Source organism: Falco peregrinus, chromosome 13 (genome assembly GCF_023634155.1).
Source record: "Falco peregrinus isolate bFalPer1 chromosome 13, bFalPer1.pri, whole genome shotgun sequence".
Taxonomy (NCBI): Eukaryota; Metazoa; Chordata; class Aves; order Falconiformes; family Falconidae; genus Falco; species Falco peregrinus.
Genome location: NC_073733.1, coordinates 7,970,256 through 8,453,890, shown reverse-complemented (window position 1 = coordinate 8,453,890; position 483,635 = coordinate 7,970,256). Strand labels below are relative to the sequence as shown.

General features: G+C 44.5%; 21 protein-coding genes, 2 long non-coding RNA genes and 1 other non-coding gene across 53 annotated transcripts; 10 read left to right on the top strand and 14 right to left on the bottom strand.

Moving 5' to 3' along the window:
- Nucleotides 1-15,456: 15,456 nt before the first annotated feature.
- Nucleotides 15,457-61,309, bottom strand: KIAA1210 (KIAA1210 ortholog). 7 transcript variants are annotated; one of them, XM_055818083.1, is made up of 13 exons: nucleotides 61,106-61,309; nucleotides 60,113-60,200; nucleotides 44,836-44,912; nucleotides 39,873-40,041; nucleotides 34,830-34,959; nucleotides 32,148-32,306; nucleotides 31,032-31,097; nucleotides 26,990-27,202; nucleotides 25,780-25,882; nucleotides 23,090-24,682; nucleotides 22,181-22,332; nucleotides 21,394-21,499; nucleotides 15,457-17,676 (listed from the first exon to the last, which is right to left on the bottom strand). In XM_055818083.1, exons 2-13 carry the CDS (start codon nucleotides 60,163-60,165, stop codon nucleotides 17,504-17,506), a joined length of 2,994 nt encoding a protein of 997 aa, XP_055674058.1. In that variant the 5' UTR covers nucleotides 60,166-60,200; nucleotides 61,106-61,309; the 3' UTR covers nucleotides 15,457-17,503. The 7 variants fall into 7 exon arrangements, with proteins under 7 accessions (XP_055674058.1, XP_055674059.1, XP_055674063.1 ...); XM_055818084.1 differs by lacking the exon at nucleotides 60,113-60,200 and adding an exon at nucleotides 52,354-52,516; XM_055818088.1 differs by lacking the exon at nucleotides 60,113-60,200 and adding an exon at nucleotides 52,432-52,516.
- A 15,978-nt stretch (nucleotides 61,310-77,287) lies between these two features.
- On the bottom strand, nucleotides 77,288-81,669 carry LOC114013127 (uncharacterized). Its single transcript, XR_003555985.2, has 2 exons — nucleotides 81,401-81,669; nucleotides 77,288-78,355 (listed from the first exon to the last, which is right to left on the bottom strand). It is a non-coding gene; the product is annotated as an uncharacterized LOC114013127 (long non-coding RNA).
- A 289-nt stretch (nucleotides 81,670-81,958) lies between these two features.
- On the top strand, nucleotides 81,959-88,410 carry PGRMC1 (progesterone receptor membrane component 1). The gene is made up of 3 exons (XM_055817977.1): nucleotides 81,959-82,385; nucleotides 84,212-84,367; nucleotides 86,491-88,410. The coding sequence occupies exons 1-3, from the start codon at nucleotides 82,067-82,069 to the stop codon at nucleotides 86,589-86,591; spliced, it is 576 nt and encodes a 191-aa protein (XP_055673952.1). The 5' UTR covers nucleotides 81,959-82,066; the 3' UTR covers nucleotides 86,592-88,410.
- A 1,932-nt stretch (nucleotides 88,411-90,342) lies between these two features.
- LOC101923778 (A-kinase anchor protein 17B) lies at nucleotides 90,343-102,831 on the bottom strand. Of its 9 annotated transcripts, XM_055817973.1 has the most exons (7): nucleotides 102,684-102,807; nucleotides 101,472-101,564; nucleotides 100,484-100,567; nucleotides 97,672-97,793; nucleotides 95,640-95,876; nucleotides 92,861-94,376; nucleotides 90,343-92,287 (listed from the first exon to the last, which is right to left on the bottom strand). In XM_055817973.1, the coding sequence occupies exons 5-7, from the start codon at nucleotides 95,727-95,729 to the stop codon at nucleotides 92,151-92,153; spliced, it is 1,743 nt and encodes a 580-aa protein (XP_055673948.1). In that variant the 5' UTR covers nucleotides 95,730-95,876; nucleotides 97,672-97,793; nucleotides 100,484-100,567; nucleotides 101,472-101,564; nucleotides 102,684-102,807; the 3' UTR covers nucleotides 90,343-92,150. The 9 variants fall into 9 exon arrangements, 7 of the variants coding, with proteins under 7 accessions (XP_055673948.1, XP_055673950.1, XP_055673951.1 ...); XM_055817975.1 differs by lacking the exons at nucleotides 100,484-100,567; nucleotides 101,472-101,564 and having other exon boundaries at nucleotides 92,861-93,025; nucleotides 93,482-94,376; nucleotides 102,684-102,831; XM_055817976.1 differs by lacking the exons at nucleotides 100,484-100,567; nucleotides 101,472-101,564 and having other exon boundaries at nucleotides 92,861-93,025; nucleotides 93,698-94,376; nucleotides 102,684-102,831.
- A 6,067-nt stretch (nucleotides 102,832-108,898) lies between these two features.
- SLC25A43 (solute carrier family 25 member 43) lies at nucleotides 108,899-130,681 on the top strand. 2 transcript variants are annotated; one of them, XR_008749701.1, is made up of 6 exons: nucleotides 108,899-109,267; nucleotides 112,199-112,440; nucleotides 113,425-113,597; nucleotides 127,129-127,263; nucleotides 128,342-128,620; nucleotides 129,019-130,681. XR_008749701.1 is itself a non-coding variant. In XM_055818185.1 (5 exons), the coding sequence occupies exons 1-5, from the start codon at nucleotides 108,996-108,998 to the stop codon at nucleotides 128,543-128,545; spliced, it is 1,026 nt and encodes a 341-aa protein (XP_055674160.1). In that variant the 5' UTR covers nucleotides 108,899-108,995; the 3' UTR covers nucleotides 128,546-128,695. The 2 variants fall into 2 exon arrangements, 1 of the variants encoding a protein (XP_055674160.1); XM_055818185.1 differs by lacking the exon at nucleotides 129,019-130,681 and having other exon boundaries at nucleotides 128,342-128,695.
- Nucleotides 130,682-131,656: 975 nt separating this feature from the next.
- SLC25A5 (solute carrier family 25 member 5) lies at nucleotides 131,657-133,762 on the top strand. Its single transcript, XM_055818186.1, has 4 exons — nucleotides 131,657-131,863; nucleotides 132,015-132,501; nucleotides 132,618-132,758; nucleotides 133,368-133,762. The coding sequence occupies exons 1-4, from the start codon at nucleotides 131,753-131,755 to the stop codon at nucleotides 133,523-133,525; spliced, it is 897 nt and encodes a 298-aa protein (XP_055674161.1). The 5' UTR covers nucleotides 131,657-131,752; the 3' UTR covers nucleotides 133,526-133,762.
- A 6,459-nt stretch (nucleotides 133,763-140,221) lies between these two features.
- STEEP1 (STING1 ER exit protein 1) lies at nucleotides 140,222-144,384 on the bottom strand. Its single transcript, XM_055817899.1, has 7 exons — nucleotides 144,072-144,384; nucleotides 143,402-143,519; nucleotides 143,201-143,242; nucleotides 142,956-143,094; nucleotides 142,338-142,427; nucleotides 142,097-142,189; nucleotides 140,222-141,348 (listed from the first exon to the last, which is right to left on the bottom strand). The coding sequence occupies exons 1-7, from the start codon at nucleotides 144,193-144,195 to the stop codon at nucleotides 141,286-141,288; spliced, it is 669 nt and encodes a 222-aa protein (XP_055673874.1). The 5' UTR covers nucleotides 144,196-144,384; the 3' UTR covers nucleotides 140,222-141,285.
- Nucleotides 144,385-145,607: 1,223 nt separating this feature from the next.
- UBE2A (ubiquitin conjugating enzyme E2 A) lies at nucleotides 145,608-154,909 on the top strand. Its single transcript, XM_055817900.1, has 6 exons — nucleotides 145,608-145,878; nucleotides 146,170-146,250; nucleotides 146,377-146,402; nucleotides 151,799-151,888; nucleotides 152,911-152,999; nucleotides 153,449-154,909. The coding sequence occupies exons 1-6, from the start codon at nucleotides 145,835-145,837 to the stop codon at nucleotides 153,575-153,577; spliced, it is 459 nt and encodes a 152-aa protein (XP_055673875.1). The 5' UTR covers nucleotides 145,608-145,834; the 3' UTR covers nucleotides 153,578-154,909.
- Nucleotides 154,910-157,811: 2,902 nt separating this feature from the next.
- Nucleotides 157,812-166,297, bottom strand: NKRF (NFKB repressing factor). Its single transcript, XM_055817898.1, is given in 5 exon segments — nucleotides 157,812-159,365; nucleotides 159,368-159,404; nucleotides 159,406-160,157; nucleotides 162,338-162,459; nucleotides 165,976-166,297. Coding segments are annotated over 5 exon segments (2,295 nt in total). The 5' UTR covers nucleotides 166,164-166,297; the 3' UTR covers nucleotides 157,812-158,169.
- A 1,000-nt stretch (nucleotides 166,298-167,297) lies between these two features.
- Nucleotides 167,298-199,035, bottom strand: SEPTIN6 (septin 6). Of its 4 annotated transcripts, XM_055817928.1 has the most exons (11): nucleotides 198,920-199,035; nucleotides 192,061-192,175; nucleotides 184,348-184,543; nucleotides 182,991-183,177; nucleotides 182,591-182,752; nucleotides 177,016-177,112; nucleotides 176,580-176,748; nucleotides 175,948-176,080; nucleotides 175,057-175,247; nucleotides 173,048-173,091; nucleotides 169,415-170,521 (listed from the first exon to the last, which is right to left on the bottom strand). In XM_055817928.1, the coding sequence occupies exons 1-10, from the start codon at nucleotides 198,944-198,946 to the stop codon at nucleotides 173,088-173,090; spliced, it is 1,281 nt and encodes a 426-aa protein (XP_055673903.1). In that variant the 5' UTR covers nucleotides 198,947-199,035; the 3' UTR covers nucleotides 169,415-170,521; nucleotides 173,048-173,087. The 4 variants fall into 4 exon arrangements, with proteins under 4 accessions (XP_055673902.1, XP_055673900.1, XP_055673903.1 ...); XM_055817927.1 differs by lacking the exons at nucleotides 169,415-170,521; nucleotides 173,048-173,091 and adding an exon at nucleotides 167,298-167,814; XM_055817925.1 differs by lacking the exons at nucleotides 169,415-170,521; nucleotides 173,048-173,091 and adding an exon at nucleotides 169,240-169,359.
- A 2,417-nt stretch (nucleotides 199,036-201,452) lies between these two features.
- On the top strand, nucleotides 201,453-206,450 carry SOWAHD (sosondowah ankyrin repeat domain family member D). 4 transcript variants are annotated; one of them, XR_008749746.1, is made up of 3 exons: nucleotides 201,453-202,432; nucleotides 203,874-204,208; nucleotides 206,187-206,450. XR_008749746.1 is itself a non-coding variant. In XM_027791916.2 (2 exons), exons 1-2 carry the CDS (start codon nucleotides 201,559-201,561, stop codon nucleotides 206,201-206,203), a joined length of 891 nt encoding a protein of 296 aa, XP_027647717.1. In that variant the 5' UTR covers nucleotides 201,453-201,558; the 3' UTR covers nucleotides 206,204-206,450. The 4 variants fall into 4 exon arrangements, 3 of the variants coding, with proteins under 3 accessions (XP_027647717.1, XP_055674351.1, XP_055674352.1); XM_027791916.2 differs by lacking the exon at nucleotides 203,874-204,208; XM_055818376.1 differs by lacking the exons at nucleotides 203,874-204,208; nucleotides 206,187-206,450 and adding an exon at nucleotides 203,321-203,840.
- Nucleotides 206,451-206,491: 41 nt separating this feature from the next.
- Nucleotides 206,492-208,585, top strand: LOC129785610 (uncharacterized). The gene is made up of 2 exons (XR_008749747.1): nucleotides 206,492-206,751; nucleotides 206,862-208,585. It is a non-coding gene; the product is annotated as an uncharacterized LOC129785610 (long non-coding RNA).
- Nucleotides 208,313-210,925, bottom strand: RPL39 (ribosomal protein L39). Its single transcript, XM_055818381.1, has 3 exons — nucleotides 210,775-210,925; nucleotides 210,335-210,438; nucleotides 208,313-208,652 (listed from the first exon to the last, which is right to left on the bottom strand). The coding sequence occupies exons 1-3, from the start codon at nucleotides 210,775-210,777 to the stop codon at nucleotides 208,604-208,606; spliced, it is 156 nt and encodes a 51-aa protein (XP_055674356.1). The 5' UTR covers nucleotides 210,778-210,925; the 3' UTR covers nucleotides 208,313-208,603.
- Nucleotides 209,114-209,246, bottom strand: LOC129785615 (small nucleolar RNA SNORA69). Its single transcript, XR_008749757.1, has one exon. It is a non-coding gene; the product is annotated as a small nucleolar RNA SNORA69 (small nucleolar RNA).
- A 44-nt stretch (nucleotides 210,926-210,969) lies between the features above and the next one.
- Nucleotides 210,970-218,890, bottom strand: UPF3B (UPF3B regulator of nonsense mediated mRNA decay). The gene is made up of 10 exons (XM_055818370.1): nucleotides 218,588-218,890; nucleotides 218,353-218,459; nucleotides 218,125-218,231; nucleotides 216,579-216,677; nucleotides 216,112-216,222; nucleotides 215,436-215,479; nucleotides 214,566-214,754; nucleotides 213,924-214,075; nucleotides 212,900-213,212; nucleotides 210,970-212,041 (listed from the first exon to the last, which is right to left on the bottom strand). The coding sequence occupies exons 1-10, from the start codon at nucleotides 218,771-218,773 to the stop codon at nucleotides 211,895-211,897; spliced, it is 1,455 nt and encodes a 484-aa protein (XP_055674345.1). The 5' UTR covers nucleotides 218,774-218,890; the 3' UTR covers nucleotides 210,970-211,894.
- Nucleotides 218,891-218,978: 88 nt separating this feature from the next.
- On the top strand, nucleotides 218,979-219,828 carry NDUFA1 (NADH:ubiquinone oxidoreductase subunit A1). Its single transcript, XM_055818382.1, has 3 exons — nucleotides 218,979-219,165; nucleotides 219,374-219,463; nucleotides 219,731-219,828. Exons 1-3 carry the CDS (start codon nucleotides 219,064-219,066, stop codon nucleotides 219,749-219,751), a joined length of 213 nt encoding a protein of 70 aa, XP_055674357.1. The 5' UTR covers nucleotides 218,979-219,063; the 3' UTR covers nucleotides 219,752-219,828.
- Nucleotides 219,829-220,940: 1,112 nt separating this feature from the next.
- On the bottom strand, nucleotides 220,941-226,611 carry NKAP (NFKB activating protein). The gene is made up of 9 exons (XM_055818375.1): nucleotides 226,358-226,611; nucleotides 225,770-225,850; nucleotides 225,324-225,397; nucleotides 224,988-225,107; nucleotides 224,482-224,527; nucleotides 223,954-224,069; nucleotides 223,736-223,811; nucleotides 223,098-223,247; nucleotides 220,941-222,468 (listed from the first exon to the last, which is right to left on the bottom strand). Exons 1-9 carry the CDS (start codon nucleotides 226,609-226,611, stop codon nucleotides 222,294-222,296), a joined length of 1,092 nt encoding a protein of 363 aa, XP_055674350.1. The 3' UTR covers nucleotides 220,941-222,293.
- A 17-nt stretch (nucleotides 226,612-226,628) lies between these two features.
- ZBTB33 (zinc finger and BTB domain containing 33) lies at nucleotides 226,629-237,667 on the top strand. Of its 4 annotated transcripts, none has more exons than XM_055818367.1 (2): nucleotides 226,629-226,890; nucleotides 232,641-237,667. In XM_055818367.1, exons 1-2 carry the CDS (start codon nucleotides 226,629-226,631, stop codon nucleotides 234,680-234,682), a joined length of 2,304 nt encoding a protein of 767 aa, XP_055674342.1. In that variant the 3' UTR covers nucleotides 234,683-237,667. The 4 variants fall into 4 exon arrangements, with proteins under 4 accessions (XP_055674342.1, XP_027647721.1, XP_055674343.1 ...); XM_027791920.2 differs by lacking the exon at nucleotides 226,629-226,890 and adding an exon at nucleotides 230,353-230,765; XM_055818368.1 differs by lacking the exon at nucleotides 226,629-226,890 and adding an exon at nucleotides 231,039-231,413.
- A 1,367-nt stretch (nucleotides 237,668-239,034) lies between these two features.
- On the bottom strand, nucleotides 239,035-267,213 carry TMEM255A (transmembrane protein 255A). 2 transcript variants are annotated; one of them, XM_055818378.1, is made up of 9 exons: nucleotides 267,085-267,213; nucleotides 262,790-262,932; nucleotides 258,225-258,287; nucleotides 252,594-252,683; nucleotides 250,624-250,686; nucleotides 249,480-249,568; nucleotides 246,593-246,755; nucleotides 245,118-245,261; nucleotides 239,035-241,729 (listed from the first exon to the last, which is right to left on the bottom strand). In XM_055818378.1, the coding sequence occupies exons 1-9, from the start codon at nucleotides 267,140-267,142 to the stop codon at nucleotides 241,571-241,573; spliced, it is 972 nt and encodes a 323-aa protein (XP_055674353.1). In that variant the 5' UTR covers nucleotides 267,143-267,213; the 3' UTR covers nucleotides 239,035-241,570. The 2 variants fall into 2 exon arrangements, with proteins under 2 accessions (XP_055674353.1, XP_055674354.1); XM_055818379.1 differs by having other exon boundaries at nucleotides 246,593-246,752.
- ATP1B4 (ATPase Na+/K+ transporting family member beta 4) lies at nucleotides 267,141-280,752 on the top strand. The gene is made up of 9 exons (XM_027791905.2): nucleotides 267,141-267,579; nucleotides 269,758-269,822; nucleotides 272,534-272,696; nucleotides 275,358-275,486; nucleotides 276,354-276,458; nucleotides 276,725-276,921; nucleotides 277,523-277,579; nucleotides 278,297-278,392; nucleotides 279,308-280,752. The coding sequence occupies exons 1-9, from the start codon at nucleotides 267,141-267,143 to the stop codon at nucleotides 279,467-279,469; spliced, it is 1,413 nt and encodes a 470-aa protein (XP_027647706.2). The 3' UTR covers nucleotides 279,470-280,752.
- A 114-nt stretch (nucleotides 280,753-280,866) lies between these two features.
- On the bottom strand, nucleotides 280,867-297,170 carry LAMP2 (lysosomal associated membrane protein 2). The gene is given in 10 exon segments (XM_055818371.1): nucleotides 280,867-283,991; nucleotides 291,487-291,654; nucleotides 292,513-292,591; nucleotides 292,857-292,976; nucleotides 293,511-293,728; nucleotides 294,502-294,663; nucleotides 295,292-295,505; nucleotides 296,048-296,166; nucleotides 297,013-297,107; nucleotides 297,109-297,170. Coding segments are annotated over 10 exon segments (1,365 nt in total). The 5' UTR covers nucleotides 297,156-297,170; the 3' UTR covers nucleotides 280,867-283,848.
- A 9,105-nt stretch (nucleotides 297,171-306,275) lies between these two features.
- LOC101910426 (cullin-4B) lies at nucleotides 306,276-335,660 on the bottom strand. 2 transcript variants are annotated; one of them, XM_055818366.1, is made up of 21 exons: nucleotides 332,673-335,655; nucleotides 331,354-331,872; nucleotides 328,521-328,636; nucleotides 323,745-323,848; nucleotides 322,747-322,816; nucleotides 322,185-322,258; nucleotides 320,997-321,159; nucleotides 320,807-320,896; nucleotides 320,435-320,517; nucleotides 319,260-319,327; nucleotides 317,982-318,100; nucleotides 316,945-317,137; nucleotides 315,741-315,845; nucleotides 315,337-315,447; nucleotides 314,496-314,581; nucleotides 313,552-313,659; nucleotides 313,198-313,311; nucleotides 312,116-312,221; nucleotides 311,864-312,036; nucleotides 311,169-311,321; nucleotides 306,276-310,009 (listed from the first exon to the last, which is right to left on the bottom strand). In XM_055818366.1, the coding sequence occupies exons 1-21, from the start codon at nucleotides 333,106-333,108 to the stop codon at nucleotides 309,914-309,916; spliced, it is 3,087 nt and encodes a 1,028-aa protein (XP_055674341.1). In that variant the 5' UTR covers nucleotides 333,109-335,655; the 3' UTR covers nucleotides 306,276-309,913. The 2 variants fall into 2 exon arrangements, 1 of the variants encoding a protein (XP_055674341.1); XR_008749744.1 differs by lacking the exons at nucleotides 306,276-310,009; nucleotides 311,169-311,321 and having other exon boundaries at nucleotides 311,900-312,036; nucleotides 312,116-312,211; nucleotides 313,187-313,311; nucleotides 332,673-335,660.
- A 365-nt stretch (nucleotides 335,661-336,025) lies between these two features.
- On the top strand, nucleotides 336,026-342,520 carry MCTS1 (MCTS1 re-initiation and release factor). 2 transcript variants are annotated; one of them, XM_055818380.1, is made up of 6 exons: nucleotides 336,026-336,183; nucleotides 336,929-337,081; nucleotides 337,803-337,900; nucleotides 338,973-339,106; nucleotides 340,141-340,208; nucleotides 342,296-342,520. In XM_055818380.1, the coding sequence occupies exons 1-6, from the start codon at nucleotides 336,173-336,175 to the stop codon at nucleotides 342,375-342,377; spliced, it is 546 nt and encodes a 181-aa protein (XP_055674355.1). In that variant the 5' UTR covers nucleotides 336,026-336,172; the 3' UTR covers nucleotides 342,378-342,520. The 2 variants fall into 2 exon arrangements, with proteins under 2 accessions (XP_055674355.1, XP_027647728.1); XM_027791927.2 differs by lacking the exon at nucleotides 336,026-336,183 and having other exon boundaries at nucleotides 336,843-337,081.
- Nucleotides 342,521-345,360: 2,840 nt separating this feature from the next.
- C1GALT1C1 (C1GALT1 specific chaperone 1) lies at nucleotides 345,361-347,690 on the bottom strand. Of its 3 annotated transcripts, none has more exons than XM_055818373.1 (2): nucleotides 347,495-347,690; nucleotides 345,361-346,751 (listed from the first exon to the last, which is right to left on the bottom strand). In XM_055818373.1, the coding sequence occupies exon 2, from the start codon at nucleotides 346,728-346,730 to the stop codon at nucleotides 345,774-345,776; it is 957 nt and encodes a 318-aa protein (XP_055674348.1). In that variant the 5' UTR covers nucleotides 346,731-346,751; nucleotides 347,495-347,690; the 3' UTR covers nucleotides 345,361-345,773. The 3 variants fall into 3 exon arrangements, with proteins under 3 accessions (XP_055674348.1, XP_055674349.1, XP_055674347.1); XM_055818374.1 differs by lacking the exon at nucleotides 347,495-347,690 and adding an exon at nucleotides 347,171-347,279 and having other exon boundaries at nucleotides 345,361-346,735; XM_055818372.1 differs by lacking the exon at nucleotides 347,495-347,690 and adding an exon at nucleotides 347,171-347,277.
- Between the last annotated feature and the right edge of the window lie 135,945 nt (nucleotides 347,691-483,635).

Genomic DNA, 483,635 nt, shown 5'->3' with positions numbered 1-483,635 from the left:
TTTTATTCTGTGAATGAGATGCCACAAAATCCTGCAACATCTCTTAATCTGCCGTGGTTCTTTGTATGACTGAGTGAAAAGTACGGCGACATTTTTACCTTCAAAAGATGGAGCTGACTTCTTTATTTATTTAGCCTCTGCTATACCAGTCATGGATTGACTGGTCTTTGCTCCATACTAGCCACAATAACAATGCAAGGTATGCTATCTGTCATTCTCTTGGCCACATGTACAGACGAAGGAAGAATAGAAACTGCATTACTAAACTACTGCAGGGCGGGTGCTGGGTTTTTTAAAATGTATTTCTGATTTGCAAACAGATTTTTATCAGCAGACACACTAACAGCAAGTTATCCAAAAACTACACAATAGAAGAATAGATGAAGTTGTGCTTAATAATAAACCGTAATGTCATCAGGCCGCCTTTACCAGAAATGTTATGTTTTTAATTAACCAGATAAACTGTATATTGATACCAAACATTAACATCCAGAGGCTACCTGGAAAACCAGAGCACAGACATAAAGAGCAAGATCTCCTAGGAAGACTAGCCTTCAGCTGCCACACTGAACAGTTTACATCTTATGCTAGGGCGGCTTTTGAGTTGTTAAAGCAGAAAAATTACTGGCTGAAAGAATCTATATAACGAAAGCCTGCACATGCTGTCAATACCGGGTTTATGCCAGTATAACATCTTTTGTTTCAGTAGATCTGGTCTTGATTTATAATGCCATAAATGAAAGGAGAATTAAGCTATTTATGTAAGTGGCTTTATTTATATAACTGATTTATGCTGTATTATGTGATGGAAAAGAAGACCAAGCACACGTCTTTTTTGCGTTTCCTATGAACTACAGAAAGATTTTGCAAAATTAATGCTAGTAATAAATAGTTCTAAGTAACATATTAGAAATTCAGTCTCATCGACATGGAGGTTTTATGATGAGTGGAATACATGGTAATAGATGACACAATAATGTGGAAGGATTTTAGCAAGTCTGCAGACAGTCTAGAAAATGTGAATGCTGAACATCACAATTTAGACTAAGTTCAACAAAGCAATTGTTATTCAGGCTCTTCCTTGGATGAGTCAATGATTTGTACTGTGACTATTAGTACTGAATGTACCATCTAAAATTCATTTTGAAAGATTACTGAAGCATTAATGATGTAAAAGTGGTTTCTACAAGTATTTTTTATCAATGAGAAGCCCAGGCACTATCAAGGTTAAAGAGCATGCACGAGGATTTTCAACATAGTAGAACCGGGTTTTTTTCACATGCTTTTTTTACATTGCTTTTTATTCCTTAGTGAATGATGACTATATAATATTTAGGAAATCAGGGTCAGTAGAGTAAATGTTTCTGTAGCAATTTGGCAGGCACACCTTTCATAACTCATAAAGTCACTACTGGAAAGGCACAACTGGGTCACAGAAGTGCATGGTGGGATGCTGCTTTCCAGTTATGCAACCAGGGTAACTAAAGGTTAGAGTAAGCACTTGAATAACGAGCTTTTTTTTTTTTTTTTTTTTGGCCAGAAAGAGTAGAACAGAAAAACACAGTGTTTTTAAATGCTGGCTTCTGAGCAGCAGCCGCCTAACGTGTCTAGTTAGGAGTCATCAAACCGAAATAGAACCGGATGCGTCAGAACTTTGAAGAATGGCAGTTCAACATCCCAAAAGAAAAATGCATCTGCTTGTATTCCAAAAGCAGATCCTACCGGTTCTTTCATTCCAATAGATGCTACTCGAGCTGTTTGCAGCATACTGCTTCAGCTTTTTCTCCCAGCCCGCTGTAACTGGCTTCATCACTCGTCTCTTGCTTTTTTTACTTTCTTCATCATCCAGCAACATCTTCAGCTTTAAGGAGTTCTACAGTTTGCCTCTGTTTGCTTTCCTGCTTCTATGTACATGTATGTTACTGGGTGACAATTAGTGCAGAATTCTTACTAACTTATGACAGAGGAAAAAAGAGAGAAAGGAACTTGTCTTCTCATACTGTGAGGATCTTGCAGGGTTTGGAGGGCTAGGAACATCGCCCAAGGGCACAAATGATGACATTAACTAACAAAGAACTCCCCTCAAGTTTGGGGATGTTAGTTACAAAACCTGAGCACTACCACAAAGAGACTAACTAAAATGGTGATTTTTTAATCACAATTACATCTCCTGTTACAGCTGCACACCAGATAAATACATTAATCAAAATGACCTCATTTTAGGCATGCGTAGCTGTGTGTTATATAACCATGTTAAGTATGCTATTTTATTTGCCTCCTGCCAAGGAGAAATAGTGTTTTTCTTACAAGAGTTCCAGATAAGTCTGGTTATAAAGTGATGGGGAAAAGAACAGGGAGGGAGAGATGAAAGTGAGAGAATTAATAAGCAAAATGACTCATACCCTGAGTGCAGAGGTGATGTTACACTCCACTTAAATCTCAGTTGCTCTATAGGAAGCTAATGTTGTCACCAGCAGTCTCGGTATTCCTAACATGCCCAACATTTCTCAGAATGGGAAAAACAGATGTGTAACAAGGATGGAAACTACGTCTTTTCAGACCTCATCGGTTCACAGCACTCCTGTTTTGTTTTCAAAGCTGTTTGTGAAGGCTGCCTCCATAAACAAGGAGTCTGCAGAATCCCCTGCCGCTCTTTTTGTTGCTCACTTCTTCAGAGAAAAGTGGCATTCAATTAATTCTTTTCTCGTGCTACTAATGATGCTTTAAACAAGCTCAAAAGCACCCTTAAAAGTCGAATACATCCCCCCACACACAACAAGGCTGAGACTCAGCTAGATTTATACTGCACTACAGAAAAAAGACCAAGAGGCGTACATTTTTGCAATATAAGATCACTCAGCCAGAGAACTCTGGTAAGTGCTGAAAATGTGAAAAACAAATGGCAGGGTATGCATTTCCCATTTGCTCAATACACACACATAAAAGAAACACTGTGTAGGCTTCACTGCAGCATACCAGTGCGTCCAAAACTCAAAGGTTAGTTACATAAATGATAAGGCGTGGGCTTAAATGCTTCATTCAGCTTGTTAATTACTTGCTTTGTGGCCTGAGCCAATGTTCTGAAACAGGTTCATCCAATATTGTGTTGCTTCCTCTGAATTTTCATTTAGTGTATTAAGCTGAAGCACTGGTAACAATTTGTTGCAATACCTAGGAAGAGTCTGTTTTCTTTTCAGGCAATTTACAGAACAAACTTACTCAGGCAAATCCACAGATGCTCTTTAAATGTCCTCGCTATTTCAGAAAATTATGAAATTTAATTCTTAGACCATTCTGTTTAAATAAGGGAACTGCTGATTGCATAAACATGTACGCATCGCTGGTGTATGTTTTGAGGGTTCCTTCTTTGTGTTCTTTTTAATCTACACGTACAATGTGGGGAAATGAACGGTGGTGTGTTAGAAAACTCTCAAAATAAAATACTTGTTATGTCTCTGGCAGAAAACTACTAGAAGCTATATTTTAATAGTAGATTGAAATATTTCCACCTTCAATTCAGTTAACTGGGACACCTAGTTGATGAGGCTCTTTAATGCCATGGGTATGAACAAGCCTTCATTAGCGAGCAGCCTATCCCAAGACAGACAGACCACCTATCTATTTCATGAGATGTGTGGGCAGAAACTGGAGGTTTCGAATTCCTTACCTCTGTGGAAAAAAAAACGTACTGTATTTGGAGCTAACTGAAGTTTTGCCATGAGATACCTCATCAAGACTGTACCTGGGAACCCCATCTAAGATTTACTTCAAATAACAAAATTTGTTTTAAAGTTCCAATTGCATAACTTGCCTTGTTTTCATCAGTGTACACTTGCAGACATCTTGATTTCTAACTCAGACACGGGCTAAGAAGCCTATTAAGACTTTGAATGTAACAGCTACAATGCAGTGGAAGCAAACTGAATGCAAACATTTCAGAAATTTCTGACTACCGGCATTTTAAAAGACTAATGAATATCCTTCAAACTGAGCTCACCTTTCTATTTCTACATGAAGGCTCCATCTTCTTCCTCTATGATAAGGATGCCACTTAGAGACTTCTGAGTCACAAATGCAGATTAGTATTGGGATTTGAATTAGAAGTCAAAAAACGGAGGTTGACTGAAACAGAACTAATCCAGTCCATTATATGGATCAACTGCAAAATATAGATTGCAGCTGCAAATCCAGGCTGAAGCTAGCTGGCAGGATGCACTGCTGTGTGAAAGGTGATGAGATTACCACATTGCCACTCTACATATAACCTTCCTTCTGAATCATTCTCGGGATTTTTCAGGAATATTACTTCTGAGGATGCTCATTCCCTTTGGTTCTGCATTTCATATTCCTTTTCCTACTCGTACTGGCTTGCTTTACTTTCCACATTTTGTTATTTCCTGCCCATGGGCCATATCATATCACATCATTTCATCAATATTTCATCAGAATGACTCTCTACTGGAATCAGTATGGATTTCTGCTTAAAAATTGATACAGCAGTATGGCCCCACATTTCTATACTTATGCACCTGTTCCTCTTGAGTTACAATCCCTCTGTGTTTTAATACTTCCATTCTTCACATTGCTTAGAACATCAGAGTATTCTTAACTGTATTTAAACTATCAGATGAATACCATTCTGACTTAGAACATGCATAAAAATGCCTTTTCTGTTAGCAAGTGAGACTCGACCACACTGTTTAGCTGATTTCCCTACGCAGATCACTTTTGTCTTGAGGCTAAACATTGTTTCTTCAAATTGAAGATGAAAACTGCAATTAAATATAGGCCACAGATGTTCAGGATGCAGAGGACAAAAATATAGGTTTCATAACTCGACAGTTATGCAACCAGTTGCTTTTCAATATTAAAATGAACATTTAATTTTATGCTTTTATTTACCCTTAATCTAAACACAAATAAACCAATAAGGGGTCCTTAAAATGGTGAGACTTAAAGAAAGATGTTTCTGATTTGTTTTAATCACTTTTAATATACTTTCCTCGAGATCTTCATTGGTTTCTAATTTAACTTCAGATCCCCAAATACTCAGACATCCAGTTCTCCATTGCATTAATGAGACACCTAAATAACTTTGAGGGTATCAGTCTTAATCTCGTCACAGATCTGGTAAAGGCAAGACTGTTTTAAAATAAGGTCATTATACATAAATGTTATTTACCTACTGAATATCATTTAAAGTGTCTACCCTGATAGTCAAAGTCCTCTCTGGGACTGGCTGCATGACACCCTGCAGCAATGAAACTCTCATCTAATACGGCACAGTAATACGTGCAAGAGACAAATTTTTTATAGCAGCTGAATCTAGACTATGGATATTAATCCCTTAGCAGATAAAAATGATCAGGGGACTAAGCACTTTCTGTACTTACATAAAAATCCTTTTCTTCAACTTAGCTTCCCTCTAGTAAATCACACATATTAATTCTCTCATGCAAAAATAAGGAAGCAAACAAAACAAGTTGTTCTGTTTGCTAAATGTAAATGGAAACAGAATGCAAAAGTGAGAGAATGTTCTTACAACTATTTATACTTTTAGCCTCGTTTTCTGTGGAAGCTTCACTTACAGTATAATACTGCCTGTCCATCATCTCTGATAAGTTTTGAACTAGGTGACTGATGTTTAACTATTTTTTTTTGAGATTTCTGCCACCTCCTTTCAAATTTGAAACTGCCAGCCAGTCACCCAACATGCGCACACACACACACACACACACACAAGGTGGTGGGCTTCCAGGTGGCTCTGGACTAGCTGCAAAGTGGAGCGACAGCACAGGGGATGGGGGGACAGTTGCGGTGGGAAATAAGGAAAAGAAGGTAAACAGCTCTGTATGAGAGCAAATTTCTCAGCTTCAGCATTCACAAAATTAACTTCTTAAATATTCAGGAGGCACCTGAATTCCTTGGCAGTAGGAGCACAGTTCACAGAATGAGAAATAAAAACTGAAAGGCTTGCTAGGTATTTAGCAATTTTTTTGTAAACAAAGGCCACAAAGCACTATCTTAATAACAAAACCAGTAACAACCAAAAGCGGAATAGGAAGACAACAGGTTTGCCTGGAGTCCATAAAGGCAGTCATTCTCAAAACAAGTAATTTTTTGTGATGAATGAGACAGGCCATGTAGGTATCTCAGTTTGAATTTTACATCACAGTGTGACTGACTATGCAGAACTGGTATACTTTTATTTTTAATCTAAAGAAGGTTAATTCAGACACCACACAGAGCTTCACAATACCATTTTGCAGCCATTTCAGAAGCAGAATTGCACTTGGAAGAATGCAGATAAGAAGAGCTAAGAGCCTAAGATTTCTTAGAACAAAATCCATGTGACTCTAGAAGAGCTCTTGACCCTTTTGCAATGTCTGAAGAACCGGAAAACTACACAAACAAGACACTTAATAAACTTGAATTACAGCTGCTGGTATAAAAACCTGATGTGTACGTCTCATTCTGGGTCCCCGCAGCCTTGCAGAGGCAGAATCAGCTGCTCCAAACCCCTGAAGAAAATCTACATTAATCTCTTCTAAGGACCTGACACTAGTCAGTTGGGTATGTCAGGTTCAGCCAAGCTGCATGAGTCGGGTCACACGAGTCAAGAATAGAGTTTTACTGGTAACTCAGAAAAGAGAGAGACAGAGAGATGGTTGTTTTAAACCCCATATAATAGCCAGTCTGAATCTGGCAGGCCAGTTGCTCTCCACAGCACAAAGCAAGCTTCTCACAGTTTCTAAATGAAGCACAGAGTCCTTAATGCAGTTACTAAATGAGAAGTGGCATCTCAGTGGGCTGCCTCAGTGGATTAATTTTAAATGCATAATTCAATATAGACCCACATAAACCTTTATGAATAGAAATAGAGGTTATATAAGCATGTTCTTACAGCATATACTGCAAAGTTAAAGGCCAGTTTGAGTATAAATCAACTCTATCTTTTATTAATATTTTCACCTTCCTGTTGGTTCATTTCTCTAGCAAATGTGCTAATCAGATTACTTTCCTCAGTCATACATTGAGATGCCTAAAATAAAAACAGCATTTCATTGCCAGAGACCAACTTTTTTTCCTCAGTCCTTTAAGAAAAGTTTATGTCGGGCTTGTTCTATGGAGACAGTGGTGGTTCAGCAAAGGCACTGAACGTGAAACCGTCGTTCCACACTGATCAAAGTTAAACATCCACAAAGTCCTGCAGGGACCTGCATGTCTCATAGTCTTGTCTCACAAGAGCAGAAAAGATGCTGGACAAGCTCCTACAGAAAGGCAGTGCTAGGAGGCAAATTTGCAGCCCTTTTATGTCCCAGGAAACATCCTTGGGCAAATTTAACAAGGTATCAGGTGAAAGTGGGACATCTCCTGAAAACAAGGCAAAAGCTGTAAGCCTGCCGCCTTTGGAGCCAAAACACACAGTCTCCTCAGGGAACCCAGAATGGAAACCAGCTTCCTATTTTCAGCCCTTCCTAGCTAGACAAAACTGGCCCGCCAGCTTCAGACACACAGGCACTTCTCTGCTCTGCCACAAGAAATGGTCACAGGTTCATCAGTTTAGCTATGATTTCTGTGCTTTAAGCACACATCTGTTAACTGATCAAAGCCTTCAGAAAGCCAAAATAAATCAAGACCTACCTCAAAACTATTTTTTGTGTGTTAGACGAATCATTTCCCAGAAATCAATTTCTTGGTATACTTCACTGCACTACAGAAAAAAAAAGGGGGGGGTGTGGTGTGGTGTGGTGTGGTGTGGAGATTACTTTGATGATTCCAGAAATAAAAAGATAGTCATCTTTTTAGCCAGGGATTAATATTGCCTTCTAAGCAAGGTAAATCCCTAGCCCACTGAATGCCAGTTTTGCAAAACTGATTAGCAGCCTCACCAGTTAAAAAATATGTCCAAAGCGTTACTACAATTTAATATTAAACATAATCAGATTAATTAAAGTCAGAATGTCAGGCTTGTGCTATTAGTAGAAATATTTATGATTACATGTTGGTAGTAGCAGCTATTCTGCTATTAGGCCGTGTATTAACAGACTGCATCCAAAACGAACACAATTTATAAGAGCTAGAAAACTGCTTGGGTTCCAAAACAAAAACAACCCTCCAAATACCCTCAAGCTTTGAGGGAGCTCAGATTCAGATCAGGACCAGAGCAGTGCATCTGAATTACACCTCCACAACACACAGAACCAAAACCTTAATTCATGTACTTGCTGAACTCTGGAAAACTTTATATCTAGCTCAAAATGTGGCTTTCTACCTTGGGTCCACCATCAATGTAAGCACAAATGAAGAACATGCTGTGAATGACTGTGGAAATGCCTACGCTGTGTTTTGCAGGGAGATGCGAGCTGCTTTGCTGTCTTTCAGAGTCAGGCAGGCATCAGTCAGTTCTAACTTAAAAGCCATTACGCCACAGGCGCCACGTTACATCAGTAATGCCGTACAACAGGTGACACGTGGTGGCACCCAGTCTGGTGCCAGCTCACATCCCCACAGCTCTGAACATGAGCCCAGTCAGCTGTGGTCAGCCTGTGAAATCTCCCACCTTGTGGAAGTTCAGTGGAAGAAATGTCTGCAGTGACATCAAGGAATTCCAAGAAGCCAAGAAAATAGTATTGTTACTAAGAAACAGCTGTTGATTACAAGTCAAGTTTTAAAAGGGCTACCTGGGAAACAGATATTTATTCAACCATTTTTTCACTGTAGACTATCAGACTGTGAATTTGGGGCAATTTCCCCCAACTTCAGCATAGTTCTGGCATAGCTAGGAGGAGGCTTGACCCCAAGTTATTTACTGAGATTTATTTTTGAGCAATGCAGAAACAAAAAAGACCCAATTATAATCTTATTTAGACTAAACTAATTCCACTGGCTTTGGTAGATTTGTTCCTGTCTGACAGAGCTGTTCCTGAGATCTGAAAGAAAGCCCGAACTGCCACTCAGCACTGAAATCCTTCTTGTTATTTCACATGTCTTTGGAAAATTGCATAAAGTCTGTTGTTGTTGAAGTCACTCCCTGAAAGAAAAAAATCTTTGCTGCAGTACTGTGGTTACAGAGACATACTGTTAATAAAAACACATGCAAAAGTATCCGTTCTGGCTGGAAAATTGTTGGTTTTATCTGCTCAGTCAATACAAATGCGTGTGTGCATGCTTCTAGAATTCCCATTATTAAACAGAGTGAGAAGACTGACAAGCTGCCTGTCCAAGGCAAAGAAATCAGATGTACCAGCGGCTCTGGCTCCAGCCACCGCCAGCATTGCTGGCTCAACTTCTTTCACATGGTAAAAGCTACGAAAAATTCATTTTGAAGACCAAGTTATTATGCAATGGCGTTGGTTACATCAGCACAGCGAGGGAAACATTAGAGGAGAGTAAATAAATGTCAAGGCTCTGCACCTATGAGATGGCAGCTGTCCGCAGGAACCAAGCCATGGATCTGGGCTGGGAAAGAACATGAGCAGCACCCAGTCAGCACCAGCACTGCCACCCTCCCACAGCGGCAGGGCTCAAGACTGGCTCAGACTGTGAGACTGGTACCCACAGTAGCCCCCAGCACAGGGTTGGGGCTGGATGTCTCAAGCCCCTGGTTCACTGCACTGCATCCAAGCCAGGGTTCAGCACTGCTGGCCAGGGTGGAGAAGGTGAAGCAGGGAGGGGAACAGGCTCTGGCACACCTGAAGTCTCCGCAGAGGGGTCCAGGCATCCCACTGCTCCATCCCAGCTCTCTCTACTATGCCATTAGCCTTCCAGGGATACAAACTGTCTTTCTAAAGGAGTGGCATGCTCTAAAAATGAATCGGTCGTGGCAGTATGTCTGTGTCATGTCACTTTTGGGCCACTGCCTTCAAAGGAGAAATCCACAAGAAAAAAGATGGAATAAGACATAAACCAGCATTAACAAATTACATTCCCATACAATTCCAGTGACTTTGGAGAAGTTGCAAATGAGACTGTTGCTACATGTGAACTGAACGGATTGGGCCAGATCAGTGGCCGGCAGTCATATGGCCACCTGTGCTGTAGGAAACCCACGGAACTAAATTAATTACACATACTATGAAAGACACCAGAGATCACGTCTGGACAGTGAGTGGCAGCAGCTTACTCAGGAGAGTCCCTAATTAAAGCTGCACAAACATTTGTTTTGCTGTATCGCAGTAGGGAGCTTCTGTCTGAAAGTAAAGCAAAACGTACAGCAGAGCAAGGTGCCTGTTAGCACGGATGCAAGCGCGCTGCATGGAGCAGCTACTCTTCCTTTGGATTTAAAAGACTCCCAGAAGTGACTTATCAAATCTGGCTTTAAGGAAGATGCATTTGCTTGGAACTTCTGAACTGATGTCACCAGATCCTTCAGATAACACCATCTGGCAGTGCATTACCGAGGAGTAAGTGAAGGTCTTCATGCCCAGCAAATCTAAGCCAAAGATGTCTCCTAGAGGTGTCAGACTGATCACAGCCCCAAAACCACACCAACCTGGTTACCAGACTTGGATTCCCAGGAGTGAGTGGTAACACCCAACCTCCCCCCCTGCCCCATCCAAGAATGCCTGGACTCGAGATTGCAACATTACACTTTGTCACAACAGCCCATGCCATTTTAACCCCCAAGTTATATTGCTTGAATTTGCATGACATGATTGACTATCAAAATGACAACACACTTTTGGGAAAGATTTTGTTCCATTTTGCTTAAACATCTCTTAAAAGGGACCAAATCCAGTTTCCTCTGTGGCCAGTCAAGAAGAGGACTAGATCTGCAGCGTACCTTTCAACAGGCCACACATGGTCAGACCAAGCCCTGGCACACATTGGTCCGTACCACTTTGTAGAATTAGGGCTTTAGTCACAAGTCATGCTCTGAAATTATTAAATAAATAGCAAGTAAAAAGTTATGTTGATTTTTCTAGCATTTTACATGCAATGTACAGATTCCCAGCTACTATTCTACCACGATATGTAGTACTTCTCACAGCCAGAGCTCTTATTTTATAAACAATGTGAAGTAAGGAGAGAGTTATTTTTATAAGGCCATAACACTAAGAATGCTTATGTAATAAACTGTCCTGTCAAAATGGGGAAAAAAACCCCAAACCACAAAATGAGGCTCTGTTCCAATTTCCTTTCATGCAGGTACAGATCAGCTTATTCATCTTTGTGTGATGGCAAACTCCCTTTGCCAATCTAATCTATCTACTAAAACAGATCCGTATTTCTCCTCTTTGAAATATGTATGATTCAGGATCCAAACTGAGTAAACACTTTGTGTCTAAAACACAGCCCTAGTTTAATGTAGCTACATCCTAATTTGTACATCTAGCTGTAACAGACAAGTCACTTTATTTACTCCTATATGAATAAAACATATATCCACAGCTCATGAAGTCCAGCGAGGTTATTACATCCCACATGCACAACTGGTAAAATGCTGCACCTTTGGGAGCATGTCACCCCTCCGCCGCTTCTCAGTGATGCCACTTTACTCCATTTGCCCACGTCACCAGTGACGTAGGTATTTAGCACAGCAGGAACGATGCACTTGCTAGGAGCCAGCCAGCAACATCCTCTGCTTTGTTAGTTCTCAACCGGTGCAGATGACATCGTTAGGGAAGGCTGCTGCCTGTAATTTAAACTCTATGGAAACAAAACACAGCCCCAGGACTTCAAGCCTTTCCCACACATTGCCGCAGTTGCTACAATGAATTTACTGTGTAACTTGGAAAAAGTTACCTCAATGCCACAGAAACATAGTCCTGAGCAACGTGGAAAGCTTCTAATTTTAAAACAGTCAACCTCACCCTTCTGTGTTGGAAAAATACCTGTAAATCAGAACTGATTTGGAGCCAGAATGGTATCGTAGGGAAAATGTAATGAAGTATTAGCTTAACAAAGCAGGGTAGTGTTGCCAGTATAGATAGGTTTGTTATCTTGGATTTGTCAGCTTTTCATCAGATTTCTGTAAAATATGGCTGACTACAAAACATGTTAAGTAAAAAATTGGTTTGATCTCATAAATGAAAAGTAAGAATGCTTAGGGAGAGAAGTAATGTGTTTTTTTAACAGGACTACTCTGAGGAAGATAGAAGAAAGGCTGGAACGAGAGCTTCAGGTACTAACCAACCTCTTCTATTTAGGTTTATTTATGTAAATGAATCCCTTCTTACTACCTTTTTATTTCTACAGCATACAAAATTGTACCAATTACATGCTCCACACCTCAGCCATTTTCATACCTGTTTCTTGTTTAGTGACTAACTTGGTTTACAGATCAGTCTAAGAACTGACAGTTACTAACCCTGTTTAGATAATCTGCCTCTAGCTTTTTCTTCTTTCAACTGCCTCTGAAAAATAAATAGCTATTAAAATAACTTATTTGTAAATCTCTCCTAACACAAAAAGAATCATAATAGCATCTCACATTTTCCATAGTCAATAATCTGTCCCTCAAATCAGGGAAAGCTGCTAAACTTTGGCTTAGCTCCCTTCTGAGAAGCTGCAATTTTAACACACAGATCACACAGCAGTTCCATTTAAAGTGCTGCACTGCTGTGGACTTGACCAGCAGGTCACAGCATGCTTTGATTTGCAGTGCAGTCAAGGTGCTCACCTGCTTAATGTGGTTCAGAATAAGGCATGAGGTCTGGTAACAAAGCATTGCCTTTCCTGGACCACATTAAGTGGAAATGTATGGACTGCATCAAATGAAAGGGAAAAAAAAGGAAAAGAATTAAAAAAAAAAAGAAAGAAAGAAAGAAAGAAAAAAAACCCCACTGGGATAGCTGTGGGTATCTCTGATGTATTTCCATTCATTTATAAGAACATAAATGAAGAGGTTCACTACTTAAAGGCCCTTTTTAATACCTTTCCTTGGGCTCAGACATCCCACTACAGAAGAGTAATTTGAATTGTAGCTTCCCACTCCAAGCCTTTTGTGTTTCAACTTGAACTGTCATTTTTCCCTAGTCATTCACCTTGATCCAGCCATGATCCTTCATCCATCCAGCTGGAAATACCTGAGCAACCTTTTTGTTCTGGGCAGATGCATGGGTTTGTGTTCCAAATTCAGAATTTACTGTTTATTTCACCTGCCTACTTCCATAAAAGACATTAAAAAATATTTTCAATGAAAAACAGAGGTTTCAGTCAACCTCTGCAACAATAACTAACCTACACCGTAACAACAATAGCCTGTAACAAATATTGGCACTTTGGGTACAATCCTTCCTGACAGCATGTAAGAGAGAGAATGCAACAACTACAGCCAGGAAGAAATCAAGATCAAAATCCTAAACAGATGCTCAGATTCCCCCAATACAAAAGGTTCCGCATCATAATTACTAACATTTGGGTGACAGTTGAGAAGACAAGATTGTCAAATCTCATAACCAGGATAAATCTCTAACAAAAAGGTTGGCAGGCTAACACACACTAGAGGGAAAGACAGAGAGAGAGATGTTTGCCTTATTTATTAGGCTGCTAATCACATCTCTCATTACCAGTATCCTTCAGATGTATCACCTTCCAGTAGCAGTTCTTATGGACAAAGTATCTTCACAGGCTAGTATCTTTCCTGTATTGATCTCAAAAGCACTTAACAGAGCAGGTGGCACAAGCTCAGGAATTACAGCTTTTATAAGCTGAGAACTTCTACTGTAATACTTCCAAAAAACCTGCATTTAACATTTTAGGCTACAACACTTAAAAAGACATGATGTAATACTAGTTAGAGGGGCCCCTCTCTATCCAAACCTTCTAACACAGAAAGGGCTAATGTTTAGTGTTTGAGTATGGTTCGTTTCCCTCACTGTTCTAACACTTTCCTTCTAAGTACAGTAATTGAAATAAGTATTGGTTCCTCAGTTTTATATCTGAATTTTAGAATATATTCTTTGAGGTATTTAAGGAGATGTGTACACAAGATCCTCGTAATAAAAGTGTTGTCAGAGTTGTGCTAGAGCAGAAGTGTGTAGCTGTGGAAATTTTGAGGGTTTTTTCCCCTCTTTGAAACTGACTCATTCCCTCTTGTCCACAAACCCTCTTAATTACAAGTACATTCTCAGCTGGATAATAACCTAACAGATTGTCTTTTAGCCCAAGTCTTTACAGCTCACTGTTACAGCAAAAGGAACCTTCGTAGCTACAGCTAGGTGCACGTCAAATTGCTGTTTGTCTCTAATCTCTTCTGTAAAATCATCAGATTCTACAGCTGGCTGGGATGAAGATCAACCTCTAGCCGGGCAGCAGTTGTTCTAAGCAGTAGAGTTGAAATGCCAAACTGCAGTGCTCTTTTTAGACAGGTTCATACATCTCCCCACATGGCCCCACTGCAGGACTGCACTCATCATGTAATCTACCTTTCCCCATCATTGTCATCTCCAGTTCTCAGGGGCTTCTTGTAACAATAAGGTAAAAGTTTTTTTTCCCATACTTTATAGCTCCATCAAATCACAAACAGAAATACTCCTTTCTTTCAGACCTCTCTGCATTAATGGAATAATGCTCAATTCTCTGCATTAATGAAAACCTCCATCCTCCTTACTGTAACAGCGCACATGTAAATAAATGCACACTGAAATCTGCTTTCTGGAACACTGAGAACGCAGGGGTTCTGCGCCCCGAGGACGGCACTGGCACCCTCTGCTGTCACACAGCAGCACCAAAGTCAGCTGAAACCCGTCGCTGTACTGTGCACAAGGAATTTCAGGGACAGCTTTCTACATCCTCCGCTAAAGATCCTGAGCCATAAAATCTCACAGTGACATTCTGCGATGAACTCTGCACTTCAAGACAGCTTATTTTCAAAGACAGCGGCTGTGTCTAGAAATAATCACCCAAAATGAGCTTATTATATTAGTTATTTACACTGACCAAACACCTAAAAACTCCACTAGGAGAACAGGAAATTAATGCCACGCTAACAAAGCTACCAACTTCTATAAATACATCAATAATTCACTAATATTTCAATGTTTATGTTAAAACCCATCTTCTAAACTCTTGTGATCATATGAGACGGTTTTGATTTTTTTCTCTACATGCTTTTTGTTCTTAGTTGCAGAGAAAAACTTGAAAACATTAATTTCTGAAATCCAGAAGGCAAATAAGTTCCAACTGTAACATCACATGATTCTCATGTGGTTTTCTTCTTTTTTAAAGCAACCCCAAAATGTCTTACAGCAGCTGGTTAGCAATACCAAAACACATTCAAACAAGGCTTCCTGCGACCAGAAGTGCTAACCTTCAAGTCAACCTTGTACTGAAGGAGCAGTAACTCCAGAACACAAGGAGAGCCATCAGCACTCTGGTGATGCTTTATACTTTTAAATAGCTAGTTTTAGAAAAGTTCATTAGTCTGACCAGCTGTGTTGATCAGTCCTAGGCCACACAAAATCCTCTCAAAACAAGATCTATGCAGTATATCCGTATATAGAGTCTACATTGACCAAAGACCTCTCTTTATTTTTTCCTTCATGAATGAGGGCCGTCTATCACTCTTCCCAGGAATTATAACATCATCACTAACAACAGCATTTAATCATAAAACAAATAAGGGAATGGAATACAAAACAGGTTCCTTCAAGACAAGGATTACAAAAACATATATACATACCAAACATAAAAGACAGAAACAATATTAAGATCAAAAGCCAACACAAGGAAAGAGAGATTATAGTATCATTTGCAGTACTTTGGGTGAAGGATCACAATCCACACTAATAAAAAGAGGAGAGTTTGCTGAATATAGAAATCGCAGGTATTTTACACCAGGTCAGTAAGCTTGTGATGGGACAGCAGCTGTACAAAACTTCAGGAATCAAAGCTGAGTATGTTCATTTACATTACACTTAAAAGTTTCAGAGAAATACAAATGTTTTGGTTCTTTGTAAGAGAAGATATGCTTCCTAAGATAGAGAAAAGCAAGTAGTAAAACAGGCGTGAATTACCAAGCCAATGTGAAACTCTTACTCTTTCTGGTGTTAGTATAAAATACACAGCATCTCTAGCTTCAGTCAGCCTACTTGGGTGAGTAAGTCTTCACCTATATTTAAAAAAAATCACAGTCTAGGTCCTAATAAATACTGTTTTCAAATTGCAAGAGCTACATGTTAAATACAGGCCAAGACTGGAAGATTAAAGTTTTGCTTCAGCTGACCTGAAACCAAATTTTTTATTTTGTAGTTAATTCTACCAACAGGTAATATTTTCCTTAAAAATACCTACCAACTTTTCAGCTAAAAACTGTCCAACAGCCAAGTCAGCCTTCAAATTTTGCACTGACTGTAAACAAAAACTACATAAATGTACAATGCTGCCGAAACTGAAAAGGACCGGTAAGCACCGCTGCCACTTAACCCACTAACATAATTTTACAAAGCTTCTTTTTCAAATGACTGCTTCCTTCAAAATCAACAGCACAACTTCCATCAACTTAAGTGACTGCAATGCCAGGCCCTGAGAGAAAAATCCCTTCCCAGCTGCACATTCTTAGACCAATATTGAGTTACTGGTTAAAGACTGATGCAGCAAGGAGGAAAGCAGATGCCCCTTTTATCACTAGTATTAACACAACTGACTAAACCCATATCCACATGAACACGGAGAGTAGAGTGGCACTTGCTGAAAACAAGATGCCATCTTTTAGGTAGCCAACAGTTCCCATCCCCAACATCTCTTTAAGAGAGACAATTGGCTGAGGAATCTCACAAATAAAAAATCACCATTTGCCATAATTAAATAAGGGTTGGGGTTTTAGGGTTTTTTTGGTAGAACGGCCAAATTATCCCAGATTTCAAAAGGTGTAACCAAAAGCATAGAATATGCTAGAGTGTGGTGATTTTCCAGTGCATGGGAGAGAACAGGTGTGGTTCTGGGCCATTCCAGCTGGCATCAATGAGCAAAGCACAAGACCCACAGTGCTGTGACTTCAAAACATCCAGGAACCAGAATTCCTCCAACTCCTACTGCTGTTCAGATCTTATAGCTATCAAAAACCAGATCCATTAACAATCAGAAGCAAAGTCAGACTGCCCATCCCAGAGCATTAAAGAAGCATGATGATACCAATGCCCACAAGTCATGACGTGTCAGTGCCCAGCATTGTATCTATTCTATAGCAAACATTAATTTCTTAGCCAAAATCACATTGCACAAAATACTGTATAGTCTGTGGAAACTTTAAAAACATATTCTGCAAGGGAAACGTTTCAAAAGCCTGAAGCATGTCTTCTTAGAACATCACTGTCAGATGTGTAAAGATATAACAAATTCATCAAGTTTTCCTAGCATTTGGTAGTAGGAAATGCTCAGCTTCCTAATACTTCCAATTAAGCCTGTGATGGCATTTCTTCATTATGTATTTACATACAACAGTCCGATCAAAAGTTTTAAGGCTCTTATTTCTCAAAAAAATGGTCACAGTAAATAAGAGATTAAATGGCGTTAACACAGCTATTGGCAACACAAAGAAGGATGCTCATGTCATTTGCTATTGTACAATCTGGGGCATTTCACTCCATGCTTTGGCTTTCTTCTTGGCCAGGGATAGCCATGGTGGTTCAGCAGGGCTGCATGGTGTCATTGGCAGGTTAGAGGAGTGTCTGGCTTCCTTTTCAACAGCAGGAATCACAGATGCTTCCTGAGCAATAGGTCCAACTTTACCTGCCAAGAACAAGATATCCATCACTCATCAGAAGCCTAGAGAGTTAAGAACTCAACGTCTGCCAATAGTATTTCCTTCTCTCTAAAGCAATTGTTATACAGCCTGGAATATTTGTGACTCAAAAATAAGTCAGAGGAGTTGTTAAACTGGGTATTGCTAGCACTATCTGGTCCAGCTACAGTAACAGCAAGGACGAGCTATTGCGATGGAAGAACTGATACTGAACTGTTAGTGAATAATCTGCCCATAGAAGAATCTTCTTGGTCCCAACAGCAAGTGTCTAAGCCCTGATAAACGAAGTTCTTCAAAATTCTTCAAGCATGTGGAGACTATAGCCCCAGGTATTTTTATCATTCATATTCTTGGCTAACACATTTCTTAATCTTTTCAAACTCTTAATTTCCATGACAGTGCACAGCAAGGAGTTCCACAGGCTTATTCTGCTCTGTGAGTGCAAGAAAGTCTAGAAATAAGACTCCTGAGTATGCAGGAAAATGGAAACAAAATATCTGCAGGGAAAATATCACCCCAGGCTTGCTTCAGGGTTGAAAGTGACTGGTATATGTTTTTCAACACTGAGAAGTCTTAAGGATTCTTTTTTTTTTTTTTAGTCTTCACTGTTGGCACAAATATTGCTCCAGCAATATCATTAAAAACTAGGTAGGGATCAAACCAGTACTTTATGCTCTTGGGCTTGTAAGCCAAGAAGGTGGGATTCTGACGCGGCTAGGTGTTCCTCTTCACGTAGCCTAACACAAGCCTGTCATTCTCACAAAGGATGGAGGAATACAGGTAACACTCCTTGTATGGCTTTGAGTTACTATTTAGAAAAGGCCTCCTCCATCCACCTTGTTTGAAAATTTTCAAGATTAATGGCTTCAAACAGACAGCCTGGAACAGGGCTTCAGACAATGCAGCTCTGAACAGACGCAGCTCTCATTTCTGAAGACATGGTTCACAAGTCTTTCAATGTCATGCTCTCTTCATCCATTTCAACCCAGGCAGTACTTCATCTCTGCGTCTAAGTCAAACGGAGAAAATTCACGCTTTTTCTCATACTTGATTACTCTGTGTGTGGCATGTGGCAGGCATGATGCGGCTACTGTGCTCCAGCACAAGAACAGAGGCCACATGGGGACTTAAGCAATGTTAAGTACAAGAAGCTTGATCTTGCTTGCACTGAATTCAATAGAAAATGTCCATTAGTTCCATCAGTGAAACTCCTGAGCAAAGTCAAAGAAGTTTCTTATCTCCACTCAGGAGGTCTCTGGTCTTTAAAAACCCTGGCTCATTGGTAGTTCTTGCAGGAGGCAAGCTATACTTAGGAATACTGTAGAAAGTATCAAATTCATTAAAAACAGGGTGCAGCTCTACGTACACAGGTCATTTTTCAGAAGTACCTAAGAATTTAAGTGTTGCTGAAATTTTTGTTTTCAAAATTAATTTTAATGTTTTGGGAGACTTCCTTCTTTATAATAAACAAAAGCAACAATAAAGACCTTTGCATGCTCTCAACAGCACAAGGTAAAAACGAAACCTGAAAATGGTGGCTCATGCCTATTTGAGGGAAGATAGGTTCTGGAACAAACCCACCATTCTTAGGATGAAGTGGGAGAGAGAAAAGGCAAGCCAAGTAATCTTTCCTTGGTTATGACATGGTCTGCCACACAGCAGTAACAAAACAGTCACAGTCAGTGAAGTAAGAATCTGATTGCTTGGAATTCTCTTCTAAACTTAGCTGACCTTGAGCTGTCCTGGCTCTTGCAGTTGTGTGCAGGATGTATGTATTGCACAGAAACCTCAACCGTCCGTCAAGAAAACCACTAACAGTTAACGTAAGCCAAAAAGCACGATCCAAATTAATAACTCTTTTGGATACTAAACCTACATCCTTTCCACCACCAGCATCTTCAGCTAGACAAATGGCTGGTTGTACTAATGGGAACCAAACCAGAGAAGAGGAGAGTTTACATTTGGGGTTCCCAATTTTCTACTTCTGTGCTTACAGTGCTGAACATTTCCTAAACAATAGGGCATGGCTTTCTGAGCAGTAGAGAAGCAGTGTTTTCCTTAACCATCAGCACTGGTCAGAGCTCTTTGTGATATTCAAGGAGTGGAAGACTACAATATGACTAAAAATGCTATCCCTGGAGGGGAGGAAACAGTCATTGGATGTCAGGAAACCAGGCCAATTCTTGGGAAGAGGTGATGTAGGAAAAACTGTAATTCTGCTGCAAGGACTGCAAGTGGTGTAAGTTCTAGTAAACAAGTAGCAAAGTACTTTGCAGAGTTCTGAATTTTAACTGAAGGCTGCTGGGATTCCAAGGTTTAGATGATTTCAACACACAGAAATCCAGTCTGCTTGTGCCAGCATTTCAAAGGAAGACCTTCTAATCTGAGCAAAAAATCTCAGACTCTTTACATTTCATCTCTCACTTTGTACCTAAAACCGTAAGACAAAGCTGGCCTGTAACAGAATCCTTTTAAAAAACTATTGTATCTTAATCACACACACAGTTAGCTGGCAACTGACATCAGAGCCTCTGTGTTGGTGCACATCTTCAGCTGGTCAGCTACCTGTAGTAAGGGAGAAATCCTATTTTGTAGGACCCGTAGATTCAAAACTGGATAACATCTCTCTAAACAGCTACCATAGGGAGCAGGCACAGAGGTAACCCTAATATCTCTAATATAACATTTCTGGATGCTGGTGCATTATAAGGGCAAAGTGGCCAGGTGCATGCACTCTCTCTAGACAGTATCTCTTACTGACAGTGTCAGCAACCTGAAACAGAAAAGCCACTGCTCTGACACAATGGGGCATTTCTTATCTTCTTAGGCAGTATCTGAAATCAATAGCTTTCAGCTAGCACAATATGCTTTTAGAGCTAAAGAACCAGCTTATCTATATCTAGCTGGAGCGTGTCTCTGAGGTTTGGCACCACACTGAGTAAGCAGGGAGGGATATGCTGCAGCCCAGCAGTAGCCTTGGAAGAGGTATGTGAGTCACGATGTCTGAGTCACACTCTCCCGCGGCATCTGTCTTACAGAGAATCACAGCTGAGAAACACAGCTAACAGGCAGGAGAGGGGCCATCCAGCCTCTGTGCTCACCTGAGGGGGGAACTGTCTCTGCCTACATTATTCTTGATACATGTTTATCTATTAAACACATCCCACAATGGCAACTGAACACGCTCTGCAGGCAACCTATGCTATTCTGCGCTTCACCACTTTTATTGTTGGAAAGTATTTCCTAATGTTGAAGCTAAACCTCCCTGGGTGCATTTTAAGCTCACACAGGCCATAAAGACTAGTCTTGTCCCGTGCAGCAAATGAAGCTGTCTTCTCTAAACTCCACTCCCATCAGTAATTCCTGGCTGACTAGAGGTCTAGAAGACCTGACCTTTTTTGCTGCTCTCTTCTGGACTCTTTCCAACTTCAACCACTATTCTTTAGTACTGACCTTTGCCAGTAATAAATAACCATACAATTTATATGTCATTCCACGAACTGGCAGTGGAGATAAAAGTTCCTCACTTGCTTTCTCTGTTAAGTAAGCAAGCCAAAGCATTGACTTATATGCAAACTATAGTCTGAACAAGCTTTACATACAGTATGCTGATTATCAAAAAAGTAGTTATCTCCCCCTCCATTACCTGTCACCCACACCACTTAGTGGTGTAAACTATGTAAAGATACAAAGAAAGAGAGTACCTGCTGCAGCAGACACAGTGGTCTTTGTCTGCGTTTTTCTGTCCTGAGAGTTCAAGCTGGAAGGCATATTCTTCTTCAATACGTTCTCACTAGCACAGATCCCTTGCTACAAAAGGAGGAGAGAAAATAATGCAACTAAGAAACCCGCTGGCCACTGGCACTCATAAAGCTCCCCCTGGCAACATCTCTAAGCCTGACTGTGGAAATGCAGCAAGAGCCAGACCAGGGTGGCTGGGGACATCCTGTGGGAGAGACGGAGAAGGCAAGAAGGATGACAGCTGCTACAAATACAGGGTTACTTCACGTGCAGGCACGATATCTTTCTCTCTTACAGACAGAGAATTGAGGAACTTGCCCAAGCTGCACAAAAAACTTGTGCAAGCGTGAGTGGAAAAGTCAAACTTTCAGTACACAGTCTCCAAAGCATAGCAGAGAATGCAGCCTATAGGTCACTAATATTGAGGAAGCTAATGCAATTCAAAGTAGCTCTTGGGCTACAAAAGTACATTCTGGGCAATAGGCAACCTCTGAAAAGGTTCAGGTTTGAGTAGTGCAAAGGAACATATAGGAAGATCCAGCTCTGAAACTAATCACTGTGACAGCGTACATGTGTTTGCTCACTTGCATCATTTCTGTCTCAATACATCTGAGAGGCCAGTCTTTAAAACCTCTCTCCAAATAGTGCTCACAATATACCTCCCATGAAGATGATACTGAGTGGTTTGCAAAAGTACCCAGGCAATCTGGTGCACGATTCACAGCCATGCAAAATTACTTGGTACTCTACCTCCTCTTGATCCACTTTGGTCATAGCTTTGTCTTCAGCTTTATGTTCTTTGGCAAGAGGGTGATCCTGGAAACCCTTTTGTTTTAGTTTTGCCATGGAGACCCAAGCTGGTTCAGAGGAAGCTGTTTCCAAATGTGGAGAGGAGACTTTTTCTACAAAAGAAGCATTTTTGAAGGAAAGAAGGGATTTTTAGGTCAAGTCCGTCTAAAGCTAGTGTTTTTTGTTTTAAATCCTTCAGCATCTGTAATACCCTTTGAACACTGCGGAGATAAAATTACCTTCCCTGATGATTTTGTCCTTGGCAATAACTGTTTTCTGTTTATTCTGGAGTTTTTGACCTGACTCTGCTTCCGTTTAAGTCAATGGCAAAACTCCCACAGAGACCACTGTGAACCGGATTTTGCCTTTGAAACAACATCCTTACATTGCAGATTAAATGAGCATGATAACCATTATTTTTTCATGTAGGCCGTTAAATACAGGCTGCCTTTTCACTTTTTAAATATTTTAAATGAAGTGACTGTAGAAAAAAATCACACCTAATGCAACTCCTAGTTAAGGTTTTAGCTGCTGCAGTCTGGAAAATTAACTACAAAACAGCAGCAAGTTTTAAAAAGCTGTGTTAAAACTCCAACTATATGTGCAAGTAGGTCACACCAGAAATCTTTCAGAGGCCCTTAAGCTATTACTCTGTTGTTATTCTTGCTGGAACACACCCTTCATTAAGATAAGTCAAGAATTCTCTTGACTGGCCAAGTCATCAAGCCAATTAAATTATAGTGCTGACAAACTCAAGGCTGAATTTGGTCCTTGTCAAGAGGACTTTTATCTTTTGTTTTCCATTCTGCCAAGGTTCTTACATGACCACTGTTATTTACAATGTCTGGGTAAAAATACAGCATAAAATACCTGAAGGTTTATGACCATTTTGCTTCTTTGCCACTTCTTCTGATCTTGTCTTGGGAGAATTTTTGTCTTCTAGGAGATCTGTTTTTTTAACAAACGATTTTGGGCTGATAGGAAAGCACAGAGGTGGCTTCCCAGTGCCCACCAATTTCTGATCCTCTTTAACTGAAGCAGAAGCAGCAACAGGAACAGCTGAGGGGATCAACTTTGGAGATTCCGCACGGCTTTCACTCTGGTATTTGAGTAAAGAAGATGTTCTCCTTAGTCTGACCCCAAATGGGTTTTCAACGTTTTGTGCTTCATGGTCAGCCCACTCCACAGAAGTCAAATGAAAATCACTGTCCTTACAATCTCGATCAAATCTACCCGAGCTGTTTTTTGCCGATTCCTGGATGACTACATCAAAACGTGTGTGTTCTTTCATCATACCTTCAAACAACTCTGGTCTTATAGGGGACGTTGGGGAACTTCTGGTATAGGAATCTTCCTTTGAATTTGAACCCCCTGAAAGAGATCTTTGCCATGCTGGTGCAATGGTAAATCTGACTGGTTTAGCAGAAGCAGTCTTCCGTGGAGTTTTAACATTTTCATCTGAAGATGGACTGTCTTCCACTGTTTTTCTGTGAGAAGCTGTACTGCTTATCTGGTACTCCTTACTGTCATCAGCGGAAGAGATATTACTCTTCAAGCCAGCCAAACTGGAAGAGGCAAGACATCCAATGGAAAGTCTTTCAGAAATATTTGAGGTGTTGGCCTGTTGACTGCCTTGGTTACCCTTCGAAACAGGAACAGTTTCTGCTTTAAAACATACTTCCAATTTACTGGGAGGTAGCATGCAACCTGCTTCCAAGATAAATGCAGCAGTGTCTATTAATCTTTCTGCATTGCCTTTGGATGACTGAAATTCCATTCTTTCACAAGTTTCTTTGTCATTTCTTCTTACTGAGCTGTTTTCAGGCTTCAAAACAGCTACCGTCTTGATGTCAGAAGACTCTGAATCAATTACCACAATCTGTGAAGGGCCTGGCGCAGTACCTGAGACAATGTGGTTGGACTGATTCTCAATAGTACCCAAGCAGGCTTCTACTTTGCCAATAAACAGTAGATCCCCCTTTTCCTGGTCTTTAATGTTTGGGTCCACAGAATTTACTGAGGACCTTTGTGTAACCTCTGCCAATATATCCTTGCCCTCTGTTTCCACACCATTGCTAAACAAGTCAGCTGCTACTATGTCTGGAAACACAACAGCTTCTACTCCAATTTGTTGTGATTCTGGAAATGTAGATACTTCAGTATTGTTGTTTTGCTGATGTAATGTCAATTCATCAGCAGACTCATCTGAACAGTGTGACATTTTTGCACTGTGATGCTCCTCCATGCTCACTGGAGAAGACTCAGGTTTCAGAAGGGGTGCAGCTGCTTTATAGTGATGGTCCATGCTGGGGAGGCATGTATCCTCTTGCAGCAAAGCACACGAGTCTTCTGCCACAAGTGTGGAATCATGAGAGTCATGGGCAGCATCAGTGGGACTTCTTACACCTTTTGTCTCCATAGGATCACCTCCCTTTGCACAATACCCCACCTGGGCTGATAATCCTATATTAAACAGAGGAAAAGAGTGTGCACTTAAAGGTTACCATACAAGCACCATCTGCATCAGTAATTCATTCCAGTTAGTGCAGTCATTTAGCACACGTTCCTCAGGTGTCGGCACCATTGCCTGATAAATAAGGCTGTCGAAAGTGTATTTAGAAATGGGCTGTCCAAGTGAGGAGACTATAAAGGTTTTAGTTCAAACATATCTAATCCCAGGAATGACTGAAAGTTGTTGTCTGCTTAAGTGTACCAAATCAGTTGCTCTTCAGTTCTTTTCTGTGCATACCACTACCTCTAAGACTACCAGCCAGATTTCCCTAGACATTTCTTCATGTGTGCGCCTAGAGCAGCTGTCTAGAATGATCTGGAGGATTTTCTGTATTTCAGCAGAACATCTTAGCATCAGGTAGCTCTTCCTCCTGCAGCTCCAGCAGGGCTGCTGAACATCTGGATAGCTTAGATGTGTCTGCACACACAGTAACTCTGATGTGTGACAGCATCAGGTCCTGAGTCCGCCCTGACAACAAAGTGTCAACATTCCCACTACACTATAGCCTTATCATCAGCCAGTGCATTTGTAATGCAGTGTTAAAGAGAAAAGTCTTCAGTGCTGTTCTGGAGAAATTTCATTCGTTTTTAGAATTTAAAGATACAACTGTGTTACCACTGGCAATTAACTACTATTCACATGATAAGAGGGGAGGTGGCAAAGGAAGATATAGTAAACACAAGCCAATTAAAGTCACCTTACACACATAACAGATATAATGCTGAGGTTAACATTTTTCTGAGTATCACAGAACTCAGATCCCCAGTCAACGAGCTCTAGCCAACTGTGTAGCACACAGGTACTTCTGAACATGCAGCTTTCACCTCATGTATTTTTCAATGCTGCTCTCAAAACTCACCATTCAGCACCACTGCGTTGAGTGGAGTACATGACTTTTCCATCATAACACTTCAACAGCCAGGACTGGTTTTATGATATAAAACCAAAAGATGCCTAGTTTGAAAGGACTTACAATGCAAATAGGTCCTGTCAGCTTTATAGGGAAGAGTTCACGGACCCAAAGTAGCAATACATAAGTCTTCATTACCTTCCCAATCACTTTTATGCTGGTCATTTGCAAGTAATTCTGTCGAATTTCCCTTCTTTTCTGGAGTTGCAGGAAGACATGCTTCACTTTCCAGCTCTTCCACCTAATGATGTGCAGTAATATCTTTTAATTAAAGAATAATGCACAAAAAATGTATTTTATACACACACATGTTTATGAATACTCAGAACATAGACGCAAAACCCCCATCCTGTAATTTACCAACACTGTGGGTAATGTACTATTTCAGTTAAGAACCTAGAAATCATTCGTGTTTAAAATGTCAAATGCAGCCCACTGATGTCTCTTGAATCTGAAACATTCTGGGATTGACATATTCTGAGTGAACAAGTACATTTTTAAGACATCACCAAAGCTAACTGGTGGCATAGAACAGACCAAGCCATTGAGAAGAGACATTACCACTGCTTCTGGTACCTCTGATTGACTCTCCACAATTAGCTTTTCTTCAGCAGTTGCACCAGCTGCAGCACAAAGAATATCCAGCAAAGATGTCATAAGGCCCAAATTTCAAGGAAACCTCATTCTATATTACTCTCATCCTGAATTCCCCTGTCACGCTCCTCTCGACCTTTCTCAGGGCAGTGCACTTCTAAGTCCAGGACAGATTTTTGGGCATGATTCTCTGATGGAGAGGTGAACATGCAGTAGAGAAGCATAACTCCTTATTTCTGTTATGCTCCAGATCAATAACCTTTTCAATCTGGTGAACTTCACCTTCACAATGTGTTTCCTAGAAGCCAGGATGAGAAGCATCTCATCCTAATTTCCCACATGCAGAGCCACATTCCTTCCCAAAGTCCTTCAGTCTTTCCTTTGACAAACAAAGAATAAAGTTAAAGCTAATCTGAAATAGTTTGTAGAAATAGATTTAAGCTTATTTAAAACTGAAAACTAGGTTTTCAAACAACAGAAATGCTTTTACAAGTGAAGTGTAACCCACAAACTTTTTGGCTAAATAATGAAAAACCAAAGCTGCACTTTTCTTTAGCTCCCATGATAATGAAGTTTTCTGAGTCTTTCTTTGGTTGGTTGGTTGGTGGATAATAGGTGGTTTCCCATTTTCCAATGGAAGATTAAAAAAAAAAAGTAATGTGGACAGGAAAGAAGAAGAAATAAATATTAAAGTAACAGTTAAAAATTCATATCCACTTCCTTCTGCGCAGTGATTCTTCCCCAGAAAACTTACCTGGGGAGTTTGCTGATTCTTGTTGGTAAAGCCCTTCTGTTTCCGTGGGTTTATGGCAATCCTGTGCCTGGCGGCTGAGGTGTCCAGGCAGCCAAGGGGACTGGCAGGGATGGTGAAGTCAACAGGAAGGCAGCTGCTGCCCCGAGAGCTGGGGGCCCCCAGAGTGGCGGAGGATGAAGGACTGATGGGCCTGGAGGAAGCTCCAGAAGGTATCTGTAAAACACAAACACATCACTATACGTTTTGTTTGGCTTCCCCACATCTCTGAAACAATTCCTTGCCTAGCTCATTCCACTTCAGAAGCCTGAAATGGCTGTATTTCTGGACATAAATCCTCACTTTAAAATGCATGTCTAATGTCGTCTCTGCATAGAAATTACTCAGTTCTGTGTGTTCAGCTGTATGTTACACAAAAGTGAGAAATTCCTGTCTCTGCCTCTCCCACAGTAAGAGCCTCAGCTTGTCCCCCTCCCAGTTCTTAACCGGAAAACCATTTGCAATATATGTATACACCAGCAGGAGACACTGGTGCAGTTTTTATAGCTGCTTTTTCATCCCAACAATGTGACACATTGCAGGAGTACATTATTAAAAAGCCACAAAAGTAGCAGGGATGCTTGCTCCTCATTATCTGTATTTCTAAGAAAGTTACTAAAGCCACTTTGCTCTTTTAATATCCACTCTCCCAGGAAAATCAAATGCTCCTCTCCAACAAGTATCCCAGAACCATCTTCCAGACAGTGATGCGGATCTCACCCTTGCAGCAATGCTGCTCTGGGGATCTAAACAGCAGTAACCTTAAGTTATGCTATGAAAAATAAAGGGTTAACATAATTGTTTGTAGAGGGACCCCTAAACGTGCAGTTTGGTTCGTTGTGTTACTGCTTTCGAAACATAGACCAGACGTTGGAACATTGGCAAAATTTCACAGGCATGCCAAACAAGCTTCATTCAGTGTAACGTACCTCCTATTTTGGCTTTGGCCATAAAGCTAGGTGAAACACAGCCATTTAACTGCACTTGGCATTCAGATTTTAGTTTTATTTAGGCTTAGGATATAACACAGCATTTAAAACATGTATGGTGATGAAGTTTTAAATATAATGAAAATATCTTCCTATCCGAGCTACAAAAATTGTCTAGGTACATTGCTTTGTGTTTAAGATAACTAAAAACAATTCCTTTATACTCCATTGAATTTTTTTAGTTCCTAGATCTGAAATAAACCACAACAGAATGTATTATGACAGATACAGACTCTTCTCATGAAAAATTTACATGCTATGAAAGACAGAAAGAAGAACACAGCTAGCAAATGAGCTAATTACTGTTATAATTCTACAAGATTAATGATAAACCTGGAAGGATCATAAGAACTTACAAAAACAGTAACACTGTTACTCATTTCTACATACAAGTTCTTCTGCCTTTCAATTATAAAATGACGGTTGTGCTTATTTAATATAAAAACACCTGCAGCTGAGCTACTGCTGTACACAAACAGCAAATTCCCTACTCCACTGAGGATTCAGGTATTTTTGTCTCTGCACACTGACAGTTGGTAACTTCTCTCAAGGACAGCGCAGCAGACACAAGATTTCCACATCAGTGTTTAAGTGTAAGATAGATTTGGTGTTTGTTGGTTATTGGGCAGATGCAGGAGCCTGCACAAGGAGAATGCTGCAGCTAGGAGACCCATTTCCTGAAAAGTGTTTGTGCCAGCCCCACGAGCTGAGACCCTGTTTTGGTTTTAATCAGTCCTGGTTGAAGATGCCAACAAGGAAGTTAGATTTCCATAAAGGTTATCTGGAAAAGGCAGGGTAATGCTGGCTAATGTCTCTGCGAAGTCACTTGCTGCTTGTTTTGAGTGATAGCCTCACATTTAGCTTTAGATTAGCCAGAAAGTAGGTCTTCATAGATGTGGAAAGCGCTGAGAAGTCACATGCATAACACAGCAGTGTTTCACGCAGAGGTGACAGCAGCATGAAGCTCTTGGAAATCCCAGTGAAGCAGCACAGGGAAAAGAAATGAATTAACCATCATCTCAGCAAGATCCATGCAATGGTAAAATGTAAACTACTACACTGTGTGTAACTTCAGATTGCTTAGGCTCAAATCCTCTTTTTCCTTTACTATATTCCTGTACAACACTGTTAAATGGAATAACTGGTGTAGATTTCTTGGCGCTTTTCACAATTGTCCTCATCTTTGGGATGAGATTTTTCAGTTTATAATTTGTGTTCTGCTAGCTCAAATGCTGGTATTACATAGTTTCAAACGCTACTGCAAAAAATGATGATTATTTAGGAAAAGGGTTTTTATTTCATTTAAACATCTTGGCAAGATTTCTGCTAAGCCAGGCTCCTGACTAAGAAAAGTATTTGGGTAAAGGAACATACATGATACTATAAAGAAGCTAGCCAGATTCCTAGTGAGTTTGGAAGAAAAAGGAAGACACTTTAAGTGGGGAATCCTGTGCAATACAGAAGAGAGAAAAAAATTTTCTCCTGTCCCTGCCTTTCTTTCTTGTAAGAGATGAGGTTGTAACACTGAAAGGGCTCAAAAGCTTCAGAACTGGATAGAAAAGGGCTTTTTGCACTGTAAGGAAAAACAGAATGTAGGCTTACAAAAATGGAGCATTTTATTCAAAATATAAGACAGGAGATAAGTTAATAAAATGTACATTGAAGTAAAGATAAAATATATAAAAGAAATTACTAAAAATAATTACGTTCCAAGTTACCTAGATCACTTGGGCCTCTAAAGTGGTGTGACTAGTAATCTGCTATGAGGGGGAGACATTGCTTTATCTTTCTATCCCTAAAGGAAAAGATCTAGGAATAACTGAGCGGGAGAGTGTCTGATCTCAACCACAGATAGGAAAGTTGAGCTAGCCTTGCCCAAAGGTTGCTCTCTTCCTTCTCAAAGGCTGGCCAAAGAGAGAGGGAAAGGGAAAGCTTCCTTAGCAGTGGGGCTGGCACTAACTGACCCTCAAGGTCCTTCCCTGGCTGCTTAAGACCTTCTTAATCAGGGAGGAATCTTCTACATACCCTGCTACCTCCCCTTTACGTGTGGGCTAGTCTCAGTTTCACAAAGGGTTAGATTTTGTTCTCTCTGGTGAGCTTTTCAAACAGGGATTTTGTATGGAAGACTGCAAAGCTTGGGCTAAAAAGACCTGTAGCTGTTCTGGACCCATAATTATTCCCCTTCTCAGCTCTGTGGCAGATTACCTTGCTAGACAAGGACTATTCCATGAACCAATCAGCTCTACCAGAGCGGCAGCTGCCATTGTCACTGGCATTTGAAGACCTCATTGGCATAACTGTGGTCTGACTCGTCTTTTAGACATTATATTAACACTGGAGAAAGGCAATACAAGCAAATCTTGCAGGCTTGTCTTGAAAGCGTGAGATGGGCAGGAACTAATTAAGCTTCAAGCAGCAGGGACAGACTGTAAATTTTTCCAAGCTGGTCAAGGTTTAGATTGTGTTGGTCTGACAGGAGAACCTGATACTTCTGATGGTCACTTATCATCCAAAGAAAACTGCAAATTAACACAGACCTTTTCCTGTATAATACATGGTGTCAGAAAGCGCTGATACTGCAATTATTTCCCATGATAAGAGATGCAGCGCATTGCCTACAAGCCACTGCTGATGGGCAGGTGTTTAAATTAGACTACTGCTGTTGTTGGGTATTGGGGCTCTGGGACATGGAAATGGAACTGAAGTGCTTTGCCTTCTTCAATTTTCTGTTGTATAAGTTTACAGATTCATACTGTGTCACAAAGCTGACTATGCTGTTCACACAAACCACCTACCAGTAGATTTCTGCCTCTACCTGGTTCTTATTCAAAACTCTGAGAGAGGTATATTTTCAGTATCATTTGCATCACTCTGGAGTGTTTATGAATTGTTTGCTAGGATACACTGTACCCAGAACAGATTTAAAAAAAAAAAAAAAAAAAAATTGTACTGGGTCCATACAGACACCACACATGCTGTCTCAGGAAAGTTTATTAGCAGGAAAAGTAGCTATTTACCTGTTCATCTTCACTGTCTGTCCCGCCTAAACTCAAAGAGCTATGACGCTGAACAGGGTTGGAGGACTGTGGGATAAAATAAGGAAGAGGGTAAGTCAAGGAAAGTATCACATTGAATTATCTGGGACTGGATATCCAGTGCTAATTATGAGAAAACACAAAAGGAAAGATAAAGGAAGGGTCACCGAGTCCCTGCCTCATAGAGTAAGTTTCATTTGTTCACTGGGGATCAAACAGAAAGCAGGGGAGCTTTATCTTGCTTATGAGATATGCCATGAAGGTTGACCGCGTGAGGCGATATGTTTTATAAAGTTATTTTGGCTTATTGTTTTAAGATATTCAAATTTACAAATGCTCACATGTTCACTCAAGTCCAAAATCATGCATCTGCTGTGAGAAGGCAATTCTTAAGATAACCCAAACTCCCTCTGAGTCCCACCAAGACCTGTTGTCCTCACTTACAGCATTGTCACTTTCCTGTCAATACAACTAATATTGCCCTAGTTTTGAGCTATTCCATTCTAAAACCAGTAATTGTTTAAGATTCTCTTGCAGTCCCCATTATTTTTGTTTTCCTCACTAGCTTTAAAACACCTAAAAGTTCTTTCCATTTCACAGGTGCAGGAAACTGCCAATCTCTCCAGCTCTTTGAAGCTGGAAAACGGAAAGTTTGTTCGTGCAGCGTAAGTACCTCAGCTTGTTCTCAGACTGGAAGCAGAACAGTCACAGTAACACAACACTCACCCGTAAATAATTGACTTTTTATGCTTTCTGTCATACAGACCTGCCAGGAAAGACTGCCTTGCCCAAAGGCACTGACAGTTGTCATATCAACTGACTTTCTCTCCTCTTCCCCTAATGATTTAGATCAGAACTGCCCCAGCATTGGTCTACATAAAAGCATAAAAAATTGTACTCTGAAAGGGTATTTGTAATGACACTTCCTAAGTAACCCTCATAGTGACAAGTCCACGATCCACGTAGGCAATTTGTTCTAGTTCTGGCTGATCTGTACCATCAGATTTTATCACAAGCAAGCAAAAAGGTCCTCCTGTTCTCCAAACAGATTTTATCTTTTCTGTACAGGTGGTCACTGAAGTGACATAACAATAGTACCTTGCTTGGTGAATCTGTCAGAACTTCATGAAGGGTTGAAATTTCAGGAGGGCTTCTAGGTAAACCATCATCTTCAGAAACAGCACCTGCATCTTCCAGTTTCTTTCCAATTATAACAAGAGGAGGTGATCCAAGTCTGATGTTCGGCTGCAACTGAAGCTGTGGTTGAAAAGAAATTTAGAATATAGACTTTTAATGGCATTATTTATAAAGGACATTTTGGACACTTTTAACCCAGGTGCTTCCATTAGGCATGCAGAATCTATTTGTTAACAAAAATACTTGAAGAAACAGACTGCTTACAGAAAATAGCCATTAATAAAATCTTATGTAGTTATATTCATGAAAGACCCATCATTGGAACTAGCTTTGGTACAAAATTAAAATCACTATCAGTTTTATTCAGTAAGTTACCAAAGACAGAAATTTCACCATTCCAGAAAACTTACAGCAGTTTAACTCAGTTTAAATTTAAAACATTAAAAATTCTAGATTTAAATATTCTTTAAATAATTACATGTATTTGAATGTTCCAAATAGTCACACAAAGTTTTGTCAGTCAGCAGTTCTCAGCCCCAGGTTTATATGGTCAGCTTTCCTTTACAAAGCCCTTCCAGATATTGAGAGCTTGTCACCACCCTCTACCACACAAGTAGCTGAGTCCCACTTTTTATACAAACACAATTTAATTCAGTTTCTAGTCCATCCTAATGAACTGCTTGTTAATTTTCCCCAGCATCACATCCTGGTCCTGCCTACAGCAAGAATGATAATGGCAGCCAGGAACAACTTTGTTTGTACAGGAGTGTGGGGATTCTTTTCCAAGATTGCACAAAAGAATGCTCTGGCAGGCTCTGACCTTAGAAAAATAAAACAAAGTCTGCAACCTCACAAGCAGCCAGATGTTCTCTCAAACTAAAAAAGTTCAGATCTCAGGAAACACCACTCTTAAAATTCTTGGCTTAAGTCTGTCAGCTATGTCAAAGCTGGAACAGAAACAAGGTCTGAAGCAAAACTTTGTCCTTCAACTAAAAATGTCTCGACTGAATATTCCCAAGATAAATATGCAGACCTGTTTTTTTTCTGTTTCTTTGCTTATTAAACCAGACTGGGAAATTCTAGGTCCAATTCTGTGCTTTTCTGCAAGCTATGAATTCATTTATATCTCTGTAAAACAGATCTAAATAGCTGACATTCTTATTCAGCAAGATTCACTTGCAATGTTAATTCCTATGGATCTAACAACCACGCAGGGTAGCACAATGTTACCCTTTAATCCACCAGTCTCCCATTTCAAACAGCTTTCTCACTCTCTTACCCACAACAGAGAAGTATCACTGATACCAGCTGCAAAAGAGCTGCAAAAGCAGGACAAACTGATGACAAACTGCACAAAGACTGCAATATATGGGCAAAACAAGACATAAGACATACCTGTGCACTTCACGGGAAAGAAAATAGAAAGTCAGTTTTGCTTTTCTCTCTTTTCACAACTTCCCATCTTTGATTTATTAAATTTATTACATGCAGACAGCAAAGTGTTGTGGGGAAAACTCTGAATCTACAGTCTGTCTTCTACTGGTAGAAGTTAATTTACATTGCTAAGAAAGTAACAGCTTTTATTAGTGCTTGGCTTTTATTCTGGCAAGAGTCAAGCTCACAGAAAAAGGCTGTCTTTTATGGCTATAAAAATAGTGCTGGTGGTATTGTATTAACACACAGGATGATGGACAGATGAAGAGAGGGCACAGTAGACTAGAGATAGCATGAAAAGAGCTTTTTTTCCCTGACAAAGTTCTGTCATATATAAACATGATTTCTCCTGCTACTCCTATTGTTATGCAAAAAATACCCTGAATTGAAGCTTAGCCTATTTTGCAGTCTTATGGAGGAACAAGTCCCTCTGTGCATCTTCTGTTACTTAACATGTGATGCAACTGGGTTTTGCAACATGAAGCTCACACTGAGCAAAGGAAGAATTTCAATGGCTTTTGGCTGCTTTATCAACAGTTTGTTTTCAGACTCTGGAAAAACCTTAAACTTTTATCTCAATGCTCTGAGCTGGGCTGTTACTTAAATGTAATTAATATAACCAACAGTTGATAAGGGAGCTGTCAGCGAGGGTTCAGTATGTGCTTTGGAAGACGGAAATGACCCAGCAGAATACAGTATCCTTTGCTGGCAGAGATCGGAAGAATAATGATATAAATAAAGCTGTCACTAAGATTGCCCTGACATATTCATCATCCCACACATTTACATAGCTGCTGGTGCTAGCTAGTGAAAACAACATAGCCAGAAACTGCCAAAAAGAATAATATATAAAGAATAACAGTGCAAGGGACATGCTATAGAATAAATAAATGGCCTTAACCCAAAAGCAGTAGCTATGAAGTTCAGAATGGAAATCCCATTGGAAGAGGAAATGCTCATTAATGAAAGTTTCCAAGAGTCCATGAGCTGGATTCATGTCACACACTGAGACGTGGGCAAGGCTGAAAGCACTGGGACTGCTCAAAGATGCAGCTTCCAAGAGGCAGAATAGATCCAAAAGTAGTGAATCTGGCTTTGGACACTTTAGTCAACAAAATCTTAAGGCACACAGCAGAGGAATCAAGCAACAGTTTCCTAGGAGAGAGCTAATACAGAGCAGCACCATTAATGAGGGGGCAGTGACCTCACCTGCAAAGCTTTCACTCTTCCAGGTATGTTTTCCTGAGACAACATGTCACCCGCCACATTTCCTGGTGCAGACTCAAAAATGAAGACGCTGTCATGGGACAAGGCTTTGTTTCCCATGCTTCCTTTGGGCCTGGGAAGGAAGGAAGAGTGGTCAGTGCACTGGGTACAGCCCTCCAACACTCCCCTGCACTACTTCACCAGGGCAGAAGGATCATAAAGATGCCAGGGTGGGATGCATCTCACTTAACTTCAGATCTGTGCATGTTAACTGCCTAAGGTAGTCACTGCTAGCTCCTTTTATACTCAGGAGGGAGGAAAACCCACTTTTTAGGATGCTGATCTAATGCAGGTGTTGAGCATCTGCATTGAACACACAGGTCAGTTTATGTGGACTAGGGAGGGAATCCAGGGTGATTAGGTCAGATACTGGGATCTAGTTGGATGTATGCCACCTTGAAAGATGTCTACAGCACAGAGGAGGGCAACATGAGTCCCCTGCCCTCCTTTGGTAGCAACGTGCCTAGCATGAGACATTCAGGATACAACCTTTGCAGCCTGGTGTGTGTCATACCTGCCAAAGATCGTGGATTATCTTTCCCCTTCCTGCAAATGCAGGCAGAAAATGTAATTCCGCTAATTAACAAACAAGTCAAATCCTCTCAGGTCCAGCAATTAAAACAGTTCCATTCACCTGCATCATGAACGTCACCAGATCCTAAGCATATTAAAAAATGTAGAGGGGACAAGCGTCCATGGCCATAGTTACATACCTGTACGTGGTCAAGTTAAAGTACCCAGGTTAAGATATTCCTGCTCACTGGGTTAAGATATATGCTCACTGGGTGTTCAGCCAAGTGAAGCACTGATGAGTTCCCACAACAGCTGTTAACTGAGTTGTAATCAATTAAGATTGATTGGGGCTGGGCTATTAAGTTTTGCAGGGCAAATTATGCACTTGGGTGGCACAACAAGGCAGGCTCCAAATCTTTTATTCACCAAGTTCCACCAGCATAGGCAGACACTGTCTGTACATTACTTTGTCCAAAAGACACAAGGATGGCCTCTACCAGGATCTTATTCTAGAATTTAACTGGAAAACAACAGAGAATACTCTCACGTTGTTGACCACCAGCCTCGTAACTCACAAGCTACAAGGATTCTTTCGCTCAACTGCCATGCAGGCAATGTTCATTGTCTCTGAAAGTTTTAATGTGGGTAACGGGATGATTAGGAACAGAACTTTCACAAGAAAAATCCAGTAAGGCTAACATCCTTCTGCAAGGAAAGCAACTAGAAGAGGTTTCTGCTGTTTGCCTAACCCCAGATTCTCTCTTTATTTAGAAGAAAGCCCTGAAAGACTGTGAACTTTCGTAAGGTAAATACACCATGTAAAAAACCCCCAAAAAATTCCTTTCTTTTTTTTTTTTTTTTTTCCTCCTGCATTTCCCTTCTTTACATCTCCAGAGACAACACCTCCTTTGTCTGCTTGACTAATCCTCCTGTTGCCCCAAAGGTACAGTCAATCTGTATACAGTTATACCAAGTCTCACAGTAGGGCAAAACAGTTTTTCTCTGTGTTTATGTTGTGTTGAAGACAATCTGAACTCTTGCCCTCACAGCACAGGTCAGTTCATGCTTTCTCCTGGTGTATGTAATAGTTAATGCCTGTGTTAGTTTATAGGACAGCAGTTCTACACACAACTAAGGCACCTGCCTTATTTCACCACTAAAGTGAATGAAGTCATCCCATCTTTTTGTGTGTTTGATTTTTGAGTCTTTTTCAGGATGAAAGACACTCTATATGGGCAAGACATAATTTTACTGCATTCAGAAAGACAGTGTCATGCAACTTTTTTTTACTGTAATGTATATTCATTATTAGTTGGCATATTTTGTTTACTATACATGTGCATTAGGATGTATTAACCTTCTTAACTGGGGATTTCCTCACTTCCTTTACTTGGAATTCTTTAGCAAGAAGAGCTGAGGCTTCCTTATTTTTGAGGCTGCCAGTACAAGATCTGCTTCTTTTTCTCTCTCTTTGCTCATGTTTCATATGTGTTTGCAGGCAAATTACTGTATTTTCTTTTGGCAGTCACAAAAAGAGCACTGGATTAAATATAGAATTAACTGCGGCTTTAGTATAGATGAATCTCTTATGTGCAAATATACATTCACATGTAATTCCAGGCAGTGTATTCATATTTGCACTGAAGTTAAAGATGCACTGTTAGTTAAACCCTCAGATGTTTTAGCCATTGTATCTCCACAGTGGTTTCCCTATACAAATGCTCATGTGTATCAGACACTCGAGCTAGCAAGACTGAGGAAATGATGGGACTCAACAGCCAGCAATAAAGCCACTCCTAAACTCCTCATGGCCTGTGCTATCTTCCACTTCTTCCTGCTGCAACCCCACGCCTTTTACTAGTGTTTGAGGTGAGGGGAAGAAAGGTGACACAATTCCTTCAGGCAGCCACCCTCTCAAAAACGCCTGCAGCCTGCCAAAGCAGTGAGTGTTCATTACAAAGACCAGGACAATTTTACATGTTGTCCCAGCAGTTTTTCCTGCTCAAAGCTTTTTAACTGGATTAAGACTATTTGGGACCCAATTTTCCGCTATGTAAGGTCTTTTATCCCTTTGATAATACAGAAAAGCAGTCACGCTTTAACTTTGCCATCCAGGTTTTCCTATTTCCATTCAAAACTCATGCCTCTTGAAAGATAAAGAGGCAGTGGCACATAATGCTTCCTTCCCCTTCACAGATGCGTAATCCTATCGATTCCTTACAGCACCCTGACATCTAGACACATCCCTTTGGTTGTTACAAGAAGCCTTTGGCACATCTGGGGGTTTGGTCTCTGGTTAGTATTCTGAGAAGTTAAATTTTAAAAAGATTACATGGTGTATTGGGTTTGCATGGCCAAGCTTTGGTAGTGGGGGGCTGGAGGGGTGGTTTCTGTGAGAAGCTGCCAGAAGCTTCCCCCATGATTTGCCCCTGATGGTCATTCGTGAGTGATCTCCCTGCCCTTATCTCAACTCATGAGACTCATTCTATTTTCTCTCCCCTGTTCAGCTGAGGAGGGGAGTGATAGAGCAGCTTTGGTGGGCACCTGGTGTCCAGCCAGGGTCAAACCACCACACACAGTTTAAAAAGAAAAAAAAAAAAAAAAAAGATAAAAAAAAAGGAAGGAAAAAGCAAAGCAGTGCTTCTGCCTCAAGAACAAACAAACAGCAGCACTGTTCTAGGATTGGTTTTGAAATTCTGCATGCCAGAAATTGCAGAGCTCGGGGTCCTGCTATAAAACTTTCACAAGTTGTATTTCCACTCACTTTCAGGATCAGGTTTTCCAAAGGATTGTGTAGTTCAGTCTCTCTAGGTACTTACAAAGCATGCTTATGCCTGCAGGGTCTGGACATGATAGGGTTTTCAAGTAGCACAAACACCTGCTCTTAATTTTTTTGGATAGTCCATCTGATCCTATCTCTAAGGGAAAAAACAGAAGGGTTTTACTCAATTCCTGATTTCTGATCTTGCAAAACAGTTCATTATCACTGGAGGGTAGTGCTGAGGTAAACAGCAAATGGACTTTAAGTACTTGGTTAAGGGCAAGAGAAAGAGTTCGCACTCATGCTGCCTCTGGAGCAGACAGTTGATTTTTAAGCCAGATACCTCCTATGGCCTGGCGGAGTAAGCTCAGCTGTTCCTAAACTTTCGACTGGGTTAGCTGAGTCAGTCTAATTCCCTTACTCCAGGGGACTGGTTGTGTGGTCACTTACTCTGTCGCTGTTATGCTAACAAACAAAATAGAGAGACTGTTGTTTCATTCCCAGATAATTTCCATGATGCGTTACATAAACGCAACAGAAGAGAGTGGGGAAAGGTGGGGAGAGGAGGAACAGGCACACATAAGAAAGTAACATCTATAAGCTGTTCCACCAAAAGAAATGCAGTGTCCAGCTCTACCAAATGCCTTCTTTGGTGATACCAAGCATTTGGCAGCAATGCTGATTTCAGTGTGTCCCACCCCAGTCACCTATTCATGCCCTTTGCCAGTGTCACCCATCCAACGTCTTCTCCAAAAGAACACAGCAAACCATAGGATGTGGCTGGTGTTTTGTCACACCTTGTTAGTCTGCAGCTCCACAGCCCAAGGCCTAGGGTAATCCAAAGACAGGCCTAGCTGAGTAGCTAGCAGGGGAGTACGAGGAGGGTGGGGAGATGGAAAACAGCCAAATTATAGGTTGCCAGATACTGGTCCATGACACCCCGGTGAGAACCATAACCATGTTCAGAGGGTTGTCCCACCCCAGATTCAGTTTGAGACATGCAAGGGAAGTGTTGTATAGGTTGATGGTCTAGGGTTATCAGTGAAGCAGTGTTAGCAGTCCAAGTGTTTGTTTTACACTAACTGAAAAAAGGGTAAGTTTTGGAACTAACATCATTCAGGGTTGTGAAAATTGCTCTGGGCACTCCTTAAGGACTTGCAAACCTCACCTTATGTGCACAGCCCTCCAAGGGTAGCTGACACAAAACTAGAGGCCTTCAGTTGTTATCTATACCTAAACTGCTATGTAAGAAAGTTAAAGCAGCAATCTCATACTGATAATACACCAAAAATATTTCTTTCCTTTTACCTCAGCCATGACAGAGGGCACTGATGCTAAAGAACAGCAACTCAACTTCACACGTATTCTCTGTACTAGCACTACCCAATCATCATCCTCTTGTAAAGTTGCTGATCGGACCTTCCAGGACAGATTTCAGACACTAAAACCAATCAAAACAATCTGGGCTATCTGCAGTTCTAGACTAAGAGATTGGATCACCCTGCCCCTGGCTGCCCTCCCCCTCCTTTCCTGGCTGGCTTTTGAAGCACTAGCAAAGAAAGAGGAAATTCCTGGAATTCCTTCATCAGCATTAGGGCTTGTTTTGTACAAACTTGGACAGAGGTTGCTCCTAAGGGGCCAACTCATGCTTTCATCCTACTGCTGTGAGAGGTCCGCTTTTATTTATTTATTTTCCTTCCCCGCCAGCTTACCCAGCCTCCTTTGGTGAATGAAGTGCAGTAGTGTCGAGCACAGAGATGCTGACATCGCTGCTGGACTGGCAAGGTTTTAAATTACTCTCCCCCCTGGGAGGTGGAGGGTCTCTCCTTTTCTTCTTGGCAAAGAAGTTCTTGAAAGTCTGAAATTTGGATTTTTTCTTTCCTGCAACATGAGAAAAATGAAAATTTATGGAAGTTGGAGGTGTTGCTTAGATTGGAGAATGTTATCTCTTAAATTCTAGAGGAAGCCTCAAAGCTAGAGCAGCCCATTCAGTTTTAGTCGGCTCCTTTGTAAATAATTCAGTGGTGGAGTCCAGTGAAAGGTGAAGCTGCAGTTCTTACATTTGCTGCCTATAAAGCAACACTGGCATTACACTGACAATAGTGGTGCCTACTTAGGTTCCAGTTTATGAAAAATACCCCTTATACAGAGAATGCATCTACCTACAACTGAACAGTGATCATGCCAATCACAGTTGGTATATTTTCACTTAAAAAATTGATGCCGATGTCTTTAACTCTTATTGTTAAATGTCTTTACTCATAGTGCTCTTTACTTAGCTCAGTTTAGTTCTGCTTTCTCTTTACTCAATCCTGTAAGGAGACAACACCTCAAGGATATTTAACATTTGGTAAAAAGATTGAAATTGGCAAAAGAATTCATAAACTCTAAACCCAAAATATCTGTTTCCACATTAAACCACTGCCCCAAAATAAAATCAGCAACTCCTTCAAGGGCAATGGAGCAAACTTAGATTAAGACACTGCCCAGCAGGACATTAAACCCCTAAACATAGCACTCCTAAGAAAGAAATTAGAGAACTGTTAATCTGATTTCAGATTTTCCATTGTCCAAATGAAAATACAAAAAGAACAAAATAAACCATAGAAAACATCACTGACATTTCATTTTGAATAACCTAAGATACTTTAACATTCTTACTTGTATTTTCTTTCAGTACACAAGTGCTGCATTTTGTCACTGACCCTTACATTGAGGGGTAAGTTTGGAGCAGTTTGGGCCAAACTATTGTACTAAGACCTTGTGGTTTACTTAAATACATATGCAGAGCAATAACATCACTGCATATCTGAGCCAAATTCATTGTTCAATTAATACTTTACAGCAGTGGGCATAATAAATGCCCACAGCTGGAGGATTCCTTCATAAGCAAGGCATTATTTCAACACAATTATTGTCTTCTCCCAGCAATGATTTAGTCGGCGATGCTCTGTCTCAACGTGTGCCCTGTACGTGTAGGGATCTCTGCCAATGGGCCTTATCTGGGCTGAAACTGTGCCACCACACAGCTGTATCAGACAGTAGCCACTTTGAGAAATAAACAATGAAACTGAGATCTACTTGCCCTGCCTCCTCCCTGCTTTCAAAACCAATGCCAGCACCATGTGTCAGGACACACAAGGACACTGCTACACTGTCCGGCACAGACTGATGAAATGGCTACCTCTGCAGAGCAGTAGCTCCCACTCATCTGAGTAACAACAGGATGTGGTGCTCCTATGGAGAGTTTATCGGTGGAAGACCTTTTTGTCTTCCACTGCTGCTTATCAGGCAGTAAGTGGATAAGATAGTCACAAAAAACATACAGGTTATATTGCCTGCCCCAGATTACAGAGCTGGCCCCAAGGCTTTTGGATTTGTTAAGACTCTGACAGGGCCCGATGAGTTTCATGCTGCGCCCATAGCAATAACTGGTAAGAGAAGACAGGTCACACAGCAACCAGAAAACCACAGTGCCTCTCAAATAAAACAAGCATGTCGAGTATCATTTATAAAATCTTTAGAAATACCTCCCTACCAATACTGCCATTCATATCAGCAATTAGATAATGTGTATGGTATTCTCCCAGTCAAAGTTGAGTTGGTTCATTTCAGATGAGCAAAACAAAAGATTACAAAGTTTCATGAAAACAGTGTCCCAAAATTACCAATTCAGCAATGTGTGCTACCACAGTCCAACAACTCAAGGAACAAAACGGAAGACTTTGTTATATGTAGAGTGGCCTGCAACTTAAAGGCAGTCTAAATGAAAAACAAGGACACTCTCATGTACGCTGGTCAGCTGACAGTGGTACAGACAGAAAGCAAGTTCGATCCTAGCGCAAGTATTACTGATGAGCTTAATTAGATGCTGCTATTTCCAGAGAACCAAGGGAATGTTTAAAAAAAAGCCCACAACACAAATAACACAACAACAAAAAAAAAACAAACAAAAAAAAGTGATGACATTTAAAGAGACACAGGATAACACTGCCAAGGTACTACTCCAAATATTTTTTTTAGATCAGAAGTGGTGCTAACTTTAGAATGGAGCCCATGGAAGGGATTTGCAGACACTGCCAATGAGTAAACCTCAGCTGTCACGGGACAACACTTGGGTATCGTTGTGCACAGAGATCCTCTGATGCAGACACATCAGTTACTTTTAGTGCCTTCTCTAGCCTCTAATTTATTACTGATGTGCAGGGTACACCCCCTCCAGCAATAATTCCTCTTCAGCCATGCTCTTACTCAGCTGCATGCCTTCAGCTGTTTCAGATGAATGAGAAAACAGAAAGCCTCCCTGCAGTTCCAGAAAATGGGCACTTGCCATATTATTATGCTGAAACAGATAAAAATCACTCCTAGACACTTAGTGCTGCATGTGGATGAAAACTGTGGGACTGCTCTGTGTGAGAGCATTTGGCAAAAAAGACATGGTTCAGAAAGACGGTGTTCATATTTGTTTCCTGCTGTGAACACTTGTGTGCTGGTTTTACACACCATTAAAAGCATGCCACATTAAATTTAAAGGTGCCTACATTTCAGTGCACTGTGAAGCAGCCCAACATATCACTAAATTGGTAGAGTGCTCTATGATACTTGAACTAATAATAATATACAAGAGGATCTCACTACTTACAATGGAAAAAAATCATTGCGTAACAAAAATCCAGTCACAGCAGAAAAAGACAATCCAAGCTCAAATGTGTCTATCTCCCCTTCACCCACTGATGAATAATGACTCATGATTTTTTAATTCTTACATTTACCAATCTTCAATTTTATGTCATTAAAAATAAAAGATTAAATTTAAAGACTACTGCCCTCAAAAGCAAAAGCCTTCCCAAAAACTAGTTGCTTATGTTAACTATGATTTAGCCCATTATAACAGAAAAAGGGGTAGGAGTAAGCATTTTGCTTTCTCTGTAAAGTTTGTTTATTCTGTATTTTTTATAGTTTGTGTACTGCCTATTTCATTGTTTCTCCGGTGCACAGAAAATTAATGCATCTTTCTGCTCTTTTCATGCTTCTTCCCTATAACAAGATAGAAGAGAAAAAGATGCTTTTTCCAGTGCAAAACTGAGACTAAAAAGCAGAGGGAACATCTAGTTTGGGAGCTCAATGATCATATTTAAATTAAACAGTTAATTTCGGGATCTTCCACGCTCTCCGACTTCCTAAGGTATGTTTAGGACACATTTTCCATTTCTTTTCTGAAATCCAAGGACTAGATATTTTCATCAATAAAAACAAGATGATAAAAAAAAATCCAGACAAGATTGTGAAAAAATACCGTGAGTCTAGCTTCATAAAAAATAGCTGATAATGCCAGACAGGCAATAAAATCATGGGATTCAGTAAGGCTAACATTGGGTGCTGACAGTTTTTGGACTGACCTGATTACTGCCATCAAGAAGGAGCAGCACACACTGGAAGCCCTCTACTACTAGTCAGACAAGAAGGTAAAGCTCAAGAAATCAATCTAATTGACTACACTGTGAAGGCTGGGGATTTTAGCCTCCTAGAGCCTTTACATCACCAGCCAATTAAAGCTATGAAGAGGAAGAGGTGAAGCAATCCTACATTAACTGGAAAGTAAACAAAAGATCCAGGTGCAGTCAAGTGTCTCTTGAATACTTCAGCAATAGCATAGCAGCCTTTAACTTTTTTAAATTTCGGTTCAGTTTGAGACAAATATTCCTGGCCGGTTTAGAGCCAACACTTAAGACAGCAAGCCATCTCCTGCCTTCCCTATCACCCAGGTCAGAAATTGATCCATTTTCTGAATCTTCTAGTGAACCCAAATACAAAATCAGCATGCGTGGGTCTCACACAAGTTTGCCAGTGTGCCATGGGTAACCCTGGACTATGTGATAAACTAGGTTAATTTTAAGAAACCAGCCACTGCTGAGCACCCATCATTACACTTTCTTCAACCCCATCCATCTGCCCTGCAGAGTTCAACTGACAGTCACTTTGCCATTTGCTTTTTGATGGTGGCAAAGGTATTTCTAAAGGATAAAGCAAAATGACCTTTGAAACACAAACATTTGATTGCAAGACATTAGCCAAAGAAAAGAAGAAAAAGTATCAAGTGATATGACAGCCACTTATGAAACGCCTCAGCCATGATACTGTTCTTCATATTCACCTATCTCCTCAGGAATAGTCTGAACACTGGCAAAGGGGATTTCCTTTAATTAAGACAACTCTTTGGCATAAGTAGAGAAATTACTTTTTACTTTTTTACTTAATTACATTTAAAGAATAAGTAACAAACGGTTGTCTCTGGCCAGAAGCAGAGAACAAGGCTGCAGCAGGGATACCGGTACAGCTCCCACAGACGGGGGCTGGCTAAACCGCTCAGCCCCCACCTCTGTAGGCTACATCAAAGCGGGCACAACAATGAGCCCTTTAAGTTCTAACATCTTGGTTTTGAAAATCCAAGCCAGAATTGAAAAGAATATCCTCCATCAGGTTATGACCCTCCAGTACTGTACATTAAAAGATCCTTCCCATAATATAGCCAGCTGACAAAGCCACAGAGTTGGGGTTTTTTACAATACAAAAACCAAAACAACACTGCGAAACAAGTCACTACAGCCCCCCCAACCTGAAGAAAATAAATCCCAACTTCCAAATCAGCTATACATTCAGAGAACAACTGCTTACCCGTGCACTCTTCAGCTGTCTCTCCTGTTTCAGGTGACTGTGTGACCTCTGTTGGCCCCGTAGCCATGTTATAGTCACTGAAATAGAGATGAAAGCTTCAGTTAAATTTTAGTCCACTTTCCTAGCAGAATATGGTCCCACCCAACATGAAGAAAGAACATGGCTGGATCCTTTCTGAAACTACATACTCAAATGCTTATCAGAAATATGGCTTGCACACTTTTTTGCACTTCAGCCACGAAGCTTTTCCTCATTTTTCAGTAACACCTATTTCTCCAGCCAAAACTAACAAACCCTCTAATTTCTTGCCAGTACCTCTCTCTTTTTAGTAAACCAGGATCAAAGTTTGCATTAATGAAAGATGTCATTAAACTTGCTCAGCAAAGACTCTAAAGCTTCCCAGCTTCAGAATAATGAACATTTATGATTTCTCTTTTCTAGAGAGTGACAGCTCCATGCTACTGTAAAAAAACATCTTAAGTGCTCTGCTGCTGAGGGTTCATGTATTACAGTGTCTTCACAGCAGGCACCAGGCTAGTCTGTCAGCGTTATTAAAATTAGTTAAGCTTCAGCACTGAAGCATCATCCTGGGCTATGCTACATTTGTGGAAACCAATAGATCAAATTTATTTTGGATTCAGTGCAATCAGCTTTTAGCCACAAGCTGTGAAACCCTATCGCAAGCAGGGCTATTGATCAACCAAATTAGCTGATGGCATCATCTTCCTCCCTGATGAAAACAAAAGTTCAGCCTAGTTTTAAGATCATTCAATGTTAACTGGCTCCGCTATGTATTTTCCAAGACTCCTAAACGGGTGTCTGTTATACACAAAGGAACTAAGCAGCAGACCACAAGAGTTACAGTACAAATGTCAAGCAACAATAGAAACGTGACAGTTTAGCAGGTCAGCTCATAAATATTGTCCTTTGTTATGGAAGATATCTAGGTGATACATTTACATAGTTAGCAGTTCCAATGTACTGTGTCAGGAGTTAAAGAGTAAGAAATCTTTACAAATAAATGAAAATACCCAGAAACAAATCCTGCTCCCTTTTCTGCATAGACCTCATCTAACAATTTTCCACATCAAAATGGTATAATTTGGCAGTATAACTGCCAAATTAAGTATCTCAACAGCAAGCAAGATTATGATTCTATACCAATTTGACAAATCAGTAAACTATTCTATTTCTTCTGTATCACCCACACATTCTATAATCTGTCATGCCCAAAAGCACTGGAACTTTCCTACAAGCCCACATCCTCAGTTAACCTGAAAAGATAAGGTGCACAAAATCAGAGGCAGAGGCGATAGGACTGTAAAAAAAAAAAGGGGGGGGGGGGGGGGGGGTAGGTGGGAGGTGGGACACGGATGACACACAGACCACAGAGGTAAAAGAAGCAGGGCTCCTGCAAAAAAAAAGAAACAGACCTCAAAGTAAGCTTTCCCTGTGCTAGACACAGATACACAAACTGCCATGCTGCTGTACTGTAGCAGAAATGGAGGAGACAGACTATAGACTGCAGTTTTCTTCTGGTTTGGAACGGATCATCTGTGAGCAGTGAACACAGGAGAGCATTAACACACTGTAGTTCCAAGCAATCTCATCCCAACCTGCTAAAATCAATGAAAAAGTCATTGCAGCAACCAGGACCAATTACACCTTTTCCAAGTAAGAAGCACTGAGGATGTCTTTGAAACATCCTCATGTTGAAACATGTTAGACAGTATTGAGAAGGAACAAAAAAAATAAGACTTTTAAGATTCTCCCTTTTGGATGATCATAACCGTTCAACTCTTCTTCCTTTTTTCCCCCGTGTCTCATCAACTATCCATGCAAATGTCTGCATTTTCTGCATATTTTGATTAAAGTGGTCATCAGCAGACTGTCTCATAGATTCTCTGTATTAAAAAGAATTTTTTTCCCATTTTCCTCCTCAACTTTATAGACCATGCATATTGATTATGTTAGATTTTTCTTGAGGGAAAGGGAAATGCATTTGAAATAAAACATCAAGAAAGCACTCAAAAAATTTCCAAGGACAAACTGGCAAATCCCCAGAGATGAGCTTATTTTCACAGAATGTGAGTGGGCCTGACATCTGGTTCATTTAGACCTCTAACTTCTGCTTTACCCATCTTCAATAAAATCAAAGCAAGAGAAAATGCTGCTTTCAGATCCAGCTTTTCTTTCACCAGCTCTACATTTATTTAAATTACTCAGTCATCTCAGCCGTTCACTCCAAATCCTTCCAGCCTTTGGAGATATTTTGACTGCTGTGTTTATTATAACTGGAAGCATTTATTTCCAATTGGTATATCTTTTATACAAGTAGAACTATAATTGCAAAGCAGTTCAGCTCCGAGGCAGTCTCTTCACAGTTAAATCAGCTCCAGCATTAACTCAATTTTATAGCTGAGTTCTCTGGGGCATATGGAGGTCAAGTGTCAATTGCAAGGGTGCATTGGTTGTTTGCAAATGTGCCCCATTTAGGACCTAATGGTTTGGTGCCTTTGTATACCTCATCACAGGATCATCTTTTTCCAGTGAACTGAAGAGTGACTTGAGGTGAGGGGAAACCATCACAGATTTTTACAAGCTTTAAGTTAGCAAGTATTTAAGCGACAAGAAAAAAAAATACATATATATATGTACAGCAAAGTGTAAGTTCCATCATTAAAAGCTCGATGACACACCCAAAGGAAAGTTAGCAATTAGTCGACACTTAGACTTCTATTTCTGGTGACAGTGAGTTGTACTTTACAGAGAACAGATAGGAAATGTTCTGAGCAACAAACCCTAGCCTGAGGATCAATATAATGGAGAAAAAGAGGACAAAACTCCATCAACACAAATACATGTGAGTGCACAGGCATTAACTGATCGAATCTTCAGACATTCACCACTTCCAGGCCTTAACGACAGCTGGCAGACGCAGCATCAGGATCTATCAATACCATGTATGTTCAGTTCAATCAACTGTATGAATCCTGTGCACCCTGCAAGCTTTCCCAGAGCATTATGCCATTAGAGACAAAGTTTTAAACAAATACCATATGCATATTGATTTCTAGTGATAAAAATATCAGGTTAAATAAATGGCCTTTTAGAGCAGTATTTCTGATACTCTTCAGGCTAGGAGATGCTAGAGGACAGCTGGGAGAAGGAGCTCACAGGGGGGGAAGGAGACTCCCCTCATGGGGGAACAGTCAAGGCAGAGCAGTGACAGACTGATATCTACGGCTGGCCAAGGGAGTAGAGTTGTCAAGTACCAGCTACCGTTTGATTACCACTAGAAGTGGAACAGTGGGCACATTTCTCCAGTCTACAACTTTTTTAATCATGTTCTTATCCTCTCTCCAACAGTACTCACAATCCCTGCATGTGCACAGGCCACAAGATGCTGAGTCTCTCCTAGACACCCTAAAAGCCAGGCCTGGCCATGCCCAGTAAGGCCACTGCAGCAATTCCTGCATAAGGCCATGGAAATGACCGAAAGCTTACTGAGGGCAGCAAGGACTGACTACATGGTGTTCATCTCTCCTTGCACAGGGTGATGGGCTGGGGCATTACATCTACAACCCAATAAATTAACTTGCAAACTGTGAAGTGGCTTCCTATACAGATGCAATCACAACAAAAAATCTGGTATTACTAGACTTTATTTGCATTGCGAGGGTGTATTTTAAAGCAAAAAAAAAAAAAACCTCCTGCAAAATTGCAGGGCTTGCTTTACTTTCAAAGCAGGCAGCAGGACCTACTTAGCAATCACCACTACCTTCACATGGTTTGATGGTTTAGATCTAGGCTCCCTGCTATCCCATACAAAACTTCTATTAATAACCCTGCTGTGTTGCATTCACTTGAGGCTCTTCAACTCATTAAAGGAACTAATGAGTCTTAAGAGAAAAAAAAGAATCTCCAGGAACTGGAGAAAAATTCCTGTCTCCCTGCTACAAATGGGGCAACTGGCCAGATATCTGGAGTGCTCTATGGGAGGGCAGTGACAGGGAAAAAGAAATAAAGTCCCAGGGTGGTGTTCTGACCATTCCCTCTTCCCAGATGAGTACATTACTGACTACCTACATTGGGGCGGGGCGGGGGAAGCTAAAAGAAGAAAAGACAATTCCCTTTCACTGCTTGGTTTGTGTATTTAAGGACTCCTGGGAAGTTAACATTGTACAGTCCTCAAGTCTCCTGCATTTAACAAAGGCCCAAGACAGACGCTTTCTGCTCAGTCTCTGAAACAGGACACAGCCTCCTTGCTGTCTCTCCAGTGGAGCAGAACACTTGGAGACTGCACAGCAAGGAAGCTCCTACCCCACCTTTAGTGTTTCTTCAGCTTTAGTCCCATGCTTCTGTATAAGCATTCCGGAAGGCCTTATGATAGAGAGATCAAAGGAGATGTTGAATCCTGAACAGCCTCTTTCCTACCCAATAAATGCTTGAGGAAATAAAGACTCAAGAATATAAAGTACTGGATTCAGTTAGCATCTTTATAGCCTACAGAAGATAGACAATGGCAAGCAGCCAAGAGAAAGAGGTGAAATTTTTGCCTGGAGCTTTTAAAGACCAATTTCCTTCACGCTACAAAAATTATTTGAAATCAAGCTTATGCTCCACATTTCAGAACACACACTTTGCACAGCAAGATGGATCATCACTGGGAAATACACTTCCTTCATCTGGTTCTCTAGGCCACCATCCTGCAGCCAGCCTCCCCCAAGAATACATTTCAAGCTACAGCAGGACCTCAGAGAAAGCCCCTCTCTGTTTCTTCTCAGCACCGAGTTTCAAAGAGACAGAGAATGCAGGATGGTCTAGTATTCAGATTACGTTCCGCAGCAAAAAGGTGACTGACAGGTTAAATTTTCACCGCAGCAAAAAGGTGACTGACAGGTTAAATTTTCACTCAGTCTTACTAAAGCACATTAGAGGACTTTGTTCTGACAAAATGTGGCTGATGGCTTTGTTCTCAAGGAACCCTACAAAGCTAACTATCAATGAACTCATTAATCCAATGACACTTAAGTGAAGTAAAGTTTACCCTCTGCTACTCCATGGAACAGGATTTCAGTCAGTCATAAAGCAGCAGCAGAGCCAGCAAGATTCCTATCTCATTTTCACATCCCTTGAGCATATCAGAAGCTCAATAGAAGCCCTTTGCCCTCCATGCAATGAGCAGAGCGAACTGCACTTCCAGGTCCAGGTTCAGGGAACATGCTGAATAGTGTGGGATCCCCACACACCTTTGCTGAAACAGCGTACGACCCAACATGACAGCAGGAACTGGGATCTGACCTTGCACAGCTGATCCCATTGTACTCTTGTATACTGTAGTGTTTCTAGGATGAAAATCCCAGCTTTTTTTACCAGCTCCTAGCTGGTATGTCCCTAGCCAGACCGTGGCCGTTTTAGGTAAGCACAAGAGAACAGCACAAACAGCAGTTTACATTAGGACTCTTGCTACTGCCTCCATTGATAACAGCGAGGGGAAGAGTTTACATTGTTACTGAATATTGCTCTTGTCATTTTCACAGGAGGGAGAGTTTAAGAAAGTGTAAGGTCCTTTTCCAAGGATTACCAATGATACAGTAATAGTAGCGATCAGGAAGTCTGGATAAGCACCTAGATAATATTTAATATCAATAGAATACTCTCCCAGGATAAGTTATGACCAGGGGGTCATAATTACCCACAGCAACAGGCAGCATTCACCTCCTACCCTTGAGGAGATTTCCAGAGCAAACAACCATTCACATAAAGAGATCCATTCACAGCTTTCACACACTTTGCCTTCAGCCAACACCCCCTCACTGCCCTCTGTCCCCACACCTTGGCTTCTCTGAGAAGGCTTGTCAGAAGACAGGCCCCAATGTGCTGAACTCTTTTAACCTACAATCTGCTTTGAGAAGCCTCTGTCTGACAGCAGTTCTGAAGGATTTCTGCTATTCAGCAGTGCCTGAAGCATTATGTGCTGCTCTCCTAGTGAGTGTGTGTGTAACACTAATGGAAAGCAGCTGGTGGGCTGAAGCTGACTGAAAAAAAAAAGTAACAGGAGGAAATGCCTTTCATACAGTCGCACAGGCTCAGTCTGTAATTGTGTGAGAAGCCAAAAGGATAAGCAGGGGGAAGGGCAAATGAGACAAAAACGTTCATAAGCTACTACAGAAAAAAAGTGGAAATGCACTCTGTTACCAGTCCAGGAACTGGGAGAGTAAATGCCTCCGTCCCCTGCACGCTGCCTGGTCTCCACTCCCTCTCAGCAGTCATGCCATTTGCTACATCACTGCAGAACGGTCACCCTGCACGTGGGAACACAACTGCAGCGTGCACACGCAGGCCTGTGTCACCTTAAACCTGCAGCAGGTACCAGCAGCAGAGCAGCTGTTAGTTTGTACTGAGCTCAAGATACCAAACTGAAGTTGAAACTACTATAGCTTTGCAACGCTTGGCACCCAGGCCAGATAGATCAACCTGTTTTGGACATGCCACTTCAAGCTGCCCTTGTACACCTAATCACTCTGCAGTGCTTATTAGCATGACCTTGTGTAGTTACTGTCAGTGCAAGGATCTCCACTGCAAGTTTCTATCTGCCCAGACAACAGAGCAAATATCTACCTGTTTGCCAAAATCTAAACAAAATGTTTCTGAATAGCCCGTCCCTGATAATAATTTATCACATAGTTTTTCCAGTGTATTTTCTAATCTGCACCAATCAGGAGAAATGTGACAGACCTTTGCTCAGACCAAGACTGGCACTAACATGGTCATCATCTAAGCACACGCAAGAGCTCAGCCAGTATTTTGGGCTCAGACTGCCTCTGTTTTTAAGGAATGTACATTAAATGACCCAGCTGAATTGCACTATTTGGCATTAGCATAGGAATAAGTCAGTGCTTTTCCCATGTAGTAATTCTTTTTCTTCACACTACCACACTGGGGAAATTCAGGAAACAGCTGGAATGGGGATCTTCTTCCACTCTTCCTAAAAAGATGGAAAAGCAGCAGTAGTCATCCAGCAACTGTGCTAAAGAGCTAGTACCATGCCAACAGTAAGAGACACTCTTAAGATCTACTTGACACGGATGCATTTCGAGTAGTTGGGAGGGAGGGGGAACATACATTTAAAAATCAAGGATATAACCAAAGGCTGCCTTTGCCAGTTTGGGAGCTACACCCAGTAAGTGTTACTGCCTTTGGAAACAGTTTCAAAGAGCAAAGCAACAGGAAACATCAAGCCACTATCACTAAACAGCAGGCATGCCTCATGCTGGCAGAGTCAAGATGTCAGAGAGTTAAGAATGGAAATAAAAGTAAAGCTTACTGTCTCTGCCTCTCCATGTGGCTAATTCAACAAACGCACATAATTTTCCATCCCAGACCTGGGTGGTGGGCATATTTGGCCACTGTTTTCTAGCTTGTGCATGTGCTTTTTACCCCCTCTCCAAATTCCTAATTAATTTTGCTCCACCTGTGGCCTCCCAACGTAAAGTTAGATGACTGATATCTGACCTGTGGTGTGCAGAGCCCTGGGAGTCCACGGGCTGCTTCACGGGGATCAGCAAAAGGTAGCTAAGGAAAGGAGTTTACCATCAGCCGGCTTCAACATGCTCTACAGGGGCTTGAAAAACTGCATGTCTGAAAAAACTCCATGGAAATTGCCAATATCTGCAAACTGTGAAGGTGACAATTATTAGTTTAAACAGTAAAATCTCTAAGACAGAGCTCATCTTTTAAACATATCCTAGCAGATGGAGACTACTGGGCTGGGACTTGGGAGAATTGGCTGATTTTCCTGGCTCTACCGCTGGATAAAAGGGCAAATTACTGGACTGACAGCAGTAGTCAAGTTATTTATCACTCAGCTTTGAGTTTCTTTACCGGTGGAATCGAGATGGTCACACTGAATGCCTGGAAAGCTTACAAGCCCTATGGGGAAGTTAAGCACTACCTCCACTATGGGAGACCAGCATGCTGGAATCATACCCACTGACACTGCCAACAAAAAGATGAATAACAAAAACCATAAAATTTCGCAAGAGTAGCATGCATATCTGCCATACTCCTGTATTTGAGTCTCACACTGATTTCCAAGACCTAATTCTCACAGTATATGAAGAATCATTTCATCCTGGGCCTGAAAGAAAGAGTCTGGAGGCATTTTTACCAAATTAAGCTGTTTGAATATTGCAGGGGAAATGAGGCTGAAACAATAGTGAACTGAATGCCAGAACCGAAACATGGGACTTAAGACTATGTTTAAATCTTTCTGTTTTTTAAGGTTTTTCCAAAACAGTCACTTATCCCTCAATTTGTGGGTTAAAAAGCAGCTTAAGGATGGCGAAAAAAAACCCCAAACTTTCAGACAGATCAAAATTCCCAGGACACATTTCTACCAAGAGGAGATAGTATAGGTATTTAATGCCCAAGAATTCAAAGTACACTGAAAAAAAGGAGAGGCTAACAGAAATTTCCAGGGTGAACTGTGTTACAAATTTTCACTCTGAAGATCAAACTGTCATAAAAACAGTGAGCCATCTTTTGGCTACAAGAAAGCAAATAAAACACAGGCTTTGTGGTCTCAGAGGCTGCCTTTGGCAGGAAGCTCAGGAAATCTCTCTTCATGTGAAGTCCCAAAACCTAGTTGGGGCAACATCTACTGCCTGCACACACACAAAAATAAAAACAAAGCCAGCTCCTTCCTATGTTGAAACATACTGTGTCTGGCTGGCTAAACCCCCTGAGTTCCCACTGCCTGCGGGTATTTCTGGAATTCAGACCCCATTTTGGCTCCTGATCAAGGAAGGTCTGGGGCAGCTTCTAGCCTTGTAGAAGGAACTCTTCTGCAGCTATGTGTGAACTTTGGGGGTCTCCCTTTTTTTGCTCTAAAGGAAACCTCCTGCTGTCCCTGCTCTTCACTCGTGGCTGCTCTCTCTGAAGCCTCAAGTTAGGCAGCTTCTGAAGTACACTTGGTCTTGAAGCACACGGAGAACTGTTAGAACCAAGGGAGGTAATACATGTGCTTAAAGCAGCTTCTGAGCCATTCCTGTCCCAAGGGCATCTACTGACTTTCCTCTTTAGTATGAGCAACCACAAAAAAGGGATCCTGCTTCTCCAGGATTCCAGACACAAATACCTCTCTAAAATAGGATCATATTAAATAAGATTATCTGAGCTAATGCTGTTTTGCACCAATGAAGTATCAAGCTGTATTCAACTGTGTTTTGAAGAAGGTGATACGGTAGCATCAGGCAGCAGAGAGGTTGCATGACAGTAGAAAAACCCAGGCGGGTGACAAAAAAGCAAGAACTGCAAGATGGGGTACTGACAAGTAGGCAGTGGCGGGGGGAATCAGATGTGAACAGACATTCTGTAAGGTCTTCACAGGCCAAGGCTACAAGAAAGGAAGCAATAAGACAATCTGCTTTTTTTGAAGGAAAGCAATGAAGTTTCCACTTCTGGAACATTCCTTTCACTAAACGGAGATGATGGAAAGCAGTTTGACTGCTAGAGTGAACTAGCAAACAACTCCTCTGCACCTCTGTCAGATCTGTATTTTCCCATGTGCACAGACAGCTTGATGATTAACATGATGTCTGCATCATAACTCTGAGCTAGAGCATTCAAATACATGCCATTTGTATCCGAACTACTGTGTGGATCAGAACCACGCTGTTAGATGAGCAATACTTACAAGCCCTGGCAAAAGCACACAGTTAACATATTTTTGAGAATGAATAAGCATAAATGAATTCATCATGAATAAAAGTCAAACGTAGTTCACTAATTAGCACCAGATTCTTGAAACTCAGAGGCCAAAAGAAACAAGCACCACAAAAATCTGAAGCTGGAAAGCTGCCTTAGCTCTGGCTAGATGGTTAAAAATCATAATCAGGCAGCTTTGTCTGCACAGTCAAGTTACCCTGCTCCAGTGGAGAGGGCTACAATCCCCTCTAACAGTGTACTGATTTGGGCTGGGACAGGGTTCATTTTCTTCACGGTAACTAGTATGGATCTACATTTTGGATTTGTGCTGGAACAGCGCTGCTGACACAGGGGTGTCTTCGCTATTGCTGAGCAGGGCTGGCACAGAGCCAGCCAGTGGGCTGGGGGGCACAAGGAGCTGGGAGGGGGCACAGCCGGGGCAGGTGACCCCAGCTGACCCAGGAGATGTCCCACACCGTATGGCGTCATGCTCAGCGTATAAAGCTGGGGGAGGAGGAGGAATGTGGGGACGTTTGCAGCGATGGCGTTTGCCTTCCCCAGGCACCGTCACGCGTGCTGGAGCCCGGCCGTCCTGGGGATGGCTGAGCACCGCCTGCCCATGGCAGGTGCTGGATGAACGCCTTGGGCTGCTTTGCTTGTGTGCGTGGTCTGGCTTTACCTGTTAAACCGTCTTTATCTCAATCCATGAGTTTTCCCACTTTTACTCTTCTGATTCTTTCCCCCATCCCAACAAGTGGAGGGAGCAAGCAGCTGCGTGGGACTTAGCTGCTGGCTGCGGTTAAACCACAACAGTCACAAAGGTACCAATAAGCTATAGCATGGTGGCAGGATACGATAGACCACAGAATACCTTGTACCTATATGAATGCAGCAGCAACACACCGGTATAATGACACAGTTAAAAAATGAATAATGATGTATGTGGCCCAGGTCTCAGCTTTCTCATGCACGTTGTGTTGGAAATGTTGAGCTGTTAGGACAACCCTGACTGTTAACGCAGTGATGATCAGTGACAGCTCAGCATCTGCAAGCAAACTCAGACGGGACATGAACTGGTTGACTTTTTTTGTTTGTTTGTTTAAACAGTGACTCCCACAATGGAGTCTTGGAGGGCCACCTGCCATCTTGATAAAAATTATTATGAATAATATAACAAGATTTTAAAAAAAATCAAAAAGTTTGCAGTTATTATTTGCTGTATTCAAAATACTGTTTAAAACACCTTAATCCATCATATTTTCACCAGCCTCGAAACTACAACAGATTTAATGCAGAACTGTACGTTTGGATCATGTTAGAGCACAGCACCTCCTGCTCAACTGTTTTCTTATAGCAGCAACCTTTAGGAGAAATTACGGGGGGGAATCAACCTTGGAATTACCTTGGGATTTTCTTGATTTCCCCACAGACAGACTTATCTCAGATTTTCCTAAGTTTGGCTAGTAATCAGCTCTAGCTGCCCTACACCAGCTCAGGTAATTATCTACTGGAAGTACAGATTGGACCTACTACATCTTTGTCTCACTTATCTGTAGACAGATTTCAGCTTCTAAAGCCAATTCTAGGCCTTCGCAACACGGCTATTAAACTTTCTAGACCTCTGTACAAGGAGGAAATGACAAATTCATCTCTCCAGTTGGCTGTAAAGGTACAAGCTAGACACTTTGAGCAGCAGAAGTTTTTGTATAAGAAGAGAACACAAGGCAAAGTTATGACAAGATGTTTTCATTGCTCAGTCTGGCAAAATAATGTAGACAAAAAACCTGCCAAATGGTGCAGAAAAGTGAGAATCACACTCGGCAGATTGTCCCAAACCAAGAATTTTCTGCTCCACTGCAAGAGAAGTCAGACAGGCAGCATTAGAGGTACATATCTGCCAAATACTCAGCACCTCAGTGATAGGGAAAGGGATGTTCTGCTGAAAGCAAACTGGCATGCCTGGTTGGAATTCTTCTGCCTACAGACAGCAAACGCGCCGCATCATGGTGGCTGCTAAAACAAACACTGTCCAGGGAGAAGCATGAACAGAACAAGGACTCGGAGGCGCGGAGTGACTCACTGGTGTATTAAGCCAGAACTGAGCTTCTTGCACAGAGGTGAATCAAATGGAATGAATCAACAAAGAGAAATAGTTGATCTTTTTGTTAATAATACAGCACTATTGTACTAATTGTGCTCAAATGCTTGCAGTGCCATGGCTCTGCTACCTCCTGACTGCTTTTGTTCACCCTCTCTACTATTCTTAAGTAAGAAAACAGCACTTAAGCCTCCACACATTTAATACCAGGCATTGTAATGAACAATTCCTGTGGGCTGAAGACAAAATACTCACAAATGTCCAAATGCTCTGTATAATTGCCATGTACAGGAACATGTTCATAGGTTGCATATTCAAAGATTCCACTGAAAGACTCCCAATGTCCAAGGATTCCTTCCACCTCAGCTCACCCTCTCTGACTTGGCCCCAGCTGGGAGAGCTCTCCGCTTTCTACAAAAGCACAGCACTTCTGTCCAATGCTGTGCCTCTTGCACCTATTTCTTGATACCCAGTATTGTCACCCCTGTGTAGATCCAGGGAGTCTCTGCACTGATGAACTAGCTTTGCCGGGCAGGAAGCACCTTTCATCCTCAGATGTTTTCATCTCAATAAAAAAAAACATGGAAAAACTGAAAATGAGTAATTCTTGCCCTCCCTGGGAAATATTGTGTTGAAGTGGTGTAAAGACAGGTACACAAACACATTTCAGAATTCCAAAGTGTTCATGTGAAGAATTTCACCTCACCAGAATTCACTGGCCACACAGGCAGACCCCCTAGATCACCATGGGACCACAGCACTAGCTCTGCCACAGCTTCCAGGCAGCATGCACCAACATGGAAGCCACACGGCCTCCTGACAGCTGCCAGCCCCACTGAGCCTATGGACCGCTGCTGAGCCAAGCCAAGCCCAGGTATGTGGAGGATGCCACAGGCAGGGATAGCCAGGGAACTCAGCATCTCACTTTAAACAACCTGTGAGTCCTGGAGAGATGCTCCATATCTAAAACTGTGCCAAAGAGCAGTGTCATGTACTGTGGACAGTCAATAAACATAGCTACTTAGACCCCATGGTGATGACATGCCTCCAAAAAGTGAGAGAGGCCACAGGAGGCGAACGAGCTGCTGACAGAGAAGAGCCAAGCGTTTTAAACTGCCCCATTACTCACAGTGCCAAGTTGCTACTTTGATAGCAGTTTGTGGAGCTTTAAAACACTTCCAATCCACTTGCTAGTGTCCAAGCTAAAACAGCAGCTGCTTGCTGTGGAGGGGGAACCAAAGGCTCTAAGGACTCCACACACATATAACAGCTGTAAAAAGCGTATTACGCACCAAGGACCAAGGGACTTCTGGCACTCCTTCCACTGTCCTCTACAAGCCTCTCCAACAAGAGGGCTTGGGGTGAAGGTGTGGGAAGCAGTGAACAGACATCTGAGCCTACTTGGTTATCCATCATGTGGACAGCACCATACCATCTTTGCAATAATCCCAGTAAACACCAAAACCACTTCCTGATGCTCATCTGAACAGGCAACAATGCAAGCTACAGCAACACAGAAACAGCACCTAACCCAGAAAACACATTTTACTCAATTTCATGGTCATAACATCATTCCACATGTGCAATGACTTCCATCTCAAACAATCCAAAAATGTATTGAAAATTACACTGATGCATCCCTTGTTCAACTCAGTTTACTCAGATGCTGAACCTCTTTGCAGGACAAGAGTGCACATCAAAATTTTCTGATCATTTCAGACTATAAGAAAAGAACACAGTATCCCACTGGAAGTGCAGAGCTTGGCATAGCAAAGACATTCAAACTGAAATATGTCCATAATTCTGGGATTGCTCATGAAAGGCACCATGAAGCCCTGAGTGACCACATTAAGTACAGAACAGTTAAATACATTTCCTTACAGTCTGCTACAGAAACCAGTTCTGAGCTGGCATGCAAAGCCTTCAGCCAAATATTTTATATAGCTTCTAGCATACTATATTTGTCTTTGGAAATTGGCAGTTTGTGTTGACCATCAGTGAACCTTACTATTCAAGCAACCACATTTTCAGCTCATAACTATATATTTGGCTAGTACCAAAAATTGAGCAATGTATAAAAAGATCCCTCCACAGACTTTAGAAAACTTCATCATATCTGTCCAGGTCTAATATTTATTTCTGGCACCATACTAGGATGAAGCACAACAAAACTTTGCAACAAGGATGATGAGCTATAAACATAGTAGAATAACAATTTAAGATTATTCAGAATCCAGATGCTGGTCAAAGAGAAATATGAAAGCAATCTACAACTTTCATTTCAGTGGAATAGCAGCCAAGATTGGGGCTGTGATGAAGAATTACCTGGTGGATACCTTTGGGCATTATTTTTTTTTTGTGACATCTCATAAAAGAACATTAACAAAGCACAGAGACAGGAGACTCTGCACAAAGATCAGATTCAGCCATACATTATCCATGTATCAAGACAGAGCCTTTGCTTCCCCTTGAAAAATGTGGGGGAGTGAAAGTAAATGTGACAGCAACACAGCAGAGCACTACCCAAAGCAACTTTTAAAACAGCCCAGGTGCGTTAGCTAGCATCCAGCAGCATAAAGCCCTGGATGGACCCCCTCTTTCTCAGCATCAGTGGCAGGTTTTATGGCCTTCACTGAGCTCTACATTGCTTTGTCTAAATCACTACTGGCACCCAAGCCAATTGTTTAAAACATAAAAGTAATTTCATTCCAAAACAGCTTTCATTCAGAAAGCAAAGTAACTCCTACAGGTCAAATGACCATGTGAGGATTTAGGAAAGCCGTTCCAGTGACTCATTTGTCCAGAAGGACAAACACTTCATGTCAAACTCCAACTAAATTTAATCCAAAATTAATTTCAGGCTAAAAACATCACTGTTACTGCAATTGGTGTCTTAGATTCATTTTAACTGCCAACAATCACAGCCAAAGCAGCATATAAAATTTGTAAAGACTGCAGAGTATTAATAGTTGCACTAATCCACTTGGGAACACATCACAGGGCTGAAAGAACAGATCAAGGAATACAATCTACACACATATCAAGTGTAAAGACATAACTGAAGAGTAACAAGAAAGAAGAATTTGTTGATGAAAAAAAACCCTATTCCCCACAGATCAGGTGGAGATCCACCAGTAAAGAAGAGATTGTATGCCACATGAAAAAAGCTTCACCCACCCGGCCTTTATAGCCTCTCTCAGACCTCCAAGTTTGTTTTAACTTCATTAGATGCTGGAGGGTTTGGGGGAAAAACAACTTAGCATAAAACAAACAATGTAAATTGATTTTTCTTTCAAGTGTCAATCCTCCTACCTTCATCAGGACTCACTCTTAGCCCTTTTGCTAGTTCTGATTGCATTCTTCCCCTTTATCTAAGGCAGACTTACTCTCCAAATATTAATTCCTTCTCATAGACACTGTTAGAAATTTCAAAGGAAGACAAAAGTCAATATGGGATGGAAATGCTACCTGAAATCCAACAAGATTGATGTGCCTTTGAAAACGCCTCTTTCCACTAGCATAATGTGAGACAAACTGTTGGTATGAGGGATACAACCTTTAGGAGAGAGACAAGGAGAAAGAGTGAATCTTTGAACTACCTATTTTTCCCTCTGCTAAAAAGGACTTACCCATACATTTAGCTATCAGCATTCACATCTTAAGCCTTGAGATACAACTTTGCTTGCCTTTCACTGTGCATTTTCACTTTCTGTAATCTCATACTGTGTGCAAGAATAGAGCCCTCTACAGTCTGCTAAAGCAAAACATGATGAAAAACCACTGTTCAGTTTTTGCAACAGAAAATTTTGTTCCATTCCTTAGCAGGGACAATGTCAAAAGAAAACTAGAATGTATCTTCATGGTGGTTTAAAGCACAAATACTAACATGCATTGTTGCATCCTCTTCTACCTTTACAGTCTGCTCCAACAGAATTATGTCAGTGAAGCAATAAAAAAAAATATTTCCTTTAAATACAACCAAATCTCTCAACGGGGAGCAACTACAGAATCAAACCTCAGGTTCCTTATATAAAAACTGAGCACATCAAGTTCTCAAAGAGCATTTACTGCCAGATTCTAAATGAACATTTTTTAAAAGCCAGTGTGCATTTCTGTATTTCTCATTTTTATGTGTTAATAAATAAACAATATAGCTAATCAATAAGGAAGACAACATTTTCCTTCTTGTTATAATTAGAGAGGAAAAGATTCTTAACTCCTTTTTCAGCATTTCATGTTTATACCTCTGAAGAAAAAAAACATGACCAATTTTGATCGATTTGGTATTTCAGGCAGGAATGATTTTTCACACTTTTGTACTCAGAATGGTACTTCAGTCTCAAGGTATAAGCATTTTTTTCAGTGCTGCTGCTAAAATACAACAAAGACAGAATTTCAAAGTACCCACTAGCCTCAGCTCAGTTTGGAAAGGTGGAGGGGAGGGCTTAGCATGGCACTTACTTTTTACTTTTCAGGCAACCGTAGAATCCAGCCATGGTCCTTCCCGGGAGGCATGTGTGCATTTAATTCATCCTTGTGTGTGGATGCCAGCACAAAGATTCTGCTTCGTATCCTGCTCACCAAATGCCCACACACGCACACAAGAAAGCCAGCATGCCGATGCAATTACTAGCCAGATAAAGTTCCTGATCTGAGGCCCTCAGACTCTGCTGAACTGGGTCCAAGGAGGGCTGTGCCTGTTCCATACATGGTTATGAATTGTTAACTCCCCCTTTTCCTGTCTCCTTCCAGCTCTTGGTAAGCACAGCATCCTAAGTGTAAAATACCATATGGCATTTGATTCTGTCTCCCTGTGGGACTAATGAGAGGCTTGGTTGTAATTAGGATGTGAAGAAGCCCTGAGGAGATTAATTTTTATTGTTATTTTTTAGGCAGAGAAAGGCTACAGAAGATACTTGCAACATCTTTGAAATAACCACTAAAAACCGTAATCATTTCCAGCACATAAGGGGTGCATGGGACCTTCCAGAACAGGCATTATCCCATCTCACTGTAAATCACAATCTATTCTAACAAGCTATTCTGCACATTAACAGAAGAAAAATAAATAAATAAATATATCCATGCAATATTGCAAGGTCAGGCAAAAAGCTCTGGGCTTTAAAGTAGCCAGCACACCCATACGAGAAAAATACTGCCTGGTGATGCCCTCTGACAGTACACTAACATTGTTACTACCGCAACTAAAGGAGACCCTCACTGGGTCTGGAAGGAGGAAAATGGCTATGGTTTAATGCTGGGGAACATAAACCTCAAGCAGCTTCATTCACAGGGGTGACCCAAGCCCTGGGGACAACATAGCCACACACATTTCTGACATTACATTGTATTAAATTCATATGGAAATGAATCCACACCATGGCTGTTAATGACCCCTGTTGAGGTAAAAGCAGAGAGATGAGGCAAGACATTGTTTGTGCTGCCTGCACACAGCTAGGGAGTACCAGCAGCCAGTAACAAAGTGTTAGCCTGTTGCTGGAGTCATATGTCTTGGTGAGAATCTCAGCTCTTGAAAAAAACCCACATGCTTGCATATTTAAATAAATTCATAATTGTCAGAATTGCAAAGGAAAGATTTACACTCATTCCTAAAAGATCAGAAGAAAACCAATTTATTTTTGGTTTTCAGCCTAGTACATAGTATTTGAATCCTTGGGTCTGGCAAGCCAGTAAGAGGGAGTATTTATACAAGTGTTTCTATATGAGTTAAAGGCATTGAGTAACAAGACCAGATCTAGGGTGGAGCAGTTCTTCTGGAATACCTGGGAAAAATATTTTATTTTAACACCTTTCCCATACAAGAGACATGGAGGTTGAGAAATGCACCTCAGCTGAGAAGTCCCATAACTGACTCAGCTACATCAAATTCGTAACAGTGCAGAACTTTCCAATCTATGAACAGACAACTCCATTTGTCATTTTTCTATAAAGCCTCCCACACAAAGGAAAGCCATGACACAAATAATAAAATGCAAGAGCCATCACAAACAGGAACCAAATTATATTCTAGTCTAGTTTCCCACTTAGCAGGAAGAGAAAGCCTCTACAAGCAGTCAACTTCAATGCCATCCACAGAACTGCAAATCAAACCTGACCTCAAGCAGATACACTTTCTCCCTCTTGGGAAAAGACAAAGAATCAAAAATACAATGACACTACTTCAAGTTTTACCCAAATGAGTTTCACTGTTGTCCTGAATTACTGCACTACTGCACTAGTCAAGATAACTTCATGGTGAACTCCGAATCCTAACAGGAAAAGGGTAGCTAAAAAGCATTAGTCTCCACCCATCAGAAAGCCCACAAAAAAAACCCAAAAAACAACAAACAAACAAAAAGAGGTCAAAATTAAGGATCCGACTACTGGGTAACGACCACCAAGAAGGAATTCCTGGAGATTACTGAAGAAACCTTCTGATGGGCTTAATATACAAACCCTTGGATGTAGGATTGCACCTGAAACCTGCCTGGCATTTAGTTCAGAAAATGCTGCCAATGGAAACATTTATAGTAAGAAATAAAAGAGACCTCATGAGAAAGTCACAATTGTATTTAAAAGCAAGAAAGATCAAATGGCCTTCCAGTGGGAAGACCCAATCCCTAAAGCCAGTGGAAGGGTGTAATCCTGACGGCTTTGGAAGAATTTCATCACTTCAACTGGTGTAGAATATGGCCCACAAGCTTCAGAAGATCAAACTTTTTGCTAACATGAAGCAGATTCCCTGTCTCCTAACCTCCTCAGATGGTGTGCCTTCAGAATATGCTTCCTTTCATTATTATTTTTTCTTTCATTTATTTTTGTCTTGAAGTTACTTACTTGAACATGCAAATCTTCATCTGTTGGGTTCCATTTAGGTCAAACATAGCCCTGTTCCCAGGAACTGACAGTTTAGCAAAACACATTTCACCATCTAGAAACCTCCTTACTTTCTAAGAGGCACAGACTAGTAAACATTCATTAAAAATAATTACACCACCTCAGGATTTAATCCTTTTTGATTCTCTATCTTCATATCAGTCTCCAAGCCACTTCATGGTCTTTTCCAACCTAAATGATTCTATGATTCTACAATCCTATGGCAGCATTTATTATTCACTGCTCTGCCTTCCTATCACTAGCACAGCTCCCAGAGGCTACACATTGAGCTTTTTGGGTACAGATCTGAAATCTGAGATGTTGATAAACATCATGGCTCTACATCCACAGGCAAATCAGTGGGAGTAAGCAGTTACGTACTGTACCCCAGGTCTGACAGCCAAAGAGCCAAAGACGTTAGCTCTTCATTTCTGAAGTGCTAAAGTAAATGGGCCGCTCTGCTGCTGGTTAGTTAATTAAAACTGTTTCCAGCTTGGAAAGTAGACGAACGCCAAATAGACACAGAATATGGACTTTGGCAATGTAAAGATGTTTCTTAAAGATAGGGAAGGCAGCAAGCTTAAACACCTGGAAGTTGAATCAGATCTGGATTTCCTCTAAAGTTTGTGACTTGGCTTGACTGAAATAGACCAGTCTAGGCTCACTTTAATTTGAAAATTATGGCCTTCCCCACTGACTTCTTCAAACTCTGTGTCGCCACTTTCCCTCAACAACCCAACATTGCACCACCCTCCTGTGATCACTGCACATCCAAATCGGCCTTGCTTCACCTTCTGAGTCTGCAAGGAAAACAAGCAGTCCAGGTGGCAAGCTGCCCTCCCGCAGCAGCACCGGCAGGGATGAAGAGATAGCAGCAGAGCTCCCAGCGCCTGATAAACTTCCCAACAAGTTTCTCAATTTCTGCAAAGGGAATGAGGGAGGCAAGTTTGAGCAAGGCCCAGCAACCCGATCACTGAGAAATGCTTGCACCGAAACACAGCTCCCAAAATCAGAGTTACTTGTTTCTCTGGCACTTTCACCTGCGTCATTGCAAAAAAAAAGGCCTCTTCAACATAAGTAACCAACAGCAACTAGTAATCCAACAGGGGAAGCTCAAAGTGAGCTAAAAAACACTGGCATGTTTCCACCGTCACTTCCTACACATATACATGTACACAGGGTACATGCCAGCAGCCTGACAGCAGAGGTGTGAGGAGCTACACACATAACCAGCAATTCAAAATACATTTTGTGTCCGACATCTACTGCTTTTCTTCAAGCCTCTTACAACTGGATCTCTAAGGGCTAACTACATCCTTGCCTCTCTGGCTCTCAGCTAGTGAACACTTCACACTTTGCAAAAAAGTCCACTCAGAGCTGGCTTGCACGCGATCAGGACACGTACACAGTGCAAAGCAGCAGGGATGGACCAGATGTCACACAGTTAGGAAATCCCGTGATTCACCAACTGTGTTTAAACATGGATGTTTGGTTTGTATTTTTTTGTAATTATTTTCAAACAAACATAGGCGTAGGAGTAGAAATCCTACAGCAAGCTGAGAGACCGTAGCATTTCAGATTTTCTCTATATTCTGGCGTCTCTGAACTGACTTCTGGTTAACAAGGCAGACTTCTGTCTCTCTTTTTTAGCCTTTAGCCTCTACCAAAAGCCAGTCTAGTTCCCTCTCTCCTAGTCACTGTAACAAAGTTGCATTTTGACTGCATTCCTCTGGTAATTTCTGCTGTTGAAAAAAACACATCTATCAGGTCAGAATTCACTGAAGGTTTGCAGCTCCCCCTACCACCATTGTGACTGATCTATATGCACTTGGATTTTATATAATGAAGATTCTGTGTATTTCTTAACATTCATGTTGCATCTGTACCCTTAGCAACATTTTGCACTTCTCAGTTATTTTGCCTCCGCACCTTTCCCAGCCACTGCCAGCCTGAAAGCACCATGTGCCCTCCTGCATCCTGTAACACAGTTGAAGACCTGCAGCGGCATAGACCCTCCCCTCCTTTTAGGGCAGGGCTGCACACCCTCCAACAACTGACATTTTCTATTCATTTGTTTAACTCTGAAAAAGTAACCCTGTCAGTGTCTGGACATCAAATGAGGTATTTGGGGCAAATCCAGCAGAATTCCAGTTCTCGTCTCTTTACCATTGACCAATGAAGCCTAGGTTAATTGAGAACTTTCAGATTAGATTTTATGCTGCACTTGATCTTGCCCAAGTATTTACAAAAATGTGCTGCTCCAGCTGAATTGCATGTAAAGCACTCCTTCCACTACAACCAGGAATCAACCCTGCACAGAAGTCGAACCATAACATTGCAAGTCACTCTTCCCATACCCCAATTCTCTCTGCTTTTGGTGTGGATTGCTTACCTGTGTGCTAACATAAATGTGACTCAGGAAATACTTTCCTGAAGCAGAAATGGATTCAGCTTTCTTACAAGTGAGGTTCGCAGGCTGGCAAATGGGCCTGGCTTGGAAATTTTCACCAAAAACCTTTCAATACTAAAGGAACAACTAAACATGCATCACTGTTAAATGCTGCATTATCAGAGCTTTAAACAAACCGGGTTGGAATCAAACACAGTACTCTGCAGAAAACAAAGAAGTGGAGATAAGAGGATTTCTGCCTTGCAGAGTTTATACATCCATCTGTGATTAATATTAGGAGGAAAATGAGGGTCAAATCCTATCTCTAAAATTGAGACAGTGTAGTCAGGGGCCTCTAACTATGCACTATATCAGCTTTTTATTCATGCATATAAGCCTGAAGAATCTGACATAATACTTGCTCTGGAGTCTAATTACTGTATGTTGCTCTAATTATGTCTGGTTTTACACCATGTACAATGTGTGGGATTTGGGGGATTTTTATTGTTGTTATTCCCTGTTAGAGGAAATCCTGCAAGCTCCTTCAATAAAAAGAATATTTCAAAGACAGCAGCAATACATACAGTCTTTTTGAGTCCAGTGTTCGGTAATTCTGAGTCTGAATCATTTCTTGCAGTTTACCACAAACACACTGTATTCACCTCTTAGGAAAGAGTGAAGATAAACTTTGGTATGGGGTATCCACTGCATTACTGAACTCTAAAATATGGCCAAAGAGATACTGGGATACTAAATCTGTCCTTTGTGTCCCCACAGTCAAACATGAACTCCTCCTGGATTATCTGCAGATGAAGGTCAAGCTATGTGTCATTCAAAAGGTAATTTCCCCTAGATTTGCAACAGGATCACAGATGTAACCTCAGACTTCAGTGTCAGAAAATATCAATCGCCAAACAAATAAGATAGATAAAGACACATAAGCGTTTGTTCAACATTTTACAAATCTACAAGGATTGATTTGCCTATAAATATGTAATTTATTTACAGAGAAATAACAGCATCCCTATATAAATAGACAATATAGCCAGGATGTGCTGCCTCTCATATATCTGCTTTTCTCATCCAAGACCATAAATCTAAAATCTAAGATTTTAATGAGTCAGAATGAAAAGCAGATTATTTTTGACACAGTGGAAGAGCTTGGTATTTCCTGTGAAAATACTAGCATGGTCAATATTTTATATACTGGAAACTGTGGTTCTTTTGTCTAAGGGGTGGGGGGAGTGCAGAAGCTGAACAAAGGAGCTCTATTTCTACACATCCTGACATAAGAAAACACCATGTTAAAAAATACTAAGTTCCAACAACACAACTTTTCCTTCTTGCTGTCCAGGCAGGCACCAATATAGACGAGCATCTGGAAAGAAATGTGAGAACACAGTATGTAGCTACAGGCACATGGACCAGTGCCTAGCCTAGATGTAGAACATCAGAGGTAACAGTTACTTAGTCTTAACAAATAATCCTGAGACAAAGTGAATAATGAATTGAGTTTTCTACACCCCATTCTTTCCAAATTCCCCTCTAGGGATAGATCCAATCAATGTCCCTGCAACACTCCTGCCAAACTCCCTTGGAGACAGAACAGACTGACATTGCCACTGTTTGTGCTGTGAATAGCAATCAAGTTTAATGACTTCCCATGTATATTAGTTTTGCACTAATGTAGACCCACCTCTTCAACAGAATTACTCCCGATTTGTTTGTACAGGTATAAGCAAGAGGAGAACCAGGGACTCGCACATCTGGAATAATATTCCTAAAGCCATCAACATCCCGAATTTCAACTGCAACTGAAATAAAAATTCAAAAGCGAAGGTCATCTCTGATACCATCTCACTGGCTGTCGACTGAAGTAATAATATGGGAAATCACAGAAGTGCAACTGGGGAAAAGGCTGTCTGACTCCAGTGCCTGCAAACACAAGGCTAAAGATAAAGTGACCATTAACCTTCAGAGAAGGGCAGTGAGGTCCCAGAATGTCCTGCCTGCAGGCTTTATTGCTCCAAGGGGAAACGAACAGAAAAATAAAAGTAAAAACTACATACCCTTGACATTTAACTCAAATTAGTAGGCAATGGTAACATCATGCTTTCTTTGTTAGCTTTCCTCTGTAAAAAGGCACAAATACAGTACCTGGTTCATTCCACAAACTGCAAAATCAGTAGAAAGTATCAAGTAATAATAAATTTACTCCTACTACTTGATAGCTGCAAGATTAATCACAAGTACCAGACCTGTATCCCTCTGTACAGAATATATTATTACTCCACACTGCCGATACAGCTGGAAGAACTGAGGCAGAGTAATTCAGTGACTATTCCAGAATCCATAAACTGCAACTGAACCCAAAGTTCCTAGTGCCTGCAACTGTGTTTTAAGAGACTTTCCCCATCCTTCCTTGCTCAAAAAGGACAGCCAGAAAGCCCCTACAAGAATAAGCACCCTATAAATATCCAGGATAACTTTAAGTTCACTAGCCAGCCTTCAGCCGTGGGAACTCTTACAGGATCACTGGCATCAGAATGCTGAGTTAAATTAGAAATCAATGACTGCACTGCATGATTTGGCCCAGCCTGTCCAGAGTTTTAAAATCACCACATAATAAAAAATACCTCATACTGAGCCAATTTCACCAGAACAGACCCACAGCACAGCGGAGTCCTTACACAGCAGCCCAACGCATTACTCAGATTCAAGTTCTGGGAATCTTTAAATATCTCAGTGTGTTCCCAATTGTCTCTTAAATATGCTGGAGCTGTTCCCATCATAATGGGAAAGGAAAATATCTAATAAATATCCAGAAGCAGGAAATAAGCTAATTGAAGAAGAATTTTACCTAAAACTGTTGAATAAACTACAGCTCTGTGTCACTAAGTCACATAATCACATGCTTAAACTGGATCTCTGCTTGGTCCTTCCCATTTCAAACAGTGCAACCACAGAGCTGCGCATACACTTCAGTAATGCACTGCGGTGATGGGTCTATCTATCATTCCAGGATCATCAATATCTGAAAAAGCTGCAGCTGAGAGCCACGACAAACATAAGTCCATTGTTTTAGTATCTTTTTGCTTTACCACAGAGATTAGGAGATACCTACAGCTTTCCTAGGATAAATGCCACTCTCAGCCTCACCACTCCAGCCCCTATTGCTAGTCTTTAAACAGAACATACTTGAGATCCACTGGTGTTGGCCTCAGGTACTGAACCGTTGCTACTAAGCAGTTCCATCCATCTAAGTAGTTTCCACACCATGAAATACCAGCCGACACTGCAGGTCTGAGCAGGAAGAGGAGCAGTTGTCACCATGTGCCATGTAGCTCAAAAGTCACCTACCCCTTCTACAGGTTTTATCAGCGCCTATGCACCAACACAAACTTAGATCCTCTCATGGAAACAGCTCCTTTGGAACATAACATAGAGGCTAATATAACTGATACTGTTTGGCATGGTAATAAACAAGTCCTCAAGGGACTCCATATATTGCCTGGAGATAAGCTAATGTGAAGTGTAAAGATTAGCTATGCTTGTTCTACACCCGGAGAGCTCCCTTTGGTCATCAAAATATTAAGCAAGCCCTCCATCTACTGAGAACTATTGATATGTAATGTGTATAAGACTAGATAGTATTTAAAAGCAACTAAAGGTTCATGAGCTAAGATACAAGATGGTTTTCACTGCTGTCTTGATTATGCAATACCTATATTGTAGTATTTTCTCACTGCGGATGAGATTTAATATTTCATGAAGGCAACAAATGCTAAATACTAGTAAGACTTCTTGATTGTTTCCCTAGTTTGTGCAAAGTTTTCTCACCATGAATTCATATGTCATTGCTAAATATAATGGGATGTTAGTAAAAAAACATCCAAAGGAAATGACATTGAATGTTGCAGGATAACCACTGGTCATCAGTAAAAATGGTATTAGTGATGATATGATCAACCTTTTATTTTGATCAGAATCAGTTACAAGAAGAGCAACTATGTTATCTCTGAAAAGTCCCATACACACTACAAATGTAACACCCCTTCCACCAAAATGAAAACCTGTTCAAGATCTGAAATATTTTTCCTTTGGAGGAATGAGGGCACATGATCATGCTGATGCTGTGTAATGTACAGTAGAATAAAATCAAAGTCACACCCTATGACTATTTGTATCCCTCTTGTAACTGCAGAATGAAGAGCAAGTGGCAATGGCCATCATTGGAGGGCCAGCAGAGCAGAAGAAATGTGATACCAGAATCAGAGCATGTGAATTGCTTGTATTCCTTTTCTTCCTCTAATCCAATCCACAAAAGTTGTGGTGGTATTGTTCATAACATAGTTTCTTCAGACTCATCACAACAATAATGACTGGTTTACTCCTTTTTTTTCCTCTTTCTTCTAGTTAATGTCATTTTACACTGCTTCGCATTAAAAAGATAATATAAATCCTTTTGCATAGCCTAAAAGCTTGACAAATCAACTAATGCAAGAACTTCTGAGATAAACGAGTCTTTCCTTGACTCAGATTTCTTGCTTTTAAGCTGATTTATTGTAAGAACCTTAACATTTTAATGTATTTTCTTGTACAATATGATATCATTTTTAGTTATTGCAGAACCTACAGCTTTAGGAGTTTAACTATCATTAAGTCCAGTCCTCAGTCAGCACAGTAGCAACAAAGTGATAACGTAAGAAAGATAGATCCAAAAAAAGAAAATAACCATTAAAAAAATAAATGCTTAAAGAAGTACATGCTGGTAGTTAACAACAGGTATACAAATGGTCTAATGTTCTTCTCCTCACTGTATTGCTCTTGAACTCTAAGCACACAAACACATTGCATTGTGATTTTGAAATTTACTCCGATGTGGAACAGCTGCATGCTACGTTTCAAAGGACCGGAATCTTTAAAAATGAAAGATTTGTGCATCTGTAAATAAGGTCTTTCTTAATATATCTGCAATGAAAGAACAAAGGATTTTGGAAAGAACTTTCATTAGTATTGTACACAAGGCAATTCTGAAATGCCCTCTCCAGCTGAGTTTACTCTCTCAATCTACAGACGGTTTTCTAAGCCCCATTCTCTCTAACATTGTGTTGACATCTCCTTTTTTTTACTAAGATTTAAAGAATCAATTACATAAATCCACAAGCGCCCTATGAGGTGTTAAATCATATGCTGGCAGACTTGAATATAACATATAAATTGTAAAAGCAACAAAATTAAGCAATCACCGTTCACAAACAATCCCCATTTGTAGCACGTTCCTGGGTAATTATACCACAGGTCTATAGTTTAAATTTATAGAGAAACTCTTGGACCATTTCTCAAATGTCAAGTAAACCACGCAGCTTACCTCCTCTGCTTTCTTTCCCTCCCCCTTTTACTTCCTCCTGCTGAGATAATGAAATGTATAATATAAAAAACAGAGGGTAAATTCAGGAGAATTCAGAAATCCTGACACTGCTTTCAAAGAAAATAGGATGAGAGAACGCATCTTCTCTAAACCTTCTCCCTCCTGCCATTACCAGTGCTTAGGAATATACAAATAGTTTCTTGAATCATAGGGATAAAATTTATCCTGACATTGCAAGAAAGAGCCTTACACCCCTGTTATCTGGCTGCAGTCATTGCAGCAAGTCAGCAAGTTCCAGGCCTGGGAAAAGATGTTGGCTTGCCAGAACCATGATCCAAGGTGATCGCATGGCAATGGCTGCAGCTCCAACTGTCCTAAGGTAGCAATCTAAAAAAAAAATAATAAAAATTAAAAAATCTGGGCACTCAAAAGAGCAAAGACTGGAAGACTAACAAAGAACCAGCCAAACTAAAGCAGCATTAACCCTTTCTGTGCTGCAAGGTATCCTTCCCACATAACCTAGTGGAATACATAAATGGTCTTATGAAGTGTAAACTGGAAGAAGGGAAAGGATGCACTTGACTGCAAGCTACTGTAACATTTTCTGGCAAAGTATAGCAATAATACTAAATAGACTTCTATGAATGATGGCAGACTCTTCTTACTAGCAAATACCAGTTAAATTTAAGAAATGCATGTTCAGCAGAAAGAAGAAAGGGCTGGAACAGCAGGTGAAAAGCCTAAGAATGGCAGTGAAAACAGGATAAGCTGTAAATCCTTGACATTCCATTTTGCTGAGGTTAGCTCTAGAGAGGGTGTCAAAGTTGTAAGCAAGATAAGTATGTGCACTAACCACCATTTTCCCCCTCAGGCTTTTAAGCAGCAATTTAAAAAGAAGTTGTGAAGTAAGATCCTTATTACTTCCTACAGTTTTAAGAGTTTGAAGTAGTGCGGCCACCCCAAAATCAGCATTCCTGAGTCAGCAAAACTATGTGATGGCTTAAACAAGCGGATATATTGGAAATATTGGGTGCTTTCTTCATTTTCAGGCTCTGATTCATTAAAGATCCTGCTTTCAAGCTTTTCAGCCAAGTATGTATTTTGGCAGTTTTGCCTGGGTTTGGTTGGTCAGAAGAATGTTCGGAGTCTTGCATGATCACTTGGCTTTGCAAGCTATGACCTGATGAGGTCTCATAAGATTTATGGGGGGAATGACAAGTCAGGAGGAGGGAGGGAGGAACACCAGTTAAAACTAACTTTGTTAATAACATCAGCTGGAAATCCCAGTGTTTGCTGCTTGCCAAAGAGGTGGTTTCAAGTTCTAACCTGTAACACTCCTTCCACTGCACATACAAGCTGTCAACCAAAGATACGGAGATAAACCTCTTCAGATGGAGAGGAATCTATTTAGCTTTATGCTTAAACTACACAATAGATTGCCCTTAAACAGAAGAATTGGCATAGAAACTCATCGGAGGGAATGATGGGGGGATGCAGCCCTGTCTGACTACATTTCCACTAAAACCAATGTCAAGTAACAAAATCTCACAGAACGTGTTTGAATTCATTTAGAAGAAACTGATGAAATTCAAATGGCATCTATGCTTGTGGCATTGGCATTCCTTTTGGAAGCTATTTTAAACTTTAAGAGGATGTATATGTATCTGTGTATGCATGACTCAACATGATGTTGGTGGCATTCCAATATAGTCAAGCCACCGATTCTTGAGTTTGGCCCATATCCAGAGCTCATTAAAATCAATTACAATCTTTCCACAGAATTCAGCTCTTCCTATCATAACCTAAGCTTGCAGTCTGATGTACAACAGGGACTACAGTCACACTGCTTTGTCCCCTGTTTGACTTACTACACAGCTTGATGTTTACGTTACATAACTAAAGATATTGAGACCAACCACACCACGTACACCGTCCACAGTACAAACATAAGGATTACTGAAAATCCTCAGGGAAAAAAAAAATAAAATCAACTCCCCAGTTTGCTAAACCAATGTGTGCTTTCTTTTCATTTATATAGTGAGAGTTCATATAAATAAATAAATGTGAATGAATAACACACTTCTAACAGTATCAGACACAGTAAGCATTCTGGTCAAAGTTGTAGTGGATTTTAGCAGAGATTAAGCAGTCAAAGATGTGTTTGTTGGTATTAAACATATTAGTCTCTCCCACGTACACCCAGGATTGTTCACTGAGTGTCCATTTTCACAGCTGTTCAAAGCTGAGTAACATCTTAGCCTTCTCTTAATGCTTATGCATCGTCCCAGTATTTGCACTTGCACTTGCAGCTAGTGCTTTCTTGTGAAATATTCTCAGTAAACATTGATCTCTAAATAAATTTATTTAGAATCTAAAGAAATGGCCCTGTACTAAGCAGTTCTTTGGACCAAGTACAGTTTCTCATTTCTTCTTTGACTGTCATCTATCTTCTTCTGGTAACAGAAAACATAGCTGTACATTTGTCTGCAGCAAATTCTCTGGCCAGTACATAAAGACACATTTCAAGTGGAGGCAAATATTAACTTTGAAACTAAAGCCAATGCCAGTAACACTTCTGGAGTTGTAAAACTTAACTTTTGCTAGTTAAGTCTGCACTTAACTGGCTCCTGGGAAGACTAAAAAAAAAAGTCTAAATGGAGATCTACTTCCCAAATGTCTGAATACAGCCAAAAACCTGTGCTGTGGGTTCTAAAGGACAAAGAGTTTTGAGTCATCAAATCTGCACCCGGCATATCTCCACCTTTGTGGTCACAGGAATCTGTGACATTTCATTTTCAGAAAATTTCCATCAAATCTTTGACAGAAACACAAGCAAACAGCTTAAGTGGAGAAGTATTTAAACTCACAATGATCTAAAAAACCCCATGAAGTATACTTTTGGTTCACGTAAAAAAGCCCATGAAGTATACTTTTGGTTCATGTAACATCCAAGTAACTTGGTTTTGCATAGCAGAAAAAGCATTTGTATACATATATAATCACATAAATATCTATATATACTAAACTTTAGTCAGTCATAAAGTCTAAGGTGGGAAGTGCTTTGCACTTATACTATAGTGAGTAAGAACTGAGCCACTTTGAATTTTGCAGATATGGACCCAGATTCTCTGTTGGGCTGGATAGTTCTGGAATCTTTGCAAACCTCACATCCCACCTGTGCCACAGGGCTGCATTTTTTTTTGACTATGTAGGAGCTCAGTCTGGAGAAGTGTAACTGTATTGATCTTGCATTAAGTCATCTACTGACACACTTTAGAAACAGATGAGCAATTTCACTAAGTCAACGCAACTTTTCAGGTGCAATATTCTTCAGGAATTGGTCTACAGCACTAGCAACGTACTGCTCCATACACTGTATAACCAGAAGTCCAAATTATAAACAACCAATCAACCAACCAGTGCAGAAAGTTATTTCATGTCTATTAAATCACTGAATTAATTTTTCATTATATTTGTTTTATAACAGCAAGACAAATATATATTTGCATTTTTCATCTTATAACGTATCTGCAAAGGTACTGGAGTCCAAATTATCATTTATTATGTTGTGTGAGAGAAAACAAAATAGAAAATTCACATTAATGAAGCTGTTTACAAAAGGTAATGCCATCAAACTTGCCTTTCTGTTTTAAAGGTTGCTAACACTATACTTGAAGTTACCTGTAACCTTCAGTTTCCACCAAGTATCAGGGCAACAGAAAGTGTAAAAGATCCACAGTGACAGTAATCCCAAGCAGCTCAGACTATGTGTACTAGGCTACCTCTTTCTAGTCCTCCAACCTGCTACATCAAGTCTGAAATGAACAAAACCCCATCCAAATCGGCATCAGACAAACTGATTGCATGGGTCTAGGCAGAGGACACCACACTGACAGATCTCTGTAGGATGTGGTGCAAGGGCACAGCACAATGGCTGGAAGGGGAAAGGGACATTTCCAATGACATTTCCAAGACAGCAGTTGGACTAGACTATGGAAAAGACTGGAGGTGGTTTGCTGAGGTTCTGCAATACTCCGTGCTCATACCCTGCATGCAGCTCGTTACCTTGATGAAAGCACTTGCCCTTACATGAGCCATTCTACTTGCACAAGGATAGTTATCACAGGAAATCCATCAAAGTCATTACATGATTAAGGCTTTACTCCTGCATACAGTTGTTTATAAGACTGAACTCTCAAATTATGGAGTGTATCAGCAAAATAATCGTGAAAGAAATGGCACAGTGGGTGACTTTCATTCTAATACAGGTTATGGATCCGATCTGCTCCCTTTACAAGACCCTACTACTCCTCTCACACCACCACTGCACGCTCGCTCCAAGATCACATGGATTGCCCCAGTCCGCAACACCAGTGTTAATACTTGGCATGTGGGAGACAGCCAACAATTCTGCTAGCAATGCAAGAGGGAAAGTCAAGTCCAGCTCATATTAGTAACCGTGCCTACTTCTGCTAAAACTGGTTAAAAAATGTTTTAGGGCATAAGATGCGGAGATCTGACACTGAAAGACCGCAAGGTCTTAAGTTAAGGGTAAGGATGCCAGTTCAGCCCGACAGACCCAACATTGGCAGGAAGAGTAAGGAGCCGTTAGCAGCAGTTGGCGAATAAAGCGTTTGAACAAAGAGCGCATCGGGGAAAGCTCTCGCCGCTCGCCTACGCCACAAAACGCCCGCCAGCGCTGCCCCACACCGGCACGGCCCCGCTGCCGAGCGGCGGGCAGGGCGGCACCACTGCCCGGGAGTCCCCCGCTGCCGGGCTGCGGCCGCCTCCCCTGCCGGTTACCGCCGGCCCCCCCGCGACCCCGCCGCCGCCGCCACTCACCGCCGCCACCCGAGCGCTCCGCGCCGCTCCGCCGCCCCGGAGCGGCCCCGCCCGCCGCCGCCCAGCGGCACCCAGCGCGCCGGCCGGGCACCGGCCCCGAGCGGCAGGTAGCAGGGTAGCAGGCCCCACCTCCCTCGCACCGGGGGAGCGGCGGGGGGGCCGGGGGAGCAGCGCAGACCCCCGAAACGAACGCCGTGCCACGCCGCTGCGCTCGGCCGGGGGAACCGCGGTAAATAAAATGGAGGCTTCCGACATCGCCGGAGTTGGGGCTTTCTCTTGCCCGGGCGGGGTGGGAAGGCCGTGTTACCTTCTTGGGCCTCCGCACTGGTGTCCCGGGAATTCCCACGGGCTCGGACCCAGGAGACCTGCCATCATTCAGCTGGGTGCAGCAAACCCACAGCGTGGAGGTCGTGGCGGTGCTGTGGCCTTGCTCTCGAGACACAGCGCTCGGGAAGATGCGAAGCCACGTAAGGGGTCTGCATCCGGCGCGTTGCCCAGCGGGTCTGGGGCACGGCGCGAGCCATCTTCTCAGTGTACATAATCCACGTAACATCTCTGAGGCTGTGGGGTGACTTTGAGGGTCTGAAAGATTTTCCCACTGAGGACATTGCACTAGAACAGCTGGAAATCCATCAGGCTGGGAAACTAACGGAGCGCTACCTTAACCTGTTGAAAACTGGATTCCACTGGACCGCTGCTTAGCCAGCCAACTTTGTGTGAAACCAAGCATGACTGAACTGTCTTCAAGTATTTAATAAAATCAGAAAACCAAAGATAAAAGGAACCATTTGTGGAACAGACAGAAATTTGGCTTGCGCCTGGAAGTGTGTTTAATCTAACCAGACACCTAGATGATTTGGAAAAAAAAACCCAACCAAGCGATATTTCTTCCACATGTCTGTCTTCCTACCATGGCTTTCTTCTTTTTACTCAGTCACCCCCATCTTGTCTCTACTGCTTTGTATGTGAGCACTTAACTAAAACAGAGCAAAGACAGACAGCAAAAGCTTTCTTGGTAATCAACAGAAGCAGATTTCAGCTAAATAAAACTGAGATAAGAATCCATGCCTGTCTCATTACACTTCTACAACTAAAATGTTGTAAGGTTACACCTAGAAAACTCTACCATCCTAGCTCACTGGTACCTCCCTTTTTCTAATCTTTAAATCTATTAATGTTGAAGTTGGTTGTCAATTCACATCGAAACAGACTGGCCTGCTCCGTAGCAGAACTAGCACACTTTCATAGCAGCAGAGAAATAACAGGCCCTACTTCAGGGATATAGTGACACCAGTGAAGACAGCTCACGCATTCCAAAATGCAAAGTGAATGTTTCCAGCGTAAGCAAAAATTGGTCCTTGTGAAGAACACATGTACATGCAATGGATACCATTTCCCCATCCAACACTACCAGAGCAGAGAGAACATTTCCTACTCCCTCTAACAGTGCTACTGATTTGATTCAATCTGTGAATGCACCAAGTCTCCTTTATGTCATCCAGTTATTTTTGATACACAAAACGCTCCTGGCTTATCAGACCTGTAAGCAAATCCAAGTCGTCATTTTCAGGAAGTCAGGGACTTTACCCTTTCAGTGTCAATCATTGTGCTTTCTAGGGATACTGAGACTGTTACATTGCAAGAATCACATGCAGACTTGTGTGTCGTTCTTTCCTTGCCTCTTTCAGAAGTATCTACAGCTTGCCCAGATTGCTTTCAACATCTGCTGCCTTTCAAAAAAGGAGCCCATACTGAGAATTCACACCCAGATTTTAATCCATAGTTACAAGACAAGGCATCTCCAAAATTTTTCTAGCACAGTTGCTGCACAAACTGACCAAGCCAGCTTTCTTGTCATAGTGACTGTCAGTCCTGTTCGGCATGACTGAATTGAAAACCATAGTCCAGGCAGCCTAAAAGATAAGCAAGCAAGGGGGAAGATGAAGCTGGGGAGGAGATTTTATTTGCAAGCTCCCATCAGTTTATTTCTGAGGAAAGCAATTCTCAGACATGAGCAGACTCCGCCTTTCCAACCTCCCTCTCTGACACCTTTTGTAAAACTTGGTAAAAATTCCCATCTGGAGCTGGTTTACACTGCAGATGTTTACACATATATCTCCAGGAATGACAGGATCTTGATAGCCTTCTGCATAGTGTCATCTTCACATTGCAAAGTTCTTTCTTCTCGCACTTCATTGGATGAAGAGCACAGCTACAAAGTCAGAAGATGCAACTGAAAAATAAACAGAAGTGTGACAGAAACGCAAATAAAAACAAAACAAAAAAAAAAAAAAAAGAAGACCAGCAGAAAGATGATATATGCTTTTGACCTGAGGACTAGATGTAATTCAGAACATTCCTGGGTCAGGTCCCTGCTCTGCACCTGGAACAGACCCACACTAACAACAGCTTAATAGAACGCCTGCTGCCAGCATTAGGAGCACACTTGACCTACAGGACCTCTTCAATTTAGGGAGGGGTTCTGTTTTCTTGGCACAGGTAGGCACTACTCAGTAAAATAAGAGATTACAGCATCTCATCATTCCTTTCTTTTTCCTCATTAGTAAGTTAAATTATTGTAGGGGGAGGGGGGAATGAGGAAGAAGTAAGACCCATATTAGACCAGCTGTGAGAAACAGGCAGGTGTGATAGAGCTTGCCTACGTCAATGTATTGGATGGCCTCATATAATATGTTGTCTCTCTCTAGAAGGCTCAAATTCCTCATGTCCTTGTAAGGCACATTTAATCTTGCTTTTTAATTTCTTTACTTAATCTACAAATTCCAAGGAGCCACTTGGACCACAAGGCAAAAACTTCTATGGTTGCTACTTGATGTTACAAGCTGTTTGTAATGCAGTACTATGGTACGTTACTGAAATATCTCAAATTCCCAGGTGTGAAGTTACAAATCAGACTTTAGGCTGGACAGTAAAGATCTAACTTGCCAGTGGTTTTATTCATCACTAGTTCTCGGTAAGCTCAAAGACTAAGATACCTCATCTGTCCTTCAGAAAGCCTGGGTCCTTGCAGGTCGAATGAAAGCCAGCAATAGTTCCAGGTGATCAGCAGCTCTGGCAGTCTGCTCCCAACTAGTACAAATTAGGCATCAGTATCTTTGCAAACTTCTGAAAACTTTTTTGCAGCCATAGTTTGAATTAGATTCATCAATCAGGTAAGTTAGAGAAAAGAATTCTTGTGGAGGGCTTCCAAAGGAACAATGAAAGAATGTGAGGACCAAAACCAGCTTGGCAAGAATGGTCCCCATGTACTCAGCCATGGTAAAGCATATCACAGAGAAACCAGGCAAAGCATACTTTGTTCAGAAGCATTAACTATGCTCTCAAAGATTCACTAAATATACCGGAAAAATTCCAAAGTGGAAATAGAGCAGCAAGAAGAATGCTGAGGTGTAGCAGAGCTAATTTTGCTTCATCTCTAACAGATTCATGCTGGCTATATAAAAGGAAAAAAAAACCCAAGTAGGAATATTTTAAAGCCATTTGAACTACTCTGATTTGCAAGAATATGAAAGTTACCCGAGTCCCAATGTTTTCTTCAACTAACAAGAAGAGAGCATTATATTAGAACTGCTTTATCAACCCATCTAATAGATGTTGTTAACAGAATGGTTTCAGGAAGGAAACTGTTGTCTATGGAATAGAGAGGAAAACCTGTGTGGGAGCAGAGCTAATGCATGTGGTATTTAGCTGGGGCCAACTCTGTTCTGACTAGAACCTCAGTTCCGTTTAAAGGCATTGCCAAATAAGCTTGCTAGCAAGAAATGTATAGCAAAGGATTTATTAATTTAGATATTGTTGACTGATGTATCATAATTTTGCTTATGCCCATTTATTTCTAAATATCTCTTACTTTTTTGTTAAGTAAGATACATTCTGAGGCATACAAATATTTTTTTATATGCTGCAAGGTGAAAAGAGAGCTTGAAGTTGAGCAACCATAACTTGCAGTACCAGTGCCACATAACAAGATTATATCAATCTCAGCAATGTTTCCTGGCCTTTCTTTATCTAGGAATGAACTGTTCTTAGATGGTTTCTCTAGGATACTAGGAATAAACAGAGCTTCTTTTTCCCTCCCTTCAGTGTCTGGTTCATGGTCAAATTCAGGGTTGGAGTTGTTTTGGAGTCCGAGTTTTTTCCTTGCTCTTGAACAGTATGTATTGTAAAAATGAAAGAAAAATCTCCTTCCAAATGTCAAGTTTTTCTACATCTATTCCTCTAACATGTAGTATCAATACAATGAAGTGTAGTAGTGTCACGTCTACACTGAGCAGAATTAACTGTCATCTAGGTAATACAGTTGAATAATTCTGAAGTTTCAGAGGTTTCTTTAGTATCCTAAATGGGTCAAAACGCAGACCTACTTTACTACCAAATACGATTCTCAGTCATCAGATCGATCAAACAATGGGTTTTCCAAGTTACACAGCAGGTGGAAGCAAAAGTCAGTGTATACCATGAAAGGACAGATCAAGGTCCAAGTACTGATCAATAAAACAAGGAGCTTCCCAAACCAGACAGGGTGTGGAACCAAACACCCTACCTTGCAAGGGCCAACATGATTAAACACCTTAGAACTGAGAGGTCTTGAGCATATCCCAAAAGACCTTTTTATCACTAAACCCACAGAGTTAAAATTTTCCTAACACGGAGAATTAGAAAATAAATTAAAAGCACTGCTTTTGATTTTATTTATCTAAATGTCCCAATGATAGGTTCAAAGCGGCCTTTGTCACCCAAAGCAGTGGTACGGACCATCTGCCATCGAGGTATGGACCACCTGCCAAGCGACTAGGCGAGATCAAGGCTGGCACACCACGCTTTCCCGCAGGTGCCCTGAACCGATGGCACTCACTCGTGAGGAGGGAACGATGATATTCTGACTGGGCGTTGGTTTGGGCTCTTTCTGAAGGATGGTGAGGACACAGTTTGCAGAGACAACTACTCAGACGCAAAACATCACCCTGCTTTCTCAGGCCTGATACCGAGGAGCAGAGGACACCAGCAGTGCTTAGCTGTGTTCCGGGCTCCAGCTGCTCCATGTGAACACCACAGCAAGTCCACACATCAGGCTAGTACCTCCTTTATCGGAAGTTTTACTTCACCAGAACTTCCACTGAAAGAAGCCTGGATAAAAACGTCCATGTCCAGACACTTTTCTGTGTTATAATAGTACCTTGTGGCTACTGCTTCTGTCTTTTTTATTTATTTTTTTTTGGGGGGGGGGGGGGGGGGGGGAAGGGCCAGGGGGTATTACCTGAAGAAAACCCCAGAAGTCTGATAATTTCTTCCCTTTTCTCCCGAGTTTGGCACGCTCGCTAGTAAGCGCCCGAAGAGATACCGCCTTGTCAGGAAGGCTGAGGCGCGGCCCCGCACGGCAGGATGGCGCAGGGAGGGCGCCGGCAGCTCTGATGCGGGTCTAACGCCACCCCGAAGCTGGTTTTGCCACAGTTTCTGTGCAACCGCCTCCCCCAGAGCCGCCGCTGCGGTGGCCCGGCCTGCCCTGCTGCCGCCTGGGCGGGGAATGGCGGCCGGCGACGCCCTCCGCGGAGCCGCCCTCGCCTCAGCCGCGTTCCAGCCGGCGCCCGCCATCGCCGAGCTCACACCACCACCTAGCGCCGGCGGCGGCCCAGCCCCGCTCCGCTCCGGCTGCGGGCAGCAGCCGCGCCCCGGCCTCCTCCCCGCCCTCACCCCTGCCCGCGCCTCAGCCCGCCCGCCGGCCGCGTCCCGTTCCCCAGCGCGCGGAGGCGGCCCGGCCCCGCCTTCCCGCCGCCGCCCCGCCCCTCAGCCCGCCCGCCGGCCGCGGCCCCTCCCTCCTGCCCGCCGGCCCTGTCCCGCCCCGCAGCCCGCCGAGGCGGCCCGGCTCCTGTGCCCGCCGCCGCACCGCGCCTCAGCCCGCCGCGCCGGAGCGCAGCCGAGCCCCATGGCCCGCGAGGAGGCGGCGGTGGCCGGCGAGGAGGTGGCGGCCGAGGGGGGCGGCCTGCTGCTGGAGATCGTGGGCTCCCCGCTCAACCTGAGCCTGCTGGGCCTCTGCCTCTTCCTGCTTTACCAGATCCTGCGGGGCGAGCGGCCGGCGGCGCCGGCGGGGGAGGCGGACCCGCCGCCGCTGCCCAAGATGAAGCGCCGCGACTTCACGCTGGCGCAGCTGCGGCCCTACGACGGCGTGCGCGACCGCCGCATCCTCATGGCCATCAACGGCAAAGTCTTCGACGTGAGCCGCGCCAGGAAGTTCTACGGGCCCGGTGAGGGCGGGGGCCGGCGGGGCGGGCCCGGGAACGCAGCGTCCCTTTGTGCCCGGGGTGGGGGCGGAGGGACCGCGGGGGCTGCCGCCGGGAGGGCCGGGGTCAGGCCCGGGGCCGGGGTTCACGCCCTGCGGCGCGGCGATCAGCGCTCCCCGAGCCGCCGGGTGAGCGCCCGGCTAAGCCGCCCGTGCCCTCTCGGCCCTGCCCGCGATCGGGAGATCGGGAAAGGATCCGGCTCTCCCGGAGCCGGGCGGGGCGCGCTCAGCTCGGGCCGGGGGGCGGCTGCTCGGCCTCCGCCGCGGGAGAACTCCGGCGCTACTCCACGTTGCTGCGTTACTCTCTTTGTTTCCCCGGGGCAGGTTACACGCACCCTCGGTGGCTGTGCCGCTGCCGGGCCGCTTCGTCGTCCGCGGGTGCCTTTGCCCGACGCCGGGCGTCAGGAGCGGAGTGTGCTTGCAGCGCTGACATCCCATCCCCAGCATCACTGGATTGCATAATATTTATACTAAATACCTCGCAATTTACATTAAACCAGCTTCCTATCATGAGTGTAGCCGGTTGGAACGTGCAAAGATTGAATAAGCTACACAGGCTTATAGAGCAGCTAGTGATGAGGTGGGTGGGAGTATGTGCACCCAGGTATAAGATTTAATCACCTCCACGAGGACACGGGATTTTACTTTTAGCAGAGGCCTCCTGTTAAAGAGCCTCACAGAGGCTTGCTAATTTGTGCCAGGATCTGTCCGGCATAACCATTCTTGAGCTCTCCAGACTGTGGGTAGCTGCAGTAGCAAGCTGCCAGTGCTACTCTGAGGCAAGGAGAGCAGTGCAGGAGATGCCACGTATTTGGAAGCACAATGAGGTTACTGCTTTTGGTCCAAACATAGACTGGAGGCTGTCATTGAATGATGTGGGACTGTAACTTTGAGTTCTGCAGCAGTCAAGATGATAATGTGTAGCTGAGTTAGGCATGTAGTTTTGTATTTGTGCAAACTAAACCCACTTGACTTATGGACCACACTTTGGATTCTATGCATGACAGTCAAAGCTCCCTATTGTATCTAATTTGGTTAAATGCTGAATGGTTCATCACGGTGTCTGGCTGGTTTGGGTTTCATTTTAATGGAAAAGTAAGATGCTTTTGAGGAATTCAGAAAGAAACCCTGGGAGGTGTGGAAGATGGCATGCTGTACAGTAAAAAGAGTTCATATTAACTTCTTTTAGCTCCCATAAGACTTTTCAATGTCTAACTGCAAGATGTGATACCTCCGTTTTCAGCTTGTCATGCAAGCAAGTGAATCATTAATGAAGTTTAGCAAGAGTCTGTCTTGATAAGATATCTCTGATCTGCTGTGAGTTGCATGTTTTGATCATTTGAGCTTATCTTGCACTTTGGGAGTTGTAATAGATGTTTCTTCCAAGTTGGTAATTTCTGGTATCTCCACCACATACATTTTCTGTCAAGTCATCCTTTCAGCTCTTTAAGTCAGGAGCATCTCTTAGAAAACTTCAATTTCACCTCAGACACACACCATTTGTATGCTTATTCTTACCCTGTTTGTATGTGCCATGCACCGTTGTGTGGTTCATTGTCCTGATGTTTCAGCAAACTCATCTCTTCCCATGGTTTTGTTTCTTGTAATCTTCCTCTGTTTTCTGTTATTACCAAGCAGAATAAAACTTCAAAACATTTCAGAAGTTGGAGGCACCTCTGACCCATGGGACAAAGTAGGAACTCATTGTTTCAGTTTGGTGACTCTGATCCATGAAGAACATACAGCATCTGTTACCCCTGTAATAATGCTGCTTACGTTTTTATTTTAAAGGGGGCCCGTATGGGATTTTTGCTGGAAGAGATGCATCCCGAGGTCTTGCCACCTTCTGCCTGGATAAGGAGGCTCTGAGGGATGACTATGATGACCTCTCTGATCTCAACGCTACACAGCAAGAGACCTTGAGGGACTGGGAGTCACAATTCACTTGTAAGCCATTTTTAACCTATTCACAAAGTAGCTAACTAGTGTGTAATAAGGGAAGCAATGGTTAAAATGCAGTTACCAGCTGGAAGCATCAGTCTGCAAACTTACTTTGAGTTAATACCTGTTTACTAAGTATTACTAGAATTACTGTTAGTCAAAAGAATTAAGAGAAATGTCAGGTTTTCCCTCTGCTTTCTCCCTCCCGCTGTGCCTTACAGAACAGTAGGAGAGATAGAAGCACTCTCTCGTAGGGTAAAATCTGTAAGGCCACCCAAAAAGTTGACAGGAATTGGAAATTAAGAGCATGTTTTTGATGCAGTTATGACCCCATCTATAGAGACTATTAGATTTTAATGCTCTGAAAAAATTAAGCTTATGTCCCATTCAGCCTCTCAGAAATGAGAGTAGCATTTCAGTTACTACTTCCTTGGGGGGTTTGAGTTATGAAGACTGTTTAAACCAGGCCTTTTCCGCTTGGAGCTCTTGATACAACTTTTTTTACTCTTAAGTTATTCTGCATGGCCTTGCTGGTGGCTTTATTAGATTCACAGACAACTGTATCCAGCTGACTTTCTTCCCCAGCAGGTGATGAGGAATGAGCAAATGCCACCTCTGTGGTTGCAAGCAGCCTGGTTGTTACTGTACCAGTGATGGCCAGAGTGGCAGAGGAAAAATGGCAACTTGCACACTTGAGATGTTTGTTCTAAAAGTAACAGAAGGAAGTAATTTTCATAGTTGCCTTGTTTTTCTATGCTCAGTATTGGAAGTTGAAAAGACGCAATTCAAACTGTTTTCTGTCATGTGCCTCAACTTGCTGCTCAAAAAGAACTTCAGCCACAGTTTTATGGAAATTGCTGCATTGACCTTGTACCAGGGCATGCCAACTGGCATGATTTTTTTTTTCTCCCAATGTGTGTCTTGTTGATGAAAATTAATTCCTCTGTATCTCATGATGCCTTTTAGGCAAGTGAACACCAAAGGGATTGTTTCTATTTGGGTAAGACAAAAAATAAATGTATCAGTTGTTTGTCTTGATGAATTTTTATACGCACACACATAAATATATATATACAATGGAAACTGCATATACAAAATAGTAGTACAGTGGAAGTAAAATGTTTTTTGTTTTTAAATCTAGTGTTGGGTTTTAAAGATGTACTATGACAAGCTAGAATGGAGCTTTACTCCACTTAATGTCATCCAGAGTGTCTCAGTCCTGACCTGATGTGCCCCTCCTACTTTGGCGCTCTTCCTGTCTTAATCAAGACTGTTGATCATGCCATGCAGAATGGCTGTTTTATTATGCTAACACAAATATGTCACAGGAACCAGAACTATGCTACCAAAATACCTGCCCTAAACTAGTGTTTAAATCTACTTTTTAAAGAGTCAGGCATCAGGACCAACAGTGAACTGCACTCTTTATTACTACATTTCTAGTAAATTTGGCAATTAGTTGCTTTAAATTCTTATTAATTATAACAATGCTAGTCCGAAATGCCTATAGTCAGAGGCATCTTTTGCTTTGTTGAAGTTGACAGATGGGCAATATAGCATAGCTCTCAGTTCTTATGTGTATATGATCTCAGTGTTTTAACATGTTCAAAAAGAGATATAAGGCAGAGGCTTAGCTGCATAATCGGATAACAGATCCGTCTTTATCTTTGGGGAGAAAGGATCCCTCTTCTGTCCTATTAGATACTTTCAACATACGTTACAGACGATAAAACTCCTTGAAAGCTGCATACACATATGCAAATATGTATATGCGTGCGAGTGTAATACCTAACATAAATATTCTAACAATGCCATTAAGAGAAATAATCTAATCCTGGATTCTGTTTCTTAGTTGGATGAGTCCCCCAGTTTACATGTGTCTTTACATTTATTCATCTTTTGGCTTAGGCAGCAGAAGGAGAATTACAGCTACATTCACTTTACACATTTCTTACTACAACATTAGTAGTAGTTCAGGTAGTTGAGTTTGGCTTTTCTCCTTCCCTGCCCAGTGGTTGGAACAAGTTGCTGAGAGCTGTTTTATTATTATATAGGCATTTTGTTGAGTTAAAAAAGGCACATCTTTCAGGGAAGAATAATTACTTGATTTCTTTTTTTTTTCCCCCCAGTTAAGTATCACCATGTTGGTAAGCTGCTGAAGGAAGGGGAGGAACCCACTGTGTACTCTGATGAAGAAGAAAAAGATGCCCAAGACACAAAGAAAGACTAGAGAGTACAGTGAGGAACAATCTGGTTTTTGAATCGTAAAGGATCGTTTGTAACATTCCACTTCTGTTTTACAAGTTGCAACAGCAGCAATGCTTACAAAAGGTCCAGAGTTACAGCGAATTGTTGCTTTTCAAAGGTTTCCTTTTAAAATTCAGTGGTAAACTACTAAAAATCTAAGATCTGTCTTACTTTAAACCTGCATAATCTGACGTATGCATGAGAAATGCCTGTGCACAAGTAAACTGCAATTTTGGCAATAAAGGACTATTAATGTTTTTCTTCTATCACCATTTAGCACAGAGTAGGTTGAAATCCAGTTTTTCATTAACAACCTAGTAACTGTGGACACAAGCACAAGAGTAAAACTTCACACATGCAACACAAATTCCACTAAATCTTGTTTTGTGTTAGCTTTTGCAGGATCTGGGCCCCAGGCTGTATTTCCTTTAGAAAAGGGACTATATTTTATTTGTCCATGAAGCATCATACTCATTTGTGGTGCAGAGTAATTCAATATTATGTAAGGTAATTTGGCTTTTAAGGAGTTACATAGTGGTTTACAGATGAAACACTAACTGCTTTAAAAAATAAGAATTTTTTAGAGGTTAAATCACTTTTAGATACTTAAAAAATTAATAAGGACTAATGAATACTTGATGTATTCAGTCATGCATAATTATGCATGGATTAATATTCTTTATTCACGTTTAAAGCCCATCTGAAGTGCTACAAAGGATTAGATATTGAGTGCATTACCTGAAAACCAGGTACACCATGAAGCGTAACTCAGCTGGACTACTACTCATTCACTTTTCCTCCTAACAAAACTTTTCTGTGATTGTTAATGAAATTATATTAAAAGGGGAAGATCAGCTGCTGTCAATTCCTAGGCCTAAAAAAGATGACTTGCTGGTATGGCATAGTTTACAAGTACTCTTGTACACGCAGCTTTAACTAGCAGAGTAATGTTACTGGTCAGTGTAACTTACACAGTTTTCCTGCACAAAATAACATTGTGTAAGCTGTTTCTGTGTTGAGGCCTTTGTTGCTTTGGAACATTGCCATTAAAGAAACGGCACAATCCCATGCATAATCAGCAATACTATACCTGGGGGAACCTGTCCTTTGAATTGCTTTTTACTTACTTGCTCTCTTAACTTACATCTATGCTTAATTACTAGTCTCCTGCCAGAGGGGGCTGGGTAAACAGATTTGACCAAGAAGAAAATGTCGATGTGCTCCATCACTATCTAAAATACTTCTGCAAAACTTTCTTAGAAATTCCAAGAAGGTAACTAATGATTTGCTGATCACTTGTAAATGTGTTTCTTGTCCAGGTGATTATGCTTGGGTGCCTGTCTGGGGTAGTTCCCCCCTATGTAGTTTCGCTGTCCAGTTGAGTTGTTTCAATTTGGCAACATAACCAAAATGATGAGTCCTGAGTGGGAAGGTGTAAACTGGGCCAAATTGTTTGGAAGCAGAGTGCATTGCACAACAGCAGCTTTCGTGAACAAGCTGACACAACGCGTTAAAAGTGCCTGAGACCATCTGTGGTGAGAATGAATGACTTTCCCTCAGTCCTAACACTGTCATGGCATTTTCTTCTGGTTACACTGGGCCTTCAAATGAAGATAGCTTGTGTAAAGTGGTACTGTGTGAACTACCTAACGAAGGTCTGGAGACGAATTTAAATCTTGTCACAACCTTTGTGTTGCTGTTTTTTTAGAGACATTTGTAATACTCTTTGCAAAGTACTACTAATGGTTTACCTCAAATCAGAAATACGCTTTTAAGCCAGAAAATAAAATACTCTTGTGTAATGGTGGTGTTTGGTTTTATTCACTGCAAGTAAACGTGATACTTAATCCTCCCCAATGTTTCAAGTTTTGTATTCTCTTTCTCCAATGTCCAACATTATCCAACTGAGTATATATTCTAACTGAATGCCTGTAAATGTGGTTCTGTAGTATAACTTGAACAGAATATTAAACACAGAACATGTGCATGTTGTATAACATGCATTGCTGTTGGAAAAACAGAGTTAGGTGTGAAAAGGCGCAAGTAATCATTAACACTGAGCAAAAGCTGGAGCTTCGGAAGGCTGACACGTAGCAGAATTAGGCTAGGCTATAACCTACCCTTCGGTGGACCCAACCATCTGACTGTTAAGGTAGCCCATAACATATCCTGAGGAACTCAACACTGTAACACTTTTAAATATTAATCTGTACCTTGCAACATGATGCATCAAAGAACAGTAAGAATACATAAAAACTACACAGAAAACCGGTCATAACACAAGACAAAGCTCAATGTTAAGCATCTGTGCTTCTTGGGAAGGAAATACCATGCTTTGGCAAGACCACTGCTTTTTCAGAGAAAACAAAACTAATTTATTGTGGAAGGGGAAGAAGCAAGTAACAAAAGTACAATTTCATGAAGCACCAGGCACGGATTTTATTTTCTCCTAAAGTACTGGAGAAAATGTATGGGTTTTAACTTCATTTTTACTCTGTTCATTGCAACTTGGCCCCTTCCTTCAACAGTGACTGGCTGCACTGATTAAGCAAAAACAACTGTGCCAGGTAGCTTATCAGACTGTACATTAACCAAGTAGGACACGATGAGCAACTATGAGCAGAGACTGTCAGCCATCTCCCCCACGTGAAGCATCCAAACACCCGTTACTGGTGTGTGTAGTAAAGGCATACTTGAGGAGCTCTAGGACAAATCAAAACTTGACAAATTTGACACATCAAATTGAGCAGCATCTCCTTTCCAACCACTTCTGTCACTGTCAACTGCTTTGTAAAATTCAGGTATTATTTTGTCTGGACTCTCCCTGCTCTTAATCATCCTTATTAGCTCTTATTTCATGCTGTTCCACTTTTATAAAAGTTCAGTAATGAATGCTTATGTCTGGAGTTATGCAAGGGGTTTACAAAAGGTGAGGTGTTTCTATGCATTGCCTGGAATCTCTGGATTAAGAGAGGGCTTTATATCATAATTGCTGTGTTCTTGTATTTCAGGCAGACTGACTGATGTAACAACGGGCATTGTGTATTTCTGCTTTAAAACAGCCCGTAGGGTTTTGACCAGCATTCAGCACGAGGTACAACAGGCTGTGTATTTCCAGTAACAAAGCTTAGTTCAGACAGCTCCCCGGAGAAGACTTATGGGCTCACTAGCTCTATTAGGAGTCATTTTCACTAGTTCTGTAGGAAAAGTCAGATTTGATTGCAAGATCTGATCTGCAGTCTCAGCACCCTACTTCATACTTGTCACAGTAAACAGTGTTTCCAAAAAAAAAAATTAAATCCCACAGCTTGAAATGCCGGCTGAACAACAGCACATGCCAGGCTCAAACTGAAAGGTGTGAAATTATGCCAGCAAAGTTATACACCTCTGTTGCTGAACTATATAAATGCTGCTTTTAATGCATCTTTTCACCTGTGAAGTGTTACAATTGTCAAAACATTCTGTAACTTTCATACCCGAGATGTGACATTTATTCCTGTAACTATTGACATTTAATCTACAAAGCTATGCGTCTTAGAAGTCTTAAAGCAAAATTTATACGCATCTTTAAAGATAAGCCTTCAGGATAACAAGCAAAATTATACTGAATAGTCCAGCGTATGATAGCATGGGGCTATCATGGGGAATTAATATTAAAACACCTGAGAACAGGTTCTACATAATGCCACCTGTAAACATAAATGTTGCTTCAGTATGAAGCTTACAATGGTGTCTCACATTTTAAAGTGCACACATTTTATTTACTAGCAAAGTTTTACACAGAATGAGGACTTGGAGAGAGAGGATTTGCTTCATCAATTTCAATCAATATAGGTGAACGCAAGAAGCAATTACAGAACTGGTATATTTATTTGTTATTGAATATTGTGACAACATGTTGATAAAACACTGGAAATTTACACCGAAGGAAATCTTTAGTTCCTGCTCCCCCAGATTAGCAAAAAGAAATGCTTCCGCACCTGTAATCAAAAGCCCTGTCTCATGGGAAATGGGTACTCACGGACACAGAACCGTATGGATCGACAGAGGGGGAAGTCTTGTCATCTTTAATCCGCAAATATTGCGTAGAGAGAAAACACCCTTGGTATGTCACATCAGTGCAACTGAAACATTTCACACAGTCAACAAATACAATAGTTGATCTTCATTATAACCGTATAAAATACTAAAAAGGAGACTTCAGAGGGGCATAAATGTTCTCCAAAATAGTCAGAAAATATTTCTGTCAAGAAAATAAGATCTTTTTAGATAATAGATTAACAGTACTTTGAGTAGCAACCATTTGTCATTCACGACCTGAAAAGGCACTCAACATCTGAACGTGTGAATAGAGAATACTGATAAAACCTGGCTTAGAAGCCTGTAGGAGTCACCAGTATTGAACACTGGGGAAAAACCTATCTACCATGAACAATTACAATATTTTTTTTAATTACTATTTATTAGAGCAGAAGTTACAAACATGGGTAAGATTCTATGTAATGAAGGCAACATTATTACATTATCTTCATATATTAACATGTAATGAATAAAGCATATTAAAATGATAGCTGAAATAATCATTATTGAACTTACTGTCCTCTATATCTTGCTAAGGGACTTTGTCCAAAAGCAATTGTGGCTGTTTTCTAAATATAGCCAGCTGAATAAATATTAATATAACTCAAGCTCCTAGACTGTGTTTTTACGTTTTTACCTACATGCAGCACAAGTCTGACAAAATTTCACAATTTCTCTGGAAATTATTTGTAAGCAAACACACTAGCTATCTCACTACACGTGCCTTCAAAATATTGAGAGCAAATTTTCAACCTGCATACAGATACGGGGACTGTCAGCATGCTGACAAGTGTGGCCCTTTCCCTACCTAACATTCAGAGCTTTGCTTAGACAATCATTCAGATTCCTGGAAGCACCACATCTAGCAAAAGTTCAGTGAAACCCTTCCTTCCAAAGACCAGCAAGGCTTCAGAAACACTTCTAGAACTGTGAATAGAAAACAAGCATTTTCCCAGTGTGAGATTTACAGAAGATTGATTTTTTTTCTTCATATCTGGAAATCTATTACTTCCCACAATTGAGTATAAATGTCCCCTACACCTTCCAGTCCCACCATTTTAACAACCTGACTGAGGAGGCACTTGATACGCTTGCTCTAGGACTTACATAGCTATGTTTTTTCCCAATGATTCATTACTGCTAAAGACTAACTTTGATATTTACATGGGCCCCTACATTTAATCAGGGTATATAACACTCCAAGATCTTAATCTGTATCCTTTCAAGTTCTTAGCAACTGGTCCATGAAAGCCTGTCTGGTCCTCAGGAAAGTTTTGGTCCTCTGTTATCCAAAAGGCAAACACAGATTCTGGTGTTGCGTCTCACTACACCAGTTAGATATTCAAACCAAAGGAATTACCTAAGCAAAAAGACCCCAGTATTTCATATACCTTATAATGGTCAAAGGACTTCCTTCTCCCACTTCTGTATCAAAACTTAAGAGCTATTATATAGCAACTGTTCAACATCCTCTTCTGGGCTCTGCTCCACAGAAAGTATCTGAGCAGGGATTTGTCTGAATTATTTCAAGAGGAAATAGAGAGCATCCTCTGACATCTGCATCCACATCTCTTCTGAACATTAACTTCTTATCATCTCCTGTAGGTAAATATACGAAAAAGTTACTTTAAATGAGTTTATCATGGGGCAGGGAAAGAAAGGGTATGGGGAGGCAGCTGTAAGGTATCACCAATGAACTGAAAGCATAGTAAATTGTGAAAGGGCTGTGAGTAACAATAGCCAGAAACGCAGCAATCCTGTATGGAGATCAGATCACTACCTGTATATAAATTTACTAACTTCCCACCCAGATGTACCACATACTGAGTTACCTAGCAATGTTTTAGTTGTCTAAAGCATGTTGAGTTGTTAGCATGCATGTTATTAACAGTATAACCACCTATCTGCTAATGCCCATGACAGATACTTTGCTATCCAATTAAGCAGACAAATCCTGCTCTTGAACCACCACTGCGCATAGCGTTTCTGAGCTAAACTGAACAAACCTTTAACTGCAGAGAACTCCGCACTCCTTTTTTTACACCATGTTTATATTCTTTAAAACTTTTTAAAAACAGTTACCATTCATCACTGTAAGAACTGGCAACTAACCTTACCTGCCAGAGACCTGTCAAATTCAGTCAACTTAGTTCTGGTGTCCCTCTTTCTCACCTGTGCTCTGGATGGTCCCCTGAAGTTGTGAGCCATCACGAGGGGTAACACCTGGTGCTGCCATGGTGCGGTGAAGGGTCTTGAATTTCACTTTTTTGTGGAACATTTTCTTGTATTTTCTTTGTATCTTTCTGAGCGACTCCAGCTGCATGCAACTGTCCATCTCTGAAAAGCCACATTCATCAGATAAAAGATTAGAAGAAAACTTTTTTGGCTTTTTCTTCATTTTGTGAGCACTTCTCTCCTCTTCCCCAGATTGTCTCTCACTTTTCTGTCCTTCATGTCTTAATTTACTACTAGACCTCTTGCACGACTTTTTAAACTTATGTTCACACTCCCTTGCCAAGTCCTCATGGACAGCATTACAACAGAAGCTACATTTGCTGTTTTCCTTCTCTTGACCTTCCAGAGTTACATTTTTAAGGTAAACCAGTAATTTTCTCTCCCCTGCTCTTGCAGGCAAGCACCCTTTGCCACAATTGCTGTAAATTTCTTCACACCTTCTTTCTGTTCTCTTCATCGAACTGCTACGTGCCCCTCTAAAGTACTCTGAATCACTCATCTCTTCCAACAAATCCTTTAGCCTGCAAGCAGATCTGCATGTTTCGTATGGTACAGTACCTTCATCACTACCTTCTTGTTTGAATTCCTTATCATGAGTAACAGCAGTGCAATCCAAAGAATGATTCAGTCCAGCACGTGGTAAGTTATCAGCAGTGAGAGAGTCATTCCTCTGCACTTCCAAACTTCTTGCAAGCCTACCCCCATAGGCTTTGTTTTCTAACACCGTGTCTGTGGACCCCAGTTCCCCAATAGTGATGACCAGTCTATAATTACCATCGCTACTACAGTTTCTCCTGTTGAGGTTTTGCACAGGGCTCGCTCCTCTGAAGCGTTCACCATGTTTGTTACTTAAGCAGATGTCAAAGCCACTATCATCATCAGACACCACTCTCTTCCACCAGGACTTGTTCACCGTGCTTTTTGGCTCTAAGCAAACACGTGCGTAGCGTGGTGTCTGATAGTAGTTTAGTAAATAATGGATGAATTCATCAGTCTCATAAACCTTTGGCTTTTTGCAACCATCTTCATCAGACACTGTCTGCGTGTGAACTACATTCAGTGCTGGGAAGTCCCTTCCATCGAGGGATTCGATGACCCTGCAGTCTTGCGTAACCGTAATCAGTAAAGATCCACAGCCAAAGGAGTTGTGTGCATCTCTGCCAGGCAGTCCGTCAGAACTCGGGGCTGTAGAGGAATCACTTAAAATCGTCCTGACTATATGACAAGTAGATGCATGGTAGTTACTCGCATCTCCTTCCTCACTACATAAGCTGCTACTTTTTCTGGTTAATGGGCACTTAAACTCTTTCTTACGTTTCAGTTCTTTGTGTGTAAGATAATGGGGGTTAATCAGTTCCTGATGTGTGCCTTTTAATCCTGTTTCAGGAAAGGAATTGTCCTTCCTTACGCCCAATGAAGGATCCACTTTTTGACTTGCCAACTGCACAAAATCCTTCAAATAAAAAAAATCAGGAAAATTATTATGTAAATTTTTCAAGCACTATAAAGAGTGCTAAACTGCAAACTCATGAGCAAGCAGTCTCACAGTCAGAAGAATTACACAGGTGATGGGTAAGTTTGGCTGAGTTCGGAGCTCAATAGTACAATCTCACAATTCCTAAGTTAGAACTACAGATATTTCATCATCTCAGAAAGCCACATTCTCAATTAAAGGAACCTTTCAACCAATTCACCTTTCTCACTGCAACTGTGTAAGAAAACATTCTTTGTTTGATCACAGCATCACAACAACTAGTATTGCCAGCAACAGTTACATTACCACACTTTTGTAGATCAAATAGTTTATTTAGAATAAATTGCTTTGTTATACATTGTTGTAAATGGCTCCAAATACAACCAATCTAAAGCTTTCCAAGTGGTGAAACCAAGAAAGTTGAAGTTTATTTAACACATCACCTTCATGATTAAAAGGGTAATGTCAGATTTTATAGGGCCCTAAAATCACGCAGAATGCCTCTGATTTCAACTCTAAGTAAATTATAGTCCTTTAGAAATCTTTTAACATTAAGGACTGGGGAAAACATACACTTGTAAGAGCTGTAAGCAAATGTTACTTAGCAAATAGTAAAGACAAAGTCATGTTAGTACCCCTGAGAAATTAAAACCCCTGTTTTCATTTAAAACATTATCTTTTTAGCCCAAAGCACTAAAACAACCTCCAAACATTAGCCTGTGTGCAAAACACTCAAATTTTTATCAATCCTCTGCTGACTTTCTCAAGACATTAGCCAAATCAAACTGAAATAAAACTGATAGCTTCATGCTGGCCACAAAAGAGAGGCTATTAGAAATGCAGCTGCCATAAATCATGTCAATTTAATTCTGCCACTTGTAGACCTGAAACCAAAACAAGCAGAGATAGCATCATTTACGTCCCCGCCCTGAAACTCCTTGTTTGCAATGCTGGATCAAGTCTAATAGAGCTGATACAGCCCTTCCAGCCCTATTTTTATTCAGTAACGACAAGGCCTCAAACAAGCATCAAAGGCAAAGTTTCCAGGTGGAAATGTGCTACCTTTGCTCTCAGGGTAAGACAGAGCAGATTGTCACAAGACTTAGACCTGAGGCCTTCTCAGTGTTTGGTCAGTACCAAGGCATTCCTCTGAACAGCATCAAGACATCAAATGTCTAGTGAATTATTCAAGGTCTAATAAAAATCCTTCAAAATTTAAAATACGTTTTAAAATAGTCTTACTTTCACATGGTTTAACAGCACTGTAAGCAGTCTGACAGACTCCACTCTTCTCTGAGCTAGCAGGGATTTCCTTTCTTCCCATTCAGGCATATTCTCTGGACACTGCTGTTCTTCAGCTGGTACCTTCTGCTGCTTTGGGGGATGTTTCTCATCTCCATCTATCTGCCTCTCTTCTCTCCTCTCGAGCTTAGCTTTCTTTTTTCTCTCTTGAACTTCATTTCATCACCACGTCTTTTTCTAGGTAATTATCAATATGGGACAATTTAGATGACACTTGCTTTACATTTTGAGTCCAGGGGAATTGGATACAAGTCTTTGAAGTGCTAATAAGCAGCAACCAGTTGCCAAGAATCCGCATGTGGCTAACAAAGAATCTCGTTTGTTCGAGTAATATGTTTAAAAAAACACGGCACATAGATGACATGCATCCAACTGATGACATGTTTAGAAAGTTCTTTGTGTCTTCAAATGGTTTGTATTCTAGGGTGTCTTTACAAGCACTGCCAAGACGACAGAGCCGCATCATCTTTTGTCTCCAAGGACACAACTAGAGACTAATGATTTGGATCTAATTCTTAAGTTAATACATCTCCCGTACAGATTAGAATGAGGGTCCCATTTAAGAGGTATTACAAAACTAATGCAGGGATGTTTTTGCTATTGCTGAGCAGGGCTGGCACAGAGCCAAGGCCTTTTCTGCTCCTCACCCCACCCTGCCAGCGAGTGGGCTGGGGGTGCACAAGGAGCTGGGAGGGGGCACAGCTAGGACAGCTGACCTCAGCCAGCCCAAGGGATATCCCATACCATATGATGTCACGCTCAGCATATAAAAGCTGGGGGAGAAGGAAGGGGGGGGATATTCAGAGTAATGGTGTTTGCCTTCTCAAGTAGACGTCACATGTGATGAAGCCCTGCCTTCCTGGGGATGACTGAACACCTGATTGCTGATGGGAAGTGGTAAATTAATTCCTTGTTTTGCTTTACTTGTGTGCGTGGCTTTTGCTTTACCTATTAAACTGTCTTTCTCTCAATCCATTGGTTTTCTCTACTTTTACTCTTCTGATTCTCTTCCCCATTCTGACATGGGGGGAGCGAGTGAGCAGTTATGTGGGGCTTAGTTGCCAGCTGGAGTTAAGCCACAACAAGCCATCACTACTTTCTGGAAACCCTGTTCTGCAGAAAGGAGATCCACTAAACAATCAACATGACGTGTCACAGAAAACTCCAGAAAATTCAAGGAACAAAGTGTTCACCCAAATAAGTATTTAAAAAAATATTTTTAAAGTGTTTGAATTGGAAGGTATTAACAATAGAAGCATAGCAATATTTTCAGAGACCTAGCATTACAGTCACTATGCTCCACATTCCAAGCATTTGGGTTTTTTAAGACAGGAAGGTGTGACAATTTAGGATGCCATCCAAACACATTTTCTACAGAATTAAAACTTCAATATACTACTTTACTCAAATACAAAGATTTAAAAACACTGACCGAAAGATAACAACAATGAAAAAATAACATGTAAAAAGGGGCAGAGAGAAAGACAGAAGTGTTCACCTCTAGCTTTGGACCTTCCAGTCAAGTGGGAGGCACCCAGAAACATATGTCACATTAATTTTACTCCAGGGCATAGAGACATTAATTTGTGATGTTGCAGCACAGAGCAATACAAAAAGCCCACATGCAGAACCTTAAGCAATCAAGCCTCAGAGCAATTTGAGACCAATGGCTCTCCGATCTCACACCAGATCATAGAGCACTCCAATCTGAAAGAGACCTCAGGATGTCTCTAGTTCAACAATTCTCATAACCCAGACCCCTCCATCTGATGTTTTACACACAGAATTATCATGATGCTTTTCTTTCCAACAGTAACACATAAAAACTACATAGTATTGCTTCAAGTTCCCTGACTCCTGTTTCCTCAAAGCCTGGATTTTTAGAGTAGCCACTCTCTCTGGATTTTACTTGATATGAGGAAGTGTAACAAATCTCAAGAAAATGGGACATTCTCTAAAAATACACTCTCACCTTTCAACCCCCTCTCCTTTCCCCCTTTTCCGAACGTGCTCCTGTTCTTGCAGCTTTAGTCTTTCCAGGCTTCTCTTTCTTATGGCTCCTTCACTAAAGTGTCTGGTTGTATCAAAAGTCACCTGTCACAGAAGAAGCAGAGTCAGACTTAGCAGTCCAGTTTGCCGTGTATTTATACAAACACAGACAACCTGCTGAGCAAATGAGAGACCCTAGGTGACTAACAAAATATTACTATACCCACGAAGACTCACTCTACCCTGGCATACTAGAACATCTCTTCTGGAGTTCATGCTGGGGTGTCAATCAAGCTCAAATGTCCCACTCCCAAGTGTCTCTTCCTGCTGTGGCATCAGGGGCCCCCAATCTGACATCATACCTTTGGCCAAATCTGTTCCTGGCATAACCTTCTGGGGACTCAAAGTTCAGCGTGTTCAGCAGAGCATTCCTACTGCAGGATTTGTGCAATTCTGCCAAAACTAGAGTTCACTGACTCTTAGAGCAACATCTTTTGGATCAAATACTTGCCTGCTTAAAAATTGGTGAATTCTGTTGATGTGTGCTGCATTTCATCAGCTTCAAATGACTAGATGTGAGCACAGTCAAAGAAAACACTCAAGGAAATTGCATCAACGTCTATCTACACTGAAAAAATAAGTAATGTGAAGTGTTATTTCCAGCATAGAGGTATATTTTAGGGTCACAGTTTAGAAATTACCTGCTGGAAAAAAACACCGAAACAGGGTACGCTATACTAAGTACCTACAGAGGTAAGCTGTTAGGCTGTGGAAATCAAGCTTACAGACTTCAAGTTTTCTTTTGTAATGTCACACTAAGCATAGCACTTAAACGGATTCATCTCTCAGCATACTTAGAGCAAAAAGGTGCACAGAAGAGAAAGGGTACCCCTTACTCACCAAGAACCACCTAAATAGGGCAGCTGCCACACCTACTTCATGCTTAACAATAAGAAACCAAGTATCTTTCAAAGACTCTTGCCAGCTCCTGAGATCATCTCCCAGTTTTAGTGCCAACCACACTGAAAATATTTACAACTTTTAGCTTACCCAACCAATTTTTCAGGAAATCAAAGCAGTAAAATGTCATTTTTCAATTAAAGGACTTAAGTTCAGATACATGAGCTTCATGTATCAGTATCTCTGTACCCAGCATAAATAGGATAAGCATAAGGGTTTTTTCCCTGTCACATGCTTAACTCTCCAAAAAGTTTGCAGAGAGGCTTCCACTGATTAGCAATGAAACTAAAGGATTAGGTTCAAGGAAAAAAAGAGCCTAAGTTGGCAAACCACCATCTATGCCAGCTTCTTCCACAAAATCTCAGCAGCTAGTTACAAATAAAGGTTAGCATATTTAAATGCTGTCCATAAGCTATATTTTTCTCTCTTTTTAGCCACCATTTTAACATACATACAGACTATAGGAAAAAAATAACATATATATACACGGAGAACTGCAGGAGTGCCACATAAAAGCTTCCACTGAAGCAACATGAAAAAAAGTCCATAGGATGGTTGTCACAGGTTAAAAACTATACTGCCATCACTTGAAAAATACCTGTTTGCCTTCAATACAGGAATCTACAGGGGAAGATAAGTGCAGTACAAGAAGCTGTTTGGTAAAAGAGGGTAAATACACTTCACTCAGAACAATGAAGAAAAAACCCACATATGTACTGAAGAAAAACTAATGTAATTTAAAAAACAAACAACAACAAAACCTGGAATCTCTGGAAGCATCAGCTACAGCAGACTGCAGCACTGAATTGCTTGTGTTAAGGAACTGCTGCCAAATGCACTCAGAATTAACCACAACTTCATCAGGCAAAGCCGAGTATCTCAGGATTAATCTTTGAATACGGTCACTTACATATATATTTAGACACACCTTCAGCATGTCATACAAGCAAAGCAGATACACTACAAAACTCAAAAAGCGAGTAGTCTCTAGAATCCTTTCTGCCCACTGTGCATTAAGATAAAGAGCTTCCTCAAGCTATCTGTAATGTTAATATCAACTACACTTTTTCCATCACACTAAGATTTGAGCTGCAGCAGATTAAAACATCGAGGACACTGCTGCTGAAAGCTGTGGAGACACGAAAGTCAAGCCTGAAGAACGGCTGATGTACGCACAAGCTTGTTCTGTTTTGCAAGTGCATCTTCTTTTAAACCAACTGATATTACCCTGCCCTCGCAAATCTTTCTTCACTCGTATCCTTACACCATCATGGCTGCAACCATATTCCTGCAATAAATCACCTAGAAGTAAGCCCAAAATTCTTTTCACAGGGCTGAGTAAGCTATGGCAATTTGCCAGTGCAGACCATTATTACCCTTGCTCCTCCCTGTATTCTTCATAGCCAGCTCTTCAAGCATCAGAAATGTATTTCTCATCATGCAACTGTGTATGAAGCACAGAATTATTTACTGTCTGATCCACCAGCTTACTACTCAGCAGCATGGGCTTTTGGAATCAACCCTGACATATTAACAAGCTGTTAACTTTAGGTTTTAAGCGTTCCAACTGACAAATCACAAGGAATCTGACACTCAACCCCTTTACCAAGTTATTATTTCCTTTGAGCCATTCTGACATGGTTATAACATCAGAAACACATTTGCCCTTGCACTAGGGTTTACTATGAACTGCAGGCTGAACTGTCCTGTGCTACCCGCATGCCTGTCTTCTGTGATCGTGTGTTCTGATAACACTGATATATACTCAAAATAATAAAAATAATAATAAAAAAAAGATATTACTTAAATGTATAAAAAGGAATCAAGATACTGACCTGGAACTCTACAGATCTGTGACAAATTCTCAGCTCTACTGAGGAATTCCTGTAAGCGCCAGTAACTTCCTATGTCTCAAGGGCCTAAAATAATACAGTATTTTAGAACAGATTCAAGCTGATCAGGACAACAGGCCATCAGATCACTTACTCCAGCCTGTGCTAACCGCATCTCTTCCAGGAAGGCACCTGGCCCTGGTTTGAGAACACAACGATATGAAAACCTGCCACTTCGCACAGGCAGTCTGCCCCGTTCCTTACTCATTCACTGTTTGAAATGGAAGCCACTTCTAGATACCGATTTTTCATAAGCCCTCCTCTACTAGATTCACATCCTTTTAGCATCTATGTGGTTTTTTGGCGGGTTGAGTTGTTTTTTTCCCCCTCCTCTTCCAAGTGATAATCCAGGTGCCTCTCCGTCAGCTTTCTTATATAAAATACACAGACTGAGCTCTGAGAGCTTTCTCAGTCCCTCATTATGAGACACTTTCTCCAGCCTGCAGGTATTTTTTGTTGCACTGTTCTAACAAGCTCCAATGTAGAACATGAATCCCAAACCCACACACAGTATTAATTTGGTCAGTGCCATGCACAGCTAATTGACTCCTTTAAGCATGCTTTCTATCGCCACTTATACTCCCCACAACACTGCAATGGAAACCCAAGCCGTTACTAACGTACTACAATAACCCTTTCAGAGCTTTAAAAAAGACAAACATGAGGATAAATCAGTAAAACTCTGAAATTACTTGCCTGAATATCTGCACAATCCTTTTTACAGTGACTATCTTAGAACACCCTGAAATATGTCACCCAGGCTCATACTTAAAACAAAATGAAGACTTTAGGAGAACATTAATAACCTGGCAATATCTAACCTGAAACACCCATATAGCCCATATGAGCAGAATGCAATTAGTGAGAATAATTCAATGCCAAGGCGCCCCTCACATTTGCTTACAGTACTGCTAGCTCAGGCAGCTCTTACCAGCCCCAGTGTCCCAGCTGGTCACTCATGTCAAGCCCTGGGCCACCACAACTGTTTCTGAGACCATACCATCAACCAGGTCAGGAAACAGATCTAGCTTGGAGGCAAAAAAAAAATTAAAAAAAAAAAATCTTATTTCGCCAGGTGACTTTTCAGAGTCTGTTGCCCTGCCCTCAAGCAGTTCTGCCCGCAGAGCTCGACACCATCACTCCGCAGAGGTGGGCACACAAGAGCACCTATGGCAAGGTGCCCAGTGTTCGACGTTATTGATCCATACCGTTACATACTATGGGTCCACAGTAGCAGACAAGAGTGTATCACACAGGGGAAAGCATGTACCAGAAAGAGCCACTCGGAGAAGTTAAAAACACGGGTTTAAACAGATTTTCAACAGATGGGACTTGCGTGTTCTGCTTGCTCTGCGCAAAATTAAGCAAAAAGGAGAGGTGATCGGCAGGGCTGCCGCTCAAAGCATCGAAATGGAAGGGGCGTTGTGAAGGCTCCGCGCCTGGCGTCCCTCCTTCATGGAGCGCCTTCCCGGGGGGGATGAAGCCGCAAGCCGGCCCCATGGCAGCGGCCCCTGCGCCCCAAGGAGCCCCGTGGCCAGGGCCCAGCGCCGCCGGGCGGCCGCGCACCCCTCGGCCAGCGCCCGGGAGGCGGCCTGGGCGGGAACCGGGGGACGGAGGCAGCAGCAGGGCCAGACCCGCTCGCCCCGGTGAGGGTGCGGGGCGGCCGGTGAGCCCCTGAGCGCGGCCGGGGCCGGACCACCCCCGGGCCCAGCGCCCGGGCCGGGGGCGAGGCGAGGGGCTGCCGCTCCCCCGGCCGAGCCTGCCGCCGCCCCGGCAACCGGAGGGGAGGGCCGGCCGGCCCGGAGCCCAGCCCGGCACCCGCCAGCTCGGCCCGGCAGGGCCGCGGGCTCCGGGCAGCCCCACCTGAGCTGCCGGGTACCGCTCCGCGCCCCGGTGCCCCGGAGGACGCGGGCCAGGCCCGGCACGGCCGGCACGGCGCAGAGCGGCAGCCCGCCGGCCGCGGCCCCTTCCCCTCACGGGCCCCGCCGGAGCCCCCAGCGCCCTCCAGCAGCCGCGTCCCCCGAAGGAGCGGGGCACCGAGCCCAGCCGCCCGCCCCGCCCCGGCAGCGCCTCCCGCAGCGGCGGACGCCCTCCGCCGGCAGCGCCCCGCTCCCACAGGCCGCAGCGGGCCGGCTCCCCTTACCCCTCCGGCTGCCGCCCGCCGCCGGGCGCCCTTCCCGCCGCCACCCCGGGGCGGAGCGCGGCGCACGCCGGGCAGCGGCGGGGGGGACCCGCCTCGGGGGCGCGGCCCGGTACCGGCCGCTCCTCCCGCCTGCCGGAGCGGGGCTGGGGGCGGCGGGCGGGGCCGGCTGCTCGGCGCGGCCCCGGGGCGGGGGGGCGCTGCAGGCGCGGGGGCCATTTTGCGGCGGCCAGGGCCCGGGGTGAGGGCGGCGCGGCTGTGAGGTGTTCGGGCGTTTCACGCGTTTGTGAGGCACGATTCGCACAACGGGGCTCCATGCTTCCCCTGGCTGCTGCTCCCTGCCTGCCGCCGGGCACCTTCAGCCTGTGGTCGTCGTGTGTGTGGGCGTTGCGCTAAAAAACACCCCAAAGAGCCCCCTCCTCAGCCATTGCCTCACTCAGGCAGCATGAAGGCCTAGTTACAGGGGTGTGCTGCAATACCGTGGTTTTCTTTGTCCTGTCACACAGGTAACTCACCTACCACTGCTTCATCTGGGCAATAGGTGTGTGAGGGTTATTATCTGCTCTTCCCTGCTGCAGGACTGGCCTGTACGTGTTTAATCAGTGCAAACGTGGTGCCTGTGTCTCTTCCTACTATATGGCGGTCAGTGCGGCTCCGGGCGTGCCGGCACCTCGCCAGCACACTGCCAAAGGTACCCTCCGTGCTTCCCAGCACCTGGTTGTTCTTATTTTAATGTCCCCAAGGGAGCTGAGTTCAAGGCAGTCATTCACTCAAATGCTCCCTCAGTTTTCAGTGCGTTTTTGTCTCTTGTGATCTTCCAAACGCAACTGTAAAACATGGTACATTTTATATTCCTTGCGCCCGTTCTTGAAAACAGACACCTGATTTCTTCCCTTGTGCTAGGTACAGTTGTAACCACAATGGGCAATGGTCATAGGATGCACAGGAGGCTGCAGACAGAGGTGTGTACCAAGCACTTCTCAGGTGGTCTAATTGCTATTTATGCAATTACAAGCTGCAAAGAATTGTTACGTGTGTATTTATTTAGTGTGGGAGGGCATTTATTTCTGTTACAACCTTGTGCCAAAAAGCATTCTCACTGTACAAGTTGAAACGGTAAAGATACTGCCTTTACCTACAAACATTTTTTGGGTCTAGTTGCCTTCTCCGCAGTTGTTGATTCCCCTTGCATCAGGAAGGTTTTCTAGGAGTCTTATTAGAAGCTGACATTTGTTTATGTTTAACTTAAAAGATAAAACTGTTAATGGTACAAAAAGTTAGATTTCAAAGATACTGTCTCTTAAGTTGTGGTTTTTTCCTTTCCATGTGTATTTTTCCAAATCCAAACTGGCAAACTGGAATTTGTGATCAGTTTGCAGCTGCAGGGTCATTATATTCACCTACTCTGTACCTGATGCTTTTCCAAAGATGCAATAAGCTGAAAAACTTCCATGTTTTAACTTGTAGATAAGAAGTTTAATGTAGTCATACAAAGTTATTTCAAGATCTGAGTATGGGATACAGAAATAGGAGATAAGAAGATATACACCTACTGATTCAGGGGACAATGGCTGTTACTGTTTTGCTTTTCCTGTTATGAGAGAGGTTATACAAAAAGTACATTTCCATTTTGTAATTTTATTGGCAATTATTTTGTAATAATGAAATTCCAAACAATGAATATAGTTTATATTTTCTTTTATATTGAGCTCTGTTAAACTCCGCCACAATAGTCTATAATTTTCTTGCTGCCAGCACAGTGGGTTTGAGGCTTTTGGTTTCATTTCCTTGGGCTTGTGACTGGCATAAGAATGCTGTCTTCCTTCTTAAGCACAATGCATTCCAACCCAACATTGTCACATCTTAGCATCTCTGCTACCAGAGGTACTACCTAACACAAGTAAGTAAAAAACTTACACTGTGGCTCCTGGTTGGAGAAAAAAACAACCCGTTTGTTACCTATAATTGAGGAAATTTAAATGTAAATAAAATCGAATTTGTATTCTGTGTTTCAGGGAGCAAACAACTGGAAACTGATCGTTTGCAACTGCAGAATATCCTGTCTACTAGGATCAAACGCATTGCTGGAGGAGCATGGTGAGTTACTCTGTGAATGAACAGTAAGTTGTATTTCCTCTGGCAAAGGAGACAGGGAAAGCTAATGTTAAGGAAATCACTCTGGCAATGTTCTCATGTTGAGAAGTGCCATGTCATATTAATTAAAAGTGCCACATCCAAAACGGATAAAATAATTCACTTTTACACAGTGAACGAACTGATTCACTTTTACGCAGCAAATAATAAAACTATGGAAATCATTGCTATAAAAAATATGGGAGACCAAATACATTGCTTCAGAAGTGGGTTTGATGTTTACAGAGGCAACAAGAAAATATGGAGTTGTTTTGCAGATGCAGTTTTGACCCAGTATTAGCTATCTTGTTTTATGCAAAAGATACGTCTGAGACATTAGAAAGAGATCTCGAGTGGCATAATTATCCCACATTTCCCTCTTGCAGAATAACTTCACTTTTCTCTGCAACCTGCAGTCTTCTAGGCTTTATTCCATCTGTTACCTACCTAGATTGTACAGACCCGAGATTTGCTCTGCTCTTACAGAAACCTTCTTCTTTGAACTGGACAACCAGGAAAGTTGAAACCCAGTCTGCACAAGTCATGTGATGTCTTTGAAAATCAGTTTAGATAGAACTGGTGCAAAGGACTGTGTAAATCCAGCTCATTTGCTTATTCTGGGGTTATTCACATTTAGTGGAAGTGGATTTGAAGTGAATTAACTTTAGGGCACAGGGGCACTCACACAGACATTGCAACATCATAAGATTATTTAATTTCTTTCTACATTTCATTCTACTACATTTCAACTGGGTTTGATTTAAAGCCTGACAACCTGTGCACATAGACAAGCTTTCTCTGGGAGCTTCAGGCATAGGCTGGGGAGGAAGATGGCTGGAAGAAGTCTTGGACATAAAGCATGTTCAAGTATGTGCAAGTAAGAATCTTGGCTATGGTTCTGCTTGTGGCTTGGTAACATCATTCTGTGAATTATGCCTGGATGTTACATGCTGCTCGAGTAATTTAAAAGCTAGAATAACTTTTCATATTGAGACTATATATCTCCCTACCTTTAAGTAAGTAGGAAAAACCAAACCTCCATTTTGTATTTATTTTTGAAACAGAGCACCAAGACCTGTTCCAAGGGAAAGTAGGAAACTTGCATAGGTTTATTTCATAAATAACAATGATACAACTGTTGCTTGTTGCAAATGGCTGTCATTACAGGTTTGACTCATGAAACTAATTTGTGGACTGCTGAAATATCCTTTCCCTAGATACTGATGTGATCAGTTACCGAGTGAGAAGCAGCTCACCTACACGACCACTTTCTAGTCAGAAGCAACCGAAGGATGTGTTGAATACTGCCATCCACTGGCTGGCTGCACAGAAAACTTGAACTTAAATTTCTTTAAGGTAATTAGAAAGTACCTGGTGGCATTTTGTTTTGTTTTTCTAACATGTTTAACTTCCCAGTCAGGACTTTCTAAACAGCCTGTGTGATGATGGGTTTAATCTACAATAAGGTTACCTCAGAAATACTTCATATATAAGTGGATGGTTTTGCTTAGAAGCCATTAAAAAAAAAAAGTTATTAGTCCAACAGATATGTTTTGGCTGTAAGGAGAATTAGTTTTCCAAAACATAAGTTGTCCAGCTAGAGGAAATACAACAATTTCTACAGAAGGTCCAGAATATACAATCCTTCTTAATATAATTCTGGTTTATAACATTTCTGAGCTATGCTTAGAATGTGTATCAATGGCATTAATTCTAGCGTGAGCTTTTTGTTAGACCCAGAGATTGAAGAAGTTTCTGGGTTGCTTCCTTCTTTTAAAGTCTGCTTTACACCTGACAAAGCCAGCTGGCACTGTAAATCGTTCTTAGTACAGAAAGGCAGGCTTGTGATTAAGTCACAGGAGTAGGAGTACAGGATTCTATTTCTGGCTTGGTCACAGACATCGTGGGTTATCATAGGCAAATCTGCTAATTTTCACTATCAGTCATATGGACAACACAACTGCTTGCTGGAGTGGCTTCTTCTTTCACCACCAATGAAGGAACGAACCAAGAACACGTTGTGCTCTACAAGTCTTCTCTCACCACCAATGAAGGAATGAACCAAGAACACGTTGTGCTCTACGAGTCTCCAGCAAATGTCCTGGAAAGCAGTGGCAAATGAACACCTCAGGGCAGTGCTAAATTTAGAGCTTTTCTAACTCATATTTGGCATGGGCAGAGAAATGGTTCTTTGACAGCTTTGTTTACTCTCCCTCCCTGATCTCAGAAGTTTTCTGTGAGACGTTAAACACAGTTAGGTACTGACATGCCCGAGGAAGGCAGTGTCAAAGTAGAATGGAATTTAACATAAGAAATGACAGCACGCTCCAACACCACCTTTACTAATAAAACCAGTGTGTGACAGATTTCAGTGTTGTGCCTAATTCTGATGCTAGCCACAACTGTATTATCCTGAAGCAATGCACTGATAGTGACCAAACTATTTGCAGTGTTCAAGAAAAAAACAAGCCAAAACAGAAACAAAAACCACCAAAACCAATCCAGAACAGTACGAGAAACTAAGGAGGACATAAACAATATAAACTCAATTAGGCTGGCAGAAATGGTGAAAAGAAGGTGCAATGTAGAGCATTCATTTTTAGTAATCTCATATCCTGCAAGTGACATCCATTTTTTTTAATGACTGGTTTTATTTTGGCAGGTTCCTTTACACAGGAGAAAAAATTGACAACAGACAAACTCACACCAGCCACCGTCTTCTCCACAGATTAGACTGTGCTGTGGAAAGCTGAGGTCATCTGCTGATTCATTTTATCAGCCAGAACAAGGTATGTAAAAACTTGACCAAAAATGAGTAGTTGAAATGGGAAGACTGGGTGGAAAAAAACTGTGCTCAAGAAGAATCTTAAGCTGAGGTTTGTCTTTCTTGGGCAGATGAGCAAGAAAGGCAAACGCCTAGAAGAAATGTCACATTTTTATGGTTAGAAGTCTTCTGTTTCCAAGCAGTACTAAAGTATAGCAAGTTGATAACCCATTTATTGTTGTTTCAAATTCTTCCTTAAATAGTTGAGTTCCTGGCAACTAGAGAGATGTCTTTTAGCTGTTTTATTGATTTGGGAATACTCTATTGGATTGGTGGCAGAGCGTTCTTGCCAAAGTTGAGCTAAGGAGCATCTTTATACTGTTTTGTTGGATCCACAAGTAAAAAGGTACTGAATGTAGGCTAATTGAGGTTTCAGTTTGCACCTTTTGTTTGTTTATTTTATTATTACAAGAAACAGAGCAGACATCCCATTTTGGAGTATATTGCTGCCACTGCCTTCTTACGAGCTGTTACCTCCTCGATCCATAGATCCTGGTCACTCCTGTACCTCCTTTCTACTTTATTCTCTCTCCTCCCCATGCCTTTTCCCCGTTTTCTCTGGCAGCACATCAGCAAAGCCTGAACTAATTGACCTCGTAAATCTTATTAATGATGCTCACTCAGTTCCTCACTTTCAGCACGAATGCACAGGGCTTCAGCAGCAGGACTCACTAGTTAGGAAGCAGTATTTTTGGCTAGTAGTGCGGGACGTAGAGCGGTAACCTATGGATGCAATCGATCACTGCAAAAATGTGTTTCAAGTTAAAGATGAAGGGAAGTGGCCTGGCTGCACCTAGGTCACTGCTGTCAGGGCTTGTTGTTTTAATGCTACATAAATGCAAATAATGTCCTGCTATTGGGATTTAGATAGGAGCAGGAGCAGCGGGTGCTGTTGGCTGCCTTCGCGTGGGCCCACGCAGGCCCGGGGCACCCTGCGGAAGGTACCGGCCCTGCTGGCGGGGTGGTACTGGCCCTGCTGGGGTGGCACCGGCCCTGCGGGGGGCACTGGCCTTGCTGGGGGGCACCGGCTCTGCTGGGGGGACACCGGCCCTGCAGGGGGCACCGGCTCTGCTGGGGGCACCGGCGGCCGCGCACGCCGTGCCAACCGAGGGAGCGCACCGGGCCGCGGCGCTGCCTCTGTCGGGAGCGCGGCCGCGATGCCGGGCGGCCCCGGCCCCCCTTCCCGGGGGGGGCAGCGCGGCGGGGGCGGGAGCAGCGCCCCGCGTCACGGCGCCCCAGCCTGGCGGCGCCGCCCCCCGCGCTGGCCGCGCCCCGCCGGGCCGTACCGGGCCGTGCCGTGTCGCTGCCGGCGCCCGCAGTGCCGCCGCGCCGCCGGCCGGTCCGCCGGGCCTCGGGCCATGGCCACCTGGCGGCGGGACGGGCGGGTGACCGGGCTGCAGCGGCTGGGCTGCGCCGGGCTGGCGGGCGCGCTGAGCCTCAGCCTGACGGCGCCGCTGGAGCTGCTGACGGTGCTGGCGCAGGTGGGCACCTGGCACTGCCGGCGGGGGCTGCGCGGCGCCGGGCGCAGCCTGTGCCGCACCGAGGGCCTGCGGGCCCTCTGGAAGGGCAACCTCACCGCCTGCCTCCGCCTCTTCCCCTACAGCGCGCTGCAGCTCGCCGCCTCCCGCCGGTAAGCGAGCGGCCCCGGCCCCGGCTGCGGGGGGCTCCGCGGGGAGGGAGGGGAGCGAGCTGCCTCCGGCCTGGCGCGTCTGTTGGAGGGCAAGGGGGGCACTTCAGTGCCGTCTCTCATCTGGGTGGCTCGCTGGTGGTGTGTCCCCTCTTCCCACAGACATGTACCCTGGCTAATAACTCCATTGAGGTGATTTATTCAGCACGTAGCAGCTCTGAGGGCCTTGTGACATGCCAGCAGCTGCCTGTAAAGTCATAGGTGTTCTCCAAACTGTGAAGGGTTGATGCACTGTTAAATCTCTTCTGCTCAGCCAGACTCCTTTAGCAATGAAGTTGCAGCACTACCTACAAAAGTGACTGCAACATCTGTGCTTTGCAACCGATTTATTCTATTCATTTATATGCTCTCAAGTATTTATGTTGTCTGTATCAAGATAAAAAAGCAACAAAATCGTAATTCAAATATTTTACCCTGTTATGCAGTAGTTGTTATGCAAATCTGATGAGTCCTGAAGTCAATATGTGACATCATTTGTTTTATGATCTTGTTTTCGATAATACACAGACAATAAATTAAGGTAAACACTGGAAGGGTGCAGCAGGGTCAACATGGGGCAGAGCTGACTGAGGTCTGCTGACCCGTGCTGTTCCCTAGGATTCCCTTGTGCTGCCAGTACCTTTTAGCCTTTAAAAGGCGTGCCTGGCTCTTCGTTCAGCGTGTCTTGCCACTTCGAGGGTTGTGTTTCTCTCCTTTTTTTTTTTTTATTGAGGTCAGCTGTGTGCATGGTATGCACTTGACATTTCTGCCCAGCTGGGTGATGGATTATTCCAGTTTGTGGGCCATGCTGGGTGGGGAGAAGCATGGGCTCAGCCCGTGCTGGCCAATCCTGCCTGCTGAGGCTCTCGCCCGGGCTGACGCTGCGGAGCCTGCTTGGGCTTGTCATTCATCTGGCTGAGCAAGAGTCACCCTCCCAGCTCTGCCTGTGCCTTTCAGGAAATGACAGATGAAGCTACCCTGGAACCAGGCAGCTTTGTAGTGTCCTTCTGCTTCTACTGCATGCGGTGGTCAAACGAGGGGAGGGATAATGGCGTTGGGAGGCAGTAACAGTGATTTACATGTAATTTAAAGTTCCCAGAAGAGTCAGTGTATTGCGCCACTATAAACCAGTTGATTTGGAGCAAAATAACTAACTTCATTGTTTGTTCAGTTGAAACAGTGTATTTATTTCCTTTGCAAGGCTGTAGTTTGTCTCTAGTTTGCACAGGGTGTTCTTTTGAATTACAAGTGGAAGGAGGCTACCAGGAAGTTAGATAAAAACTGCCTACCCGTATCTCTTGATACATTGTTTGGGGATTTTTTTAGTGTATTTCCTAGTGGGAGAATGGTGCATATAAGGGCAAGAAACACAAAAAGAGAAATGTTCCCTGGTGACTTACATAAATAGTAATGCCAGTTGCAGAACGAGCAGGGGGAAGCAGGGGCAGGGGGGGTTAGCTGGCTCTGCACTCTGTAGTTACTGTGCATAGACTCTGTCTTCCCGTGCAGTTTTAAATGTCTTCTGGGTGGTGCCTAGAGACACCCCAGCACGCTCTCCACGCATTTGTGCTTGCACAGGAAAATAAGGCTGTGTTGCTTTAGGGACCGTACAAGATACATAGGAAAAAAAGTTTGTGTCCTTTCGCTTTTGCTTGGCTCGTCTTTCTGCTCTGGGCTCTCTCCAGGGCACGAGACAAGTAGATGCAGGGATCTATCATGCAGTGTGAAATGAATGCTTATGTGAAAAAACATCAACTAAGCAAGCAGTGACTTGTAAATCTTTGCAAATTATTTTGTTCTGGACATGGTAACGTTGTGTAGTTTAAATGTAAATCTGCTGTTTAGGTGGTTTAGTTAATGCTTCCAAAATAGAATAATAACATTTCTTTACCTCCAGCTAAGATTGTCTTCTCTCAAGTCTTTTTACTTGCTTCTTGCTGTCTCCATGACACTTCTCCCTGGTGTAGGAGTGTCCTGGGTATGTAGTAAAGTCCTTCCATGCATCACAAATGCTTGAGTTGCAGGTTAGCCTTTAAAATTCTGTGCTTCAGTTTCAAAATTCCGAATTTAGACTTAACCTCCCATGCATAATAGTGCCTGGAAATAAGTCTTCTCTGCAGAAGTATCCCTGTAGATATTTCTGTCTCAACATAAGCAACCGAGGAAGGTTCAGTTGTTCTCAGAAGGTCTGTGATGAAGTTATCTGTGTATTTCTTCCTACGTGACATCTTTGACTGGGGGGTTGGACCAATGTCTCTAACTGATGACTGATGATCAGGGAATTTCTTGCAGACATGTTTTAAGTCATGGTAATTTTTTTGCTGTAGATGGAAATATATATGAGGATTCTGTGGTCTTTTGACTACTTTTGAAGTTTCTTGCAAAACAAACAAGTAAATCAAGTCTTTGAAGGTTTTGTCATTGTTGAATTGGTGCTTTGGACCATGATATCGCAGCTCAAGTTATATGAGTTCATATAGATAGAGCTATGCAAGCTGCCTCTAAAAAAGCTCTTTCAGGTACTGGAAGTATTTTTGCTGAGTAACATTAAAATCAAAGCAAATTGCAGAGTTACATATTCCAGTTCCTGACTTAGTTGTTAACTGTAACTTCTGTGCAGCATGGATTAACCCAAAATGTCTTTGGGCTCTTCGGTGCGTGTTTTGGACTCTGATCATGTTTGCTCATTCACATGTTCTGTTTCACAGAGGTTCTGATGCTTGTGTGGTGTTATATATAGCAAGGTCTTGGATGGAATACATGTTAAATTGTCAACTCCTGCTGCTGAAGGGGCTTGTGGGCAGAAGTACATTTACATCAAGAATAATCTGCCATAATTTTTCATGTGTTGTTTGTACTGTCATTAATAGTGCCTCTTTTATGTGTTTATTCTAGACTTGTTATACTTTTCACGGATGAGCTGGGTCATATTTCCCACTGGAGAGCCATCATGGCAGGAAGTCTGGCTGGCATGGTTGCAACCATCGTGACTTACCCCACTGATGTAATTAAAACACGTCTCATTGTGCAGAACCGACTGGAACCATCTTATGAAGGAATTCTTCATGCTTTTTACAAAATTTATCGTCAAGAAGGACTCCTTGCACTCTACCGTGGTGTTTCACCAGCTATATTAGGTAAAATAATATTAGGGAAAAATCACCTCATTGCACATTGTTTATTGCAGCTATGTAGTGCGTTCTTTTGCTCACTTGATTTCAAAAGCAAATAGTAATATTCTTCTGTAGAAGATCCGTAGATTTACAAGGCACAACAATACTGATCACCTCTGCTGCAGCTTTATTGCTTCAAATTACTACCGAGTGCATAGGATTTCTAGGTATGGTTATGTGTTCAACAAAATTTCCTTCTTTTATAGATGATCTAGGTGTGCTTGGATGCAAGATATCCACCATTTAGTTCTTAAAAAAAACCCCGAAACATATATATCCACACACAGAGTTTTCCTTATTCTTATGTAGGTGTGAGAATGTCTCCCTAGCTGTTCAGTGAAACCAGTACAAGCAGTAATGTATAACTGATGTGAGAAGTGAAGATTAGTGATATTCTCTAAGTGACTTTTTAATTATTTATTTACTCTTTATAGCTTTTAAAAATGCCATTAAACTTTGAGTCCACTTTTTCACAACATGACATTATAAAAAATGCATCATCATCATAATAATGTATAATCCCACTATAAAATTGATGAGAGCGGGAAACAAGCAAAAGAGGACAGAAGTATTTCTCATCAGCTTGACTGAAGAAACTGTTTACCTGTGCAACTGCTAGGGTTGGTATGGGCTGGAGAAAGAGCTTGTCACAAAAGAGGTAACCTGGAGAAAGAGCTGACCTGTCACAAGAGTAAAGCAGTTAATGGTTCTAACAACGTGCACATTTTAATATGTAAATATATGCCCCTATCAGCACATCTAGTTGCTACAATATGGATGTTTGGTGGTAAGCCAGTGACTAAAAAGTGAAGTTCTTCAAAATATTGAGTTTGAGCAATGCAAGGTATAAACTGTCAGCTCATTCCGTCTTTCTAGGTTATGTGATGAGCAGCGCTGTTTTCTTTGTGTACAGTGCGTTGATACACAACTGTCTGGTTTGCTTTCTAGGTGCTGTCCCATTTTCTGCAGGCTCATTCTTTGTTTACATAAATCTGGACAAAATCTGGAGAGAACCCATAGTTCATTTCACTCCTCTTCAGAACTTCATAAATGGCTGTGTAGCAGCTGGTGTGGCACAGACACTTTCTTTCCCCTTTGAGACTGTCAAGAGGAAGATGCAGGTACAGAGCATTTGTGTTACTAGTGCTTTGCTATAGGTTCTTGTTGCAGGAGCTTGGGACAAGACTAGCCAGATGATGATGAGTCTCACTTTATTTCTCTTACCAGTAGGCTACAGAGACTTTGTTTTAGGTTGATTGGGTTTTGTTTCAGGTTTTTTTCTTTTTTTTTTTTAAGTCTGAAAATTATTGTCAGAAGTGTGCTGTTACACTTTTAAGGTGGGTTCGAGTACTAGCATGGGATATGTGTATACTCTCAGACTGTCTCTTTAGCTTTATTTTTTTTCTTTTTCATAGTAAGTCCATCAAATTCTCACAGTTCAGAATCGGCAAACCTTCAGCCAAATGTAGACATTCAGTACCCTTGGTGGTAGGCAGGATGAAGGAGATCCATGTCATTTTCAGAGCCTGTGTGTCTGCCATTTATGCCTGATCTACGTACTGGCAACCACAAGAAACTTGCACAGCCGGTATTAAGTCTGAAGGGTCAGAACTATCCTTGTTCTTTCTGACTCCTGTGGTTAACAGGTGACTTCCCAGTTGCTGGTGCTGCTGATTTCCTGGGGCGTCAGCAGCATGAAAGTTACTATAAGCAGTTACAGTATAATTTTATATCCACAAATCTGTTTTTTATATCCACAAACCAGTTACAGTATAATTTTATATCCATAAAACATGATGATTTGATGATGTTGGCTTTTCATTAGAACTTTATCAGTAGAATAACAGTGAATAGCTGTCATCATCTGGTGGCCTTCTGGCTGTGGCATATGTGTGTGTTCTTTTAGCCTATTTCATGGGACTGCAGGTTTTTAAGAAGCTTTTGTGATCTCATAAAAAAAGCAGTCATTTAGTATGGCAGCATTATATAGGTTCCCATCCCCTCCATCAAGTTGGTTGGTAAGTCACAAGCTAGCAAAACGTCAGTGGAACTGAATTCCCCTCTCCTGCTCCCCAGGTTCCCTTTTTCAGACAGGGCTCAGATCCAGTGGCACAGAAGCCTTTGTTGCCCTCTCTCCATCTCGTAACAGAGGACCTCAGCAGGAGAGTAATGTCTTTTTATAGACCAGTTCATGTAGCTGATGTGTTCAGAAGTCAAGCTTTAAGCTGAGCCCTTTCATCAGGTATCTCGTAAAATGGCTCAGGTGAGAAGGATTCTGAGCATGAAAACTTGATCATTTTTTCCAGCTTTATCAGTGGATCTAACAAAAGCAATTACTCCTTACAAGTCCTCTTTTTCTTGATATCCTTAGGCTCACAGCAATGCTGTTGCCCTAAAGAGTAAAGAAAAGTGAGGCATTTACTGTGCTGTTTCCCTTTTAATATTTTCTGTCAGTACATTAGTTACTTGAACATTCAGGTTTTTGTAATCATTTCAAAAGTAACTTTCAGTTGTAGCTGGTGTGGTGTTAAGTTCTATGTCAAGCTTTGTCTTGACAGGCAAGTAGGGAAGTGGAACAGGTTCATCTTTCATTTTCCTGCCACTAGGCTGTACTCTTTTACCAAAGGGATGCTTAAAACATCTGATTGGCACCTCTAGAAACAGGGGAACTGGATTTATTGCCTAAATATGTAGGAAGTGGGTATGCTAAAAATACTTTGGATGGAAAAAAGGCTCAACAATGGAGAGGGGTTTTTTCCTCATAGATGCATTGCAACAACTGAATAGTGATTTTTCCAAGCTTAGAGAAACACCTCCTGTTCAGTGATTTATTCTGAAGGCATGGGAGAAAGCAAAGATGTTTCAGAAGAACTAGCTGCTTAGGTGTGATAGCCCATAATTTGTTTGGTCCTAGAAATGACGTAAGTCATGGAGGCTAGTCCAGAAAAGATGCCTGTTGAAAATTGTACCCAAACTGATGCTAAGAGCTCACCGGAACTCACGTGAGGTCATCCAAGAAGTTTGTTTTTCATGGTTAGCATGCCAGGGTATGGCCCAGCTTTGCAGGGATCAGCTCTGCTTTGTGCTTACTTGTTGGCCTATGCAGTTTGCAGAGTGGTGGTGGTCAGAAGGGAGAAATGTCTAGGACTGCACCAGAAAAGGTACCATGCAAAGGGACCTAGAAAGAGGGAGAATGAAGGAGGGGGGGGAAAGAGCTTCAAGACATTTAAGTGTTCTGTAGAAAAGAAGGGAGCAGATACTTCTGATCATGGTTTTTCTCAGATAACATATTCTGGTCAGCCTCCGTGCAGTGATTCACCTTCCTAGCTGATAATAAGAGGGGTGTAGCAAAGCCTTTAGCTACCCATGGGCCTGGTGCAAGCGCTCTGCAGTGAGTGTAGGAAAAAGCTGGCTTTGTTTTGAAGCAATGTACAAAGAGGAACCCAGCACATTGCGGAGGTCAGTATCAGATTCCTCTTCCTTCTCTTCTGTCCCACTGATCTGACACATAGAGGCAGTATATTGCCAAAGAAGACTTTTCCAGGGAACCTGGCGACCAGGAACCGGGGGGTTGTAAGGCAATCTCAGGAGCTTCAAAAACTGAGAAATCAGGGCACGAGGCTGTCTTCACTGATTCTGGGATGGAGTACAAGCCTGAGACCAGGATATCCGGTACAGATCTTCACATGACATGCTAGGCAGTCTTGGAAGAGTTAGCTCCATTCATCTCATCTAGACAATGTTGGAATTGTTTGCACAGACTAGAAAAGGAATTCTGCTGTGGGAGGAAGGATAAGGTGTTATTTTTAATCTCAGTTGTAATAATTTTGTTTCATCCTTTCTCATTTTACATATCTGAATCCTACGCTTCTGACGTTGGCAGCTTTTGTCACTGACATCTTGTGGGAGTAGGAGCTGACCGTCAGTAAACAATTCTTCCTCTGTGTTTTGGTGGTGATTTATGATGTCAGATTTGCTCTGTAACCATGGTTTCTTCCCCCTCTGCTATTAGAATTATCTTTATCATGTTTACTTTTTTTTCCCACAAAGATGCTGTGTATGCTAAGTATACTTGAATGTTTTTCTTAAAAGAAATGTTAATTAATATGAGTGAGTCTTACTGAATATGCGAGTTCTCTGTGTTGTGCTTATCCTAATTTTATTCCTTTGTCTTCCTTTTTTCACTTTGCTTCTGATTGGCATGTTAGAGAATTAAGAGGTACTGTATGCATGTTTCAGCATGGAAATATGGCTTTTGTTGTACATCTCGTACATCTGTAGATGGGGATTAGCGAAGGAGAGGGTTATTCAAAGGGTTGTTCTATATCAAATGCTTTCCTGACACACTCTTACGCTGTATCAGTTTCTGAAAAAAAGCTTACTGATCTGTATGTCCTTCTGACATATGTTATTCTTGGCTTTCCTTCCTTACCTCACAATGTCATGGTCTTTGTTAAATCTGGTATCTAAACAATACTTAAGTACAGCACTTTAACTTGCATACAAGAACACTTTTTTCCTTCAATTTTTTTTTTACCTTCAGCAGGGAAATACCTGCCTATGAATGAGTCTGAATTTAAGGGAAGTACTGGTAGTATGTTTCCACTTCCCCACATCATCTTTTTGCCTATAATGACCTTTATAAGTGCATATTGGACTGAGCTGTGGCATTTCAGTAAGGGAAGATGAATTTAGAGCTGTTATATGCTGTACAGAAGATTATTATTAGAATGACACTGATCCTAGACTATGTGTAGAACTGAAAAATCTACAAACATGCAAATGGTCAGCGCAAACCTAATACCCAAGTCTGGCACTTCCCTCTGTGCACATGACCCTCAGAAGTAGGCTCAGATACTCCTGGCTGGCCTTTCTCAACCTTCATTCCAAATTGACCCGTGACTTTGGTAGTTTTGTTAAGCAAGATGCACAAAGATGACCCTAAAGTTTCACAGATACTCCACCAGCTGTGCAGTTACTCCTCACCTGCTATATACTTTTAGTATACTGCAGGATTCGGCACATTTTTGGTGTTGACTGCATAGCATCCTCAAGTTGTGAGGACATTTCTCTGGGGAAAGCATTGCTCAGTAGTGATCTTTCTGTTTTAAAATCCAGGCTTTGAATTCCCTCTGCTGCCATAAACAAACAGGCTCACTGTTCTTGGTTAGTGTAGGCTGTTGCCATGCATCACCCAAGAAGTGGCCTCTTTTCAGTGACAAAAGTGAATCAGTTAGGCCTTGGCTGCCTATAAATCTGCAATGTGTTGTGCAAAGGTTTTTTGTTTGGCTTTTTATTTTTTGGTTCTTTGGAACACAAGTTGCTCTGCAAATGTGAAATCTGTTGTAAATGATGTAAATGCTATGAGTTCTCAGTAACCTGGAGAAAACTAAGCAGTCATTCCCTTTGTGAGGTAGCCTGTTTAAAGTAAATGCAATCTTATGCCCTGTTGGCCCATTTCTAGTCTGAAGTCAGTTAAAGGAGATAGTGAAGACTCTCTTTAAAAGTAGCATTGTTATTTAAGTATTTATTTAAAAATAGTCACCTTACTATGTTCCCTGCCTGGTGAAAGTCAGTTTAGCAAGAATGCTGGGTTGTAAACTAAGCTTTGGAAAAGAAAATTATAAATGTTTGTTAGAAAAGCACCTTCTCTCTGCTGAAATGAAGAGAGAGTGCTCCTGTGTTGCTTAAACATGAGTAACTTGCAAAGAGTGCTCTGTCATTGGAGATGGTCACTGGTGCTGGCCTGGCAGCCGCTGAAAGCTCTCAGGCTGTGGTGTCACTGCTGTTTGTGAGATCTCTGTCCTTGTCAGCTGGGAATATGAAAGTTATTGGAGACATGACCCAGTTTAAAAATAAGAAATCTTTTTTGGGTCATGTGGTTCACACGACATCTCAAAAGCATACGTGCTCTGAGACTTCATGCAAGGAGACTCTTCAATAGTGAACGGCATGGGATCCTGAGACTTGAAAATTTTCAGAGATGGAGCCATTTGGCCATACAGAGTGGCAAATTCCATAGTGTGGAAGCAAATAAGGAGCAATATTACAACTTCTAATCAGATTTCCTGTGGAAGTAAGGCTTAGATGGTTGCTAGCTGTCTGTTCTTGCCCCCAGTAACTTTTGATCCTGCTGTCCAACTTCACCCAAACTTGACGGAAGAGTGGAGGTTTCAGAGAAACTTCCTTCAAGTTTTGTGAAAACAAGTGCAGATAGAGACAAGACTCCAAAAATATTTCACCTGAGAGAGATGCAGTGAGAGTTCTTAGTTTTCTGACTTTTCTCTGTGGTGTTATGCTCCCCTTCTTGCTGCTGGGGTTCAGGCATCAGCCAGCACCCCACGCCCTGGGTGATACTTGAACTTGGGACCAGCATGGCTCCTCTGATTGTTAGCAAATAGCTAATAGATGTCAGATTCTGGTTTTGGTAAAATCCTTTCCTTCCTTCTCTTTTTCCCTATGTCTCAATGCTTTGAGCAATAGTGTTTTTTATTGTTTTGCTGATGTTGCTAAGATATTTTATACCACTTTCTCTGAGGCTGTTGTGGAATAGTGCTCTACTGCTTTGGGAAGTACTTAGTCCAGTAAATGGTTGAGACACTGCCTGAAAAAGGCTGCCAAGCATAACATGGGCTTTACCTTCTGTAACAGCCTAGAGCAACTTTTGTGCATCTGAACAAACCTCAAAAGCATTTCTCATGGATCCCCAGATTTCCACAGGAGAGAATCGTGAAGACTGCCTGTGAAGCTGAAACACTGAACAGTGCCAGTGGAAAAACTGATTAAAAGGGAAAAATTGTAAATCAAGAATTGGAAGCAGGACTGGGTGACAGCTTGTGCTATGTCTAGTGTCTTTAACCCTGTTCATCCAAGGAGCTGTGGTGTGATAAGTACATAATACTCACTCTGAGGTGGATTACAGCAGTAGCTTAGCACTGCAGCACAGTGGTGTGCAGAAGAAAAGCAGGAAAACACACTGTACCCATCTGAAATGCAGGAGGTCTGAGGGAGGGCAGAATGCAGTTCTCTCCGAATGATTTTCCCAGATACCGAAGCAGCCACCACGCTCCCAGTCCTGGATTTGGTAGTGCCACCTGAGTATGGCCACCATCCTCTTACAGCCTCCGCAGCTCTGTGATCAGTGTGGTGTGAGTGAGAGCTCTTTAATCTGCTTTGGAGCAAATCAGATGGGTTAACTTAGCCCACCTTTTTAAACTTGGTAAGCTCACCCAACTGACATGGCCTGGCATGGGTCAGGGTACGCCGCTGTGCACACACAGCTGTTACAGCTGTGATTTTCAGCAGGGAGACAGTAATGTCTCCAGAGTGATAGCTGTCAGTGTTACCCCTAGCATGAGTACTTTTGCATCAGTTGCACAGGAGAGCCTTGTATCCATTTGTCTGTGCTTAAAATGATGTGCCTGTGACTAATTATGCAAAATACGCTAGGAAAAGGAGCTAAAACTTTATGGACACTCTTTTATATCTGATTTATTTTGATTTGGTGTAATTCCTTGCCTCATACACAGAAGGCCAATGGAAATACATTCTCTGTAAAGCCCTGATCCTGTAAAACGTTAATTTTCTCCTCAGCTCCTATGCAGACAGCTGGAGATGTGAGAACTAGTGTTGCTATTCATTGTGTGAAGTGTGGCACCAAGCTAGTTTGGCTAAGGGCTTGCACCATTAAATAAAGTAGTGCTAATGTACATGATGAAAATGGTACACCCATTTGTAAGGATTGAGCTGAACCACCACGAGGCATTCAGAAACCACCCAGAGATGTCCATGCAAGGGGGTTGCACTGCCTTGAGGGGGAAAAAAACCCCAACGACTTATATTCTATATCAGAGATTTCTTCATACCGCAGGTGTTAAAAGCAAGGAAAGCTTTGGTTCGGTAGCAAAGGAGGGGTTCTGCAGCAACCTGTGAAGCCTCAGTGTACACAGGCCTGTCGATAATGTATTTAAAGCTAAGAGTCAAACTTTCGAGCAAGCATTAAAGTGTTTTGCTCATTCGGTGCCGTTGATCTCAGAAAGGTGAGATGTCTTGGCCCCTGTTCAGGTTACAGAAGAAAAGGACACCATGTTCCTGGAGTGCAGGAAGCTGGAGGTCAGCTGCTCTGCTGTGCTGCTCTCCAGCCGATTGCCTCCTGATAACTTGTCATCGTTTGCCTTCCTACATGCCTGAATACCTTTGGGTGCACTGTAGCCAGGGGTAAGTCAGCATTATACCAAACCACTGACACAGAAAAGACAATGGCTACCAGGTAGGGCTGTCCTTCAGGAGAAAGGATTAATCAGCCCAAGAGAATGCATGCTTTTCCCCCCTAATATTAGTATTTATTTAAATTTTAATTATTTTTTATTTGAGTGCAGTGAAATATTCTTTCAAGGATTCAGCCTTCACTTGAGTGAAATTTCTATTAACTGCAGTGGCATTAGCTTGAATGAAAACAGCAAACTGTCCTTCAGTTTCCTTTGAGCTACAGTTACGCTTGCCTGTTGGATGTGTCCTTATTAACCCAGACTGCAAAGACTTCTTATTTTAGCTTCCAGATTAGAGCGAGAATTCTTCTTGAGCTGTGTTGTAAAGTGCCTTCCTATACTTTTTTTTTTTTTTAATTGATTGGAAGTGTAGGACACCCAAACCTGTTGAAAATATACAAATAAGAAGAAATGTTACTATATCTACCATCAGGGTCACATATCACTTATGGCAGCTATTCGCTGTTAGTTGATCTTTCATACTCCATGCCAAACAGTACTGCATACTCAAAAAATCAATAAATAGCAAATCTTTGTACCAACAAACTTTATGAACAGGGAGGAAAGGGGAGAAGTACGTGAATTGAGAGGGAAGTATTTCCAGATAGTCTCTGTTAGATGTAAATTCAAATAGTTGTGCAAACCAAAATGTTCTGAAGTGCAAGTGGGCTTTTTATTTGCACAGCTCTGGGCTCAGTCTCAAGTGGCCTAACCACCGTGTCTGCCATTCCCTGACCTGGTGGTCTCTCTGCTTGGTCACTGTGCGGCTGTATGAATCTTGACAAGATTCAAGTGATTGATCTTTTGATGAGCATGGTTCCCACTGCAGCTGTGGTGAACTACATCCATCCTTCAATCCTAAGAGGAAGAGAGGAGGAGGAAGAGAGGGGCTGGGAGAGGTCATTGAAGGGAAAGTCTTTATAAGAATCTGTGAGATTAGTTCCCAAAATGAGACAACTATGTTGTTCTGGCAGTCACCTCATGATGCAGACAGTGGGGAGGGATGGTGTCTGAAGACCCTTCAGGTCACAATTAACTTTAACAATTAACTTGAGTTTTGTCATTACACTGCACCTTTATTTAAATATTTTGTTTATAGTTGTGTGGGGGTTTTATACATGTCTCTCAGGTTTAGATTGTTAAAATAGAACATAGATATAAATTTGGGGCTGTATCACAGTGCTCTGTCAGGACCCCTTAAAATAGAACCGCTTTAAATTGGCACCTTGACTTCTGTTGTTGCCAAATTCAAATCTCAAATCATGTCAGACTCACAGAATTATGCGATTGACTGAAAAGACACTAGTTTAAAAAACTAAAGGCTTTCTTTGGGGTTTTTGTGTGCTGTTTGGTTTTGAACCTTCATGGTACACTTCACTCATGTTTTCAGACTCTTCGCCGTGATTGTAAAGACTTAACTGTTTTAGTAAGGCTTCTGCGAGGAGCAGGGGGTTGGACTCAAGGAGCCTTATGGGTCCCTTCCAACTTGAGATATTCTATGACTTAATAGACTTGGTGGCCTCTGGATACTAAAAGACTGCTTGTAAGAGACCAAATGGAGCCAATTCTGCATGTGATGTTCTTTAATCATTTAGAGAACCCTTTGTCCATTAGAAGTAAAAAGATTAGCAACTTAGCCCCACTGTAACTACTGTGACTAACAACTTGGCACTCTGTAATCAGCGCAGTGGGCTGTACTGTTCCTCCAGGCTTCTGCAGTATGAGACAGCCGTAACTAGAGGGGAAGGAAGTCTTCAAAAATTTCATAACATGCAGGTTTCCATGCAGCAGCAGCCCACAGTGTCAAGGGGTGTTAAAAGAACTCAAGATGATTTGAGGTGCATGGCATGAAACGCTTCTGTCATGAACTTGATCTTTTTGGTATGAGATGAGCTGTTTGATTTGTATGTCATAGTAAGTTTCTGCAAAAAAAGGTAGAAAGACAAGTTTGATCTGGTTCGTTACTTCCATTTTCTGGATCTGGTGCCATAGGGCGCTTGTGAGAATTGCAGTGTTGTAGACATGCTTAGATGATGCAGAACCATCCAAAACCCACAGCTATTTTTGTCATTAAAAACTGCCAAATGAAATGCCTTCTTAGTTTTTTCTTTTATTAATACATTTTAAATTTGTTCAGGTGTTCCAAAATACTGAAGTTTTAACTCCACACTGATACAGTTTTTAGTTTTCCTTTTGCAGCAGGTGAGTCTGAGAGTCTGTGGACAATTGTTACTTGGTACTTTGTGTAGGGTCCTAGAAACATACTGCCTCTGTAAAACAGAAAGACCATCAAAACATACCTCACCCCACAGACTGGAATCTTGAAAATGGCTGTAACCATGGGGAATGTTACTATAAATAATCTTTCAGTAAGTCTCTTAAGAGGTCAGTGTCTCTGGGCATATTAGGAATCTGGGGGGGTTGACTTACCTGTTCCTTTTTAACTGCCTGCTGGATGTATTTACTGCGTGCAGAATCTTACTGGAACCTGAGTGTGCTTGTCGCCTGTCGTGGTGTTGTAGGCAGGAGTACTGTACCAAACCCTTCGATGTCTGCCTTTGCAATGTATACAGTAATGAAAGGGATTAAGTCAAACTCATGCAGCTAATTCTGGCTCATCATGCCCTGCCTACGGCAAAGGGACTTAAAAAGGAAGGGAATCGCATGTTAACAGCATTCCTGCTTTCCCAAAGTGTTTTATAAACCTGTCCCTCTTCGCTGCTTGGCTGCCTGTAACTTCCTTTACCAAAAAAGCTTGTGGAACTGGCTGACAGTCCAGAAAGCAGAACAGGGTTTGAATCCAGCTTTCCTATGACTGCTGACCTCAGTGCCAGGGAAGGTTATGGAACAGATCACCTTGAGTACCATCATGCAGCGTGCACAGGACAACCCAGCACAGGTTTATGAAGGCAGGACCTGCTTGACAAACCTGATCTGCTGTGACAAGGTGACCTGCCTAGTGGCTGAGGGAAAGGCTGTGGCTGGTGTCTGCCTGGGCCTTAGCGAAGCCTTTGGCACCATCTCCCACAGCATCTCCCGGAGACACCGGCTGCCCGTGGCCGGGGCGGGTGTGCTCTGCGCTGGGCTAAGAGCTGGCTGGGCGGCCGGGCAGAGCGTGGAGGGGGATGGGGTGACATCCCGCTGGCGGGGGCACACGGGGTGTCCCCAGGGCTCAGCGCTGGGGCCGGCCCTGTTTGATATCTTTATCAATGACCTGGATGAGGCCACTGAGCGCACCCCCAGCCGGTCTGCGGAGGACACCAGGCTGGGGCAGTGCTGCCCTGCTGGGGGGCAGGAGGCCCTGCCGGGGGTCTGGGCAGGCCGGGCGAGGGGCCCAGGCCGGTTGTGTGAGGTTCAACCCGGCTCCGTGCCGGGCCCTGCCCGTGGGGCACAGCAGCCCCAGGCAGCGCTGCAGGCTGGGGCAGGGGGCTGGGAAGGTGCCCGGCGGGAAAGGGGCTGGGGGGGCTGGCTGGGCCGGCTGGGCAGGAGCCAGCCCTGTGCCCAGGTGGCCACGGGGGCCAGCAGCAGCCTGGCTGGTGTTAGGAACAGTGTGGCCAGCAGGGCCAGGGCAGTGCCCGTCCACCTGTGCTGGGCCCTGGTGCGGCCGCCCCTCGAATCCTGTGTTCAGCTTTGGGCCCCTCACTGCCAGGGGGACGTGGAGGGGCTGGAGCGTGTCCAGAGCCGGGCAGGGGCTGGGGCACAAGGCTCACGGGGGGGCTGGGGGGCTCAGCCTGGAGAAAAGGAGGCTCAGGGGGCACCTGATGGCTCCCCACAGCTCCCTGAGAGGGGGGTGTAGTGAGGTGAGGGTCGGTCTCTTCTCCCAAAAAAAGAAGTGATAGGACAAGAGGAAACGGCCTCAAGTGGCACCAGGGAAGGTTTAGATTGGATATTAGGAAAAATGTCTTCACTGAAAGGGTGGTCAAGTGTTGGAACAGGCTGCCCAGGGACGTGGATGGGTCACCATCCCAGGAGGTATTTAAAAGATGTGTAGATGCGGTGCTTAGGGACATGGTTTAGTAGTGGGCTTGGCAGTCCTGGGTTAATGGCTGAACTCAATGTTAAAGGTCTTTTCCAACCTAAGCAATTCTATGATTCTGTGCTGTTGCATTTTCAAGGATACTTACATTATCTGAGTGCTCTTCTAAGCTAATATTACCATCCTTAGTGGAACTGTTCCCTGAAGTCTCAGTTGCAGCACTCAGCATCTTCCACGGTACAGTCATGAGAGTCTGTGCAGGAGTTTCTCAAGTATTGTGGATTAAGTCTTGAAAGCTTATTTATGTCCTTCTCACTGCTGGATTTTGCTATTACTTTTAAAGCCTTACACCCCTTAAGTAGCAGAACCAAGCAGACAGCTGAGCTTCCCTGTAGCAAATGAGCATAAGTGAATATGTGTATGACCCTCGGCTGCCAGACTGGGTCCGTTACCTTGAACTACCTGCAAAGGCAGTGCTGGTCATACTGTAAAATCAACAACAGTGAAATCCCATAATGTCTGCGTCTCTGAGTCCTAAAACAGAAAGCTGTGGGAGCTTGCACCACAGTTAGGAATTATGAAAAAAGCTGTAGCCACATGGAGTTAGCAAGACCAATGTAGACACAAAGGGGATGAGCAATTAGAACAGGTGAAATACTTTCTGCCCCACAAATGTAATCCCTGTCTTGCAAATCAGGTACACTGTTGAGAAAGTTCAGAGAGAAGCAAGTGCTTCTCTTCTCTCCTTAAAATGTAAAATACAATGGATTAAATCCTCAGCCCTACTCTTGTCTGGGGTAAAAGAGTGAGGACATGATAAAGGGGATCCAGAAGATAACAAATCAGGACATTGTGGAAGCCTATTGCCTTCTTTCTCAGTGCAGACAGCTGCTTTCCCAAAATCACCTCCCAAAGGCCTGTCAAAAGGAAACTGAATGGTTTCACCTGTTACCTGCCATCACATGCGTATTCAATCATGCACAAAAAAAAGGGAGAAAAAAAATCATGATATGTGAAGATACATGATACATAAAGAAGACTACGCAGTTAGTGTGTGGGATGATTAGGGTTGTTTTATTAGCTTCACAATTGTAGCAGTAGACTTACCAGTAATGCAAGGGAACACAACAGCATTAAACTGTTTGATTAGCAACTTCTCTTATACATCTGAAGCGTGAGGTTTATCTGTTTCCATTTCCATCATCTACGTTGCCAAGTATTTGAAATGCTATAGCTGAGGCATCTAGAAAATGTCATCACCACTTGTTGATTTATGAGAGGCTTGTTATAGGCTTAGCAGCTCTAGGTTAGTCTGGCCAAGGAGGGAAAAAATGCTACACCATATGGTGTTTCAGATCAATGAGGGGATAATGCCATCCATATTCACCAGTCAGTTAACTGTACAAGTCCCATTCATTTTTATCAAACTTCTGCCCTGTGGTGATCCACTTGCATGCACAAGTCATCAACCTGTGTCCTGGGGTCCCCACACACTCCTGACTGGGAAGTGTCACTTGCCATGTATTTGAGTGAAACTGATTTGAAAGTAAGCCCATGGCTGCATGTGCACAGATGGATGAGGATGGGATTATTCAAGGTCAGGTTACCCTGTCTGTGCTAACGCAGTAGGAGATTAATGAAGGAAGGATTTTGCTGTTAAAAATGACCCACTACACTTCTTCCATGTGAACTGACACTGTCTATACTGCAGTTGGAAACGTAGCTGCAGTCCAGCAGGATGCTCCCAAGCTAACTTTAACCAGTCTGGATCCACCAACCATGTAGCAGAGATACGGGAGTACAGGCACTAACTGCTCACCCACAGCCCTTGGTGGGCTTGGACAGCTCAGGCTGAAATCTCTGTCCTTTCCTTTCCGCTGCGCTGTTGCTACTCAACCCATAGTAAAGTTCGCCCTTCTCATTGCAGTGCGGACACAGCCTCGGCAGCCAGAGTCAAGCCAGCAGGCTCTTCTGTTTTGATCAGAATTACAGGAAGGCAGCGTGGCATCTGGGGCCAGCCCCAAGGTTCCCTCTCACAGCTGCTCCACTGCCAGCGATGTGCAGTACCTCTCCTCAGACCTGGCGTGGGGCTGATGCCTTTATGTGGCTCTGGTTTGGATGATTTGTCTTCGCAAGGGTGGGACTTATTTCTAGTAGTGACATGGCACAAAAGGCAGTGCTGTGTGAAATTACTGCTCTTTCTCCATTGTGCCTATCAGAGAGTGAATTCCCTCCCTTTTTTGTTTGTATTTCAAGGCAAAATAGCTGGGTTAATGGAAGAATCCAGATCAGTTTGTTGAAACCTGGTATTAAGTGTTCCTTATGTACCAGAATGGAGAAAACAATTATCTTTAACTACTCTGGTTTTCCTTTGCTTGTTCTAAACCCCTCTGGGTGTCTCTTGAACAGGCCCAGAGTCCTTGGCTTCCCCACTATGGAGCGGTTGATGTCCATTTTACTGGCATGGCTGACTGTTTTCGGCAGACTGTGAAGAACAAAGGTGTGCTTGGACTTTGGAGTGGACTCACACCCAGTCTGCTCAAGGTGAGGTTTTGCTTTCATCCCTGTCAAAGACTATCCTGAAGTAATTGAGACACACTTTTGGACCGTTGGGATTCTAAAGTTTATGACATGCCTCTGAACTTATTAGCAGCTTATAGATGACAGTCTGTGACAGAACAGGTATAACCTCAGGCAGGTTATAAACCAGCTCTGGAACTGAGTTTGGGCATACTTCCCCAAATGTAACTTGGCTGCTAGATGTCACTACTTCCGTTTAAATGTCCTTAGAGAAGGGAGTGCTGCTAACACACAAGGTAGGGTATGGATGGGCGATTGCGAGGGATCCTCTTACAACAGCTAAACAAGTTCTGCTTCTCAGCTGAGCTTCAGTAATTTGGCATGTAGTACCAAGCTGTAGAGAAAATTGTGTGTGTACAAGCCACTTCCTCGGAAGTCAAAAGCAGTACATCTGACCAGCTACTTAATGCATCCATATCGGTTACTGCAGCCCTTGCTGAGTTAAAAGCATGAAATAAAAGAAGGTAGTTTAGTTTACATAAATGCATTTTATAGCGCTGCAGTAAGGATTACCTACATGGAGTACTACAGCACAGCTAGGGAGTGGTAGTTGAGTGACAATATGATTGATTGTGACGGCCTGCCTGTGCCTGGCTCTGCCTTGGCTGGTATAAAGCCACATGGCACCAGAGCTGCCAATTTTGCATGGCGCAAAAGAAGAAAGTTGTTCAGTCAGTCTGCTGTATGTAGAGTAAATCCCACATTTCCTACCAGGATTTGCTGAGGTTGCTTAGGATTTACATAAGTATTTGGCAAGTTGTGATAATCTATAGGCTAGCACAGACCTTGTTCCGCATAATATTGTTAAATTAGTTATCTACCAATAATGAACTCCTACTTTTAGCATGCTGCAGGTGCCACCCTAGTTTGAGGTGGGACTCTGATTTTATATAAACGAGCATAGCTCTATTATCAGATCAGATCAGATGTGAAGTCCCCGAAGTTTCCTTTTATAATAAAACATCTAAGCTAAGAATGCTACTAGTGAGTGTAATACTGCTTTTTTTATCTTATGTTGCTTTTTTTATTATTATTTTATCAGATTGTCCCATACTTCGGTGTTATGTTTAGCACCTTTGAATTCTGCAAGCGGGTCTGTCTGTACAGGAACGGTTATATTGAATCCCCTTTAAATTACAAGCTAACTCCTGGGGTGGACCAGAGTTTACAGCCACAAGAACTGAGAGAATTAAAGCTCCTTCGAAGGGAAAATTTTGAACCAAGGAAATCAGCTTTTGAAAACTGACATCAGAGTGTCCATTGCAGATATACATACTACCTTTCTTAAGGAACTTTGCAAGAAAGACATGCTGAGCTACAGGTACCAGCGTTTCAGTGGATTGCATGGTTTTAGTACTGAGACACCAGTGCTGGGGTGAATAAATCTTGTATCTCATTTGTTGAGTGGATATAAATAATATGAATAGCGAGCATATACTGAAGAGGAGAGATGCAACTAGTTTGAAAATGCTATTTGAACTTGAAATTACATTATTCTAGGTGCTTTTCAATATTGAATAGCCATCTTGAGATAAAACCACTTGCAGAAAGGCAAGATAACTGAGATGAGAGTATAAACTGCATTATAAATATTAAGAAAATTCAAATGGATTTTTTTTAAGTAATCTGAGATAGTGAGTCAGCCAAATGTGATAAACAGACCAGAATACATACAACATCCAAGAATTTCTACTGAAACATCTTTTTTTTTTTTTTCAGTGATACCGTATGGACGTGGCATTCTGCAAATGCAGAATTAGTCTCAGTTCAGTCACACTCCAGAATCCACTCTTTATTCTTGAGACTTATTTAAGAATAATGATTTTATATGAATCTTTGGTGTAGAGATGAAAATATGCTGCTGCAACTTTGATTTTGCTAAGAGAGAATTGCAGTGTGCGAAATGAACTGTAATACACTGGAATGACAATCTTGCAAACTTAAGTGCATACTGGAAAATCTTCCCCCTTTTCTCCTGTGTTGTTCCTGTGTGTATGTGAATTATTTCAGGCTTTGACAACTGGTTTTCCTGAAGTTCTCTAACTGAAATATTTCCTGAAAAACGCAGTTCTTAAATGTGTTAGATATTTCAGAGCCATAAGCCTTGTCATGTTTTGCTATTCTTAAAGCTCTATTTTTATATTAAACTACTTTTTAGTTCCTATGCGTAGACCCAGCCCTACTGTGCTGCTCAGAATTTACCAGCAGAATAGCACTGTGCACACAACCCGTGATTTTCCCACTTCCAACTGTTGTGATCTGGGAGCCACAGATTAGTTCCTGTAGGTAGGAACCTCTGTGAGACCACTAGGTTATTGCCAGTGGCAATGCCATTGGTAGTCCTCTGACCAGTGCAGGGAGCTTTTGGACAATAAAAGATCATTGGTATTATACCCGAGGACCTGGGGTATTGCTCCGGTTCCTTTGTGGAAGTACAGCCGTGGAAGAGCCCCATCCAAGTGCCTTAAAGCCCATGTCTGCGTGGGAAGGTGCCTCTGCCCTCGGCGTGCCCCACCAGCCTCGGGCTGTGGCAGCCTGTGAGTGAATCACAGCAGCCAGCGAGGCATGTCCACGCCAGCTGAGCTCCTGCCCTAGCTGCAGCACCCTGGCTCAGCACAGGATTTGCCTGCTGGTTTACACGGCTCTATGTGCGTGTTTTTGTACCATTTATGACCCTGCTGGGTGGAAATAAGTAAATCTCAGAAACTGCTTGGTTAAGCCAGGTCACAGCGGGATGAGGCAGTGGCAGATCGATGCAAGAAGTCTGTGACTACGGAGAGAGATTTGCAGAAAGGTTTGTGATAAGTAAGGCCTGCCTTGCACCTAGAACTCAACATTGATGTACCCTACAGCTAGTCCCTTAAATGTGCTTGCTCAGTTCTGCTGCAGTGGTGCTTCGTATTGGTTTTCTTCTTAGAGAAGAAATACAAGCATGGATAGCGAGAATTAAGGTTGTAGAGAGCAGATCTGGTGGCTCTTGCATCACACTGAGGCTGTAAATGCCTTTGGCGCTCTAGTCAACCTGCCTAGTGAACATGCTTCTCCGTGCCTCAGTTTCCCCATCAGCACAGTGCAGGTAATAATACTGAGGCTTATTTCAGGTGTGTGAATAAGGAGATGTGACTTGTGGGCATGTTGGGGACAAATGGATTTTCAGAGTGGCCTTACCTCGTCCAAGCATACCTGTATGTTTTTCACTAATGTTGTATTTCTAAATAGATTTTAAAGATTGACTGATGGGTGCATATGAATGTCTGATCAGCTCTTCAAAACTGGTAAGAGTCAAGCGAGTCAAGAAATTACCCCTACCTTGTTTCTGATATGCTGATAGCACCTTTGTATTGTAATGCACTCCTGCAACTATAAATCACTTACTAACCTGTTATCAGCTAAGCCTCTGCTTTTCGTCACATCACATCCATGTGTGAGAAATCCCCCAGAAGGTAACCCTAAAATACTGAAGACAAAGTGCTTCAGCAGCGGATCGCTGACATGTAAATGGTGTGTGATTGTGAAGACCCAGTTAATAGCAGAGCTGAATCGCAGAGACAGCTCTGGGGAGATGAACGGTAACTCAGGTGAGTTGGGTGCAGCCCTGCGGTGGGGCTGGTGGGGGGTACCTGGTGGGCTGTGTGCCCACCCGGGCATCTCACCGCAGCCGAGCTCAGCGGTGGGGCTGGCGTAGGGAATCCCTATGATATTTGGAGAGCCCTGTGATGCCCGCAGTGTTGCGTACGCAGGGGGCTAGTGATGGGAGAGGGCTCTGAGTGGGGGGTACGCAGGGGGCTAGTGATGGGAGAGGGCTCTGGGTGGGGGTCCCGGCTGATGTGCTGTGGGTGTGAGCGGTCAGGCTGGATCCCGTGCGTGTCTGAGGCTCCGAGCCTGCCCCGTCCCCGCCCGGAGCACAGCCGTGCTCTGCCCCCGGCCGTCTGCATCACCCTCACCATGGCAGCCGGCTGGCGCGGAGGGGCTGGGGGAACGTGGGCACGGAAGGCCCCGTCACCGCCACGGGGGCTGCCCGCCGGAGGACGGGGGTGGCCGCGCCTGTGCCAGTGCAGCGGGGGGCCGGCGGGGTACCCCCCTCCCGGGGATGCGGCGGTGTGCGCCGTACGGGGGCCGCTTGGCTCGGTGCGCCCTGCCCGGGGCCGCCGCTGTGTGGTGCCCGTGCCCCCCCCCTCCTTCCCGGGGCCGCCGATTCCCCCCGCCCGGGGCCGCGGGCCATGTGCCCCCCGCCGGCTGCCGCGGCGGCCCCGTCCCCCTGCAGTGGCCACGCCCCCCTCCCTCAGCCAATGGGCGAGCGGGACGCGGCGGCGCGGGGCGCCCCCGCCCACGTGCCCGCCCCGCCCCTATATAAGGCGGCCATCTCAGCCGCCAGCAGCGCCGCCTCCCGCCTCCCGCCTCGCCTCGCCGGCCCGGCCTCGCCTCGCCTCGCCTCGCCCGCCGCCTCCCGACCATGACCGATGCGGCCGTGTCCTTCGCCAAGGATTTCCTCGCCGGCGGGGTGGCGGCCGCCATCTCCAAGACCGCCGTCGCCCCCATCGAGCGGGTCAAGCTGCTGCTGCAGGTGAGCGCCGGGGGCTGGGGCCGCCCCAAGGTCGCTGCAAGGAGGGAGGGAGGGAGGGAGGGAGGGAGGGGAGAGGAGGGGGGGGCGCGCCGGGGGGTCGCGGGGATGCGGCGCTGACCGTGGCATCCCGGTGACATCCCGGCCCCCACAGGTGCAGCACGCCAGCAAGCAGATCGCCGCCGACAAGCAGTACAAGGGCATCATCGACTGCGTGGTGCGCATCCCCCGGGAGCAGGGCGTCCTCTCCTTCTGGCGCGGCAACCTGGCCAATGTGATCCGGTACTTCCCCACCCAGGCCCTCAACTTCGCCTTCAAGGATAAGTACAAACAGATCTTCCTGGGCGGCGTGGACAAGCGCACCCAGTTCTGGCGGTACTTCGCCGGGAACCTGGCGTCCGGGGGTGCCGCCGGCGCTACCTCCCTGTGCTTCGTCTACCCCCTTGACTTTGCCCGAACCCGCCTGGCAGCAGATGTGGGCAAAGCCGGGGCTGACCGGGAGTTCAGCGGGCTCGGTGACTGCCTGGTCAAAATCTTCCGGTCGGATGGCCTCCGGGGCCTGTACCAGGGCTTCAGCGTCTCTGTCCAGGGCATCATCATCTACAGAGCCGCCTACTTCGGCATCTACGACACCGCCAAGGGTAGGTTGACCATAAAGGCACGAAAAGGGAGATGCTGGCCTGTGGCAGGCCTGTGGTGCATTTCAGCAGATGCTGGCGGCTCACCTGCCATTCTCCTCAAAACCTCTCTCCTGCAGGCATGCTCCCGGACCCAAAGAACACCCACATCGTGGTCAGCTGGATGATCGCTCAGACCGTCACCGCTGTTGCCGGTTTGACCTCCTACCCTTTCGATACAGTTCGTCGTCGCATGATGATGCAGTCTGGCCGTAAGGGAAGTAAGTGCCTGCCTCCTTGTGTGGGAAGTATTGAATCAACCAACTGAATCAACAGTTGGTGGGGGAGCTAGGGTGAAGGCAGAGTGGCTGGGCTTTCACCAAGACGTGTAGATATCCTCGCCTCTTGCAAGCGGCTGGGTGCGAGAGGGGCTGCAGAAGTGGATGTCAGGTGGGGGGACACGGACTGGTCAGTCTCCACAGCACACCTGTAAGGTGGCGTGCACGAGTCAGATACTTGTCAGTAGGTAGGAACAGCAGCACTTGCCCAAGGATGTTGCAAACTTGTGTCTCTGGGCCAAGAGGAGACATCCCTGGTAGCAGGCACGGCCTGGCTGACTGCGCAATAGCTTTTGGGTCTGGAAGTGTTGGTGTCAAAGCAAACAGTAGCTGCCTTCTGCTCTAACCAGTCCTTCCAGTGTCTCCTGGGGGTGGTGCAGCAGCAGCATATCTCATGGGCAGTCTTGTGCTCTGATGCACTAGTACTAGGGAAAGTCACTCAAGAAATGGGATGCACTTAAAGTCACGAGGCTGGCAGGTACATTAGGCCATTTCTAACCTGGGTGGTAGGTGTCACGGGCATCTGATTCCTAACGCTGGCGTCTCCTGCAGGTGACATAATGTACACTGGCACTATTGATTGCTGGCGGAAGATTGCCCGCGACGAGGGCTCCAAGGCGTTTTTCAAAGGTGCATGGTCAAATGTACTCAGAGGAATGGGTGGTGCTTTTGTCTTAGTCCTGTACGATGAGATCAAGAAGTACACATAAGCTGTTTCCTGTTGTGAACTGGCATGTTGTTATGTGTAGTCTATGACCGTTCATGGACTTGTTTGAAAACCATCTAGTTACTAAACAGCGATGGCTGATGTTTATACAGGTTGGCATGGGGCAGAGGTGACTGCCTGCCCTGCCTTTATCAAGTTATTCCCCCTGATGGGACTCTCTGGTTTCTATTTCAGTCACTCCTGCTTAAAGAGTACAAAGAAATAAAAATCTGAAACCAGCTTTCTTCATCTCATGTTTGTTCTTGCAGCAGCTGCAGCATGAGAGGGTTGGGGGTCTCTGCCCTGAATGTAGAGAAGGAGGAAGATGAGCCACCTCCATCCTGCAAGCCTTGCTACCTTGGCCTCCGGCAGGTAAACACAGAGCAGGCTGCTGAGGAGGCTGTGCAGTGTTTCCTTGCCAGTGGTTGTGAGCTGGAATGGCGGCTGGCAGCCCTGAAGGACTCACCGGGCTGATCTCCCCTGAGACCCTGGTAACCAGAGATGATGCGCTGGCTGTGTGCCACCAGTCCTGCCTCTGGCCTGTCTGCTCCCCGGAGCTGATGAAACCTGGTTTTCAAAGTGCCAATTGCCTAAACCTTCTGGAAAGCACAGCCTTGCCCATGGCACTGAATGCCTGGGAGGCTGGAGAAATGTCTACGGGATATTTGCTGCTGTCTGGAGGAGCAGAGCTGGCGTCGCGTACTCTGGCTTAGAAACTGAGCTACCTACTGAGGCGTGTTAAAACCCAGCCAGAGAACGTAAGTGCAGGTAATTGCTGCTCTTCTGGAGGAACCCTGGCTATCCTTGCCCTCGTGTGAGGTGGTGCGCTGTGGGGATGTAGTAGCTGAGCAGAGACAAACGGCTGCTGTGCCAGGGCTGTGCTTGCCAGGCAGGGAGTCGCATCCCCAGGCTCATCCCCTACCCCTGACAGTGAAGTTTGTCCCAGCCCCAAACTCTGGGGGAAGGGAGAAATTCCTTCTGGGATTCTTGCTGGGGCAGTTTGGGGAAAACACTGCAAGACTGGGCAATGCGTGTGGCTTGGCCTTCACCCAAACATCCCTGTGAGTCTGCGAGCCGCCCCAGTGGAGCTGCCTGGTTTCTCCCTGGGGAGCTGGGGTGGTGAGTGGATGCTCTCCTTTGCCCTTCCATCAAGGAGTCCTTCCTCGCCACCCCCACGCCTTTGGTCCTTTCTGGCTGCCCGGGCCTGCTCAAAGCAGTTGATCTCAATCACTGAAACTAATCTCAGTGCCGTCCAAGGCAGCCAAACAAGCCCTGGTGTTGCAAAGGGCAATAGCTGGTTTTATTGCTGAAATCTAAGCAGGGCAGCCGGGCACGAGCGTGCAGCACCGTCCCACTGCAGACGGCAGTGGCGTGCTGGGCCCCCTGTGAACGGGTGCGTGGGTTTGTGACGGGAGGGGGTCTCGTGCCGTGCTGTTGAGCCTAGAGCCTGTGCTGGTGCTTTCCAGCTGCCCCTGCGGTGGGAGATACCCCCGCTGCCTGCTGTGGAAACAGTGGGGTCAGTATTTCCCTGGGAGATGCAGAGCAATGCCACCAGTGGTGGGGAGCAGGCAGGGGGGCTGTGTGAGGGGGCAGCGTTACAGGGCAGCCCCTCTCCTGCTGCACAAATGCAAGCTAATTAATTAAGGGCTCTCAGCTCTTATTGCCTCCTGCTGCTAAGCTCTCGGGGATTTCAAGGGCTGTCCTGAAATGCTGCTTGTTCCTGAACGCGGGGCATCCTTTCCTCTCCTTTCCTCCTCGGGGGATGCTTGGCCAGGCTGTAGCACAGGGAGGTAGGTGCATCATTTCGTGCTCTACACAGCGGGGGGTGACCGCAGCGCTGGGCCAGGCTGTTGTGCCGGGCGGTGAAGGAGCAGAGCTGGGGGACCTCGGAGTCCTTCACCCTACAGCATTTTGCATTGGGCTTGGAGAGCAGGGCTGGCACCGAGAGAGACGGGTTGTAGCTACTACCTGCAGTAGTTAATGCCTTTGGGACTCGGGAAACCCAGCCTGTGTTTCACAGCTTTTTTTAGCTCTGGCACATGGAGATGCAGGGCAGAGCCCGCGATGGGTTTTCCCTGCGGGGAGCACAGACCGGCAGCCCTCTCCAGCCTGGGGTCCCATGGGATTTAACCTCCCCCCCCCTCTGGGAGCGGCTTTATCTGGGGAAGCAGGCTGGGGGGGTCAGCTCCTGCTTTTGCCTGCCACAGGAGCACGTTACAGAGGGATTAAGGGTTTTGTTCTTGTGGGGAAACTGAGGCACGGGAAAGGGACTGGGGCCAGCCAGCGGCAAGGCAGCAAGCTGAGGGCAGTCCCCCAGCACCAGTGGTGTGGGTCCAAGGACAGCTGGGGCAGGGGAGGATTTTCCTCTTAAAAACAACTCCCGTGCCTGGAGTACCAAAGATCTTGTACGTCATGACTTCCTTCAGAGGAGCTGTGCCCAGCCTGGCGTATCGGCCTCATCGCCACGGGGAGGGGTGTAATGCCGCTTTCGTCTCGGCCCCTTGCCCAGCGGCCGTAAATCCCAGGCTTAGGAGCTGTTGACGCAGCATCGCTGCAGACGGGATCATACGGAACACTTGTCACTGGCTGGGGCAGGTGGCGAGTGGCGCTGGGTGTTTGGAATGGCTGGGTGCTGTGCTGGCTGTGAGAGGGGGCTGCCCTTGTCCCCCACCAGCTCTGCGGGGCTGGGACCTTGCTGGCTGGGCTGGAGGCTGGGGGGACCACCCTTTGCCTGGAGGTTTGGGTGCCAGGCAAGGCAGGGGCAGCTGCCCTCTTCCGGGGGGGGGGTTGGGTGGTGCTGATGGCAGCAGGGATGGGAGCGGGGCTCGGGGGCTCACCCCAGGCGGCGGGAGGGAGGTGTGATGGCTGAGCTTCCCTGCGCTCTCCTCTGCTGGAGATGGGCGCAGGGCCAGGCAGCGATGGGGACAGCAGTGTCCCCCAGCCCTCATCTCGCCCCACATCCAGGCTGAGCTGTGGAGACCACCAGGGAGCACCGTGGCTGGGAACAGAGGCAGGAGGGATCTCCAGCCACCTGGTGCAGGCAGGGAGCGGAGGCTCAGGGTATGCTCAGCAGGCAGGGGGGCAGCCCCAGGCTCACTCTGAGGCCGCTTTTCTCCCTCATGTTTACACCTTCCCATCTCTGCCTTCCATGTGCCACCAAAGCCTGACCTGCTCCAAGCCGTGTCAGCGCCACGCGCAGCTGTGCGGGATCTGAGTGGGGCAAAGCTGCGCCCCAGGGCCGAGACGCCTCGGCTGGAGGAGGAGCAGCAGGAACCAGTTGTGTTGTGTGGAGTTAACCTGCTCCTGGGGAAACGGGCTGGTCTGAAGGCTTTCTCCAGCACATACACCACCCCTCTCGCTGCAGGGGCTGGTGCCTGGATCTCACCAGGCTTTGTGATGGAGACCGTCCCACCTCAAGGACCTCGCTCACAAAAGGTCAGTGTGATGCCGGCTCATCCCTGGTGGTTGGGCCACCCCAGGCTGTGTCTCTGGGCTCTGGATGGAGCCAGGAGTCCCCCTGCCCCTGTGTCCTTGTCACTATGGGCCAGGCATGGCCCCAGCATCCCCCACGTGCTGCCTGCACCGCTCTGGCAGCAGCTGGGGTGGGAGAGCAGGGGAAGAGGCGACACTTTGGGTCACACGGGGTAGAATCGGTTGTTCCCAGCGGGATGGGTGCAGTGAAACCACCTGCGGGACTGATGCTGCTGCTGCCCAGCCATGGGAGGTGTCCCCATCAGCTACCCAAAGCACATGGGGCAGGCTGTGGGGCACGAGCTAGAGCTGTCCCCGCAGGGACACAGCCCTGTTTGTGCACACCCTGATGCCACACTGAGCTGCTGGGGGAGGACAGGAGGAGCAGTTTGGGGCACACCGAGCCCTCAAGAGCTGCCAAGACCCACACCAAACCCCACAGCATCAGGGAGGTTCTGGGAAGTGGTGTCTCGCTAGGGTTTGATGGTTGTCGCTGGCCACTTGTGCCTTGAAAGGCACCCAAAACCCCAGCATGCTGTGGCCGGCTCGGTTCATAAGATCTCCCCAGTGGAGTGCTACATGGCTTCCTCTCCCATCCCTTGGAGTCCAGCCCTGCAGCTTTTTAAACGAGCCCATTATTTTATATTTTTGAATGCCTGGATGTGGCAGTGCCCTGGGGACCTGTGGGGCTCTTTAGGATAGCACCAGCAAAAGCTGAGGCTAGTTTGATGTAGGTTGACCAGTCAGAGCTGTTCCCAAGCTGATCACACTGTCATACACCAAAAAAAGTTAGTGTGTGTTTATTGGGATTCATTGCAAGCGTCTAGGGAGTCAGAGCGAGCTGTCTGTGTGCCAGTCTGGTGGGTGACATAGCAGAAACAGCGCACAGCCCAAGGAGAGCTGTAACAGCTGACCAGAAGCATTTGCCTTCAGGCTTCGAGAACCATGAAGCACATGGTCCAGCCACCCAGTCACTATGGTGCCATCACCCCGTGGGGATGCAGGTGGAACTGGGGAGCTTGGGAGCATCCCAGCTGGGGCTCGCTGCTGCCGTGTCCCGCAGGCGTCTGGCAGTGTCGGTGGGGGCGGTGGGCGCAGTGCCCCGCACGGCTCCCTGCGGCACATCCCAGCACACGAGGCACCAGCCGTGGGTGCAAAGCAAGGCAACCGCTGCCGCCTGCGCCCTGGAAGGCAGCTTTCCGTGCTGGGTGGGAACGTCTGCCTTGTGCCGTGTGCCAGAACAGCAAACGCCCTGCAACCCTGCCCTGGGAGACAGACAGCCCCTTACTGGGCTCCCTCTGAGCTGTTAAACCTCAGCAGAGCCCAGGCAGGCGCCCGTAAAGCTGTACAGCAGCTTCCGAGCAAGCCCCAGGGACGCCCAGCACCCCAGAGCTGCGTGTGGGGAGGCAGGCGAGGAGGACCTCGTGTTGCTCCCCAGGTACAGCTGTGATTAACACCAATGAAGTTGGATTCGCAATTACTGCTTCTCTTCAGTGTTTACAAACTGCACGGGGCGGGTGTTTTTACAGGTTATGAGGAGCAAGGCAGCATTGCTACACACGGAGCTATTCTGACGCAGTAATTCAAACCAGGTTCTTGCAAAGCTGCTTGGAAAACGGACCAGACTAAGCTGTGAAACACACCAAGGTAAGTCTGGCCATGTGCGGCATTATTCTTGAACAGATCCCCTCCTCCACTTTGATTTTTACACGCTACTTTTTGCTTTGCAATACCTCTGCATCCAGACAAGTTCTTATGTACAATACAGTGCTCAGTTAAACAAGCAAATCTATCACCCACCTATATTTAGAGATTTCTAAACACTAATGTTGGCTTTTATGCTAACGCAAAATCTGACTCAAAAGAAATTTGGTCTGAAGGCTGCTGCAGATTACCCAGTTGCTACCAGGGTGTGGGAAACTCCGTGGAATGGCTAGTTTTATCCGTTATAATTGGACATATGACCAAGCATTTGAACTAGGTGCCCCTCCCTGTTGCTACAGTCAGCTAGTATCTTTTAATTCACCCAACTTGATTCAAATCGTTGTGAACTTGATGTAGTTGGGGTAAGAAGTACATACTTAGTAACGTATTGGATCAGATTATCTCTGTTGAAGTTGTTTCAGCCATTGACTGTGTAACTAGGGTGTATGAAAAGGATCTAGGGGACGGCCAGCGTGACAGACTACGTGGTCCCTTCTGACTGGGTCTGTAAGCAAGTCCTGAGCTGAACTAGGCAGATCTTTAATGACAAGAATGAAAACCACTGACTGAACATGGGCTGGTTTTCTAAAAGCCAGAAAAGAGGAGTCCTGTGCCGTGAGCACTGCTGGGGAAGTTAGTTGATGTCAGTTGATAACTGCTACTTTGGACAACTTGTGCGCTCAACCAAATTTTCTTTGTGCCTCACCAAACCACAAAGATGGTCCTAGCACCGCCTGGCAGCCCTACATCAGCTGAAGCCCTGCGTTTCGTCACTCCCAACCGTAACCCTAACCGTAAAACACACACACTATCCCCGAGTCAGCTTCTGTTCTGGGTGTCCCTTGAAGCAGGACCATCCCTTGTCCTTTATGGCACCTGGAGACTAAGAAGTTTGCATCCCAGCAGGCCTCACACGGCTCCAAACCTATTTTCAGATTTTAAAGTCTTTGACTCCCGCTTGGAAAAAAAAAAACCTAATTTTTATGGAGACCAACCTTCCCGGCTTGGGCCGCTCCCAGAGGAACCCCGAGGCCCTCGCCTGGCCGGGCTGTGCTACCACACTTGGAAAAGGGCTTTGCGTAACCGAGTTGTACCCACTCATTCCTCCTGCCCTTACCGAGTATTACACACCACCTTAGAACTGCTTAACTGAAGAGCCTCTGGACACGGGCTTCTGGAAATAGGCTTCAGATTAGCAGATGATCAGCAGTGTCCAAGATCAGCGCTGCTTGAGTTAACCCGAACACACGCTCACCCAGCCTGGCATTAAATTGTCACACTGACAGATGCACCCCAGCTTGCCAGCTCTGGGGTAGAGTTCACTCCCTTCCTTACGCCTTACTTTTCTAAAGAAAGGAAGGACACATCCTTAGGCTAAGCAGACCTGAGGTTTCCCAGTCAGGGTTATAAAGCCAGATGGAAAATCTTTATTGATTATAGGTAGTCTTCCATAACGATTCTGGGAGATAAAGCATCTCATTCATCACTTGTATTATTTTATGATACTTAGTATAGTAAGAACACCTTAGGAAAATTATTTTAATGCAAATCTGTAGCCCGGTACTTAATCCCAAATAGAGCAACAAAGACACAGGCTATAGAGTGCTATTACATCATGTAAGAGACAAAATATTATTGCCCAAACAAGGTACTTGACAACATTAAGGATGGGTGTGTATTCATCCAAGTCCTCAGTGGCCAGTGCATTCAAAAAAATCTTCCCTTCTCCTTCACATTTAACCACTCCAAATACTGACACCGTTTTGCAGAACAGGTTAGTTCAGACATGCAGTTGTATTCTACTTCAAATGATCACCAATCATAGCAGCAGCTTCCAACTACATATTTGTACTCATCAGCGGTATAACGTGCAGGCAGTTTTTGTTTTCAGTAGTTTCCAAACAGAGTTGGGTTTCGTGTTCTTGTATCGGGCAGTATCAGCTGGGACAATGTAATTCTGTCCAACTGCAGCTTTCCAATGTTCAACAGGAGCTCTTAGAGCTCCAGCCAAGCCTGTGCTGGCTACCTCTGACAGCCTGTCTGCTGGCCAGGGTGAGCAGCAGCACGGTCCCCAAGCCCTGCATCTCAGTCGCTCCAGCCTGTGTTGGAATGGCATCTCTCTCAGGCTGCTGCACACTTTGGACACATTTAAAATAATAAAATGAGCAACAGGTACAAAGCTTACTTTTTTCATGACTTCTTTGCTGTGCAGTTTACCTATTGCTCGAATACATTTATGGAAATCTTAAACATTTGAAAACTACCAAAATAAAAAAGACAGGTATCTAAAGGTGTACTGAACTCAGAAAGGCACCCAGCAAAGGCTTTCCCAAAAGTAAATATTCTTGCTGAACAGCTTGCTCCTAACACTGGGTCTGCAGAGAACTGCAGTTTCAGCAAAATCTCCAGTGCTGCTGGAGTTAGAATTGGTACCAGAGTACCACTGATGACAGAGAGGTACTCATCCTCCAAGCTAGTTGCAGCACGTTGCCCTTGAATGTTGTCTGTTACTTCTGCTTTGTTGACAGATAAGCAATAGCTCCTGGTAGCTTTCTCCTGTCTCCGAACACCCAGCAGATGTGCAGTGTTTCATTTGAACTGGTTATCAATCAGGGTTCCTTTCATCTTGGCTTTCTTAGCTTCCAATTCAGCCTGATTAAGAAAATTAAGACAGAATGAAATAATGTCTGGATATATTTCCCTTCAGTGCTCCAGTGAGGTCTGGTCTTCTTGTCTGACCACTGCAAGCTTTTCACACCAGGAGCAAAAGCAGCTCAAGTCCTTTGCTGACTCCCTCCTCCCCTGACATACAAAGCGAGGACGACCTTTAAAATCATAAAAAGCCCAAGACTAACTGCACAGGAGACAATTTCATATGTTCTGTCCTCAAGCGGAAGCTGCACATTACCCCCTGTGTTCATCTACTGCTCTCCTGTTGCAGCAGGTAAGATCAGCTGTATGTTCTTGCCATTAATTCTTCCAAGTGACCCTTTAAGTAGCAGCTGAGCTGTCAGGTCCTCCACAAGGACCTTAGCTTGCCCCAACGCTGCCAAGCTGGCGTGAGAGCAAAGCATTACGGGGGTGTTCTGGTTGGCAAAGCTACAGCCTGATTCCCCCTTCCCTTGTTCCTTGTCGTGTTGGTCATGGAAAGCCTCCCCGCAAAAGCCCTGCTGGCTGCTCTTCAGTTAGCCCTACAGGTAATTGCATATGATTTTAAGTTCAGGAGGACTAAAAGAACACCTCTATAAAACCTGTAAAGGAAAATTCATCCTCACAAAGCTACAAGTTACCTATCACTGTACCAGGATCTCTCTATACTTGTAGTCCAATATGCCATATAGCTTTTGTGTATGAAGCCAACAGATCTCAGGGATTCGTGTTCAACACTGAAGACACTCACCAACTCCTGCAGCCTTCTTTTGCTCATGCCTTTGCGCTCCAACTGTTTCTCAATCACTTTTGCGTTCTGTGCGTAAGAGTCTGCAATCTCCCTCTGAAATACATACAATGTCACTTTGCAACAGCAAACCCCAAAGTAACACCACCTCACCCAAATGGTGAGACAATCACTGGCTCTGAGCAGTGTCTGAGACAGCCGCCCGGTTTGGATGTCACTGCCCCTAAGGGCAGACAAAACTCACCGCTTCAATCTCCTCCTCCTCTTCATCAATTGTGGAGACTGTGACAGAACTGAACTTGCCCATGTCTTTGGTCCGTTTGGTCATCATCACCTGGGTGAGAAACAGAGTATTTTGTCAAACCTTGGCAACAGTTGTGCCACTAGGGATCACTTCCCCCTCCAGAGCTTTTAAGGCTTCTCATGCAAGCCATTGAGATTACCTGAACTCCATGGCTTGCAAAGAAGAACTATCCCCAGTGACTTCTAGGCTTAGGAGTTGTCATTAGCAGAAGCAAACTCAGTGACTTTTAACAGGTGAGACAGATTTTGTGAATTACTGTGCAGACTGCCAATCTGACCTACTTACAAGCAGAAACATTCTGGTAACTGAGCCTAACTATCAGGCACAGTCTAGATTTCCAAGTTTATTTTGCTTTCCTTTAGTGCTAGAACTTCAAGGTGCAGTGACCTCTGTAAAGGAAAACTTAAGGCAGACAGTGAGAAGACACCAAAATGAGTTATTGTTTAGAGGCCCTTTCCTTTCTTTTTTCTCCTCTTTGCCCCCTGCACTAAGTGATTTTACTCCCCACACCTTTCTGAAAAGCAGAGGTAGTCTTTTCACTTCTCTAAAGACAATTACCTTTTTGGGAGGTTCTTGTTTCTGAGTGTATATGTTTGTTTTCCCAAAGCCCTGGCCAAATTTGACCACAGCACCATCAACAATGAACGTCACGGGCGCGTTTTTCTGTTGGTGTTGATAAAAGAGCAGCAGTCCACACCTGGAAACAGAAACACACGTAGCTGTAAGAAAACCCTGATTCTGCATTCCTACGGTTGCCTCACAAACGTTCTAAAAGTCAGTAAAGAGCTGCTGGGGTCACTCACTTGCCACACTTCTTCCTGAACTGCCGCTCTATGCCTTCTGGTCTGGGGGAAAGAGGAAGAGTCTGAGAGGAGTGCACAAGCAGCGGGCACTGGTGGCTGGCTGACAGACCCCAGCCTGGTGCGGGGGCAAGGCCCGAGCAGGGCAGCCCCCTCCCCGGGCCGTGGAGGGGCTCTCAGGGCTGGGCAGAGGTCCGCTCCCACCTGCGCAGGAAGACGCTCTCCTCCTCCTCGGCGTTGCAGAACTTGTGGGCATGCTTGGCGGCGTCCATCACCCGGGCGCGGTCCCGTGGCCGCATCGGCAGCTTCTCCAGCTGGCAGTCTGCGGGGCGGCAGCAGGGCCGGGCTGGCGGCGGGGACCACACCGGCACCGCGGCCCCCCGGCCTGACCCTTCCCCGGGCCCCGCATCCCCTGGGCCCGCGGCCTGTAGCCCCCCCGGCCCGGGCCCGCGGCCTGTAGCACTCCCGCCCCGGGCCCTCGGGCCCCGCTGCCTGTCTCCCCACCTCGGGCCCTCGGGCCCCGCGGCCTGTCTCCCCACCTCCTCGGGCCCTCGGGCCCCGCGGCCTGTCTCCCCACCTCCTCGGGCCCCGCGGCCTGTCCCCCTCCGGGCCCCGCGGCCTGTCTCCCCACCTCCTCGGGCCCCGCGGCCTGTCCCCCTCCGGGCCCCGCGGCCTGTCTCCCCACCTCCTCGGGCCCCGCGGCCTGTCCCCCTCCGGGCCCCGCGGCCTGTCTCCCCACCTCCTCGGGCCCCGCGGCCTGTCTCCCCACCTCGGGCCCTCGGGCCCCGCGGCCTGTCTCCCCACCTCCTCGGGCCCCGCGGCCTGTCGTTCCTCCCCGGCAGCCCCGGCCTGTGTCCCCCGGCCCGCGGCTCACCCAGGACCAGCACCATCTGCCCGCACAGGCAGTAGTAGACGTGAAGCGGCTTCTCCCCATCATCGTACTCCTCGCGGTCACGGGTGTCGGAACAGACGACGGAGCGGGACACAACCTTCGGCATGGCGGCGCCGACACCCGCTCCCCCTCTCCCCCCCCCCGCTAGCCCGGCCCCGCTCCGGCTGGGTGCCCTGGGAAGAGCTTTGGGGCCGGTGTGTGCCGCAGGGCTGAAGGCGCCCCGCTTCCGAGCCCGGGCTAGCGCAGCGCGATGGCGTGTTAAATGCAAATGACAATGGCGCGATGGCGGCGTGACGTCATTTCTTACAACAAACGGGCGGCTGAAGCCGGCCTGGAGGCCGCGGGGGACGGGAGGCAGCCCCGCCCCCCCCGGGGTGGGCACCGAGCGGGGTCTCTCCCTAGCAGGCACCCGGAGCTCGTCCAGATCCTGCTGCGGGGGCTGGGTGAGAGCAGGAAGGGTCAAGAACAGGAGACTTTCAGTGCAGCCATGAAAGCAATATTTTTATTATTTCCTTTCAGCTTCTTGCGCAAGGCGGTGGGCCTTCCTGCCGTGGCTTTTTCTGAGGCCACCCCCCCGTGGGGCTGTGTTACATGAAGTTACACGTGAGGATAAATAGAAAAACAGGGCCTATCCAGTCTGTTCTAGTCAACAGCAGGGAGAAATTGCTTACTCCCAAAGGCTATTAAAAAAAGGTAGAGATTATTTTCCCTTGGAAAAAGCTCTCTGTGGAAGCAGAAAGTGCAACATAACAGGTTGTGCTGGTTTTGGCTGGGACAGGGTTAGTTCCCTTCACCGTGGCTGGTACTGGGCTGTGGTTGGATCCTGCTGGAGCAGCGCTGCTGACACAGGGGTGTCTTCGCTATTGCTGAGCAGGGCTGGCACAGAGCCAGCCAGTGGGCTGGGGGGCACAAGGAGCTGGGAGGGGGCACAGCCGGGGCAGGTGACCCCAGCTGACCCAAGGGGTATCCCATCCCGTATTACAGCATGCTCAGTACGTCATATTCAGCTCAGGGTAGAAGATGGAATGGGGAGACGTTCAGAGTGATGGCGTCTGTCTTCCCCAGGCACCGTCACGCGTGCTGGAGCCCGGCCGTCCTGGGGATGGCTGAGCACCGCCTGCCCATGGCAGGTGCTGGATGAACGCCTTGGGCTGCTCTGCCGGCCTGCGGCTCTGGCTTTACCTGTTAAACCGTCTTTTTCTCAACCCACGGGATTTCTCACTTCCCGGCCCCGACGCGGGGAGGCAGCGGGCGGCTGCGCGGGGCCCAACTGCCGGCCGGGTTCAGCCGCGGCGCCGGCCAAGGGGCAGGAAGAGCCCTGCCGGTACCGAACGCCGCGCAGCTCTCACGACCAGCCGCCGCCATTTCCGCGCCGCCACCACCCTCCCCGGGACGTCACAGGCCACGTCCCACCCCCGCCGCCGCAGCCCTTGGTACAGCCCCTGCCTGAGGCGCCGCCCCTCGCCCCCGCGCCGCGGTGGTAGAGGCTGGGACGGGGACTCAGCGACATCCGGCTCCGCCCCCTCTCCCCGCGCCGTTGGTACGTCCCAGGATCGCCCGGCAGCCGGCGCAGGAGTCGGTGCAGCCCAGGGTCCCCCCCGCGCTCGCCTCAGTGGTAGGGGCCGCGATCGCTCCTGTCCGTCGGCGCTGCCGCCGCCTCAGCCGGAGCTCGCAGCCGCCGCCGTCCCTGGGCGCTCCGTCCTCCCGCTGACGGTGTATGAGTGATCTATAACCCCGAGCCCGCCATGTCCACTCCGGCCCGTAGGCGCCTCATGCGGGACTTCAAGAGGTACCGAGGCCGCCGGCTGAGGGGAACGGGGAGGGCGAGCGGGAGGAGGACGAAGGGCCCGGCTCTGCCGGGGGAGGAGGGGGGCAGCACAACATGGCGGCGGGGTAGGGCGCGCTCCGCCGATTGCGTAGCGCCGGCCGACGCTGCCCGCCCGCGGGTTACGCCGTTTGCGCAGGGGCGTGTAGCTACCTGCCTGGGTTACGCGAAGTGCGCAGGGGCGGCCCTGGCGGCGCGGGGGGGGCGCCGGAGGGGCGGCGGGGCCGGCGCCTCAGCCCTCCCCGTGTCCCGCAGGCTGCAGGAGGATCCCCCGGCCGGGGTGAGCGGGGCTCCCTCCGAGAACAACATCATGGTGTGGAACGCTGTCATCTTCGGGTGAGTCGGGCGGCGGCGGGGGGCTGGGGGTGGCAGGCCGCGGGGGCCGCCGCCGCGCTGCCTCAGGGTGGTGGGGGCAGGGCTGCCCGCGGGGTAACGCTGTGCTCTGCTTCTTCCTTCCTCCAGGCCCGAGGGGACTCCGTTCGAGGACGGTAAGTGCGACGTGGGCCCGCGGGTGGGCTGTGGCGGGGGGCCCTGCTGTGATCTGTCAGCGCTGTGGGGTGCCGCGGCCTGGGGCTCGCAACAGGTGTGGGCCTGAGGGGGGAGGGGCGGGGGTGCCTGTGCACCTCACCGCATGTCTGTGTGCTGGACTTGGGTGAATCTCCCTTATTTTTATTTATCCCACTCCAAGAACGTGGTGTAGGCCTAGATTGCTATGTTGATTTACAGAAACATACGAATCGCCTTGTAGGGGCTTGCTTGTAATCGCTAATTCTGACTACCCCAAGTCTTAATTTAACGTACTATTTTAAGGATTTCCAAGTTTTCCTGTTGAGCCCTGGATTGTGTATTTAGGGACACTCACATTGGGAGAACCGTCAAAAACCTGGTACAGAACCACTGTCACTTGTTCTGAATTGTTTTTTCTTATGCTGGAAGTGTTTTGCAAGTAAGTCCCAATGTGAGTCAGCTGAAGTAGGAAATGGGCTAAATGTTTGAGGAAGTTCAAAATGGATTTTTAGAAAAAAAAATTTCTTGGCATATACTTCATTCTGCTTTAATTGGTATCGTTCAGGGTTAAAATTGAAAGGACTTTCTAACTTTAAAAGCTGACTAAATGGGTCGTTGTGACATACCTGTCTCTTCTTAGTTTCCATCTGGCCTTAATGTGTTTTATAGCTTTACTGATGCTGTATGAATACTTCATCATCTTTTGTGAAAACTTGTTAGACACGAAATGCTGTCTAACTGAAATCGGTGATGTGTTTTTTAAGATACTTTCGGTGCAGGCTGTAATTAATCCTAGATCTCAATGACTCATGACAAAAGCATAGAAAAAATTTGTGCTTAACTCTTAATGTTGTTCTTGGCCAACTCCTTTGTCTCTGTTTATCCTCGGAGGTAGTACCTGTGGGCATGCCTGTAAATGGCAGATTTCTTTCTTTTTTTTTTTTTTTTTTTTTTTCTCCTGTGAAGATCTTAAAGATTTTAAATATTTCAGGCCTAAGAAAACCCCAAAGACTCCAGTTATTTTTTAAAAAGTATTTCATTAGTTAAGAAACCTGCTGTGGTAGCTGCTTCAGAAGTTTTAATGTTCAGAACTTCAGTATTCCTTGATGTCACATAATAGAGCAGATAGACTAATACATTCTGTTATTTCATCTTGTAAACCTTAAAGAAGGGCTTCCTTAAACTTCTGCGAGGGTTGCTAGAGCTGCTTAGGTTCTTGGTGCACTGCTTCTAATAGAGTGATTCTATGTTTGGAGCAGAAAGCCATCTCTGCACTGTGCTAAAATACAGGTTGTTTCCATGTTCAGGCTCTTCCAGCTCGGTGTGGAGTTAACAGATGCTATAAGGGCTTTTTTCCATATATTTCGATTTAGTTGCAGAAGGCTGGAGACTACTTTTGAGAGCCCTGACATAATGATTTCCTCTGTGCTTTCCACTGTGGCTTTCCACTGTGGCAGCATTAAGTCTTTATCTCAAACACTTAGGACATGTTGCATTCACAGCAGTTTGAAGTCGAAACACATGCTTCAGTCTGCTACTGCTGTCCTACTGCTTTGGTTGATCTAATACAATCTTGGTGTGTGATGGATTGCTCTTTTCATAGCAAAGTGTGTATTTTCACAGTATGCGCTCAGGAAAACAGATATGTCTTTTGTTGCAGGATATGCTTATCTCCTTTTCTCTGGGACATATCTTACATTGTGCTAGATAACAAAATACTAAGTGGTGCCTAGAGATAGGGGTGTATTGGTGCCTCAGCTGTGCTCTTCCATTAAGTGAGTAGAGTAGCACAGTTCAGATGCAGTTTAGCTTAATGTAAGTAAAATAAAGGGAATTCTTATTTAACTGTATTGAGCTGCTAGTTTGGGTTTGTTTTTTAACTGTGCAGACTTCTGAGTCAAAGGTATGCTGGAGTTCTGTAATCCTGGTGAAGCCTTTGCAGGGCAGTGTTTCTCAGAAGTTACTTTGTATTTTCATTTTTAGGCTCTTGTCACTTTTTGGTGATACTGTAAGACTTTAGATACCTTAGTTATTGTGAGAGTAGCCTGTGATTATTTTTTGTTGTTGTTGAACTAGAGGTGTAATAGTCTCAACATCATAAGAATTACTGTTCTTTATCCTCATTCTAGTAAGGCCCTTCTCCAGTCTTAGCTTCTGAGGCTTCTTATCTTTGTCCGAACTGAAAAAACTTAAGTTCAGGCATGTTTACTTGCTGTGCAGCATAATGCAGCTAACAACCCTCCTTCCCCTCCACCCCCAGACTTCAGAGGGTGTTTTCACAACTCGGTGCACAGGCTGACTTGGCCTAGGAGCAGCTAGTAATTTAGATCAGCAGCATAACTTCCATCTTCTCGTTGAAGAGGATTCGATTGCAGGTGTCTGCAGTAGGACCCTGGGGATATTTATCCTGCCCTTCGTATTTCTGAGAATCTATATGTGTGGGGTATCTAAAGTGGTAGTGCTGTCACAGTGATGGAAACCCAGGCTCTCCCGGTCCTTCAGACCTGTTTCTTTGAAACTGGATGATGATAGTGTGGTTAGCGCAGGATTCCTGGCTTGGAGAGAGTTAAGTAGCACAGCTATTGTAGTAGCCCGCCTTGCTGTGACCGTGCGGGAGGCTTGAACAGAGAAAGCAAGGCACTTGCCGCCTTTGTGGTTTGTTCCTTGCGTATGGAATATGGATTCTGTATCCTCATGCAGGAGGGGAAGAGATTGCGCCTGCTTTATGGATGGTGGAGTGAATAGCGGGGGCTGCTCTTGTTCCTTGCAGCAGGAAGGGTCTGGCAGCAATGTGGGTGCTGGTCGGGCAGGGGTTACTCGGGACAGCATACAGGTCGTGCAGAAACCTCACTCTTAGCCTCCTGAGTCTCACCTCCAGAGATAGGAGGAACAGATCAACAAGGTAAATACAGGAGAGAAGAGAATGTTCTCCTAAGATCAGTGATGATCCAAATATCATATTCACTGTCATTATTGATAACTTGATGTTTTAAAATTGGCTGTCTAGGGTAAGTGGCAAGGAATACCAGTTGAAAGCTTTAAAATTAGTGACAGAACAGCCTGGATACTGAAGGCCTCGTACCCAGCAGTGTGTGTTGTGATACCTGTTTTGCTTGTGTGGGCTTCCAGTGTAAGTGACCTTTGGACTTTGGTTCATCAAATTCCTGGATTTGTCCTTTAATAAAGCTCAACAACAAGGTGTTGAGTACTGTGGAGCACTTTCAAGAGCCATTGTCACTCTGGGTCTTTTTTGACTTGGAAACCTGAGTCAATAGATACTCCAGCTGGCAGCTGTTTGACCGCTCACTCAGATCTGTGTTAAAAGTAATGCTGCCCTGCCCCTGGTGGGACAGACAGCTTCCCTTTCCTGCAGTAGCTTTAAATGGATTCTAAGACCAAACCGCCTCTTGTTACTGCTTTTTGGCCATCTTATCTGTCCCCTCTGCTCCCACTTCAGCGTTCTGGAATAGCATTCATTTTCTCAAGTATGCTTGTTGAACTGTACAATCTGATGGTTTGTGCTCAGTTTTCAGCCTACTCTTTGCTTAGTCACTCTTCCACAGAAGAAAGTGCTTGCTTTCCTACCTCATAAGGAGGCTACTGAGAAACAGAACTAGGGCAGGGAGAGCTGGGAATCTCTAAAAATTTAAAATGAAATCTCCAAAGCATTCAATTCTAAAGGCCCAGTGTTGCTTGGGACTGTCACTGTAGGGAAGGACAGGTAGTTCTGAGCTGATGTTCACAGCTGCTAGAAGTTGTTGCTAACTTCCCAGTGCCAGCTTTCTAACTGATCTCAGATCTGGCTCTGTGCCTCTCTTTTATTAGCTGGAGTAGGGCTTGAAAGCCCCACTGCAGACTTCCGCTAATTTGAACAATCTTAACTATACTACTGTGGTTCCTTTTATTGTACAGTAAAATAGCATGCTGTTGGCTCTCGTGTTATTTTTTTATTAGCAGCCTAACAACATAACAAACATGCAAAAATTTATTTTTAGGATGTTGAGACTTCCCACTGCTGTACAGAAAGCTCTGGAGCATCCGTACTGTCTTCATATGCAAACCGGAACGTCAAAGCAATGACCTTAATTTCCTGCAACTCAATGTTATAGTTTATGTCCTTATAAAGGAAGGAGTCCCTGGGAAATACTGCAGATCTTTGCTGATCTGGGGGGGAGGCATTTTAAAATTTGTTCTCTGGCTACCAGTTGTCGGCACATGTTTGCCAGCCAGCCAAAGCAATACGTTTGTTATATTGGTGCTAGAAAACTCCCTAACTAAGAAGCAAGGTTGAGCTTTATGTCTGAGCCTCTGAGTTTTAATTTGGGCACCGAGTGCTAGGCAGGGAGAAAAGCCCTGTCACTGATATGTAAGAATGCCTTTTTAAAAAAAGGTACTATGTCTGCCCTGGCAGCTTGTTACAGCTATTACTTACTGTAAGGTGCGTTCCTTTTACAGGAGAGCTATATATTTATATGAAGGTGCTTCAGCTATTTCTCTCTGGGCATTCCCAGGACATAAAGTGCCTCTTGGATTGGTTGGTCTAGGGGTGATAGCATGGTAAAGAGACGCATGTTTTGAAGTGGCGTACGTAGAGTTCCTTAGTTACTGATCTGAATCACTAGCAGTACTTAGCCCCTTGGACCCATTTTTATGTAGCTTAGTTGACAGACTTCTTATTCTCAGATTGTCATAGCCTGAGGAGAAGGGCTAAAATAACTCCTCTTGGTGCAGGCTGTTAAAACGATTGGATTGGGACTTAGCTACATTGTTTCCACTCAATTAGTCTTTCTCAAAGGAAGATTAGTTAGGGTGAAGTGAATGATCTCATTTCTATTTTAAAGAGTCTTGCTTTGGATTGCTGCTTTCGATACTACTTTCCTACAATACAACCTGATTACCTTACAGTTGTTGATTAAAAAATGTGTTTTCTTGAAGTTTAACCAAGAAATAAGTAAGAAGGCCCTTGTCAGGATAGCATATTCCAATTTCTAGGACTTAATAAATCATGGCCTGTTACGCAGATGGTTATACACCCACTTGTGGTGTTTTTACAGTACACTGGGATTAGGCTTTGTGGAAGAAAACCTCAAGGGCAGATTTATTTCTTTACACAAACCTTTTGACTGGGGTGGTGGTTTTGGCAATAAAAGTCACAGGAGATACTCTTGTGTCAGTGGTGTCTAGGACTTCGGAGTTAATCATTAACTGTGAAGAGAGCAGGTGAATTGTTGTAGGACTGAGCAATCTGTATTCCATATCCAACATGCATGCATGAGCACAATAGTATTGGGTTGTGCTTGTGGAGGGGATGCTCTTTATTCATCCCTTGTGTAAATTCATTTTGAATAAAGGTTCCTTCTCTCTCTTTCAACTCCAGGAACTTTCAAACTTACAATAGAATTCACAGAAGAATATCCGAATAAGCCACCTACTGTTAGATTTGTCTCTAAAATGTTTCATCCAAATGGTAAGTAATTAAGGAATTATACAACGCTGCTTTTCTTTTGGGGGTTTTTTTTGGTTTGTTTTTTTTTTTTAATTACAGCTTGCTATAGCACTGTAGAAAAAGATGCATTTATTTTAAAAGTTCCCACTATCTAATAAGGTGGCAAAATTCCAGTGTGGTTCTGTGTAGTTTTGGTAAGGATGAGTATGGGAGCGGTGCTCAGGCTTGAAATGAAAGGGGCAATAAAAAGAGCCTCTTGCCAATACTGTTCTGTAACGCCTAAATGGCGAGACATTCTTCTCTCTCAACTGCCTGTTGTTAAACCTTACAGAAGAATATTTTGTTCTTAAATAGCAGTGCCTTGGACTCCTGTCTGTACTGATTGCCTGCCTAGCGTAATGATGCTGCTGAATGCAGCTGTCTTTTATCACTTTCCCAAAATGCCTGTAAGAGTGACGTACCTTGAAACGCAGTGCTTGCTTCCAACTATAGCCAGTGATAGTAAGATTGTTTAATTAATCTCTTTCCTTACTAATTAACGGTTGGCAATGTATTCCTTGCATCCAAACAAATACTAACTTTGTGAAGAAATACTGGAAATTTTCACAGGTAGCAAGTAAGCATGTGTGGATAAAGTGCACTGAGGGGGGGCTCTGCTAAAGCTGCTGTGAGAAAGGGGACTAGACACTGATGTTGTAGGTATTTTCTGCGGAAACCTTATGTGTAAAGAGCTTTTCGCTTGTGTTCTTCATTTGGGTACCTTAAATGTTTTTGCCCTAAAGTTTGTTATTGGATTTCCTTGTGGTAGTTGCACTGTCACAGAGAAGCTTATGTTGAAGAATAAGCAGGGGTCAAGTTTAAGTACCTCAGGCAGCTGCCCATGACAAGCTTCACCTCTTCCTACCTACAGGCTTGTTTGCTGGATTTAAGGCTGTCAGACACTGTTGACTTTTGTAGTGTTTGTCAGGATTGGGCAATACTAGGAAAAAACTGAGTAGCTGTACAACTTCTGTTTTAAGCCATTCTTCTTGAACCTTTTCTAGTCTATGCAGATGGTAGTATATGTCTGGATATTCTTCAGAATCGTTGGAGTCCGACTTACGATGTCTCCTCCATCTTAACATCCATACAGGTAAAAAGAACTGCATGAAAAGGCAGAATGAAATTAGGCCACTTTGACAAAAACAGCTTGGGAAACACCTTTTTTTTTTTTTTTTTTTTTTTCTTCCTTCTTGCTGATACCCAGTATAGATAGCAGCTCTGTTGATATTTGCTAAAGTGTGAATACTTTCCAGATGTAAATTGACAAGACAATGGCAGCAGGTGGTCACTAAGGGAGCCCATCCAGTGATTGCACTGCATGGGTCTTGCTGCTTGGCTGTCAATGAAACGGTCACTTGCACTGCCAACAGTAAGACCGATAGTGAAAGCTTCCAGTAACTTACAGCTGGAATAATGCAACGTACTCTACCTGTATCTAGCTTAACTTCTGCACTCTTTATTAGTACCGATAGTTTGCAGAGCGTGTTGGAAAACTATGCATCCTGTAAAGCGCCTAAGAATCTTTTTCTCTTTGCACAGTCTCTATTGGATGAGCCAAATCCTAACAGTCCAGCAAACAGCCAGGCAGCTCAGCTATACCAAGAGAATAAGCGGGAATATGAAAAACGGGTTTCTGCAATAGTAGAACAGAGCTGGCGTGACTGTTGACCCAGGATGATGCAAATGAACACTCTGTTGACGAGGAAAATAAACAAAGTGTCTGAGTCACCTTTTTCCTCCTAGCATTTACTTTGAAAGCAGAATAGCTGTTGTGCTGTTGCCACCCTCCCTTGCTGAAGCTTCTTCTCCCTGGACATCAGAAAGCACCCACTTTGAAGTCCAATGTTCTGTACTTGGGTTACTTGCAAAAGAGTTACTGATGCCGAATTCATTTTCTGTGGTCCCTCTCCAGTCTTAGGGCAGTATTGTGCATTTCTGTAGTGTACACTAAGCTTTTAATTGTAATTGTGTTATACACAGTGATGCTTATGTGTAGCTTGATAAAAGGGATGTTTATATACATACACATTTTTTAACTGATATTAACTAAAGTGCTGATGTGTCCAGGCTGGTCATTTACCTCTACTATTGGTTTAGACCCCACTGCATTTGTAAGTACTGAGAGAAGAAATAATCTCGTTTCCCTTTTGTATTGGTTTATCAACTCCTTACTTGTGGGAAAAAATGCAACTCAAACTGATTCCAATTCAAAAACTTATTAAGACTGTGGAATGCTAGATACTTCTGCACTTCACATGCAAGATTTATGTACAGATATACATAAATCACTACGGTTGTGGTACTCTGATCTCTGCTTAGGGTGAGAAACAACCCCCAATTTTTTTTCATTTTATTTTAAAGGACACGCCTACAGAGACTGCTTCAATATGTTTCTATAGTCCTGTCACTGAGGCATTACTGGACAAAACCAGGTAGACCTGTGTACTCTTGAGCGAAAGGTCTTCCACATTAAGGAAGAGGTAAAACCTGAAGTGTTCCAGTGGTGGAATTACTCTCCTTTGGTGTCCTTCTCCTGCCCCTTCTCTTTTAGCTGAGAAAGCTAAGGTCTTTGGGATCCAACTTTGCCTTGTGGAAAGTTCGAATAAAGAATGGGGCAGGCACTTGAGTCTCTGCAGTTTCTGCTCTCTGTAGATTACTGTGTGGTTTGTGTGAGCTACTGCTGCATGCTTGAGTTAGTTTCCCTTCAGTTTTATGAAAGTATTTTTTCAACTCTGAAAAAAAACCAAACAAAACATTTGTAAGTCCAGACTCACTTTTTTTGTAAGGCTAAGTTTGTACATTTGGATACAGTACCTTAAAGCAGCAGTGTGGGATGAAACCTACAATTGTGTTGTCCACTGTTCCAGTGTCTTTTGTGTGCACATTTGGTCTGTTAGTTGAGAAGTATAACTTTGCACAAGTAACCCATGTAAGAAACTGTACATTTTTCAAAACTTGTAAATAAAGTGTAACCTTAGTGCTTATTGTATAAATAGGCAAGAGGTGTATACCTGTGCTTATTTTCTCTGGGAAGGCAGGAGGCTGTTGTGGGATCCTATCAGGGAAGGATGGTGGCATCCTGGCCTGTAGTTGCTGTGCTCGGGCGAAAGCTGTGCCAGTTGTAGCGCAGGGGTAACAAGCTCGGCCCTGCCAGCCAGGAGGCGTGAGGGGCAGAGGAGGAAAAGAGTGGCTGGGATCAGCTAACCAGCAGAGAAACGGAGGAGTAGGCACGAGCCTGAGCAAAAAGCACTTGCAGGAAGCTCGGCACCCTGTCGTGCCTGCGAGGGGTGAGCTGTCGGCAAAGAAGGAGCCTATGAAACGAGTTAGTTGCAGCAACTTGGGCTCAGTAATGAATTGATACAGGAATCGTATTTATTTTCCTCCTGTCTTATGAGGGGGAGAAAGGATTTAGACTCATGCCTAACAAAAGCCGGTACTGCTGCTTAGCTCTACAGTTAAGGTAGAAGCTGCCAGGCTCTATCGGTCGGGATTTATACCCGCTGTGACAACAGCTCCTTCCCCCGGACAGGCCTTTCCGTCTTACCTGGAGCAGCCTTTTACCCCTGCAGCCCTGCCTACCGTTACCCCTGCCCCTCAGGGGCAGTGTCTTAACTGGTCCCCCTACCGCAGAGGGCCGGAGCCATGCCGCCTCAAGTCACACACTTGTTCCTGCAGCATTCCCTGCGCAAGGTTTTCCCCCACTCCTCGCACCCACTAAGTTACAGACCAGCGCAAAAAAAGCCCCCAAGCGCCACCCCCTGCGCTGCGCTCCTCAGGGGGACCAGAGCCAGCCAGCAGCACCACAACCATTGCCCCTACACCAGCTGCAACCGTTCCTGCAAGTAGAACCTTTCCTGGACAGGCCAAGTCATCTGACAGCCACAGAAGCCCTTGGATCAGTCCCTCCATTTTTGTACGTGTCTTGCTAGCTACTAAAAAGAGAAAGGATAGACCGAACACATAAGGCAGCCAGAAACAAGAGCAGTACCGAGCTGAAAATAAATACAAAACCCCACCTTCACACCCTTCTTAGGTAAGGCCTTCGTCACAAAAGTCCCACAGTGGCTCTCCAGAAAGCTTACAGCTACACCCCCCCCGGAAAGGGAGAGGCTGGCAAGCCCTTCGCTCAAACCGCTGACCCCGTCACCCAGCCAGGCCCCCAGCTAACCAGGGAGGCAGCAGGCGGGTCCGGCACAGAGGTACTGCGCCCAGCAAAGCCAGGTGGCCCAGAGTCACGGCCACTAGCCAGGAAAAGCAACACCCTGTGCAGCCTCATGCTGGGCAGCTAATCCTGGTGAAGCACCATCACAATTAGCCACCCCCCCTCCCCAAAATAGGGCTTTTTTACCCCAAATACTGCAGTGCTGCACTTGCTGCCTTACTTGGCATCACCAAGCTCTGAAGACCTGCTGCATAGCCAAGTTAGGGAGGGGGAGCTGCACCCCGGCTTGCAGGAATATCGCCTAAAAAGTACCAGGCTCCTTCTACTCCTACATCGCCATCTGCCTTCTCGGGAACAGGATTCGGAAGCAGAGAGCAGGAGCAGTGCACGCAAAAACTCGTAAACAACAAAAGCCAACATACTTTCAGGATGAACTGCCAGATTACTTTTTGACAACAAAGACAGCAGCAGCGTGGTTTTAAATCAGAACTCCAAGAGCTGGCAGCAGCTGTGCTGCAGCCATCCAGGCAGAGGCACAAACGCTTGCTCTTTTCTTCCTTGAGCAAGTCTTACCTGCCAGGGCAGCCTCTTCCTTTCCATGCTGTAGGGATGAAAATGCCTCTAACTGCACATCACCAGGATGTTCTGCTTCATCAGTAGAGGTCAGTCACTCTCTCCTCAGCACTGAGAGTATTTAAAAAGAAAACAGAACAGGAGGTGAGGAAAAAAACTAGAGGATGACATCAGACGGGAGAGACAAACACAGGCAGCATAAAAACAAAAGCAATAGCTGAGACACGACGCAACAGAGGAGACAAAATACTTCATTAGGACTGGCTTCGTGCTGAAGAATCACCAGCGGGCCTTACTGTGACAGAAACACTGCAGCATCTCTAGGCACATCTCACTTTCAGCTCTTCCAAGGTCAATTCCTAAGCTGGATGTTTTCCAGGCACGCAGCGAGCGCTCCTCCAAGGCTCACAAAGCACCGTGTCCTGTGGTGCTGCTGGTGGAAGGGCACAGGCAGAGGTCAGTCTGCTTCCCTGGCGAGGAGAGGAGCCCTCCGGCCTCCCGGCAGCGTGCGCCAGTCCTGGAGAGACGCCAGACTCACACCACGCATCGGAGCAACACCAGAAAAAGTTTACTTGTGAAGCGTCCTTGACAAGCACAGGTACGGTAAGGGAGTAGAGAAATAATTAGGCACAGACTTGATTTTGCTCAGGATTAAAGAGCTTATATTCAAAGTAAAAAAATAAGTTATATAACAGTCCCCACAAGCTACACCAGCATCTTCGAGCGTGGGTTCTGCATTTACCTCCAGTTTTTATATTTCACACTTCACCGTGGTATTTGCACATGTCAAGCAGCGCTCCAAGGTGAAAATGCACTGGAATCCTCTTAGTCTGATACACTGACGATTACGGCACATTCAGTAATTTGCAGGACGGAAGGCTCAAGGTACAAATGTATGAATAACCCTGTGCTGTTGCACTGGTTAAGGAATCTCTCTACATACATACACAGTGGAGACAAGACCTCGCTACATATACTTCTCAAGAATAAATGCAGCTTCCATACTTTCTTTTTTTTTTTTTCTTTTTCTTTACACAGTGTGACAAATCCTGCTTTTTTCCAGAAATAAAACTTTATTTTTTTTGTCATTAATACCAGCTTTACATACAGGTTTATTTCCCCAGACTGCATTTCCTTTGCTTTTTAATTTTTATTTTTTTAAAAAAAAAAAAAAAAGGCTTTTTTTCCTCCTTCCTCTGTCAGAAGAATAAGGGAACTGTAATTTTAAATGATGTCAAATTCCTTCTCATTGGATGTGTGTTTTTGCTATTACAAAACTATTAAAATGTGAAGGAACAAGTAATATCAAAGACACATACAGTGACAGCACTACTGCTTTGGGGTTGTGCTAACATACTCGAACAGAACTTGGTCAGTTCTAAACGTCTAACAACATTTTAGAAATTATATTAACGAAGTAAAAGAATCAAACGTTAATATAATCCAACAACAAAAAAATGCAGCATCTCTTTCTTTAATTAAGTATCTAGGAAGCTCAGTCTCTGGTCAAATGGGACACTTGACCTCAGTCTGCTTGAGGCATAATGAGCTCGTAATGTCCAACCTGGCCTTCTTGCTTCAGCTGGTCTAACAGATCCTCCTTGCGCCGCTTCCTGCTTACCACCAAGTATCTGTTGTGCCCCTGCCCATGAGATTTACTTTTAAGACCATATTTTTGGGCGATCTGATGTATCTGCTTCCGCTCATCCATGGTCAGTTCTCTAGAGAAAGTCAAGTCAATGTGACTCTCTGAGCGTGCATAGTTTCGAATGATCTCTTCAATATCTCTCTTAGCGATTTTGTTCACCCTTTCAACATCAAGCCCAAGTCCTTCCCTTTTGAACTGCTCCTTCACTGAAATAGGCTCCCTAATGCCTTCACCGTCTTTCCCTAGGCCACCCCCTGTCCAACCCATTTTTCTTAAAATTTGATTCCCAATGTTGTCTTCTTTGATCTTCTGCTTGAAAGCCTCCTCTGCTGATCGACCCCGAATCTCATTTCTGGAGATGACATCTTCAACGGTGCCTTTCTTTAGGTTATTAACAACAGTTGGCTGAGTCTTTTTGAGGATTTTCACAGCTTCCTCTGCTGCCTCATGCTTGACAGATTTTTTCACTCCAACTGCTTCTGCGATGAATTCATCTTCAAGCAGCACCTTGCATTTCCATCGCATGCCAGTCATCCTTTCAAAAACGTACTCCACCGTCATCTTGTTGAACTGGGCAGTGTCATTCAGCGTACACACCGGGTTACTGGAGTTCTCATAAATCACAAGGTCCTTCAGGTCCTTCTTCCTCCCAGAGCCCCGTGATGAGCAGCCCACTTTCTGAACCTGGGTCACTTTGATGGCTGCTATATTTGACTGCATCTTCTGCAGAATTTTCAGTGCCTCCTCAGCTGCTGCGTGCTTGCTGGTCTTTTTAGTGCCAAAGCCCTCAGCGAGGCAGTGATCTTGTAGATACACTTGACACCGCCACGAGCGATTGGGCATTAATTCGTATTTATATTCAATAGACATTTTGTTATATGAGGCAGAATTGTTAAGTATTCCTATTGCATCGCTGGCATTCTCCGTGAGGACAAAACTAGTCCAGTGTTTGTTGGTATTAGTGGAACCTTTCACGGATTCAGTCCCAGGCTGCATCGGGACACAGTCCCTGTTGGCAACTACAAACTCCTCGTGAGGTTTGAGAGCAGGAGGGAAATCTGGGCGGCTCACGCCTGCCTCACACACCACCAAGTCTTCGTGATAGGTGTGCTTGAACTTCCGCTGAATGACTCTAACTTCCACAGACTTCTTCAGCAGCCTGACTGCCAGCTCTGCGGCTCGATCCCTGGATCCATTTTTGCTGCCAGCGTAACCGGTGGTCAGGTAGACATTCTGACACCGCACTTCACAAGCAAAGCCATCTGTTAGGAGCTTCTTGCTCTTGGGGAGGTCAGCAGGGGCGATTTCTTTCAGAGGAACATAAATATATTCAGGATTTGTCTTGCATGCCTGAATCGAACGTGTCAAAAGATACGTATAGTTAATTTTATCAGTCCCGGTGTTTGCATCTGGGTTAGCAAGATTTTTCCAGATAGCTGCTGACAGTTTCTCGATAAAACTCTGCTTCAGCATTATAGCTGACGGAGGGAAAGTCTCTGATGCAGACTGGACAGTTGAAGGAGAAACAGAAGCCTGCAACACGCTGCTTGTGGTAGAGTCCACACTATTCACAACCTTCTGGGCTGCTGCTGCCTGGCCTGCAAAGCCAAACCCAGCTGAGTTGGAGAGCTGGGGATCCGCCTCCCGTGCACTCGCAAACGAATTTGTACAGTTTTCAACTGGCTGTGCTATGCTGTTTGTATTTGCCTCCTGGTTCACCTCCTGCATTTGGTTGTCCAGAGAATCTTCCTTCCTGTCGTCCTTCTCAGCACTGGTGACAAAGTGTATGGGCTCAAAACGCGGTCGCACCCGGAACCTGGGGGCCATCTTTTTGGGTGGCTCAGGAATCTCTTCCGGCTCTGGACCTATGGGGTGGAAGAAAATGACAAGATCACAATACGCGCTATGACAGGGAGACAATGTTTTTGGAGAGTGATCTCCAGGAGGAGCCTGCAGACTCTGAACATAGGATTCCCACTTCTTAGCCACAAACCAAAAGGTTTCTCTCTGAAGACATGCACAATTGGTCAAATAAGACCATTCATCCTTGTGCAGGTCGCTACAGTGGGATTTCCAGCTCCACAACTACCATACAAGAATCTCTGCATATTTAGTTGCAAGAATTTTAGGTCCGAATCACCTGGTCTGCCCTGCAACATTGCCCACTGAACCCATCCAGTCGTTTCTGCTGTTAATCCATTCAAAGCTATTAAAACAAGTAAAAACTATGGCCAATAAAGACAGAACAGAGCAGGACTGCAGCCTCAGCTCTGACTCTGCCACAGGGTTGCAGGATGATCTCAGATAAACTACATGATCTTCAGGTCTTCTCATTTGATGGAGGAACACAGTGACACTGAACCCTCATTTCCAAAACACTCAGGGCTGTTAATGACAGTGTTAATAGAAGCATATTTTCTGTAAATATAACTACCCTTGGCTGAAGGACACCAAACATGGAGAAATCTGCCCGAGCCTCAGGCGACAGCTGCAGCGGCCGGGGGGCCCCATTACACATTACTGGTAGACCTCTTGTTTCTTAACCAGAAGAAATGCCAATGAGGCAGAATATCCTGAGATGCACAGCTACTGCAGAAAATGAGAATCAAATAGCTGATAAGCAAATATGTAACATCTAAAAGATGGTTATACAAGACTTCTCATGGGAAAGATTTAGCCCCCACACACTGAAGCGGTACATGTGTGTAATTTCATCAGAGGAGCAAAAGGCCACCTCGGCACCCTGGAATGAGCTGCCTAATCCACTGCCAATGTGTGCAACCATAATATAGGTCAGGCAACACATCTGTCTAGACACCACACTACCATAGCGTATTTATCACAGCCCGGTGCACTGCAGATGCAAAACCCACTTTGCATGCGGCATAAACAGGCCTTCACATTTAAATCAGGTGAGAAAGCTCTTACACATGTGTTAAATCCTTCAGTCATCAGTTTTGATAAATTATGGCAAGGTTTAAATTTCTTGCTCAGTTTGGTATTTTGATGATTGCACTGCAGCAGAATCTAAAGGCTCTCACCAGCAGAGCAGCTTTTAACGCTGTCTGTGTAACATGCAATAGGGAACCCTTCCCCTCAGCCTCAGAGCTGCTGCCTGAGAGACAGACAAAACACGGGAGAAAAGCAGTGGTTTTCTCAGTTTTGCAGCTGGCCCATGGAAGCACAGAAAGACTGCTGGGTGTCAAAATCAGGGAGGAAACTTTGGCAGAGCTAGGGATTATATCCAAGCCTAGAGGAGTCCTGTGCTTTCTGACCATTTGTCCTTTAAACAGCCAAACTACTGGTACTGCCTCACAAAGCAAGGGCCTGTCCGCTCACACCCACAACCTGCACACATCAACAATTCCCCCACCCCTCCCGCCCAAGAGAGGGGCGGAAAGCTCCAAAGGTGCAGGAGAGGAGGCAGCGGATGGAGCCACTGAACCACCAGCCCCTCTGCCTGCTGCATTTCCTCCACTGGAAAAGCTACAGCTGGAACACTGACCCCTGAGAGCAGGGGACTGGGCTGACATATGCAGGTCTCTTCGAGGCCCAGCAGGGAGAAAAAAAAAAACCCAACAAAGAAATAAATTAATGTCCCTGCAATGCTCCAGGCAGGTCATAAGTCAAAAAGCTAAACCCCATGTCTCCATGCACATGTACAGTCCCTTCTCAGGTCAGAACATTGCTCCTCACCACAGTGAAGAAGGGCATAGATTCAATTCCCTTGAACTGAAATTACATAGATTCATTTCCCTAACACTATCACTAGGAAAAATCAACCACCTGGTAATTTCAATGAAAAACTACATTTTCTTAAGTAAAAACGGAACTCTGCATGACTTATGTACACCCCACAAATGGCAGAGGAGGGGAAGCAACTGCAGTCTAGCAGAGTACATCATGGTTACTGCTTTTCAGTTTGCCATGCTGGCTCTCTCGGAGGTGGCCCCATGGCACACCACTCTCCCCATGCTCCCACAAATGCTCACCAAACAGTGACAGGGAAGAGTATCTCCTTTGACACACAGGCAGATATACTCACTGTCAGACGGAGAGCGGTGTCTTTTCAGCTTCCTGCTAGGGACCAACTCGTACGTCCTCATTTCCCCAATATCAATGCCTTCGGCCATCTTGAGAACCTTCTCCATGACCTGCAAGCCATATCTGTGTGGATTCAACAGCAAACCACTTTAGAACTGGTCCCACAGCAACACACACACAAGCTTTTATTATGCAAAACAAGAACTAAAGCTGCCTGAGACATAGTACTTGATGCAAGGGAGACACTCCCCCTATTTTGCCGGAATATTATCACGGAACCGACCACGGGCCCCAGGCTAGCTCAGCACTGGCAGAGAGCCGGCACACCAACTAACAAGCTACCTGGCTCCAAGTGAACACATTTGCGAATAACAAACCATAAAGCCACCAAACTGACAGTGTTTTAAACTTAAATACATTATCTGTCAAAACACAACATTTGGCAGAGTTACTAGAAACACTAAGGAATGCAGGGGGGTGTGGAGGAGTCGTCGTCTCCGTGGGCATCAGAGCATCAGTAAACACCGGAGCGACTGACTGGCACGGAAGTCTTGTCTGGGTCAGCAGCCACAGACTGCACGTCACCAATACTGACGCTGCAGATGTCAGATGACAAAGGCACTGCTCAGCCTTTATCGACCACTCTTTAAAAAGTCGTACTAATTTCTAGCTTGGTAGCTGTAACTGAAACGTTCCAAATCTCGGAGCCACGACAGACGTGAGGTGGCTGTAGCGAGCTCTGTGCAAACCCTGACCTTGCTGCAGCATGCCTGCAGTTCCACACAGGCAGGACATGCACTGTACGACCCCATCCCTCTTGGCCTCACAACCCTGACCATCTCAGTTTTCCACCACTCTGGGAATCTGTCACATCAAGCCGTGTGCACGCTGAAGCTGAACAAGAAAAAAACCCAAACTTTTCTAAGCAAGGAGAACTTACAAACATGGCCTGAAACTAGCCTCTGACAGCTTCACACTGTGGTTCACAAAGAAGAAAAAGCAATCTTGCACCTGCTGTGTGGTCTGCTCACCTTCAAAAGGCAAAAAACATCAGGTCACTGCCCATGGACAGGAGTCCACAACTGTCCCAGCAGCTAAAGTTGCAGTAACTTACATGAGCTTTTAAATACTGCTGTTCCAAGGGCTCTGGAAACGTACTCACGCTCCACTCAAGAAATGCCCTTCCTGTTCCCGATTTAGAGGGCCAGGCAGAAATAAGATCCATTTAAATACTAGCAGAGAACTCCGAATACACACTACTGTGGTCCCTGCTTCATCTGAAGGTACACAGCACAGCTCAGCCCCCAGCAGCGAGGCAGTGGAACCCTACATGGGAAGAAAATGCCAAGAGGGATCAAAGGGTGCCCGATGGTGGCAATACCCTCATTCTCCCACAGCCAGAAGGGAGCGGGGCAGGAATCTCTATTCCTCTCCCTGGCTTACAGAGAGAAGAATACATTACCTGTGATGGGAACATGAAGGACAATACCCTTTTCCAGCAGGGTGCAAGAACAGCATTAGATTTGACGTGAGCGTGCCACTCTTCTTACCAAAAGATGGAGATACCTGGGGCTCAGATTTCTGCATGGGGGAACATCGACCAGTCCCAACGTGTTTGTCTAACCTGGCCTTAGACATCTCAGGTTGTGGTGACTGCACATGGAGGCGGAGGAACCCTATTCTTCCAATGCCTAAAAGTCTCCTGGGCGTAACTTAAATGTTACCTCTTATCCTCATCCCTCTAGCTCCGGAGCACAATGCTCCCTGCTTCCCCCCTCTCCATTTCGCAGCCACTTTTAACACACCTGATGACACAAGGCATCTTCTCTCATCCATCCCTAAGCTAAATGGATCCTGTTACTGAACGCCTTCCTCACAGACCATGTTTTCTAAGCTTTCTGGACATTTTCCATGTCATCCCCCAGCAGAACACACCTTCACGTTTCATCAGCAAAGACTGTAATGAACAGACTGCCTTCAACTAGCACATGCACAACATTTTAAAAAAACCCCACAAACCAAACCAAGCCAAACAAACCAAAAGCCAACCCAATGAACTCAAACCAACAAAAACTCCCAAAACTTTGAAGTTATTCACTTGATACAGCAACAACAGCTCTCCCCAAGCAGCAAAAAGCAGTTCCAGCGCAAGCTGTGGGTCTCCTCCCTTCCCCAGACAAATCTTAAGTAAAGCTGCCAAGTGCTCTGTAACAGCGCAGCTGTTCACGTGCCAGTGTAGTGCATTCACATTCATGCACAACACAAGGTTTGAGGACACATCCTCGCTGATAATGGCTCTGCACCGCATCGTGCCTAAATCTATTGCTCACGTTTCCCCTGAGAGCTGCAGATAGAGATGTTCATCAGGGAAAGTACATGTGCTTACAGGCTTAAGTTGCATCATTTTTTAGGATTTGAGATCTTGGCACACAGTTCTTCACTTCTGTCATCAGCCCCCCCGTAACTATATTATTGCATAGATTCCCAAAAGCACTGTCGCAAAGACAGTGTGCCATTAAGACAGCACATAAACACATTAAGATGAGCTGATGGACCAAAGAGACTATAAAGCTTAAGAAGATACGCTCAATTTTAACATACTACTCAGGCTTTTGAACGTGAAGCTGTTCTAAAACTATGTTCAATTTTGGTGCTTGCAGAGCAGAACTGTCTAGTACTTGGATTTGAAAGAAAGAAGAAAACATGCAGGTCTACATTTAAAGTCATTGGCGTGGCTGTGTACAAATAACACAAAATCCTGCCCAACAAGGCTTCAGGACAGTAACGTTAATACAAGTCAAACTACATGCCCTTTAGTGTTTACAAGCTCCTCCGTCCCTGCACAGTTTGCTGAAGTTAGTCGTTAGGCAGTTGCCTCTGTCTTTAAAGCCTTATGTCCAGTTAAAAATAATCACAACATCAGTAGTGGCAGTTGGGAAGGAGTGACGTTCCTACAGATCTCTGCAACCTTGCTAGTGGTGACAGCACGGTGGTTTCTGCGCATTAGCAGTAACCCTGGTGAAGGAAAACCTCTTCTCTCAGAAAAACTGAGCTTTAAGGGGACTGAATAGGCTGCCGGAGGTTTGGAGGGCCACGTTCACTGAAATTACAAAGCACAATACCACACGCTTAACGAGTCTTCAGGGGTGGGACATCAGGAACTACTTTCAAAACACATCTATAGACTTTCTCAGCAGCTTGCTCCCCTCCACATACGCATGTTGGAGCCAAGAAAACTACCCGGGCACCGAAGCTCTGCTCCAGCCCCTTCCGCCGTCACTGCAGAAGCCGGCTGGGGCCCAGGCTGAGCCGAGCAGCCCCGGGCCACGACGGGAGCCGGAGCCACTTCTCCTCGCCCGGCCCCGGCTTCAAACTCCTACCGCACCTCCGGGCAGCGGGACAGGCCGCCCCAGGCCTGGGGGGTCCCGCGGAGCCGGGCTGGCACCCCGGGGCCCACACGCCTGGCAGGCAGCGGGGCCCGCCACAGCCACCCCGGGCGGCCGCCTCAGGGCCCGGGCCCACCTCAGGGCCTCCCCCGCGGCCCCGGGCCCACCTCAGGGCCTGCCCCCGGCCCCACCGTGGCTGCCAAGCCGCCCCCCGGCGGCAGCCCGGTGCCGGTGCCGTCCCGCCGGGCCTCACCTGCAGCCCATGAAGATGTGGTTGGTCCAGAGGACGGAGAGCGAGAGCAGCTGGTCGATGGCGGCGCCGGGGTAGCCGTGGAGGTGGCGGAGGATGAAGCGGCGGCGCAGCCCCCATTGCCGCTCGGTCTCGTTGTACTGCCGCCACTGCTCCAGCACCGACTCGGGCACCTGCTCCGGCGGCGGCATGGCGGGCGGCGGCTCGGCGGACGGTCCCGCCCCCGCCGGTGGGTGCCGAGCCGCCGGGCACAGGCGCTCACGGCGGCGGAAGCGGCCCGGGCGTGCCGGAGGGAACCAGGCCCCACGTGCGGACCAGGCCGCGGCTCGCCGGGGAGCGCCGCCCGCCCTCAGCCCCCCCCCACCCCCCCCCCCGCCACTCGGCCCAGCCCCCCCGCGCCCCCCGCCCGCCGCCGCGGCCCGGTACCCCCCGTCACCCGCGCGGAGCGGCCCGGCCGGCGCCGCGTCACGTGGCCGCGCGTCACGAGCGCCCGAGACGCCGCGAGAACACGCCGCGCCACACGCCGCCGCTGCCCCGCGCCCCCTGGCGGCTGCCGCCGGGCCGCTCAGGGCGCCGAGCGGCGGCGGGGACCGAGCCGCGGCCCCCACAGGCCGCCGGGGGAAGCGGCGGGGCGGGGAGAACGGCCCCGCCCGCCCGGCTCCGGGTGCCGCCCCAGAGGCTCCTGCTCGCCGGGCCCCGCGGTGCCGGAGCGAGAGGCCGGGTTCCCCTCGCTCTCCGCGGGGCTCGCCCCGGGCAGGCAGCGTAGCGCCGGGTGCCAGCCGCCGGCCCCGGGGCGCTGCAGGCAGCCTGGCGGGCCCGAGGTGGGGTGCCTCCCCCCGGAGAACCGCCCTTGCCACCCCCGGTGCCCACGAAGCCAGGCTGAGCCCCCCGGCCCTGCGGGCACCCTCAGCCCCACACCGACCGCGCCAGCAGCAAACACGACCACACGCATGCTGCCTTTCATATTTTTTATTTAAATTTACATGAAATTTATAAAGGTATGGGGATGAACAGCGCTGGTTCCTCAGGGTTGGCGGCGTAAACCGGGCTCTGGGCCTTTGTACCGAGGCCACAGCCCCGGCATGGGGAGAGGAGATGGTGGCGGCCGGGCAGGGCCACGGGCCAGCAGGCTGAGGCGTGAGGGCTGGGGCCTGTGCGCCCACGCCGGTCACTGTGCCTACGGTACCGGCTGCCAGCATCGCCTCTCCCTCCTGATGCCACTAACTTTTTTCTAACTTCAAAGAACAAGAGGTTTCATTAGGGAAAAACCCCAACACAGTACCGCAGCCTGTTCTGTAAGGTGGTGAGACACAGGAGGACACCAATGAAAACACACAATTCTTCTTACTTTATTTCTTTGTTAAAATGATTTCGTGGCTGCCAGCAGAGCAAATTGCACCCTGTTTATATTTCCTTTGACTCTGAATGCACAGTTTCCAAACCCAATCGAACGACCGCATATTGAAAATATTCCTTAGGCTTCACACCTCATGGAAGCCCATGACATTTACATTATTAAAGACAAAATTAGAAAAAAAAATATGCCCGTAACAATGTTTGAAAATGTATTCGCTACATTGTTAGTCCAAACATCATTTCTGTTGCTCTTCAAAATCCCAGTTAAACAACCAGTTCCCCCCGTATTACCCTGTCTTGTCACACAAATTACAAGACACTTCAATTTTAGCTATCATGCAAGTCAGTAAAAGAGCTTCTTCCCAATACACTAACACTGAAGATTTTTTTCCCCCCCTCCCCAGACATAACACCCTTAAACTCTTCTAGAAGTGGCAGTCTTCTCCCTCAGACCCAGTGCAGCTGGCGAAGACAGATTAAAAAAAGCTACAGAGAGAGAAAAGGGGAAAAAAGAGAAAAAAACAGAAGATTAGCAAAAAAGAGAAAGACATTCAAAAAGCAAGAAAAAGAGATGCAACATGAAAACAGCTGACAGAGGAGAGATGGAACCTCCTTATGGTAGCTCAAGTACTTCAAGGAAATCACACAAGTAAAAACTTTTTCCCTTTAAAGTCTTTAAAAAGACTTTATGTAACTTTAAGTAACGTTCTAGTAAGGCAAACGTTCAGGAAGAACAGCTAGTGACCTGCAGTTTCATAAAAAAAAAAAAAAAAAGCCACATTAAATGGTTCTTTTAGCAGATAATCTAGAAATCACTGACAGACTGACACCGACTGGTTTTGGCAGCAAGCCAACATTTGACAGCAAGTCAAAACTTGTAGCAAATACTTGTAGTAAATACTCGAAGTATTATTGAATAGTAAATACATTATTTTCATTTGCTTAAAAATACCCCACAAAAACAAACCCACAAAACAGTCAAAGATTTTTAGGGGAAATAAAATTGTATTTACGGCAAAACAGAATACCTGAGAATATACATGGCGATCAAGAGTTTTAACTGCCTTGGCTGCCAGAAACAGAGGCCAGGCTGTTGCGTGATCAGGGCTACTGCGTAAAGTTTGCTGCCGCCGCAAGCAGCGAGCCAGACTAACGCATCGTATGCAGAAACCACTCATGAGGCTTCAGCATCATCCAGACTACCTTTCAAGTAAAACTCCCAGCAGTGCCTTGCGCTAAAATCAGCATTACCTATCACGGCTAGGTCTGAGGTATGCTCATCTTCCAAAAACCCAGGGTTTGCAGGGTTTTTGTTGAAACTATTTGGCAGCATGCATCCTGATCTTTCAGCAGGGTCAGGACGTGTGGATGCACCCACATACAGAGAACTTAGCCTGCACACAGTGTGACTGAAGGATCAGGGTCACAACAAGCAAGTCTGAAATGGAAATGAGGATTAAATGCTAGTCTTCAGGTAGCATGAATTAGCAAAATAAAAAATAAAAGCAAATAAAAAAAGACAGATGCTGTATTGAAAATTACATCAAGTATAAAGAGAAAAGAGGGGTTTTTTTATCTCTCAACTATGTGATAATTAAACTAAGGTGGTGTCATCATTCTAACGTCACCAATAAATACATTTAAGCTGTGTTGTTATTTTGCCAGCAAAAATAACTCACAGAACTTATTTCCACATCCCTTATTTATCTGGGTGAAGAGGGACCAGGAGAAAGGGAAATCCATTAATTGTAGGGGGAAGTTAAAAAAAAAAAGGGGGTAGGATTTAATGTTGCTGCATCCAAAACCTTGTTAGGACTAATTTTACATTGTTTAATAAAAGCAATAACCACCAGTACATAGTAAAGACAGAATCACAATGAGGATATAGAAGAGAGCAAGGGTAACACCATGGAAAGGTCACAGCTGAAATGCTGTCACGCTTTATTAGACCCTCCGATTTAACAAGTAAATGAAGGTCCATTCCAGCCCATTGTATTCAGGGGTAACTACTCAGTACAGAGCCATGGGTTACTGTAAAAGAAGGGCAAAGAAAACAAAAAACAAAAGAAGTAAATGTTAACCAGAATTCACTGTCTGATGAAGTCTTTATTTAAAAACAAAACTCATCCAGAAATACACAGAGAAGACACCTACAGGCAAACCACAGTTGCACTTGGCCAGAGTGAACTCCTGGCCCCCGTGAGCAAAACACCCTCCTTCTCAGTGCAAATCTTGCATTAAAACAAGGCTTTTGCTGAACAGAAAATACCAGAAGCAACCTGCCAGCACCTGCAAACTTCTAAACAGATGCCAAATAAAAAAAAAATTAAGGTAATACTTTTTGCATTAAAACCAGAAATTGTTGGAATCACTGAGAAGAAAGTAAACGAAACATCATCATCATCTTTCTTCACAAACACTGATATGTACAGCAAGGTGACCAGCTTTCCCTGAGATTGGATCCAGGATGTGCATCCAGGCCAGCACACTGAGAGGGAGACAAGGCAAGAGATCCTTCGTGACCCCTGCAGCATTCAGAGAACACTTAGTTGCAAACCGTGGATCCAAGTTTGAGAATCCCCCAGGCCTGGGGACTAGAGGTCTGGACTCAGGCCCATGCCTGCGAGGATGTCAAGTTTTTTGCAAAAAGTCCTTTAAAATTGAGTCACACATGGCGGCACAGGATGGTAATGAGGAGTTAGATACAGCAAATTAATAAGGGGAGAGAGGGCAGCTGGCCTCTTGAGACAGCACGTCCCACCCCACGGCAGCATCGGGTGGCATTCAGAGCGGTCCCACGACAGGGGCTAAATGCACACCAACAAGCAGCCGCACTCTCTTACCATGCAGCCCTCGCACAAAACGGAGGGAGAGACAAAAAGCCGAGCAATTTTGAAGAGGGGATGCTAGCCCTACGAGCGCTCGGCAGCCTGCTACTGCCCAAAGGGGAAGAGATATCAGCCATGAGCACCTCTTGCCAGTTCCACGTAGGCTGTTGCCGAGCTCTTCGCCAGAACAACCATAACCCAGAACAGCCAAGGGTGCGGACTCTCGCTTAAAACAAAACGGTGAGCGCAGGAAGGGAGCAATGAGTAAAGGTGAGCAAACAGGCACAATGGCATAGCTGCGTGTTAACCGAATGTGGGGGCATTCGCTTCTGGTGTGAAGGGAAAGGTTCTACAGGAAACCTGAACTGAAAATGAAAGAAAAAGGCAGATTAATGGTTTTATGGATTAATGACAAAAACCAAAATAAGAATAAAAATGTTTCCTAACACACACACAAAAAGGAAATGTTGCTCAGTGTTAATAAGGTTTAATTTGATTACAAAACATGCTTTATGCAGTCACAGGCATACACACACACACTCAGCAGTGGGATGAAGCAAATTTATTTTCTAAAACAATCCTTTCACAGTGCTGTAAGCTACAGGACTCATCAACTGTGACTTGTTTGTATCCTTGCAAAACAGTGGAGCCCTGCAATACTTTATGGATCAATATGGAGAGTATTTTTCTGAATTCTGGAAAAGTACCATATATACATATTTAATTCAGCAATGACAAATGCCCATTGAAAAAGGCACTGTCTGCATTTGTATAGTGGGAACAAAGAACTTCATTGGATTCAAAGCCTGGCGTACAACAGCGTGTAGTTACGAGGGCTGCCAAAAGCAATCCAAACCCAACACAAATCAGTAATGTTCACTCTAACTGCACTTTAGCTGTGCCTTTGTACTCAGCACCAGAATGAACACTGTTATTCTTTGAGCTTATTTTTTCACTATCAGAGCCTGATAAGCAGAGAATTGTTCTTTTCGTTGTTTTACAGTTACCATTAGCAGCAGAGACATTCATTCAACTAGACCGCTCAAGATGACAGCAAGCTCCAGTTCGAGTCAGTGCAAGACCCTTCTGAAGCTCTTCTGTTAAGTGGAACGTCCCATTGGAATCAAATTCAAATGCCTCTTACTGACAGCGTAATGTTTCCTCGCTTTTCCATTTCCCTTGGTGGAGCTAAGAGGGAAGGAATCCTGGAAACCAGCTTTTCCCTATTTAAGGGCAGACCTTAAGTTAGTTTGGACTGTACCCTGGAGAGAAAGTAAATCCTAGCTTTGTCTGCAGGGAAGGGTGGACTCAATGCTGAGGTTTTAGAGCGTTCTACAGTTAAGTGCTGCTGTTTCAACAGGTCCCTCCTCTGAGACACCTGTGCACCTCACCTGGGGTGCTGTCACCCTTGCCTTGCGTAATTAGTATTGCTGCTCTGTCAAGAAGCAAGACGTTCCTGTGGGAGCTTTCTTTTTCCTCTCACCAGAGAATCAACAGCAAATTAAAAAGGCTCAATTAAACACACTCAACCTTGCAGTAAGTAGACCACTGTCATTAGCAGCTTAACTAATAAGCCTTACCAGGATGCTGCTCTCCTGCCAGGCAGGTGCATTTCTTACGCATCTTTGTTTAAATGAGCCTTTGTTTTACAACAGATGCTGGCACTTTGCACTGCAGACACTTGCTTATGGCCAGATTTGTTCACTCTTTCAGGCAACCTTATCCATTCTACAAGCCTGCCCATGACTGTGTGGCCACCTCACATCCCTGCTCACGTGCAGCCAGAGACAGAGTTGCAGCAACTGGAACAGAACAGACTCACAGCGTAACACCACAATCTCTGCTGCAGTGGAAACTCTCTACACCTTGGCAAAAGTCCTCAGAAACTCGGATGCTGGCCTTGTTCAGGGGCAAAGTGCTCTGGTAGGCTTCCTGGACACATCTTGAATACAACTTTCTTCTACCACTAGCCTTACCCAACTGTGGGCACATTTGGCATGACTGCCAGGAACATGGGTCTGAGTCCATCTGCTGCAACTGAACATCCAATCCATGGGCGACCCATGTGACTGTTAAAAATGTCATAAAGTCTCTCAGTCTACCTTCAGAGCCTTCATTATGTGCTAAATGCTCAGTCCATCATCTCTTGTGGTTTTGGATGATCAGCTGTAATTGGTCAGCAGGTGAATAGTGGTTTGGTTAGGTCTGGTTACTTGGCTGTAGCTTCTTTAACACCCCCTCACACATACACACACACACACGTGTACACACACAGTTTGGTGATTCTCTGGTGCTTTGGGACAAAGGAAAAGCTCTAGGTGTGGCAAATTTTACCACCCTTCAGTATGTGAAGGGCAGGGATAGAAAACTAGTCTTGCATCTGCTTTCACCTGCACTGTAACCACAAGTTAACGCTACAACTTGGAGGGGTGGGAGGGAAGGAGGAGAAAGGAAAAAGACATTTGCATGGCTAGCTGGGTGCTATCGTCAGCACCACATCTCCATAGCAATTGTTGCCACAGTATCAACATGGCCTGTGTGATTAAAGAATATAATTTATTTCTAAGGGAGATGGAATAAGGAAAACAGAGCCAATAAAGTGCTGGAAAGGTTTAAAAGGGAGAGGACCTAATCCTTATTTTTCTACATTTCATGTCCTAATACTGAGTCCCTCTGCATTTTACTTTGCAGAATCTTTGAAGACAAACTTCACTGAACCCTTCTTTGACAAGGACCTATGTAGAAAGAGACTGGTAGAGCATGTGTAGTAAGGGTGAAAGCAGAGGAAGATAGAGAGAATACTTATAGGCTTCTGGACTTGCACAGGGTCTGCTTTTTTAGGAACTGTAACTGATCCCACTGTGAGGTCTATATTAGTTAATGACGCTTACCAGGACAATGTGCCTCATGCACCATGCAGCCAAACAGCAGCTAACTGTAAAACAGCATACATGTAAGAGCTAATAATGATGAGAATAATGTAACAACAACAACAAAAAAACGCCAAACAAAAAAAAAAAACCAAGTCATGATTAGTGCAAATTACAGAGCTTGGGTTTAACAGAGTCACCTGTGAAAGACAAAAGGCTAATGTACTGTCAGCCACTAGTAAACAAGATACAATTAAGCTACAGATTGTGAAATTAATGGATTGTTAGAGATATTTATGATCTAAATACTGAAATTAGTTATTAAGGACAACTGGAGATGTTACAGAGTAAATAAAGCAGCACCACTTCTAACACAGCTATTTTCCTGGAGGAGAAAGAGGCCTCCTAGTATGTTCCCAAGCCTTACTCAAGCACTAACCTATCCCTTTCATGGAGTTTTCTGTGCCCTTAACCGATAAGGATGGTACTAACGATATTCCATATGAATGTGCTTGGTGTCAAGGAGCTCTTCTGAGATCAGAACTGCTTCTAGGAACAAGAGTGTGACTTGGGCCACTGCAACTAGTGGCTCATACTAAAGGGCATGTCCTCTCCCTTTTCTGCATTCCTGACCCTGGCTGATCTCAGGGCTGAAGTCTGCAATCCTCAGCATGTGGATGTCTGAGGGCTCTCAGCATGAAAGAACTCAGTTGTGTGCTCCTCACACAGTCCAGGCTGGGGAGAGAGGCCTTTCCCCAGTCAGTCTCAGGCTCCTCAGTATGAAAAGATACTAAACCCCCCTGAAGGTAATTCAAAAGCGCAAATCAAAATACACAGTGGAAAAAGGAACGAACAAGCGAGAAAAGGGCAGCACGAATTGCTCATCGCAAAAGAATGTTGACACTAAAGCAGCTCCACCTCAAAACGAAAAAGACTAAACTAGGATTTCTGGTTACTGGGTTTTCCCTCTCCTGTCTCATTCGATTCCAAGCTTAACAGTCAAGGGCTATTTTCCCTGACAAACAGTCCTGTGAGCTCTCTGGGCACATGCCGTATTGTTCATATTAACAGCACTTCTCCACGTACTTAAGACTGTGTAGCGCAGGCAGGATTTACCCTGGATTTGCCCCAGGGATGTGCAGAGAGGGGATTATGGCAGTGGTAAAGAAACCAGAACCTGGTTTATCTGTGCACCACTCTTTGTACACATGCTAAGGTGGCACAGCACCGTGTTCTGGGAAACATACCACAAAGCGAGAAGAAAAGGACCTGCTGATTGCTACGTGAACGGGGAGGACTGTTTCAGCTGTACAGCTGGCTGCTCTCGACCAGCTGCAGAGCATTGGCAGCCTGGCATTGGCACTGCAGACAGCCCAGATCACAAGACCCTAACGAGGGGCCAGATCCTGTCACACTAGTCCCTGGCATGGGGAACCCCTGCTAAAGTCACGCAGGATCTTCTCACTGTTTCTGTGGAGAGCAAAAAGCTGATTTAGGGCTGGAGAAGAACACCAGCCCTAACAAGGAACTATGACCTATCCCCTAATTTTGCAGCCTTATATTTTGCCCATTCCAGAATTCAAGACTATTAGTCTTGCTGAGTAATTTCCACAGTATAAGCTTTTTCCCAACCTAAACAAATAAGACTCCGAGACAGGACATGCTCCTCTCTGGGGGTAGCGGGACGTCCCTGCTATCTGCACCCTAGCCTTGGCAGCCAATACTGTTCCACTTCATTACAAGCACTGACAGACCAAGGGAGGAGCAGGGAATCTCAGGGAATAAAACCAAGTTCATCCTCTCCCATTCTGTCAGCAAACAATGAGGGAAGTGAGCACTACTCCCTGCTCTTCAGGATGACAGCTAAAAGTAAAATGCTTCCAGCTACTAAACCTTACTACGGATTAAATCTGGCTGCAAACCTTCCCCTGGTAATGACTGGCTAGGCTGGAAGAGAGATATGAACACCCAGAAAAACAGTAAAGGAGAACCATTACCAAAAAGCAAATACCACTGGCTTAGCAACTTACTTTTTTCTTTCCTTATCTCTTTTCAGAGTTTGCGATCCTCCAGCCTGCTGAGCTTGAGATTGGAGCAATTCAGCTGCTGTCTTCCTTTGTTTAAATGCATTTACTTCATCATCCAGAGACTTCTTCTTATCCTCTAGCTTCTTTTTTTCATCCTGATGTAACTTCTTCAGGCGATCAAACTTCTCGTGTAGCTAGAGGGAAAGGAGAGAGGTGAGCAGGGCCCAGGACTACCAGACATTCTGTTCACAGGAGAAGGGAAGATGGAAGGATCCCATGAGATCTGAGCCTGCAAGACTCCCTTGGTCCCTACATTGTTTCTAGCCCCCTGAGTTGTCACTGTGTAGACAAAAGGCAGGGAACAGTCCCCTTCCACAACAGCTTACAAACCAGGCAGTGTTCTAGTGATGCACCATCGCACAGCCTGACAACAGAGGATTGGGAGAGTATAATCATAAAAATAATAATAATAAAAAAAAAAGTAAACCATTTCCAGGGGTCTCTGCCTTATTCCTCTTTAAAGGTCAGTAAATTAATGGATTTTTTACAACACTAAGGAAGTTGTATAGGTATATTTTTTATATAACAAGCTTATATGGGGGGCTGTTTCTCTCCTTGAGTTTTGCCACATTGCAACTCTCCATCAGAATCAAGACTATGGCACTTTCATGGTGCACTAGGTTGTACACTGCAAACACTGTGATCTAGTCTTGTCCCACAGGAAGAACGTGTCCCCATGTCCCCTTAATGTCACCACGACCCCAGTCAAACTTCAGATTTCTTGATAAGGAAGTCCTAAACTGTGGTCTGCAGAGAGTGCTTTGGCAGCAGCTACCTACTTTGGAGTGGATCTATCACTCACAACCATGAAGAGACAAGTACTGCAGTCTTCACCTCTTTTTCAGCCTCCTTCAGCTCCGCTTCTTTCTCTTTGACCCTCTGGACAAACATCTGCCTCATTGCCTCTTCCTTTTTCTGCAGTTCCCCCAGAAACTCATTTCTTTTGGCTTCGTAAGTTTCTTGTAAGCTAAAAAGAAAGGGAAGTCCAGTGATATGACTTGGGACAAACTCTGCTTCCCCTGAGCCTCTGAAATCAGGCCCTCACCATGAATATTGCTTGCCCGCAGCACTTTTCCTACTCACCCACACGTGCCCAAGGTCTTTTTTATCCAACTGTTTCTGGGGTCTGTAAGCTACTGCACTTTTCTGCATGTTGAATGCTGGGCAATTCAAAGAGACCAGCTGGCAACTAACACTAGTTCAGAGGGACATTGCTGTATCTCTCCAGCACAGACACTTCTACTGCTACACTTGCAGCTTCACAGTTAATCCTGCACATGCTCTCTGTGTTTTCACCTTCCCTCACTCAGCCAGCACCTTTGCTGAAGTCTGAATTAATCTGACCTGGCAGGTTTTCTTGCCGCATTGGTCTTTTACGTGTTCTCTCAAGGACACACACACGCACACACACGCAGCGCACGAACAATGCCAGTCGGGAGCTCTCCTGTCTCCTCCAGGGATCCCACCTGAAGGGTTTGCTGTCTGGATCGGTGTCCTTGAAACCCATCTCTTCCAGCTTACATCGCCGGTACAGCTCATAATGGCGTGTGTGGGTCTGTTCACGAAGGTCTTCCATGTTCACGCGAATCAACATCTCCCGCAGCTTCACAAAGTCACAGTGAGCTTCGTTCTCCACTGTAAGAAAACATGACAAAGGAGTAAGATGGGGGCAGAAACAAAGGTCTCTTCCAACACTCTCCACCTGTCTACTCCTCCAACAAGTTTAACAGCCCTTCCAAGCAGAGAAAACTGTTACTCCAGGCCTAACACAAGGGTTCAACAAAGGATAATTCCCAGTGAGATACTTAAGTCCAGCAGCCCCTTGCTTCTCTTAGGAGAGCCCACTGCCTCCCAGCAGGAGTGTCACCATTCATGCTATGAAAATCCCAGGGCTCAACTCACCCTGCACTGTGCCCCAGGGGTACTGACGAGCCTTCATCATTTTGTTTCCTATTTTCAGCTCCTCCGTGCTCCCGACCACTGCAAATGGCAAGTGAGCCTGCAACACAGTTAATGATACCTGCGTTAGTCCCTCTCCACTCTGGCTGACTCGCCAGCACACAGAGATTAGCACAGCCACTGAGCAAGACAGTCATTATGCACACACAAATCTCAGGGAGTCTAGTCACTGGCCACTAGCCCAAGACAAGGGGGGAGAAGGGAGGCTCCTTTTTGGAAACCTTGTTAGTGCTACCGCTCTATATCCTCTACCTGGCTGATCCTCCCAGCCACAGGGTCTCAGGTGAGATGAGCCAGTGCAAGACTAGCATCAGATTGACAGCTCGAACAACGTGCTACGCGGCTCTGACTGCGGTGCTGTCCCAGGGGCTTGCCGTGGCTGAGGAGAACATCTGCACAAGCACAGAAGCAATAAAAGAGGTCTTGGAGCCTTCTTGATTCCATTCCCCCACCACTCCCTCAGCTCACACTGCAGCACAAGACAACTTGCTCTGTCGGATGGTGAGATCACAGTCCCTCCTTGACCCCCAGAGTAACAGCTCTTTCCTCCCCACGTGCCTCAGCCCTGCTGAGGAAGGGCTGACCAAGTCCCTGCACCGGCTCAGCCTGCACGTCCATATGCGTGCCCAGGCCCGCGCCAGGCTGAGCTGGGAAGGACTGGGCATCCCCGGGGGCTGTGCTGAGCCTGCCCCTGCTAACACTCCGTAGTGCCTTGTGCTTCCTGCGGCTGTGTTGGGCTCGCCCTCGGCATCCCCTCTCCCAAATCCTGCAGCACTCCTTTATCAAAACTGGTTCCGAGAAACCCAACGGAGTGCCAATGGCTTTATAAAGTCCTCATGATGCTGATGCTACATGCAGCCACAGCTAGATGGCTGCACGGCTAGGGGACAAAGGAGACCAGATCCAGGGAGATCACACCCATGAGAAGGGATCCTGGGGAAGGCAGAGCAGAGCTGTACCACGAGCTCAGCGGTGCCTTGTTATGCTCTTCAAGCCAAGACACACACTCCACAGAATACAGTTGCTACAAGCACCTGAAGGCTGACTAAGAACAAGAGGGATTTGTTTTTGAAAAACTTGGAAATAAAAAATAAGTCGCTTTTTAGTAAAGAAAATACCTTCTGCAGAGAGACTAAGAGACTTGCCCAGTACAAGCTCAGCAGAGTTGGAACAGGAAGAGTCCTGACACCTCTCTCTAGGCTCAGAAGACCTTACCTTACACCCCCCTCCTTCCCCAAACTCAGGCAGCCAAGCAACCCCCTCCCAACCACTGCCATCATACTTTGCTGCATTTATCCGTCATGCAATAAGTGAGATCTCTCCCCACCTCCGCTGGCTCCTGGGAATTACATTGCATTCTGCTAAGCTGCAAAGAAGTGCAAAGTTTCAGCACTTAAAAATAGTCATCTCCCTTCTGCTGAGTTTTGTGCAGTGACATTTGTTAGCTAGAGCTATTAAAGTGCACTGAGTTCTGGGCAGTTAAAAGGGCCCCAAAAATATGGAAAATCAGTGACCCTGGACCGCTCTCAAGAGCGGGTGGTGAAGTCTTAATCCCACAGGTTATCTGAAAACTTGGACAAGTCAAGTTCATGACAGTTGGTACAATCAAAAGGTTTCAGAGATGCTGCTTTCTGCTTTCAGAGCGTGGCTCATACAGTCAAATCGCAAGCAGAGCAAAACTGCCTGCAAGCACTCGCAAAGATGGGCTCCTCAGCTTTCACTGCTTGGCCTCCCAGCTCTTGCACAGGACACAGGCAGAGTAAGTGGGGCTGGTCAGTCTGATGGGGCCATCCTGGGCCATGCAGAGGCTCTGCGCACTGGGGCCTCCTGGGCCAGTCTCCACGCCGAATTGCCTTTGCAATCAAGTCGACATGCCAGCGCCAGGAGGGACACAGGCCAGCACGGCTGTGCCTGCTCTGTGCAGGGTAAGTTCCCTGCGGGACAGACCAAGTAGCAGAAAAAGAAAAGTGGTCTCCTAGGCTGAAGGAATCTGATTTTCAGCGGAAGGCTGTCTGGTCGACCTCAGGGTTGAGCAAGGGCCACATGCCACCTTCAGCTGCTCTGGGAGGAACCGGAGACATCACACCGTGGGGCCACAGTGGCTACTGCCAGGCACTGGGTGGGCTCTGCACCGACTGCAGATCAGGCTCCTTGCTACAGGATGCACTGGAACTGGTCTGTACCTGCGTTCAACTGCTGGGAACTCTGAAACACCCCAGGTACCAAACCCCACAAAGGCTTCAGCCTCCTCTGCAGGTCTACACAGTGCTATTTCCAGAGGAAAAGCCATCACAGTTCTGCAGCGCCTGAGGTACCAGGCCAGCCGCTCCCCCTCCGGGACACAGGACCAAGTGAATTCTTGCTAGTGATAACAGGCTCCCCACTGGTGACCACCACAGTCCAGTGGAGCTGCCCATTTCTCTCCTCTTCTCATCTTGCCGCTTCTGGGTGAGAGCTTCTAGATCTCCCTGCTGGTTTCTTCAGACTGCCCATGAGGAGCATCCCATGGCTGGCTTCTCCCACAGCTGTTAATGCTTTTTGTTCACTTCGTATCCAGGTCTTCGGGACAGTGAAGTAATGGGATTTCCAAGGGACAAAGCGAGCAAGGGGAGCAAGAGGAGCAACCTGAGACAGTGGCAACAAACACATTCTAAGGCCACACAGGCACAGCCTGAACCTTGGCCGTCCGTGGGCCTGGTTACCCTCAACAGCAGCGTCAGTACTGCCACTGGTACCAACCGTTCAGCTGCTGTCTTCGCCAGGGAGAAAGCGCCGGTGATTTCCTTCTTCCAACAGCAAGGAAGCTCCAGCTCCCACCATGTGGGACAGCTCACTGTAGCTGCACATGGTTTCGTTTAACTAGCAGGTGCAGGCAGAATATTTTCTCCCATAATTAGACTAATTCATTCAAGTCAATAGAGAGTTGGAAGAATAGGAGAGCTTGTTTTTCTTATTTAAGAATAAAATCCAGATGGGAAGAGACCTAAAGAATTTTGGACAGTGTTTTCTCTGAACCTCTAAACATATGTTTGGTGGGATTCTCAAAAAGATCAAACCAGTTTCAAGGAAAATCAGGCATCTTGTTTTGAAGATTTGTTTAATCTGATTATTTTCTAAATACTTCACTTGATGCCTTTGTTCATGGTTAAATATTTTTGTTTCTGATCCATGATGGCACAGATTTTAAAACCTGCAGTTAACCAATTCCTGCCAGATCAAGCAATCATTTTGGTGTTTAGTAAGCCAATCTGGAATACAAAATACTCTAGAAAAAAATTCCTAATGCACCCAGCACAAGTGGACATAATAAAGTAAAATGCATGTGAAATGGTGAGTTTGCATATTTTAAAGCCTAATTCTACTTTTCATGCAAAAGACAACTAATGCAGGTTATAAGCAAACCATTAAGTACTCAAAAGACCAGTCTCAATTTTCTCTGTAATTAAAAAAGAAAATAAATAAAATAACTGATCTAGAGAAGCCGCTGGACAGCAAGAAGCACTACTTCAGCATGAAGACTGCATTTATAACCTTTGTTGATCTGTACAGGCAAAGACAATGAAGTTTTCTGTAGAGAAGTACAAACACAAAGGTTAAGGCAACTGATTTAAATCAAAGTTTCCCATTCCTCGATTTTAAACATTACCAAAATCGGCAATTTAAATCACAAACCCAAATCAACCCATCCTGACTCTTTTCCTGGTCTCAATCCCTCCACAAGCTCATTTTCTGACCTGAATCGTAGGCAGATTTGTCTTATGTTGTTAATAAAATCAGTATTTGGATACAAGTTTTCCAGGTCTACAAAATTGCCTTGATTAGATTCAGATTCTGGCCTGTTTAGTCCCCATAAACCTCGTAATTATGATTTATATCAGTTTAATGGAGGATTTAAAGAGCCGATCTCTCTGCGCAGTGTCTGACACTACCCAGAACGTCTATGACCCGAGACAGCAATTCCCTCCCAGGAGACATGTAAATGGCTGAAAGGGAAGACGAGCAGAGGTTCACCACCTCCCCCAGAAGGGCCAAGGGGAGAGGACTTAACCCTTGGTCATCACACCTCTGGTTCCTTGAGGACGGAGTGATGTTGCATCTTTGTTTCCAGGAGTAACTGTATTCCTACAAAGTTGAGAGCACTAAGCACTGAGCAAGATGCCATCACAAAAGTACTCTGACCAGGAAACCGCCCCTGACAGCTCTAATAATGTTAGGACAAACTTCATGTTTCTTTCAGGCCTCTCCACAACACAACACAACTATTAATATTAGATCAAATGGCAACACAAAAGCACATCAGCTAGACCTGTACTTCATTGACAGCGGTTAAGCAAGCAACTTCCCCTACTTGCTTTCCTGTAAAAAGCCTTCTGGAAAATGGGAGCATGCTCAGGATGCATGAGAGGGGCCAAGGGACAGCATGCTGTGTTTTCAGGGAGCCGCAGACAGGCACCCATGATGCTCGGAATGCTAGAGCCAGAACGAGCGCCTGCAGGCACCTCGAGACATCTTTGGCCCAAGCTGTGTACTGTTTTTCACACATAGCTGGTTTAGCTGTGTAACTCCTCGCTACGGGATCCTGGAAGTTCACTGGTGGCAGGTCATCACGTGATACATGGGACAGAAATCTAAAGAAACCCTTGAACTGAATGCGTTTAGATACTGGCGAAGTATCTGGGGGAAGTGAAGCATCGTACACATTTTCTCTCTTCTTACATACTCCAAAAGTGACCAAAAGCAGACATTTAGGGAAGAGAAGGGACACTGCACTGGATGGGCCTTTGGTGCCACCCTTGTGTTTTATTTCTCACATCAGCACTTGGATGTAGCTCAAGTGAAGCCCCTGCTCTAACCAGCCTCATTGTATCCCCCCGTCCATCCGTTCTGGCCAACGGTACCAGAGCCAAAATGCCAAATCAGACCCAGGACCTAGCTAAGTAACCTGATCAATAATTAAACAGCAACTCAGCGCGGACAGGAGTCCCAGAGCTGGCCAGGTGAAGGGGCTCTGCTGCAAGGACAGCCACAGGCAAGAGGAGACAGCTGGAGGCAGGGCTTTGCAGGAAACGCCAGCCCAGGAGAGCAGAACTGTTTGGTGCGAAAAACACAGGGTGAGGAACAGAGAGGTGCTTGTCTGCAGGCAGCCTGCCCCTCACACCAGACAGGGCACAGCCACCTGATTCATTCATAACCCAGGACTGTCCTTGCCCTGCACAGCCACGTCTCACCACCTCTCCAGTTTCCTACACGTCCCTCAACAGATATCCATTAGGACAAGGAAGGGGTTAAAAAACAGTCCGTTTTCTGACTAGAAAAGCCCACCAGAGAGGCAGTAGCCTACCACAAGGCTCTGCTAGCCTAGGATGATGACACTACAAGGACGGGATCCCTGTGAAAGCCTCTGGTTTTAAGACACAAAATAAAAGGGAAAGTGGATTTAAGAAGCGTCCCAATATGGGCCACCAAACCCTACAGTGACAGTGCTGTTCTGGGACAGGAGGAAGCACCAAGCACTTACATTCATTGTTCCATTTATCTCCGCCACGGATTCATCGTCTGTTGGGAACTGGTAGATCTGAACTCCGTTACTGACCAGTTCACTTGTGATTTTAATTTTAAATTTGGTCAGCTCACTCTTGGAAATGGCATCAGATTTGGCAATGATGGGAATGATGTTCACCTAGAAAAGAACAGAATGGTAAGAAGTCCTCAGCTTTGCTCCAAGGAGTTTTTCCAAGTCTGCAATACAACTTAAAAAAACCTCAGAAGCGCTCAATAAACCTACAGGATTTATCTTGCAACCCAGTCATCTCCACTAGCCTAAGAGCTATTCAAAGTGGGGAGATGTGCTCTGCGAAACAGCAGCCTTTCTGCCACGCACACGGCCAACCTGCCTGGTCTGAGTTAAACGTGCCCACCTTGCTGTCAAGCTTCTTCATTGTTACCAAGTCCAGAGATTTCAGCGAGTGGCCTGTCGGAGCAATGAAATACAAGCAAGCATGGATCCGGGTGTCATGGTAGTTGTGCAAGACCCTTTTTATCTTCAGTTCTTCTTGCAAGTAGGCTTCAAACTGAGCATCAATGAACTCAACAATGGGCTTATAGCTTTGGTGAAAGTAAAAGAAAAAAGAAGAAAAAAAGAAAAAAAAAAAAGTTACACAACTTATAGTCACAGAGGTAAACAGACAGCGCTCCTTCGCTTGCTTTTAAGAAACAAGCTGCTTATTAGATTTCACTTCCTAGGACCAGTTCTCACAATCTGCCTTCCTCCCTGCTCATAAAGTTCCACTACCGCCAAAGAGATGTGGTCCTACATCAGACCCTAGCAGCCTGTTTGACAAAACACCGTACTGGAGATTCAGCAGAAAACAGGAGACGCACCATCCTGTCCAGGGAAAGTGGACTGCCATACTTTGAAAATGTGAGGGTGAGAGACTTTCAAAAGGAAGGATAATGTAAACTTGTTCACAGCAGTGTGCAACCCTTGCTTGCACTCCAGGAGCAAATGGCTTGCTGCTCTCACAGCCCTGAGTCCTGTAGGTGGAAGACACATCTCCCTTCCATACTACTTTTGCCCAGTGCTCTGGGGAAGGAAATCCCTGCAACAGCATTGCAAGGGCATCTGAAATACTGAGCCTGTTCAGACTCAGAACGTGAAGGACATCAGTGCATCTTAAACAAAACTAAAAATAAAATCTAACAGACCCACAACACAGTAAATCCCACCTCTGCAATGCCTCTGTGAAGATGCACCTTGGAGATGATCTGGTGGAATCGCACACCCCTTAACTGCCACGCTCCAACCATGCTGGGACGTGAGCTGCCAGAGATACACCCCCAAGGTATCTCACTCCACATTTATCCTGCTTCCTTTGGCAACATGGAGGAGGCCTGCCAGAAGTGGCTGGTAAGCCAAGCGGTCACTAGACTAGTGGTTTCATCAGCAGCTTGTGGTCAGCACAGCATGAGCGAACAAGCGCAGCTGCCCTGGAGCTCTCTGCTCTCCCCACCAGATGAACTTGGGCAGAAGGCTGTCAGCAGGGCAGATACTGCTCTGACAGCATGAGAAAAGCTGCTTTGGAAGCTGGAGCAGTGCTGACACACCACTGTCTCTGTTGTCTCTTGTACCTGTCCCATCCTAAAGGGATGACAAGGACAACCCATAAGAAGGAAGGAGGAAAACTTTACAGCACAGTCTGGCCCAACTAGGGCACAGCGAGTGACCCTGCAGGAGAAAACTGGGTCATAATACAGCCTCTCTCCCCCTTCACTCACCTGTCCTCTTTGTTGATCTGATCCCCAAAGCCCACTGTGCTCACAATAGTCAGTTTGAGGTTGACGTTGCTCTCCTGAAGGTCATAGGTGCTGGATTTCAGCTGTACCCCGGGCTGTGAGTGAGATGCTGGGTCACCTTCAAACTTGGTGTTGAAAAGTGTGTCCATGAGAGTGGACTTACCAAGGCCAGTTTCCCCTATTGGAGAAAAACAGTTAAAATATTGTGTTGAGTATTAATATGGCTTGGCCTTTCAGCTTCCAAATGTTAACGGGGGTGAAATTGTAGCAGATGAAAGCAGATCTCATGCTCCAAAGGGATCGTCTGGCAAACAGAAAGCCATGTACAATGGGAGGTCTGTATTCTGGGCAAATTACATTTCACAGTCTAATGGCCACTAATATCATTAAAAAATAGAGATGAAAATAAAGAGGTGAAAAGGCAGAGGGGAAAGCGTTGTTCAGATCCTACATAAATCCGTAACTACACTACAGAAGATACAGTTTTCATTGAAAAGTGGGAGGGGGAATGTGAGTCATTCGAATTTCCAAAAAAAGATGCTCCAGATCAATGTCTCTAACAAGGAGCCGCTGAAATAGGCTCCTTCCATGCAGAAACACTTAGAGCTGGTTCTAGTCCTACAGCAAGTTGTGCGGTTGGTTTCTTGTACTCAAAACAGATTGAGTTGGGGGATCAGCCATCTAGACTGCGAGGGGACATTTTCTGTAATATCTGGTTTCCGTACCACATAAGCTATACAATACTCCAAAAATTTGCTTCCAAAAGTTCTGCAGCACTGAACTGTTATTTGGATTCCATCTATCAACGGGGAACTATTTCCTTGTCTGGAAGGAAAAGGCAAATCCCAGAGACCAGTCTTAAATTTCTTTTAGATACATCCCAGGAAGAACAAAACAAATCCCTCCATGTACTAATTCCGCAGGGCAGCCTCACTTACCACGCTCTGACAAAGGAGCTAGCTTTCCAAGCTCAAAGGATCTGACTTTGTGCTAAACCCATAAGGAGTCCGGCTGCTGCCTTATGAGGGCTGTTGTGTTTTGGGGAAACAGCAGTTGCTGAGCTGCCCAGCTAGCTTTTGCTAAAACTTCAGGAACTGGCTGATCCCCACCTGCTGCAAAGGCTGCTCCACTAGCCCACTGCAGGACCACAGGGAGACTGTGTCTGGCTGAAGCAGCCTTCCCCTCCCTCCCCCAAGTCCTCAGCTCCCAGCCAAGACAACTTCATCATTTTCCTACTTCGCTCAGAAGAAAAGAGCTTCTTATTTTTGTAGGTTTAAAGCCCTGCAACAGATCCAACTTCCATGAAATGCCCAATTCAACAAGAGGAAACTCCTCCCCATCCTCCCCCGTCCAAATCTCCAAGCCTCACCCCTGCAAGCAGGCAAATTCCTTTCTCTTGGCCCCAGAAGGGACTTTCTCACTCAAGGCTGCAGTACATGACAGGCAGGGCTGGGCAAACATCCACTGCTCTAGGAACTGAGCACTCTCTGATTGCCAGGATCATATATCAAGTATCTTTCCAGAGGCACCAAGTTCCATTAACATTTGAAAATCAATGCACTCCTTTGGCTGCACAGCTGCCTGGGAGCCAGCTAAGACCTTGTGCTCCACCACCAACTGATGCCAGCTACAGCCAAACAGGCACAAGTCCAGCTGCTCTTCACAGCAATCTTGTTTGCAACCCAAAGGGGAGAAGAGGGAGTCAGTAACACAAGCCGGCACTGCTGCGAACCCTTGTGCTACATCCATGCATCAACTACATCTATAAAACCACCAACTGGAGTGCACCGGCACAAGGAAGGGACGGGGACCCAGCAAAGCACAAGGTCACTGGAAGAATGAGCTGGACCATCCAGAAGTCTCATGGCTGATCCCAGCAAGCCCTTCATTGACTTGGGATCTCATAGTCCGGGCTTTGGGGGTACTGTTTGCCCCAAATAGGGAGCAAATGCACAAAGCACAGCAGACCAGAGCACCACCATGGTTTGCACAGGGATTGAGAGAGTTAACAGCAGGCAGCCTGCAGGACCCGCCAGGCCTTTCTCAGGGATTCCAGGAAAACAGGAGCGTAAAAAAAAAAGTAAAAAACCTAAACAGCCTGAGAAGGCTGCAGGATTTCCAGAGCCCCTGCCAAGGGATGGGTGGGCCAGAGCAGGGAGTTGGCTGCTTGCCTGCAAACACCAGGAACCCTGACGGGGTGTCTCAGGACAGGGGAGCTCGTCAGCGCTGGGGTTTGGGAGCATTGCCCACACACCAGCCTGCAAAGCCTCCTCCTGCGCTGCTGCTCCACATTCTCCATCCCATAGCTTGGCAGGCCCCGGAGCAGGGTTGGATCCAGCAGTCTGTGCACCGAGCCTCCAGGGCTGCAGGACAGGGCGAGTGGGGAGCAGCAGTGGCGAGCAGGGCAGGGAGCTACTCTGCAGCAAATACACAAGACCATGTGTAAATCACACCGGCTTCCAGGCAGACAAAACACCCTGCAAGCCACCTCCTGTTTCTGCCTCCCTCCTGCTTGAGGCCAAGACTACTCTTTAAACGTATCCTGAACCTGCTAATCATTGCCTACTTTAAAACAGTCTAAGTTCTTGTTTCCAGCAGGGGTGACTTAAACTGTCAGAGGGGCCAGGAGAAGTGCCTAAGAGATGCAGTCAAATTTTTAAGACAGAACATGCTTTTATACTCCATCTCATGCCAGCTACACAGGGCCAGCGAAGGCAACTCTGAATTCACACAGCGAGGTTTTCCTTTTGGAAGGGCAAGATCTGAACTGGTGAGGCATTTTTCCATAGGTGAGAGGTGCCCATCCAAACACCTACAACTTCATGTTTAAAACACATAACACCCAGCCATCAACAGAGCATCTCAAACATGAAGCCTGCCCACCAGAAATGACATTGAGCCAGCAGATACCCCCGCAGCGTGTAACCCCACTGACCTGGCACGGCATTAAAGTCTGCCAGGGAAGAGGAAGATGGAGAGAGAGGAATGACTGTCTCAGTTCAAAGAAACATGATGTTAACACTGATGGTGTGACATGCGATGGTAAAAGACTGAAGATGTTAATAATAAAGTGCTTTGCAGTGTTAAATATGACCAGAGCCAGGGAGCAGTGCTGCTTTGAAGGGCAAAATGACAGACGGGAGGATTTCTGCATCTCCTGAGTTTCTGCCTCACACAGAGGCAACTTTCTGCTGGCTGGAAGATGTAAATGGTGCCAACTGCTTCTTGTAAGGACAGGAGTCCAGATGGAACAGATGGTCTGATGAAAAGGACAAGTAGTCTGTGCTTGTTCCAGCTGACAGCGCTGGAATCTTCTCCAAAAAGCAGAAACAATGAATGGGATTAAGGGAGGCAGAATTACCATGGAAAAGGCAGCGGTGTATGCAAACCAAGTGAGAGGCATCCTTGTCGGGGAGATTATTTCCTGATGTCAGGCTTACAGGCACACATGTGATTTGATCTCCAAAACTGTGCTTAAGGATTACACAACTCTGCATCGGTCTGCTCTCCCAAACCAGGGCTGACAAAGTGCTGTGGGGAGGACAGGGCAGGGACAGTGACCTTTACTGATAAGAGTTCTGCACCAAGCAGCTCTGACAGCTACTGAAAAGCTGTAGCGTTGTGCCTTTCATCATGGGATGGATTTCTGCTGTTAACTCTGACGATTTTCAGAGACATAAGAAAAAATGGCAAGAGACACACCACCACGCAGGCTCTGGACATGCAGCAACTCTACACCAGTGCCCAGAAGACACCAACGCGTCGACTCTTAACACCCAGCAGTTTGCCAGGCCAGAGACTCTGCGCTGGGCTCCCCTCTGGTCTCCTGAGGGATGCTCCCTTGCTCCAACTGCACATGCACATTGTGTCTTCAGTGCTCAACACTGATGGAGCAGTGGCACCACTTGCAAAAACACAGCTGAGACAAGTGCCACTCTCTTCCCTTCAGCTACACCACAGAGATCCTCTGCTCTGGGACCAGACTGCCCTCCCAGTGTTGCCTGGGCAGGACATCGCTCACACTCTCTGGGGTGCTCCAGCTGGTGACCTGGCAGAGCTCGTGCCAAAAGACAGCAAAGACCAGTGCTGCAAGGAGCAAGTGATCCAGCCATCAGTAGTGATGCCACACATCACACTGTGCAGGCAAACGACACGAGGGCTACCAGCTATTTGGGGTGAGATGTAGATGAGGTGAGGTGCTACTGTACCTGCCTTTGACACTGGCCAGCAGCTAACATGGAGGAACAGAAGCAGCTGCGGCCACAGCAAATACTCTTTCCTTTAGGAAGCTCCCAGCTTCCCAAACTAAAACTGGTATCTTTGTGCTGAATGCACCTTCATAGCTTTTTCCTTCCACAGAAATTTTGGCATCCCAAGCACCCCGCAGCAGTAAGATGAATTATACACCACAAAAGCTGTACCTCCTTTTTTATGTCTGGTGATTTCATCTGCTTTTCCCCAGTACATGTTAAGTGAAAAACCAAACAATGGCTCACTGGCCCCCTTCTCCACATCACTCAGGATTTAAGAGGTCCCAGTCATATCATCCTCAATCGACTCTGTGGGAGGACAGAGGAGTCCTTGGACTATTTCCCTATTCAGAGGCACGGAGCAGCTTTCACAAGGGAGCAACGCCTGTCCTTCACAAGATTAACAACCATGGCTCCAGATATCAAATAATTCAATCTTAAAGAAAATGTATACACATGCACAGCCCTTTCATGTAGAGAAATGGGAGCTAATCCAATGTAGCAGGTTCGTTGAGACAAGCCCTGAGGCAGCTCAGCCTGATAAGGCCACCTCTCACAGAGAGAGGAAAAAAATAGTTCTTTTCATCTGACAGGTGTACAGAGACACTGCACAATTCACCCGTCGCAAGGCAAAGGCTGGGCTGTGAGGGCAGGAGCAGCAACACGGGCTCACAGAAGATGCTGAAGCGCCTCAGAGGACTACCCAGCTCCCAGCCGCTGCTGCCCGCCCCAGGGGACCAGCGGTGAGGGGGCAGGAGAGGGCTGAGGAGACCGATGGCTTTACAGTTGGAGAAATCCCGTTCTCTCCTCAGCTGCTTGCACCAGTGACCACAAAACCAACCTCTGGGCAACCTCCAGGCAGCACAGCTCATCACTCCACAGAAAGCTGCCTGCTGGAGAGCAGACAGTAGCTCTGCACGAGGAAACCTGTGCACATCCCTCTGCTCCTGAGCTGGTGAGAGCTCCTGCACACCAAGGGGCTCACTAGTTTGGAGTGAGAGACATCAAGCAGTAGGTGGTACAGCACCTGGGAAAAAAGAAGGTATTTCTGCCACAAAACAGCCATTTCTCATTGCACAGAATAGGCCGGTTAGAAAAAATTGCCAGCAAATCCTGGGAGACAGGAAGGGGGAAACTCCCGCTTATAATGGGATACTACTCCAACGCAACTTTAATCTACCCTGGCCAAAACTGAGAAAGTTTACACTAAAAACGTCAGCCTATTCTTCCTCTTTCTTTCCCCCATCTCACTGAGAAATACAGTCAGCACAGAAAGTCTCAGCCATTAAATACTTCTCCAGCCTTTGCACTGAACTAAGAGGCAACTAACATTTTATCATGGAAGCTTTAGGAAGGAAATGGTTGTGCTGAGGAATAACATATCAGAGAAACCATCCCCAACCCCTAACTTCTTATGAGAGGTTTGCTCATTTATTCTATATTTGGCTCTAATCTCAAAGGGGAGACAGCTTTCAGCATGAGAAGAGCTAAAAATTGCTCCACTCTGGACGTGCTGCTGAGAGTTGTTTCTGAAGCTTTCCTTGGCTCCTCCACCAGGAGCTGGAGGAATCGGTGGCTCAGATCCAGTACAGCGCAGAGCAAAATTGTCATTGGATTTTTCCTCCAACAAATGCCACACACAGCTGAAAAACGGGGGGCAATGAAGTGCCTTTCTATCATGCTTAGTGGCCTCACTATGGGATCAGTTAATCCACTTCTTTTGTTGGCTCCAGTCCTCATTTCCTCCCTGTCCTTCCAGTTTTTCACCCCAAACTCCTGCTGTACGAGTGAGACACAACAGAATAACGGACAGACAGACTCTGGGTTTTTTTGTTTCCTTTCTCCAGTATGTTTAGTAAGATTTTAACTTTGCTACCACAAGTTAACAGAGGCACCAGAAAACTCTTAAAAGACATTTTAAAGTCTGACCTCCTCAACTCGATATCTGCAGATCTTTTGCTAATGAAGCTCATTCATTTTTTTCTATAGTTTCTTTATTTCAAGATTGACCATGTCTGTGTTATTACTATTGATAAAAGACTGACATTAATAACTAATGCACATTGATCTCGGCAAGTCCTCGTTATCCAGATCAACGACTGATGCATTCCATTTCTGTCCTGTAAAGAGGAAAGCAGAGGCATTCAACTCCTCTCCATGCATTAAAGTGAACATATAAACACAGGGGGCATCCACTGCTACACCTACAACTTGTAGAAAACCCCCACAGCAGCTCAGTAAGTGCAAAAGGAAATACTTTAAGACTTCAGCCTTTGGGACAAGAGTTTCACTAGGTCTTATCACATTCATGTACTGTGGAAATCACCTAGCGACTCAGCCTGACAGTGACCTCCACTTGTCAGCAAAGTTTATCATCTCACAGGAATGCCACTGCCAGGGAAGGTTTTCTTCTCAGATCCATTTAACAGGGCTCGGCTCCCCTCTCCCTGCTCTGCTCCTCTCTTCTCAGAATTAACCCTGTCCTGGGCAAACACCAGGTCCATACCATGAGCTGGATCTCTCATGGAGGGGACAGACAACCTTTTCTGCCTACCACCTAAGATGAGTCCCCAGGAGGTATCCACAGCTGCAGCTCTCCCCTCTATCACACCAGGCGCGACTGGGAGCAACTGCAGACAGGGCTTACACCGAGCAGCCGTGGCCACACATTAACCTCCTGCTCCCAGAGGCAGGGCACCAGCATCAGTAAAACAAACTAATTGTCCCATCAGACAATTAATAATTCCCTGTTATTAATTTCCTTATCCCCCTTACCAAACTACTGTACTGAAGCCATACAAGATTTTACTACTGTTACCCAGGAGTGCCTCCGAGGAGGGACCATTTGGGATCCTAATCCTGTGGAAGACCTGTGAGACTGGCAGACGCTGCAGGAACAGACACAAACTCCTACTACAGCGCCAGGCCCCAGCTGAGATCCACACCACATGGCAGCGTGGATAATCGTCTGACCAGCTAAGGCTTGGCCAGACGCTATTTTAATTCAAGAATGCACAGAAGGGAGGAGAAAAAAAAATAGCTTTTAGTGATTTAAGAGGAGCATGACTTGTATTTTGTTAAAATAATCATAATAATAATAATTCAATACCTAACCAAACAAGATCTCAGAACGAAGTTCTCTGGCACAAATACCTATTTTCTTTTTAAACATGAAATTCAAACATGCTAGGAAAATAAAGATCGTAACAAAACCCTGGGATTTTAGGTATTTTATTTCTATGGTTCACTGCTTGGTAGAAAGCCATACTGCATAACTCCAGCAGGGATTTCCCAGGGCACCAGTAAATCTTGTTACTGAAAATAGACAGAACAGTTGGGGAAATCTAAATCAAAGCTACCTTGTTAACGCCATTACCTACAAGCTACATCCAGCTGCAGAGAAGCCCTTTTCAGAAAGAGAACTTCCCCAAATGGAAATACTCACCCACGCACAGGATGTTGAAACAAAACCCATGATTAACTGACTTATTAACCAGCTGGTCAGGCAAACTGTCAAATCCTACATGTCCGGAAAGCGGGACAGTACGACAGCCTTCACCCTGAAATACAATGAAATAGTTGTGTTATTTTCAAGCAAAATACACTTATCTGTACAGATCCTTAAGACCTCCCAAGTAGAATCAACGGCACAGTCGAAGCAGAGATTTGCACGTACACCGTAAATCATGTCAGCATGCTTCCCTCTTCTCCAAAACAAATCCAGACAGCACAAACAGAACGTTTCATTTGCCACACATTAGAAGGTAGCCCTGTCACTAAAATATTGAACTGTGCAAAACACATACCCAAACACAGCTGCTGAAATAAAGAGGTGGCAAAACATTTCTTTCTTGAGAAATTATGTAGACACTCCAGTCTCACCTTATACTGAAAATAAAAAGAATCCCCTGTGCAAAGGAATGTTTTAATGATGCCTCCCCATATAAGCCTATTACAATTCACTTAATGCCAATTGTAACTCACACATAATTCACATTCACAGCTGCAGTTACAGAAACTAGCTAGGAATTACAGAAACAGTGTGGGAACCTGTATCTACATCTAATAATCGAACAACCCAAACACACTGCCTCTGCAAAGCTCAAGTGCTGTAGCACAGAAACAGCAGAGAATGCAGTCCTCAAGCTACTAAACACAGAAATATCTTCCACGTTGTTGCAAAGCTGGAAATCTCAGACTGCAAACAGGAGCCTGTCTAAATCTATAAAATGGCCATTAACACCAGAAAATCAGGGATCACTGAAGGAAGCTGCAAGGAAGATGCTCACATGGGCAGGTGGCCAGACCATGCAAGGCAGCAGGTCTTCTCCAGCTCTGAGTGTTGCTAGCTGAGCTTTGCAGCATTTTTCAAAGCTAGGAAATAAATGGGGGGAAAAAAAACAGAAAAAGTGTCCAGAACTGAGCTGTTCCTAACCACACAGGCCCATCAGAAGGGAGCCTGCGCAGGGGTTTGGGAGTGGAGGCACCCAAATCTCCCTGCTGGGGGGGCACGGGACGCTCTTGCCCAGCCACCCAAACGACTTTATGAGAAACTGCTCCCACAACCTGCTCCCTCCCATGCCCGACATCACTAACCCAGTCTCCCCAGCCAGATGTCCCCTTTCTGTCCCAGGAAGCAGAAGGGCTGAGCTCCAGCTCCAGCTCCTGCTGTGCTCCACACCCATCACGGCCGCTTGCTTCTGGAGCGGGGTCAGAAATTTTCAACCGGCCATTCCACAAAGGCCTATGTACGCCAAGACACTCCGGGTGCCAAACCCACACAGCAGACGGTAATGAACTACATGCAGAGGCTCACCCTCAGAAATGCCATCATGCAAATCTGAGAGTCAGTGCTAACCCCGTGTGGTTTTGTGTCCCGGGAAGTTCCCCTCCTGCAGCCCCCCAGAAAGGTATTTCCCCTCTCTGGAGGCAAAGGCTTTTCTTAATGACCTATTTTAGTGTCAAATACAGAAAACTCCCCCCGGCCTTTCAGGGACATCATCAGTTTGCAAGAAATACTATAGCCAAAAGGCAATAGTTTATAGGGTGTAATTTTTAACTTACTCTTTCAGAATAATGTTTTCACATTTCACTGTTTATAGGGACAGGCATACTGGTTTTCCCTCTTCTGTTAACGGCACTGGTATTTTAGGCTAGGAAAACATCCCCAAGGACTGCATTTACTACAGCAGCGTGTCAGAGTATCATTACTTGCCTTGTTACTCTTTTGCTGGTCTGGTTTTTTTTTTTCCAAATACAAGGCTCCAAATACACTTCAGCCATTAACCATATTTACCACCCTGTCATGTGTAAATATGTTTCCCCTTAACCATATTTTGTGTATTAGTCTGACTCTTCCTGCCAAGATGTTCACCAAATATGGCGCTTTATTAATTCCTGAGCACCTTGCCTCCAAACGACATGTTCATCAGGAAGGCACTCGAGCTCCCCAGCAGATTCTGTTTTCGCCTTCTAAGGATGCAGCTCTGAGGCCCAACAATTCCCAAACAAACCGCTAAAGCAGAAGCAAGGGAAACCATCAGGCACACAGATTTTGTGATGACAAACCTAAACTCCCCTGAACTGCCTTCATGAAAACAGAAACCCAGCACTGGGATAATATCTTGTGGCAGGGTCTGATCTGCAGCAGGAGCACCATGGCCCCAGTAAAGAACAGATGGGTGGACAGAGTCCACAAAGGCACACAAGAGAACCACAGGCAGATTCCTCTTGGGGAAGGAGAAATATCAAGCGTATTTTTAATACTCAGCCTTAAAACTGCACCGTTGGAAGACTGTTTGAACACTACTCTCCCCAGGAAGCGTGGGCAGGAGTGTGGGCTTTCATTAAGAACAAATCTTCTCCTCACCCCTAAATATAAGTGTGATCCAGATGGAACAAAATAAACGGTAGAAGTTAAGCTACTCTCAGCTGAGAGGAGGCATTTACCATCGCACAGAATTCAGCCTGCAAGTCATTTCCTGTAGCCTCTTTTTCTAGTCACCTGTGGTTTTATAAGGCAGTTAAACCACAATTCACATCTGCTACAGGCCAGGAAACAAGTACTGCAAAACCTGATTTCCAGCCACAGCAGCTGAGCCTTCATGTTAAGTACGCAGCCACGAGGTATATTGTGCTACTCTGGTTAAAAATCCAAAGCCTGCTTGGCCAAGACATTGAGAGATCCGATGCGGTGGAAAAAAACAAAACAAAAACATTTTAAGGTCAGACTAGTTCTGAAACACATCAGAAAGTTGTCAGCAATTACCAGACCTGCAGAGAGAAAAGAAACGTTTTCTAGCTGATCCACCATGAAACACTGCAAGTCACTAGTCTTCACACATCAAGCAGTGTCTCTCTATCCAGAATGCTGCTATATATAAACAGCATCATCATAAACAACATATGAACACAGTGATTAGTCATCCTGCCTGTACATTAAAGGTGGATTTAGATTACCTTGGTCAAAACTGAAGGAGAATATGTAAAGCTTACAAGCTTTTTGCTGAAAAAAAAATGTTCAAGAACTATCTTCCATTACTTATCATCAAAAATAATCTTTTAGGTCAAATGTAAAACATATAAAGAGGTACCAACAAGGTTAGCAAGGTTTGACTACTGTATATGCAAAGGCTTTTTCCACAAGCATCAGTGAGCACTGGATGGCTGAGAGTCCTTCCATACTCTCTGTTTTAAAGTTATCATCTTGGAACAATGATGAAGATGGGATCTCTGGGCAGCCAGTGTGAATGCTGGCACCACACCAAGATACCAGATGCCTTTTCTTTCCCCGTATACACAGAGTGACCTCCTCTAGGACAGAATGGGCTGTTGTTGCTCGGGAGGAAGCAAGGCGTGTTTGCCACAAACAAGATTAAAAGAACAAAAAGAGCAACGTGCTCTCTTGCTGCATTACCAGGCAGGGCTATTGTAGAGTGAAAGTACGGAGCAGCCACTTGGAGAGGTTACTTTATTTTTTCTCTATCTTTGGAGGATTTACACCCCTTTTGTTAGGGCTTCTCCATGCCACAGAAACCACCACTGCCTACTCTTAATTCTTACAGAGAACTATCAGAAATACATGGAAAATACAAAGATGTTATAATAAATGACCCCAAGCCTGAAAGCACTGCACATTAAATGTTTACAGAGAATGGGCAAGATTTAGACACTAGGTGTTTGTATCACTCCAGTGTCCTCAGGATGAAAAAACAATTAGAGGAAAACCTTGCTGAATGTGCATCTCTGCCTTGATCTGCTTTTCATGACAAGCAGGTACAGCATGGTCCCCTCCTAACATCCTCGGAGCCCCAAGAGGCTGTTACCACTTTGTGGAGATAAAGCAGAGCATCCTCCCCGAGACATGCAATGGTGCTGCTCTTTGCAGATGTCAGCACTCCATATTCAGGACAATTTCTGGTAGCCTGGACTAAAGAAACAATGAAAAAGGACACCATAGAAAAGGAAAAGCCTCCACTCGGCAATATTCAGGTGCAGCACAGCAATAAAGAATGCTACAGCTCTGAACACAAGGGACCCCGTGCCCAAACAAGGCCTGAATGATGAGAAAATGCTCCCAAAGACTGTGCTACAATACTCCTTCTGCATCTAATAGAAAAGACTGTTTCTGCTTAGGACACTGACAGCTGACATTTAGTACTTCTGACACAATCCCCCACCTCTCCCCAGATGAGATTCACTTTGAATGCCAAAGCCCTGAAGACTCCCTTCGGAGGATTTCCAAGCAGCCGCAACAAACACAACAGGACCATCCCTCAATGAAAACCAATGAAGCAAAGCTCAGAGCTCCACCACTGCGGCCAACGCTCACAGCAGCCACTCCCCTGCCCCTCTGCCACTCCATGGGCAGAGCTGAGACCATATATAACCTCTATACCCGAGGCAACTCTTCCACAAGAAGTCAAATGTCAAATTGCAAAGCAAGGGAGAACCTGAATTCAGGTTTCCACACTAGTTTTTCACATCATCTTTAAGCCAGAACAACATCAGATCCCTTCTCATGACCTCGATGTTATGGCATCCACTTCCCCAGACTGCATTTGGCTCTGATTAAACAGCAAATTAAAGCAACACTTGTACCAATTACTTCTCACTTGTACCAGTGTGTAATTCTCTTATGCAATGACAGAATTATCCAGCAGACAGTATAAACATCCTCCAAGAGATAAATGCAAAGCAGGAATGTAAAGTGTAGATAAAGATTTTCTATTTCTTTTCCTTGCTCAGCTGATAACAGATCATGAGGACATATATAAAACAAAAACAACAGAAAAGTGGGAGATAAATAGTTCTGAATCAGCGACCACAGAAAGCAAGCAATGCCTCACCCAAAGCTCCTGACCACTGACCACCCTCCTCAGGCACATTGCATCATTCAGTCATCCAACCTTCACAAATGGTCAAGTGCTTCCGAAATCTCCAATTCTGACAGCTCTTAAGATTATATTTCTTTATGCCTCTGCCAAAGGGCTGCAGAAATGCCATGCTGTTTGGATACGTTCCCAGCAGAAGTCTCCTTCAGCAATTAAAAAATATGTATCTGTATCAGCAATCTTAACAATTTTTCTGACCTGTACTACAGAGACTGAGTGAGAGCCCAGCGAGCCGGTCCTCTGCACCTGTCTTTCACCCATGGGAAGCAGGGCGCACACATCCCCCGTGGGTCGCAGTGCTTAAATCCTGCACCCTCCAGGGCAGCAGAGGACAGGAGAGGGGCCTCGGCTCAGCGGTGACAGGGCCGCCTCGCCACCCAGGAAGAAGGGGGTTTCACCAACCATTTCCACAATAAAAGTGGGTTTAGATAAAAGGTGGTGACCACAGCTCCCCCTCGCACCCAGCCTCAGCTCTCACATGTGTTTAACCCTGCGGCACACACAGAGCAGCCCTCTGCATCACCAGGACATTACAGCTGACTGCTCCACAAACCATGGCCACAACCAGATGTCCAAGACCTGGGCTGACAAGTCGTCTGTCTGGACAAAGACATTTTCAATTTGCAACATTCTAATTACATGTCCGACTCGCAGCTAGCTTTCTCTTTTGCCTCTGAAGAGAGGCTGTGCTGCAATTGTAATTCATTCCAAGCCACAAGGAGATGTCTGAAACTCCTGTACATTATCTTAGGAAAGTCTAATGCTCAATTTCTTTACAAGACAGGGGAGCAAGTGAGTCACTTTACATACCTTGGCAGTCACATACAAGGCAACGGGTACGTCCAGGAGGAAATAACATCACAAACTGGCAAGGAATGGCTACATCTACCCGTTCAACAGGACTGGGTCCATGCTAAAACCTACTGCTTTGAAGACAAAACAGCGAGCATTCATCTCAAGTACTATTTCTGGACTAATGCACAGACATGAAAGTTGGAAGCCCATCAAATCACAGACGAAACGCTTCTGCATGCAAACGGGTTACAGCTGCCTCCATAGCATTTCTCTAACGAACACCGAGGTGGCTCAAGTCCCTCTGCTCCTCTTCTGGATAATTCTCTGCAGGCACAGAGAGCTCTGCGCTGCGCTAGGAAGGCAGGCGAGCATCGGCGGTGCCAGGTGTGCCCATGGGCAGCCAGGGAGACACCGCAGGGGGACCCTTGGGGACAAAGCCCAGCGGTGCTGCGGTGCCTGTGTTTGGCGTGAGCTCCCACAGCCCGCCCCCCCCGCACACGGTGCCGGACCGACACCTTCCTCACATCACGCCCTAACAAGTACGGGATGGCAGTTTCTTTGGGAGGAGAAGCGCATCCCTGGCCAGATGGGGATGCCAAGGGGCGCTTCACCCACCACCGCACCCTGGCCTGGCAACGGGCCCCCAGCCCAGCGTGAGGGTGCAGGGCCAGGGGCCAGGTGTCCCCAGCACGGTAGCCAGGGGCTGCGCTGCGGGTCCCTCTGCGGCCCCGGCGGGGCCCGGGCACGGGGGGCCCGGCAGGGCAGGACTCCCGGGGCCACCCCGGGGCGGGCAGCCCAAGGTCGCCGGGCCGGGCTGCTGCCCCGCAGCAGGGAAACCCCACACCTCCCGCCCGCAGGTAAACCCGGCCCCGCTGCGAGCCGCCGCCAAATCCCGACCCTCCCGGGGGGCCGCCGCCACCCCGGGCTGCGCCCCGGGGCCCGCCGAGGCCCCAGGCCGGTGCCCCCGCAGCCCGCGCCCCGCCCGGCGCATCCCACCCCGCCCCGGTCCTGCCCGCCCCGGCCCACCGCCCTGGCACCACCAGGCGCCCCCGCCCGCCGCCCCGGCCATGCCCGGCCCGCAGGAAGCCGCCGGGGGCGGCCGGCGCCCGCTCCCACCTGCCGCGCCACCTCGGCCGCCGCCATCGCTGCGCGCCCGCCACGGCGCCCGCCCCGGCCGGCCGGGAGACTCCGGGCGCGCCCACCACGGCGCCGCGCGGGGGGGATAGACGGACCCGCCGCGCCCCCGGTCCCGCCCAGCCCCGCGCCCCTCGCGCCACCGCCCCCTCGCCCCGCCCCGCCCTGCCGTCCCCCACCTCGCCGAGCTCGATCCCGCCGGTCCCGCCGCCGTCTCCCCGCTCCGGGAGGCGCGAAGCTGCCCGTCTCCCCCCCCCGCGGCCGCTGGCGATGGTGCAGCCCGGGCCGCGGGCGGGGCCGCGGCCGCAGTGTGGCGGGGCACGGCGGGCTGAGGCGCCCGGGGCAGCGGTGGCGAGCGGGGCCGGGCGAGCAGCTCGCCGCCCCCAGAGCCCCTGCCAGGCCCGCAGGCTGCCCGGCGGGCCGCTGCCCGCCCCCCGCACCGTGATGGGTTCTCCCGCACCGACTCCATGGGCAGGCCCGGGGGGCCTCGCCCGCCGCCCTGTGGCCCCGCAGGCTGGGCCGGGGTTCAGGGTTTGGGTCTGGGGTCTCCCTGCCTCAGTGAATTACTCGATATTTAAAATAAAAGGGCTCTGTGCTTTGCGCACTCTCCCTGCGCGTGGTCGGTCGGTCGCGCTCGGGCTGGCCGGGAGCGTGGCTGATGGCAGCTGTGCCTGCTGCTCACCCACAGCCCCTTCCCCAGCCCCTGCGCCCTGTGGTGCAGAGGGGAAACTCGGTCCTTACCCAAAGCAAAAAAATTTCACACTGCTGGAACCCCCGAGTAAAGCCCCCAGGTTGGCACCCCAGCTTTAGTCTAGCCAGAGCTCACCAGTGTGACCAGTCCCTAAGGCAGGCACGGCTGGGATGGCCCTAAACGGGTGCTCTGCTTTGCACTGTCTGTGCCCTCATTCCCCCAAAGCAGCACCTTGTTTCCCTCCATGTTTTCCCCGGTTGCCACCCAAGAAGTGTTTTAAACTGTTCCCCAGGATCCCACAGCCATGTGGGTAAAGTTCTTTGCCTCCCTGCACCCGCAGAAGCCACCAACAGCTAGTGACAAAACCAGGCAGTGCCAGGAAGGGAGCAAGGGGACAATTATCTTTTCACCACCAGTTGTTTGGGCTTTATGGGATAATGCTGGCTCCTCACACATCCCAGAAAAACTGGTCCAAGTGGTTGGGGAAAGGCAAAGCTGCCCCAAGGGCTGATGACCAGCCCAGGAGCAGGTTGGAGCAGGGCTAACGCTGCGGGAAAGGCAAAGAAAAAGGGCTGAAGGGGCTGGCGTGGCTCTTAGCTGCCTAACCAGCTGCAAAGCCACCTGGTTCAGCCATGCTGTGGGTGTCTGAATCGTCACGGATAAGAAAGGCCTTGGGAGAAACCGCACTGGGGACTTCCAGGGCAGAGGAATTTGTCCTGATACCTAATAACTAATAGGATACAGACTGCTGGTGGCGGCAGCTGCCAACAACGCAGGCACGGGGCTTTGCTGCAAAGTGAAACACAGCGAGAGAGGAAGGACACAATGCTGCTGGGCTGACACCTTGGGGGGTAAGGGACCCAAAGCACCGCCCCGGGCTGGGTCTGCCTTACAGCATGGAGACCCCCTGGCCACCAGGAAAGTGGCCCCTTGGGGCAGTAACCTCGACCTTCCTGAGCACAGCACCAAGGAGAAACATTGCAATGGTGGGCGGCAACGGTGGGGGGTGGGGGGCTGTAAGGCAGCAAAGTACCTGGGGCTTTGGGGTGCTGCCGGGGCCAGGGGAAGTGTCCCGGGATCAGTGTTATGGATTTATGTGTGCCAGCCACCGCAGCAGGGTCCGACTGGAGGATCCTGCTGAGAATGCCAAGCCCAAGTGAAGGTTATCAATTAGTCTTTTATTAATTCCTGGGTTACAGCTTGAGCTGGGTGCCTCCGGCGAGGGACCCCTACCCCAGTCACCTCTCAGTTACACCCACGCCACCACCACCCAGCCCCCAGGTCCAATAACATAAGTGTTGTCAGTGGTCTCCTGATTCCTTACTGGGTTTGGCTGTCGCTGGGCTGGCCGCCTTCTGGTTCCTGCATTCTCTTGGAAATGTCTCCTTGGTCCTGAACTTCTTCGCTCTGCTCGGATCTGCTGGATTCAGGGAGTTCTTTGCTGGCAGCATTACTTGTATCAAAAGTTTACGCTTGGGCGGCTCTTGCAGTCTAAGGCTTCAGCTGCTTTAGCTGCTGATGCTAACGAGGCTGTTCAGGGAGAAGAACACAGTTAGCTCATCAAATGTCTTCTGTAACACCAGCATCAGGCTGCCCAGGACCCTCCACCTCTGCCCGCCGCAGCGGCCCCGCGCACCCACCCGCTCTCCCTCCGTGACGCTGCAGCGGGGCCGGGGGGCGGGTGGCCCGTGGCTGCAGTCGTGCTCAGCACCGGCAGCGGACGCAGCGTGCAAAGGTCGCCTGCGCCACCCCGGCAGTGCAGCAGTGCAGCAGATCCGCCGCCCTGCCTGGTGTGCCCTCCCGCCGCGCACAGTCGGTTCCTCCTTTGCCTGCCGCTGGGGCAGCGTGGGGCGAGAGCTGGGCAGCGTGGGGCGAGAGCTGTGCCCTGCCGGGGAGCGAGCTGCCGGCCAGCCCCACGGGCAGCACTGCCATGGCCCGGCGGGAGCGGGAGCAGGGCTCGGCAACGCAGAAGGTAGCTGGCATCATCCGGACATTCACCTTCCTGGAAGCCACCCAGCCCCAAGCAGGGAGCCTAGCCCGCAGCTCCCATCTCTGGCCGGCCGCCACAGGGAGTAGAGAGCGTTTCCATCCGCTGCAGAAGATGGACACCAACAGGAGCATCAGCCGGGGAAGCCAGGGCCTGGGGAGCTGGGGTAGGACAGCAGGTAGGCTCTCTCTCGGCCCTGGCAGTGCCCGGAGGAAGGAGCTGAAGGAAATCCTCCTGCAGAGCAATAGCCCCAGCAGCACCATGCGGTTTGCCACCGCTCAGAAGACATCCAACAGCAGCAGTCTCCTTGCAGGGCCGCACCAAGAGCCAAAACCCGAGCAGAGCCCTGAGGTGCTGTCCCTTGCTCTGGATCCCCTGGAGCACGAGTGGCTGCTGACGGTGGCCCAGGGCGATGCAGACAATATCATCAGGCTGCTGGACCTGGATCCCAGCCTGCTGACCAGGAAAGACTTTGTGACGGGCTTCACCGCTATCCACTGGCTTGCCAAGCATGGCCACCATGAGAGCTTCATCCAGGTCATCTCCCACGCGCAAAAGAGGGGCTATCCCGTCGACGTGAACATCCCCACAGCCAGTGGTGGGCTCACCCCCTTGCACCTGGCTGCCCTGCAGGGACACGAGCTGCTCATCAAAGTGCTGGTGGGAGCTTACGGAGCAGACACCAGCCGCAGGGACCACAATGGGCGCAAGGCTTGGCAGTACCTGAGGGCAGACACCTCCAGGGAGCTGAAGGAGCTGGCGGGGGCCTTGGAGGAGGACTTGGTCCAGCTGCACTCTTACAACACCAACAACAACTGTAAGTCATCCAGAGAGGCCAGGGCAGGGCAGGACTGTGTGGACTCCGGGGCTGAGGGGAAAGCCCAGCGTTCCTGGAGCCTGTCAACCCTCCGGGACTTTGTCAGGCAGGCATTTACTTTCTTCCAGGAGCGCTGAAGCTCCCCTGGCCCCATTCGCCTGCAAACCCACGCTGAGCAGCAACCAGAAAAGCTTGCAGGGAGCTGGGAATTTGGCAAGGGCTGGCACTTGAAATCCCGGCCACGTGGGGATTAACCCCCTGCACGGGGGCACCGCGGCCACCCTGGGTCTCGCATGGTCTTTTGGGGCTGTGCTGGTGTGAGTGTGTGTGGGGCCACCACAGCCATGGGGAGCACTGCCTGGGGACAGCCCTTCCAAAAAACCGCCCATCCCTGGAGGGGGTTTCACCCCCTGCCCCTGCTGATGGGGACTCCTTGCTGCAGCCCAGCAAGGACCCACAGTAGGGGCTCACGTGCCGGCCCTGCTGCTTCCCGACACCCCGCGTGCCCATGGGGGGATGCTGACCCCCCACGGGAGCTGATGCACCACGCTGGGAGCTGGGGGTAGGTGTTTGGGCTGCCCATCCCAGGCTGCCAGCAGGCTTTGCGTGTGACTGTAGGTGTGTCACACAGCGACTCGGTGACTTGGTTCTCCCACCTGTAAAATGAGGCTGTTGGCACTGCCGTGGCTCCCAGAAGTGCTGCGAGGTTGGACTGGTCATGGCACCTCGGGTGCCTGGATAGAGACACTGACAGAATATCAAATATTTCACAAACATACTCTGAGATGCCAGAGACCTGGCACTGGACTGGCGATGTAGAAGCAACTATGGCTTCAGAAACAACCCCCCCACCCCAACACTTTTTTATGTACGCTTCTCTGCCGGCAGGGAGAGCGGGTACAGACAAACAGACCATGCCACCGAGCTGCAAACGCTTTCCGGCTCCCTGTGAGATCCCTGGATCTCTGCCACATGCACTTCCTCTGGGCTGCTGGTTGTTTATGACAGCTAAAGCTGTTTCTCAGTGAAGTAAGAGCTGGAGTGCCCATCTTGCCAGAGGAGGCCAGGCCCAGAGAAGCCTTTCAAAGTGCAAGACAGGTCCCCCTGGCAGCCCTTCCATGGGGACCCTCATCCAGAGGAGCCCAAGATGCTCAGCCTCGCTAGGATGGGGGCCAGAGCGGAGGAGGCAGGAGGGATGCCCGTGGTGGCTCCCACAGGGACTGAAGTCCAGGAGCAGCTCTGGAAAGATGATTCATTGCTTAAAACCATGGAAAAGGTACAAAGGCTGTGAGATTATCTTTGTTGCTACTGAGGTCATGCTCGAAAATGAAACTTGAGAAACATTCCCACAGCAGCATAACCCCCCATGTATGTACGGATAACTGCATTAAAAGGGGAAAGCCTCTGCTCTCCTGTTTGTGTTTTTTTTCACCAAATGCAGCTCTGCCCAGCTGATTTCAACTCGCTTTTCACATTCTGGAAGGCCAGGGCTGCTTCAAAGTATCCTCAGAAAAACAACTGCTCTTCCCCTTTTTCATCAGCATGAGGCCATTTCTACTCCTTAAATAGCAGTCCCATTTGAGAAGAGACTCAGACAGCAACCGGGGAGTTTCTGTTCCCCACTGCAGAGCAGCAGCCCCTGCGGAGACACCTCGCTTCAGAGGGAAGTCACAGTTTCTTTCCAGTTGCCTTTCTGGGGGTCTGCAGGGGTGACCGAGTGACTCAGGATCACCTCTGGCCACTCAAGATCTCGCACCTTGATGCAGAAAGATACAGGTAACTTCCTTGGGGGAACTTCAGCCTGTGGGTTTCACAGACCCTGAGCAAACCCCATTTATATTCAGACTGTGCACTGAAATGCTGCTGTGACACTGGAATAATCCAGTCTCAGTGGATGACACATGGAAGAACAGCCTCCAGATGAGTGGACGGTGATCCAGTGACTGATAGTGTCCGTCCAGGTGGCTGGGTGGACACGTAGATGTGTCTGGACATGTTTTTAATCACTGAGGTCAGCAGCAGAAACATGCAAAACACACTGGGAATGGATGTAATGCCTGATCTATAGTGGTTTTGTAATGCTTTAACTTCTTAAGAGATGGAAGACTATGGCAACATAGCTCCTTCCAGAACTTCTCTGGCCACATCCATGCCATGGGGCAGCAGGCTGGCTTCTAACGAGTCTGGTCACACCAGCCCAAGTTTTGGTAACCCAAGTGCTGCTGATAAAGGCTGGTGTATGTCTGACAGAATATTTTTTGACCTCTTAGTCCTCTGTCACCCTTTCACAGCGGCAGGCTGTCGGGGAGGGAGCACGGGACTGCTCTTACATCCTCCTCTGAGTAAGGCACAGAGCAAACAGTGGAACTAGTGAGCATTTCCTTGGAGGAGCGGTTTTCTTGGCATTTGTACCCGCAGCTTAATCACATTGCACCAGGAAACGTGGACTACAATGTTCCATTCAAAAGTAAAATTTAACTGGCAAGCGCTACGGTTAAATAAGACTAAACGTTTTTTAGTACTTGCCTCCCCTTGACAGCTAACCAAACCCCCCTGAAAGCAGCCTGTCCCCCCCATGTTTTGCTTGTGAGTTTGAAGCTGTATTCTGCTCCAGGGCAAATCAAGCAGGCACTTCAGGAGGAAGACCAAAGCCCTGCTTCTCTGAGTGGTGTTACAACATACTCATCACCACCACCACCCCAGCCTTGCCTGCCCTGCAAGGGTTCCTCTCCACAGAGGAAAAAAAAGGATCTTCTTCAAATCGCAGTACTCTTTCTGCTGCTGTATGTTGTGTTTGCCCCAAACACCATGCCACTTCCAGTGACCCACACCTCTGCCTCGCGTGGTTTATTTTCATACCTACAGAGGGGCAGTCGGTTTGGAAATACAGGCATGTGTAAAAAGCAGTCTTCAAGTATACAATCGGCTCTCCCTTGCTTCTCACTCAGAAAACAGACTTATATCCACCAAAATTAATGGGCTAGAATATCCAAATGATTTAATTTTTTCCTTAAAGCTTCTGTTGACATCTTGGTTATTGTGTGTTAGCCCAGTTCTGCAGAGGTCCTTGATCCCCCCCTGTGACTCTCACATGGAAAGAGAGGGCAGAGAGCTGCCACAGGAACAACAGCAATCATTCAGACCCAGAGGTACCTGTGTCGGTTAAGGTTCTGCAGATTGAGTTTAACCCAATTTTATTTTGTACTAAATTTACTTTGTGCGATGCCTTAATGTCCAATGTGAAAAGTCAATCAAATTTGAAACTGGGAAAAATAATATGAGGGGTTATTTTCCAAAGAAGCTTCTTGATAGAAGCTGCTTCCATCTAATAAAAATAGCCCAGTAATGATAGTAATAGGGAGACTACTAATAAACAGTAATAAATAGTTCAATCTATTGCTCAGGAAAGCTTTCCCACAGATGCCATGGAGAAAACTGTCTTCTTCCATTCTCAAGTCCATAAAATGACTTTTTTCCTCCTCAGCCAGATCCCCAGAGATATGATTAAAAGAGAAACTCTTTTTAAAAAAAAGCAGCTTTGCCTGCCAGCCGCGGTGATGGGGAGAGGCAGGGGGTGGTCTGCAGGGCTCCAAGGCTGATCTTTGATCCTCAGCAGCGCTGTTATTTCCTAAACACCTGCTTCAAAGAGAAGGGCGTAAGAGAGATTAAAAACCATTGGGGTAAAGGTGTTTGTATCACGTGAGCGTCTGTTGAAACATCTCTGGCAATGCCGTCTGCTGCTTTCCTGTTGCAGTTACTACTTCCCCCTGATAACGAAGTAGAAACAAGACTCTTGGGAGACAGGAAGAGAAGCCAGAAGATACTGCTCAAGTGTCCTGAAGCTGGTAAAAATCCCAGCCTTGCTCTCCTACGCTCACAGAAACCTCCAGCACACCCCAGGAGGCAGAGGCTGCCATAAGCTCTGAGCGAGGTATTGTTGGGCATTTACATGTGCTTGGCATATGCTGCTGCCCAGCACTGTTTGCAATGAATTGTAACACGAAGGAGATAAAAATCCATTTACCTTCCACATGAAAAGCCACAACACAGAAAGTGTGGCAGGCTGAAGCTTCCTCCGGAAGCTGCCACCCAGGAGCTGAGCCACCACAGCAGGCTGAACCCGGAAAGCAGCACCTTCACAGCCCTCGGCATCAGGATGGGCTTTGCCACAGCTACATCCGTGAACGGGCTTGCACCTCCCTCCCGTTCTTTCCTGCTGACCGGGGCGTCCATCCCAGGCCTGCAGTGCAGAAGGGAAAGGAGCAGCAGCCACGCAGGACTCGGTGCTGAGCCACAGACTCCTCCTCCACTTCCCTGCGGTAAATAGATGTTTCACAGGCCCCAGTGGAGAAGGCCAGTGCTGAGGAGCGGGAGTGCTGACTGTTCTGAGTGGTTTAATCGCTTCTTTCCTCTCACCCTTTTTACATAGCTGCCAACTCTTCCTTTGAGCAACATCTTGAGGTACTACCCTTCTGCTGAGAACATCTTACATTAAGCTGCACCTGTGGCTGGCATCAAGACCAACTCCATCAAGCCAACACAAACCTCCGCACAAAACTTGAAAGGTTATTACATATCCTAGGGAACACGCAGACATTATGTACTAGTCTGTAAAAGTATTGCATTTTGTAGGAGATAAAGCTATCCGCTGCCCTTGCCGTATTCTTCCCTTTCCTCCTCCTTTCCCACCTCCCAAGTGAAACTTTCAACTAGATTATTCCACTGCACCCACTGCCCATCCAGGATCTTAACCCCAGGCTCCAAGGGCTGCCCTGCCCCACGTCCTGAGAGCAGCTCCGGGTGCTGTTCCGATCTCCGGGACCAGACCCACATGTGGTAAGAAGCCGCCACCCTCGGCTGAGCACAGGAGCCACCTACAGCTGACACAGGCGAGTGGTTGGGGCAGCCTTGCCGTGACACTGCTCAGGTGCAGGACCAGGACGGGCAATGGAGCACCACTGACTACTCTCTGCTCCATGTTCTCACCACCTGGGCAAGTATTTGTACCGTACTTCTGGGCATGTAACGTGTCAGCATTTGCCCAGCGCTATCGTGCCACCTTTTGTGCTGTTCAACACCAGCAGTTCAGACATGCTCTCCCATTAATGAAACCGTTATCTGACTGACCAACAGGCCCAGCTACACGATGTGGCCCACACTGGATTTTCAAAAGGGCCACGTGGGACATAGCGGTGGAGTCAAGAATCTGCAGCTGTGACAGAAGCCAGCCACAGGGAACATCAGACTTTTAAGCATAACAGAAGAGAGGGTGGTAGCTGGGGATTGACTTGGTTTAGCAAAAGGTTGTTAGTCTGGATCCCCCTCACCTACCACAACACGCTGCCAGCAGGAAGCCACCTTACCCCAGATGAGCATATTCAGTGTGCTTCACTTTTCAGCCCCATAAAATGCACCCAGTGGCTATACAGACACATCTTTAGCAAATTCTGACAATGCTACTCACTTTTCTGAATAGCATTTCATAAATCTACAAGAAATGTAATCCAGTCTTCCCCAGGGTTAAGTAGCAAGAGGCTGACACTCCTGCTACTGTAGCCACCGTGGTCTACGGATCATAAAGTGAAGTCTTTTTCAAACATGTCTCTCAAGACTTTTTTTTTAACCTATTTCAGTTTGCCTAGGAAGAGATTTTCTTCCAGTTAACTCCTCTAAAATCAGTTCTGATTCTTATCCCTTTTTCTTTAAAAAATTGGTACACTTGGCTCTAAAAAGGTTTACAAAAGTGAAAAGGAAGCCACAGTCTACCTGAAAAGAGCTGACAAAGCATCTCACACCAAGTGAGGCTACATTCACGATACTGTTAGTTTTTGTTCTCTGTCACTATCCATATATAGATATAAAATAATTCCAAGCAAGACATTCATGTCCATATTTATTAGTAAGCCTGTACACTGTCAATACTCATGATGAAGCCCGAAAAAAAGAACACTAATAGAACACAGTCTCCATGTTTCAGATGCAAATTACTTCAAGATTTTCCCCAGTTAACATCAATATCCCAGACCAGCTCATAAAAAACCAAAACTACTGGTAATTGCCGTCCAACACTACAGCAGGAATCACTCAGGGGTCACCGAACAGCGTACAGGGTTTATCAATCTGACGCAGAAAGACAAGTGTTTAATTAGAGTTCCCAGGAGACAGTCTCTCTTACAAGCCCAGCTTGGTCCTTCTCCAGTGTCTCCTTTTGGAGTTGTACCTAAGACAAAAGCAGTGTAAATTAGCAAAGTGCACACACACATTCGAGGATCAAGGCGGACTGAAACCACCTTTAATTAGCTCAACAGTAAAGGACTGAAATCCTTCTTTAGACAGCAAGCTGCCAACAATAATTAGCTGTGTACTTTTTTAAAAAATTTCCCCCTCTTTACTTTCTTCATTCACTAACCAACTAGCACATAAATTGTTACTGTGACAGAATCCAAACCTCAGAGATAACAATGCCTGCACAGATGCATCAGCACTGGCGTGTGAATATCCTGCCTCCTCATTCAGACACAAGACCTGGGATCTTGTACATATTGTCTAACGATAATGAAAACTACCTCCTGAACGCAGTTCATGGTCTAACACAAGTATCACTTTTTTTCAAAATACAGAAGCAGAGCAGCGTATGGAAAAGGCCCTCTTCCAGGAAAGTATATTAATTTATGAGTATGTACTTGTACATGTTAAGAACATACAGTTTCACCACTGTATAGGTGAAACCGAAGACAGCGTTAACACGAGTTACTCTCAGCAGGAAAATGGCAGTACTCCCACAGAATGAAGCACTGTAATTGCAGCCTGCTTTAGCCACAGTTCGGATAAAACTGATGACTGCAGTACTGAAGTGCTACAGGACAAAAAAAATCATGGTTTTGCCCCATGATAAAGTATTCCAAAGTACTGCGATTTAGCTAAAACAGAACCCTGTTACAAGCTGGTGTCTGGAAGACAGGGATACAGTTTGGGGCACACGACACCAATTTTGCCTGGAAAGAAACCAGTCAGGGGAAGTAACAGGAACAGAATCTGGCACTTCTGTGCAGTATCGCTGCCTGAGCCAGCCACTGCTACTGTCACTCTCCTCAGTACTTAGGACTAAAAATGATCTGGAAGAATCCTGTTCTCTCGGAAAGTCTAGACAAGGGAATATACGAGATAAAAAGCCAGCTGCACAGTGTAAGTGACCAAACTGTATTGGTTGAAGCTTTTAAACCAGAGGGCTCCGATATGCACCACCTTCTGCACGCCTCACATGTACCCAGTATTCTACAGTACTTGCTGCACTGTCCTAAATACAGTGCTTTAAAACAAACACTGTAAGCAAACAAAACCGCACTGTTGTATGTTAATTCTGCAGTCATGTGTCAAGGATCTTAAAACTATCCATTTTATCTCCCATCCACCCAACAAGCCCTTTGCTCCTTTACACACAACCTTCCGTATCTCAGAACACCCATGCCCAGCAAGATACTGTTCCTTGGAAATACAGGAACCCAGAGGGACAGCTATGAGAGAGGGGAAAGGTGTTGCAAAGTGGAATGTCAGAAGCAGAGAGGCTACCAGGGTACAAGTTCTGGAATTAATTATCCACACGTACAGTTCACGCTTTACACGTGCCATCACGTGGACGCTTGCAGAGCCCTGGCAGGAACTAACCTGCCGCAGAAGGGACTGGCATGAAAGCCCCACCATGCCTCAGGAAAACAGCGAGCCAGCAGCATCCAGAGGAGCGGCCTATCGCCACCAACATGCCTGTGCAGTAGCCACAGCCTGCACTCTCCCTTGCAGAAACACTCTGGACAACGGGCTTGTGAGCTGAGCGCGCAGGCAGGGCGGGCCTGAGCCTGTGCGGCCGCGGCCCTGGGAAAGCACCAGCCCGCATTCACAAGTTACCTGATCTTATTGCCCGTTTTCATGCGAATCCACTGCGGGATGGGCCGGTTCTGCTTCTGCTTCTTAGCAAGGAAGCGTTTGATCTTGAACGTCTTGTGGGACGACTGGAAGAGAAAGCAGGCAGCCGTTAGCGCCGCACGGCCCCGCGGGCAGCTCTGCCGGGCCCGGGACAGGGGCTCAGCCACGCCAGAGCACGCAGCCCCGCCGAGCAGGGCCCGGGCCGGGGGCTCAGCCGGAGCGGGCGCCCGGGCCGGGGGCTCAGCCGGAGCGGGCAGCTGGCCCCGCCGAGCAGGGCCCGGGCCGGGGGCTCAGCCGGTGAAGGGTGCACCTGGGGCCCTCCCGCTCCGCCCCCCGCCTCCCGGGATCCCCAAGGCAGCCAGCGGCCACCGGAGCGCTCGGGGTGGCGCGGCAGGGCGGCGGATGGCGGCCGATGGTCTCACCATGGCGCGGAGCTGCCCAGCCTCCCGGCGATGGCGGCGGCGGAAGAGGCGGAAGGGGCGGGGGGACGCGGCGAGCGAGGCGGCGGCGCGGGCGGGAGCGGCGGGCACAGCGCCCCCAGCGGCGCGGCGGGCAGCGCTCCCCCTGGCGGCGCGGCGGGCGCGGCGCAGCGGCGAGCAGCGAGGCAGGGCGGCGGCAGGGTTTCTGCGAGTTTATTGGGTTCGGTACAAAAGAGCTACGGCTAACAGGCGCTAGCTGGGGAGGAGCTGCTACTGGCGAAGTCTCTCTCTGGGCTGTAAAACAATAATACTTCAGGTTACGAGGGAAGAGGAAGCGGTGCCAAGAAGGCAGGAGTTCGGAAACATTTCAGCCTCCAAGAAGGGAGAACGCTGGAAAAGAACAGGATGCCCAAACCAGCTACATTTGATTAAAAATAAGCATTTCAACGTAGGCAGACTTTACATGAGAATTTGTCAATTAAGCCAGCTTATTCATACACTCCAACTTGGTTACTTTATCCAGAGAACCACCGAAGAGGAGGGCCTCTCCCTCCCTACTGCTGCCACTGCAATGCCAGATGTTCTCCTCTCTACCTGCCCGAGGGCTCCTGGTCGCTGGATCCTCAACAACCCCCGCCTGGTACCTGCCTCAGCCAGACTAACACAACCTAGTCCTCACTGCCTCAGGCGGGAGCACCACACAACACAGCAACACCTGTGTTAACTCCAGGCAACTTCGAGCTCGCGCCGCTTAAGTGCGTCAAACACTGGCTCCGATGGCTTTACAGTAAAGCTCTGGCTTTAGATCCAGCTGTCATCTCCTCCTGACCACGCGACTCATTTATTATCATACTTAAGGCCATAAAGTCTTTCTACTTTGCAAAGATTCTCTTCTCCGTTGTAGTTAGATGCTGGGAAAATAAATTCAAATAACTGAAAATACAATGAGAACACATTTCAAATTCCGAATCTACAACTGAGGTTCTTTAACCAGAAACATCCAACAGCACAATGCCCCCTTTTCTTCCTGTGTTCCTTCTTCGCTTCGAAGGCACTTCTGGATTGCGTAGTACATGCTCTTTGGCTGCACAGACAGTCAGAACACATAAGGCTTGCACACTAGTCACTCCTCTTCCTTCGTATTACTGGTCTCACTCTCTTGTTTCTTATCCGCTCCCTGATCTGTGGGCTTCGCAGCACTGTCTTCATACTGACACAATCTGCTTCGGCTTCGGGCTCCTGGCTGGTACAGCTGCATTGCTGGACGATCCTGAAATAGATCAAAACTATTTAGACTCTTTCACAGCCCCATGCTATCATGGTTATTACAGCATCAGTGATATCAGAAACAGCTCAAATTCAAAATTTTCAAGGCGTTTTAAGTTAAATTATTCCACCATGGTGGCAATGTAACTGCAACTGTCTCAAAGCAAGGTAGTCTCTGTTGTAAGGCAACATCCCTGTTCAAGCCACAAAGAACACTTCACATAGTTGAAGTTATTTGTAAAGAGTTTCTTCTTGGATGAGTTCAGCTCACCCTCTCTCAGAATAGAGGCCAACCTCAAAGCTTCTTCAAAACCTTGAGTTTCATTTATACCTGATAACGCCTTAAGTGACATGGAAAACATGCAAAAGAGATTTGCAAAGTATGTAAAAAAACTAAACTCAAGACATTATTTCTTGAGTCTTCAGATTTTCCTTTCACATTCTGCACGTAGCAGTCTTGCCCTCGTTTTGGAGGAACCTGTTCAATCACACTCCCACTTTGAGATGTATTTTCAGGCATGTATAGCACCAGCAGAGATACAGGCAGATTACTGATGCTCTACTGAGACCTTAAAGGTACAGCCTACGGCATAAGTCAGCAAATGAAAAGGGATCAGTGCCTTCACAGTTTAGCCCAAAGTATCTGGGCTTAATTCCTGCAGTGGCAAGAAATACCACAAACAATTTAGCAGGCTTTAGCAGACAAATGGGTAAACTTTCTTGCAATGGCAGAGTTTGTTACCAGAACAGGGAGAAGTTTCAACAGAGAAACCACATGGTTCTTTCCTCTAAGTGTTTTCATCCTAAACAACCACAAACTGGTCCCTGTGAATTAACACATGAATTTAAAGAAATCCAGCACCTTGTTTCTGATACGATCCCTCTTAATTGTATCCTCTTTTTTATCGTCTTTGGTTACTTTCTCAGATTTGTCCATGCTGCTGGTAAAGTCTGTAAGATCACTTTTCTTTCCCTTTTCTCTGAGTAAGTCTCTCTCCTTTTTCACCTCTTCCTCTTTTCTTCTAAAAACCTTCTCTTTCTCAAAGCGCTCTTTCTGCCTCCGACGCTCCTCTTCTTGGCGTCTCAGTTTCTCCCTCTGTGCTCTCTCATATTCTCTGTCTCTTTCAAAATCTCTATCTCGGTCCCTGTAGTCCTTTACACACTCATCTTCCGATCTGTATGAAAACAAAACTGAAAATTAAGCTCAAAAGATTCATCCAACAGACCTGGGAGATCAATGCAATAGGGGTGTAAATGTGCAACATGAAGACGACACACTGGTAGGTTCTAGGGAGCTTTTGGGAAGCTGTAATAACCCAAGTCATGCATGATAACCAGAGATGACACTGACTTGCTGGCATTTCCTAGCCTTCTCCTCACACAGCTGGCTGAGTCTCCTCTGGCTTTGGAAAACACCCAAGTTTCTCTGTCTCATCTCTATTTCTCACATGGCAGAACTGAATCTGGAATGGATCACAGAGTTTTTGAGAATTACACTTCTCACTTTGACCTTCCACAAGACTTAAAGGGACTAATAACTGGAGTACGCTTCTCCTCTTGCCACAGTTATAATTCTCTCATTGCAAGGACAGTGCTCACAGCCTGCTGCAGGTCACCTGCACCTGGGCTTCTTTTTTGGAGCTCCTACAGTGAGTTGTGAAACTACTAAAATTTGTCCACTAGTGAAGAATTGTCAGGTAGTTCACACAGCTTTCTGTAATCACAGGGATGTGCACTGCCACAGAGAATACATCCCATGCCTTATATCAAAAAGAGAATTTGAAAGGAATTTGAAGACATGGTCATGGCAGAGCAGCCTAAGCCTTAGCATGATCAGGAAACAAGTTATATATACATATATATATTTATAGCAAGTACTAGAATACTTTTTTGCCTTCTCTTCTTTTGTCTCCCCATCAGATCGTTTGGCAGATGCACTACTCGCATTTTTTTCCTCCCTCAGAGTCTCTTTTTCCAGTTTCTTGGATTTTTCTTTTTTCTCCAAGTCTTTTTCATCTTTTTCAGGCTTCTTAAGTAGCTACAAAGAAAACAGAAGTCTCAACTAAAAAGCTCACTCTAACACATATTGTCTGGCACAACACTGAAATTGCATCAAAAGGAACCATAGTCCAGTAAGAAATAAACATTAATATTACTACAAATCTGTAGTATTTCTAAAAGCTGGAGTGTATGAGTAAGCATAATCCACACAGCAGACTAAGATTTTTCTCTTAAAACAGGCCATTTTAGAAAGCTTTAAAATAGTCTCCGATTCCACAGTGAATTCACAATTGTTTACCACAGCATGTACAACAGTCACATGACAAAAGCTTTAAATATTTCTATGAAGCATTACAGCATGTAAACCTTTACAATGCCCAATATTGAATATTACAAAAAAGTCGTAATTTACTAACACCAAACTCATGTTATTCTTCACACAATACTCAAAGCACATTTTGAGAGACTGATATACAAATAATAGGGAAAGGGAGTGTAACAGTTTATAATAAAGAACTGTTCTAGACCTTAATCTTTGGTTCTTCTTTTGATCTGTCTCTTTCTTTTTCTGGGCATCTGTCTACCTTCTTCAGTTTTTCTGCTTCTTTTCTCTTCCTTCTCTCCTCCTCTTTCCATTTTCTTCTTTCTTCTTCTCTTTGCCTTTTTCTTTCCAATTCTCTCCTCCTCCTCTCCTCTCTTTTTTCTTCTCTCAGTCTCTGTGTGTGTAAAAGCAAAGAGAAATAGTGTATTTCCACACTAGAAAACATCCCTTTAAGCTTAACAAGACACCCTGCTGCAAAGCAATAAAGTACTTCCTTGCCAAATAACTCACTTCAAAAATGCCCCTATTGTAAAAGGACAAAAAAAAAAAAAGGTCCCGTCGTCTCTGCTGTTGTGCTGTGAATCCTGACCATGTCACAGCAGCATCTCATTTTTTCCCCCCCTTGCTCATAAGCCTTGGTTTGCACAGTCTTAAACACACACAACACTAGCCTCAGCCTTTAGCATTCTAATTTTTAATTTCATCTGCTCCGTTTGTGAACTTTTCTGATACTAAAAGTTAAAATGATATCACGTGCTAGGAGATAGATCATCTACAAGGACCTCAGCCATAACTGCACTAAAAATGAAACCAGTAAAATGGAATCTGGTTTGGCAGTGCCACAAGAATGTTTAGCTGTGACCAGAATGCACGCAAAGCACCACCGTTCCTGCAAAGGCCAGCATTCTAGTAGTTTGCAACATGTGAACCAGATGTTAACAAGTAAGCTGGGTCAAAAGCTGCTTCTTCAAAAAGAAGGGCAGAAACATAATATATACACTGCAATATACACACCCATGCTTTAAATGAGCAAATTGTACTTTCAAGCAACAAGAAGATTCTGGAAATGTCTTACCTGTTTATTTTTCAAGAAGTTCAATAAAGGAGTAGTCTTTTTAGCTAGAGAATATATAAAACAAATTTAAACAATTACTGAAATACCTACAACAAAACCCTATATGAAATGAAGCCGCCACATGGATTATCCAGCCTATCTCTTCCCCTCACATACAGCAGTGAAACAAATATTCCAATCCTATCCCTGAACAGTAGCAACCATTAGGATTCTATAAACTTCTTTAGGACACTAATACAATATCCAGTACACCTATCTGTAAAGTGTTATTCAGCCTGCATTAGGCTTCTCCTAGATTTTCTCACTTTGAAACAGATGCAACATGCTTAAAAAGAGCATTCTGGTCATTTCTGTGGTAGTTTACCCAACCACACCACCTCCTAACTTGTGCCTGCAGGGAACATCACTGCATCTCACTGAAATACAGCCCCTCCACAGCCTCATCTGGCTAACAAATATCTGACTAGCAGCTTAAAACAGGAAGGAAGATTATAAAACTTAAACCTAGGGAAGAATTCGGAGCACAGGAGCAACATAAAATACACTGAAACAATATTAGCCTAAAGGTTTAACAAATACCAAGCAAGCACACAAAAGAATTCGGAGCTCCCAATTACACCACATACATTTCTTTGTGCTCTACGAAAATGTAACTATAATACACATATTTCCATACCTATTAACTCTTTGTTTCTTGCCTCTATTTCCTCCAACAAAGTTTCAGGAGTGGAGGTTAGTTTTTCATCATCTGCACTGTAACTTTCCAAAAACTTCTTGTACTCTGGATCTACAGGGGAGAGGAAAAGGGAAGGAGGAAAAAAAGGGGGGAGGGGCAGGGAAGATACACTGTAGCATGAAAAGAATTTGCATTGCACACTGCTGGAAGTCTGGGTTAGATTTGCATAAGTTGTATTTATAGGTCACCTTCTCATAAGCTGGCAGCTCTCAAACGAGCTGCTGCATTGTTTCCCTAGGATGATGGCATTTAATAGATTCACAGCTGACAAAGCAGTGCTAGTAAGCTTCACATACAGTTAAGCAAACATTCTATTGATCAACTACAGTGTCACAATAAAACCATTATACTCAAATTACTGTTAGGCCTTTGAAGTCTACACATGAGAAACAAACTAGCTGCTGTACCATCTTCGATAGTTCCAGTTTTAGCATCCTTTTTCTTACTCTTCTTTTTTGCAGCTTTTTGGAAGGGTGCAAACTCAACTATGGCAGCATATTCCTGACCTGTTATGAAGAAAAGGAAAAATACATTAAAATAGAGATGAAACACCTATAAAACAATGAGTATATTGTCCATGTCTAAAGCAGGAAGGTAAGCCTCACAAGAAATATGCAATACTATAACAGAAGACTTGGACAGCATTAAAAAACTCTAGTATTTTGAAAGCCATTTAATTAAAAAAAACCTGAAACAACATTTTAGAGACAGCAGAATTAATGAACTACACACTTTCACAATGTTAACAAACCAGCAAATTCACAGACTCACAAGAAGGAAACAGTAGATTTAAGACTGTCCGTAACTGCCAGTTCAGCCACCTCGGCTACACTGCACCACATAATACCCTCATCCTACAGACCACGTGCTCACTGTGCAAGCAGAAGAGAGTATTTACAGTTAACACAACTGAGGCAACTCTCACTTTTTGGCACACTACAGGCAGGCTTCCACACTTTATCTGCTGACAAAAGTGTTACATTTATGGCTGCATAAATCCAATATTGCTGTTGGGTATGGCAAATAGTGTGCTGTTACACTGTCAACCAGCTTTTTTAAAAGACCTAGGTCTTATTAGAACCTTGTCACGCAACCCTCCTAAGTAAGGAGGAATCTTGCGGACAGAGCTGTGTGTCGCATAAAACACCTGGCTGGACAAAATGTGAAACTCAACAGACTGGAAACAAAGTTCAAGACAAAATCCTTAGCCAACAGGAAGACTCTTGTTAAAGCTTTTGCAAAATATCTAAATTTAAAGGTCTATCAATAAGAGACTAACACTTTTCAGTGCTACTCAATGTAAGCAATTCTAAAATGCAAAATCTAAGAACATGAGATGCACTGAATACCTAACGTATTTAGAAAAAAAGCTAAGTGGCAACTAAATACTTAGATGCTTAACCAATGAATTAAACAAAACGTTTGTTTCCTACAGATTAACATCTCTAGAGAGCAGTCACTTTCACCACTTAGACTGCAAGGAACAAGCTGTTCATTTTACAGAATCAAGATAACTCACTCGGTTGCAAACTGGAACAAGTAATAATCTGAATTCAAAACTGACTAAAAAATAATTCAGTTACACATGTACAGAACAGGTGAGAGGAGCAGCAGAGGATGTCTGGCATCATTAACCTCAGCTTCACTTAGTTTGGACAGTGACACCACCTACTCACTCTCACCTTTCAGGCTTTATACTGGGGTATGACAACACAAGTCTTAACGTCAGTAATGTGGCAACTGGTCCTGTACGGATACCACTACCACTTTCACATGTGCTTAACTGCACTTTACGCATGATCTAGAACATCAATCCAGAAGCGTACAAAACCGATTTTGAGTAGTTTCCACAAGGAGTAAGAAGTCTTTGAAATACCGCATGACATTCACTTAAGGCAGTAAACCCAAAGAAACCAGAAGCGGCTCACCAGGCAGCCCACCCCCCTCACTTGCCTTTCTGATCCACAAAAACATAGCCGTCAAAACGGTCCCTGAAGAGGACTATATCTTCCTGGTTTTTGAAGTTGATGTAGGCTCTCGAGAACATGTGAGGGTACAAGCTGCAGAACGACAAAAGGGAGAGCACCAGGCTGAGGCAGCGGCATTCGCCGGGACCCGGCCGGCGGCAGTGGCGGCTCCCGGGAGCCGCGGGGAGCTGAGGGGGGAGGGCGGCGGCCGTACCTGGAGTCGTTGGCGAAGAACTCGAAGTAGTCGTGCTCGGGCAGGGGCTGCAGGTGCTCCTCCAGCTGCTCCTTCGTCAGGCTGGGCGGCAGCCGGCGGATCACCACCTGCGCACGGCGGCGGCGGTCAGAGCGGCCGGCCCCCTCCCCCCGCCGCTGCGCCCCCCCTCCCCACGGCCGCCCCGCCAGGCCCGGTACCGCGGCGGGGGCCCCGCCGAGCCGCCCGCAGGCCGCACCTTGCTCAGCGTCTCCTTCTTGTCCTTGGGCCGCTCGAGACGGTCGAGCTCGGCACCGCCGGCCCTGCCGTCCGTGCCGGGGGCGGTGCCACCCGCCGTGCCCGTGCCCGTGCCCAGCGGGGCCCCCGGCCCGGCGGCGGGCCCGCGCCGCTCCTTGGGCCTGGCGTTTTCCTTGTCCTCCTTCATCCCGGGCCGCGGGGCAGCGCCGCGCGCCCCCACGCGCCCATCGGCCGCCGCGCCTCTCGCGCGACTGCGCCTTAAAGGGCCACGAGCCGCACCCTGGGCCCCGGCCCGCCCCGCCGGACCACGGCTCCCGGCGTGCCCCGCGCCCCGCCTGCCCCACCGCTCCCGGCGTGCCCCGCGGCTCCTGGGTAGCGGCGGCGCGGGGTAGGCCGGGAAGGCGCGCGGGGCAGGCCGGGAGTGCCCGCAGCGAGCTCGGGGCGGCGGGGCGGCAGCGGCGGGGCGGCAGCGGCGGGATGTGGTACGAGATCCTGCCCGGCATGGCCATCATGGGCATCTGCCTCAGCATCCCCGGCCTCTCCACCCTCTACATGCACCGCTGGTGCAACGGCGGCAAGGTCAGTGCGGGGGCGGGCCGCCCGCGGCCTCCCACCGGCGGCCCTGCCCGCCGTCCCGGGGCTCCGCTTTCCTCCTTGGGATTCCCCCCTGTCCCCTAGGATCTTCCCTTCCCCCTGGGGTCCGCTCCCGCTCGGCCCCACCCTCCCCCCCCCGCCGCGACCCCCCCTTCCCCTGGGCCGTAACGGGCCGCTGTGTGGGCCTCGGCAGGAGAAGAGGATCGCCCGGTTCCCCTACCAGTGGACCCTGATGGAGAGGGACAGGCGGATCTCGGGCACCAACAAGTACTACGTGTCCAAGGCAGGTGCTGGGGCATCGGGCCGAGACTGTGGGGGGAGGAGCAAGGACCACCTGTCCCCGAGCTCTGGGCTGGGGGCTCCCACAGCTTCCCAGGTGGGCAATGGCTGCTCCTGGGGCTGTGGGAGCTCCGTGCCGACATTTTAATTTTTATTTATGATGGGATTTGGGTACTTTGGCATAGCTTGAAGACCTGTGTGTTCAGCAGTGCCCTTTGGCAGTTAGCCATGGGAACGGTGCAGACACAAGCTGTTATGTTTTCTTTTTCAGGGCCTGGAGAACATAGACTAAAGTAGCGGCACTTTGAAGAATCCACCTATCTATATAAAAATGATTTAACTCTATAGTAAAGATATACATCTATTCAACCCTTGTGTCTGTATTGCTGTGGTTTTATTGCTGACATACCATACGTTATATGGTATGTAAGGCCCCTTTGGTCAGTTGGGGCCAGCTGTCCCACCTGTGTCCCCTCCTAATGTCATGTGCCCCCCAGCCCGCTCGCTGGTGGGCTGGGTTGAGGAGCAGGAAAGGACTTGGCTGTTATTGCTTGGCAGGCCTTAAATGAACACCCTGTGTTATCAATGCTCTTCCGAGCACAGATCCAAACCATAGCCTCATAGTAGCTACTGTGAAAAAAATTAACTCTACCCCAGCCAAAACCAGCACAACAGCTCATAGCCACTGCTCAGAAATCTTGTACTGTAGCACAACCTTAACACTGTAACATTTGCCTTCACAAGAAATTACTCCCAGAGGCTTTAAACCAAAACTAGTCTCATCCATGAAATTTTGAAGTACTAGATAGTAGCTTTCACCTAATCCATCTGCTTTTTGAGGTCCTGAATGTTAACTCTGCCCCACCTCTCCTCTCCTGCAGACCTTGCCTGCGGAGGTATTCTTCACTCTTGAGTCCAAGCAGGCTGAATCACAGGTAAATAGCACTACTCCTTCATCACCAACAATTTGGGAAGTTCTAGCAAGCTTCTCCATGCCAAAAACAAATAGGGAGGAGCTTGATCTAAGTTAGTTTGCAGTAACAGCAGAGAGGCGGAGAAACCTGTCAAAACCTTGCTATGTAAAACTAATTGACTCTGCTTATGATTAGCTTCACCACTCCACCACAAGCAGGGATAGCCACCCCATAAACATCTGCCGTGTCCCTAATGACTTTGTCCTGGGCTTACGCAGGTCTAGCGGTGTTCTTTTTAGCAGATCTGCTTACACAGTTCTTTTTGGCAGATACACTTGCCCTGTGCATGAAGGCCAGCTCTGAGCTGGCCAAACTCAGATTCAATACTATTCATACTATTTATCCTCTTTTTATTCCACCTTCCAGGCCAGAACAGCGTCAGTTTAGACAAAAGTGGCTTAAGGACATTATTGAAAATAAAACAATCCTCATGGAAAGACTTATTTTCTCCAGTTTGCCGTCACCAATGCACTGTTGGTATTTTGTGGAGAATCAAATAAACATAACTAAGAAAGAATGACTCATCCTTATTAGCATTTCTGCTCTGTGGATACATAAAAAGCATTAAATCTGTGCAAAATTAACTACAGCCTGACCTGGCAGCTGGCTTTATATAACGGTCCCTTGCAGGTGTGGTGGGTATAGCAAGATGGAACCAGGTTCCAGAGCGCAAACAGGAAGAGGCAACTGGGCCAGACTTGCTTGTTTGCGAACACCAGGTCTGAAGAACTCCAGGGCAAATGTTATAGGACTTTTATTTTCTTTATACAAATATACAAGACATCTCTGCTGCCAGAACTACAACACAGAGACTCGGGAGAACCAAAAAAAAAAAAAAAAATAGCCTTTAGAAAACATTTTGGCTTTAAAAGCATTTGAGAAAAAGGTGGCTAACACGCAGTATGTTTGGAAATATGCAGTTGAGTCAAAGATAACCACCACAGAAGCACTATCCGGAATAGGCCTCCAAGCACAGAGTTTAAAGAAAGCCTGTGATACTGCTGAAACAGACCAAATTAAAGTACCACAGGAATTAAAATAAGGTTTTAATCTAGAACAATTCCACAGGCAAAAAAAATGAAAATAAATTAAAAGACACATCCTTGTTACCATCTGTGTACATCCAGGGGTTCCAATCACTGCACCCCACTGCTCTGATACCTATGTATAACATAGGAGAAAAAGAAGCAAGCAACGTAGTTCTCCACCATGGGCTTTGGCAGATTGAAGCTCAGACCCTCCTATTTATACCCCAATGGCAATCTGCTTGCTTTAATTGAAGCCCATCTGTATTAAATTACAAACTCATTTCTATTTACAAGTCTAGTTTGAACCACAAACCAAACAACTGTTTCGAGAAAAAAAATAGTATCTAAAAGACTTACAAAAAAAAAAAAACCTAAGTGGATAGTCTTAGATCTTAAACAGGAACCGAGGAGGAGTTCCTTCGTTTTTGCTGCTGTTACTGGTAGCTTGCTTCTGATGGCCAGCCTACTCTCATTAATCAAAATAAATGGAAAAATCACACTTGTCAGCATCAGGTAACAAAAGTCCTTCCATGGAATCCTCCTGCTTTTCCAATTGAAAGTGAGCACAGAACACTGCCAGCTCTAACCTTCCCTGCCTGTTCCTGCCTTCCCTGCCTTGTAGCCTTTCACTTTACAGGGATTCCCTGTAGACTGTGAATAAATCATCCAAGACAATCTGACAAAAGTATTTCCTTCATACAAGTGATCCACTCCTGAGGCTTGGCCCTGTTGGGTGAAAGGCACTGCAGCACTTGGAGCTTTTTTCAAATTATGACTGGAACAGGTTAGCTGCTGCTTAGTAGAATCTCTGGTGTACAGTTCAAATAAAGAATTATTTTTCCTCTTTGCCCTTAGTCTTTCTGTAGACCATCTCTCGAAAACTTGCGAGGATCTTATTCTCTCGTTTCCTCCTCTCCTCCTGGTTGAAAGATGCCAGAGCTCTCTTTTCATCTGCGCTGTAAATCTGGTTCTCTTTACGCAGACGCACAGCTTCCATTCGGCGATGTCTGCAGGGGAGAACATTGTGTACATCAGCATGGGCAGAGGGATGCAATTCCCTGTCACGGGTTCCATCCATCAACTGGCTTGTAAATAAAGATACCTACACTAGGGAATCCAAACTGCACACAAGCTTTCTCAGAAAGGAGCATGGCAGAGCAAGAAACTGACTTCTGGGAGTGTCTGCTCCCAGCCTGTCAGCTGGAAGCCCTGCCTACTCCCAGGGTGTCAACTGCTGGCTCCCTAGAATTTAAGTGAAATTCCTGTTGGACTCGGAGAAAAGTGCAGTCAGCCTCTCACATCTTAATTTGTCTCCTACTGAAGAGCCAGCACATCACCTCTGCTGTCCAAACACACCACCTTCGAGCCACCTGACTGACACAAGCATCTCTTCATTTGGAATACAAGATACTTAAAAGTTATTAACTGGAAAGAATTTTTGCTCTTGGGGAGAAAGTGTCCTTAAAAAACTCACCATGTGTCTATAGCAATAGCGAGTTTAGCACAGATTATTGCAAGCGCACAGAGCACCTTCTCCACGCTTTCATCTAGAGCTTGGAAGCAGTCTTCCAATGGGCCAACAGAGGAAGCAGCTCTTGAAAATTTCACTGAACCATTACCACCATCAAAACCATACCTGCTGCCACTCATGACATAACCAGAGCTCTCAAACGATGCAATCTCTTCACTGGTCAAGCCGATTTCACCTCTCCGGGGTATACGTTTTCCTGCTTTTACGTACTCTGCCATGGCTGCACCTTCACCAGGCAAGAGGGCATGTCCGTAGCTTAAACAAACAAACGAACAAGCATCCCAGTGATTTCAATCAGTCTCAAATATAGAGCTAGAACATGATTTAGATGAGCTAAACATCCAGCTTCCCTCTTCACTACTTCCTACAGCTGCATTTTTAAGCATTCTTTTTCTTTCCCACACATTGCTCCATTTCTTCCTTATGGCTAACACTAGCAAAAACATCTTAAATAACCAGTTGAATCCATTCCGATTACACAGGAATGAAGACACTATAAAGTCACAATACCGCAGAGCATTAGAATAGACATCTTACAATTGATTTTCTAGAAATCAAGGTTAACACACATAAACCAGACTTTCCTACCTCAATTCAGGCTAGCACCACTACTACTTCTGTCTGAGTTTCTGGCACAGCATTTCTCTGATGCATGTACACTGTTATAACAGCCCTTCTGAACTGTAACTTTCAGGCTTGGTTTACTTGATGCAATCAAAGTATTGTTAGAGCTGGCTACTCACTTCAAAGGCCTATCATCCTGAGATGCATGAGTTTTGGGGGCTTCTGGTCCAATCAAGCTATCAGCTTCTGTATTTTCTGCAACAATCAAATAACAAGGAAGATTAATGTTGTGCTCATTGTTATCAGAACAGTTACGCAGGTCAGCAACACCTAACAAAGAATTCATGAAAAGGACATCAAGAAGTTTCAACCCAAGTTTAAAGTCAGGTGAACCTACTTGACCTCTCAATCCAGAGATCTTCCCCTTGAAACGTTTCATCATCAGAATCCTCACTACTTGAATCACTGGATTCCTTCCTGCTTCTTTTATTTTTCTTTTTCTTATACTTCTTCCTGTGATAAAGTCAAAGACAGACATGCTATTTACCAAAATCTAAGATGAAAGAAAGTGCTGGAAATCATACTCAGGTAATTAGTTTCTGAAGGCAAATTCCACCTACAGGAAGACCAGCTGTCTGCATATAGATTGTTGCTTCATAGAAAACGCCTTACAACAAAACAAAGACAATATATACTCTGTTAAGCCTTTCATATAGCGTTAGAAAGTGGCTCCTTATTTTTGCATCAAGTCTTCTATGCTGCATATTCTGTAGATTTAAATAAAATCTGTCAAATTAAGATTATTTGACAGCATTTACAGCCCTAATCACAAGAGTGCTCAGCCTTCCTCACTACCTGCTAAGGAAGTGGTACTTCCCTCTAGTTAAAAGCAGGGAGAATTACACACGACTACCTGGAAACTTACTTTCTGTTCTTCTTTTTCTTCTTCTTGCTTTTCTTTTTATCTTCATCTGAAAAATGAAAGTATGTATAATTAGCAAAAGGAGATGAATAGTTATAACTAAGTAGTTTACTGCACTGTGAATAACTAACTGCCTCCACCAGAATGCCACGCTACACAGTTTCTCAGATGCGATTTGTCTAGGTACCAAATAATACTGAGAAGTATTAGTAGAAACCTACCTGCAGTATTGTTCGGTATGAGAACGTACTAAACATACCTCTGGCACAAGATGCTCAACGGATGCTAAATTCAGAAACCCTATTTCCTGAGGCCAGACCACAAGCACTCAAGGAAAAGGCACTACAAACCCAGCAAGATGGTGAAAGAAAAGAACAGACTGATGCTGCAGCTCTGTAATTTCAGAACACTGCAAGCGTGCAACAAAAGCCAGAAGCACCACTTTGTGTTCAGAGGAGAGAAGGAGAGTTCTTGCACCATGCACATTAGCTGAAACCCTCGTTTCTTACCGCTGGAGTTCTGCTCAGACTCTGACTCGCTGTCGCTGTCCTCAGAATGTTTTCTGCTTTTTCTTTTGGATGCCTTCCGCTTTTTCTTCTTTCTTTTCTTCTTCTTTTTCTTTTTTTCCTCTAAATGTTTTAAAAAGATAACATTGGAGAACAAAGATCATCTAGCTCCATATGCATTTCCCGACCTTTCCAAAACAACGCTCTCCTTTGAACTGGAGTCCACCACGCTCACTTCCACCTATCAAAGTCAGTGAACCTCTTGCAAGCAACAACAGCGGGTTCTAGACTTGGTAGCATCCCATTTTTAAAACAAGCTGTGTAAGCAAACCAAAATACCTTCTGAGCTGGAATCTGAAGAACTACTCTTGGATTTTGCCTCTTCATCTTCTACTGGTGTATGCTCATCGGAACTGAATAAAAATAAAAGTTTGCTATTTAAAATCTATTTTGTAATATTCAAGATCAAAGGCACATGCTTGCAGATTTTGAGTCAAAACTTGCAATAGAGTAATTATTAAACAGCTAATGTGCAGCATGGGAGCTGCTTTCAGAACCGCAACATGAAGGCCACCTGATCTACAATAAATCATCTCTCTCATAATCCGTATGATAGAATTATTTGGGGGGAAAAAAGAAAACTAATAATCTCATTATGTTGATTCAGAAATGAACCGACACATGAATTGTGGCAAAGGGACCAGAGTAGGGCTAAGACTTTTTTTAAGTTAAACTGACATACAATCCATATCATAAAAAACGGAAGGAAAGAAGATATGCCTTACTCGGGGTCAGGAACCTTTGGTGACAGTCCCCAGACTTCAGGTGCCCCCAGTTCTCCAATTCTCTCTCTCTCATTGAGTCTCCTGTAACGGAAAACACCTTCGCTGAAGCCCAGGTGCTACACCCAGCACGTAAACATCTGAAGTCTGATACCTGTTCCCACTTCTAATTGCCTACAGCAGCCACAGTAAGGAGAACAAGCAGCCAGCAGCAAAGCTCCGTATGCTGCAGATGGGCGGGTAAGGGGTGTCAGCACCCTCCCAGCCCAGCCCGCTGCGGAGGACGCGGTGTCAGCCCAGCCCGGCCCAGCCCCGGCCCGCCCGGGCGCCCCGGCCTGCCAGTACAACCGCGGGGAACGCCTCACGCCGTGCCCGCCGCCAGGGAAGGCCGAAGGGGTTAACGCAACGCGCCGCCAGGCCCTGAAAGGCCCCGCACAGCAACAGGCCCGGCCACGCCCGCCCCGGGAACCACTGTCCCGGTTCCTGCTCTGCGCGCCCCGGGAGCGCCGGTTCCTCCGAGCGGCGGGGAGGAACGGGCACGACAGGCCCCACGGGAAGCCCCGGGCCGGGCCAGCCCGGGCGGGCGCTCGCCTCTGCCGCAGGATCTCCTCCTTCTCCTTCTCGTAGTACTCGGGCCAGGCCTTGCCGTGGTGGTGGCCGTGGTGCGCGGCGGAGCGCGGCCCGCCGGGGGTGCGCTCGCGGGAGCGGGACCAGCTGCGGCTCCGTCGGTGGCTCGGGCGCTTCAGGCCGTTGCGCTCACGGGAGCGCGACCGGGACCGGGACCGGCGGCCGCGGCGCTCGGGGCTGGCGGCGGGCGGGCTGCGCGAACGCGACGCCGGCGCCATGGCGGCGGCGGCGGCGGATGAGCCACTTCCGGGCGGCGCGCGGCTTCCGGCGCCCTCCCGGCCGGGCGGGGGCGGGCGGCGGGGCGGGAGCGGGCCGACCCCGCCCGCGGGCGCACCGCCCCACCCGCCCGTGCGGCAACACGGCGCCGCGGCGGCGGCGTTCCCGGCAGCGGCGTTCCCGGCGGCGGCTCCCTTTGTGCTGCCGGCGGTGGGGGAGCCCCGCGGCGGCCGGCTGGGCTCCGGCCGGCAGCATGGACGTGCGGACAGCGGCGGCGCCAGGTAAGTCGGCGCGGGGGCCGCGCTCCGGGGGCCGGGGGGGAGCAGCGAGGCGGGCAGCGGTGGGGAGCCCGGCGCCGGGTGGCGGCCGGGAGCTGTCCAGGGCGGCCCGGGAGCAGCACTGCCCGGCGGACAGCTCACGGCCCACCCCCGCCTCCCGCCGCCGGGGCGGCTCCGTCGCTCACCTCCCCGCCGGGCTGCGGGCGCCGGGGCTTCCCCCTTCCCCGGGCACCGGGGCCCGGCGCCGCCCGGCACCTTCGCGGCCGCTTTTTTGAAGATTAAAAAAACAAACGGCCCCTCCCAGAGCGGCCTGTCGCGGCCCCGGCCGCCGGCCTCGGCGGCAGCATGTAAGGAGCACCTGGAACAGCAGCGATTTGGGGTTAAAATTGTACAAATCCTGTGCTAAGATAAGGCGCTCACTGTCCTTCTGTGAGCGTCCTTCCTCTTCAGGCTGCCAGGTCTGAGCACCCTCCGGTGGTGCTTGCTTAAAAAAACAACCGAATTTCTGCTCTGACCTGGGAAATGCGGTGTGATATCACTAGGCTCCTGCGAGCTCGGCATAAACGGGGCATATGCTGTCTAGAAAAGGCATCGTATGTCAGCCCTCTTTTTTACAAATGAAACACTACTTTAATTCCCTAACCTATCATAAGCCCATTTAAAAAAATATCTGTAAGGAGGAAGCTTATTTGAATTGTGTATTATTTTGGGTGCATGTGACCACATGCAGAATGGGGATGGAAAAGATGCTGCCAAAGGTTTGCATATGTGTAGCGTTACCGTACCCTGTGTCTGTCCAAGGACAGCCTGGTATCTCTCTCCTGTGGAGCTTTGTGAATATTTTGATGTCAGGGAGTACTGCTTGTCTAATTAAACTAGATAGGGCTGTCTTTTAAAAGACTGTTGTTTTGATTGGTGGTAGGGTCATCTGAATGAGACAGCTGGCAGCCTGCAGTGGCTGCATTTTTGCCAGCTGGCTCAGTGACTTTGCCTCTCTGAACTTCCAGTCTCAGGAAGAACCTGAAACCTAAAGTGATCCTGAGACTTAGCAGACTGTGTCCACGCTCTCCTCGCAGGCTGCCCACGTTCATTTACCCCTGTGGTATGTGAAGTCAGATGTCCCCAGGAAGAAGTCCAGGCCACTATGTAGTCCCAGCACTGGTTACAGGAGGTCATACCATCAACCCATGAGAAAGATGGAAGCTGCTGGGCCAGACATGTAAAGTAGGGACCTGTCCATGTGGCAAGTAAATGTACCCCTGAGGCCTTCATGAGGGCACATGGTCCTCCCCAGCTTCTCCCCTGGGATCCCCCCCAGCCAGGGCTTGGGGCTGCCCCAGAAAAGGGGTGGAAGGCCCTGAAATGCGGCCAGCGGTAGCGTGCTGTGGACTGGAGTCTGGGTTTGCTGTGTGCTGACTCGGGCTGGCTGAGAGGCGGACGGTCAGGGGGGTTCAGAGGCACTGAGCGCTGCAGTGCTTGGCACAGCTGGCTGCCAGCCTTCGGTGGTGCTGAGGCAGCTCTCATGATAAGGCCACTTGTGTCTGCAACCCAGGGTCTGTCTTGGCAAAACGGTGACTAAAACATCTACTTCTCGGGAGCACTCTGCACCTCCATGACTTAATATTGTAAAGTGATTTGAAGTATTTTTATACACAGGTTACACAATGCACATATATACAGTATGTAACAGCATCTACAGCAACTGCTAATGTCAATAAAACGTATCACTGGACTTTAAATTCAGTTATATAAGGTTTTATATGGGATTGACAGGAAAAATACGCTTTGAAAATTCCTCAAAATGTGAATGGTGGAAATTAGTATTTTAGAGTCCTTTGGAAGTAGTGGTGTTTCATTTTAAATTCCACAGTGGAATAATATTTCTGTCTCTAAAAGTAGTCTTAGCTAGGATAACTGTTGAATTTTGATTTTACCGAAGGCCCTAAGGGGAAATTCCTGTCCTGTTTATCAAATTTATTTTAATGTAAAATACATTTTCTCATGACAGAGAATGCTTCTTTGTGTCTCAGATTTGTCAAGTCTTTAGAAGAATTTTCTGTTCCCATAAGCTGTATTTTTAAAAAAGATGAGAGCTCTTCAAATTGCCTAGCTGAAAACTTGTCACTGAATTGTGTATTTTTTTTGTCTTTTTGCAAAAGCCTACACATTACTTCTTTAAATTTATACTTAGGTTTTTCAGAGCCTCTATTCTAAATTTTTTTATAACTTCTATGCATTGAAATAAAAGTTGCTATTGTGTCTCTTATTTGTTTTTTCAGTTCCAAGAATGTCACATTTCGTTCTATGTTCTAGATGTTTCTTGTCAATATCCTAGATAAAATGGTTCTTTTAATTTGTCACTATGTAAGTTTTTATGTGAGTCAAATCACCAAATACTTTCTAGGATTATGTAAATATAAAAGAGAAAAAAAACAACAATAAAAACTGAGGGGCATGCTAGACAAAAAAATACGCTGAAATTCTGCATTCAGGTGCAGGAGGACTGAATGGCAGCTTTAATAAAATTAAGCTGGTCAAAGCAGTAGCTGTGCCCTGACCAGGGCAAGGTGACAGCGGGGTTCAGATTTTCTATCTGATATAAGAAATTGCCAGAGAGAGAGAAGTTTCTGCAAAAAGGTAAAAGTAAAGGAGATGGTGCAACTCTCACAATTAGACCATCTTTTTTTTTAAAAAAAAATTAGACGAGCATTTCTGTGCTTAAGGGTAAGCAGTTTAAACCTGATTTTTGAGAAATTGTGATGATACAGGAGCAGGGCTCCTTCCAAATCAGTGCTCATCTTTATCTGTAGATTTTCCTGTTAGTTACTTAGAAATGAGATAGGCATTGAGGAGAAGAAAACTCCTTAAAGCGAAAGGCTAAGAAATGGTTTAATTGGACCAACAGACATTTTTGGAGGAGAAAAAAGAACACTGGATTATACATTAAGAATTAAAACAATTACAGTATTTTTATTTAATATAACCTGCTGCGTAAAACCGACTAAGAACCTGTATCAAAGGAGAAAATTTAACTGAAAAGTTATATAAGGAAGAAAAGCTTACCTTTTCCCCTGATTATTCTTTTCTACTATTTATTCTTCTTCACTCAACTCTCTGGAAAAACCTATAAATAAACAGAAACCAGCTTTGTAACAATTTAGATCTGAAGGCTCGCTTTAAAAAGGCACTTCTGCTACTAGCTATACAAATACAGGGAGCATGGCAAGTGATTTTTTTTCTAGAAGAGATCATAAACCTAGGCAGGACCATTTTGTTGCTGATGTATGCAGTGAGGGATTGCAGTCATTTGTGCTGGTGATTGTGGCCTGTTAATATTTTTGGTTGAACTTGATAGAAGGACATTTGTTCTTAGCAGTTTTTGAATCTTGAGAAATATCAAGAACCCCTGTGGTTCAAGTCCACAAAATGCATAGAGTGGGGGGGAAGAAAAAAAAAAAAAAAAAAAGAGCACAGATCAGTAACTGAAGATGAAAAATATCTTTTATGATCTTGGTGCTCTTTGAGAATTCACGAACAGCGACAGTTTCCAAGAGACCGTATTGTAGATGTGTCACTTTGATGACCACGTCAAATGTGCCAAGACCTGCATTTTGTCAAAGGACATACGTCTGCACAGCTCCTAGTGGAGTCCAACACGTGCCACTGTGGTGCAAAGAATACAAAATAAATGATCCTGCACTGCAAGCGTGGGTGTTCAGGTTTAGGTTACAGGGGATTTCCTCCCAGCAGGGCGGAGGTGTCAGCTGCATCAGGGCTTGGCAGAGCACTGGCAGCCTGCTCTCTGACCCCGGGAAGGAGATAAGCTGCAGCGGGAAGTAAGCTGCTGCCAGCACACCTCCACAGCCTTGCCCAGCACGGTAAGTCGCAGGGTGGGTGTCGGGGGGCTGGCTGGGGGCTTCACCCGGGCACCGAGAGCGTGACAGCTGGCCGCCAGGCAGGCTCCGGCAAGGCTGGAGCAAGGCCCTCGGCTGCCCAAGGCCTTCAGTGGAGCAGGGCCGGGGACCGGGGCAAGGTGCAGAGCCTCCCCAGAGGGATCCCTCTGGGATTCCCAACAGGCGGGGCCTCGGGGCCTGCCACCGGCCTTCGGCGCACCTGGCGGCGACCACACGAGTGGCGGCGGCCCCAGGCGGCCTCCCGGGACTGCTGAGAGCCGCCAACGGCCTCAGCCCGCCGCACCGGTACCGCAGCCGGGGCGCCACGGGGGGCGCCCCCGCCAGGCACCGCCGCAGCGCGCCCCGCCCGGCCCAGCCTCGGGCCCCGCTTCAGGCGGCGGGAGGGCCGCCCCGCCGCGCTTCCGGCCCCGAGCGCGCCCGAAGGGTCCCGAGGCCGTTCGGTCGGGGAGCCGAAGGGTGACGAGAGCGCTCGGGCGGAGCGTGGCGGCCCGCAGGGGCAGAGCGGCGCGGGGCAGCGCCCCCTGGCGGCCGCGCAGCGGGGGCGGCGCCCGAGTCCGGGAAGCGGCGGCGGCCGCCGATGCCTGTTGTGCGGGAAGGGCGGCGGGAGCGCAGGTAACGCGGGCCCTCGCCCTCCCCCTCCGCGCCGCGGGCTGCCTTCCCCCCTCCCCCCCCCGCCCCGCCGCCGCGGCGGGCCGGCCCCGTTCGCCTCGCCACCAGCAGGAAGCGGCGGCGGCGGGCACGGCCTGGCTGCGGGAAGGCGGCGGAGGGGCCGCCCGTCACCTCCGGCCGCCGCTGCTGGGCCGCTCCCGGGGCCCGCCGCCTGTCAGCGCCGCCGCCGCTCCGGCTGCGTGAGGCGGCCCCCGGCGCCCGCCCGCCCGCCCGCCGCCCCCACGACGGTGCCCTCCGGGCTGGCAGCGCCCGCTTTCATGGTAAACTTCCGCGGGGCGGCGGGCGGGGGCGGCCGGAGAAGCGCTGGGGGCCGTGGCCGGGCTGGGGGGGCTCGGCGGGCGGGGAGGGGGGGCTCGGCGGGCGTGGGCCGCGGCCTCCTCGGCACATCCTGCCCTCCCGGCAGGAAACAAAGTTTTACGAGGGGGAAAAAACCCCATAAACCCTTAAACTCGCTGTCGGTGGGTTTTGATGTTTTTTTGCCGCTTGTTGGGTGCTTCGACTTGGAAGTGCCAACAGATCACAGCAGTTTGACTTTACAGATCTTTTTTACCGTGTTGCCTTAGTGTCTTGGTTCCAAACACAAAGCAAGCTTGCAAGTATATGGAGGGGTATGTGTGTAAAAAAACCTTAAAAGTTTATTTTTCTGGGCCAGGAAATGAAGTCTCTCAACAGCATCGGCATTACCCTCAGTCGGCTGGTAATATATAGGTACACAGGTTTTGTTGTCTGGCCCATAAATAACCCAGGCTTTCTCACAACAATTTGTGGAATATTAAAGTAAATATCAAATTATGTTTAAAGCCTTTTGAGGGACCCACATCTTGCACCCTGGTTCTCAAATTTACCTTACTTGCTGTTGAATTGGACAAGCGGTTCTTTCTCTGTTGCTCACCTGGTAAGGATGGAGGATGTATTCAGAAGTTCACGTGCCTTGTGTAGAAGGTAAAGGGAAAAATAACAGTAAGATTTGCAGAGTGCTACAGCTTGTAAGCTTATGAATACAATCTCAGATTTGTATCTCCTTCTACAGCTTGTAAGCTTATGAATACAGTCTCAGATTTGTATCTCCTTTTTTCAGAAGAAGGAATAAACAGATGTGGGAACGTTGTGCAGTTAAAACCGTAAAGCTGTGTTTTTACTAATTTGATGCCTTTTACTTTCTCTTTGTAGGAATGGAGGGGAAAAACCTGATTTCTGCAACAGACGCACAATATTCTAGCGTGCTCCTTCAGTCTTTGAACGAACAACGTGGCCACGGACTTTTTTGTGATGTTACTGTCATCGTGGAGGACCGCAAATTTCGAGCTCACAGAAACATCCTCTCAGCCTCCAGCACTTATTTTCACCACCTTTTCTCAGAGGCTGGGCAGGTGGTTGAACTGAGCTTTGTAAGAGCAGAAATTTTTTCAGAAATTCTTAACTATATTTATAGTTCCAAAATAATCAGCATTCGATCAGATTTACTTGATGAACTCATTAAATCAGGGCAACAGCTTGGTATTAAATTCATAGCTGATCTGGGTGTACCTCCATCTGAAGGAAAAGACATGCCAAGCGAGGTCAAAGGTGGTGCTTCCGAAGCTTCAACTTCCAGTCCTGGTCAAAAGGACGCTCAAACACAAGTACCAGTAATAAGGCCAGAGAGTCAAGAGGTAATGGATGGGATGCCGGTTATAACACAGTCATTCTCCTTACGTGGCATAGAATATGAGACTACAAAAATTACGGTGAGCGATTCAGATGATGAGGATGATGATGTAATTTTTTGCTCTGAGATTGTTCCCCCAAAAGAATGTACTAAAGATACAAATGCTGCAACCCAGAACCAGCCTTGCCCAAGTCTGGCTGGAGTTTCTGACCAAAAATCGTGTGGCAGCGGTGGCTCTCCCCATTTGACAAGCATCACAGCAGCTCAAAAACTCACTTCTTGTGCCAGTCAGCTTAGCCCAACCCAAATGCAATCGAGCACCGCATCGCTTGTCTCTGCGGCACCGCAGCATTTGACTCCTAGTATCATTGTGCTAAATAAGCCTCTGCTTAACTCATCACTCAGTGCTAGCTCCTCGCATCAAACACATGTGACCCCTACAATTAATTTAGTTGAGGAGAACCAGCAGCCATCTAATAATGGCTCCTTAACTGAAGTGGAAACAACTGCTGTTGATGAGGAAGAGGTTGTTGAAGATGATGTCGCCATCATTAGCTCCTCTAGTCCTGATTCAGTGAGCAGTAGCAATTTGGTTCAGCAACCTTCTACACCCAAGGCAGCAACCACAGAAGGATCAGGTGTACAGAAAAAGCAGGTTGTAACATGTTCACAAGAGCCATCTTCTAAACCTGGAGAATTTAAAATAAAAATCTCAGATGTCCTTACCGGAAACAACAAGGAGTTGGGTTCAGGTATAGCATCAAAGCCAGCGGTGGAAGGGCAGAAAATCATAACATTAGATACAGCAACTGAAATCGAAGGCTTATCCACAGGCTGTAAGGTTTATGCAAATATCGGTGAGGATACGTACGACATAGTCATTCCTGTGAAGGGTGATTCTGAGGAAGGTGAAGCCAAGCCTGATGAAACGCCCAGAACATCTGGTGGTGATTCTCCAAACAGGAAGCGCATGAAAGTAAAGCACGATGACCATTACGAGCTCATAGTGGATGGAAGAGTCTACTACATTTGTATTGTGTGTAAGAGATCGTATGCCTGTCTGACGAGTTTACGGAGACATTTTAACGTTCACTCCTGGGAGAAGAAGTATCCGTGTCGATACTGTGACAAAGTGTTTCCTCTTGCAGAATACCGTACAAAGCATGAGATTCACCACACCGGTGAGCGAAGGTATCAGTGCTTGGCATGTGGGAAATCGTTCATCAACTACCAAATTACGGCCTCCCACATAAGATCAGTTCATAGCCAAGACCCTTCTGGAGACACCAAGCTTTATCGATTGCATCCTTGCAGGTCTTTGCAGATCAGACAGTATGCGTACATTGCTAATCACTCAAGCAGTATACCGGTAATAAACGAGGGTGGAATTGTTTATCGTGTTGGCACAGGGAAGGATGGTACTGAAGGAACAACATCTAACACTCCAGCCAAACAAATTACCTGGGATGACATTTTCATTCCACAGGGAAATGAAGCAATTTTTAAACAAAATCCATCAGAGGGAAGTACTGAATTTGAGTTTGTAATACCGGAATCTTACTGAAATACATTAAATGCTGGAAAAAGGATTCAGTGCAGCTGAATATCGCAGCTGTTTTAAATGAACTGTTAAAATCATTGTAAAATCAAATGTTAAAGTGAAAACAAGTTAACTTGTTCTACCAAGTCATCAAATGGTAGCATTTACAATGGATCATTAGTAGCTGCAAGTGATTTGTGGAAGCAATTCATCTGAAAGGTTACTTGCATAGGAAGCGAGACATTTCTAAGGAGCTGGCAGTGTTTTCTGGTATGTTAATTTTGATCAAAACGTGGGGATTTGTAGCTTGAAAAGGTACAATTTCTTCTAAAGAGCTAGAAATCTTTCTTCTAAAGTAATTGAGGTATTTCTGTACCCGCACTATGTAAACCTTTTCTTTTATGTTGGCACTTTAATGCTGGATTCTGTTTAGATGTTAACCAAGGAAACAGATTTTTCATTGTAGTCGCTTGAATATGGAACCATTAAAAGAAAACATCCCACAACTTAAGTTTATTTTTGTGAACAGCGCATTACTGCAAGGGTCCAAAATAACTGATTCAGTAGTTTGGAGTAGTGTATTTTTGAGCTACCATCTTAGTTCTGCTTATGAGCGCTATGAATCATCTGTCATCATGCAAATAGTCTTGTCAACAAGAGATATTCAGTGAGGGCTAACAAACTTTATTTATACTTGGCAGCGTGGTGAGCAGAGTATGAATATTCAGTGACTGGACCATCATATTTTACTCTTTTGCTATGGGACAGCCCCCCCCCCCCCCCCCCGAAACCTATGAAGCTCAATAGTGAAGAAGCTTAGAACGCTTAATGAGGAGATAATTTTGCCTTTTCAGAGCTTGAGGAATAATGTTGGGTGTTTACCACTAGAAAAGATGCCAGTAGTTAGTTTGGAATAAAGTGCTGTTCTTATTTTTTGCTCTTCAAAAGGGCTTCAGTCTGGTATTTTTTAAAAAATTAATACTGATGATAAAAGTAATACTTTTTAGCTGAAGGCTTTGGCATATACTTCCAAAAACTATGAAATTATCTATGTGTTGTGTTGATTTAGCACAGACTGCTGAGGATCTTGTAATGCCTGTTTGGTTAGATATTTAAGTAAAACAGGGATTTGGATATTCCCCCCCGCCCCCCGCCTTCCCTGTTTATAAGGTGTGGAAACATGAGGACTAAACCAACAATCAAAAAAATACCCTCCATCCACCATAATCCAAAATATCATTTCTCTGTGGTGGTTGCCATCCATTTTCAGTTTTGGGTTTATTACATTGTCCTTTTTTTCTCCTTGCAGTTGGTACATGTTTAGGCACTTAGAAGATGAATTAGATGTCCAACTTGAATAGGAAACAGACTGAGAAAAACAAACAGCTGTTTACTGGAGCCATAGTTTAACATTTCAGATTTAGTGACTTGTTGAGTTTTTGTAAATGGTAATAGGAAAGCAACTCAAGTTCTAGAAGATGACTGAGAAAGATTGTTGTGCATAGTATTAGTTATCGTAACCTTTCATTGCTTAAATGACAGTTAAAAGTTTTTTCTTGTTCACGTTTTAAGCAAGCATCTTGATCCTGTGACCTTGAAAGTTAAGGTTTTAGACATATAATGCTCTAGACAGAAAGACATTTAAATGGTAAATGGTTCAAATGCAACTTGAACTATAAAAAAGGGTACCAGAAATCTGTATGAGTAACGATGGGAAAAAGAGGAGGATTTGTTTACCTTATTCATGTAATGCTCAGCACCTCTGTTTTGTAGGACAAGAAGATGATAGACATGATTATTTTCAGGTCATATTGCAGACCCCTTTGAATATAATGGGGTATGCTTTCAGATGTTACAGGTTGGATGTTATCTGAGATGGCATTTCAGTAGTCAAACGTAATCATCCCAAGATGTAAGTGCTGATGGCCTGTATTGGCACAGGTAGCTCTGACACACCTGGGTGAGTGCTATATTGAGACTTCCTGAACTTTTTGATGAGAAAAAAATACAATGTTATTTTTGTTATTGATGTGACACATATGGAAGTAAGCATACACTGCAAAGTGTACATTCAGTAATAGCTAAATATAATGGCTATCAATATTTGCTGCTGATATATTTAAGACCTTAAATTGAACTGTGCCTACTAAAGGTATCTTTTTTTTTTTCTTTTTGAGGAAAACTGGAAAATTAGGGCTTTGTAACTATTTTTGCTAGAAGACTCGTGCTTGCTTGCATGTGTCTCAGGGTCTTCAGTTTTCCTTGGAAGTGATTTTTGATATCCAAAGTGCAGAGGTCATGTAAAACATTTTTTTAATTTCACTACCTGTATTTATTGGTTTGGAAACGTGTTAAATCCATTCGTTTAAAACTTTTTATGGGGCTATGAGCTTTTATATTTAGATTTCTGGCTATTGCACATATATTTGATTTTTTGTTTGTTTTTGTAAACACTTACCTTCCAGTTTAACTTAATGAAAAATCTTATGTAAATATTGAGAAATTGGCTTTGGGGTAATGGAAGAAAATGATTGAATCTGAAAAAGCATTTATATAAAAAGTAAAAATTTTAACAGAGTATGGTAGCAAACCTCACAGTCATTTATATGCATATAAGAACAATGGATCTGCTGCAAAGTATGATAACGGTGGCTGCATCCTCACTGTATGGTTTCTTTGGGGACTCATACCATAGCATTCCAGTATGTGAATTAAACAAATATTGAGACAACAATTGACTGCTTATTTATTTTGTAATGTTAAGGCATGCAGCTTATAAAAAGATGCAGAAGCTGATGACTATATACATTGAACATGGAGTTCTACAGCTATTGCCTAGGAATTGTTCCATGTGAAGCATTTATCACTTTTGCCACATCTTTAATGTATATAGTTGTACAGTCTTTCCTTAACATACTTTTAAAAGTTGTGTTCTACTTTTCATTAATCAATACTTGATATTAGTTCTTAGAGCTTTCTATGGCAAAAATAAAAATGTTTAATTCTAAAGATGGGTGTAGCGTGTTTCTTTCTAATGACAACTCAGCTTCTACAGTCTAATGTGTTACATTAGCAACAGTTCACATAATTTCCCTTTCCAGGTCTTTGGGAACAGTAGGGAACCCCTGGGGGCTCTGTGTGTGTGTGTTTGTATTTGGGACTTTGTTTTTTTCTATTTTTTTGTTTTGTTTGTTTGTTTGTTGGGTGGTTTTCTTCTGGTTGAGCACTTTCCAAGAAAACAAATTAGCTGAAAAACTCCCCTGTGTATTGTAAGCTGAGTGTTATGATGCATGCTTACTCTCAGAATAGGCAGATGAACAGTCTGTCTGACTACTACCATCACTGCAAATGAGCTAGAAATCAAGAAAAACACACCCAGTGACCAGTGCAATGCATTTCAGCTAACTCATGGTTAGGGCACCTTCTCTTACCAGGTTGCTGACTAGTTACGATTTGGAAGAGTTAGATTGTTAGTGAACTGTGGCTAACATGGAGAAAATGAGTTACTTTATGCAGACTTCTTGCAGGTAAGGAATGCAATTTAATAAGTAAAGTACCAAATGATGTTTTAGATGCTTTTATCTCCTTGGCTTAGGGCTTCCACCTACTTCTGCTAATATCAAGGAGCAGCTGGCATTAGTAGGACAGAGTTATAGAACCATAGAATGGTTTGGGTTGGAAGGGACCTTGAAGCCCATCTAGTTCCAGCCCCCTGCCATGGGCAGGGACACCTTCCACCAGCCCAGGCTGCTCCAAGCCCCATCCAGCCTGGCCTTGGACACTGCCAGGGATGGGGCACCCACAGCTGCTCTGGGCAACCTGTGCCAGAGCCTCGCTGCCCTCACAGTGAAGTTCTTCCTAATATCTCATCTAAACGCACCCTCTTTCAGTTTAAAACTATTACCCCTTGTCCTATTGCTACAGGCCCTAATAAAAGTCTTTCTTTTCCCATCTTTCTTATAGGCCCAATTAAACCCAGAGTAATCTAGGCAACATGAAAGTAAGTAAAGGAGACACTGATGCTGCACTGGCTGGATTATTCGACTCAGTGTTAAGCAAAAAATCAGCAGTAATATAACTTTACAGTGATTGAAGTCAGGACACCCCACTGCGTGGGTAGAACTGCAGAATTACAAAGTGGGGGGGCATTTGGGGCTTTTACAAACAATCTAAAAAAAAAAAAAAAAGTGTCTCTAGCTAATCCTGGTAGAAACACCGGTTTGCATTATAGCAAAATACATTTTTGTGGCACGCTTTTTTGTGTTGCCACTGTTGGGTTTTTTTTAAACGGTGCTATTATACTGGGATTCATCAACTAACATTAAAGATGCTTGTAAAACAGTGAAGTTGCTAAAATGTGAAATGCAATTTATAAATGTTTACAAAAGTCACACAATTTTATTTAACTTTGGTAAAGTAATAAAAGGGTACATATGAGTCACAATCTTGACATTCTCATAAGAAATGATGAATACAGTGCAGAATGTTGCATTTACATTAAACGCTTAGTTTTGATCAAGCAGAAGGAAACAGGTAATTCAACAGAAAATCCCACCGGTAATTTTTTAAATGTGAAGATGGACTTGTCCTTTTATAGTGAATTTAAAGCAGCAATGTAATTTTTGCTTAAATATACCTTACAAGAAAAAAAAAAGATAATTTGGATAATTTCCTAAGTTTAGTATTTGTCAACTCAAAACCAATGACACAGTAATTTCCTAATTATTTATCTGCCACCAAGTCACATTCTCATGAGTTTCTTAGTCCTGTCCTGTAGTGTCCCCTAGTCCTTCTAGCCCTATTTAGTTGACAGGCACAAATGGTAGAGTTTGTTTGTCAGAAGTGGGACAGGACTGTTAGCTTTTATATCAAAGATGCAGCAATAAAATATTTTATGATATTAATGTGCCCTTCTGATTCTAGTTTTGTGGGGAGTTTTATCAGAAGTACTGTCTATTTTGAAATTGCCCATGATCTCTATCAAGATTTAATTCAGGAAAATGTAGTACAAAATGGATGATGCCCTAGTATATAAATTTATTTCCAGTATGCAAATATATAGAAGCTGCTCTTTAACAATCTATAGTAAAACAAAATGTCACCAGGATATATTCTGCATACACTACTGCTTTAAATCCTGTGAGTTGTATTCCTTTCTCCAGCCATTTATTTTTCTTTGTTACTGGAGAAAAGTTAACACTTGCTTCTGGATAAACAGTGTCATTCTTTAGCTTATTAATGTACTGATTAGTATTTAACAGTGGAAATAAGGTTAACACATAGCCTAGCCTACAGGCTTTGCAAATGCATAGGATTAAAAACAGCGTTATAAAGTGTGGATGTACTTTGAAAAGTGACATTAGACTTCAGTGTTTGTTTTCCATGTTGACAGTATTTCTTTCTTTCTTTTTTAGGTTAAAATTAGAGAGATGCCACAGTTTAAAACCCAACTGGATTCCCCCCTCCCCGCATATATCCCATTTCTGGATTCTGAAAGCCAGATTTAGCTTTTAGGTACCTTTTTTGTCTGAAAGTAAAGGTAGACAACTGAGGATTAGGGTCAACAATCTGACGCCAAGGAAATGAAATCTTTAGGAAATAAGGGCTAAAATGTCAGTACCTTCTTTTTATCCCTGAAGTAAGCAGTTGAGAACACTCAGGCTGAGCAGCTCAGATCTGAACACTGTCATCTGAAATCACTTCCTGGAGTAGAACCACACTTTACAGGATGCTGTGTAACAAAGCTGACCTTCTTTTGTTATGCAGGATGCATGCAAAATCTGTTGGAATCTAGATCAATCAGCACAGTCATCAGCTGGAGATTAAATGAAAGTCACAACAATAATTGCAAATTCCTATCAGTTTCATCCTATATTACAAGGTGTTGAATTGTATCCGTGTGAGACTTACATCTTGGAGAGCTACTAGTGGATATTCCTTATGTGCAGCCCATAATACAGCTACTAAAACAGTGCTTATTCAGTGTGATGACTCAGTCCATTAAAAAAGTTAAAAGCACAAGCTAAAAAAAAAAATTTCTCAACCAAACAGAAGGGAAAAAAATATTTTCACTGCACTGTTTCAGTGACTTGTGGACAGTTCCTGATGCTCTTGATAGGAATACAAGGAAGATTTAGGCAGTGCAACCACCCAAACTATTTGACTTCAGCATTACTTACACAGAATTCAGAGAGAGACAACTCCATTTCACCTTCTATCTTAAGAATCATCCTGAAATAGAAACAGCTTGCCTGTTAAAGCTTATCCCCTTAAAAAAACAATATTCCAATTGTTTTGCTAGACATACATGAAAATATCCTATGATGTTATCTCTTCTCATTAGTGTTAAAGTTTGAGACACTGTTGTCATTCCCCTCAAGATTTTTCCAGTGTGTAGGCTGTAACCAACACATGATGTGAGCTAGGTTCTACAGCCCCCAGAAATCCCAGCAACTGGAGCCTCAAGGCCAAATAAAACAAGTGTCAAATCGAGTTGTCTGCAAGCACCCTCACCTTAAACAGACTGATGCTCTCTGGCAACTATTGATCTTGGCTACCCTTACTTCAGCTTGGCACAAGGTGGAGTAAGGCAGACCAGAATCTATCATCTGTGTTGTATCGCTTTATTAAAAACCCAGGACTACATGAACCTTGCGGTAACACAAAGAGGTTGGAATTTAGGTCACCTGCTACTCACTGACATTGCAAAACATCAGTAGTATGTCCCCTTCCTCATATTCTGTTGTTAAACCTTTGAAGTAAGTCTCGCAAGAAAGAACAGTCCAGTCTAATATTTGTATTTGCAATTATCTTCTGTATCTATCCTTCTGCTCCCTACCACAGTAAAATATAAATACAAAATGTTCACAATTATTTCAATGGCAAATACTTTTTTCTTCTTTCCCACATTCTTTATGGCGTATAAGGCGGTGGCTTTTCAAAAGGTGGAAAATACGGTGGTGAGTAACGAGGTGGCGCATTAGAGGACCACATATAGCTGGGAGACGGCGACACTGACTGGGGGTCATCGGAGAGGCCAGAAGGAGTGGAGGCTGGAAACACACTGGAATGCTGCAGGGAGACAGCAAGAAGGCTGTAATGTAACCACTTCTTAATGTAAAGGATCTTGGCAAAGGGATACTTCATTACGAAGCAGTGCAAAATTAACATTTCAAGGCTCACTTCTGCAAAACATATGTACATACAAATAAGTATTCAAATAACTTGTTGCATTCCAGGTAAGCACAGCCTGTAAGTAAGTTTTGCATGAGACTCCTTAGACCTAAAACTGAAGAAGGCATTTAAAAAAATTTAAATAAAACACTTCTCTCTCATCACTTCTGTGTACCTGCTGCATTTCACAGAGGCTGGACGAGTGAAAACTGGTGAGTCGCTCTCCAATCTTGGGCTTCACACATCAGCCAGTAGCAACAATGAACAAGCTGCAGATAATTTCTTTTTACACTACCTTTTTTCTTCACCACAAATAACACGCCCCACCCCCCCAAATTAATGATAACAAAGTAATTTATTCCTTCAGTAAAGTAAAAAGCTTGCACAGGTGCAGAAACAAAATTGTACATGCCTGGAGATTAATTTCTGCTCTCCAAAATGACTTCATTATCAAAAGTACCTTAGGTCTAAAGCCTCAAGTCACACGGTGCAGGCAGTGTCAGAGACCTGCACACAGGCTGGGTTCTGTCCAGAAACAGGCCAGGCAAACAGGTAACCAAATACAGTTATTTACGTTTGCTCCTCTAGCCACTAATACACTGCGGTTTTATCCCCGACAGCCATGCTGCGCCCCGTGCTGCTCTCGGCCATCTGGCCCACCCAAACAAGCCACCTGCAGAGCAAGCGGTGCTGGATGGTGCCCGGCTGCACCACCAGCAAGCTGGAGCGCAGCACCTTTCTGCTGCAGCACCACGCACCCCTCCAGCACCCTCCGGCTGTGGGCATGGACTGCAAATCCCAAACGTGCCTGGCTTAAGGCCCCGGCAGAGACAGAAGTGCAAGGAGCATCTGCACAGGGCTGGGAAGGGGCGTGGGAGTGCACGTCGGGGGGGTCCCCGCACGCAGTGGGGACCATGAGATTTTACCTGGGTGGGTGGAGGGATGATGGACTCTGCAGTAATAGCAGGTTTTCAAACGGCATTTCTTTTTTTAATCACTCCCCTAACATTAACCTGCGATGGTTTATTAAGCAGGTATATAGACCAGCCTGCTCATCGAGGACCTCACAGAAAGCCATGCAAACTGTTCCCATTTCAAACACCACAACAGTTCACCAAAAGCCAAATGACTGCACAGACATTTGGAAGGGCACCGCCGTGGTGCTGCCACTCGTTAGCAAGCAGGTTTTCACTGTTACAAAGTGCCTGTGCCCACTGCCTCAGCGCGGAGCTGCCACGGCTGCAAGCCAGCCTGGCTTGCACAGATGCAGGCAGCAGCTTGGCTCTGTTAACGAAGCGGTGGCTGGGATGACAGCGCTAATTCCTCTTTCGACAGAGGGTGAAAGGCAGAGAAGGCCACCGCTCGCCTGCCTTCTCTCGTCACAGCCTGCAGAGCCTTCTGCAGGGCTTGCAGAAGTCAAAACGCTGCAGGACTGAGACTTTCTTGCCTCATTGCCCCCAGCCAAACACAGAGAGTGAGGAGTATGATACCAGCACTGCTTCCAGTGGGGCCCGTTCCTCCTGCCTGGTTCCCGTCATGGCACACTGCAGAGGCCTGCTGCCTTCCTCACCATGACTGGTTGGGTGGAGAGTCACTCACCGTGACCACCACAGCACCCATCGGCTTGTGTTCCTCCAAAAACCAGAGAGCTGAGCGTGCCATTTTAGAGCTGTGTGAGAAAGCCAGGCTCTTGCAGGGGCACAGGCTTCCTTAGAGATTCTGGAGTGCTGGTGGGGTTTTTTTCCTGTGAAAGATGTGTGGGATGAGTGGGAAGCACTGACTTGGCCAGTTCTTGCATCAGAGGGAGTGCAGCCTTCAAAGGGGATGTGAGAGGCAAGGCTGGGCTTGCTCTGTGTGCTGTGGGATGGCAGGGGAGAAGGTGTCAGGGTGGTACAAACACTGCTCGGGTCAGACTAGGGCTCGAGGCAAAAGAGATTCTCCACAGCTAATGCTTTCACACAGGCCCTCAGGTTCCCTAGAAGATAGGCAATGCTCAGACTTGGAATTGCACCTGAAAGAGACACTTGGCTATTTTCACTTTAGATTACCTCAATTTATGCCCAGCTTTTGTGCCAGCGCCTATGCTCAGCAGTGAGACGCAGAGAGACTTCCACCCACCCGGCTGAGCTGTACAGACTAGCAGAGCCCCTGCAGCACTTCTAGCTGGGAAGCAGGGTAAACCCACCCATGCCAAGCTCTCTGCTGGTACTGCGGCTGCAGCACAGACAAACCCGGCATTAAACAGCACTCAGCGGCGGAGAAGAGAGGACTTCGCAGCAGAGCTCGGTTTGGTATGCGCCGAGGTTGGCATTTCTGTCACTGTAAAAAGTTATACAACACTAGTGACTGTCTCAGGTTGCATTAATCTCAAAAATGAGTCACAAATCTGTATAAATACATCCTAGAAATTCTGACCTAAGTGTTCAAATATTTCTAGGAAGCCCTGACAACAGCGTTGTCTAGTGGCACTGGCAGCAAAACCAGAAAGGTTTAGATTCGTGTTACCTCTGATGAGGGAGATGGTGGCTATCACAGAGCACACCTCTTAGATGATGTCCAGGACCTTAAATTCTTGTTAATAAAAACCCAGTCTTCAGCCCAGATGGCTGCAAAGTAAATGTATGATGTGTTAACACCACTATTGTGGTAACATGCACCTGACAGAAGATCTGAGGAAGAAATGTCCCCATCTGCTTCAGCAAGTGAAAGCTGATTATTGACAGCAAGGTTCACAAGAAATCACCGCTTCCAACAGCACAGCTCCGTAACTCAGAAGGGATGCATTACAGCAGAGGTAATGTTTGCGAGCACTGTTCTTAGACTAGCTGAAACATGTGGAAAAAAACCCAGAACAGAATAGCTTTTCAGCTAGTATGCGTCTTCAGGAGCTCACACAGCTTGTTTCCAACAGTTCGTCTGTTTCTCTCAGACATAACTGGCCTAACAAAACCCAGCACCTGAATACCTCGCTTTGCCTCTGCCTTCAGAGCATTGTGAGTGCCAGAGGCAATGCATATTTTTAATGTGGCCTCTACCAGCAAACAATAGGGAAGGCAGGCAGGCAGCCTCCTGTTGCCTTCTCTTCAAGGACAGCTTTCAGGAGAACAGTGCCTTAGTAAAAGAGCACTGCCAAGGACCAATGCCTAGTAGGAAAGATTTGGTATTCTCTGCAGGAACAGGAAAATTAAACTGTGTGAATGACAGGAAGACAGGCTTCCAGAGTCCTGCAGACCAGCCGGATTTAACTTTGCCGCTAAACAAGGAAACATCCTGTAATGTTCCCTACCTGAAAGTCATATGCGGAGTAGGGAGGCAGGTGAGGAGTGCTGTGGTAGTAGGTGTTGTAGGATGTCACTTGTGGCCTTGAGTAGTAGGAAACTGAAGGGTGGGCATTTTCAACCGTACAGTTCAGCGTAGGGAGTGAAGGCGTCTGTTAAAACAAAAAGAAGAGAATCTCAAGGCTACTAACCAAGTCATGCAAAGCTGACAGCTGAATGAAAGCAGAAATGATTTAAAGGAGCACTATGTGTCTTTAGAGCTCAACTCTGCTGGACTGGCAACTGGCAATCTGGCTCCCTCTCAGGCAGCAAGTAAGTCCCAAGGTCATTTCATTCCTCAGCCACCTATTGTTTCCTCTCAGATTCCACAGAACAAACTGGCAATAGTCCACTGTATGCCAGCACTCAAACGAAACGACCGTTCAGATTGAATCCTCATGAGTAGGAGATAGAATCCATTAATTTGGATTACACTGTTATTCAGTGCATTTTGAGATAAGCATAGTTCAACTCCTTTTGAAGTGCTGTTCACAGACAATTCTATACATCTTTTTTTTGCAGACATTTACAGGCCATCTGATGTGGATCAAACCACAAAAGGCCATGACGAAGAGCTGGCGATGTGTCTCCCATTTTGTCTGATAAGATGTTGGTAAGACTGAAAGGAGCATAGGAAAATTCAGAGCTCTGAAATAAGGCACCCTTAGTGCAGGGCCCAAGATTTGTTTGTAAGAAAAATATATTGCCAGGACAATAAATGCTCTTTTCTGGTGTCTCATTTTGTATTAGTCTGAATGAGTTGCAAAAGACTGAACCCCCCCCCCAGATTTATCCGTTGAACGTTCAGTTCTCCCCATCGATTTGTCCTCTGCAGAACAAAACTCTATGGAAGGTACAGGCAGCCTGATTAAGTGAGGGTATTTCAAAGGTCATGTTGTCAGAACAGCATTTTTTTCATTATCTGAAGTTTGCAATCTTTTACCTAGTTTTGGTCCCCAGTTCAGCCTCTCAGATTCTGCATAATGAAGAAATGAGATGGAGAGTTTCAGCCTAACACGGCTGCTTAAACAGTCTGTAAAGCTCAGAACCTTATTACTGCTATAAAATCAACAATTCATGAGTAAGCACCACACATTTCCTTGTAGAAGGTGATGCTATGAAAAGGAAGATCAGTTTTTAACAAAGAGCTTATTTTTATTCATCCTGGTATTGCCAACAGATCTGAGAAGATTCCTCTTGAAAATATAATCTCCCAATTCTATTCATCTTTTCTAATTGTGTTCAGGTGGTGACACCAGGTCAGAAAAGCAAATAATTTCAACTTTCTACTTACAGTTATTTTATGCCCTTCCTTCCAGCCTGGTTGCAGTGATGCATAGATCATTTGCATTGAAATACTAATCGCTGTTTTCATGATTATTTTAAAAAGGCAATTTGCCTGATTTGTTGCATTTAATGCACAGAGAAATTGGTACCATCTTACCATGTCTTTAAAGCCTCCAAGTATCGCTGCTGTAATGATCCCCAGGAATAGCCCCACTATGTTCAGAATCGTTGCCGACCAAAGCAAGTGGTAAAGGTGGATGATGTCCTGGCAGCTGCTGACATCAATGTATTCATAGTAGCCTCCAGAAATCTCTACTCTGCTAGGTTAGAAAAAAACCACCAACAATAATGATAAAAAAATGCACCACACATCATAAAACCTAAGTACTCCTGCTGGACAGTTAAACGCATTCTGCAATTTAATGATAGCCTGGACCTAACTACTGAGGGAGCGGGGATGAAGCCTGCTAGATCCCATGCTTGTGGCATCTGAGATCTCCCTGCATGACAACAGCAGAAGATGGCTCCATCTGTTGTGAAACAAGTCCTGCAAGACTTGCAAATACCCAAATGACCTTGAGTCTGAACCTGCCTCTGATTTTTACCATCTGAAATCTCCACAGAGGTCCTGGAGGCTTCCCAAGGACAAACCGGTCTTGGAATTAACCAGAGAAATCAGTCCATGTCCAGAGGAGCGGCAGCTGCCCCTTAGGGCAGCACTGGCTGCTCCTCACAGCCACAAGAGCAGCGGGGTGGGACAGGCACAGGCCAGCACAGTTGGCCTCCTGGCACCGCAGGGCTTGGCCCCAAAGTGCATCCAGCTCAGCCGCCCTGCTCCTGTCGTCTGCCCCTTGCAGCTCTACAACGGCATGGGCTGGCAGCCATGGGACCCTGGCAGAGAGGCCTTTCTGCCCACGGTGTTAAGCTTTTCAACAGGAAGAAAAGAGATGGGTAAAACTGGGTTGAATCCACTTAGGTCATTATTTTGGAAAGGGAAGAGCAGCTCCTGCAACACATGGGCTGGAGTCTCACAGGCAGGATTCTTCAGTATTGACTCTGCCACTTGGGGAAACAGGCTGGCCTTTGGCATAGCTTACCAGATGTAGTGGGCTACAGCAAATTCTCCTTAAGAAAACATATTTATTGGGGACAAACAATAATAAGGGCTTACGAATGACTGATCTCCCAGCTCACATATGGGGTGAGGCTCAAACTGCATGAGGGCTTAGAGGAAACGGGGAAGAACAGGCTTGTATTTAAGGCCAAGAGCCAAGGAGATCCAGGCTCAGCTCCCCAGCAGACTCTGCAAGGCCTGCAGGAACCTGTCCCCTTTTACAAGAGCCACTCTCCTTCCCTCATTACTCATTTTTTGTTTCCTCTTCTCCTTTTTTCCGTATCTTGTTGCAGCAGGCCACTGCAGAAGCCATTGCAACAAGGAGACAAGGACTTGAAACAGAATCAAGGCAGAGCATAACCACACGTTGTAAAACCTGTATTAGCTTGCATGACCTCTGTATAACCTGAGCACATACCATGACTGCCTTTAACAATACAACCTGTATTTACTGTTTGCAAGAGCTTGTTCCTATGGAGATGTGTGAGTGTAAGGCTCCCAGCAAGCCTTGGTGTAGCACCAAGGACATTCAGCATTGCACAGATAAGTACAGCATGTACTTAGCAACTGGAAGAGGCTCAACCGATGCTGCCATAGCCAGGGTTCCCAGCATCAGGAGGGATGCAAGGTTGCTGTCACTTTTTCTGTATTTTCCATCCTTTCCATAACATGTGAGCTAACCAGCTTTGAGTGTCTGTGTCTTTGAGATCCCAAAAGAGTCAGCACCTCCTCAGTACAGAACAATTGTGTGGTACTAAGCTAGACTGAGATGGTAACAACTGATAGAGAGGTGAAAATGGGTCACAGGACCCTCAACCAGCCAGGGTGTGTGTGTGTGAAAAAATAAAACAACCGAAAAAACCCAGAAGAGTTACAAGCTTTTCTATTCCAATCACTTCTCTGTGTATCACTTTCTTCAGCTCGTAAAAAGGTATTGTGTTCTGTAAACTGCCATAGGAAAGCGTGAACTTCACCCATCTGCAGTGGCTTCCACAGAAACAAAGTCCCACAGAGACCAGGGATTACCCTCCCAGCTTGCAGAACCACCCCAGCTTGCAGAACCACCCTCTCCCAACAGAAGCTTCTGATCTTCCTCCACCACCATCAATGATTCAAGTGGGGACCAGCCCAACTAAGTACTGTGAGAAATGCTGAGGCTGAAACAGCCCTGGGCAAGAGCCAGCACTAAAAAGATCAATTTATTAATTGCTTGCTGACACACATTAGACACTCCAAATGATATAAGCAGCACATGCTATAAATTAAGTTGGTTTAGGCATAGTAGCCAGATCTAATGATGGTGTGATCACTATGCAGTGGCTCTCGATTGGTAAGCACCCTTCTGACTCATCTTTGCACAGTGCTGGTACACCTTCCAACCTCTTGTGGCCATGAAAGATATTCATTGGGCAGAGAGGACGCTGATTTATGAACACACAGGTGGCACCAGCCTGCAAACTCTCCTCCCTGTTACCAGGATGGGGAATGAAACAGTGACAAGGTGAGGAAGAACAGTGTCCCGGTTTTTAAATCTTCAGTCTTCTAAACCAAAATAAAATCCAGCGAACAAACAATGCCAACAAAGAAGGAAGGTGTTAGGACAGGGGACACTCAATAGGGGAAAAACTGGGGAAGGCACCAAGTGTGGAAATAAAGGAAATTCTGACCCTCTCCATTTTTCCAGCTGGGCTGGCCCAGAGCATGCTCACCCGTAGCCGGGACAGCTTTAGTGCATTTCATACCTCCCTTTACTTGGTATCTTTTGTTTAGGAGTCCTTGTGGCTAGCAACCACAGCTTCAGATACCTTTCCACAACAGCTGTCATTAACTGATACTTTGCTCCCGCCCTGGCCTGGCCGTTCAGACACCTGCAGACCAGCATGACCACTGCTCACCCTTCCCACAGCTAGGAATGGTATTTTTGGCTTACTTTCCACAGTTGTACAGGTCACAGCAGAAGCAGGTGTTGGTTTTTATTTTCGGTGTGCAGGGTGCACGGCGCTGTGGGTGACAGATTGCCTGTGTGAATACAGAAAAAAATACATAAAAGCACATAAGGACATAATCACCAAACACTATTTCTGCTGCTATTTGGCCTGCTCTACAGGTAGAGATTTTGCACTGATCTCCAGATTAGCCCCAGGCAGACTTTTCTTTCCTTATCTTGCAGCACAGCTCCTACAAACTACACAGTTACACTGGAATAAAGACACACTAGACTAGAAGAGACCAGCATTTCTTTTCACTATGGGGAAGTCACAGATAAGCACATGTCTGCGTTGGAAGGGCGTTGTGCAGCTCTCACAAGCAACCAAGACCTGACTGAACTAACCCACCACACTACACAGCAACTCAGAGCAAAGAGCTGGCAACAGGATGATGCAAACTAAGAGCAAGATTCCCATATTGGTGAATAACTGACTAAAGCACCGAACTGTCTGCCTGTGGGTAGTAACACCCAAGTTCACATGGACGGTCTTTGGGCTGAAAAGTAAATGGACCCCATGAATGCTACTGGGTAGTACTTTGCACATCAAGCAGACATTTTAATTTGGAATATAGTGGTTATTCAAAACTATTTGGGAACTTGTGAGGAAATCTCAGAGGGAATCTCAGCACACAGCAAAGGTAGCTGAAGATGTTCATACACACTATCAGTATGTAGCAGGAACATCCACCACCAATGGGCTTCTCTTTGGAGAAGACAACAGACAATAAGAGGTGCAGAGGCTGGTATATGTTGCTCATATCCATAGAAATTACTGCTGTCTGAGCTCCTAACCCACCATCCTGCTCCTGTAATGAATGCGCAGCTGCAAATCTAGAAAAACTGGTGTATCTTCCAATCCCACATCCCCTTCCTCTCCACCTGCTCCTTCACTAATGTGGCAGTACCAAGCATAGAGAAATTCGCTTTCCAAGTCCTCCCAGCACCCTGCTCCTGCCCCAGACCCAGCCTCCCGCCTCTTCCTCAATTCCCAGACCTCTGGGACACCGGAGCAGCAGCCTAGCAGCAGGTTCCTCCACCTGCACCATGAAGTTGGCCCCTTCCCAGAGACAGCACCTGCTCTCACCTCTGGTGGGGTGGTACTCTTGGAGTAGTACTGACATCGCCCCGCATACAGTGGCCTCAGATCCTGCAGACAAAAAGGCACCAGGCTTAGCATTGCAGCAAAATCAACATCAGCTAGCTGGCCTGGGCAAAGGGGCCAGGCTTTAGAGAGACTCTGCTCTCGCATCAGCATCTCGATACAGTGGCTCTTCTGCAACTTCCCCACCCACAGCAGCCCCCCCAAGCCCCAGGTCCCCTGTTTAACCCTGGTCCTTGGAGGCATGTGCTTGTTGCAGCTAACAGAGGAGAATCAGGCTCTTAAGCCAGGCTTGTCTGGGTGAGGGCGGCCACCCTGAACTGAATGATTCATTCCTCATCCCCCCAGACACATCCCAAGGCTGCCTGACATGTTTCTGAGGGTTATTCATGCTGAATCATAACAATTTCTCATTAAACTGTTGGCAAATTTGTCTTTCTGGACTCTTCAGTGAGCTGTGGGAAAGCTCTGGAGGATTACCAATGGCTCAGCCTGCAAACATGCACTAATGTCTCACTTTGGGGCAGCCTGGTTCCCAGGACAAAACCTCAAGGAAAGCAATGCTGGATGTGCATCCACATCAGCGAGCTCTTCCCAGGAGCAGTCAGACTTGCTCCTTGGGCACCTGATCCAAAGCTCAGGGTGGCAGGGCAGCAGCAGGCAACAAGGGGAACACTATGTCCTAGTGCGGCAGGAGCACATCTCCAGCAAGACATTTTTGGACTGTTAAAGGGTGAAGCGAGGCCAAAAGCATGTCCGTTCATCAAGAGGCAGAAACCAGAGCCCTTGTCATCCCAACTGCTCAGTTCTGGCTGCCTCAGATATGCAGAAGTCCCCAGGGCCAGCCGGGAGGAGATGCCAGCTCATGCCATCGCCCGACCCATGAGGTCAGCACCTAAAAATCCCAGAACAAGTCTGCAGGGCTCAGACCCGCATGACTACGATCAGGAGTCAAAGACCTTCACCTTTTTATCAAAGCTAATTCTTCACACATCCTCGCAAGGGACATCAGAGATGGCCAAGACTTGCTGGTTGCATCCAGACAGACAGAGACCTATCATGCAGCTGATCGGAGCAGCCCTTTGCTCTATCAGCAAATCCTGCCATCCAGATGTCTTTCTACCATTGGAATGCTCAGAGGCAGGAAACAGGAGCCAGCTTTACAAGAAGAATAACAAGCCAGCTGACACGGGGAGTTTCTACTTCATGGGTAATTCTGACCTTCTGAAATTCCTTCCCATTCTGATCACAAATAAACCCCAAATCTGTCTTTTTAATCCCATTTTGAAAAATACCAAAAAAAAAAAAAAAAAAAAAAAGTCAAACTGCAGAGTTGCAGGACAAAAATCTGTTTGCAGTTATAAATTCCAATTAAAAGGCTTAAATGGGATTGTGGTTTTTAATTTCTATACTGAAATGTATAACTGAAGCTTTTGCACGTCCCACAACTAGCAATTGGTCATGACAGCAGCAGCTCGTATATGTCATCAAATGGAAACTGAGAACCTACTGCAAGTGCTTCCTGTTCATACTGTAACACTTTAATGAGCTTCATATCAAATTGCTTCATTCTAGCACAACGGTAGATGCAGCGGTTCAATCAGCATTAAGAACTACCTCTGCTAACATCTAAAATACCATAGGTGTTACTGCTCATATACTGTCCCTGGGCAATAGCTGTAATTCACATGACATCTTAGTTTTGAGACTCAGTAAACATATAAAGCATACATAAAAAATAGAGCAAAGTTTTAAGATCTTAATGCTTGCTGCTAATTTCAAAAATATTTTTGAAAAAATGGTACATTTTTCTAAAGCATATGATTTAAAACAGCATTCAGCACATGACACATTTTACAGGGTTTGATGTGGCCTGACAGGGGATTACAGACACCATCACTTGTTTTCCTAGATTAAAAGCACTGCAGGACCTGTGTTTTCCTGGAGGCACTTACTATGTGTCTGGCAGCAAAGACGCCGTCTACTATGGCACAGCAGAACGCAGCAATGACGCCAAAGCTGATGAACACGATCGATGCAACCAGCTGAGAAAGGAAAACAAAACAAAGTATCATCTGCCTCTCCACAACCAAGTGTTTCATGCCCTCTCCACAAGGATGTAAACCACAGTCAATACACCCTCAAGCAATCAATGACCCAAATGTTCGCCCAGGCGACACAGACTGGTCTCATTGAAGGCAATGGGATGTGCGTCTCAAAGGAGAGCGTCTGCTCCTGCAAGGCAGCCGTAGAGCGTTGTGCCAGACTGGTTCTCTGGGGACTTGATGTTGTAATGCAAGTTTTTCTGTGAGTCCAAAGCACTAAACTTAGGTGGAGGATACACCTCCTCTTCTGGTTGCTGCTGCTGTCCTTAACTGTTCCCTGGAGAGAAAGGAGGGGATTTCTTCTCTCCCCATCCCGGAGTGCTGTGGGGAGCTGCTCCAGTGAACACTTCCCCGTGTCCTGTAAGGCTGTAAGGACATGGGAGGCTGCTGTGTGCAGACCTCTCTGGTGGGACTGTGCCTTCAGGAAACAATGTTTTCACACAGGCATAAGCACAAAGCTGTGAGACCAGAAGACAGGCGAGCAGCCTATGCCATCGTGTTGTACACCCCCACGGCAGCCTGGCTGGGCTCCTCAGTGCCAGGTTGCAGCGAGCGCAGCCCACGGAGCCTCCCCTCTGGCCTGGAGGAGCTGCAGGATCCAGATCCATCTCCACCTTCAGCACAAGGAGGGAAGCCAGAAAGGTCTGATCCTTTTCTGCACCCATCCTGCCCCTTTGCAAAATTAGGGTGAAGGCATTCAGAAGGTAAACCAGAAATGCTCAAACCCCAACCCCAGTATGAGAAAAAGCCTCTTCTCCCACTAAACACTTTAAACACCACCTCTGCCAAGGTGCCAGTGCTCAGCTGAGGAAACCATGTGTAAGCGCTGACATGACCCCTCTCCTTGCTCCCCAGCAGCCAGCTTATCACACACACAGATCCTAATCCCCCTCACCAAAGCACATCAGGAATACAAACAGGGCCACGGAGGGGTGGCAAGCGTGGCATTCGGACAGAGGTTCACAGAGACATAGCTTGAGGAACAGCAGTATTTCCATTTAAAGAACTGGAAACTTCAGTGGGTTTTTCCCTGGTGGTTTTCCACTCCAGCGATCACAGCCTTCAAGTGTTGGTCACTGGCAGCTGTTAAAAACTGCTTTTCCACAAGTACAAGGGTGACTCTTGTCATCGGGAGCTTTGAGTGACAGTAAAAATCACTAATAGCACAAATATAAAAATAATAGTTAGCTTGGCCAGTGCTGATAGATACCTCAGGTCTCCTGGCACCGGGGATGTTTGTTTTAAAGCTCCAGGTGCTAAGTTTGCTCGAAAACCTTGGTTCCTGCCACTGCACGAGGCTCAAGCTCCCCTTGACAAACACAAGCCAGAAGGATCCTGGATGCATTTTGAAAGCATCTCAGGATTTTTAGGTTAATCACACTGTTTTTACCTAAACCTCCCTCAGTGAAAACACACCTTCCTCCAGCAACATCCATGTGCAGACCAGGCCAGCTTGAGCAATGACTGGAGATGCAGGAGGGCTCACTCGGGACAGTGGAAATGGTCCCTGTACAATTGCTTACTTCAGTCAGCTTCAAAATGAGAAAAAAATAAATGGTTTTCTAGATAAGGCAACTATTCAAGATGTACACTGTCCCACTGCAAATAAGAACTGCAGCAGTAGATAGAGCAGACCGTGAAATTAACCCAATGACCATACAAACAACTCACGGTCACTAGTAACAAGCTGTTACTGGAATATTAGATGCTGTGCCACGAAGTACTTGCAGATGGCAGCAGGTGACAAGGTTTCCACGATCAGGTCCTCTGCTGGGACCCTGTTTCTGTCAGCTGTAAACACCAGCATTTCCTCCCCGCTCAGACCCACACCACCCCCACAAGTGGATCACAACTTGCACTACCCATTACAGCAGCCACCCACGGCCAGTGAAACCACACAATGGGGGAAAGCACAGCTTCTTACAGTCTTGGTGGAAGAAATGGGGTTTATGGCTTAGGTTATTTTGTAGCAATTTCTCTGTTGTAGTTTTTATTTGTACTGTCCTTTGTTTCATACGTATATGAAAGAGGATATTCTCCCTAAATAGCATGACCCTTGGAGACGGGATATGAGCAAAGCACTAAATATATACAATTAGGGTATTTGTCAGTCGCCCCTGCTTGCAGATAGGAGCTGCTAATATGGTTATTTAAAATAATACAAGGTTAATGATGATACTTTCGTAACAGTCCTACTAGGATACAAGGATCTGGTGTTAGAAATGGGTTTGCTCACTTCATTTACACACAGTTTCCTCTCTCTCAGCTGGTGAAAGAAAAGCCTGAAAACCAAACACTCAGAATTTATACTGAAAAAATCAAACAGCAAATAAACCCACACAAATTAATTTAAAAAACCCCATGGTTTTCAACTAATCTCATGATTTGCCAAGAAGATTTTTTTATTTGGGGTTGACAATACTGTTACTATAGCAAGTAGAAATCCCTCTCAAAAGCCAAGTGCTAACAGTGATTGGTCTTTGCTCATCTAACTCCTGCTGAAGTTAGCCACACTGAGCAGCATTCAGTCAAGAAAAGACAAACTGGGTTCAAGATAGCGCAGGAACCACAAAGCAGGAGCGTCCTGGGCTGAGGTTCCCTTTAGGTCTCGGTCCCGCGACAGATGGGCTGTGAAGCTGGTGGTTATTACTTTTCCATGGCACGGACGACTGTCACAAAAGCACATAAAATGCTGACTCCTCACTTGAAAACTGCTGAGCGGGCAGCTCGGGTATAAGTCAGAGCTGCCTGCAGTGCCAGCAGGCAGGCGGGCAGCTGGCCCTCCCTGGGGGGACGAAAGCTCTCCCTTAGTGTGACAAGGGAGAAGTGCAGACGTGTGGCATGAAAGCCAATACACTCGGGAGGGAAAACCAAGAGAGGTCTATTCCTGTCGGCAGGCTGGAGAAAGCGAGGAGCATTGCTTCAGGTTAGCTCTCCCCGTCAGCCACACTGGCTTGCTCAACTCCTCACGCTCCCCAGCCACCTCATGGGCAGAAACACGCACTGGAACATGGCAGCAGAAGCTGCTTTTATCTCTTCCTGGTGATGGCAGGGAGCAACTGCGTAACCAAGCTTGCCTTTTAGCAAACTAGGACACTGGGGATGTTCACAGAAAATAAAAAAACCAATAATCCTGCACTGCCAGTGGCATTATGGAAACATGTAATGGAGAAAGCTGCCACTGTAAAGCGCTCCTGGGGAATGAGGGGATGTGCTAAAGCATGGGAACAATAAGTGACAGCTACTGCATGTCCTTTCTGTGGTCAGAGCAGAGACATACTAGCTGACAACTGAGGCAGCAGCGATGCAGTCCCTGCAAAGCTGGGTCATGCCTGCTTTTTAGGGCACAAAACAATAGAGATATGAAAAGAATAAACATGGGTTAACCAGGGCTCTTCAGAATAAACAAACATGTCAAGTCAGAGCCATGCTGTCATTCACAGACAATCCTGTGAGGAATGCAGGACTGGCGTAACATGGTCATTGCTCAACCAGACCCTGACATGCTGCTGATACATGGATGAGTAAGAGGCTTAGAAACCGTGCTAGGACAAAACGACCAGGACATCTTGCTCTTGCACAGCCATGGTGAAAACAATAAAAAAAATCCACTGGGAAACCCACCTCCCCCGCACCATGACCGACTTCGTGAAAGGCAGTTTTCCTCTCCTACAGGCTGTGCCTCACCCTGCTCTGCAGGGAGCATGCTATTTGCAAAGCAAAGGGCAAGGCAGCCCAGCCCAGCCTCTGGATCAGGGCAAGCAGATATTTCTCCCAACTCTGAAGCTTGGCAAATGTACTTTAGCCTCCGTCAGCAGCAGACCCTGCTAACCTGATCCCTGAGCCCCCCGCAGAGCTCCATCTCTGCAAAAGCAGGCAGCAGTGCTGGGCCAGCAGGACAGGCTGCAGGGACAGCATGATTGCCCCTTGGCCCTATCCAACCTCATACAAGGAAGGATGGAGGGATCTTGCTGTCAAAGCATGGGGCAGCCACTGGGGAGGAGGATTGCAGCCACTCTCCCAGGAGAGCCAGGCAGAGACAGGCATGCCCACAGGGCACCCCGGGAGCTGGCCTGCACCTCCCTCACATGCTACCTCTAGCCAGGCATATGCAACAAAGCAGAGAAAACAGGCTAGGAAAGACTGGGCTCGAACAGCCTGCCGGGACTGCCTCAGGTACCATCTTCTTTTGATCTCTCTCTACTCACACCTTTTGATAAATTCTCCCAAAAGACTTCCTCCCACCCTAAGTCTTGTTACTGACACATCCAAGCACTCCAGCCAGCCTCTACCTTCAAGCGCAGGCAGGAAGATGAGGGGTTTGTGAAACAGTGTCTGCAAGACACATTTAGGGGCCATCAGAGATCCAGGCAGGCCCACACAAGTCTCCTGTGCTTGCCAGAGGGGATAATCTGGGCCATCTTTGTCCCCACTGCACAGGGAGACCCCCCTCCCACCCCAGCACAAGCTTGGTTGTGATCATATCGTATCAAGCACTGGCCTTATCTGGTTTGTATTATCTGCATGTTCACCGCCCACCTGCTCTCTTCCTAATGTTGCTCCCATGGGATGGGACACCAGAGACCTGCCCAGACAGCGGCTGCCCAGCCCCAGCCTATAAAAGCCTCCTTACAGCACAAGGAGGGAACCAGCGAGTGCTGTGGTCTGCACATCTGGTCTAGCCAGCATCTTCTGTGCTTCTCAGGTCCTCAACTGCTGCTTTACAGCATGCAAAGTTTTTGGGGTTTCCTTCTTACTTGAAGAGGTGTTTGGAAACAAAGACCAGCAACACACGTTAATCAGCAACACTGGAAATGTTGGTTGTGTTTCAATTACACCAGCCTTCATGCTTTTTGTCATGGCCATATCTTGAGTGACTTGTTCTCTAGACATATTTAGAGCAGAGAGCCCTGAGCACTCCTGTCCTCAGGAAGGACTTTCTGCTGGGCCCTTTAAGGGTTTTCACCTCCAGTCTCCGGGCTGGCTGTTATACCACCTGCTTGATCTTCTTCTCTGTCCTTTGCTTAGAATAGAAAGTGGCCATTTTTGCAGAGCTCCAAGCCTCTGATTTATTTTAAAAGATTTTAAGTAAATGTATTATGTTTATGTTATTTATCATATTATGTATTGCATACTGTTACAGCTCAACAGGAAAAGCTCTGGGCATGAGTCGGTGAAGCACTGACTATCCTGAAAACTCCAAACACGCAAAGTCAAGCCCTTTTAAAAAAATCCCACTGGGTTCAATGAGACTGTGTATAGCCACTTTGTGCTACCTTGAGTGTTTTGGTTTTGGGTTTTTTTATTATTATTTGAAAATATCAGGGTTAACAGCCTTGTTCTCCTGGGCTGCCAGAAACCATCTCTAGTTATAAAGAGGTATGCAACACTACCTTGGGAGAGTTAGAAAAACAATACTCTTTACATACAAAATTTGAACTACTGTCACTTTTTTAAAAAAAGTTGTTATAATGAACTTACCATTTGCCTTTTGTTTTCTATCAAGTTTGATCCAATTATTCCAAGAAATGACCCAAAACCAAGCTGCAAAACAACATATTGTTAGCATTTAGATCAGGATGATATCCAACATATTTTACATACAGACAGAACAAACACAATTAAATCCAGAAGCAGCAAAGGAACATACTGCAGATGTGTGAGCACTCTTCCTTCAGCAAGGAATCAGTGGAGTCTCTCACTAGCAGAAACTAGCAAGTGCACCCCTTAAATGACACTAAAAGCGTGTGTAGAAACCAAAAGGATGAGTTCTGAATTCCATCCCCTCCCCAATGATGCTGAGAAATGGCAGGTGGATGAGGATATGTGCTGCTGTCTTGAAACAACCCTGTGAACACTCAGGAGCCTCCAGATGCAAACCTAGCAGGGCTACATCACTAGCATGTGCAGGACCAGGCTTTTGCAACCTCACCAAGGGTGTGAGCAACCACCTCAGAGAGTCTTTTGACGTGAAGTATAAAATAGGGGAGAAATATACTTGGGAAAATTTAGCAGGTTTCTGCCGCCTTTTGCTCCTCTCTCATTTTCAGGGGTGAGGATGCATCGACAGGGTCTTCTACCAGAAGAGCTCACGCCAGCCCAGCCAACAGAATAGACTACTCCAGCAAAAGCATCTTTTCCTGCCGCTGTTAACTGACAACACTGTTCTTATTTCAGCTCAGTGAAATCAGCCAGGAGTGCAATTTCCCACCTCCTTTCTCCATAGCCCTAAGCTATTTAGCTACACTAAATAGAAGTTTCTAGGACAGAGCACACCTCAGCCAGGCCAGAAACAGGGACTTCAACCAGGAACCATGGACTGCAGGAGCAGATGCAGAAGTACTTCTGTGTCACACTGAGAAAGGTCTTTGATCAGCGTAGAGCATATTCAACCCCACTTCTATGGGTCAGCAAAATGAGAAATGCTGGAAAAGTCCTACAGATGGACTGGTCATATTAAGCAGGTAAAAATCCAGTCAATGGATTAGGGGGGCAGTAAAGATCTGGGTGAGGATGCCAAATAACTGGCCAACTCCTCAGGAAGCAGAATAAGGCATGAGACAAGCTGCAGTGATTCAAGAATGAGTCAACTAACCTGGAATCAATACTTTAAGATCCAGAAACAGAAAACAAAGGTTTAATAAATCCGATACTAACAAGCAGAGGCAGGTGCAGAGATCAGCAGACATAAATGTGATGAAAAGTTGGGCTTGATTCTTCCCCTGCTCTGCTTAAGCCCAGTACCATTTGGTGCAGTGCCACAGGCAGCAAGGGCTGCTGGCTCCAACGGCAGGATTAGAGCGGAGCAGCCTCAGGCTGCTGCTTCCCGTCTGCCTGCCTTGCACTCTGAGCTCTTGGAGACCGTTGTCCCCACATCAGGGACAAACTACCACGGTGGGAAGCACAGCAACGAAGCCGCCAAGTGCTGCTTAACACTGGGGCAGCAGGCAGGCAGGGTGCAGAGCCAGGGGCACTGCTGAACTGCCCCAAACATATCTGCCAGTCCTTCTGGGCTTATTACTTTGCTCAGCTTAGGCAAGCAACAACCCCCACCTTCCCCAAGTAACAGGGGTTTTACAGCTCAATTCCAGTCCCCAAACCTGGGGGATCCAGGCATTAACAGCAACATGGATCTGGGCGTTATTTTCAGTCTGGTGATGTTCAGCAGTAAGGAAGTTGTGTAGCAACACACACCTAAGGCAAATGCTCAAGAAACATGTTTTGTGCCCTTTGAGCTTGATCCAACACGTTTAAGAGAAATGTCCACGTGGTGTTTCGAAGCAGCTTCAAACCAAAAGGTGAAATACTTAAGATAATTCAAAAAGAAGAAATTAGAGCAAGTCTGTACATCCAACAGGTGAAGACCAAATAAATCAGTGGATTTTCATTAATTAATAGGAATTCTCACTGCATTAATGGGAAAACCACCCTTTCTTCGACGGATGGAACAAAGAGATCTTAGTAATGTGCATCAGTTGTATCACTTATTTTCTGGTGGATATGATCCCCTGGGACGTCTGTCTGAAAAGAGGACAGGACACAAAATGAAAGTGATTTTCCAGAGTAAAGCCCCAGGCTAACACGCTTGACAAGGAACCATTGCAGGAGAGGTTTGCCAGTCAAAACCTAAGAAAGGTCAGTCATTTACTCAGATGCTGGAAGCTGGTATATCTTGGAGACTCGCTTCCATAAGGGTGCTTGCCCTCTGCACCTGGTTGTTACTCTTGTCTGCTGAGCATCGCTGTTACACTCTGGGCTTCCCAGCTCAGTCATCCAGCCACAGGTAAGGACATTACCCAGAGGTACAGCTGCGGTGTTCACAGATGTAGTCGTGAAGGTGTCGTGGTCACAGAGGAGGGTGAAGGCAGCCTGGCTACAGGACATGTCATTGCACCCTCTGTTTCAGCTCCTCCAGTTGTGTCAATGAGGAATTGCACTGTTTGAGGGGAAAAAAAAGAAAAAACAACCCCCCAGAAAAACCAACCAAACAAAATCCCACTGATGTGTGGAAGGTCTCCAGTGTCCTTCCTTGGGAGCAGAGGCCTGGGAAGACAGTCCCCCACATCAGACAGCCACTCTTTTCATGTTTCGTCCTTGCACAAGAGGTGCTTGCCCAAGACACACAAGTTAAAGAAGGAAAGAACAGTGCATTAGGCACGGCAGTGTTGAGACATCTGATGTCCCAGAAGATGATCCCACCCACGGATCTGGTCCACAAATGGAGAAGTCACCCAGCACACAAAAGAGACTTCTGTCTCTATCTTTTGCTTACCGATGCAGGGTACTCAGAGCATGACTAACGGTGGTGCACCTCTAACGGTGCACAGAAACCCCTGATGGGGATGCACGCAGGCCTAACATTCACGTGAAGTTCTGGATGGCAAGACCTGCAAGGACCTGCTTCTTCAGGGCTGTAGAAACTACCAGCCTGGGGACAACTCGCTGAGTACCCATCACCACAGCAAGCCCTTTCTCCACAACAAAGGGAGAAATCCCAGCTTGTTACGAAACACCAGCTATTTTAAGCACCTGCTAAAGCATCCAGCAGCACACTGAAATGTTTTCCTGTGCAGGGAGAGAGGCGAGGTCATCACACATTTCCGTACAGCAGATTAATGAACTAACAGAGACGGAATTTGGTGACAAACACTGTCAGGGTGCCTCTCAATAAAGTAACTCAACACCCTTCCCAAGTCCAGGAATTTGTTAATTCCTTCAGTAGACTGAATCTTAGAAAAGCATGAGCGATGCTGACATTCCCAGAGCATAAATAGCACAGGAGATGTCAAGGAGACATGAACAACAGGCTCTACCCATCTGCATCAGTCTGCAGGACCTGCTCTGAAGCACAATGTTCAAGTCAGGCTGACGGAGCATATGCTAAGTGTGGAGAATTTGAAGCCAGCCTGTCACCTTTCTCAACATCTTCCTTCCATAATTCTCTTTAAAACAAGATCAGGCCTAAACGGAGGAGTTACTGGGACAAGCCAGAAAACTAATCCTAAACCAGAGTCTAACAGTGTTCCACTCTAATGGCTGGAAAGGGGCTTTCTTCAGTCATAGAAGAGCTTGTCCACAGAGAAGTATAAACGTCCTTGAGATAGCAATGTGTGGCAAATAAATCAAACCACAATAAGGCAAGAACAAATCTCCACCTAGTTACCTGGACTGATTTTAAGCCTCTGACTTCACGGCTTCAAACCTAAATGCAGAGCACTCCACGCTGCTACACCAGGGGCCTCTAGCTGGGGGTCTGCAGTTACGCTCAACCTGCTAAGACCCCAAACTTGGCTCAGTCCTTTTTGGGCTTCTTTTTGAGCACATCTCAGACACGCACCAGAACGGACCTTGCTTTCCAGCTAGTTTTAGACCTCTGCGCATAGCGGGAGGGGAATGATGTACTTGCCCCTTATGCTTCTGCAGGAGATTATACATCTGCTGGCAAGAAGGCTGGGCACCATCAGTCTTCTCTAATTTAAGCTATATGAAGCTACAAGATTGTCCTTTCCCATTTTCATCTGTTGATAACAGAAAAGAAGAAATGGATGTGCTAGCTGCTTTGATCTGCATGCTCCCCTGGCAGGCTGCCACAGCTATGCTAATGTGTTTCTCCTCATTCAAGAACTCTGATTTGTTAAACACTTCTGCAAATGAACTTTCATGAACAGCATTTCAAGACCTGGTCTCTCAACTGTTCTTGGCACCTATGGCCCTCCTTTGCCTTACTTCTGCCTGGGGTTAATGTGACGTATGCAAACAAAGAAGTTCTAAGGTTGCTTTGACTGACATAAGACCTATTTATCTGTCTCGCTGTTAACTCAAAAGCATGTCATTACCTAAGCTCAGAGGAAGCTGCCACTTGGATGGGATTTCTGCATGGGAATGAGCAGGAGGTGCAAAATAATAATAAAAAAATTAAATCAAATGGCAATGAAGTAGCTGAGCATAATATTCAGGACAAGATCACCCTTTATAACATTTGCAGCATTACAAGGGATTTTGTAGGCAATAAGTTTTCTAGACCTACCTAGGAGTTCTATACTTACAATAACCCCTGGGTAATAACCTCCAACAGTCACATTTTGGGTTCTTGTTGTAGCAGCTAGGCCCACCGTTAGAATTAATACTGACACAATGAGGAGAGTCACAGTTACGTAGAGGGAATTTCTTTTTCTTCTATTGAACGACCCTAAAAACACACATACACAACAGAATTTGCTGATTCCATCTGGGGACAGTCACAGTACCGCAAATTTCTCCTCCCACTACCAGCTACATTGTGGAGAATTTTCTTTCTTCTAACTTGAGAGTATTTTTGGGTTTGGCTGTCACTTTTCACCTTCACTAACATGCTTTATCAAGCGTTACTAGGGCATCTGAATTCACATTTACTTATCATCGCTCTGACGTAGATGAAGAGAGCCTTAAGAACTGTAACTTTGCACAGCTCCTTTGGATACATCGAAGCCTCCCAGACCCTCTGGCCTGGGGCAGTTGAACTAATGAGAAATATTACCATTAAGCATTTATATGTTTTCTGATATGTTTACTTATAGCAAGCTAAATAACCACACTGTATGCCACTTGTTCTGAGGAGGGAAATCTGGGCTGCAATCATGTCATAGGGCATCCATAATTTTCCATGTGAAATCACCAGTAACAGCCACTTCTCCTCCTCATATAGTATCATCCTCTACATTCAGCAAGGACCCAGGTATTTTTAGATGCCTGAATAATGAATTTGTGGATTAGTGAAACTCATCTACAGCTGCCTGATCATGGGGTTTTTTTCCTTTTATATATTTATAGATCTCCCAAATGAGCATAAATATAAAATACTGATTCCAACAGCCAAGAGGAAAGCTGGCTGCAACGTTACGTTCAGCAACATCTTTAGGCACGTTTATTTAATGTGTGCTCTGCCATCTTTGCATCGCTTTGTGGGACAATCCTTTTGATTATATTTCATACATTATGTAGACATGACCCAGCACCTACAAGAGCAGCTGGTAGGATAACAGGCTGTAATGGTCCCTGCCGTGCTCCCTGTGGGCTGCTGGGGCTGTCTTGGATCCCATCCCCATGAACAGGCAAAGGTGTTTCCCACCCCAGAGGCTCGCCCGTGACATGCATGCTACCAGCACTTCTCAGGGTGTTTCAGAGAAGGGCAGGGACATGTTCCACGAGCAATGAGCTGCTTCCACCCTAGCTGAGCCTATTCCCTAAAGCAAACCACATTAGGAACCCCAGCTAAGGAGGTCAGGGGCTCCCTGAGAGCCTGTATGTGGCGAGATAAATTCCTGCAGAAAGGCCAGGAGGAAAGACTCAGCCAAGCCAAGCACAACCTCCTTGTCCAAATTATCTGGAAAGAGCGCACCCGACCTTGCTGGGCATCTTTCTGTCTTGAAGGTGTACACCTCAGCTGTCCACAGGCACTTCTTTAGGGTCTGCACATATTTGCAGCACAGCTAGAGAGACCTTTTAATCCTTACAGCTTTTCCGAGGCAGCCATACAGACACATGCTGTACAAACTGTCTCCCTTCCTCCACAGGGACAGCTCTCCCCAGGGAAAAGTGCAGCAGCTCCCTGCTGCTCCCACACCGCCCTCCAGCCTGACCACCAGCCGTGCTGCTGGCAGAAGCACTCCCTCTCCCATGCTGCTCCATGATCTGGGCTGGCACAGCTGCCAAGGGCATGGGGCTAGATCATTTCACCCATGCCAACCAGATGAGCTTGAAATAACAGACCAGTCCTAAACTCAGGGCTTAAAAGCCCAACACAAGGAGATGAAAGGCAAGAGGGGTTTATAAAGAAAAGACACATGACCATGTCTCTGGAAGGAAAACCCTCCACTCACAAACCTGCTCATATCCCAGAGCACAGCTGTGACTGCACCACTAGGACCTTACTGGGTCTAAAAGCAAGGAGCCTAGCAACTCATTAGTCCTTAGCTGGAATGAATAGCTAGACAGATACTAATTTCAAACAAAATAAAATAAGTGATAGAGAACCCTAAGATCTAGGCTGGATCTTTTATCAGTGATCCTTAGTTTTTCATGACATTTTTTACAGGATGGAGCTAAAGGTACCCAACTGTTTGCTGCAGGTTGCATTTGGGGTTAATATTTTTATTTTCCCAAATATGCCAAACAAGTTAATAATATAAAATCTAGACTTCTGAAGAGTTCAAATTTATCAATATATTATGCCATTCTGTATGTATTGCCTCCCAAATACTATAGCTTGTGCCACACAATGTAATAATCATTGAAATTTAAGTGTCACATAAATGCTTTAAAATTCCAAAGTACTAGGACCACAGGTTTAGCTGAACAAAACTTTAGAAACCAGAGAAAAAAATGCTACTTTGTACATAGTTTAGTTCCGAAAGGAAAGAACGAACCTGTCTTGCTTACACATATGGTAGATTACCAAACTTCTGATTTGGCTGATTCTATGGTTTGGCTGGCAAATGAGCAGAAGATAAGTAAAACCAGCCATATGTTCCTTACACAGCTTAAACTCTTTACAGCTAGGCTGTGTGGGTGTGCAGATGTTTGTGTGCCATGCACAGCCACCCTGCAGAGTACGCTCGAGTTAACACCATGGGTACACCAGCGGGGCGGTACACACACAAACCGCTATTGCTGCGTTTCCATCAGAGATGCTTCAAAAAGTTACCATGAAAAAACCTGCAAAATGTGCCACTTTCCTCAAAACGAGAGTGCCCTGTATGAGCACTGCTGCAGGAAAACACTCTGAAGTAAGCAGCTTGACACACTGTTTATGGATTCTGAACTTGTTTCAGGACCACCATGTTTTCCACTCTTCCGTTTCTACATTGTTTCCTAGCTCACAACTGGCACACCCCGACAGGCAATACAGAAGTGAAACAAAAGGTTTCCAACTGGAAAATTTCTGAAAGCTTTTCAATATTCCTGGTAGGAATAATAATAATTAAAAAAGCTTTTATTCAAAGTCCTGACAAAACCAACTATAATATTTTCACTGGATATTGGCGATAAAGACGTGAAATTGAGGACATAATGTGATTACCTCCACTTTAGCTCTGTACAGGGACACCAATTCCATTTTTTCTTTCTCTGAAAACACGTTTTGTTACATGGATATTGAGCAAGTGGTTTTCTGCTCCTACAAGGATGCTTCGGCTGCCCCAGCACTGATAGGCCCTCACGGCATCTCCACCAACCGGTGCTGAAGGGCTGCCTGGGCAAAATCCTCCCGGTCAACATTAATTTTTGCTGAAAGCATTTCCCATCATATCATTTTCCTCTTTGCCGCTGAGCCCGGTACAGCTTCACAGACAGAAGTGGAGCTACAACAGCTCTGCTATCTCTGCCTTTAAGCTACAATAGCAGCTTTTTCTCTGTGATTTACCCAAACCAGGCACCTCAGAACTTGCAGGGCAACCTCAGCATAAGCACACTAGGTGCTCTGAAACACTGCACTTAAGTCTGTGAGAAAAATGTAAAGAAATTAAGACCAACTACAGTCTGGCTATTTCTTTTGGTAAAACGGCGCTCAGAAACATCATTTTTATTTCAAGACTCAGAAACATCCCCTTATTCTAGTTGCTGTATATAAGCCGCTCTAAAAGCCAGGCTGTAGCAGGCTTTTCCACCAGGTTATGTTAGAAGTTTACAGGGATGCGTATCTCTGCGCTGGCCCTGATTTACCTCAGTTTCTTCCTGATTTTCAGGAGAAAACAGACAAGATGGCACAGGAACAGCACCGGCTTCTCCATCTTGCGCTTTGGGGGTCAAAGCCGCCAAGGCCAACAAGCCCCGGGCAGCCCACTTTAACTCTCACCCGGGAGAGGCGGGGGCCAGCGACCCCGAGCCCCTCGGCCCCGCTCCGGCCCTTCCATCCCTCCGCTAAAACCGCCACCGTGTGCGGGCTGCGCCCCGCCGCGGGCCCTGCCGCCAGGCCCACCGCCTCACCGCCCGCCCGAGCACCGCCGCGGAGCGCCCGGGCCCCGCCAGCCCGCGGCGGGGGCGCCCCGGTCCCGCACGCCCGCCCCGCTCCACTGCGCGGGGCTGCGCCACACGGGCGGCCGCCCGCCCCACCGGGGTCTCTGCCGCAGCCCCGCGCCGGGGGGACGGCGACCACGGGGACGACGACGACGACACACCGTCCCCCTGCGACTGACACTGCGCCCGAGCGGCGGCGGGCCGGGGGAGGCGGCGGGCGCCCGGCCGTGGCGGGGAGGGGGGCGCCGGTGTGGGGGGCGGCGGCGCCCCCGGGGACCCACCGCCCAAAATGGCCGCACGCCCCCGGCCCGCGCCCTCCCGGGCCGGCGGGGCCTCCCCCGGCACTTACCCACGGAGTCGGGCAGCGCAACGCCGCCCGGGCGCTGCTGAGTCAGGGACTGCCGCATGCTGCCGCCGGCCGCCGCTCCCCGCCGCAGCCCGCCGGGCCACGGCGGCGGACAGAGCCCCGGCAGCGGCTCCGCCGCGCCTGCGCGCTGGGGCGGGAGCGGCGGGAGCTGCGGGGCCGGAGCGCTCCGCGCCGCCCGCTGCCCCCGCCCGGCGGCGGGCCCGGGGCTGGCGGCGGGGGCGGGCCCGCGACGGAGCTCGGCGCCGCACCGGGAGGGGCCCTGGCTGCGCGCCGTGCCCGCCCGAGCCCCCGCTCGCCCCCGCTGCGGGGCGCCTGTGGCCTGGAGGGCTCTGGGGAGGGTCCTGCCCCTCTCCGGGGGGGTCCCGGCGCTGGGCCCCCCCGCACCCACCGGCAGCGCGGGCGGAGGGGCTCAGCTCCCCCCGCACCCACCGGCACCCCAGCGGCTCCCACCCGCCTCCAGCCTTGCTTTCTCCAAAGGTACCGCTGCACCGGTCCGTGCCCCCCGCTCCCCTCCCGGGCCGTGCTGGTGGCACACACGCCTCCACCGGCCCCGGTTTGGGCTTCTCGGTGCCCCGAGCTCACTGCACCGGTGGCGGTGCCCGCCGCTGCCCAGCAGCTCCCCGCACCCCGGGCTGGGGCCGGCCCTCCCTCAACCTCAGTTTTCCATATTGTATCTGTCAAATGGGGATAAAAGCGTCTTCCCAGCAGGTTTCGTAATTGCTTGTAAATCACTTTAATGCCCTGGGCTGAGAGGTGCTAAGGCAAATCATGTAATTATTTCAAGCAAAAGCATGTTTCATCAAGTTAAAAGAAACTAATTCTATCTGTGCTTCAAAAAAACCACCCCACTTTTGTTGGATAAGAGCCTAATTACCAGCTTCTCCCCGGAGAAATGAAAGGGTGCGCTGGCAGCAGCGCCCGAGGTGAGTTACCAATGCCCAGATCAATTAATGGCAAAGAACATGTCCCCTCCAGAGAAAACAGCGGTTATTTACCCTGGGGTGAACCGGAGGAGCCCCGTGCTCACTGCCTGTGCCCTGCCGGCCAGTGGGGCTGGCACTGGCCCCCTCGTGATGGAGGGGACGGCTCTCTGCTCCCCGCTCCGCTCCATGCCAGGGACATGTGGCAGCGTGACCGCTGTGCCGGGGCGTGTGTGTCCTCAGGGAGCTGCTGGTGGCCCGTGATGGCCCATGCCATGTTAAATCCCTGCCTTCCCAGCACCCCAGTGCCCTCCGGCCTGTGGGCGCAGGTGCCAAGCCAGCCCTGCCTGCGTGCCCAGCAGCCGGTGTGCGGCAGCCCCGGCCAACTCCCAACTCGCCGCAGACCGGGGCAGCTGCCAGGCCTTTTTCCTTCCTGCTGTGCCCGTTTGTTAGCACCGCCGGTGAGCGGCTTTCAGCCACACTCAGGAGAGGGAAAGGAGAAATGGTGCTTGGACAGCGTGGAGCAGCCGTGCAGAAGCCTGGGGCCGATGTCCCCAGCCTCCGGGCTAAGTGAGGCAAGGCAGCCTGTCCCCACCGTTGAACAGGGGTCTCCTGTGAAGGGAAGGGTCGCCGGACCCACTGGAAACACATCGAGGGAATGAGCTGGTGGATGGTGCCAAGCTCTGCTGGCACAGACGGTGTGAAGCAAGCCCCACCATTTCTTGAGAGCTGCGTGGGGCACAGCCAGGGATAGACAGCCCTCGCACGCTGCTGTCACACCGCTGGAGCCATTCCAGGTGCCACTGCACATCCAGCAGCTGGCAGGGTTCTGGCAGAGCTGGCCTGACACCAGTGATCTGTCCTCCCACTGCCCCCCAGCACTCCCACCACACTGGCCCCTCACAGCCGCAGGACTCCAGCACGCACCCCCCATGTCCGTAATGCACCCGCTTGTGCCCATAATCGACTGAAGGGCGATTCCCTTCAAATCTGATATTCCCTGGTCCAGGTCTGCAGGGTGTCACAACAAGGTGTCCCTCTGGATTGTCTCTTGGTGGCTGGGCCCAGCTCTTACAGCCAGGTCGGGGAAGCCAGCGCTGCGCACTCCTAGCTGCTGCCTCAGTTCAAAGGGATAAATATAGACCTGCCCCTCGCACTACCCCTTCACTGCAAAAGAGATTTTGCAAGCATTAACCATGGCCCCACTGTGACTGACAAGCACATATTGACAGACACATGCAGTCATCGAAAGCCCTAGTGATTTCCCAATGTTTATTAACAGCTACATGGTTTCCCCGGGGCGGAGAGCCTGGCTTCCCCATGTAGGGTGCTGGCTGGCATTGATGGGGACTAGGGTGCAGGGCAGGATGCTGCCAGGGTGCTGCAAAGGGCACCAGATGCCAGGGGCTTGGGACAGGATCCTGTTGCGTTGAGCTCACCCCTCTTAGGAAAGCAAGTTATTTTTTGACCCACTCCTGAATGCTGAAGTCCTGCAGGGTAGGGAGGAAAAGCAGCGTGGTTCCTTGCAGACAGGCAAAGGTCTTGGTGCAGCAGAGCTCACCCAGCCTTTTTGGGGGGAGATAGGGGCTGGGGAGCTGTGCTGGGGAGGGGGCTGTGCCTGTGGGTCCCCGAGAGCTGGGGCAACATGACATCCACAATGGGGCTGGTGCTTGCTGGGCTCAGCCCTGGGCTCCTGCAGTGCTAGCCCTCATGTTTCTCTGCATTTCCCACCCAGGGATGGACGGGAACGCCATCGCCGGGGGCATGGAGGGCCAGGACAGGAGTCCCCACTGGAAGGTGGTGAGTCTTTTGGGGGCCACTGGCCACCCTCCGAGAGGTGAGGCGGGGGCTACTGCCAAGAACCTGCTTTGTGGCTGATAAATATAACCACTTTGCTTTAGGAAATGCTGCTGCATCCCTTAGGCAAAGCATAAGCACTGTGTACTGAGAGGGGAAGGGGCAGCAGAGGGTCTGGCTGGTGGTCCTGGGCAGTAAGGGGGGCCAGGAGGGGCAGGGACACCTGGGCACAGACCCTCCACATACCTGGCTTTCGTTTGGAGGAACCCGCCGTTGAGAGCTGACCTGGTCGGGGTTGAGGATGGGGGAAAAACCCCAGCCTCCCCCAGGACACACACGACCATCAGCACAGCGTGGTCCCACCAGGGGATGAACCCGAGCTTTGCTTTGCCACCCAACGTCACCTCAGCTGCCACGGCAGGCAGCAGCCAGGGGTTGTCCAGTGTCCCAACAGGTCCCGCCATGGCTGTGCCCCCTCCCTGCCCCAGCATGCTCCTACCCCATCTCCTGCTCCTTTTCCAGGTGCAAGGGACTGCTCCGAGGCCATCTCTGGTCCTGGGCTACAGAAGTAGAACACTGGGGAGGTGTTCCAATCCAGACCTAACCTAGCTCCCTAGCTCAGGGACCTCGGGCAGGACCTGGCAGTGGGGACATCCCATGCTGTTTGTCTGCCCCACACAGACCTTCCTTCCTGTGGGCAGAGCCTGGGGCCTCCTCAGCCTCCCTATGCTGCCACGGAGCCCCCATGGCCTCTCCCAGCTGGCAGGATGGGACCCTTCATTAAGTACTGGATATGCAGCATGGAGCCAGGACAGCCGGAAAGTTTTCCGTCCTTGCAAAAGCCTTCTGCAGGGCAGAGCTGTGGGGTTCCCTGGGTGAGAGCCCATGGGGGGCTGCCCCCATGTCACCCCACAACTCTAAGCATTGATAGCAGCTTCTGGGTGAGGGCTCTGCATACAGCCCATGCGCTGCCCTCACTGCCTCCGAGCTGCAGCTGGTGTGAAATCCAAAGGGCTATTCCCAAAGCAGCACTAAACATTGGCAGAGTTCCTCTGAGCAGTCCCTGCTACTCTGACAGTCTGAGAAAATGTTTCCATAGCAGCTGCTGGTAGCTCCTTTATTTAATGGGGAGGAGAGTGGAAGGAGAACTCCTTCTCCTCCTCTTCTTCCATCACTTACTCCTCTGCAGGTGTCCTGGCAGCAGCCCCTCCACCTCCTCTCCCATGTCCCTGCCAGCCACTCGTGCTGGGGCTCCTGCTTCTCTGCTCCGAAATCCTCTGGTTTCATCAGCCTTGTGTGGTACAGGGCTGTGGCCATGCAGGACCTGGCTCGGGCAGGGCTCCAGCCCGGGGTACAGGACCCGAGCCAAGCATTGCCTTCGCTGTACAGGCAGCTGCAGGCATTTTGCTGGCAGCAGTGCTCTGATGCAGGCGTGCTCGCAGAAGAGCCCCACGGGGGCCTTAACCGGGGCTGATCGGGGCAATTAGTGGGATGGTGATAGTTTACAGCCCCCCTGGGTCTGACCCAGAATCCCCAAGGCATGAATTCGGGCGTTAAGAGTCGGTGCGCTCTCCCCGTTCCCACTGTTTTGCAGTATTTGTGTGTCTGAGCAGAGTTTAATCCCCCCTGATCCCAAGGTGTTTCCAAGCCAGACTTTCTGCCAAGCTGTTGGCCACTTCTTGGCTCTCCCAAGGCAACCTGCAGGGTGTAAATATCTCGCTTGTTGGCCCTGGCTCCAACAGGTGCCCACAGACGGCAGATTTCCACAGCCCTCAGCGCAGACACGGGGCAATCGTGCCAGTGCAGCCGCTGCCAGGCTGTGTTTGCCATGGGCATGGTGGCCTTGGGGAGATGTGGCTGTGGCAGGCAAGCATGGCCCTGACCCATCCGGGAGCAGCTGAACCCTGCAGCAGTGTTTGCATTAAAGCACAGGGAAGTGATGAACCCACCCAGATCTCAGCATCACCTCTTCTCCCCAGCGGTACCTGGCCCAGCCCTGCCCCAAGCTCAAAGCAAGGTCTGCACCCTCTGCCACCTCGTCAGCTGCTTGTAGAGACACAGAGCCTGTTCAAGGGCGGTGAGGGACAGCTGCTGTGTCTCCTCTCAGGTGACTCTTGGCCAGGCACAGGTACAGAGAGATCCATGTTCCTGAGCTCTGGACAAATGAATTTTCACCACCGAGGCAAAACACAAACTCTCACCACCTGGGGAGATGCTCTTCCCTGGAACTCAGTGTAATTAAAAAATAACAACACAGGGATTTCTCCAAAGACTAAACACTTGCTCACATGCCAAGAAAAACAAACTGGATGACCTCTTAAATAATGCTGCCTGCTGTTATCTGTGGTAGCACAGAAAACGTGTGCTTGAGCTCAGAGATGTTGCAGAAGCGTGGGAACAGCCCTGGCCCTCCCACGTCACAGCTTTTCCTTGGTCATGTTCACACAGGTGGAAAAAGATGGGTTTCTGTAAATGCCAGGACAAGGAGACAGTACCTGGTGTGATGGCAGTGACGTACGTGTAATGGAAAAATGGATGTTGGGATCTAAGCAATCTTAAGTCAGAACAGCCAAAACTGCCTCTCTTTAACTCAAGAGTGATGATGGGAAAATGGAAATTTGAAACACTTCCAGCTATTAAGTGCTTTTGCATTTATTTTTGGCCAATGAGATGTTCAGCTTGCGTGTGGGGGTTGTGTTCTGTAACTCTTCCAGGAAAATAAGCATGAGGAGAAAGTCCAGGATTCTGACAGACAGAAGGACGAGACCAAGGCAGAGATGGGGAGCAAAACCTGGGCAGACCTGGCTGGGGAGATGAAGGTATTCCTGTGGAACCCAGAGGAGAGAACGTGCCTGGGGAGAACAGCCAAGAGCTGGGGTAGGTCCTTGCTCAAGCCCTGCTTTCGGGATCGTTGCCTTTTCTGCTTCACCACAGATGCACTTGCCTGTGACCATCCTTGATAGCTTGGACTGACCACCCCCATCCCATATTTCCAGGGCAGATGTTTCTAACCACTGCAATAAAGAACTAGTGAGGAGGACAAGCAGAAAACCTTGGGGAAGTTACCCTTAGTCTGGATGTTGATGTTTACTGAGGATGGGAAAGCAAAGATTGCAGGCTGCCCAGACCATGTACTGGGAAGAAATTAAGAGCCTGAACAAACGTGGGGACTGCAGGTTGGTCTGATGCAGCCACTCACCCCTGCTGCCGCCAGCAACCTGGCTCCTGCCTAAGTCAGGAGACCACGGGGAGGTGGCTTTGGGGTCATCAATGTGGTGGGAGAAGAGCACCTGAGCCACAGGGCAGGTGTTTTGGTGAGGGTGTGCACTGCAGGGCCGAGCAGCCCTCCTTGCCTGCGTGTGGCCTGGCTCTGGGGTGGGAAGGGCTGGTCATCGCCATCACCCTGCAGCTTCCTAGGGTGTTACATGGTGCGGTGCCCACAGCAGAGCCCACCCGTGCTGTCAGGGCTGGGATGTGCCAGTGGGTCTTTGAACACCCTATTTTAGCCATGTCCATGTGGCTTCAAAAATTATCACTGCGTCTGGAGGTGCTCTGAGTGGTTCAGAGCAGCCCGTGGCTGCAGGGACAGCACTGCTGCAGGCTCAGACCAAGACTAAGGTGCCACAGCATGTGCAACGCCATCCGCCTTTGCAGCTCTGCTCTCCTGACAGCACGTAGCCTCAGCAGCAGGGCAAAAACCCACGACCTCAGCCTAGCATCACATGCACATCGCACCGGTGTAAGGCTGTGAGTTATCAGGGGCTGCTGCTCAGTGTTTGCAGCCTTCCTTGGCTGGCACCAGCAACACGCTCACAAGCCCTGCAGTCTGCCTGTGCCCCCGCCGAGCGTGCTGGGTCTCCTGCAAAGCCTGTGCTGACAGCCAGGAGAAACAAAGGAAACTGCCCATGAGTGCTGGAGGAGTCTGAAAACTCCCAAGCACGAGTCTGGGGCAGGCCTTTAAATCCGCATTTGCTCCCCTGTGCCCTTTGCTGGCCATGGAGGCAGCCCAGTTTTGCTGCTCCTTTGCTGGATGGGAAGGCGCAGACTGGAGTGTGGGAGCAGTACAGGGGTGATGGTCCCTAGGGAAGTGGGTTTGGTTTCTGGAGGCTCTGCCAGGTGCTGAGAAAAGCCCTGTGTGAGGACTTGCTCAGGCTGGTGTGGATGTGGCCCCAGCTGGCTACTGCTGGGAGTTATTTACGCTGTAGTGTCCTCCTGTACCCTAAGAGCATCATGGTATGCTATATGGCCCCTACGGACACACATACACCTGGCTGCACACATGTGTGCGCTCACATGCCTGTACAGGTGGGCAGGAGAGAGGCAATGAAGCTACTGTGAAAACAAAATGTTCTTTTAAAATGAGAGCATTTGGAGATGAACGAAGCTGAACTTTCCAGGTCTCATCTGCTGGGTGAGGCAGAGGGCGTTTGCAGAGCCTGGGGCTGCTCCCCGTCGCAGGGACAGGGTCTCAGGGGACTTGTGCTGCCAAAATGCAGGGAGCCAGCTGGCCACAGGGTCAGCACCAGAGGCCCTAGCCCCTGGGAAAGGCTGCATCCCTGGCTCTGCTGGTGATGCTTCCTGCTGCATTGCGGGAAACGTAAGAACAGGAACAATGGCAGCACCATGTCCCGACAAGCATTGGCTCAGCACCCCAGTGGCAGCTCCAGCCCTGCCAGGCTGGTGCGAAGGCACAGTCCCAGCATCACTGTGGCGGCGCTGGACATTATCCCTGCTGCGCCACCAGCAGCGGTGATGGTCCCATCCTCCCCGGCTCAGCCTGCAGCAGGACACGGCCCTGCAGCGGTTCCCAGCACTGCAGCCTCGGCAGAAGCATGGCAGGAGCACACATCTGTGTTCCCAGGGCTCCCCCCGAGCTGCTGGTTTCTCCTGGGAAATGTTTGGGTTAGGGCTTCAGTTCACTTTCTGAGCTGCTGGGTTTTATTCATAGGCCATGGTCTCTTGAGACATCCTCAGCCATCAGCCTGGTCCAGAGGAAAAACAAACTCATTCCCTGGATGTCAGGGCTGTGAAACAGCCAGCGATGTTGCAGCCCCTGCACGGTGCCGCTCGCTCCAGTCCCAGGCCGGGGTCACTGCTGTGCTGGCAACAGGAGTCAGGGCAGGAGCATCGCCCCACAGCGCCCATCGAGAATTCGGATGGGCTGACACCACTGGGCACCCTCACCTGAGGGAGTGGGAATGGTAAGAGCCAAGGTCCTCTCTGTCTGTTGGGAAGAGCCGAGGCAGGTGGATGCTCAGACCTGGTCCTGACACAGCTCTGGGAAGGGGCACAGAGCCAAACGGCAGCTGCCCTCATCCCAGGATCCCAGGGCTGGGCAGGGAGCGTGTCCGGCTGAGAGCTCTGCACCCAGAAATGCCAGGATCTGTCTGTGGAAGGGGGCTGCCAGCTCCCACCTCCGGGATGGATCCAGAGCTGCGGAGGATGCCACACTGAGCACGGCTGTGCATCCCTGCAGCACACACCCCACAGGACGCGTTCTGCTTGTGCCAACAGCAACATCCCCTCTCTGTTTTACAGGTTTGATCTTACTGTTTTACTTCATTTTTTACACGTGCCTGGCGGGAATGTTTGCCTTTTGCGTGTACGCGATGCTACTCACGCTGAGCCCCTACACGCCCAGGTACCGGGACCGCGTGTCTCCGCCAGGTATGTACACATGTCAGCCCAGCCTTGGGCACCGCTGCTGGCACTCGCACAGCAAAGTCCTACCAAAATGGTGAGACTGGGACCTTTTACCGGCAGGTAAAGTCCTGCTGGAGCTGTACACTCCGGTGTCACTCAGCCCTCCCCAACACAGGGTGCTATCGCTTACCTCAGGGCACCGACAGTGCTGCAGGTTCTCTGCAGAGGATCCGGCGTCTTAAAAAGCCCTGTGTGAAGCATTCATTCTAATTATACTAATTGTTATTCTAATTATGCTAATTATTGTTATCCTTATTCTCAAGGTAAATGGGCAAGTTCAGGCATTTCATAGGTGATGCCCATTCTTTTTACCTGCTGCTCCTTTATACCTCATATCTTCAAATAAAAATGCAAATCAAGAGCAGCTTTTACGCATTATTATTTGGGGGATTCCTGGCAAAATGATGTTCAAAAACTCCTTTCCCTATGTCAGAAGCAGGATTTTCCCTATGTTTCCATGCTGGTGGGGAACATAAGGCCCCCTCGCCCTGCTCCCTGCTTGGAGCCAGCCCTGCAGCAGGGGGCAGGGGGGACCCCTCAGCCCCCATGTGTAGCCCCAAGCCCATCACCTTCCCACAGCGCTGCTGAGACCCTCCAGGTCTCCTATGTTTCCTGGGATATTTTGACCTGCACGATGTCCTCTGGGTGTGTAATGGAGGTGAGGGATCCGTGGGTTGGGAAGGGAGTTGGTTTGTGAGCTGGTGCTGCTGCTCCTGTGCCTGTGCCCAGCCCCAAACCCAGCTGCAGTGTAACCAGTCCCTGCAACAAGCACCCCAAGCCCGTGACCAGACCACTCATACCTGGTCTAACTGGGTCCGTCTCCTTCTCCAGGAGTAATGATCAGACCATACTTGAATGGGTTCACCATTGCCTTCAATGTCTCTCAGCCCAGCACATGGCAACCCTACGTGGACATCATGCACCGCTTCCTAGCCGGTAAGCTCTTAGGCACCCCAGGAGTCACGCTGGAAAGTTGTTTTCATCCATACACACATGTACAGGGTGCAGGGGGCTCCTCCTGGGCATCTCCCGACCCCCCTCCAGAAAGGCAGGCTCAGAGGGTGGTCACAAGAGCTCCCGTGGGAGGGAGCCTTGCCTTTCCAGGTGGGACTTCCTAGCTCCCTTAGCATATGGATGTAGTCTGAGAGCGTAGGTCCCTGCAGGGCTTGAGAAATGTTAACAAGTCTCTTGGTCCCCACCAGCTTATGACGACAAAGTTCAAGAGGAGAAGAATATCGAGTGCATCTCAGGACAGTACTTCATCCAAGGGGGCAATGAAAGCGAGGAGAAGAAGGCTTGCCAGTTCAAGCGCTCTGCGCTGCAGAACTGCTCTGGCATTGAGGATCCAACGTTTGGCTACTCTAAAGGCCAGCCCTGCATCCTGCTGAAGATGAACCGGGTACAGAGGAAGCTGGTCGTCTCCATTCCTTCCTTCAGTGCATCCCCGTGTGATGAGTAAAGACCTTGCAGGGACTGAAACTCCTCCACTTCTCAGGCTTAGGGTAAAAGGGAACTAGAATCCCAAAACCTGCTGGCTCATACCTGCTAGAAAACATAAAAGGACTACAAAACTTGCTTGATTTGATTTGATGAGGCCTGAGAACTTGGAAGGTCTTGTGCCAGTTCCCTCTCTGGGAGGAACTGAGCTTCAGGGCTACACGCTGGGCCCCAGTCTCTTTATAATGGGAATTCTCATAGAATTGAGTTTATCTGAAATCTTCTAATAGCATGGTGGCTCAGCACTGGGAAAATACACGTGGAGAGGGTGTGAAGTGTGAGGGGCAGTGGCTGTGTACTGCAGGGACGCCGGGTGCTCTGCTCTGCTTGTGCCCTCAGGCACCAATCCTGCACTCGAGCACAGATGGCAGACCCTCCTTCTGGGGGTACGTAACTCCTGTCCTGAGCAACCTGACTGGCATGTAGAAAAGCTCTCCAGAAGGCAGGCAGCATGCACTTGGCACTGCATTTCGTACAAGCACAAACATCTTTTGTTTTTGCAGATCATAGGCTACCGTCCTGGTGCTGGGGTCCCTGTGAGCGTCGACTGCAAAGTGCAGGTACTGCTTTCCTCCGTGCTCGGCAGCGTGGTGTGTAGAAGGCCAAATGTCTCCTTCTGATGCACCCCACCAATATGTGTCCTCATCTTAGCCCCAAACACTCACAGGACCCCGTGCTGCTGACGCCTCCAGGTGCAAGCAGGGGTTGGTCTGCTGGGAGCAACAGTGGCCACCGGTCTCCAGCTTCCCACCCTGGCCCTTGCTGCTGGCTGCTGCCAGCCTCCCCGGCACTGCTCTGAGGGCAGGCCTGCAGGTCTGGGTGGTGGGGTGCCAGTCAGAGCCTGGAGCTGTTGGGGAGGAGGCAGGAGCTGCTCACATCCATCCCCAGCTGCTCCGTGGTACCCTCAGTCCTGGGGAGCATCCCGCAAGCCAGCAGCCGTGGGGTGAGGGAAGGGCTCCCACTGCCTGTGCAGCCGCTAGATCATGCCCTTGGAGAGCAATAAAGCAGTAGGCAAGTGCAGGGGGGGACTGACAAGCAGCAGATCCTCTAACCCTTGTCTGTGCCTTTGCAGCAGTGCTGTGCTCTGGCTTGCTGAGCAGCAGCCGGCTTCCACAGTAAACACGCTGCGGGCGGGCAGGCACAGCTCTGCCCTGGTGGGGACCTGTGAGAGATGCTTGTAGTAAAAGTTCCTTCCTTACTCTGAAAGGAGCCGTGTTTTGCATCCCGCGTGCCATGCATGTACCATTGGTTTGTTTGGGTTTTTTTTTCAATGACAGAAAGGCAATGAGAGCGATCTCAGGTCGGTGGACTTCTACCCTGGAAACGGGACATTTGATCTCATGTATTACCCCTACTATGGCAAGATGACTCACGTGAGTAAGGACTCTGGCATACTTGTTATTTCTCCTTGGGAAGGAGAGGGCAGGAGCTGGTGCACAGAGTGCAGATGTGCTTTCTGGCTATTTTGGGCAGACGCAGGCAAGAGGGAGGTCACGGGCACTGGGATTACAGCGCTCTATTTCTGTCTCTGACAAACTGCGGGAAATCCTTGGGGACTCCGGTTCCCCTTTGCCAGCAACAAGAAAGATTACATTTATCATCTGGAGACTAAGGCTGGTTCTGCTAACTCCCAGAGAAGGTCTCAACACCAGCATTTTCCCAGGGCATCAGAGAAGCCAGGGTTTAGGTGACACAAGAGGAAAAGGATGGAGCTTCTATCAAAGCCCTGACAAACCCACCTCAGGCTGGGTGGTTCAGAACAGAGCAGCCCCACACCAGCAGCTATTTCTGAACAGACTGCCCAGCACCGCTTCGGTTTGTGCTGGACGGTACGGTGCTAGGATGTAACGTACCTTCATGACACAAGCTGAAATAGGTGATGAGGCAGGCACTAAACCTTTGCTGCCACACTGCTGCTGGCTGAGGATGAGTAACAGCCCCAGCTGTCAGGTCTGCACGTCCTTTGAGCACACAGACTAATAGAACACCACGGGTTCCCTATCACAAGCCGCAGACTGGTTTTTAGAACAGGAGAGTCCCATTATCCAGTGTTACTTCTCCTGGCTCATCAACACAAGAGGCACTGGGCAGTACAAAACCCAATGTGATCCCAGCCCTCTGAGGCACAGAAAGGCTCAGCTTCAGCATCCTGAGGGACCATGCCAGACATCAAACGCACCCAGACGCCTGGGAACTGTGAACAAATGGCTAATGATTTTCATTGCACATGTAAGCACTGCCTGCTTTCTGCTCCCTCAAAAATTTACTTAAATCTCCCTTCTTTTCAGGTCAACTACACATCCCCACTGGTGGCTATGCACTTTACAGATGTGAAGAGGAATTATTTGGTCCCTGTTCAGTGCAGTCTGAATGGGAAAGGCATCATCAACAATGTTAACAGCGACCGCTTCCTCGGACGAATCATCTTCACGCTTAGCATTGGAAAGTAGCCACCAAAGACGCTGGGCACTTAGGTTAAGTCAATCAGAGGCTTTTTCCTTTTTAAAGCATAAAGCCAGCATTTTTTCTGCTAGGAAAAACAGGCACATAGATATTTTTGTTAATTTATTTTTGTTCATAGTTAGGAAACAAATGAGATGCAATGGAGCATGGAACCACATTTTTCATCATCTGTTGTAAATCATTATTAGTAAAAATTAGAAGTTATCTCCTGGGCAGAGAACCTGCAAAAGCATTTCAGTTTTGATTAAAAAAAGACCCTCTGGTATCTGAACACTATTTTTCTAAGGTCTTTTACAAGTGACCCCTGTGGAATGCATTTTTCCTGGCTTTAAACCTTAATCTCTACCATAGTTTTATATGCATTTCTCAGGCAAAAGCTAACAAGAGGGTAGTTTATTAGCACTATTCTTGTTAAAATAATAAACAGCAAAAAATTCTGGATTATGCCTGCAATGACAGAGTTAAAAAGTGAAAATGGTAGATCTCAAAATGCCTCCTAGGATCTTCGGCACCAGGAGCATCTGGACTGCAGCGTTTCACACGGCTTGTTCAGAACACCCAAGGCGTTGGAGCAAAGGCCACGTCAAAAAAACATCTGCCCTCGAACCTTTCCAACTGCTCCTTTCTGAAGTGGGAAGATGAATGCATTTTTCCTCCTTCCTCCTCCTCATTCCAGTACTTCTCTCTGCCCCAGGAATCCTCACCAAGTCTATTAAGCAGGGAGGAGTGAAAGCTCTCCCCTCGCTGTCCCAGCTGGCAGGGTGACGGCACCCCCTTCCCCTGCTCAGGCACAGAGGTGACAGCGAGATGTCAGACACATACCCCACCCCCACCCCCAATATTTCAGGCTCGTTCTTGCCTGTTCCACAGAGGTCACAGCTACAGCACCGCAGAAAAACACAAGGGAACGCTCAGTCGTTTCATCCTTACGGGGTCAACGCTGGTATGAGTGAAGCCATCAATTTATCATCCCGCAAGAGATACGAAGCACAGGTGCCCTGGTCACAGTGCACCTCCCTGGCACGGGGTGCTGAACCCTGCTCAGCACGCTGTGAGCCGTGAGCACAGCAGGATGGGACACCTTGGGGTGATGTGCTAGTTGGAAAGCACACTTACTAAAATTACTGACGGAACGAGAGCATTATGGTATGTTTGCCCTACATCCTAGTCCAGGTACTGACTCTGCCATCACTTCCTGATCTATGTAAGTCTCTAAGAAGTAATCTTTTTTTTTTTTGTATTAAAATTAAAGCGACTACAGTAAGATTAACTCTATGGTACCGTTCTTAACACACTGGTGTAAGAGATGCAGTTTGTGACTTTAGCTCCCTGTGCCAGCCAGTTGGGGACTGAATTTGCAGCGCATAACGTGATCCTTGAATTTTTAGCACTTGATAAACTTTCTGTGGCCAAAGAGTTCAGAAGCCCAGTACAAGACCCACTATCCACTCAGCATCACAGACAACTATCAGGCAAAAGCTATTTATTAAGAACTGTTAAAAACCTGAACCAGAGGAAATTTAGGAACTAATTTTGCTCAGATGTGATTATTCATATGACACTGATAGAACTAGGGCAACGCAATCACTCTGCCTGCACAGCCCACCTGAAAGGGCACAGAAACCGGCTTCTGCCAAGAAAGAAGCTGCTGTGGTAGCCGCTCTTCCTTTGACATCAGAAATAAGTTAAACCCACAAACATTTCCCCACCTGCCAATTGCTTTAGCTCTTTTAAACCCAAACCCTTCATGCTTCAGGCCATGGAATTAACAGCTCTCCAGCTTGCAACAGGACAAAACTTTGCTTACTGCTATTCCCTACCTGCCTAGTGGAAGGATGCATAAAGCAGCCAGTCCCTTAACAGATGCCGGACCCACGCTTTGATCCAATCAACAAAGATAGATAAACTAATTCAGATATAACTGCATGAACAGCTTAGAAGCAGAAGTTTCCTTTTTCCCACCACCATCCAGATCCAGGCACGCTGACAATCCCGTTGGAAAAGCTCTCAGAAATGGCATGCATGTCTACTTACACTAAAACAAAGCTTTATAAACACTGTAGTTTATTTTCCATACACATATTCTACTTTCAGCATATTTGTACAGTCATTTCAATATCTGGAGAATTGTATACACCACTTCATGCTACAACAACCTTAAAGTGCCGGTTCAATTTTTGACTTCTATTGAAGCCCAAAATATTACTTTATATGTATATATAAAATATATCTACATACGTGTGGATCTAGGAAATTACCACAATTTACTAAAATAACCTAGCAAAAGTGATGCAAAATACTTTGATCTGCAATCTGAGCATGAAACCGTAGATGGAATCCATCTGCTGGCAGCAGAGAAAAGCAGCACACTAACAAGCACGTGCTTGTTACTGAGAAGCTGCCAGTCTCAAAAAAATTCTCCATCTTCCACCCCGGCTGGGAGAGCAAGTAATGCGAGAGCAAAGGTACAACACAAAAGACCAAGACAACCAGAACCAGAGCACAAAGTCAGACTCAGCAGCATTAAGTTACACTCCTAGAAGTAGACAACTTGGTTCAAGAGGCCATTTGTGGTACAAAAATCAGTTCTGTCAGATTCAGGTAAAGCTTGTCTTTGGTCACAGTGAGGACAAGAATAACTGAACATACAGGTATTTCTCAAACATCAAAACTAACTCTTTAGCAATCTCCCTTCCCTGCATATATAGCTATTGTGAGTTACTTAAACATCAGTGTTGACCATCTCCTTTGTGTATGTGAATTATTGAAGGTGCTTTCCCTACACCATAGATACAGGCTCAATGCACAAAGATTAAATATTACAGCAGCTTTCGTAAACACCTGCTGCAGAGGACAGTAACTCCATGTCCATCAGTAGCCCTCTGCAGACCTGGCAGCTCTTGAGCCATCCCTCAGCCGGAACGCAGGGTTTACTAGCTGCAGAAGGCTTTTACCAAGATGGACCGAAGAGGCTGGAAGAGCAAGAGGCTTCTTTCACCCTACCAACATGAACCTGATGGGAATGAAGCAGCACACAACCACAAACAACTAGCTTCTGTTTTGGTACAGTTTAGATAGGGAACTTCGAATTGCAAAAGGTATGGCATTAACAACAAAGAAAGCATCTTCAAACAAGCCAGGTGCTCTTACTCCTTTGGAAGTCACTTTCTTCACTACATATAGATAAATATTAGTTTCTGCTTTACGATCAGCATTCCTCATGCCAGAAATTTCGTGCTCTTACCCTATTCAACTGTTGTTTGAGAGAGAGCAATAATTAGATTAAAAGCAGATTAATCCTATCAAAACAGACTGGGTTTCTATCTCCACTTGCATGCCTAGATGACAGCTTTTCGGTGCTCCCTGTCAGCCCATGAAAGCTGGACAAAGGAACGGCAGGGATCTCTGAACAATCTGTGTTCTTAGGCGGTCTTTAAGCCTCACGTGGCTGAGTAGCAACTCGCTGTGTAGCTCCTTTATGCGCACACAACCAAAGCTGAGACAAACGGCAGCCAGCGAAATTCCAGCCTCCCGCCCTCATTCCACAGTTGAGCTCAGAACAAGAGGGAAAACACAGTCAAGAAAATAGCACAGGACACATTTCCTTCAGTGGACTGTTGGCTTTTCTTAGTGGAAGTTCTCCAGGACTGAGCCTTAACTTGGTGAATGAAGACAGTAAAGACATCGTGCTTTTGCAAGGCTATTTAACATCTGTTAGCAGTCAACTTCTCCATACTGATGTTAAATGAATTAATTTGCTAGAAGAATCAGATGTTCTTCTCATACTACGTTAGTATTAAAGAGATCAGGTACTACCTTTACATTCAGAAGGAAGAGGAAATTCAGACCAATTCATAAGAACAAGCTGCTAATGAAAAAAAGCCGACAGCCACATGCCAAGTTCCTCACAGAAGTCTGTTAAGAGCTTGGTATTCATTTTCCCATAGCATGTACAAGTCCCTTCTGACATAGCATTCACACCTTTAATTATGGTTCTGGCTTCAGCAGTATCCAAGATAAGCTGTATGCAACTAGAAGTTTTCTCGTGTAAAAAGATGAAACAGAAATAAAAAGTTTCACAGATTTTTTCTTTAGTCAAGCACACATTTCTCATGTGGACACGCATCAACCCTACTCAATTCTATGGTCCTCAGAACACTTCCTTCAAAATCGTACAGTAGTTTCAAGTAATTCTGCAACTCATCTTCAGACTTATGGCACATTGTTCTGTCATTAAGTAGTTTTTTGTTGTTTTTTTTAATAAAGAAACTATTAATTAATTTTTCTTATTTTCAAAGGGGCAAATCAGGGAATCTGGGAAAAGGAGAAAAGCAGGGAAGGTGGCAACAGAGATGGAATTAAGAGATTATACAGACTGATAGCCAGTACGACTTTTTCTTCTTCCAATGATATAAGATATAAAGACAAGAATGATAAGGAAGCCAAGTGCCATGCCCACTGCGATGGGAATAAGAAAGTTCAGGTCAGAATCAGCAAAGCACTCTTCAGCTGCAGAAAGAAGAAAAACAAAAAAAAAAGCAAGGGAGAATAAATTAGTAAAGGAAATCCAGCATTAGAAACCAAAGCAAGCAAGGAGCAAACAGACATTTTTGAGAACTTATGCTGTACTGGATACAATAATGCATCTACAGTAAAATCAGTATTGAGTGAAGAACTGATAGAAAGATAGACATATATAGCACACACATCACTTGTATCGGTAACGCACTACTTCCAATTTGTATGTTTAATTCCATCTTCCTCTAGCGAGCAGTCCACTGATCAGGAACTGAGGACACAACAGCAGCCTGAACAGGCATTTGCTGCTCACAGCTCAGTTACAGAAGTGTAGCAGCACAGGCAGACAGACCATATATTACTACTTTTCCAAGTGACTTCCCAAACCCTGGTCACCAGCACTTCTCTAGGTTCTAGGTACAAAGTAACAGCAAACCAAAGCAGAAACCTACTCAACACTACAAGAGACATATGCTGAAAGCACCAAACGGAAAACACTGAAAGGCTCTCTCTTGATTGAAAATAAAGCTGCCCACCCAAAAACACAAGGGAAGGGTTATCAGTTTCAGCTGACAACTATGCAGACCTTACTGAAATCAACATAGGAGAAAAAGAGACAGCTGTAATGCTGCAGTGGTTTTAGATGCACAGGTTGTAAAACACAAAGAACTCCTTGCTGATACAAACATGCAAGGATTAGCAAGCTACACTGGGACCTGACTTCAAACTCTGACACAGAGGCAGGGCTTGGCATTCTTCTCATCTGTAGAGAGGGCAGAGCTCCACTGGTGTGGTGCTGAGACAAGATGTTTAGCAAGATATGACACAGCGTCTGTGTACTGCTTCAGCACGGTAAGGGTGCTTGACTTACATGCCTTTAATAAAGCAGAGCTCCTTATAAAACTTTTTGCTTTAGTTTATATTAGAGCGGAGTAAGGGTCATGCACACAATCCAATGCTTTAGCAAAAGTTAGCAGCTATTAACAAGTATTTAAACCACATCAGCCTCTGTCAGCCTTAGTTAGGGAGAATTTACTAGCTCAATTTAGCTCTCTACAGCCCAGTACACCCCTGCTCCCCGCCACCCCCACCCCGCGAAGGCTATACAAAACCTTCAGCCAAGGGGAAAGAAAACACCACACGGTTTGGCACCCACAATCTGAAGGCACCTACTGCCACGCAGAGTAACGCTTGGGAGGAAAAGACAAGAGGAAAGGAAATACGGACCTTATACAACGAGCTATTTCAAACTATTCTGACTACTGAAAAGGCATTTAAACATCTTAAAAAGATAACTGCATTTGATGTTTAATCATCTTTGTTCACCAAAGATCAACATACACAATTTAACTACTGCATGCTGGATAATGGGTCATTAACACTAAACAGGATCGAAACTGCTAAGGATGAAAGGTGCCCAGCAGGCAGTGACAAATGCCCTTTCTCTTCTTCAAAGGAAGGAGATTGCTGCAAAACACATCACACTGCTTCACTGTTACAAGGAATTCCCAGGATAAAAAAGGTTTAGTTTCACACCAGGGACATTTCATCCTTTACCTCTCTCCAGTTTGCTGCCGTTGCTGCACGCATCTATGCATGCACTGTTACTGTACAATGGTTAGATGCCTCAGAGAAGTGTCTTCACATGCAGAACCTCGTAGCGGTATATCATGACAAGCAGACTCCACGCTCAGGCCAGGAGGAATAGCTTTGTCAATGTTATTTGGTTGAATGCGTCTCCATTCAAAATAAAAAAAGAATCTTGGCCCCCAGCATTTGTAGCCTCAGTATAAAAGCTAGCTTTCCTTTTAATTCCAATCATGAGATGCAACTGATAGCCCCATTATTTTTTTTATTGGTACGTGCTATACAATAGAGAACACTGTGGTAAATTTAAAATAAATAGATTTTAAAAAAGGTGTTCATTGGCTGGAAAAGCTTCTTTTGAGGAGTACTAGCATGGCATCTTTACGCTACAAGATCAGAAATCTTGGTATCTTAGAGCATAATTTTAATATTTAGTAAACTGTATATAAGGCACAGTCAACAGTAATCAAAACAAACCACAGTCTAGGATAGATCATATACATTAACACTCAACATCCACAAGTGCACACAAGTTAATGCTAATTTCACAAAACAGAACGAAACTATTTTCACTCACATAATGCCACTGCACCTCTTTACTATTCTGAAATTTAAAGTGTAGTATTTTAGAAGAACTGGAATTAATTCATCAACAGAATATGTTCTAGTTCATAGTCAAAGTTGTTAGTTTATGTTTGAACCTATGACAACACACTCTGCATCATTTGCTTAACCAGGCTTGTTTTTAACAAACTTTTGCCTGACTCAGCAAACAAGCAGCCCTTTGAGTCCAATTTTTTAAAAAACAGACTTAAACTTGCTCATTTTAAAACTATTCCTACCCAATATTACAGCATTTCTTGTAACCAACACAGCAAGCACTAGGACAAATCATCTTCCCAAAGCTGCTCCTACTGCTACGGGTACAATGAAGTTGTCTACCTCTGGGCTGCAATCTTCAGCTGAACAGAAAAAGGGCAAGTCTGAAATAGAAATGTATTTAAGTAGAAGTATTTAACACTATGATCTCCCTCCAATTGCTTAAAAGTTATGCCTTTCCCCAGCAGGGCATCATTCAGTCATCCGCAAAACCCTGACCCCTCTTTCCCCTCCCCAAAATACAATAGCAATAGCTCCCCTTCCCAAACATCGTAACTAACAGACTCACAGCTCCAGGATGCACTTTCTGGAAAAGCACGTCTCTGCCTATTACTGTAGATTTAACATTACTGTACACCACAAAGTCCAGTCTTCCAGTGTCTAGATATTGCAAGTCTCCAGAACAGCCAACAATATAGACAGACAAACAAGACAATTACAGTAAAAACAGTAATGCTTTGACATAAACACCCCCCCCCAGTCTTTACACTTACTACAGGACAACAGCAACTCCTGCTTGTTCAAAGTTTTGTCACACTCTTACAGACTGACTTGTACTAACAATTTGACAGAATTTGATGCCTGCAATCCCATTGTAGTTTAATTTTACTTTAGACAGATTTACATCCTTAGGAACCCCACTGTTGAACTCTTTAAGAAGAGCCTACAAAAATATTTGTGTGTTTCTTCACGTTAAAAAAGCTTCAGCTGACACTTCAGCAAGGTGCTAACGTTACTTTGACTTTGTGTAGCAGATAAGAAGGGAGCTTTAACAGTGATTATATAAGCAGCTCAGGCTAGACTCAAGAAGATGATATCTGATTAGACTGCATCTTTTTCCTCTTGTCCTATGACCAGAGTTCACAGGAAGAGGTATGGTAAAGGGAAGAGCAGTGCCTCTCGATACAGACAAGTAGTATATAGTAGTACTGTTACCAGAAGAACTGGCAGCACAGACAGCATCAGAGCTTCTGCCATAAAGGATGAAGCTACTAACCAATTCCCAGAAGACTCCCTAAACACTTCTGTTGAATGTAGAGACATATTTCTTTTTCCAAGACAACTGCTAGAAGACACTGAACCGTTCACAGCTGTACACCCATTTCAAATGACTAGCAAAATCAATCAAAAACACCTGGTCTGGAGGGAACTACAACTGACAAAAACCTTTACAAGCAAATTTCTAATGATGAACCAGATGTACAGTGTCTCCATTAGTTCCCAAGCTGTCTTCTGCTAGTGGATTGTACCCAAGCACAATTCACAATACGCTACAAAACAAAGCATTAAGACAGAGGACTCTTTGAGGAGTGCCTTCACCAGCTGTGTAACAGGATCTCAGATATAGACTGATTCAAAGTTGACCTTACTCATTTAGCTTATTTTTTTAAAAAAAAAAAAGACAGTACAAGATGTCTGTTTTCAAATTAGTTAAAAAAAAAATGTGAACAGGTTTCCTTAAGAAATAGAACAATCTTTATTATTTAGAGCACATATTGAACAGGTTGACAGTTCCCTACGGTGCAATACATACAGGTAAACTAGTGGTTTTATAACAACAGGCAGTCAGGTGAAACTTGAGATTATTGTTTGGTTTTTTTTAAACCAGTTATCTGCACATCAGTCTAGGAGTACTTTAATCTCTTAGCCAATATACTTGTAAATGAAGATTAAGTAGCAGGTTTTTCCAAACATACTTCCAGTACTGTTGAATTTTGGGAACAGTTTGCACTTATCTTCTATATTGTCACTTAGAAACTGCACAGCAAAAATTTGCATGGTCAGATGAATCCAGCATGGTAACTACTCCTTAACAGAAATGCAAGTGTAACTGGTGCCACTGAACATCAGTCACAGAAGTGCTAAAAATTTATCTGAACTTCTGCATTTGAGCTATAGTAATACCAAAGTCGTTAGATCCATTTTTTTTAATTTTTGTTTAATTAAAATGGTAAGTCTTGAAGCCTGTTTCAGGGTTAAACTTAAAGTAGTTCCCAACTTTCATTAAAATGAATTTCAGTAACTGATGCAAAATTCAAGCTGTAGACTACAAGCTATAGTAAGCATTATCCACCCATACTTGCTTCCTTGGCTAGTGTCAAGAGAAAACTGTTTTTACAAAAAAAATTACTGAAAGTATTTTATGATTTGTATACAAACATGCCACAGACATCTCTACAACCCTAGAAAACACTAATAAAACACTAAACCAGCTTTGATGCAGAGTAAACTCATTCTAAAAGGGGGAAACAATGTTATGTTCATTAAATAACTAGTTTAGGCAGCTCATGTTATGACATATGCAAAAAAAGCCACACTTACCTAAAAGTCTAAAAGACTTTTTTTTTTTCCATGCAGTAAAAACTATGTATTACAGCACAAGGAGGCCAGAAAAAAGTAGTGCAGCAAAGGTTAAGTCTCTACAGAGCTGCAGTTTAAGAACAGTCCGGTCGCACTGCACTTAAGCTAGTTATCCTTTCCATACAGCAAGGAAAAACAGGTGTTATGGGTCCATCTCAGACTCATTTGGCTTTTGCATTCTTAACATTAATAAATGCTACACAGCAAACAATCAAACATAAAGTACATTAATCATTCAGAATGCCAATGGCAGGCAGTTATAATGTGAATTTTGATCAGCAGAGAACCATCCAAGATGGAAGATTTAAAGACAGCTCAAGCTGCAACAACAGATACTGGCTCATTAAACAAAAGCATTTTTTTAAACAATGGTCATTCAAAGCAACAAGACAGACTAGTTCTGTGCAGAGTAGGATATAAAGTTAAGTGCACTTTAAAGTTCTGGAATATTTAGAAAGGTTATTCCCTTTAAACTGATGCCAGCAAAAAAGCTTGCATTAATTTAGCAGAACACTACCTCAGTTGAGTATTTTAGATGATTGCCAAGGTATAGTAAGCAATGAAGAATTCAGTGCCTAACAGTAAATTCTTTTTTTGAAAGCATTTGAAAACGGCACTGAAGTCTTCCTCTGTATCTACCATTTGGCAAGTACAGGTTACCCATTTTGTTTGTACAGTCAGGGTATATGAATGATTTCTGAAACGACACTGAGGCAGGAGTAAACTACTCAAACTCTGTCAAAGCTAAGTAACTTACTGCTGCCACTTCAAAAGCTCATTTAATCACCAGCCTGAAGTTCAATTCTATGAAAAACAAAGTTGTTACTGGGCATTGTACAATCCTTGTTAAATACTATACAAGTCAACATAGTGACTAACACTGCCAGCTTAACCCACAATTATGACAACAACTAAGGAACGCAGAGGAGAGAAGCAAGTACAAATTCTATGCTATTCTGGGAGTTGCCCAATGCACATCAGTTTAGAATGTGTTCTTGTTTCAGGCTATGATTTTTAAAATGCAGAAATAATTCCTTAACACTTTAGGGTTTTTGCAAGATAAAATCCTTAGCCTAGCAATTTATCCAGTATTTGACATCTTCAAAACAGCTATGAAACCCACGTTGTCTTCTCAGAGCAGGAAAACTAAAAATGTAGCGCTGCTTCATTTGAGATAAACATTCTCTCTTTGTTTCTCAACTCCAATTACCTGCGGCTAGTAATTACTCCTAGGTATTGCGTCTTTTGGGGACTTCAGAACTTGCACTTGCTTTGTTTAAAGTGAAATCAGAACAGGAATCACATTTAGATTCACAAAGTTTGATATCCAGCATAGCTTTTTCTTCTGCCAATTACATAAGCAACCACTATAATGGCTATCAAGCCAGCAAGTGCAGCACCAACTACAATTGGGATTAGAATGCTGTCATCATCCAGCGAACACTCCTGGGCTGTAGATGAGAAAAAGGTTGCAACAAGGAATAAATAAAGACAGAATACTTGCCAAGTGTGCTATAAAAATCTGTTTCCCTTAGTACCAGGGTGTTCAAAAATCAAGTTTTATTACATCTTTAAGAGAGAAAGAACTGCAGAGGTCTCATGTGTAAGTCTAGCACATATTAAGCATTATAATCACTTGGAACATTTGATAAACTAGAATAAGCTAATGGTGTACAAATTTTCAGGTGTGCAAGATCTGTACTAGACAAAGGAGTAGGCATTCTGCTTTTAAGACAGAACAAGGCTTATCTATTTCATATTTAAGGCAAGTCTGGTGCTTTTATTCATTAAAAATAAAGTGACCTAGATTTGGTAACAAGAATAGGCTATAATTAGAAGGAAGCTAGCTGCAAATTGAACACCACAGTTAAATGGGACCCTAACTCTTTAGAATGTATTGTGATAAACACCGTTTACCCTGCATACATTTGGGGACCTCTCTCTGCCTACAAAAAGCTGTTTCAAAACCTGCACCCGATCTACTTGCCTGCAGATTAGCCTAGTCTGGTAAGACTGCTAAAAGTATTATCGATAAGTACAAAGACCAGGTTACACTAAAGATTAAGAGAGGGGTCATTTAAGCTATTCCAGTTTTCCCCAGAGAAGGCCAGGACAATGCAGCAAACAAACATTTTTAGAATCTTTCTTTACTTCTGGATATTCAAGACTGCTTCTGAAGGAAGCTTGGCCAGTTCATGCCTCCCCCCCCGCCCAACACTCCTGTTCCTTTGACTGTCAGGAAAAAAGAAACAAGCCATCTAACTGTATTACCAAAGTACACTTCTGCTGAAGTTTTGTCCCATTTTCTTATACATTTGAGCTACAAAAAGCTGTATGTCAAAATGGTATTAGATAACTTCTAATTTATTCTGCAAGGTAATGCTTATTATGTTCCTTTTCAGTGTCTCTAGCTCCTTCAAGTTTTATGAAGGAGAATCAGCATACCTAGCAGACATTTTTTGAAGTGAAAACAAAGCTTTCCTTAACTTTAAAGTCAGTCTCTGAACTTCTCTTCATTCCATGTGTTAAAAAACAAAACAAAAAACAATGGAACAAGAGCTTCAAAAATAAAGTGCTTGTGCCCAACACTGATGCTTTTCAGCACGTAAGAATTTTGCTAGCATTGCAAGAATTAAGAAAAAAAAAGAAGAACTCTTACCTGTAGAGAACTTATTTGCCTTCACAAGGAATGGCTGAATCCATAGATTAAAAGTATGTATTTGAATATCATCACTAATTTCAAGAGTTTGCTCTTTCCGGCACATGTAAGAACTACCAAGGAAAGCATCCCACTTGCTGAAATTGTTGTTATCTGCACTTGAAATGACTAAAGAAAGGAGGAAAAAAAAAAATAAGGAAACTTGCATGCCTGCTTTGAATGCAAAAGAGTTGCTAATACAATCATAAGACTAAAGAGCTGAATCTAGAGGGGCCAACTTTTCTTTCATCACTGACTGCTCTGAAAAACCAGGTAGTCTGAAGTGTGATTTATCTGTTTAACCAGAAGTCATGCCCTGAAGTTACACAGTACTTAGCAGTAACCTATGCTTCATGTAGACATGACATTAGGCTTTCCTTGTAGCTCCACTCATCCCAACATCACAGAGTTACAAGGACTTTAGCTTTAGTAGCCTTTTAACTGCAGCAGCCATGACAAGCAACTTACAGCATACTTTTTTCCAAGTCAAAAGCATAGGGCTTTCTTTGTTTGGGGTTTTTTGTTTGTTTGTTTTTCTGGGGGGTTTGTTTGTTGGGGTTTTTTTAGTTTTTGAAGGACTGGTCTCTTTTCCCAGTGAGAGTTAAGTAGAAACGGTTGGAAGATAGAGCAGCATCTTCAGTCAAAAAGACAATAGCTGGTTTAAGAAAAACAAAAAGCTCCAGAGTTGGTACAACTGTATTTCACACCTCAAAAATTATGTTACTGAAAACAGTTATAAGGAAACCCTCTTAATTTATAGGGACCCCATTAACAGAATTTTCAGGAAAAGAGAATGAACCCACACTGCTATTTAAAGTAACTCTTATGGCCTTTTCTGCTTATTACTTTTTTCCCTAATTTCAAAGACTTAAAGTAGGAAGTAACAGTAAGCATTAATAGCATTGGGGGGGCGGGGATGGAGTATTTGATAAATACAGACATTGAGTAAAAGCTTATGCTTGTGTTAAGATAGATACTATTTCTTACCAGAACCATTCAGACGGTTGAGCAGCGTAACATTCACCTCTTTCAGATAAAATTTTGGTACACCTGCACTTGTATTTTTCTGTTTAAGAAGCAAGAACCAACTGTCAGTGTGCAATTCTGCATTTTTAACTTTAAGAACACGTGCTTTACAAAGGGTAACACAGTCTTACATGTTCTACTTTAACCCAATTCCCTGTTTGCCCTGAGGTGGCCTGCTAGCCAGTTCCACATCCTACATGGGAACAGCCTACCACCAGCAAGTGACAGAAGGATTTTACTATGAGCAATCATCATGCAGTGCTGTTAAAGTAGAAACTTGGTTGAAACTAAAAGAAGTTACTTACAACAACAAATGTAAAACTAATCAATGTGCTATTTCCATCATTCAATTTCAGCATCGCCGTTGTGTTACCACATGTACCATCTGCGCTAGTTGTCTTTGGATTGACGTTGATCAGAACAGGCTGAAATACAGACATATATCAAAGATGTTCAGCTGCCATTAGGAATACAGAGTTTCAGTCCGCAGCAGTCTTAGGCTAGAAGAGCTTGTCATGAAGATTACAGCAGGAAGACTGAGCCTGGCTACTACTGAACCAAGGCTACTTAAGTTAAGTTTACATGCTGGTAATACTGAAGCACACAGATTGCCCAGTGAAGTTTTGTTTTGTTGACTTAACACAACAGGCTACCTTCGGCTCCCTCTGTGGGGAAAGACAGGATCTGCAGGGACCAACAGCCTTTAAGAGCAAAGAAAGTTCCAGGCTTCCAATGATGCTAGAGGTACTCCCAGTAACAAGTTATGCTGAATCCACATCAGGTTTTGAAGCTAAATATTACACCACAAAACTATTCTGATGTCAGAGAGGTGCTATGTACAATACTTAAAGCAGTTCTGGACAGCCAGCAGCGTACAAAGCAAATACCCTGCACTCTGATTTCATACCAAATAACTACAACAACCTTTCTACTCTTGTAAAACAGAAGAAGAGAAGTACCTTGTCATGGGAAACATTCAGCTGCAGACCCACAGTAGCCAGAAGACAAGTTTTATTTCCACTTTTAAGAGAATAGTTTCCTGTGTCTGGATTCTCCACAGGTTTGGGAGCAGTGGTTGGAGCAGGTGACAAAGTGGTGGTAGATGCAGTAGTTACATTGGCAACAGTAGGTGGAACAGTAGGTGCAGAAGTAGGTGTATCAGCAGGACATCTAGACTCTGAAAAGATATTTTAACCACCATTTCAGTGCTGAGATTTTATTAAAGTCTTACAACTCAGAGGTCAGTTCAATACAGACACCAATTCCTCTGCTGAAATCCAGGCTCCCTGGGAGTCTGCTAATCACCAAGTCAGAAGTCTCAAACTTAACGCTATGGCACAGTATTCCAAACAATTTACAGCTATCAGTTATTCTCAGAAATTCTGTAATGCCCACCGTTTCAAATCCATGTAGTATATGCAGTACTACTTACCTCTGAACACAGAGGTGAAACACACAGACAAAGACAGCTAAGTAGTCATAAAAGTATGATATGTATTTGCCATAGACAAAGTCAGCAGCCCTATTACACCATTTGTAGAAAAGTAACATGCTCATCTCTTTTGAGCAGTTGAGCTGTGAGGTGAGACAACAGGCTCTGGACTATTTAAATGAAAAAGCAAAGGCTACCACTGAAAATGGAAGGCAGTCAGTTAAAAACCTTGAAGCTCACAGCAACAGCAGCTCTGAAGTGCTTATTTTTAATACCCCAATTACTGGAATACACTAGATTACCACCTTGGCATGGGAACAATCTCTATTACTATATACTACTAAATCTGTTGTACTAATCTACTTTTCCAGGAACAAGGAAAGACATACTAAAGGATATTTACATGAATACGATTCAACACAGCACATCTTGGAACTGGTAGTTTTTTTACTATGGCACTTTGCCCCCTGCACTAGGATGTGATATAAAAAAGTTCATTCACAAATCAAAATGCTCACCTTTTTCACCGATTGTGCCATTCTGAATAAAAGCCTGCACGGTAACATTCCAGAAAATCTGCGTTACGTTTTCTGCTTCAAAAGACTCAATACTATGACACACGAAGACATTATTCAATTGAACTGGACTCATAGTATCCTTTACAACAATAGTAACTGGTCCTGCAAAAAAGTACAACTATTTTAATACCTTATGAACTACAAGAACATTTATAGGTAGTGTTCTGTTTTATATAATTCCCTAAGACAAAGATAAAGAGATAATTAAGTTTAACAATCCTAACCTTTCTTGATTGTTTTACTTGTGTGTCCTGACCTGAAGTGCTAAGTAGTGCAGAGAAGTAATCAAGCTTCCAGAACCAGACAAGCCATTATAAACATGACCCCTTTTACTTAAGTTTTTATTTAAGGAAAAAAATTTTCCTATTATTAATAAGTATTAGTACATGGAATGCCTAACGCTGTATTGCTTTGCTGGGTGAAAGGTCACATCGTGCAAACTAAAATGAATCTTCCATATGCCTGTGGTCTACTAGCAGCACCTCACTGATCAGTGCTGTTCAGTTAATCCTCCCCTTTCACTCCACTTAAAGAAATTATACATTCAGTGAAGCCAACTAGTCTGCATTCTTATCCAGTAGGCAGGTATGATTAACAATAGGCTGTACATAGCACAAAAGACATTATATAAATTAGTCCTAACTTTGAAAGTCAACCAAAGTCAGGTATACAAAAACTAAAGCTTGTGGCCATAACTGCTTTATAACTAGTATTCTGCATTGCACATTACCTTTTCTTTTAGCATCAGGAAATACAGCAGTATCATTGGTGTTGTAGGTAAACGTGATGAAGTCCCCCTGGTAAGTTTCATTGGTTTTTGTAAAGTTAATGCTCCAAGAGTGACCTTCGCCAAACTGTACTGCCAGCAGTGCGGCATGTGTGTCATTGCCACAGACGCTTCCATTGTGTGTCACACTGGATGACAAATTCAAGGTTGTGTTTTTCTAGGAAAAAAAAAATAACTTGAAATGTTTTCACAGATAGCAGTCCTTCCCCATGACAACATTATAAACCTGCTGGAGTTAGAAGCTCGCACAAGATCAGTGAGATTATTTTAGGTTATTCTACAAAATTATGAAAAAGTCTCCCTGACACCTGACTTAGAAAAGAATGATATCACATTCAAGACAAAAGTACAAATCTAACTGAGCTGTAAGCCTCGACCATGCTGAGCTGCAATTTACATTCACTATTTGGGCTAAGAACATTACTACACTGATACACAAAACCCATCAAGTTTGACAGGTATACCATTTAAGTAAGTGCAACAGGGCACTTTCAGTTATTTGTACTATTAATTGAGAACTTATGCTTTGTTTTAAAAAGAATATGTAGGAATAAACTTAATAACAAACTTGAAAAAAAAAAGTAGTAAAACCCCAAACACCTTAGGTAAAAGACCCAAACACCAAGTAAAAGAGCATACTTAAAACTTGTACACAGGACAAAATACAGTTGTCAACAAAAGTTGACTCCAAATACTTACATAATCACTACTGTTTGTTTCGTATTTTATGAAGAAACTCATCATCCATCTTGCATACAGGCACGTAGCATTAGAGGCATCCTTTATATCTACTTCCACTGCATAGGACTGGAGAAAACCTAGAAGGTATGATCATTAGCTATTGAGACACTGCTTTCACTTTATTTTCTAGAACCACTCAAGAGGACCTCATTACAAAGCAGAAAATTATTTCAGGACTGAATTCAATTTGCCATACACTGAAAGAATAGCTAGGCTTCTAAATAGCATTATAACTAGAACATCAGCTTTATGATGACAAAGCGAAGAGCATGAACACAACCCTTGAACGAAGTGCTGCTTGTGGGCCAGAGCCTTCCTATTTGTTTCACCATGGTACAGTTCTAGTCGGCCTCTAAGGAATGAGCCTGGGGTGCCCTCACCGTGTATCCTCCATTTCTGGCCCCAAAGGAGGGATCGTTACATCCCCCTGACATTTTTAGGAAGGTTTCTATCGCTGTGGGATACGTAACTCGGTGACACTCGGACAGAGGCGTTCCCCCACCGCCCGTTTTGCGGTGCAGCGCTGAGGGCCGGCCCCCGCGGCTCCCGGCTGGCCAGGCCACCCCCGGTGAAACACCACCAGGCCCCGCCGGTGAAACACACGCGTCCGCCGCCCGGCTCGCGGCTCGGCCCGGCCTCCCCAACAACAGGGCCCCGCCAGGCCGCCGTGGCGCACCCCGGCCCCCGCTGCCCCCCGGGGGTGACAGCGCGGCGTGAGGCGGCCCAGTCCCCACTGCAGGACCGACCCCGGGGAGTCGCCGCTGAGCTGAGGCGCCGCCGGGCCCGTGCCGGGCCCATAGCCCCCCCGCCACCGCGTCACATGTGCGACGAAGCGGGAGGGGCGGCCCGCGCCCGCGGGGACACCTGCCCCCCCCCCACCCCCTACCGCCCGCAGCCCCGGGGGCGGCCGCCGCCCCGCTCACCGGAGCTGCCGAGCAGCAGCAGGAAGAAGAGAGCGGAGAAGGCAGCAGAGGGGGAGCGCGGCCCCATCCTGCCGGCAGCGGGCGGCGGCGGGCAGCGAGCGGCGGGGGCGAGCTGGTGCGGCGGGGCCCTGGCCACCGGTCATGTGACGGGAGGGGCGGGGCCGCCCGCGCGCGCCAATCGCCGCGCCGCGCCTCTCGATTCGATGGCTCGCGGACGGGGCGCTCGCCGCCCGCCGCCTCGGGCGGGCCCAGCCGGCTCGTGGGGGCGGCCCCGGGCCTGCGCTGCCGCCGGGGGAGTCTGCGGGCAGTCTGGGCTAGCCCCGCGGGGGCTGCTGGAGGCCGGGAGAGCTGAGGGGAGGTGCCCCTTCCCAGAAGTTTAATATAGGGCCTGTCGTTGAAAAAAAAAATAAAGAATTAAGGTACTTTCGCTGTTTACGATTAAAAAAAAGGGTCTAAATTACCTCAGGATTGGCAGCGCGCTGCCGTGCCGGGTCAGGAGCTGGGCAGGCCCTGTCCTGGGGGACTGGCGCTGTCCTGAGGGGCCGGCCCTGTTCTGAGGGAATGGCCCTGTCCCGAGGGGCCGGTCCTGTCCTGAGGGAACGGCCCTGTCCCGGGTCGCACTGCGCCCGACCTGGCCCAGCCACCCCTGCCATCCCCCCATGCCCGGGGCCGGGCAGCGGTGCCCCCAGCCTGTGCCCCCAGCCAGGCAGCAGCCTGCCGGTAACAGCTCTGCGGTGGGACCAGGGCCTCTGCAGTGGTGGTGGATCAGTGTGGAATAGGGCGCAGAAGGAATAGGGGGGATAACAGCTGCTGGGTGCGAACCGGGGAGAAAAGAGCCAGCGGCGTGCAGGGGGGAAGACCCGAGTGGACAAGAAGCCTGGTGGATCTGAGACTGGAAGGATGGGTGTTGTACTGCAGCCTGTGGAGTATTGACTGGGGGCACAGGGCGGGGAGATAGGTTGGCTTGGCAAAGAAAGGGGAGATAGAAGAAGACATTGGGGCTGGGGGACAGCAAGACAAATGGCAGGCAGGTGCTCAGCTGCCCGAGGAGACCAGCACTCTAGACTTGGGGAGGAAGGGCTGTCCTGGAGTAACATGCTCCCATTTCTGATGCCGTGGGAGAACTGCAAATAGTATTTTGAACACTCAGGCACTAAGAGACATGCCCAATCATGGGGGAAGAAAGTGAAAGCTCTTGAGGAAGACAGTAGAACACATTGACCTGATAGAGCGAGACAGTGGGAGCATAGACAGTGTTGCTAGGAAAGCAGTTATAAAGTCTTGAGGAAGTTGAAATAATGCCGTTTGTGATTAAATGTCAGTTGAATACTCTCAGCTGTATACTTGCAATACAGTACTTTTCCAAAAAGTATCACTAAACCAAACCTGGTGAGTCAGGACCACCACAGAAACCAGTGCATCATACACATGGGGGTTCCACGCGCAAACACTTGCGTGGTCAAACACATTCGCCGCTTCTTTGCATTTCTTCTTGTGCTTAATAACTGTGTTACATACCTGCTATTAGTTAGAATTAATTAACCACATTTGATTAGGAATATAGAGTTATAAGAAATACTTTAGTGGAATTTGTGTTTGCATAGCAACTGACAGCTGCTATGAAATCCTCTGTACAGCCCGTACCAAGGGTCAGAATCACCTAGTAGGAATGTTTAGAACTTAGATAACAGTTTCGTGATTGAATGCATGATTGGATACAGTATCTACGTGTAACCTAGGAGATGTCAAAATGTAGAATTAATGGGAACTGGGGAGAGTCGAATGAAGCAACTCGTAGTTACCTGCCAAGAAACAGTGAATGTAGGTAAAAGGTAATTCCGGCAGTGGCTATCGTGACCACTCATGTACTGCCTACCTGAATAATACCCCAGACCCATTTCTAGACCTTTCTAACCTTTACTGTGCAGAATCGGATATGGGAGGGGAGTATGTTAATGATTTTTGGGAAATACTATGAATACTTAATGAATATGTATGAGTAAGTCCTATATAAGGTGTATGATTTTGAAACTTGGTGTGCGTTGATCGTGAGAGGACTCACTTGCGCACCCAGCCGTTAATAAAGAAGTGTCTGCTTATCTGCATCACATTGGTGTTGATAAGTTCATTATTCCGAGATTTCGGTAACAACTGCACCTAGAATTGTCTTATCATGCATATTACATACCAGCACATGCATTTGTCTAAGCATCATTGCATGTGAATATCGAAATTCAATACTTTCAAAATACTTAGAATAACTTTTTTATTTAGCCTTTGGGTTTCATTTACTGAAAATTTGTCTGAAGAAATAAACTTTATATTTAATAACTGAGCCAGCACTTGCTGTAGGCTGCGTGGGAGTATCCAGTAACAGCAGCACAGACAAAACCACAAATTCTGAAAGCAGCAAGTCTTCCGTCTTTCTCAGCTCCACTGCAAAGAATGGGGCATTTCAGAGGCTGGGGAGAGTCCTGCTGCTGCGGCTTTTACATTTCCTCAGGCTTCACCGGTTTAGTGCAAAGTCCTGTTTTGAAAAAGTGATCTCTCAGGAAATTAGGACCAATTACATTAAGAGGATTTGACTGTTTGGAGAGAAACATTGAATTAGGCTTTAATTATTCAGAGGAGGAGCAAATGATTGGTATGTTCCAGGCAGTGTGTGTGGTGGAACGTCACCTTTTGTATCAGCTGGAACATTTACTTCAGGACACGTACCTTTTTGTGTAAACATCGGTATGTTCAAACACCCCCTTGCTCTCAGTGAAGGACCCTGAATATTTTGATGTCTTGCTTGCCCATGGGAAATAGACTGTAAAATGGCTAGATGTTCTGCAGACATAAACAGAAGACTGATTATGTTGTTTCCTTTATGCCAATTTACTGAAGCTCAAAAAGAAATCAAATGGTAGCTATCATAACAAACAAATCTGTTTAATAACACAGAATAAATGTAGCAACTGGTGTGGGATTAAAAGTACAGTATAGTTTATATAATTTAGTGTAATGAAAAAGACATTGTTTTGCACCAGAAATAATAATGATTAATATCAGAATACAGATTATTCTCTTGATTTTGTTTGTACCTGCTGGCTTTGCCCTCCCTGTGTCTCCTTCCGCGGGCACTTCGTGGTATTATATCTTTTAAACATAATCTTAGCAGGTGCACTTTTTATTCAGAGGCTTGCTTCTTCCGTGCTGTGTCAGTCAAGATAAATGAGAGGACAGTTCCTAGAAGCTATGGAAAACCGATACATAGGCTAATCCTGCTTTCAGTTGAGTCAATGCCAAACTGGCTATAGGAGTAGTTTAGCAGAAAGATGAAGTTGTATAAATTCAGAGACTGTGAACTGGTGGTTTATTTTTATTGTCACAGAATATCACAGGAGAGACTGATGTGCCAGTGACGTGTATATCAAGGTTGACCCTAGCGACAATGCGGGCAGCAATAAGGCAGCCACAAAGGCTGCCCAAAGGATTTCTGTCCTTGCCTGGAGCCTTGGGGAAACCAGAGGGTGAAATTCTACCTGCAGGGAGTTGGTACCAGTGCCTCGCATTCATGTACAGGATGAAGTCTGCCCAGGAAGCCCACCTGCTCCAGCCATCTGAATGGGTTAAAAGGCTGTTAAAAACAATGTGCTCTTGTATTAGCACAGTGATAGTCTGCTCTTGCCCAGCCAAATGACAGAAGCTTGGTTTTGGCACTATTCTCCCTAAACAGATTTTTTGGGCAGTTCCCAAAGCCTATCTCCTGTTTGTAGCCCTGGAGGGAGCAAGATGAAACTCCATTCCTCTCTTGTTTAACAATTCCTCCAGCTTTCCTTAGGGAAAAAAAAAAATATCAGTGGCTGGGGGTCAGATGTTGTCCGATTCCCCTTAAATTCTATGGAAAGCTATTATATTCAGTACTTGTAGGATTCAAGCTCTAACAAATACCCACTGTATCCTATTTATCAGACTTCAGTAACATAAGATCAAACTCATATAATCAGCTGTTTTCCTTTAACGATGGAAGTGTGAATGATTGTTACCAGGATGCAAAGAAAATGCCTTACCTTTTTGCTTACTACAGATAAATGATTTTGCATTTGCCATGATTTTGGGAGTCACTGATGGATGACAAATTGATCCTGTTTTCTAAGACATTCCTTTTGTTTATTGCTGGATGTGAAAATGAGGACTGTAATGTTTCTGTAGGCATTACATTTTTACTGTGTGGTATACTTAGTCTGATGTTATTAATTTTAGGAAGATATTTACACATACTGAGAACAAATATGCAACACCTTATGATTTCTTTTTAAAATTTTGGTTCATCAAGGAATATAAATTCATGCCTAATTTCAAATGTATAGGCTGTTCTGTGATGTTTGTTCACACCATATCTTTGCTGTCTAGCATATAGGTAATCCTTTGTGAATCCTTTAGCAGTTTTGACTGGTTAGATATATCTGTAATCAAACTTTTCTTCACCCTGGGACTTGTAAAAATTGGTGAATGTGTGTGATCAGAAGAAAAGTTTAAGTGTTTAATGAAGCACTAATATTCCTGATCTCTGGTGCAGAAGAGTACAGTGATAAAAAGAAAGAGATAATACCTAGGACATGCAGTAATCACTACTTTGTTCTAATGTATTTTTATTCATTCTTTTAGATGTCTTTTTAAAAAACAGAGTATTTTCTGTATGTTTTCCAGGGGCAAGATTACAGCAGAACCAATTATTCCTTTCCAAGAGGATTTGGTACCATTTCACACGTGAGGGATGGAAAGAGGGAGAGATTAACGCTAGCTGGAGAGGTCACGGATTCACTTGGCAGAGGGGGATGAATCACAGGGACCTTCTTGGGACTGTGCCAGCAACTGAGAGTTACAGGTATTCGCCAAAGTTTTCCTTTTCGTGCAGCCCTAGTTTGCAGCCTGGGGAATAAGGATTTGCTGTGATCCAGACACCATAACAAAGACCATACATTGTCAGTATAGCGTGACATCTGCAGTGCTTCAGCTGTGTATGCTTGCCTGCTCAGTGGTGGAAAAGGGATGACTGCCTATAGCTCTGCTGTGCTGTTTTTGAAAAAAATAGCTTATTATCTAAAACACGTGAAAGCTGTGGTTTGCTACTGCTCTGAGCAGATGGCAGTGTTTCTGAGCTGTTGGGTTTCTGGAGGAGGTGGTAGTAGGAAACCAAACCATTAAATGCTGCTGCAGGAAACTGCTGAGTCAAGACTGGGGCAATCACGTGAAATGCCAAAAAAAGAAACCTTGGTGGGGAGGTGAAAAGATCAGAGGGCAGCAGACAGCTGCAAAACTTCGTGCAAGAGCACTCTGAAATCTCATGTTGTGACACAGCTGGAAAAACACATTCCTGGCTTAGCAGGAAAAAGCAAAGGCACAGGCAACAGTATTTCATCACAAGCCTGTTATACAAACATAACTTACAGACGTGCAACTTGGTTTAATCATACTCCGGCTGCTTGGGTGGGTGAAAGCGAGGCAGGGGCTGGGCTTTGCTGTGGTGCTGGTACAGCAGAGGCTCCTTTCCTGTCCCACCGCAGGCATCCTCAGTGCTGCGGGATGCAGGGTGAGGTGATGCCATTAATGCAGGGGTACCCAGTTGTGCTCAGTATTTCCAGCTGCTGCTGGATGTCATGTGTACTAGAGCACTTGGCAGCTGGGTTAACATGTGGCAGCAGATGAGATTTATGCATTTTGTGGGTCACGCCAAACAAGTTCTAGATGTAGATCTGCTCAACGTGAAAAAAACTTGTTGGACTGACAACTCAACATATTTTTTGGGCTTGTAACAGCAACATAGAAAAATGTCAGTACTCTCAATTTTGTTTTTATTGACATACATTACTAACTTGCTGGAGATATATCTGTCAGCTTCAGGGCAGGAATTATTTTGTGAAAATGGCTTTGCAGACAAGGCACCTCCCACTTCCAACTCTTATGAAAGATGTGTTGACTGTAACTTTTTCTGAGAAATTTCAGCAGGGAAGGAAGTTAGATCTGAAATACAGGTTGGAAGAAAGACTATGTATTATACAGTCATTTTCATAGCTGGATATTTTAACTGCAGGACTTCAGTGCAGGATCCCTTGTGACCTAGAGTAACGTTACATTCCTTTTACAGAGAGCACATCAGGGTAGACGATATATTTAATTATCCAACAGTTCCCAGCTCTGTCAGAGGCAGGAAACCAGGTCTGGCAAACCCTCAGCTAGCAAAACCTGTGCACTGCATTGTCCTGAGCAACAAAACTCTTGCAGGGAACAATCTCTCTCCAATTTGAGGTTGTGTGTCTGCATTGTGCTTTTGGAGCTAGGATTTGAAGCAGCAGCTGCTGCCGTAGGAATAAAAAGGAAGAAGCTGAAGGGATACGCAGGTGGTGCCCAGTTCTGCAAGCAGCAGAATCATAGCCTTTTGGTTGCAGAACCCGTTCTTCGGAGGAGTGACTTGACCTACTCCCTGGCTGCAGCCTACAAGCAAGATTTACCTGCGTGGTGACAAAGTTCCAGCTCACCTCTGCAGAGGCTGTATTTTTTGTAATCTTTGTTCCCACCTCATCCTTGAAAGCTGTACCTCCTCCCTGGCATGCACCCGGCAAAACTTGGTCTGCACAGTGTCTTGCCCAGCTTTTAGTGGCAATTAGTAGCCTTGCTTTGAGCCTCAAACTAGCATCAACTAAAAAACTTCCTTGATATAAAGGCCTGCTTTTGAAAAAGTACCTGTTTTTTTTTAACCATGATAAATTGTTCTCAGATATGCTTCAAGCTTCAGAGACTGCACAAGGGTAAAACAGAACATGCATCACGGTAACTTTGTATGAGGTCTGTTCACATATCAAGTGAAAATCTTGCCAATAATCCAGCACTGATACTTCATGCTGTATTAAAACTGCTTACCAATCCAAACAGTAAAAAAGAAATCAATTCCATATAAACTTAGATGCAATTTACTTGCATGCTAGACCCTGTCCATTTGCAAAGTTCTAGTGACAAAGCTTTGCTAAAGCAGCACTGCAACCCTTGAGCCCTGCAGCGGCCTGGGCATTATCGGTCTGATGCCTGACCCTCAGCTTTAATGCAATCAAGGCACGTAATCTAAAATGGTAGAACTACAGGAAAAAACAGTTACTGCAACTTCCTTATTACTGAAAATATTATCAGATAGAGCAGAACTTCTAGACTTATACTTTTTTTAGAAAGACAGAATTTCATAGCAAAAGCAAGTTAAGATTACTTAGGCCTTTTAACACATAAGTGACATCCCTGTTTTCCTCCAGCTCTAAAATACAGCTGTTTCTAGTTGACAAACAATCGTTTTAAGGAGTAACCTAAAGAAATATCATCAATGTTCTAGAAGACGTGTGGTTAACTATATTTTCCCTGAACAGTCTCCTTTACCATTAGCAGCTTTGCATTTAGCAGCTAAAGCCTTAGGCTGCAAGAGCCGCCCAAGCGTAAGCTTTTTGATACAAGTAATGCTGCCAACAAAGAACTCCCTGAATCCAGCAGATCCAAGCAGAGCGAAGAAGTTCAGGACCAAGGAGACATTTCCAAGAGAATGCAGGAACCAGAAGGCGGCCAGCCCAGCGACAGCCAAACCCAGTAAGGAATCAGGAGACCACTGACAACACTTATGTTATTGGACCTGGGGGCTGGGTGGTGGTGGCGTGGGTGTAACTGAGAGGTGACTGGGGTAGGGGTCCCTCGCCGGAGGCACCCAGCTCAAGCTGTAACCCAGGAATTAATAAAAGACTAATTGGAAACCTTCACTTGAGCTTGGCATTCTCAGCAGGATCCTCCAGTCAGACCCTGCTATGGTGGCTGGCACACATAAATCTGTAACATGCAATAAAAGCAGTATTTGCTGGATGTGAATTATTTTGTTTAAGCTTAAGGGGTTTATCTATGGTGCTGCACAATGTCTTACTGATTTTAGAAAATTAACTTCCAAAGTTATTTTTTTTCATTTATATCCTAATGCTTATCTCCCATAACTAGTGGCAAGGCAACTTACGAGTCATTTTAAAGATGACCTTGTATTGAGAAGCAGGTAGTTAACCAGAAGAAAAATCTGCTCCATTGTAGGCTGACCATCCATTGTTCCTCCTTCCCAGTTAAATCCGTATTTTACAGGATACGCTCTGCACAAAGTCCAGCCTCTCAACCCCTCAAGTAAGTTTTGAGGTGTTCATTTTCTAAAGACCATAGTAGATCCACAAGCCCTTGCCTCTTTGGGGCAGGGTGTGTGTGTGTGTGTATGTGTGAATCCAGAGCTACCATCTTAAATTCAATTTGGCACCACTTTTTCTCAAAAATCAGGAGAAAGTTACAGTAACCGGTATTGCACTGACTTCATACAGCAACAGAAATTATACTCTCTGGTATTTTTCTCAGAGTAGACAGAAGATATATGAATCTCCAAATATTTAGCTGTTTCTGTAGGATTTTTTTTTTTTTAACGACAAAATCCTGTAGGATCGTGGAGAACGTAGGAAGCAGGAAATACTCTCTTTAAGGAGAAACTGTTGGTGGAAAAACCATTAAATGCATTTAGATGCCTCCAAACTGTAACAGAGAAAGCAAGCACCTCAGCGGTATTAGTGGAAGACATTTACTGTGAATATTTAAAACCACCATGCACTAGGAACATTGTGTGATTACAGCAGTACTGTGCCAGGCCTGCCTCCCTGCAGTACATGCAAGCCCTCAACAGAAATCAAGTTTGGAGGATCAGCACTGCTTTGCTACAGCTGTGTTTCCAAATCACCTCTCCAGAGCTCAGAGTAAAATCAAAACACTTCACCTGCCCTCTCCACTAAGTCCTCAGAGGGCCTGCACTGGGAAGGACCAGGCTGAAGATATTCCTGAAAAACTCTGCTCAGATTTAGTCCAGCAATTCTGTATGGCTGAACAATTAATAAACTGTCCAGTCGACCATCATCCATAACAGCAGTTCCCTGTCCAGCCCTGTCCCTTGTACTTCACTAATTGTACCACAGCCATTAAAAAAAATTACGGACTGTACTGGGAGACAAGGAATAATCATACAGCAGGAAAGTAGCCTCCTCTACTAGCAACAAGCCACCACCTTTGGTAGTTTTGTACCATTTCTGGCACTTCTACACCTTTTAATCCCAATTCAGAGTTTGTGAGGATGCTTATTTCCTTCCCCTCCAATACCCTTGTAGAAGACTTCATAAAAAAAAACACCCAACAACAACAAAAATTAAAAAAAATTCAGGAATGGAAGCCACTTAGAAAACTCAAGGGATTTTAATGACTGAATTAAGAAGGAACTACTTATTGTATTGAAGTAGCAAACAAGTATTTTGCTATCAAAGCACAAGCTAAAGAATTTAAAGAAGCCACAAACATTAGTAAGCCCAACATACAGACCTTTTGAGTAAGAAGGCATTTTACACACAAGAGTTTATCAACACAAAACTGTTTAATATTTATTAAATGACACAAAATACCTAGATAACAGACTCACTCTCTGAAAGGACATGTATTTACATTATTTACCAACTTAAGAAAGACTCTCTGTACCCATATCAGACTTATGAAACATAAAAAAGGTTTTGCTGCTTTTTGCATCGAAGGATGCAACGGTGATACATGCCCTGTTTGCAAGTCTGCATAAACTATAACTCTTTGATGCAGTGAAAAAGCACAATTTCATGTTCTGGTAGCTGAGGGAAGAGGCTTCTGAGAAGTAACGGTTAGTTTTTTCCCCCCACTCCAGACACACTCTGAAGAACTGTTATACAAAAAGTATATTACATTTCTGAATGCTGCTGTACTCTTACAACTTTAGTGTAACGTTTCAAAGAAAATATTCTTCCTACTATATGAAATCACTAAAAAAAGTGGTATTTGAATATTTCTTTAGATGCATTTTTTTTTTAAAGAAAGCATTAGGGCAAATGATATGTTTAGGAAAAAAATGAAAGGCTGACAAAAAAAAAAAAAGACCAAAATATGAAGAACAGCTAAAGCAACTTAATTTGCTAGGGTTTGTTTTCTTTTATTAACTATTTACTTTGGCACCTTTGTGTAAACTATAGAACAAAACAACGTTTACAACACATTTGCAATTACAGCATTTAAACAAAATGGTCACTTTTTAAACCAGCCAAGACAAAAAAATAGTCCATTTATGGGTATAAAGATTAAAAAACCTAAAATATATATTTCTAAGAATAAACTGCAATTTCTTATGAACAAGGTGCTATAAACTGCATGCAAGTCAAGATTAAAAATGTGTGGCCAAACAGACAAGCTGTGTTATAGCCAGATGAGTTGTGGTCCAAGCCCACTTTAATTTTCTTTTTCTTACAGAGATATATATGGCTCAATAGGCAGGCACATGATCCCAGCAAGAAGTTACAGAGTTGTACGGCTGGACAATAAATCTTGGCTGCAGCTTTGTCATTAACCAGGAATGAGCGAGACCTTAGCAGAAGAGATGAACAAGTTCTTGGGGAAAACTCATGAAGATAAAAAGAGAAGCCTTCTCCCCTCCCCTCTCTCACCCCCTCTCTAGGCCTAGCCGGGATTCTCCAAGTCCGTTCTTTGGGTTGCTTTAACTGGATCGCCGCTTTGGGTCTGCCTCAGATCATGGAAGTCTGATGAGATTTGAGGACATTTTTCTAGGTAATATTTTCTGCATTAAAGTTACTGAAATCGATGTGGTAAAAATTAAATAAGCCTTTAGACCTTTCTGGTTAGTTTGACTGAATGCAACACACTTGTCTAAGGAGGGAGGATTTTACCAGAATAGGCATTTTAAACATGTAGTGGTGTTAGATTTATATGCTACAACAGACTGAAGGGAACCAGTTCAATACTGATACTCATCATCTCCTGTCTCCCAGAGTTAAGTTTTATGCCTCTTCTCCAAAACACCTTTTAAAAAGGAATCTTTTATTGGCTAAAGATACAAAACACATACAAGAAAAAGGAACATTGAATGCAAAATACAGAAGGTTGGGGCGGGCAGGGGCATTCTTTCCTTCCCAGTGGACCTCTATTTAAACTAATACTTAAAAGATCTGCAGGAGCAGTCTTCAAGTTTCTTACCAGATAACTCTACTGTTAGTATTTTTCTTACAGAGGCAAGGGTGGTCCTGGATGTCTACCAGTGGTTATGTTGCAACAGTGTCAGAGGATAAGGTAGATTTTCTGCAGATCACAGAGTTGTATGACAGTTACTAGAGGTAACAGCAAATAATTTAGTAGGAGAAAAACACATTTGCTTCATCTGTCAGCTGAGGACTGCGTATAAAAGAGCTTGAGAGAAAACACAGTCAGAGAAAATATGGAATTAAACAGTAGATCAAAAAAGCAATAAGGATGGGATGTGTCAGGTACAAAACACACACACACACACTCCCTCTCTCACACATGCACACCCCTGAATGTGGGATCACAGTGATAAAAGTTATAGATCATAGAGAGCTAAGTTACACTGCCATCAAACAAAAGTAAAATCTTGCTTTCAAGAAGTATCTGGTATTCCCCAGGACTATCAGTGCCTGAACAAGATGAGGTGTTTCATTGTGCTCCGCAACACAGCTGATCATAAGGTCTAAAGCCTGGCTGGGTAAGGAAGAACTGTTATGTGGAGGAGTTACCTTTTCCGCTGACACTTTTTTCCATATATTCCTGGCACATGCTGCTATAGCAATAAAAAAAATGCATTTTGTTGAAACAAAGCTCTACATTCAAGTGACTTATTCTCCCATGTCTTATAAAGATGCAAAGAATGCTCTCTGGTCATCTAAGAAAATATATTTTAGATGCCTTGTAGCAATACTTAACTTTCTATATGAGAGGTAGGCTTCTGGGTTCTAGGAGGCCTGCCACTTCTAGGGCTGAGTTCTTAAAGCTTTAAGTTAAAGCAATCCAAAGCAGGACAGTCTTAGAAGAGCTGTCCTGTCTAAACCTTGAGGTTAGTTCAAGTTTAGAACGTTGCAAAGCAAAACAAGTATTAAAATCCATTTGTAATTTTTGTTCTTACAGCTTTACCACAAGAACAGTGTGGCTTTTCATAGATATCTGTAAATAGATTCTCTTTTCTAGAGTATTGCTGCCAAGAGGTGAAGGCCTCCTACCCATGACTAGTAAAAACTGTCACTTTTTCCATTATGGCTGTTTTATGCTTAAAATTCCCAAAGGTGAACGCTAAATCTTATAGGCAAGCCATATAAATCTAATCTGAACTTGTTTTGTTGCAGCACTTATTTAAGAATGGTGTTTGTATATACAGAACACATGCCCACACTGCAAACTCTATACATCGTTTTATATTGGTACCATTTTGTCTTAATTGTGACCAAGAATAGTTTCCATTAGATCAGCAATAAGCATAGCTTGGCTTATTCCCCATTTTCCCTCCCTCAAGGGAAAAAAAATCCAAGTGTGGGCATCAACCAAACCAATGGTATGTTACTAACTGAAATGCATTCTGTACAGTAAATTAAAAGTTTGCATGCAGTTTAAGCATTTTAAAGGCTATTTTCTTATATTAATTAACCTTCTGTTTCCATTTAAAGGTGTGAAAGACATCTGTCATATATCAAGGGACTCCCTCTTCAGACCCAGAGACAAATGGAATCACAAAGACCAGGTACTTTCTTTCAGCTTTCTGCACATCTTACTAAATAACATGCAAAGAGTTCAACAGCATTCTTCTTAAAATGTAAATAGTACTCTTTTAAATGGGCATGTTAACCACTGAAAGAAGTCCACTCTACTATACTTTTCCATTACACTGCTTTCATTCAATCATCGGTAGTATAAAAAGTCAATTAACGGGATCAACAGGCTAGTTTATCCACTGGCAACTGTGTATGACACCAAGTGTGCAGTAAAACAAAGGCCAACATGTTTATGCAATATAGTTGTACTGATTCGGGTTTTCTTTATCTCTTTCCATGTAGTCCCTGTCAATTAAGGATTCTATTCTCTTCTTAAGGTCAGCAGGCTGTAAAATAAAGCAGATGTCAGCATTATTACTTTGCAGTCAATGTTTCTCTGTTCTTTTTTTCTACTTAAGCCAAATATCTGTACTGTTTACGATGGCTGTGGAAACAGAAGTCACAGCTAAAAAAAAATTAATCCCTTAAAGCATCAAAGCTTCTAAAGTCTGCAATGTATAATTGATTGAAGAGAAGGTTACAAAATTAGCTTGTCACCTGCAGCTAAGCATAGACTTTTTAGAGCAGAGAAAGATGCTGCTGTTTAGACTGAACTCTAAAGAACTGCAGTTCATGTATTATGTACCAAACTGTTTCTATTTCTGACTTTTACCTGGTAAAAGATGGCAAAAGTTTCATTTTATCTTGATGTGATGAAGTTTTGCAACAGTTTGAGCACCCTATGATTTTGTTGGGTGAAGGACATTATAAAAATGCCTCATGATAAGAGTGACAAAAAACATTTATATCGTTTGTTATAACTCTGCAAAGCTCAGCTGCAGTTTATGCAATACTTACAGGCCTGTAGGAACTTTACATGGTAACAGAACAGAATGAGATGGCAGTACCTTTTATTTCACATTTCCACTGATAGAAAGCACTGCATATTTGAACTCAAACAGATGCATTGCTATTTGAAAATCCATTTCCATTTCTACACAATAAGCTATTCATTTTATATTACAGCTGCGGGCTTCTTTGAGACATTCCCCAATATCTAACTTTCATTCCATACATATTCCTCCCCTCCCCCCCCCCCCTATATTAACCAATATAACCTGTCTGGAAAAACTACTGTATATTTATTGGTTACTAATTAATTTCAAAGTATTGGCCAAATTAAGAATCAAAGCCAATTCTGCATCATGTATCCGAAACATTTTCCCCTCAACCCCAAGAACAAGGAGAGCTAGCTTTACAGTTACTGCTAACAGGCTCTGGTTCTGAAAGCCTTTTGTAACAGATTTTAACCTACTAAAAGCCCGAGGTAATATTCAGATAAATGAATGCAACTGGAACTTTAAAAATTCCTGAAAGTTAGTATTTGCCCTTTCCTAATAATAAAAAGATGTATGTTTTAGACAGAAGGACTGTTTAGCTGAGGACAGGCCAGGGGACAGAAAAGGAAGTAGTAAAGTTTCAGAAGAAGAAAAATCAGTACCACACCTTTACTGGGAATTTAAGCTGGTTGTAGACCTCTGACACAAGCAGGTTATGACTCAGTGTCTTGCGCATCTTCATGATTCGTACAATTGCAGCGTCAATCTGGTATTGCCGGTCCTGGAATACTCTCTCTGTAGTGCTTGCCTGTTCCTCTACCTGAAGGATCCATTTAGAAAAAGTTTTAAAGAGAACACTAGAACTGTCAAAACAATTCTTTGTATCTCTAAGACAATTCTCAGCATAAGACAGTAAAATGTCTGTTGTCAAATATTTGACATAAATCCTTTACAAATACGAAGACTGATGATCTACTAGAAAAAACCTTGTACAAGAAAATAAAATCTTTGCACAGATTATATGTTGGATGGCTTTCAGGGAAAACTTATTGTGAACTTGTTTCTATATGCACAAACAATTCAGTAGGGTTCCAAGGAATGATCAAGAGTGAAAAGAACACTGACTAACTGGAACTTCTCTTGACCTTACAAACATCTAGCATCACTGGTGTCTAGGTTGGTATGGAAGCACACACTTAAATCAGCATTGTAAGGTATGTGCTATCATCCAAATTATACATGTAACTTCTACAAAGATACCAGCATGTACGTTACAACTGAGTGGGAAAAGGCTTGTAAACAGGCAGGCCACAAGACACTTAACCCAAGGATCTAAACCCCAGAGGATTAAAAAGAATATACCGTTTCTTTCATCTGAATTTGGTTGATCTTTATCCTGAAGAGCTTATGTCTGAAATCATCATTACATGTGAATTTATCACCGTCTTCCACGTCTTTGCCTTTGGGACTTTTAGTCAGTACTCGGGCTTTACCACAAGCCAGGGATTGGAGTGTCCTTCTCAGCTCTCCATCCTCTAAAGCAGAAACAAGTTTAGATTTTTTTTTTTTTTAAGTAAGAACACTTGGAAGTAGTCCACTGTTTTCAATACCAACCTATCCCAGTGGCTTGTTTTATCTCCTCTAAACTGAACTCTTCTCCTTCATTAAACATGAGCAGCACCAGTGTCTGGAACAAGGAGACCTGAAGCTCTTTTTTGCCCTGTCACAAGGGAAATTAACAGACATCATTAGGCTGTTCAGGTTTTTGGGTGGTTTATTTTGGGGGGGAGTCAGAGGGACAAGGCAATGAACAAGCCATTCTTGCACGTCAATTATTTAACTTAAAAGGATGTGATACTTTATTCATTTGGGAATATGAAAGAATAAAAGTTACTGGTCACCTGGTGTTTACTATGAAATGGAGAATACACTAGAGGTCAGAAGGTTAGACTATTATATCCAGTAACAACTGGCTATCTGTCAACTTACTCAAGACAAATCTCAAAGCACTGAGTGCTTAAAATTACAGTCTGAAAGACCTTGAAGTGAAAGCGTAACACACACGTTAATTTAAGAAACAGAGTATTAGGAACTATAGGATCTTTGAAATAACCAAGTTTGATAATACTTGTTTTACCATTAATAGTTTTCTGAAAAAATAGAACTGGTAAGCATTCCTATTCCAAGAGAAATTTTCTTGAAATATATTTGTGCCCATGAAGAAATGCTGAAGGAGAATAAAAAGAAGCCCTTTAAAAACTGTTGTATTCTTGTACAATCCAAAACTTTTCTTTATTTCAGTAGTGAAAACTTACTGTAAAGATGCTTAATGCTGTCAGATGAAGTAAGGTCATCTATGAAACAGTGCCTTTTCTTTTTCCCCTCTTCAGTATAGAAATTAGTGCCATTTTTAATATGGAACAAACCCACTGGACATTTTCCCCAAGCAGTAATAAACAGCTTTTTTTTTTTCCCCACCAATACAAAAATTGGATGTGTCTTCTTAGACCTTAATACATCTATTTCAGAAACTACTGACTCTGGAAATCATAGCAAGAAGTCAAAGTTCAATGTAACTGCAAAACACCACTAACTTTTCCCATCACAGCACAAAAAAGCTTCCTGATGTACCCCTAAGGTACAACCCAGACTTGGAATTGGCAGAGCAACAGGAATAAGAAAAACAATACACTCACCTCTTTAAATTCTGCTTTTAGCACACAGTGTCCTAGTGTTGACTGCCACTGAAGCTTCCTACCACTGTGTTTTCCTAAATAAAATGTCTTGAAAATCTCCTGCAGTTTTACCATCTAAGAAAAGAAAAAACCCAAAATGCTAAAACACAATTTCTACTTTAAAACCATCCTTCCCTCCTCCACAATCAAGTAAGCCTTCAGTAAAGGCTTGGAAAGATGAAGGGAATTGTAAAAAAAAGAAAACAAACATTTTTTAAAAAGACACCTCTGCATTTCTTTCTAGGTATTACATACATACTTAAAACCAAGCTGCAGCTGATATGATACTTGGTATTATACATCCATATTCATTACCTCTGGGGGCAAATGGACCTCCATAGGCACGTAGGTTGGCCAATAACCCATAGTCAGAATATTCACTGTTAGTTCAATGTTGCCAGGGACATTCTGATTTTGCATATACTGCAGAAAGAAACAAAGTAAATTAAAATAAAGCAATGTTTATTAAACATGCTTCAGGCAGAACTGCAAAGTTAGAACAGGCATTACAAGAGCACAGAAGACTAATTCTAGCTACATACACATACATTAGCATAAGAAAAAGCACTTTTCTGAAGTTCTAAAGGCAATTCCATACAGGAAGAAACAGCAAACTAAGTGTTTTAGCAGGCTGATGTGAACATGTACCTAATTATGTGTGAACGGAGGAAGGAATGTTAAAATTTGCTTGTAATCAAAACATTATAGAACTGCCAGAACTAATGGGCAAAAACTTGCAAGCCAGTCCATCAGAATATAGTGGTGCTAAAAATGCTTTACAACTGGCATTAAAATGTTTTCTAAGTTTACAATTCTTCTTTTATTACTTTAGGTGAGGGTTTTTTGGGTGGTTTTGTTTGTTTGGGTTTTTTGTTGTTTGGTTTTGTTTTTTTAAGCAGGTGCTTGTTTCAGGTTTTTTGCTTTGTTATTCACAAAAACGATTAATAAATTAAGTAAGATTTTCAAAAGCACAGATAGCACAGAATATTAAGAAACATATTCTGACTGATTTTCAGTAGGGACTGTTTTCTCAGGTGGGCTTTTGTCCACTCCTTTTCAAAGCAATCACTTACAAAGTCTTTTTCTCTGTAGTGGAAGAACGTTACAGTCAACTGGAATAATTCAAAAGGAGTTTAACTCCATTACAATAGAAATGTTCAGAACTGAAGACATCCTGCACCCTCTCATTAGGTTTTCTGAGAAAAACTCATTCAAAAAGCAAGTAAATGAAGGAGCCATGGCAGGCTTTCCCACAGTACCTGTTTAAATTGTATCATTATGTCTTTTGAAAGCTCCATATCTTTAAACATTCCTTCAAGTTTGCTGGTGAAAGCAGCTCCACATTCTATGAAAGAGAAAAACGTTAAGTCTTAAAAATTAATCTTGTTTATTTTCAACACCACAGAGTAGCTATTCTAAGTATCAGAATGTACTCTGAAGCAAGATGACCTATTTCAGCATACCTTCTTGCATAAAGGCCTGGATTCTAATTAAGACAATAGAATAAGGTTATAAACAAGGAGGAGGAAAAATTTTTCATGTAGCAGCTATTCTGCAACCCAACTGTTTTTCCACGTGGACGTGACCGTTCATCCTAGGACTCCACTGGCAACCTGTCACTCAGATGACAGTTTGAACCCCTATCAGCTGCCTGCCAAACTATATCTTGAGGGTACAACACAATCAGCTTCTAAAAAATCTTACTCTTACCACCCAAAACCTCCATCCTATGAAACAATGAAGACCAGACTAAAAAGACTGCTAGCTGGCAGCTTCACATTTCAGACCTCATACGGAGTGAGTAACCAGCGGAAGGCATCCTTAAGGTCTCCGAGCACACCACTGATTTATTCAGCAGGGAACCTCAACGCTATCCCGCAGGCCAAAATACACTGTGTGCTTTAAGCTCCTGTTTTTTGGCTATTGCTGCTACAATTACAAACCTGAAAGCAACAGGTCTTCTTAAAACCTATCAGTCATTCAAGACTTGCACACAAGTCTTTTGTCCTCATATAAAGGGGAAATGCAAACAGCACTTCTGGAAAGGCCTGTTAAAATGACTATTTTTCTAAGAAAGCAAGCCGATAGACAGATATTTACCATGTTTGAGTTTGGAAAGCATAGATTTTTCAGCATCTACTGATGCACTCTTTCCAACTAGTAGTCTCTTTGCTAGATCTTTTTTATAAAAGGCCTCAAAGACATCTTTTCCTGTAAGAGATGAGATTTGACAGTGGTTACAAATTTTTTTTAAAACAAACATTACCTACAAGAGGCCCAGTTAAAGGCTCAGTAAAGCTAACAAGGGATTTCATGTTAAGATTTCCACTGATTTTGAGTCAGGTCTTGTTACTGGCATTTCAACATGCAAACTAGTTAAACAACACTACACCAACAAACTGCAGCTACAGAGAATGAACACTTGACAATGCAGACTGCAAAAATTATTTCAAAGTATGTTACTTATTAAACAACTGTGTCCCTACAACCCCCCCAATACTTACCATATATGAATCTAAATATGATCATAATTTTATCCAGCATTTTTTCAAGCTCTTCGTCAGTAGCTTCTTTGTTGCCTGCACGAAGCTTTGAATCTACATATTTAGCTGGAAGAGTATTGAGGAATAAGTAGTTTAGCATATGCTTAGTATCACATTGAAACATTTTAAATTTTTAATTATTTAAAAAAATCTAATATTGTGAAATCTTTTCAAAATGTAAAGGATCCTGAAACAACCTTTTATCAGTTTCATCACAGCTAGCTTGATATATTTTCATCGAGGATATAAAGTTATTAGAACATTATAGCTTAACCTCTTTTTGCAGATAAGCAATTACCGCATCTTAACTTTACTGGCATATATAATGTTAAAACAGATTTTTGTGTACATAAAAAATCCTGGTCCATATTATGATCTCAAAGTAAAAAGTCACTATTGCTGTAGATTGATGTGGCTATAATACAAGCAAAAAAGATAAGACAAATATATGAACCAGTTAAATATGTTGTTTATACTGCTGAATTTCTCTAGCAGATCACTTTTTTTAAAATTTCAAATGGTTTGGTCAGCACATTACAGTTAATCAATTGCTTTAAAAAAGGAGGGCAGAAAGCATTACTCCACAAGCCTAACACCTGCTTTGCAATCTGTTGTGCTGTTATTCACTGTGTGGGGAAATGACTTAGGTACTCAAAAGTGCAGAGAGCCAGGCCTGTAATGCACAGATCTATGAATAACTTTCTTTGCAAACTATAGAGGCTCTGTCCCTGTAACATGAGTGGTACAGTGCATCCTCATCTCTCTTATCTTTAATGTATTAAACCCCAGATAGCTATGTAGACCCCTTAATAGCTCTGCGCCTGTGTTGCTGGCAGTTATGTAAGCTTCTGAAAAAGTCAAATTATTAGCAGTATTCTCACATCGGGACACCAGTCAGTTGCTGCAATGCCCAAGCTCTAATGTTCTTTACTGGCTAGGCTACAGAAAAGCGAACTGATGAACAGAGCTTGTTCTTAACATTTGACGCTATCCTATCAAATAATTCACTTGCATAATAAGGCACAGTAGATCCCAGTTTGATAATGCATTGTGCATAATGTCTTTTAACACACAATTCCATCACATCCCATCTATGAGCTGTATCAGCAACTTCCTCTTGTTGCCCACCCAAATTCTCACATGGGAAGAAACTGAAGAAAAATACCTATAAGTTCAGCTGGCTTATTTGGTCTTTTGTTAATGAATGTTTCAAAGGCTTCTTTCATGGCATTTACAAACTTTTCATTCTTCAGAAAGCAAACATCAATAATATGGTCAACTTTGTCCTTAAAGTCAAGTAGCTCTTGGACCATGGTTTTGTCTTTTTCTGGATTAATTACTATGGTGCTGCCAAACGCCTGCAAAATAAAACATATCTTTCAATTAGTCTGGATAATGAATTTAAGTGATAAGATTTCTAAAAGCCTAAGTTATCTTTGTAATGTCTTGTTTCCGGTACTAATTTCACTAACACAACAGAAGTAGTAGCATTATGAAGTATTTACCATATCATCATTCCTAGATCTTGTACGTGGATTCAAAACCAATCTATGAATTATGCGAATTAAGAATCTATGAATGAATGAATTATGATTCAGAACATCTGTCTAAAACTTAAACATGACAAAACAAACACATGATTTTTAAGCCATCTGTAGCCTCAGGTTTTACACAGGCAAAGCTACCACTAAACTCAATTTTATTCAACAGTATTCCTACGTCATTAGAAAGACTTCCTTCACAACAACAATATTTTCTGTGACAGCATTTTCACTGACTAATAAGATGAAATGTCTAAAGTGACACTCAAGCGCCTTTTGAACTTCAGTTGGTTGGTAACTTAAGCTACCACTCATTCTTACAAGAAATTTTAGCAGGGAAAAGACAAACACTCTGCCATTACCAAAATGTCTACTGGAGAAATAGTTGTCCCTCATAACTAACTGTAAGCAGAATAAAACCTCCAAATTTATTTTAAGTTTGCTAAGTCAGCTCAATGTTCGATATCTTCTGTGACAGGGCTAGAACAGTTACTGTACTTTTCCTAGTACAGTTTCAAAAGCTGGCTATTAACTAAGTTTATAAGCAAGTAGTCTTTAATTCTTCGAAAAATGTAATAGTTTATAGAGATGACTCAAGTATCTGTGTATAAACCCCATTGATACAATAGTGGTATCTGTTCCGGAGTTCTAGGCACAGTACCTTTATGTACTCAATCCAGTGTTGCAAGAGAACCTGTACTCCGCCTCTCACACGACTGAACAGCTGATACAGAAGGGACAGGTCTTGAATACGATTTTCATCAAGAAGGTGATTTAAACCTGCAAATGAGAGAATTTCAATAGGAATTAAACCCAGAGTAATCCAAAGAAAGCACAGCATATTATTTCAGTAAGGGACCTCTTCAAAGCCAGTTTTTTATTAGTAATTAGTGGTGTTGGGTGTTATTTTTTGGGGGTGGTGTTGGTGGGTTTTTTTTATTTGTTTCTTTTAAGCTACCTAATTTAACAGCAAAACACAGAATGGCTATCTGAACTGGCTCAAACCTTAAAAACTTTGCTATTGCACTGGCTATCTTAGGCTACATTTACTTTACATAACACACTTACCATAAAACCTTTGCTTACTTCTGCTTTACTATTCCCTAAAAATTTGTAAAGTTTATGCTCTACTGATCTGTAGGAAAGGTTCCTTGGCCAGACAGAGCTCTGAGTCTCTATTTCAGCTGTAAAATAAATTTTACAGATGTTTGAATGCAAGCGGCTTCAAGAAATATCTTTACCTTTCACTTACTACCTTTTTGGCAGAGAAAGTCTGAAGCTCCACAGCAAGGTTCTAAGAAAGTAGATGGGTAAATATTGCAAACACGATCCTCCTCTCAATGAAGAGTTTGTTACAGATGGCAGGAAGATGCTCACATACTTGTTTCATCCAGAATCTGGCTAGTAAGGACTTGGTAATTTTCTTTTGTTATTCAACTCTTGCTGTACCCCTATCTATTTCCTGACTATCCCTCTAAGCAACAGAGGGTCACTTCACAGAGATTACTGCAGAACCGCAGCAACATAATCCATTGCTCAAATTGTACTAAATTTTTAAAACTAGCTGCTTTTTGCAAGCAGCAAGTAACCAATGTTTCCCCTTTCTGGTAGGGCCATAATTCAAAGGCTACTCATTTACTTCCGGGCCTTCAAAATACTATTTAACACACTGAACTTGGGAGTCCCCTACTCTAGTTTTCCTTTTGTTTTGCTGTATATCTGCAGAGAGCATTGCATCTCCTTCCTTTTGACAAGGAGAACAGTATTTGCCCTCTTGCAAAATCGTCAATGCTATTTTATGAACTGAGTAGCAAAGAGTGTTAAAAATGATGTAGCTTGTGTCCTCCCCCAGCACCTGAATCTGCCACTTTCTTATTCAGCACAGGAATTAAACCCCAAAGCATTAATTAGAAACATTTCTATAAAGAAGAAAGATTACCTTTCTGAAGAATGGCTGTTAAATGTTCACCTAGAAGTTGCTTTTCTACAGTAGCAATTAGTGGCTTCCTATAGAAAAAATGTTTAGAATTACTTTTCCTTTTTCCATTACTGACAGTTTAAAATCCTTTGAGATTATGTTAACTACACTTGTAATTTGGAATGCTCTAATCATCTGTGGCCAAGGACCTAAAACGATTATACACATATTTATCTGTTTTCCTCCCCAGTAAGCAATCTTTTTTCTTTTTGCTGACTGACGGTTTAATTCACACAATAAGCCTGTTGTACATGACCTCTAGGCAGCTGGACAATGATTCCATCAATGAAGAAATCGTGCAAAAGTTTGTCAAAGAATACAGCTTCTCCTGTTTTGTGGGAGGAAATTCATGTCTTGGGAGACAAACCGAGGAGAAGAAAAACCACACCTCACAAGTCAAGAGGTATTAAAACAAAATAGGGGACTGGCCACTAATAATGGTGTGGAAAAAGGAAGCCACTAAACAAACTCAATGTTCGTAACAGCTGAAGGAGGAAGGAAATAAAAATGTATGATGGTAGCACTAAAACACCTTCCTCTCAGAGATCCTCTGTACCTGCTCTTTAAGAAGTTGCTACCACTTGCTCAAAGTTTTGCTTTATCAGTGACCTACATTGTCCTCTCAGACACAACAGCTGTGGCTTTGTTAGGAGAACATTTCTCCTGTCCTACTAGTCATGACCTCCACTTGATTGTATTTGAGGAAATCCTGCCTCTAAGTACAAAAGACTAAAAAGTGACATTAGTCAATAGCTTCCCAGACTCCATAAAGAATGTGCAAATATTCAGAGCCTTTAGCTTGAGAATTCTCTATCCCAGGTCCTATCTTTTCCAGGTAGGACAGTAGCTAATTAACTGCATTTCAGCAAGAAAGAGGCATTTGGACTGGGCGTGGCAGCCTATTTTTCTCCAACCAAATGCCCAACAACATTAATTCAAAGTAACTAGTGGCTTAGAAGAAAAGGGTATTGGCTGTGTGAGCCAAGACAGTGCTTCACTGTAAATAAGGAGTTATGGGAAGCGGGAAGCATTTGATGGTCAGTCAATAACTGAGATAAACTGTAGCTATTAGGTGGCCCTCAATAGAAGAAGAGCCAAACGGCTACCAATACCAAGCAAAGAGAGACTGCACTTACTGTGTGCTCTGATCTAAATAAGTGATTATCCTGTCTGCTTCTTCTTCCAAGCGCTTGTTCACATGGTGAAGATATTCTGGAACCTGAAAACACCAGAGTAGTTTTGTACATTTAAAAAAAAAAAATAAATCAAAAGGGGAATTAAAAACAAGAAGGCAGTACTGGTCTGACAGCAGCAGCAGCTCCAGTTCTAAGCAGAAATCATTAGCACTGCGACTGAAGGCAACTGCATGTGAATTTCCTTTTTCAGAGTACTATAAAACATAAAGGTCACATTATTACCCTGTACACTGGCTAAGACAGCAGAATAGTTCCTCTCCCTACAAATGCCGCATCATTAAGTGTAACAAATACTGTTAAATGTTCAAATACCTCTCGCTCCTGCATAAGCCTCTGTCCCTCTGCTGCATACAGGCGGTTAGTCTCTTCCAAGAATCGATGTTCAAAAGAGTCTTGATAAATCTAGGGAAACAACATGGTAGCAATCAGAGTGAAGCTTACTGAGCACTAAATTAAGAATCTGAGCTGTTTATTGGTTTAAAGGTGAAACAAGTTTACTCACCTGCAAGTCAGAAAGCATGCTTAAAAGGCTTCGCAGTAAACTCCTATCGATAGCCTCACCATTTCTTTCCCGCTCAATCAGCAGAAGAATGCCATCAATAGTTTTGTTCTGAACCTTCTGATCACTGATTATATGAGTTCTGAACAATTCTAGCCCCATATCCCTAAAAAAAAACACAGACTGTTCAATAAATTGTGTAAGAATCAATTCCAAGTACTCTCTATTAACGAAACTTGATCTAGATCAGAGGCTAACAAATACTAGCATTCTCCAAATTCCTTATTCCTCTGCCCCCAAATCACTCAAGATGAACACATGTATTAACACTAAAATAAACCATGACAAGGCATCAACAGTAAGCTACAGATTCTAAAGACCAAAGCACATCTTTTTTCCTAAATAGCCACCTAACTTTTCCAGCATCTTTTATTTTTCGGTTGGTTGGCAGGATGATGGATACTGAATGAACAGCAGCTTTCATGAAAAAAGGATAATGTCATCCCAGGTCCCAATTCCATGGCTAAGCTATTGGACAATATTCTTTTCTGTCCATCACTTTCTAATTCTTAGGCAAAGCTTAGAAGAACTCAGTGAATTGAAAGACAAGGATCTCTGCTTTGGGCATCCCAGTTAAAACCTTCCATGAATCTGAAACTGTGGGTCTGGATACTTTTAGGAAAAGCCATGCCCTCCATCCACCACTCGTTCACTCTCTGGTCAAGTAATTCAGGTAGCACCAAAGGTACTGCAGGTCATTTGCTCATTAGTAAAATATTGGGGTGGTGGTGTGGGGTGTTGAAGTCCAAAATGAGAGTAACTTGCTGTTATTTTAAGTAACTTTTTCCCTTTAAAAATACTTCCAGAACTTTGAATATTATGCATATTAAAGCCAGTAACTTGGCAACCCAAACCCTCGCACTTCAGTTGCTAAACAGGCCCTTTCCTTTAACTGTGCAACCTGGAGGTTGATATCTACACTCAGCTGAAATTCGCTATCCCAGCTATTCTAAAGAATCCTGTAATTCATAGCAAATAAATTAAAAACGAAACCTCCCATTGCAACAAGCACGTATGCATTCACTAATTAGAGGTCACTACAAATTTTGTGTTAAAGACACCACTGAAAATCAGCAAGATATGTGATAATTTAAACATATTCCCTAATAATTACATTCTTTGTGCTCTTACCAAATAGATGGCAGCATTGAATTCTGAAGTACGTAAGTCCGATCCAAAAACAAAAAGATACTTCTAATCATAATCTGTTATGAGAAGGAATAAAAAAGCCACAATCATTGTACTCTTGAAATTAGCAACACAAATCACACTCAACAACAAAAAAATAAATGCACTGACAGGTTTCAGGCAGTGCTTTCTTAGACTGCCTATTTGTTTAAAATATTCTGCCAATCTTAGTGAGCTGATCAATGTGACATTTAGCATCTTTCTGTATAAAGGAGTAATTCCTTTGATAATAGATATAAAAGTGGAAAGGTTTACATAGAAACAACAGGTAGGAGTTGTGTGTGTGTGTATCTGAGATCAGACCAATGTGTCAAGAAACATGCTACAGACAAGTATTTTTAAGTCTTGATTTCTAACAAACTAGCTATGGTTGTAGTTCACAAAGAAGCCTTATATAAACTTAAGACAACATTTCAGAAGCACAGTATGTTTATAAAGGAACAAAGTTAAGCAAAACACAGGCTGACTAGGCAACTGGTTTCCTTTAAAAAGATAAAAAACTTACCATTTGTCTGCAGTGATCTTGCCAACATTTGTCTATTTTCTTTAGAAAAAGGACACTATCCAATGAATCCATGAAGAAATCATTAAGAAAATTACAATTAATAGGTAGTGCCAGCGATGAAATGAACCAACATAATTTTTTTTATAGACACTTGATAGCACAATAAATTCACCTACTCCCAAAACCAACCAGTTAATTTTGCTATGTTTATTTTAATTTTTAATGAGGATCCTTGTTTTAATAACGAGAAATCAAAATAACTTGAACTATTTGAAAAAAAGCATCTACATACTTTTGAGTATTTTGTCTAATCCCCCATCCCTGTGCAGTGGGACAACATACACATTTCCACACCTCAAAACCTAACAAACCACAATACATGCAAGAGCCTACTACTACACAGGTACTGTAATTTCAGCTCATGTTAAGAGATATATTTTGTCTCTGAAATTTAACTTGCTTTCAGCTCACTGCATATTTCTGCTACTAATTAATACCTGCTTATCAGGATCTCAACCAGATGCAACTCAAAACTTTTGAAAATAAAACATTTTGAACATCAGAATCACTAACATTGTATGCTACCAGACCAGCAGCAGTTTTCAAGAAGAAAACAAGAACTGCTTGTTGGAACACTTTTCCATTTACCTAAGCATGGCAAGTTCAGCATATAACCCCACCCCGAAATGATACAGCCAATACAGCCTTTTTAAACCTTGCTGTGTCTAATATGAGCTTTTCTAAGATGTCCAAGTGTTTCATAAATACCAATGAAACTTTCTTACAAACCTTTTAAATGGTTAGTGACATAAAGGAATAAGTAGTGTTCTCTGAAGTGTCCCGTCCCCCCCCCAAAAAAAAGACAATAGACCCTATTATGCAAAAAACCAGGAATTCAGACTACCGTGGCCTACTGTCACGAACTAGTCAAAGAAATCCATCACCCCATACTGGCAGGTAAGAACATTTTGGATTGTCAGCAGTTAAAAAAAGGATATTCTCTGAACTGGTGAATTTGTGCTTTAATGTGGTCTTCACAGATCTGTCTCAACTGTTTGTACAAGTTTGCAGAAATCTTGTAGGAGCAGAGATTCTCAACAGCCTGAAGTAAAGAGAAACAGATACGAAGGAATCCGTTTATATTCTTATATGTAGTTTTACAAGGAAAGGGGGAAACACCCCAAAACAACCATGGAATTATTCTGCTCTTCACTCAAAAAATCTACCAGTTTTTAATTGTAACAGAGTTAACAGCTGCATGCAAAACACCAGAGAGACATGGCACTACATATGGCACTATAATGGTAACAAGAGGCAAAGGAAGGCCATGCCCTGAACAGCTTACAGTTTAGTAATTTCAGTTGGAGTACCGATATATGCAGGGTTTGCATCTCTAAGAACAAGGATGCTAGTTTAATATGTTCCAGCAGCTTGCTGGGTTTCATACTTCAAAGCAGACATTTAAGGTCTTAATTTTATTAACTGCTATGCTCTGCACGTCATATTGATATTTGTAGAAAAGCACTGCTAGCGTTACTTCCTTTTGCAGTCCTTTCCTTGATAAAGCTCCCTGCATCCCCAAAAGGACACACATACACATATTTTACATATATCTATCTCCATCCATCAAACCCTTGCCTGAGTAAGTTTGGTTATAATCCCGAACAATTTTTAGTAGTTTGACTATATTCCAGATGTTTACAGTGACAAATCTCAGATTTCTAGATCATAATCAAATATTAGAAGAACTGCTGCTGTGCTTCACAGCTAGAAGCGAAAATAAGTTTAATGGGGACATGTCTTGGATACCGATTAAGCAAACAAGCATTCTCAAGCACATAAGTGTAACTCAAGACTCTTGCAAAATTTATACCAATTGCCCAGATTTGGAAAGCAATTGAGCAACTAACTCTTTGTGGATTGGTGAATGACACAGTATGTGACTATTCTGTAAAACATCTGTAGAAGCTAGAGGAGAGGTATATATGATTTTCAACTAATGCCTCTGGATTTATACCTTTTTTTTTTTTTTAAATGGACAATACTTCAGTTGCCAATACAACCAACTTAAGAGAAGAAAAAAAAAAAAAAAGAAAAAAGGACTGGAAGATCAAGTTTGCTCTCCAGCAACCACAGGCAACCATGCAGGGATGGCGTAGTTCCGAATTATACAGAGCAGATCTACTTCATTACACTGAAATCTCCCAGAATATTTCCCAACAGTCCAAACAGAAGTCACCAGCAAAGAGTAAGCAGCCACCACTAAAAGCACAGCAACAATCAAAACCGCTAAACAAGGAATTCCTCAGTTTATCCGAGTATACCAACAGTAATCATTCTTAGTATCAACAGTAAACAATTTATGCTACAGCTAATACTGGCTCTAGGACACAGAGTTACAAAAGACACCAACCAACCACCTCCACAAAACCCCAAACCCCACAACAAAACCATACCACACAGTAACAACAACAAAAGAAAGCCAAACCTGCATAGGCTTACTGTCAGAAACAGGTATAGCAAGAGAGCAAGTGTGCCAATTAAGACTAAACCAAGTCTGAATGACGATTATTAGGAAAGCCAGAATTGTCACTGAAGTCTGCATATCTTAGTATTTGGAAATAGCAACAAATTCAACTCTCAGCCTTAACACTTAAGAAACCTCAAACAAAGACAATGATTTGATTGGAAAACATTCTGCAGTTCACTGTTCAGAACAGGTTAGGGACACTGCTCACCTCTATTCTGCTACTGTACCCACTGGCTCTAAGCGGAACAGCAGCAAAACAGGAAATAACTGCTACCGTGATTTGAGACGAAAAAGGGGATAGAAAACACTAAACTTGAAGAGCCTGATTAGACATTCAGCAAGTGCAATAAATGGGTTGTTTCTTCTCTCCTACTTACTTTGGAGAAGCCAACTGAGAGCTGGGAAGATGAATGTTTTAGACAGAACTTGCTAGTCACCTGCATAACCACAGTTAAGTCTCATGTCTACCTACCAGCCTAGGCCAGCAGCAGCCACTTTGCTGTATTTCTGGTCAGTTCATCCATCTCAACTACCAACATTTTCATAACTGCTATCAAAACAAGTGCTATTTAACCATGCTGCTCCAAATCCTAAAAGAATTAGCCTCTGCACTGTTGATTACCATTAACTCTTAGTGAAGTAAGTTAACATGTATTACTATACACTTACTTTTATGCAGTGTTCATATAAAGCTGTGCTTCTGCATTTGTGTATCAGAAATTCCAAAGTATTAAACATGTGTCTGCTAGTACCAAGTGCTTGAACATCAAGTGCAAAACTTCTGCATCTTCATTGATAACATCCATAGAAATGTTCCAATTTTCATTTGTGAATTCTGCTTAACTGGCTTTTTCTTTTTTTTTTAAAGAGATTAAGCTTTCGAAGCACACCAATACAAAACCTTTCACCAAGATTTGTTCTGTGGAGCATAACACCACTACAGCAATATCATGCTTTGCAGACTTTACTGGTGTTACACAGTGATAGTTATAAAATATCAAAAATTCCCCAACAGCTTTAAGGGCTCTAGTTCACAAAATTATCTTGTTCTGAATTAGGGGAATAAAGCTTTCTGATCTGGGAATCTGTGCCCTGCGTCAGAAGGCAACGCATCACATTTCCTTTATGTAACTTTTTTTTTTTTTTTTTTTTAAACTGCAGCATCCACACCTGGGTTTGTGTACTGGGAAAAAGTAGGTAAGAACTGAACGCAGCTCTGATGAGAGAAAATCAGAACTTTCCAGAAGTACTTAAATTTGTGATTGATTAAAAAAAAATTAACTATGGATCTGGTACCAAAGATTTAGATGTCTATTTTCTGGTACTAACATAAGGAAAATTACTCTAACAAAGAAGCTTTCAATTCTGTAGCACTTTAGTCACTCAAAGATGTGTATTGCCTCTCTTGCTGAGGAGGAACAAAGCAAGCGCAAAGCCAATGTGCCACAAAGAAATAAAGCTTCAAAATGTTTGCCCAGTGAGGTTTTCCAACACAGACAAAATTTAAACCAAATTCAAGTAGTTTAACTCCATGAAAGAAAGCAGTATCTTATTTTAAGGTGTGCAACCGAACTTTTTTGGACTCTTTTGTAATTCCCCTCTGTGCTTGGATAATGGTGTCTGCCAAGGCATATTTGGCATCAGATCCATTTACCAAGCAGCTGTTCAGAAATGACATTAGTTTAGTTAGCATTTAAAAACACCAGTGATTCCTATCACTATTTTTAAATCAAGACATTTATTTTTAGATTTATATAAAAAAATCCTACTTGATTGCACTCTATTTCATTGAAAAGTGTCTAAGTTATTACAATGTCTAAATTGCGATTTAAAAGAAAAAAGCATATTTTTCGTTTTCTGAGCACAAGCAACATTAAATTAAGCCTGTGGTAAAAGTGAGCAGAAATTTGAGTGATAACTGTGAAGCAGAAGCAAAGCTTTCAATAGAACTTTGTATTTTTAAACTATTTTGGATACCCTTCAAGTATTTAATTAACAGTTATTTGTTCTGTTGCTCAGTGTAAAGTACTTTACAATACCAGCCAATACAGTGGGTTGTAATTTATTGTTAGTTTCACCAAGTTTTGCGAAAGTAACAATACTAAATATTATCCTGCCAAACTGTTAAAAAAGCTATTTTTAGATTAATTGAACATTATAAAATATTATAACGAGCTCAAAAATGCACTGGACTGAGGAACTTGGTTCCACAAGGAAGAGCAATTTATCCTTCCCTAAATCTGTCCCCAAACGTGTGCAAACAGATTTTTTCCTCCTCAACTTTTCACAGAAACCAGTCATATCCAAATGCAACTTCTACTGAAAAGGGGGGTGAGGGGTGGGGGGAGGAGGGAGAGAGACTGAAAACAGATGGAGGGAAGGCTATATGCACATAGTGGAACAAATCAAATAACTAACCAGGTAATAAAGGCTTTCGAAGTGTAAAAAGTCTAAGTGCTTCTTAATACCTAGCTAAAGCAGTGCTGTTGCTAGGCCACTAAAGCCACAAGTACCACAATGTTAGTAGGGAAAAGGTGAGAAGGGGGAGAAGTCTCCCTAATGCATTCAGTTGAAAAAGGGGAAGTGAGGCTTATAAAAAAAAGGTTAGGAAATGTAGTTGAAGTCTAATCACTTCCTAAGACATTTAGGGCAAAGCAATCAGAGCTGTTGCTTTTAGTTTTGATTCTCAGTTGTTATAATAGAAAGCTGAATGATAAAAAATTACAATAAACCCAAAACAATACAATTCACGAAGAAAAATGATATTCCATTTACTTTTAAGACTTCAAATATGAAGCTTCAGTTTTAAAATGATTTATGATCCTCAATTATGAACACATACCATCTTCAGAAAAATGATTATATTTTAATATAAGTCATCTTTTTCTTAGCTAAACACCAATGTTTTCATCAATCAAGGATTTCACATTTCTCCTTTAGCAGCTACACAATATAAACCCTCAACCAGTAACAGGAACATCGCGCTCCTCCCTGCCTTACTTAATTCTTGTCAGTTGTTTCAAGGGAAACCATGCCTTGGGTTATCTTGTAGCAAGTAAACCCACTAATTTTTACTGATTATTTTAAAATTTGTGAAACCACTCAATCAAAAGTTTTCCAATGATGAAAGCAGTTATCAAGCAAAATGCGATATTCTCACCACTGTATCAAAACTGTTTTAAGCAAAAAAATCCAACAACAAAGCAAAAAGCCCTAACGTATTGCTTTTACTTAAAGCACTTACCTGATAGAGCTCCTCTAAATTGTACTTAATTGAAGTACTGTTCTGGATAGCTTCTACAGCTTCTTTCAGTTTTTGCCAGGTTTCGTCTGTGTAGTTTTCAGGCAATTTAGGTTTATCTTTGAAAGAAATTATATAGAGTTTGAGAAAGTACTTAGAAAAAGCAGAATGTCTTACCGTTTACAGAAATGAAAAATGTAGCTTTGAGTGGAAAGGGGTATGGGCTGATGCTCTCGACTTTAGTTTATACTTACATGAAAAGAAATAATTTGTCTAAAAGCAGTATCTTTCTTACATTTGGAATAGTAACGCATTGTAAAAATTTAGCATTGGTCTTTACATACACATCACAGCATCTGTTGCCCTAACAGTATGTGCGATTTATAAAAATCAAAATACCGTGTCTGAGAAGCTCAAGAATGGATAAAGGTTAAAAACAAGCAAGAATGATCTACGTTTTCTTTACACACTTTTTCACTACCAGGAAAGCACAGCTAAGAGAAAGTGAATATCAAAGCTGAAAATGATGGACTAAGAGATACCGAGTTGTATAGAGCTTGGTGTTGTTTTGGTTTTTTTTTTTTAATTTACTGCTCATTAATTCTACTCAGTGTTAACAGTTGGAAAAAAACTGTCAAGAAACATGCATGGAAATACTGTGATTATAATACAGGCTTTATGGTCACAAGGCAAATATTCCTATTTTAAAGTAATCCATTTACACCTCTCTTGGGTTTGGCTGGTGGAAATTACTTAAGAGTTAAGCCCTCTTAATGTTCAAATAGTTCAAGCTTTGCAAATTTTATTCTTTCCATTATTTTTTCGGCCTTTTCTGTAGAGATGCCCTTGCTACACAGCATCTTCAACAAGACTAAAGCGTTTACAAGGCTAAGAGATTCCCCAAGTCCCATTTACAGAATACGAGGACTACATTAAAATTCTGTGTGTTCTCATAACTAGTTAAAAATGACTGGTTTTGTTCTAATAAGCACATTCCTAAACGGAGAAGGAAGGACGAGGAAATTTAGGGAGGCACACACATGCACATCCATGGCACCAACAGATGAAACTGGCCCAGAGCTCAAATGCTATTAAAATGGACTTTTACATACCTAAAGATAAAAACCAAGTTGAAAAGCTTTGATTTCTCTGGAAATAACAAACAGAGGGAAGCAATTTTTTTGTCCTCTCAATATTGGCAATATCCCAACATTAGCTGTATCTTAAGAATCTAGAGACAACTAATTACAAGTAAGACTTGCCTATTTTCACTGGCAACCAAGTATGCTACTCAGCAGTAAATACCAAGATTCTGGATTTTAGGAAGTTATTTAAGTTGTAAAGTATGTTACTGCTATCACACTAAGATAACGACAATAATATTAACATTATTATTCAGTTTAGCATCTGAGAGTAAATAAAAAGCAAAGCTGGCAGATTCTTGAGACAATCCTTTTCAGGCAAGTGATTCAAATACCAATTCATAAGCAATGATGATCACAGCACTATGCAATCCATGACATTTAACAAATATTTTAAACAGGAAAAGTTGACTTCCCTTAAAGATAACACTATACAAGCAACAGAAGAGTGGCCTTTATTTCTCACTATCATGCATCATAAGTATAAATTTTAAAATAATCAGTCCAATTAAATGATGATGACATGATGGGAGGAGAACATTTTTGATACTTAGGAGGACCTTAAAGCAGAACGTCACACTGTAATCATGAATTGCTGCAAAACATTACAGTGGCTAAAATAATCATTACCTTCTCCAATCTCACTACAAAACATTTTTATCAATGGTGTATTTAGAAACTGATCTTAATGTCAGCAGTATCTTTTACACCCTCGAACCCTGGACACATGAAGAAAAAACCCAACAACCCAAGAAAGCAAGCCACTGGACTATTTTAGCAGATAGCAAAAGGCAGGAAATAAGAAAAGCACACGATTTCCCCGTCTTTATGGGGGAGGGGGGAATGACAGAATTTTAGCTAAGCTTTCTGCCTAAACCCATTTGTACTTTTGTTTACTAGAAAATAAGCAGCATCACAGCAGAAAAGTTTAATTTCTCTGCTTCAATTGGTCACTAGTAGCAATACTCAAGAATCTCAAACACATCTTTTGAGAGAATTTATAAAGGAATGTAAGCTTGTAAAATAAGAGTATGTTAAAACAAAGACATTAAAGAGTTAAATATTAAAAATTACAGCAAGGATATTGCAAGGAAAACACTCAGCAATAATCTGAGCTACCTACTTTAAAGGCAAGTGGGGAAACCAGAAAGGAAATCCGCCATAATAGCCTGATAATCACCTTAGTTCAACATTTAAAACTAAGCACAGGCAGATTAACCTATAAACAGACAATGTGAATAGAGGAAAGACAGAGATACAGGCCCATTTTTTAAAAATGTGTTCTGTGCAAAGACTTACCATGAACTGGGCTACAACACATACTAAACCCTGATTCAGAACTACCAGAAAACAGGTATCAAACATTAAAAGTTTGAAGAAAGGCAATTTATGCACTTATGCAGTAAAATCTTTCGTCTAACATACAAGTTAAGGCCTTCTCCAGAGGCAGAATAAAAGGAGCCTGATAAATAATCCCAAGCAGTGAAGTGTAGCTCAGGATGTGTACATGACTGGGCAAGTATGCATCATAAAACATTATTCCCCCTTTACATAAGTATAGAAACATTCACCACAGAAAAGCATTTCCTGTAAAACTTGGAGCTATTTGAAAGCCAACCGGTTTTCATGTCGAAAACAAAACACAAAGTTGAGCGTCAGCTCCCCATAGGTTGTGACAAATTATGGCCTGTTACCTTTAAAGTTCTTGATCACTAATTTCTTAGCGGAGCCAGGTTTACTGTTGGCAAAACTGGAAACAGTAGAGGAGGCAGCTTTGGTCAGGCCATTTGCATGGTGCCCCACAGCCACTGACGAAATTAAAAGGCTTTTATTTTTGAGCTGTTGTTGGTGCTGCTGTTGAGAAGAGGCAGCAGGAGAGGAGGAGGAGGACGACTCTTCAGCCATCTTCACATCGAGTCCAATAAAATCCACGGAATCCTCGAAGCGCAGCTTCTTCTGGAGATGATGGTTTGAGGAGGCAATCGCTGAGGAGGAGCACGAGGAGGTGGTGATGACGGAGGAGGATGATGAGGAGGTGTTTTTGGAAGGAGAAGAGGCGCAGGAAGATATGGAATCAAATTCTTCTCTTTCAGAATTACTGTTGCTGCTGTTATTTAACTTTCTCTTCTTGCAGGAGGAGCTGCTGCTGGTGTTACCATCAGTGGCAGGTCTGACCTCCTGGGCTGCAGCTGGGGGGTTGGGGGAAGAGAAACCTGTGGGAAACATGAACACACAGAAGTGAACAGGCTGAGGGGCATCAAATCCTTGTGGTGTGACAAAGAGAGAGAGAGAGTTTTAGAGTCAGTCTCTGGTGTCTCTCGCAGGGGGTCTTTTAACTCCTCTCTCTCATCAGTGGAGTCCTTCCGCGTTCCCTCTCCTTTGCTTTCTTCTTTCTCGGAGGAATCACTGATCTCCTCTCTTCCTCTTTTCTTTATTACTTTGTTTTTTCTCGTAGTTTGTCTCTGTTTTCCTGCTTTTACTCCTTTCTCAGCAGAGCGTCTCCGTCCCTGTCTCTCGCCACCCACTAGTTCCTTTCGGTTCTTCTCTCCGACACCAGTGTCTCCCCGCGGCTGCCCGCTCCCCCAGCTTCTCCTCCGCTCCCCTCCGGCTCCGGCCGCCTCGTCTCCGCCGAGCAGCAGCGGGGAGGGCTGAGCGCGGCTCCCTCACGCCTCAGCTCCAGCGCCCCGCACGCCTCCCGCTCCCTCGCCGCCGCCCGGCCCGCTCTCCCCCCGCGGCCCGCTCCGCTCGGGCTCCCGCCTCCCCCCTCTCTGCCTCCTGCTCGCGCTTCCTGAGGGGGGACGGCCCGGCCCGGGGCTTGTTATTGTCAATACACGGCAGAGAGGGAGCCTAAAGATGGCGGCACATCCGGTCGCCGTGCATGCTGGGGCGCGGCCGCCCGGAAGCGCGGCCGGGCAACCCGAGTAGGCGGCAGGGCCCCACCTCCGGCCCGGCGGTCCCGCTCCCGCCGACACCCCCCACCCCCCCGGCTCCTTTCCGCTGCCCTCTGACCTACCGGAAGTGATCATGGTTGCCGGTCGCTCGTAACGGGCGCGCTTCTTCTCTCTTCGCGCGCCGGCGCAGGGCACGTCGTGCGGGGAGGGGGCGTGGCCGCCGCTCTCCGCGTGGCGGGAGCGCGAAGGGGGCGGGGCCCCGCGGGCGGGCGCGGGGCTTGTCCCTTGGCGAGCCCCGTACCGGGGGGGAGGCTCCGCTTCCTCTGAGCCGGTCTGCTCGCGCTGCTGCCTGCGGCCTGCCGCCGGGCCGGGCCGGTGCGCCGGGGAGGCCCCACCGGGGCTCGGGGACCGCCCGGGTCGTGCTTGTCGCTTCGCGCGCGGCCGCCGCCGAGGTACCTGCGGCACAGGGCGGGGCCGCGCTGGCAGCGGGACGGGGGGGCCCTGCTCTTGGCCCACGGTCCGGCCGCAGGCCTCGGCCTGTCGGCCTGGTTCGGGCATGATTTTTCTTCCTTTTACTTATAAACATCAAGTCTCAACGTTTTCGTATGATTTTAATAGATAGAGGCTCGCACTAGGGCTGTTGGTTTGGTGTTCTCTTTTTTGTTTTTTTGGTTGGTTTTTTTTTAAAAAAAAGGTCTGGAAGCAGAAATCGAAATCGTGAGCCTTTCCTGGCTGATTTTTTGACGCTGGTGTGTCTGTTATCGAAGGGAATGTAAACTCCAGGAGCGTTGTTATGATTCAGTTGCTGTTGAGAAATAGCTGCAGAAAAAACGGTGAAACAAGGGATGAGGTTTTGTTCCAGAAGAGATTCTCCCAGGACTTCAGCCGAGAGCTTACACCTGCCTCCCTGACAGCAGAGGCCCTTGGGGCAAGGCTCTTGGCAGTTCTGTGTTTGATAGAAAAAGATATGCTAACTTGTCTTGACAGAAACTGTGGTTCACAGAGATACGGTGTAATTTTACTGAGGTTTTTCTGGAGCATGTTTTCTGTCTGAGTAACTGGCAGACAGCTCCTGAGGCCTGAAACCTAATGCTAGTGATGTGTGAAATACTTTTTCCAGATTAAAAAAAACAAACCACAAAGCTTCAGTCTGTTTTTGACTGGCTTTAGAACATTGTATAGTTCCCAAGCACTAGTCAGTTACATTCCAAAAGTCGGGTGTAAGAAATAAACAGGTTTGCTAAGTAAAGAAAACTTAGATGACTATGCTGTAAGTTTTTCCTCTGTTCCCAGTGAACTGTCATGTTTGCTTAAGCCAAATCGGATAAGAGGGGTACAGATGTAAGAAATCTTGAATTTCTACAGTTTCTTAGTTTGTGGAAATGACTGGCTTTATAAAAGAGGAGAAATGAGTAAGTGTCCTTTTCCCTGGAGAAGCAGGAAGGCTTATCCTGTCGGTGCAGTCATTCAGGTGGGGAAGAGTCGGTGCCTGTGTCCTATCAGTCAGAATGCGCAGCACCTGACCGGTCACTGTCTGGGGGCACAGGTGAAGGCAAGGTAGAATCCTGGGAACCCAGGAGGAAGCTGAGTGCTGTGGATTTTGCCCTTTTCCTACTGGAGCATATAGGGGGAGAGATTCTGAATGCTTTCTATTTAGCTTATGATCCTGAGGGGTGGCTTCCATCGGGGCTGGAGGGGTTGTCAAGCCATTTGCTGGATGTGCCTCTTTGCTTTTTCAGTCTTATCCAGGTACCATGCTTTTAAAATTCTGTTGCTTAAAAGTGACACAACAACCAGAGCAAACGTCTTCAGCTTTTTGGTGGTGAGGCTGAACAATAATGAGAGCTGTATTACAAAATTCCTAGGTGCTAAGGGCCTTCTTCAAAATTCCTTTATACAAGGAAATTTAGATTGGGCAGTTAGCTGGCCTTGAAGTCTTTGCAGCCACACCAACAGAAAGCATTTGGAAGAGAAGACGGAAATGTTGAGACCAGACTTGAGGTTAGCTCAGCCCTGAAGGGAGCCTGTGGTTCAGGTGCTTTTTGGAAATTAGGAGCTAGTCTTGCTGTTTTAGGCTAGCATGAAACCAGAGGTTCAGACGGTTTCGGTGAGATGTGCCGTATTTTTGGGGAGTCACAGGGTGAAAGTTTACTACATGTTTCTAACATTTGAGGTGGAAGTATTATAATTTTTTTCACCATAGTTCTTAAAAATGCAAGCATACCTGCAAGGGTTGTTTACATGGCAAAGTATTGTTTAATAAAAGTTATTCTGAGGCGCTCAAAAATGTATGGAATAGTTTGAAGGTGTAATAAACTTCTTTTCTCACTTTCTGATCTGGGCATGAGCCATGTCACTGTGTTTCAGTTAAAACTGAATTCTTTATTCTTAATATTTTTAGTGATGCTACGCAGTAGGTGGAGGTGGTATTCATGACTTAAAATGCCTGGATATTTCTATAATGCTATAGTTCATTCCTATCCTTTTTTAACATTATTAGTGTGTTCCTGACTCTGTATTTCACTATATGAATAAACGATATTGTGTGTAAAGGCTTGATTTTACTTTGTATGACTGATGTAACTATTAAGTATTAGGTTTTAATTAGTTGTTATATTATCAAAGCTGATTATTTTGTTTTGTATGGAAAAAAGAAGTTGGCAGGTAGCATAACTAATGAACCGGTCTTTTATGTCCTCTTCCTTCTCTCCTTTATGGCAGTGATAACATTGCCATTACTCTAGAAAGAAACAGGGCAGTTGCCGATATGTGGGCTTATATAGCAGCTACCTGTCTCAAGAACAAAACCAGGCATGTCTGCTCTTAGAGCGTTAAAAAGCAGTAGGGTAAATTCCTTCTGTGTTTTTCCATTGATATTCTGCAGCCACCACCAAGCAAAACCTAATTTGATTCTAACAAGTGCTACGTAGTGTCATCGCCTTCGGCAGAAGCCATCTCTCTCTCTCTGGGGGTGGTGGTCTTCAGCACAAGCCATGTTTCTGCTGCTGCTTCTCCACCTCGAAGGATGCAGTAGCGGATTCCCTTGGGTGGCTCCAGGATCTGCGGTTTGAGAAGTGGATCCCCCCTCCCCCAGCGCTGTCCACAGGATCGCGTGGCCTGCTCTGAAACGGGGATAACTTCCCCTTGGCTAATTTGAAGGTGGCTGCGTTTTTACCCGTTCAACTGACGTTGTGTTTAAAGGATGCGAGCAGTTACCAGCACTTTGATTGCTCTTTTAAAGAATTTATTTTAATGAAGTGATACGTTACCTGGGAAAACAGCGCCGTGAAGAAACGGCTCCAGCGTCGAAGCTAACACCGGGCTGGCAGCGCAGGCCGCCGCTGGGCACTACCGCGGCCCGGGCCCGGCCCCCGGCACGCGCCGAGCCCCGCACAGCTCCCTGGGAGTTGCAGTTCCCGCCCGCCCCGGTGACGCTCGCGCGTTCCGTTGTTATGGAGCGGCGCGACAGGCCGTAAAGCGTGCGGCGCTTCCGGCTGGCGCGGAGGGGAGGGCCCGGAGCCTCGTGTGAGGGAGCGCCGAGGCCGTGGGTGCCCGCGCCGCCGCCCGCCGGCCCCACGCCCGGCTCCAGGCACTCGCCCGCCCGGCGCCCACCGCCCCCAGGATGTTCAAGAAGTGAGTGGGGCCGGGCCGCTCCGCCGGGGGTGGGGGGCGGCGGGAGGGGGGAGGGAAGGGTGGGCCGGGGCGGGCCCGGTGCCCCCTCCGCCCCGGGGCTGGGCCCTGCCGGGCCGGGCTGAGGCGGCCAGGCCCTGCTCGGGGGCTGGGGCAGCCGGCCCCGCTTCCCCCACGCCCCCCACCCCGGTCTTCTCGGGGCGCGACCGCCGGTCTCCGCCGCCCCGCAGGCGCCAGCTTTGCCCTCGGGCGCTGGGCTGGGCTGCTTGGGCATCTGATTATTAAAAAAACCCACAAAACTAACCTAAAAAGTAAGCTGAGTCATTAACTTGTGTGAGCTTTGGGGGGGTTGGGAGCGCAGCTCGTCTGGCAGTGGTGAAGGTGAAGGGCTCATGCAGATACATCCGAGGGGCGCCGTAGGTGCTGGGGGTGCCAGCAAAGTCTGCTCTTAGAGTTGAGTGAAATAACTTTGTGTGCCAAGGTGCATCCGTGAGACTAAAAGCATGTTTCATGGATGTACGCAAAGCTTAGGAGCAAAGGCAGCCTACTAGTGGGGACCCCCCCGCCTTCCCCCAGCCTGGTGTTCCCAGGGAACAGATTTACACCTTATAAAATCTTAAGATTTGAAAGTTGGGCAGGTGTGGTGCTGCTGAGGTCTTAGAGCGAATTTCTGAAGAATGCTGCTGAGGTATGGCAGCTTTTGGGCACCAAATTGTGCATTTCTGAAATACTTCTGCTCGATTGACAGATTTGATGAAAAGGAGAATGTATCAAACTGCATCCAGCTGAAGACTTCAGTTATTAAAGGTATTAAGAATCAACTGATAGACCAGTTTCCTGTTATTGAACCATGGCTAAACCAAATTATGCCAAAGAAAGACCCAGTCAAAATAGTAAGATGGTAAGTTTCTTTTCTCGTAAACTTTGCTTCCAAGGTGCTGGGATTGCTTTCTTTATAGATTTATTTTGTATTGTAGATGAATCTAGTGTTTTTGAAAAGTATCTATAATTTCTTAATAGATAATAATCCATGTTATGGCCAAACCATAAAGTTTGCATGTGTTTATCATGCTTTTGAAGGCCTGTGCTAGTAGGATGTTTGAGGAAAACAAAAATGCTGCAAATGTCCAACATATCTGGGGACTCTCCAGGGATCAGCCTGCTGGTGAAGGGAAGCATTCAGCTTTATGGATATGGAAGCTCAAACTTGTTTGGATTGCTTCCAGTAGCATTTTTTTTACCATGTATTTCCATATGTTATCTGGATTATTTTCTTTCTTTTGAATAAAGAGTAGCATATTTCTGCTGATGTCTTCTCCTTGTCCACTCTTTGTGTTGCATTTACAAAAAAAACCCCAAAGAAAGGCAGTTTGTGAACAGCTGGATGTCTTTTCGTCGTTTTTTTCTTTTATTTTTTTTCTTTAAAGGAAGGAAACATGCAGAAGGCCAATGTTGAAGAACAAGTCATTAAAAAAAAAAGACTTTTTAGTTTTAAATTTTCTTGCTAATTGTCTATCTTTTCTCAGATGTCAAGACAGACCAGACTCTGTGAAGTCATATATTTCATTTAAACCGTAAGAGGGTTAAGTAGCTATTGGAATAATTTTTTTTTAATCTTGCAGTCATGAACATATAGAAATCCTCACTGTGAATGGGGAGTTGCTGTTCTTCAGACAAAGAGAAGGGATTTTTTACCCAACACTACGGTTGCTTCACAAATGTAAGTTTCCTGAGGATGGTGGTGGTGGGGAGAGGGGGTGAGGGTGTGATTCCACAGAACTTTTGTAGAACCAAATTGAAAAGAACTTAATGCTTATATATATATATATATATATGTATGTTCCAGAATAGATCTTAAAGGTATAGTGTGTATATACTCAACTGTAATTTATTGCTCGCTATTTCCGGCACCTGAATGGATTCCTTCCCCCATAATTACTGTAATGTTATATGTTAATCAATCTGAACTTTGATTTGTAAGAATTAAACTGTGCAAAACTGCGAAAAATCTTGAGAGAGGTTTCCGTAGGCCAGAGATCTAAATCTCCTGTTGTTAGTCCCTATCTTTGTTCTTTCAACTCTTCCTTTAAACCCTGTTTGCTTCCTTCCAAATACTTGTAAGTTCTTACCAGAAAAATACTCTTTAATCATGAGGTTAATGATGTAATGTGGTTTTTTTCTCCTGTTAGAGTTTATGCTGTGTGTTTTTTACAGCTTACTCTCATGCTAATTTTTCTTGCTGTTCTCAATGTTCTGCTTGTTTGTATTACTCTGATTTGGATGAGCATAGGTGTCGCTACAGTCAAATCTCAGTGTTTGAAATACTTCAAGAAAGTGCGTGTACTTGAAAGGTTGCTTGGAGAGTTGACAGCCTTCATGAATTTTGTCCGTCTGTGCTTTTTTTGTCTGGTTAACATTAAACTCTTTTTTCATCTAAGACGTTACACATGTAATTTGAGGGATTTAAGACCTCTTAGTATGTGGGCACTTGCGTGATTGTTTCTCGGGGCGGGGGGAACTTTTTAATATTGTTACTCAGTATATGAGTGTGCCAGAGGCATAGGCCTAGTGTTGGTTTATCTTTTGATTCTGAGATGAAACATGTGGTCTGGGAGAACAGTACTTGTGTCCTTTTGGGACAGTACAGCTCAGCAGGAGCTCTGGTAGTGGTTTCTCAAACTTCCTACCCTTGCAGCACACTAAACTTGCCCCATCTAAACTGACTTGATGAGAAGTTATTTGTGTTGTCGTCTTACCATATTAATTGTAATGCTGTGTCTTTCTCCTCCTAGACCCATTTATTCTACCACATCAGCAGGTTGATAAAGGCGCCATTAAATTTGTACTAAGCGGAGCTAATATAATGTGCCCTGGCCTGACGTCTCCTGGAGCAAAACTTTACCCTGCTGCCGTTGATACTGTTGTTGTATCCTTCTTTAACTACAAATTACTGCTTGCTGTAAGATCAGTGAAATTTCTGTTCTTGTGTTCTCAGCTGATTACCAGTTAGTTCGTGAAATACCATTAAAATCCAAAATAATTCAGATTATAATCTGAAAAGAGCTGCAGAGGTTCAGATGTCATTTGGCAAGGTTAAAAGTGTATTTTTCTTTTACTTACTGTGATGTTCCAAACCAAATAATTATTCCTGCTGTGCTGTTGGGTGGGATGCTGTTGCACTCATGCAACCTAAGTGAAGCTCCTTGGTGATTTGATGCAGAACTGTAAAAATAGATGAGGTACAGTGCAATTTGTCCCCTGCCTCCTTAATCAGTCTTGTAACTCCTTCAGTTACAGAAGAATTTGCTGTGGTTCCTAGGGAATTTGGAAAGATGTTCAGGACTAGCTTTGCTGTAGTCAGGACTTGCTTTGCGTGTCTGAGCATTTGTAAAATGAGGAAAGTATGCTAATTCACTCCTGTTCATTATATTACTGAGAAAGGAACCCTGAGCAAATACAGAATTAATAATACCAAGCTGTGCTGCTTTTGTTGATAGTTGGATGCTATAGGAAAAGATCAGCAGCAGTTAGCATTGCGTGTTGCTAAGCTTTGAAAAGGACATGTCTAATTTCAGTACTTCTGGTTTTTAAGATTTGTGTCTCAATTCTTCTGCACCTTGGCATCTAAAATGGCCCCACAAATGTGTAGTTTTGTTCCAGAAAGGATGAGATTACCATCACTGTGTTGGACACAAAGGGGGAAATGTAGTGCTGGGAGATCTTTTTCTGTAATTGCTGTTCGAAGTTCATAAATACATGCTTTGTTCTACACACTGTGATTCAGTTGTTAAATGCAGTGCATTGTTTTGCTTATCTTTAAGAGCTAGAGCTCTAGAATTACTAAAAGGGTAAAAGTTCAACACGGGATTTTGAAACTTTTTGGAAAGTCATTTCCTCATATTGCTTTTACTTTTCTGAAATAGTTTAAAAAAATCTGTTTTCCTTAGCGGTAATTTGTAGGCAATAATGGCAGAGGGAAAACAACATGCATTATGTGTGGGAGTAATGAAGATGTCAGCTGAGGACATGTAAGTGTTTTAAAAATTGAAATATAACCTGTCCCACATCATTATTATTCTTCTGTTAGTTTGGAATATAAGCATCACTGTCAAGGTTATTGCATCACTGTTGCAGCATATGCCATTCAAGTACAGAATTTTTTAAGATTCCATTTTTTTGATTAATATTCAGGGACAGAAAATGGAATAAAAATAGTTCTTTTCATGTGGACATAGATTATAAGATGCCAGCATCAGTACCACTACTGGATGTTAGTATTTTTTGCTCTCTGATTATACTTTCTCAAAGTTCATGCTGAACAAAGAAATGTTTGTACAGAGTACTTACTACCTGGGCTGGGCAAGAGATGTAATTTGGGTTTGAGGTGGTTGAAAGCATCAAAGTGATTTTTGTCTGCACGGCCAGCAGAGACTCGAGTATCTGGTTGACCAGCCGGGCTTTCCTCTGCGGCCTTCTCTTTTTCTTTACTTTGTACCCATATGCAGCATTCCTGCTTGATGTGCTTACTGGCTTAGCTGAACTTGTGAAATGTAGAGGTCTGTTCTGGGGATAAACATCAACTGAAAACTATTTGAGAAGGAAAAGAGATAGAAAATGAAATGGATGTTCGTTCTTAGCATTCAGATAGTGCTGAATTATAAGTAGCTAAACCTCTTTGTCATTTTAATTTCTATAATGTGTTGCAGCAGGATGTAAGCTGCACCAGCAAGTTGGGGCTGTGTTGATTCCAGCCCGGTCTAGTGCTTGTGTGGGCAGGGAAGCTGATTTTGATATGAACAAGTCACTGTTTCTTGGGATAACTCTCAGCAGGATCATCTGTACAGGGTCACTCTGTGGTTTGAAGTCGTCATGGTAGCACAAGGGAGAGTGGTGGGAAGGCATTAGAGGACAGGGATCAGGTGGGGCTGCAGTAACCTGGATTTGGACCTGCAGTAGCTGTTGAGGAATCACATTCCTCAGGACTCTTTGTAGTGCCTTCAAAAGATTCCGAGGGTAGGTGGAAAGAATAGTTACTTTTGACCCAGTCCTGTATCTGCAGTGATCTGCTGTGATCGCTGCAAACCGAGATTACCTGTATTCCTAACCCTAACTTCACATTCAGCAGCCTTGCAGCTGAATATGCTGTTCCTGTGACAAGCAACGTGAACTGGAGAGGAAAACAAAATTGATATGGATCTATGCAGCCCATTCGCGTGCTTTTTTTGTGTGATATTGTTTAAACCAGAAGATTGTGAGACAGTATGGTTTCAGTCACTTGCTGTGATTAGGATACATGATGTGTTAATGCAATTACCCCAGCAGTATTTTCCTTCCTGATTACTTTTGAACAAGTTGTAAATGAAGTAAGTAATAGAGCACTTAGTGTAAATACAGTAAATTATATTTTTCAAGGGGGCGAAACTTGTTCTCAGCCCTAGAATAATGAGAGTTGTCTTGCTTATTGTGACAAAACCAGATTTATCTGTGGAATAACGTATTAGAAATCCAGTGCAGACACACAAAACAATCTTTTAAAGATTACATGACTCAAAAGATACAGAAGGGTTGTATGTTTGTAACGTGCTGCAAGTCCTTGGCATGTAAATTCAGCATTTATATTATTAAGTGGATAGATGTCCTGCAACTAGCAGCAAAGCAGCTCACCTGCATTTCATTGTGTCTGCGGCGCACTTGGAACCAGAACTTGTCAAATTCCATGTTCCAGCCAGGTTACACCACCTCCTGTGCTGGGAAAGGGGAGAGTCACTTAAAGCTGCTGTGCTGCTTTGATAGAGGAACGCTACAATTAAGAAAAGTAGCAAAATGTTGCCTGAAGAACTGCCTCCCACAAAGAAGTAGTTAGAAGTATTGTGGGAGGTTGTTGACAAAACGTGGAAGGCAAATATTTGAACTCTTATCATTCAGCAACGTGGTTATGTGTAGTAACAAATACTGTTTCTTGTCCACCTGCTGTTGAAGATTGTTACATTGTGAATGATAGCTTCTCCCATTCCAGTTGAAAAATGCTGCATTTTCTACTTTAAATATTGCATTTTTATACTGCTCTAATATTTAACCTAGCTAATACTTCTGTACCTCTTTCCTCCTCCTACAGTGAGAAGGTCAACAAAGGGATTGGTATCGAAAATATTCACTATTTAAATGATGGCCTTTGGCATATGAAGACATACAAGTGAAACAAAAGGAACTGTGTTACTCCAAAGGAATGCACTTAGATTAAATGTGGACTGCTTTGTAATTCCTTGTTTCTAATGTGACTGAATGTACAAATTATTTTGTTCTGTGGCTATGCTAAATAAATCAAGTGAATGCGAAAGTACTGTTAGGCTACAATATTTTTCTAGATTTCTTTTTATTACAGTTCTTTTTGTTTTGTCTTAAACCTAAGTCTTCAGTGACTGAAGATATCTGGTGGAAAGATCCTGCATGGACTGTGAGTAGACCATTTCAAACAAAAAGGAGGAAAAAGCCAAGAAATGTTTACATTTTTATGCTCTTCTAAGAGAGTGATATAAAGCATATGTGAAATATTAGGAATATGGTTTATAAAGCCTCTGAAACATTTCAGATTTTTTCTTCTGATTAACATCTTGTTAGTCTACCTGTTGCTTGAATGTGGAGAAATCAGGTTTTTTGACATTTATTTTTTAACTTAATTTATTAACAGCATTAACTTCAGTATTTTACTTAAGGATTTTCTCTTTTTAATATGCGTTTATCTGTATAGGATTTATGAACTTAGACTGGTATGTGGACTAGAAATTCTTTTATGCTCGTTCATATCTGAAGAATATGTGCGTGTTAAAATTTCTACCTGCCAGCACTGTTTGATATCGCTCTCCTTACGGCGGAGTTTATACAAACGGTGGGCATACTCCACATGGAGTGTGTGCCAACTTGGTGCCTGATGCTCTACTCCCCGTTTGCTGCCTTATTTTAGGAGCAGAAACAAAATCACTGTTTAACAAAGGCTTGTTAGCAAAACACGGTTATCAGTGTAGCCAAGAGCTACTTCTTCAGGTGGAACTTCAAAAGAGATCTCAGCTTGTGTACACTGCCACGTGTATGTACATCCACAGAACGGGTTAAAGAGCACTGTGTGTTTGTTCGGATAATCCAACTCTGTTCAGCAACTGCATACCCAAAGCTCTGCCTATGGAAAACAGCCTGTGCCATGGAATCACTTAATAAACTAAGGAAACTTTAAGGTCTACCACTCATAACTCTTGTCTCTGGATGCATTTATTAATATTTCAAGTCTCTATTCTGACACTTATAATGGCAGAACTTAATTTTGTATGCAAGTGCCTTGTCTTGGTGTTCTGCATGTTTGGTTTCCCCACCCTGGGCCCTTCACAGAAGATGGAGGCAGAGGTGTTAATCTGATTCTAAAGCTGGATTAAGACATGGGAGATGGAATGTGTTACCTAATCTGTGCCATTTTTAAATTTCTCCTGTAAAATTATTTACAAGATTGTGCTTTAGAAAATGACAGGGTAAACCTGAAACTATTAATGTAGGATGACAAAAATTAAAGTGATTATTACAGCAGTGTTGCAGAAAAAATTTTGGTCAAACCTCAGACCTTCCCTTCAGAATGCTAATGGACGTTTTTATGCATTCGAAAGGTTCTGCTAAAAGTGTACTAACTTGTTAGTGCTATGGGAAATCAGTTTATGGTTCTTTTTTCGCATAAAATGAGCTCGTCTTGAGTTCTTTGGCTTGCTTTTTCCCCTTCTGTCTCCTCCTGTTGTGTTACGGTGCCGCTCAGGTCTGTGATAAATGACACTTACTCTGGTTTAGTTGTTAACTCCCCTTATTTTTCCTCAGTTTGCTCTATGGCTGCTGTTGTTGCAGTGGGGTCAGAACTGTCTTTAATATCAGAAACACCACTGAAATCAAAGTTTTACTTTCTTCATCTGGCTTTGTCAGAGTATTCCCAGCTGTGGATCTAACCTTTCAAAAATGATTCTGTAAGAAGATATAAGTTAAATCATGCTTATACTAATTTGTATACCAATTTACCAAAACATCAGAAATACTAACTTAAGTTTTATGTATGTTTTGGCACCGATGATGTAGATGTTTGTGTTGCTCTGTTCGTGGAGCTCTGGCTGAAGTGGAGGAGGAGAATGTGCTAACAGTGAGACAGGGTGTGCCTTCTGCAACAGCAGCGCTGTGGTGGCTTGCCTGGGGGTCTGAGCACTTGTCTTGCCATTCTTGTTCAAAAATGATGGACATGGTGCTTAAAACAAAGATAGGGATATTTTCATCAGCTCTGAAGCTCTATTTCACTTCCCCACCTGCCTCCTTGCCGCTCAGGGATAGGGTGAGATTTTTACAAATGGTCTGTTAAAGAAAGGTGACATGACATACCATCTTCTGGGGTCTTGTGTGGGTGTTGTAGAACCAGCAAAGCCTGTGCTAGTCCCAGATGTAGCAGATGGATGGAGTGCCTGCTTTAAGTCTTGAAACAGCTAGGAGAGGTCAGTGAATTCTAAATGGAGTAAATAATGAAGTGCGTTTAGTCCCACTTGCTGTGACAGGAAGGGAATGTGACCTGGTAACTTGTACAAAACAGATGTCAAGTGTGCTCAATTGTAAAAACAAATAACCCAAACCCCAGAACAACAACAAAAAAAAAAGCAGCCCGCTCCCCCCATCCCAGCACTGAGGAGTTTTGCATATTGCTTTTTTTGTGCATGACACTCAAAGAAAGGCTGGGAGTGAAGCAGTTGCTTTCTGCATCTTGGTGTTAAAATACATCTCTACTCCATCTGTGTTGACGGTTAACCAGCTTCTTCCTTGTAAACACTATTAGCACTGTTTTCATGGGAGTGAAATAAATACTGTACCGTTATTGTAATATGCTTATATGTGAAATGAAATTGGTGAGCAATTACTCTTGTGCTAACAGGCTATCTGACCATGATAATACTTATTCAAATACAGTTATCTCTTTCTTTTGTCTGCTTAAAAGCAGCAGTCCAAAGGTCCCTTAACATTACACTGCTGCAACTTTCTTAACTGATCTGTCAACTTGGCTTCCTGCTAATTCCTCGCTGGGTTAGGCTGTACGTAAAGCAATAGGTGCTGCGTGAACAGCACAGCTCAAGCTGTTGCGTAGTTTAGTGTAAAAGAAATGACTTAAAGTTAGTATTTGAGACTCAATCTGTTGTCAGTTTTATTAGTATATCTTAGAAAGATATAAAGACATTCTAGAAATGCCTGGAAGAATCGAAAGAATCAAAGTCTTGCAAAAATATATTTATAATGGTAGACTAAAGTTCATTTGAGTTTTCATTAATAAATATTTACAGGTACAAACCCCCATATAAACTTAATTTCCTTTTATCATAAACTTTAACAACTTCATCATTTCATTCCAACACTGTCAAAAGCCAGAAGCGTTTCTGTATAAAAAAATGTAGAAAAAGAGTTCTCCTTCCACTTTTAAGAGCTTTACCAAACCTCAATGTGCAAAAAAAATTGTACACCAGTACCACCAGATACAAAAATCACAGTCATGAGAAGCGCCGACTCCATGGTGCCAGGTCTTCTCTGTAGAGATGTCAGTCATTGTCTGAGTCTGCAGGTGGCAAGAAGACAAGTGCATCCTTGTATGTGTGGCCGTAGGGTCTCAGCCTGTAAACACCATACATCATCACGTGCATGTGGTTCGGGGCCAGTCCGCTGAATGTGATGGCCATGTCGGAGCAGCAGCCATCCACCACCTGCTGAGGGTGAGTAGACATTGCTTCCTTAATGAGAGCACCAACTGATTTAGTGTTAAAGACGTCTTTTCCTTCTGAGTCTTCTGCGTTTTCAGCAAACACTCCAGTATACTTCAGGCAGATTGCTAGCTGTTTATCCTCAGCGAGTTTCCAAATCATACCTCCCTGCTCGGGACACTTGTCAGAGTCATCAAGAACACGGGAGAGTCGTCTTAGCGATTCAATGCTTAAGACGATGCCTCCCTCACCATCTACATACTCAAGGTCACCGGATTTCACAGTATGGCCTATATAAAAAGGCTGCGAGGGGTCTTTTTTCAGTAAGAAATACTTGAGATTTTCAATAATAGCAAATGTTGTTGGATACGCAAGGAAGAACCAGCTGAATTCGTCTTTATAGCGTTCATATGTTATCTTGAAAGCTTTTCTCATCATTGCCCACATGTCATTTGTGTTGAGGGCTACAGAATCAAACACTTTGACGTTTTCAGAGCTGTAGAATTCCACCTTGTCGCAGTGCTTGCTCCACGTCTCTTTCACAGCAGCCCAGTGCCCCAGATCTTTTGGTTTCACAAGGATGATACAATAAACACGGATACTTTTACTAAGCTCCATGCGTTCACCTTCTGAGAGGTTTAAGACATCTTCTTTGTTGGGAGCCTGGATGTGGTGATGCTCGTGGTGATGTGCCTTTGTCCCGTGGCCCACCTTGATGTGTCCCAGGAGTGTGACCAGCATGCAGAAGGCTCCTCCTAGCACCACACCCTTCACGAAGGAGCTGCTTTCAGAAATCATTTTTCCTGGAGAGGAGACAAGCTGTAAGAATGTACAGAAGTAACTTTCCTACTGCAGATTCCGTATTGCTTTAACGCGTTCCTCGATTTCTGCACCTGCTGCAGCTCCCTCAGTGCCAGGCCCATGCCGCTGTAGCCCAGCTGCCCCGCGGAACGTCCCGGCTCCCGTGGCCGCTGACGGTACGGCCGGCCCCGCACACCGGGCTCCCGCCCCGCCCCGCCGTCTCCTCCCTACTCCACGGTACGGCCCGTGCGCAGCCGCGCGTACCCCGGGGGAACCACCCGCGGCGGGCCCGCCGCCCCGCTAACGGCGGCCGCAGTCCCCCGAGGCACCCGGAGCGCCGGGGGAGCCCCGCAGCTGCCGGGGCTGCAGCCGGTCCCCACTTGCTCTTCCCCCCGCGCGGCCCGGTGACACGACCGACCAGCCCGCCCGCCGCTTACCGGTGCCGCCGGGGCTCGGCCGCGCCAGGACAGCGGCACCGGAAGCGCCGCCCCCGCCTCTTCCTTTTCCCGGCCGGAAGCGCCGCGCGCGGCCCTTCTAGGCACCGCCCGCCGGCAGCTCGCTGGTGCGGCGGCTCCGCCTGCGGACGCCATCTTGCGGTGCGGGTGCGGGTGCGGGCCTCGGCCCGCTGCTCTGCGTGGTGGACAGCCGCCCTGCGGCCCGGCTGGGCCTGCCCCTGCCCCCGCCACCCCCCTAGGCCTGCCCCCCCGGGCCTGCCCCCCCGGGCCTGCCCCGCCCCGCCCCCCCCCCCCGGCGGCGCTCACCGCAAGCGGGTGTCCCCTCGGGGCCGGGCCGGGCGGGGTGAGGTGAGGTGAGGCCTCCTCACCGCTGCCGCCTCGGCAGGCGCCCCCGGTTCCCCCTTAGGCCGAGACCCGCGGGGAAGGGCCGCTCGCAGCGTCCCCCCGGGGCAGCCGGGCCCGCGGCCCCAAGCACCGCCCGCCCGGGGAGGGCCGTCTCTGCCGGGCTGCGGGCTGGGGTAGCCTGGGCCTTCGGGGCTGTTACCGGAGGGAAGAGGGGAGTGGTGTAAGTTCCGAGGAGTCAGAAGGTGAATGAACGGGACGGCGTGGCAAAGGCAAGGCAGAACCGGCCTGAAGCCATACCCAGGGCAAAAGCAGCTGGAGCCCCTTGGGTATACAGCCTTCAATCCCAAACCAATACAGTGTGGGAAGCATACATCGTTTGTGTTCCTTTCCCCTGGTGTACAGCACAGCACACAAGATTAGTTAGTATTAAAAGAGTAAAGCCAAAATATTTTTCTACCAACAAAACTTTTTCTTTCCTTTAGTGACAACTGTTCCTGAGCTCCAGATTGAATGGATTCCAGATTCATCTCTCAAGAACTCAGAATTCTGACACCTGATTTGAAGGAGCTTCACTGAACAATAGTCTGCCCCTGTTTACCATTAACTTCTTAAAAAAAAAAAAGGTTTTACGTGTTTTACCTCTGTTAGCTGATTATAGTGTACTCTTAGGCCAACACAGAGTCAGGATAAAGTCCTGTAAAGGTTTTCCCTGATTTGTAGAGTATGCCCTGGTTGGATGAATTTAGTGGGGTTTATTTAAGTCAATTTACAGCTGAGCTGCTCTGGATTCTGTGGCATCTGGCTGGGTTCCCCAGATGCCTTGGTGATTCAGGTGCGTCTTTCTTTTGGGCTCACAGTTCTACTGTAGATGTCAAAGCTTAACGATGTTATCTTTGGAAAAAAAGATTCTGTGAAAACATTGCTTGCTTGGCTCTTCTGGGCTTGGGGAGCCATTGCTTGTGGTTCAGGTAAAAATGTTGCAAAATAGGGATTTTGGTTGGTCAGTGCATGTGCAGAATGGCTCCATTTGGTGGAACTAAACCCCAGTTGCACACTTAAATAGGAAAATACTATCCGTTTGTATGTACAGGTAGCTCTGTTACTACACCATGGGAACATCACTCATCCTATCTTTTCCCACCTGCCTGCTGTTAAGGTATGAGTAGGTGGACACTCAGGCTGTTACCACATACCAGAGACTGGAGGTCAGTTCAAAGTTTGTTTTACTTATCTCCTGTGTGCAGCCTCAGTTGTGCCTTTCAGGGCTTCAGCACTTGCTTGATGATGTATATTAGAGAGATTTGAAGGAGTTGCGACTCACTGCTTCAGCTTATGCTTCAGCAAGTTGTTTTCCTGCTTGACTTCAGTGAGGTTCTTTCCAAGGCTCTGACAGAATGACTAATGTAGCTACAGATCTGGACTGTCGCTTTAATGCATTTTCAACATTGCTTTTATCCCGCAGCAGATCAGTGAAAAGAAAGTTTAAGCAGCACGTAAAGCATGTTATAAACCTGCAAAGACTCTTCTGGCTTCTGTTTGCTTGAAATTGTTACTTGGTGTTAAAATGGCATAACAATGTGTAAGACCTCACAGCGGCCATTGTTAAGTATTCTGGAGCTATTTGAGAGCTTATTTAGACACACACGTACTCCTGTAAGCTATCCATCTCAAAATACTACAAGAAACTGTTTTTAAGAATTGCAGGTGGTAAGTGTTTGAAGTCATTTCACCATGGGCTGGGAGCCGGTCAAATGTCATAACCAAGGAAGGGCCAGCCCTAAAATGGAAGTTAAGTGAGGCAAGCCAAGGGAGATGCTCAGTCATACAGTGGGAGCGAACCAGGAGAACTGACTCCTCTGAGATCATTGCAAATGGCTGTGCGTTAGTATTTTTTGTATTAAAGCGTGCAGTTATGTATGCATACAGAGTATCTGTGGGTCAGAGTACTTTGAATACTGACTTGCTGTCCACTGAGATGTTTGTTAGGGGCAGCTTCACCCCTTACTTCCTACTGATCCTTTGTAGTATCTCTACCACACTCCGAAACAGGAGCAGCTTTTGAAACCTACAGACCTGTGCCAGGATCTAAACTGCTGACAGAGCTGAAGAGCTCCATGGCTCGTTGCTGGTCTCGTCAGACAGCTGATCCCCTGCTGTTTTCTGTTTGTCTTTCCTTGCTGGCTGCAGCTGCATTTGCCTTCTGATGCTCATTCTTGCCTCCGAGGAAAGACATCAAACATTATGTTCTCGCTGTGTGGTCCAGAATGTCCATGAGAGATTGGCTATTATCAAAACATATTTGATAGGAACTTTGTTCCAATTAACGCGAAATGTTTCAGCAGGCACATGAGTTGTCATCTTTTACAGTGACTGCTTGTTAATGATCACAAACGACTGTCCACTCTCTTGGAAACAGACTCATCTGTCTCTGTTGCATAGGCGTGCAGCAGAGAGGCTGGGCTAGAGCAGTGCAGTTTCATTCAGAACAGGTAACTGAAGCTCAAGGTGAGGCGTTGCAGATGGTTCTGTGCAGTTAAAACACCAGCTGAGCTATATGCTATATAGAAAGAACCCCTAATCAGGAGATACTGTTGACATTATGAGAAATGCAGAGGTGTGATTGAACTGGGACAGCTGGCTGTTGTCACATCACCCATGTATTTATAATGGTGAAGCTACTGGAAAAAACACAAGTTCTACCCGTCCTTCTGACTCCATCAGAAGAGGGGATCAGTGTGCTGGTGGTCTGAAGGGTGCAGACTCTCATCCTGGATAGCTGAGCTCCCACCAAAGCCAAAGGAGACGTGCAGGAAAAGGGCTTTTACGAAGAGGCCGACTGTCACTGTTCTGTTACACGCCTGGTACTTCAGTTGTTTCATTCAACCCATAAAGTGCGTAACTGGACAAATGTGTCTGCTGAGGTCTTCAGTCCTATTGTTGGAAAAAGTTTGGGAATCCCTGTTCTAAAGGCATAAAATAGTGAGGTGGAGATTCCAGCTCGCGGGTAGGTAAAGCCAGATTTCTCCATTCATTTCACAGGGAGCCGCTCAGCTCAGCATTTCTTTTGGAGGAGGATGGATTCTGGAGCCAAGCTTCAGAAAATGTTGCCCCACATCCACTTCTTCACTTTAGTTTCGCACACAAAATCTGGAATCTGGAAAAGACATGGACCCTTTGTAGGTCATGCATCTTGAGCAAGCATGTACAGCCACATGTGACACCAAGACCTTGTCACAGCAGTAGGCAGCGGGCAAAGGAAGAAAATTTTAAAGCCAACCAAAGATAGTGTTACATTTTTAATACTAATTTCAAAAGTCGGGTTGAAATATTTACCTCTGAAAAAATATTCTCTCCAGTTGTTGGACAAAATACTGGAATTACAGGATGAAATAGTATAGCCCACATTTTATAGGTGGTAATGCATAATACAATCTTTTAGCCTTGAAATCTGTTAAATTGATTAACTATGTTAAACAATAGTTCTAAATCACTTTTCTCTCCTCTTTCATCCATGAGCACTGTCAAGGAAGGGCTTGGCATTGAAATAGCCATTATTTAAATGGTGCCCTCAGGCGCAGGAAGATATATGAGAAACAAGAGATGTGTGACCAAGAGAACTTACCAACTTCGGGCTGCTTTATAATTTCTTCAGTTTTTAATGTGTGTAGCTGAATGCAAACCCCATCTTGTTCTCTGGGTATGTTAAATCAATCAAGTGAATGCTAATGTCCTGCTAGCTCCAGCAATTCAGCTGGAATTGAACTAGCAGAGACAATGCCCAGAGCTGAGCTGACATCATTGTGAATGGCTCTGATGCACAAATACAACAGAAAGAGAATAGGACCTAGACATTTTAATGTCAACTCTCTCAGAGGCACAGGAAAAAAAGAATCATCATTGATCGAATAGAAACAGACGGGGGGGAAAAGGGCAGAGACAGAGAAATTTTATTTTTCAAGCTCCCAAATGAAAAAGAAAAAGTGGAGATGAAAATAGCATTCTATCAGACAGAATGTGCTCTTAATAGTCCTTTAAAATAAAATGCATGAAACAGCAATGAAGTGATTTTGCAGCATCTTTAAGGAGCTTGCTTTTGTCAGCCTGAGGTTATTTGAAAAAGGCTCTCTGCAGAAAATTATGGGCTCAAATTACGGTTTTCAAGCTCCAATTGCGTAGGTAAGAAGCACTGCTGCGAGCAGCAGTGACAAAGACAGCCCTGTGGCACGCAGGGCAGCCAGAGGGGAACCTTGCTTTTCGGGCACTGCCTTGACATGGTCTACGGAGAGTTTGTGGAGCCTGAGCGCAGGACTAGGTTTGTGTTTTGGTTTGCAGGAGCTCTGGTCCAGTGTCTGAGGAAATCTTCAGACATTGCCTCAGTTTGGTTACCTGCAAGCTGGAGATACACAAAAGCTTCTGGCATGGTGTTTATTGTAAAAGGGGTTATGGTGAGTAAATAGTTATCGTTAGTAGATGGAAAGATCTGTGAAGTTCTGTTGACATTAGCACAGTAAGGGAAGAGCAGGAAGAGGAGGGATGGAAATTGCAGAGCATTTGACAGGCCCGAATGTCAGTAGCTTCCGTGACATGCTCTCTTGTACCAAACGTTGACATCCCTTCATTTTGCCAAGGAAATTGAGATTTTGAAGTATTGGATTCTCCAAGCAGACGTTTGCTTTCCCATACTGATGTTGAATCAGGAAGCTCCTGAGCTGTAGGCGCAGAGGCAAACCAAACATGTCTGCTAGGGACGTGTTTGCAACAAACTGGAATTATTAATGATATTAGAGCAGCAACTCAAAGCCCTGCACTGCAACTGTAGATCTGCACTTTAGCAGAGAGGAGGGGTACGTCAAACATTGTATGCCTGGTCCTGCGATGGGGGAAGTGGTGTTTCATCTTTACCCGCTGGCTGAGAACACATGAAAGAGAGAGCCTGACCCACATAGGAGGGAATGCTGCCACCACTGCGATCAGATGTAGCAGCTTTGTGCTTTCTGGTGAAGCAGGGGTGTGAGCGGTGCCACTAGCGTGTGCGTGTGAGCAAGGAGTAGCACAGGCTGCAGGCGAAAGAGGAGAGTGCGTAGGGTCTGAAAGCGTGCCTGAGATAGTCGGTGCGTCAGATTTTAGCCTCTCTCTGTTTCGAACAGATGTTGGCAGTGTTATGTTGTCTCACAGGGGTTCGGTTTGGCCACTTCTAGCGCTCTGCCTGGTTTCTGCCAGTTTGGTTTGTAAGGAGTGGCTGTACTTAGACCGGTGACTTGCACAGCCTCCTCTGGCTGCAGCCTTTAGCAGAGGCACTGCTGTCCGCAGCTAAACCACAGCGCTCCTGTGCTCTGCCTTTTATCGGCCTTTATGGGTCCCTTTAACATATGCAAAAATGCAAAGGTGCCACTGCTCCTTAGCACTATGGTAGTAGCTACGGTGTGCCAGAGGCTGAATGGTATGGGAAGGGGCACCAGGAGAAAGGCACCTGGGGGATCGCGGACCCTGCAGTGCTTGGTGTTGCTCCTGGCTCCCTGCAGCGTGGGCGTCGAGGATGGCAGCGGTGCAAAGTGAATATTGGTTCTGTTCACAGCAGCTGCACCTCCCAGCAGTCCTTTGATGGCAGGGAGCGAGCCGTTGTTGCTGCAGATATAGATAAGATGTCACATTTCCTAATTCCCCAGGGAAAGGTCCCGGGCAGTAAATACAGCTGGGTCTGTTGAGGGGCAGGGGAGGGGATGCTCTGTGCTGCGTAGTCTTCTCTGTTTTCTCCTCATTTCTATAGAGCTTCCATATACTTTACACTCTCTGTGTGGGACTAATTTATTTTTTTTTTTAATATGAACAGTATCTAACATGCTCATAATCCTGAGAGTACACTCACAGTTTCAAATGTTGATATGCTGATATGTGGATAATGGTGCCCTAGTTCCCACTTATATGGAAACATCTACCTTAAGGTAAGAATAAAGCAGTAGCTGATAGTTACACCTTCTTTCATCTGGGCTTAATTTTGCTATCTCATTATTCTGAAGAATTTTTCTTGAGGAAAAAATTATACATGTTTGGGTCAGTTTTATCAGCACAAGAGGCTGCGAAGCTGCTATGAAGGAACAGAAAAATCTCTTTGGGAGTGTGAATTGTCAGTGATGTACAGCATCTATTCACACTAAAAGATTGAATTAAAAGTGATAATTGTGTGCTGTTTTTGCTGCTTAAGTGGTTTAATGCCATTATGACTCTGCTACTTAATGGAAAAGCTTAGAATCAGACTAGCATGGGAATACTAAAAATTTTAATGGATTTCTGCTCAAGTCATTTTTCCTATTAGGAAACAAACCTACCAAAATATATAACTAGGTCTTTGGATTCAATTATTAATCCTCTCTCCTAATCTGAAGAGCAAAATTATCACTTAATAGCAGCTCTCTGAAATAGAATTTTAATGATACTAGTCATCTCATAGTTGAACATGATTTTTCCCGATCAGAGCACAGTTAGAGGATTCTCAGTGCAGAATCAGTTTTAATTATTAATCCTAAGCAGTTAAAAAATATACTGTCAACAGTGCATCTTGAACATCTCTCAAAGAAGCTGTCAAAAGTGTTTTCAGTGGGTTCTCATGTGTTACCTGGCTTCTCTGCATGAGGAAAAGGCTTTGGAACATGGTAATTGGCATGGGATTGTAGGAATAATGCATAGGAAGAGAACTATGCCGTACACTTGGAAGGTTTTTTATGGGCTGATCCTGATGTTTTACAGTTCTAAACCATATCTGATGGGCTTCATCATAATGGAATCCTGTCTCCCCAAGGAAATTTGCAGTAGTGCTTTTTTTTTGTAGTGAAGTGCTTTGTTTGACCATGAAATGAGAGAAGGAAGCAGGTAGAAGACTGGACAGTTATGGGTCATTCTTTTGTAGGTTGGTGCTAAAGCAAATGGATTGAGGTATTGAGGTGGTTTCACTTGTGATCCTTGAATGTGGATGGAGATATTCGTGCCCTGTAGGGAGGTGGTGCTGGTTACAACTGCTATTGCAAATTCAAAATCAGAAATAATCCCTTGTAGATGCTCTGTAAAACTTCTTTAGGAGGAATACAGCTAAAGGTGGGGAGACCACGTTCAAAAAGCCCTTCTTTTTTCATGATTACCCACATATTATAGCTGTTCACACATCTGATTATTCCCTTGGGTTTTTTACATCCCTGCTGAAGACTGTATTAACTCAGGAGAATTTTCCTCTGTGGTGTTAACTGCCAGAGCTGCTTTGTTCCCACTGTCTCATGGCAACTATTTGTGCTTTTTGAATCCTATCCTAGAAAACTAAAGTTAGCAATTAGCCTACAGATTGCATGTGATTTGGGACAACAGTAATTTGCCAGGAGCAAGTTCCTGACACATCTGAAAATCAAGTCACCTCTTTAGGCCAGCCAATATGTCAGTCCTTTCTCACAGCTACTGTTTCGGTGTTTTATACAACACGAGTCAAGTTGATACTGACCAAGATCCTTGTTTGGCCTGTTAGTAGGAATAAACGTCTGGGCATTCATGGCAGAATACCCAGTGTTACAGCTTGCAAATCTGCTTAGGTTATTACGTATTTTTCCTTTCCCATATATTTGTATTTTGCCTTGTCTCTTTCAGTGCTTTAATGACAAATAAAAGAGTGTAATAGACTTATATGGTATATTTCCAAGGTCTTTCTGATAGAAGTGTTGGGACTTCTTTACAGTTGTAGTCACTCAGTTTTCCTGACTTACAGCAGGAGAACAGAGTAGAGTCTTAACAGCCATGAACAAATACTGTGAGGTTGAATTTCCATCCCTTTGAAGTTGAGAGATTGGTTCAAGTTGGCAGAAATGCTCATATGCAGATGAATGTCTTGAAAGGCTGACACTGAGGTTCATGGATGCTATTGGGGTCAATGGAAATATTGCTGCTTTATTTTCTGCTATGATCCCAAATTGTCTGTCGGCCGTGGCTAGGGTAACTGTGTGAGTTTTCTTCTCTGGTGATTTTTCTGGTTGAAAATCCATCAGGAATACCACCATGATCAACATTAATATAGGTCTTAATACTGCTCCCCCTCCTCAATTTGAAGTGAAAGGGAAGTTGGAGTGCAGGATCAAGCCCTCAATTTGTTACTTACATTTGATTTGAAGCTTGGTGTCCAAGGTCGAGCTAAAAGGGTAACGGAATAACTCAGGCCTGCGAACAACTCATCATGTTAGACAGAAAGCAATTTGGTCCAAGGCGCAGTGTGTTGGAAGATTGCCACTTCCTTTCTCTTTCAGCACTGTTCTGCATTCTCTCTCCTGTAAACAGTCTCTTCATCCCTTTCTGTGGGTAACTGGGCTTCCTTCCTGAAACCTTCCTAAATTCAAACTGCATTTGGCAATAATTTTGTATTTGTGTGTGATACAAAAGTTTTCAAAGGAGCTTCACAGACACTAATCAGGGTAAAAATGCAAATCTAAAATGTGTCTTCTTCTAATGTTTCCTTTGGAAACTATTTAATTTCTTACAAGCACACTTTGGCAGATGATGTGGCCCTTATAGTAATAAATCGCAGGAACATAAGACACTTCACTGCAGCTGCAACGTGGCTAGTTAGGATCCTATTCAAGAAAAAGGCTTAGGCAGTGCATTTTCTTTCCTATGCTCTGCTGTACCATTTCTCCCCCTTATAGATCAAGTGAAAAGACTCTCAGAATGCTCTTATAATTGTCTCCTTAGAGTTATAATCTGCAAATGCTTTTTTTCTATAAGATAAAAATACCCAAATCTTAATGGAGCCTTTTTAAACGGCACATCATTAACTCTCCAACCTCCTTCACGGTTTTGTAAATCTCTTTAATAAGGGTGAGAAGAAGCTTACAGAGGTCTCTTTGATTAAAGGTTTGACCTGGAATTACTTTGAATTTGTATTATGGAGTCAGCAGGTTTACTGTGGTAGTCTTAACAGAGAATCTTTTGAAGTGCTTTGCAGGTAGAGCTACAAAGAGAGTAAGTATTATATAAAACTTGCTAAAACCACAGCAGAACCAGTTAAGCATCAGGGCATTATGTTGAAAAGCCATATCCATAGAGCACTGGGAACAAGCTGCCTCAATAGTTTAAAGCCTGAATTTGCAAGTCTTGTGAGTGGGATTGTGAGACAGAATTTCAACAAAGGAGGCTGGATTCAGTGATCCATGAGGTTCCTTCAGTCCTGTGCCCAGGGTTCCTGCAAGACTGTAATCACTGGAAAATAACAGTTCTAAGAAATCACTCAAATCAGAAAGAAATACAGCCAGGGCAGTGAGTTTCATGGGACTTGATGCGCTCAGTGCTTCATCACCATGCATGACTTGGCTCAAAGGGAACAACCAAGGACACAAAAGCCCGTGAGGCCTTTTAACCCCACTAATTCTGAGTCTTTGTGGGTACAAGTTTCTTAGAAGTTGATGTTCCCTTCAAGGTCACAAACTCTCTGCTAACAGATTTGCTCTATTTGTCAATGGTGGCCCTAGAATTCTGATTAATGGAAATACTTCTGTGTAGGATAGGGGGCCTTGCTTCCCCCTACTATAACTTTTTGCGGGATATCTAAAACTTGGGCAAAACTTTCAGTATGGAGCAGTGAGTCTGCACTGGACTTATTATATAATATTTAATGGCTGACTTCAGGAGGGCTCCTAAAGGAGCAGAACCATCTAACATCCACAGTACTCATGATATGTCAGTCTCAGAAAGGTCAGATATTCTTTGGCAATGTCCTTTTCCTTGCATGTTCGTTCTTTCTTTCAGTTTTTGCTTTCATGGTTGGACGACTTGGCATGCATATAGTGACAACATTCCTGTAATGGCAGCTTACAAAAATCACCATTGCAGCACGAGTAGCCTTTGCTTCGGAGAGCCTGTTTCTAGGCCCGTATGTCAGTGCCACAGCATGATGGGGCATGCCTTGTATATAGCTGGATTTGCAGAGCCATAATGTTGACAATGCCGTTATGAAATCAACAGGGAAGGTCAGTCTTTATTTCCCTTGCTTGCCTGTTCTTCCTGGTACTCTGCAGAAACGCAGGCAGTATATGTAGAGCAACAAGTGTGTGTGCATTTATTTGAGTCACCCATTCACTGCAGGGTAACAGGTGATGTCAGCTGAAATTCCCACCAAATCAACACCACCTCACTAGCAGTGATATCTTTCATCCTCTCAGACGGGGTGCGTCTTTCCCCGCTAGCTGCACCCAGCCCCGCTGCTCTGCTTTTGCCAGGGTGTCAGGACGTGTTCCTGGAGACATGCCTTGCGTGGGTGGCAGGCCTGTGAAGCATCCCCAGGGAACGCTGGTACTCCTGTTGTCTCTTCCCACCTACCCTGGGTACAGAGTATGCCACCCAGAGCAGCTTTTCCCCTCCGACACACACAGGGCAGCTCCACACTGGCAATTTGCTGGGCAGAGAGGGAAGCATGCTGCTGGTGGGGAAGGGGGAAAGATAAGAAGAGAGGAGTGTGTTTTTCGTCTCCCAGCTGCTAGAACAGAAAGGCTGTTCAAAGGTGACCCAGATCTGGAGAAGGGAAGCAGGGAAGACCCCCAGAAGGAGTGGGCAGACCACAGATGGTGAAAAATAAGACATGAAAGTAGCATTGCAGAAAGCTTTTTTAGCCTTAAAGAAAAGTGAAAGGTCCTTGTGGCTTCTGAAGGAAAGCCATTTTGGTGGCTGTGGGAAGGGTTTTTTGTCAGATTTCAGGCAATGGTGAAAAAAAGAGACTTCTGTTGCTCTCATAAAAATGTGCTTTCCCCCTGGCAGTGATAGCATTAAAGACATTGCAAGCAAATTATTAGGCTCTTGTGTGACACATGTGCATCCTTCCCCGGAACCTGGTGGCTGAATGTAGACAGATTTCTTTGCAAGATGTTCAATGGTTGTAATCCCTCCTGAGGTCGATGACAGCGGAGGCTTCAGCTCGTATCAGAAGCCCTTAGCATTCTCTTAGAATAAGCCCCATTTCTACAGACTCTGGGGAAACCGAGTGCTGATCTGTGTAGTGTGATTAGGTGGCAGCAAGGCTGAAATACTGTTGAGGGAAGCATTGATGCAGAGTTGCGTGAACAAGAAAAATATCTAGGGTGATCCCAGAAGTAGCTGGTATTCAAAGCACAGCTTGGGTGAGTACACCCAGCACATCTGATGGGACAGGGTGGAGGACACGGCAGAGCACTAGCGGTGCCGCATTCAGAGAGCAGTGCCAGATGCACTGTAGGCTTTCTGAATGCCTCAGAGTTTTTGGATATTTGAAGTTTTATTACCGTTCCTTTTGAAGAAAGATGGTAGATATAAATTTCTTAAAGAGCAGTAGCACCGTACCTGCCTCCATGTGTGGCCAGATAGGATGGTTCAATGGCAAGTTGAACAAAGTAAAGCATTTCACTGAACTTGCTGTAGTTCTGGGATGCATTTCCTTTACGACTCCCCAGCAATCTGCATACGTCCTCCTGGAGAGAGAGGTGATTATTCCTGCCTGTGACAGCCTAGCCTTTTTTTGGAAGTAATACTGCAGTATTTCAGTCTACTCAAATGCTGGATGACAGGAGCCAGGGCCTTAGTCTCTGTGCAGTGCTGATGTAACTGGTGGGATGGTCTGATGGTAATGAGATGAAAGGGCTCCAGGTCACTGTCCTTCATCCTGCGTTTGATCCAGCTCCAATTAATATGATGCAAGAACACTATTTTGCTATGGGAATATATATTTCTATAGAGAAAGCTCAGATCTTTAGTGTTTGTTGCTGAAGTATGTGGTGCTACTTGTGCACTGTCTTTACAGACATCGGCAAGAGCAGAAAATGATCACATCTCATTGGGAAAAATTCAGTGTCCGGAGAAATGTATGTTCTGTGACTTACGCTCCATGGCCCTAACGTATTTCTTGTGTGGACCAGCCGATGCTTGAGCCATCCCATAGTCCCAGCTGCCTGTGAGATCAGGCCTTTGTAAGAAGGAAGGAATACATGGACCTATGGATGTGACATCGCTGCAGGGCATTACGAGTGTATGATGACAGACTGGGGCTAAGCCTGCGCTGCTTTTCCAGTGCTGCACTCAGGGGAGTTTGCTTGTACTAAGCTTTCTTTCATTTTTGTTAATGGAATTTCAAAGCAGTAGCAGAGTACCTGAAGGGCTAGCGCTGCAGCAAGTCCACCTGCTTTCCAGGTCAGGGGATTATTCACCCCTTCCCCGTTTTAGGCACGTCATCTTTTGGTCCTCTGAATCACCATCTCTGTTGGAAACAGCCCCTCCTTTCACCTTGTATTCTCCTGGGGGGGATACAAGCTCCTATCTTTGGATACTGTGTGGAAAACCAAAGCAGTCTCTGTGTGTGCCCCTTCATGCACACAAAGCTGGAGTAGGAAAAATAAAAATATTACCTTCTTCTATTCCTTGGAACTCTGACATATGTCTCCTATTCTCTGATTTTCATACTATGCCATTTCCTCGTCTATTTTACTGGGTGCGTAGGAGCCTTTATTGCTTCCAGTATTTAGATAGAATGAAAACTGTTGCTTAAATGAATAGCTCCTGAAATTGTTTCCTTGCTGGGAATTGTTAATATGCAATATGGATTCAGCTCATGTATCTGAGCTAATATTGCACCCAGAATTGCTGAAACTATTTCTTTTGAACCCTTAACACTTTATTGGATAGGAGAAGAGGATTTTTATTTTTTTAGTAGCTGAGGTTTCAAATGTATATATGCTGCAGCCATTCAAGAGGTCACATTTGGGCATCTCCTTCTCCCAGAGTGTTGTATGTCTTACGCTTTCACCAAGGATCTCAGAATGTTTTCCAAAGTTATTTTTGATTCAGTTGTGAGGGAAAGGAGGCATAAGAAATGTCAAAATATCTGTTGCAGAGCCGAGAATAGAGCTGCCCTCTGCTTTCCTAGGACAGCCGTCAAGCCTCGCCACTTCCCTGTGCTGGTGGTCCAGATGCCTGCATTGCTCAGGAATACATCTCTCGCAGCACTCAGAGCTCAGCGGGAAATACAGCAGGAACCGGCTGGAGTAACCAGTGTTGGGAGAGTTGGAAAAGGCTGCAATGAAAATATGGAGTAGGGACAAGAGACTGCAGTTGATGGAGATTTGAAGGCAAGTGACTGTTAAGTGGCTGACAGTGCTCTCTCAGCCTATTGCAAATGCAGAATTAAACATACTGGCTTTAATCACCTTCCTCGAGCCTTTCTGATGTTTACCTGCTACATGCAAGGCAATAGTCACTCTGGCTCAGCTGACAAATGGTAGTTCATTAGGGTATGGTAATTCGATTGCTTGTGATTGTCTTTCTCTGCTGTTAGTATCTGAGAAAGAAGAGTATTCTAAATTGTAAGGGAAATAATCCATCCTGATTTATGCCACCAAAAAAAAAAAAAAGAATCCCAGAGGAAGATTAATTCCAAGAAACAAAAGCGTCTATTAACATAAATGACTGTTAGCTATTATAAGCATTAAACTTAAACGCATCTATTCTCTCCATGTGGAGCCACGGTTTTTAGTGTAGAGGTTTGAGTGCTACATTAAGCTGAACAAGAAATAGTGGAGGCTTTATAGCTCAGCTAGGCACTGAAATGGTACCGGTTCGGAAAGCCTGACAGATGAGACAGGCTGGAGAAAAAGAGGTGAATCAAAGCTGTAGTTAGAAAACCAACTCAGCTCCGATACACCCATTTCTCCGATGGTTTGGTAATGATACTTGTGTTGATTTACTTGCCTCACCTTGTCTCAGGAGATGAGATCTATAACAATGATAGAGCGCTCCCTTTTGAACTTAGGTGAACTCACTCAACAAGGGGATTAAAATTGGATTTCAGCTTAGTAGCTCTCATGTTGTCTAGCATCGGGAAGGGTGTTGCTAGCAGGCTAGATATCTTGCCTGGTGTGTGCTGGTGTGACCTTGAATATTAATGTGTTACATACATGCCTCCCATTTTTAGGGCAGGGTTGCTCAGACTGCAGCTGGAAAGCCTGTTGTGGCTGAGACACTCTGTGAGCTGTTCTCAGACCAAATGGGTTGTGCTGGTACCAGCCCCCCCTGCTCCCTGCCTCCGCTGTGTAGCCCTGCCATCTCGGCCGTGGGAGGACGGTGCTGTGCACTTGCAGTTGCCGTTCTGCACGCTGGCAGACAGCCACAGCATTTGCGCTTGTCTGCGCTGCTTCAGCTCTGCAGTAAGCCCGGCGTGTTTTCCTCAGCTGAAGAAGCACTTGGAGAGCAAAGCATGTTTGCTTAGGAGGTGTCGGGGCTGTGTGTGTGCACAGTCAGCCCAGCGTGGCAGGAGGAGATTTCCCAGGCGGACGCTGGGGAGCTGACCCAGCTAACCAAAGACGGGGTAGTTGTGTCCGTGCTGCATGGTGGAGCAGTCTTGCAAGGGGGCTTTGCACCCTGAGCTCCGTTCCCTCCATTTACATTACTCCGGCATGTTGCGCTCACACCGGGTTGATGAGTACTCAAGAGTCAGTGTGATGGATTATTGCATTGTTGCAGTACTATCAGTGCTCTTAAAAGAAATGGGAAAAACACCAAAAATACCTGAGATTAGCAGATACAATATTGCAAAACTGATCTAGACAATGGCAACAGAAGTGGTGACTTCCACAATTAGCCAACCTGCATTTTTAAGGGGGAGGGAGTCAACATATTTTACAGATCTGTTCTGAGAAGGATGCTGGAGAGGCAAGGGTACGAAGGTGTCTGTACTAGGAAGTTAAGGCCTGGTAGAAAATTCTGGGGCCTACTGCAGTTGATTAACAGGCAGCTGTTGGAGGAAATGGAGACCTGGGGACTGTTTCTGGTCTGATCCTCCCTTCAGGATGAACTCTGTGGAGACAAACAGGGCAGTGACTGCCTCCTCCTCTGGCTGCTGCAAAGTCTTCAGCTAGATGGTTACCCCAACGATCAATCCTGGACAAAATAAGAGGCCTGATTTTTTATTTATTTATTTTACCTGACATGTCCTTTGTCTTCGTATAAGATACATGTGAGAATAGCCCTTGAAGTATTATCTTGGAAGATAACTATTTCTAATAGCCCGTTCAGAAAGGAATAGAATTTTACTCTATCTGCCAACGATCCTGGCTCCAGCCCTTGCTTGTTTATTACTGTTGGAATACTGAACGAAAAGAGTAAGTGAAAGCTCAGATCATTTGGTGGTTGGACTTCATCCAGGAAAAAAACTAGATGAGGCTGCAGGACAGCTGCAGAAGTAGCAGTGTGGCTTTCAGAAAGCATCTCAAAGCAGACTCTGTGTGTTCACCACAGCTGGTGGAACTGAAGCAACAGAAGTTCCTTGGCTTGAAGGTGGTCACTATAGTGCTGACATGTAGAAAAGTATGGTAGAAACCAGTCTGGCCAAACAGTATATTTGTGAGGCTGTTCCATCTGTCATCCTTGGTACCATTTATCCAAAGGCTGGCAGTTCTCTGCATTGGTTTAGTTGATTTTGAGAGCTGTTTGCTTCTGATTCTTCCCACTGGAGGAGGATAAAGTAGATCTGTGGAAGGGTTGCTACTGGATCTGCCTTTAGACAGACTTAGAAACTGAAGAAAATGAAACTTCTTAATTTCAGGTGGAAAGGCTAATGTGCTTGGAGGTTGGTAGAAGGAGATTGCTCACTAAAGGTGCGTTGCTCGCCATCTGACAGAGTGGCCAGTAGACTGGTGCCTTGATTGCCTTTGTTTTTAAGCAAACATCTTTCAGCCTTACCTCAGTAAAAAGAGTGCTGCTCTTTCCCCAGCTTGCAGTCAGCACCACCTCTTGTTCTGAGCCAGCCCCAAGGGCTGGATTGCTAAGTACACTTACAAGCCTTTACAATATACAGGCAAAGCAGACCCCAGAGGAGCTGACTGTTTTTTCAGAGAGAAGAAACTGTCTGAAAGCTTCATCCTTTGTTAAGGTATGGGTTAGTCTACTGCCTGTTGTATTTTAACTCCAGTTGCCCTTCAAGCTCACATCTAAACGCTTGCCAGTAAGAGATCTTGTAAGCCATTTCATTCTGACTGCTTGATAGCTGCTGTTGAAAGACTGGTGATAAAGTCCCATGCATTAAATTACACTGGAAAACTAGCAGCATGATACACAATAAAATACCGTGTTTTATGCACGTAGCTCTTGGCAATATTAGTCTTGGTCTGTTAGGAGGATTCCCACAAAGTAAATTAAAAAGATGCATGAAATTTCCCTATTCAAAGCATTGATTCTACCTCTGTCAGCTCTGTAGTGCTTTCTAAAAGACCCTGTGCCGGATCTGTACATGGCACAGCTGAACAAAAGCATCTGGGGAAGACCTCTTGTTAAAGAAAACACTGGCTGTGTTAAGCCTTTGCTTTAGCGCTCGACTGTGGAATAGATAAAAGGTTTGGGAGTAAAAGGAGCAGTGGTGTTTTCCCATTTGTCTGCTTTTTCCTGTGGGATCACTAGAGATGGAAGTGCATGCCAGATCCACGGTTCAGCATGGTGAGGCACAGACAGGTAAGTGCTAACGCCTAGTTAGCGCTTCTGTCCTTTCTGAAGGAGAAGACATTATAGTGCTGTACTGCAGGAAGGGAAAACCTCCTCCTGTTCTGAAGGACTGCTGCTGCTCCTCCCATTCCCCTGTCAGGCAATTAGAAAGAGCTAGTATTGCATCCCCATAGTCATGCAATTAGAAAGAGCTAGTGTTAGACTACGGTGCCCGAGCCTGGCCTCTTCTACATCTTGAAATGATGGTTTGGAAGTGGAAAGGACACCAGGGTTGGTTTTCTTGCTCTGAGACATTTCTCTTAACTCCAGAGGCTGTTGCAAGTTGCATGGATAGAGGGCTTGAGTGACAAAGGATGACTGTGGGGGGGAGGCTGTTCAGGACTTTGGCAAGCAGCTTCTACAGCAGCTAACCTGGGGCTCTGCTGGCTCCCACTGCTCTGGTTTGCTCTGGGTGGGTTGAGGTGGTGATGGAAATGATCTCCACTCACAAGACGCAGTAGGAACACGGTATCCTACTGTAAGAACAGAAATCAGATTTTCCTAAGTACAGCTAATGGACTGAATGTTTGATGTAGAACCCACACAGGTCACTCAGTGAAGCTGAAATAACGTGAGCCTTAACCCTTAACAGCTTCCTGGTTCAGTAGTGGCCCTGGAAATAGAAATCTCTCTTTCTGAGTTCCAGTGAGTGCCAGGCTGCATGCTGCATGCTCCTGCAGCACCCCAGTACCAGAACAGGTGCTCTTTGGCAATGGAATGGGGTGTTAAGCAGTGAAAAGGATGCGTAGAAAGCCTCTCTTGGCCCTTGCTTCCTTTCTTCTTGCCAGGTCAGACAAGTGACTCTGAGGCTTGGGGACACTGTACAGAAACAAGCAGGTGCATATGGGCCAAGCCTGACTGTTCTAGATGGAGGAGGGACTGTCATGTTTGACTCAATATTTCTCTTCTTGTTTCTCTTTCTCTTCATTTCTTTTCCTTTCTTTTCCTTTATTTCTTTCCTGGTTTTGGCTGGGACAGGGTTAGTTCCCTTCACCGTGGCTGGTACTGGGCTGTGGTTGGATCCTGCTGGAGCAGCGCTGCTGACACAGGGGTGTCTTCGCTATTGCTGAGCAGGGCTGGCACAGAGCCAGCCAGTGGGCTGGGGGGCACAAGGAGCTGGGAGGGGGCACAGCCGGGGCAGGTGACCCCAGCTGACCCAGGAGATGTCCCACACCGTATGGCGTCATGCTCAGCGTGTAAAGCTGGGGGAGGAGGAGGAATGTGGGGATGTTTGCAGCGATGGCGTTTGCCTTCCCCAGGCACCGTCACGCGTGCTGGAGCCCGGCCGTCCTGGGGATGGCTGAGCACCGCCTGCCCATGGCAGGTGCTGGATGAACGCCTTGGGCTGCTCTGCCGGCCTGCGGCTCTGGCTTTACCTGTTAAACCGTCTTTATCTCAACCCATAACTTTTCTCACTTTTACCCTTTAGATTCTGTCCTCCATCCCAACGTGGGGGGAGTGAATGAGCAGCTGTGTGGGGTTTAGTTGCCAGCTGGGGTTAGACCATGACTTTCTTTTTCTTTCTTTTTTTTTCCTACAGATGGGTTATTTTGTTTTTAACTCCAGTTCTATTCACATGTTTCTCAACAGAGGTTTGTTTTTATACCTAGGAGCTGAGGCTTTTTGTAGAAGAAGAGTTATAAAGTGCTTAATTAGGAGGGTGGAGAGCAGCTTTAAATGCAACCTGCACCTTCTCAGTGAGAGTGACATTGTGCTTCTGAGCTGTGGAGGCTGTGTTGATTAATTCACGCTGCCTTGAAATGCTATTGCGCTAGTTACCTTAGCTCTAGTAAATGATGTTTTTATAATGAAGTGAAATGGGTTTAAAATAATGAGACACAAAAATAATCACAGCAATAGAGCGATAGAAAACTCCATCTTCTTAAAAAATGTACGAAGCTTCTTTTCCTGTGTGATCGGTCAGCGCAACAGCAGTGGCACAGCACAGTGGCTGCTCTGCTTTCTTCCGTCTGAGGTGATGGGGAGAAGGCAATCTCTGAAATGAAAATGAGAACACAATGAGGGTACTTAAACCACTCCAGACACCTTGATCAACGTGATGAGTAAACGTAGGCAGTGAGCAGTATATCAGGACAGAATACAGATTATGTTTGGCTTGCAGAAGGGTGAGAAGGGAGCCCTTGCTTATGCCCTAAAATACCCGCACCAAAACAAAGCCTAAAAAACCTGTTGGGCTATTTCTTGGCTATTTTGAAAGGAAGCTATCTAGCATGCGTCTAGCTCTAATAGGCTGTTTTCTAAGAGGAGCGAAACCAAATCTCTTAGTGGAATAGTGCCATGAGATCTCTACCTTGTGGCACGTTCATTGCAGGAAGAAGCTGGGGGGAAAGGAGAAACGAGAAGGAGACTCTTGTTCTTGACAGTATTGTAAAATAAGTTTGTGACTGAAAATATTTATTTGAATTGAATGCAAGAGAGGATCAAAGCTATTGTATCACACCCTGTGAATAAAGGGGGTGAAGGAAGAGTGTTTAGGTACAAAGGTTTCACTTCCTTTGAAACAGCATTTCCTATAGCAGCAGCAGTTATCAGCTGCTAGCTAGAATTCTTTGCTTTTATATAAAACAGACCAAAAAACCCAACCCTCTACCAGTTTAACGGTTCTCAACGTTTGTGTATCATCCTCTATTTCATACCCACCAAGTACTTCTACAAGCTCTGAGTAACTTCAGCTGGCAAAACATCAAAAAGTAGTTAATAATACCTGCTCCTTACAAACGGGATGGTCTCAAGCCCAGTTGATTTTGAATTGTAATTCTCAGAGCCGTTGCCTTCCAACATTATAGTTGAAGACAAGGGCCACTGGAGGAGTTTCTTGTAAGAGAAGATACAGCCGGATTAGGTTGCATATGGTGCTGTGCTGACACACAGCCTTCAGTGGTGCTGAGCTGCGAGCAGGGGCAGGAGGCTGCCTCTCTTCCACCTGCATTTTCCAGAATGCCCTAAATGACTTGCCAGGAATAGAAACCAGGTCTGTGCAGTGGTAACGATCTTTCTGCTCTCTGCGTGTATGTTGAGATGAATATATGTTAAAACTAATCTAGTAGCCCTAAAAATCACTAAAATCACTTGAAATAAAAATGTCAGACCCACTTGCGATTATTTAAAAGGAAAAAGTCATCATGTGCTGCTTTAGAGATGAGGGCTGTGCAGAAGAGATTTTTAGGGTGTTCTTTGTATTCACTCTCAGAGCAGCACTGATGGCTACTCTGGAGCACAGCTATTTAAAATAATAGTTTGATGACTTCATTAAACTGTAAGTTTCTCCAATACAAAATATAGTCCAGAGAGAAGGTTTTTTTTTTAGTATACTCCTAAAAAGTCAAGTCTATCCCTTCCTGAAGTATATCCTTGATTGTTGGAACAAATGGTGCTGTAACTAGTCTAAGCCCCATGTTTATTCTAAGAGGCAAAGTATTTTGTCTAATTAAAATAAAATTGGGATTAATTGTCTAAACTTTTCTGTGTAACCTGAATTAGACAACTGTGGATTTGGGTCCCAATGTAATATGGATGCAATTGCAAAAATCAATGCATAAAACAGAGCCCAGAAGAGAATTATATTTAACAGGAGACAGAAAATCAAAACAGATTCTAAACAAATTAGAAATTAAGACTGCAGCAGCTTGAGCTGAGTTTGCCTTGTGGGGAAAGCTTATTAATGTAACTAAGGTGATTTTTTTTCCAGAACTCCCTATCAGTAGTATTTGCCTATGTCAGGTCTCTGTTCTGTGACTTAATACAGTGATACGGCTAGCAGATCAACAATGGTAAAATGACAAGAAGTTAATTAAAGCTTTACTTTACAACGTGTTGGAACTTTAAAGATATTAGAAAGTGCTAATACAAATTCTGAGCACCTGAGCTGTAGCAATATCACAGAACAGAAGATTTATAACTTTTAGTCTAAAGAAATACCCTGTACTTCCCAGATCTAATAAAGTATATTGGTTACTTTGCATTTGCTTAACCTAATCCAATCTTATCCAGTGCTAAAATGAAAAGGCTCTGTCTTGCATGCCACACAGAGAAAGATCTACCAAATGTGTGGGTTTTGGAAGAGAATGGTCACTTGTGTTTGCAAGAATAACCAAAACAATGAGAAGACCTCCCTCCTTCATACAGGTTCAGGTAGTTTAAAAAGCTCTGGAAGTCATAACTATTCACTAGCTAAAATATTTGTAGGAAGAGAAGGTTCAGGGGAGACCTTATCGCTGTCTGCAGCTGCCTGGTCAGAGAACATGGAGGAGACAGAACCAAACTCTTCTCCTAGGTGCACAGGGACAGGACGAGAGGCAACGTGTGCAAGCTGGAACATAGGAAATTCTGGTTAATTAAAAAGAAAATATTTTTTATGGCAATGGTGCCTAGAGAGGTTATGGGATCTCTGTCCTTGGAGGTGTTCAAGCCTCAGCTGGGCAGGTCCCCAAGCAACTTGCTCTAATGGACCCTGGCCTGGGCAGGACCTCAGGAGGACCCTTCCAACTCAAATTATTTTATGACATATGATTTTTGAGACTGGAACTGTGTCTTTAACTCTTGAACTAATGTTTATGACCTCTAGTAGTACTAATATAGATATAATCTCCAGACTGTCTGTAGCAGCTGAAATGACTTAAAGGCATTTGACTTGACAGTGCGTAAGGGAAAATCATTTGCACCTGGGTCAGTATGTGTCAGGCTGTATTTCATGGAGTCTGGAAGTAAAGAAATGCCCATGGGATTGTTTCTGTATTTCCCCAATGTCAACACTGTTGAAAATAATGGGATTTAGAATGATGATTTGTGCTGAGGGATGATAATAGGAAAGATAAACCCATTCTAATAAAAATAAAAAAAAAAACCAAACCCAAAAACCTAATTCAGGATAAGGCAGTGTGATATGAAGTTGTTTATGTGTCAATGCTATGGTGAGAGTAAGAACAACTTCTATGTTACAGACTGACAATAGAATATATTTTACCCTGACTTTACACTGGATCCCAACATAGATCTAGATGTTTCCCCAGTACTTTCCTTCAGGTAGCCTGTGTTGTAATGGCAAGTGTTTTATGGACTGTTCTGTTCCTATGCCCAATTCTGCTGCTTACCTTTCTGATCCTATACCATTTCTGGGTGCTAGCATCAATTACTGAGGAGCATGTGCTTTTTTATCTTTACTGACTGAGATTTTTTCTGTCTGAAGCAGGTTAAGGAGCTGGTTCCTGAAGGAACCAGGTCAGCTGGTTATTTACAGGTAACCAGAAGTCCATTAAATGTCTGCTCTGGGCACCTGAGGTCCCTGGGTCCATTTGGATAGGTGGTTTAAAATGTATTTAGTGCACTTAAGCACCACTGTCACTTTTCTCCCTTAAGTTACTGCAGCATTCTTTAAGTTACTGCAGCATTCTTTAAGCCTCCTCTTTGTTTAATTCATCTTGCAAAATAAGAAGTTTAATAAGCCCCACTCATGATTTTCTAACTGCTTTTCTGGCTGCAATCTGTCATTTCCAAGAGGATATATTAATAGTGCCCTTATCTCTTGATCATGTCAATGTTAATGCATGTATGTGCTGTTTCTGCCTTGTTCTCACATAATTACAAGCCTATTTGGCAAATGAGGATATGTTTGCTTTCTTGATTAAGAAGGTTCTAAGAAATTTTTGCATGCTTGGTAGGACATAAGTTATGAAAAGAGCTATTTTGGAAGAGAAGCCCAGCAGCAGAGATTCTTAGCATTTCCCTAATACTTTCCTCTGCTGGGCAGAAAGCAGTTTGTGAATGCTAATGAAATCAGCTTTGTGATACCCCGGTGGAGTAGCTGTGCATTATTCCTATGAGAAGATGGAGGCACAGCATGATTAAGTGACTTGTCTGGGTTCATGTGACTGCTGGGATTCTAGCATTTGCTCAGGTGTTGGCTTTCAGCACTAGACTCGAGGGCCAAACTGGGATACAGTACAGACTTGGTAAAGTGGTAATTTTTTCCTGCTGGAAAACTGCTATTTAATGTCCTAAAAGCTAAACTCTTGTTTAAACTAAAGCGTCTCGACTCTTTATGGTTGGGAACTTAATATTCAAAACATGAACTGCATGTAATCAATGCCTCATTCCTGCAGCCAGCCTGAAATAATAAATATTAGAGAGAAATGGACTGCAGGCATTTCTTCCATGATGAGTTAGTTCAGAGTTTGTCATGAAGGCTTGGATGCTGCCAATGAACTGTTTGTCCTCCCGTCGAATAAGCCAAATGCAGGGTGGGTGCATTAATGTGCCAGAGGGATCTGCGTACATCCCGGGATCCGCATCAGAGGGAGTGGGTGTTGGGTTGGGTGCAAGTCCCCATTTCTTTCCACTCTGGGTGATAAAGGGAGGAGCTGTCCCTTAGAGCTGGTCGGTGGTGCCCCATTGTTCACATTCACCTGTTAGAGGCGATCATTTAATAATATTTTTTTCTGATGAGCCTTCCAATGTCCCTTCGTAGCTCTGGCACTGTCAGGACAGCATGTTTCCAACTAGCTGCTTCTACTGCAGCATGTGGTATAATCTGCCGAATTGTATACTGGTGATTATTTTTTACTAAAGTTGTTTTAGTAGCTATTGTTGATTTACTTCTGTAATATTATAAAAGTATTTGTCAGTATGATCTTCAGAATTTTTAAGCTTCTCTGGAGGAATTGGGAAGTCTGGGAAGAACTGGCTATGGAAGGCCCAAGCCCTTTCTTGATGTACTCATGCACTCTAATATTTAAACTCAAATAATGTCAGTGAATCTGGTCAGGCAGCTTTGTTGACACATGGGGATGGGAATATGTGCAGGGATCTGTTGGCTAGGTCCGTGTTCAGTTCAAGAAAGCTGCTGAGATGTTCCACTGGGTGGAATGAAGCCACTCTCTGGGACTCAGTGGTGCTGCAGCTGCGTTACCGGCGCTGAACCCCAGCCAGCTTCCGAGCCGATGCTCCTTTCTATCTTACCCTGCAGAGAATGGCGTCAATTAGAGCCTGTGCAAGAAGGCCAATAAATGGTTTAATTTAGTGGTTGGTAAGTACTCCTGATACCCATCATCCTTCCAGGATCTAATTTTCTAAGCACCTGTGTCAGTGACGTCACTGTTAACCATCAGCTTGCTGGCAGTGTCGCTGTACTGAGTAACTCCGGGCTCCAGGAGCAGAGGGGTACGTGTGATCTCAGGTGTTCTTGAGAGGACAGAAATGATCAGCTGAATGAGAGGCTGGACTGTAATGCAGAACGGTCTGTTGTGTGCTAAGCCAGGGGGGAGGAACGGACCCATCCTTAAAAGAACCAGCATGCCAGCAAGCAGCAACAGGAGTGACAGCAGAGTCCCTGCAACCCAAATCTGAAACTGAGGTCATGCCTGATGCTTTGGGAAGGATTTCTGTTTACCCAGATGAGCAACTTTTGTCAGAGTTAATAAAGTGGCTGCCTGAGACGGTGGCCTGGAGCTGGCTGGCTTGCTGGGATGCTGCTCTGCGGTCCTTGTCTCAGCACAGGAGTGCAGGTGACGATGGAGCCCGCGGCCCCGTGGCTGGCAGGCCAGTGCATCCATCCTGCACCTCGTGTTTCCAGGTGCTGGCTTACTACTCCACTGCCCTTCCACCTCCCTATGGCTGGTAGCTTCTGCATGAAACCGTGCCCGGAGCAGCCTGCCCATTACTGTTCATTTGGAAATGGTATTAACAGGCAAGCATGTGCCTGCGTGAGCATGTGTGCTGGGAACTGAAGAGCAAACAGCCCAACACCAGCTTTTGATTTAGGTTTTGGGGACGGGCAAGCCTCCACCAAATGTGATTTTTTGTGATGGATAAGCAGCGAGATGCATTTATATGGCAACTATTACGGTATGTGATAGAGGCTGGGGACAGTACTAAATTTTTTCCTTGAAAGGCAGCAAGCTCTAAGTTGCACAGAAAAAGCTGGGGAACTTAAGAAGAATCTTATATAGATGTGAGTTTGTTTGTGGTGTAAGCATCTCCTCTGTTGCCTGGTCTGCTGACCTTAAAATTTTACATCAGTTTCTGAAGCCTCAACTGATAAGGACATTGCGCACACAAGCACTTGACAGAAACTGGGTCATGTCAGTCTTCTCACTATTGTAGAAAAAGACCTTAGTAGTATTAGTGAAAATTGCCCTTTTTTTTTTTTTTTCTTTTTGTGGCAGAAGGGAGGGAAAGAGTACTTTGCTGTCTTAACAACCTCACCCCTAGCAGAGTGAGTTAAAATGGGAAGTTATTGCAGCGTGAAGATCAGAGCAAAGACTCTGACAGAGTGCAGCTGGTTCAAATCAGCCTTGATTAATCCATCATCTATGATTGAAAATTGGTGGTGCAAAGTTGTCAAGGTCACTGCATGCAGGACAAGGCTGATGGTGGTTATTCCTTGAGGGGCTGGGCTTTCACCCCCATTTATACCAAGCCCTAAATGAATAATGCTTAAAAAATGAAGGAAGACAGCGGAGCCTAGCAAAGGCTTATTCCTTTCTTTCTGAGTTTAGTTGGGCTTAGATCCTCAAGAAGGCAGATATGGGACAGCTGCTACTTTTGGGACATTCAAGCCCCAACCAACCACAGTTAAAATCCTTACAGAGCTGTATTAACCCCAGAGGAGCCCATGTCTCCAGGTGTATTTGATTTTTGTAACTGAAGTGCCACAGGTGCCTTAAATTCTGCTGCTTGGCTCAGAGAGGAGTTCCACCTGTGTGGGGTGGCCCAGGCTCTAGCTGGGACTGTAGTCTTCCCTGCCGTGTGTCCTAGGAGGTGGTTTCTCTGCCTTTGTCTTCCTTGTGGCTGTGGATCTAACAGGTATTTATTACAGCTTACGTAGGAGTAGGCTCTCTGGTGCCCTGTGGAAGGGGAAAGCAGTGTTATGGGAGGATTAATGTTGTTTCCTTTGCTTGGGAAGATTTGACCTGTCTTTTGGGTGGGTGCTTGGGCTGCTGCACCACTTGCCCTTGGACAGGGGAGCAGCTGGCTGCTGAGAGCAGGAGCAGTGAGTGTGGTGTCTTTATTTTGGGATTTGGGGCCAGGGAGGAACTGGGAATCCTAAATTATGTAAAATAGCAATAAAGTGGGGGAGGTGAGAAGAAGTACAATCTAGGGTGTTTTCCCCTGCTAGTATACCTTGAGTGCTGTGCTGCTCTCTGGTCAGTGATTGTGTAACTATTCAATATGGAGTAGATCTGCCTCAGTTTAGGTGAGTGCAAGCATTGCTTTCTCTCCTTTGGCCCAAGCAGCCTGTTGCCAAAGCATCATCCTTGGAGTAGTGTGCTTGGGTTTCCTCTGCGAAGGAGCCTGTGACTTCTGCTGGGTTGGGTCCTGGGGTTAGATAGGCTTCTTTGTGGCAAAGCTTAAAGATGGCATGTTCCCAGTGAATCTGCAATTGCTGTTTGCTGGCCGGGTCAGCAGCTTTTGTGTATTGGTAGAAAACATATTGCAGGTAGCAACAACAGCTGGGGAAAGGTATTGATTTAGCACAGAGGAGACTCAAAAAACCTGAACAAACCCAATAACCGCCCCCCCCTTCCCCCCAAAAAACCCAGGGGTGGTGGTTCAAAGAAACAGCTTTTTGCTCAAAAAGTTGAGGAGACTCTTTAAGGGTATGTGGGGAGGCGCATCTCTGCAGCTGTGAGAGAGCAGTTTGGAGAAATGGGCTTTCTGTGCTCTTGGCACTTCCCGCTGACAACCTTAAGAGGCTCCTGTTGTGTTCTTGGGAATTCCCATTAATTACCGCCGGAGTCAGGCCCCAAACGACAGAGAGCCCTGAACATCACAGATGACTAATAAACCACAGAGGGAAGAACATGGAAGGGAGCGGTGGTGTTATTTTTCTTCTGGGCTCCATGCCGAGTAGTGACGCTGGTCCCAGAGTACGTTACGGCAGTTGGGTTAGGTTTCCTTCGTGGGGCAAAATGACAAAAAACCATGGGCAGCTACAAAACTCTGCTGAGATATTTTATGGCTGCAGCTTTCATTTCTTGCAAATTGGTGTGTTTTGATACTGTGTTTAAAGAACCCAGGATTGTGATTAGTTGAGCCCTATTTTTTCTGATGGCTGCTTAAACCTTAATATCCTGAAAAGCATGGCCTATCAAAAAGGAAGGTTTATGGTCCATATTTCTATAGAACCTCATCCTTAAGGAGAAATGGTCTGTTACATAGAATGCATTTCCTGAATGTTTTTCAAGTACTTATTTGCTCAATAGGATCATTAGTACCACAATTACTTATAAAGAAAAATGCCAACTAACCAGAAAAACGCTTTGCAGGTCTTAGGCTGTTCCTATGTATAATGCTGCTACATACTTTATAAGCAAGGAGATCCTTCTGTATTTATTTTGAAAGCTGGTATTGTGTTAATAAGCTGAAGGCTTTCTTAAAGCAAGGCTTTAGGAAAGTCGGATCCTACTGAACTTATAATTGCTATTTGCTGGCGGGGTCAATAACTTTCAGATCTCAATAGAATACTGAATGGTTGCAAAACTATGCTATCCAAATACAGCTGCAAATATATCACCCTCCACCTCTCTTCCACCTGCACGTCGTAAATAGCTAAGGGAGGAAAACATCTACTGCTGAACAAGAAGATTTCTAAATGATAGGCATCAATAATTTAACCAATTATAATTTATTTATTCTTTCATTACTCACTGCACTATGGCTAAACTGAATGTTTTTGTGTCTTGCTCTTTTCTAGCAGTAGTACTATAAGGAGAGTTTGGTGTTTTTTTTTAATTCCTGTAGATTCAGTGCATCTACAGGCAATAACTTATCACAGCAGAATGAACTAGTGTAGGCAAAGAATGGCAGGCTGAGAATTAGCCTGCGTATGGAAACCACGGGCAGACAATCTCAAGAGTGTTCAGGACACAGGGGAGAAAATGTGCTTTTCGTTAGGTAAGTAATTACACTGGCCATCAGGAGTTTTATTGTGTGTTATTTTTCTTTTTAATCTGTGAAATAGCTGACCTAAGATTTGTACCTAATTCTGAAGGAGAACCTGAGTATAGTTGGCGTAATTTGCCTTGGAAGTGGCTACTGAGCTCAAAATGTGTCACCGTCACAATTGCCATCACGGAGTGGCAGCGTGGCTTGAGGAAGTCTCTGTACTCATTAGTCCTTTCATTGCAGCTTAGTATTGAGTAAAATCTAATTTAGCTTGTGTCAGAAGCTAGGTACTTTAGCAAAAAAGAACCCTGAAGGTAGAGTGTTGTTCAGGTTTCTGTAACCCATTGTAATATTGCACAGAGGGTGTACAGAAGCACAGACCCCCCTGTTGATATATTAACTAATGCTGTTGTAGAATAGCTTGGGTTGGGAGGGACCTCTGAGGGCCACCTCTTTGGAGGTGCCCTGCTCAAAGCAGAACCAGCTTGGATCAGGCTGCTCAGGGTTTTTTTTTTCCAGCTGAGTTTTAACTATCTTGAAGGACAAAGCTTCCCCCAGCTACCTGCCCCTGTTCCAGTGTCTGATCACCTGCGGGGGGTGTGTGCGGGGGAAATCATGCAAATACCAGGATTTCAAGCCCTGGTCTCAATTTGGTGTTGTCTGTGAACTTGCTGAGAAAGCTGTCTAGGTCATTTTAAAAAGACTTGAAATAGCGTTGGCTCTAATTCCTGTCTCTGCGGGATGTTGCTAGTGGCACCGGTTGGACTTGGTGCCATTGATTGTGGGATTGGGGTTTTTCACTTAAGCCAGTTATGCTGTGTTTGTAGGAGTTAAGGTAGTTGCTGATGACTTACATATTTCACTGTGTTGCTCAAGGCATGCCTGGGTGTACTCCCTCTCCTGTTTGCTAGCATTCCCGGTTTCCTCCCCATTTAGAAAAGAAAAACAAAGTGTGTGACTAGTGAGCCACACAACCACAACTGGCATTGAGACATCTTAGGGAGCAGTCTCTAGAGTTCAGTCGTGCTGGTTTGAAGGGCCCTTTTCCTTTTTCCTCCCCATCCCACCCCCCCTTTTGCAGACCACCCATGAGAATGTACCATTCTGTGCATTGCCCAGCTTGTGCTTCAGAGGCAGATCGTCAGCGCTTCCACCTGGTGTGGGTTTGGGAGTGAAGTGTCCCGAGGCTGGCGCTTTGCTGTGTGTACAGCACCGGTGGGTCGGGACGGGTGCTGCGCAGGTGTGGGGCAGGCAGTGTGCCCGGAGTATCAGCAGCAATAGCCACCATAGCTCGCTTTATTTTGACTCATTGCCTTGACTGTCTCCTGTCTGAGTGATGCTACTAACGATGGCCCTAGGGCCGGTGTTGGCTATAGTGCAGGGTTTGGGAATAGTTTCTATTAGCCATAATGTACTTTAATTACAGATGAGCGGAGGTTACTTAGCTCCCGTTAATGCGAAGCATAACTCTGAGTACCACATGCCCTACCCTGGTGGTGAGTAAACAAATGAAAAAGATGTCAGGGAGCAGCGAGGGCAGGCTGCTCCGCAAGGGTGGTGGGAGCTGGGGGTGATGCTGAGATGGGCACAGCAGAGCCCTCCCTGAGCTTACAGATGCCTCTCAAACCAAGGACGAGAGGCCCTGGCCAAGACCTCTCCTCTATCTTCCCCTCTGCCCCCGTGGCTCTGCCCGGCAGCTGGATGCCAGGTTAGCACTGTGCCAGGTCAGAGCAGGCTCCGAGCAGCCAGAGCCTGCCAGGGAGAGGTCACAGAGCATCTTGATGCGCTTGGACCCTTACATTGCGGCAGGAGATGGGAATCTCTTTAACTTCCACACCCAGGACCTTGTAGGTGCTACTGAGGATTAACAGTAAGGCTCATTATTTTGTAGCGTGGAGTGTTTTCTTACAGTTGATAAAGGGAATTAGGACCTGGAATTTAATGTGTTTTATCTAGCAGCTTAATCAGCTGTGAGACTGGCTGTGCAAAACGGGTCATAGGCTGTTAATGAAGATTCCTCTGATATGTGTAAGACCTGAGGTATATTGACAGCAGGCAGAAATGAAAGAAAAATTTATGTATTTCAGCTACAGACTTGACAGAAGGTGAATTAGAAAGCAGTAAAGTCAGCCTGAGTGTGATGTCTAGACTGTATTATGAGAAACTTATTTCCAGATTAATATAATGCAAAAGAAAGGGGATAGTATTTACAGATCGAGACTCAAATCCATAGCCTTGTCTCCCTGACCGAGAGCAGGACCATCTCTTTCTTGCTAGCATTTGCAAGTGTCAGCTTTTATTGCTTTCCATTTTCCTTGCTGCTCAGAGAAAAACACTTGCTAATTAATGAGGAAAACCTCCCAGGATGTAATAAATAGAGACCTTTCTCGAAACCTTTTCGGCTGTACTGAGACCTGTCTAATCTTCAGATGGCCGGCTCTTGCCGAATGACGTTACGCTTCATGAATAGCTGTTGTGTCCCCTGTGATCTTATCTACTCTGCTCAGGAGAATGGCAGCTTGTTTGGAAAACAGATGGCCTTAAGTCACGGTTCTGCTACTTTGCTGGCCAAATGGCAAGGCACTTCTTTTGCTTTTACTGCTTTCCTACTATTTTTCTTGCCATGATGTTTTCATACTGGGTAAGAATAGTATGGTTTTGTTGCATTGCAGAGGGTTGCATGGTCATAGTTTCAATTCCAACCAGCTCCTCTTTGTTCTCTACAGTTACTGTTCACAAATCTAATGTGCTACTTATTTGCTCTTCCAGATGCTTCAATTTAGATGTTATATAAAATAGTATGCTTCCCCAGGCATTATGATTAGATTCTTATAAATGCCTTTCTTGTTGAAAATGCTACTGCCCAGTGTTACTCTCTGCTTATGATTTCCAGTTAACTTTCAAACCATCTGACGGTGCTTCTGTCCAAACTAATTTGGTTCAAACATTATAGTGATTTTTGTGAGGCACTGTAGTAGATGTTTGAAAGTCAAGATATTGCATCTCTTGCGTTCCCTTCAGCTATGGGATATTTTTTTTGTAATTCGATCAAAGCAATCAATCTTCCTTAGCCCAATTTGTTTTATTGGCTATAGTGCCATTGCAAGTAGCAGCACACAGCGTGGGATCGTCATCCTGGGTTGAAGTGGGAATGTTTGTGGCAGTTACTAGGGTTGCTATCATTTCTGCCTAGACAGGCAGGCATTACCATGCAGGTGATGAAAACGGGAAAGACATGTAGATGATGGAAATGCAGCGCCCTGTGTCAGGAGGAAAGGTGCTGCGTTGGCTCCGTTCCAGAGCTGCCACCCAGATGCGAAGGTAGTGGTAACTTCAGCACACGGTCTCAGCCTCCTCATTGTTAAGCTTGCCCATATAGGTTCTTCATGAGTGTTTCTCTGGACGTTTCATATGCCAGTCTCTGGTTCGAGCTCTAGGTGCCACAGTAATGCATATGTATTAAAACACTTCCCAGGCAAGGGGGGCCAAACGGGCTCCTCAGACTTGTGTTGAAGGAGCTATGCTTCTCCAGGGCTAACGATTTTGGTTTGGCTGAAAACTGACAGCATAACAAACCAGTGACTAAAATTCAAGATGCAGCGACTCTGCAAGACCTAGTCAAGGGAGCTTGTTCACTGCTCAGTCAGAATTATAACGAACCTTGGCAAATATAAACTCTCTAGGGCTGCTGCTCCCTGCCAGCACAGTAACATGCTGCAGCCGGCTCTGTACTGCAACAATTGGCCCTGTTGCTGCCTGTGTAGCACTATATCTTCCCAGCTAGCCTGTCGGCTGTTTTTCAGAGAAACCTGTAGCTTTCAAAGTGCCCCTTAGACCTGCAACGGATCCTTTGCTTCTGCCTGCCTCTGCTCTGGCACGAGGTAAACTGTGAAAAGTGGTTTATGGTTGGCTAAATGCTCAAAGCTGGGAAGAATGTTGACGTGTGGAAATGATGCAAGAGGAAATCTTTCCGAGGTTATCTGCAGCTCCTGGACTGAGAAAGGTTGAGAGGAGAATGAGGCTGAGCCCAGCAGCGTGCAGCCAAAGCGTGCAGGGTGCTGCTGGTGACCAGCTGGTGCTGCGTGCCAGCCTGTGCTCAGCTTCCCTGGCAGTGCTGCCGTGCTGACCGAGCTTCCCTCAATGGCTCTTGCGTTTGGAAAGCTGTCTAAAAGAGCTTGCTGTTGCAGCTGTTCGACACACTGCTTCGCAGCGATGGCCAGGCTGGAGCTCTGCGTGTGTGTCTGAAACTGTTCCTGCAGGGGCACAAAGCAAACCGCTTGCAGCGGTGTGATGCCCTGACTCTCTGGGGAATTGCAGCACTGCTGAGGTGCTGTGCTAAAAGAGACTCTATGTATTTTTTTTCTTCAGTGCCTCTTGAAAAACAAGGATTCCTGCTTGTGTGTGTGCTGCAGAACAACCTGTCTGCAGCTGGCAACTCGCTGTGGGAGGACCTATATCACACGCAGAATTTGTGACTGCAGTTGAGGGGTGTATTGATTTTGGGTACTGTACTACTCTTCATCTCCTTGGGGGTCAGGATTGTTACAGCTGTGCCCAGAGCTCCTGATTTCTTTCCCCTGTCCCTTAACTGGCTAAAAGCGATGCAGTATGCACAGTTTTCTGGAAAATCAAGAAATAATGTGGAAAAAAATAGCATGTGCTCAAAACCACGTCACGCAAATAAACAAAGTGGGTAATGTTGCCCTGAGCAAATAGGATTTATAGCAATTTCAATATGTGGGTGTGGGAAAAAATACAGACAAGTATAATAAAAGAAATATTGGTTGTTTTTTCAAGCAATTGCTATGTAAAATATTGTCCTTGGGACAGAAAAGTTACCTTGATGCTGAAATAATGCACTTGGCCTCTGCCTGTCAATGCTATATCAAAACCTCAGTACGTTTTTCATTCCCCCAGGCTTTATTTTACAGCTATTGTCCTGCATACTAAACTCCATTTATAACATGTATTTATAGCTGGAGTGATCTTTGAGATTCTTCATAACATATAAAAATGAGGAAGCTGCCTCAAAATGGCTTTTGGTTTCCTCTGAGACTTGCAAAATAGATGTTAAAAGCAAATGATTTAAACCAGCAATTTTATTAAAAATGTATTATTGTCATTTGTAGCTTTGACAGCTATTTTCCAGAACTATCCTGGGCTTCTAAGGATGAAGTGTGAAGCTTTGAATCTGCAGCTTTGTTTTTTAGCTTATTTTAAGCTTTGAAGCAACAAATCTGCTGGACAAATTTATGCCACATAAATGTGTGCCAGACTTGTGCCAGTAGAGCTTTTGATTCAGTCTCTCAATCTCTCTCCCCTTCGTTCTTCAACTTTTGTTTTATTTCAGTGGGAGACAGTCAAGATGGAGAGAAACTAAGGGCTAGCTACGTTGAGGTACTTAGTTATGCAGACCAATACCCAGGTGGATTTACAAATGTCTAAGGAGATTATGTGTTTCCTTGCCACTGGCTTTGGGAAGGAGCGACCTACCTAGGCCTTTGGGAAAATCACCCATAGGCCAAATGTATTTTTCCAAATCGCAGAGAAGCTGGGATAGAGTTGGAATTTCTACCTGGACTCTTGTGTTCCAGCTGGTGCATCCCTCCATTTGGAGGCCAGGCTGTGCAGCTCTGCGTTGCTGATCTGGGGTCAGAATTTGCATATTGATCCCAGGTCTCATTTAGCCTTTTATTTACTTCCAAATGATCGGCATGTACCAGGCTGTATTCCACCGGTCAGTCTGTTAGCGGTAAAACTGATGGTGCTTAATGAAGGCTGGTTAAATAGGCCAGACAATGCAGTCTCAATTAAGATACATAATTCAATGTGAAGATCACGAATCTCTGAAAGAACTAGGAATCTACCCAACATTATCAGTGAGAGGAGCAGTTCCCAAAGCGGCAGGAGAAGACTGACTGTTAGCACAATATATCTCCATTTGAGATGCAGGATACTTGGCAAATGGGGAATGCATTGGTAAAGACAGATAATAGTTTTGAAAGTGTTGAGATTTCAGTGTAGTTTTCTATATACTTGTGCTGGTGCATATGAAATGTTTCGTGTAGACAAAACTCTTGAGCCAGAGATGAAACAGGTCTTCGTCAGTGGTAGAGAAGGGTTTCCTTAGTGCAGGACTGCGAGGAATAACATCTCCTGCCTTTGCTGGAAGCATGTGGGGTTGGGGCGAAAGCGTTGCTGTCCTGTGCGCTTCTCCTTTGTACGACAGGTCGGAGAACAGTGGGGAGTGAGGTTTGTCTTTGCAGGCTGCAGGAGAAAGGGGTTTTGCAGTGGTTGGTTTAGGTAGCTCATTTTTTCCTTCCTCTCTAACAACTGAAGAGCAAGATAAAAATCCAAGTGTAGGAAAGGCTTTGGCAATTGAGTATAACCTATTGATTAAGTTGACATTTATGTCAGCAGCAGTGGAAGAAATTCAGCTCAAGTTAGAGGGTAATGTTTGTGCTGCAAACCCTGCTTTGTGAGCCTGTTTAGTGAGAGAACACTTTTTTTTTTTTAATCTTGAAAAACAAAGATGATCTTCACTGCTCCATTATGGTGTCAAGAAATTGCATCATAAATCGCTATTTTTGTCATTAAAACTGTTGGGCTTTTTTTTTTTTTTAAACTAAGTCTTCATAAACAAAACAAAATGGAGACATTAAAGCAGACGGGATATACTTCAAGTTCCTGACTAGTTCACTGTTTTTTTGCCACCTCCTGTTTTTATTATTCTTTGCTTCTGATAAAACCTCCTCTAAAGAAGCTATTAAAAATGGATTGTCCATGATGTTCTTCAGTGTCAGATATAAATAAAGGAGAACTGCTGCATGTTGTTTTGTTGAAAGCTTCTTATAGAGCTATGTAATCAGGGCAATTATAACTTTGCCTGTAGTTTGTCTTGTGGGTTTGCTGTGCATGCCAATTAAATCAGTCAAGAATTGAGCGTAATTGCCTGGCCTTCTTGTACATCTGGAAACTTGCTCGGAGTGGAATGATTTCTATGGTTGACTCCCCTGGATCCTACATTATTTACGATAGCAGGTTTTTTTTTATTCCTTCAAATCTATTTTGAGGTTTTTTTTTTGCATTTTTCTACATTTCTCGCTTCTGCAGTGTGTGGATCACAGGCAGTGGTGAGTGATGTACATCTGAAAAGCCCAGAGCTCCTGTTTTTTCTGTTAATGCAAAGACATGAGAAGGAAGAGGCAGTAGAAGCTGGGCAGGGGATGGGGCAAAAAAGACTGGCCCACCTGGAGAAGTTAGAATGCCTAGGACTTCCTGAGAAGCCACTCTTCCAGCAGAATGAGACTGCTGGCATGGGTGCATGTACTTGGATGGGGAGGAATGAGACTTGGTGTCTTCAGATAGTAGCTTACTCTCTGCTCTTCTCCCTCCAACCTGTTGACCATCCTAATTTTGTGAATGCTCTTGTAATCCTCGGGATCTTGGCATAATGATCCTTGTACATGGACCATACATCTTCCTTTGTGCATGCTGCTGTGGTTTAACCCTGGCCAGCAACCAGGCACCACGCAGTCACTCGCTCACTCACCTTCACCCAGAGGGATGGGGAGGAGAATCGGAAAGGATTGTAAAAGTCAAGGGTTCAGATGAGAACAATTTAATAGGTAAAGCAAAAGCCATGTGTGCAAGGAGAGCAAAACAAGGGATTAATTTGGTATTTCCCATGGGCAGGCAGGTGCTCAGCTATCCCAGGGAAAGCTGAGCTCCATCATGTGTAACATGGGAAGACAAATGCTATAATGTTGGATGTCCCCCCCGCTTCATTCTTCCCCCAGTTTATATACTCGGCATGATGCCATATGGAATGGAATATCCCTTTGGCTAGTTTGGGTCACCTGTCCTGGCTGTATCCCCTCCCAGTTTCCCATGCCCCTCCAGCTCTCTGGCTGACAGGGCACAAGGAACAGAAAAGTCCTTGATTTGGGCAACGACTAAAACCATCAGTGTGCTGTCAACACTGTTCTCACATCAGAGCCAAAACACAGCACTGCACTGGCTGCTAGGAAGAAAACTAATTCTGTCCCAGCTGAAACCAGGACACATGCAAACTTGGCTCTCCTTTGGAAACATTTTCTTCATAGTAAAAAAAATGAATGTATTTTATGCACTCTCTTGGGAGCATAGTCTGTCATGGTCCACCAAATGGTAACTCTTAACGACCAAGTAATTCACCTTAAGAATCTGTTGTTTCTTTCATACTCTTGGGGTTTTCCATCGATGCCGGGGAAGTGGCCGGTGAGCTGCAGATGGGAAGCTGCTCCGCAAGCTGCCCTCGTGCTGCCTGCCTGGTGCTCCAGCCAGCCCCAGGTGCACCAAGCACCTTGATGGAGAGCGCACCGGCATCTGTAGGGAACAGCTGGATGGGCAGTCTGAGTAATGTAGTAAATTCAGTTTTGAAAGAGATGCTTGAGGCTTTTGATGATTATAAAATGCAATGACAGAAAAAGTGAGGGAAGCCAACATCGTGTTGTTGAGGGAACTTCTGAACTGAAAGCCTGAATTAGTTAAAAACCAAACAGAACAACCATCCCCCCAAACAAACAAAAGAATGGATGGTTTTGGGTTCCAAGTAGTTTTCTACGTTTCTATGCTCTGCTCTAGCACTGGGGTTGTAGGAGTAAGAAAATGAGGAGTTTCTCTGCATGTTAAGTACTTAGGAATTGATTAGTAATGATAAAGGACAAAGTCTTTCGAGAGTGAGTCCAGTCCTGTGATACGGTAGCCAGCGAACACTGAAATTGGCATTTATCAAGTTTATTGCTATTACTCTAAAAGCAATGGAACTTCTGCATTTTTTAATAGATAATTGATTTAGTTGATTTGACTGATTATAAACACAGCTATGTCTCTGCCAGGGGAGGGTGGGAATGAGTGGCTCGTTTGGTTATCTTATGAGGGCTGCAAGTGGATTTCTAATCTCTTCATTCTTTTATCTTCGGTTTTGTTTTCAGATTGTAGCAATTTGTTCAACACACTATCCAAGGAAAAAATTATTCGTTAAAGGTCTCAAAATGGTGAAACAGGGAAGAACAGCCGATGGATTTCATTATAGAAATTAATTGCTATGTATTGTCGAGTATAGGCAGTTTGAATAACATAGCACAGTCTCTTTACTGCTAAGCCTTGCTATATTGAATATTAAATGCTCAAAAATTGGTTACAGTATTGCATTGGTTTTGGATGATAATGGCTACAGCTCATAACACACTGATGGCTTGATTATAGCTCAAAATCTTAGCAGAATCGTAAAATGATGAATAGCCTTAGAAGTATGTAATACTGCTGCAGTTCTTTAGTCTTCAATAATGATTAGTAGGACTAGATAATATATTGAGGAAAATAATAAATATTAGTGGAAAGGGCCTCAGGAGGAGTTAGGAGTCCTCATGTTTCTGACTTCTAACTGATCCGTAGCATTTATACATCATTTGGTCTGGGCTTTTGATATGGTTGGTCCTTTGTACTGAACAAAGGTGAGGTTCTTGCATGTATATGGTCTGGGAAATCTCTTTATTGCCATTAGTAAATGAAAGAGCACGTTCAAATATAGAGATGTCATCTTTCAAGTTGTTGCTGAAATGAATGTCTGAGTCATTCCGTATTCCAGGAACATTTGGTAGATTTAGAGATGTGAGTCTGTTTGCTCATAACAAATTTCAGAATTGTACTTAAGAAAAGAATCCCTGCAAAATGTTATCACTGTATGATGTTTAATTGGATATGATATATCTATACATTAAAACTTTATTACTTTTGCTTTACTATGAGAGGTGTTCTAAAAAGGGTTTTATTTAAGTAAAATACTAGTGTTGAGGAGAAACCAGGGAAAATGTCAGTGAACTGTTCTCAGCAGATGGGGAGAGAGGAAAGCCTCTGATGTACAGAGGGCAGCCAGCGAGGAGGAAATATAGTGTGGTAGGGAAAAACAGGCTCCGAGGTGGTGCAGAAGAGTTGGTGACTTGATCCAAGGAAGAAGTTGCAATCCTGCCTTGCAGGCTGCCTGTGTCCCAGGATTAACCTCTTGTGCTTGGAGTTGATGGAAACTATTAATTGATGCAGCCTCAAAGATGTTGCTCAACTCTCTGTAGCAGCCATGGCAATAATAGTAGTAGGGAGTATTACTGCCGAATGTGCCTGCCATTGTCTTTTAAATAGGCATAAAAACTAGCAGATGAGTTTCCATTATCGTGCCACTGGTTTACTGAAAATAAATGTTTGATAGAATAAATGTTTGATAGAGCTAGAGAAGCTATTAATGATCCATGTGAATATATTAAAGTAGACTTTTTATGGCACTGTTAAAAAATAATTGGTCTCTTTTTATACTAGGCCAAGTTATAACTCCAGTGTCAGCAAAAGTTTGGAGACTACCATTGCTTTTGGTGACATGAGCTCTAGCAGTTGTGCCCAGTGGGTGCATCTGGTTGGAACTGGGGGGGCTGTGCTGGGCACCCCCACCAGCTAGCCCTGGGGCAGCTCCCTGGGGAGAGTTGGAAGGGCTTGGGCATCCCTAGAGCTCCAGTAATCTCAGTGTTTGTCTCTTCTGGAGTTTCAGAAAAAAAGAGCAATAGATGCATTTGGGATTAAAAAACAATAAACACAGATATTCTACAGCATGTAGGCAAAGTTGGATTTCCCCCCCCCCCCCCCCGGCTATTGAGCTCTGTATTTAATAAATGTTATTAGAATAACGGTAGGATGTGAGATATCCTGTTGAGTCTTAATAGAAGCATTAGCCATCTGCTGTCAGATCATACTGATGTGTTAATACAGTGACTGGATGGGTTTTGCCACCCCTGTTACAAGCTTGGCTACCCAGTCGTGGATGATATTTCCTTCTGGGATGATACCCTGACTGCTGCTCAGGCCCTTGTGCTGCATTTACATGCTTCAAAACTTAAGTGCAGGCAGAGGGTGTTTCTCAGACTGGTACCCTGAGCAACACCCTGCCTGGTAACCCTTCTTAGGTCCAAGTCTAATGTGTTTCCCCTAAAGCAGTCCCAGTGACAACAGCTTTCCTGTGCATCGCTCTGTGCTCTGACTGACAGCGTAACGCCCAAGAGCAGGCTGAAGGAAGCAGGATGGAGGGACGAATACAGCTGCTCTATCAATCATTCTCTGACAAACTGTAGAAGATGCATATATCTAGGCCCAATAATGAAAACGGCTGTATGTGTAGCAGAGGTGAATCTCTACAAGTGTGTGCCATCCACGTCAGTAATCTGTGGTCTTGAAGTATCCTGGGGACCTTATCCTAGATCCCGCCCTTCAGCTCAGGTTTTTTTTTCTTTTTTTTTTTTTCCTTCCTCTAAAATAGTCATCTTTATGAACCAGCATTTCCAAATTCTGTTTTTAACATCCTGCTGCTCTCCCCACCCTTCTGCTTTCAGTAGCAGTCCTCTGTTCAGACAACAGGACAGCCCTCTCTGGGGTCCACGTGCCACCTCCGGAATCACTGCGGCGCCGAGGTTGGCCCGGTTAGCCGGGTCTCGCTGCTCCTGTCCAGCTGAGGCACCAGCCTGGCGAGCAGAGAGCTTGTTCGGCATATGCCAAGATGCTGGCAATTAAAGTCTTGCAAATGAAATGGAATTAAACCACAGCAGTGATGTTGCACCTCAATTGCATGGTCCGTGAAAGCGTGTTTGTGTTTTCTGCTCCTCTGACTGCCCAGTGCCGGGTGGGTGAGGAGCCCGGGGACAGGAGGGAGCATCCTTAGAGTAGGTGTTAGGAAGTGAAGGAACAATAAATAGATCTGGAAGACAATTAAGAGGGAAAAGCACCTGCAAGGGCACCCTGAGGCAGCTTGAGAATTGTTCTTTCTCTAAATAGCCAGGCTTGCAACGTAAGATCGTATCTCTCATATAATATACATTCAACATAATGTCATATAATAGTCCTTCACCTGGCATGATTTTCTGGCTTTTAGAGATGATTAAATCGACTGTAACTTGTGGAAATACCAGGAAAATTCAGTTCCTAAAATATCCTGTAATCTTGTGTTAATTTCTGATTGAAAACTGATAATTTTGAAAACAATTTTTGGCATCTGTATTCAATTGAACAGTCAATTAAACCTGAGATGTAGTAAAATACAAGTAGTATGGGGCCTTTTGTCTTCTATAAACTACCTGAAAGTGCTTTGCAACAAAAGCTGAAAAGTCTCTTACTAGTAAGTTGCAAAACTGTTTGTTTTCTTTTTTGGGAGGTATTGTCAAAATTCTTTTATAAGGCAAACTGCTGCATTCTGTCCTTTTTCCTTGTTTCCATTAGTGGGAACAAGTGTTTTTTATGTGAGGCTTGATGTGTTGGAAAAAAACGGGAAGGGATGTAATAACAGGTTGGAGATAACTAGCTGTGAGCAGATTCAAGCTCTATAATGGCCTCTTGAAACTTACTTTGTATATAGTTTTACTGAAGAGCAATAGTGTCGTGTAATTATGACTATAAAAGTGTAAAACTTACCACATCCCTGAATAAATTATAGTGATATATAAACACCCAGATACATGTTTTATTTCTTTGAGTGATGATAGAAGTAGTCCAGGGATTTGCAGTTAAGAGTTTTCTTCCTCTCATCCTTTGATTGCACTCCCTGTCTCTGGCCTTAGCTGACAGTTTTTGTTTTCAAGGAGAAACTGAAAAATAGCTTTCTGTGTGACAAGATATGGTTTGCTGTTAATAATGAAATTTGCCTTTCAGCTAGTGTTCTAGTGAGTTGCATAACTTCATGAAACTGAACCCAGCACAAACCTGTAAAGAACCATTATTCCAATAATGAAAATCTAAATAAATAAATGAGCCAGATGGTTGTTTTTTTTTAATCCAAAATACTCCATCACCGATAGTTTAAAAGCAGTCATCTGCTTCTCTTGCCAACCAGAAGTCTTGAATAAAACCTTTTCAGGGCTGCCATAATTGGATTTCAGGGGCAGTCATTTGCATCACCCTTTGTTTGCACGTGTAATCCAAGAGTATGCTTGGCTCCCCCTCTTTGGGGGTGAAAGGTTGGGGAGACTAAGGAACTGCATCTGCTTGAGGACTTTGCAGGGATGGCTTTTCCACTTAAGGGTTTCTTTCAGTGGAAGAGGATTCATGCGCGGAGACTGGGAGTAAGGTCGAAGGTGGCAGTGCAGGTGAGCAACAGTAATGCATGCCAAAGAAATGGTTATGAGATGCCATTTTTAAATTTGGTTTCTCTTTGCTCTCTTTTTATCTTTCCAGCCTGTGATATTCTGGGTAAGACGTGGGGAAAAGTAGTTAATTATTTTGTGAGGCAAAGACTTGAAAGCAGATTAATATATGAGCACTATTCTGCATTCCTGTTTTGAATTAGTCCTGAAATATGGCACAAACAGCCTGGTCTGTCCCTTACTGATCTCAGATGACCCGATGTGCCCAATCCCCAGGACAAAAGATGGGAGCAATAGCAAAGCAAGGGTTAGGATTGCATCCCTGAGCAGCAGGAGCTGTGTAGTAAAGGTCTTGGAAATATTACTCAGTGCTTGCAACAGAGCAGGAGATATGCGGTTTTGTTATTTCAGTGTCACTGCAGATCACTTTTTAACTCTGCTTGCTTTGTGAACCTGGGGCTCTGTAGCCATTTACCCGAGAGCCTGCCGGGCAGCCCTGCTCATCCATCGCCTGCCACGTTACCGAGCCCAGGTGATGCAGTCACTGGTACCTGGCACAAACTCTGTGCAGAGCCCAGCGGATGCCAGCGGAGTTGCTGTGTCGGGATGTGTGGGTGGACAGGATATAATCATCTTGGCTGACAACGAGCAAGACCCTTGGTTGTAAGAGCAAAAACCACGAATGGAAAATCGCTGAACTGGCGAGGTGGAGTTTTTGGGCAAGGTGTTTATGAACCCAGATCTATCATCAGGTAATAACAGTAGGATCGCTGGATAAATGATGATGAACCCTGACAGAGGCTGCAAGTTTAAGTGCTTCTGAGAAAGGGAGGAGCTGGCTCTGGGCTGAAATGCCTAGGTATTCTTGATGCTGGTTGACCTGACTGTGACTTGCTCTGCTGAGAAGAGCACAAATTGCCAAAAGAGCAGTAGTTGTTCTGTATCTAATGAGTGATCACAAGGGCAACGAGCAGTAGCATTGTTATAGAGTAGCCTGGGATTACGTGCAGGATAAGAGGCTGGTACCAGAGGATTTCCTGACTCTTTTAGGAAAACCCAGTCTGCCAGCTGAGAGGAAATTAAGGTAATGAAACCCCCTCTGTCTAGCTGGCAAGAAAAGAAACCAATAAAGCTAGGTTCCGAGAGCTGTGTTTTTAATAGAACCTTCCTTAATGAGGTGACTGTTACCTGGGAATAGATGAGTGCCCTCCAATTCAGCAGAACTTACGGGCTTCGACTCCTTATGCTAAGAGGCCACTTGTAACAACAGCTTACTTGATTATCTTCCTCCATCTGTCCATGCATTTTACTTCTCTCCTGGCCTTCATACTTGTCTTACAATCTCTTTTATGTTGTGTTTCTGCATAATTACAGCTTTGTTCTTTTCGGTTAGGAAATACAGACTCGAACACGTGGGGCCATTTTTTTTTTGTTCCCTTTCCCTGCTAGTAGCTGCTGTTTTGTGTGTCCCTCTGAACGGGGCAGGATATCTTCACTGTTCCTCCCTGCTCTAGCTGCTGAGATCTTTTTCTTCAGGGGAATGTTGAGGAGAGCATAATAAAGTGAGCTCAAGTCAGTTCGAAGGAAGCGGATCTTTAAAAGTTTAAGATTATCCTTGATGCATCTGGTCCCTTCAATGCGACTGGGCATTGACTAATAAAATCAATCTTGTAATGCATGGGTGAAGAGGTGGCTTGAGTGCATGCAGACCATGGATGAGCAGCAGTGCAGTGTCAGCTATGGGAGTTTAGCAGGAGTGAACGTGAGATGCGTGATCCTTCCAGTCGCGTGCTGGAGTGATGAGATGAGGGCTGTGGGCGCAGCAGCCCGTGATCTTACCATGGAGTGAAGATGCTGCATGGAATGAATGCACAGAGCCTGGGAGTAGCTGTTGTCCTGGACTACTTAGAGCTTTTTTTCCCCCTGGATATTTAAAAAAAAAAAAAACAACTTGAGAACTTGTTCTGTAGTAGTTAGAACAAAAGACATGCAGCTGGGAAGGATTTGTGCAGATCCAGGCATCTGGTCTTACCTGAGGAAAACTGAAGGCCAAGGTAGTATTAATAATCTAATTTAAATGTGTGCTCTGGCAGTACATGCTTTCCTCTGCCTTTTTTCTTTTTTTTTTTTTTAGCATGAAATGTTGTTAAACTTCTAGAAACTTATAGCTGTTGTCCAGTTGCATTGGCAGTATGTGGCTCAGGTACTCTGAGTTATCAAATTAACTTTTTTCTTCCTTTCAACTGTGATTACTGGTCTAATTAATAGTATAATTAACCCCCCCCACCCATTGGTAGCAGTAGAAATCACAAGGTGTTTTCTTGTCAGAGTAGCAGCAGGGCGCAAATTTCAGCTGAAATTGTGGGTGTTCAAGTGGCGTTGAAAAACCGAGCAGTGGCCTGGCTTTGAGCTCTGGGCTGGATTCCTGCCTCCTGGCAGCAGGGATGATGCTCTGCACCCGTCTGGCCTCTCGTTGTTCATAGCCAACAGCCACTCCAGCAGCCCGGTGTCACCGCATCGCCCGTACCCCACATGCCAGGTGCCCGTGGATCGGCTGTGCCCGCTGGGCATGAGCGTGGGGCAATGCTCTCCAAAGGATGCCCGTGGATCCTTGGATCCTGCTCCAGAGAGGATCTTTTTCCCAAGACACGACTGTAGATGTCAGTGTTTAACTAGCGCAGCATTGCTGACTGCCTCGCTGCATTAAGTCAACATTTGATTCTGGCTTTTGGCTGCAATAGGGAAAAATGTGCTGTCTGAAGTGGGGCTCCGTGTCTGGGAAGAGCAGTCTTCTTCAATGAAAGGGTGCTTGATTTAAAAGCTTTTTTTTTTTTCCCCTCATTCATAATGAAATTCCCTCTCTAACCTTGGATCTTCCCACCAAACAAAAAAAAATAAAAATCATCTGAAGTACAGACTTGTAAACATGTGCTGTTGACTTGAAGATCCGAGGATGTTTCTTTATTTTTTTAATGTGGCAGGATGCCATACAATATTGCCAAATGATATTCGTTGGGAGCATAGGATAGTTCTGCATGCTTTTCAGTATTTCCTGAGTTTGTAAAGAAGTATTTTTACAAGGGCTTGTATAGCTCAATTTAATGTATGTTTGTTGATGGGACAACTGAAGCATAGTGAAGGCTCCCATGGACAGCAAAACCCTCTAACTGTAGAACATGGCAATTTTGTGCAATATATGCAGTTTTTTAGCATCTTTAATTATCTCATTAAGTCCTGATCTTTCTGAAACCTGATTTGAAGGGCACTGAGCATTTCAGAGTCCTTTCTGACAAACATTTCTTCAAGATGAAGGTGGGATGAAATTATCAAATTTTGGAGCATCTGCTGAACCATGGAGTTGAATTTTGTGTCATGTGAAGGCTGCTGGTTAGAACACAAGTAACAAGTATATATTGTTTCTGAATTAGCTGTGCTGCATGTGTTACAATATGAAACACAGTGAACCTCTGAAAATCGGAGGAGTATAACGGGCGTTGCACATTACAATGGGCTCAGAGGCAGCTGCATCCAGTGCTACCCAGTGAAATCTTTCAGCTGATGGAACAACGTGTAAACAGGACTTGAATTCAACACACTCTGGCTGTCCAGTGCCAGAAGTAAAGCCTGCAGGGAGCTTGTTGCTAATACTCATTTTAGAGGGCTTCTTCAGTGTTCTAGCTAAAACTTAGGCAGCTGAATGATACCAGTTCCAGCTGTAACTGTAAGAGATGAGGAATTCCAATAAAAAAATTAAAGGGAAGACTTCTTGTGAGAGAAATGAGATGGCAGTCTTCTGGATAAGAAGCGCTAGAAATGTTATAGGTGGGGCAAGTAGGGCAGTCCTTTAATCTGTCATGGTATTTCTATGCTTGGGGGGATGTGTTTAAAAAAAAAAAAAAAAGGAAAAAATCTGGTTGGTTGCAATTGTTGTGTTGAGGTTTCTAGCCAAGGAAAATTTGCTCAAACTTGGCCAGATTGTGCTCTCAAACACTGCAAAATTCCAGCTGGGACAGCACTCTGCCACCTGCATCCTGTCCGGTGTCCCCAGCTGCTGTAGGGTAGGGGATGCTGGCTGGGGATTGCCTCCACTGGGAACCTCTCCTTGCTCCCCAGGGCCTTGGGCCTTGGGTGTGGAAGCGGCAGCTGCTGGCTTTGCATCTGAGGGGGACAGGAGTGATAGGAATGGAGAGCCTGCAGGAGACTGAGGGGTGGAAGTGGAGAGAATGAGAAGGTATCAGTGAGAGCTGCTTCCAGTGGGAGAACATAAATGCTACTTAACAAGGACCTGATTTGATCTCTTCTGGAATATTGTGTACAGTTCTGATGACCCATGTCTGAGCAAAATAAACCGGTGCAAAGAAAGCTTGCTAGTGTTATCAGGAAAATAGAGAGCTTACTTTATGAGAGGAGACTGGAAGAGGTTGGCTTGCTTGCATAGTATAACGAAGGCCAAGAGGGGATGTGCTTGCTATAAATATATCAAGGAGATGAATATCGGGTAGGGAGAAGGCTCCAGCTGGAGCCAGCTAAAGCTTAGTTCTTAGTAAAGGATGAGCGTGAGGGAGTATAAAACACCAATTCTTTTGCTGGCTGTGAAAGTGAAGGCTCTGGTGCCACTGTTGGTGGGAGATGAGGCACCGTGTTGGAAGTGGTGATCCATCAGCCAGGGGTTGACAGATGAAGGGACCTTGTGATCCCTCAAGGCGGGTTTCAGGTGAAGGGAGCAGCCCAGCGTTTTGGCCAGGCTGGTTAAGATGCACAAGGACCTTCCAGCCTCTGGCAAATGGGACTTGATCCTGCGTTTGTGTTTCTGTTAATATTTGTGGGCCTCAACACAGCTTGGCAGAGGCAGGCGTGTTAGCCCATGTAGATGTCAGACTAAAGCTTGCTCAGAACCTTTTTTTGTTGTTTGCTTTGTAGCAGCCTGCTGTTTCTAATTAAATTTAAACTTGGTGGGGTTTTTGGAGCATGGGAGATCTTTGGGGTAAAGCTGGGAATAATAACAGACCAGTTGTTGAGGTGCTGATTTGGCATGCTACAAGTTCAACTCTTGGCCAGCCTGAACTGGGCTTGAGAAAATTTGCTGAGCATCTCGTGTCTTTGGGTGGGTGCATTTATTCCCAGTGGAGTCCTATTTTATCCTCTCCCCCAATCAGTTAAAAACATTTTTTTAGATGTATGTAAAATAAATAAATACATTTGGAAACTGAGATGTCCTAAACAGGGTCTTAAGAAAATGTGTTAGAGGTAAGAACTGAGAGCAGTGTGTGCTGTGGGAGCTGTGCAGTTGCATTTTCCTAGGGTTCAGGTGGTTATTAAAGGCTTTCAAGCTATCCTGTCCATCTCCATTCATGTGAGGTGCAGACTTGCCATACCATGCAAAGTTGCGTGTATTCACTTAAAGGAGAAGGCAGTTGTTGGCTTTGCTGGGTTAGCTCGTCTCTCAGATCCTCTGAGGTCAGTTCAAATGTCACTGTGCTCGCTGGACATAAAGAGCTATATTTCATAACTTATTAAAAAAAATTCAGCATGCTGTGGGAAATGGGAAATTTTGCTGACCGTTTAGCGAACTTGAAAGATTAATTTCTATTCTTTCTGCACTTTCTCATTCAAATGCACACTGGGAAATGCCACTGAGATCAGTATAAGCCTGAGACTTTATTAATGTAAAACTCCTAATTAAATCTGCCAACAGAAGAGATTTCTCATCACTTGTATACCTTTATGGAAACATTTAGCCATGACAGCACAAACTTCTAGGGCCCATCTGCTGCCTAAACATGGGCAGTGCAAGGATTTCTGAAGCAGATGCATGTCTTTCAAAATGGACCATAGAAGGCCCCATGGCTTTTAATATGTGCAGAGGCTGTTCTCTTTCCGTGCTGCTAATTGCCAATAATTTAACTGGAGTGGCTTTACCCTGCGAGAGGGCTGTCTGCACGCAGGCACAGAGTTCTGCCTGCACTGAGGTTCTGTCACTGGGAGCCCTTTTAAATTGAAAGCTGACAGAGAGCCTTGTACAGGGCAGCTCCCAGGGGAAACACTTCACAGCAAAGAGAACAATAAAGAGTAAAAGGCTACCCTGTGGGAAGACTTTCGGGATTATATCCAAGCTTTGGACCACTGTAGATTCTGTTCCCTATAGGAACCACATGTCCAATTTTCTGTGTTGGGCTAAGGTTTAATTTTAGCCTTAGCTTGAAGGTCTTGTGTGCTTCAGCACCTCGTGGAATGACCTTTTTTCTTTGTAAAGACACTGCTGAGATAACTGCATTGCTGAAAGATCCATCTTGATCCCAAAACACTGACTGCGTCCTATCTGCATTGAAGAATTTGTTCTGCATTGTGAATCATCTGTGAGAGCTGGTTGTGATTCAACACCTCCTACAGTCACACCTGGTCAGGTCTTCATTTGTACAATCTCCACGGCTGTCGCTCAGCTGAAACAGGATCTCCTCTGGTGGGATCTGAGAGTTACTGTAACCCAGAAAAAAAATCTGTTAGGAAAGTCAAAACCTGTGCCACCCAGGAGAACCTGGAGGCTCAGGGACCTCACTAGCTCCGTACTTTTCTCACCTCTTGCAAGAGCTAGTATCCAAAGCTCAGGTAGGCAGGGTATTTTGTAAGTGTTTCCAGCAGGGAGAGCAAATGCTCTCTCTACATTAGTATTTTAGCTGGGATTAACAGTGTGTTTTTGAGATTTCCCTGAACTGTCCTCACTTAGGGTACCTTAGCTTGTGTCACGGGACTGTCTTAGACTATATAACCTGGATTTCTTTTGGATGAAACTGAACTGCAGAGCACAGACTAGTATTGCATCTAATGCTCCAATGACCAGTGGACATGTTGGTCTGTGGGACTAACTAGATTGGGTCTGAAGGGGAATCTCTCAGAAATGTGCATAATGTGAATGTTGGGTATCTGGCGTGACCTGTTTTACTCTGTAAATCTGCTCCCCCCTGTGCTGTGCTACTTGTCAGAGTAGATGTATAACCTGAGCCCTTCAGAGCTGACGGCGAAGAATCTCTCTGAGCCGGGAATTTGTTCGGTGTCAAGAAGATAATCCTATGGGAACATATGAAGACTGCCAGTAGACAGCCGTTCTTTTAACTCCATGACTCACAGGTAAGACTAGGCTATAAGTTGGTATTACTGACATAAGTTATGCTGCTTCATCTGCCTGTAACTCAAGGTAACACTTCAATATTTCTTCAATTTACCTAACCTCAAAACCCAAACAATTCAAGCGACCTAACCTGATTTTGGAGCAGTCCTGATACAAACAGTACAAGAAGTTGTCTTGAGCAGCTAGAGGCTTTAACTGGTGAGATGCTCAGTGAATGGCAGACATGGACATCTCTAATGCAATGGAAATGCAATCATGCTGAAGCACTTGGTAGAAGGGTGCTTCCCTTCTGCTGACCTACACCTTCAGGTAGGATTGCACTGCTCTTGAGATTGGTGTCAAAATTCCTCTGGATTCCACTGAACAAGGCTCATGCATCTGCCAGCCCTTGTCTGACACACGGCTGTGTTGCAGGGGGAAATGAAACCTTTGCCCAGGTCTGCATATGTTGCAAACAGACTTGAATATTTTCCCCCTAATGTACTGTCCACCTTCTCAGGTTTAGGTATTTTGTTTGCTTTATTTACAGCAAAGTAGGGCGTTCCTGGGAACAGCAAAAGTTGGTGACGTGCTGATTGCAAGCTTTGTGCTGTGCTGTTAAATGGAATGGTATCTCGTGCTTTGGCGGTGGGTATGGGGCTGTGGTGGTGCATTCATTGGTGACAGGGGTGGGGGGGAAAAATCTGGTGACTCCATGTGTATGTGGCAGGGACTGAATTATAATTCCTATCAGTTGACATGGGCCTTAGGGTTGTTCTGGGCAGCGTGTTTCCTTTAAACTTGATTTAAATCATGTCAGATCCCTAGGGTCTGGGGCGAAGAGATGGGACTGTGTAATTGCAGAGTATTAAAATCCTCAGGCAGGGTTAGTTCGGAATATGAAAACTCAGTTACTTGTTCTGGCAATTACTGAGACACCACAGGCTTTCGTGCTGTGTGCCACACTGTTTAAGAGTCAGTTTCTAAGTTCACAGCTTGCTACAGCCTTAGCCATCCTAGCTTGCATCCAGCAGGCTTGTAAGAACAGCCCTATTTTCATTAAAAGTTTGTATTCGCCTCTACCTGTAGTACAGAGATCTGAACCACAGAGGCTGTGTAATGTGACACTGAGCAGAACTAACCCATGTGTGTAAACCAAGGCAATTCATCATGTGCTGTAGGTTATTTCCATACATTTGTGTATCTGCGGGCTCAGCAGTGGGAGCTGTTGCGGAACACTGGGCCATACGTGGTTCCATCGATTTCAATACATCAGCTTTGAGGCCCTTCTGTGGAGTATTTGGTTGCATGGGTCTTTTCCAAGGTTTCTTAGGAAAGGTTTCTCAGTGACTGAAGTATTCAGAACACCTAGAAATAATGTGTCTAATTCTCAAGAGTTGTAAAGGATGGGAGGAGGATACTCAGCAGAACGCAATGCTTCAGCTTACAGGGGACCACCCGAGAGGAGATTGTTGCTTTCAGGTGGATTATCTGCAGTAACGAAATTGTGCCCTTGTTTGGGCTGTCCTCACCCCACTGACCTTGCTTCTGGAATTATTTGCTCTGAATTCCAAGGACAATTTGCCCTTTCCAGCAATAGGGATAGGTCTGAAATACAGCCTTAACCTGGCTTGCGTTGCTGGGTCAGCTCTCTAGTAAGCAGGACAGTATGATGCAAAGCCATGTTGACTTGGCTTCACAGAATGCTGTCTCAGCTAAGCCTGGACAGTGCTCTTGGAATACTGGCATACAATGTCCCCAGCTTTCTCCAGAACTGGAACAGTAACATCAAAAGTTGAAGCTAGTGGATAACTTTACCCAATTACAGAAATGTGTTGATTTGACCCTACAGACAAACTTAGCAATTTCATGTGGCTTGCTCCTAGCTACTTTAGACTTTTTTTTTCTACATTGGACATATATTTCATATTAGACTTGCTTGCAGTAATCCTTAGGGATGTGTAGTCTGTCTTTCCAGTAGATCAAGAACAATTTTTTTTTTTGAAGCATAGTCATTCCAAATATGGTCTGCACAGAATAAAACCCTGTAACTGTTAATTAAAACAGATTGAGGTTTGTACCTTCTGTTATATAGTCATATTTGGAATGACAGAAAATGAAAAGTTCTCTACGGGAAAGCTTTTTCTCAGACATCATGAATATCATCTTGCCAGGCGCTGATTTCCAAAGAGCGATACAAAATACCTGTTTTCCTTTACATTTGTAGCTGGCAATAGATGTGGTATGTGTCAGAAATTATTAATATTCTAACGACTGCTGTGGCGATTGAGAACAAATGCTGATGTAATCGGAGCACAGGTTGATGTGCATGCAGAAAAGTCCAGTTCAGGCATGACTGAACTGTTAATTATTTGAATACGTTTACATGCTTTGCAGTTTGCTGGTCACTGGCCAGTAATACTGTAGCAGCAGTGACAATATTGGAAAAACAGAGTATGCAGGGGCGGCAGTTATCAGCTCACCAGGTTACCATCGCAGTAATTCTCTCTACAAGTTCCTTTTTTTTTTTTTCCCTCCTCAAAATTTCTGATCCTGTAAGCTTGCAATGTACGTGCATGAAAAAGGTGATACAAAATTGCTGTCAAAGATCCTTTCCTGAAGGCATTTTTCTTTTTTTTTGCAAAACTTTCTGTTAATTAAACTTGAAAAGTAGGTTTGCAGTGTTATTTCATGTGTAGTACCTGAAAGAAAATCTATAGATTGCTATGTTTTTAGGATCACACTCAAGGGAGGTGCCTGGTTCCTGGCCAATATGCACGTTCTGCAGAACATGGGGTACATGGAGTCCCTGAAATTCCAGTGGCCATGTCAGGGCACGGGGGGATCTGTAACAAAGCACAGTGGCTGGCAGAAGAGCGTGAGGAGTGTGGTTTGGTGGAGGCTTGGCCTCCAGAGAGGCAGCCTGCAGTGGCACAGTCTCTAGCAAAAGCACTGTGAGTAGCTGGTGGTGTGGAGGCTGAGCACAAGTGTGGAGTCGTTTCACACTGTCCTGGCTTGAGAAACCTTTGTCTTAGTTTCATGCTCAAGTGAAAATCCTGAACTGCTTTCCCTGCAATGGATTGTCCCTTGATTTTTTTCAAGAAATCTTTTTGAGAGTTTAAATGTTTTGAGACATTTGTTATTGCTGCTAAGTGGGCTTTGAATCTAGGAGTTTACCACGATGCTGCAGGAAAGAGAAGTCATTAATTCACACAAATTAGTGATCTGTCCCCAGACCTCAGGTCATGCCTGGCATAGGCAGTCTGGTCACCTCTGCTTTCTGTCATTCTGTAATAGAGAGTTAGAAACTCAGGCTGAGGATTATTTTTTCTTTTAATTCAACTTTGCCTCTGAAGGAGGGTGACAAGTCTGTTTAAAAACACTGAGAAAGAATATTGTGTTTGTTACCCTTACTGCTTCATGGGTCGCATTTTTTTTGCTACAAGTACTTACTGTAAAATCTTTTCCATCCAACAGTACTGTGCTCTTAACCTCAGCCTTTCTCTACTGTAGTTTTTAAAACAGATCATCAGGGGGGTCATACTCTTATATCTTTGCGTGTTTTAGGGACCTGTAGTGTATTCTCCTGTGTCAAATTTGTGTATGTCTCCATCACTGCGAAAAAGTCACTTCTAAGGTTAACTGCAAAGGCTGTTGGTGAAATTAAGTTTTGCATGGCGCCAAAGGAAGCACCTTATCAAAAGGCACTGCAAGGGTGGAGGTGTAGTGTGGAGTGCCTAATAGTGCAAGCACAGCCTGACAGGTGGAATGGTCCAGCAGGGAACATATTATGTAGGGGCTGACCCTGTGAATTGCAGGTTTTTATTTGTGACAGTAAATAGAAAATGGGGAATGTTCAGCATGGGTTGGGACTGAGCCCTGACTGTCAGCAATTAATTCTCTAATGAATTAATCGGATGACTTGCAAGATGGCATGTTTGTCTTTTCTCCCACCCATTTGAATTGATGATGGATTGTTTGATTTCATGCAAAATAACTTCAGCGAGTTTTCAGAGGGTTCAATAAATGCTAGTTCCACTTTCCATGCACGCGCTCATTAAATGCTGTTGTGTCCAACGTGTTTGCAATACCTTGATTTCTAGGTACTGCCTATGTTAGTATGTTTTTACCAGAGTTCAGCTTCTACCTACTGCAAGGATTTAAAAAACAAAGGCAAGCAAAAAGGTATTTTCAGGGTTGTAGAAAATGCCCCTAGATAAAGCAGAGGGAAAACTAGCACAGCTAACCTTTCTTTGCTGCCTGTGCACAGAGGAAGAACTGACCCTCTTGATTGTTTTCCTTGTCTTGTTAGCAGTAGCACGTGATAAAAACACCATGAAGCTCTTGGTTCACTAATCTGCCCCTCTGTAGTATTGCTGGTCTTGGGGGGTGACTAGATTTTAGGGCTGTACCTTATGGGCTGTGGCCTCTTGACGGAGGGGCTGCACGCTGCTGTGGGCAGCTCACGGCTGGACACCCCCCAGCAGATGCTTTGTATTTGCTTATGGAAGCAAAAGGAACTGGAAAGTTGATTTTTTTTTTTTTTTTTTTTTTGTTGTTGTTGTTGTTTGGGTTTTTTTATTTCTTGTTTGGAGATTTTTTGCAGCATAAGTTTATTTCTGGGTGACACAAAGGCAGTGTAGCTGAACGCACGTGGGCTCTGCTGGGAGCTCTCCTGCTTGCTGGCCCCAGGCACGCAGGGAGGGGAGTGAGGAGCGATGAGTGTGACCATAAGGCTGCTGTACTTTGAGCCTGGGCTATTAGAATAGCCCCTCGCAGTAGAAGCAACTTGGTCAGGTAGTAAATCCTTTAGGCTATTATGATTTTAGCCCGATGTGGTTTTTCTTTGCTAAGACAGAACACAGCTCCCTCTTTTTTTGTGCTTCCTCCTACAGGAGAAATTGGTTTGCACACAGTTTTCTTGAGCACGGGGAAGGCTGGCTTCTGTTGTTTCGTCTGGAAGCTTTTCTGGCTGAAGAGACACCTGACATGGTGCCTGTGGTATTTTTTCACTTAGTGAGTGAAGTAATACTGGGGCTGTGGGTTTGAGGGCTGTGCGGCGTAAAGCGCTGCCATGGTGTTCAGCCCAGAGGTGTAGTTTGAGGAAAGAGCGCTCCTGCTTGCCCCATTTGTCCTCCTTTACGTAAGAATCTACTCCTATAAAGAAAGCAAATTGCAGAGGACCTAATTAAACCTGTCTTGCTCTTAGTAACATTTTTATCTTGTTCCCGGTGACTGTTAGGAAGGGGGAGGTACACATCCTTGTAGCTACGTAGCACCTCTTAGGTGTCTGATGGCATGCACTCATGAGCAGGATGTACGGCTGCGAGGGGCAGCCTCTTCAATTGGGATAAATCTCTGACTTTCCAGCCTAGAAAGAGGCCAAGGTGCTTTCTTCCCAGAAAAGCTGTTCATTTGTGCAGCTACCATATGACAATTGCCTCCAAGCTTTTGCCTTGACATTGCCGATTGAGGGCAAGTTTGTTAGTACTTAATGCGCCCCTGTCCTTTTTGGCTGCTAAAAACCTCCAAGGGCCTCGTCTGTGGGGATGATGCACTTAAAGGTGGTCTCAGCTGCTTGTATTTACCTGATAGTGAGCTCGCTCCTTCCCGGCACGGCTGTGTGGTGGGGCTGGAAGGAGGTTTGCAGTGGTTGCTTCCCACAAGTGCCTGGCTGCATTGGGCAGCTCAGCTGGCCCATCCCTCCCCACTATGGTTCCCACATCACACTGCTCTGCTGCGAGACCTGCGTGCAACTCCCTCTGCTTAAGCAGCATTCCAAGCCTTCTCCAAGGCAGGTATTTTTGTCACTGAACAAAAAAATAAAGATGATGTTTACTGGATTTACAGTTTGCCCGAAGCCCCCTTTTGCAGAACAGTCTTATTAGTATGTTTTTAAATGGTATAAGCAGGGCTTGTGTGCTTGGTGCCCCAACCTAGGTACCTGAACTTTGGGAAGCAAAATTGAAGACAAAACATTGCCAGTTCTTCAAATATGACCACCTCAATGGAGTCGCTTTTCACAGGCACTGTTAAATATAGGTGGACAATGCCCAGCAATCTTTTGATTTGGAAATGACAGCTCTTGCTGTGCTTTGAGCAAGGTGGGCACCCAGAAGCCGTGCTGGAGCCTGGTGTCCATGAGTTGTGCTGTGAGGGCTTCCATTGGTGCCTCTTTAGCATGTGCGAGCCCAGTGCTAACTTCTCCCTCCAGCGCCCAAGGACTGCGTGTACTTATTTCAGAGCGGAAACACAGCTTGCAATGAGCTAGCTTCTTTGGTGTCCTGCATCTCCCAAAACCTTTGGGACAAACTCCTCTCTGCTGCAAACCTTACGTGCTGAGAAGCCTGTCTGGGGGTGGCTCGGTGTGTGCGTGGTAAAAGGGGCAAACACTGCACGCTGTGGCTTCAGCCCTCTCTTGACTTCTGGCCTTCGGGATGAAAGGCTGCCTCATGAAACACCACCTCCTGACTTGTCCCAGCATCCACCCTTGCCTGTGGTTACAGTGCCTGTTTGACGTGGTATTGAATCGTTTTGCGGCACCCAAAGGATTTATCAGCTTAATGCTGTGTGAGGGGCAGTGCCGGCAGTGTCCCCAGCAGCCAGCTGGTGCAGCATGGAGCAGCTTGGGCTGCTCTGAAGGACCTTCGTGAGATAATTATTGAAATCAGGGGCTCCCTTCAGGTTAGTGCCCAAACCTTGCATCTTCTCTTCTTCCTTGCTGTGCCTCCTTGCACAACAATGCAGGCGTTGAATTATTCCTTGGTCATTGCTGACCTCAGTAATTGCCTGGAAAACTTCTGGAAGGAAAGAAGTATCTTTAAGCCATCTTAAAAAAGTACTTTCTTTAGTTAGTCACTTCTCCAAGCCTCGGGGACTTTACTACCTTTTTCTTAACAGCCTGTTGTGGGAGACGGCAAGTGATGAGTACGTTTTTTGGGGCTGGTTGGGCTTACGCTGTCCCTCAGGCCCATATGATGCCCTGGAGGGTGGAAATGTCCTGCTGTCGGGTGTTGAAACGGGTGATGTTGAACATGTGTGGGTTTTAACCTGGGACAGTGCTACGTTATGGTTTTGTAAGTATGTTTCTGAACTTTACTTGACTTGGTGATAATGGAGAGTCATTTCATCTAGGTTCGTAGACTCAGTAGTAAAATAGGTAAATGTCTCCTAGTGTAGACACATATTCCTAAAAACCCCCCAACATGTCTTCTGAGGGATGTTTGTGTCTATAAATACTAAACAGTGTACTAGCTTAACATCTTAATATGTTGTTTCCCTGGCTAAGCTCTTTGTGTTTTAAATTTTCTGTCTGTAACAGTGAGAAAACTTTTTAATTATATATGTTTATATTTTCTTTCTGAAAGGCTTTGTTGTGAGACAGTTGTGCTGTCAAAAGTGGTAGGAAGCTTTTGATTGTGATTACAGCATTGCTTTAACCTTTTTCTGGAGATGAATGCAGAAAAGGAACCTGTTCCTTACAATATACCCACGTTTCACTTAACGTGGTGGGATTTTGACCTGTGCTTGCTGTGGATCGCCAATTTGTTGTCCTGAGGTTCTTCCTGAGGCTCCAGATGAGGATGGTTGATGAGGCTTCACTGGCGAAGGGGAGTGACTAAATCCTACAGCAGCATCAATTACTGCCTGCAGCAGCTTGAGAGAGGACAGAGGAGCTTGTGTGTTACTGAAATGTTCCTGTTGTGGCTAGATTTCTGTGGAACTAACAGGAGAATATAGTCTTTACATAACATTTCATTGTTTACTCCTAATTAGGAAGGATCATGCTAAAATGACAAGTTTCTTTTCATATATACTTCTCATTTTCCTGCTTTTGAATTGCTTTAGATTTCTGTCGTGCATTTTTAGGGATTTTCAAATTGTAAGTGCTCGTGTCAAAGGAAAAGAATATCTTATTGGTGTATGCTGTTGTTTTCATGTCAGGGAGATGTGAAATATTTACAAATACACTGCAGTGGGTCTCTGCTCAGTAGTAGTGATGTGTGCTATTTGTTCTTAGAGGAATTTCATCCTTAATTTCTCTTTTCTTCAGCGGTAGTGGAGTATCAACTGTACTTAATTACCCTGAAGATCCAATGGGGCAGAGAACCCCGAATAGCTATGCCGTTATTTGTGCTGTTTAAAATAGTAGCGTCCTTGTTTCATGTCGGCTAGCTGTACCAAATCACGAGAAATGATCATGTTCACTGAGGTGCTGACAGGATAAGGGCTCAATTTTTATTTTAGAAGTAATATTTTTGGTAAAAAACCCAAACACTTAGGAGCCGTATATTTGAAATGGTTGGTGGGCAATAAATGCCATAGTCTCCACTTAGGGCTAATCCATTTGACACACGTGGCATGTTTCAGGCTAATCAAAGGCTGTAGATGCTTGTGCTGCTCTTCAGCTCACTGCTGAAGTTTTGTTCCTGGTCATGCACTGAAGTGAACCTGTGACCTGCTCCAGGGTCCCTTCTTAGCACTTTCGGTAGCTGACAAGAGGGTACGATGTTATTCTCCGATTGCCTCTGCATCCTTGCTGTAGGTGATGCTTCGCTTTGACAACTGGTGTGGGTGGTTGTCCCTGGGTCTGTTCACCACCCGTGTTAGCGGAGCGGTTTGCCTGGTGGTTGCTCTGTGTGGAGCCCTTGCACCCCCCTGTGCTGTTCGCCGTGACTAGGCACCAGTCAGGAGCTCCTCTAGTCCCTGTTGGCCAAGGGCAGAGTGAATTTGCTCAGGTGATGCTCTGTCCTGCCTCAGACTGGTCCTGGTGATGTGAGAGATCCTTGTGCCTCAGCAAATGTGCTGGGCAGCAGTAGGAAGGTCTCACTCCTCCCCTCTTATTATTTGTTTATGCAAATGCACAAGCATTGATCACCTCTGTTTTGCATCCCTAATCACCACAGTTATTTTCAGGTACGGATTATGGGCTGGCTTTTGCCAAATTGTCATACATACAGTGTAAAATTGAAACTTCCTGACAGAGGCGTTGTGGATTAACCGGAGACAAGGACTTTAAAGCTTGCAGATTTCTCATGTGGTTTAAAGATTCTGGGCTGAAGACCCCAGTCTCTGTTTTCAGGTCTGGCAGTGAAGGAGTAGTCTGATGAATCCCAGTATATGTTTTCAGGGTAATCATAGAACCATTGAGGTTGGAAAAGACCTTTAAGGCAGTGCTATGCTTGTGGTTGGACTTGATGAAGTCCACCACTGAACCGTGTCCCTAAGTGCCACATCTACCTGGCTTTTCGATCCCTCCAGGGATGGCGATACCACCACCTCCCTGGGAAGCCTGTTCTAATGCTTGGCCACCCTTTTGGGATTAATGTATCCAAGGAGATGAATTCTCTCATAAAATTAGCAATATGTGAAGCACTAAGTAGGTACATGACTCTTATTAACCACAAACAATTAAATCTGCGCCTGAAATGACAATGTGCATAAAGCAAGAGGCTTTAAGGCAGAAAGCACAGGATGAGCAGCGCTGGCATGGTGATGACTGTGGTCCCAAAACGGGCCCCTCCGTGCAGACTCGAGCTCTCTCTGTGTGACACGGAGATGGCAATGCTTTGCACTGGCATGACACTGTACACCTTCACAGTGCTGTGCAAACATTAGCTATAATTAATCCTCCGTGGGGAAGTATTATTACTGATTCCTGTGACAGTGCTGGCAGCTGTCACAGGTGGGCTACCACCGCTGGTTATCATTGCGCGCAGAGATCCTCAGCAGTCGGCACTTTAATTTGTACTGGGATGTCATCAGAAATGTACTAAGCATCTGCAGCTAGTCCCTATTTTTGTGTGCCTCTTTAATCGCGTGGCATCTCAAACATGGGTGGCCTTAGGACTGTGAGTTGGGCAATGCCCCTTTCCTGCTAAGAGTCTCTGGGCTGATACGATCTGTCCCTTGTGTCACCTCCCTGCAGCCCACCCTCCCCTTGCACTCCCCAAAATGTTAAACGGAAAACTAAGGTATCGGTGTTGGACAGTCATGAACAGCAGTGAAGTCCAGGTTGAGGTGTTTTTCTGGGGATGTTTCTGCATTAATTTAACATTATTTCTATATACCATATAGGTTTAAAGTTTTACTTTGATCACTAAATACCAATGCTGTTATAGCTTCACACCAGGGTCCTTAACCAAACTTTAAGCAACCCAGAGAAACAGAGATAGTCTACCCAGTGTCGCATCTTACTTGCACTTGGACTTTTGCATCCCTGTGTTCATGGGAACTCTCGCTGTTTGCAGCCAGTTGTCCTTTGTAGCAATTCTCTCCTCGTCACTCAGGTTACCTCCATGGTGTGCCCCATGAAGGTGTCTTCTTGTTATGGGCCAAGTTATTTTAAAGTTGTGTTGTGAAGTCCTGCAGCCTAATCATGAGCCTGTTTAACATTTAGTCTTACTACCTATGGATAAGAAACGTAAAGGTATTGTAGTTTTTTTAACTTTGTGCAGGAAATGTTTAAAACTGATTTGAAAATAGTTGAAAATTCTTGAGAGGCTAAAAAAGATGCCTCTTATAAAGGTTGAAATTCAAATGGAATTGTCAGGATTATTTTTTTTTTGTGTGTGTGTGTCTTTGGAGGAGAGATGTTTTTGCTGTAAAGATTTAGTTGTGGTGGCACTTGACAAGAACAGAGCTCTTGGCATTGGGAAGCTCAGTGTTTCCTGCCTGTTCCTAGCTTGCGCATGTGCCCGCTTACTGCTGCGAAGAGGTGGTTGTACATAATACTCAGCCTTTACATAGGCTGTTGTTGCTTTATTCACAGTTGCTGAGGACGCTGAGATACCAGAAGAATATGAAGATGTATAATATAGTGCTCAAAATAATATATTTGTTGTTTGAAGTTGAAGAGGAGTATGTTTTATACCAAGTAATGCTGGAGATCCAAGTGGGAGTTCCTGGTTTTTAGCAGAGCCAGATCAAGTTTTAGAATGAACTTGAAAATGTAAAGCTGCGTGGAGATTTATGTTTTGGAAGAGCTCCCTTATTCTCATTATGGCTCCTGCCCACAGGTTTTAACATGCTGGGCCATATCCTTATGCTGAATGATGTGCTGTGCTTGCTTTCATTCCGATCCACTCAAGGAAGAGTGATAACATACAGATGTGTATCATTGGGTGCTGTTTCTGTTTTATATCTACCTTAGTGCAGGATTTTCAGCATTTTAGTGGCTTTAATCTAGTCTCTGTTAGTGTCACTTTTATAGCTCAAAATGAGCTTTGAAAATGGCTTTGTTATAAAAAGAATAACAGAGGGTAAAGACCAATTGCTTGCGCAAGAATGTTGCTTGTGCGTGTTATTGGGTGGTTGTACTTGTACTTGAATTAATGCAGACATGTGAGGTAGGGTGTTTTGACCCTGCACTGTCGATCTGTATGTGCAAAGGTGCGTGTACAATTGCATACACTTCCCATGTATGAATCTGTCATCTGCATTGGAAGCTACTACAGATATGAATAATGTTTCTTTTGTTTCCATTTGCACAAACGTTTGTACGTTTGTTGCAATTGCATATTTTTTTTGTTTTAGGTCTCTTTGGTGGCTTTGGAGATCTTGCACTAGAGGGGAGGAAATGCTAACCAAGCTCTTCATCCAAGGTGGTTATTTGGAAGAGTCTGTTTCTTTTATCAAATTGTGTAAATGAGAAAGAGGCCCAAAGGAAAAGGCTGTGGCTAGAAGCAGAAGAAAAACATCAGCCTGGCTGTAGAAGAAAGGAAATAACTAAAATATTTATTTCAACTAGGTTGGGGAACAACATATGTTAGGCAGGCTTGACTTTTTTCGAGCATAAACTTGACTGTGACATGCTTTGCTAGACACAGCAACAAACACTCCCTAAAGCAGAACATCAGATGGAGCGTTCAGTGAGCACAGGGTAGCGGATGCAGGATGGTGTTTGTTTAAGGAGAAGCTGGCATTTGTCAGGAGCCATGGCGAATATGCCATTATTTTTTATTTTCTACACAACCTGGGAGATATCAGACATGTTCTAATGAGATTCTGAAATACCAAGCTTATAAATATTGATAGGGAAAGTTTGTTCTCATCCATGGAGAGAGATTGCATTTTGCAATTATACAGCTTCACTCATGTGAACTGTATTGCAATTTGTTCTTCTGTCTCCTTCACAGGAGAAACCATTCAGAGTTACAGTTCAATCTCTGTTCTCAATCAACCCTCTTTTGCCACCTGTATTTCCTAGTTGATGAGAGATTTAAAATTGTTTGGTGTTCAGAGGGTGCCAAACAGGGAGATTTCAAAGGCTTATGTGCACAACTTAGGAGGCAGCAGCTCTTTTCTGTTAGAAGAATGTGAAAGATGGTCACAATTTGTCATTTTAAAGAAAATGATTTGTTTTTAATGAATGCTTCTAAAAATATTGACCTGTTATTTTTTTTTTTAAAGGAAATTCTTTATTTCAGGGTTTAATGGATAAATTCTATGTACTATCCTCTGGGATAAGTCACAGCATGTTCCAGGTAGTGCATGTTATTGTGCGAAACTGGGCTGTAACCTGGTAATGTGCTGTGGTTCTTGTATCGGCTGCAGTGAGAACAAGAGGTTCTGCATCAGTCTTCAGTTCATGGTGGTAAAAACCCATCAGAAATTTCCAGGCCTTATTTAACTTCAAACTTAAAGGCAAAACAAAAAATTAAATCCCCCAAACCCCAAAGAAATCAGCACAGAGCTGAGTTTTCCTGGTTCACAGCCCTGCTGGTGATGTTTCATCAGGTGGGCTTAATTTTAGAAGTGTGTGAATATCAAAACTGGACCACCTTTCATTATGGAGATATAAGTCTCTCCTTAAGTCTGACTGGTGCATTGATATTTTTTTTTTTATGGAATCGTAGAATGGTTTGGGTTAGAAGGGACCTTAAAGCCCATTTGGTTCCAGCCCCACTGCTATGGGCAGGGACACCACCTTCCCTTAGCCCAGGCTGCTCCCAGCCCTGTCCAGCCTGGCCCTGAATGCTTTTTCAAGGGAGGGGGCAATATGTGATTGCAGAGAGCACTTTTAGTTTTTCAGCCTTCCGAGATACTTTTATTACTGCATCTAAACTAACACCCACTGTGAACGATGGCTGGCAGGTACATCGTCTCTTGTAAGCTGCACAAGCTGTGTACGTAATCTTACGTGGCTTGTTTAGTGTCATTGAAACTGAAAACAAAGCTTTTGAATCTGGTTTGAAGTAAAAGATGTATCAACTAAATGCTCCCTAGGGGAAAAACGACTGACCTCCGCTGCTTACATATAAACCTAGCCAGGGAAACTGAGCTTGGCGGTCCCTGTTTTGAAACATATTCGGTAGAACTGTAGAATAGCCAAGTGGGTTGTCACGCACCTTGCACCCAGAGGGATGGCGTGGAGGGCTGTTCAAGCTGACCACTGCTTGTCTGTAGTCCTGTCCCTGGGGTTTGATCTTGCAGAGGGTCTGTATGCTCCTGTGTCATGCCTGGAGCATCACTTAGGGCTCTGCTGCTCTTCTCCGCTCTCCTGCACTTGCTTGACATGGTCCCTTTCTTCTCTACTGCATGGAAACTCTAGAGCTGTTTGACTGGAGGGCTTGTCCTTGCTGTGGTCCAAAACCATCATGGGGACTGGCTGCCCCATCAAGATAACACAAAGGGATGAATCCGGTGGCTTTTCAAAGCTACTTCCCTGTGCCAGCCACGGGCTTCTTGCCTGGCATCCCACAGTTGGCTGTATTTTCAGATCTTGGCTGTAATTTTCTATGATTGTGACTCTAGTCTTTGTTCTCGAAATAGAAACTAGGGATAGGCCATGCAGGGAATAGATCAAAGCTGCTTTAATAGTACACTTGTTGTGAAACATACGTATGTATAGCCGAGCTGCATTCAAACTGAATGTTGTTAAGCTTTTATTGGTACCCAGTGAGAGCATGTAAATACATAAGATATTGAAGTAAAATTGCATCCTGAAGTTCTTGCCCTCAGAATTATACAGGCATTGATTTTCAGTATATATTGCAGTTCCTTCATGCAGAACCATAATGTATTTACTTACTATCTGGTAGAAGGGCTTGTGAAATTACCTGCCTCGGGGAGTGTGAACCCATGTCAGAAACAAGCCAAAAATCAAACACAAGAAAAAATTCCGAATCTCTCAGAGTGCCTGAAGCTATACATCCTGGGCTGTGATGTGAAAGAAGCAGGGGCATCCCAGCTGAGCACTTGTACCTGAGCCCCTGTAGAAGTAAGCACCTTGTTGCAGGAGGGAATGGCCCTTCAGGCGCCTCCTTTTCCTTGGGTGATAGCATTGAGGCTAAGTGACACGTCCTTTCTGTGACTCTGCCTGGATGCTTTTCTGTTGGTGATGTGAGCAGCTTTGTGGGGCTGCCGGGGTGAATATCACAGCCACGTTGCAGAGGGAAAAATCCTCGTGGAAGGAATGAGGCAGAGGAAGGCAAGACTCGCTTCTCCAACTTAGCAGAGCGTATTTGTTGGGTCACTGAAATACAAGCCAAAGTTAAAGCGACACAAACTTAGAAATTGTTTTTATGATGTGCAAGCCATGCTGATAAATGGACTGTGAGGGAGAAACCTGTGGTTGATGGGAGCTGCTCTGGGCTTTGTGCCAACCCAAAGCCTTACGGCTGTGGCAGGTACCGTGCTGAAGCTGCACGAACAAATTCTGGCAAGAGGCTGAACAAATGTTTTTTGGCAAGAATCTAGAGGACTTGGATTCAGCAATGCGTGAGTGGGATTGTATATCTTCTGGCCCTTTTGGCCTAATGCCGTATCGAATGGACATCTGCTGGATATTTTCCTGGGCTCTGGTGTATCAGTTTGGGATGAGCGTTCCCCCAGAATAGTTTTCCTACCACTGTGCAAGGCAGCACAGGACGATGGAACACCTGTGTGGCAAGAGGTTTTGCCCACTTGTGCCTTGTTAAAGTGGCACAGCAGGTCTTGCAAGAACAGATGCTTTATCCTTTGTGTATAATGAAATTACTTCTCTGCGCAATCAAATACAAATACAATGTTCTTCATTTTTTCTTTTTTCTTTTTCTCTTTGTGTTGGCAATTGCATGCCATGCATGCTCTGTCCCTTCTTCATCCCTTCTATCCCCCATACAGCTGCATTTCACTGGTGGGTCTGGTGACCTGCCGGACAGTCACTCCAAAGATGCGTTCCCTGCTTTGAACTGTCCTTTGTAGCATTAGTGGTTCTTCCTGCAGATGACTCCAGTATCAAGCCCAAGGCATTTAAGGAGTGTTCAGATTGACTGAATGAAAATGCTGTGAAGTATAATTAGCCTGAATTTAGAGTAAAATTTAGTCCCCTTGAAGTAAAGGCATGTAAAACTTACTCTTAGCTTTGGATGGAGACAAGACCGTGATGTTCAGTCAGGGATGTAAACCTCAGCAGTGTTTCTGGCCGGTGCTGTGGTCAGCGGTGGTATAGATAAATGCCAGACTTGAAGCTCTGCCCCATGTAAAGCAGCGGCAACGTGAAGCTGTCTGTACTTTCTAAGTCCCTCAGTATTAAAGAGAGCTTTTCCAACAGCAGGCTGTGGCAAGATGGACTGCAGTCTCTGGATGTTTCCCTAATGCACTGCAGCATGTATGGAAAAATGAAATACTTTAGAATGTGTGAAATGTTAGAAGAATATCTGTAGCAAGTGTTTCCTGCTTGATATTAAGGGGGAGGGATGAGGACAGAATATGTACTAAACCACGTTATACTACCCCACCAGCGAAGGCAGCAGATGTGGGTTTCTCGTTGAAGTGTGATGCTACGTGTGCCTCAAGGACACATGTGGATATGTTCTCTAGGCACTTACCTGTGAAGGTTTTTCACAGGTTGATGCATTAGCTACCTTGCATTTGTTCAAGGACAATTAATGTGTAGAAAGAGAGGAATTTGAACAGCCCCAGGCGGTGCTTTTATTATAATTCAAAATTAGAAGGACCACATTTTTCATAATTAGGGTGAAAAGCAGGAGCAGCTGACTAACTTCTTGTCATTGAAGAATAACTGAATATTCCTGGCGGATATGTGAACATGAACACAAATTATGCTTTGGGATTTTTAGTAATAAGGTAGTGAATATTTCTTGTTAATGCAGGAGATATTTCCCTACAATTGTTTGCTCACTTGCGGTGTGGTTGCTGTATCCTAGGACAAGAAAAATTAGCATTGCACATCACTGCTCTCCCCATGTTTTTGTAGCCAATTACAGCTCACAAATCCATAAATTCTGATGGATTTTAGTAGAATACAAGCGGAATAGGCAGATCATCTGCTTATTTTTGTTACTGTTATTAACACTGCCGCCCATGAAGACAAACACAAAGGAATGGAAAATCAATGTAACAATAACTCCTACTAAACCTGGGAAGAAAGTTGGACAGTAAGGAAGGAGAGGAAGCAATATTAGTAAATGTACTGAATGATTCCCTCAGGAATGGCATCCTTAGTGAGATCTTTCCTACCTTTCCTATTGGGAGGTAAAGCTGCATAGTTTTGAATTTCAAGATTAAGCTGCTACTGTTTCATTTAAATAGAAAATAAATAAATAATAAAAAAAGAAAAACACTTGAAATCCCCTAATGACTGAGCAGGCCACACTTTAAAACTGTTTCCTGATAGAATTTCGTGGTGTGTCTGCTGGATCCAAGAGCAGTTTAAATATTCTCGAATACCTGGCTCAGATGCAGAGTCGTGGAGCTGCGATGTGCCGGAGGGGAGCTGAGCTCCTGCCACTGAGGGTGCCAGGCCCACAGGGTGAGGGAGGGTGTGCACAGACACAGAGTGGTTTTCCCGGTCCATGCCATACAGTAAAGGTGTCAGGAGCAGTCTCCTTTGCTGATTTAGAGTTTAACAGTGACTCTTGCATCACACATCTGCCTGTTACTTCTTGCTGCCCAGGATCTGGGTCTGTCTGCTCCATGGGTTTTCACCAAGAGCATCACTCGGGCAAAGATTGGTTCTCCACCAGCCACTTCAAGATTGCATCGTGTGGCTGGAGTGGGATGCGGCGAATGAAGAGACAGGACGCAGCTTGACGCAAGCAAATGTCAATTTATTGTACAGAAGCACGCGTTTTTATACACTTTCAGAAGCTGCGCGTTTTAAACTAATTGGTTCTTGAAGCTAAGCATTGCATACTAGGCAATCCCTGATTGGTGGTTAACTACCAGCAATTAACAGCAAGGTGTTGCCTTTCCTTGGCGCCATCCGTCTCCCACTCCCCTGCCTCATCATGTTAATTGTTGTCTAGACAAGCTTGAGCACATTCCCCTCAGCTAACTGATTGCCATGCATGGTCCTAGTTTCCAGCCCGCTCCTGCACTGGGAAAAAGCACATTTTGTAGGTGGATGACTTAGAGGAGACGATCTCGCTGGCTAGCACAGGGTGTTTCGCTTGCTAACACAGTATTGCTCAGGTATTTGCGCTCTTTGCTCTGATTTGGAAAAGTTCCATGTGGGAGTTTTTTGGTTGCGTTCCCTGGGAGGGTGTTACTTACTGCTCTTCCCATAGGAGCATTCCTGCTATGGGGATAAGCCATCAGATGCGGGCATACATTAAAGATGTTTCTAACAGCACAAGAAGCACATGTGTCCTCTGCTGCCTCAGGGTCAGTTTCATAATAGATAGATTTAGTTTTATCCAGGTGAAGCCTTTGTAAAGCAGGATTAGATTCATGGTATTTACATTCTAACACTGGACTATTTTTAAATTTCTTTTGAATGTCATCACTAAGATAAGGATATCGCTAAGATGCCATCACTAAACATAATAGATGACTTATCATTTCAATTCACAGCACACCACAGGTCAAAATATGTGCTGTAAGTACGTGTTAAGTTCTTGTTCAGCCCTGCTTATCAAACAACAGTTTTGTAAATGTATAATACAGTTGAGAAGAAAATGTTTCGGTCACAGTGGTTGCTGGGGCAAGTTGTGCAGCACAATACACTTCATGTGCGTAGGAGTGGGTGTTGTTGAAAAATACGTATGTGTCATGTTGAAGCAGTGAGTCTGTAATCTGCTGGGTACTTTATGGCAGTTGACTTTTGCTCCTGCTTTCTGATTATTGACATTGAGGCTTTGATCAGATACATTTTCTTATTGGTTTAACCAATTACTTGGCACTTGTTTTACTGTGCTTAAAGCACGTAAATAATAACAAATGGACCTTCATCACTTTGTGCTTAGGTGGGGAGGGGAAAGGCAAATTTCCAAGGGAAAACAGCTTTGTGACTTTTATCTAATGAATTTGGGTGATAGAAGAGAAGGGGTTAAGCATCCTTTCTCAAGAATGAAACACACAGAAGAGGGTGAGATCATTTTAAGGGGAGCTTGCGGCCACATTCATTTGTGGGTTGCTGCTGTAACCAGCCCATATGGCTGTGTGATGCTGGTAGGAATGTATAGGTTTAAATAACCACTGCCTGTGAAGACGACAGTGCAACTATGTTGGCATCGGGATGTTCTCAGCGAAAGCTGGCATAGCTGCTGACTGGAGCAACAGTTGAAATCAGCCGATTTTATGTTTATACTTGAGACGTGCTTTTTTGTCACTGCTGTTTGATTTGCATGGTGGCTAGGATGCCGTCCAGAACTGGCATGAGCATGCTTCATCCATAAATGCTGGCAATCTGTTGTGTGTGAGCAGGGCAGGAGAAAGCCTGCTCTGGGTGTCAGGGTGGCTCCGCACACCGGCCCCATCAGCGTGCCCGCCTGTGGCACAGTCCTTGGCCTGGTTCCTGGCTGGAGCAGCCCAGCACCATCCAGCGTGCAAGTAGGTAGCCAAGGGTCCTGCTAGGATTTTCTGGAGTGCTTCAGCAAGGGGCATAGCTCGGGTGGAGGACCTAGGGAAGGGGTAGGACCATTGTTTGTGTAAAACCAAGTGGATGCCAGCTCCCTTCTGTGTCTGGAGCCAGAGCGGGGGAGGTGATGGATGGGAGGGGGAACAGCCTCCCAGAGCTGCAACATGGGGAGAGGCACCAGTGGGCATCACGCTGTTCAGAGCGAGGGGTGGGCTACAGCTGCTAGAGCTCTGGTCTGTTTGGAGACTTTCCTGATTTTCCTCAAATTGACAGCATCAGAAGGGAAACTGAGTCGGGGCACTCTGTGGGGAAACTAAGCTGGCCTGACACAAACCTGAGGGGACGGATGGTGTGAGTACTGGCAGTCCCCTGTGCCTTCAGGTTAATGGAAGTATTAACATAGCTTCCCCTTCCGCATGTTGGGGCAAAAAATATCCCCTTAGCTGATCCCCTTGCCCTGATGCTTTGAGTCTGTGCATTGCTCATCTTTCCATTAATTTCACTGACAAGAGGAATAAAAAGACTTGGCCTGGCCTGAGCCTATGCTGTATATACGCAGGCTTGCTGCAGCGCTCTCGCCATCATAAAGTTTCCTTGCAGTGCTGTTAGCAAGGGTATTCCCTGGGCGTATCATTCCCATGCATAAACCACTATTCCTTGCTTTGGCTTACCCATTAGTATGAAGGCTTTCTTGTTGCTTTTTCTTCTGGAAGAAGAAAGCTATTTTCATATTGCTAAAATCATGTTCCCTCTGTGTCTGCAGAGCTGTGTTCTGCTCAGGTAGGAGCTGACAATCCCTGCTACCTTGCTGGTGTTTGATATAAATAGATTCTGAAAAGGTGAGGCAAGTTCAGCTGCTGGAGATAAGGAAGCAAAGGGAACTCAGCCAGGATGAAATGATGATGTTGCATGACTGAGAATTTCTTGCTGAAGCAGTTATTGGCTGTGAAACGGTGAGAGTTGGCAAGTATTGCATGACATCCCTTATAGAGATTTCCTAGAGATCTTTGGTTGGATTTGACTTCCCCCTGCCACCACCTGTTTAGGTAAAGAAAATTTGAAAATGGACAAAGTGAATAATCATGTTGATATATATATATTTTTTTTTTTCTCATGAATGCTATTGATGAATTGTTACTAATTTCATTGGAAGGAAAACAAAGTAATTTGGGCCGGTTTACAGCTTTAATGCTATTTTCTGATGCTTGCCTTGTGTAATCTTCAATTAGCATTTAGGTTTCTATTAATATGTGACAATTCTGTCTCTGTTACTTTAATGCATTGAGAAATATAGAATCTGTGAACAGATTAGAAGGATAAAAGAGAGGATATACCTGGTCATTGCAGGAGACTAGAAATATAAGTGAACATGTATGTGTTGCCTTTCATTTTGGATCCATTGCAGAACATAAATACTTCCACACAGGTCTTATTTTCCATTTAGCACAGCAGTTTGTCTCTAATTGTGGCCAAAAAGAGGATGCCTAGGGAAAGAATACATGGAACAAAACAAATATACTCTGATCTTCCTGTTGCAAATACTCTCAGCAATCAACAGTTTAAGATTTTTGATCCTCTGGGATTGCAGAGATTCCTTAATGTATTTTATGGAACCTGGCAGATTAAATCATGCTTTGGTTCCCTGTAAAATGATTATGCCGAGGAGTGAAAATTAGAGTGAATAATTAGGAGTGAATTAGAAGATGGGTTCTGAGAGGAGATATCAGAACATTCTTAGAACAGAACAGAATTAGAGCATTGCAACATTCTTGGTCAAAGCTGGGGGAAGCAAAGATGGGAATGATGGAAAAACAATAGCTGAGATCTTTAAGAAATGAAAAAACTTAGAAGCATCCATGAAGGGACTGGGTGGTTCAGAGACTGGTAATAAATGATGTGCCATTTGCCCGTTCAGATTCTGTATAGACCTGCAAGGATGCTGATTTCTCTGCTCACGACTGTTATACAGCTGATAATGCTCCTGGACTCCATGTCATGTATAGCTGTGCTGAATATTCATCTGTTTTGTGTATGAATGGAATTTCTACTTTGTTAGAATGATGGATTATACTTGGTACAGATGGGACTGGTGTTGGCCAGGACCTTCTTTCATTAGCTCAGTGAGGAAATTCCCATTGATTTCAGTGGAAGCATGATTATGCCAGTGCTGGAGGGCCTTTGAAAGCTGACTTTGGCCCATGGCCACTTTCAGGGCAAAGGTAGGCTTTTGTGCCAAGGCAGCAGCATTTAATTGTTTGTGCTGTTTATTTGTGGAGGAGGCATGGGTGCAAAGATACAAACCCTTAATCCTTGTTCATGTCACTTTTCACCCATGGCGCTGGAACTTGGCACGTTTCCATCCTCCACAAATGTTACTGCAAACACATGGCATTGTAGTCTGTGATGTTAGTTACCCCTTGTAGTGTGTCAAGTATTAGTGACAGGAAGTTCTGTTTTTCTAATTCATCAAAAAAGAAAAAAAAACCCCAACATTTTGACTTGCAAAATAATGCTGTGCAGAAACTCTATTCTGTCTTGAAAACAGCACTGTCTGAAAAGCGCAGGGGAATTGAATTGCTTGGGGACTTGCTAATGACAGCACTGTGTGGTCTTTATCCATCTTTTGCTCTGTGTAGCTAGCCTGTTCTAAATCTGTACAGCTAAAGCAGCCAGGATCTGTAACAAAACCCACAGAAACCAGGAGTATTGAGAGGTGTAGTTCTTGGTTGAAGGTCTTGATTTATCTGTTTAATTGGTTAGGAATGAACTGTGAACTTCTGTGCATCTTAATCTGGAGTTATCAGTATCTAGGAGTGTTGATTTGAGTCCCCTTTCCTGTTAGAACTGTGAGGTTGGAGTAATGGAGTGATTTTGCTTCGTGTGTTTTGTCTGAGGGAGATGTGGTTAGACACTCTCCTCTGGGTGCAATCTCAGATACTCAGAGTCGAGATGGGAACTGTTTAATTGGCTTTTGATACAAATCCCAAGCCCTTTCTTCCTGACATTCACTGATAATCTGTTTTATAAGGGTCTTTACTGGATGATGGACACTGTGTTTGAGGTCTCACAGCTGAGATCAAAGCTGTACAATTTCTTTCCTAATTTAAATTTTCTCCAGATCGTGTCAGTCAGAGGAGTTCCTGGCTGAGACTTTGCTCTGTTAAATTCTTTTTTGGGCCTGAAAGAAATCAGTACAGGAAAGGACAGAAAATGCAGTTCAATCTTCTTTTCTGCTCCTTTTCCCACTCTGCTGTTTTAAGAGAGGGCTATGTGACCTAGCACTATCTACAGTTGTCTAGAAAAATGTGAATTCTTTTTACTGTAGTCCATTCTATTTTCAGCCAAGGAACTTTTTTTTTTTGGGGGGGGGGGGGGCGGGTGGGGTGGGGGGGGGAATGGTTTAGATGAACCTAAATGTGATGGGTATTCTTGAAGTGACAGCTATCTCATTTAGGTGGTAGGTTGACTGCTTCTTTACAAGCTCACAGAAATTTGTCAGTTCTGGTTCTGCTCTTGGTTTTGTTCCCAAACATTTGGCTCATCTGGTATTTAAGTGGGCATGTGATCCTGAGTGACAAAGGCACTGAATTCTCACAACTGGGAGGTGACTCTGTTGAATGAAGAACAGTATTTCCTTCACTGATGCTAAAATAATTGGTTTCCTGTGGGAAATCGGATATCTTTGCAGAGCTCAGGTTTGCATTTTTCCGTATGTCAGGTGTTTGTGCAGCAATACGTAAGATAGAGGTGTCTCCATAGATTGCTTAAGTTATTCTGTAAGTTGCTTTTGGAGGAGGGAAATACTTGGTGGAATATAGGACATACTGAGTTGGTAAAGGACCAAAACCTCGTATCTCTCTTTCCCAGCCTTTTGCATTCCAGATACCTGAGCACGAGCTGAATAGATGAGTCCCAGAGCTTATGACTCAACACCATCATTTAAGCTCATAGAAGCACATTCCAAAAATACACTGAAAAATAAAGCTGCTCAGCTGGTCTTTTCTAGTGGTAGAAAACGAGGTTTCCTGTGATATAGCACTAGTTATTGTGTAGTGATTTAGTAAGCATTTTAAGAATCCATTTACTCAGGGCTAGAGTCAGACATTTCTGTCCCGAGCAGCATCTTGCTTTGTTGAATTCGGGCACTGCTGACAGCAGGGGGTACTTAGAGACCGCATGACTAATTCCATAGCTTTGTTAGTGGTAAATAGCTTTGCTTCAGTGTTTGTAGGGAAGGTCCTATACGTGTATGTTGCTAATTCTAGTAATAATTTTTATTGATTAACTGCTCAGGCGATACATTTTCCCCCAGTTTACCTAAGCAGGAGAGTTTTACAAGCTCCTCTTACTGCCATCCGTGGAACTCTCCTACCCGGGCTGGTTGCCTCTGGCCAGCAGTTGCCCCGTTCCATCGAATTGCTCCGCCGAGGAGATTGCTTCACACCTCTGCTTCTCCGCAAATTGCTGGCTGAGCCCTGGCACCGAAATGCAATTGGTTATGCTTCATTATCTCATTCAATAGAAATTCAGTCTCCTGAAGACTGCAATTAAGTTTCCTCTTTGTCTGAAAGACATAGCATTTAACTGCAATCTTGGCCTTCTCTGAAGCAGGGGAAGGGAGAGAAGGCAGAACACTGAACCAAGTCAGAGACGACACACTGTGAGACTCTCTTTGTTTGGTAACTTTTGTTTTCCTCCCTGTAACCTGGATCTGGAAGCCGTGAGAGCTGTGGATGTGGCAGCTCACCCCCAGCGAGGGAGGCAGGCTGGGTGGCTGGTTGCAGCCCCCCCGCAGCCACGAGGCTTTGGTGACTTTGGGCCAGTTTGTTACCTTCAGGGACTGGTGCCTTGGCCCTCGTGATTCCTGCTGCTTGTGCCACCTACAAACTCTGTGTCCCTCAAGCAGATCCCTTGTATTTATCATGCTTTAACTTTATTGGGGGGCTGTATAGGTACCGTGTTTTCTGTTCAGCAAGGATAAAGGTCTGGCCATAAGGTACAGAAGTAGTTCAGGCAGTCATAGCTGGAGGCATTTGTTATTGCTCAAATGGAGGATACGTGGCTGATTGACGGTAAAAGGAATCCCTGCTTTACTGTCTAGAATCCTTTTCTTGTCTGGAGATGAGCTAAATGCACGAGAGAGGGCTCTAGCCTTAATTTCTGATGCTTGAACTCCTGGTGAGACGAGGACTGTGACTAGCAGTGGAAGGAATGACTCAGCGGTACGAACATTCGGCCAACCCTTTTTCCTGTAGGTTGTGGAGGAGAGAGCAGGAGATGCCATAAGTTCTGTGCAAAACCAGCGCTGCTGTTCTGCAGAAGTCCAAGAATCGGGATCTATGAGCTTTAGCTGCTCCTGCTCCCAACCGCTGTCCCTCTTAGTACTTCTCAAGGCTGCCTCGTTCTGCCCGCTGTCCCCAGGCTTTCTGAGTTATTCCATGCCACCGTTGTGAGCTCAGTGGATTTTTCAAAGTGATGGCTTTATTTTTACTCTGCTCTTCATAGTCCTGCCAGACTGCCCTGCAGCAAAAGGCATTTCAGGTACGGGCTCTTAGCAGTTCCTCTAGGAATAAGTCACTGCTTCGTTTCTCATCTGAAAGGGGAAGCAACAGCTTCCTCTGCCTCATGCAATATAGAAATAGAAAGTTCATTTGTAGGTACGGGATGCTGGGACTTTATAGACACAAGGCTGTCCAGGTTTTAGGAGAGCTGTAGATGTTTATCGTCCAAGGCACTTCCTTTACCTGCTGCTTTTTTTTCCTCTAGGATAGTCCTGTAAAAATCATTCATTAGTCTACTGTTTTGGCAGAGAAAACCAAGGCTGCTCTTCAGAGAGAAAGCAGTATGAAGAACATCCCCCCTGCGCGCCGCGCGCCTCCCCCCCCCCCCCCCCCCCCCCAGCTTAAGCACTGTGGCTGTTAGCTTCTGTTGGATGGAGATGAATTGAAGATGAATAGTAGCTTGTACTTCCCAGTTGTAATAAAAATAAACATTTTTCCTAGGCTGTTTTTTAAACTCAGGCAATCCTCCCCAGGTGTAATATAATGTGGTGGTCTCACTTTTCTTAAGAACCTCCCAAGATCCCACCAAACAATGTATTGGTGTTTCTGCCTATCTTCTGTGGCTGGGGAGAGAAGGTACATCTCCAGAAAGCTACGGTGTGCTTCCCTCCACGTTCCCACCACTTTCCCGTGGGCTCACCTGTAATACTCCCCTACCCACTGATGGCACTTCCTTATCTCGTGGACCTCTGCCCTCCCCAGACCCTGTGAGGTGGGAGCTGTGCCGTGGGGCACTCCAGCTGGCTTGGGACCTTGTAGGCAGGTACAAGGCTTGCCCAGTAAGAGCAAACAGAGTCATTGCTGTCAGAGGTAAGACTCAGAAGCAAGGGACAGAAATACAGCTTGGCCATGGGATAAAAGATGGGAAGGTGACTTCTAAAAGGTCCTGGAAAGCTGTGTTCAATGGGGCCCAGAGCTGGAGGAGCCATCTTACTGGGGTGGAGGCCTCAGGCTGCCAGCTGGTCACCAGTGGGGTTCCCCGGGGCTCAGTTTTAGGCCTTGTGCTCTTTAATGTTTTTCTAAATGATCTGAATGCAGGAATGGCATGTACATTGAGGAAACTTGCTGATGATACTAAACAAGGAGGAGCTGTAGACCCTTCTTGAGGGTAGAAGGGCCTTGCAGAGAGATCTGGATGGGCTGGAGAGCTGGGCAGTCACCAGCAGTAAAGCATTTAACAAGAGCAAGTGCCAGGTTTTTGGCCTTGGATGGGGTAATCCCGGTTATACATGTGAAATGGGGGGCGAGAGGCTGCAGAGCAGCACTGTGGGAAGAGCTCTGGGGGTTTAGGTTGATGGCAAGTTGAATACGATGGCAAGTTGAATACAAGTCAACAGTGTGCCTTGGCAGCCGAAAGGGCAAACCAAGTTCTGGTGTGCATCAAGGACAGCGTATTTAGCCAGCTGGGGGAGGCGATGGTCCCACTCCACTACAGTGTGGCCCCGCTTGAGTGCTGTGTGCAGTTGTGGGAAGGACAAGTAGGAGAAGGACATTAAACTATTGAGTGTGTCCAGAGGAGAGTGAATGGAGATTGTGAAAAGCCTTGAGGGCAAGACTTCTGAGGAGCAGCTGAGGTCACTTGGCTTGTTCAGCTTGAAGAAGAGAAGGCTTGAGGGGTGCCCTCACTGTGATCTACAAGTTCCTCAAGGGTGGTGGTGGTGTAGGAGCTGCTGATCTCTCTCTGGTGACCAGTGACAGGACATGAGGAAATGGAATGAAGCTGCATCAGGGGAAGTTCAGACTGGGCATTAGGAAAAGGCTTGTCACTGGAACAGGCTCCCCAGGGAAGTGGTCATGGCACTGAGCCTGTCAGAGTTCGAGGAGCACCTGGACAACACTCTTAGTCATACAGTTTAGTTTTAGGTAGTCCTGCGAGGAGCAGGGAGTTGGATTTGATAATCCTTATGGCTCCCTTCCAACTTGAGATACTCTGTGGTTTCCTTGCTAGTGGTGTCCTTGCTGTAGTTTGGGTTTAGCCGAGCACCAGTCAGCTCGTTTGTCCTCAGGATATTTAGATCATGTTGGTTATTACTGTACGTGACAGCAGTGATATTACCTGACAGGTTGCATCAATGGTAAGTGGTTCCCTTTAGATCTGGCTTTTCTTAGTTAGCCTTTTGTAGCCACATCAAGTTGAGACCTACTGTTAGATCTCTGTGGGGGGGGGAAATCTTGGTTGTAATAATCCCTTGTCTCTTATGTGGCCAGTTTCTGCTGGTAGAAGCATCTCTCCTTGAAGATAAAATGTGGCAGATATGAATTTCCCCTTTCAGACATCTTCCCTCATGAAACAGCAAAATCACTTTTTTTCCTTGAAAGGTTGGTTATGTGCGTCAGCATGAAGTGGTGTCTCTTGCTTTTCTTAGCTTATCTGCTCCAGAGGTTCTCCAGCTGTTTGCAGGGTATCCGTGTTACCAGAGAAGCTAGGAAAGCCCTTCCACCAAACCTCGGAGCCCCGAGTGCACAGGGAGCCCCAGCCATCTATTGCTGTCCTGGTCCTTTCTGCAGCCTCTCCTTATGGCCTGACTCTTTTGCAAATGAGGATCTGAATCTCGAGAGGACTTCTGAGGTACTCGACTCCTTCATCTCAGTTGACTGGAAAGGGAGTGGGATGTCTGCATCTTGTGCAAGTCTCTGCTGAGATGACTTGCTCAGTGCTTTGCAGAGATCTGTGCTGGAGCAGGGCATTAAGAAAGTCCTGCCTGGTGGCTTTACAGTGGATCATCCTCCACTCAGAGGAGACTATTCAGTAATGCGGGCTGTCTCTGGCCCTTGATGAGCTATTTTCTATGTTGACTTTGCTTGTTCTTGCAGAGCCAATTTTTGATTGGCTGGTAATTTTTTTTGCTGCTGCTTGCCCTCTGCCCTGGTTAAATTGCTGATGCATCAGGCTTGTGGAAGGGGTTGGAAAACTCTTTTGTCTCGTTGTGTGATGCTGTACTGTAGAACAGGCTGCTGCAGATACGGATAGCAGGGTGTAGGCAGGTAGTCTTGCATGCAGCGCTCAAACATCTCACACTGACATTTTCGAGAGCCAGGTTAAAGAGAATTCACCTTTCAGAGGTGAGTGATAACTTGGGACACTTACTCACAGTGTTTTCCTTGCTCTGCTGTTAGATTCCTCTGGATTTTCCTGTTGTTGATGGCATGCCCCTGGCTCTCATCACCTGCCTGCTTTCATTAACATGTCTATTTCTTTTTCTAGATTGCCAGTAAAGATTGCAAAAATACAGCTTGCTTTTTAGCAGATTTCTTGCCTTCACCTAGTGTGCTCTTCCTCAACAGATTGGGTCTTTATCTTGTGATGCTATCTTTTTTTTTTTAATAATGTTATAGGCAACTGTCAGTAATCTTATATCCCAGCTGTTCTTGGTTTTGAGAGTAAAATTTGAGAGACATTGTGCAGAAACCAAATATGTTCCAGCTGCTTCTGTAATAATAATCAAGTACTTTTGTGACTAGCAGAACTAATGAAAACTCGTTTCCTATGGCTTTGTGTCCCATGGTTGATTGGCTTTTTAACTAAATTATTCTAAAACTACAGTGGCGGGGTAGAGCTGTAGAAGACATCAGAGAATGCACAAAAAGTGGGAATGAGTTGGGGAGGGAGAATATTTTGGTCATGGGAAGAGCTTTAATTGAGTTTATAACTAAGAGTGAGCTCTAGAGGATTCATAGCAGCATAAAAAAATGTGAATAAGAGGTAGAATTTCTCATGGCTAATAACTGCAAAGTTTGAGAGATGCTTTTTCTGCAATTAGGGCGCTCAAAATAAATCTTTCCCATGAATGTTTCTGGATGATTAAAAAGGGCTGAGCTCACACTGATGTCTTACCCTCTCTATTCACCATTACATCTTTTTTCCTTTACCAGATCATCTATATCTTTCATGAAATTTGAGGGCTTTAGTAACCTTAAAGACCTCTTGTCCAAGTGGATTGCCATCAACAAATAGGTTTATTTGTGACAGAAAGACACACACACAAAGATGGCACTTTCACATAAAGCTCCAAAGTAACCTGGTGTAATTTCGAGGAAGATGATGCGATCTCTGCAGTCAATGCAGAGCAACTCCAAAGCAGGAATTTCTTGGGGAATGTATGTGCTGGGGCGCTGCAGATCAGTCTGCCCTGACACCCAGCTCAGCTCAGGCTTTGCTGTCACTTTTCACCATGGTTGCTCTGCTCGCCTTTCCAAGCTTCTGCTTGAGTGTCCTTATTCCTTGTACAGTCCTTCCATTTCACGTGTGCACATTCACACGCACACAACACGCGTAACCACTCAGAGTGAAGGGCATGCTTGTTACGAAGCTGAAGGGTGGTTGGGAAGACAGTGGAATTTTGTCTAAAAGAAGAGGAACTTTGTCCTGTGGACAAATTTGTCTAATACTTGAAGCCCACTTTCTGCATCCCGTGTTTTTTTCCTCTGCTTCTCAGTGATACCTGTCAGCGGTTACTTCTGGTGAAGAATTTGCTAGCTGAGCTGCTGTGGGTGATGAAAAGCATATTGGTTTTGGTGAAAAAGCAACTAAGAAATAAAAAATAACATCTGAAAATACGGATGTAAAACATGTCAAAGTCCTAGCTGCCCCAGGGAGTGAAATGCCCTGAAATCCCAGGGAGAGGTAAAATGCAGCACAAGAAGTGTGAACGTGTCTTCCTTAAAACAGCAGGCAAGCTAGTGACCAACGATGCTGGCACTGGTTTTATTCCTTCCAGCAATTTCTGTTTTGGGTGGTTTTTTTTCAGTTCATCCTATGAAAAGCATTAGTATTTGAGTCTCTTACCTCAAGACAGTGTGAAGTGTTCTATAAACATCCTGGAGTGCCTGTCTAATATCTTCTGAAATGATTCTGGGCTCCCTGGTAGACATGCTTTGGCAGCCTGGCTCCATATGTGTTCAAGATCTAGAAATTGTTTCATGCAGTGATGAATGAAAACACTTCTTTACTCCCCCCCACCCCCCGAATTATTGCTTTGTGCTTAGTCGGGTGAGAACAGTACTTTTTACGCAGGTACAGATAAATACAGATGGATGTGATCAGTTTCCTATATTGCACCAAGCCACAGATAAGTTTGAGGGAGGCATTAGAGTGAGTGAGTCTGTCTCTGGGGCATTTCTAACAGGATTCAGGCTGCTGTTTGAGGTTGTCACAGATGAATTTCATCCCTGTATTTAAAAGTGGCTGATGGACATGTCCTGCCATCATTGTGGGCTTTAACCTGGAAGTACCTGGAGGCAGTCTCCCCTAAATACCTTGAACTGTGAAGGGATTTGGGTATGAAAGTGCTGCACTAGACAGACAGCTCCAGGATTTAGCGTTTAAAATCCCTGCCCATCTCCTGCCTAACCAGAGGTAGCAGTGTTTCCTCGGGCGAAGAAATTCCTTTGGCTCTCGGTTTCTGCTTTCCTGCTGGCAGGGCCAGGAGCACCGAGACCTTGGCACTGCTGCGTGGTTAGAGCTCAGCTTGCCTCTTGTTCCGTGACAGTCCATCGAGCCCAGCTTGTGTATAAAGCTCAGGCTTTTCCCCAGTTGCTGACATGGCACCTCGTGCAGCAATGCTTGCTCTGCCTCGTTGTCCCAGTGAGCATCTTAATTATTGCATGCGAAGTGGGACAGCTCTAGCACCTGGGATCGAGTGTGTGTGTTACATCGGCATTGTGCTCAGAACCGCCCTGCGTCTGCACACAACTTAAAGCAGTTATCTGGTGCCTTAGGTCACGGTTAGCAATCTGCTTTGGAACAAGAGGAACTCCCTCTTTAGAAAGTATGTTATGTTATTCTTAATCCCCCCCCCCCCCCCCCCCCCTTTTTCCTTCTTCCTGGTAGTCTCCAGCTCCTCTCCTACGCTGCATTGCCCTCTGCTTGGCTTAGCCTGTCTGCGTACCTGTGTAAACCCCAGTGGGCTGGTTTATTTTCAAGCTGCCACCCGTCTGTATGGGTGCTTCCAAAGGAGACCACCTCTGATGGTTGCTCGTGGTGAGTCCACACCTGTCCTGTTGGCCTGTGATCCTCCCTCACTCTGACTTCCATCGGGTTCTCTTCAGATCTTCAGGGCATAATTACTTATTTCAAGAGCTGTCCCCCCAGCCTCTTCTAGGGGAAAATGTTGCCATCGTGTGTGATAAAAAGCATCCTTTATGTCTTGAGATACTTTGGAGAAATGCTTTCTTGTTTGTCATTGATGTCCGCTTTCTTTTCTTACTCCATGTCTTCCAGGTCTTATCTGCCTGGATTCCTCAAGTGTGCAAAAGATTGCATTCAAAAAAAATGACAAAACACCACCTTGCTTTTTTGTGGGGAATTTCTGCTGCCTTTTCAGTCTTCATAAATACCTGGACAATGCAATCTCCTTCCTCACTTGTTACCTATATCCCCAGTGTTGAAGTGCTGCAGATCCCCATGTAACCAGAAGGCAAGTCGCTTAACAAAGGTGGAAGATTAATGGTGGCAAACTAGTGAATGAGAGAAGAGGAACTCCAGGAGTTCTAGTGTGAGCCGTTGTTCTTGTCCAAAGCCTGTTGATTCTGATGGGCAACCACAGCGAGGACAAGCATTGTGGGGTTGTTTTCTCATGATGTTCTGGGGTTTATTTGGGTGACTGCAATCACTTTCAAGGACTTGACCCTGGCATAACTGTGTACGCATGTGAGCATGTATGTTCACAACTTCTGTTCCGTGTGTTCCTTCTGCTCCACATACAGCAGTCAAGAGATCAGAGTGATGCTTCTGTATGCTAAAGACTGATCTTAATAATGTTATTGATGTTTAAGATCATGGAAGAGTCTCAAGTAAGGCTTGGCAAACCAGATGGTGTGCTGCTCTGCTAGGTTGTATTGCCACTTCTTGGGAGTTCATGTAGGTTTTTAAGAAGACCTCTTTGTCCTTTGGACAATCAGATTTTTAACTGAAGCAAGCACTAGCTAATATTTTTTATGGTACCCTCTCAGATGGCTGGTGTGTTCAGCCTTTGTAGCAAAAGTAGCTTCGTGAAGGGTGCTTAGTCACCCTTTATGGTGCTGAGTCACGAATAATGAAGGTTTTGGCAAGCTGAGAGGGGGGTCACAATTGATACCGAGAAACTGTTGTCATGGAACAGAACAGGCATGTTAATTTTTGATTTATTTGTAACGCAAGGGGAAAAAAATAAATCATTGTTTGCCAAAGGGAAGGAACAGAATCAATAGGGAAAGACATTTGCTTTTCAAGCCTAGTGAGAGGGTATTAAAACATGAGTTAAAAAAATAAATTAAAAGCTATAAAAATGTCTTGACAGTGTAATTTTAATCTTAAAATTGGCAAAGCATACAAGTGGTTTATAATATGTTTTGCAATAATGGAGAAATGATTGATGACTTGAATTTTGAGTGACTTTTTGATGTAAAGCATGGAGAATGGGGTAAATACATTTTGCAGTGACAACCCATTACTAGCCTTTCTTTTTTCTTTTTTTCTATTTTTCTTCTTTATATTTTCCCTCTATGAGATGTTTTTTCTCCAAGGGGGAAAGACAGGTCAGTGTTAGGCAAAGAGACAGGAGTTCATCAAAAGAATTAAAGCCTAGGGACAGGCAGAGAGAAAGGCTTATGTGAGGCTGGGAGAGACCCAGCAGAGCAGAAGAAAAGAAAAAGATGAAGTGAAGGAGCCTGTTCTAGTGATGTGCGTTGTATGAAAAGTATTCTGGGTAGCAAATTTATCAATTTAATTTCTGCACACCTAGAAGGTGGTCTGGAGTTTGATAGATTTTTCCCACATTCTTCAGAGCCCCAAGAAATCTCTCTTCATTCTTGAAACTACCTCCCCTCAAGAAGAACAAGTGAAAATATCTCTTTTTTAGAAGCTTTGCACCTTTTTTCAAATAGTCACCACAATCTATGTGCCTTACAAAGGCCTGGACATGCTGTTCTTTAATATCCCTGTGCCTGCTGCTCTGGATTAGCTTCCTTTCTCCAGTATTTTCCCTGACCGCTGGCAGGTTTAGTACTGAAGAACCCCATTGCTATTACTCTTGATGCAATTTCTCATGAAAACTTTAATTTCCAAGTGTTAAATTGATTTATCCCTGGGTTCTTGATCAGGCGATGGGAGCGTCTAATTATGGAAAACAGACCGCATCCATTCCCTTGGCATGGGTCTGAGAAATGCAGTGTGAAATCTTTTATTACTGTTGTCTTGCAAGATTTTCAGCTGCTTTTGGCTTCCCTATGAGCATAGTGTGGAAACAGTTTTGCGAGCTATGGGGACGTTTCACCTGTGTTTCCTGCTGAGAAGCAATAAGCAGTAGCTCTGCCAGCAACAGCACCTGGTCCGCAGGAGGAAGGCATTAGTGGGAGCCACCTCTCAAAGATCTGGTTAAAGCAGATGGATGCGATCACCCTTCCTGCTTCAGCCTGAATGGATGAGGTCATTCCACCCTACGTGTGGTGGTGGAAATGGTGGGAAGTTGCCGTTTGAGGCCTGGGGACATATGCAGTAAGAATGATTAAATTAGAGAGGACTGATGGCAGCAGCCTGGGGACTGAGTCATGCCGTGCTGGTGTGGGTAAAGCTAACGGTGAGGAAGCTGGGAGCAGTGAGCACAGCCCTGGGAGGAGGGCAGGGACAGAGCATCTCTGGGGCGTGGGGCTCACGGCAAAGGCTGGCCGGGAGGACTGAGCTGGGAGATGGTCATTCTTGTTCGCAGCATCCAGGCAGATGGGATTTTGTAGGTTCTTGAATTGCAATGGCACCAGAAGAAACTTAACCATTCACATAACCCATTCTTCCTCTGGAAAGGAAGATGCTTGTAAGACCCTGAGTGCTTACCTGAACATCACGGGTTCTTAGCCCTTTGCATCCTGAAAATGATTTTACAGCCTATGGCACTCGATCTTATTTCAGATGCCTGATGCAAATCTCTGCATTGTGCGTAATGGGTGGGAGGGAGATTCAGAGGAGAAGGGGGAGCTCATGGGAGATGTTTCTTTGCGTGGACCCATGGATAAGGGGAGGAAGGGGAACAGTTTCTATTCCACGGAGATTGCAAATAGTTTATCAAAAGCTGCTTCTTGAGGTTTAAGACCCGTGGAGGTCTTTCGTGAGAAGAGTGCAAGCCTTTTTATATTCTTTCAATTTTCTGTGCTCCTCTGCTAGTTTTCTCACCCACTTTGGAATGGACATTTGGATCCTGGATGAGCTCGGAAAGCATTGCCATGTGTGTTTGGTGCCATCGTGGTAATACAGACAGTAGGAGCCACTAGCAAACGAGCTTGTTTCTGTTCTAGTACTGAGAATCGCTCAAGTTTTTGACTTAACTGAGCCAGAAATCTAAAATGCTAATGGCAGGAATAAGTTCCTGTAAGTGGCACGTCTGCCCCTGTGGAACCAATGGGAAAAATGGAGCATTACATCATGCCTTTTTCCCACAGACTGTGGTTTCCCAACATTGATGGCTAAGTGCCAAAAATAGGCAGTTAGTGAATTCAGAAAAATCAATAAAAAGCATGTGGTGAAAGTGAAAATAGAAAAATCATGTATCATAGCAATTTTATACAGTTCTAGTGCTGATAATCAGGAGACCTTTAACACAGAGACTAAAATAGCTTTTAATAATTTCAGTCAACTTCATTTCAAAAGGATGTTCTCGTCATGTATAAGCCTTTGCTGAGGACTGGAGCTGTTCAGAAGGTTTTGTCATCCTTTTATTAGTCTTGATAATGAGGCCTCATTTTAGAGGAAAACTTAATTTAATGGTCTTGGTATTGAATGACCTTGATGTGGTTAAGACACTTGTCTATATGTGTGTGGGAAATGCAAATAATGGAGACTGTGTTGGCTCCCAGCCTGCGAGCCTCAGTAAGGTGCTGGATGTTACTTTAAATTTGCTTGCTTTGCAGGTCAGATTGAAGGATGCCTGAGACAAGCAATAATTTTTTTTTCCTGCTATTGGGAGGTTGAACCTGCTGATTAATGCACCTCTCATTTTTTTTTTTTTTTTTTTTTTTTCAAGTGCTTGAATTCACCCTCCCTTTGAATTTTCTTTGTGGCGCTAGAGGCTTCCAAGATTATTTTTTTTCCTAAATAGATGCCACATGAGGGCTATGACTCATCAGGATCTGATAATTGAATCCAAACATGTAATTTACCTTAACCACAGTAGTTTTGAATGTGCTGAAAAAAGTTTCTGTAACATTGCTCCAGAAAGCAAGATTGCACTGGAAATAAGGGCAACTGTTAATGTGTGATGCCCTCCTTCATTGGGAAAATACTAAAATATATTGTATTTATAACATATAGGTACTTTTCTTTTGGCTTTTTTTTTGGCATGTTTTTTTTCCCCCCCCTAGGCTTAAGATCCCAACTGTAGTTTATTTTAGCATTTGCTTCATATTACATCTTTGTTTTCTGTCCTAAACTAACTCTTAAACTTCTTGTATGAATTGCTTTTTCAAACTTAATGGGGGCCTGGGCTGGAGCACACAACGGCAGTGATTGGAACAGGTTTAAGTTATAAAGCAAGCTCTTTATTGCATCCTGATGATAGTTTAATTTGTGAGAACAGAAAGCAAGCTCCCACTTCACTGGGAGAGCAGCCAGAGAGCATGGTACATAGGACACTGGGAATATGGGATTTCTGGATCCATTTTTGCTGTTTGCTAGCTGGATGGTCCTTGAGTCACTTTGTTCTCCTGGATCTGTTTCCTTATCTCCAAACAGGGGATGGTGCAGACTGCCGTTTGAAGCTTGGTGATCTGCTAATGGAAAGCTTTCTCCAATAAAAGCCGCTATTACTGTCTAAGTATTTTTAATTGGGCATTGCAAAAAAAGTGATTGTAAGGAAAATGTGAATGACCTCTTGAAACTGAGCAAAAGTAGCCTCCATGTGGGTGTATGCGTGGGAGAAAGATGGAAGGGTGGGAAATAGGAGGGAAACAGCTGGAACTATCCAGATCATATTTATGTTGTTCTGTTTAAAGGGAGGGTTACCCAACTGTGGCACAGCCCCAGTCATTACAGAGCTAGTGGACCTTTGCTAATTGGTCCCAGCTAAGGATAGCCATGTGTCTGCCCTGTGTTTTGCTTCACTTGAAGCTGACTTTGTGCTTGTACTTTATTGCATTGGAAGACCAGAGTAAGCAGCTGGGATTTGGGGCTGAAAGTGCTACTTGGGAAACCATTGAGGTGAGTATGAACTCCTCTGTGCCTCGCTTGGCTTATTTACGGGATGAATACCTGCTTGTGAGCACACCTTGTGCTTCAGCTTGTTGATCTATGGAAGAATGTTTCCATGTGTGTTCAGACCCAGAAGACCTGCAGCTGTGCTGAGGGTGTTGCTGGGTCCGAGCAGCACACTGCTGAATAAGGGATGGCTACTGATCGATGGATTCTGTGATTCCACATTATTTATTTTTGACCTCTCCTGAAGTAAGCTTATGAGGCAGTATTAGTGGGCTTGGGGCAAAGGCCATGGTGAGGGCTGTACAGGGTTGATTGCTTGCTTTGGTGCCTGGCGAGGCCCTAGATGTTGTCTTCTGTGTTCTTAGCATTTTTAAGTTTGAAAATGGGTTAGGGTTTAGACTGCAGTCACCAAAGCACCTGAGCATCCACCTGATGCACTGAGAATTTTCCGTGACTATTCAGTCTTCACGTTAGGTATGTGCTTTTGCTTTGTTTAACCAGGAATCTACCATATTTGTGCCAGAGGTGTCCCTGTGTTTTGGCCATAGTATGACTTCTCTAAACTGATGCTAAACCACTGGTCATGCCTTCTCTTGGGGGGTGTGTGTGTAATCATGTGATGTGGCCATGTCTTGAGTGCCTCTAATACCTGAGCCTTTACCATAATTCATTGTATTTCCAAGTGCAGGATCATGCATATCACCCCAGAAGCTGCTGGGCAGCGTAGTGTTAAATTTTGCCTGTTAAGATTGCTCTTATGTCCAGTTTCTTTAAACAGAAGGTACTTTTCTGCCCCACTGAAGCATGGCTGACATAGATTTCAGCTGCTGGCACACAGAGATGCTTTGCTGCAGAGCAGACAGATGTAGCTGGGGAGCAGGGATAAAACTTGGGTTTTAAAAAAAAAAAAAAATTAAAATTGCGTCCAGGTTGTACCTTTTTCAATTTTTTTTTTTTAAAAGCACGTTAGCTTTGCTGCTCTGTGGACTTGCGTGCTTCCTGGCTGCGGATGAATGCTGATTAAACTTCTGCCATTACACATTTGAGCAGCAGCAGAGGAATGTATGGTTAGGAAGAAGATAACATTGCATTTCACCAGCTGTTAGTCAGGACCCTTTCTTGTGTTTTTGTTTTTCCTGATCCTTCTTCATGGAAAAGAGAAGGGGGGGGGGGGGGGGGGGGAGAAACTCATGGAATGATGAGCCAAACTAGAGCATATGTCAGGCACTGCACATTACTAAGTGTCTGTTCCTACAGCATCTCTCCTCTTACACACTGGGACCACTGCCTTTGAACTTGTGCAATGGAACAAGAATAATAAAATATGTTGTTGGTGCCATTTTAGCGCATCATATATTTGTTTCTGCTGCACCCTGTTTTGCTCATATTCTAAATACTGTGAAGTTAAAATGAATCCTTTTGTGTCCATAAATTATGGTGCTTAAAGATTCAAATTTTGGTCCCTGCATATCCATAGCTTTAGATTTATGAACCTGTAAAACACTCGCTATGTTTCTTTGTGACTTGTATCTGACTGTTTTTTTCCAACATAATGCATAAATAGAGTACAGTGTTCCCAAATGACATCAGCTCTCTGGAAACCTATAAAATCCTTCTTGTGTTTAACTGACTTTACACTATTGCTGCGTAAAACTAGAATTTTATGAAGATGAATAGGAAACTTATAGATTGCATAAGGCCTGCTATGGAGCTGCAGTGCAAGCCGTTTACAACAGAAATGCAAATAGCCCGATGATCTTCAGCCTTCCAGTCTGCTCTTTGCTCCTTGGATTATCATGATGGTTCATTTACATTTACTTTGACAACAGTACCTGCCACTGATAAAGAGGTGAGAGTCAAGATTTGAGGGGAAACGTCTGAAGAACAACATCATTGTATTTATAAAAATTGTCCCTTGGGGGCAGAGCGTGGCTGCAGATGAGCAAAACTCCATTTACTGCTTGTAATCCATTACTGTTAATGTGTTGTTGTGTTTAGGAGCCTTCAGCTGGCCAAGGGAGAAATTATTTCCCTGGCCTGTGTATGGAGCCCTCTGAACTCCAAAATGTCAAAGGGAACAGTCAAAATGGAAGGGGAGGGGGAGCCATCCCAACTTGGCTTTTGAGGTCTGCAGCTCAGCCTTGGCATCCCAAGGGCAGCTCTGAAGCGCCTGCCTCCTGCCCATCTCGGTTAAGGAAAAATAATCTGTTAAAGTGAAACGATGACAAGATGTTCAGAATTTTTCTAAGCTCGTTAGACAGCGAGGCGGGGGGAACCCCAGTGAAGCTGATTGTAGTGGAAGGCTCAGTCGCAGGTCAGGGAGCTCAGTCTGCAAGGAAGTAGGACAGTGAAGCTGGAGGAGAGGATCCTGCAGCATTGCATATAGCCTGGTCACAGGAACTGCTGCTGAGAAGGGGGTTCAGAATGCAGGAGGTGGGAAAGAAACATAAGTCCTTCAGAAATCCAGGAGATACCCTTACTGGATGGATTGTGGGATGTCTGTACAACCAACAAGGCCAGCCTTTGAGTGAGGCCATCATCTTTAAAATAGAAAAATAGAATTCCTGTTTATGGTACCAACTTTCCTCAAACAAATATCCCATTTGCACAGGAATTGATTACAGGCTGCATCCCTAGTGGTCTGGGGCTTTGGGGGCTAAGAGAAAATGTAACTAACTGTTTCCATATGGGTATCCGTTCTCCTACACACCTTGTCCCCGTGCAATCCGTTTGGATAAAGCTGATGGCTCTCTAACATAGCTTGAGTGGATGCAGACAGCTTTGCAGGGTGATGATCCTGATGCTGCTTTTATGATCTCTTTTCTTTTGCATCTCCCTTCCAGCAGTTTGCTCCTTAGAGCAGAGGACTGTCATCTTTTATGTTCTGTACTGAATGGCAGCAGCTGAAGCCTGTGGAAGGGAGGTTGCATGCTGAGGAGAAGCTGCAAAGCAGGTTACGTGCTCTGCAGTAAGAAGCAAGCCGCGTTGTGTATGTGTTAGAGCCCTGATGTGTTTATGGATCTTCATTTCAGGCAGTTAGTGGTGTAGGTAGCCCAGGTTAGCTGGGTCGGTACGAAGAGTACTGCTGGCTATATCTGATATGTAGTGGAAGATGTGAGTGGAGCTCTATATGGCCACTAAAAGCTATAGGAGAAATAGCATAGCCATGATTTTGTTTGGAAAAGTATGCCAACAACCAGTTGTAGCAACTTGTTTTCTCCATCTTGTTGGTGTCCTGTCAGAGGCACGCTTACCTTGAGCATGTGGATTCCAGCTGCCGCTGGCTTTGCCTGTAATGCTGTTATAACTTCATGAGTTTTTGGTGTCGTACCTGTAAAGCTTCTATTCCAAGAATTCTGACGTGTTTCAAAGTACTTCAGGGAGGTGAGCTTAAAGCTTGCAGGATTTGTCACCTAGTGCTTTCTGTATGCCTGGGCACAGCAGTACTGCCCTCTTAGAAAGAGGTTCTGAAGCTTCTGTGAATGAGCCGGTGACAGATGGGAACAGAAGAGAGATGATCTCTGTCACTTCTGGTATGTTTTAAACCATGGACTATGTAATTGTTTGGGACCATCTGATTGAGCATCTTCTGCTGGTCCATCTGGTCTCCCTGCATCACGATGGACTGGGTGACACAGTTTTTGGATCAGCCCTTGCAGTAATCTCCTTGTGCTCTGAACACTTGCAAAACCTATCTTTTGGTTTTATTTTTTGTTAATTTGGCACAATGTTCAGTGTGCCTTTTTTTTTTTTTTTTTTGACTCTGTAGTCTACAGTCTGAATTTTCTCTACTTCAGTTTTAAGCCTGTTAGCTTTTCTGGGGTGATGACTAAACTGGTCATTATAGATTTTTGATGTTTCTACAAGCTAGGCTGCAGTTTTCTAGGTTTCTTCTCTATTTGTGAATTCCTCTTTAAGTTCTTAAGTCTGGGAAAAGTTCTTGACTCATTTCCTTTACATCTTGCTCTACTGTAGCTGGGAGGTTTATGGTTAGGATCCAGATCAAGTAGTGGGAGGCTGATGCAGGTGAAACACTCTGCATGGCACATGGATAGCCTTTCATTTTAATTTATTTGAAAAGTTAAAACTGTGCAGGAGTGGAGTGCTCTCCTGCTATATTTGCAGTGGTACAGGACAGCAATATCTCTGATGACAGTTGTTGCAGTGGAGGCTAATTATATGGGTTAGGCAAACTAACATAGAAAGGATTTTAGGTCTTCTCCCTAAACCCTAATGTTTTATCCTAAGAAATCACTGTCATGAGACCACCGTGAACATAAGTAGACACACATAAAGAAAAAGCTGCAGAAACTTGGAGCTAAGGCTGCTCATTGATGAACCCTTCTTGTTGATGTATGGGCATAACACACAGATTATAAATACAGGATATAATGCTGTTTCACAAGTAACGTAGCTTTCTACTTTGGGATGTCTCTTTGTTCTAGGTGCTAAGCCAAGTCTGTGAAAGTCATTTACGTCTGCAGTGTGTAGAACCTACTATCAGTTAAACTGAACAAAACAAGTATCTGCTGCTTTCTGTGAGGATAAAGCAAGTTCTCTGTGTTCTCAGCCAAATTAGCTTTATGGTTTAACTGCCTTCTCTTCTGGACTGTGCCTTGTAAACCGCTGAAGTGACTCGACGGGGGAAAAAAAAGAGTGAGGCATTCGGTGAGGTCTGTTCTTGGTTTAGTGGTTATAACTCTGGTGACAGTCAGCAGCAGAGCACAGTCTTTAATCACAGGGTGTGCTGTGCTCAGAGCCTGGCTGTGACAGGGGTGCTGCATCGAAGTGCAGGGACAGTCTGTCACCATCGGCTGCTGCTTGCCCAGCTCTGCAGATGGTGTTTGCTTTCCCTTTCCCCTCCTGATATCACAGGACTGATCTGGAATGTGCAGAAAAGTTGGGTGACCTGGAAAGAAATGCTCTGTACCTCCTCAGATAGGAGATTCTGCATCTGAGCAAATAAAATGAAGGGGGAGCTTTTCTTTACTTCTGGCTGTCCATGGTAAGGCACAGTGAGGTTTTCCAGCTCTGAGCCTTTTCTGTTGCTGCCTGCAGAGATTTGCTCTTGGATAAAAGTACATGAAGCTCCTCTTGGTGGTAGTCATTAGGTATGGCCAAACTCTTACCAGCCCCTCAGGTCTACACCAGATTGTCATGTCGTCTTGTGAAGACAGAAAACCCAGCTGGTATTACTAAATGCTTGAGTAAGGATCTGAAAAGTTGAGGAAGACTGGGACGTTATCTTTTTATTAAATTACTCCTGTTCTAACTTCCCTTTGGCCTCTGCTTATGGCCCACGTCAGAACACAAAAAGGATGACTGTTTGACTGAATGTTTGACTAACCCTATACGGCTGCTCTCATGTTGTAATTTTAAGTGTAACTCTGGGAGCCTGAAGCCTTCTCTGCTTTGGAAAGCTGGGCATGTGGTGTGTTTTTCTTGGTGCTACGCGTATGAAGCCACCAGATTTCATGACAGGTGGGTGCTTGAGGGTCTGTGCTGATAATGATCAGCATCAGCCTTTGAGCCTCTCCCTCACAACAGCCCTCTTCTCCGTCTGGTTTCCCAGCCCTGAGCTGAACAGCGTCATCAGACCCTCCTTGCCATTTGTCCATGCACCTCGGATGGGAAGGAGCAGCAGCGTGTTGCTGTCCTGGCTGGGGCTGTCTTCTGGCTTTGGCTGTTCTGGGCTGTTGGCAGGAGTTTCTCCTGGACACCAGCTGCTGCGGTTAGCTGGGCTCTCCCTGCTTCTTCAGATGCACTGGGACTGGCAGAGGGACACCAAAAACTCACAAAGCCAGTAAGGACACGTGTGGTGGACCACACTGCTCCTGCAAGTTCTGACTCCCTGTAACAGAGATGAACTGTCCTTGTTACCACAGAATGTGTATTTTTCAAATAAAACAATAGATGGGGGTATGTTGGTTTTTTTTCTGTTGTGGTTTGTTGTAGAGCAATGGAGGCAGTGGGTTGACCAGCACTGATAACATGCAGCTGTGGCCTCACCTCAGAGGCAGTGGGTTCTTTGACATGGACAATGTGCAGGTGTAGCTTGTTCCTGCTAAGTGGTTAAATAGCCCTGAGGAGTGGGGAGAGGTGGTTGGATGGAGGAGGAGCAGTGTGGTCTGACCTCTGGAGGAAGGAGAAACAGCATGGACAGTAGACTCTGACCAATGGTAAAAGCCTTGTTGCAGCATACTAGTTTGTTTGTGATGCAACAGTTTGGTTTGTTTGGTGTGGTGTGGTTTTTTTTTTGTTTTTTTTTTGTTTTTTTACCCACTGTGAAAAGGAGTGGGCACAAATGCCTCTCTGTTTTCCCCAGGGAATTGTTTTCCTTTTTCATCTCCAACCTCCCCCCATAACCAAAAGCTTTTGGCTGGTGTTTGAGAGAAAAAGGTGCTTGTTCAAATAATCCTGCCTTTCTAGTGTGGTGCAGGCACGGAGCCTGCTGTAACAGGCTATTGTCCTCCACAGTCCTAGCAGCACTAATGAGGGGCATGTGCTGTTTGATGCAGCATTTTATCCCTTCTGTCTGCCCTGCCTGGGGGCTGTTCATTGTATTGCAGTGCTCTTTTTATGTAAGATGCTGCATCAGGCAGGACAAGGGATGTGGTGCTGAATTTAGACAGTTGGAGGTTGTGTTGTGTGCTTTTCAGGCAGAGTGGGAACAGCCACTGACTTTTTTCACTTTTTTTTCCATATGATTCTGTCCATTCTAAGTGTTACGGCCATCATATATTTCCAGCAGTGGCTGTTGGGTTAGTAGCCAGGTTTCTCAGTGTGGTGTTCTACCTGTAAACCTGTTGGAGATTTGTGTGTGTTTTTTCTTTTTTTTTTTTTTTTAATCACCACCACACTCCAATGTATTTTTTTAGCAAGCCATATTTTACCCATTTGACATACTCAAACAGTCTGGCTTGTGGCTGGTTGTGATGGCTTTGCTAAGTTTCGTGGATGGCAAAGAAAAGAGAAAGCGTAAAGTTTCTGCCTTGGGCACAGCACAGCTGCCAAGGGTGAGTTTATTGGGTTGTTTTCCTCGGCCCTCTGGAGGGAAGCGATATTAGTTTGTCCTGCTGGTCCAGCAGCCTTTCACAGATGATTTCTCAGAGCTGACTCCCCTCGTGCAAGTCTCCGTGGCAGGAATCTTGGTGAACTACTGCCTTGTATATGTGCAGGCATCCTGTGCATCCTTTGCTTCTGGGGAAGCGAGGACTTGTCAAAGCTTTACACAGATGGCTCTGCATGCAGGTCTGTGGAACTAGCTGTGTCCTAGCTCATCACTTTTTAACTTGTCTCAAAGCTGTTTGTTAGCATGACCTCTTGGCTGGTACTTATACATCTTTCTCTCACGTCAGATTCTCCTTTTTTTTGTGGTGGGTTGCTGCTTTTTTTCATTTCATAGCATATGCTTGTTTTAAATCTTGTTTTACAGTTGGTAGAGATGACTGCTTTGAAATGAAATGGATTGTGTTATCCTTATGCAGAAGGTTTACCGTCATATACCACTTTTTATTTTTTGTGTAGTCTGTAAGCAAAATCAACCTAGAGGGTGAGAAATGCACATCTGATAAGTTATCATTGGAAACAGTTGGTTTCCAGTTTGCTAACATGAAAATAAATAATTCTAAGGCTGGCTTAGTACTTGAATATGGCAAGAACTAGAAATTAATTGCCCTGAACTGCACGGTTACTGATCTGAGTCAGGTTGCATTTGCACACATTATTTCCTGCCTTGCGGCTGCATTGCTTTTGTGATCTGGACTGTGCGAGAAAGGTCTTGGCAGAAACTGAAGCTTAGAACTTATCTGTCAACCAAGAATATATTAAAGAGGAGGTGGATGTAAGGTTTTCTGCATGTCCATTTTGCTTGTGAAAAGTAAACATGAGGGTTTCAGGTAAGTGGCAGGAAAGCTTATGTCTTGGTGATGGTACGATGCTGCCCACAGCGTGGTTCTGTGGAGAGCAGCTGGTGATGGAGGAGCACAGAGCTGCCTGCAACGTGGGTAGTGAAGCCATTAAAGTGAGATATACATTGGGGAGTTTCACAAATTCCCAGTGCTCTTATCTCTTAAGACTGCTAGGATCACTGTCTAGCACACACATACACTTAATCTTACTGGTTTTATTTATGGGTTGTTCCATGTGCGTGAATGTTATCTCTCCAAATTATTATTTCTCCTACTATAATTGATATCTGAAGACGGCTGTTCCAGGAGCGGTATTTGTAAAAGGGTAAATCATCTGAGATGCAGATTAGATGCATGAATGTATACAGTATATCTGAAGTCCACAGCACGTACATCTCTGTCGAGAGAGATCTGGGGGGAGGATTTTGCCTCGAAGGCAGAAAGTGATTCAAGTGCATTAAGAGCAGTTCTGCACTGATCTCTGGATAAGATGCCCCACAAACACTAACACAAACAGGCCTGTTGCATTGATAGCCATGATGGTCTTTCCATGCTTGTTAACTTGTAGGTAGGACAGACCGCCGTGTTCCATGTGGCTGCACCCAGGTGGGTCTGTGTCCTGGCCGGTACCGTCTGTGGTGCTGCGTTACGGACAGTATGTGGCTGAGCGTTTTGGAGCTGTGTAAAAAAAAAAGTTGACCTAAGCTGTACCTATATGGGATCTGGAAAATGGGCTGAAAAACATAATTTAGTTTTTATCCCTAGTATTAAGAGCTTTTATTTGCCTCAGTGTTACTTTTTAATTAGAGAAAAACAACCAGCTGGGTGTCACTGTCTCCTTGAAAATAAAAAAAAGTAAAACAAAATTCCCTGATACAATAATAAAACTATTTCACAGAGTGCAAGAGAAGAATATTGCCTCTATATGTGATTGACTCAGGTCTTGAGCATAAAGTAGCTTGCAAGTGCATATATTTTTATAGTCTGTCATCTCATGAATCTCAGGACTACTTCAGCAGTACCTTCAGACAAAGCAGTATTATAAATTATAAATATAAAAAATTAAATAACTTGAGCAATAATCTTAAAAATGATTAACGCAACATGTCAGACTTCTTAAAATCTTGGGAAGATTTTGGAAATTCTCATCCTCTTTATATTGTCCCTCTGTAAATTACCTATCTCTCTGCATTTTGAGAAGGATGCGAGCTCTTCATCAATTTTTCCTCTAGATCTTTTTATTACTTTTTTCTCTGATACCATTTTGATTAAGAATTTTGGCAACAAGCTGACCATTCCTCCAAGTTTTGCTACTGTGTTGCTATGTTTGGGAGGTAAATACCACACTGATGCTCGCTTATATTCAAATAAACCCGTGGTGGGTGTTTTTGTTATATATTTTTTTTCAAACAAATAAGGATGTTTTGGCCTGTAGGTGGACTCCCTGTGTTCCTGCTGTGGAAGCAGACCAGCGGTACGTGCTTCCAGTTCTTAATTTATTTCACGTGGGGCAAGAAAGTGAATACATCGGTGGTTACTTGTCAGTGTGTTTTTCTGAAATGAGTTCAGACAGTGTCCCTTTTCTCCGAATTACCCAGTGGTCCAGTTCTTCCATGTTACTCTGATTTATTAGGGAATGTATATGAAATGTGCTAATTTATTCATAATGACATGAAGAAACCAAATTAGTACCAGCAACATTAATTTAACAACAGCAAAGTGTCCACTTTGTGTTGGGACTTGTGTTGATGACATGATGGCTGCTATTGATGTGACATTACAGACTGGTTTAATAACTAGCTTAATTATGTTTGTTGATGGCTGTTTCGGGATTGCCATTACATAATTTTGAAATGGCACTTTAAAACCATGTTGAAAAGAAGAAATAAAAAATACTGATGGAACCTTTGTACTCCTCACTGTGACACCATATTCCTGCTGCTTATTCATAATCTTTGTAATTTTAGTGAGAAATTTTTTTCTCTTTATTTTTCTTTTTTTTTGTGTGTGTGTGGGGGGAGCGGGAATACTGCTTTTCTGAGCAGATATAAGACTCAGTATACTGCTGTCTTCTGTTTGTTCAAAGGGCTGCCTCTTGCCTCTTCAGCAACAGTATGGCAACTAAATACACTTTGAATTTTTGTGTCTGTCTAACTTTGGGTGGCCTAAATAGCTGCTTTCACTCAGGAAGTTAAAAATGTAAAGATACTTTACTGTCTTCACAATTAGGAATATGTAGCTGCTGTGATAATTTTCTCATGCCTGGTTCCTCCTGTTGTTTTTTTAATAATCTTTATATAACTGATATTATGTAGAGGAATGAAGCTGGGTTAATTATCATTGATAATATACAGCTGTGGGCTGGCTTCAGGGGCGGCGGGTTGGCTGATGTAGACAAGGTACAGCTGTGGCTGGTTCTGTTAAGAGGCTGGGCAGCCAAGGAAGAGAGGGGAGGAAGAAGCTGAGAGAAGAGGGAGAGCATGCACCCTGGATGAGGAGAACTGGCATGAAGAGTATGTTGGTATGTGATGGTAAAAGACTTAGTTGCAGCTGGCTAGTTTTGAGAGTGCTGTGACAATATTACACTTGTTGTTTTTTTTACTGGAAATTTTGCGGTACTTAGCTTATTCTTTATGGGGTAAATGCAGAGCAACTCTAAATGAATTTCCATTTTATGGTCTCTTTCCAGATAGTATGCAACTTAGTCCTGTATTGTTAATACACAAAACAACAGTTAGAGGCAGCATTAGCATTTTCTTCACCTGGAGTGAAGGAAGGTGTCTGATGGCATGAAAAATAAATAAAAAAATGAGATGTCATACCCTCTATCACTCCTTTTAAATGATTGAATTGGACTTCCTGACGTTGCAAGTATGGCCCTGGTCTTTGCACAGGGGTTCCAAAATTCCTGGTGGGGTGGGCAGGGTCTGGCTAAGCTTGGCCCGACTTGCGTTTTGGCGAGTGGTGAACTGGAAGAGTTGATCAGGAGTACTTTTAACTTGGCGCTGCAGTCACAGCCATCAGATACCAAAAGCTTGAGCCCCGTTATTGAAATGGAAGTAGGATGGGGAAATGGTCTTCCTGACATGAAACCAGACTGAAGGAAGATGACAAACTGTTATTACCTAGGTCTGTATTTTTTGGTAACTAAGAAAACCTGTGCCTCTACCCCTAGTCTGGTAGAGTTTTATTAGGTTCTAGCTGCAGCTGAAAGTTTGTATCTCTGCTGGTGTAGTCTATCCAAAGCAATTTTTCCCCCTTTAAATGTAATTCAGTGATTTAGAGAAACTATTTTTGCAGCCTGCTTCCTATGTTGTCGGTAATGGAAAGTAAATGCACAGCAAATAGAATTTCATACTGACAGGAGTTACGAGGGAACTAATTTTTTATACATTATGAACAAATTCTGTTCTATATAGTAAAAAAAAAAAAATAAATTGTGTAATGGACTTCTGGGTTCCCCTGCCCCCCTCCATTTTAATCTGTCCTGGCTTTTACATAACTAAACCTATTTTCTCAGTTTTTAAAGTATTGGCCCAAGTTCTGCTGACTGCCCAGTGACACACACTGGTGCTTTACAAAGTGGTGAGTGAGAAGACCTGACAGAAAGGTGAACTTAGGTGACCTTCCTAATCTAAAAAGTTTCACTGCATTCTATTTTTAGAGTGATCCCCTGTGTGAAGAGGCAGAGGTCCTCTTGCAATTCTGCCATGAAATGTGACCTTAAGCTGGTGTCAAGTGTTGTGGTGAATGTTCCTCCTTCCTGAAAGCACAGGTCTGACAAAAACTTCCACCAGAATGTGACTTTTTTTTTTTTTTTAAATATATGAAAGAAGGTTTGGATGTTGTTCTCAAGTGAATGATGGAGTTGTGAAGTAAGAAGTTCCTACCCCGCATCAGCAGTGGGGCAACCCTCAAATGGGCATCGTGCCTGTGCTTCAGGGCTCTCTGGGGGTTTGGTCCCAACCACAAAGAACAGCTCCAGCTGCGGAGGAAGTAAATTAAAACTTTGTGGGAAGGATACTGAATCTTGTAGTTTGTCATATACTGGCTATGTGTCATGACTTATCTTTGTATCTTGCCTGCAGTAAACACTTATTTATAAAAGTAGCACAGCTCTAAGGCAATCCTGTCCCTGCCAGACAGTGATAACTAGGGATTATATCACTTACTGGATTGTGCAAGACCTATGTTCAAATCTCTGGCTTGAACCACTCGCAGCAGAAACATAACCAAGGTTTTTCTGAGAAAAACTCTCTAAGGAGTGTCTGAGTCAGGTCCTGGCTTTATGAAGTCACTAGTCTCCCCCTTCTTTAGGACTGCGTGATTAATCAGGGACCTCACTGTCTTCATTCTGGAAGCTTTTTTCCCCACACTGGAGGAGGAGTCCTGCTGAGGAGAAAGGCGCTGCAGGGACAAGGTGTGATGAACTGATGCAGCCCCCGTTCCCCATCCCCCTGTGCTGCTGTGGGGAGGAGACAGAGAACTCAGGAGTGAAGCTGAGCCTGGGAAGAAGGGAGGGGTGAGGGGAAGGTGTTCTAAGATTTAGTTTTTATTTTCTCATCATTCTACTCTGGTAAAAAAATGATCTTTACCATCATGGGCAACAGAGTCAACTTGGAATCAGTGAGTGATTTCTCCCTGTCCTTATCTCAACCCATGAGCCTTTTGTTATATTTTCTCTCCCCTGTCCAGCTGAGGAGGGGAGGGATAGAGGGGCTTTGGTGGGCACCTGGCATCCTATGGAGGTTAAGATAACTAAAGCTCAGTCTTATTGTCTAGCTTTTAAGATGATTTCTGTAGGACTTGCATGGGAAATTTCCTCTAGTTGAATCATTTCACATGTAGTAGCCTTTCTGATGCAGTCATTACCTGGAGCTATCAGGTGAAAACTACAATGTGGCTCTACTGACCTGCCATCCACATCCCAATATGCACAACCATGTATTCCTTTGGGCGAGCTGATTTCTCTAAGTGAGGATAGGGGAACATGATCACTCACTTGTACCAGGCACAACAGAAGCAGGAGGCACCATGTCCCTGCAGAAAAATTGACTTCAAAGAGATAACAATAGGGAATTGCATACAAACTGTTTAGCTCCAGTCCTTTTTGCCTGTATATGCGTTGAAAACAAGATGATGATGTGATCTTGCTTCATCAATTTAGCAAAGACTGCTCACAAACTTGTTTTCTTTAGATTTTTGGGGAGGGAGCAGGAGATGTCTGAAAATACCCCGCTACTTAGTCTTCTGTTTCTACAGTCTCCTGTTTTTCTTTGCAGTCCTGTTTTTATACTTGCTAAATACTAATTTAAAAGAAACCTCATTAGATATTCGTAGGTACTATAGCTAGTTTTGGTGGAGATACCACAGTGGTAGTGACCCATTGCCACGGATAGCTTGTGTCAGTCTTGCAGCTCTAGAGACAAGTAACGATTAATAGTAGGGCTTGACACAGAGGGGAGATATGGCCACTGACCTGGCCATATCTCCCTTAAGTTAAGGAGATAAGGTTGCCAAGCAGAATAGAGGCCAGGAACTTATCTTGAAAGGTGCCAGCGGGTGACCAGCTAATGAGTAACAAACTCAGCAGAATGTTCAACTGCCCTTAGGCATGTTCTTGCAGCTCAGACCATGCGTAGCCCCATGGTGGGAGCTGTTTCTTGTACAACTCCAAGTGGTTTTACTAAATTAGGGTCAGTCTGTAGTACTGTGCTGGAAAGGAGTCATAGAATGGTTTGAATTGGAAGGGACCTTGAAGATCACCTAGTTCCAACCTTGCTGCCATGGGCAGGGACACCTCCCACTAGGCCAGGCTGCTCACAGCTCCATCCAACCTGGCCCTGAGCACTGCCAGGGATGGGGCATCTACAGCTGCTCTGGGCAGCCTGTGCCAGTGCCTCACCACCCTCACAGTAAAGAATTTCTTCTTAATACCTCATCTACATCTCCCCTCTTTCAGTTTAAAGCTGTTGTCCTTTGTGCTATCCCTACAAATTCCTAAAATGATAAACAAAATTCTGATCAATAGAATACCTGCTGGCTGGCCAGTGTTAAAGTCACCTCAGCATTGCTGAAGATGGTTAGGGAGGAGCTGCAGCTGGAGAAATGAGTGTTGTTCTAGGAGCACACAGGTGTGTGGTGATGGTGTGTCCCCTGCATTAACAAGGGTCTGTAGCCAAGCCAAGGGCATGTGCACCCGATATGCAGGTGCTACGGCAGACCCTGCTTTCAGGGTCAGGGATGACAACTCCATGTGCTGAGCAGATGAAGAGTATTGCTGGGCCAGAGAGGAGATCTTATTTATTGTTTCTCTTGGAGCCCAAACCAGGTCTGCTGTGTCCTGGCTGCTGGAGCAGAAGTTTGGGTGGGCTATGGGGCTGAGCATCTGTGCTTTACTCCCATCCCAGCAGCATGAGTGGCATTAACTCTGCACTTATGCTGCTGACAGCAATAAATTCTGAGTTCTTCTGTTCCAATAGGATTATAATGGCATATTATCTCATTATAGTAGTGATAATCTTTCAAAGACATCTTCAATGGGAAATTACTTTAGAAGGAATTTGTAGAAGTACAGTAAATGGTTGTACTTGTGGGCCTCAATAATGCTCAGAGCGTTAACAGAGCTGGAGCATCTAGTCTGCCTGAAGATATATCTGCCATGTGGAAGCTGGTGCCTGTACCGTTACGCTGTTAGAACCAGCATACAAAGTTTTCTCTAAATGCTTCTGGAGGAGGTGGAGAAAATACAGTAAGAAAGTGATGTCTGAATGGCAGTGCAAAGGCAAGTGGTTTAGGAAAAGGTGGAAAATCACCATTCCTAAGGTCTTATGATGTAGCTAATAATTTTTCAAAACACTTATTTTGCTACAGGAGAAGTGAGAATAAAACTGACTCATTGTAAAAGTGTTATTTCTCAACTGGACTGTCCTTCTGACCGATGAGAGGTGATGTGTTTGCCTTCAAAAGAACTTGAAATATTTTAACACTGCTGATCTCTAGAGTTGTCTTTCACTTTCTGGTGGAATATAATGCATTTCTGGTTTTGTTCATTTCTTGAGATGGGCAGCTTTTGTGTAAAGGGTGAGCTTAGGTAAACACTCATTTTTGAAGTTGTCTTTGGAATCATCTTATATCCTGTTTGAGAGAGAAGACAATGCTGTGGAAATGAAAAATGAGTTTGTGTAAAAAGTTATCTTTTCTCCAAGATACTACGGAAATAGTGTTTCACAGCAGGGTTTATTACTTTTCCCTAAGATATATAGACATGTGTTATCAGTTTAATGCAGCTATTGGACTTACAGAGGAATAACATGACTTCCAAAGTTGCAGACAATATTGAGTAGATCTTAGAGAGTCAAAGAACTTTGATGTGTTAGCTCAGCTTTGGCCTTTGTTGTTTGTGTCTCTTGGCTTCTCCAAAGCTTTTGTGTAATTATCTTAGTAATTCTAATTTTCTGTTCACAAAAGTATAACTAATACAGGTTATATCCTTTTAAACGTAACTTTCTCCCCAGTGAAATACCAGACTATTTAAATGCAAATGGAAAAGGGGAGAAGTAGGAATTATCTCACTGGATATTTGAATGCATTGAGTGGGTATTACGCAGGTACTTGTTTAGCCCAGGAATCGTGTTTCTTCTTGGAAGATGCAGATAAATTTTCATTCAGTGAAGAATGAAATCTTAAAGATAAACTTGAAAAGTCTATGGGGAAAAAATAGTCCTTTGGAGACTTATAGAATTTAAAACTTCAGACTGATCTCTTCCCATTCCAGGATTGCAATAAAAATAATTTAATTCTGTGTTCTTGAATGAAAAGTATAAAAGCTCAACCCCTTTTCCTTCCCTGTCCTTGATATTAGCATTGCTTCACTGTATTTAATGAATGTCATCTTTCTGGGTTTAATAATTTCTGAGAGGGAGAATAATCTTTGGAAAGCCTATGGGGGAAAAAAAAAATTGAAGGAAGCAAGATAATTACAAGGACTGCTACTATCTGATGATGTGGAGGTTCACAGGTTCTCTGCTCAAAGTGAAAAATCTAGGTGTAATCAGGAGCTTATTCATAAACTCCCATGCAGCTGGATGAAGTCAGAATAGGGTCTCGAGTTGCAAGTAGCAGTGGTTATTTAGGGTGGAAAGATATTCTTGCCAGTCGTGCTGGAAACCTCCTGCTGAAAGTCGTAGGGCTATCCTTTGTTTTGATCTGAACACGGTGAATTGCAAATGTCAGCTTCTAAAAACATCGGCAGTAAATTGCGCATCTTGTTTGTTAATGGTAAGGAGGGATATTATGGTTTCCAACATGTAAATTGATAAGCATGAAAACAGTCTTTCACATCTACCTTGAAACTGTCGATCTGTGGCTGCATGGCTGGCTCCTTTGAGAAGTACAAGTGATTAGAACAGTAACATTTATCTAGATCACTCTGTATTTAGCAGTAAGTGTCTCCTGGGTATTCAGCCACTTTGGCTGAGTGTAAGTTGTGGATCCTAGAAATATCATACATGAAGCCAATCAAAATGCAGTGTCTATCTACTTTCTAACCGTAATGAAAATAATATTCTAGTGCCGGCTCAAGGAGAATGCCTGAAGGTATGGGTAGTAAAAAATCAAATCATTGTCAGGTGTGCTTTGCAGGGCTTCCCGTAGTATGACTTACTACTCAAGACTAATAAGAGATGGGACAGCTATTAGTCCAAAATTGCTCATATGAAGTGAAACCTCATTTTAAACCTTGACCTTTTTGGTGCTAATCACTGCTGCAGGGCAGGAGTTAGCACTGCCCTTTGGAGTCTGATGGTTTGGTTATCCTGCCTGCCCGAGCGCTGTGCTGGCGGTACCTGTGAAGCAATGCAGAGCTGGGATGGATACAATTAAATAAAACTGCCTCAAAAATTGGTAACGCTTGTTTTATAATGACTTCAAGACGCATAATGGACAGACTGCTCCTGCACTCCCTTGGCCTCAGGCTGGGTGATGAAATGAAATTCAAGCCACTCAGCTCAAAACAGTATATCCCTTATAAGAAAATATATCTAGAATTTAATAGATGCTTAACAACAGCTGATAGTTCTTGCTGTCTGTAAGATGCTTGAGGTGTTTCTCTACATCCTACTGAATGCTAGATGTGTTTGTATGAGGCACCATGGAAAAGTTGGTATGCTGACTGATTTGGTGAAAACACCCTCACACCCTCATGTTTCCCGTTTGATTTACGTTCAGAGTGTCAGAATGCATTTTTGCACTACTCCAAGGAAAGCACAAGTCTGTAGAAGTCCCTGGGAGCTGGGCTGGGGCCCTGCATTTCTGCAGTTGAGCAGAGGAACTCCTGGTGGAGCTGCTTCAGGTTCGAAGCAGGCAGGAGGGTGCTTGCCTTTCTGTTTGTCTCAGCTTGGAGACCCCAAGTCAGAACAGGTTTTCAATCTTTTGGAGAAAACTCTGGAGAGAAATTTCTACTTTATATTTCCTTGAGCCATTCAACCCTATGCTGTACCCTTTTCACGAAGATATAAATGGCTGCCTTTGTTTTCCCAGGCATTGTCTTCCATTCTAGACCTGGAGGTTTCTAAACCTTGGTGATCTGGAAAAGAAGTTGCTCGAAGGGCTGGTAACAATCAGTCTACTCTAAGACCACTCTTTGCAGCATCCTTGGCAAAACATCTTCTATTGGAAAGAGTAGCATGTTGCCTCTTTGTTTAATGGATTTTTGTGGTTCTTCCTCCTCATAAAGATGCAAATCACAGGTAGGCAACTGTCAATCACAAATAGTTTGCTGGAAGAATATTATGGCTCCTTAAAAAAAAAAAAAAAAAAAAAAAAACCAAAAAAAAAAAACCCAACAAAAAAACCCAAAAAACCAGCAGCAAACTATGTATATTTCTTCATTAATGAGTTATTTCCCAACAAGGACTAAATTTGCTCTTTGGTCACTCCTAGTTTCTATTCCACCTTAGTGTTAAAATAGCTTTTTCACCCAGTTTCTGATTCTGTGTTTTTACATCTGTGATGTGGAAGAAGTTATTCTAGGTTTTTTTGAAAGGAATGTGAACCCAGAGAACCTACTAACAACTTGATTCCAAGAGAAGATGTAAAAACGTCCCTGCTTTCTTCAGAAGATGTAGTGGCTGTCATGGTAGAGTGTGCTAATTGGCATCTTCATATTGACACTGTGTCAACTCTTTGCTCCACTGAGGCTTCAGAATGCTGCATTAATGTGGCTGGAACAGAAAGAACGTGTTTTCCCCCAGCCAGCGGTGTTTGCAGCAGGCAGCGTGTGCCCTAAGCGGGTGGTCTGAGCGTCCAGTGTGTTAGGGAAGTGTTTGAAGTCCAAGTTATTATAATAATTTTTTGGTACAAAAGGAAGCAAAATGTTTTCTAAGCATCGTATGTTTATCACTTTGCTTTCAACACGGAGGTGCCTCCAGTCTGTGCTTGGCTGTGAGAAGGTCGATGGGTTAAAAGTCTCCTGACTGTGCCCACATTTTGTGTAGGAATGTCACAGATGGATTGAATTCAGTGCTATACCTTAAAACCTTCTAAAGTTCCTGGCGGAGACTCGTTCATGCCGGTTGTGAGGAGCCTTTTGTCTGCTGGGACCTGGACTGAGGCTGCCCATCCCAGTTGCAGCTGGGAATGCCTCTGGGCTGCTGCTGACACGGGCCTTGGTTGAACAGATGGTTTGATGGTGGGGATTCGCTTGTCTGAGCTATTTATTGCTTGTGGCAAGGAGCAGCCAAGTAGCAAAACTGCAAGTGCATTGTTGGGGGGAAAAACAGAGTCTTACGGCTAGGACAGCGCTTGGCAATGTCCCCTCGATGAAGCCCACCCCTCTGTGTAATGCTGATGGCCGGGGGGTAGCCTGGAGGTCTTGCACCGCTGTCAGCGCAGCAGGTCTCCTTTGATCCCCGATGGCCCCATGGCTTCGGCATGGCCAGGGGATGCGGTGCTGCGCAGTGGCTGCTCTGTGCACCGAGGGCAACCTGGGGGAACGGAGGACCCCGTGGCTGGGTTCTGCAGGGTGCTAGTGTGCCCCACGGTCCTGGCGGGCTTCTGAGTCCTTCTCTAGAAATGCTGTTTAAAGGTTTTTAATTCAAACTTAAAAAAAAAGCGCAAGAAATTTCTGGGCTTTCTGTGTGAGAGGTACCTGCTGTACTGCTACTATATTTTGTATGGTTTAGATGGTCTGTTTTTATCTAAACCTCAATGGTACTTTAACTCTCTTGGCTTTGGTTTCATTTTCTACAAACTTGCGTTTTATCTGGATAAGCACCAGTTCCATTATATGGTCTTTAATTGATTACATTTTTTACTGAGGTGATACAGATAGAATTTAACCATCAGCCAGTTGTTTTTTTTCCAGTCATAGCTATTAGTATTGAACACCACGTGAAAAATCAGTGTATAATAGAGGGCCTGAAAGATAAGCATTGAACCACTCAAAGTGAGGAGAACACAATGCAGGTGGTTTGGAAACTGAAAAAGAAGAAAACCCCCCAAACCTCACAAAAAACTGAGGGAGGTGGAAAAAGTTAGCTTCATTTATGAATAAATAGCTAAAGAAAATTGTGGTATTCTCTTAAAATTGTATGGCTCGCTTGTGTTTCCAGCCAAGGTGGAGTGTCTGTTTTCTCCAATGGCTGGTTTGGATTGACAGCCTGTTTGGATTGCGCGTTTTTTTTCTTTAAGGTGTCCTTGGCCAGTTTGGTGGCATGAAAAGGTCATATTTTTTTTTGTTCAGCTAGACCACATGGTGCATATAGGCTAGCATGAAAGAAGATGGGTGGCTTTTGTGGGAAGCGTGCAGGATAAGCAGTGCAGAGAAACTGTTTTATGAGGAAATAAATGCAACGTGCTCTTCAAAGGCATTCAAAACCCAAAGATGTAACTCTAGAAACTTGAATAGAATAATTTGCAAAGCACTTTGGTGCCCTTCAGGCTCTTGCAAAGCCAAATGCTTCCAACAGTGCCTTGTTTTTGCCATTTGCCATGGAATCCTGGGATGAGTAGCCAACTCATCTGCAGATCGGCAGGAAAATGTGCATTGATTAGATGGGCTGGAGGCTGGACATAGCTACCAGCAATCCAAAAATACAACATGAGTACTCAAGAACACTTTAGCTGAATGAAGATTACTTTCGTGGGGTAATGTTCCTGTGGCTTCAGAGTTGTTTAGCTGTCTAGCCAGTTCCTTAATATGATAATGAACATTAACATCCGCTCTATCAGCGATTGTCATTGTTGAGCAATTAATTTCTGATTTTGTGCAGCTTCCTGTGGTGATAAGGAACCTTGGGGTGTGAAGGAGTTCTTTAATGTGTGCTGTGTATCTTGTTCAGTAGCTTGCTTTCCTTTGTGCATCTAATTTTTTTTGCCCTCTTAGGGTTGCATATTTTTTTTTGTATCTTGCTGCCCTGCAGCAGAAACGATTGAAACTACAGGATAGCTGGCGAACACATGGGCTGCTGAATCCAGTCTGCTGCAATCACAGGGATCTATATGGCAGATGTTGAATTGAGACGATTTCACAGAAACATCCATTCTTCTTACACAGCTCTGGAGCCGCTGCAAGTAGATCATTAAATGGCTTTCATGTTTATTAAAAAAAAAAAATTATGAAGTGGTTTAGTACAAAGACCAAAAGGTCTAATTTACTCTGTCAAATGCTGCAGTGGGAGAGAGCAGGAGAAAGAAATCCCCAGCTCCACCACAACCTGGCAGTCCAAGGAAAGTCCCTGGTTTTTCTAAACTGTCCAGATTGTTGCCTTCCTCAGTATCAAAGCTGTAAATATGTCAGCTCCCTTTCTATAATGGAACTGAAAATCCCATGAGAGAGATGAGCTCTTTATGCAATGAGTTGAGAGGGTTTTAGTGCAGAGACTTCAGCTTAATATTTTGCAGTCTGTTTTATCCTTTTAACTCTACTGAGGTCATTAAAGTCAGAAGAGGGATGAGTTGCCCATTTCTGTTTTACTGCCATGGAAACCAATTTGATGCATACAGAGTACCCAGAGTTTCCTTTCCTCTCTCCAAAGTCTCTCCTTTTATTAGTCCTCCCCGCTCTCCTCCTCCATAACTTCTCCTTCTCGTGCTTGCTTTCTCAGTTTCCAAATTGCTACATTCATCACTGTCGGCTTTCCCTTCTTTTGTAAACTTCTTCAGCTTCTCTTCTGCTTCAGATAAATGGTTTTAATTTAATATTTCAGATGCTTCCAGGTTTCTTCTAAGTTCTCCATATGCATCATCTTTAGCCCCGCCCCCCCCCATAAAAATATTATATTTGATTTTTATGTTGAGGGCTTTGAAGACTGTTTTGCACTCTGATTTTTCCTGTGCCAAATTTCAAGCAATCAGCAGTGCCTAAAATGAGGACTATCTTATCGGAAGAAAACATACAGAGGCTTTTATTTTTCCTGCACTAGCGGAAGAAACTTTTAGGCTGGGAATAGGCAGAGAAAAGCATAGGTGAGCTATGGTGTCGAAGCAACATTTACCAGAAGTTAGAGTTATTTTTGGGTTTGTTTTGATGTGCTCAGGCTGACTTGAATGAAATGCACAGATTTACATTATTGTCAGCCTGTTATTGCTAACCTTATTCCCATGAAGATGATGGAAGGGATCCAGAAAAAGCTAAGTCTTACAGGGATGTCATGTGTGGGAGCTTAGACCATCCCAGCTTTTGCTCAGTGAGCCTGGTGGAAATTAGCCATCAGAGCCCTTCTCTGTTCTGCTCCTCTTCTGGGGCTTTTGCAAAATTGATATCCATGGAAACTGGATATCATGGAAACTTTATGAAATGTTATGAACTTTCTCAAAACTGGTTTGTGAGATGCTGGAAAAGCTGTTAAGAAAACAAAGATAAGGCTGTATTAGACTGGGTAGGCTACTTCAGGCATTTTGGGTTCTTTTTGGAGGATGAACTGCAAAAGTTTTCAGCTTCTGAAACTATCCCTTTTAATGTCCTAAGGAAAATTCAGTCAAGGTTTTGGTGCTAGAACTGACAGCCTTTTCCACCCCAGTGACTGTGCAGGCTGTCCTCTGCTGTGACAGTACTGATACCTTGTTATTGCCTTTGGGTTTTTTATAAGCACTTTCTGATGCATGAGCTGTAGCTTGACACTGCTCCAGAAGAACGCTTGGTAAAGCTGATATGGGTAACGAATTCTCACAAGCTGCGGAGGGAGCTTTTGGAGACAGAGACCTGGCTTGTTTTATTGGAATGCTACAGGGAGAAGAAAACTTAGTTCTGAAATTTTTCACGTGATTTTGAGGTCTGTTTTGGTCAGTTGCAGTCCTCTCTTTTCCCGTTGCCTTGGATCTAAGCTTGTCACAACCCTCCAGCACATCCGAGATGTGGCTTCCTGGCATGTGTTTCCTACACAAACCTCTTGTGTGCTGCTGGGCTTTCTTCCTACTTGACCCTTCCCTTGTCTTCTTGGTCTCTCCCCTTCAAGGTGTTACAAATTAATCTGGGTCATCAACACTGTTCTTCTCTGCTCTGTACTTCTGCATCTCCATAAATTACAGTTCAGCCATGCAGCCTGCAGTGAATCTGGCTGATAATTTTGAGTGTTTGCTCGTTTCTTCCCCTCTTGCCCATCACAAGAGGCTGACCAGAAGCTCTGTGTTACTTTTTTTTTTCTTAACCATTTGCACATCAGGGGACAAATGTTTTCACAGATGTATAGTAACAATCTTGAGTTTATTAGCAACAGTCTTATTTCAGCATCAGCCCTTTTTGTGCTGTGTGTAGACTGATGGGTTTTTCTCTTTTCAGGATTTTCTATCTAAAGAGTGACTAAAGCTATAGAACTGAAGAGAGTTTAAATAAAGAAGTTTAGGAGAAATCTGGATGTGGTTTAAAGTGCCAGGGAGAAGGGAGCTGAAATGCCATTAAGAAGGATGGTTGGAAACATTGGGTAGAATACTTTGAAAAATACATGGTCTATTGCTGGCAGACTTAAACAATATTGTGTTTTCAGTGTTATCTGAAAGCTTATATATAATGAATGTCATTGATGTGAATTAGAAAATATCATTGACTTTGTAGCAAAACTGTTGGAGTGATGTTTTAGGGTTTTTTTTATTCCCTCACAAAAAAAAGATGAATTTTTGGATACAGTTTTTTAATTGCTGCGTTTCCCTCAAAGGACCCGCGCTGAAGCTCTAATTTACTGTCTTCATAACCACGGACAGTGCAGGGAGTTTAGACTTTCCCTTTTGCTACAGTGGCCTTATTAAATATGGATGTACTCTTGCCACATAAGGGAAAATGAAATCAGACCAAATTTGTTGCACTTTACATAATTATGCATTGAGAACAATGTATAATTAATAAACTCATCGTAGATTCAGGCTGTGGGGTGCTATTACCACTGAAAGCTAAAATGTTTTTTTAAGGTGAGTTCTTCCTGTGTTTTTGGGAAAAACCCTACAAATAGAGTTGTCACCTAACAAATGAAATCAATGGAATGATAAATTTATTCTGGAGGATTAGGAAATGGTTTTAAACTCAAGCAAACTTAGATGATCTTCCTGCCCTCATTTTCTTTTTAGTTCCAATTTTTGATGTTGTTTTCACAAAGTTGTGTAGTTAAAATTAAATTAAGAACTGAGCTATAAAGTATTAATTCAATATTAATGTGCCAAACAAAAAGGACTTCTGGACTTTTTCCTAGTGTAATAAGGCAGGAAGAATACGCCCAAAGACTGATGAGGAAGACAAGAATTTGTCAAAGCTTGTGAAAGTTAACAGTAGATCTCACATTTGTATGTAAAGGAAAAGGAGTAAGACTGTACTGTTGATTTTTAGTTTTAAATAGGCTTGGGTTTTCTGTTTTTCATATTAATCTCTCCTGTCTCCCATTGACTTGCTGTATTTTAGAGATCTTAAATAATGAACTACATCTTGTGTGAGCAAATGTGCCAAAAATATCAAAGGGAAACAGTGGCACCATACCAGCTGTGCCTCCTGGTCCTGCCTAGGTTGGTGGTTCTCTTCAGCTGGAGGAAAGCCTGTGAAAATCAGTGTTTAGGACCAAAAAGACATCTGCCTGGCAGGTGGCTGGCATCAGCTCCCCTCTTGGTTGATAACTGTTTTTTAAAACATGAGTATTCTTACTGTAAAAAGCCAGAATCCATCTTTCCATGAGCAGTTCCGTTCCCCCCCCCCCCCCCCCCCCCCCCCCAGCCACGCTTTTCCATGTTCTATTCCTCTTCTCCAGAAGTTTCCATTACTCCCTCTGCATTTTGACTGGTGTTGGTGATAAGGTAGCTTGGAATTCCCGTGGTAGGGTCTGGGCACCAGCATCCTGGGAGCTGGTAACAAGACTGGAGGATGGTGCTTCTTGTCCTTAGTGCTCACTGTACATCCAGGAAAGCAAAATGAAAATATGTTTGTGTTTTCTTGCCAGCAGTTGATTGAATGTACCTTTAAATTACCAAGAACTGTAGCATCTTGCACTAAGATATGAAGCTGTTCAAATTAATTGCATTTAAAAGTTGGAGGAGTGACAGACAGAACAGATGTAATTCCTTCTATTCAGGTGCTTCTTGTCATTGTTCTGCTGTTTCCTACAGGCAGCTGTGAAGATGTGAAGCTGTTGAAACACTATGGTCAGAGAGAACTTTAGCTCGTATTTCTTCAGACTTCTATGTGATGATTTTATTTATCTATTTTTTTTCTTGCAACACCATAGCAACGAGCTACATTTTCTTGTTTGGGAATCAATATGGGAATATATTCTGCTTAGCTCCTGAGTTTTGGAGCAGTCTTGAAAGGAGGTGGTTTAGGGGGCATCCCAATGCCCTCTGTAACTGTAGGTGCTTTATTAGCTGTAGCTTCGCACTAGAGCCACTGCAGATTTATACTGAAGACTGCAGATGGAACAGTGAGAAGAAAAACAATACGGACAGAAGCAGAATCCAAATGACAAAACATCTAGGCAAAAAGTTTGATTTTTTTTTTTGAGTAGTTGATAATGAACTGTTAGATGGTGGCATTTTAGTGGAGCCGTGTTGGGGCAATTACTTAAGCATTGTGGTGATTTTTTTCCTTTTAACCAGAACTTACAGGATCTATTAGTAGGCATGTTTGGTTTTTTTTTTCTTGCTAGATGAAACTGGTGACTTTACTTTTAGAGGGGAAAGTTAGATTTCAGTCATAAAGATATCTTGTCTGTCTTCACAGATGATGATAGAAAGATGAGACCCAAATTAACCACATGAGGGTAATGAATAAAATGGCCATTTTCAAGTCTCCACATCAAGTGGGTTCAAAAGCAGTCAGTCAGACTAGAGAACAGAAAAATTAATTTTTGATAGCTACAAACGGGGAGGAGTTTCTGCTGAAATGCTGTTTAATCAACAGCTTTGGCCAGCTCCTCTGCTAGTTTCAGCTGTGCTGAGTAGTTCTGTTATGTAAACTTTCCCTCCAAAATAACTTAATGCTAATATCTGATAACCAGGGCTGCTTGTTAAAAGCTAGTGAATTCAAAGTGCAAATAGGATTTCCCTTCTGTTAACACAGAAGATAATAGAGGGTTAGAACAGGAACACACAGCAGTATTTTTCTCCCAAGATTTGCTTGCATCTGGTTTAATTAAACTTTGGCTGATGGATGTCAGTGTGGGAGAAAGTGAGGGAAATGTCAAGGTTTTTGTGGGGCTGGACAGACCCAGTGTTGCCTCTTGCCTTAATAAGTAAGAAGGAACAAAATAAAGCCAGAAAGATGCAGGATTAATAGCATTTCAAAATACATTCTTCTGTTATAGCAGGATATATTAGATTCATTCCAATTCTCCAGGAACCTTCCCAAGTCAGAATTTTAAGGATAAAAATTATCTCCCTGAATAGCACTTGGAAGAAAATTGTAAGGTAGGGGAAACTTCAGGGAATTAGTGTAATAATTCTTGTGGCTCTACTAAATAAGTAGACAGCCATTTTTTGTGTTAGTTAAAGCTTCTGAGTAGCCTTCAATGTTGTAATATATTATTAAAGTCTAAAACAATTACAGCTTTTACTTGTTTACACTTTCAAGTCTTCCACCCGTTATTGCAGCCTGTGAGACTTTCAGTGTCAAGTTAAAAAAACCAACCCCACAATCACCATAAAACCTAAATGAATATAAAAACATTCACATGTTAAAAGTAGGTGTGTTAGTTCCCAAATTACCATTTGTTTGCATCAGCATCTGTCACTGTGGAGCCTGCATTTGTTAAATTCTGTGTTAGGAACCAGGTATTCCACAGCATGCAGAATTCAAAAGCAAACCCTATTGTGAATAGTTTCACAAATGGATAAGTATTTTGGCTGAAGTTTGAGGAAAAAAACTATTTTAAAGGTCATACTGCAGGGAGAAAAATAACATTTATGGCTAATGAATTTAAGGTGTGTGTTTTTCTTTTATGTAAAATAGTTCTAGTCTTTGTACGGTCCAGACTGTTGCTGGATAGGTTATGGCTGAGTGCTCTCGTGCCTGGTCCCTGCTCCTGGTCTCCAGCTCAGGCTTCTCATGGGTTTATCAGCAAGTACAGCAAAGCTCTGGTCTGCCACATCTACCACTGAGCGTACGCCTTGGCCCTGGTGAAATAACCTGGCATCTGATAAAACAATAGCGTGTGACTAAACAGCAGGTAGCATGTAGCCCTGACATTTACACTGTGGGATGGAGGATTTTTTTTCCCTTCTCTAACCAGACGCCAGACCACGTGTACTCTCTGAGGATCTGCTCAGTAACAGCCAGTGAATAATTACGCCCCTTCCAGAGCCAGCAGTGTATTGGCGTGGGGAGAGGAGCGCTATACTTGTTTGTTTTCCTTTGTCTGCTTTGGTTTTTCCTGCCCTTTACTCTGCAGGGTCTGTGGTGACACCAGACCGACTGATCATCATGGTGGGGTGACAAATTCTTTCTTTGTTCTTGCCAAGAGCCCCCTTTCAGGGCCGGTGCTGCAGATACAACACACTCTATAGGCATCTTTTTTTCACCCCCAGAACTGGAGACTAGATCCTAAAAAAGGAAAAGCTCAGGGTTTGTCTTTTTCCTTTGGACCAAGCATGGGTTCAAAAGTCTGTCTAGGAGCATATGTGATTGCTGGGGTGCTTCAGCGGCCTGCCAGGTGCTGGTAGCCCAGGCCCGGCTGCTGAGCCCAGTGCTGTGTTGGCTGGGGCGCCTTGGTGTCGGTAACTGGGGGGACGTCTTTCTGGGACAAGCCACTGAGGAGCAGCCCTCTGGCCTTGCCAGCATGCTATGCTGTGCCTCGTAACCGGGCAGTGTGGTGGCCAGCACAGGGCAGAGTGGCTGCGGTCACGTGCCAGCTCGGGCTTGCAGCTGGGGGGGCTTGCTCTCTTGCTCTCGGTGGTTGGAGCACTTCCTCAGGAGCAGGGATTGTGGGTGAAGCCCTGTCTCCTTGAACCTACACCTTGTGCCTCCCAGGAGTGGGCGAGCTCTGCTGTTCCTCGAGGCCGCCCCGCAGCATATGTGGGTGCAGGGCCAGGCACAGTGGTGCTGCATCCCACAGGGTGCCCGTCTGCGAGGAGATGGCCCTGCTCCCAGTGCCTGCTCCCTGATGCCGTTCCCACAGCTTATTTAGATGCAGAACAGAACAAATCCCTCCTCCCAGATGTGGCTGTTGAAGATACTGCTCCCAGGAAGTCCCACATTGTGTGTCTGGCACGCTTAATGCCATGTAATGCGACGGAGGGAACGATACCTTCAAAATGAGATGCGAGTGCTTGGAAGGGAAGAGCCCCTCTGCCTTTCTGGCCTTTTATAGGCCAATGTTTTCCTAAGAAAGCCTTGTTTTAAATCACTTGCTATTACTAAATATGTCTTTTTCCTTTTCCATCAACCCAATGTTGGATTTTGAACAAACAGCCCTTTATAGATGAAGCTTTTTCGTGTGTAATAACTGATGCAGGGAAGTCATACAGAACAGAAAGAGAAATACTATTTTTCTTGCCTTGTCTTCACCCTGCAGACAAGGTTTAACAGACAAAGTAGTTGGCCATGGATGTACTGTTTCTCATCTTAATGGATTTTGCTAGCATTTTTTTTGTGTGTTCTAATTCTTTTAACTGTGTGCTTACCTGGCTTCTTGGGAGGAAAACATCTTGTCTTTTTTCTTCCACTCTGTTTCCCCACACTGGCATACGTTGAAAGTGTGGCTATGAAATGAAAATACTATTATACAACAGTGAATTCTGCAATAGTTATATTAGGCTGTACTAATCAGCAGAAGATTTAGTATCTTCTCCACGCTTTAGGTCAATTAATTTATAAAATGAGAACATCTTGTACGAATACCAAGATAAGTTAAAACTTGAGACTTAAGTTCAGTTGCATCCCATGTTTAATTAGACACATATAATAAATTACAAATAGTGATTATAGAAGAAAGGAGGGGGAGGAGAGGAAGGCCACATATCAGGAAGAAAGTTTTCTGCAAGCTACTTAAGAGTAAATGAGCCCTTTCTTTAATTATCTGCACTAGTTTTTGAAATGAGAGTATCTGACTAGAGCTGTTCCCAAAAAATAAATTAAAAACTGTGAAGAAAATCCAGTGGTGTTCAGAAAGGCTTTACCTAGATTTCTTTGTGTTCTAAAATGACAAAAACTGAAGTGAAATTTGGCTGGCAGGAATTCCCATGGTGGGCTCCCCCCTCTGACCCTTGAGAAGAAAGATGGAATTTTTAGGGTGATGGTGAGCAAAACCCTGAGGTCTCTGACCTGATAAGTCAGTTACTGAGTTCAGCATGCTCAAATGTGAGAGAGACACGTTGCCATACTAAGAGATCATGCCTGGATTTTCTGGTGTTTGAGTGGTAATAGCATCTCTTGGGCTATTAACTGTCTGATAATGTTTATTATAGTGGTGGAATGTATAAGGCCATGGGTGGCATAGTGAGGGGGGAAAAGGCACTGAGAAAAAAGAATATCAGCTATTGTTGCTGCTTTTAATATAGCATGAAATAATATGGCACTGAGGCACAGCAATTCTTCTGAAAGTTCGCTCTTGCTTGGAAATGCAGGGTTTTTCCAGTTCCTGGTGATAACGGGACTTTGGAAACACAGCATCCTCCCTTGAGGTGATACTTACCAGCATCTGACTGTTATACTGATCGATGGGGTAGTTTGAGAGATGTTTAATTCCCACAGAAATTTATTGCTGCTGGAGAATGATAATGGGGACCTTGCACAGTAAAGAGGCTTATAAGAAAGAGCAATTTTTCTTGTACTATGTGTGTAGCCTTTTGTTAAACCCTTAGCCTAACTTAGACTGAAGGTTGTCAGTGATGTGGAATTTCTTAAGTCTGTGCTTTGATCCATCAAAATTTTTTTTCCCCTGCTGTCATGTGTTGGATGAGTTCAGTTAATGCCACTAGACATAGGTGACAGGATATTAGGAGAAGGCAGGGGGAGAAGAGGGAAAGATAGATGGTCTAGAGATTTTAAAAGTTATTACCAGTGTTAGGTGTGTAACAACAATTATGAATTGAGAATAAAACATCCAAACAAGTTGGAAACTTACTGTTGCTGAAACTTAAGGATCATGTGTTGCTGTATAAAATGGTTTTCTAAATAGTTGCTGACCATGGATAGGGTTAATGGGACGGTGACTTGAGGCAAAACTGCGAGTTATAAAGGCCTTGGCAAGAAAGTTCCAGTACAATGAATGGAGAAGTTGTCCAAGGAAAAAAAATTCAGGTGCTCTTCACATGAGGGGAAAGCTGTGGAAATAGAAGTAATTGCCAAAGACGGTGAGATGGACACGCATGTACGTCTCCAAATCTCTAACTGGAACAAAAACTTGGTTCAGAGTTGAATGAGAGCTTTAAAAATCAGTGGACTTGGCTTCCTAAAGAAGCAGAGACAGGGTTAAATATCTTCATCACATGTACATTAAACTCCTTCTGCACCACTGTGCATGCACATCTGTTTCTTTCTGATTTAGAAGTCCATAATTAGCAGGATAGAGCACTGGGACCTTGTCAGAGAAATGAAGTGAGCAGAATTTCACTTTTTGAATATGCAGATAGTACTCGCATCTGTTTGCACCTCTTGCTGAATCAGGTATCATTTTCAAAGGCAAAGCTGTGTCGGTGTATGAAAAATGGTTTGGTTTTGCTTCAAATAGAGATAAATTAGTAGAAACTACCCCAGAGTGAACTGAAACCTTGGATATGAGTTAAAGAAGCTCTAAAGGGATGCAATGTTAATCAAACTGTGACACTGTGTTCCTGACTACTTGTGCTGCTGTCACTTGTCTGCACAGAAAGTCAGTTTAAGGCTGTTCTTTTCCTAATCCTTGTTAGACTCAAAGGTGTCATCAATTCTTGTCTGATTTTGGAGTTTATATTAAACTTTTTTTTTCAACCTTCCCTCTTTACCTTGATATACAATTGTGTGTATGTGTGTAACACTTCCCAATATTTCAAGCCTCTAATTTATTGTTGCAAAATGCAAAACTTAGGAATGGATTTTTCCAGCTTACGTTTTTCTGCCAGGTAACTCCCAGCCTGCTTATGACCATGCTGCCCTCTCAGTTTTTGGTTCTCGGAGTCAATTCAGTGGTAGTCTTTCTCAAATTAACAGAGGCATCACTAAGCTCTACAAGACACTGTGTACAAGGGTAGCAAGAATTATCATCCCTGCCTGTAGCTAAGCCGAGCCTGTCCCCAGCCTCCTGGTTTACTTTTGCTGTTCTTTCTTCTTTGTTCCTGTTTCTTATGCAATAATAGCTCAGCATACTGTTGTTGGGTTTTTCTTCCCTCCTGTGACAGAAGGTATAAGTGTTAAAATGCTTATTAACATTGGATGAAGCTATGGATTTGAATGCACCCACATTGGAAAGGGAAGCTTGCCATCTGGGCCCACCTCTGTGTAAAACCAAGCTCTGGTGCTGTTTTCAGGCGATTTGGCTTGAAGAAATACTGGAAACTTCAAAATATTTTGCTTCCAGAGGACTTTGGATGCATTTTGGAGAGCTCTTTACAATTTTTTTTTTTTACCTTAACTGTCTCTAATCTCTATAGCCATCACTTCCTTGATCTTTAACATAATGTAACTGTGTTAATATTGCTGTATAGAGGATTACATTTGCTACAATGTGATACAGTATGCGTATCACAGAGGTTCTATCAGAACTGGTTGTTTAAGTGGTTTTCATTTGATTAAATATGTAATGGTTTATTTGGCAAACTCTCTAATTTGATTCCTTCCTGGCAACTCCATATCTATTTAATTTGCTGGGTTTGTGTTTTTTAGGAAAGGACTGGAAAAAAGAAAAATGGTGAGTGATTACTGACAGTGCTGCCTTAAATGCAGAGAGAAATAAAGTGTGATAGAAAGGTGGTGCTGCTTAAAGATGCTGTGCTGGTGCTGGATGGAATATTTTAAGATTTGTTTTCATCTAACATGAGTTAGGTTGAAGGCTGGATTCATGAGATAAAATGACATCGAGAGCTAGGTTATGCTGTTCCTATGAGCCTTGCATGCAAATCACGATGTAGACTTCACCATATGAATGATAGCAAAGTTTTTGTAAATGCAAATTCTTTATAAGTAAAAGTTAGCTAAGATTTGTGTTTAACTGGCTGATGGGAAGCAAGGTTTGCAGATTAGCAGCCAGCAATATGACTTCATAGTAAGGAGGAACCCAAATACTGTTGTGTTACAATCTTATGGGCTCACTGAATTTATTTATAGGTGTCTCTTAATAATTCTTCATCTAATCATTGCAGAAAAAATTGTAACCAAAAACAGAGTCGAGAAAGAAGAGTGCATGGAGCTTAAAGGTTGGATGAGCTGGTGGGGAACCTGCATCTAGAGTAGTAGGTAGAGCGGGTAAATGTGAATAAAACAGGTGAGGGTCACTCTCCAGCATGAAGATCAAGTGGTGCAGTGAAGTATTCATTCTGTTTTCCCTCTGCCCTGCCCAGTGCTGTGGCCTCACCTGTACTGTCTTTTAGGGAGCATTCCCTGGCTGTGCTTGGCTCGGGGGTGGGGGAGCTGCAGTGGACCAGGGAGGACGCCAGCAGCCTTGGTGATGCTCAAGCATGGTTAGTGTCTGCTGTGTGCCTGGTGAAGTCATCTTGTTTCTCTGCCTCTAAATTCCCTGTGGTCAAATATTGTTTCCCCCCCTTTTTTTTTGACTCTTGTATACTTCTTTAGGTATGCTCTGTGTGTAGATTTTCTTTTCTGTTATCTGTCATCGTTATAAATATGGCTTTCAGTCGATACGCTTTTATGAAGTTGATGACTTTTTATGAAAGTAGTCATTGACTCAGTCGTAGATGTTGTTGAAGGCACCTCGTGTTGGAAGAACCTGACTCCATCTCTTCAATAACCTCTGTGTAAGGATGGGGTGGCTGACATCGGGCCCCTGAAGCAGCCACTTCCTAGGCTGAAGAAGCCTGGCTGCCTCAGCCTCTCCTCACAGGGCAAGGGCTGCAGAACCAGGTCATCTACAAATGGTTTAAAAGCTACTTTCCTACAAACAGTTTACAAAATGTGAGATGTGGCATGATGGTTATTTTTTTTTTTTCTTTCTGGTCTGGCCAGTGAGCAGCAGTCTGCTTTGGGTCTGCCTCATCCTCAGCCTGGGTGGGGATGCTGGTGGGGAGACAGTGTCTTGGAATATAACGAAAGGGGCATGAATGTATTCTTCACAGGCTAATGGCAATTGGAAGCTAATATGCAAGCTTTCCAGCAAGGCTGTTTAATAAGACTAACAAGCAGAATGGTGTTGCAGGACACTTGGGATTCATTAGTGTTCTGAACTTGTAGATGCATTGTCTTTCCATCTGATGCTTGGTGTCCCGGTCATCCATAAAAAAAAATAAATTTCCCCCTCCCTCCCCCCCCCCCCCCAGTTTTATAGTTGGAAAGTGCAGTAATGACAGTGCAACAAAAATCCTTGTCTATTCAGTTACAAAATTCAGTAACAAATATCTTCATCAAAATATTCCTGCTAGGAAAAAAATCTGAATATGAGATTTCACCAGATGATTTTGGTCACGCTGCCAGATAAATCCCTATAGGGAGATGAAGTTGAGGCTGACATGCTTGTAATCATTTAAGAGCAAAAATAAATAAATAGATCACAACAGGGGATATTAGTTATCCCACAAACAAGTACTACATATCAGAAAAAGGAAAGGAAATGATTCAAAATGTGGAAATACAGTATTAAAGACCCAAGTAACAATGCTGCTAGGTAACAAAAATGAAAATAATTAGTTTTGATAGTATCAGACTTAAAAAAAACAAAGAACCAAAACTACAACTTTTTTTATATCCTTTCTTGCCTTCTCTCCTTAGAATAAAGTGTTTCATTTAAGGGAAGTTGCCACATTCACAAGCAATGAGCATGGCTCATTTTAAATCATGGAGAATATGTTTGAGTTAGCGCTCAATGCGTGTGCTGTATGGATATTCGTACATGACTGTCTCGTGCATTAAGCTTCAGTAAGAAACAGCATTGATGACTTATTGATGTGTAATATCAAAATCAGATGGATTAATGGGGGGCTAAGTGGGTCAGGCAATTGATGCAGCTACATCAGAACACCTCATAGATGGATTTGCTAGTATACTGAATGCCAAAATGTCCTCCAGTGCCCAGTTCCTAAGCTAATAAGCAACTTTGAATCCCGCAGCAGGCAGTTGCAATTGTGCCTGAGAAGAACAGCCAGCCACTGTGCCAGTGCTGGGGCAGGTGATCGCAACCTCGTGCGTTCCACCAGGTTGCGGGAGGATGGACTTGTTCTGCTTTTCTTAATCAAGGACTGGCTAACTTTTCTGAGGAGAACCCAAGTTGCACCCGTGACTATTTTATGCAATGTTACCGTGGAGAAATTGCCTTCTGAATACAAGAATAAATAAGTTTGGATGTATGTTAATTTTTTGTGTTTAATATTGCCTCCCCTGTCCATCACCCCATTTTGTGTGCTTGTTTATGAGCACAGGAAGATATAGGTGCTTTCTGTTAAAGTTTGCAAAGATTTTTTTGTATCATATAGCCCCTTGGGTGTGACCTGGACTGAAATCTCTGAGGTCCCTTCCAGTCTTGCACAATTCCGTACTCAGAGATAATACACATGATACTTTAATTAGTTTTGATGATGTGGAACCTTAGAAGTCTCTGTTGTTCATCTGGGATGCAAAAATGCCAACACATGCTAAAGTTAACTAAATTAATTAAACTGGAGTAATTAAACTCAATTTAACCAATGATTTTACTTGTGCAGTCTCAGGGCAAGTAAGTGCTATCCTCCCCAACATACGAGCTATGCTTCTCATAGCCAAAATAGTTCAGATCCCTGTTACAACAGGGAGGAAGAGAAGTAATGCAGTTTTCTTGGAATGGGTGGGTTTTTTGCAGGGAATGAGAAATACCGGTATAACATTTTCTCAGGACAGCAAGCTGATTCAGATCTAGAAAACCTACTTGCTTTCCCAGCACAAAGGTATGCTGCTGCACAGTCCCCCTGCCCCAATCCAACATGTGGTGCTGAAAAATAAACACATTTTGTATCTTGGCAATGATTGTGAACTACTTCAATTTATTAAGTCCCCCGAGGCCTGTGTTTAAACAGAAGTGGACAGAAATGGCAGGTGAACATTTCCCTAAACAGAGAAATAATTGCCTAATTTGTGGCAGGGGAATGGTGACTACCTGACAAATATAATTTTGCAGAGAATGAGACTTTCTAGTATTTATTATTTGCATTATTCAGGAGGACAGGAGAAAGAAATTACCCTCATCCTTCTCCTTCCTTTCTCCCATATGCTCGGAAGCTGTGGGGAAGTGGACCTGGCACCACCGCACGGCCTGGGCATGGAGCAGAAGAGAGCGCCTAACCACTTCTGCCCTGTTCCTTGGCTTCTGCTTTGGTTTTGAAATTGTTCTTTGATACCCTTTTGCAGATAGCAGAGTAAACAGGTGCATAAGTATGTTTCCTTAAGAAAAAGTTGGAGGAATCTTCTCTTTGCCCTGGGCATCATTGAGGCAAGTGCAGAAGTTTGCACTTAAACTGATGGAGCTTCAATGAAGTGTAAGCACTTGTGATAAACTTAGCAAGTCACGGGACTCTCACATGTTCTTAGACTTGTGACAATACTGCAAAGTCCTGCATCACGCACCAAGAAAATAGCAACATTGGTTTAGGTTTTAAGGGAATGTTAAAGTTTTTTAGATTTTTCAGTCTTGGATCGCTTAGTGGTTAAGTCCTTTCTCTAAAGCCATGAAAGCTGAAAGGATTCTTAAAACAAACTCTGAAACTTGAGAATCTCTCAGGAGCTTGAGCTTGAAGAAAAACATCGGAGGCCACAAGTTAGCAGCACTGTATGACATGCAAGCATCTCATCATGCAGCACCAAAACACTTAATTGTCTTTGGTCAGGGAATAACTTAACTTTATCGGAAACCCACAGGGAGATCTCACTTGAGCTGGACTACTCAGCCTCTAAGAATAATAAAAAAAGAAACGACCTCCCCCTGATTTAGCTGTCATCAACTTCTAGCTTCCCCACCCTCCGATTTCTTGTAGGAGGCATCACTCAACTCTTCGGTTACAGCGTATATGGCAAGGAAAAGCCTCTAAAGACAAACTAATTTTAGTATTTTCTATTTTTAATATATGAATAGTTTGTTGCATAAAAGCAGTTAAATGATACTCTGTTAATCTGTGACATTGAGAAAGAGAAGACAATTGGCCCATTCCAGGAAGCAGAAAAATTTTAATTAAAAATGCCAGCTTAATTTGTTTCACTCGGAGCCATTGCTATTGTGCTACTGGGCTGTTGTGCAGTCTTGTCAGCTGTTTGTCTGACTATAAATAACTGTAATTTTCACACTTGTCTCTTCCTACAGTTTGTAAAAACGATTGGTTACAACATCAAATTAATTTCATATCTACTGAGCAGGTTTCAATACAAAAAGTTCTCAAGAGAAAATTATTTTAGCTTAAAAAAACCCAAACAAATGGACTTGGCGGCTCAGAGGACTCCAGTTTGCAAGCATGCAGTAGTTATTTGTCAGGGAGCTTTAATAACACTCTGTTCTTAAGCTCACTCCTCTAGGCAAAGCCCCTCTTGCACTGTCAGGGCTGCCTGGGAGGCCAGCCCTCCAGGTGGCTGGTGCAGGCATGTTAGCACTACAGGTGGAGGGAAGGTTGATGGTGTGGGTAAGTTTTCCTCTGAAAATGCTCTCCCACCCTGAATTCTGATTGCTGTCAGAGGGGAGAGGCGAGACCAAGGCTGGAGCTCTTCCGATGTTAACAAACTGCTTTGCATATTCAAGGAGAGCAGCATGGTGTGGCTAAGGGTTTTTGCAAAACCTTGCTTTGAATGCTTACAACGGAGTAGGACAGTGGAGGGAACAGGCATCCCGTCCCATCCTGTGTTGGGTTGCCAGCCTCCAGCAGCTTGTGGGCTCCCGAAGCTGGTGGGTGGTGTCATGTGGGATTTGTACCTAAGCTAAGATACTCACACCGTTCAGACTTCTGCAGCCCACTACCCTTTTCCCTGTGCAACACTTTTTTTTTTTCAAATGATAATTTTTAATAGTTGAGAAATCTGCAAAGTTTTGATTGGGCTTTCTTCGAGCCTTTCTCATACCTTCAAGGGAAGAAGGGTCCTGGGAATGCTTTGCTCCTTGGTCCTGCTTCAAGGTCAGGTTCAGCCTGCAGGTAGGGGACGAGGGGACTTGTGTGTGTGGAGCCCCCCAGTCTGGGTCAGTGCAAGGGCTGCAAGAGGCTTGTGTGGATGTAGGAACCTCTTTACTCCTCTCCTGGGCTCCTCTTAGAAAGGTTTGGTCAGGCTGGCTATCCTCAGTGCTTGCTTTTCCCCATTGGGTGCAGGAAGAATATATGACCGGGCACAGTGTAACTCTCTATCTGGTGATTGTGGAAAAAACTTCACCAAGGTTTCAATACACCAGTGTTTCAAGGGCTTCTGGATTCATTAATCAACCGACCAAAAGAGCAAGTCATATTTTCAAGCACACTGATTTCAGAAGGTTTTATGTTATCACTATTTTGGGAGCTGCAGCTGCTTTTTGTGTTCATGTGACTGGTGAGAGGCTGGTAATTGGACTCCCATGCAAAGGTTTTCAGGCACGTAGCAAGGAAGAGCAGGTACTATTGTATCAGATGTCTGGAAGTTTTGAGAGTAATGGGTTGAACTTTTGAAAGTTGAAAGAATTTTTATTTGGTGTTTGAGTACAATGACAGAAAAACCTTGAACAATGGTTACATAATCTTGTTCCTCCTCTGAACCGGACACGATTGGAAGAAAAAAAAAAGTAAAAAATGTTAGCTTTGCATTTGTCCCAATTATTTGTGGAATTGAGTGGATGTACGCACTTGAAAAGCAGCAGCAATGTGACCCTTTCATTAGTGATTGTAAAAATAGCTGGAAAAACCATCTGACTAGATCCCAGAAGTGTCTGAATGTTATAAAACCCCTTGGAAAGGTATGGCTTGGCTCTCACCTTCCGGCAAATTGGCACCTATGTCAGCGTGCTGTCAGGTAATACAAGCTGCCCATGGGAATCGGCTGAAAGTGGAAAAAACCAAACACACAGAGAAGTGCTAGCCTTGGTTACTGCCTTGGCTGCTGGCGCAGGATCCTGGAGCTCCTGGGGAGGGAAGAAGTCCTCCTGCCATCAGCAGGAGCTGCTGAAAGCAAGCAGTTTTCTTCTGTACAAACTGCTACTTTCATTTAGAGCCCAGAGCTGTCTCTTTCCTTTGCTGGGACCACCTGTGTGGATCCTGACCTTGGAGGATGTGTTCTTGTGCAGGTCATAGGCCTTGGCTTTTTCCAGCCCCAATTAGGGAAAGATAGACTTTTAAGATCAGTTGTTGATTTACCATCCCAGATATGCTTTGTCTTGAAGAAGCTGCCGGTGGTAATGAAATGTCTTTCATCTGTGAGTGTCTGTTCAAGAACTTTCTTAAAACCGAAGTGTGGTGTGTTTGGCAGAAATGACAAGGCTGTATAGAAGAAGGCACTAAACCAGTGAAAAACAAAATGAAACAAAAAATGCCCTTCCCCCACCCCCCCCCACCCCCAAATAAAAAATAATCACAAAATCAAACAATTCCCTACAAAATCCTGCCCATCTCGTGACACCAACGTGGTCACTCCTGTAAAGCTTGTGCTGTAGTTACCCTCAGAGTCCTTTCAAACCCTACCTAGTGCCCTGCCCCCCTAGGTTCAGAGATCTGGCATTTTTTCTGTAATTGTTCTGAAAGTGTCCCTTCCCTAGGGCTAAGCTTGAGCTAGTTTTCTCTGCCTATCTGTGTTGTAGACTGATCCCTATAGAACTGAGCTAACGCATCCGTGTAGTAATAATACAATACCCCCATGCTCTTGCACAGAGCTTTTCATGGGTAGAGCTCAAAGCTCATCTCGAGGGAGGTCACATGTATTGGCTCAGCTTTCTAGGCATGGTGCTGAAGTGAATGGACTAGCTCAAGGTCACCCAACGGGCCAGCAGCAGATGTCAGAGCAGTACTTGCACCTCCTATGGTGCCTCGGGGGTCTGTCTGTCATGTCACACTGCTGCAACTTCTGTTTAACACAAATCACAAGCAGTTCCATAACTGTTGAAGTCTGGCTGGATCTTCAACATCCTTTTTTGTTGCTGCAAAGTCATGGATTGGTACTGCTAAAAGAGAGTAACAGGCACAGTTGTATAACTTTTTTTGGAGATGCATCAAAAGGTTGGTGTCGCTGCCTGTAAAGTAGAGGTATGTTAACTTGGAGGAATGGGATGAGATCCCGAAGAGCATGAACCACATTGATATCTGTGGCTAGTGCTGTGTTACCCATGCAATCCCAGAAAAGTTAATTCCAGTTGTAGTTATAGCTCATGTCATGATGGTGATGCTCAGTCTTAGTTTGCTGCAGGTCCCTGTCAGAGCATGAAGCCCTGTGTAAGTGGTGAAGCAGTGTGCAGCCCGGGGCTGCTGCACTGTGCTGGCATGGTTCGTGGACCTGTGGAGCAGGGAGCCTCTGGGCTCTGGGAGATGTGCTGTCATTTGTGTTTTCAGCCCCAGCATGTCACTGTTATAGCAGAGACGCGGTCAGGCCCTGGGAAGCTGCACTGATGGTGGCCACTATGGCTCCTGCGGCGTGTGTGGCTCCGCTTGCCCTTGCTGTGTGGCAGGGAATGTGGAGAGAGAAAAGAGGGTGGCAGTGCTGCTGTCAGTAATTCTCCTTTACTTCAGTAAAGTGAGATTAAAGAGGTAGGTTAATCAAAAGGTATCAAGAAAACTGACATCCTGCAAGGAATTTAAGAAGGTTTCTATTGACAACAGATAATCGCATGAAATCACGTTGTTATAGCTTAACTACATGTGCTGAGGTGCTCCTGTGCTTTCATGAATTGTAAAACTTAACAAAGCTTCTGCTTGTGATAAGTGTTTGCTTTCCTTATTTGTATGTTTCCGTATTCTTCTGCTGTACCCATCCCGTGAGCCTGATGCCACTCTTGCCGAGCTGTGCACAGCAAGCACACAGTGTTGTTCCTCGGCACTGACAGAGTTATTGTTTCTGAGGAAGAAAAATGAAATGTGTGTTCACTGCATGAAGAATAAGCAAAGATACTAGTGTTTAGTAAAATGCATTTGCAACTATCTCTGAAACAACTGTTCAGAAATTATTGTGAATTTCAGATCGTTTCTAAGAATGGACACTTTTTAGTATGACTTCCTAGTAGCAGGGTATATAACATTTCACAACCTGTTCTTATTTAGTTGTAAGTCACATTTACTTCAAAGCTTCCTGGATATTGACTGAATTGCCTTTTTACTAATACAGTGACATCCCTTTATAAATCAGAAGGTTTATGGCCTTGACTCATGCTCTTTTTATTTTCTATCCCTCCAAACAACCCACAACTGTTGCTGGATAAGTATCCGAATGTTCTTCCTGTTAAACGTGTGCAATCACAAAATATTGTTCAACAGAATAGGTTTTCTAATGCCTTTCAATTTTTGGTATAAATATATAAGCTTAGGACGTACTGCAGGTGGTTCCTCCTCACTTGCTCTTCCTCTCCCAACCTATAGACTCCATTCAACTGACCTTTGAGCACAGATGGTAAATCACTGTGATACAGAAACGCCGTGTGAATTGGGGGGTGTTTCTCGTGTTCAGAACCCCAGTACCTGCAACAAGATGCCTTTGAGTCTGGCCTAGGGCAGTGACAATACGATGGTTGGACCTAGCGACCAAGGCAGGGATGCGGGGTGCTTCTATGGAAATCTTGAAGCTTTGGTTTGTTCTGCCTGCAGTAAATGCCATGGTGCCCCCAGCCTGTCCTCAATACCAGCTGTGTGTAAAAGTTAGTGGCTTGTCAGCACAGGGCCACTTTTATTAATGCCCTTTGTGGACTAGAGATCCAGGAGTTATGCGTTGGGAGAAGTGCTTGTTCATTGATTTCATTAAAATGTAAAGAAATAATATTCTGGAAACTTTGATTGCCTTAGTTTTTGCTAAAGCTTATTATAAACCCTGAATTTGGGCTTAATTTAACTTGGCAGTACGTGTCTTAACTTCTCCCCTTTCCGCAGCTGTCAAAAAGCCCTTTATTTATTAGTGCCTACAATGTAGCTGTTTCTGCGCTTCAGATTTAAAGCATGATCTTTAAAAGTGGCAACCAATATAACACCGGGTGTCAGCAGCACATCCGTCATGTCAGAGCACTGTTTAGGAAGACAAAACCGATGAGATGTTATTCTAGCAATATTTACATGTCTCCTTCCTCATACTTCATTTCTGTGAAATCCATTGCTGCTTAGTGTCTGTCTAGAGCTTTGCTCCCTGCAGATGGAAACAGGTGCTGTGTTCAAATTACATTGTAGCGCTGAGCACCTCAAGGACATTGCTTTTCTGCAAAAGGGAATTTTGGAGGTTTTATCTTGACAAGTCATGATTTTCTTAAGTATTAAAAAGTGTGAAAGCATTTAAAAGTCAAATGAAAGTCCTTAAATAACATGAAACCCTTTCTCAAATCTGTTTTTGCTTAAATCTTTGGCCAGGATTTCAGATTTCTCTGATGTATCTCATCAGTGTAGTAAGGATCTCGGTAAATCTTTTTTTCCTCCCTGTGTACCACCTAAGCCCAGAGTAGGATTTTTCCCCTTTTCTGTGAACGTGGACTTTTTATTCAGAGGAGCCATCTGATGAGTCGTTATTTCATTCTTCCAGTGTAAATCAATGTCATATTGTCTCTTTCTGGCATATTTCCTTCTCTTAGGATCTGGGATAAAAAGGATGATAATCTTTTTCTGTCGCAGATCTGTAGTTCTTAAAGGGATGTTCCCTTGGAGATGGATGAATTACAGGTAATGACTTTGTTTACTGGTCCTGTAATGTGACAATAGCTGCATTTGCTGGAGCTCTTTTAAAAACTGATGGCTATGTATTTCCACCCCCCCCCCCCCCCCCCCCCCATCAAAGACCAAACCCAAATCCCATCAAAGTCAGTAGGAAACTACTGGCTTCAGACTTGCATTAGAGCCATAGGCACTGCAGAATGCTTCGAGGGAGAGTTTATATCTGAACACCTTTCTTCAGAGCATCTTTAATGTTTTTTCTCCATTAGCAGAGAAACAGCATTATGGATATCCTTACATTCCTTGGGAAGGATTTTGGAAAGGATTATTTTTTTACATGGGAGCTGCACTGACAGACAAACATGGCTCAGTGTCACAGCACAACTCGTGCCCAGCGGAGGCATTGGGTGGCAGCAGGGGGAGGTGGTGATGGCACAGTGTGCTCTCTCCAGATGCGTGTTACACTCACAAGCAAGCTGGACCCAAATGCTTGGATGCTAATATGGGTTAAGTGGTTTCTGCTGCTTCTGACTTTATTGCTCTGACTTTACTGTGAACAGAGCAGCCTGCATAGTGCAGTTGCAAAGCTTTGCAGGGGCCTCCTGGTCCAAGCATCCATCTTCCCATCCATTTGTAGGTGTTTCCCTGTTCAGCACCAGCCCCTAAACTGTGATTCTGCCTCTCAGGTCGTGCCTTATGGCTCTCAGATGGGTGTGTGAAGAAGTTCAGAAGTGCACAGTCTCACCTATGGGTGTTGAGGGTAATTTGGGAGCTGGTTACTGAAAACCAGTTCCTATACCTTGGTCTGATGGATCACCAGGTGGCCTGGGACACAAAGTGACAGGCCACACAGAGATAATGTTGCTTGCAAAACCAAAGTTCTTCTAGTGGAACAAAGGTTAAAAAAGTGAAGAAATAATAAGGTGCATTGTTAAATGTTCTAAACAGGAAGGTCTCTCCTTTGCCCTCTCTGCATCTCATTTTCTGAGGGCAATTAGCTGTCTCCAGCTTGCAAGAGCTGGCACCCCCTGTGGCCTTCTCTGGAGAAGGACGGAGTTGTTGGTAAAGGAGGCTGCTGGCACTGCCTTAACCATCTCTCTCCTCCCTCCTGTCTTCCTCTTCATCACATCTTGTGCCCATGACTGGGTGTAACACAGCTTTCCAGTCCTGTCCATCCTTATTCGCCTGCTCTCCAAAATTTCCTGATTGCTTTTAATTTGTATTTACATTCATTGAAACGTTCTTCACGCTCGTAGCTGTTCCGTATGTCTTCCTGAATATTTGAAACAGAGTAGTTTGGCTTCACATATTGAACACTGAGACATACGGTGTAAATGCAGGTAAAGGTATATGAAATTTAGTTTGCTATGATGCACGCTACAAAAAACAACAGATCGGAGGATAGGGCTGCCAAGATACTTTGGCAAACTCTGTAGAGATAAGCTTCACATTTAATGTTTGTGTGTGGTTTTTTTAATGACTGGCTTCCAGGGAAGGGCAGAAGCATAAACGAGGTCTTACAAGGATTTACTTTGGAAAATCTGGGATTCACAGCTATCCACAGAATAAATAACATGGGGGGAGGAAGAGGTCTAACTTCCACAAATATCCTTTAAACAAATGCAATATGTTTGTACTGTTCAATGGCAGACGACGTACTCTTTCCAGACACGATGAAGAAGACTGTCATAAACGTCTTGCCCTTTTAAAAAGGGAGATTACAACTGTCGTCTTGGCATTCTTTTTCTTCTTCTTGGTAATAGCACCCATGGTGCAGGGAAGCTAACTGTGTCTGTTCTCCTTTCTTCACTCTGCCAAAGTTTTAAATGGTTGAGACCGAAACTTCTTACTTTGTCGCTACAGAAAGGCAAGCTTGATTGGGTGCTAGGCTGTCCCTCTGCAGTTAGTGACAAAGGAGAATGCCAGGTAACATTAAGGCTAGTGACTTTTTAATAACGACCTTTGTAGATATCTAATGCTTTTCGTTCTTTCTGTATTTCTTGGTTTTGCCAAAATACAAGCTGCATGGTAGGTAGCAGAACATGATGCCATGCACTTATATGTACCTGATCTGATTTTTTTAAATAGATGTTGAAACTGTCTGGTTAGCAGTGGAAACTTGGAAATGGTGCTCAGGTTGATAACATCTTAAGCACTTTGCTTAACTTAAAACACTGGAATTAGGGCCACATATGCAACTGAAACTGAAAGTCTGTATCTGTGTTTATCTTCAGGTATCTTAGCATCCTGATTACCTCTAGCAATAAGAAAAGTCCTGCCAACCAAGAAAAACCTAGTGATCTGAACAGGAAAATATCTCAGTCACCTCTTTTCTCTTTTTCAGTGCAAGGGAGAAAAATTTACTAAAACCTTCAGGCACATGACAGAATATGAATGCTAAAATGTTAGTGTGTTAAGCTTGCTCTACTAACCAGCTTGTGTCATGTATGAATCTGGATTAATATCGTAATGGAAACAATTACACACTATCACAACAGTAATATAGACAGCTCAGCAGTTTTTTTGGATATTTTGGTTTTGTGGGAAAACTGAAGACAATGCCATTGATGTTTTCTCAGCACTTCTGAAAGCACCCGTTATCTAAAACCGGGTACTCACTGCTTTGGAACAGGTTGTCTTTCCTATACATTTTTGCTCCTAAAGTGTATGCTTTAAAACGATAGATTCTGAATATTTGTATCTTAAAAGAGTATGTAAGAACATATAATTTATTTTCAAGTTACTATTTATTCAGTTTTTTGTCCAAGTAAGTGTGCCTGGAATGCTCCTGATTGGTTTCCAAATTCCAGGTCATTTCCTTAATTGCTGGTTTCTGTGATAACAGAGATGGAGCTTCAGATTTAATTACCTTACTTGTAGCACATGATGATTTTTGGTTGTCTAGTTGCAGTCACTTCATCTGTCATTAAGTCTTACATTAGCATTTTGTCATTAGCATTTTGTTCCTTAAGGACAACTTGTCTTGTGTATAACAGGGAAGCTTACTTTTTTTTTTTGGTAGCTGGTACTTGTTCAGGTGACTCTTGTGAGCACCTTGTAACTGTTGCCTTTTGGATCTGGCCCTGTATCTTGGTGGATCTGGACCTCAAGACCATAGGAGGTGGCAGTAGAAACTGTGGGATACATGGGCAGGAGGAATAAGTGGAGGAGAACTTTAACAATGAGCTTTTAAAGGTAAACTGCTTCCAAGGAGAATTTCATTAAAGCATCTAATTTCCTAACACCAGTGCCTGGAAAACTGTTTGTTTTGATCTGCAGGACCTTATTTAGATTAACAGTTACCCTAAAACCATAATAACCATTATAAAAACATTTGATCATTCCCATCCTAAGAGTTTGGGAGTAATTGGATTTGTCTGGGCTCCTGTTAGTAAAGTGCTCACCTACAAACACCTGGGACCAGGAGCTCTTAATTGGACCTCAGCTGGTGTGGTGGAGCTCCGCTTCCCTGTGGCTGCGGGAGCGGGAGGGAGCTGGCGTTTGCAGACTGATTAGCTGTCGCTGTTCCAGTTAATGATTTTCTCTTTTCAGCTATTTCCCCGCATTTGTAGCGCTGTAAAAGATCCGCAGGAAAAAAAGTGTAGTCATGTTTTAGCGAGGGGAGAGTTAGGGGTTTTGAACATTCAGTGTTTCTTCTTGATGCACAGACGTGCACGTTGGAGATATGGACATCAAATACCAAGTTCTGGCCTTAGGAAACCTTTCTTGAGGCGGGTTGTAAATCTCTAAAGGGAGATCATAGTACAATTGCTCATGCAACCTGATTATATCAGTCTGAATGGAACTGCCAAAATACAATTAAAGAAACTGCTTATATTATTTGTCTTCCAGGCAGGATACAATTGTTCATGTCACTACCATGCTTTTTATTTTCTTGGTGACAATTGATTTAATATACTGTTTGGAAAACATATTTGTTTATTCTCACAGTGCTGACTTATGACACGATAAGGAGGTGCCAAATTTTTTAGCAATAGAACAGATCCTGTGCAGTATGCTATATACGGTCAGCATTTCATCCTCTGGTCCCTAAATACTAGTGGATAGATCATGAGAATTACTGTTGGCTGCAGTTTACTACAGATGTGTTTAATATAGGTGATGTGTGGCAATTCTTTGGCTGATTCTGCTGTTTTGCCAGGAGTATGGGAAGGCAGAAAAGCTTATCGCAGCTGTGCTCTGTGTTGTGCTGTGCGAAGGCTCAGACTTCATACAGCCTGTGGAGACGAGTGCTGGCTTTGGGAAAGGTGATGGGCTGGGTGGCTGTGGGGATCTTGGTGCCTTCACATGGCTCTTCCACCTCTGCCTCATGCCTGCCCAAGGGGCAATTTCCCTTGCTGCTCGCTGGGCAGGGTAGTGTAGGAAGGGCCTAATCCAGAACTCGTTACAGCCAGTGAGGAGGGCATTATATGGGTGCATTTTAGTGCTTGTCATGTAGGTGTAGAAAGCGTCAGTAGAAATGGGTGATCTGAAATAGAAACCAAAACCTGCTGTCTTGCCATCAGTATTACTCTTGTGTCCTATTTATTCTTTTAAAGACCATTTTTCTGAAGGGAAGTTTGTTCTGATTAACCGGTAACCATTAGAATTGGATTTTTGATGAAGTCATTATCCAAAGTTTGGTGCTTAGAGTTCAATGAAGTATCTACTCTATCACACGAATGGATGCATAGCTGTAACCCACATTAGGCTGGGTTCTTAATTTTACAGTTGGTTTTGCTAAAAAGGCCCCAATAACTTATTTTCTAGATCCATTTTAATTGAGGTTTGATCTGGCTTTTGAATAGAAACTGGAATTAAACTTATGAAGAAAACTGGTACTTTAAAATAACTGTACTGAATAATGAAGCAAAATGTAATCAAAATATATTTCTCATTCTCCTTTAATGTGTCATCTAATGCTAATTTATTAAACGTAGTATTATCAGCACTTGGTAAATTGAACTGATGATTTCTGGTCAAAATAGCCTTCTGTAGTTTTTGAATTCTTGAAGTTAGTTTTTATTAATAGAGTACAGAAAGGAAAGAAACTTCTGAATTTGCGAATCCTAGCTGCTCTTTGACTTTGAAAGAATGACACATTAAACTGAACGTAGGGGTGTGTGATGGTAAAGAGAATATATTCCTGGAACCTGTTGGAGAGAGAGCTAAAATGTCAAGGCTGGGTTTATGATACACCAGACTCCAGCTCGGATGCTTAGACAGTGACTGGCTTACCTCATTTTTCACATAAACTTTGTCAATAGTATATAGTGCTTGAATATTAGCATTTAATTTGTTAATTTCCTTTGGTTTCATTAGAAGCCTGGTAACTTTAGGCATTGATTAATATTTTTATAATATATTGAAATCACTATTTATAAAGAAAAATGCATATTTGATATTTGAAGTATTTTAAGTAAAACTACCTTTGTGATGAGGGAGAATCCCTTGAATCAGTAAGTGCCAATCATCAGATCACCAAATTCCAGCCATGATTTGCTTATCTCCAGAGCATCAAATTCCCCTGCTCTCCTAAGCTGGGGCATTTATGCATATAAAACTGAGCAGGTGCCCAAGCGCTCGCAGAAGAACTGATGTTTACTGATGTCATTGCTCTCTTTTTGGGGTGGGGGGATGGGGGTGGGTGAGGGCAGTGCTCTGGGAACTGCCATGGCTGGAGGGCAGAGCAAGTGTCTGCTCAGAGGCATTGGCAGCTCAGGGCTGGGGCTTGGGGGTATCTAAAATCAGCCACCCAAAGGGATGGCATAGGGAGTTTGAGACAGGCTCTTCTTGAAGGCCCTTCATGGAAGGGCAAGAGGCAGCAGATGCTCAGGGGTAGTGACCTCCTGAGGGCCATTTTAACCGGAGTTGTTTTTTCAACCTGGTTCTCCTTTCAGTGGCCTTGGATTAGGGCTCTGCTCCTCCCATCTGTGGCTTTGTGACCAGCTGAGGGTGCTGGGCCCTGCTACCCTGAACTTCCACGGATGCAAATCCCCTATTTTTTTCAGCCTTCCCATTGTGGTAACTTGTGCATTCTGTCTGCATGCTGCCAAGTACTACTGGAAGTATCGGTAATCCATAAGGATTTATTTAAAGCTATTCTCTCTGAGGCCTGGAGGAAATTTTCTCATCGTTTACCAAGCTGAATGTATAATAAGCACTTGTATCACTTACTGAATTCCTAGTGATATGTATTTCCCAGTGGGTTGGCAAATATCGTTGCAAATCAGCTTCCTTTATGAATGGCTTTGTATTGTCTGTCACTTCTAGTTTGGCTGGTTTTGTTTAAAAGCATTGCACAGGTAATGGCATTTGGCCCGAAGGAAAGATGCCTCAAAGAGTAATGGGGATTTCTTTAATGAGGATCATTATTATTTGTAATGCACTGACCTGGTCATGAATCAGATCTCTGTTGTGTCCTGTAAAACCACAGGGCAAAAGCAGTTTTGGTTTTAAAGAAATTCCAACCAAAGCACAGGTTAAATGTTAACGGAGCTGACTATCAAAAGAACAAAGCGTGTTAATAAAATATTTTTTGGGGGGACAGGAAGGGAAACAATAGTTCATGTTTTAATTAAAGAAGCAAAGAAATTAGCTGTTCTGGAGTTGAGGCTGGTTGTGTGTGCTCATGTTTCTGTTTTGTACAGAATCCACATTTGACCTTTCAATACAATACAGTATCTCATGGAAGGGAAAATGTCTCATTAAAAGTGAAAGTGATAGATAGCATCTATTAATCAATGGTATGGAAATTCTTTAGGCTTCAGACTTGGTGTTTAGATGCATCTCTTGGGAATCAATATTGTTTCCAAGTAACTAAAACTAAATCAATAAGAGACATGGATTTCATTTTGGTTACAAATCATTAGTTTCCAGTGTTTCTGAACCTTAAACTGCAAACAAAATCTTTATAAAATTGCCTTTTAAAGACTAAACAGTATTCAGGAGACCTTGGCATGTTATGTCATTTGAGATACAGCACCTTGCAAGCATCCAATTCATTAAGAGCTGCTCCTGTGGTCTTGCAATGCACTGTTACTGCAAACAGGCTGCAAGCAGGCTTCTGGTTGAGAATACTTCGTCGGTGCCTTGGGGATCTGTAGAAGGAAGCAAACAGTCTAAGACTTTTTTCCTCTCTCCTTCCTGCCTCGTCTCATCCTTCTACTTTTCTTTGGAGTATGCTTTTGTGGAAAATCCTGGTATAAAACACCAGGCTGTCAGCCTTGCTTTAGCCACCGTTCCCTTTTCTGTTCTTGTATAAATTCCTCCCCCAAACGCTGCATCACATCCGATACCTTAAAAACCACTAATGGTACAGAAGTGTTATTACTGTTCTGCTTTTACTGTGACTTGGAAGAGAGTTTGGTGTGGTTGTTTTCTTAGAAACAAACAACCCCCACCTGGAGCAGTAGGGATGTAAAAAGCTAGAGGTAACAAAACCCTACTGCCTTAGCTTAGTCCTGGAGGCTTAGATTGGACTACAGTTAAAGCCTAAAGAAAATAAAGTAGTAACACAGGGTGGGGAGAGCAGAGCACAAACCTCTCTTCAGGGAGCGAAGAAGCCAGTGAGTCATTTCTCCTCAGGGATGGAAATGAGAGCTGTTTGTCACATAAAAATAAGAAAGTGAATTTTGGGACACTGCCTATACTGCACTGCAGCATTACACAGTCACGGCCCTATGTTGTTTCATTGAATTATTATGCTGGAAAGCTAGTACCCCCCCCCCACCCCCAGTTGAGCACCTGACCTATATTACTCAGTTGCTCAGAAAAGAATGGGCCTATTGTGAAATTGTACCCTCATTAGCTGCAACCTGCAGAACATTCATCCTGCTTCCCATCACAAAGAGCCTCATCAGCGTCCTTGGTTTTCTTCTGTTAGATGATTCATACAGAGATGAAGACACTGCTGTTTTATCTTGGCTAATGTTTTTTTACAACGTTGTGTCCGCCCCATTTCTGAAGTTAGGTTTCTTTGAAAAAAATCTACTGGAGGAAAAAGAAGAATTAAAAGTGGACAGAACTTTCAGTCTTCTGCTACAGAAGGTCAAGAGTGCTTAACACAGACTTGAATCTTAAAGTGTAAAGGACTTGGAAATTCTTACTGGGTTTGTATTTGTGTACAGTTTTGTTCCTTCTTGTTTTCAAGATGTGAATCCTCCCTACTCCTTGGTAGTGCTTCCCAGTGAAGTTAAGTAGGAAAAGGAAAAAAAAAAAACCTAAGTCTAACTTTTCCTGGCTGTTACTGCTCTGGTATGTTAAATATGCAATTAACACAAAACCAGATTTAATACTAAATCACAGAGACTTGCAGGGGGAATGGAACTCCAACAAATCTGTTAAAAGTTATCAAGAGGCAGAGAGGCTGTTGGAAGAAAGAAGCGGAGCCAAAGAAGCTCAGATTGGAGTTGAGTGAATATAGCAATAAAGTATTTGCGAATGTTCTTGTGAATAAAACCTGCTGATTTGATTTGCTGATATTGCATACCATTTTAATCATTTACTGGCAAACATCTGGTTGAGCTAATTCTTATTCACAAGAATAAAACACAGAAGACAAAAGCAACATGGATACTTGCATAGATTTCTGAGGTATTCCCACTAGAAGTGACTTAGTCCTTTTAAAAAGGTGGTTTTATTTTTTTTTCTTTTAATTTGCACAGACGACTACCAAACAGTTACAGGTGTAACGGGGGAAGTCTTGAAAATCACAGTCTATTTGTAGAGCATTTATGACTTGAGGGAAGGGAAGAGTTCTGATACGGGATGTAGACCGTACAAAGAAGGGAAGAGGAGACTCAGGTGTGACCGTCATGAGGTGACCGGTATGAATAACACATGGTTACCAGTTTATGGACAGAGATGGCCTGGCAATATGACTACCTTCGGTTTAGTTAATGATTAATCCAAAGTCTGCAAAACTTAACTGTTTAAGTGCAAACCTTGGATACCAATGTAATACATAACTTTTTTTAACACAGTGTGGCTTGTCATACAATGAATCCAGCTTTAAAGTTGCAGCTTTTTGCGACCCTTTGAGAAGCACCCCAGATGTGTAGTATACAGACAGCAGCAACTTACAGTGGCTTTTGTCACTTCAGATGTATTCGAAGCATTTTGGTGGTTTAACTGAGAGTGGATAGGCTTTGTGCAGGTTCGAGTTTTGTGTCTTTCCACTGTCCCAGTTTTATGCCAAATCAAATATTGTTTGCCCTGCCATAGCAGGCAGTGTATAGTAATGTATATTATAGGATATAATGGGGTTTCCTTAACAAGTAAGAGCTCTTTCTGTACTCAGAGCAGTATACTTTTCTGGTCTTTGGCAGAAATACTAGGCTGTGTTAATTTAAATTTTTTCCTTTTTCAGATATACTGTGTGGTCTCTACCATCTGAGTCCCTGTGAGACCCATCTCAGAGGGAGAGGCTTTAGTAGGTCAACATCTCTTTCATCTTCTGTTGTCCATGTGAGAAGTCATCTCCCTGCTCTCCCCTGAGGTGTGGGAGCCCTATGCCCTGCAGCAAGGGAAGAACACCAGTCCTTAAGGAGCTACCTGGGGGGACAAGTCCTTGTCCTGTCTGCTCCTTGTCCAGGATGGAGTTTGAGCTTATGATGTGGGGCTTCATTGTTTCATGCTTTCACTTCTTCTTGTGTTGAAGTAGATGAAGAAAGGTCTAGAGTCCACATCCTCTTTTAAGGCTTGGGGGTTTTTTTTCTTAGGTTTTTTTCTGGCGCAGCTTAGTCAGTTGGGGCTGTTGCTCTCACCCCAACTTTCAGTGACATTGCTGTGCATGCGCCCAAGGACAATTATAGCAGAAGAAAGTCCTCTTACTCTGATAGCTCATAGCTCTCAAAGAACTGCTTTATACCTATGTTGTCCAAATAGCTGCTGGCTGGGGTGGTTTGGTTTTTCCAGATCTGCTAGCTAAGCACTGAGAACGTGAACAAGGTCTCGAGTATCTCTCTGGGCTCTCTTTGCTTTTATTCTCAGCTCTGTGTCTTTTGTCCCACCCTGTGGCTGCTCTAGGGTGCTGAGGTTTGTCACTGCGTTTGAGGTTTAGGCGTGTGGCATTCCTGATGAAATTAACAGAAAGTGACTTTTACTCCCCTAAATTGTTAATACACCTAAACCAGAGTCTTCAGCAGGTGTGCTTTGATGGGTTGGAGGCCGCGTTTTCCAGGGCTGAATTTGTAGCCTTCACTGCCCATGTCTTTTCCAGATGAATGCCTTTCCTGCCCTTCCTCCTGCAGGGAGGAGGGCCTCTTCTCCATGGCCAGATGCTCATCTTCAAATCTCATTCCAAGTTCCACTTTGCTACCGACTCCCATACCTTAACTCCCTGTTCTTCAGATTCTGCAGAAACAGAAGTTATGGCTGTAGATATCACACGGCTTATTCTAAACAAAGGTTGCACCTCCAGCTTCCAGCCATTGTCCTTCACTCGGTTTCTGCCTACTTTCATGTTCTCTGTCTTATTCCTTAAAACATCAAGGGAGGTGCTATATATATTTATATGGGAAACATTGAGTTGCACTTTTTGAAACTGAGTATCCCAAGTCCAGATACTGCAAAGACTTTTGTATGGGCTTAACATAAATAAGACATAGTGGGTGTCTTCCCTGGCTGCAGCGAGCAGGGTTGAATGCATACGTGCATGTGGGCAGGAGACTGCAGCAATCTTTATAACACAGCGTGCAGGATCACCATTTATGAGTGTTTATGTGTAAAAAGACTTGCAAAAATCCAGTGGAGAAAAGTATTATTCTCTTCCCCCCTCAGACTGATCGTATAATGAGTCACAGCAGTAGTTTTTAATGTGTTCTTACTTTGCTAAGGCAATATTCTTATTGCCAAATTGTTTATTCTTGCTATAGCTTCATGTTCCTGTATGCAGATGAAGAAAAGAGGCCACCATGTTTGATATCTGCTGAAATTTGATTTTTGGAATGACACCATTCTCTTGAAGCTTGAAGCTGGTACTTTGTAAGTTAATCTGTTCTCAAGGTCCAATCTAATCCACCAAGTGGGGATTGAAGGAACCTGTTATAAAAAGCTGATGATAAAGTCCAAATGAGGTCACTGTAAATCTCACTGTGTACTTCAAACAAAGAGAAATAATTAAAACCCATTTATTTTACGTGTCGTCTTTGAGACCAAAGGTACCAATTAACTAGGACATATTGCAAGTTAAGAGTTCTTTTTGCTGTCAATAACTGTCATACAAGACACATTAGTTCTCTTACAGGCACTCTACCACAGGAATTTTATGCCTCCCATAAATTTAAGCAGGAATTATTGTGAGAGAAATGCACAAGGGTTCCTACTAAATAATGTGTGTTGCAGTTAATATAATCATCTCTTTCACGACCGGATGAAACTAATGACAAATAAATGGTAGGTCGTCTTGTTGGTAGTAATGCAAATACATTCTCAAATGGTTTTGAAGCCAGAGGGCGAGCATCGTTACCTTTGATCTAATATCCAGTGCTATGTTACCACTTTACTTGCTATCTTATTCCTGAGTTGATCCCAACTTGAAATTGGTTTCCTTGAAAAATATTTCGGGACACGCTAGTGTTTCTCCATGTAATCATATCTTTCTGATCAAGTAAATTTTAGTATCTGTTGTCATTGATTTCTG

Bases quoted from the DNA above. Each gene is read 5' to 3' on its own strand.
- KIAA1210 (XM_055818082.1), bottom strand. From the start codon at position 61,167: ATGCACACATGCCTCCCGGGAAGGACCATGGCTGGATTCTACGGTTGC. The intron at 27,203-31,031 runs GTAAATAGCTAC...TGTGTTTTACAG, and splicing joins CAGACAGTGAAGATGAACAG to ATACCTTCTGGAGCTTCCTC. The intron at 22,333-23,089 runs GTATTTTATGCT...CTTCTTTTGTAG, and splicing joins AAATGGTCATAAACCTTCAG to AAAAAGTCTCCTCTCCACAT.
- STEEP1 (XM_055817899.1), bottom strand. From the start codon at position 144,195: ATGCCGAAGGTTGTGTCCCGCTCCGTCGTCTGTTCCGACACCCGTGAC. The intron at 143,095-143,200 runs GTGAGTGACCCC...TTCTGTTTCCAG, and splicing joins TTCAGGAAGAAGTGTGGCAA to GTGTGGACTGCTGCTCTTTT. The intron at 141,349-142,096 runs GTGAGTGTCTTC...TTTCTTAATCAG, and splicing joins AAAGAAGGCTGCAGGAGTTG to GCTGAATTGGAAGCTAAGAA.
- TMEM255A (XM_055818378.1), bottom strand. From the start codon at position 267,142: ATGCGGCAGTCCCTGACTCAGCAGCGCCCGGGCGGCGTTGCGCTGCCC. The intron at 246,756-249,479 runs GTAAGCCAAAAA...TTTCTAACCTAG, and splicing joins GACCTGTACAACTGTGGAAA to CAGAGTAGAGATTTCTGGAG. The intron at 241,730-245,117 runs GTAGGGAACATT...GTCTCCCTGCAG, and splicing joins ACTCCGCATATGACTTTCAG to CATTCCAGTGTGTTTCCAGC.
- NKAP (XM_055818375.1), bottom strand. From the start codon at position 226,611: ATGGCGCCGGCGTCGCGTTCGCGCAGCCCGCCCGCCGCCAGCCCCGAG. The intron at 225,398-225,769 runs GTAAGGCATATC...ATTTTTATTCAG, and splicing joins CCAAAGGTTCCTGACCCCGA to TTCCGATGAGCATACACCAG. The intron at 225,108-225,323 runs GTATTTTGGTTT...TAAAACATTTAG, and splicing joins TTCAGATTCCAGCTCAGAAG to AGGAAAAAAAGAAAAAGAAG.
- LOC101910426 (XM_055818366.1), bottom strand. From the start codon at position 333,108: ATGCCCGAACCAGGCCGACAGGCCGAGGCCTGCGGCCGGACCGTGGGC. The intron at 318,101-319,259 runs GTAATCTTTCTT...TCTCATTTGCAG, and splicing joins AACAGCCATTCTTCAGAAAG to GTTTAAATCACCTTCTTGAT. The intron at 312,222-313,197 runs GTGAGTGTATTG...CCCTTGTGACAG, and splicing joins TAAAAGCAGAATTTAAAGAG to GGCAAAAAAGAGCTTCAGGT.
- SEPTIN6 (XM_055817925.1), bottom strand. From the start codon at position 198,946: ATGGCGGCGGCCGAGGTGGCGCGGCAG. The intron at 184,544-192,060 runs GTGAGTATTTCC...TTTCTCCAATAG, and splicing joins TTTCAACATCCTGTGCGTGG to GGGAAACTGGCCTTGGTAAG. The intron at 183,178-184,347 runs GTGAGTGAAGGG...CTTTCACCAAAG, and splicing joins CAGATCAACAAAGAGGACAG to CTATAAGCCCATTGTTGAGT.
- SLC25A5 (XM_055818186.1), top strand. From the start codon at position 131,753: ATGACCGATGCGGCCGTGTCCTTCGCCAAGGATTTCCTCGCCGGCGGG. The intron at 132,502-132,617 runs GTAGGTTGACCA...TCTCTCCTGCAG, and splicing joins CATCTACGACACCGCCAAGG to GCATGCTCCCGGACCCAAAG. The intron at 132,759-133,367 runs GTAAGTGCCTGC...CGTCTCCTGCAG, and splicing joins GCAGTCTGGCCGTAAGGGAA to GTGACATAATGTACACTGGC.
- UBE2A (XM_055817900.1), top strand. From the start codon at position 145,835: ATGTCCACTCCGGCCCGTAGGCGCCTCATGCGGGACTTCAAGAG. The intron at 145,879-146,169 runs GTACCGAGGCCG...CGTGTCCCGCAG, and splicing joins CTCATGCGGGACTTCAAGAG to GCTGCAGGAGGATCCCCCGG. The intron at 151,889-152,910 runs GTAAGTAATTAA...AACCTTTTCTAG, and splicing joins TAAAATGTTTCATCCAAATG to TCTATGCAGATGGTAGTATA.
- RPL39 (XM_055818381.1), bottom strand. The intron at 208,653-210,334 runs GTAACTTGTGAA...CTTTTGTCTTAG, and splicing joins AAAACGGGCAATAAGATCAG to GTACAACTCCAAAAGGAGAC.
- PGRMC1 (XM_055817977.1), top strand. From the start codon at position 82,067: ATGGCCCGCGAGGAGGCGGCGGTGGCCGGCGAGGAGGTGGCGGCCGAG. The intron at 82,386-84,211 runs GTGAGGGCGGGG...TTTATTTTAAAG, and splicing joins CAGGAAGTTCTACGGGCCCG to GGGGCCCGTATGGGATTTTT. The intron at 84,368-86,490 runs GTAAGCCATTTT...TTTTCCCCCCAG, and splicing joins CTGGGAGTCACAATTCACTT to TTAAGTATCACCATGTTGGT.
- C1GALT1C1 (XM_055818373.1), bottom strand. From the start codon at position 346,730: ATGATTTCTGAAAGCAGCTCCTTCGTGAAGGGTGTGGTGCTAGGAGGA.
- LOC101923778 (XM_055817971.1), bottom strand. From the start codon at position 95,729: ATGCCTGAATGGGAAGAAAGGAAATCCCTGCTAGCTCAGAGAAGAGTG. The intron at 94,377-95,639 runs GTAAGACTATTT...TTTTATTTGAAG, and splicing joins TGCTGTTAAACCATGTGAAA to GATTTTGTGCAGTTGGCAAG. The intron at 92,288-92,860 runs GTGAGAAAGAGG...ATTTACCTACAG, and splicing joins GGGGACCATCCAGAGCACAG to GAGATGATAAGAAGTTAATG.
- MCTS1 (XM_027791927.2), top strand. From the start codon at position 336,858: ATGCTGCTGAGGTATGGCAGCTTTTGGGCACCAAATTGTGCATTTCTG. The intron at 337,082-337,802 runs GTAAGTTTCTTT...TTAATCTTGCAG, and splicing joins CCAGTCAAAATAGTAAGATG to TCATGAACATATAGAAATCC. The intron at 340,209-342,295 runs GTAAGTGTTTTA...CTCCTCCTACAG, and splicing joins AAGATGTCAGCTGAGGACAT to TGAGAAGGTCAACAAAGGGA.
- ZBTB33 (XM_055818367.1), top strand. From the start codon at position 226,629: ATGAGCCACTTCCGGGCGGCGCGCGGCTTCCGGCGCCCTCCCGGCCGG. The intron at 226,891-232,640 runs GTAAGTCGGCGC...TTCTCTTTGTAG, and splicing joins GCGGACAGCGGCGGCGCCAG to GAATGGAGGGGAAAAACCTG.
- UPF3B (XM_055818370.1), bottom strand. From the start codon at position 218,773: ATGAAGGAGGACAAGGAAAACGCCAGGCCCAAGGAGCGGCGCGGGCCC. The intron at 216,678-218,124 runs GCAAGTGAGGGG...TCTTCATAACAG, and splicing joins TGTTTTTGTGGATCAGAAAG to GTCAGGAATATGCTGCCATA. The intron at 216,223-216,578 runs GTACAGCAGCTA...TCTCCCCTGTAG, and splicing joins AACTGGAACTATCGAAGATG to ATCCAGAGTACAAGAAGTTT.
- NDUFA1 (XM_055818382.1), top strand. From the start codon at position 219,064: ATGTGGTACGAGATCCTGCCCGGCATGGCCATCATGGGCATCTGCCTC. The intron at 219,166-219,373 runs GTCAGTGCGGGG...GGGCCTCGGCAG, and splicing joins GCTGGTGCAACGGCGGCAAG to GAGAAGAGGATCGCCCGGTT. The intron at 219,464-219,730 runs GCAGGTGCTGGG...TTTCTTTTTCAG, and splicing joins ACAAGTACTACGTGTCCAAG to GGCCTGGAGAACATAGACTA.
- ATP1B4 (XM_027791905.2), top strand. From the start codon at position 267,141: ATGCTGCCGCCGGCCGCCGCTCCCCGCCGCAGCCCGCCGGGCCACGGC. The intron at 272,697-275,357 runs GTAGGTCCTTGC...TCTGTTTTACAG, and splicing joins GAGAACAGCCAAGAGCTGGG to GTTTGATCTTACTGTTTTAC. The intron at 278,393-279,307 runs GTGAGTAAGGAC...CCTTCTTTTCAG, and splicing joins ACTATGGCAAGATGACTCAC to GTCAACTACACATCCCCACT.
- SOWAHD (XM_055818376.1), top strand. From the start codon at position 201,559: ATGGCCCGGCGGGAGCGGGAGCAGGGCTCGGCAACGCAGAAGGTAGCT. The intron at 202,433-203,320 runs GTAAGTCATCCA...CTCTGCCGGCAG, and splicing joins TTACAACACCAACAACAACT to GGAGAGCGGGTACAGACAAA.
- SLC25A43 (XM_055818185.1), top strand. From the start codon at position 108,996: ATGGCCACCTGGCGGCGGGACGGGCGGGTGACCGGGCTGCAGCGGCTG. The intron at 112,441-113,424 runs GTAAAATAATAT...TTTGCTTTCTAG, and splicing joins TGTTTCACCAGCTATATTAG to GTGCTGTCCCATTTTCTGCA. The intron at 113,598-127,128 runs GTACAGAGCATT...TCTCTTGAACAG, and splicing joins CTGTCAAGAGGAAGATGCAG to GCCCAGAGTCCTTGGCTTCC.